This window comes from Prionailurus viverrinus, chromosome B3 (assembly GCF_022837055.1).
Source record: "Prionailurus viverrinus isolate Anna chromosome B3, UM_Priviv_1.0, whole genome shotgun sequence".
Taxonomy (NCBI): domain Eukaryota; kingdom Metazoa; phylum Chordata; class Mammalia; order Carnivora; family Felidae; genus Prionailurus; species Prionailurus viverrinus.
In genome coordinates, this window is record NC_062566.1 from 25360608 (window position 1) to 25874637 (window position 514030).

A 514030-nucleotide genomic window follows, 5' to 3' on the forward strand; every position below is an offset into this window, starting at 1 on the left:
CCATGCTCTCTCTCTTAAAAAATTAATAAGTAAATAATAAATAATATGTTTGTGTAGATTTTCTTCCATTTTGACCACCACTCATACCAGTACTAGCAGGTAAAGCAGAGGGTTCCCCGAGAGTCAACCTCATTTCTTCAGGTCTTGTTGTAATAACCTCCCTATTACCCTTTGATAGTCTAAATCAGCACTGTCTAATGCAACTTTCTGCAGTGATAGAAATGTTCCACATCTGCTCTGCCTAATTCTGTAGACAATAGCTATATGCTATAGCCCAATATGGTAGCCAATAGCCATGTGTAGATACTGACCAGCCAACGTGTGGCTATTGTGACTGAGGAATGGAATTTCTAATTTTGCTTACTTTAAATTAATTTATAATGGCCACATTGGCTGTAAATTGTACAGCACAGATCTTAATCAATCATTCCAGCCAACACCATGACCTCCCTTTGGGCCTGTTCATCCAGTGGCATAGAGAGCCCATACTGGCTGGTTGGCACTATTAACGTCCTATATGTCTCCAGAATGAAGCTTTCCTCCCTTGGGTATCAAAACCTCTAAACCAGCAGATATAGAGCAGATATAAGAACAAAATTTTTTTTTGAAAGGGGGGTTATTTGGTTCAATAGTGACAAATGCCAAAATTTTATCACTATAAATTGGTTGCTGGTTGAGCCCACATACCATGTCTTAGAGGACAATATCCCAAACTCGCCAGAGGTTGTCTACCAAGATGCTATAACTGATTTTCAACAGCCCATTCTATTTTCTATCAGTCCAACTCTCCTGGGGTGTGGTAAGCCCCATGAATCCCATGTCCATCAGCCCATTGCTTCACTTCTGTTTTTACTATAAAGTGAGTTCCTTGGGCAGAAACAGTATTGAGTGGGTTGTTCTGATGGCGTTTATTAAGTGCACTAATGGTGGTCCTGACAGAAGCATGAAGGAGAGGAAATGCATATTTAACTCCAATACAAATATTTATCCCAATGAGGACAAACCATGAGCCTTCTCTGATGGAAGGAGTCCAGTGTAACCAACTTGCTATCAAATGCTGACAGGTCATCTCTACTGCAATACATTGGATTTGTGGAATTGGCCTCCACTACTGGAAATTAGAGTCTTGTTAGTGGCAGTGGCTGCTTCAGCTTTGGAGAGGCTGTCAACTCCTTACTTGGATGGGTGGTCTCTGTTCCTGCCTCCAAAACCACTTTATTTTTGAGTGGGCCCGGGGGTAGCTGAGGGAAGAAGCTGATAGATATCTACTCATCCACTGGGTAGGAATCTTGTCCACCTGATCATTGAGAACTTCCTTCATAGTGGGCACATTTTGGAGAGCATCAACATGGGACACAAGCAGTCTCTGCTTCTGGGTCAATTCTGAGAGATCCACTCACATTCTCCCGAGACCACCTTGTCACCAACCTCCAATCCTGTTCTTTCCAAGCTCCCAATTGTCCAGCTAGACCACTAGCTATTGCCCATGAACCAATGTAGATCTGTACCTCAGGCTTTCAGAGAAAGTGGTCAGGTACTTTCAGAGAAAGTGGATGAGGTACTGTTCTACATTCTGTCCTTGAGAGAATTTCTCTTCCCCACCATCTTTTGGGACCACCTCCAACTGGGACAGTAGCACCACAGCAGTCCACATCCAGGGGACCAGCTGTGTGCAAGGAACACCCCATGAAGTCATAGATGTGGATCGTGGTGGGAGTGAGGAGAGGGCAGGGACACAAATTAAGAGATGTCCCCACAGCTGTGTTTGGGTGACAGGCCACTCATGTGCCCGATTGAACATGCACAGCAACTCCCATTGTGACAGTGTCTTCCTCAGGGCAATCTGTGCTCCAGCCTTCCTGCTCTTCTTGCATCTGCTCTTGTAGTTATAATTCCAACATTTATTTTGTGTATTAGAGTTTGGTATGCCAGCCTTGCCAAAGAGTCTCTCTCCATCTTTATGTCCTATGTAGTTTAAATAAGATTCAATAGTTTGTCAAATTTTACTTTGAATTTGTCTAGGTATTTATGTGTTTTGGTGGATAGAACCTGCACAGTCATTCCATTTTCTTCTGTAGTTATTGCACCATGCAATTTTTCCACCACATGAGTCCATTTTGGTAATTGATATATTTCTAGTAATTTATTCACTTTATCCACAATAGCCATCTATTTTTGATCTAAGTTTTTACATGTTTTACCCTTTCTAATGATACATATTTGTGATTTTTCTTTTTTCTTAGGCATGGCGCAGTCTGCTCAGATCTTAATTTTTTAAATTAAGTTTTTAATTTTAATTCCAATATAGTTAATATACAGTTATGCTAGTTTCATGTGTACAATATAGTGATTCAACAATTCTATACATTACTCAGTGCTCATCAAGATGGGTGTACTCTTAATTCTCTTCACCTATTTCACTCACTCCCTGACCCAGCTTTCCTCTGGTAACCATCTGTTTGTTCTCTATAGTTCAGAATCTGTTTTTTGTTTTGTCTCTTTTTTTCCTTTTGTTCATTTGTTTTATTTCTTAAATTCCACATATGCATGAAATCATATGGTATTTGTCTTTCTCTGACTTACTTATTTTGCTTAGCATCATACTCTCTAGCTCCACCCATGTTGTTGCAAATGGCAAGATTTCATCCTTTTTTATGGCTGAGTAATATTCCATTGTGTGTGTGGTGTGTGGGGATATATAGATATATCTATATATCTATATATATATATCAGATTATCTAGGTTTTGATATGAAATATTCTCGTTAATAATTTCAGACAGTTTGTAATCCTAATTTCATTTTTCAATTTAACTTGAGCTTCTTAGAGGAATGTTTGAGAATTTCCAAGTGGTTAGGCTTGAGGTGAAGGTGTTATCCTTTTGTTGTCGATTTTCTAGATTGATTACATTGTGATCAGGGAACGTGGCCCACATAATGTATACTTTTTGGTTACTGAGATCTTTGTGGCCTGGTGTGTGGTCAGTTGTTGTTATTGTTCCATGAGAATTTGAAAAGAAAACACAGAGTTTGCTTTGAGGCTACACACGAAGCTTGTTAAATTTGATATTCAAAACTTCTCTTTCCTCTACTCAGTTTGATTCTGGGTTAGATAAATTCTCCCACTGTGACTATGGTTTGGATAAATTCCCTTTTTATTTCACATCTCCTTGGTAGACTGTTTTTTACTGAGGAAAAAATGCATTCTTTATCTTGTTTAACATGTGTCTTGTCTTGAATTCTACCTTGTCTGATATGAGCATACTCTGCACTGCTTTCTTTTCATCAGTATTTGCTTGAGATCTCTTTGCCAGATCTCCAATGTCAATCTTTGTCATTTTGCTATAAGTGAGTATTTTGTAACTGGTGTATCATCAGATTTATGCGTGTGAGTGTATCCAAGAATATGTGTGTGCATGCCCAATAATAGGGGCTTTATCTTTAATAAAGAAATTTAATTCACAGTTATAATGTAACAATGAAATGTTTGGTCTTTCTGCCATTCTATTTCATTTTTTCTGTTTATTATTCTTTTTCAATATTCTTACCTTTTTTCCTTCTTCTGAATTTTGTTGCTTTTCCTCTTGTGGTTTTGTTTCCATATCCCGTATCCATATTATTAGTGCTTATCTTTAAGTTATTAGCAAATGTATTTGAACATATAATTTCCTATTTACATTAAGAATTAAATAGAGTATAATTCACCCACTGAATAAGATAAATCTGGTGTAAGACAAGTCCAGAAGTCCAATTTAAATTTAGACACCAGCTTTTCAGAGAGTTGTCTAGAACACTAACTGCTAGCACCTGGTTAGCCTGGTAGAAAATTGAACTTTGGCTGCTGAGGTAAAGGTAGCCCCCAGCGAACAGTCTGCTTACTACCAGGCCACCTGAATTTCCATAGTCATTTGCTAGATAATTTCACATTGTCTCTTCATGCCCTTATTTTTTCTATTCCCTGGAATAACTTAATAAGCATTGAGAATATTTGTTTCTTCAGCTTTAGAAAGCTCCCCTCTGACATTTTTTAGGAATTGGCTCTTTATTAATTTTTAAAATATTTATTTATTTTTAGTTTATTTATTTTTTGAGAGAGAGCAAGCAGGGGAGGGGCAGAGAGAGAGAGAGAGAGAGAGAGGGAGGGAGAGAATCCCAAGCAGTCTCTGCACTATCAGCACAGAGCTTGATGTGGGGCCGCAACTCATGAACCATGAGATCATGACCTAAGCTGAAATCAAGAGTCAGACACTTAACCGACTGAGCCACCCAGGTGCCCCTAGGGATTGGCTCATTCACAACTTTGTTTCTTTCACTGAGATTTATCTGTTTAGACTCTCTATCTCTTCTGGGGTCAGTTTTGATAAATAATCTATTCTTAGAAAATCACCATATTTCAACTAGATTTTTCAAATACATTTACATAGAGTTATGCAGAGAAACCTTTTATCATTTTTAAATTCCCTCAGTTTCAAGTTATTCCCGCTTGTCTTTCCTGTTTTGGACATGTGCGCTGTCTCATGCATGACTTCTCTCTCCTCTGACTCACAGATGGATGTCAATGCTCAGGGAGGCCTTGGAGACCACTTGTTGAAGACGACAGAACTTCTTTCACTCTGAGTCTCTGGATAACTGTGGACAGCAAAGTCCCCAGCTCTTTCCATCTCCTCCAGTCAGACTCCACATGAGCAAAAAATAAACTATCGTACTAAGCTGCTGATGTTTCGGGAATTTACTTAGTACGGCCCCTTATCTAGTATATATGTTTGATTCTATTATTTTTATAGTTTCATTTTTACAATTAAAATCCATCTGGAATTTGCTTTAGAATAAGAAATAACATGGCGAGCCATCTTTTTCTCTGGATACACAGTTGTACCAAGACTCTTGAGTGATAGTTTTCCCCTTCTGATTTAAAATACTACCTTTATCCTAAACTAAATTCTCATATTATTTCTATTTCTGAGGTCTTCAATTTGTCCCTTTATTTAGTCTGTTTACATACCAGGACCAAAGGCTGTTGATCTTGTTCTTTGCCAAGGTTTCCTTGAGATGTAGTGTGCTTTTTCAATCTGTGAATTCAAGCCTTCCTCTACTCTGGGGATGTCTTCCTCTCACTTCTTGATCTCTTGGTTCTCTCTCCATGTGCCTTTGTGTTTTCAGCATTTCCCTTATAGATGCTTTTAAAGTGGCATTCACATTTTCAGTCATGTTTGTAATTTCTGAGGTCTCTTTCTCTTTCACAGTAGCCCGCTCTAGTTTTATCTATGTGACATCCTCTTGAATCTCAGAATAATTTCCAAGTTATTTATTGAATTCACTCCTTTTCCCTGTAGGCCTTTTCTTCTGACTTCTTGCCTTGATCCCTTCTTTTGAGCTTTTCTTTCTCCTCATAGTTTGGTGATTTGTTGTTGTGGCTGAACATTTTGATTTTTCCTATTTTTTAAATGTTTATTTATGTTTGAGAGAAAAAAAGAGCTGGAAAGGGGCAGAGAGAGAGTGGGACAGAAGATCTGAAGCAGGTTCCATGCTGACAGCAGAGAGCCCAATGCGGGGCTTGAACTCACAAACCGTGAGATTATGACCAGAGCTGAAGTCCAACGCTTAACTGACTGAAACACCCAGGTGCCCCTCTCCTATTTATGAGTGAAGGTCCAGATCCTCACTGTCCACAGTGAATTCTACAGCACACTAGTTCCGTGGGAGATTAGAAGGATTTATAGGAAAAATAGTTCAGTGGTCTAATAAGTGTGGGAAGTGAGGAATTAAGCGAAAAATTTAAAAAGTTACTGCAGAAACAATACCAAGTAATGGTGACGATATGGAACAACAGAAAGTCTCATGCATTTCTGGGGGAAGTGTAAATTGGTACTTTGGAGAACAAAGTTTGCATATACCTGCAAATTCCATTCCTAGGAATAATGACGCAAGAAAAATGCAAAACACGTGCTCACAAAGTCTAGTAGAGAAGTGTTTGTAGTAGTTTTGTTCAGGCAAAAAACTGGAAAGCCCTAAATATTTAAGGGTTTTCCAGGTTTTTGCTTGAACAAAACAAAAAGAGATAAGCAAACTATAATAAATATGTTTTTGCAGCGGACCACTCCTCAACAATTAAACATAACGAACTCCTGGCACATGCAGCAACATGGATGGATTTTGCAATTATCACGCTGAGTGAAAGAAGCCAGACACAAAAGAGCACCTACTGTATAAGAATCCATGTATATGAAGCTTTGGGACAGGCAAAACTCATCTATTGTCATAGAAGTCATAAAGTGGTTGCCTCTGGGGTAAGTATAGAGATGATGGGAAAGGGGCATGAAGGAAATTTCTGGGGCAATGAAAGTGTTTTAAATCTTGATATGACTGTGGGTTATATGGGTGTGTTATTTTGTCAAAATTCATTGAACTGCACACTCAAGACCTGTAACTGCACTGAATGTAAATTAGGCAAAAAAGTTACTGCAGGATTTCTCAGAGCCTTTAAGGTAAGGTGTGTTATGAATGACAAGAGGAGGATGTAGCACACAGGGTTTCCTGACCTAATTTGAACCTTGTTGGGGAGGGTGTGGACAGGAAATATGTCCTTCCAAGAGCATGAACTGAGAGCAAATGGCCATGTGGGGACAGGAGAGACAATATTCCTTGTGTCTCATGTTCTAGGTCTCCTGGGGAACTCTTCCCACCGAGAGACTGGGGCCAGGGAGAGGTAGAGTCCAGGCCATGCCACCTGCTCTCCACTCACCCACTCCTACACCTCCTACTACTGGGATCTCAGGGTTTCCTGAGAGGAGTGGGCCGTTAGAGCCAATAGCAGTAGAGAAGTTTCTGGTATGGCAGGAGCTGCCCCTGCTGGGTCAAGTCCCTCTCATGGTTTCCCTGTGCTGTGATTGTATGGTCCTATCCCCTCTGCTATGCAGGCCTCTTGGACCCCTCACTGACTCAGCATGTGGTCATAATCCAGTAAATCCTGAAGACAAAGAGTGGCCTGGATGTAGCTTCTGAGGCATCCTCCAGCCACTTTGCCCAGTCCTGCCGCCCTGAGTTGGGGGCCTCCTGGGCTCTGGTGAGGAAACTGGTCCCCAGAGTTCTCTGGTGGGTCGTAGGTTCTCAGCTTTGCCTCTCAGCTTCTAGAAATCTCTCAGAATGATTACTCTGTTGTCAATGGTATTCTTTGCTGTTTTCCATTGCTGCTAAAGAGACCTTCTTATTTTTCTCTTTTTTCTGTCTATTCAAATGGATCCCAGCAGGCAATTTATGAATGGGTGTGTGTGTGAATACTTGTGAATATCTGTGCAGCCTGAGCTTGGAAGGGGTTGGAGGAGGGGACGGAAGAGGTGGGCAGGTGGGTAGCCAGGCAGGCAGTTGACCATCTGCCCCATGAAAGGTCCTTGCTGCACACAGGAATGACATTGCTGTGTGGTGGGGCTGACAGATGCTCCGCAGGAGATTAGGAAATAAGTCTGCATCTCCCCTGGGCCCTGATACCATCAGCGGTTAAGAGGCCTGTCTGATTTCATTACAAATCTTCCATTCCCAGGGCTTAAAGCTCAGCCTCCAGACTCACAGGTGTGGGAGGACAGTCGGCCACAGCAAGGGCATTTTGCTTTTAATTGTGGCCATTAATCTGGCACCAACAGCTGGTCTATCCTACAGGAGAAGGGGGGGGGGGTGCTGACAGGAAACCCATCAATTGGGAACAAGTTGGCTCTGCTGCTTTGCTCTCTAGTGAATGTGGAGAGAGAGGGAAAACCTTTTTAATCTTGCTTTTCAGGGCCCACTTTCCTGGCCTCAGTGGGAAGGATCCAGATTTGCTTTCTCGCTGGATTTTGTAGGAGTTTCCTGAGGCCGGTAGCTGACCATCTCCCAAACCATGTTCCCCATATTTTCCTAAGGACAGGACTACTGTGGTGTGTGGTGGCACCTTGTCTACTGCCAGCCCCTGCCCCACAGTCAGGACGTGTCCCAAAGGGAAGGGTGGGGTGGGAATATGTACCAGGGGCCCAGTGAGGAGAAAGGTGGAATGGGGAGAGGCCCAGAGCCACCCTGGGCACAACTAGAGGGAAAGCTAGCATTGCCACAAAAAGGGGAGGAGAGCCAGACAGCATGTGTGCTTGTATGCGTGTGTATGGGCACACTTCTGTGTGTGTGTGTGTGTGTGTGTGTGTGTGACAGAGAGAGAGAGAGAGAGAGAAAGAAAGAAAGAAAGAAAGGTGGGGGGGATAGAACTTCATCCTGGTAAATTCCACCCCATCTCCATCCCTCAGCTGGAGCTTCCTCCAGGATGGCTCTGGCAGGCCTTGGGGGCAATTTAGAGGCAGAGGCCTGGCCTGGGAGCTCACCAGCATCAGACAAGTGCCGAGGGGCAGACGGGGAGAGGGAGACAGACAGCAGTCAGGGAGGTGCTCTGTGGGATTGGAAAGGCAGTGCGCAGACTGAGGCTTTGAAGGGTGAATAGAATCCTGACAGGCAGAGTCGGGGCTGGCATGTGGATGGGGAAGGGGTGTGCTTCTGGGACTCTCGCAACTACCCGAGGATTCTCTGAGGAGCAAGGATCTACTAAAGAAAGAGGCTCCATTGACAGTGAGCTTGATTTCTGGGTGGCAGGCCTGGGACTCAGTTTCTGGGGTCAGTGGCTGCCCCTGTGAGGATCCTTTTCCAAGGGTGGTCTTGTGTCCTCAGACCACCTCAGTCTGGAGAGAGCCGGGAGAAGAGCTGGGATGGCCATAATCACAGCAACCACCAACTCCTGTGTGCCAGGGCTCTGGAGACCCCATGTAGCGTTGGGAGGGGCTGATGCAGATATGGTTGGTTGCTGAGCCTCAGAGAGGAGAGGGGTTTGCCCAGGGTCGCACCAGGAGTACGTGCTTTTGAGCCCAGGCCCTCCTTGCTGTACTGTGGGACCTTCGAGAAGGAAGTCCAGCCTGCACTCCCCACTTCTTCCCACCAAACAGGAAGCATCTGGGCACAGATAGGGGAGGGAACAAGATGCCAAGGTCTGGTCCTGGAGAAGGCTGTTTGGTTCTGGGAAGGTCTTTTGATTTCTCAAAGGAAAACCTAAATTCTTGCTGCCTGTTTCTTGAGTAGAGAGTCAATTAAGACTTACGTGAATGTGGAGCACACGTTTCTTTGGCACAGGTCAGAGGAGCCCTGGCTCATTCACTTCCTAAGCTTAGTGACCTTTGGCAAGTCGACCCTCTCCATGCCCAGGTTTCCTGACTGGCAAAAGGGGGTAGGTACAGGGCCCATCTCACAGGGCCATTCTGCAGATGATGCATTATGCAGGTAAAGCGCGGGGAACGTTATCTGGCTAAACCAAGCTGCACAACAGGAGCTGTTGTTGCGACTGTAAAGTCTTGTCACTGCAGAGCACCATTCAGAGGAAGTACAAACCAGTTACAGAGGAGCTTGTCCAAAAGGGAGGGTGTCAGTCCTCTGGAGACCTGACCTCCTGGGCAGTTGCCCAAGCCAGGAGCTCTTGATTTTACTTCCTGGGAATTTCTAGGATCTGGCCCTGCTCGTGCATTTCCATGGCAGTGAGTCAAACTGGGGGATCTCCTAGCCTCTCTCCCCTGGCTGTCCCTCCTCCTCGATTCCCCCTCTAGACCCTCCTCCACTGCAGCAGCCAGAAGGATCTTTCGTAGAGGGCAAATCTGAATATGTCCTCCCTCTGAGAGCTTCCTGCGGCTCTCATGTTCACCAGAATGAACTTGGCTTTGCACATGCTATTACCTATGTCCAGGATGCCCTTCCTCACACTTTGTCCACCTGGAAGAGTCCTATTTATCCTCCAGAACTCAGTGCAGGCACACCTTCTCTTGAAGGCTTCCCGACCGCCCTTCTTCCCCACAAGTCCGAGACGACACGCCTGGTCCCTCGCGTTGCCTTTGATGTTGTGTGGACTGCTCTGTTGTCTCAGTTTATACAACCATCACAGTTGCACTATTGTGCAACTCTTCGCCCTCTCGCCTAACCCAGGATCTGGCTCATGTCAGCATTGCTTGAACCAAACTGAATTTGTTACTAGTGAAGACTCCTTGGGCTGTAGATGTCACTGTCGCAGAAGAATGCTGCGCTGTCCTGGACATGCTTCTTCCCTCTCTAGGCTCCAGTTTCCACGTCTCTATAATGAAGAAGCAGCCGGGCTCTCTTGGCTGTTCTGAGTTTCTGTAACTGCCCGGGGCCTGCCTGCCTTCTCCAGGTGTAGACAGAAAGCTTGGGGGGGGGGGGGTTGTAGGCACTCAGCTACTTGGCAGACTACACATCTCTCTGGTCAGATGTGCCCACGGGAATCAGCAATGTCACCCCCCTGGAACTAGGTGACTCATATTCTTGGGAAACAAAGGGATGTTTGCAGAACTTAAAACTTCTTTTTTTCCCCAAGACAAATGGAGAAACCTCATTAAGCCCGGATGAGAGGACTGGGTCACGCCCCGATGATGACAAGCAGGGGCTGCCACTTGGCTCTGTGAGTGAAGCAGTCTATTAAATTTCAGATAGAAGAAATAATCTGCTCCCTGCACTCCCTGATCACTTTATTAGCACAAAAGATGAATTTGAACCACAGATTCATGGCAAAAAGAAGTAAGTCCATACTCTCCTCCTAATTAAACTGAGAGAAGCCAGCTAGATCCAAGGACACCCAGCCCACTCAATTAATTAACATTTATTACAATCAGAAAACAGTCTAATTCAATTAAAATGTTTCCACAAAAGTAGTTTAATGACTTTCCCAAAAAGAAAGTAGTATTTATTATGCCAAGGCACAGTGTGCGAGGGCTGCTGGACAGCCGACTCTGAGGAAGGGTGAGGGAGGGAGGCCATGCTTCTAGACACAGTGACTCCCTAATGAGCAAGCAGACCTACACCTGAGGGACGGCCTACAGCTGCCTTCATCCTCATCCCCCTGCCTACTACAGCCCCCCTTCCCTCCCCCCCTCCCCCGCCCCCCCCCCCCAACTCATCCCTGTGCATTAAAGGATCAAGACTGGAGAGGGAATGGAGGGACACCCGTGGATTCAGGGGCCAGGGCCCATTACTGCCTCTGATGTGCTGTGTCACCTTGGACAGGTAGAAGGTGTTCAAAGAAAGGACTGTTAGCAGGGCTTTCTGAAATTTAGCCAGGAGATATTTGGAAAGCTGGGGAAATTGCCATTTAAAAGCTGCAAATATTTTCCTGATTCTCACGAGGCACAGATTTGAATTCACAGTGTCTTTGTTCAGCAAAAATCCCTTGATGAGCCCTTTGTTATAAAAACAGAAGCAAATACTGATTTGGAGTTTGTCCTTTTGAACTAACAATATTTGCGTATGTACTATGGCCTGGCAATGGGCTAAACAGATTTGCTGGGCTATGTCCTACATCTTCATGATGACCCTTGCGAGGTGGGAGTCTCCACGGAAACCAAAGCTCAGGGAATGCCCGAGTACACTAGTACCACTAGTTAGGGATAGACCCTGGATCCAAACCTAGGCAGCCAGACTTGGGGCAGAGAGGCCGCTGGCAAGCTCAGAATAATTGGGGGACCCTGGGAGAGGGATCCTCTGATTCACAGGACTTGGGTGGGGCCCCAGAGTCTATCCTGTTGGAAAATTCCCTGGTGACTCCAGTGCTGTGACCTTGGCAACTGAAATCCTTACACCCTCCCTGTCTACTGGGGTCACACTTTGCCTGACACCTGGGCTCAGCCGTGGCCTCAAAGGACAGATGATTTAAGCCCCTTTCCAACTCAATTGCATCTACATGGTCAGAACCCTATTCTGACAATATGCTTTAAAAAGACCTTTGCTAATTTGATGGGCAGAAAATGTGATGCCAACAGTACAATCCTAATTAAAAAAGAAAAAGGCAGAGGAAACCCCACTTGCAGGACACAAATGTGTTAGTGGTGGTCATTTCTGGATGGTGATCTAGTGGGTCAATTTTATTTGCCAGATTTTCTAACATGAACATACATTACTTTTATCATTAGAAAAAGCTATTAAAATGGTTTTTAGGTATGCCACCTTAGCTTTTCATTTCTTGAAAATTCAAACATTTAGATTCTTCTTTGACTTGTCTATTCTCAACTTTCTGTTGGCATTTTATGTACTTAATAATGATTTACATAAGTTCTTCATAACTAGGGATTTTGACCCTATGTCCATTATATTTATTTAAATAGTTTTCAATTTACTTTTCTATCTTGCTTCTCATGTTTTCAGTAGATGATGGTTTACCAGCTGTATATAATCAAGCTTATTGATCTTCCCCTTTCAGATGCCTTCTTTCCATGCTTTCTTTTAGAAAGTCCTTTATCAAAAAGAGATAAAACAGATATTGACTTAGAATTCTTTATAGTTCTTAGGCTTTCTTTTCTTTCTTCTTTCCTTTGTGCACATAGCTCTTTGTGTGATCTGTTTGGATTTATTTTGGTTTACAGCATACAGATTATTTTCCAAATAGCTAACCAATGTACCAGAACATTTTATTGGATAAGACCTTCTTTCCTTTCCATGTAGTGATGTCTTACTTATCCTCTGTTACATTTTTATAGGTACTAAGTTTTGTTTTTGGTTATGTGATTTGTTACAAAGACCTATTTTTTTTCTTATACCTGTATTACACTGTTTTATAGATCATAGCTTTTTCATCTGCTTAAATAGCCTCTTGATATCAAGTTTCTGGATTTCTTTCACCTATTAATTTTTTTCCAAGTGATTCTGAGAAATACTTGTAAAATAAAAAAAAACACTGAGATTTTTTAACTTACATTTCATTAAAAATATCTGAGGAGACAACATGATCTTTCTAACCAACATAATGGCTCATCATTGCTCTATGATCTCCTTCTGTAGCTTTCAGGGGAGTTTTGTAGTTTCTCATATTTCATTGTTTAGCCATCCCTACAAGTATGTGACCGAATGCCCAGAGAAGTAGAAGTAATAAGAATCATAAATTTGCAAATATGTATGTTATATATTACTATTATTTTTAGTGAGAGAAGCTACCTTTTAAGCAGCGTTATGACCATCATGTCTATTGGGGTCAGCCCTCAAGTTAAATGAGAAAAGCAACTGACAGTATTGTGCATATCCTGCAGGTAAATGTGTGTGTATGTTTGCATATATCTGTGCTAGCGTGGAGTGGGGGACTGAATATTTTACAATCTTGATTACCATGATGGGGGGACATGAAGGGGGTGGATGAATGGAAGGCAGATTATTAAACCCTCCTTCATCTCCTAAAATGAAAGGAAAAAGGGGTGCCTGGGTACCTCAGTCCATTAAGCGTCTGGCTCTTGATTTCAGCTCAGGTCATGATCTCACAGTTCATGAGATGGAGCCCCGAATCAGGCTCCGTGCTGACAGCATGGAGCTTGCTTAGGACTCTCTCTCTTCCTCTCTTTCTGCCCCTTCCCTGCTCACTCTCTCTCTCAAAATCAATTAATCAATCAATCAATCAATCAATCTTAAAAAAAAGCATTAAAAAAAGAAAGGAAAAGAAAGGTGCCAAAGTTGCCTTTGGTGGCTGGTGGTCACTCGGTTGTGTTTTTCATTTCAGAAACAGTCGGGGAGCCCCCCCCCCCCCCCGCCCTGGTAGGGGCCTTCGGGTGGGTGGAACCAAGGTTCACTAGTTTGACAATTTCACCCCTCCTCACCTGTGGAGCTGGATGAGTGGTAGGAGGCAAGTGGGCTCTGGGGCTTCTCAAGCAGGAAGCTCCAGAAGGCGACCTGTGCTTCCCTCTCCTCAGCTGATGCTCTGTTCCTGGTCAGCTGGTCTATAGAAGGATCCAGGGGTCTGACTGCTCAGCCTGGCAGGCCCCTCTGGATTTGCCCCCTTCCCCATCTCCACTGTATCTGCATCAGGAAGCCTTCTGTGGCTGCCCTAGTCTGTCTCAGTTGGACTGAATGCCTGTACCACCCAGACCTATCTATTGGCACATTAACAGGCCACCAGATGAAGGCTTGGGAAGCAGTGGGGAGGAAGACTGGCTTGAGTCAGCCAGGCTAGGTTTGAGTCAGCTCTACCACTTACTGGCCATGCAGCCTTGGGCATGTTCTTTATCTACTCCAAGTTTCAATGTCTTCATCTGTTGAAAGGGAGTCAGAGGGCTGTAGTGAGGATTAAATGTGGGGAAGCCTGGTCCATGGCCTGTGCTCAGGAGAAGCCAGGAGCAGTTCTGTCCTGCCCTCCTCCTGGTCTGAGTCGGAATCCGAGGAGCCAGATGAGGAGAGCAGGTGGAGAAGTGGAAGCCAAGGCCTCCCCCGCAAGTGCTGACAGGAAGGGAGCCGAATCTGAGGAGCAAACTGGAGATTTCAGATGGGTGAGGGGACATGTCTGATTGGAGTCACCCCAAAAGTCTCTTGGCCAGATGGGGCCCTGCGAAACAGAGAAGGACAGGAACAATGTGGGCATGGAAATTCCAGAAGCGTGTCTGATGGGGCGGTGAGGAGGCCAGCCTGGTGGGGTGGAAGCTGGCATGGGTCTGGACAGAAATGAAAGTGACTAGGTGGTGGGACCTGGGCTCTGTGGTTGGGCAGCGGGGTGGCAGCTGGAGGGTGAGGGAGGAAGGCCACAAGCTCCGGGAAGCTGGGAGGAGGAGCCAGCTAGACCCCCATTAGGCATTTGGGACCTAGACCCTCATTAGGCATTTGGGACAAACAAAACTTCTCCTTTTCTCATTGGTAAAGTGGGAATAATTCTAGAACCTCACAGGATGGTTTTGAATATAAAATTAAGCTGATTCATGGGAATCATCCCGGCTGGGTTCCTAGAGAAGACTGAGTCCTTCACCCTGGAAGGCACTGACTCCATTTTCTAGTGCATTCAACATCGTCCTTCCTTTGGGCCCTGGTGACTTTGCCCTCCAGCAGGTTCCTTGACACTTCATTCAGATAGACCCCATGAGCCTGTCCCACTGGGACACAGGCATTCTGAGGAGAAGACTCCGCTTCCAGGTGTTTAGGCTGGGACCCTCATCCACTCTGCAAGGCATGATGAATTGGCCTGAAGGTGGTTGGAGGTCAAGAGAGTGGGCAAAATCAGGGGTGCAGATGCTTGAGATGGGGTCAGCAGGGCCTCATCCTCCCAACACCATCCCTTTAAGGCCTTTCTCAGGCAATGATCAGTTTTGTCTGATCCACGAAACACTTTTCTCCCTTCCCCAGCTTCCTTCTGAATGCCCCAGGTGTGCCCTACTTTTTGACAACTCAGGCTAAAACATTTGCACTGATCCATCCTGCCAGCTAACTGTCCTGGAGGATATGGTAGATGAGGCCCCATTCTATAGATGAGTGGAGTTCATGGAGGTTAAGAAATGTACTCAAGATCCCTTCAAACCGGGTCTCTGGCTTCCTGGAAGCAGGGAGTGATTGTAGCTAGCCCAGGGTGGTGCTGGGAGGAACACTGGTGGCCTGCCTGGTCCTGGGCTATATGGCATCCCTGGGGCCCATCGTGGGCCTCCAGAGGTGCTTGCTTTATCTGCAGGATAAATGTGTGGCCCAGCAGATGGGCCTCTGGTGCCCAGGGAAAACAATTCATTCCAGACCTTGGCCTCATTCCTCCAAACTGCCCCCCCGGCACACAGCAGCGAGCAGGTGCCTTTGCCCCTTGCTCCCCTTCCAGCTGACACTCCCTCTGTCCTTTCAGCCTATCAGAACTGAGGCAGAGCTCCTGCTGGCTTTGCCCACCACTGGGTCCCCAGCACACAGTACTTAGTGAACGAAAGAAGTCTCTACGACTGCCCCCTGGAAGCTGTCCCCTGAACCCCTACGGTCCTCCCAGCGTCCTGGCCACACAGAGGTGGCAGGAATGGGATGGAGGAAAGAGTGCCTGGCCAGAAGTGGCACAGATCTGGGTTGAAATCCTGGCTCTGATTAGTTGAGTGGAAAATGGGCAGAATGGATCCATCTCATGGGGTGGTGGTGAGGATGGAGTGAACGGAGTGCGCATTGACCACTGCTACTGTTAATGCTCTCACTCGGCTGTGGTGTGGGGAGCAAAGGTGCTGGGGGGTGGGGGAGTGGAAGATGAGCTGCAGGTCTGGAAGTTTTCACTGTTTTGACTTCTGATCCCCGGTTCTGGGACTCCAGCTCAAGTGAGAGAGCTGAGTTCTGCCCTCTTGACAGACACGTGGAACCCCTCTACCCCTGGGCTTGTGGTCCCCAGAGTGCAGATTCCCCAGCAGTCCAGCACCCTTCCCAGCCCCACTCTGATTCTCAAGCCGAGACTGGTGACCAACACCACTCAGCCTTCTGGTTGCTTCCATGCACCTTCCAGATAGTACGTGTACTGTTAGCTGGGATCTCCAGGAAGTCAGGGATTGTGCCCAGGCAGCCTGTTTCCATTCAGAGCTCTGCAAATTTGGGAGAACTGGATCTTGGCAACCGACTCTCTCCTGCCCCCACTGTGTGAAATCCAATTTTTAAGTTTCAGCTATAATTGCCTTGAGCCGCTCTTAATGGCAACTTGTGATCCGCCAACTGCAGTTCTGGGCTCCTAAGGCACTAATGAAGTTCCTTCCCTTGCATAGCACAGGCTCACTTAAAATTAAGCATAATTTGCTGGGCCTTGGAGTGCAGGCAAAGAGCTCCTGGAGCGGAGGGCGCATACTCACAGCCCCAGGCACCCAGAGAGGAACGTGAACCAGTTAATCCCAGGTAGGAAAGAAATCTGGATCTGCGTTGAAAGCAGTCTGCAGGCATATGGAAACCAAAGACTCTATTCAAGTGTCTGGACAACGCAGAATCCAAGGCTGCTCTTGCAGAGGACCCACTGATGGAATATTCCCAGGGCTGGGTCCCACGCTGGGTAAAGTGATGGAGGGGCAACAGGACTTCTCTCCAGGTGCTCAAGTTGTACCAAAGGACAAAGTGATCCCAGTGGACGGACAGAATGTCCAATTTTCTCTGGCCTTGCTCCATCTCACCTGGAGTCTGGCTACAGCAACCTTGAACTGGCCCCACCATTCAGGCCCATAGCCCTGAGTCTCAGGTGGGCCACTCGTGCCAGCAGAGAATTAGACAGGAACACAAGCCTGGGGTATGCCCTCTCTGTGACCTCCCACAGCCCCAACTGCCTGCTTCTTTCTCTGGCCCTCTCCCTCCCCCTGCCCCAAGAAGCCGGTATGCTGTGCTCACAGCTAGGAAGGGCAGCTCCCCAGGATCCTCCCCGGCAAGCAGGCTGAGAGTCACAGCAGGAAGAGCTGTGTCCCTGGGGACTGTCTCTTGAGTTTTGTTGTAACCCTTCCTTCTGGGCCCAGACAACATAGAGAGAACTTCGAGGCCACGCCAACGTGGGGTTGCCTCCTCAGAACACAAAACTCGAGTCTGGCAACCACTGTTTTGCAACATGCCTTAAATAGTACCTATAAATTCCAGAGTGATCGCTAGTGGAGAGGAGCAGAAACAATGGGCTACATATAGTGTCCACTGTACAGGGTTTAGAGCTCTGAAATCTGGTCTAAATTTAGAGTCTACATGTTTGCACTTCCATCCATTCTACTCTTAATAACATGGCAGCTGTTGCTACCACTGCCAACTGCTGACTCTTCCCCCGCAAGCCAGGTGGCCTCTCTGCTACCGAAGTGTCGGCATATTAGCTTGTCTGCCTTTGTGAGAGCCCTGCGGATGTGTACATTCATGTACAGGTAAAAGGTATGTGAATTCTGTAGCAGATGATGCTTGATGCTGTACAAGGGCCTGCCTCTGCTCCTATTGTCTGCACAACTCTGAGATCTTCACTGAGAGGGTCAGCCAGAGTCTGGTAACCAAGCCCCTCAAAATGTAGCACAAGCCCAGGAAGGCTGTATGAGGACTGGCCACCAGGGGGCAATCTCACACAGCCGACCTGCAGACTTGAGCGAGCTCTGGGGAAAGCCCATGGTCTTCACTTTCTCTTCTGGGCCTACTTTTCTCAGGTCAGAGAGGGAATGAACAGGAAATACCATCCAGGTCAGCAGAGGATGAAGCTCCAAGAGGGCATCTGCAACCAAACCCTCCCCAGAACATCAATATGGAAGAGTTACTGAAAAACAAGCGCTTGTCTGGTTTTTAGTGTATATTAAAACAAATTTATTTACACAGTAACATGATGCCACAGAGAACACAGCAAAGTACCACAGCAAACCAAAGGGCGGCACCACCTGGTGACAGAGGGAACCTTGCGTTGGTAGATTTATACAACTCTAAAATGTGCAGAGGGTTAAAGCTCCAGGAAAGAGCAAGAGAACAAGATTTTCAAATACAGAGTGTGGGCAGAGCCATGGGGAACTAAGGTGAGACTGGAATGAAGACTGCCATGATTCAAATGCTGAGAAGGAGGACATCTTGCTTCTGCCCTGATCTCATGCCCAAATGCCCTGCATATCAACAGAAAATCCCAACCCAGTATGTTCACGCATAACTTTCAAACTGGTGAGGGAACGGATAACCAAGTAGTACTTGGAGCAGGTTTCCTGAAGCAGTGTGGTTTATCTTTCAAAAATGCTACCCTGAAGCCATAGGGCTGTTCAACATTCAAGTTATCATGAGTGCAGACACACAGATACTTTCCACACACTATACGGGCAAAGTGGATTTTCCATAATACGATAATAATTGTAGCAAAATATAGGACTCTGTACTTCTGCTAGGTTAAAAAATTTCCAACCTCTTTTGATTCCCTGAAACTTTCTGGATTAAAAAAAAAGCATGAGGGTGAGTGGGATGGGTGAAGGTGAGAAGCTGGAAGGAGCCCAGAGGCTCTCTGGAGTGGGAAACGTAACGGGATGTCCGGAACGCAGGCCCCTGTAGCCCACTTAGGTGGGGAAGCTTGTAGCAGTGGCTGATGCAAAAACCTACTCTAATTTCAAACAGCTGCAGAGAAGGGATGTGTAACAGCTGTATAGCACCTTGTACATTCTGGGCACTTATAAATATTAAATGATGGTGATGAGTGGTAACCACCTCTGTAGGAAGGTTTATAAAAACTACTAGAATTTGTTAAGAAATCTCCCAGGAGCTCTTTAAACAAAGCTGTTGAAACTACCACATCTCTTAGAAACGATTGCTCAGCTTTCCGAATCACACGGACATGATGAAGTTCCCAAACCGAAGTCCGGGCAACGGCCACAGTCACATCACAGGGAGAGCGGGGGCTGGCTCCTTCTCCTTAATTACTGGGAAATATCACTGTCTGTCCCAGACTTTCACCATCACCATCATCTTTTCTTTTTTTCCTAATATACAAAATGGACTTATTTTAAAAAGATAGGTGCTTTGTTTGGAGGATGGATTATTTTATCAGCCAAATACCTTGACATGGAATGTATGTGAGTTCTTCTTCTCTGGCATCTGTCATAACTCAAGCATCAGGACAAAAAGGCTTGATTTCTTTGGTATAATCTCTATCTAGGATCTTGCACTGTAGCTCCTCTGGCTTCCCTTGTGGCATCAGTTTTGGTCCATGGAACCCCGACTTTGGGCACTGCCGTAAGCACGGGCAGCTGGACTTCAGTGCACACTTCAGCAAGAGCAGCACTTGGATTTGTCTCGGCACAGCACTTTGGGCCTCTGAGAATATGAGCTTCAATGAGGTAAAACTAATAACCTGGTTTTGTGGGCAGCCATCCTGTTCACTCATTAGGCTGGACCAGAATTTTCAATCCTTATCAACTAGCGAGGGAAATAAAAAACATGTCAGAGTTGGCCTGGAGAGCCAAGTTTCTCTCTCCTTCGTCTTCAAGTATGTTTGTACTTTATTCATACATCTAGAATCATTTGGAATATAGGGCAGTATCCTAAGTACATCCTGACTTCTGGGACTGGTCTGTATTTTTTTCAGATCACTGTCCGTATAATCTAGGGAAAAATATTATTTGCAGGTTACCAGCAAAACCAGGTCAGGTTACTTCCCAGCATCAAAGTATTTTTAATTCAAATTTGGGAAGCTGAGTGCAATCTTTCCATGCCCTACTATGTAGTAGGCCCCAAAGATCCTTCATGAAAACTTATAATGCTAGAAACTTTAAAATACAGTTTTACTTCCAGAAATATCATTAATATTTCTAGAGGTTTAGATCTCTTGGCTTAACAGTTTCCCATGGTAACAAACTTCTTCCGAGTCTGGAAGCAAAACTGGCCTCCACTTAATCTGACAATGGAAGGCTACTCAGCCTCTTCAAATCCTAACAAGCATATGTTAGGCCCCAACATCAGTAGCATGGGTGCTTGGGCCCTGTCTACCTTTACCCAGTTCATCTCCAGAGGGCAAAGCTTGGAGCCGACTGCTATAGTCCTGGCCTCCAATTCTAACTTCGTCTAGGGATTCTTTCGTTGACTCCATAGGTTGCAACTGCTCTTTGTCCCATCCTGCAGTTATTCTCCACAAATTAGCTTCTGAGCATCACGTCGGTGTACATTTATCAAAGGGGCTCTTCCTCAGGCCGGCGTGGGAGAAGTCACGTAGTCCTAGTCCTCTCCGCAGGACATGGGATTCTCTTTTTTCCAAGACTAGGTTGTCACTCTAACAAGGCACTCTGCTATACATTCAGTCTTGGTCTTTGCTACTCCCCCCATTTCCCTGTTTCTCTAGCACCAAAATGTGTCAGAGAAATTGTTCTTGCTCATGCGGCTTAAGGTAAAGTCCCAATGATGGCTTAATTGTTCAAACTCTCAATATAAATGGAAGAATCTGTAGCACAGACTTCAACAGAATAGAAAAAAATTCCAATTAATATTGAAGACAATAACTGGATGTTACTCGAGAAAACATAAAGTGCTAATACTAGTCATAAAGCAAAACTCATGTATATACAGATGTCTGAAGGTAGGATTTCTTGCCAGTTGATTAATGAATTCAAAGATTCTACTATAATTAAAATGGGACTGTAAAAAACTACTTGTGATGATATTAGATTGACTGAATTTCATTATTCTGGAAAAATATTCCAAGGACCATCTGATGGAGAACTTCTTGTCTAGAAATACAGTTATCTTGTCTGTTCTGCTCTAACTAACACCCCTTTCCCTCTCCCTCACATTCCTCAGCCACCACTCAGAGAAAAATTAATCTAGCCACCTGCCTCTGGGAAGCCTGAGGCCCTTCTCTGACTAGTTGGCATTCATCTTTTGGCCTTCACAAATTTGAATATAAAAACAGTACTAAACAAATCTGATGTGAAGGAGGTGCTCAGTTTACCAGTGTTGAAAGATGACGGTAGTGGGGAGTGTCCATGCCTATAATACCATAGGGTTAAAATGAAGAAGACTGGATCCAAGTCAAACAGAAAAAAAATAAAATAAAATAAAAAAGAAGAGAAACGAAAGAGGATATCTAGAGAGCCAATAAGCAAATAGAGGGACTAGGGAACATTCTTCATTAAATATGAAACCTCATTAAATAGTCAACATTCAAATTTACATGGGCAAGGCACCACAAGAATGACATTGAGAAAGTGTCTCAATCTGCAAACCGTCTGGGGGAGGGGAGGGAGGACTGCTGGGGGAATGTGCTGGCCGACATGGCCAGTGGTCTGTGTGCTGCTACTTCAGTGTATTAATTAGGCAAGGAGTTATGTGCACATGGGCTATGCTACGGTGAACTAAACACAGTCTGCCAGGCAAGGCGCAGCCAGGCCACAGGACACTGAGACAGAGAGGACTGCTGGCCTGCAGCGGCACGCCCCCTCTGTGGCCATTCCTCGGGGCAGAGCCCTGCTCTCTGGCTAGAGGAGGCCAGACCCTGTGGGCCAGTGAGTCCTTTTCCTTGGGAGTCCTGTACTGCTGGCCAGGAGGACAGGGACATCCTCCCTTTGGAGCCTCACGTGTCCCGTTTTCTTAAAACAAAACAAAACAAAACCAAAGAAGATCACAATAAAATACATTCTTCTCCTTTCTTGATCCTCTTTGATATAGGTGAATCATATGAAAGGCTGTTAAAAATGTTAAAAGTTTAGAAACTTCCAAAAGGCCACTAATGTGCTATCTAAGTAATACTGCACAATCAGTCTTGGCTTTTAAGGAACTCTGCGCTGGCAGAGGAGGGTCCCAGAGCTCCCTCGCCGACTAGATGCAGAGAACGTGTCCATCAACCCCGCCACAGGTTGTTCCCCTCAGAGGCCTGGCCTCTACTTCCAGCACACGTGTGTGCACCCACGTGTACACACACTTACACCGTCTGAGTGACTCTTGGGATTTCAAGGTTGAAGTAAACAGATACTCACAGTTTTGAAGAAAACAAGCACACACATGTCACCTCCCACCCCCACTACCCGGAAGGAACACTCATCTCTTAGCGCAAACAGGTATGTGCCAAGGGAAGAAGGGGAGGATTTCTGTAGAACTTGCTTCAGGTGAAGTTGCCACATAAACACTGTAATATACAGTTAAAACAATACATACAAAAATTGCACATATATTCATAGGAGAGGAGCACAGAGCCCATGTATGGTGCACAGCTCACAGGCACCCACCCCAGCATTTGAAATTGCTGCCAGCCATCCTCCAGAGCCATTTCGGAGAGTCCCAAGGAGCAACGTGCAGTGCAACTGGGAGGCAGCCTCTTCAGCAAAGGTCAGCGTTCTGAGGAGGAGGCCAGCGGTCTCATCAGTGGCCTCCTCCCCTCTCCGGCCTCTCGCCAGCACACCGTGCCCTCCAAGCAGATCTGAGCTCAACTGACAGCTGTCTCATTCACGGCTGCTGTCCACAGCATTTGGTAGACTAGTTAACACTGGCCACCGCTAGAAACAAGCTGGACAATTACTGCTCAGGGGAACACCGGGAGCTGGGTTCCGCCAGTGCTGGCTGTCCACGCCGACAGCTCTGACAGTAATCAAAGACAGCACTTTCAGCTATTCCCCTGGTGGCCCCTAGGGAACTGCACATGTGGAAAATCATCTCCCGGTGTCCTGCCAGCTATTTATAAGATCTGAACTGAACTCACCCTGGAGAGGCATTGGAGACACCACCTTGGGTCAGTTCTATAATGGGCCACAAGTGGTTGATAAACCCAAACTTCATTGGCAAGTGGGAACAGAGTAGAGGTGAAGGAGAATCAGGCAGTGGCAGCAGAGGGGACCGCTAGGGCCATCCTCCAGGTGGTGCGCCCACTTGCCTGTAACAAATGAAAATGCATCCATGACCCAAGGGATGGAATCTCTCCTTGTCTTTGTACTATCTGCTGGAACAAAGGCTATAGTCCCCAGAAACAAGACTGGGCTGATGCTAAGGATGGCAGTTCTGCCTGGTAAGAGTCAGTTATTGATACTTTAAAGAAGAAAAAAAATCTGTTGTGAGAGCTTAGTGGATGATAGTAAGGACTGGTCAAATCTGTCTATTGCTAGTGAGAATAAATACTTGGTGTTAAAAAGACAGGTGGTCTTCAGAATTATGGAGGAGCTGGACACAGCTCAATGAGTTCATACTAAAGGAGCTGTCCCTTCAAGGATATATGTTTTCATTTTTTACCTGCATTTGGGGACAATTAGGGTGAAAGGTGTTCCAATGGAAGGCGACTGCACGGCTGTGCAATAGAATTTCTGCGCAGTGAAGACAGACCCAGCTTCTGACTGGATCTGGAACTGTGGGTAAGCTTTCTGAGCAGACTCATTTTTCCTGGAGAGGGATGGAAGGTCGGTCTCTCTTCTTTCCTTGAATTCTGTGTGAGTACTAGGAAGGGGAAGTGCATGGGTGACGTGAAGGTGAACACAAAAGACAAGCAGCAACCAGGACACACTAGCGGTGCTGCAGGGTTTTCACAATGCAGCCGAGGGAGTCTGGAGTGGCAAAGGCCAAATACTGAGCACAAAGCCAGTCCTCAAGGCTGACCCCACCCTCCCTGTCCAGGGACTTCTCAGCAAACTTGATCATCAGCAGTGTTCGCTTGATGTCTAGCCAGTTTTGGAGAAGGGCGCTCCTCTGCGCTGGGCTAGGAGAGGCCATGAAAGTCTGGAAGAGATCCTCCCGGGGGCCCCAGAGTAGACACTGGAGGATGCCTTTGGCGTCTGAAATGAGGATCCGCTCAGAAGGGTTGGGATTGAGGAGGCAGCTGGCCAGCTGCTGTAGGCCCCGGGAATAGGGGGAGCGGAGTGGGATGCGAGGCAGGTCTGCTCGAGTGTATTCTTTCTCCTTCAGCTCTGGGTTCTCATCAAAGGGGTTGGGCAGGTGCAGCATCTCATAGATGAGGATGCCTGTCTGGAACTCATCACACTTTTTATACTGGGTGGCTGTTATGATCTCTGGAGCAAGGCGGGACTGGTCCCGGAGGATCTCAGGGTCCACCAGATGGCTCTTCTGCTTGGCCTGAGAGAAATTGCTCACTATGAGCCTTGTGGGGCAAGATGAGGTGGGGCTGGACTCTGTAGGCCCAAGGCCCTGGGTGGTTCTCCCTGGCTGGTAGTGGACAAGCAGCAGGTTCTCCAGACGAAGATCGCAGTGAGTGACATGGTAGGGTTTGAGGTGCTCAAGGCCAGAGCACAGCTGTAAGAGTAGCAGACACACTTGTCTCTCATATAAATCAGGGCTTTTCCCGTGCTGGGCCAGAGAGTCTCGCACAAAATCAGCCACGGTGAGATAGGGAACCTCCCTGGTGATGACCACAACGTGGCTTCTCTGCTTCCTGCTAATGACCCCCTGGCTTTCTTTCTGGGATGACTCTGTTTCAGAGCAGGGCTCTGGGCTTTTCCCATCAGTTTCTCCTTTTACCTCTTCTTCAGCCTCTTTCATTTCATCCTCTTCCTCTTCAGGGGCATCAGGATCCTCCCAGGGAAGCAGACGATTAGGGACTTCAGCAAGGAAATGCCCACAGTCCTGTTGGATGTTGAAATGGATAGCCAGACTCTGCCGGACAGCCAAGCTGTGATAATACTGCTGAGATTCTTTAGCTTTGCTCTTACAGATCTGAAAGAAGAAAGCAAATAACAACATAAAATGCACACTTTCATAACCAGGCTTAGATGTGTAAAGGAAGATTAATTGGAAGGTGACTGGTTAGAAACAGTGTTATAGTGAAGTCTTCAGAAAGGGTCTTGGTAGTCCTTTGCTGAGTGACAGTAATAATGGCAATAATAACCATTTTTTATGGCTATCTACATGCTGAGCACTTTATGTGTCTTATCTCTAGTCCTTACACTAACTCTTCAAAGTAGGCTGAGAGTTTAAGAATTTAAAACAACAGGGGCGCCTGAGTGGCTCAGTCGGTTAAGTGTCCGACTTCAGCTCAGGTCATGATCTCACGGTTGGTGAGTTTGAGTCCTGCGTCAGGCTCTGTGCTGACAGCTCAGAGCCTGGAGCCTGCTTCAGATTCTCTATCTGCCCCTCCGCTGTTTGCACTCTGTCTCTCGCATTGTCTCAAAAATAAATAAAAACATTAAAAAAAAATTAAAACAACAAAGAGAGCTACCAGTTTGCAAACCTAAGTCTATCTAACACCAAAGTTTGCTTTTTCTACTGTACCTTGTACCTCATCTAGAAAATAGAACAACCAAAAATAATTTTTCACTTACATTCCGTAGAGGCTAACAGCCGAGACTTATATGATAGCTCAATAAAGTGGGCCAGGATACCTTATTTTGTCACTGGTCAGGAGAGTAACACACAATTGGCCAGATAAAGTGTGGGTTTTCCTAATTTTCAATCAATGTCATTGTGCTGGTCACAATTCAGGCACTCATGGATGACTGGCAGGGTAGAAATAAAGATTTGAGAGAATCATTGGTCTGACCTAGTCAGAGCAAAACCAACATTTCAATGGCAGGACTTTGAGTTTCATGCTTTCCCTTAACATTAGGCCTTATTGAAAGGCCATATTTAGGTAATAAGGCCTTTAAGAAAGAATTTGATTAAGGGGTTGTGGATCATGGGAGAGTTTTTTGATCACAAACACTAGGCAACAAGTTCTACATACCAAAGCAACTATTGTTATTTCTAGTCTTACAGGGTTAGAAAAGCAAAAAGTAAATGAAAGTACCCCTAAATGGACTCTGCTTATGATAGGGTGCAGAGAAGCTGACAATGGAAGACTCGGTCCCTAACACTAGTTCACAGATCATAACATCCAGGTCAGAACAGCTTCTCCCTGAGCCTATTAACTGAGAAGTGCATTTTCTATCCTTAGCAGGGATATGCTGCCATATTTCACAGGTATCTAAGCCTCCCAGCAACAGGCACTCTGAAATGTTCACACTGCCTGTTTGCTGCAGTAATACAGAAAAGAAGCAAATTTTAAAAAGGATTTTCTAGCTATTTTTACTTAAAAAGAAAAATGTACATTTTCCCGGGAGGATGCTGATGAATCTCAGTTCTGAGAAACGGCATGCTCTGATTTCCATTCAAATAGATATTAAGAAAAGTATGAAATAGGTGATGAGGATTAAAGAGTATACTTATCATGATGAAAAAGCTGAAAGAAAAAAAAAGAAAAGAAATGAAAAACACGAAACCCCTAAAACAGCACCTGGGTGGCAGAGTTGGTTAACTGTCCGACTTAGGCTCAGGTCATGGTCTTGCGGTCCATGGGTTTGAGCTCTGCATTGGGCTCTGTGCTGACAATTCAGAGCCTGGAGCCTACTTCGGATTCTGTGTCTCCCTGTTTCTCTGCCCCTCCCCCATTCCTTAAAAATAAGTGAACATTTACAAAAAAACCACCCACAACAGACCAAAGGTAAAGGAGTACCCTTGGGAGAGGAGCATCCCTTTCTCATTCACTGTGTTTATACATATTTATTATAATGAGTGGTTTTTTTTTTTTAAGTTTCTCTCTTTCTCTCCCTCTCCCTCTCTCCCTCTCTCTCTGTCTCTCTCTCTCTCTCTCTTTCTCTCGATGGGAGGGAGGGGAAGAGGTCTGAAAACAAGTTTTTTCAAGTCTTCTACCAGCTACATCATCTAGTCTTGAAACTGAGATAACCCCAGGCAGAGTTCAAGTTCAAACATATATCTTTCAGAAAATATTATCTTTGGAAAGTTCTCAAAGTCTCAGTACACACAGTATAATATATAATTCTGTATACTCATCAATCATGGCATGAATTCTTTCTATACTGTACTGTTGGCAGTATTTCACATTTATGTGTCAGCAGGTATTTAAAAACCCTATACTTGTCATCATTTAGTTGTATAGGAGTTGGATATAGCACACAACACCATTAACCCCATTTCCAATTTTAATAATTTGCTCAACATCACATTACTGGCTGGAATGAAAGTTTAAAGTTCCCAACTCCTTGGTCTTTGAAAAGTCAATGTACCACTGAGTTTAGCTGAATGAGACTGTAGTTAAACGCTAGCAGTCATGTTATAGAAAGGGCACTCACCAATGAACTTGGCAGGCCTGGGATTTACTCCCGCCACTAACTGTGTGACCATGGGCATGTCTCTGGGTTTCAGTCTCCCTAAATAAAGGAGACAATATAAAAAAAATCCTGTGGGAATGCAAGCTGGTGCAGCCACTCTGGAAAATAGTATGGAGGTTCCTCAAGAAACTAAAATAGAACTACCCTATGACCCAGCAATTGCACTACTAGGCATTTATCCAAGGGATACAGGTGTGCTGTTTCGAAGGGACACATGCACCCCCATGTTTATAGCAGCACTATCAACAATAGCCAAAGTATGGAAAGAGCCCAAATGTCCATCGATGGATGAATGGACAAAGAAGATATGGTGTATATATATACAATGGAGTATTACTTGGCCATCAAAAAGAATGAAATCTTGCCATTGCAACTATGTGGATGGAACTGGAGGCTATTATGCTAAGTGAAATTAGTCAGTCAGAGAAAGACAAAAATCATATGACTTTACTCATATGAGGACTTTAAGAGACAAAACAGATGAACATAAGGGAAGGGAAACAAAAAGAATACAAAAACAGGGAGGGGGACAAAACAGAAGAGACTCATAAATATGGAGAACAAACTGAGGGTTACTGGAGCGGTTGTGGGAGGGGGGATGGGCTAAATGGGTAAGGGGCACTAAGGAATCTACTCCCGAAATCATTGTTGCACTGTATGCTAACTAATTTGGATGTAAATTTAAAAAAATAAAAAATAAAATTAAAAAAAAAAATCCTGAAACCTACCTCACCAGAGCAGCTGTGAGGATTAAAGGAGACTAATTCCATAGAGTTGATCTATAAATCTCAAAGCTTCACAAATGTAACACTGATAATGACTAAAACCTGCAAATGTTAAAAGTGATGTAATATTATAGAATCCTCATGTTTTTCAAACAGATAGAGCAAAACAGAAAAATGCATCTTTCTTTTTGAGTCCTGAGAGCCACCTGCCCCAGCAGTGAGACTCTCTGAGGTTTGGTAGAGGACAGGCAGAGAGGAAGAACTAATGTCCAGGACCTCCAGGCCAGGGTCAGCCCTGACAAGCAAATCAAACTGGCAGTATGTTCTGGCCCAAGACAGGCCAATATAAGGCTCTCTTCTCTCTCAGAAGTGTTTGGTCAATCTGTAGGTTTTACTATGCTAAGCTGCACTGAAAAACACCTGCCACTCTGTGGTTTGGCATTAGAAGCAGAGAAGATATTCTCATTGTGACTGCCACTCTCCTCATGTTATCCTCATGGTATCTGCTGACACAGAGACACACACACTTGTATAAGATTCCCCAGAGCTGTGTGACTAGACAATGAACATGGGCACTACAAGAAGAATTTATGTTTAGTTTCACAGATCAATTTGAGATAAAGGTTCAAAGTGATTTACAAAGAAGAAATGATAAATCGCTCAACCAGTGCGGATGCTCTGAAGGAAAATGGCCTGCCTGGAGAGCCGACCTGAGCAGGTGACACTTCCTTATCTCCCCATCTTACAATATGTAGACAGGCCAAAGAATAATGGGTCACTCTAGTTTAAAGGGCAAAGGGAAAAGGGAGAAGACTGGAGCATGATAGAGGGAAACAAAATACTAGGGCTTCTAACTGGTTTATAACCGTGAAAACAGTTACAACCAAAATACAGACCAACGGAGATTTCCAAAATAGGATTTCTTATGTGATGAGTATCTCATAAATCTTTATTATGGAGCTTTGTGATGATGTTAATTTAGGTAGGAGTATTATATTATTCTATGTACCACATAGTAGCCATTTTTCAAATATTAATAACTTGACTCCTTTAGTGTTTTTAAAAAAACTCAAAATTACCTGACTTCAGATGATAAATTTCTAGTCCAAAAGTTATTTCAGAAAACAAGCTGCTCTTTCTAGAACAAATGGACAGGGTTCTTCCTGCTGGTTGTTGTTTTTACCTCCCTCTCTTATTTTCTCTATTCTACAACAAAGTGACTTCCCCTTGGCCTCCCATTTTCATTTATCTTTCTTGAAAGGAATTTACATTTCTTCCCTCAAAGGGCAGTTGGCTTGAACAGCAGGAATTTCCAAAAAGATTCCACTCCCCAAGAAGAATGATTTCCACAGGACTCTGGGCTCCCCCAAATTTTGAAACAGGAACAGAACAGGAGCTGGAATGGTCCCATATCTTCATGCAAGATTCTCTTTTTTAACAGGAGAAAAATCATCTCATATTTGTTTTGACTCCGTGGGAACAACCTATTTAAACTGCCACCAATTCTGACAGATTCTGTACTGTCCACACTTTCTGAGTGGGAAGCAAAGCCCCGCGAGAGCCCGAGCCACAGTGACACTAGAGGGAGCTGTCACATCACCATCCAGGAGTCATTTCTGGGCAAACTGCAGCCTAGCGAAGTCAGGGGGGTGACGGTTGAATCTTGTAAAATATGCCATACGTCCTCTTTCTGGACAAGTTACTGCTTCTATGAAGGTGACAACGCCAAATTCATGCAAAAGAAATGCTTTCTGTGAAAAGCACAAACAGGAAGAGGTCACCACAGTGACCCTACTGGCCTGCTTGCCCACTGAGAAGGCACACCTTCCTGAGCTACTTCTCCAGAGGAAGCCAGAAGAACATCAGAAGGGAAAGCCAGCCAGGGGTAGCTACACACCCACCAATGTGGATAACAGATTGCTGCAAAAACAAGGGCTTGTGGGGAAATTGAGTGTCTGAGTTAATAAAGATGAGTAAGGACAGACAAGGAAAAGGAAAAATATTGATTAATAGTAACTGAGCAAACAAGTATCTGATGGCTCCTTAGCACTTTCCATCTGGGAAAAATCCTGAAGCAATTTAGACAGAGCTCCAAATACAGTGGAATGGGGAACCCTTTAACCACTGATAAATGACCTGCTGGAAAGTGAAAGAAAACCCCATGCTTCCAGGGTCAGAGCCAAATTACCCTCTCCTGAGACCTTCCTAGACCCAGGTCAAAGCATACAATGCTTATACAACCTGATCCTAGTAGGGAAACAGCTTGATAATTGTTCCTCACATGCAACCTGAAAAGTTTAATTTCAAACATTCACTTCAATACAGGGGCTCATTTTCCATGTTGCTCATGGCAACTGCTCTGCATACCTTTGAGTCAAGTTTGCCATTATAAAGCATTTATGTTTGTTATAATAATAATCTCAACCGAGACAGCTAACTTTTAAAAAGCAGAGTGTGGGGATGCCTGGATGGCTCAGTTGGTTAAGCGTCTGACTTCGGCTCAGGTCATGATCTCATGGTCTGTGAGCTCAAGCCCCACGTCAGGTTCTGTGCTGACAGCTTAGGGCCTGGAGCCTATTTCAGATTCTGTGTCTCCCTCTCTCTCTGACCCTCCCCCGCTTGTGCTCTGTCTCTCTCTGTCTCAAAAATAAATAAACATTTAAAAAATTAAAAAAAAAAAAGCAGAGTGTGGGGATCTTTGACTGTAGAGCCCCATTAAAAGCATCTGGGAAGAAGACAGTGTATGTGTCTGATACTACTGACCCTTTCAGAATGCCCACAAAGACTGGAGCCGGTAAAGAGGATGTACATCTTGCTGTCCTTTCAATGTTGGGGAGTAGAGCAGATATCCAGTTTAAGGCAACAAAGTGGGGAGGTAGGGAAAAAGGTGGACATTTGGTAACACAGGAAGGAAATGGCTAGGGAATGAATCAGTTGTTGAAGAGAGTGGTATTATCCATTCTCCTTTAACTCTTCTTCCCAAAGGAATGCTGTTGTTTGTGGGGGCGGGGGGGGGCGGGGGAAGAGCCTATTCACTGTCCTATTTTCTCACTGACACACTCTCTTCAGCAAACTCATGGCTTCAATCGTCTTGATATATTGCTGATTTCCATATTTGCAACCCAGACTTGTCTTGGACTTTAGACTCATCTATATAATGGCCTACTTGATTTCTCCTTGTGTCTGTTCCATACCACAGACCCTTAAACTTAGCACAACCAAACCCAAACTCTTCATCCCACCAAACCTCCTGTTTTTCCAGTACTTCCTCTCTTGGTGAATGGTGCCGTTATCTGTCCCAATATCTGGCTAAGAAATTCACTCTGAATTTCTCCTCCATCTTCACTTCCTACATCTAATAAATTACCAATTTTAATCGATTCTGTTCCTAAATACCTTTCAAATTATCCTCTTGTCTCCATCATTGATTGCTACCATTATCACCTGCCAGGTCTAGTACAAAAGATTTCCAAGTGGTTTCCCTGTCTCTCGTACGATTCCCCTCAAACACACCTTCCACATGACCACTAGAGCCACCTTTCAAAAAATCAGATATCACTTGCCTATTTAAAATTCATAGTGGCTCCCCATTATCTTCACAGAAGAAAGTCCTGGTCTAGCTCCCTTTCCAGTCTTCTTTCTCACCCCTCTTTCACTTTTGCCATATTGAACTACCAGCAGCCAGCCCCCTGGTTTCTTCTACCTGCCAGGTGTTCTCTCTGATCGGGGCCTCTCTTCACCCCTCATCTGCCTGAGGGATTCCTACTTACCCTTTCAAAGCCATTATCATATGTCAGTTCTGTCAAGGAGAGAAAGTACTGACTACCCTAAACCTCCTTTCTGTGTTTCTTGTATATGTCTCTATTATTACAGATATCACATTTTTTTTTTGTCTGCCTTAGGAGCAGATATTTATATCAGTAGGGCCTACCACAGAGCAAGGCACATTGTGTATGCTTGATATGTCTGTACAAAATACTGAGAAAGGCTACATCTGATGTGGTGTAGCCTCAAGGTTATTTACTCAGAGAAGCTAGCATATACACAGCTTTTATGAAACAGATGGAAGTTGGCAAGGTGATGGGGAGGGGGCAATGGCAGACTAATGTGAATAATGAACATTCATGACCGGACCAGGCAAATGAGTAAACTCTGAACAATGAGGGCTGTCTGCCGAGTCCAGGCTGCCCTAGAGGCTCAGTGGTTTTGCCCTGCACAAACCTACACAAAATGATAGTGCTCTTCATCATTCCATTCAATTTTCTCTCCTTTTCCCCAAAGAAAGCAATAATTACAAAATCTAGGACCCTTCAAAAATATTCACATTAGCTTTTATTTTTCCATTGATGAGCCAGTTGGCCTAGGATGCCTTCAGCCTACTTCCACTTTATCAGTAGGGAGTCTCATTTCCATCTCACACCATACATTTTACAGTGCCCCTCAGTGAACCTTCAGTGAGATGGGTATTGCAGGGAATGAATTGCAGAGGAACAAAAGCGAGAAACACTGAAGATCACACACACTATACCGTCTGTACTATATTGTCCCGTTACACAAAAACACAACTGCAAATGAGAGACAGCATAAAACGAAAATCTGCAAACATGCCATAGATATCCAGTATATGGTACAACCTTGCTCTAAGAATACAGGCTGATTACCTGTATTGACCTCAATCCTTGATCTACCTAGAAGGAGTATTGCTTTACTTGCTGTTACAGAGCTAAGACCCCCACACACTCAATGCTGTTACAAACATATTAAAAATGGATTAAGTATTTAAAATATAAATGCCATCTGGGCCCCAGGTAGTCAGCATTCCATGCTGTAGGAATCTGCTATGAGACCTGTCAGGTAGGCCAGGTAATTTATAGCTTGGGTTGCTACAAAAATATTCATCTGCCCAAGAAACCCATTTTGGAGTCTAGAGAGAAATTCAAAAAGGCAACTGTATAAGATTTTACTATTTTATTTGTAGCATGTACCCATTAAATCTTTTGATGCTCTTACTCAGCAATGCGGATCAAAATGAAATCACTCGTGTTTCCGAGCTAGTCATTTAGGCTGACAGAATGACACCCAGGATGTTTACATTAGAGAAACTGAAGTACAGAGCAGTTCAATAACTGACTCAGGCCCAGATTAAGAATCAATTAATTTGAATCCCAACTTATAATTCCTAACTATGTTTTCTCATCTCATTAATGAAAGCTATGGCTTCCTTTTCCTCCTAGACAATTCATTTTGATTCCAGATTTACACAAGTACACCAAACCCTTCCTTCTTAAACCAATTCCCAGTTGAGACTCTTAGGAATTTCTGTATGCACTCAGTCCTGAAATGAAGTGGGCACTGACCTATGATGGCTACGGGTGTGTATAGCTGGCCACTGGTCAATGGCTGTCTGTGAAGTTTCAATGTTGAACATATTTGTACTGAAGGATGAAAGTGGAAGTGTTTCCCCTCTATACTTCTTTCCTTATTACTAAGCCAGTAATTAATTGCCTGTGTCTACAGTCTGAACTAGCTGTAAATTCCTACCAGTTATTCCTGTTAATGCTTTTTCATTTAGTGTCTTGCTTTCTCAGCATCCACCCAAATGAGATAAACAGAGACTCTGTGGAGTCAAAACGCAATAAAGGATGCTGGTGTCCACAGTTCACCTCCACTTATTACAAGCTTCTAACAAGATTCTTGGCATTGGTAGAAGAAAGGAAGCAGGGGCGCCTGGGTGGCTCAGTCAGTTAAGTGGCCGACTTTGGCTCAGGTCATGATCTCATAGTTTGTGGGTTCGAGCCCCTCATTGGGCCCTGTGCTGACAGCTCAGAGCCTGGAGCCTGCTTTGGATTCTGTGTCTCCCTCTTTCTCTGCCCCTCCCCAGCTCACTCTCTGTCTCACTCTCTCTTAAAAATAAATAAACATTAAAAAAAATTAAAAATAAATAAATAGAACATTTAAAAAAACGGAAGGAAGCAGCCCACAGTTGTAACAGGGACATGCACATCTTCATGGGGCTCTGTGAGCTTGTTCCTTGAGAACAAAGACTTAGACTCCTTTACAAAGAGAAGATACATACTACCCCAAATTTGGAACTGTTGGAAAAATAAGACAGAATTTTATGCTTTTTGCTTATGTGAGATTTTTATCATCTTCCCCAAAGTAATTTCATCCAAATTTCTTATGTGGCCTCACATAGCAGCATTTATTATAAAAAGACCTCAGAAAAGCAGTGAAAAAGAATGTCCCATTGAGACTGAGTCATAATTTTACCAACTGGCCATTCTGCTTATAGGTAAAGGGCTGTCATTTGTCCATTCAGGGATAACACTGAGGAATAGCAGGGCCAGTCCACTACTCAGGTATCATTATGATAGGATAGGTTCCATGTAGGAGTCAGGAGGCAGCCTGCCATGGAGCTGGTGACCCTATGCAACTATAATTATTATCCTCTGGCTTCAGTTTCCGCCTGTGTATGATGATGAATGATGAGTGCTGGCTCTTCTAAAGTTGACTTGAGTCTACTTTGGGGATTATGTGTTTAGTCAGTGGCTACCCAGATTCTCTGAAAGGAGGAAAACGCAAGGTAGATTTTATTTAGAGCAGGGAAGTTTTAAGTTCATGCTTAAATTTATGTTAAGTTTTATTTAGAGAGCAGGGAAGTTAAGGGCTGGAGGCCAGCCAATACACAGCCCACAGAGACAAGTCCGATTTGCTGGGTGGCGGCTCACCAAATGGTGATGAGGGGATGAAAGGAGACATGAAAGAAACAGAAATAGAAGTTGAAGGTTAAATATTGTCTGGGTATCAATTTGGCCTTTCCTTCACCAAAACACTTAAAAAAGTAGGCTGTGCTCACTGCCTCCCTGTTCCCTACTCTAACTGGCTGCATCTGGTATCTGCTCCCACTATTATTGAGATTGTATTTTCTTAAAGTTTACCAGAGATTGCCTTTTCCTTATGCTGCTCAAGCTTTTTGCAATTCTGGACTCTGACTGGTGGGTCCTTGCTCTTTGCTACTTCTTCTCCTGTGTTTCTGTTTGGGTCACTTAGATGTGTAGACCTTTTCTTGATGTTATAGACTCTGCCACTATAACAGCATACATTCCCCAAAGTTTGAACTAAATCAAGTCTACGAGAAGACTGGGTAACCATATTTCTAGTCTTGATCTCCCTTTTGAGTACCAAACCTACATTTTTGTCTGGCTACAGCATTTCTCTAGCACTGGATGTCCTAGAGGCATGCTCCACAAAGAGCTCATCTGGCTTTTCTGACTTATATTTCAGTTGATGGCACCCTCCTCCTGGGGCTGTCTCTCATCCTACAGCCAGCCTTTCACCAGACATGGTCCTACCAACTGTTTCAGCTCTTTTACCACCTGCCCCTTCTTTCCCACTGTCCAGTGGCTCATTATTACTTACCTGGACTACTGCAATAGCATCATGACTGGCTTCCTTTCTGGACTCTTCTATCATAGTTTTCTTCCAAAATCATTTCACCATAGTTCCCCCCCCCCCCCCAAATCATTGATATTATATTATTCCCCTGTTTAAAAATCCTTAGTGGCTTCCCATAAAACACGAAATAAAGTTGGGGCACCTGGGTGGCTCAGTCGGTTAAGCCTCCGACTTTGGCTCAGGTCATGATCTTGCTGTTCGTGAGTTTCAGCCCTGTGTCGGGCTCTGTGCTGACAGCTCAAAGCCTGGAGCCTGCTTCAGATTCTGTCTCCCTTTCTCTCTGCCCCTCCGCTGCTCACGCTCTATCTCTCTCAAAAATAAATAAACATAAAAAAAAAACCCACAAAAATAAAGTCTAACTTTTTGAACTCATCATTCAAAGCTCTAAATGTGGTCCCAAATCTTTCCATAGCCAAATTTTAATATTCTCTTCCTGCACTGTGGACAAAAAAGGCCGTATTTTATTGGCCCTGTGATAGTGTTAACAATGACTTATTTCATTCATTAATTGTCATTCATCTTTACATTTCTGAACCTTCATTATAATTTATCTTGTTTAAGAGTTATTTATGCCTTTGTCTTTCCCACTGGAATATAAGCTCCTTGAGGGTGAGGCTTTGTTTTGTTCACATGTACTTCTATAAATCCACACAGATATCACAATTTTTTATACAGTAAATGTTTGCCAAAAGGTCAAGAAATATTTGTTGAATGCCCATTATGTACATTATACTATTTCGGATAGAATATAATGCTATCTAATGCTAAATGCTAAAGCCACCTGGGGTGCTTGTTAACAATGCAGTTTCCCAGGCCTCACTTCCAGAGATTCTGATTCTGCAGGTATGAGATGCAGCTGAGGAAAGTATATATATATATATATATATATATATATATATATATATATATATTTAAATTTATTTATTTATTCTGAGACACAGAGAGAGAGAGACAGACAGACAGACAGACAGTGTGAATGGGGAAGTGGCAGAGAGAGAGAAGGGAAGAGAGAGAATCCCAAGCAGACTTTGCACTTCAGTGCAGAGCCTAATGTGGGGCTTGAACTCATGAACTGCAAGATCATGACCTGAGCCGAAATCAAAAGTTGTATTCCTAACTGCCTGAGCCACCTGGGCAGCCTTGACAAAAGTATATTTCTAATGAGGACCCCTGGGTGATACAGAAATAGGTCACCTGTAGATGACAGTGCTATTCCCAGAAGTGCAGTCCAGACAGAGGAACTAGTGTGTGTAGGGTTGGGTGACATGATATAAGAACTACTCGTGATTTGTGCTAGAGGATGCAACTATAGGGATGAATAACTTGGGGGTGTCTGCCTTCAAGGACTCAGTGTCAAATGATCTAAAATCTCCAATTCCTTGTTTTTTTTTTTAATCAAAAAGACATTATGCCACCATTAAAAAACAAAACGAAATCAAAATCACCTATAATTATCACCACTCTAACAGGAATTATTTGCATATTACCATTTTGTAAGTCAGTTTTTAAAAAGTTATGATCATACTATTTGGTATTCTGTTATTTTCATGTGACATTTTACAAAAACTGTTTTTCATGATTTTTTTAGAGTCTTCATAATTACCATTTAATGGCCACAAAGACTCCATTGGGCATTGTCATAATTTATTAAATTGTTTCCTTAATATCAGACACCCAGTTTGTTTTCAATTTTTGGCAGTGCTAAAAATCTTGAGGATGCTAGCATTTAGTAGTTTTCTCTCCTAATTTTAAGTAAAAATGTTTACATCTTTGAAGTAATGAGAAATAAAACATGTAAGGACAGAACTTACCTAAATATACTCAGACCAGTGCCTAATTTTAAAGAAGAATAAAGAGTGGTCTAAAAAATGTTGAGCAGTTAACTTTTCAGTATTGTTAATAATAATGCATTATTGTATATGTATAGTCTGGAAAGGGGTTTCACTACATAAAAACATATGCATTAGAACAATCTTATAAGGGGGTGCCTGGGTGGCTCAGTTGGGTAAGTGTCCAACTTTGGCTCAGGTCATGATCTTGTGGTTCGTGAGTTCGAGCCCCACATCAGGCTCTGTGCTGACAGCTCAGAGCCTGGAACCTGCTTCAGATTCTGTGTCTCCCTCTCTCTCTGCTCCTACTCAACTTGCACTCTGTCTCTCTCAAAAATAAACATTAAGAAAAGAACACTCTTATGAGGTAGGTAGAGCAGGTAGTATCCATTCATGTGAAAACCATGACTTACTTGGGGATACACAGAGACTGATTCTGACCCATGTCAGCTAACTCCAAATTGACTTTTCTCTATTATGTGTTGTGATAATAGCAATTTACTTAAGACAAATACAACTAATAAAACTATTCACACTGAATGAAAAACAGAATAAAGCTATGGAATGAATTGTGTCCTCCCTCTATTTCTATGTTGAAGCCCTAACTCCTAATATGACATATTCTTTCCCCCATTTTAACCCCCACATGAGGACACAGTGAGAAGGTAGCTGTCTACAAGCCAGGAAGAGAGTCCTCCAGTCTCCAAAACTGGGAGAAAATAAATTTCTGTTTAGCCATCCAGTCAGTTTTGTTATGGTAGCCTGAGCAGACTACGATTTTTGTACTGAGAAGTAGAGTACCACTGTAACAAATACCCAAAACTGTAGAAGCAGCTTTGGAATTGGGTAGAAGCTGGAAGAGTTTTGAGATTCATGACAGAAAAAGCCTAGATAATCATGAAGAGACTATTGTTAGAAATATGAACATTAAGAGTGATTCTGGTGAGGAATCAGACAGAAATGAGGAACATGCTATCAGAAACTGGACAAATTATAAAATGACAGAGAACTTGGCTAAAATGTTCTAGAATTTTGTGGATAGCAGAACTTGTGAACAATGAAACTGTATATTTAGCTGAGATTTCTAAGCAAAGTGGTCAAGCAGCAGCTTATTTCCTCCTAACTGCTTACAGTAAAAACGCAAAAAGGGAGAGAGTAGTTGAAGAAAGAATTGTTAAGCAAAAAGGAACCAAAACTTTAAGATTTGGATAATTCTCAGCCTATCCATACTGCAACAAACAAGAAAGCTAGTTCTAAAAGGAACACTAAGGGGTGTGACTGAATAACCATTTTTCTAAAGAGATCAGGGGTATGACTCATGGACTTATTAATCAGTCATCTCAGGAGAAGCCAGAATGAGAGAGGATTCTACCAGAAAAGACACTGCTAGTTTGAACTAAAGGGACAGAAGAAGCAGGATGGAGTGAAGGAAAGTTGTCAGACTTCTTGGATTCTATATAACTCTTCCATAGAGCTGTGAAGGTGCATTATTCTTTAAGGAAAGGGAAGAATGACCCTGAAGGTGTTTCAGAGATTGTCAGGGCTGTTACTCCCATCACAAATCTAAGAGACAAGACTGTTTCCTCCTGGGTTTCAAAGGGTAGGGCTGCCTCGGCAGAGAGCCATGTGGATGGGGCCTCACAGGGCAGTGTGGGCAGGGCCCTTACAAAGAGCTGGAGGAGCAGGGTGCTTAGCAGAGCCATGGGAGCAATGCTGCCAGTACTGAATCAAAGAGGATCGTTTGTGAGTGTTCATATCTAATGGAATTTGCCTTGCTAGGTTTTGGACTTGCTTGAGACCCATCATCCCTTCCTTCCCTTCTATTTCTCCCTTTTAGAATGGAATTGTCTATCCTATGCCTGTCCACCATCATATTTTTTAACATAGTGTTAACTTTTAGTTAACATAGTGTTATATTAGTTTCAGGTGTATGGTATAATGATTCACCAATTCTATGTATTATTCACTGTTCATCACTGTAAGCATACTCTTAATCCCCTTCACCTATTTTGCCCATTCCCCCACCCAGCTTCCCTCTGGCAAATACCAGTTTGTTCTCTGTAGTTAAGAGTTTTTTGGTTTGTCTCTTTTATCGTTCATGTGTTTTTATTTTAAATTCCACATACAAGTGAAATCATATATTTGTCTTTCTCTGATTTATTCACTTAGCATTATACTCTCTAGCTCCATCCATGTTTTACAAATGGCAAGATCTCATTCTTTTCTATGGTTGAGTAATATTCCATGGTGTATATATGCATCTTCTTTATCAATTCATCTGTTGACAGACACTTGGGCTGCTTCTGTATCGTGGCTGTTGTAAATAATGCTACAATAAATACAGGGTTGCACAGATCTTTTCAAATTAGTGTTTTCATTTTCTTTGGGAAAATACCCAATAGTGGAATTACTGACCACCACTGTATTTTGGAAGCACATAACTTAGCTAGTTTCATAGGGTCACAGCTAGAGAGGAAATCTGCCTTAGAATGAATCAGACCCTGAGTTATACCCATATCTGATTTAGATGATATTTAGATCAGACTTTGGACTTGAGAGTTGATGCTTGAATAAGTCAAAACCTTTGGGTCTGTTGGGATGAACTGAATATATTTTGCATGTGATAAGAACATGAATTTTGGGGTGCCAGGGACAGAATGCTATAGACTGAATTCTGAGTCCCCAAAATTAATATGTTAAGTGCTAACCCCTGAGATATTGTGATTTATAATAAAAGGTCATCCAGATAACCAGAATATATTTCTCAAATATATATGGTCTTCATTCATGGTTCTTAACTCACACCTCCCCAAACCCTTGGAATTTTGTAAGTATTGAGAGCAACAAAGGTGTCTCTTACTATGTTCATAAGGTGACTTATGGACCCCACTGAAAGAAGGGGCTGGTTGCCAGGGGAACCAACCTCATGATTGAAGGGCTGCAACTTTCAGTCCCACCCCAACCTCCATGGAGAAAGTGCCTAGAAATTGAATCAACAGCCAATCATCAGTGATTTAATCAATCATGGCTATGTAATGAACCCTCCATAAAACCCCAAATGGACAGAGTTTGAAGAGATTGGTAAACACGTGGAGATTTGGGGAGTGTGGTGCACATGGAGAGAACATGGAAGCTCTGTGCCCTTTCCCCACACCTTGCTCTATGCATCTCTTCTATCTGGCTGTTCTTGAGTTATATTCTTTTATAATAAGCTGGTGATCTAGTAAGATGCTTCTTTGCATTCTATGAGATGATCTAGTAAATTACTCGAACCCAAGGAGGGGGTTGTGGGAATCTCTGATTTACAGCCAGTTGGTCAGAAGCACAGGTAATGACTTGGGTTTGTGACTGGTGTCTGCTGTTTGTAGAAGGTGGCAGTCTGGTAGACTGAACCCTTAACTTGAGAGACATGGTGCTGTCTCCAGGTAGGTAAGTTGAATCACGGTGAATTGTAGGATGCCCTTTTGGTGTCTTAAAATTGCTTTCTGTTGTGTTAGAAGTGTGCACCTTCCCTCAATGTTGGAAACTGAGTCTCTGAACACACAATTTAACCCCCCCATTTGGACCATATTTGGAGATAGGGCCTACAAAGAGGTAATTAAGGTCATCAAGGAGGCGGCCTGATGTGGATTAGTATCCCTAGAAAAAGAGACACCAAGCCTCCATCCCCCCCTTGGCCATGTATGGACACAGGGAGAAGGCAGCCATCTGCAAACCAGAAAGAGAACTCTCACTAGAAACTAAATCAACCAGAACCTTTATCTTGAATTTTCCACTTTTTAGAACTGTGACAAAATTCAACTCTATTGTTTAAGCCACCCAATCTATATAGTATTTTGTTACAGCAGTTTGAACAAACTAAGACAACACCCAAAGTAAAGACCTTTGTACTTTTATCACTACAGTGGACTTGGCAGTTAAGGGGATAGCATCCTTTGGCTTTCAAATTGCTAAATTCTAGCACTGATTTCCTTTTGCAATGTTTTAAAGACCTTTTAGTCTCTTCAAGAGACAGTCAAACCTGTTAGTCACTCTAAATTCCATCAGTATGGGAAGGGATATTTTAAGAAGACAAACAGTAAAAACCTGTTTGTGTGAGCCAACTGCTGGTCTCTTTTGCTTACCTCTGCAAAGGTAGGGTTCACAGTGTCCTGGTAGTTTATTCCTCTAAGGTTGTACAATCAATTGGGTACTTCTAGAAATGCCCAAACAGTCTTCAAAGACACATTTATATTCACCATTTAGTATAAAACGTCCTTTCCCAAACCTGCCAACAACTCCCAGTGTATAACCACTTGCCACCTGTTCTTTGGAGATTGCTTCTGCATCATTACAAGCCAAGAAATCAATACTACACCATTGATTTGGGAAAGAGACAAGATTGCACGCAATAATACATAAAGTTAGTCAAGCCCTACTTCTCCATTGTTTTGAAAGAACAGATAGTTCAATGCCCTGTTCTGAAATAGGTACTCATCCTGGATTGGTGATCTTGTAGCAATAAAAGCCCAAGATAGATGAGGCACCATAACCCCAATTGACTTAACAGCTCTTGAGTGCTACACAGAATCTCAAAATGCCTTTTTAGACTCAACAGTTATGTATTAACTAAAATCCAGCTCCTCTCTCTGCAGTCTATCCCTCAGTTTAATTTACAAAGTATGGGCTGGGGCCCAGGGTCACTCTGCTAGCACCACCAGACAGTTAAGTGGTAAGGGCACTGCAGCTGCAGACAGCAGTTGAAGGTCTGCTCCAAATATGTACTCTGTCTTGATAGACAGGTAAGGCCAATTGTTTACCTTATCCATTAATTTCCTAAGACACCATCTGGTCTTTCCAAGCCAAATTAACATGTAAAAGTCATTTAGATATGTTAATTGGTTTTGAACCAGGAAATAGAATCAATAAAAAGGGACTATGGGAATGGAGAACATACGCATTTACCTAGAACTCTGTGTTTTAAAAAGCTCTTTCACATGCATTAGCTCCCTTGATCCTAACCTCAATCCCACAGATTATCATTGTAAACATCTGAAAGAGGAGGAAATTGAGGCTCAATGATTGTTACCCTTTTAAAGTAGCCTAGGGAAGACACTTAGGGAGAGGGAAAGGAGTGAATACTTATCAGGGATGTTTTATTCTCTTTTAGCCAAACAGACCCAAAGCTAAGGAAACTGAGACTCAGAGTAGCAATTTGTGACAAAGCTAGTAAGTAGCAGAGCCAGGACTTGAACCCAGGATCTTTTGGACTTCAAAGTCTACTCTCTACTAACAATTTCCTCTTTAAAAAAATCCAAAGGCTGGCTGGGTGAGGACTGGGCAAACAAGAAGAAACCACATTGACATGGATAGGAGAAAATGGGACACAACCTTGCCATAAAATCCACCCCTGGTGCAGTATCCCCATAACAGGGAGAGAACTCAAAACCTGGAGCTTCTCCCTCAGAAGTGAGGGATTTAAATCCTACATCTGGCATCCCAACTTCTAAGACATACACCTGAGAGACAAGCCTCTAAAACATGTAACTTTGAAACCCAACAGGGCTTGTGTCCTGAGACCCACAAAACTGTGGCAATCTGAGAAACCGCTCTTGAAGGGCCTACATGCTGGGACTTACCCACCCAAGAAGCAGCCAACTGTGCCTTGCCTTAAAGTGAAGGAGGCTCAAATGCTTATATTAAAGCACTGGTGTGAGACTAAAGCACCAGTGGAGTGGCAGACATCTAATCTGAAACATTTGTATGTTTCAGGAGCCTGTTTATTTCCCATACTGATGGAATTTAGGAGCCTGCTGGAACACTTTCCAGAGACAAAGACTAGTAGGTATGATCTTTATGTTCTCCCTTTGCCAGGCTCCAGGGCACTAGTATCCCAAAAAATGAGCTTTTATGTGTGTCTGGTGGCCTGACTTTTATGGCTGCTGTCTAGGGGATGCCTCTTGACTGCGTGGCTCTGGAGGCAGGGGGGGGGGTTTGTGTTCCTGGTCCCATAGGACTGTAATAATTGGTATCACCCAGAAAAAAGCTTATACCCCTGTCTGACACCCCAAGTTTTGTGATTGCTGTCAGGGAGCACCTCTCTATCATCTGGTTCTGGCAGTCAGTGGGGTTCATGGGTCTCACAGGACTGTAACCAATGGAGAAAAAGGTCTTAAACAGCTACCAACCCCAGGGCAGAGCAAGAGGTAGCAAACCCAGGAGCTTGGTCTTTCTGTGAAGAAGGCCTATTAGCTAATCATGGGGCTGACCATACACCTTTCCAGAGACGTCAGAGAGAGGGTGCTATATTCCTACTCACCCTCTGCCATGCCCCAGAGTGCCAGTGTCTCCTGGACAGGAGCTGTACACACATTTGGTGCCCTGGTTTTTGTCTGGTGCCCCAGTTTATATGGCTGCTGTCCAGAAAATGCTCCTTGACCACCTGGCTCTGGTGGCCAGGGGGCTTGAATCCTGGGTCCCCTAGGACTATAGCAGAGAGATAGTTCTTGGCAGGTTTCCACTCAGGGCACTGCACAGACAGTGGTCGTACACTCCCTAGTCTTTCTGTGAAGAAGTCCTCTTTGCTTGTTCTGGAACTTTGGCCTGAGGGGCAGACTTCAGGTTTGGTACATATTTAGTAGCCTGTAGAGTTGGTCTCCAGGAACATAGGCTATGGACACCATGTTGGTGCTTTCTCTCTGCCATGCTCCAGTTTACCAGTATCACACAGAAAAAACTTATACTCTTGTCTAGAGCCTGGGTTTCTGTACCTGCTTCCCAGAGGGCACCTGTTCCAGATCTGCATATGTTTGCAGTCCCGCAGGATTATATATATTTGCCTATTTTTTATTTTTATTTTTTATATTTGCCTATTTTTAAAAGCTGATGCCTGAGGGTCTGGCTTTCAGTCAGCCTGAGTCTAGGTGCTGAGATTCTCCCCCTTGGGACACTGATGGGTCTTGGCATATTCTCAACTACTGGGAGCTATTAAAAATATAATAGCCTGCTTGAACAGGCACAAAGGTTTGAGAGATGACAAAGATCTGGGGCAGGATTGAATGACAAGGTTCATCTACATGAGGCCACTCCTTTAAGGCTGGGAGAGGTGGTTGTTTCATCTACTGTATGGAAACGCAGACTCAAGCTAAATGAAAAAAGAGAGGAATATGTTCCAAATGAAAAAACCAAGTAAACCCCAGAAAAAAACAAACAAACAAACAAACAAAAACAAAAAACCTTAATGAAATGGAGATAAGTAATGTACCTGATAAAGAGTTCAAAGTAATGGTTATAATGAATGGGGAGAAAAATGGATGAACACAAAGAACTTCAACAGAGAGATGGAAAATATAAGAAAGTACCACACAGAAGCCACAGAGCTGAAGAATACAATAACTGAATGGAAAAATACATGAGACAGGTTCAGTAGCAGACTAGATGAAGCAAAAGAAAGGATCAGTCAACTCAAAGATAAGGCAGTGTTACTCACTGAATCAGAGCAGCAAAACCAAACAAATAAAAAAGAAAAAAAAATGAAGATAGCTTAAGGGATGTAGAGAACATCACATAGTCTAACATTTGCATCATAGTGCTCTGAGAAAAAGAAAAGAGAAAGGGATAGAAATCTTATTTGAAGAAACAATGACTGAAAACTTCCCTAACCTGTGGAAATAAACAGACATTGACATCCAGGAAGCCCAGAGTTCCAAATAAGAGGAACCCAAAGATACCCACACCAAGACACATTACAATTAAAATGTCAAGTTAAAGGACAACATGTTAAAAACAGCAAGAGGAAAACAACTTGTTACATACAAGGGAACCCCCATAAGACTCTCAACAGATTTTTCAGCAAAAATTTTGCAAGTTAGAAGGGAGTGGCACTACATATTCAAAGTGCTAAAAAAACCTCACCAAACCCCAAAAAACCAACCAACCAACCGAACAAAAAACCTCCCAACCAAGAATACTCTACCTAGCAAAGTTATCATTCAGAAGTGAAGGAGAGACAGAGTTTTTCAGATAAGCAAAAGCTGAAGGAGTTCACCACTATTAAACTGGCCTTACAATAAATGTCAAAGGAAGTTGTTTAAGTTGAAAACAAAGTGCACTAATTAGTAACAAGAACACACATTAAAGAATAAATCTCACTTGTAAAGTAAATATATAGTAAAGGTAGGGATCAATCACTTATGAGACTAGTATAAAGATTGAAAGATAAAACTAGTGGGGCACCTGGGTGGCTCAGTCAGTTAAGTGTTGACTTTGGCTCACGTCATGATCTCATGGTTTGTGGGTTCGAGCCCTGTGTTGGAGGGCTCTGTGCTGACAGCTCAGAGCCTGGAGCCTGCTTTGGATTCTGTCTCCCTCTCTCTCTGCCCCTTGCCTGCTCACGCTGTCTCTCTCTCTCTCTCAAAAATAAACATTAAACAAAATTTTTAAAAAAAGAAAGACAAACTAGTAAAAATAATTATGATTACAATTGGTTAAGGGATGCACAAAATAAAAAGATGTTAACTGTGACATCAAAAACATAAAATGAAAGAAACCACAAAATGTGTGGAGGGAAGAATAATTTTGAGCTTTACAATGGGATGAAACTTAAGCTGTAACCAACTTAAAACAGACTGTTATAGATATAAGTTGTTATATGCAAGCTCATGGTAACCATAAAACAAAAACACAAAAAAGAAAGAGAAAGGAAAATAAGCATAGCACTAAAGAAACCACAAAGTAAGAGATCAGGAGAAGAAACAGATGACCTACAAAAACAGTCTTTCTGGACACAATAAACAAAATGGCAATAAGCACAGACCTATCAATAATCACTTTAAATGTAAATAAATTCTCCAATCCAAAGACACAGAGTGGCTGAATGGATTAAAAAAAAAAAGACCCATCTATATGCTGTCTAAAGAGACCCACTTTATTAAAAAAATTTTTTTAATGTTTTATTATTTATTTCTTGAGAGAGAGAGAGAGAGAGACACCATGAGCAGGCAAGGGACAGAGAGAGAGGGAGACACAGAATTCAAAGCAGGTTCCAGGCTCTGAGCTGTCAGCACAGAGCCTTCCAACATGGGGCTTGAACCCACAAACTGTGAGATCATGACCTGGGCCAAAGTAGGACGCTTAACCAACTGAGCTACCCAGGCACCCTGAGACCCACTTTAGAGGTAAGGACAAGACTGAAAGTGAAGGGATGGAAAAAGATATTCCATGCAAATGAAAACCAAAAGAAAGCTAGAATGTTAATTTACATCAGACAAAATAGACTTTGAAACAAAGATTGTAATAAGAGACAAAGAAACGAGTTACGTAATGATGAAAGGATCAACCAACAAGAGGCTGTAACATTTGTCAACATTTATGCAACTAACATTAAGAGGACATAAATACATAAAGCAAATACTAACAGACCTAAAGGAAGAAATTGACAACAATACAATAATACTAGGAGACTTACATCAATGGATAGATCATCCAGACACCCCCGCCCAAAAAAAAAAAATCAACAAGGAAACGTCAGCCTTAAATGAAACATTAGACCACATAAGCCCACAGATGGGCTTAACAGATATATACCCAACATTCTATTCAAAAGCAATAGAATACGCATTCTTCTCAAGCACACATGGAACATTTTCCAAGATAGATCATGTTAGGACAAAAAACAAGTCTTAATAAATTTAAGAGGACTGAAATTTTATCAAGCATCTTTTCTGACTACAATGGTATGAAACTAGAAATTAACACAAAAATTACACAAAGAAAACTGGGAAATTCATAAATTTGTGGAGATTAGACAACATGCTACTGAACAACCAATGGGTCAAAGAAGAAATCCAAAGAAATAAAAAAAAAATACCTTGAGACAAATGAAAATGGAAATGTAACAAAGATCATGCTTTATCTGTTACATTGACAAAGCCTATGGCTTATTTACAGTGAATGTAACTGGGCAAGAATTCTTAATGTTAATAGTTTTAGCTTTTGTGAAGAGGTGGTTTGTCTGGAATGGGCAATCTACAGTTAAGAAATTAATATGTGACATAATGGATAAAGTAAGTTGGGCTATGGAGTCAGAGAGATCTGTGTGCATATCCCAGCTCAACTAATTGTGTGTGACCCTAAGCAAGTAAGCTCACCTATCTTTTATTTTCCTCATCCGTCACATTAACCTCATAAACTTGATGTGAAGATCAAATTATGTAACACCAATAATGTTCCTGGCACATCAACAAATATTGGTTACCTTCTTCTGTAAAAATGTCTCCCCAAGAAGCAGAACAGTTATAGAGCAGGGGCAGACCAGTGTCTCTTATTTGCTAGAGAATAAAGACAGAAACATGGAGTGGAAGGGACATAACAGACCCATTTGTATAGGTAGCCTTCGCAAACAATCACAGCTCAAGGATTAGCTACTTTCAGAAGATTTCTCTGACCTCTAAAGTTTGGGTTAAAGTCCTTCTAAGCTTCCAGAATTCTGTTTTCCTCTATCTTAGCAATACAGTATACTGTAAGTCTGTCTCTTAACATATCTGTTTTCCCCTTTAGATAGTAAGTAACTCCCCTGCTTATTATAATATCTGGTGTAAGGTAGATGATCAATAACTTTTTGCTGAATAAAAGAATGGAGGAAAGAACAGACCCATCCCAATAACAGTGTGTTGGGTAAGGTTAAAATCAAATTTATAATATTTTCTTACCTTGACTGCATAGTTGTTAAGTGGATCTTTTGCATATGAAGCTGTGTAGTAAACTGCATCACCTGCCTCACAACACGGTTTGTCACTAGTTAGCCTGAAGTCTGACCAGCTGTCCACCCCAAAACGGAGCTGATCTTTCTGTCCAGCCATGAAGAGGTCTTCACATTTAATAGCCAGTTTTTTCAAGGCATCTGTATGAAGGCTTCGGATTTTACCCACCACTTCTTCCCGATTCTCAAGTCCTCTATAAAGTGCTTGTCTCTGTGGCTTCTGTATGCCTCGGCCCTGTCTGCAAGAGGGACCACGCCGGCTGGATAGGGACTCCATGCTGTTGGAAAATCTATCCTTAATACTGAGAGTGGTTAAGCTGGAGATACTGTTTGCTGCTGAGGGGACAGGTCTCTCCTTGAGCAAAGGTCTTTCCAAGGAGTCATAAGACTCAATGTCCAGTCCCTTGAGTTCATAACTGATGGAAGAGCCAGCACTACTGGCATCCCAGTTGGGGTCGATATCATAGGTGGGATTAGCCATTACACAAAGACTTGTTTCCATGGATTTTTGGAGGTCTTTGGGGATTGGTTCTGTATTGGCTCTTATGATCGTTTTCTTTGGCAGTGGGGGTGGTGTAGGTTGGGAAGCATTAGGTGTTTCTTCATCTGTTTTCCCACTAAAGACAACAGCATCATCCAAAGTTCCCTTAGGCTGCCGTGGATGCTTGGGTGGTATCATGGCTGCTCTAGATTGCCCTGTATTGTTTTAAAAGAAAGAAAGAAATAATAGTTAAGTTTTTATTCTTGTTACATAATTGAAAGTTAAGGAGAAATAAGGAACTTACAGAGGTGGCCATGACAATATAAGAAGTCAATGCCTTAATTCAAAATGGTTGAAGAAAAGCAACCAAAGAACAAATAGGTAAAAGTCTAAGACTTGGTGGGAGCAATAAAATGTGAGCAATGTCTCAGCATGTCTCAGCATGTGCCAGAGGAACAAGATAATGGGTTGTAACAACAACAACAACAACAACAACAACAACAACACTTCAGTTCTCCACTCCTGCCCTCAAGATTGCTGATTTTTACTACACTAGAATATGAAGGGGTGACAGACACTCAAATAATTACATTGTGACAGGGTAGAGATGAAAACATTTGTGGATTAGAAAACACTTGGAAGCATTTTAAAAAACAATGGAAACTAGCAATGGAACCACTAGTATCAAAAGATACTATTCTGTTCTTTTAACCTGGTTCCAAAGTTACCCTATATTGTATATAGCACTTGTCATTTTCAATCCAACACATATGAATACAATTTCATAAACATGTTATTTTATTTCACTCTAGAGATGGATTCTAGCACTAGTCTTAAACTGGTCTATGTATAATTCTTGTGATTAGGATAAAGGGAACAATACATATTAGTAGTCAACTGCTGTTCCAAACATCCTTCACAAAGTCTTATGACTTTCTATTTTATTTTTTTTTTCTTTTTTCAACGTTTTTTTTTTTTTATTTTTGGGACAGAGAGAGACAGAGCATGAACGGGGGAGGGGCAGAGAGAGAGGGAGACACAGAATCGGAAACAGGCTCCAGGCTCTGAGCCATCAGCCCAGAGCCTGACGCGGGGCTCGAACTCACGGACCGCGAGATCGTGACCTGGCTGAAGTCGGACGCTCAACCGACTGCGCCACCCAGGCGCCCCTTATTTTGAAGGTATATAAACTATGATTTGAGTGATACTACTTTTGGACATCTCTTACAAGCCCTAGTTATAGAACCAATCATCTCTGCTTCCTTTCTAGCACCTGCATTTGGAAGACAATAAAATACACATGTGTGAAAATGAAAACAAAAATGGCCCAAAATCTTTGGAACACAGCACAAGAAGTTCTAAGAGGAAAATACATAGCAATACAGGCCTACCTACCTCAAGAAATAAGAAAAAGCTTGAATAAAAAAATCTAACCTTACACCTAACGGAACTAGAAAAAGAACAAACAAAACCCAAGGTAAATAGAAAGAAGGAAATACTGAAGATTAGAGCAGAAATAAATGTATAGACACACACACACACACACACACACACACACACACACAAAAGAGAGAGAGAGAGAGAGAGAGAGAAAGAAAGAAATCAATGAAACCAAGAGCTGGTTCTTTGAAGATAAACAAATGTGATAAACCCTTAGCCAGACTTATTAAGTAAAAAACAGAAAGGACCTGAATAAATAACATCAGAAACAAAAGAGAAGTAACACTGATACAACAGAAATACAAAGGAATATGAGAATACTACAAAAAGTTATATGTCAACAAATTAAACAACCTACAAGAAATAAATTCCTAGAAACATATAATCTTCAAAAACTGAACCAGAAATAGAAAATCTCAACAGATTGACTACAGGTAATGAAACTGAATCAGTAATAAAAACAACTACCAAAAGCAGAAGCCCAGGACCCGATGGGTTCACAGGTGAATTCTATCAACCATTTAAAGAAGAGTTAAAACCTATTCTTCTCAAACTATTCTAAAAAATAGAAAAAGAAGGAAAGCTTCTAAATACCTTCTATAAGGCCAGCATCACCCTGATACCAACACCAGACAAAGACACCAAAAAAAAAAAAAAAAGGAAGAAAAGTATGAGCCAATATTCCTGATGAACATAGATGTAAAAATCATCAACAAAATATTAGCAAACTGAATTCAACAATACATTAAAAAATCATTCACCATGATCAGGTGAGATTCATCCTGGGGATGCAAGGTGGTTCAATATTCACAAATCACTCAATGTGATATACCACATCAATAAAATGAAGGATAAAAATCATATGATCAAGTCAATGGATGCAGAAAAAGCATCTGCCAAAACTCAACATCCATTCATGATAAAAACTCTTAACAAAGTAGGGTTAGAGGAAACATACCTCAACATGATAGGGAAAAGACAAGGATGTCCACTCTTGCCTCTTTATTCAACATAGTACTGGAAATCCTAGCCACAGTAATCAGACAAGAACAGAAATAAGAGGCATCTATGTTGGTAAAGAAGTTAAACTGTCACTATTTGCAGATGACATGATACTATACATAGAAAATCTTAAAGACTCCACCAAAAAACAACTAGAAGTAATAAATGAATTCAGTAAAGTTGTAGGATACAAAAGTAATACCCAGAAATCAGTAGTGCTTCTATCTTCTATATACTAATAACAAAGTAGAAGGAAGAGAAATTAAGAAGACAGTTCCATTTACAATTGCACCAAAAATTTAGGAATAAACTTAACCAAAGAGGTTAAAGACCTGTACTCTGAAAACTATAACACAAGACACACACAAATGGAAAGATATTCCATGCTCATGAATCTAAGGAATTATTATTGTTAAAATGTCCCTATTAGCCAAAGGGATCTACAGATTCAATACCATCCCTATTAAAACACCAACATTATTTTTCACAGAACAAAAACAAATAATACTACAATTTGTATGGAACCACAGAAGACCCCAAACAGCCAATGTAATCTTGAGAAAGAAATACAAATCTGGAAGTATCAAAATTTCAGATTTCAAATTATACTGCAGGGGTGCCTGAGTGGCTCAGTCAGTTGAGCATCTGACTTTGGCTTGGGTCATGATGTCACACTTGTGAGTTTGAGCCCTGCATTGGGCTCTGCGCTGACAGCTCAGAGCCTGGAGCCTGCTCCTCCCCACCTGCATTCTGTGCCTCTCTCTCTCAAAATAAATAAATATAATAAAAAAATTTTTTTAATTGTACTGCAAATCTAAACATTATGGTACTGACACAAAAATAGACACAGATCAACAGAACAGAATAGAGAACCCAGAAACAAACCCACAATTATATGATCAATTAATCTATGATGAAAGAGGCAAGAATATAAAACGGGGAAAAGACAGTCTCTTCAATAAATGTTGCTGGGAAAACTGGACAGCTACCTGTAAAAGAATGAAACTGGACTACCTTTTAACACCATGCACAAAAATAAACTCAAAATGAATTAAAAACCTAAATGTGAGAGCTATAGTAATATTTTTCTAGATATGCTTCCTAAGGTAACAAAAGCAAAGATAAACTACTGGGACTACACCAAAATAAAACAAAAATCTTTTGCACAGCAAAGAAAATCATCAATTGAACAAAAAGGTAACTTACTGAATGGGAGAAGGTATTTGCAAAGGATGTATCTCATAAGGGGTTAATATTCAAAATATATAAAGAACTTCTACAACTCAATGACAAAAAGCCGAACAATCCAACTAAAAAATGATCAGAGGACTGAATGTACAAAGAAGACATACAGATGGCCAACAGACACAAGAAAAGTCGCTCAACATCACTTATCATCAGGGAAATGCAAATCATAACACCAATGAGATATCACCTCACACCTGTTAGAACAGTTAAAATAAGAAAGACATGAAATGACATCTTGGCAAGGATGCAGAGAAAAAGGAACCCTCCTGCGCTGGTTGGTAGGAATGTAAATTGGTGTAGCCACTGTGGGAAAACAGTATGGAGGTTCCTCAAAAAATTAAAAATAGAAATAGCAGGGGCGGCTGGGTGGCTCAGTCAGTTAAGTGTCTGACTTTGGCTCAGATCCTGATCTCGCAACTTGTGAGCTGGAGCCCCACATCGGGCTCTCTGCTGTCAGTGCAGAGCCTGCTTTGGATCCTCTGTCTCCTTCTCTTCCTCTCTCTCTGCCTCTCCCTCTCTCTCAAAAATAAATAAACATTAAAAAAAATAGAAATACCGTACAGTCCAGTAATTGCACATGGGTATTTAACCAAAGATAGCATAATACACAAAGGGTATTATGCTAAGTGAAATAAAACTGAGAAAGACAAGTAACACAATTTCATACATAAGTGGAATCTAACCCTCCCAAAACAAAAACCCAAATTTAAACAAACAAAAAGCAGAATGAGACCTATAAATACAGTGAACAAACTGATGGTTGCCAGAGGGAAGGGGAGTGGGGGAATGGGCAAAATGGTGAGGGGGAGTGGGAGATACAGGGTTCCATTTATGGAATGAATAAGTCATGGAACAAAAGGCAAGACATAAGGAAGAAAGTCAATGACACTGTAACAGTGATGTATGGTGAGAGGCAGTAGCTACACTTGTGAACAAAGCATAACGTATAAACTTGTTGAATCACTATGTTGTACACCTGAAACTAAAGTAATATTGTGCATCAACTATACTAAAAAAACATACACGTGTGTGATTAATGACACCTTTTGGGCTTATTGTATAATGGAGAGAGACATTATTATTTTTTTTTAATGTTTTTTATTTATTTTTGAGACAGAGAGAGAGAGAGAGAGAGAGAGAGAGAGAGAGAGACAGAATCCGAAGGATTCTGTCTCCAGGCTCTGAGCTGTCAGCACAGAGCCCAATGCAGGGCTTGAACTTGTGAACTGTGAGATCATGACCTGAGCTGAAGTCAGACACTTAACTGACTGAGCCACCCAGGTGCCCCAACATTATTTTTTAAAGAAAGAGAAATACACTATGGAACTTTTTATAACAGTTGTTATAATTAGTAATGTTATTAAAATAATGAGGCCTCCATTAACTATCTCAGAATGAGAGTATAATGCTCTGTTATGGGATGAATTACGTTCTCTCCCCCCAAATGTTGAAGTCATAAACCTGGTACCTGTGAATGTAACCTGATTTAGAAATAGAGTCGTTGCAGAGGTAATCAAGTTAAGATCAGGTCACTAGGGTAGGCCTTAACCCAATATGACTGGTGCCCTCATAAAAAGAGGAAAACATCATGTAAAAAGAGACAAAAGAGAGTATGCCATGTGACAACAGAGGCAGAGAGTGGAACAATGCAGCAGCAAGCCAAGGATGTCAAGGATCAATGGCACCACCAGATGCTAGGGAGAAGAAGCAAAGGGTTCTATCCAGAGCTTCAGAGAAACCATGGCCTTGCTAACAGCTGGATTTTAGACTTCTAGCCTCCAAAACTGCGAGAGAATAAATTTCTCTTGTTTTCAGGCACTTACTTCATGGAAGTTTGTTACAGCAGCCCTATGAAACTAATACATGCTCCTACTGAAGGTCAGATAGAATAGAAGGCACTGCACGGACCTGAGAGTGATAATGAATAAAGATGGTGGTTTGTTTTTATGAAAATCACGTCCTTGTAGCAATGCCAAGGGTGGGCACAAATATAAACTGTGATGGTAATGACAATATAGTCCATTTCCCATTCATGCAGCTCTCTCCAAGAACACCCAGAAGTTTATACAAACTAACACAATACATACAGCAAACCTAAGGTCTACCTTTCTCCACTAATGGCATGTAGCAAATAGATATTTTTTTGGTAAGGAACAGAACTATATTGCATATAAACACAAACAAAAAAATGTATACACACACACACACACACACACACACACACACATACATACAGCATAAGAAGGAGAGAGACAAAGAAAAATGAGAATGCTAAGAAGGCCAGGACTTTGCTTTATTCATTATTGTATCCTCTATATCAGGACAGGGCCTGGATGTAAAAGATGTTCAATAATGTTTCTTGAATGACTAAAAGAATAAATTAGAGCTGAAAGAGAATTAAGTGGTAAACTTACAGAGGTACCTATAACAAGAAAAGATACTGAATTATTAATTTAAAATATTCCCACAAAGGAAAGTCCAGGGCAACATGGCTTCATTGATGAATTCTAGCAAATGTTTGAAGAAGAATTAATATCAATCCTGCACAAACTCTTCCAAAAATAGAAGGGGAGGGAGCATTTCCCAGCTTGAAATCTATGAAGCCAGTATTACCTACACATCAAAATCGGACAAGGGCATTCATAAGAAAACTAGACACTAATATCCCTTATGAATACAGACACAGAAATCTTTGCAAAATACTAGCAAACTGAATCTAGCAACATATAAAAAGGATTATACACCATGACAAACTTAGATTTGTCCCAGGAATGCATGCTTGGTTTTAACATCTGAAAGTTAATCAATGGAATACACCATGCAAACAGAATAAAGGAGGGGAAAAAACCTTACATGGTCACTTTAATAGATGTAGAAAAAGCATTTGAGAAAATCCAACACCTTTCCATGACAAAACACTGAACATACTGGGCAAAGGAGAGAACGTTCTCAACCTGATAAAGGGCACCTACGAAAGCCCCAAAGCAAACATCATCCTTAATGGTAAAAAAACTCGGTATTTCCCCACTAAGATCAGGAATAAAACAAGGATTTCCATTCTTGTCACTTCTATTCTACATTTCACTGAAAGGCCTAGCCAGGGCAATTAGGAAAGAAAAAGAAACAAAAACATCCAGATTGGAGAAGAAGTAAAATTATCTGTTTTCAAAGGTAACATAATCTTGCATATAGGAAAGCCTAAGGAATTCACAAAAAATTATTAGAACTAATATATCAATTCAGCAAGGTTGCAAGATATAAGATCTGTATAAAACAATTGTATTTCTATACACTAGCAATGAACAATCAAAAAATTATTATTAAAGAACAATTCCATTTATAATATCATCAAAAACAATAAAGTATTTAGGAATAAACTTAACAAAAGAAAGGCAAGACTTATGCACTGGAAACTACCCAACAGCATTGAAGAAATTAGGGACCTAAATAAATGGAAAGACATCTTATGTTCACGTATCAGAGACTTAATATGTTAAGATGGAAATACTCTCCAAATTGTTCTGAAGATTTAATGTAATCCCTATCAAAATCCCAGCTGGTTTTCTTGCAGAAATTGACAGAATGATACTAAAATTCATAGGGAAATACAATGGAACTAGAGTAAGCAAAGAACATCTTGAAAAAGAAAAAGTTGGAGAGCTCACATTTCCTGATTTCAAAACTTACTTCAAAACTAAAGTAATCAAGATTGTATGTACTGTGTGTTGGGGGAATGGGCAAAACAGGTGAAAGGGATTAAGAGGTACAAACTTTCAGTTATAAAATAGTCACAGAGATGAAAAATACAGCATAGTGAATGTAGTCAATAATACTGTAAATGGCCATTTAAAAAAATGTTTATTTTTGAGGGATAGAGAGAAAGAGAGATAGCATGCAAGCAGGGGAGGGGCAGAGAGAAAGGGAGAGAGAATCCCAAGCAGGATCTGTGCTGTTAGTACAGAACCTGATGCGGGGCTTGAACTCATGAACTACTAGATCATGACCTGAGACGAAACCAAGAGTAAGATGCTTAACTGACTGGGCCACCCAGGTGCCCCTGTAGTCAATAATATTGTAATAACTTTATATGATGACAGATGGTAACTACACTTGGTGAGTGTCATAGACTCTAAGTCTGAAGTTCTCTTTTGGCCAGCAAAAGAGCAGATGCAGGATTAAAGCGAGAGATGGCTGATGTCTGGGAAAACACAAAAGCCCCAAATAAGGGTCCTTGCCCTGTATTTATTAAGATCAGAAGGCTTACAAATGTGATGGGCATGCACAAAGAGACAAAGAAACTGTGAACATTAACTTGGGGACATGAGGGAAAAGGGGTATTTTGAAGATATACAGTGTTTGGGGTTTGGGTCAATATAAAACAAAATTCTGGCACCGAGCAGATGGGTAGATGGTTGTTAATGGCAGACAGGAGGCGCCATGCCTGTTTATCTTTACTAGCCTAGGGGATGAGACATATAGGGGAAATAACCTCAGGGTTAATAAGGCACCTTTTCTTTTGTGAACCATCTCCGCTCTGAGCTGCTTGGCCTGCAGCACAGTGGTCCACAGTCCAATTCACCAATTTACTTAATTTGGCCCTATCCTCCTGTGAAAGCAGCTTTTCTGCTATAATACTATATTGGGGGTGCTTCCACCCTGAATATCTAATCTTGTTTATTTCATATACCTATGTATTGGGCACCTTTGTGGCCCATTCCTATTTTGGGCCTTTGCCCCACCCTCTCTAGTCTAGGGGTTCTGCACCCCCTTTCTATTTTGGGGTGTCTTTGCCCCCCTATTCCTGGGGTGCCAATTTGGTCTACCCAAACTCGGATGTAAGCATTTTATGACTTTGTATTTCTTTATGCCTTGTTAACCCATTGGTGTAAGCCCGGGGGATTCCTAAGCTTATCCCCCACAGGTGAGCATTTTGTATGTATATAAATGTTGAATCACTATGCTGTACGCCTAAAATTAATATAAATATTGTATGTCAATGATACTTCAATTAAAAATTAAAAAAAAAAGGTTGTGTGTACTAAGAATAGAAATAAAGATGAGTGGAACTGAATTGAAAGTCTAGAAATAAACCTACATATTTATGGCTAATTTCCAACAAGGACACCAAGACAATTCAATAGGGAAATAGCAGTCTTTCCAAAAAATAGTGCTGGAACACCTGGATATCCATATGCAAAAGAATGAAGTTGAACTCCTACCTTATAGTATATGCGAAAAGTAACTCAAAATATTGCAAACATCTCAACATAAGAATGAAAACTATAAAACTCTTAGAAGAAAACATAGGAATACACTTTTCAACCTTGGATTAGGTCATGATTTTGTAGATATGACACATAAAAGCACAAGCAAAAAAATAAATAATAAATTTGAATTCATAAAAATTAAAAACTTTCGTGCTTCAAAGGACAACTTTAAGAAAGTGAAAAGACAACCCACAGAATGGGAGAAAATACGTGCAAATCATGTATCTGGTAAGAGACTTATATCCAGAATTTGTAAATAATTTATAATAAAAAGATAAAAAACCCATTACAAGTGGGCAAAGGGTATGCACAGACATTTCTCCAAAGAAGGTAAACAAATGGCCAATAAGCACATAGAAAGATGCTCAACATCACTACCCATTAGGTAAATGCAAACCAAAACCAAAACCAAAACCATGAGAGACCACTTCACATCTACTAAGTCAGCTCTAATAAAAAAGATGGACAAGTGTTTGTGAGGATATGGAGAAATTCAAACCCTCACACATTACTAGTAGGACTCTAAAATGGTGCAATCACTTTGGAAAATAGTTTGGTAGTTACTCAAAAAGTAAAACCAAGTTACTACGTGATCCTGGATTTCCACTCCTACATATATATCCAAGAGAAGTGAAAACATACGTCCACATAAAATCTTACACATAAATATTCTTAGTAACATTATTCCTAATAGCCAAAAAGGAGTAACAACCCACATGTCCATCAACTGATGAATGGATAAACAAAGGAATATTCAGCCATAAAAAGAAAATTAGTGCTGATACATGCTACAACCTGTATGAACCTTAAAAATATGCTAAGTGAGAGAAGCCAGTCACAAAAGCCCACATATGGTATGATTCCACTTACATGAAATATCCAGAAATATGTAAATCCCTACAGACAGAAAGTAGATTAGTGACTGCTATGGGATGCGGAGAATGGAAATGGAGAGAGACTGGTTTCTGTTTAGGGTGATAAAAATGTGCTGGAATTAGATACTGGTGATGGTTGTAAAGTTCTACTAAAACTCATGGAATTGCACCCTCTGAATCTTATGGTATGTAAATTATATCTCAATAAAGAAAATCGACAATTCATTCTTAGAAACTACCATAAGTCCAGTTTCTAGTCACTTCTTCCCATTCCTCTGTGCCCTTAACATCACCAGGGATGGAGGGGCTCGGTATTAATTGTACTCTTCCTGTGATGATAGTGAGCCTTCTTCCCAGAGCTGCCCCAGCCCTATTTTACCTCAGTTAATGTGAGAAGTCAGAACATAGTTTATTCACAACATGATAGAAATAGGCTTTCAAACAAACCTTTACTTTCCACTTGTTGACCCAGACCTTTCAGAGATGAAGTGTGATGGAGAAGGCTTACAAGCAGTGAACTGCACCAGCACCTTATCGTCTGTGCTTGACTACTGTGACAGTCCCGTTATCACTGTCTCTAGTTTTGCCTCCCTCACCACGTTGGCCATTACAGAGATTTTTTTTTTTTTTTTTTGAACACCAAAGCTGATTGTGGCACTCCTCTACTTAAAAAATTTGTCATTGAGAATTTGGACTTGATCCTGAGAACAGAGTTTTCTTTGCTCAAGCACAGAAAGCAAGCGTTTCACGACCCAGCCCTGGCTGTACCTATTTTTCTTGTAGCATTTCATCTTGCATCTTAAGTCAGAGCTACCAACTTGCTTGCAGTTTCCTTAGCACTCTTGGCTACTTCATGCTCTGGATCTCCACTTACGCTAACCCTCTTCCAGGAAGGGTTTCCCTCTCCTCTCATCTTTAAACATTCTGCCTCTGAGAAGTGTTTCTTATTCTACTCCCTGAAATTGACCTCTTTTTCTTGGGACCTCATATATATCCTGTGAACACTTCTCTCCAAGTACTGACAATACTTGACTTGTGCCCCTGTCTAAATTCCCCACTGGTGTTGCTCACTGAGGGCAGACACTGGGTCTCATTTGCATACCCAGGATCAAGCAAAGAATCTGGCTGAGGAGAATGGAAGGAAAGAAGGAAAAAAAGGAAGAAAAAAAGGAAGGAAGGTATTAATGAATAAATGGAAAAACTAGAAACACAAACTTATTCTTGCCCTTTCCACATCCCTAGAAGAAACTTTATGGGTGTCATTTTCTACCAATTTCTCCAAATCAGAACAACCAAAAATAATCGCAGACATGAAAGGAATGAGTTCCCAAAGTACTTAAAAAGAAAAAAAAAAAAGACCTCAGAACCATCAAGTGAGACAAAGTCTATCACAATCAGCAGCTCTTTAATTCTTATCAGAGGAGGTGGAAGAGGGCTGATCATGCCACTTTCCGCCACCTATAGAACAAAGTCCAAACTCCTCAGCAAGCTGGTCAAGGCTCTCAGTCTTATCTATCACTATTTCTCATCAACTCTCCCACATGAACACTCGCTTCCTGTTCTTTGAATATGCTCCAAATTTTTTTTTCTACGCCTCTGCTGTAGTAAAGGTATTCTGTTGTAGCCCAGCTCAGATGGCCCTTCTCCACTGAAGCCTCCCTATTCTCTACCCCTCCCCTCCAGACTGGGAACCCTCACTTCTTCCTCTTGCTGTCTTAGCACTTTTTGCTCTATTATGGCATTTTTAGCCTTTTACAACATGTATATTTTTTTACACGCCCTCAGAACCTGGTGCAATGTGACACACACAGTAGCTGGGCAGGAAACGGCTACCGACTGACGGATGCAGAGTCAGAAGAGTTGCTCATCACTCCAAAATGAAAATGGACAGCCAAGGCAGCAAGGAAATAAAGAAAGTTAATAGTGGTTCCTCTTCGCAAAGATCTCCTGGGAGCTGTGGAGATTCCACATGAGACTCAGAAACTTCTGCATTTCCAATGAAACCATGAGCATTCCACAGCCCGTGCAAATAGGTCAACCCATTCTCCCACGTCTACAAGTGTCTCGTGTTTTTATTTTTTTCCCTAAGAAAGACAAGTTCTCCTAACTGAATTCCAGTCATCAGGGTCAGTGTTTTAAAAGCTTGGTATCTTGGCTGTTTTTATTTTAAACTTTTAATCCTGTACATTCCTCTCAAGCCTCTGGGACCAGACACTAAGCTCAGCTTTCAGCAGTCCTGATATAACATCACATACTCTACATTTTTGTGGCATACCAGCTCTCTAAACAGAAAAAAAATATATTGGGTTCTAAATCTTGCCTTGCTATAAACTAAAAAAGTTCTTTTGGACAAATACGTTTGACTAAACTGCATTCAAACCTTACTTTCCTCTCTTTTTGAGCTTCCTTACTCTATCTCTTTACTGTCTCCCCACTTAAAAATGTCTTAGGACTGACAGATTAGCCCCTATATCACACTCTGTAAAGTAAATGATCAAAGATGAATTAAAAGGGAATAATTTAATGACACTCTGAAGAAGCCAAAAGGGTGTTTAAAACTCCTCAGGAAGGAGAATGATTGATATAGGACTCTTAAAACTTATAAGATTGGTATAATAAGTAGAAAGGAAATATGAAAAATATTATTTCTAAAGATCAACATTTTAAAGATGATTGAATACTGAAAAACTCAAAATAATAACTCCAACATTACAGACATGTGCTGAAAGGCACTACCACTGAAGACACACTAGGGACAAACCACAGCAAATGTTTGCTTAAGACCTGACAGTCATTACCATCTTGGGGTGCTAGGGATTAAAGGCACTTAATGATGACACATTTGGACAAGAGCAGTATACTAATAAGTATAATTAACTCTTCATTTCAGTAAGACAGGAATGTCATGGTCTCCTGGTTGGTCTCTCTGCCTCCAATTATCTCATAGGTAGATCCCAGAATGATCTTTTAAAAATCCTGATCATGTCCTTTTATTCATAAATTTTCAGTGGCTCTCCATTTCCTACAGATAAAAGATATACTGGAGCAGATGGATGGCTCAGTCTGACTCCTGATTTCAGCTGAGGTCATGATCCCAGGATTGTGGGATCGAGCCCCACATCGGGCTCCATGCTGAGTGTGGAGTGGGCTTAAGATTCTCTCTCCCTCTGCCCTTCTGCCCTGCTTGCTCTCTCTGAAAAAAAAAAAAAAAAAAAAAAAAGATATACTCACTGTGACGTATACGTAACATTTATGATCTACCCTTCCTTTTTCATTGTTTTATCTCCCCTACCTACTCTGCCCCCTTTCACTCTGTACTTAATCTACTCTGATTCATTACCTATAGTTAATTGAACATTCATTGCTCTACTAAGGTCTAGGATTTGTACATACACTTCTCTCTACCTGCAATGTTCTCCCTTGCTTGTCAATGTGTCAGAGTAGTTACTCTTCTTTTAAGCTCTGCTCAAAACCTAAGTGACCACTCCCCCACCCCCACCTCTCCTAGACTGCTTCAGGCAGAGGCTTTCAGTAAACCATTAAATACCTGCCTCAAAGCAACTAGCACAGGAGCTCCTAAGAGTCCAGCCCATGTCTATCTTTCCTAAAGACTGACCAAGAGTCCTTGGAGATAGCATTGCTATTTCCAGCACCCAGCTTTGTCTCCAGCAGATAGTTACTGTTTGACAAATGTTTGCTGAATGAAAGTACTAAAACCCAAATAAATATAACATATTTTTTCCACTTAAATTGTAATTTCACCCCTAATTTTTCCCCCCAGGGCTCATGACAAGTAATATAAATGAGAACAGGAAAAGAGAGGACAAAGGAAGAGACAACCATCCCCAAACTGGGAAATAATGCACTGCGGTTTATAAATATAGATGTCACATACCACTGTGCACCAGCCTTGTCAAGTGAGTAGGCCTCTCACTGGCTGAGCCTAGCACTCACTATATCATCTCCTGGCAGCAGGCGTCAGCAACCTAGGAGGAAGGGTCCCACTACAGTGAAATGGAGGCACCAACTGGCAAACCCCAGGGGACATCAACTTCATGCCAAATGATAAAACAAAGCTGACCTCCAAAGACCATTTTAGGTATAGCCTCAAATAAAGAGATATAGTGACCACTTAAAAGAATGTCAGTGGCATAGCAGCTGACAGACTCAATTTTTGTAGACTCTCATTTGAAAACCTGTCCAAGAACAGAGATTATTTATTTGAGGGGTAAGTTATCTATGTAATTTGAATATTGCGCTCTGCCAACTAATTCCAGTATATGGGAAACTATTTTTAAATGTGAATGCAGCTAAGCTAAAAGACAGGGAGTCTACGATTTCTTTTTAAATAGAAATAATTATATTTTTGGGAAGTACAACAAATGCTCAAACAAATGTTCAAAGTAGTCAGTCTCAGGTTTTGTTTTATTTTTGTGAACATCCGGGTAATCTAAAAATGTGCAATTCTTTAATCTTTGTTTCAAATCATTAATTTTGTTTTTTTTAAGTTTTTTTTTAAGTTTATTTATTTATTTTGAGAGACACAGAGTGAGCAGGGGAAAGGCAGAGAGAGAGGGAGACAGAGAATCCCAAGGAGGCTCCATGCTGCCAGCACAGAGCCCAACGCAGGGCTCAAACCCACAAAACTGTGAGATCATGACCTGAGTTGAAACCAACAGTCAGATGCTCAACCAATTAAGTCACCCAGGAGCCCTTCAAATCATTAACTTTGAATTGTGTAGAATAATATCTGGCCCATAGAAGTTCCTCAATAATTATTTGTTGAATTATTTTTTTAAAGCTTCTATTTATGATGACATTATTCCATAATTACAACATCAAGGCCAGCCACGAAATGGCACTCTTTTTTTTTTTTTTTTTTTTAACGTTTATTTATTTTTGGGACAGAGAGAGACAGAGCACGAACGGGGGAGGGGCAGAGAGAGAGGGAGACACAGAATCGGAAACAGGCTCCAGGCTCTGAGCCATCAGCCCAGAGCCTGACGCGGGGCTCGAACTCCCAGACCGCGAGATCGTGACCTGGCTGAAGTCGGACGCTTAACCGACTGCGCCACCCAGGCGCCCCTAAATGGCACTCTTTTAAGTACACGTAGCTCTTAACACTTTTTTAAAGATTTAGGTAATTTCCACACCCAATGTGGGGCTTGAAATCACAGCCCTGAGACCAACAGTTGCATACTCCACTGACTGAGCCATCCAGGCACTTCTCATCTCTTAACATTTAATGCTGAGGATCAATACACTGCCAAAGGAAGTTCTGGAGATAGAAGACTTTTAGATGTTTTCTTTCAGTGTTTGAAAGGTAGCACCTTAAGTAGATGCTCCAGGTAAGTAAGATAAAAAATGAAGAGGGGTGCCTGCCTGGCTCAGTCAGTAGAGCATGTGACTCTTGATGTCAAGGTTGTAAGTTTGAGCCCTGTATTGGGTGTGGAGATTACTTAAAAATTCAATCTTAATGAACCTGGACCACTTTTTTACACCATACACAAAAGTAAACTCAAAAGGGATGAAAGACCTAAATGTAAGACAGGGAACCATCAAAATCCTAGAGGAGAAAACAGGCAGCAACCTCTTTGACATTAGCCACAGCAACTTCTTACTAGACATGTCTCCAGTGGCAAGGGAAACAAAAGCAAAAATGAACCATTGGGACCTCACCAATATAGAAAGTTTCTGCACAGCAAAGGAAACAATCAACAAAACTAAAAAGCAACTGACAGAATGGGAGAAGATATTTGCAAATGACATATCAGTATGGGCAAAGGGTTAGTATCCAAAATCTATAAAGAACTTACCAATTCAACACCCCAAAAACAAATAATCCAGTGAAGAAATGGGCAAAAGACATGAATAGACACTTTTCCAAAGAAACCTCAGGTAACTAAGAGACAAATAAAAGATGCTCAACATCACTCATCATCAGGGAAATACAAATCAAAACCACAATGAGATACCACCTCACACCTGTCAGAATAGCTAAAATTAACAACTCAGGAAGCAACAGATGTTGGCAAGGATGCAGAGAAAGGGGAACCCTTTTGCACTGCTACTGGGAATGCAAACTGGTACAGCCACTCTGGAAAACAGTATGGAGGTTCCTCAAAAAATTAAAAATAGAGCTATTCTATGGCCCAGCAATTGCACTACTAGGTATTTATCCAAAGGATACAAAAATGCTGATTTGAAAGGGTACATGCACCTCAATGTTTATAACAGCACTATCAATAAAGCCAAAATTTTGAAAGAGCCAAATGTCCACCGACTAACAAATGGATACAGAAGTGGTATAGATATATATATGTGTGTGTGTGTGTGTGTGTGTGTGTGTGTGTGTGTGTATGTGTATATGTATATATATGTGTGTGTATGTATGTGTATATATATATATACACAATGGAATAGTATTCGGCCATCAGAAAGAATGAAATTTTGCCATTTGAGACAGCATGGATGGAATTAGAATGTATTATGCTAAGTCAGTCAGAGAAAGATAAATATCCTATGATTTTATTCAAATGTGGATAAGAAACAAAACGGATGAACATAGGGAAAGGTTAGGAAATACAAGATAAAACCAGAGAAGGAGGCAAACCATAAGAGACTCTTAAATTACAGAGAACAAATTGAGGGTTGCTGGAGAGGTGTTGGGTAGGGGATGGGCTAAATGGGTAATAGGCACTTGCTGGGAGGAGCACTGGGTGTTGTTACATGTAAGTAATGAATTACTAAATTCTACTCCTGAAACCATTATTACACTATGTGTTAACTAACTTGGATTTAAATAAAATTAAAAAAAAATTTTTTTTAAATGTGGATCTTTTCTTGTGGGGCTATGTAGAAAGGAGCCTGAGGCCTGGTTTAGGTAACTCCTGACCTAGGAACCCTCTGGATTAAGCCTCATACAGGCATACGTTGTTCAACTGTGTTTGGCAGATACTGCGTTTTTTTGTTTGCTATTTACAAACTGAAGCTTTGTGGCAATGCTACATCCAGTAAGTCTATTGGTGCCATTTTTCTAACAGCATTTGCTACTTTGTGTCTGTGTCACATTTTAGTTATTCTTGCAATTTTTCAAACTTTTTCATTATTATTACATTTGTTACAGTGGTCTGTGCTCAGTGATCTTTGATGCTACTACTGTAATTGTTTTGTGGCACCACAAACCACACCCATATAAGATAACAAACTTAATAGGTTAAATTTGTTCTGACTGCTCCACTCATCAGCTGTTCCCTGGTCTTTCTCCCTTTCCTCAGTCTCCCTATTCCCCGAGACACAGCACTATCGAAATTGGGTCAATTAATAACCTTAAATTAACCTCTAAGTTTTAAGTGAAAGGAAGAGTTGCACATCCCTCATTTTATTTATTTTATTTTTTTTAACGTTTATTTATTTTTGAGACAGAGAGAGACAGAGCATGAACGGGGGAGGGTCACAGAGAGAGGGAGACACAGAATCTGAAACAGGCTCCAGGCTCTGACCTGTCAGCACAGAGCCCAACACGGGGCTCGAACCCACGGACCGTGAGATCATGACCTGAGCCGAAGTCGGACGCTTAACTGACCGAGCCACCCAGGCACATCCCTCATTTTAAATCAAAAGCTAGAAATAATTAAGCTTAGTGAGGAAGGTATATTGAAAACTGAGGTAGGCTGAAAGCTAGGGCTCTTGCATGGGTTTGTCAGGTTGCGAATGCAAAGGAAAACCTGAAGGAAATTAAAAGTGCTACTCTAGTGAACACACACATGATAAGAAAGTAGAACAGTCTTATTGTTGATATGAAGAAATTTTAGTGATCTGAAAAGATCAAACTAGTCACAACATTCCCTTAAACCAAAGACTAATCCAGAGCAAAGCCCCATCTCTCTTTAATTCTAAGAAGGCTAGAGGTGAGGAAGCTGCAGAAGAAATGTTGGAAGCTAGCAGAGATTGGTTCATAAGGTTTAAGAAAAGGAGCTGTCTCCATAAATCTAAGCAAGGTGAAGTCAGGTTAAATAAGGTGAAGCAGCAAGTGCGCATGTAGAAGCTGCAGCTTATCCGTAAGATCTAGCTAGATAATTGAAGAAGGTGGCTACACTGAACAACAGATTTTCAATGTATATATTAAGAAGATGTCATTTCAGACTTTCATAGCTAGAGAGAAGTCACTACCTGGCTTCAAAGTTTCACAGGGCAGGCTAACTCTCTTGTTAGGGAATAATGCAGCTGATGAAGTTGCATCCAGCTGCTTTAAGTTGAAGCCTGTGCTCATTCACCCTTCCAAATACCATAAAGCCCTTAAGATAAGCTAAATCACCTCCACCTATGTTCTATAAATGGAACAGCAAAGTCTGGGTGACAGAATATCTGTTTATAACATGGTTTACTGAATATTTTAAGCCTACTGTTTAGATATATTGCTCAGGAAAAAAATTCCTTTCAAAATATGTTTGTAATATCTTGTAATGCACCTGGTCACCTGAGCTCTGATAGAGGTGTACAGCAAGATTAAAGTTGTTTTCATGCCTGCTGACATAACATCCATTCTGCAACCCATGGATCGAGGAGTAATTTTGACTTTCAAGTCTTGTTATGTAAAGCTATAGCTGCCATAATGATTCCCCCATGGATCTGGGAAAAGCAAATTGGAAACCTTCTGGAAAGGATTCACCATTCTAGATACCATTAAGAACATTCCTGATTCATGGGAAGAGGTCAAAATACCAACATGAACAGGAATTTGGAAGAAGCGGATTCCAACCCTCATAGAGGACTTTCAGGAGTTCAAGACTTGTGTGGAGGAAGTAACTGCAGATGTGGTGAAAATAGCAAGAGAACTAGAAATGGAGCCTAAAGATGGGACGGAATGGCTGCAATCTCATGATAGAACTTTAATGGATGAGGATTTGCTTCTTAGGGATGAACAAAGAAGGTGGTTTCTTGAGATGGAAACTGCTCCTGATTAAGATGCTGTGAAGATTGTTGAAATGATAACAAAGGATTTAGAATAGGACATAAGCTTAGTTGATAAAGCAGCAGCAGGGTTTGAGAAGATTGGTTCCAATTTTGAAAGTTGTGCAGTGTTTGTCTTACGTTAAGAAATTGCCACACCCACTCCAGCCTTCAGCACCCACCACTCTGATCAGTCAGCAGCCATCAACATCAAACAAGACCTTCTACCTGCAAAAAGATCATGACTACTGAAAGCTTATATGATGGTTAGCATTTTTTAGCAATAAAGTATCTCTTAAGATATTCATAATATTTTTTAGATATAATGCTATTGCACTTTTAACAGACTACAGTATGGTATAAACATAACTTTTACATGCACTGGGAAACCAAAAAATTGATTAGATTTGCTTTGTTGTAGTATTTGTCTTACTGTGGTGGTCTGGAACAGAACCTGCAATATCTCTGAGATATGCCTGTATTAGAAAAAAACCCACAACATCAACTGATTAATAGAACACATAAACTGGGACTTGAAACTTTCCTATATGAAATTTCCTCCTTTCCTTAAGAAGGGCTTAACTTCCCCTAATCTGGGAATATTATAAAGTCAAATGCCAAATTCACTTTTGGTTCATTCATTCAAACATGTTCTTAGTAGCTACCACATGTTTTAGATAATGTGTTAGGTTTTAGGCACACAGAAAGAAGAGCAAGCCAAGAATCTGTACATAGAGACTTGATAGATCTTTCTAAAAAGGAATGTAAAGAGTACTCAATTACAAAGTGAATGAAGGAGAGCTAAAGCCACTGATTTATTTCTAACAGAGTAGAAGTTATTATGAGCTCCTGATTTTACTAGGCTGATAAAGTAGTGGGGTGTGCCACATAAAAAACTAGCAATATTTCTCCTAGACATCTTGAGATAGACATAAGAAACGTGGGGAAAATGTTGAAGGTCTGACTGAAAAAACATTCTATCATTTCTTTGGGAGATCATTTTGGGTGGCTGATACCCTGCTAAATTCAGTTTGGGGTTGATTAAGATGTTATAGATCAGAGTTTGTTCAGTGATCTCCTATCACCATCATTCAGCGTAAAATCAACACTCTGTAAGGGGCAACCTTCTTAAAGAGTTTTCAAGTTACATTCATCAGTTGATGGACATTTAGGCTTTGTCCATCAACTGATGAATGGATAAAGAAATTGTGGTTTATATACACAATGGAGTACTACGTGGCAATGAGAAAGAATGAAATATGGTCCTTTGTAGCAACATGGATGGAACTGGAGCGTGTGATGCTAAGTGAAATAGCCATACAGAGAAAGACAGATACCATATGGTTTCACTCTTATGTGGATCCTGAGAAACTTAACAGAAACCCATGGGGGAGGGGAAGGAAAAAAAAAAAGAGGTTAGAGTGGGAGAGAGCCAAAGCATAAGAGACTCTTAAAAACTGAGAACAAACTGAGGGTTGATGGGGGGTGGGAGGGTAGGTGATGGGCATTGAAGAGGGCATCTTTTGGGATGAGCACTGGGTGTTGTATGGAAACCAATTTGATAATAAATTTCATATATTAAAAAAAAGAGTTTTCAAGTTACATAAAGACCAATATGACTTTTGTTAGTAGACAACACAATAAGACAAATACAAATACCCCAAATAACTGATTCTTTAAAACAGTGCTGTCTAACAGAACTTTCTGTGATGACAGAAATGTTCTATATGTGCATGTCCAACACAGTAGTTACTAGCCACCTGCAGCTCCTGAGTACTTGAAACGTTGCTAGTGAGTCTAAGAAACTGAATTTTTATTTATATTCTAAGGAATGTAAATGTAAATAGCCAGATGTGGCTAGTAGCTACTGACTGTATTGGATAGGGCAAGCTCTAGAATCTAATAATTAAACCAGTTTAAACAAAATAAAGTTTGCTTTATTTATGTTAAAGACAAGGAAAAAGGCACCCATTAACCACAGTGAATGATCTCTAAAGTGAAAAAAGATGGTTCTAAGGTATGGTTTGCATAAATTAGTAGCTTTTTGAAAGAATGGTTGAATCACAACAGCTCTTGTTACACTACAGTGGAGTAACGACATTGTATCCTGGGTGGGGGTCCAATGGGAGATTCTGAGGTTGGGTAATTAAAGCCTATTCCAGTTGAGTTTTTTTTTTCTTTTAACTTATTAGTTTTCAGAACTATCTAAGAAGTGGGGGGACTACAAAACAAATCCAAACTGTATCCCTTTGTTGCTATAATTAGCAGATGTTGGGGGAACTGGATCTGTCATAATGACATTACTATTACTTGTCATCTGTCTTCTGGTCCCTGTTAGCCACTTTGGGATCCCGTATCCTGTATTATATTCACAACTTCAGTCATTAGTTGTGTAGGCAACTGACAACTTTTTGAATTTATATATTTTTTCCTGCTTACTCAACATTTCTAATAAACATTTTAAACTATTTCCACTTTATTCTACGTTTTCTGGCTAACACATCAAATGTATTTGAAGGAGAAAGCAACAGCATATCTTTGGGAAGAAATAAAGGAACTTATAATTATGAAGCACCTCTGTGTACCAAGTTCTTTTACAATCAGCCCTACAAAGCAGATGTTACTATTCTCTCATTTCAGATGAGGAAACTGAAGCTCAGGGATGTTAAATAGCTGACCTATGATCATACAGGTGGGCAATGACACAGCTGTCATATGAACCAAAATCTGGTTGATCTTCCAAACTTAGGATTTTTTCTACTATATTACACTGCTTCCTAGGTCCACTTTACAATGTAATTTTCAGAAATAAATTCCACAGTAAAAATAATGGTAACCCCTAACTTTCCTCTGTCAATTTCTTCCACTGGTCCATCCATCCTCTGCCTCATATAAAAAAAAAAAAAAAAAAAAAAAAAAAAAAAAGAAGAAGAAGAAGAAGATGAAAGAAAGAAAAGCAAGCAAGCAGTACTAGATTGGTTCTAGACTATTTGAAAGGTTCTAAAGCGATTACATTAAGAAGTATTGTTTCCTTTCAGTTTTTAAACACAGATTTTTAAAAAATAAATCACAAGAAATTAAATCACAAGAAATTACCCAAAAGGACAGTTTAAAATTTCCTGAAAATGATTTATTGAAAATATTGAAAAAGGTAAGTTCCAAATGCCATCTAAAATACTTATTTCATTAGAGAAAAAATAAGAACAAAAAAATTGAAACCCCTGAGTTGTAGAACTGATGGTGTCAATCCTATCTATTACTCAGTTGTTTTATTCACACAGACCTTCCCAAAGGAGCAACTAACCATGTGACGTGTCATATGCTATGGAATCAAGTATAGCCACTTAAAACACTTAAGGAAAATAAGGCAACATTTTATGAGCATCACCTACCACTTTTAAAAGTAAAGCAATAGGCTAAAAGAATGCTATCCTTCTGATGGGGCATCTATAATCTAGTATTTTTTGTATTCTAAGTAATCATAATATTTTGAAAAATTCTTAAATTTTGTGTTTCAGAGTAGATGACTTAGAAACACAAAACAAAACAAAACAAAACAAAACAAAACAAAAACAAAAACGGGAGACAGCTGCAGTCCTTTAGTTTTTTACAAGAACTTAGTGGTTATGACCATTATAGTTGAGGTTAAGACCAACTGAGTTCCAATCCTGATGCAGTCCTTATTGGTTCTGTGACTTGGGGCAAGGCACTCTGACTCATTTTCCTCATCTGAAAAATGGGGATCTAAGTTCCTAAGGTTGTTGAGAGGATTAAATGAGTTAATATATGTGAGGTACTTGAAATACTCATATGAGGAATGCTCCGCTTTTTCTAATTACCTACATAACTGACAAGACAAATAAGATAAAATAAGTAACTTTAATTAATGTTGGCTGATGGATTTTTATTAAAAGATTTTTTAATTTTTATTTTTAAGTAATCTCTACACCCAACATGGGTCTCAGACTCACAACCCCGAGATCAAGAGCTGCATGTTCTACCAACTGAGCCAGCCAGGCACCCCAGCTAGTGTGTGTGTGCGTGTGTGTGTATTTTTAATGTTTATTTATTTCTGAGAGAGAGGAAGAGACAGAGCACAAGTTGGGAAGGGGCAGAGAAAGAGGAAGACACAGAATTCGAAGCAGGCTCCAGGCTCCGAGCTGTCAGCACAGAGCTCGATGTGGGGCTCAAACCCATGAACTGTAAGATCATGACCTGAGCCAAAGTTAGACACTTAACTGAGCCACTGAGGTGCCCCCAGCTAATGGATATTTTTAAAGAGATGCCATAAGATGCCATATGATCAGTAAAAATTAGTATATATTTTACTGACGATATCATAAAAGAAATTTTGGTGCAGTAAGAACATCTGAAAGATATACTGATACATTATGCTGCCTGAGAGTATACTATAGGAAATAAGCAGTAAATTTTTCCTCTTATAAGATGCTTCATAAAACATAAAAGAATGGGAAAAGTTGAGTAAGCTGTTTCACTATAAAATCTCTTCCAACTGGAAAATGGTATCTAAGACGGTTGCTTGGGTAAACTAATATATTCTCCCCAACACCTAAATCATACAAGTCTTCTAGAACTTAGAATGGAAGTCTTTTCCTTACAGAATGTGTTTTCAACTGCATGTGCGTTGTTACAATGGGTTTCTCAAAAGGATGTATTAGAGCATTTCTCCTACAGTGTTACCTGAACCTTTTTGCCTTAAGGGCTCATTTATCTCCAACTACACTAGCTGATCTTAAAATAATTCTTCCTTACTAAAACCTGATAAAGGAAAAAGACAAAGAAGATGAGAAACTAGGCAGAAGAATGCTTTTATACGCCATTGATTTCTACCAGTGTAAGAGTTGGTCAGAGGTCCATAAGGATCTTGCCAGTGCTACACATGTGGTAGTCCAACTCATGCTATTCCCCTCTCTCCTTACTTCATGGGAGAATAATAATGAGAAATCCTTATCCAGCCCTAGGCTTTGCTTTTTAGAAGAAAGGAAAACTATGAGATGCTCAAGGAAGGAAGACAGATCGAAAGTCACTGGGTACTCAAGGAAGAAGAGTGAAGATGATTGGAAAACTGAGCATCTTTGTATTGGCAGGCACCTTTGAGGTCATTTAGTCCACCCTCTTCGTAGGATTCTTCTTCACTGCATCTCTGAGAGATGGCCCTTCAGCCTCTCCTTAAATACTTCCAAAAATTAGGATCTTCTTTCTTTGAGTCAGCTTGCCCCAAGCCAGAAATCTGAGACATTGATTCATCACAGATTCTTCACATCATTCATATCGAAGTAACCACTAAGCCTTATGTATTTTGCCCCTTAAGTATCTCTGAAACCTGTCTATTGTTCCCCTTCCCACTGTCTTAGTTGAGGCCTTTCTCATGTGGTCGTGCCAAAGTATCCAACTACTAGATTTTAGGCTACAAATACTTCACTTCTAATCCATCCTCTCACAGCAGCCTGTAGAGTAGATGTTCTAAAATGCAAATTTCATCACATTATTCTTCTGCTTAAAACCTTTTGATGATGGGTTACTATCACAAAGAGCAACAAGTCTAAGGTTTTAGCTTGAAATGCATTATCTCATTTAACTCTTCAGTTCATATTTTAGCACCACTAAATGGTTGTGGTGTCCATGTGCGCCAAGCTGGTTCATACCTCCATGCTTTTGCTCCTGTTGTTGCTTTGGGTTGGAATACTCTTTCCTCCCTCTGTCAACCAGCTAGATCAGTTCAAGAATTACCTCTAGGAAGGCATCTTTTGACACCCTCCCCTGTGTAATATAAAAGATATTCCATGTGTATCTCTATCACTGAATTTATCATATAATACTGAAATCATTAACAAACAAGTTCATCTCTTTTCCTCCAGGTGAGTCCCTCAAGGCAGGGACCATGTCACACCCTTAGCACATGGCACAGGACTCATGGTAGCAGGTGTTCAATATATGCCTAGTAAACACCAGGACTTTTTCTGATGTGAATTAAAATTTTTGGCTCCACACTGGTGCTATATGAAAGGCTGAATCATTATGTTGCACAACTGAAACTAATATTACACTATGTTAACTAATTGGAATTTAAATAAAAACTTTAAAAAATAGGGAAAAAAAAGAAAATTCATGGCTCTAGTGTCCAGTGTTTGCTCCATGCAGCAATAAAAACCATCTCTCCAGGGAAATATAGCATTTGGATAGTGCATAAAAAGGAAAGGTTTAAATATTATTCATATGACATTTTTACTTACCTAAGTTGCTATAGGTTGCACTACAGGGATTCATGTCAAGAGTATCTGAAACATCTTCTTTTTCCTCTTCCCTTTCCAGTTCAGGTAGGGGCAATGCTGCTGGGACAGAAGCACAGCCTCCATCATCTTCCCTCACAACAACAGATCTTGGATCCCGAGGAGAAAAATCCTCTGTCACTTCATGGGTTTTGTGACTGAAACAAAATCATACCATGGTTATACTGGCATTCAAAGGTCTTGCTAAAATTTAGATTTTTAGAAGGCATTTACTTGCCATAAATGTAAATAACTAGCCCTAGAGTCATAACAATGGGTCATAAGCGCTCAAATACTTGTCTGAATAGAAAGCAGTCCTTCGTGCGGGCTGATCCTTCTATTTATCTTGATCCAGACATATTGAGAATCCAGTTTGGTAGAGGAGGTATGGTAAGCTCAGAGGGAAGCTTGAGAATAAGAAGGTAAGAAGAGAAAAATTTTTTTTTAGGCAGAAGGTGGTGATAATAGTGGTGAGAAAGCTGAATGCTTCACTAATTAGACACAAAATACACACATACTTAGTGAACTATTTAGCATACTTACTATACTACAGTACATAACACTCTAGCAAGTATCAAATACTTCATATATTTACTTTATTTAGTATATAGTATTTACTACACACTAAAGTATTTAGTAAAGGATCAGGAATCAAGTTGAGATGAGACTAAATAAGGATGTTAAGCAAATGTCTTAGTAGGTAAACTGAGGCCAGGACAGTCTTGTTGCCAGGAGGACAGAAGCATCAACCTTTGCCTGCATGCATGCATGCAGCAGCAAGGCAAATGGAAAAGAAAGTTCTGCATTCTAGTTAATCTTACCTATTAAAATGAATCTGAAATATCCTATTAGCCACATACCACAATGTGGCATATCCATAATACTCTTTGTTTCCAATCTTGTTTCACTGCCGCCTGCTCATTTGCGTATAGCTAGCTTTTCCCCAGTTCCCATTCTACCTGACCTATCTATTCTGTTGCTATTAAGTACAAGGGGATGAAATGGTCATTAAATGTTGGTAGAAAAAACTGGCCTAGTTAGGAAATCTCACTGAGCTATCCAACAAAATAAATTCGAAATCAAGCATTTTTAATGGTTTCTGAAAGTGTTCTTAGACTGTCATATACCCACCAACTCTTCTTCCTGTATTATTTTTTTTTAGTGGGCAAAGAGAAAGAGGCAAATATCCTACATGCTGTTTACATGTTATTTCTGGATTTTCAATTGGCAGTGAATCATGGTGATATTTACAAGTTCTTTAAAAGAGGCACTTTGTTTGATCATGTGTCATCAGAACATATATCACCTGTGGATTTGAGGGAGTAGATCTGAAGAAGCAGTACCTTCTTATCAATCTTTCATTATGGAAATTATGCATGTGTCTGAACAGAAAACAGGCCTTGAAGTCTGCTGGATATTCAACTTCAAAAATACTCCTTCAAAACTGGCAGAGCCAGAGGTCTCTATACACTGGGAGTGAGCAATGAGCTAGAGGATCCTTTATGGTTCCTTTATGGTACCACTCTCAGGGACAGTGGTAAAGTGGAAAAGCACCACTGGTAAGGCACCACTCTACCAGCAGCCAGTAGGGTGGTTCATGTAAAGGAGGCCTCACACAGTAAAAGCATGCTGCCTCTAAATGGACTGCTCTATGTCATCAACCCAAAAGAAGGGCTGCAAACAAAACTAGTTTCTCATAATAGGGATCATAAAACTAAGGTAAGAAGAGGCCTCTACTTCCATTCATTAGTAAAGACAAAGGAAAGTGACATTTCTGAGACTCTCTTGGACACCACTTAATGTAGATCACTAAGTAGTTATCAACATGCTGCAGGAGAAGGAAAATGATGTTTACTGGGCAAAAGTTCATATAAACCATTTCTGATTTCAGAGCAATAAATATAAAGGCACATTCTCTTCTCAGAGTCAATTTAAGATATTCCCTAAAATGTGGTTTTTAGGCTCCTCATCTCCACAAACTTGCTTTTGCCTTTTCTCCTTCTTCACCCAATCTCCTCATTGTTACCAGAAAGCTCTCTTTTCCATTATCAAAAAGGATTGGTAAAGGTTGGTTCAGAAACCACAACTCTATACTCACCTGTCTGCTTTCCTCCCAAGGAACGGGCTATGTACAATGAGCCTCAGCTATTGTGAAAACCACAGCAAGAGTTGCTGCTGTTAAACTGTGAGGAATTCCCTGGGCCTGTTCCCACATACATGAAACACAGCTCTGTGCTCTTAAGGGCTTCTCAAAACAAAATATGGATGTTAAAAAGTAAGAAATGTAAAAGACTCACCCACTGTACTCACTCATACAATTCCCCATTAAAGGATATTCTACAGGGCCTTCTTTGGTCTGTTAATCATGTTCTAAAGCTCTGATGTACCCGAGGTCCAACTGAGCTCAGGAGGACTACAAGTAAGATACAAGTTTCGAATTCTGCACCTTAATATCATCCACTGCACCTTGACCTTTACCTTACGGGTTTGGTCTGGGAAATGTGCCAAACTACCTCTGGGAAACTAAGCAAAGTGAAAACTAGTTTTATTAACTCTTTGAGGACCAGCACAACACAATCTATATTCCACATAAAGATTAGTTTTCAGGGGCGCCTGGGTGGCGCAGTCGGTTAAGCGTCCAACTTCAGCCAGGTCACGATCTCGCGGTCCGGGAGTTCGAGCCCCGCGTCAGGCTCTGGGCTGATGGCTCAGAGCCTGGAGCCTGTTTCTGATTCTGTGTCTCCCTCTCTCTCTGCCCCTCCCCCGTTCATGCTCTGTCTCTCTCTGTCCCAAAAATAAATAAACGTTGAAAAAAAAAATTAAAAAAAAAAGATTAGTTTTCATAAGCACATGTTAAAATAAGTACACTGGCATATTAAACCACCAATTAAAATAATCATCAGCTATCAAGAACTACACAAAGAGAATTGATGAAAGTAAAATCACAAGGAATTGCGAATGGATGCTAAGATTGGCATTTACTGTGACAGCAAAGTCTAAAAGGAAGGATTTTTTTTAAAAAAGTGCATCAATGGTATGTCACATCCTAATGCTTGAGAGAAGAACACCTCTTTGTATGATGAAAATGGTAAAAGAGATGGGAAAGGGAGAGGTGTTGAGAGTTCAAGCTTAGAAGTGGTAACATGCTAGGACTAAAAAATGAAAAAGAATTGAGAACAGCATCAGAGAAGGTTGACTCAGACACTATTTATCAATAGACAAATTGTCTAGGAAGAAAGAAAGAAGTAAAAATCTGACAAGTTATCTAAGGCATATTAATTTTATAAGGGAATATAATTTTTCACCATTGATTTCTTTCATAGATATAAAATCAGAAAACCCTCCCGAATAGTAAAATGACACTTTCCTAGATACAAACTTTATCTCCTAACAAAATAGTTCACCACCAATATTTTGTCGAGAAATGTTTAAGATAATAGGGAAAACACCAAAATGGGAATCAGAGAACTCAGGTTCTGATTACTTGATCCTCTGTACAAACTAGAGGACAGCATCAGGAAGGAGATAATAAAGAAAATGAAAATTTCCCCCATTTCATCCATGAGACAGAAGGTAAAAAAAATCTTCAAAATGAAATTACAAAAAAGCTACTAGAATTTCTAATACACTATATCTTAGCATATCTTGAAATAACAAACATGACCAGGATAACTAGATTTTTTTTCCAGGTAAGTACAATTTGATATTCATTACTATAAAACAGAATTGTTAACTGGTATATGGCTCACAAAGAAGAAGTTAGTGCTTTTCTATTTCTACTATTTAAATTCATGTTGAAACAATCCCTAGTTCTATAGTGCTATGAGGAATGTCTATGATTACTATGGTGTTGACTTCTAGGTCCTTAATTGTCAGGTTGAGTCAAACCAGACTTAGCCTGCTCTTTTACTGGACCCTCAGCATCCACTCTGCATTCATGATGGAAGACAACACAAGTTTGCTGGTACCTCAAACTTTTTGACCGACTTTTCCATTAATGACCAATTTGTAATTGAGATTTGGTATGTTTGACCTGACACTTCAAAAAAAATCACATCATAATCTCCACAAAGAATTCTCATTTTCTGAATGTGGAGAATGAACTTAAGGTGTTCAAAGGAAACTGTAACACTATTACAGATTTGTCTGTTCTACAAATGAATCCCTTGGTAAGGTTAGCTCTCATCAGTCTACAGTATTCATACATAATTCAAAGCTGCATAAGCCATCATCTCCTGTGGGAAGCTCACTTGGCTTACCCAGGTGGTAGGATTAATCATTACACCATCAAACAAAATAATCTTGTTTTTTCCCTGGCAAATCCGTTGAAGACAAATTTTTGTAAAAATTCTGTTAAATGTCTAAATGCACTTTTTAAAACGCAAATCAAATTCTACATTAGAGTCCTTTTTGTATCCAAGTATTTCCACAATTTCAGTTCAACTTTATCTTCAAATTCGACTACCTTCATTCAGCTTCAGAAGGGACCATAAACGAAATCAGGCTTCTACAGAGACCATCTGCCTCTTTGGGCAAATGGTATTCTAAATTCCCATTTGCCAGCTCTCTTCGGCAATGACATTTGTCTCTATTTGCCTAAGACAGCCAATAAACAAATGTGTGATTTTTAAAACCTCTTTTTATTCCTAAAATTCAAATCAAAGCATATCCAGAGATAGCATTTCATAGTTTTGTTAACTGTTTCAGACCTGCTGATTTCTGGGGTTGCTGGGGATGATGGACTTTTGCAGAAATGGAATATATACTAACACATGAGGAGAGTTCAAAGTTATCAAACCCCACACCTTCAATCTATTGGAAGCAAACTCCATTTTTCTGTCCCTGTACGCCCCGCCAATGTGACATTTCTTAATCCTATCTTAGTTTTCAGGTCTTCAACTTGATTTTGCTACACTTTCCAATTACTGGCATTCTCAGGTAGAAAAGTGTTGTGTCCATTGATCACTATCTTAGTGTCTCCAATTTTCCACTAAGCCTTCTGTGGTCTTTAACTGAAAACTTCAAACTTCTCCTGAACTGAGATTAACCTTTAACTGAGATCTGATGAGCTCCTGCTAATATGTCTAACAGAGTCTGGTCAAACACACCAACTCTTACTGGTGAACGAAGTGGCTAGGTCTTAGAATGGGGAAGACTGGCAGCCACGTGCAAGGTCTTGAATAGACTCTAATTTTCAGATACTGCATGGTTTCACTTCTTTTTTTAAACAGATGTGAATAGCAAATTAAAAGTGTCTTTAGGCACTAGACCGCAAGACAGTGAAGTAGATAAAAATATAGGCCACTGTAAATCACTGTCATCTTCATAATGCCAATAAAAATTACAGTTTTAAAATTGTATGAAATACAAAGTCAGAATACTATCTGTGCAAATTAACAGAAAAGATAAATTAATCTTGGAAAAGAGCAATAAAAGGCGGCTGTCTTTTTCAATTAACAGGGTTATAGAAGGAGCTTCTCAGTATCACCATTTAGGCCTTGGCTCACTTCTAAAGAATGGTGTGAGATACTGATGTATATTTCCTGAAAAAGCAAGATATGAAAAGAAAATGCAGGCCTTTCTACTAGAACTACCCTAGGGAGGATATGGAAGTCATTTTTTGGGTCCTTGACTTTTTACCCATGCCCAGAAACACTGGAGAAGCAAGTCACTACACATTTTCCCACCCTCCTCTTATCTCCCTCAACTGTCCATCTGCCCTTCAAGTCAGAGGATGGAGATGATTTTGTATACTAAACTCTCTAAAAACATTGGGGGCTCAAGGAGGACATGGGAACCAAAACCACTCAGAGCCTATTCCTACTTGACACTGTACAAGCCACACACTTTTCCATTTAATTCACGAAAACATCTCAGGAGGTAGATGCAATTGCTTTCATTTTACAGATGGGGGAACTGAGATTGAGAGCAGTGAAGTGACCTGCCCAAGATTATAAGGAAACTTCGGTAGTAGAGTCAGGATCTGAACTGGATACTCTCCTACTCTGACATCCACCACACTGGCACCATAAGGCAAGCTTGATATACTGTAAAGACTCAACAATAAATGCTTATGAAGATGAAGTAGAGTGTATGATATTTACGGTTCTTACTTGAAGCCCTGGCTGGATAAAGTCTCCTCTGAAAGTAAGAAGCAGTAATAGGTCAAGTCTCCCAACATGCAGCACTACCTCAGTTCCTTGTATCAAAAGAGGACAGAGGTGAGCACAAAATGCTCACCTAAAATCTCTATTTTGTTCCACTGATCCTCTGTTCTACATCCTTGTGACCCATCAGGGTCATGTCTGGACTACCTGCAGGCCTTCAAGGCCTTTCACAATGAGGCTGCAATGTATGTTTCCATCCTTATTTCAAATTTTCTTTTTTTTTTTAAAAATTTTTATATTAGATATAATTTATAGTCAAATTGGTTTCCATACAATACCCAGTGCTCATCTCAACAGGTGCCCTCCTTAATGCCCATCACCCACTTTCTCTTCTCCCCCACCCCCCATCAACACTCAGTTTGTTTTCAGTATTTAAGAGCCTCTTTATTTCAAATTTTCTAATACACAATCCTTCAGCTTCACACAAACCAACGTATTTCTACATCATAATTCCTTGTCCCTTGGATACCACATTCTCCATCTTTGCTGAACCTACTTTCCCTTCCTAGAGTTCCCTCCCTTTTTCTTTCCATATATTTCAAACCCAGCCAGTCACTAAAGACTACTCAGGTCTCACACTGCTCACAACATCTTTGGGTCTGCAGGAACTCTTCCTTCTCTGAACACCCATAACAGGTGTTCTGGATGAACGTTTGTGTTCCCCCCAAATTCATATGTTGAAGCCCCTAAACCCCAGTGTGACTATATTGGAGATGGGGCCTCCAAGGAAATAATTAGATTAAATGAGGTGATAAGGGTAGGGCCCTGTCAGATAAGATTGTATACTTGTAAGTAAATTGGCCAGTCTGTGGTATTTTAAGGTAGCCTGAGCAGATTAATATAAAGGGTCTGAGATTATAGCAAACACTCAGTAAACAGGTGCTGAATAAGTCAAATCACATGGGATCTGGACAGCAAGGCACTGGAGAAGAGTATTACTAGGATCCTCTACAGGTTCTAGTGTGGAACAGGACATCTCCCTGATGCAGAGTGGAGCCACATCCATGTGCCAGCAGCACAGAAAGGCCAACGACTGATTCCTGAGTCTATATCCCCACATAAGAACTAGGAGTGGGGGTGGGAGCTATCAGCATGCACTGCTGTCATTGTGTTGTTTTTTTCAGGCAAGCCTTTCTCCCTGCTATTAACAAATCACCATTATAGAAGCACCATATGAGGACAAACTGCTTGTCCTGGAATTAAACTTTTAAATATTATTACCTGATGACTCTAATCAATACCTACTACAATTATGTTAAATAATCACTGGCTCAAACTGTGGCTTAGAGGTCTGAATACAGGCCTGGAAATTAGAAACTCAAATTTCATTTCAGCTCTGTACCACTGCTTCTCGGTCCCTGTCTCCCATTATTCATCTAAAAAATGGCTGTGGTGACATTTATAGGAGTGTGTATTAATTAGGAAATTCAAATAAAGTGCTTTTAAGAGAGTGAAGAACTATGTTCAACTGTGCCAATGTTGAGTACTTTAAGACTGCTTGACAGCTCAGTGAATCAGTACACATCCCTTACTGGTCACAGACTTACCTTCTTGCACTCAGGCTGGCTTTATAAAAGACATGGCAGACACCAAAAGACTCAACAACCACCACCAAGAGTGCAACAAAAATCACCTAGGGGTCAAACACCTCTAAAGTCAGAGTCTGGCTCTGCTACCTGCTTGCAGAGTGGCCCTGGGAATGTCACTGAGCCTCTGTTTCTCTGTCTTATAAAATAGGAAGAAGCATGCACTGTCATAGATGTTGGGACAAATGAGATAATGTGAGTGAAAGTGTTTTAAGAATTATATAGTGCCCCTTCCTTGCCTCCAATGGCCTGCCTCAGCGCCCTGCCACTGCCCCGCAGAAATGCTTTGATTACCCACAGTCCTTTGCCAAATTAGACCAGTGTCCAGGGCACTGGCTCCTCATCTCACTCAGACTTATACCAAAGATGTAAAATTTGGTGCAGATGCCTGAGCCTTAACGCTTCAAGGTGTAGACCTTTTAGCTGATGCTGTAGCTGTTACTATGGGGCCAAAGGGAAGAACAGTGATTACTGAAAAGAGTTGGGGCAGTCCCAAAGTAACAACAGATGGTGTGACTGTTGCAAAGCCAATTGACTTAAAAGATAAATATGAAAATATTGGTGCTAAACTTGTTCAAGACATTGCCAATAACACAAATGAAGAGGCTGAAGATGGCACCACTACTGCTACTGTCCTGGCACGCTCTATTGCCAAGGAAAGCTTTGAGAAGATTAGCAAAGGTGCTAATCCAGTGGAAATCAGGAGAGGTGTGATGTTAGCTGTTGACGCTGTAATTGCTGAACTTAAGAAGCAGTCTAAACCTGTGACAACCCCTGAAGAAACTGCTCAGGTTGCTACCATTTCTGCAAATGGAGACAAAGAAATTGGCAACATCATTTCTGATGCAATGAAAAAGGTTGGAAGACAGGGTGTCATCACAGTAAAGGATGGAAAAACACTAAATGATGAATTAGAAATTATTGAAGGCATGAAGTTTGATCAAGGTTATATTTCTCCATACTTTACTAATACATCAAAAGGGCAGGAATGTGAATTCCAAGATGCTTGTGTTCTGTTGAGTGAAAAGAAAATTTCTAGTGTCCAACCATTGTACCTGCTCTTGAAATTGCCAATGCTCACCTTAAGCCCTTCATAATTGCTGAAGATGTTGATGGAGCAGCATTGAGTATACTTGTTTTGAATAGGCTAAAAGTTGGTCTTCAGGTTGTAGCTGTCAAAGTTCCAGGTTTTGTTGACAATAGAAAGAATCAGCTTAAAGACATGGCTATTGCTACTGGTGGTGCTGTGTTTGGAGAAGGGTTGACTCTAAATCTTGAAGATGTTCAGCCTCATGACTTAGGAAAAGTTGGAGAGGTCATTGTGACCAAAGATAATGCCATGCTCTTAAAAGGAAAAGGTGACAAGGCTCAAACTGTATCCAAGAAATCATTGAATAGATATCACAACTAATGAATATGAAAAGGAAAGGCTGAATGAACATCTGGCAAAACTCTCAGAGGGAGTGGCTGTGCTGAAGGTTGGTGGCACAAGTGATGTTGAAGTGAATGAAAAGAAAGACAAAGTTACAGATACCCTCAATGCTACCAGAGCTGCTGTTGAAGAAGGCATTGTTCTGGGAGGGGCTTGTGCCCTGCTTTGGTGCATTCCAGCCTTGGATTCAATAACACCAGCTAATGAATCAAAAAATTGGTATAGAAATCATTAAGAGAACCCTCACAATTCCTGCAATGACCATTGCTAAGAATGCAGGTGTTGAAGGATCATTGAGAGTTGAGAAAATTATGCAGAGTTCCTCAGAAGTTGGTTATAATGCTATGCTTGGAGATTTTGTGAATACGGTAGAAAAGGGAATCATTGATCCAACTAAGATTGTAAGAACTGCTTTATTGGATGCTGCTGGAGTGGCCTCTCTGTTAACTACAACAGAAGTTGTAGTCACCGAAATTCCTAAGGAAGAGAAGGACACTGGAATGGGCGGAATAGGTGGAATGGGAGGTGGTATGGGAGATGGCATGTTCTAATTCCTAGAATAGTGCTTTACCATTATTAATGAACTGTGAGAGGAAGCTCAAGGCAGTGCTCCTCAACAATAACTTCAGAGAAGTCAGCTGAAGGAAACAACTGAAGAAAAGGCTGGCTGATGGCTAAGAAAATCACTATAACCATCAATTACTGGTTTCAGTTGAAAACATATAATGGTTTACTGCTGTCATTGTCCATGCCTACAGATAATTTATTTTGTATTTTTGAAAAGACATTTGTACATTCCTGATAACTGAATGCAAGAGCCATGTACCAATGTACTGCTTTCAACTTAAATCACTGAGGCATTTTTACTACTATTCTGTTAAAATCAGTATTTTAGTGTTTGCCATTACCAGATGAAAAGAAGGAGCCTTTCTGTGGAGAGTAAGACTAATTGTGTACAAAGCAGAGAAATGTCCAATTATGTGACAACCTTTGTGTAATACAAATTTGTTTAAAGTTAAAAAAGAATTATATAGTACATGTGGTTTATATATACAATGGACTACTACTTGGCAATGAAAAAGAATAAAATCATGCCATCTGCAGCAATGTGGATGGAACTGGAGGGTATTATGCTAAGTGAAATAAGTTAGTCAGAGAAAGACAGATATCATGTTTTCACTCATATGTGGCACTTGAGAAACTTAACAGAAGACCATGGAGGAAGGGAAGGGGAAAAAATAGTTTCAAACAGAGAGGGAGGCAAACCATAAGAGACTCTTACACACAGAGAACAAACTGAGGGTTGATGAGGGGGCGGGGGAGAGGGGAAAATGGGTGATGGGCATTGAGAAGGGCACTTGTTGGGATGAGCACTGGGTGTTGTATGTAAGCGATGAATCACAGAATTCTATCCCCAAAACCAAGAGCGCATTGTATACACTGTATGTTAGCCAACGTGAAATAAATTATATCAGGAAAAAAACAAAAAATAAAACAAAAAAAATATATAATAAGATATTGGTATTTAACTTTGGATTCATTAGGCGAACAAGGAAACAAAACTGACCCAGTAAGTGAGGGAAGTCTCAGCTGGATTCTTTACTTGGGAATATATTCATTATGAAACTCTAAGCAAGGCGGCTTACTTCTCTGGAGTTTTATCACCTTCCAGAAGGAAAGGAATGTAAAGCTGTCTGAAAACCACCCTATCATGGTGCACATAAACACAACTATTCTGCATCATTCTGTGATTAGGATAAAGTGAGATATCAGTTTTCTCTTAAAGGATTACTTAAAAGTTCAATAGTAAGGACTTTATGAACTCATCTAACTTTAAGAACCGTATGTCAGCAAATGTAGATGTGATCTTGATAAATGCTTATAGTCCAGAAGTTTCTTTAGAGCAAAGAATATATGATCAGGAGAGCAAGCAGCTATTTTCAGCTTCTCTCTCCAATTTTTTTTTTCTTTATGAGAAGCAGGAATTTGATTTTCAGAGGCCATTCTGGTCCTAAGCATGAAAAGATGACTTTGATAGGGTTCTCTTAGCAAAGAATAGAGATAATGCAAATTAAGATAAAACTGGAGCATAAGCATCAAAAAAAACCTTTAAGCTTCTAACTTTACAGAAAGAGAAGGGCGTTACATTCTACCACATTCTGAAAAGTGCTCAGACTTTCTTTTTCCATACTATATGTGCATACACATATGTCTATAAAGAGGCCCAGACTTTGGGTACTTTAGTGAGTAGCAAACCTGTATAGTGTTTGGCTAGAATGGACATAGGCCACTAGTATGCCTGAAAACCACAGACAAATCAGGTATTTATTATAGCTTAGTTCAGAGGCTCAGTCAACTTTTTCTGTGAAGAGTCAGATAGTAAATAGTTTAGGCTTTACAGGCCACATGGTGTCTGTTGCACCTAAGGTTGCTGTTATAGTGCAAAAGTAGCCATAGACAACATGCAAATGGATGAGTGTGGCTGTTTTCCAATAAAACTTGATTTACAGAAAGGGGTGACAGGTTGGATTTGGCCTATAGGCCATAGTTCTCCAACTTCTTCTATATATCCTTGAACCCTGGAGTGGATTAGAAGGTTCCTAGAATCGACTCCTGGATTACTAAGGAATATAGCTTAGTTCTATGGGTTCTAACAAGATAAAAAAAGATCTTGGAAGGATAGAGGAAGGCTTATACAGATGAATGGCATTCCTAAGGCAGCAAAGGTGTGCCAAACCTTATCTCCCTGTCCAAAACAGAAGTTGGCAGAGGTTTGGACAGAATCCCAGCAGTGTGAGGCACAGTTGAATTCCTGAGATGTTTCTGGGAGTCTCAGAGAAACCAGACTTACATGATACACTGGGGGGCTTTGCTAATTAGGAACAGGATGTTCAGGGCTGGTGAAGCTGGAAAGGTTAGCCAAAAGAGACCCTTCAGTGGGCAAATGAGATCCTTAACTTTGTCTGGAAGTATTAAAGTTATTTTGGGTGAATTACAGTTATTTTCTTAGGCACTAAGTTTTTGTAACTGATTAGAAAAAATGTTTTCAACTAAATTTTTAAGGACATGTGATTGGCAAAAGATACTGCCTACCAATTATGAAATCAAGATGATTTTAGAATTTACCACACAGTTTACTGAAAAGACTACTAAACGGAAACTGAATCCAGAAGGGAGGAGTAAAATGAAAACAGAATAGTGGGGGGGGGGGGGGGGGAGTGATAAACACATGAATAAATCAAAGATAAAAAAGGATGATGTAATGGGGAGTGACTGAAGGTAGGGGAAGTTTCTTAAGATGGGGAAGTCAGTTAAAATTTTCCTGGGGAAGTGACACTTAAATTGAGAGCTGAATGACAAGGAGCTTGCCATACAAAAATCTGAAGAAAGCATGCCAAAGAGAGTGAGTAGCTGATTAAAAAAGGGGTTATGTTTGGCACGTATGAAGAACAGAAAGAAAACTATTGTGAGAAGTTTGTGAACAAGGGGATGAATAGGAGATAGGTTAAATAGGTAGATAGTAGGCAGAGGTCATATTATGTAGGGACTTTCTTCACTGTGTTGACACTATGCGATTTGATTTGAAAAAGAGTACTTGGCTACTTAGCTATCCTAGAGAGACTAGATTAGAAAAGGCAAGAGATTAAAGCAGGGAAATAAATTAGGAAAATACTTTAGTAAATCAGGTGAGATGATGGTGGTTTGGATCACAGTGGTAGAAGCAGAGATGGAAAGAAGTAAACAGATTTGGGATGTATTATTCTAGAGGATGAGTTAACAAGACTTGCCGATATTTTCTATGTAGGGGGTGTGGGGAAGAGAAGGATCAAGGATGACCCCTACTTTTTGGAATAAGCAATTGGATGGATGGTGGGATCATTTACCAAGAAGGGAAGACTTGGGATGGAATAGATTTGGAGAGAAAAATCAAGAATTCTGTTTTGGACATGCCTCATTTGAGAGGTCCATTTGATGTTCAAGTGGAGATATCAAGTGGATAAGCATGTGAATCATGGGGTAGGTCAGGGATGGAGTTATCAGAATATACCCAGTATTTAAAATCTGGATACCAGATGCCATTTAGCCAGGAGTTAGCCATTAAAGTTTACAGAATCCTTTCTGGTATATGGTCAGGATGGAAAAGAAAAGAAGAAAGCAAAGGAAGGAAGGAAGGAAAGGAAAGAAAGGATTTTAACTTTTAGTGATACATACTGAAACATTTACAAATGCAATGTCTGGGATTTGCTTCAAAATAATGTGGGGAAGAAGAAAAGGTTATAGATGAAACAAGATTGGCCATAAATTGGTAACTGTTGGAAATGTGGGTTTGGGGTAAATGGTAGTTCATTTTACTAATTTATCTACTTTAGTATATGTTTAAAATTTTCTTTCACAAAAACTTTAAAATAAAATGGAAATAAATAAAAGGACCCATTTTAAGATGGTATCCCTTAAAAGGTAATCCTGTAGTATTCACTTCACAGTCAACATTATCAACAAGGCCCTCAGAAAGAAAGGAAGCCAGAATAACTGGGGTTCATGAGCAAGAGAGTAAGTAAAATTAAACAAGTAGACAAAGGTCACATATACAGGGCTTTCTGCAGTTTGGGCTTATGACTGGATTTATGTTTAAGAAAGAACACTTGGCTGTTCTAAAAACAGACTGCAGAGGCAAGACATTCAGCAAGGATCATCTTAAATTATGGTGCCCTAAACAGAATTTGTAAAGAGGCCAACCCTATTCCTAGATACTGTGCTAGATGCTTTATAGGTATCCATTTAGTCCTCATAATAGCTCTGTTAGGTAGGTATTAGTATCACTACTGTACAGGTTGGAAAGCCTTAGCTTAGAGAGGTTAAGTCAAAAGTCACACACCTACCAGTGGTATACATAGAATTCAAATCTGAATCTGACTCCAGTGCTTACATTTTTCTTCCTATGCAGTATTACTCCCCATGCTATGGACACCCAAAGAGCTGCAGAGATGGCAGGTAGGCTAGTGTGCGTAAAAATGATAGTGGAGGAATTCCCACCTGATCACAGACTAGAATAACCATTAAATTAACTCCTCATGATCCAGACTTAGCCAGATAGAAATGATGCCTGTGGATATATTCCACAGGAGCCCAAATTTGACTAGTATCCTTGTCATCAGTATTTCCATTTTCCAGTCCATTTTCAATGACACTGCCAGAAAAAAATTTATTAAAATTAAAAAATATTGGGGCACCTGGCTGGCTCAGTCGGTGGAACATGTGACTCTTGATCTCAGGGCTGTAAATTCAAGCCCCACACTGGATGTAGAGGTTACTTAAAAAATAAATCTTTAAAAGAATAAAAAATAAAAAAAATAAAAAAGTCACATACTTCCCCCCATAAAACCTGTTTCTGCTACAAAATCTACAAGATAAGGGCCAAATATTTCAACATATCATTCAAGCCTCTTCACAGTTTGTCTCAGCACTTCTCCAGTTTTTTGTTCTTGGGATTCCTTTACACTTAAAAATTATTGAGAAGTGCAAGGGCTCTTGCTTATGTGAATTGTAGCTATTGATATTATATGAGAAATTAAAATTGAGAAAATTTAAAAATAGTTACTAGTTCATTTAAAATAATAAACCCTTTAAAAATAATTTTAAAAAAATTTAAAAACCCTTTAAAACCCTTGAACAATGTGGGGGCTAGGGGCACTGTCCCTTGTACAGTCAAAAATCTGTGTATAACTTTTGACTCCCCCAAAACTTACTACTAATAGCTTACTATTGAGCAGAAGCCTTACTCATAACATAGTCAATTAACACATATTTTGTATGTCATATATTATTATATAATGTGTTCTTAAAGTAAGCTAGAGAAAAGAAAATGGTATTAAAATCATAAGAGAAAATACATTTACAGTACTGTATGTTATTTAAGAAAAATCCACACATAAGTAGACCTGTGCAATTCAAACCTGTGCTGTTCAAGAGTCAACTGTAATGAAAAAATTTTGATCTCATCCAGATATATGGGTGGGAAAGGGAGGAGTGTATCAGTAGACTTTTAGATAATTATGAATATTCTTCTTGGTACTATACCAGAACTTGGTAAGTAGAAGTCCCTTAAAGGTTACTTGCAATGTGAAATCTGAAACCATTAATAATAAACCTTTTGGACTCAGTTACATAAAAATCTATTGGTCTAATTTGCAGTTTCAACGTATGTGTAATTTTGTAATATCATGCATTAGGTCATTTGGAAATTGCCAGTTCACTGGGTTATGCAGATCTTCCAAATGTTGGCACATTTCATCATGTGATATTAAAAAACCTTTGTATGCAAATACCACCACCACCACCAATCTCATCAGAAAAATCTCTAAGTATCAGGAAGCTGTCAAGGTCATGGTGGCAGATACAAGTTTTCAAAAATTCTTACTTTTAGTTGAAAGCCTGAATTTTATCATTGACAACAAATACTGTCCATTGTTTTCCTTTAAGTAATAGGCTATGCTCATTCTTGAGAAAATATCTGCCAAATACTCAAGTCTGAATAGCCAGTCACAGGGGATCAGCCACTTGTTCTTTCAAGGCAGTCCATGAAAATGGGGGGGGGGGTGGTTCAGCTTTGTAACCCAAATCTTGAAACTCAAACTATTTCCCAAGTGTGCTTCCTTGAGGTAGCCATCACACTTTGGTGTGCAGCAGAAGCACTTCATGTATACTTCCCATTTCATCATACGGAGTTTAACAGACATAGCCTCAAGAGCTGAGATTTAATAAAACTACTTCATCAAGGACATGTTTAAGTGAAACTTTTTTTTTTTTAACTATTTGGACAATATTATGTGATGGCTTTGATTTCTGTTAAGGTGTAAGTAGTTTTACATACTATTGTTTTTGTGCCACCAGTGCAAATGTCAATGTAGTGAAAAGAACAATGTCTTATGAAAGTGGTGACTTGTGCGTGATCACTATTTGACCTTGCTTTGACCACATTTGAAGAACCACTGGTCTCTTCGTCATCCTTTTCCAGCCACCTGTCTTTTTTTTTTTTTTAACTTTTTAAATGTTTATTTATTTTTGAAAGAGAGAGACAGAGCACGAGTGGGGGAGGGGCAGTGAGAGAGGGAGACACAGAATCTGAAGCAGCCTCCAGGCTCCGGGCTGTCAGTACAGAGCCTGATGCAGGGCTCTAATGCAAGAACCATGAGATCATGACCTGAGCTGAAGTTGGATGCTTAACCAACTGGGCCATCCAGACGCCCCAGCCACCTGTCTTGATTCTGCTTGCCATCATCATCTTCTCTGCGGCTCTGCATATATTGTTCCTTTTGCCTACAATGTCTTTCCCAAGCAGTGGGAAAAATCCTATCTGTCTTTTAAGACCTGGTGTGTATTTCCTTTCTGAGAGAAGTCTCTTCTAGGCTGATCTAATCACTGTCTTTTATGCTTCTGTGTCACTATACACATACATTGTTTTAGCATTTATTATATCGAAGGCAGAGGGGCTACTAACATCTTAAAGCACCCAACGTGTGTCAGACCCTGTGCAAAATCTTTTATGTGTTTTCCTATTATATCCTCAAATTAACTGTGACAGGTATCATTATAGTCACTGTACACTGAAGAACCAGACAAATAGCTAAAGTGAAGTCAAACCCAAGCCTGTTATTTCAGCAGTGTGATCATCTTTTCCCTATTTGTCCCTATGGCACATATACAGCATACTGAAGATACTCAATTTATGTCACCTGAACAGTCAAATAAATAAATTTAGTAACAATCCCATAATAAAAGGCTCTACAAAGTCCCATATCTTTTAGGGTTTGGCCTGAAGTCAAGTATTTTTCATTTCTTACAGTTTGGATTTGGTATCTTCATTACTTATAGAAAAACTTGAATTTTCATTTCTTCCAACAGCGGGATGGTAATTTAATGATTACCACCACCATCAAGCTGGAAACACAAATGCTGACATTTGACAGTAATGTTTTTCCCTTTCAAAGTTGCTTTAAGTAAATACCAATGGTGTATCCAATTAAGTAATTATTGAAAAAGCAAATGATGTATCTTTAAAACTTTCCAAACAATAAAAAAAAAAAGCACTACTTAAAACCTCTTTTTCTGCTCAATCTGAGCCATTATGAAATGTGAAAATTCCAGGGTGCCTCTAAGAAAATCTTAATACCTCACACATGCTTTACTTAGACTGCAGCACATATCTTTAGATTTAGGATGGCGGTGAGGTCAGTGGCTTTCAAAGTGTAGCCCCAGGAGCAGCAGCAGGAGCAGCAGCAGCAGCAGCAGCACCACCACCACCGGGGAACTTGTGAGAAGTGCAAATTATCAGGACCCACACCACCCCAGACCTACTGCATCAGAAACTGTGGGCGTGGGGCCCAGCAATCTCTGTTTTAACAGCCCTCAAGTTATTGTGGTGCATGGTTACATTTGAAACCAATGGGGCACACCAACTGCATCGTTTGGATTCAGGGATGTTACTTACTAAGAACTGATAAAATTTGGAAAATATGACCAGCTCATTACAACATCTGTGAAAATATAAGCTGTATAGTAAGGGGTCTGCCATGCCACAGGGCCTGGGCTGCCCTCAAGCCCACATACGGTGGCATGGAGCCAAAGCAGAGAATCTCATTTCACAGAAGAGACGCCAAATCAGTCCTTGGCTCTCTCTTCCAGGAGGCAGATAAACACACCACAGCCATACTCAATGAAGAGTGAAGCCATTTATCGATCTGCAAGAACTATCTGACATAAGTAACTCCAACCATGTGCTACTTAAATTGCTTTTTTCCTAAATAAAACAGTAACCTGTAGTACATGTGTTTTATTACTAGTGGAGTACAATATTCTATCATCCACTTTCAACTACCTATGACAAGACTACTCTTTCCAGGAATATATTACTACTATTCTGCTTGCTTTGTTATTATATGGACTTAAGGAAAACAGGAACTTGCTAGCATTTTGACAACTATTTGGGGGTTATGTAAAAAGCTTATTTTTGTAAAGAGTATACAGATAAACATATAAACTTGCTAACATTTTGCTCGAAAAAGTGAAGGCATTAAGTATTCACTTCATTTTTATTTATACTTTTCTAATAAAAAAGCTGGTAAGAGGATCTGCCCTATCATAAGACTTTGCTGTCTTTGCCAAAGAAAATGCCAGGCCTGGTAGAAAAGGCTTACTGTAAGTCAACAGGGAGGCAGACTTAGAATCAGATGAAAGAATACTCGGGGCATATCTTTGTTTAAAAGTAAAAAGTACTGGGGTGCCTGGCTGGCTTAGTCGGTAAAGCATGTGACTCTTGATCATGCGGTTGTGGGTTCGAGCTGCATATTGGGTGTAGAGATTACTTAAAAATAAAATGTTTAATGTCATTTGCAGCAATGTGGATGGAACTAGAAGGCATTATGCTGAGTGAAATAAGTCAGAGAAGGACAGATACCATGTTTTCAATCATATGTGCATCTTGAGAAACTTAACAGAAGATCATGGGGGAAGAAAGGGAAGGAAAAAAGCTACAGAGAGGGAGGGAGGCAAACCACAAGAGACTCTTAAATACAGAGAAAAAACTGAGGGTGGATGGGGGGGGCGTGGGGGAGAGGAGAAAATGGGTGATGGGCACTGAGGAGGGCCCTTGTTGGGATGAGCACTGGGTATTGTATATAAGCCAACTTGACAATAAATTATATTCATAGAAATAAATAAATAAATAAATAAATAAATAAATGAAACGTTTAAAAATAAATAAATTAAGAAGTACAGGGGATATAAAGAAATCATCCCATTTGTTACAAATTTGGGATAGTGGTTCTTGTTTTTATTGGCAGTTCATTAATTTTGCTTACAATATGAATGAGAAACAACAATTTTAGGCTTCCTAAACATAAATGTTTATGTGAATGATTACAAGTGAAAATACAAAAACTTCATTTACTCTTGTGTTCATTAACAGTGCAACACTGTGGGAAGAATGCAAGCTTTAGAGTCAGCCAAACCAAAGTTTGAATTCTGACTCTGGCAGTTGTGAGCTATGTGAATCTGGTCAATTCTTAACTTCTCTGATTTTCAGTTTCCTCATCTGTATACAACCAATTTGTAGGGCTGTTGTATGGATTCAAGAGAACTATTTACAATGTGCTTTACAGAGTAGGTGATCAAGAAAGAGTTATTAAAGAAGGAAAGAAAATGGATACCTAGAGAACTGAGGCGGGTGGGCCGTTTGCCCAGCCAGCATTATGGATTCTACTACTGGGTCTCAATCTCAGTAACCATCTTCTCTTATATCACCTACATGTTAAATAACTACAGACTGCTTGCCCCCAACTCCACCCCCACCCCAAAATTTCCACAATACTTGGAAGGAAGACAGAAAGAGACAGCATTAAAAAAACAAATATTCCCTGAAAACAAAGTAATGATATAGAGCTACACCTTGGTGAAAGCCAGAACAAATCACTTGAAGAGCTTTATTCCATCTACAGTGAGGGTAAGAAGAGTATCACCATTTATTCATTTGATCCTGTTTCTTCCTCACACTATCATAGCATTTCAAAGCAACATATTATTTACTGCTATTAGGGTGTTATGGATTTGCTTTTCTATGTTCAAGCCCCTCTGCACTCACCAGAATGCAGCAGGCTACTTTAGCTAAAGATCCAGGGCCATAAACCTTGTTCAGTGCAATAAGATCACTTTAATAATACTCTAATCTTGGAATGCAGTTATAAAGATAGATGATGGCCACTGAGTGCTACTTCCAGACAGAAATGGCTCTTATGCAACCTGAAAGATATAAAAAAACTTAGCATCTAAAAATGTGTTAAAAAATTCTCATATTCTGCCATTCTATTTTACATACCTGAGAATTTTTTTAGGGATCTGTGACGGAGAAGAATGACTCCTTTTCTTCTTCTCTGAGTCCTGTAGTAACCCATCCTCTGTCCCATCTTTTTCTACAAGTGCTGACTGGTCTGCTCTGGCCTTCTGATCCACACTGAGCTGGCTTTGGGCAGGATCACACCTGTACATAAAGACAATGGCTGGCTTCTCACTGGACTGTCCTTTTGCCTCTGTGAACCAGTGATGGCGCTGAACTGGAGGAGGCGGCAGCATGTGGATGACTGTGCCATCCAGGCCCACCAGTTTCCCTTTCTCTCGGTCTTTCTCTTTGTCATCCTCCTCGTCTGTTTTCCGGCGGCGGAAGAAGCTTTTAAATGATATCCAGCGTTTAGGTTTTGCATCAGCTGCCCGCCTGCTGCCTTCAGAGTGCAAAACTGATTCAGCTTCCGTTGACCTGGTAGGACTGGTTGGCTTGGTCCAGTTGGTGAAATGCCTCTGCAAAAGGTTGCCCGCATGGTAAGGGGAGGAAGTAGAACGAGGTGGGGGGAAGGGAGGGGGTGGCTCACCCTGGGAGTTAGCCACTAACTTGGAGAGAGGGGCAGTGACTGGCTTTGAGAGTGGATCTTTCCGTACTCTGGCAGTGGGACTTTCTGTGGTCTGAGGGGCTTCAGCCTCCCCACTGGGCTGAGACGTAAAGAGAGACTTGGGTCGGACTGGTGTACTCTTAGCAGCATCAGCATCTGGAGGGACTGCATAGAGCTCTTCCACACTGCATGCTTTAGGGCCAGACTGGGGCATTTCTGGAGGAGACTGTGGTGGTTGGATAGAAGCCACAATCTGAGAAAGCACTGTGCTTGCTTTCTCTCTGGTGCTGGTGCTGCTGCTGCTGCTGACCGTCTGAGACTCCTGAGTGCCTTCTATTTGGGCCACAGGTTCTTGAGTGGTTCTCTGGATCTTTGTTGGGGAGCTGTGGCCAGAACTATAACTTTTCTGTGGTGAAGACTGACCTCTGTTCAGACAGCTGTTAAACTCCTGAACCTTTTGAGCCACTGAGCCCCTTTTACGCTCTGTGCTACTTGAAAGCCCTTTGGCTTGGGGGCACTCAGTAGGTTTGCTAGTGGTGTTATCGGACAGTTTTTCAGTTTCTATTTCTTCATAAGTATGGCTTATTACACTTGTGGTTTTTCCCTTCACTGAGAGTTCTCCACTTGTTCCAAGAAAACTTTTATAAATGGCTAGATTGTCATATGCATTTGGGTTGATTACAATGGGAACTTTGATGGCATTTTTAGAACTCCGAGCATAGGTTGGCTCATCATGAATGATGATTGGAAAAGGTGGCATACCAGCATTGTTATAACTATTAAATTTTATTTCAGACAAATTGGGTGACTTAACAGGGATGGTTTTAGAGGAAATGTTTGTAGTTGTCGGTGAAGTAGGTGCTGACTTGTGACAGTTTTTCCTTGGAGGGACATTTGGTCCAGTTCCACCACCAATTAATTCCACCTTGGGTATCTTTTGTCGTGGACTGGTACTGGAAGTCCATACTTCCTGGTATCGTATTGCACTGGATTTTTGGAAGTGGGCACTTATTTGTCCTGACGTCGATGCAGGTGATGTCATCGGAGAGTTTGGAGTAGAAGAGGAGATTTTTGTCTTGGGGCTGGTAATAGGGCCCTCGAGGTGCTCAGTGGCCATGGCTGCCGACACGTCCACGATAGTATATGGCTTGCACAGTGGCTGTTCCAGATTCACAACTCGGTAGGGCTTTGCTTGCTCTTCTACGGGGACAAGGTTAATGGTTACTGCTTGCCCAGCAATATCGGTAGAGGCTTTACTTTCTTGCTTCTCAGTCTGTACAGCAATCTTGCCGTCCTTCTCTTCTAATCGGAGAGCAAGGACTGCTTTGTGTGTTTCTGGAACTTTTACTGAGCTTTTAGGTGCTTGTGAGGAGTCCTTTTCCTGATTATTACCAGAGAGACTTTCATAATTGGGCTCATTTTCCTTCATGTCCTTAGAATTTCCCGGGTTACCAGGAGATACTCCTCCATTACAGATCTTCTGGGATAAACCACTGGCTGTCTCAGAACGTGACTCTTCTGTTAAAGAAGAGTCTGGTGATGTAGAGTCAGATGACACCATGCTCTGCATGCTTCCTGGTCCACAGGAGACCACAGAATTCTCTTCATAACCATTTAGGATTTCATCATAACTGTCATCATAGTCTACAGCACAGATTCTCTGCAGAGACTTATTTCGCAGGGGGACAGTATTCCATTTTTTGTCCACAAAGAATCGAACAGGAGACAGAGTATTTGCCCTGAAGTTAGCAAAGCGGGGCTGCCCTCTCATGCGAATCTCCATGGCCAGCAGCTCTTCGTCACTCTCATCCCAGCTCTCATGCTCCTCCTCCATGTTACTGAAAAGTACATCTTCCTCACTCTCCTCACCACTAGAAAACTCTGGGTAACAGAACCGGCCCCCTTCATTACTGATCACTTCTGTGCTCCCACTCAGAATAACATGCTTGCCCTGAGTATCCTTTATACCGCCCATCATGCAACTTGGTGGAAGCTTTCTTTCCAATGATCTTTTATAGCAATCATTTATTCTTCCTAAGAATGTTTCTCTAGAGTTTGTTTCATTTCCTCTCATCTGAGGGGTGGTATCCAAGCCTGCTATCTCTTTTAACACATCAGTTAGACCATTATTGTTATTTGGTATCTTCTTTGCACTATCAATATTGCCATAGGGCTTAGGAACATGGCTAAATCCTTCAATATCATCTTCATTATTATTATTAAGTGGTTTCTGATTCAAGGCCGTCCTGTTTCGGTTCCACCCTATGATGACAGGTTTGTTCTCACAGTGTTCTTGGATACTAAGTTCACCACATACACTCTGCCCATCTGCCACCATCATAGTGGGTTTCACAGCTATAGTGGGTTTTTTAGCCACAGGAGGACGGAAATTCCCAGTGTTCCTCATGCGGTGGTTATTACTGTGATTGGCATTAGTTTTCACATTGCCATGGGTGGCGGGTGCCTTCTCAGGGTCTGGGGGGAGCTGGTGTAAGCTTTTAGGCTTAAAGCAGTTCTTGCATTCACCAGGTTTCCACACGTGTTCAGTAAAGGTGTTACAAGCAGACATTTTTAAGAAAAGACCTTCACAGACAATGCTTTCCTTTCAGTGCATAGCAAAACTTTCATCCATCAGTTTTCACCTCCCCTATGTATCATAGCAGCTCTTGTAAGTATGATCAATCTGTGGGAGGGAAAAAAAAAAAAAGAAAATCTAAATGGAAAAGGCACAACGAGGCTTATCATGATGAATGACTTAAAAAAACTGGCTCCACTCCTAAACTTTTCTTTAAGTGAACAGATTGAAAGATTAATTAATTTGGGTGCTTTCTGAGCTCCTTAAGCCAGTTAGCATTTTGGAAAGTTTGTCTTTCAGCCATAATTTTTGTATACTCTCATTGAACTATATATAATCTTTCACTTGATATCTATGTGGCAATGCTACTGTGAACTTCCCCTTCTGGAAATGAGTTTCAAACTGCTCTTTTTATTATCTACGACCTGTGTGATACTTCTTAGTTCACTGTAGGTTCCTCCTCCACCTGCCCTTTTAATTTTGGCTACCTCATAGACTCCTCAATCTGAGTGCATTCAAACTAAGCCTCTGGCTACCCCTTTTCTCAACTGCAAGAAACTTTTCTACTCTAATCAGCCCTCCTCTACTCTCCAGACCACCTCCTTTCTCTGTCTTTACCCTATTTCAGTTAATGTCCCCATCATCTACTTAGATAACTAAACTCAATTCTTGACACCTCTTCCTTCACTTCTAACTCCACATCTAACTCCTTAAATTAGTCTTGCCAATTCTATCGATTACATTTCACTGGAACTCTTTCTTGTCATTACCAGACCCTGCTAGCAGTTCAGATATTCACCATCTTTTGCCTAGATTCCTGCAATAAGCTGTTAACTGATCTTCATGCTTGCAGTCTCACCCCACTCCAATCCAATCTCTCTACATTTGCTACTCAAAATGTGGTCCCCACATAAGGAGTATCAGCCTTATTTGGGAACTTGTTAGAAATGCAGTATTTCAGGTATAACCCCAGACCTACTGGATCAGAATTCATATTTAATGAGATACTACCATCAGATTTACCTTTCTGAAAAGCTAAGAGGATCAACTTACTACCTAGCTTAACTATTCTGTGCTCAGTCTTACCTATGCACTGACTCTCAAATGTCAGTGTGCAGACTAGGGGTTGCCAGCTAAGTAAGAACCACTTGGGGAAGCACTACACACCTACATAGTCAATCTCTGAGGGAAGAGTCCAAGAATTTGATTTTTTAAAACAAGTTCTCCGTGTTTGTTTGTTTTAACAAGTTTTAAGTGCACTGAGGTGTTGGAACCTCTGAGTTCTAGGAAGGAACACAAGCCGCTTAGGTTTTCATGATTTGGTCTTTGCCTCCCTTCTAGCCTTATGTCTTAAACATCAGCTAGTCTGATTAATGTTGTAAATCCCACTGGGCTACTCATTTCTCCTTGATACTATCAAAGCCACTTAGACATACCTCCATGAACAAGCACTTTCATTACAAAAAAAAAAAGTTTATGTATTTATTTTGAGAAAGAGAGAGTGTGCATACGTGTGTGCAAGCCGGGTAGGGAGAATCCCAAGCAGGCTCCGTGCTGTCTGCTGTCTGCTGTCTGCACAGAGCCCAAAGTGGGGCTCAATCTCATGAATCATGAATCATGATTTGAGGCAAAATCAAGAGTTGGTCACCTAACTGATTGAGCCACCCAGGTAGGTGACCTGCACGTTCATTTTTAATTGTCTGTTTACTCACTAGTTTTTGAGCTTTTTAAGGTCTGGGCTCTATCTTGTTCATCTCTACATGTCTAGCATAAGGAGCTAAATAAATACGGTTTGACTAAATGTGCTGGGTTTAAAGTTTATTTAAAAAAAAAACTAATCTTGTGACTCTCCCTTTTGTCTTAGGCACAGAGCTGCAGACTTTCCCACAGAATATCACTACAGTGTTATATTTCTAATTTGGATATTATAATAAAGTTGGCAGTAGGCATGTATGTGTAAGACTATTTTAATGGCTAGAGAGTTTAACTTTACTCATGTATAATGACAGCAAAAAAGATCTTTCGTTTCATTAGAAATGCAGACTTTCTGTCGAGTCTCAGCATGTGTGTAAATAAAAGAATATTTTCTTTAGCTTGCATGTGTGTGCACACGTGTATGTGTGCACACACATGCACACACACACACACACACACACACATACACACAGAGCTAAGTCCCTTGTGAACAATACTCATAAAGCATTCTGCCTCAGTGAAAGAAGTACAGACTTAAAGATCAAAGTATTCCATACAGAGAGCCCAACAGCCTGGCTGAAACCTAAGTTCATTCTTTGCTGGAGATTATCAAATGGCTCATTTCAATATGGTAAGAGTATATTTTTCAAGTGTTTGTTTGAAAACATTTATTTAGTCCTTCAGATATTCAAAAAGCTATCCCTTAGTTGATAAAAGCATTTCCTGCTAGTCTGAGATTGGAACATTTTGAGCAAGGGAAAGAATGGCATAAAATTAGGCTGAAAAGGAAAGCAGGGGCCAGATCATGCACGGCCCTTTAGGCTTTTAAAGATTACAGAGTTTATCTTAAGAGGAGTGGGAAGACACTGAAAGGTTTTAAATAGGGGAAACAACATGATCCAATTTGCATTTTAAAAAGCCAGCTCTGAGGAAAATACAAGAAATACGTAGCTACAGATCTAACAAAATATGTACAAAATCTAAAATCTCTATGTAGAAAACTACAAAATGCTGATAAAAAGGTATCAAAGTGGACCTAAGTAAGTGGAGAGAGATACCAAGTTCTCTCAGTATTATGAAGACGTTAATTTCTCCCAAACTGCTCTGTAGATTCAACATAATTCTAAAAAAATCCAAGCAGGATTTTTTAGGAGAAATCAACAAACTAATTCTAAAATTTATACAGAAAGGCAAAGGAACTAGAATAGCCAAAGCAATTTTGAAAAAGAACGAAGTTGGAGGACTCATATTACCTGATTTTAAGACTTAGCGTAAAGCTACAGTAATCCTGACAATGGGGTACTGGCAAAAGATAGAAACATAAATGGGGAAAGTGGGGCAAACAAATCTAGCCTGCTGTCTGTTTCTGTATGTCCTAAACTAAGGATGCTTTAAATTTTTTCAAATGATTAAAAAATCCAAAAGAATAGTATTTTGTGACAAGTGAAAATTACATGAAATTCCCAATAGAGTGCCCATAAATAAAGCTTTATGGGAAGATAGCCAGGCTCATTTGTTTGCATACTGTTCGTGGAGGCTTTATGCTACAGTGGGGAGTTGAGGAGCTTGGGACAGACTGCATGGGGCGCTCTCATCACTTTGCAGTGCTTTCCTTAAAAAAATTTTTTTTTTAATGTTTATTTATTTTTGACAGAGACAGAGAGAGACAGAGCATGAGTGGGGGAGGGGCACAGAGAGAGGGAGACACAGAATCTGAAGCAGGCTCCAGGCTCTGAGCCGTCAGCACAGAGCCCGACGCGGGGCTCAAACCCACAGACCGCGAGATCATGACCCATGTGCCACCCAGGTACCCCTCAAATTGCAGTTTTGACCCATGTGTCATAACCCATGTGTATCGCCCATGTAAAAGGACATTTTTCCAAGATAAAAATGTCAAATTTCACTACAGATATGCATCAATAAACATTTATAATCAAGTTTGATAAGAGGAAACACTAACTTTGCATCCTAATTAAGCAAAATGTTATCCCTATCCCAAAAAAGAATTCCACTGTTTGTATTAGTAGAGCTGTGTTTCAGAAAATTGTACTCAATTCCTGTATTTTGAAATTTGTTTTAAAAATTCACGGAAAATTTTTTTCTCTTGTTATACAAGTACTTACATAATATCTCCAATTTTGCCTTTGGGCCTATAGAACCTAAAATACTTACTATCTAGTTCTTTATAGAAAAACTGTGCTGACCCCTGACATAGATCAAAACAGGCACAGAAAGGAGTCCAGAAATAGAACCATATGAATATAGGCAACTGATACATGCCTCTATCAGTGAATATTCTTTTCAACAAATGTACTAGAATAATTGGATATCCATAGGCAACAAAGTAAACCTTGATTCATACCTCACATACTGTATATGGAAATTACCCCAGATCTAAGCATAAAGTGTAAAGCTATAGTGCTCGCTACAGCAGTACATAGACTAAAGTGTAAAGCTATAGAGGTTTTAATAGGAAAAAACAGAAGAAAATCTTTGTGACCTTGAATTAGGCTGAGTTCCCAGATACAATATGAAAGGCATGATTCATTAAAAAAAAAAAAAAAAAAAAAAAAAACCAGACAATTTGGATTTTATCAAATTTTAAAAATGTTTGCTCTGACAAAGATACTGATAAGAGAATGAAAGATAAGCCACAGATGAGAAGTTTTTTGCCAAGTACATATCTGACAAAGGACTTTGTATCCAGAATATATGAAGAACTTTCAATATTTAATAAAAAGAAAATATCTGATAAAAAGTCGGCAAAAGGTTTGAGCAGTCACTTCACCAAAAGTACATGGATTGCATATTAACATGTGAAAGGTGCTAAATATCCTTAGTCATACAGAAATGCACATTAAAACTGCAGTGAGCTGCCACTATGCATCTATTAGAAAGGTTACAATGAAAACAAAATCAAATACTGAGGGAGAATGTGGTGCAAGTGAAATTCATATGGTGCTGGTGGGAATGCAGATGGCACAGCCACTTTGGAAAACAGTTTGGCAGTTTCTCATAAAAGTTGAACATGAGCTTTCCATGGGACCCAGCAGTCTCACCAATAGGTACTCACCCAAGAAAAATGAAAAGTTATGTTTGCATTATAGCCTGTACACGAAGGTTTATAGGCAAAAACTGGAATAATCCAAATGTGTGGTGGTGGTTATAGGACTCCATGCATTTGTCAAAATTTACAGAACTGTACACTAAAAAAAGATTATATAAATCAAATCTTAATACATCTGACTTAAAAATAAAAAACAGCTCTGGCTGCTATATGGACAATAAGCTGGTGGAAGACAGGAGAGAAAGCCGGGAGACTGTTCGAAGGGCTGCTGTTGGCAAAATAAGATATGATGAAGATCTGAATTAGGATGTGGCATCATGGAAGGCAGAGAAATGTAGATTCACGAATGACTAGATTCTGGAGAGAGTAATAGATGTTGAGATTTGGGGGTTATGTACTTAAATGATTTGTGGGGCCGCTTACTGAGATAGACAACACTGGAGGAGATGATGCAACTTTTTGGCAATAAGATTATTAGTCCATATTTTGTTACCATATAATAGAGAAAACAGGTGAATTTAGAAGTCTGGAACACAGAAGGGAATTCTGCTGTTCTTGTGGGTTTGGGAATAACTACAGAAATATCCAGGCTAAAAAGAAAAGAAGAGTGAGCTGGGGAGGTGGTCTTGGTGGGTGAACCAGGGAGAAGAGAATAACTCTTAAGAAAACTCAAAAATGAATAAACTGAGGGTTGATGGGGGGTGGGAGGGAGGGGAAAGTGGGTGACGGGCATTGAGGAGGGCACCTGTTGGGATGAGCACTGGGTGTTGTATGGAAACCAATTTTGACAATAAATTTCAGGAAAAGGAAAAAGAAAAATAAACATTTTATTCATTCAGCAAAAAATCCCCAAAAACAAAAAACCAAAACCTAAAAAATAACAGTCATAACTGTGTGACACAGAGCCAGATGAGGAGATTTCATGAAGGGGGAGAAGACAACTATTTCAAATGCTGCGGAGGGGTAATGGGGACTGAGGACCTAAATTGCCCATTGAACTTGGTAACATGAGCTCATTGGTGACTTCAACTGTAACTATTTTGATGCAGCAGTGGGGATGGAAAGCAGACTGTGGTCAGCTGAAGAGTGAGAAGGTAGAATGAGTAATTGTAGACAACTTTTGGAAGAGTTTATGTGGGAAGTAGAAGAAAGAAAGAGCCAGGCATATATGGGGAGGAAGTGCTGTCCAGAAAGGATTTCCTTAGTTTAAGATCGCAAAAACTAGATCATGTTGAGTATTAATACTAGAGAAAGACACAGGAGAATGGGAGATGCTAAAGAGACAGGAAAAAGACGTAGATAATCCCAAACCTAAGAATGTTAAAACTGAGCAGGCCCCCGTTTGATCCTTCTGTGTTTTTTTGTTTTTTTTTTTTTTTAATTTTTTTTCAACGTTTATTTATTTTTGGGACAGAGAGAGACAGAGCATGAACGGGGGAGGGGCAGTGAGAGAGGGAGACACAGAATCGGAAACAGGCTCCAGGCTCTGAGCCATCAGCCCAGAGCCTGACGCGGGGCTCGAACTCACGGACCGCGAGATCGTGACCTGGCTGAAGTCAGCGCTTAACCGACTGCGCCACCCAGGCGCCCCGATCCTTCTGTTTTATGGATGAGGAAGGCTAAAGCCCCCCTGAAGGGCCATGCTGTGAATGAGAAAAGACCTGAGAAAGAACTGAGACTATTCAAGGCTACAGCAACTTATAATATGTTTTGTTTTTAAATAATTTTTTCTATTGTTACATGAATTTTTTTCTTTTGTTATATAGATGCTCACTGTGAAAAATCAGAAAAGCATAAAAGAAAATAGAAATCATGTGTAATCCTATTACTTGGAAGTAACTTCTATCAGTAGTTTAGGGCAGTCCGTGTCAATCACCAAGAATTTTTAAAAAAAGATATTCCCGGGGCGCCTGGGTGGCGCGGTCGGTTAGGCGTCCGACTTCAGCCAGGTCACGATCTCGCGGTCCGTGAGTTCGAGCCCCGCGTCAGGCTCTGGGCTGATGGCTCAGAGCCTGGAGCCTGTTTCCGATTCTGTGTCTCCCTCTCTCTCTGCCCCTCCCCCGTTCATGCTCTGTCTCTCTCTGTCCCAAAAATAAATAAAAATGTTGAAAAAAAAAATTAAAAAAAAATAAAAAGATATTCCCTGTTGGGGCACTTGGGTGGCTCACTCGGCTAAACATTTGACTCTTGATTTCAGATCAGGTCGTGATCTCACGGTTCAGTTCGGTTCCTGGGTTTGAGTCCCACATCTGGCAAGTGCTGACAACACAGAGCCTGCCTGGGATTCTCTCTCTCCCTCTCCCCTGCTCAAGCTCTCATTCTCCCTGTCTCTCTCAAAATAAATAAATACACTTAAAAAAAAAAAAAGGCATTCCCTGTCTACTCAGCACCATGTGGCACTAAATATAAAAGAATAAGGCATCCTGGCCTAATATCTTGTTAACCAAGTTAAATCCACCACTGATAAGAGAGGGATTCAATTTTCTCTTTTAAGTAGTACAGTATATTTTCTTTTTCCAAGCCTGGCAGATAAATAGTAAAAATAATTCCCCATGTTGAGTGCTAGTAAGTTAATTCAGTCAAGAAAGGGCTGCTGAGTTGATTAGCAGCTATCACATTATCAACAGGACAAATGAGATTCACCAGGAACACAATTAGCTTATGTCAGTGCTGTGTGCAACAGAAAGCCATCAATAAAACTGAAACCTTGGAGCTGATATTCTTTTACAAATTCTGTGTACATCTGTATTCACACTGCTGTAAAACTGAGATGAATCAAGCAAACACCTTTAGCAAGCACCAGATGGAGCTGCTGGCTAAGCCACTAAGCCTTAACTACAAGGGCTTCAGTTTTCAACACTAATTATGTTTGGAGACAAAGATGTGCACTTAAAGACACTGTCAAAACTATTTCAACTTGTAACAGGCTCTTAGAAAGAAAAGCTGTACCCGATCAGATGTAGCGCTGTCCAAGGAGCAATCCTTGGGCTCTACTGCCTTTGTGAAATAACTTACTTCATTGGCACTCAGTAACTAGCAGTTTTTCCTGCTCAACACTGACACCCCCAAATCAGGAAATCCTAGTCACCAAAGTTCTGCTTGAGAAATAAAATATGTGTCTCCTGAGGCAGTTCAGAAAATATGACAGTCTACCCTGGTGTCTTCTATTTATTTGCCAAGACAGGTCTGATATGGAGTACCCAAATGGAGTGTTTGATAAGAAAACTCATTTGCTTCCACATTCCTTACAATCTCAAAGCAAACCCCACAGATGAATGGTTGATGAGAGAGGTGAATGGCTGAAGCTGCCCCCAGATGCCAGCTAGGATTCCATGATCTAAGATCTGATTTCATATGTGACGGTTTTTAAGACCAAAGCCCTTCGGGCTACAGATGAAACTGTTGAAGAGTAGCCTATTTCACTTTAAGTTGTGACAGCTTTTTAAGAACCTATTACTGTTTTTTACTCTCTCTACTGCTATATGGACAATGACAATAATTAGTTTGCTTCGAGTCCAACGGTTTCAAGCAGATTTGATACAAAACAACTAAATCCACACTGGATTTCAATCTCGGAATAAACAGGCCCACAGAAAGGGCTGGAGCTCCTCAAGCTGGATGCAATTTCCAAGTCAGTGAAGAGGGGAGACTGTGTAGGTGGTATATTAAACACCATATATAGAGTGTTTCCTAAAGGCACCCAAGGAGAATCTGTTCATAATAAAGGAGGATGGGGAATGGACTGCTAGGCTCCTTCCCCAATCCTATGACTCCCGGAGGCCATTGTTTCTCTTCATAAAATCTGTCACATTGCCATAGAGACAGAGTCAAGAATCCTCAGTGCTGTACATGGGCTTTTAAGGACACTTTCAGTGAGGAACTACTGCCTATATGTCATCCTACACATTTGTCCATCTCCAGGATACCGGGGTAAAAGTTACAAGTCAGGGTTCTCATTAGGCTTTTGTAATGGCGCATGTAGGTTACTTATATAAAAAAAGGAAAGGAAAATGTGACAAGTATCCCCACGTCACTGTTCCCAACCTTTCCTTCTGCCACAGTGAAAAACGCTGACCCGATACCTCAGCCAGCTGCCAAACCCTTCAGTAGATGACTAAAAGGGTGGGGAAAGGAAGAGAAAAGCAAAGCTGCAGGAAAAGACTTTGTAGGAGATAAAACACGGCTTTAATTTGGAACATGAATGGAAATTCCATGAGTGAAAGCAACCTTCCTTATTTGACATCTGACCTCCTCCCCACCCTTTCGTGGAAGAAAAAAATCACACTTCTTTGCTATCACAACAGTAGGCAAGATCTTAAGATATAAGGGTCTCCTGTTTAAAGAAGAAAGCAAAATAAAACCTGCTTAATTTGGAAAACGTAACTAGAGCTCTGTTGAAAGGAGGAAGCCCATGCACTTCCAACTGCTCTAACCACAAGTTTTTCTCTAGCCATTTACTGTTCCTGTCACATGGTAGCCATCTCCGGATAAGAGCCATGCGTCAGCAAACACACGACTGTAAAGCGGCACCGCTTAGCTCCCAACTCAGTTTTTTTTTTTTTTAATTTTTTTTTCAACGTTTTTTTTTTTTTTTAATTTTTGGGACAGAGAGAGACAGAGCATGAACAGGGGAGGGGCAGAGAGAGAGGGAGACACAGAATCGGAAACAGGCTCCAGGCTCTGAGCCATCAGCCCAGAGCCTGACGCGGGGCTCGAACTCACGGACCGCGAGATCGTGACCTGGCTGAAGTCGGACGCTTAACCGACTGTGCCACCCAGGCGCCCCACCAACTCAGTTTTTAAGTTCAAACTCTTTGATGAACCAGTTCAATAATAATAATAATTACTATTATAAACTTGGTAATAACTAGTCACAAGATTATAAGTTCCAAAATGTACACTGAACCTACCTCAGATCCCTACTTAAGAAGGTATACATCAGAGAGGAGGTTAAAATGTTATCTAATAACAGCCAAGGACTCCACAGTCTCTTGCAGTTTTATTCCGTTCACAAGCTGTTCCCTCTGCTTGGAACGTATTTCATCCAGCGCTGTTTCATTAGGCAAAACTATTTATCCTTTAAGACCCAGTTCAAATTTTACCTGTGTGATGAAGCTTTACTTGACTTCCTAAATACCTTTATTATAATACCATGTTGTATGGTAGTTACAGAAGTCCCTAGAAGGCAAGGCTATGTCTTTTTATTTTTTTTTAAGTTTATTTATTTATTTATTTTGAGAGAGAGAAAGAGACAGACAGACAGACAGACAGCACCAGCTGGGGAGGGGCAGAGAGACAGCGAGAGAGTGAGAGAATCCCAGGCAGGCTCCACTTAGTGAGTACAGAGCCCGATGTGGGGCTCGATCTCAAGAACCATGAGATCATGACCTCAGCTGAGATCAAAAGTCAGATGCTTAACCGACTGAGCCACGCAGGTGCCCTGGCAAGGCTGTGTCTTTTTCATGTCTACATCTCTTGGATTGCTTGGAAGATACTGGATACTAAATAAACGCTTGCTGAATAATAATAATTTTAGCTAGCATTTACTACTAAGTGCCAGGCACCACTTGAAGCATTTTTTTACACATGAAAGCTCTTATTCTCATAAAAACCCTACGATGTACATAATTATTAGCTTCATTTTACTAATGAAGAAACTGAGACCTGCTCAAGGTCACACAGTTAGTAAATGACAGAGTCAGGATGGATGAAGGGATGAATGAATGCATGTATGCACAGATGGTAAAGTTCAGCTATCCCTAGCATCTGGAGGCTGCTTTAGCCACAGCATGGTGATACCTGAAAGGCGGTCCACTCAGCAGCAGCAGCACTGCCCACCACAGCGGAATTCTAACTTGAACAAAGAAGCCTCAGAAGGAGGCACACCCACACCTTCCTAGCTCAGCTCTGAGGTGGGCAGGGTCCATGTGCTCACAGCAAAGCTGTGGAAGCAAGCTAGGAAGAAAGCAACAAGCATATATAATTAGCTATGGCTGCCCCCAAAGTTGTGCTTTATGTGCTTCAGAGTGAATATTTTGAGGCAAATTAAGCATAATCTTTCAGGAGCCACCCCTATTAGGAGGGCCTCTTTCGTAGCTTATTGAGAATGAAGGGTGAGATGCTGCTAGAAGCTGCCTTGCCGTCTTCTTCCTCTCCACTGCCTGCAACTGCAGAGCCAACTGTCAAGTGAAGAAAGCCGGACTGTAGGCTAACTGAAATGTGAAAAGATAGGTGATCTCTGGTATAAAACAAAAGAATAAAAGGGGCGCTTGGCTGGCTCAGTCGGTGAAGCATGTAACTTTTGATCTCAGGGTTTTAAGTTTGAGCCCCACGTTGGGTGTAGACATTACTTAAAAAAAAACAATCTTTAAAACAAAACAAAGGAATAAGAAAGAGGGGAAATGAGGACTGTAAAATTCAAAGGTAAGAAAAAGAAGAGAAAGGAGGAAAAGCAAGTTGGGAAGGAAAGAGAAATCACAAAACAGTCAATTATTCTGAGAGAAATCCCACTAGAATGTTTATAGCATCATCAGAGGAAGCAATAATGTCATTTGTTACCACACTTCACCATTTCTGGAGGCTTTGTTGTCTTGTGGGACTTGTACATTTGCTAGGAAGTATTATTTTTCGAATCAAACTAAATTTTCCCTTCCCCAGCTACAGAAAAGAGTAAACAATACATTCTGTAAAACATTTATAATTTAGACTTTTAAAGAGAAAAAGCACTTCTAAATTAAAGTCTGAGTTATACAATACTTTAAAGAAATATAAATTCATTGCTTTCAAAGGGACACCATAACAAACTAGTGTAACAGTTTTTCCTGGTAAAAGTATTTGGAGGACCTGTTCTAATACATAAATAAGAATTATTTTTATGATGGTTACAAATAAATAATGGCTTAAAAATACATTAAAAGAGTATCTTTCAAACTGGGATCTAGGATCTTTTCCAAGGGTCTATACATGAGTTTTCCAAAATAACTTTAATATTGAACTGAAAACAAAGTTTACATCTAAAATTAATTGATATGAACATATGCTGGATCATTGCAATGGCCACTTATTAACAAAGCATAGCAACATGATTTGCAACATGATTACTAATGTACAGATACATTTGTTTTTCTAGTCTGAACTGGCATCAAGCACACAATTTTAATTGTAAGGAATAATGAGAAAAGTAGGAGGCTCACTTAACATGTAAATGATACAGTCCCACTAAGTAAAGACCAAAATGAAATAATGGTGCAGTCACCGCACATTGTATTGATCCTGGATTTTCAACATCTGAGAAAGAAACGTGGCAGAAAAAGAGAGTCAATGGTAATGAAAGCTGCCAAGACACCTTTGGGGGTGGCAGACAGCTCCATACTCACGTTGTGAGCAGCAATTCAGTTTTGGCAAAACATCATCACTTTATTAAAGTAACGTTAATTTGCATTTCATTATGTTTTACAGGCTTTTTTCTTTTGTACTTTTAAGTTTGTTTCAGTTTAGAGTTAAAAGAGAAATACAAGTGTAAGGAATTTATATCTAATTTTATTTGTTCATATTTAAGTAAAATTGTAATAATGTGTGTCAATGGTGAAAGACTCCAATTTTTAGCCAATTAAAAGGAGCCTATAAATTACTAAAGTTTGAAAGTAGTGCTTAATAACAATATTCTCTTATGTCAGGTAAGCATAACTCTTTTGATCTTACTTACATTATTAACTTGCTAAGCATCTGTTAAAGGAGTATAATAGTCATCTATCTCACAGAAGCTATTGTTCAAATGAATTAAAATAAAATATATACGGATTGCATTGAATCTATAGATAGCTTTGAGTAGTATGGACATTTTAGCAATATTAATTCTTCTGATCTTTAAACACAGGATATCTTTCCATTTGTTTGTGTCTCCTTTAACTTCTTTCATCAGTCTTATAGTTTTCATTATACACATCTCCCATTTCCTTGGTTAAAGTTATGCCTAAGTATTTTACTGGTTTTAATGCTATTGTGAATGGGATTTTTTCTTTCTTTCTCAGATATTTTGTTGTTAGTGTATAGAAACACAGCTAGGGGGCACCTGGGTGGCTCAGTCGGTTAAGCGTCCGACTTCGGCTCAGGTTATGATCTTGCGGTCCGTGAGTTCAAGCCCTGCGTCGGGCTCTGTGCTGACAGCTCAGAGCTTGGAGCCTGTTTCAGATTCTGTGTCTCCCTCTCTCTGGCCCTCCCCTGTTCATGCTCTCTCTCTCTCTGTCTCAAAAATAAATAAACGTTAAAAAAAATTAAAAAAAAAAAAGAAAAGAAACACAGCTAGTTACTGTATATTGATTTTATATCTTGTGACTTTACTGAATGCATTGATTAATTCCAAGAGTTTTCATGGTCATCTTTAGGATTTTCTATCTATAAAATCGTGTCACAATTTTATCATCAATTTTACTACTTCTTTTCTGATTCAATGCAATCCCCATCAAAATCCCAATGGCAGTTTTCACAGAAATATAAAAAACAATCCTAAAATTTGTATGGAACAGTAAAAGACTCTAAATAGCCAAAGCAAACCTGAGAAAGGAAAAGCCAAAAGCATTACACTCCTGATTTCAAGCTATACTATAAAGCTACAGTATGGTACAAAGGTATAGTATGGTACTGGCTTAAAAATGGACACATAGACCAATGGAAAAGAACAGACAGCCCAGAAATAAACCCATGCATATATATGGTCAATTCACAGCAAAGAAGCCAAGAATATACAACACAAAAGGAGTCTTTTCAATAAGTGGAATTGGGAAAACTGGACAGTCACACACAAAAGAATGAAACTGAATCCCTATCTTACACCATACACAAAAATCAATTCAAAATGGATTAAAAACTTAAACACAAGGCCTGAAACTTAAACATAAGGCATAAAACTCCTAGAAGAAAAAAGAGGGGAACAAGTTCCAATTGTTGTCTTGGCAACAATTTTTTGAATATGACACCAAAAGTACAAGCACCAAAAGCAAAAATTGACAAATAGGACTACATCAAACTAAAAAGCTTCTGCACAACAAAAGAAACAATCAACAAAATCAAAAGTCAGCCTACAGAATGGGAGAAAATATTTACAAATCATATACTGGATAAGGAATTAATATCTGAAATATATAAAGAACTCGTAACTCCATAACAAAACAAAAACAAACAAACACACAACCACAGATTTTCAAAAGGGCAGGGGAACTAAAAACATTTTTCCAAAGAAGGTGTCCAAATGAACAGATGCTCATCGCTAATCATTAGGGAAATGCAAATCAAAACCACCATGAGATATCACCTTATACCTGTTAGAATGGCTATCATCAAGAAGATAAGAGATAACAACTGTTGGCAAAGATGTGGAGAAAAGGGAATCCTGTCCATTGTTGCTAGGAATGCAAATTGGTTTGGCCACCATGGAAAACAGTATGGAGGTTCCTCAGAAAATTTTCAGTGGAACTACCATATAATCCAGCAATCCCACTTCTGGGTATAAAGAAATGAAAACAGAATATCAAAAAGATATCTGCACTTCTATATTTATTTTTTATTTTATTTAAAAAAATTTTTTTTTTCAACGTTTTATTTATTTTTGGGACAGAGAGAGACAGAGCATGAACAGGGGAGGGGCAGAGAGAGAGAGGGAGACACAGAATCGGAAACAGGCTCCAGGCTCTGAGCCATCAGCCCAGAGCCCGACGCGGGGCTCGAACTCCCGGACCGTGAGATCGTGACCTGGCTGAAGTCGGACGCTTAACCGACTGCGCCACCCAGGCGCCCCATGCACTTCTATATTTATTGCAGCATTATTCACAATAGCCAAGATATGGAAACAAGTGTCAATCAACAGATGAATGGATAAAGATAATGTGGTATGTATAATGGAATATTATTTAACCATGAGAAAGAAGGAATCTTGCTATTTGTGACATAAATGGATCTTGAGGGCATTATGCTAAGTGAGATAAGTCAGAGAAAGACAAATACTGCAACATATCACAGTCTAAAAAAGTCGCATTCACAGAAACAGAATAGAGTGGTGGTTATCAGGGGCTTGGTGGGTGGGGGGTTGGTAATTGGACAGATGTTGGTCAAACTTGCAGTTAGAAGATGAGTAAGTTCTGGAGATCTAATGCAGAACATAGTGATTACAGTCAACAATACTGTATTATATACTTCAAAGTGGCTAAGAGACTAGATGTTAAAGGTTCTACCACAAAAAAGAAATGATTATGTGACATCATAGAGGTATTAGCTAATGCTATGGTGGTAATCATATTGCAATATATAAATGTATCAGATCAACACATTGTACAACTTATATTTATGCAATCTTATGTCAATTACATCTCAAACTATATAAAGTGCATAACATAGAGGTTGATTTATAATAAGCGCTTCATAAATACTCGTTCTTTCCTCCTTTATTAAATCTCCATATCAATGGAGGACAGGAAGGGGAATGATCCCTTCCAGTACCCTCCATACATATCTGTATGCCATCTTGACAGACCAGTTGGGCTCTGCTATTTCTATGGAGATACTGGTAACTATCCTGGTAGGCCTCAATTACCATGGATGGTTTAATTGAAAGTTACAGCTAACCTGCACACCAATCTACCACTTATTGTTTCTACAGGGAAAATAAACGTACTCCAAGTTCTGAACAACAGACTTGCAAAGAAACTTCAGCATTCTGTTTTGGACTTGGGTTTTGCATTAGTTTCAAGAGATGCTGTCAGATTGTATCAGGAAGGGGTTGCTGTACAATAGGGCAATGTGATACTATCTGTGCTTTAAGAATTCAGGCAAATGTGGAAAAGGACACATTGACAGGAGGTAATGTAGTTAGCTCAACTATTACTATACTAGAGTAGGTAAGGCCCCAAATTAACACAGAAGTAGCAGGAAATAATGAGCAGGGGCTGATCTGAGAGGCCAAATGGATAACACTTAGCAGCCAGTGGGAGACTAGTGGAGAGGGATGGGGATGGACAATGACTCTGGGGTGTCTCTCCATGAAGACCAAGGATGATTTTCCCAGAGGCATACTAAAAAGTGTACAGAATTCAACAGCAATAATTTTCACTGCTTCAACTGTAGAGAACAAGGAGAAAATGGAATGAAAACAGCCAACATACTATAAAGCCAAGTATGTGATTAAAAATTCTCCCCATTAAAAAATACTTTAATTGCTATTTTCTTATTTAAGTTGACTCTAAATTTTGAGTGCAAATGGTTTGGTGAGAACAATATAAAAGATTCAGGATGAAGTGGCTGGGGGAGGGAAAGAGAAAGGTAAAGTGACAATTCTCTAGTTACTTTTATTTTACTACAAAATAAACACAGAAAAATAAAACAGGCTGAGTAACTGAAGGGATGGCATCAGTGATGGAGCATTAAGGATGAGAACTGTGGCCAGAAAATTCATACATTGCAGACAGCCATGAGCACATGCCAATGAGTTTCCATAGGGCTGTTCTTAAGAAAACAGCAGAGGCTTGGAGTTTGGGGAGTCAGTGGATATTAATAAATGAGAAGACCATAATCTGGTAGAGGAAAAGCTTAATTACCCTCAACAACAGTATGCTGTGTCTTTATTCTCCTTATTAGTGAAGATATCTGCCTGTGGTCTGTATCATTGGACCTCACTCAGAAGCTAATGCTTCTTTGAGTGAAAAGTGACAGGTAGGATGTCAGCTTTTCCTGAGGAAGTGCTGCATCCCTGGTCCTTATGGCTGCCAGAGTAGTGGGTGGTATTTCCATTCCTATCGGAACAACCCATCAATCAGTAGAATTGGCCCCAGGGCACAAATGAACAAGCCTCACGGCCATTACTAATTGGATATGTAATTTTACTTTATGCAAGCTACTCAAGCTCTCTAGAACTTATGATCCTTATATTTTTAAAATGAAAAATAACTGAATTCTTTAGATTATAAAAGCAATCAGAAAATAAAGATATGCAAACAAACAAGCAAAACCCCAAGCCCCAAATCTTACTATATACCCTTCCAGGTCTTTTTCCTATACATAGATCAAGTTGTGTACACATAGGTACAGAGATGTATTTAACACAATGAACACGCTATCTGGTAACATGAATACCTTTAAAGTCTTTTCTAAAATTTACGATCAAGTCAAAGGATTATGTAAATGCAAATTTGGGTTAAAATGCCAATTTGAACCATTCAAACAAATTGAACAGAGGGAGAAATAAAGTTGCAGTCAGAGTCCTTTAATAACCTCAAGCAATTAAAAACATTTCTCATATATAACAAGAAACAACTCTTCTCTATGGAAATAGTTACCTGGCAAGATTACCTATTCAGGGCATAGCTGAAAACTAGACAGGTAGGGAAGAGCCTTAGGTCTCATTCATAGACTCTTTACTCTTGTTTCAGACAAATTTAATTTGATCAATTCAGATCAGTTTTGTTGGTACTGTCTGTACAAAAATAAAAGTGAATACTCTACTTATAATTTGATGAATTATAACAGTGTCTCTCATGCTGTCCTTTATTTATACATCCCCTACCCACTTAACTATGAGCTGAGATAATGTTAATTTGAGTGGAGATATGTATGTCCCACTGCTTTCTCACAAAGGTGCCCAAATGCCCTTTCCACTATTGCCCTTTTAAAAAGACTCTCTTTTCTAATAATTTCTTCTGTGATCTTGTCTATTCCCAAATATGTAAGGGTGGAATAATTTCCCAGAGCCTATACGTCTTGTCCTTTGATGCTCCAGATTTCAGTTTCCAACTGCCTACTAGACCTCTCTAAATAGAATTAATTATCTTTCCTCCGAAATGTGCTCCACCTTGTTCTGGACACCATAACAATTAATGTTATCACAATATTGGTAGGTATTCAGGCTGGGTCAACTTTGACCCCTCCTGGTCCTTCTCATGCTATATCCAATTAATTGCCAGGTTCTGTCTCTCCAGTCCGTAATCTCCCTTTGACAACCCTAGCCATAACTTGAATCCTGGATTTCATCACTCTTTGTCCGAGGCCTTGGGATAATGTCTCATTGTCTCCTGACTCCTCTAAAACACAGATCTTTACCATTCTCCTTACTTCTTCATACCACCATTTGTGGTTTTTATTTGTCTACAGAATACATTTGAATGCTTTAGGACAAAATATAATGCTCTTTTGTGATTGATACTGCCTTACCATATTTTTAAATCATCATCTCCTACATGTCCACCCATATAACAACTGGCTAAAATTCTATAGAACCTTCCATGCTTTAGTCAAATACCAAGTCCCCTGTGAAGCTGCAGATCCTCTTAAAATTAACTGTTTCCTCCTCCTAATTCCCATCCCATGGTACTTATGGGTGTTTGCATACAACTTCCCCTCTCTCTTTCACTTGCTAGTCTTAGCTTCTTAATCAGTTTTGGCATCTATATGTTTCTTGACCAGATGAATAAATACAGCTCTATTATCTGGTTTCACAGACCAAAATAGCTTAGAAGGGGACAGAAGCATCCAGACAGAAATGGCAAGTGACAAGTTGACTACCTGATAGCAAATGGGGAAAGAAAAATACAAAAACCAATGTAAGACCTCAAAAGCACTTCCATGTGGGGCAAAGAGCCCAAATCCCTCAAGGGCATCACTGTATTTTCCAGAAGAGCACTGTGACTGACCTTGACACTAATTATAGCAAGATATCAAGAAAATGTTAAATTATGTTTAGTATCCTGTGTGACAAGGGAAGAAAACAACAAAAGTGTGAAAAGTATTTTGGAAAGATTTTCATACAAATGGCTTTATTATTTAAAAGCTTATTTATTTAATTATAAAATAAATACCCATTACAGCAGATCTGGAGGAGAAACGTTGACAGAAAGAGAAAAGGTACCTGAAGTCTTAGTCTGCACTCACAAAAAATGTAGGTCACGTAAACACCAAATGATTATCCTAACTGAAAACATTTTAATGTTTAATGAGCTCAAGCTCACAATTACTCAGGAAATTTGGCCAATGAGAACTCGTTTTTTCAAAGGACATAGAAAGCTAAGATTTTACTGTATCACTACATAAAGTTATTTATTCAACTCTTTTGTTTTAACGTGTGACTGGAGAATGATAATAAGGTAGGGAAGAGATGAGAAAATGAGGAACAAAAACAAAAATGGAGGGTGAAAGAGACAGAGAGAAAGAAACCAAAATAAAAGGTAGGAGAACAGTCAAGACAAGTGAGAGGAAGAATAGAAAAACAAAAAGAGAGAAAGCCCAATATAATGAGCAGACACATTCAGAAAAAGGATAGTTCTCCTTTCATTTTCTCCTCTCTTGACATCCTTTGTTCTAATTGACTTCAGGCTGATGTATGTACCCTTAGATGCACGCTGAATTCCAATGAAGTCCTCCTACACGTATACTTTATACCAACACAATCCAGTTAAAAGGATTTTAATTGGTGTGCACCATTCCCTGCAATTTCAACATTTTAAAAATGAATAGTCTCTCTAAGTACCAGATGGTGACATGTACTAATTAATCAGGCCTATTCAATGAATGAGCATATTAAAATGAATGCACCTATTAGACATGTGTTGCTGACGCTCTATCCCAAGGAAGCCTCCCCTTAAACAACTGCCCACAGAAGGTGCAGATTTACTGTGCAATACTCACCAGTGTTCTCCCACAATTATTTGTAGCAGCAGTTCCATCACTCTTGTACCTCCCTCTAGATCACCTGATATTCCATGCTAAGCAGCCTGTGAGTGCTGCTATTCCTCTATAATCTGCTTAACTTTTGTAAGCAAGAGCCAGCTAAACTCTGGGTCTACCATTTTCCTATCAAAGAGAAGATTATACAAACTCTTCAAGGTCATTTGTAAACAGACAACATGTGAAGGGACAATGATCAAGTGAAGCTCTTCATTCAACTCCCTTTCTCCTCTGGTTTGTCTGTCAGACAGTCTTAGCATTGCTAGCTCAGGGAATAAAATAGTGCAAATGGAAATCCTGCATGGCAGGCTGCCATGCTCTAATTTTCTTTAAGTACTGTGGGCATTGGAGAGGAAGGTATAATCTACTGGTAGGCTAAAATACTACTAGGTACACTTTTTTGAAGTGAAAGAAATCCTAGAAGCTCCTCATACTCATCACTTTTCTATTTTATATTACTTTGAATCACCACATTCCAAATGTATTCTCTCTTCAAATATCTCCAGATTTATTGAAAAGACTGGCTTCTGATCTGTTGATGGCACTGAAAAGTGAGCGGTTGATGAGGTAAGGAAGGGAAGAAGCAGCAAGGTACAGATAAAACACACATTATGAAGAAGGGAGCACTGTGACACATGTATGTTATCTGGTACAGAACAGGCAGTGACAAATGTTAGTTCCCTCTAGGAGATAATAACAAACGGTAGGGAAAATTTTTGTTTGCTTACTAAAATAAAAATCAATCTAAAGGGAAATCTAAGAGAAGTCTAAACATGGTTATCCTTGGAGAAGTTACAGATTATGGTAGAAAATGGTGCTTGTTTGTGGTGTATGACAATGCTTATTGCTTAAAATCAGAATATCACCCAAAAGAATTCATAGGGGAGAGTAAACCAATAATAGCAACAATACAATTTGTAGTTACAGACTAGAAAAGCCTCCCAAATGGCAAACACCATTTAAATTGTATTACTTTCCCTGGGCTCTTGCCTAAAAATGAGAGGTAGAATTAATTATTCAAGCAAAATTTAATTAATATGGACATAATTAAAAGTAAAAAATAACACGACACTTTCATCAAGAGGTTTCTGTGCAATGATTCGATAATTTTTTTTCAAATTTTCTACTACTTGGTTTTAACCATTTTTGGTAGATTTCTATTATTTTTCATTTTTGGTAGAGTATTTACAGACAAATGGGTTCTTCTAAGAGTCCTGCGTTCTGAGATAAGACAAAACTCAAGAAGACAAGATATCAAAATCAACCACAATTCCTAGTCAAAACACTTAAAAGGAACCATGTTAGAAAAACTGGAAGCCTGACTAACTGGAGAGAAAGCAGTAATTTATGCCAACCTAAGCAGACTAAGACAACTCTTGGACTACTCTGAAAAATAACCTAGTATTAAATTATGAAGAACACAACTGATCAATAACCCACAAATCTACGCAAAAAGAAAATACAATGTTTTTTGAACATATAGGATGTGAATAGCTTAAAGTGAAACTCTGTTAAAAAGGGCACAGCACCTACTTTTATTTTATAGGTAGCTAGAACTAGAGGACTGCATTAATATTAAAGCTTAGTTTCATTTGGAACAATATCAGAGTGTAAAATAAATACCAAGTTTGAAGGCAGATAAACTGGATACACAAAAGGAGACGCACAAAAAGGAGACAGTGTGGTCTAAGCATGACATCTAACGCAGTCAGAGTGATTCTACTGCTTTTGTCTTTAAGATACAACAAACTTTGAATTAGTCATTTACGCCCTTGGCTACATGGCATCTGCATCTCAGGTGCCTAGAATTCCTTAGGAAGAGGCCATGAAGATATTTATATAAAAAGAGACTCTGAATTAGCTATTCCCAGATGATATACCAGAAATAATGAAAAGACAATATTCAGAATACGCTAGATGCCATGATGTATTCTCAACACTTGAAAGAGCCCTGGTTGATGAAGGGGAGGCAAAATAGATCATTTCTTCATGAAAAACAGATAATGTCTAGAAATCAGGAAACAGTGGTATTTACACACAAAAACATCAAATTATACAAAAGAATCTGAGGTTAATATATAGGTCTTTATGTTGAAAAGACAGTAGTGAAGCCTCTTTTTAAGAATCTGCTCCCTAGGGGCACCTGGGTGGCTCAGTAGGTTAAAGCGTCCCTGGACTTTGGCTCAGGTCACGATCTCAAGGCTTATCAGTTTCAGCCCCACATCAGGCTCTGCGGTGACAGGGTAAAGCCTGCTTGGGATTCTGTCTTCCTCTCTCTCTGCTCCTCCCCCACTTGCTCTCTCTCGCTCTCTCTCTCTCAAAATAAGTAAGAATAAACTTAAAAAAAAGCTATTATTTATTAAAAAAAAATCTGTTCCCTATAGAGGTGCCTGGTTGGCTCAGTTGGTACAGCATGTGACTCTTAATCTTAGGGTCAGGGGTTCAAGTTGCACTTTGGGCACAGAGTTTACTTAAAAAAAAAAAAAGGATCTCTTCTCTATAATCTACAATCACTAACAGTAATCTGGAATTGCTTAAACTGAACTTGATGCATTTAGCTTAGTACATGTAAATTTGAGAAGAAATGCCAAACATTTGTTAACATCTATACAGTTGATTAAAACAAAGAACTATCATCACAGAGGAGTATGTGAAAAAAACTTAATTCTGCTTTTGGGGATGGGGGAAAAGAAAGAAACTAACATTTGTTGAGGTACTATAGTCACTGTGCTGGAAACTTTATATAGTATTACCTCATTCAATACTCCCAGCCATCCTATTGATGGGTATCGTCTCCAATTTACAAGATGAGGAAATGGATGCTCAACAGTGTAAAATTAAGAAGTAATGGAGTTAATATTAGATCTGAGGCCCGTCTGATTCCAAATCCTATGCTTCTTAAAATTAATGGCATTTGTAATGGCCAAGATAACTTACTTTGCTCTAGAGGTGAGTTACTGTAACGTATATTTCTATATGTCATAACGGTCTACAGTTGATTGGCAAGAAAAATACAAAGAAATAAGAAACTTAACCATTTCAATAATAAGCAAAATATAAATGTATTCAGTAAAGTTGGAAGATACAAAACTAATACACAGAAATCTGTTGCATTTCTATAAACTAATAACAAAGTAGCAGAATGATAAGTTAAGAAAAATAATTCCACTTACAAAATAAAATAGAAAAAAGAAAAATAACAAGAATAATTAACAAATAAACAAATAAACAAATAAAAAGAAAAATTAACAAGAATAAAATACATAGGAATAAACTTAACCAAGGAGGTGCAAGATCTATACTCTCAAAATTATAAGACATTGATGAAAGAAATTAAAGATGACACAAATGAAAAGATATTCCATGCTCATAGATTGGAAGAATTAATATCGTTAAAATGTCTGCACTCCCCAAAGCAATCTACAGATTCGATGCAATCTCTATCAAATACTAACAGCATTTTTCATAGAACTAGAACAAAGAATACTAAAATCTGGGGGCACCTGGGTGGCTCAGTCGGTTAAGCGTCCAACTTTGGCTCAGGTCATGATCTCACGGTTCATGGGTTCGAGCCCCGCGTCAGGCTCTGTGCTGACAGCTTGGAGCCTGGAGCCTGCTTCGGATTCTGTGCCTCCCTCTGTCTGTGCCTCCCCCACTCACACTGTGTGTTTCTCTCTCAAAAATAAACATTAAAAAAAAATTAAAAAAAAAAAAAGAATACTAAAATCTGTATAGAAACACAATGGACCTCAAATAGCCAAAGTAATCTTGAGAAAGAACAAGATTACTACAAAGCTGTAGTCATCAAAACAGTACAGTATTGGCACAAAAATAGACATACTGATCAATGGAACAGAATAGAGAGCCAAGAAATAAACCCCTGCTTATATGGTCAATTAATATATAACAAAGGGGGCAAAAAATATACATTTTGGAAGAGACAGTCTCTTCAATAGACAATGTTGGGAAAACTGGACAGTTAAATGCAAAAGAATAAAACTGGGCCACTTTCCTATACTATACACAAAAATAAACTCAAAACAGATTAAAGGCCCAAATATAAGATATGAAGCCATAAAACTAGCAGAAAACATAGGCAGTAGTTTTTTGACATTGCCCTTTAACAACATTTTTCTCAATAAGAAGCAGAATGATGTGAATCACAAATGATTCTACTGGAAGATCTTTTAAGCATGAATAATCACCTGTTACCTGTTAATGTTAAAGTTTCTATTGGATGTGTTACTTTTTCAGTTTATCTTTTATCTTCTGACCGTCTGACCAGTAGGTCTGAAATGAGTAGATTCTAAAATGAAGAAACAGGGGCGCCTGGGTGGCGCAGTCGGTTAAGCGTCCGACTTCAGCCAGGTCAAGATCTCGCGGTCCGTGAGTTCGAGCCCCGCTTCGGGCTCTGGGCTGATGGCTCGGAGCCTGGAGCCTGCTTCCGATGCTGTGTCTCCCTCTCTCTCTGCCCCTCCCCCATTCATGCTCTGTTTCTCTCTGTCCCAAAAATAAATAAAAAACGTTGAAAAAAAAATTAAAAAAAAAATAAAATGAAGAAACAGAGGGGCACCTGGGTGGCTCAGTCAGTTGAGTGTCCTACTCTTGATTTTGGCTCAGGTTATGATCCCAGGGTCGTGGGATTGAGCCTCACATCAGGGTCCATGAAGCCTACTTAAGATTCTCTTTCTCTCTCCCTCTTTCCTGCTTATGCTCTCCCTCAATAATATAACATAATGTAACGTAACGTAACGTAACATAACGTAACATAACAAAATAAAATAGAAAAAAGAAAAATATTTTAAACAATAATGATAAAATAAATAAAATGAAGAAACAAAAACCGTCCAGATTCTGAAAGTGGTTTTCAAATTGTAAAAAGTGAAGCTACTATGCCATATTCACAGTCAGATAAAAGTTGACTTTTAGAGTAGGGCTTCTTTAACTTTAATGTGCTTACAAAATACCTGGGTATCTTGTAAAAATACTGACTCACTTTGTCTGACAACCACACACTATTCTTTGAGTAGTATTTTTTAGAATATATACAAAAGATGGGGATGATAAAAATACGGGAAATAGGATATGAACATATTTCTATTGTTACCTGGATACTACATAGCTAAAGTACAATACCATGAAGTTTTATTCTTGTACTTTATAGCATCACTATAGAATTAAAATCAAGAGTATAACCCGTAAGAGCAAACACTATTTTGAAGGAAGTTGGAAAACTGATACCACCCATCTTTAAGACTAACTATAGGGTGCCTGGGTGCCTCAGTCGGTTGAACTTCCAACTTCAGCTCAGGTCATGATCTCACAGTTTGTAGTTTCAAGCCCTGCATTGGGCTCTGGCCTGACAGCTCAGAGCCTAGAGCCTGCTTTGGATTCTGTGTCATCTCTCTCTCTGCCCCTCCCTTGCTCTCTGTCTCTCTCAAAAAATAAACATTAAAAAAATGTTTTAAAAAAAGACTATAAAGCTATAATAATTAAGACAGCATGGTACTGGTGAAAAAAACAAAAAAAAGACAAATCAGTGGAACAGAACAGAAAGCCCAACAATAGATTCATACAAATATAGTCAACTGATCTTTGACAAAGAAACAGAGGCAATCCAATGAAGAAAGGTAGTCTTTGCCACAAATGAACTAAAACAACCAGAAGTATATAATATGTGTGTGTGTGTGTGTGTGTGTGTGTGTGTGTGTGTGTGTATCTATCTATAGAAGATGTCTATCTGCTTTGGATTCTGTGTCTCCCTCTCTGTCCCTCCCCTGCTCGTGCTCTCTCTCAAAAATAAATAAACAGGGGCGCCTGGGTGGCGCAGTCGGTAAGCGTCCGACTTCAGCCAGGTCACGATCTCGCGGTCCGTGAGTTCGAGCCCCGCGTCGGGCTCTGGGCTGATGGCTCGGAGCCTGGAGCCTGTTTCCAATTCTGTGTCTCCCTCTCTCTCTGCCCCTCCCCCGTTCATGCTCTGTCTCTCTCTGTCCCAAAAATAAATAAACGTTGAAAAAAAAAAAAAATTTAAAAAAAAAAATAAATAAATAAACATTAAAAAAATTAAAATTAAAAACTTCTGCTCTCTAAAAGGCAGTGTCAAGTGAATGAGAAGACAAGCCAGAGAGTGGAAGAAAAGATAAATCTGAAAAAGAACGGTTATCCAAAAATGCAAAGAACTCTTAAAACAGTAAAAAAATGAACAACACAATTAAAAACTGGGCAAAAGATCTGCAGAGATAACTCACCAAAGAAGATATACAGATAGCAAATGAGCATATGAAAAGATGTTCAACATTAGATGACGAGCAATCTTGCCCTTGGTATTTGCCCAAAAGACTTAAAAATTTATGTCTACACAAAACCTGCACACAAATGTTTATAGCAGCTTTATTCATAATTACTAAAACTTGGAATCAATCAAGCTGTCCTTCAATAGGTGAATGAATAAACCGCAGTATATCCATAAAATGGAATACAATTCAGGGGCACCTGGCTGGCTTAGTCAGAAGAGTGTGCAACTCTTGATCTCAGGGTTGCAAGTTCAAGTCCCACATTGGGTGTAGAGATTATTTAAAAACAAAATCTCAAAAAAAAAGAAAAGAAAAGAAATACTAGTCAGTGATAAAAATAAGTGAGTTATCAGGCTATGAAAATATGGAAGAACCATAAATGCACATTACAACGGGAAAGAAACCAACTAAAAAGGCTATATATTACATGATTCCAAATATATGACATTCTGGGTAGGGCAAAACTATAGAGAGTAAAAAGATTAGTGGTTTCCAAGGGTTTAGGGGGTGGGAGGTATAACCATGTGGCACAGGGAATTTTAGGGCAGTGGAACTATTCTGTATGTCAGTATGATGGTGTCTACATGTTGTTATACATTCATTAAAATCCATAGACTGTATAACATAAAGAATGAGCCCTAACACAGAGAGTGGGTTTGGTCTGTCAGTTTAGTGGCTATAATGAATGTACCACATTTGTGTGGGATGTTAATGGTAGGGGAGGCTGTGTATGTGTGTGGACAGTGGATGTATGGGAAATGTCCATACTTCCCATTCAATTTTGCTGTGAACCTAAAACTGCTTTAAAAAATAAAGTCTAGGGGTACCTGGGCCGCTCAGTTGGTTAAGTATCCGACTCTTGATTTCAGCTCAGGTCACGATCTCATGGTTTGTGGGTCTGAGCCCTACACTGGGTTCTGCACTGACAGTGCAGAGCCTGCCTGAGATTCTCTCTCTCATGCTCTGTCTGCCCTTCCCCTGTCTCTCTCTCAAAATAAATAAATAAATAAAACATGAAAAAAAATTAAAAAATTAAAGAAGTCCATTACTTAAAAATAAAATCAAGAGCCTACATATTTCTAATGCTTAAAGAGACTTAATTAATAGTTAACTATAAGCATGTAAAATTTCCACAGTTAAATTAGTATAATAGTAAAATAATTTGAATTTATATAAGAAGTCACATTAATTTTTTTAATTAATTTTTAATGTTTATTTATTTATTTTTGAGAGAGAGAGGTAGGGACAGTGAGACAGATTCGCAAGCAGGTTCCACCATCAGTGCAGAGCCCAATGCGGGGCTCGGACTCACGAACTGTGAGATCATGACCTAAGCCGAAATTAAGAGTCAGACATTCAAACAACTGAGCCACCCAGACACCCCTAATTTAAAAATTTAAAAAGGAATTTTCTTTTCCAAAAGGGTACTGTCTGATTGACTGACTAGGCTGAGGGGAGTTCTTACTTTAACAACAGGGATCCACAACAGGGAGCCCAGGGGTCGTGCTGTGCATGCTAGAGGACAAGGTACAGGGACAACAGTGGGTTTCTAACAAAGATCTCTATGCTTTCCATTTCCAGTTATGTTTTCAAGTTTCCTTTCAGGACTCTCAGAGTGCTCCTCCTCAGCTTCAGACTCAGTGCAGGCCTGGGTCCAGGTCAAGCTGAAGCTAGATTTGTACTATTTTGAAGTAAGGCTGTGAGTGCAGCTCTTCCCCTTGACACTTGTAAACAGAGTTGGTGAGTAAGCAAGCTCTGCCATTCATCTGCCTACCAACTGCAGTCTATTGTTTTTTATCCTTATAGCTCCTGTTTACTAGGCTAATACTACTACTATGTAAATCATCTCTCTAATTCATATAATCACCTTGAGGGGCAACAATTATTATTTTAATAAATAAGGATGTGGGGACTGAAAAGATCTTGCCCAGTACCATAGAGCTTTGAAGTAGTAAAGCTGTGAATCCAGTCTTGACTTACTTCAAAGTCCCACTCAATTCTACTTCTATATACCTTGATAACCACCACACGCCCCTCTCTGTTGTGGCTGGAACACTTCTCTAGTTTCTGACCTCAGCACATCCCATTCCACTCTGTACTTGGCTACTCCCTTGGTTAGAACCACCAGTAGCTCTGGAAGAATGACATCCCCAGTCTCAGTATTGTATCCATGGGACTTACACTGGCCAGGCTAGTAGCTTCCTCTCAGGGTGAAGTCATTATTAACTATTGTGTTCATCCTTCCTTCCACTCTTTTCAGTTTAACTGCTTACATTAACTAGAAGATCTATAAATTTTAGACAATGTAATATAGAGGTAATGTCCTTCCTGGCCAAGGAGAAAAGCTAGAAAAATGACTCAAAAATCAAACAGCTGTTTAGAATAAAGCAACAAAATGATGGATTATGGAAGAGTTAAAGTCTAATATGTGAAATATGTGGAAATAGCTGGTTTTGGTAAGATAGAAACATTTAATGTGGGAGCTAACTACTGACGAAAAACTACAAGAGACAAGTTATGTGTCCTTTGCCACACCACCTCCTTTATTACTTCGTATAGCAACTACAAAGCATAGGTTCTATAAAGGGCTCCTTTTAAGTGTTATTCATTTTTGAAGGACTGTCTCCTCTCCATTGCTACTATTTTAGAAAAAAAGTAAAGAGTTAAGTATCTACAGACTAGGAAGTAAATTTACAGTACAGATTCAACTACTTATTCACTAGTATAATAGAAAGACAGGAAATACGTGTTGAAAAAAGTGCCATAAACAGAAAATAAATTGAAACTGGATTTTTTTTAAAGTCTATTCTAAGATCACCCTTTTATCTCTCTCTTTTAAATGTAAAATATACCCTCAACCATTCCATATACTCTCAACCACTAAGTCTAAACACTAGTAAAGGGAGATTTTCAAGGTACCCGATTACAAAGTCAAAACTCTGCATCCATTATATCCTTAGCTTATTTCTTTATCCTTCCAGAAGTGTTTTTTTTTTTTTTTAACCAGAAATTATCAAACAAGCTAGCAGATGGCCAGAGCATTGAATCAAGTCTAATTTGGGTTGAATTCAAGTTTGATTATCTAGAGACATGAAAGCAATTTACCCATATTAGCATCAAATGGCTAATACTGATAAAAATGTTATGGAAATATGATCCAGTAGAAAGCTTTCTGGACTGGGAATTAAAAGAGCCCCTCACCTCCACCCCAGCAACTAGTTATAAAACTCTGGCAAAGTCATAGATTCCTTCCACCTCAGGATCTTTGTCTGCCCAATGGGATGACAACAACTAGTCCTCCTTTCTAGGAGATGCTGAGCAGCTAAAATGGAATCTGTAAAAAAGATTCTCCTTTAACTGGGTGTGAAGGTGGAATAATGACCCCACAAAGACATCCACATCCAAATCCCCAGAACCTGTGAAAATATTACCTTATATAGCAAAAGGGGCTTTGCAGATATGATTAAGTTATTAGCATCTTAAGAAGAGATTATCTAGGATTATCTGGGTAGGCTCAATGTAATAACAAGGGTCCTTAAAAGTGAAGGGGGGAGGTATGAGGGTCAGAATGTAAGTGATGTGATAGGAGAAAGACCAGACCAGCCATTATTGACTTTGAACCTGGAAATGGGCCATTAGGCAAGGACTGTGGGCAGCCTTTAGAAGCTGGAGAAAGCAAGCAAAAGAATTCTCCTTTAGTGCCTTCAGAAGGAATGCAGCCCTGCCAAAACCTTGATTCTAGCCCACGGAGACAAATCTCAGATTCCTGACCTCTAGAAGTATAAGATACTAAATCTGTGCTGTTTTAGACAATGAAATCTGTTGTGGTTTCTTACAAGAGCAAGAGGAAACTAATACACTGGGTTCAATATCAGCTTTGACACTTACCCTGGCTATGTGTCATAAGCCACTTATTTATTTCTGAACTTTAGTTTCCTTACCCATAAAATGGGCATTAAAATTAGCAATTACAGGTTGTTATAGATATCAAATAGGGTAAGTGTTGAGTGCTACTGAGTAAGTGATTAAAAAAAAGATAGCTTTTTTTTTTTACCACGTATGCACACAAGAGCAATATAATGCAATTATTTTTATAAAACCTATAGGCAACTCATAGTTTTCATATACACAAAAAAGTGCATTAAGCTTCCAGCTAACACTAAATTTATTGGCAATATATTGATGTAGAAGTTATTGGTTTGTTCTCATAGCCTGTAAGGTTGAAGTTCTTTTAGATCTCAAAGTTCCCAAAGGGAAGAAGCAATATAGGTATAATCTGTTTTAAGCTCAGTTTATATATCCAATGTAAAGTCTATACTCTTCATTGACTTCATCCTTAGGTTATTTCTTTATCCTTCAGGAAAAGGTGATTTTTATACCAGAAAACTTTTTCAGTGTTCAAAATTTAAAGACAGGAAAAGTTAAGGTAAGGAAAACAGATCACTATAGTCCCACCTCTTTATTTTACTACTAAAAGAAAGAGAAATTCATGAGGAAGTTAAATGATTTGGCTCATTATCAATATTCAGCCAGTTCATGTCAGAGATGGATTACTTCCTGGGTTTTCCACCTCCAAATCTGTCCTATTTGTTAGAGTAGGGATTAGCAATATGGCCCATGAGTCAAATCTAGTCAGCCACCTGTTTGGTTTTTTTTTTTTTTTGTAAATAAAGTTTTATTGGACACAGGCAGACCCATCATTTGCATATTGTCTACTGCTGCTTTCCTGCTACAAAGGCTCAGCTGAGTAGTTGCAACAGACTGGCCCACAAAGCCTAACATATTTATGATCTGGCCCATATACAGAAAATTTGCTGACCACAGTGTTACAGTGCACTACTTCTTAAGGATGAAAATTTATCTTATAAAATGTTTCAAAAAAACAGAGTTTTTAAATTATCTTTCAGCAAAGTTTTAAGAATGTTACACAAATAGAGGAATACTATGGCTTAAAGTACCATACAACATTAAATACGGATGAAATTCTGTGCAGTGTATGTTCTAAGGCTCCACTAAGACATCGCAGGGGTGAGTTCAATTTTAGCTAAATGATGTTGATTTAGTAACAGCAAAATTACTCAGCTCAGCATACAAATGCCAAGCAAAATAATATAATGACTTATATTGCCACGATCATTATTCATTACGAACTACAACAAACATGTTTGATCATAATTTATATTAAAATTGGTCATTATTAAAAATAATGTAAAGCACTACGTTTCCTTCATAACACTGGGAACCTCATCCTGGCGAGATTATACATCTTTCACAAGACTCATACTTTCTATGATCAAGTATGGGGAGAGGCACTAATAATTATTGGGTGTGAAGAATTGGCAGCAACTAAAATACATAACCACTGAATCTTAAAAATAAACATGAAGAAAGAATTCTCTTCCATTTCCGTGGCTGCAGAAGTAGACTTAGGGAAAGTGAGCATCCCTTCAAGGTTACACCATAAGGAATGTTAGGTAGCTGAGTTGGGAGGCCAGGCTTCTCTGTCTCTAAATTCTCTTTTTGTTACTTTTCCTACTTTTAATGACATGTTCCAATTCAATGATATTTTTTGTATATTTCACATAGAACTATGTGTCTCAGCTGACTACCTGTTGAAGAATGTTGGATTCAAATCTCCTTTTCAGAAAATAAAAAATTGGCCTGCTTTCAGGTCCTTTCCTTGAGGAAGTAGAGTAGCCCTAAGTTTGGACAAAAAGATATATCAGGCTCCTAAATTTTTCAATAAATGTCAATTTTGCCATTTATACAATTCTGTCACCTAAAGTATATGGATCTTCCCTGGACTCAACAATATAGAACACAGGCATATCCAAGATTCATGAGAGAATTTGATAAAAAATTGATTATATCCAGTTTATTCTAAAAGTCTGCTTGCTGCTACTTGGCAGAAGCCAAACAAGGGGCGTTTTAGTTATCTGTTCTCTTCAGTAAACTCTAAACTTGTGTGCAGATTATCAAACAAACCAGGGCAATATTATCCGAAAAGTCCTATGAAAAGGTCATCAATGAATTCAAGTTTAATGTTATGCATCTGACTTTTTATAGAAAGTAATAAGAAACATCTAATCAAAGAACATTTCTAGCTCTCTTACAAAGCCTCAGACTGAGTTATTTGAGTTGTTTAATATACCCAGTGTTCCTTCATATATCTCCTAGAGTTTAGTGCTAGCAAAAATAATTCTTTTCATTTATCAGCAATGAGAAACTTTTTAAAGGAACACATAAGTTTGGAATCTGGAGCAGAGGGAGGGAAGGAAATCCATTTATTGTTAAAAGGAAATTGTGAGAGATCTCAATTCCCTCTGTTGAATGTTATTTCCATAAAATAGTACATTTGCAGTCAGAAAAAAACTGAAATTCAATTAACTGGAATCCTTCATTATATGGAATGATGTTCTATCCACTATATTTGAGAGAAAGAAAGAAAGAAATAACAAAATACGTAAACATTAGACTTTGGAGGATCCAAGCAAAATTAGAAATAATCCCTGCCCAAAAGAAATTAGCCTAGCAGGGGAGTTGAAATATACAAATAAAGTGGCAAAACAGAAAACAGCATCCCAAGATTTACAGATAACGAGTTCAAGAATTGAAATATTGCTTCCAACAGAAAGATTAAAGGAAATTTTTATACATAGGTGGCATAAACCTGGGTTTAAAGGATGAAGACAATTTATTTTTCTTCCTTTTCAAAGGCATTATGTACAAAAATAAATCCACCAATTTTAAATGTACAGTATAATTTTCTCAATTGCATACAATGTGTAACCACTATAACAATGAAGATACAGACCAATTCCACTCAAAAAAGTTCCCTGTCGCCTTTGCACTTGATCCTTTCCCCCCAGTTTCTGGTCCCCAAAACTTGCTTTCAGTCACTATAGCCATTCCTTTTCTAGAATTTCACAGAAATGGATCATATAGTACCTGCTACAGTTGACCCTTGAATGACACCAGGGTTAGGGTAGCTGACTCCCAAGTACTCAAAACTCTGCATATAACTTTTGACTTCCTGAAACTTAACTACTAATAGCCTACTGTTGACCAGAAGTCTTACCAATAATATAACACGCATTTTGTATGTTATATGTATTATATCCTGTATTTTTAGAAATAAGCTTGAGAAAAAAAAATATTAAGAAAACCATAAGGAAAATATATTTACAGTATTGTATTTATCAGAAAAAAAATTTGCACGTAAGTGGACCTGTGCAGTTCAAGGGTCAACTATATTTATGTTTGACTTCTCTCACTCAGCATAATGTATGTGAGATCATTCAAGTTGTTCTGTATATTACTATTTGGTGCCTTTTTATTGATAGAAGGATTCCATGGAATGGATAGAAGGCAATTTGTTTATTCACTCACCAGTTTTTGTCTATTATCGATAATGTTCAGATAACATTTGAACACATATTTGGGCATGTGTTTCCATTTTGCTTGGGTTAATACCTTAAAGTGGAATTGCTAGGTCAAATTGTGAATGTACGTTTAACTTTATATGGTACTGTCATATTGTTATGCAAAATGGTTATACCACTTTGCATTCTCATTAGCAATGTGAGAATTTAAGTTGTTCTACAACCTCATCAACACTTAGCATTGTTGGTCTTTTGGCTAAATGTACATTTGTCAGACAAGAAGTGATGCTGAGAATCTCTTCACATACTTAATAACCATTCATGTATCTACTGTGAAGTGTCTGTTCCAATCATTTGTCCATTTTAAAATTGAATTGTCTTCTTGAGTTGTAAATGTTCTTTATGTACTCTGGATATAAGCCCTTTATCAAATAAATATTTTGCAAAAAATTTTCTTGTAGCCTTTGGTTTGCCTTTTTGCTTTAAGCATCTTACAAAACCAAGTTTCTAATTCTGATAAAGTACATTTTATCAGTATTTTCCTTTTGTTTATGCTTTTGACATTCTTTTAAAGAAACCTTTGCCTAACCCATGTTACACAGACTTTTCTCCTATGGTTTTCTCTAGAAGTTAATTAAGTAGCTTTAACTTTTACATTTAGATTAAGATTCATTTTAAATCCCATAAGTATGGTTTGAGGTTAAGGTTCATTTTAACTCATACAAATCTGCACTTGCTTTGGCACTATTTCTTGAAAAGACTATCTCTTCTCCATTGAGTTATCTTGGCAATTTTGTTAAAAAAAATTAATTTATCTATGTATATGGATCTATTTCTGGACTCTCTTTTCTGTTCCAATGATCTACGTCTATCATTTTGTCAGTATCATACTGTCTTGATTACTATCACATTATAGTAAATCTTGAAATCAAGTAGTTTAACTCTTCCAACTTCATTCTTTATCAAAATTATTTTATTAGCAGTGCTTGCATGGGTCAGCAGGTTAAGTGTTCAACTCTTGATCTCAGGTCAGGTCGTGATCTCAGGGTCATGAGTTCAAGCACCATGTCAAAAGAAAAAAAATCCTGTAAAAAATTGTTTTAGCTATTTTAGATCCTTTACCTATCCCTATAAACTTTAATTTTTTTAATGTTTATTTATTTTTGAGAGAGAGAGACAAAGACAGAGACGCACGGCAGTGGGGGATGGGCAGAGAGCGGGGGAGACACAGAATCTGAAGCAGGCTCCAGGCTTCGTCCAAAGTGTCAGCACAGAGCATGATGTAGGGCTCGTATCCACGAACCTTGAAATCACGAACTGAGCCCAAGTCGGACACTTAACCAACTAAGCCACCCAGGTGCCAAAACTGAGTGATTCCATGAAACGAAATAATATCCATATCATAGGAGTTCCAGAAGAAGAAGAGGGAGAGAAAAAGGCAGAAGGTTTATTTGAACAAATTACAGCGGAGAACTTCCCTAATCTGGGGAAGGAAACAGACATCCAAACCTATGAGGCACAGAGAACTCCCTCCAAAATCAACAAAAACAGGTCAACACCATGACATATCATAGTGAAACTGACAAAATACAAAGATAAAGAGAGAATTCTGAAAGAGCTAAGGACAAACAGGCCTTAACTTACAAGAGTAGACACGTAAGGGTAGTAGCAGACCTATCCACTGAATCTTGGCAAGCAAGAAGGGAATGGCAGGAAATACTCAATGTGCTGAATGGGGGAATATATGCAGCCAAGAGTCTTTTATCCAGCAAAGCTGTCATTCAGAATAGAAGGAGAGATAAAAACTTTCCCAGACAAATAAAAACTACAGGAGTTCATGACTACTAAACCAGCCATGCAAGAGATCTTAAGGGGGACTCTGAGTGGGAAGCAGGAAAGACTACAAAGGACCAGAGACATCACCACAAATGTGAAATCTACAGATAACAAAATGGCACTAAATTCATATCTTTCAATAATCACTCTGAATGTAAATGGACTAAATGCCTGGATCAAAAAACATAGGGTATCAGAATGAATAAAAAAATAAGATCCATCTATATCCTGCCTATAAGACACTCATTTTGTACCTGAGGACACCTGCAGATTGAAAATGAGGGGATGGAGAACCATCTATCATGCTACTGGATGGCAAAAGAAAGCCAGAATAGACATACTTATATCAGACAAACTAGATTTTAAAATAGACTGTAACAAAATATGAAGAAGGGCATTATATCATAATTAAGGGGTCTATCCATCAAGAAGAACTAACAATTATAAATATTTATGCCCCCAATGTAAACACCCAAATATATAAATCAATTAATCACAAACATAAGCAAACTTATTAACAATAATACTGTAACTGTAGTGACTTTAATACTTCATTTACAGCAACGGACAGATCATTCAGGCAGAAAACCAATAAGGAAACAACAGCTCTGAATAACACACTAGACCAGATGGACTTAATAGATATATTCAGAACTTTTTATCCTATAGTAGAAGAATACACATTCTTCTTGAGTGCACATGGAACATTTTTAAAAACAGATCACATACTGGGTCACAAAGCAGCCCTCAACAAGTACAAAAAGACTGAGATCATACCATGAATATTTTCAGATCACAACTCTATGAAACTTGTAGTTAACCACAAGAAAAAATTTGGAAAGTACCCAAATACTTGGAGATTAAAGAACATCCCACTGAAGAATGAATGGGTTAACCAGGAAATTAAAGAAGAAATTAAACATACATGGAAGCAAATGAAAATGAAAACACAACAGTACAAACCCTGTGGGAGGCAGCAAAGGCAGTCCTAAGAGGAAAATACATTGCATTTCAGGCCTATCTCAAGAAGCAAGAAAGATCCCAAAGACACAACCTAACCTTACACCTAAAGGAGCTAGAAAACAGCAGCAAATAAAGCCCAAAGCCAGCAGAAGGGAAATAATAAAGATTATAGTAGAAATAAATGGTATAAAATCCAAAAAGAACAGTAGAACAGATCAATGAATCTAGGAGCTGGTTTTTTGAAAGAATACACAAAATTAATAAACTCCTAGCCAGACTTTTCAAAAAGAAAAAAGAGGACCCATTGATAAAATCATGAATGATAGAGGAGAAATCACAACCAACAACCACAGAAATATAAACAATTATTAGAGAATACTATGAAAAATTATATGCCAACAAACTAGACAATGTGGAAGAAATGGACAAATTCCTAGATACTTACACACTACCAAAACTCAAATGGGAAGAAAGAGAAAATTTGAACAGATCCATAACCAGTGAAGAAATTGCATCAGTTATCAAAAATCTCCAACAAGTAAGAATCCTGGGCCACATGGCTTCCCAGGGGAACTCTACCAGACATATAAAGCAGAGTTAATAACTATTCTTCTCAAACTGCTCCAAAAAAATAGAAATGGAAGGAAAGCTTCCAAACTCATTGTATGAAGTCATCATTACCTTGATTCCAAAACCAAACACAGACCTCACTAAAATGGAGATACAGGCCAATATCCCCAATGAACAAGGATGCAAAAATTCTCAACAGGATACTAGCAAATCGAATTCAACAGTACATTAAAAGAATTATTCACCATGATCAAGTGGGATTCACTACTGGGCTGCAGGGCTGGTTCAATATTCACAAATCAATTAACATGATACACCACATTAATAGAAGAAAGGATAAGAACCGTATGATCCTCTCAATAGATGCAGAAAAAAACATTTGACAAAATACAGCATCCTTTCTTAATACAAACCCTCAAGAGAGTCAGGATACAAGGAACATACCTTAACATCATAAAAGCCATATATGAAAGGCCCACAGCTAATATCATCCTCAATGGGAAAAAACTAAGAGCTTTCCCCCTAAGGTCAGAAATACAAAAGGGATGTCTACTTGCACCGCTGTTGTTTAACATAGTGTGGAAAATCCTAGCCTCAGCAATCAGACATCAAAACAAAATAAAAGGCATCCAAATTGGCAAAGAAGTCAAACTTTCACTCTTCACAGATGACATGATACTCTACATGGAAAACCCAAAAGAGACTCAATCAAAAAAATTGCTAGGGCTAATACAAGAATTCAGCAAAGTTGCAAGATATAAAATCAATGTACAGAAATTGGCTCCATTTCTATACACCAATAATGAAGCAACAGAAAGAGATATCAAGGAATCGATCCCACTTACAACTGCACCACAACCCACAAAATATCTAGGAATAAACCTAAACAAAGAGGTAAAATATCTGTATGCTGAAAATTAGAGAAAGCTTATGAAAGAAATTGAAGACACAAAGAAATGGAAAACATTCCATGCTCATGGACTGGAAGAACAAATATTGTTAAAATGTCAATAGTACCCAAAGCAATCTACACATTCAATGCAATCCTTATCAAAATAACACCAACATTCTTCACAGAGCTAGAACAAACAATCCTAAAATTTGTATGGAACTGCAAAAGACCCTGAATAGCCAAAGTAATGTTGAAAAAGAAAACCAAAGCTGGAGGCATCACAATCCCAGACCTTAACCTGTATTACAAAGCTGTAATCATCAGGACAGTATGGTATTGGCACAAAAACAGACACAAAGATCAATGGAATAGAATAGAGAATCCAGAAATGGACTCACAAATATGTGGCCAACTAATCTTTGACAAAGCAGGAAAGAATATACAATGGAAAAAGTCTCTTTGGCCAACGGTGCTGGGAAAACTGTACAGAGACACAGAAGAATGAACTTAGACCACTTTCTCACACCATACAGAAAAAAAAAAAAACACAATAAACATTTAAAATGGATGAAAGGCCCAAATGTTGAGACAGGAAACCATCAAAATCCTACAGGAGAAAACAGGAAGCAACCTCTTTGACTTCAGCTACAGCAACTTCTTAGTTGACATGTCTCTGGAGGCAAGGCAAAGAAAAGCAAAAATGAACTATCAGGACCTCATCAAAACAAAAAACTTTGGCACAGCAAAGGAAACAAGATATGTGAAGATATGTGCAAATGACGTGTCAGATAAAGGGTTAGTATCCAAAATCTATAAAGAACTCACCAAAGTTGACACCCGGAAAACAAATAATCCAGAGAAGAAATGGGCAGAAGACACAAATAGACAATTTTTCCAAAGAACACATCCAGATGGCTAACAGACACATGAAAAGTTGCTCAACATCACTCATCAGGGAAATACAAATGAAAACCACAATGAGATATCAGCTCACACCTGTAAGAATGGCTAAAATTAACAACTAAAGCAACAACAGATGTTGGCGAGGATGTGGAGAAAGGGGAACCCTCTTGTACTGTTCTTGGCAATGCAAACTGGTGCAGCCACGCTGGAAAACAGTGTGGAGGTTCCTCAAAAACTTAAAAATAGAACTACCCAGCAATTCCACTACTATGAATTTATTCATATGATACCAAAATGCTGATTCGAAGGGGCACATGCACCCCAATGTTGATAGCAGTGCTATCAACAATAGCCAAATAATAGAAAGACCCCAAATGTCCATCAATTGATGAATGGATAAAGATGATGTGGTATACATATAGAATGGAATACTACTCAGTGATGAAAAAGAACAAAACCTTGCCATCTGCAACAACATGGATGGAACTGGAGGGTATTGTGTTAAGTAAAATAAAAGACAGATATCATATAATTGCACTCATATGTGGAATTTGAGAAACTTAACAGATGAACACAGGGGGAGGGAAGGAAAATAAGGTAAAAACAGAGAGGGAGGCAAACCATAAGAGGCTCTTAATACAGAGAACAAAATGAGGGTTGATGGGGGGGGGGCGCGGTTAAATGGGAGATAGGCAGTAAGGAGGGTACTTTTCAGGATGAGTACTGGGTGTCATATGTAAGAGATGAATCTCTGGGTTGTACCCCTGAAGCCAACACTACACTGTATGCTAACTAACTTGAGAATGAAAAACAAAAAAACAAAAAACCACAAAGTTTTAAAAAAGAAAAATGTTTGTAAAATAAAACTAAGTTTAAAAAGAAGAATAAAAAGCACATATAGAATAATCCCAGTTTTGCTAAAAACAATGCACATAAACCTAATTTAAAAAATTGAGACACAAATAAACGTTAAATGAAATGTATATCACAAATTTTCTACTATAAGCATATTTCATTCAACATTATTTTCATAATAAAATTATATTTAGTTACTAAAAACAAATAGCCACATATGCCCTGTACCCAGACACAGTGTACTACTGTACATATCCTAGCCCTGATGGTACACATAAACCTTCTGCTCTGTCACTGCAGTTCTCAATGAGGCTCACAAAGATCATTCTGAATATCTATCACATGGTCAGCTACCTGAGAGTGAATACATTAAACTGTTATGAGTCTGGGGGCCCCAAATGACTGCCCTCTATTGCAAACCAATACTAAATGAAGACTACGTGTGTCCTAGGCAAGATTTGTTCTCTAGAGGTGAGAGGCTAGTGCATTAACCAGGTTTTATATTAAATGTCTTCATCATTTGTGAGCAGCCAGATGGTTGGTAATGTGTGTAGATATTTTGAAACATAGGCTGGTTGATTTCAATTAGCTTTGAAGTGAGACAAATGATATTGAGGATCTATATTGCTAAGCCCAGGGGTACTAACAGAATATTTTCTTACAGATGAATACCCCATCAGCTAGTGATCCTGCTTATATAATACAGCTAATAGGTTATCCTGGAACACATCTGCTATTGCAAAGAATCTCTGTTATGAAGCACCTAACTGGGCAAACATTTTATGCCCACGATTGGGAAACCAGCTAATGTGAGTGAGGAAAAGGAATTAAAAAAAAAAAACCAAGAAACAAAAAACAATATAGCCTATATGTTTATGTTTCAGAATGCACTAAGTTTTGTGAGGGATTTTGGCAGCAAATAAAAATACTCCTATGCTAAACTAGTCATTTGGGGCCAAATCAAAGACTCTGCCTGAAAACATTAGTAACTGAACAAGTGTTGGCTTTTTTCAGGCTTAGCAGGCAATGCCAATTTTATGTCATGTTCCTCAAGGTACCAGCTGTGTTGTTCCTGATGATTCTTCTCTATACTGAGAGAAAGGACACAGAAGAGTCCTTGAAAATGCTACTATTTGGGCATGTCTTGGTCTCAACAATTCAAGTAAATCAGGATAAATGAAATTAATTCCCGTATTCAAAATAAAGTTGAGAATCTAAAATTTAATTTCTTTTCTGAATCACAGGGATTCTAACAGATACTCAGGAAAGTGACTTGATTCCAAGTCTATCAAAGAAATCAAATGATTCTCTAAAAAACATGAAGTCAAACAGAAACATAAAAAATTTAAAAACAATTTAACTTTTAATATTCTTTCATAGAAAACAATCCACACATTTTTCCTTCTGGTTAGCTGCACTGCTTCTAAAATACATGATGTTAAGAAAATTAAATAGTTTTAGGGTGCCTGAGTGGCTCAGTTGGTTGAGCAATCAACTCTTGATTTCGGCTCGGGTCATGATTGCACAGTGAGTTCGAGTCTTTCATGGGCTCTGCATTGACAGCATGGAGCCTGCTTGAGATCTCTCCCTCTTTCTCCCTCTTTCTCCCCTCCCCTGCTCATATCTGTCTCCCTCAAAATAAATAAATAAAATTTAAAAAAATTAAATAGTTTTAATGTTTGTTTCATTCCATTCAGTGACTAGAATGCTTACTATTTAACTAAATGCCTACTACCTTGTAGATACTAAACAAGTGCCTCATATACATTATTGCTAATCACTATCCCAACGACCTTATATGGGTATTTTAATTTTAAGAATAATGAGTTGAGAGTCAAATAAATTCAGTAACCTGACCAAGGTCATATAGTTCAGGTCCTACTCTAAAACCCATGCTCCTTCCACATTTACCAGAGTTAAGTGGGAAGCTCTGTTAGTCCACTGTTCTCAGTGATTGAATGTTCTTGCACACACAAGCAGTGAAAGACACATCTGGGACACACCACTATAGCTCTGAGACAAACGATGAAGTTTCCACTACTAAGGGGGATATCTTCTGGATGCAATTTTGTCGCTGAATAAATAAGCATTATGAAATAGTGTGAACTCACAAAATAAAGGGCAAACAGCTAATCTTACAGGCAAAAAGGCAAACAAAGAGTAAGGAGACAGGAGCTACAGCTAATAAGAACCATTATTTAGACTCTTCCTACTCAAAGTGTGGTCCACTAACCAGCAGCACTGGGATCATCTGTGAGCTTGTTAGAAATGCAATCTCAGTCCCTACTTCACCTACTGAATCAGAATCTGTTTTTATTTTTTCTTTTTATTTTTTTTTCAACGTTTATTTATTTTTGGGACAGAGAGAGACAGAGCATGAACGGGGGAGGGGCAGAGAGAGAGGGAGACACAGAATTGGAAACAGGCTCCAGGCTCTGAGCCATCAGCCCAGAGCCCGACGCAGGGCTCGAACTCACGGACCGCGAGATCGTGACCCGGCTGAAGTCGGACGCTTAACCGACTGCGCCACCCAGGCGCCCCCAGAATCGTTTTTAAAAGATCAGCATGTTCATAAAAGCTTGAGAAGCAATTATTTTAATTGTAATTAAGCTAGTGTTGACTAAATGATGGCCAAAACTAGTTTAAAGAGGCAGAAATTAGCTTATAGCCAACAATGCCTCCAGAAATAAGAGATATTTATATGCATTTCCATCATTTGATTAATTCTGTAAATTATGAACAGTGGCTTTTGCTTCACTTGTTAAGCGCAATTTTATAGCAAATTTTAAAGTCATTATTCCATTCTTTTAATCCTACCTGGTAAGAAGTTTAGCTTCATCTCAACACCTTTCCCCCCATCTCATTCTTAGCTAACATCCAAGTCTAAATAGAAAAGCAACAGCACATGTCTAGTCAGAGTTGTACCTTAGAGTAAAATTTAAGCAGGGCCAAAGTGCCAAGATAGGATCTGCTGGGATGAAATGCATTTATAAGCAAGAGTTGTTCTCACCCAAATTCAAGGCCTTCTTTATGATTTAACTACAGTAGCACGCAATCTGGACATTACCCCGCAAAATGCAATTTTCTGTATCAGCAGTGGTTTCTAATACTGTTGCTAAAGTTAAAGGATTTGGGACGCCTGGGTGGCTCAGTCAGTTGAAGGTCCAACTCTTGATTTCGACTCAAGTCATGATCTTCTAGTTTGTGAGTTCAAGCCCTGCATTGGGTTTGTGCTGCCGGTGTGGAGCCTGCTTGCGATTCTCTCTCTCTGCCCCTCTCTCGCGCACACACACACACACACACACACACACACACACACGCATGCATGCGCATGCTCTCTCTCTCCCTCAAAAATAAACTTAAAAGGAAAAGAAGGAAAGAATTTATGGATTCTTACATCAAGACAAAAGATCTTGTAAAAATTTCTTCTCTTACACGGCTAGCCACTACCTAAAGCCATTAAGACTAGCAGGAAGAATGGTAATGTGTTTAATCATAGACAGAATACTTAATTAAATCCATTAAGTAATTGATGATAAAATAAAATTATTACCACTGTCCTGCTACATAAACTAAAGCATAAAATTACTGATCAATTCCTCTCCTCACTGAACACAGTTCTGCCAGATAGTTAAGAACAACAACTAAAAATAGCTGACCAGATGATAATGAGTTAATTTTAAAGGGAAAACAATAGTCTTATTTAAGAGATTTTTAAAAACTTATTTTTTACATATATTTGTTAGGTTTGTAATGCATTTATATGGAACAACAATAAGGACTGGCTCTGAGTCAAAATCTATCCCTCTGTACATATTTTCAGGGAATTTTCTCTCCAGCCAGTTTTAGTCCTTTTCATATTTTTTGTCAAGGTTATTCTTTATCACTTATAATAATAAAAAATATCTGAGTCAAAATTCTCAAAAAGTTTCAAAAATAGGTAGTATCTTTTTTTCTACTTTAAGAAAAAGAAATTCAGACCAAAATACTGAGACACTGTCTGGTTTCCAATTCCAGACTCTTTTACTTTATAATTGTATAAATCCAACATTCTCACATCCTATAACAAAAAAGAAATGAAAAAAAGGTTGGTGTCACCTAGCTAATACCACGATGTAGGAAAGGATTAGCAATACAATTCAATGTTCAGATTATAATAAAGTTTTCTTAATTGTCCTGTTTTTACTGATGGTGTCCTCCTTCTTTGCTTCTTTTCTCCTTCAACATGATTGTTGACCTTGCTTAAGAGGACTGATTTGTCTCTTGACTTATCCAATGGTTAAAGTCTGCCTAACTTGAGTAAGCTCTAAAAAAATGCTGTTTTATAAAGGTCAATTAGTTCTAAACAAAGGCATTCAGTTCACTAAGCATCTCCTATAGAGATGCTTCCTACAGGGATAAGCCAATATTTCCTGTCGTGCTCCAGTGTATAAAGGGGCAAGGGAAGCTGTAAGTGAATGCACACATTACCAGCTGGAGTCCCCAGAGTTTACAATTTCTGACAGCACTTACAGGAGATTTCCCCTGAGCTGATACACAAGCATTTTCTATGATTTTGCTGAATTATGTCATTTCTAGGGAGAGGGGTATTTAAAATAATATATTCAATCTATCATGAAATCTGAATGATTTTTTTTTTTTTTTCCTCTACAGTGATTCCTGGTCTTGTCCATCTATTTCCACTTCCACTGTGGCACCTTTCACATTTAGATTGTTCTAGCAGTCTCCCATCTGGTGTCTCCCTCTAGGTCCTCCCACTCCATTCATATACAGTTACTAAAATAACGTTCCTCAATTAATTTCACCATGTAACTTGCCTATTCAAAAAATTTCAGTGACTCCCTATTTCTTAGCATAAAAAACAAACAAATAAACAAACAAACACCACTTTCTTAGCTTGGGTTTCAAAATCCTCCACACTTCAAATCAATTATTATCCTCATTTTGAAGACAAGAAAACTGAAGGACAAGTTTATATTCTAAAGCATTATACTGCATTGCCCTTATTGAGAATTTGGTGTGTGAATGTTACTTTGTAATTGCATGCATGGGCCTCTGGATATTCTCCCACCTACATTATTCTCTGAAACAGTCTACTTCTCTTCTGTGTTCACACAGAGCCTATACATCATAAGACACTTATTATGCTTCACTGACTGATGTTATACCAGAATGGTTGTTCAGGCAAACTATGATACCAAGATTCCAACTACCTAGAGTCAAAGATGTCTGAATGTATAAAGTGGTTAAAATGAGGGGTGCCTGAAGGGGACAGTCAGCAGAGCACACGACTCTTGATCTCGGGTCACAACTTTGAGCCTTACACTGGGGCTACACTGGAGTTTACACTGCAGCTCTACACTGGAGTTTACTTAAAAAAATAGTGGTTAAAATGGTTTTTGTCTATTCATATCCTCATCTGCTGTAGTTTCTGCATTTTCTTGCCTAAAAACTGTTGTGGTATTAAAATTTCCCATGTTGACTCAATGTCGCTCCTCATCAGGGAAATACAAATCAAAACCACACTCAGATATCACCTCACACCAGAGTGGCCAAAATGAACAAATCAGGAGACTATAGATGCTGGAGAGGATGTGGAGAAATGGGAACCCTCTTGCACTGTTGGTGGGAATGCAAATTGGTGCAGCCACTCTGGAAAACAGTGTGGAGGTTCCTCAAAACATTAAAAACAGACCTACCCTATGACCCAGCAGTAGCACTGCTAGGCATTTACCCAAGGGATACAGGAGTACTAATGCATAGGGGCACGTGAACCCCAATGTTTATAGCAGCACTCTCAACAATAGCCAAATTATGGAAAGAGCCTAAATGTCCATCAACTGATGAATGGATAAAGAAATTGTGGTTTATATACACAATGGAGTACTACGTGGCAATGAGAAAGAATGAAATATGGCCCTTTGTAGCAACGTGGATGGAATTGGACAGTGTGATGCTGAGTGAAATAAGCCATACAGAGAAAGACAGATACCATATGTTTTCACTCTTATGTGGATCCTGAGAAACTTAACAGAAACCCATGGGGCAGGGGAAGAAAGAAAAAAAAAAAAAGAGGTTAGAGTAGGAGAGAGCCAAAGCATAAGAGACTCTCAAAAACTGAGAACAAACTGAGGGTTGAGGGGGGGTGGGAGGGAAGGGAGGGTGGGTGATGGGTATTGAGGAGAGCACCTTTTGGGATGAGCACTGGGTGTTGTATGGAAATCAATCTGACAATAAATTTCAAAAAAAAAAATTTCCCATGTTGAAATTTTCTGGTCCAGAAATATGCAATGGAGCAATCTCAGCACAGGCTTACCAAAAATCAAATAACTAGGCATAATGGAGGACCACTCCTGATGTTTAATACATCAGGCCTTTAATAGGCAATCATACAATCAAAGAAGTAGAACAGCTACGTCAAGTACAGTGTTGTGTAACCTTCAGCACTTGCAGTTTTTAAATTGAAACCACATTTAATATACTCACTGTTTTCTATATATGATGAATCTAACAAAGTAAATAAAGGAGAAAGCCCCTTCACTGAGAAGGCATTGTGAATACACATTTCAGGAGAGAAAGCAGCTAGCCATAGCCTTGTTAAATGCTAGGTAAAGTTCATGTAAATTAAATGCTCATGCTTGGCACTATGTTCTATTTGATCAATACTTAACTAAGGAAAAAAGGCGGGAATCAATACTTTATAATTCTGTCAAGTTCACAGCAACTGAAAATAAAAGGATAAATGGGTAAAGTTACAAAGACAAAAAAGACCATAACCAGGAAGAAAACTGTATTTCTCCTCTTATTTCTCTTGTGGTTTTATGCCATTACACTATCAATTAAATTGACTCAGAGATGTTTCAAAAGAAATCTGAAACATTATCATTTACAAATCTATAGAAATTAACCATATAAACATGATGATGGAGATACCATCTATATGTTCTTTCTTTGACAAAACCCCATTATTCTATGGTTTTCCAGCTGAAGTTCATGTTCCAAGTTCATGATATATCAATTACCTGTTCTGAAAACAAGACAACGGATAACTGTGAAACTGGATCCAGACATAATTAGCTACTCCAGAGGATGCTAGGGAAACTGAAAACCAAGATGTCACCTATTTTCTCTGCCACTATTTTCTGAATAGCACAAATGCAAACTTGGAGGAAAGTTCAAAGCCCAGGGTAAATTTGCCTAATTAAAAGACAGCTGGAGGAAGTTCTATATAAATATTCTTTTGGATACAGAAAAGAGCTATTGTGAGAAAAACCTTACTCTTCATAAGTCAAGACGAAAACTGAGGATAACTCTGTGCTACTAGAATATTAATACTAGCTATCACTTACTGTATGTCAAGCATTTTTCATCTATTATCTCCTTTAAGCCCCCCAAATTCTAAGACTTACAAAATATTACCATTCTTATTATATAGGCAAGGACACTGAAGTTCAGAGAGATTAAGTAACTTGGTCATAGACCTAAGTCTGGGTTTATACACCTAGACTGTGGCAGATCTGGACTCTGGATTCAGATCTACATAATAATGCCAAAGTCCATGTTGCCTTCTACTTCTGCTTCTACATAGTGCAGCAGTTCTCAGCCTTTAGTGCCTGTCATGATCACCTGGGATCTTTTTCAAATACAGATCCATGAGTTTCATCCCGATAGATACTACACCAGCAGGTCTCAGATGGCCCACGAACATCTTTACTTTTAAAAAGTAGTTCAGGTACTTCTGATATACATCAAAGTAGTTGTAGTCATTACTAGAAAGGGGAAAAAAAAAAACCCAATCAAGGCAATCTAGAACTAATTTCATTGTCATTTGTAATATATATTCATCAGTAAATTTACATTTCTAATTATATATTTTGTAGGCATCCATTAAATTATCCTGTTTCTATCAGTGTGATACCCCTAAGCAAATAAGGAGGTTGGAGTAGTATAAGTGATATAGAGCCCAATTTATTATAGAAAGAACATCAACTAGGGATTAACTATTTTCCATCAATAATCTAAAAAATGGACAACAGACATATAGAAGAAGAGAAATATTATTCTAATGTATTAATTTAGCACATATTTTGGATGAGACAGAGAAGAGTAAAACCTTAGAAATAAATAGAAAACAATTTAAAAGAGGTCTGAGCTTAATTTTCAGAATTTTACAATTTATAGAAATGAGATTAGGTATTTTAGATACAACCCTTTCCAAAATGTTTTCTGCTGTTTTTCTGTGGAGAATAAGAAAAAAATTCCACAGTTTAATATTTTTTTTCTGGTAAGTACAGATTTCTCTCAAGAAAATAAGCTAACAGATTATTGTCATGAAAATAAGCTAATATACATCATTATTTTATCCATTCATTATTTACTGAGTATTTACAACATACTAGGCATTTTACTATTTCTACTCTTTTACCGGTTGCATGCTAATAATACATACTTTATGCTCTTATCATTTCTCAACTAGTACTTCTAACTGGACACAAAAAATATAGGGGGGTTATTAGGCCTGTTCTGTATCTATGTGGGTTATCACGTGACCTGAGTTCACATTAATGTTATGTTAGATAATCTACTTTGGCTTGGAACTTGTCTGATGTAGGACTTTACTTATATATGTTTGCAAGAGCCCTCACAAGTTGCTTGGTCCAAACTCCTCATTGTACAGGGGCACCTGGCTGGCTTAGTCAGTAGAGCATGTGACTCTTGAGCTCAGGGTAGTGAGTTTGAGCCCCAGGTTGGGTGTGGAGATTACTCAAAATACATAAATAAGCAACCCATACCTAAGAAAACAAACTCATTATACAGATGAAGACACTGGGATGTAGAGAGGAAGAAGAACTGGATTAAACTATCACCTGTCTGTCCAAATTTGCAGCTCCTTCACAGTCTAGCACTAACCTTGAGAAAAATGGGTAGGTTTTGGGCAGGGCTGCATTGTGGCTTCTGTGGAACCTGGACACTCTTGTCTATGTGGCCCTTCCTCCATAAAAAATCCAAAATTTACGTTCTGTGGCTGCTTTAGTATGAAGACAAATATATTAATGCCATGTGTTAAAACATTTTGTTCAACTTAACACTTTTTTCTTCTGATTTTAAAAGACATTAAAATATTTTCATGGGCCCCTAAGAGTACCAAGGGCTCTGGGTACTCATGGATAAGATGACTCCGGTTTTAGGTCCTTCATTTGACAGTCAACACCAGCTTTATTTTCCTTCAGGTGCCTTGGTTCTGCCACAGGGGACTACACATGTGGCTTCTCTGTTACTCAGGATGTGCTGGCCCCTGAAAGCTCAGTCTTTTTTTTTTTTTTTTTTTTTTTTTTTTTTTTTTAAGCAGGCTACTTCCGTGATTCTCATTCCAACAGCTTTTCAGCACCTAATCCTTCATTCTGAACCAGGCATACCCTTAGAAAACCTGGAGTTATGAATAGAGATCAGGTACAAGCCTCTGGGAATGAAAACAACCTTTAGGGTCCCAAATTGCATTTAAAAGGAAATATTAGGCAGATCACTTCATTGGGATTTACAGTCTTTCACAATATGGCTAGTTATCACCTACAGAGATATCCTTACACTAAGAATATGTATGAGGGTTTTCTGAACTAGATATGAATCTGTTTTCAGTATATTCACAGTGTGAAAAGGCTGTATCATTCATAAGACGAACGAAAGTGTAACTGTATTGCAACCAGGGAAATTCAGTGACTACCTAATCTCCCAATATTTACCCATTTTAAGAAACCTGCCAATTAAAAATGGAATTTATCATTCTCATAGCACTCTGATTGGTTTTACTTTAATGTCTTCAAGAATGAGGCTCAGCTTAAGTCCTAGCCTATCCAGTAACTCAACATTTATCACTTCCCTTATAATCAGCAGTATTTGACTCCTATTTTTGTCACATCTATTATTTTTCTTTAGCTGTTTCTGATGTTTAATTCAACAAATATTATTTTGTGACTACTATATGCCAGGTATGACATGATATATACAAAGATCAGTAAAATAAGACACTGCTCCTGAGGAGCTAAATTCAAGTGTGTGTGTGGGGATAATACAAAATATACTAATACTTAAAACAGGGCAAACAAACAAACATACAAAACAACAACAACAACAAACCAGGGCAAACATACAGGTACAACTATAGGGTACTTATTGTATGAAGGAGGTATCTGGAAGATGTCACACAGGACATAGCATTTGAAATGAGTCTTAGGAAAGACTATTCAGAATTGAAAAAAAGGTGGAAGAGAAACAGCATAGCAAAGACAGAAACAGTAGTGTCAAATATATTTACAAAACAGCAAGAAGTGTAATTTGGTTTAAAACATGCAGTACTAGTTAGTATTAAAAAGTGAAAAGCAAAATTAGGGGCAAAATATAAACAACAAAAAGGAATACTAATATCTGGAACCTCATTTTGTACTTCGTTTGTATTCCCTATAGCCCAGCCCTGTTGTTGGTCATACATACAATATCTGGTAATTGACTTAAGCTGTCAAAAAAAAGCATCAACAAAGTACGATAATCCTTAGGCATCTGCCCAAATGCATCTAATAATTACAGTAAACATATAATGACATAATGCACTTGGAAAAAAGTCCTCCCAAATTTCATTATTAAATAGTTGTAGTTAACAGAGAACAGATTGCAGTGGGGCGGGGGGGGGGGGGGGAGGAGGGAGCAGAATCATTCTAACCCTACCTTTAATATAAATTTGGTAGTTTGAAAATTTCTAGGTGTGCCTGGGTGGTTCAGTTGGTTAAGCTTCTGACTCTTGATCTGGGCTCAGATCATGATCTCACAGTTCTCGGGGTCGAGCCACATGTCGAGCTCTGTGCTAACAGCATGGAGCCTGCTTGGGATTCTCTCTCCCTCTCTCTCTGCCCCTCCCCTGTTCTCTCTCTCTCTCTCTCAAAATAAATAAATAAACTTAAAAGTTCTAGTAGGTCCTACTAATCTCATGGCATTTCTTTCAGCAAAGCTCAGGAGTATGTGAAAAGCTACATACAAGTGGGTTGCAATATAAAAGGAATCTCTAGTGGTTTAGCAAACTCAGTTGACTTTTCATCAAGTCTTCCAACACAGGGGCAAATTTAATTTATTAAAGGAAAACTGTAAGGGCTTCCCAAACAAAGGGAGGCAGCTAAAATTAAAGACAAAGCTTTACTGAGAACAAGTTGCAATTGCATAATCAAACATAACTCAGGGAATTAAAGATGACATCTTCAGTATGAGAAACTGTGCAAATTAAACTGAACTTCAGGATTTTCTTGCAGTAAAAATAAGTTTTTAGGATACAATTTTTATTTTCAGATGTGGGCAAAATATTAGAATTAAAATACACCCATTGATGTAAAATGCCAGATATATATGGAACAGCTAAATATTCGAGCAATAGAATTACTTCACATGAAAAATTATAATGTATGCAGGTACAATGCAACAGCTACTCATTTAATGTTTTAAAAGCTTTGTAATAGAACAATTTGTAATAGAACAATTGTTATACTCCTTTCCTCTCACCATCAATCTATTCACTAACAAGTTTTGAGGATCAATATCTTACACACTCATATAAATTCACTTTTTGAACAAGCACCTCTTCCCCTGTTTAAATAAATATACTGTGAAATTTTAACAAAAACAGCTATTTGCTCTAAGACTAGACTTACATTATGACCTAATGCTACTGCAAATGCTTCTTCAAGAGTGGTCCACAGCCTACATGAATCATATTTCACCCAGGATGCTTGTTTAAGATGCTCTCTCCTTCCTCCAACAATTCTTAGATTTCACCAAGATATAAAAGCATTGCCCTTATCATTGTAATCAGTATTCTCACTTCCATCTTTACCCAGATTAAATTCCATGAACAATCCTGTTTTTCACTTTGCAAACAAACCCCTGTCCCTCCTTTCATCCCTCTAGTAGTAAAATACCAACTCAATCATCAACTTACTGTAAGCCTGATGACCTGGCCTTAGACTTGAGTGGGAAAATAGATCTAATCAGTTCAATCTTATCTCCTCGTCCCTCCCTGCATTCCTCCATTACCTTCTGGAACAAAACTCCTCAAAGAGTACCTTGACTATCTTCTCATCCATTTTCTCCTCAACTACTCCATTCAGGTTTTTGCTCCAACTACTTCACTGATATACTGCTTAAGGCCACCAAGGACTATATTCCCCCAAGGCCACTGACCAATTCTCTATTCTCTCCTTATCCAACCTTAAAGTAGTTGACCACCCTTCCCTCTCCTTTCTGAAATATTTCCTTCTCTAGTTCCTGGAATACCTTACTCTTCTGGTTTTCTTCCTATCTCATTGGCCAGCTCCTTTTCAGCCTGTTTTGTTGGCTTCTTAGATACTACATCTCAGTGTTCCAGTGACCAAGAACATCCCTTAACACTTTTTTCCTCCTCTCCTTATCCATTCTTTTTCCCTAAGTGATTTTATTCAGTTCCAGGGCTTTGGATACCATCTAATCTAGATAGATGCTTATTATTCTCTAATTTTATCTCTAGTCCATAGCTCCCTTTTTAAACTCTAGTCTCTTTTATACAGTTGCCTTTTTAACATCTCCACTTGGATATCTAAGAGCCATCTAACACTTAACAAGATCAACACAGAACTATTAACATCTAATGTCTCCACTTGCAAAGTTGACTAGTGTCAGTGAATAGTCTACCATCCACCCACTTGTTCAATCAAAACCAGCAGGTTTTTTTCCTCTCTGCCCTCTTCTCTAATCCAATCCATCTGTTTACCTCTTATTAGTCCTACCTCCAATATATATTTCAGATCTGACCAGGTTACACTGAGAATGAGTCCCTTTCAAGTGTCTGATGCCAGGTTCTGTGTTGGGTCAACTACACTTTCATGCCTCCTGTCCCTGCCTTCTCCTTGTCAAATCTACATTCACCAGCCTAGTTCAAAGTCTTCATTTGCTCACTTAAACAATTGCTTTAGCTATCTAACTAGCTTTCCTACCTCAAATCTCTCCTCTAAGCAACTCTATTAGTCACTGCTCAAAAACCTTTGGTGGATCCTCAATGTTCACAAAATAAAATGTTATTCCCTTGTTAGGGTATTCAAAACTCCTGATTTTCACTCACCTTATCTTTTCTAGTCATATCTCTCAGTGCATTCCCTTCAATCACCCTCTAATCATGCAGGACTATTTAATCATTTTCCGGACATGACATGTATGGACCTACCCCTAACCTTTGGCTCATGTTATTCCTTCACCCTAGGAACACTCATGGAGTACAGTACTCCTGCACTGAGGAGACTCAGGTAAAAGTTCCAATCCTGCCATGTGTCTGTCCTCTTCGAGTTCTATTCCTCAGAGGTAAAATCAGGACAAAGTGCCAGCCTCAGGATTAAATAAGGATGTAGTCAATAAAGATTAAGAATGTATTTCACAGTTCTTATGAATTCTAAAGGGTACACAAATCTTGCCAAATTCATCTAGATAATAGCTCTACAATTTTACAACCCCACAGTTACTAAGATCTATTTCTGCACATACTTAATACCACTGAATATATCAACTTTAAAAATCTCTGCCAGGGGCAGCTGTGTGGCCCAGCTGGTTAAGCATCCAACTCTTGGTTTTGGCTCAGGTCATGATCTTGAGGTCGCACGAGTTTAACACCCTCCCCCCCCCACCCAGTTGGATTCTGCCCTGGCAACATGGAGTCTGCTTGGGGTTCTCGGTCTGCCTCTCTCTGTCTCCCTCTGCCTCTCCCTTGCACTGTCTCTGTCTCTCTCAAAATAAATAAACTTAAAAAAAAATTTTTTAATCTCTGCCAATCTGGTAGATTAAAACAATTTTACTGTCTTTAGAATTAGTATTTGATAAAATATTCTTTTTTTTTTTTAATTTTTTTTTTTCAACGTTTATTTATTTTTTTTGGGACAGAGAGAGACAGAGCATGAACGGGGGAGGGGCAGAGAGAGAGGGAGACACAGAATCAGAAACAGGCTCCAGGCTCTGAGCCATCAGCCCAGAGCCTGACGCGGGGCTCGAACTCACGGACCGCGAGATCGTGACCTGGCTGAAGTCGGACGCTTAACCGACTGCGCCACCCAGGCGCCCCAAAATATTCTTACTGATAAGAATAAACACATCTCAGAATATTTATTGGCCATTTTCTTTTCTTTGAATTACCTGCTCATACTCTTTGCCCATTTTTCCACTTCCTCCTCCCTTTTTCTTAATATGAATATAAATAATTGCTCTATTTTATGTATGCAAATATTTTTTTAAGTCTGGCACTTATTCATTTAATTTGTTCAAAATATCTTTTGTCATAAAGAAGTTTTTCATTTTGATGTATCTAAACTCATCAAACCTTTTGTCTTTAATGGCTTTTAAGTTTGCAAACGTTTCTTATATTTAGATTTTTATTATATTTAGAATTTATTTTGTGAATGATGTTAAAGATTTAATATTTTTTTCTAAATGCATATCCTTTATTGAATAGTCCATCCTTTAAATATTGATTTAAAATACATTTACTGTACACTTAGATTGGGAGACATACATGATAAATGGGTCTATTTCAGAATCTATTATTGATCTAGCTGTCTTTCCTTATACCAGAACCATGTTGCTGCATGTTATTGAAAGCTTATTAAGGGCATTACTGAGATAAATGCACAGTTTTCTCCTCTAATAAAATTAAGAAAGTAAATGATGCAAGTAGATTTTTTAATGCTGAACCACCCTTGCATTCCTGGGATAAATTCTACATAAATAATACATTGGTAAATTCAATTTGCCAGTATTTTATTTATGATTTTTAAGTCTTGTCTCCAGAAGAGAGATAGGTCTACAAGTGGTGTTTTTTGTTTTTTGTATGTCTCTCTTTGGTTTGGGTTACATTTAGCATCATAAAATCAGTTGGATAGGGTCTTATCTTTTTTAATAAAGCATGCAAGTTTACCTAAGATTTCCTTAAAGGTTTCTTAGAACTCAGCTGTAAAACTTGGGTCATATCTTTAAATTTCTTTTCAATTTATTTCCATAATAATTAATTAAAAGGTTTTTACCTCTTCTGGTGGCAATTTGAGTAAATCATGTATTTCTGAAAATTACCCATTGAATCTAGGCTTTCATATTTTATTAGAATAAACTTATATAGAGAGCTCTTATACAAATCTGTGTCTGTAGTGACGCTTTCTTTTTAATTTCTAATATTGATCAGTATTCTTTTGTTTTCTCTTTCAGACTTGCCTAGATTTACCTATTTTATAGATTTTTTTTATTAATCATTCAACACTGCTATTAGATTTCTGCTTTCATCCTTATTGATTTGGACCTTTGTTTTCTTTGATTTTTATCATTCTTTAAAAAAAATCTTTAACTCAATTGTTCATTTATTTTAAGCAAGTAACTTAATTTTTATAAAATGAAACATGCTTCTATAAAAAATTTAAGTAATACATCCAAGTACAAAGTAGTAAGCAACAAACTAACATCCCATTATCCAGAAGGAAAAAGTGTTAACATGAGTTGATATCATTCCAATTATCTCTCTAAGCACAAACAGAGATGAATGGATAACTCCACATCTCTCAATTTACCTTTTTCCTTCTCAATTCTCTGTCCTTCCTTTTAAACTGTTCTTAACTTCAAAAGGCTCTAACATTTTCTTTTTTAAATGAATGCAGTGCCATTCTGCAGGTCTCTGAAGATATTATATTAATTCTAAAGTTCTTTTTTGCTTTCCCTATTAACTCTGATTCCTTAGGTCCTTCCCTTTGTACAGTTTGGTACCTTCCTTCATATATTAGTTTTCTTTGAATATTTTGTGATTTTGGGTATGGGCTCATCTTTTGTTTAGCAACATTTTTTCTTTTATTTTCTTCTTTTAGGAAAGGGACAAAATTTTCCACCAGGTAGTAAACATGGGTAACTAGTATTTGGGGGCTCCCTATCTTTTCTAGATATTGACAACATTGGGGCACTGCTATGGTTTTTAAAGCAACCACAATGCCTGGTTTTGCATCATACATACCAAAAGAAGAATGAAGGTGAAGAGAGGTAGATTCATATGTCTGCTTGTCCAGCAGGGTACATATAAAGCAGCTCTATAGTCATATATTTTATTGTATTATGTTCCTGTTTGTGGTTCACATTATGGTTCTCACCCACACTGCAATCCCATTTTTTAAGCGTTCTTCATAATTTCTGGCCAGTTTTACTCTTTTTGTTTCCTTTCCCAGTTGTGTTCAATTGATACTGTATATTTTTGGAAGGGGAAGGAAGGATTATTTTTAAAACTGTGAAGTAGCAAAGGGAAGCTTCAGCATGTTCTCAGTATACCACCTACCACTGAGGTTTCAAATAGATATGTTTTAGCAGAGATAAATGGGCAACATTGCACACACTTTTAAAGGAAAACATGTTCTTTACTATGCTCTCCGTTCTACTGGTATAGTCTTATAATAGTAAGCACAGGATACTACTCAGTGGTTTCCAACCCTAGATGCACATTATAAACCCGGGAGAGCTGCTCCAATATTAAAGTCTAATCCCAGAAATTCCACTTTAATTGGATGGAGTGACAACCACTGGTATAGTGGAAAAACTACAGGTTTTAGGATCGACAAATTTGAGTTCAAATCACCACTTACTCTGCTCTGTGACTTTAGGCAAGAAATAATTTTTTGAGACTTTGTTTCATCTGTAAATTGGGTTTACAAGATGGTAGTGAGGATTAGAGATAATGTAAGAAGAGAGACTGGCACCATGCAAGGCAAATAACAAATGCTTAATAAAGGCTGGCTCTCCTAAAGCCACTTCTAAGTAAAGTAGGCAAAAATCACACCACTTAAAAACATATCAAGGAAAACAAGACATCCCTTCATATACTAAAATCTTACAATGACTAAATTTAATTCCAGATGTCACAGAACTTCATAGGAGACAGGCCAGATATTCCAATCTGAAAGAGATTATGGAATTTACAGTGTTCCTGTCACATTTTATTACCCCCTGGGCTCTTTTATCATCCTTACTTCAATGCATTTCTTTTCAAGAGACTACTCTCAAGGCTATTACAAGATTTCTGAGCCATTCTCCAATTCTGTATTTCAATATCTGAGAGTAAAAATGCTAATAATGGCAACCTCATTTTTTATTTGTTTGTACTAGTTCAAATGTTTTGTGAGAAATGGATGAGCACTTTGAAATTGCAGGAAATGAGTAGAACAACTAGAAAGCTGTGTGGGATCCAGGAATTAAAGCAACTGTAGTGTGTCTGATGCATAAAATAATCCAACCTTAATTACATCCAGGTGGAGACAGCTCCACTTTCAGGGATGCTTAGATGATGGGCCAAACACAATGATACCCATTTGCTGACAAGGAAATGTGCGTATCTTCACCATTTGTGTCATCCAGAAGCACAAGTATGCACTCAGCATAACATAACTTCTTCATAATATTCAACTGACTTCTTTAAGAAGTTTTAACCCATGCGTAAATACAGTTATAATTATTTATCTTCAACAATAAAGAAAATTTATTTTCTCCTGGTTCTTTAAAATATTTAAATGTTCACAAATTCCTAATGTTCATATACATTATATGATAGTTCTTAATTTTTCAAACCTTTACTATAAAAGTAGACCCACAGAAGGACTAACAGCTAAGGCACCGGGGGCCTGATTTCTGCTGTAAACAATACACATTTACACAGTAAATTATCTGCCAATGATTTTTAACATAAAAGACCCCCTCAAAAACAAATCCTATGGCCAAAAGCACATGGAAAAGTATTCAATGTCATTAGTCATCAGTGAAAAGCAAGTTAAAATTCCCATAAAATACCACTACTTACTAAAATGGGTAAAATGATACATTGCAACAATACCAAATAGTGGCAATGATGTGGAGTAACTGGATTTATAATACCTAAAAGTGAGAGTAAAAAGCACAATAAAGGACATGTATGCAAAACCTATAGCTAATATTATCTTCAAAGGTGTAAGACTGAAACCTTCCCCCTAAGATCAAGAACAAGACAAGGATTGCCATTTTCACTACTTCTTTCTATTCAATACTGTCCTGGAAGTTCTAGCCAGGGCAATTGGGCAAGGAAGAAAAAAAAAAAAAAAACCCAAACTGAAAAAGGGGGAAGTAAAATTATCTTTACTTATAGATCACATGATCTTATTAACAGAAAATTCTAAAGAAAATACAAACACCTTTGGAGCTAATAAACAAATTTAGCCAAGTTACATGATACAAGATCAACACATAAAAATCAATTGTGTTTTTATATACTGAACATGAACATGGAAACGAATTAAGAAAACAATTCCATTTACAATAGCATCAAAAAAACTTACAAATAAGTTTATCCAAGGAAGTGAAAAACTATAAAACATTAATGAAATGAAAAGAAACCTAAATAAACTTTTAAAACTCCCACGTTCATGGATTGAAAAACTTAATATTGTAAAAATGGCAATATCCTCCAATTCATCTAGTGATTCAAGGCAATCCATATCAGAATCTCAATTGCCCTTTATGTAGAAATTGACAAGCTGATTGCACAAATCACATGGAATTGGGGCAGCTGGGTGGTTTAGTTGGTTAAGTGTCTGCCTTTGGCTGAAGTCATGATCTCAAGGCACATGAGTTTGAGCCCCACATTGGGCTCTCTGCTGTCAGCATGGAGCCTGCTTGGGATCCTCTGTCCCCCCCCCCCTCCCCTCCCCCCGCTCTGTCCCTGCCCCTCCCCTCCCTGCTCCCCTGCTCACATGCATGTGCTCTCTCTTTCAAAAAATAAATAAACATTAAAAAAATTCATATGGAATTGGAAGGGACCCTGAATAACCAAGAAAATCCTGAAAAAGAAAAAAAAGTTGGAAAACTCACACTTCCCAAATTTGAAAATTATTATAAAGCTACAGTAATCAAAATAACATGGTACTAGCACAAGGACAGACAAATGGAATAGAACTGGAAGTCCAGAAATAAACCCCTACATCTATGGTCAAATGAGTTTTGACAAGGGTGCTAAGACCATTCAGTGGGGTAAAAAATGATCTCTTCAACAAATGGTGCTGGTACAATTAATATAGACATGTAAAAGAATGAAGTTGGACTCCCTACTTCACTTCATATACAAAAATTAACTCAAAATTGATCAATGACCTAAATGTTGGCACTAAAACTATAAAAATTTTAGAAGATAACATGGGGGGAAACTTCAGTATTTTGGATTTGGCAATGAATGCTTAGATATAACATCAAAAGCACAAGCAATGAATGAAAATATAGACATATTAGGCTCTTTCAAAATTAAAAACTTTTAGGGTACTTGGGTGGCTCAGTCAGTTTAAGAGACCAACTTGTCCCTCCTGTTCTCTCTCTCTCTCAAAGTAAGTAAAATAACTTCAAAAAAAGTTAAAACCTTTTGTGCATCAAAAGACACCACTAAGAATATAAAAAGACAACCTACAGAATGAGAGAAAATACTTGTATATCACATATCTGATAAAACACTTTTATCTAGGAGATATAAATAACTCACAACTCAACAACAAAAGACAAAGAACCCAATTAAAAATGTGCAAAGAGGGGCGCCTGGGTGGCGCAGTCGGTTAAGCGTCCGACTTCAGCCAGGTCACGATCTCGCGGTCTGTGAGTTCGAGCCCCGCGTCAGGCTCTGGGCTGATGGCTCAGAGCCTGGAACCTGCTTCCGATTCTGTGTCTCCCTCTCTCTCTGCCCCTCCCCCGTTCATGCTCTGTCTCTCTCTGTCCCAAAAAATAAATAAATGTTGAAAAAAAAATTAAAAAAAAAATGTGCAAAGGACTTGAGTTTATTTCCCCCCCAAAAAAGATAAAAAATGGCCAACAAGCAAACAAAAAGGTACTCAACATCATTGGTCATAAGTAAAATGCAAATCAAGACCACAATGAGATAAAACATTAATCCACTAGGATGACCATAACCATCAAAATGAAAAATAACAAGAATTTGTAAGGATGCAGATCTCATACACTGCTGGTGAGACTATAACATGGTACAGCTCCTGTGGAAAACACTGTAGCAGTCCCTCAAGCTTTTAAACATGGAACTGCCACAAAATCTAGCAATGCTACTGCTAGGTGTATGCGCAAAGGAACTGAAAAGAGGAACTCAAAACAGATACGTGTAAGTAAATGTTCATAGCAGCATTATTCCCAACAGCCAAAAGGTGGTGGAAGCAACCCAGTGTCACTGACAGATGAATGGATAAACAAAATGTACCATAAATACATGATGGACTACTATTCAGCTGTAAAAATGAAATCTCAGTACATGCTACAACATGAATGAAACTTGAAAACATTATTCTAATAAAAGAAGCCATATACAACCAGTCACATATTGTATGATTCCATTCATATGAAACACTGAGAATAGGTAAAACCATACAAATAGAAAACTGATTAGGGGTTGATAGGAGATGGGGGAAAGTAAGTTAGAGGATAACTGCTTAATGGATAAGGGATTTCCTTTGGGGGTGATGAAAATGTTTTGGAACTTGATAGAGGTGGAGATTGCACAACATTGTGTATGTATTAAATGCCATTAAATTGTGACTTTAAAATGATTATTTTTGTTATGTCCATTTTTTACCTCAATAAAAATAAATAAATAAGAAAAATTTCTGGTACTTCTTATAAATAAAATCATTAAAAGTATTCTGGGTCTTGTCCAAAGAGGACACACAAAGTAAAAAAGATTAAGAAATTATAAGAAGCAAATGATTATAGTTCCATTACAAAAAAAAAAATTACTTTTTATTTCACTTAGGAAAATATAAGAAAAAAATACCCTGGGGAATAAACCACCAGTAACCATATAAATATTGTTATATTTAATTTTCCATAGAACTGCTCTTATAGATCTTTTGGTTGGATATAGGAATTTTTCTTGGCTCTAAAACTTCACTCTAGTAATAGTAAAAGAATGAAGAACAAGAGAAGAGATAGACTCAGATGACAAATTCAATGAACTTTTAGAAGCTGGAAAGAAGGTAAATGGATTCAAGTCTTTGCTCAAATGTCCCCTTATCAATGAGTCCTATATTTACTAACCTATTTAAAATTTCAACACCAGTCTACCACTTCCAATCCCACTATCATACTATATTTTTGCCCACAGGAGATTATCACCTACTAATGGGTAATGCGACTTAATTGTTAGCTTTATTGTTGATGTTTGTTTCCCCCTGCCAGAACATATGCTCCATAAAAGCAAGCAGTTTTGTCTGTTTTGTTCATTAAGGAACCCTCAGTGCCTACAACTGTGCTTAGCACCCTGTGAGTACCAAATAAATATTCATTGAGAGAATAATGTAAATTAACAGATCAGAGAAAACTGAAGCTAAGCACCTGAGGGGGTGGGGGGGTGGGGGGAGAGGGAAAAGCCAATCAGAATCCTGTCAGAATCTGTGGGCAAGGGCATGTTGTAGAAATGGAAATAAGAGATTGGTTCAATGTATTAATAATAGAGACTCATAATATTCAAAATATCCAGGGTATCCAAAATTACTTGGTAAGTGAAGAACCCCATGGGAAAAAACAATCAACAGATGACAATTACAAGATGACAAAAATGGTAGAAATATCTGACAAAGACATTAAAGTGGATATTAAGAAAATACTTGATCATGTAAGGGTAAAAGCTCTTGAATCAAAAGGAAAGCTAGAAAGTCACAGCAAAGAAACAGAAGGTATAATCAATGGGCAATTTTAGAACTGAAAAATACATTTTATTTATTTTATTATATTTTATTTTAATTCCAGTATAGTTAACATACAGTGTTATACCACCTTCAGGTGTACAATATAGTGACTCAACAATTCCATATATCACCCAGTGTTCATCACCACAAGTGCACTCCTTAATCCCAATTGCCTATTTCACCCATTGACCCCTTTTGTAACCATCAGTTTGTTCTCTATAGTTAAGAGTCTGTTTCCTCAGGTCCTTTGTTTTGTTTCTTCAATTCTATATTTCAGTTAAATCATATGGTATTTGGTATTTGTCTTTCTCTGGCTTATTTTGCTTAGCATTATATTCTCTAGCTCCATCCATGTGGTTGCAAAAGGCAAGGTTTTACTCTTTGTTATGGCTTAATAATATTCCACCGTGTATATGTGCATATGTATGTATATATATATATGTGTGTGTGTGTGTGTGTGTATATGTGTGTATATATATATATATATATATATACACATATACACACACACATACACATACATATGTATCACATTTTCTTTACCCATTCATCAGTTAATGGACACTTGGGCTGCTTCCATAATTTGCCTACTGTAAATAATGCTGCTTTAAACATCAGAGTGCATGTATCTCTTTGAATTAGTGTTTTTGTATTTTTTTGGGTAAATGCCCAGTAGTATGATTACCAGATCATAGGGTAGCTCTATTTTTAACTTTCTGAGGAAACTCCACACTGTTTTCCACAGTGGCTGCACCAGTTTGCATTCCCACCAACGGTGCAAGAGGGTTCCTTTTACTCCACATCCTTGCCAATACACGCTGTTTATTGTGTTGTTGATTTTAGCCATTCTGATGGGTGTGAGGTGATATAAGATTGTAGTTTTCATTTGCATATCCCTGATGATGAGTAATTTTGAGCATCTTTTCATGTGTTTGCTGACCATCTGGATGTCTTCTTTGGAGAAATGTCCATTCATTCCTTCCACCCATTTTTAAATTGGGTTGTTTTTTGGGTGTTGATATGTAGAAGTTCTTCATATATGTTGGATACTAACACTTTATAGGATATGTCATTTGCAAATACTTTCTCCCATCAGTAGGTTGCCTTTCAGTTTTGTTGTTTCCTTCATTGTGCAGAGCTTTTTATTTTGATGTAGTCCCAATACCTTATTTTTGTTTTTGTTTCCCTTGCCTCAGGAGACAGATCTAGAAAAATGTTGCTATGGCCAATGTCAGAGGAATTACTGCCTGTGCTCTCTTCTAGGAATATTACGGTTTCAGGTCTCACATTTAGGTTTTTAATCCATTTGAATTTATTTTTGTGTATGGTTAAAGAAACTCGTTCAGTTTCATTCTTTTGCATGTACCTGTCCACCAACATTTGTTGAAGAGACTGTCTTTTTACCATTGGATATTCTTTCCTGCTTGTCAACAATTAATTGACTATATAATTGTGGGTTTATTTCAGAGCTTTCTATTCTGTTCCACTGATCTATGTGTCTATTTTTGTGCCAGCACCATACTGTTTTGATTACTAAATCTTTGTAATGTAACTTAAAGTCTGAAATTTTGGTACCTTCAAGTTTGCTTTTATTTTTCAAAATTGTTTTGGCAATTTGGGGTCTTTTGCAGTTCCATACAAATTTTAGGATTTTTTTTGTTGTAGTTCTGTGAAAAATATTCCTAGTATTTTGACAGGGATTGCATTAAACGTGTAGATTGCTTTGCGTAGTATAGACATTTTAACAATTTTCTTCTTTCCACCTATGAGCATGGAATGTCTCTTTGTGTCATCTTCAATTTCTTTCATCACTGTTTTATACTTTTCAGAGTACAGGTCTGTCACCTCTTTGGTTAGATTTATTCATAGGTGTTGTATTATTTTTGGTGCAATTGTAAATGGGATCGTTTTCTTGATTTCTCTTTCTGCTGCTTCACTATTAGTGTATAGAAATGCAGATTTCTGCACATTAATTTTGTATCCTGAAACCATACTGAATTCATTTATCAGTTACAGTGTTTGTTTGTTTACCTTTAGTGTTTTCTATATATAGCATCATCTCATCTGCAAAGAATGAAAGTTTTACTTCTTCCTTATCAATTCAGATGCCTTTTACTTCTTTTTGTTGTCTAATTGTGGCTGGGACTTCCAGACTATGTTGAATAGAAGTGGTGAGAGGGGACATCCTTGTCTTATTCCCGACTTTAGGGGAAAAGCTCTCAGTTTCTTTCCATCGAGGATGGTATTGATAGTGGGTTTTTCATATATGGGCTTTATTATGTTGAGGTATATTACCTCTAAACCTACTTTGTTGAAGGCTTTTATCACGAATGTATGGTATACTGCTTTGTCAAATGCATTTTCTCCATCTATTGATAGGATCAAATGGTTCTTATCCTATCTCTTATTGATATGATGTATCATGTTAATTGATTTGTGAATACTAAACTACCCTCACTAACCAAAAATAAATCCCACATGACAGTTGTGAATGATTTTTTAAAACGTATTGTTGGATTCTATTTGCTGATATTTTGCTGAGATTTTTGCATTTATGTTCATCAGAGATAGTGGCCTGTAGTTCTCTTTTTTGTGGTGTTTTTTTGTGTGTGTGTTGTTTTTTTTTTTTGCCTGCAAGCCACCTGGTCCTGGACTTCTTTTGTGGAGACTTTTTTGATTACTGATTCAATCTCATTGCTGGTAATTAGTCTGTTCATATTTTCTATTTCTTCCTGTCTCAGTTTGGTAGGTTAAATGTTTCTAGGAATTTATCCATTTCTTCTAGGTTGTCTAATTTGTTGATATATCGTTTTTCACAATATTCTCTTACAACTGTTTGTATTTCTGTAGTGTTGGTTGTTATTTTTCCTCTTTCATGCGTAATTTTGTTTGACTCCTTTTTCTCTCTCCCTCTGTCTCTCTTTTTTTGTTGTTGATGAGTCTGGCTAGAGGCTTATCAATTTTGTCGATCTTTTCAAAGAACCAGCTCCTGGTTTCATTGATCTGTGCTATTGTTTTTTTAGTTTCTATTTATTTCTGCTCTATGCTTTTTTTAAAAAGTAATTTCCGCCCCTAACATGGGTCTCAAACTTGAATCTTTATTATTTCCTTCCTTTGTTTGTTCTTCATTTTCTAGCTTCTTTAGGTTTAAGGTAAGGTCATTCATTTGAGAATTTTCTTGCTTTTTGAAGTAGGCCTGTATTTTATAAAACTTCCCTTAGAACTGCTTTTCCTGCATCCCAAAGATTTTGCACCATGGTGTTTTCATTTTCATTTCTCTCCATGTAACTTTTTATTTCTTCTTTGATTTCTTAGTTGACCTATTTATTATTTAGTAGCATGTTATTTAACGTCCATGTATTTGTGATCGTTCCAGATTTCTTCTAAAGGTTGATTTCTAATTTTATAGCACTGTGGTCAGAAAAGATGCATGGTATAACTTCACTCTTTTTGAATTTGCTGAGGCTTATTTTTGACCTAATATGTGTTTTGTTCTGGAGAACGTTCCATGTGCACTTGAAAAGAATGTGTTTTCTGCTGTTTTAAGATGGAATGTTCTGAATATATATATTAAATCCCTCTGGTCCACTGTGTCATTCAAAGCCACTGTTGGGGAACCTGGGTGGCTCAGTCGGTTAAATGTCCGACTTTGGCTCAGGTCATGATAGCACAGTGCGTGGGTTTGAGCCCTTGTTGGGCTCTGAGCTGACAGTTCAGAGCCTGGACTCTGCTTTGGATTTTGTATCCCTCTCTCTCTGCCCCTCCTCTGCTTGTGCTCTGTCTCTCTGTCTCTCTGTCTCTCTCTGAAAAAGAAATAAACATTAAAAAAAAAGAAAACAAAACAAAAAACAAAGCCACTGTTTTCCTTGTTCATTGTTTAGATGATCTGTCTATAATATAAGTGGGGTGTTAAAGTCCCCTACTATTATTGTATTAGTATCAATTAGTTCCTTTATGTTTATTATTAACTGTTTTATGTATTTGGGTGCTTACATGTTGGATACATAAATATTTATAATTGTTATGTCTTCTTGCTGGATTGTCCCCTTTAGTATTAGTGTCCTACTTTGTCTCTTTCCATACTTTATTTTAAAGCCTATTTTGTTTGATATAAGTATTGCTACTCTGGGTTTCTTTTTACATCTATTTGCATGATAAATATTTCTCCATCCTCTCACTTTCAATCTCCAGGTGTTTTTAGGTGTAACCTGAGTCTCTTGTTGGCAACATATAGATGGGTTTCATTTTTTTATCCACTCTCATGCTATGTCTTTTGATTGGAGCATTTAGTCCATTTACGTTCAAAGCAATTATTAATAGATATGTATTTTTGCCCTTTTGTTACTTGTTCTGTGATTGTTTTTGTTTTGTAGTTTTTCTCTATTCCTTTCTTCTCTTTCTTTCATTGTTTGCTGGTTTTGTTTAGTGATACACTTGAGTTCCTTACTCTTTACTTTTTGCATATCTGTTAGTGTTTTTTAATTTCTGGTTACCATTTGGTAACCATTTGATAAACCATTTGGTTTACAGGTAACATCTTCTGTATATAGCAGTCTATATTAAGCTGATGTTCGCTTAATTTTAAACTCATCCTTTACTCTTTTCCCCTTCACATCTCATATACTTGATATCATCTTTTACATCCTTTTACTTTGTGCTTCTCTTGACTGATTTTTTAACAGATACAGCTTTTTTTTTTTTTTTTGGCTTTTGTGCTTCCTATTTTTCTTATTGTTACTTATGGTTTTTGTTAAAAAATACATTTTAAATGAAAAAACTCACTGGGAGAGCTCAGTATCAGATGATAAAAGGAAAGAGTTAATGTGAGGATAGTTTAATAGAAATTATACAATATAATATGAACAATAAAGAGAAATTTTTTTAATGTTTTTGTTTGTTTGTTTTTTGAGGGGTGGGAGGAAGGAGCAGACAGAGGGGAAAAAAGAGAATCCCAAGCAGGATTTTCACTATTAGTGCACAGCCTGATGCAGGGCTCAATCCCATGAACTGTCAGATCATGACCTAAGCTGAAATCAAGAGTCAGACACTTAACTGACTGAGCCACCCAGGCACCCCAAAATAAATTAAAAAAAAAAAATCAAGAGAGCTTCAGGAACCTGTGGAAAAATAACCCAAGGTCTTTTATCTATGTCACTGGTGTCCCAGAAGGAAAGGAAAAAGATTATGGTGCTAAAAAAACATTGGAAGAAATAATGTCTGAAATTCCCAAGTTTGGCAAAACACATAAATCCACAGATTAAATAAGTTCAGTGAACTCAACAAAGGATAAGCCTACAGATCCTAATCAATCTGATGAAAACTAAAAAGAGAAACATAGCTTAAAACCAGCCAAAGAAAAACAACACTTTTAGGGAACTGATTTGAATGACCATGAATTTCTCATCAGAAACCATGAGGCCAGTATGAAGTGGCACAGTATCTTTAAAGTACTGAAAGAAAAGAACTGTCAACCAAGAATTCTATATTCAACAAAAATGTTCTTCAGATACAAAAGTCAAAGACATTTCAGATGAAGAAGAACAACATAAAAGGTTTCCAGCAGGTATGCTATAAAAGAGCTGCTTTTTCTATTTTTCAGACAAAAAGAAATGTTATCAGATGGAATTTGGAAGATTAAAAATAAATAATGAAAAAGAGAAATGGTAAATATCTGGATAACTATAATAGACTATTCTCCTCCTCTTGAATTCTTTAAAATACGTTTGACAGCTAAAAGCAAAAATTACTGTACTGTCTGATGGAATTTTCAATGCATATAACGTAATATATAAGGTAACTATAACCTAACATGGGGGGGAGGGAGGAAAGTCACCTATTCGGTGATATGGTTTCTACATTTTACTTGAAGTGGTAAAATACTGATTCTGAGTAGACTACAAAAAGCTTAATATGTACATTGTAATCCCTAGAGCATCTACTAATTTTTTTTTTTTACAAAGACATGCAGTAAAAAAACATAATAGGTAAATTAAATGGAAAACCAAAAGATGTTCAAATGAGGAAAGAAAGAGAAAATAGGACGCAAAACAGAGGAAGCAAACAGAAAATAAATGGTAGACCTAAACTCAAACATATCAATTACATTAAATGCAAATTGTATAAACACACCATTTAAAAGAAACTGTCACAATGGATTTTAAATATCATGACCTAAATATTGGCATCTGCAACAGACTCATTTCAAAAAAATGATATAGGTGGATTAAAAGTAAAAAAGGAAGGTACCTGGGTGGCTCAGTTGGTTAAGTGTCTGACTCTTGATTTAGGCTCAGGTCATGATCTCATGGTTGTGAGGTTGAGCCCCACATCAGACTCAGTGAGGAGTGTGGAACCTGCTTGGACTCTCTCCTTCTGTCTCTCTCCCTCCCCTGCTCATGAGTTCTCTCTCTCTCAAAGTAAGTAATTTTTAAGTAAAAAGAAGGAAAAATATGAAATAAAAGCACTAATCAAAATAAAGCTGGAATGGTTATATTATCAAAGTAGACTTCAAAGTAAATTGACAGGGATAAAGAGGAACCTTATATAATGATAAAAATGTCAATTCACTAAGAAGCTATAACCACTCTTAAATGAACCTAAAAAGATAGATTCAAGATACAAGAAGCAAAAACTGACAAATCTGAAAGGAGAAATAGATAAATCTGTAAATTACAGCTGGACACTGCAATACTCCTCTCTCAGTAAACAGTGGACAAAAAAATCAGTAAGGATATAGAAGAGCCACACAATACTATCAATCGATGGAAATGGACATTCATAGAATGCTTTATTTATCCAACAACAGCAGAACATACAGTCTTTTCAAGTGTACAACATTTACCAAGATATGCCATAACCTAGATCATGAAAGAAATCTTAAGATATTTAAAAGAACAGAAATCATAATGAATGTTCTCTGACCTTAAGAAATAGAAAATAAAAGAAAGGTAACAGGAAACTCTCCAAACACTTGGAAAAGGTCTAAATAACCCTTCATTCAAAGAGGAAGATTAAAGGGAAATTAGAATTACAAAATTTCTGAATTTGTGGGATGCAGTTAAAGCAGTGCTTACAGGGAAAGTTATAGTATTAAATGTTTATATTACAAAATTAAAGTCTCAAACCAATAATCTAATAATCTAAGATTCTACCATGAAAAATTAGAATATGACAAAAATAAAACTAAAGCATGCAGAAGTAAAAAAAATAATAAAAGCTAAAGGCAGGAACATCTGAAATAGAAAAGAGGAAAACAATAAAACCTAAAGCTGATTCTTTGAAAATATTAACGATTTTATAAATTTCTAGTGAGACTGACAAAGAGAAGACACAAATTACCAGTATGAGGAATGAAAGATATCACTACAGACCTGGAAGATATTAAAACAGTATGAACAATTCTACACATTTAAATTTGACAACTTAGATAAATAGATTCCTTGAAAATCACAAGCCACGGGGCGCCTGGGTGGCGCAGTCGGTTAAGCATCCGACTTCAGCCAGGTCACCATCTCGCGGTCCGTGAGTTCGAGCCCCGCGTCAGGCTCTGGGCTGATGGCTCGGAGCCTGGAGCCTGTTTCTGATTCTGTGTCTCCCTCTCTCTCTGCCCCTCCCCCGTTCATGCTCTGTCTCTCTCTGTCCCAAAAATAAATAAAAAACGTTGAAAAAAAAATTAAAAAAAAAAAAGAAAATCACAAGCCACGAAAACTCACCTGAGATAAAAACAGATACACTAAAGAGCCCTGCAACTATAAAAGACACTGAACTTGTAGGTAAAAAGCCTTCTACAACAAAACAAAACAACTCCAGTACTAGTTGGTTTTACTCTTGATTTCTACCAAACATTTAAAGAAGAAATAATACCAGTTCTGGACAATATATTCTAGAAAGTAGAAAAGAAGGGAATACTTCCAATTGATTTTACGATACCTGCTTTATTCTGATGCCAAAACCAGGCAAAACAGCACACAATTCCCAAAATCAATTAATCAAAACTAGACCAGTATGGCTAATGAACATAAATATAAAAACTCTCAGAAAAATGTCAGCAAATCAAATCCAGTAATATATAAAAAGAATAGTGCACCCTAAACAAGTGGGGTTCACCCTAGGAATGTAAGTTCAATATTAAAAAATTAATCAATGTAACCCACCATATTAACAGCCCGAGGAAGAAAATTTGATAAAATCCAATACCTATTATAATGAAAACTCTCAGCCAACTAGGAATAGAACTTCTTTAACATGATTAAAAGTCATCTACAGAAACCTACAGCTAACATCATACTTATAGTAAAAAATCAGCTTTTCCACCCAAATAGGGAATAAGACAAAGATGCCCACTCTCACCATTCATATTCCACAATATCCTGGAAGTGCTATGTTGTATTCAGTCTGCTAAAGGCAAAAGAAAGAAATTAAAAAGCATACAGATTAGGAAGAAATAAAATTGTGCCAATCTGCAGATGACATGAAGTTGTGTACATAAAAAATACCTAAGAACCTATAAAAAACCTCTTTGAATTAATAAATGAGTATGGTAAGTTTGCAGGATACAAGGTCAACACACAAAAATTAACTGCACTTCTCTATACAAGCAATACACAAATGGAAACCAATATTTAAAAATGCCTTTAACATCTGCAAAAAGAAAGGAATAAAAATGAAATCCTAAGTGTACAAGTCTAAGAAAACAGATACAGCAACTGTATGCTAAGAACCATAAAATGCTAATGTGAGAAATCAAAGATCTAAATAAGTGGAGCGACATACTGTGTTCATTGAGTATAAGATCCAACATAGTAAAGATGTCAATTTTCTCCAAAATGATCCACAGATGTGATAGAATTCCAAACAAAATTCTGATTTTCCCACTGAACAATGTATCATGAATAGTTTTCCATATCAATATGTATTCTTCTATAACCTTACTTTAAATGGCAGTATATTTTCATTTTCTAGATTTATCCTATTATTTACCCATTCCTTTATATTTTGATGTTTAAGTTGTTTCCAGATTTCATCCAATATAGACACGCTTTAGTGAAGACACCCTCCTAACATAATCCTTGCAAACATCTTTATGTCCTAAATAGCACAGATACTTTTAATTTTAAAACCTCTGTAATAAATTGTATAAATGACCTCAGAAATTTTTTTTTTAATGTTTACTTATTTTTGAGAGATAGTGTGAGCACAAGCAGGGGAGGAGCAGAGACAGGGGGTAAGAGAGGATCTGAAGCGGGCTCTGCACTGAGGGCTTTGAGCCTGACGTGGAGCTCAAACTCGCAAACTCCAAGATCATGACCTGAGCCAAAGTCAGACACTTAACTGACTGAGCCACCCAGGCACCCAAGGAAGGTTTTTTATCTTGAAATTTTGACTGAAAATCACTTCCTCTGAAAAACTCTTTCTGATTAGTACTTCCCCACTGTTCCATCTGTGTAACTATTTGGTCTCATTAAATTACTTGTTATATGTATTGGACCATATACTCTATTACTGCATTAATAAGAAAGCAAACCTCTAGGGTATCTACTTAAAAAGTACATAATAAGTCTCAGAGGAAATCTGAGACAGGAGAAAATACACAGGGTAAAGATAAACTTATGAACTATGAAATGGCTAACAAAGTTGGCATAGAAGGATGAGGTACTGGAATTAGTAGGTAACATACTATTTTCCATGAATAGAGTATATATTCTAATAATTTTTAGATTTTCCTATTGTTCTGGCTTGTGTGCCCATTAAAAGGCAGTGGCTGCAGGGAGTCTTTGCATTGTCTGTATTATCTCTGGAATTAGTAAAAAAAGTTCAAGCTGTGGAAAATTTTGTCAAATTCTCCGTATTTCCAAAATTCCTATATACCATCTCTAGATTTCTATCATGCCTCACTTAGAAAGCATGAAATCAAAGGCTAACTGATGTCTTCTGACAGAAAAGTATAACAGTAACTCAGAAATAATGCCTGTTGGGTTTTACTCCACCTGTGAAATACATTAAGAATAAAGTCTTAAAGTATGCATTTTCAGAATCTGACATCATTCACAAGCAATTAACTAATACAAATTAAGTCCAACATTGTGCATGTTTCACTAAGAAAAAATTAATTAGTTCTGTTAATTATGAATGTCATAGGGAAACCCAGCTGTGGGCACTCTGATAGTGCTATTTATTTTTAGGAATCATTTGCTGAGAATCACCTCCTCTATGCCCCAAATATGATCTTAAAACATGGCAGCCCCTGGTATTGCTCATTTCCTGCAAATATTAACCAAATATGCTATATCAGGAGCATATTTTACATAACTACACGTCAGACTAAATCTGAGCCAAGAATGGGAATGAATGTTACTCATATCTGATTTATATTTGGCAAAAACAGATATCAAAAGCTCCTGGTTTGAATGTCTACATACTATTTCCATGGCAACTGCCTAAACACTTTCCTCATAACACACAGCCATCCTAATTCTTTACATCCCATTATTTTTTCTACTCTCAGGGGAAAGCCTAATTTATTCCCCAGGGGTTGGGGGGGAGGGGAGATCAATGATCTTCTTAATCAGTGGCATTTGAAGAGTAGGTGGCACAGTTCTTTTTATGGAAAAGCAATTTCCACCAATGCTCTTGCTATGCGATAGAAGACTGAGGGAGAATAATAGTAGTACTTATTTTAAGGAAAGAGTGAGTACAAGTTGCAATGAAAAATCCTTCATAAGAGATGAGAATGTACGTTAGAAGCCCACAGATGGTTGGCCAAAATGATCACATGCAACTCCAACTCCTCTTCTCCATGTGTGGAGTATCATGGAAACTCTTTTATGGGGAAGTGATCTTTCATTCCTACAGAGTTTTGACAGATTTTGGAAAAATTCCTCTGCTGCTTTCTTTATGTGATAGAGATTGTACAAAATGGCCAGCAAGCAGAGGCAAGAGAAAGACTACCCACTTTAATGCAGATCAAATGACAGCTAAGAGGAAAGATAAAAGGGAACCACATCAGGTTCCTTCACTCTGTCTATTCTTTGAGCTTTAGGTAATTATCACAGATTCAAATGGCAGCAGATGGAAGACATCCCATATTGGATTTTATCTGACTATCAGATTAACAGCAATTTCTCAAAGTCCTCAAAGGGACAGTGAATCAATTAACATCCCTCAGTGGACTCAGAGCTCAGCGGGCTAGCAAAGGAAGCCTATTCAGGATGAATGTAAGTAGATATTAACTACTCTCCTTCTCTGGACACCAACCAGTGTGATAACACTTATCAATGTTTTGTTATTGTTTTTACATGATTCCCTCAAGGGACCTATATAACGCCCCTCAAGTCTAACATAGTTAAATGAAGCTTTATTTATTCATAATGTATATACATTTCCTATAACACATAATGCTTCTCAAATGATGCTGTTTTCCAATAATTCCCTCTACCATTTTGATATTTCCATTCTTGGGGCAGTCTTCTTACTTCCTCTACATCTATAAGGTGAATTTCTTACCATCTCCTCTCTTTAATTTACCTCTGAGGCCCACATCAAGGCAAGAGCTAATACCCTTTTATTTTTGGTTTTGTTTTTAAGTGTTCAGTACTATTTATTGAAAAGATTAATCTTTCTTCCTGGATTGTTTCCACACCTTTGTCGAAAAATCCACCACATATGTATAGATCTATTTCTGAACTGCTTATTCTTTCCCATGGATCTATGTGTTTTTTCTTTTAATAATCATATAATAATATACTGTTTGATTACCTTAGTTTTACACTAAATCTTGATATCAAGTAGTCTGAGTCCTTCAATTGTTTCTACTCAAAACTGTTTGGGCTTTTCTTGTTCCTTTGCCTGTCCAAATAAATTTTAGAATCAGCTTGTCTATTGCTACAAAATGTTTCCTGCTGGGATTTTGATAGGGTTTTCATTCAATTTATAGAACAATTTGGGAGAATCAACATCTCAACAATATTGACTCTTTCAATAGTTGAGCACAGTATCCCTCTCCATAAATAAAATCTTCTTTGATTTCTTTAATCAGGGCTTTGTAGGTTTTCAGCACACAGACACTGAATATTTTTCATTTGATTTATACATATTTCATATTTTATAGTACCATTATAAATGGTGTTTTCTAAAATTTAAACTTCCAATTGTTAATTACTAGTATATAGAAATATGATTTATTTTTAAATCTTTTTCTTTTAATGTTTATTTTCGAGACACACACACACACACACACACACACACAGCATGAGCAAGGGAGGGGCAGAGAGAGAGACAGAAACAGAATTCGTAGCAGGCTTCAGGCTCTGAGCTGTCAACACCAGAGCCCAACGTGGGGTTCAAACTCATAAGCTGTGAGATCATGACCTGAGCTGAAATCAGACACTTAACCAACTGAGCCACCCAGGAGCCCCTGATTTATTTTTATATAATGACTTTGTATCCCATGACTTTGGTAAATTTACTTATTAATAGTAAAAACAGATTTTGGGGGGTAGAGTCTTCAGGATTTTCTACATAGAAAATTATTTCATTATTTTATTTGCAAATATATTTATTTCTTCCTGTTCAATCTGTCTTAATTTTCTTTTTCTTCCCTTATAGAACTGGCTATGACCTCTAGTACAATGTTGACATTCTTGCCTTGTTTCCATATTAGGAGGAAAACATTCCATTTTCCATCATTAAGTATGATATTAGCTATAGGATATTTATATTTTCCCTTTACCAGGTTGAGGAAATTCCTTCTATTTCTAGTTTGTTGAGAGTTCTCTATCATGAATTGATGCAATATCTAACTACTGAGATAATCATGTATTTTTTTTTCCTTTTTGTTGATATGTGAATTGCACGGATTTGTTTTTGAAGATTAAAACTGTCTATTCCTGAAATAAGGCCTACTTAATCATAATTTATGACTTCTACCTTTTGCTATTTTTTATTTGCTAATATTTTGTTAAAGATTTTTGAGCCTGTGTCTATAGTTTCCAATTTTGTAGTTTCTTTAGGTTGTTTTGATATCATGACAACACTGACTTAGTAAAGAAGTCTATTTTACTTTTTTATTTCCTTGCCATTTGTGTAGAATTGATATTATTTCTTCCTTAAATGTTTGGTAGGATTTGCCAATAAAGGCATCTGGGCTTACAGTTTTCTTTGCACTGAGTGGGAAGTTTTAAACCTCAAATTCAATGTCTTTAATTATACAGGACTATTCAAGTCACCTGTCTTTTCTTAAGACCTTTGGTAGTTTGGGTCATTCAAAAACTTTTTCCATTTAAGCTTTTTAATTTATAGGCCCAAAGTTTTGTCCATATTTTCTCTTGATGGATATTTAAATTTTTTCTGCCTTTTGGCTACTGTGGGTAGTATTGCTATGAACATTTGTATACACATTGTTGAAACCCTGTTTTCAATTATTTTGAGTATACATCTAGAAGTGAGATTGCTGGGTTATCTGATAATTCCAGGCTTAACTTTTTGAGGGACCACCTAACTTTCACAGCAGCTGAAACATTTCACATTCCCACCTGCAATGTATGAAGGTTCCAATGTCCTCACATCGTTGCCAACAATGCCATTTTCCGTTTTTTGTTTTGTTTTTTTTTTTTTTTTTAACCTCGGACACATGCCTGATGATTTGGGGATGGTGTACATAAGAGTCCAAGAGTCCTAGCGATTTTCCATTCTTGATGGATGGGCAGTGGGTAGAAAAGAAATGCTATTTAAGAAATCTATCTGGAAATGAAGATAGTGACTGTATTTCTCCCATTTTGCATCTAAGCAAAGCATCTGTGTGTTGTTTCCTTTTAAACTTTCCTCATATGAAACTTACCTGCCAGTTATACAATGGCCCATTATATACCATCAGATGCTACAGTAGCAGAATGTTCTATGTTTTCCTCCCTTTCTATACGCCAAACCATCAGAAGGACACAAAAGCTGGGCCTGATTCCAAGAAGAATGATTTCTTAGGGATCAATAGTTTCCTTCCATTTTTACAATTTGGCAATTTTAGATAAGCTTTCCTGTGACTGTGTGCCAAAACGGTTAATCTTTAAAATATATAAGCCAGAATGATAATACCATTTTCTCTCCTCCATTATTCAGTTGCTACTACATGGGGACAACTACTTCAGAATTAAAGTTATCAGAAGGATTGAAAATAACTAGCTCGTCTGTTAGAAGCATTCTTACAGATTTCCAGTTTTTCACTATTATAAGAGCATGGTAGGTGACTTTTCCTTCTAGTAACAGAAACATGGGGGTTCTCTGCGTCTATTATGCTCTTCAATTGCCTCCTATGTTTCGTGGTGTTCCAGCTGAGTGTCATTAACTTAAAATATTTACTGCTAATTACAGCTGGCACAATGAATCCAAGGACAAAAATATGTTCTCAACACCTACAGTAATCTTCACAATTCCTGCAGATTCCTCTCTCTCCCTCCATCATTCCATGCCCACGGCCAGGCCTTTGGTGAAAGGACTTCTAAACTCTTCTCAAAGTTCAGATAAACATCCTCTTCCTGGGTCATCTTGTCACAGTGTTTTCAGAGGCCACCTCTTCCCACACAGCACCACTGGCTTACTACATAGCATCATTATCTTCTTGCCAATAATACACGTCTAGAGGAAGAATTGCTACCACATGATACAGTCATTTCTTGCTCATTTGACTATACTAGAGAATATTTCTAATTTCAGTGGTAAAAAATTGTAAAAATCTAATGTTACAGAAGATGTAAGTCCACAAGAATAACTGTTTTCCCAACACATCTTTAAAGATATATTTGAAAAGGTGCACCTGGCTGGTTCCGTCGGTAGAGCATGCGACTCTTGATCTTGGGGTTGTAGGTTCAAGCCCCACAGTGGGTTAGACATTACTTAAAAATAAAATCTTAAGGGGCACCTGGGTGGTCAGTTGGTTAAGCATCCGACTTTGGCTCAGGTCATGATCTTGCAGTTCATGGGTTTGAGTCCCACATCGGACTCTGCACTGACAGTGTGGAGCCTGCTTGGGATTCTCTCTCTCTCTCTCTCTCTCTCTCTCTCTCTCTCTCTCTCTCTGTGTGTGTCCCCTCACTCATGTGCGTGTGTGCTCTCTCTCAGAAAAAAATAAAATAAAATTTTAAAAAATATGTATTTTTAAATATTTAAATTTATTTTATATTTAAATTATAAATTAAATTATTTATTAAATTATAAATTAAATAAATTAAATTATTTAATTTATATTAAATAAATTTAAATATTTAAATACATATTTTAAAAATATGTATGGGTGTGTGTGTATATACACACACACACACATATATACACACACATGCATATATATATGTATATATACATCATTATGTAGCTTTTCATATATATATGTGTGTGTGTGTGTGTATATATATATATATATGAAAAGCTACATAATGATGGAATTACATTCTTCCAAAACATAATACAGATTTACTAAGATGACAGCAGCACTTTGGGTAGCAAGAAGAGAACAAAGCCACAACCACAAATCTCCACAACTGCCTAGAGTATACTATCTACTCCACTGTGTTTTATTTTAATTTGAACTTATGTGAAAAAATACAATAAACATCACGCATCAATGAAAGATGCAAAACTGTATCAATGAAAGATGCAAAAGTGCAAATGCAAAATGTCATCATTTACACTGCATATTGTTTGTGAATACACACATAAGAATATATTTCACGAACCTCGTAGAACATTTTCTCTGGAAGAAGGAGGATAGGAATGAGATTGGAGAGTGATATAAAGAGGGTCTCAAGTGTTCCTAAATTGTTTTATTTCTTTAGCAAGAATGACAGAATGTTAGCATTCATTTAATTATTGGCGATGAGAGAACAGGTGCTTGTTAGATGATTCTAAATTTTTCTTAATTCTTGGAAATTTTCATAATAAAAAAATTGTTAAAAGAAATAACACCTGGTTATGTTGTAGCTTGGAAGTAAAGCAGAATTATAAACAAAGAAAACATGAGGAAGAACCTTCTTTCTTGGAGTAACATCTGGCCAAAATAACATTTTATATATTTTAGTATATAGTTTGAGAGAATACTTGAAGTGATACTGTAATTTCTGAGTAATTTTGGGGCAAGTACATTTGTTTCCAAGGGCTTCCATTTCCTTTTATGTTAAGCAAGGACACTGAAATAAAATATCTCAGATAACCTCTTCAACTTTAAAAGTCTGTGACTTTTCCCCCCCTAGAAAAGGTAAGTATATCTTGGCACATGTTATTCCCTTTGCCTATAATTCTTTTTCTCTAGCTTGTTCCCTGGCAGTAAAGTCCTATGTTATCCAGTAACAATTATGTTAATACTTCTGTGCTTTGGGAAACCTTCCCTCACTCTTCCCAGGTAGGAAAAGCACTGTCACAATTCTCGGTCATATTTCCATTAACCACTTGATACACTGCTACATCTCTTTATATGTTTGCCTGCCCTGCTAGATAGTGAGCCTCTGAGGACAGGACTTATACTATATACCCCTCTTTATGTATCCCTTGTATCTTCCACAGTGACATGCTTACAGCCAAGAGAGGCTATATATACAAACCACTTGATACTATGTTAGCACAAAATAGTTTTAAAAATTTTTACCTATTGCAAATATTATTTTTCCCAAGTAAATATCTGATTAATGAATGAGCTAGTAATACGAAATGGCATGAAGTAAATGTGTGATGAATGAATGAATCAGTAATACAAAATGGCATGAAGTTCACTCCATTATTCAGGTATGTTGATAGTCCCACAAGAAGGTAGGGGTGTAACCCAGAAGATCTCTCACTCCACAGGATCATTTTGAATTTTACAGCCTCAGTTTAGAAAGCCAGAATGTAACAACTTTTGTTTTATTTTTGTTTTTCCTCCTAACACACAGCTTCCTTTTCCGGGGAGGTGAAACACTCTTCTTACTTAAGCAAAATCTCAGAAAATTAAGATTCACTAAACCTTGGACTGAAAAATGGCTATAAATGAGTAAAACATTTGATTATATATGTTTGCGTATCATGCAATTGCTGAAACATTCACTCAACCCGTCCTCAAATGGGGACTGGCTATAATTCTTATGGTGGAGGGGGACAGAGGGACAGTGATAATGGGGAGGAGAGAAAGAACTTGGTAGAAAATGGCAAACCATACATGAAAAATCTTGCTGGGATTTGAGGAACTGAGTTAAACCTATACATTCATTTGGGGAAAACTGGTTATATTTAATATGCTGAGTCTTGGTGATAGGCTTAATCGTCTTAAACCCTGATCATAGGTTACCATACTTAGTTTTCTACACTTAGAATAAGAATCTACATTTAGAATAAGAATCTATATGAAGGGACTATATACAAATTTAACAGAAAATTTATGCCATTAAGATAAATTGGTCTCTGGATTCATTACTATTTTAGTCTTTATTTTATTTTATTTTATTTTATTTTTTTAGTCTTTAGTGATAGTATCAGTTTCTGAGACTGAAAACCAATGAAGAACTTCTGGTGATAAAGAGAAAAGAAAAAGGCAAAGAAGACTTCAAGGGAGAACAGCTGACCAGGGAGGTCAGTTTTGCATTTTCCCCCACTCATATCTACTATCTTTCTCTGTCCTCTAAGTCTCGATCTCAAATAAAATGTGGGTCTACTGAGATCATCTTGAAGTAACTTAGCCTTCATTTAGGAATGGATTATCGTTTTTATTACATAATACCTAACACTTTTAAAATATAATCAAAATAATGATAAATTCCTGACAAAATAAAATTGTTGCTGCAAAAGAAACATCATATGTGCCTCAAGGGAGCTGAGATGAGGATGCTGCTAATAAGAACTTGTTATCTACTGCTGCACAAAGAAGCAACCGCAACACGTGGTAGTGAACATTTGTAAACCAAAACACATCTCTGATGAAGAGCTCCAGCTGTGAAGTCAGACAGAACTGGCTCTACCTCCAACTAGTAAACTTGATGTGGGGCAATTTACTTAACTTCTCCAAGAACGTGTTTCCTCATATGTAAAATGGAGCTATCTAATAATAAGACCCACATCAAATACAGTTGTGAAACTTGAGAATGCATATTAATCACTAATCCCAATGTTTGGCATATGATGATCACTCAATACACATTAATTACTGTTATTTTTTTAAGTTTTATTTTATTATTTATTTTGAGAGAGACAGAGAGACAGAGAGAGTGCATGCACACACACGAGTAGGGAAGAAGCAGAGACAGGGGTAGAGAGAATCCTAAGCAGGCTCCGTGCTGTCAGCACAGAGTCTGACATGGGGCTGGATCTCACAAACCACGAGATCATGACCTGAGCTGAAATCAAGAGTCAGATACTCGGGGCGCCTGGGTGGCTCAGTCAGTTAAACATCTGACTTCAGCTCAGGTCATGATCTCGCTGGGTTTGTGAGTTCGAGCCCCGTGTCAGGCTCTGTGCTGACAGCTCAGAGCCTGAAGCCTCCTTCAGATTCTGTGTCTCCTCCTCTCTCTGCTCCTCCCATGCTCATGCTCTGTCTCTCAATAATAAATAAACATTAAAAAAAAATTAAAAAAACAAAAAAAGAGTCAGATGCTCAACCAACTGAGCCTCCCAGGTGCCCCACTGTTATTTTTAATTCCTTTTTGTCTGGGGAAATTGTACACAGGCCTCCCTCCATAAGGACAGTTTTGCAAACAAAGGTGCTGTAGAGGATGTTCTAAAGGTCTACCAAGCTTTATAAATTTAAGATTCTAGATGGATATATTGTTTAGAGTAGTGTTGCTATCTGCAAGAACATATCCCCTACCCTAAGAACCATAATTTTAAGTTCATAAAATGAATTTAGATAAAACTGGGTGTTTGATTCTACTTTTAACCTAGCTGGAATGTCTTTTAAATTTTAGCCTCTTCAACGTGGCCATGATAGTTTGCACCATTAGAAATCTGGATTTCAAATTTGTAAATTAGAAATCCAGTTATTCACACAATTAGAAATCGAATTCCATTCCCTATTCAAATGCCATAGATTTGGGATTTTGGAGGCACTCAGCTTGAGTGCGGCCAGCAAAATTAAATATGTAAATACAGCTGATCTTTTTAAATTCTATATACATCATGGATGTGAGTTACGTGGCCTCTGAACTGGGCTATTTGGGAGAATCAGTGCAGTTCTTTTATTTTGTAGTGAGGTCAAGTTGTATTCCAGTTTGCTTCTTGATGACATTATAACCCACCACCACCGCCAAAAAAAAAAGGAAAAAATTGTAGTGAAAAAAGTAGAAATTAATGATTGGAAATACCTAGTATCTATAGATTTCAATGATCCCATTACTGGTTACCAAAAATACTGAAAGAAGGATTTAATGGAATTAAGAGTTTGATAAGGAGTGGTAAAGGTACCAGTAAAAATTTTGACAATACTGTTTTTTTTTAATGTTTAATGTATTAATCTCATTAATAAAACTGTTGGCTATATAAGATTATAGAATCAGACATAATTAAATGGGGAAAGAAAACTTGTGATGACAGAAATTTGATGACTTTCTATGTATTATCTTCCCTGCATAAGTTAACACTCAGTACTTTAATTTCTGCTGTGTTTCAAAAGTTGCTTTCTTCAACTTTATTTTTTAATGGTTGAGAAATATAAAGAATTTACTGGACATTTAGAAAGGGCTAAATGCTGCTACGTGGGTGGTTGTGGCAAGAATACAGAAAAGTTCTAACTAGAGGTTTAAACCAGCAATTGGAAAAGTTTTTTAAAAAATCAATGTTCAGGCATTTTTTAAAATCAAGGTTAATGTTAGCATAGGAAAGAATAATGAGAACATCGTTCTTGTTAAATTCTTCCAAATTTTTCTTAATTCTTGGAAATTTTCATAATAAAATTGTTAAAAGAAATAAAAATAACACCCGGTTATGTTGTAGCTTAGAAGTAAAGCAGAATTATAAACAAAGAAAACATGAGGAACAACCTTCTTTCTTGGAGTAATGTCTGACCAAAATAACACTTTATAAATGTTAGTATATAGCTGAAAGAATATATTTATCCTGGGTTACATTTCTCAGTTTGAATAGTTCTCTTGAAACAGGCCTTGTATTCCTTAGAATTATTAGGACTAGCAATTGATACTGTATTTGATTGATTTTTCACATCTGCACTTTACTAGAGGGACTTAGTTTTAGTCAATTGTACCCATTCACTACCAAGATATTTTGACTCAAATAAACAAATGATTATCCATCAAAATCAAAGTAGTACACTTCCAATGAATTACAGTTCTAAATGTTCACTAGGATGCTTTTTAAAAATTAGCAAACATTTGAATCTTACAAAACTCACTGAAACAATTATGGCTGAAGATCAAGGAGATTTAAGAAGACTGACAAGGAATCTTAAGTCTTTCTACAGTTGCTTTCCACTCTACTTAAAATGTAATAGTCCTTGTAATTTCACAAGAAGAAATAAATTTATAATTTTTTCCAGTTTTTTTCCTTCTTTTCTACTCTGGATTCTTGTTTCTTTTTTTGTTTGTTTGTTTTTACAACTCTAAATTCCTGAGAAGGATGGGCAAAGGAGAGAAAAATGATTAAATAAAAAGAAGATGTCAGATATGAAGGCAAAAAGATCAAGAGATCAGACACCAAGTAAGGAAACTAAAAATAACATGAAATAAAGTTCAGAAAATAAGACTAAAAAACCTCTGCATATGTGATAGCATGCTACCACTTAATGTTGCCTGAGCTGTTTCTGTGAAAGGAAAAGTATTTGGTCAAGAATGGACCTATAAATATACTAGTACTATGCTATATTTCTACTCAAATAAGCTTATTTGTTTCTAAGTTAAGAAGTTCATAACCTGGGGGAAAAAAACAATTCTTTTGAGCAATATCAAGGCCAAACATTAAGGGCCAAAACAAAGACCTGACTATGCTAAATAAGTCATAAAATTATCAGCTTTATCTATACTTTGGTATTTGTAAGGTAAATATTTAAATTTAAAAAGAAATCCTTTCAAGTTCTATAAAAATTCTTGGTGGAAGTGTAACACTATATGAAAATTCTGGTTACCGTTTAAATTTGCAGTTCTTCATCCATTATGGTGACAAAGGTGGTTTTAGCAGCTATCATTACACTCATTTACAGTTTCAAAGTGCTTTGGGTCCTTCCAGGATGAATGTACTTTCTTCCTTGCCTCTCATTCCTTAACTTATTTTCAGAAGACAGCAATGTTTACTGCAAGAGAGAAAAATAAAGTAAAGCTAAATTGGAGAATAAACTAGTTTTAAATATACTAGACATTTTTCTTTCCTTTAAGATATTCTTAATTTCACCCTCAGTCAACGGTTATAATTAGTCTTATTCATTTAAGAAGTAACTTCCTTACTTAGGTGGAGGCATGGACAGAATCCTATACCCTCAATAACAATCTATGTCATACCTAAGACCCAAGTAATTTATAAGACTCAAACTAGCACTGATGTACTTGAAACTTTCTAGGATTTCATGTGATTGTCTTTGAACACCTGTTTTGAGCTATGTAAGAGCCAAATGTAAGAGCATTAATTGAATGAGAAATATTAAACCCAACTTCATCTTTATAAGAACCCAATTCTAAAAGTATCAATGTCTAATTCTGATACAGCCTTTGTAAAATATGAAAGTAAGTATCTCCAAATGCAAAAATGTTTCTAGCTACTTTGCAGTTTACTTTAGGCTCAAGTATGAAATATATTTATAATTTGGCATACAGGAAATCACCTAAAATTAAATGAATAAATTCCTATCTATTTCTGACTCTGGAGCACCAATTATATGTATTTTCAAACTGACACAACCTCTAATTTGTTTTCTATATAACACCAAATATAAGGAAAATAACTCTAAGAGTTAAGTAGAAAGAGAAAGATAAATGTAATTACTTTTAAATGATTCCTGATTGTGATTACATAATACAGAATTGAACCTTTCAATAAATGCTTAGAACAGAAAGGTATTTTGAAACAGGAGTTTTCATCTGTGCACCATATCAAACAATATCAAACTCCAACACAGTTGGATTATCCATGATCAAAGGACTACCCAATGTTCTCACAGTGCTTATATCTCCTCTTCATGTGGTACAAAATAACATTAAGCAGTGTGTAGGAGAAATATTACCAAGAATATATATATGTGTATATATATATGTAACCAATATGCAGATGAAATAATGATGCCCAGGATAACACACACAATGGCAAAATTACTCCATCTTCTTTCCATTATTAAATGAGTCTTTTGAGAAGAAAAATGCAATTTATGCCAATTTTAACTGTGAAATCTGAAGATGGGAAAAAACTGAACACATGGGTATACAAATATTGGTAACCTAGAAAAGTACATCGTAATAGAAAAGTGATTTTCCAAGGGTAGGTGTTTGGCCAGTGGCAAAACTGAAATGAACACCTAAATTTCCTCACTCTCTCCTAAAGCAGTGTTCTACTATCCTTCTATAATCCATCTGCATTCTTGTCCTCTCGGCCCCCTTAGTTATTTTTTCTGAATCATTTATTCTTGGACTTGTAGGTATTCTATCATAATATAGCCATTAACACTTATCCAACAATGTCCTCCATCCTAGAATAAATCCCTTAGGCCTTACAGTCATTACTTCTAAGAGACAAAGAGACATAAACAGTGTTTAATCAAATCTTAACAGTTTATATGTGCAATCTGTAGACAGGATAGAGTTGGGTCTTATATTTTTATCCAGTCTGAAAATCTCTGACTCCTAATTGGAGAGTTTAGTTTATCAACATGTAATGTGATTATTGAAATGACTGAGTTCAAAGCTACCAATTTCTATTTCTATTCTTCTCTGCTTTTTGTTTTGTTCCTGTCCTACCTTTTCCTGCCTCAATTTCAGTTAATCAAATATTTGTAATGTTTTACTTTAATTGCTCTATAATTCTTTGTACTGGGGGAGGGTGACACTAAGAATTATAATATGCACCCTCAAATTTCCACAGTTTAAAGCTAATACTGAATATCATGCAAAGCATAAGAAACCTGTAGTAGTATAATTCCATTTACTACAAACCCTTTTTGTTAATGGTTATCATATTATTCTACTTATATTATAAACCCATAATAAAATGGTTTTAACTTTTAAGAAGTCAGTTAAAAAAAAAAAGAAGTCAGCTTTCTTTTAAAAACAGTAATGGAAGAAAAAATAAGATATTTTTTCATATTTATCATTCTTTGTGGTCTTCAGTTCTCCTGTAGAACAGACTTTCCATTTGATATCACTGCACTTCAGCTTAAAAACTTTCTTTAATTATTTCTTACACAGCAAGTCTGCTGACAATGAATCATCTAATTTTTTTGAATCACCTTCATTTTTGAATAACATTTATGTTAAGTATAGCATTCTGCGTTGAAAGGTTTTCTTTCTTGCTTACAGCTCTTTCAAGATAATCATTCCATAGTTTTTTTGGCTTCCATTATTCTGATAAGTCAGTAGTCATTAATATTATTGTTTCTTTTGTTTTCAAGATTTTCTCTTTATCTTTGGTTTTCAGGAGTGTAACCATATTATGTGTCTAGATTTAATTTTCATTTACTTTGGGTGGGGGGAACGTTTACTGAACTTCTTGGCTCTGCAAATTAGTGTTCTGTTAAATTTGAGAAATTTTCAGTCTATTTATTGTTTAAAATTTCTGTTCCATCTTCTCTCTTTTCCATGTTGGTTTTCAATATACATAAGGTTGACTGCTTATAATCCCACTGGTCACCAAGGTTCTGTTTGGTTGGGTTTTTTTGTTTCTTTTGTTTTGTTCTGTTTTAATTTTTTTTCCTCTTTGTTCTTCAAATAGGATAATTTCTACTGATCTATCAAGGCCCTTTCTTCTGTCATCTCTTATCTGCCATTAAATCTATCGAGTGAATTTTTAATTTCAGGTATTGTATTTCCAGTTCTATAATTCCCTTTTTATTTAAAAAAAAAATAGTTTCTACCTCTGTCTGCAGAGAAAGTCTGTATTTTCCTTCATTATGTCCTCCTTTTCCTTTAAGTTCTTGACCATATTTATAATAGCTCATTTAAAGGTATTGTCACTTAACTAACATCTGGATTGACTCCTTTTTTTTTTTTAAACTATGGATAATATTTTCCTAGTTCTTCACATGATTAATAATTTTTGATTGTATACTGGACAATATGGATGATATGATATAGAAACTCTGTACTTTGTTATCTTCCTTTGAAGTGCTTTGATTTTTCTTCTAATAGGAAGTTAAACACTGGCTGATCATCTTGAACTTGTGGATGGTTGGTTTTACACTGTTAGGGAAGGTATGCTTCAACTTTGTCCTCCATCCTAGAATAAATCCCTTAGGCCTTACAGTCATTACTTCTAAGACAGGAAGGACCCTTCTAAGATTCCAACAAAAATCCAAATGTGTCTAATAGGACTCAAACTCCAAATCTGACTAAAAATATCACCTCAAATACCACTTTCCACTAGGCTCTATGGCGTCTCCTCTACACACGTGAATTTAAAGATGAACCAAGGAATTAAAAAGAATACAAATGCAAATGTTAGGGATTTTCACCACTGAATTCCAGAACAACCTGCATGACTTGAATGGGGTTGTGGATTCAATGTTACTAACCTATCAATATTGAGTTCTTGATTGTGATAATTTTATCTTACTCTCAAATGATTCAGGAAAAATTATTCTTACAACTGGTGTGTAATTTCAAATTATTACAAATTAAAAAGAAAAAGTTAAATGTATCAATAAACCCTATTACATTTCCAAAATGTTTTCAGTGAAAGGCTAATACAGCTATATGCTTAAAGAGGAAGTAGTTCTGTAGTGAAATAAAGTGGGGTAAAGTTATCATTATATTCGTTTTTAGCAATTCACAATACATGTTAGCATATCGAATATTTCTACAAATCATGCATTAGAGATACTTCCATTTATTCATCTTTCCAACCACATAATGAAATGCAATGTTCTAGAGATAGAGGTAATAATAGAGGCAAGATCTCCTTTCACAGATTTTACATTGTAATACAGAAAGAGACAAATAAATAAATAAACTAATTTCAGATGGTGTAAATGCTCTGAAGAAAATAAAACTGGGTATTAGAGAGAGATTAGGAAGGTGTAGATACTTTTAGATAGTGCATCAAGGAAGACTTCTCAGTAGATGATGTTCAAGTTACAACTGAAAGAAATGAGCCAAACATGGAATGATTTAGAATGTTCTAGGCAGAGGATATACATGTCAAAAGACAGAAATGAGCTTATAATGTTCATGGAAAAAAGTTTCTAATTTATCCAAACAAGAATTTGTGAGAAAAATCTCTTGATTACTACACCCTTCAAAGAACATGATCAGAAAATACAAACTTCCAGTTATAAAATAAATAAATAATAGGGATGTAATGTACAGCATGGTGATCATAGTTAATAATACTGTATTGCATATCTGAAAGTTGCTAACAGTAAATCTTAAAAGTTCCCAACACAAGAAAAAAATTCTGCAACTATGTATGGTGATGGATGTTAACTAGACTTATTGTGGTCCTTGTGCCATATATACAAATATAGAATCATTACATTGTATACCTGAAACTAACATATAGATTCACCTATTGCACACATCAGGTATACTTCCTTAAAAATGTGAAAATTGTGCTGATTTTAAACCTATTTATTAATTCTTATATAATGACAACAATAAAATAATGTTTATTTTAAATTCTTAACTTAGTTTTCTAACTATGCAAAATGCCCAAGGAACCTCTGATATAACCTGACACCAAAAATCTGTCAAAGCACCATCGGCTCAGTATTGTGTGATCTTGTTTACTTTGCTATTTAATAGTAGACAAGAGTTCAAATAAAAATGTCACTTGGAATTAAAACATTACAGTCTGCTAAGAATCCTACAACTTACTTGGGAGCTTTTTAATCATTTAGAGCAGGGACTGTCAAACCATGACCCTTGGGCCAAATGCGACCAGCCAGCCATTTGCTTATGTAAGGCCCACAAGGTAAGAATAGCTTTTACATTTTTAAGCAGTTGGGGAAAAAGGTCAAAAGATGCTAAAATTTGAGATGTAAAAATTATATGAAATTCAAATTTTGTTGTCTAGAAATAAAGTTTTATCAGAACACAGCCAGCTCATTTTTAATATACTGTTTATAGCTGCTTTTATACTACAAAGGCAGAGTTGCGTTGTTGTGACAGGGACCATGTGGCCCACAAAGTCTAAAATATACACTATTTGGCTCTTTACAGATAATGTTCGATAGTTCCTGACTAAAGTATACCGAACATGTTTATACTCTACAATGATAGAATTTATATTTTAAAACATTACATCAACTGATTTATTCATCAGTCCATTAGTCTTTCATGTTTCTACTTAAGTGTTAAATAATAATTTTATATTTAAAATGACCATCCCAAGGGTGCCTGGGTGGCTTAGTCAGTTAAGCATACGACTTCGGCTCAGGTCATAATCTCAAGCCCAGCATCAGGCTCTGTGCTGACAGCTCAGGGCCTGGAGCCTGCTTCGGATTCTGTGTCTCCCTCTCTCTCTGCCCCTCCCCCGCTTGTGCTCGCTCGCTCTATCTCAAAAATAAATAAACATTAAACAAATTTTTTTAGTAAAAAAAATAAAATGAAGAAAAATAAAAAATAAAAAGACCATCCCATAATATTGAGAGAATTTTTACATAATCAAAAATTCATTTTCCTAATTTGTGAAATTTATGAGGTATGATAAATCATTTCCTTGGGTCAGGTTCTGATTTAAAATTTGTAACGGACTCTGAATTGTAAAATAAATAAACATTCCTACAGTTGATACAAGATCATTAATAACAATACTGAGGAAAAGTGAAATCAATGGTTAAACACTGGGTAAAAAAAAATAATTTCTTGAGAACTTCAGAAGTTTTTAAAGGTGTTAAGTATTAAAATTTATTTTAGAATGGTTCAACTTCCATTTCTGACCATGAGGGATTAAGCAGTCTAGAATAATCCCCCAATGCAATCAACTAGAACACGGTAAAATATAGGAAAGGACTATTTTCAGATACAGGCAGTTCAGGACTGTTATCCTTGAAAAAAGAGAAGCAAACAAGGCAAGCCCTACCATCACCCAAGGCTCTCAGCCAAGAAGCAATTTACCACTCCTGAGCAGCAGGGAGGAGGAACCCAGACAGAACCTGGCAATCTTGGTGACTTGAGATAGAGAAAAAAGTACAAGGAGGCCAAGGTGGCTAGAATTTATGGGGCAGAGTTCCAGAGAAGAAAGAGTTCCAGTAATTTAAATGAGAGTTCCCTAGAGTATTTAGCTAAATAAAAACCTGTGGATGAGAAGGGTAAAGTTTCTTTAGACCAGCCAACAAGCATTTCTAAGGAAAGAAAGTTACCAGGGAGTAGTAAGACAAAGCCTTCTCAGAGCTGAAAGAGGGTCAAGATTTCAACAAGTTCCCTCATTGAATATGCAAGGTAGTTGTGACCCCAGAAAGGCCACACCACAGATGGAGGGGGACAGTAGCTGTAGAATAAAAGCTACTATAATCCCACCTGAAAGAAGCTTGAAAGCCTAGAAAACAATCAAACTAATATGTGATTTATAACGCCTGTCAGGAAAGAGTCCAATACTCTTTAAATGAATGCCACAAAATCATGAACACAACATGTAAAATTTGCAAATATCTGTCATTCAATTAAAAATTAGTGGACAAAGGGGACACCTGGGTGGCTCAGTAGGTCAAGTGTCCAACTCTTGATCTCAGTTCAGATCTTGATTTCAGAGTCGTGAGTTCAAGCCCTGCACTGGGCTCTGTGCTGGGCGTGAAGCCTACTTAAAACTAAACTAAACTAACTAAAATAAACTAAAATAAAAACTACTGGCCCAAGAAGCTGGAAAATGTGACACATAAACCAGAAAAATATCAGTCAACAGAGAAAGACCTAGAAATAACAAGCATGATGTAATTAATGGAGCAAAGGCATTGAAAGGACTATTACAAGTATGCTTCATATTCAAGAATGAAAACAGGAACATGGTGAAGGGAGAAATACCCAAAATGAAAATTTCACTGAATGAGACAAGCAATAGTATATGCATTGCTGAAAAAAAGATTAGTGAACTTCAAGACACATTGGGGTGCCTGGCTGTCTCAGCTGGTAGAGCATATGACTTTTGATCTTGGGGTCATTGAGTTTGAGCCCCTCATTGGGTAGAGATGTTACTTTAAAAAAAATTTTTTTTTAAGTGAAGGTCAGAAAGAAAAAATGACCACAAGGCAATGAAAAAAGGTCTTACATTATATGAGAAGTGATATAATTGATAACAGAGTGTAGTAACCTAAAGAGGCATCGTATAAATCCTAGAGCACAGCTAAAAAATAATAATAAAAAGGTAGAACAAACAATAAGCCAGTAGGGGAATAAGCCAACGGGGAAGATTAAATGGAAAAGTATAATTAATTTAAAGGAAGGGTTAATAGAAAACAAACAGCAAGATGATAGATTTAAATCCAACCACATTAATAAATATGTTACATGTTAATTCTCTATATATTCCAATTAAAAACCAGATAAAAAAGCAAGACCAATATATATTGCATATATTGATATGCTATCAGAATCCCACACTAAAACAAGGAAATAGATTAAAAGCATGGAAGAAGATATACCATGTAAACCAAAATCTTAAGAAAGCTGGAATAGCCATATTTATATCAGACAATACAAAAGCCAAAACAGAGAATATTATCAAAGATAATGAGGAACATTTCACAATAATCAAGGGTAAACTTAATTTAGAAGATAAAATAATTCTACGGGGGCGCCTGGGTGGCTCAGTTGGTTAAGCATCTGGCTCTTGATTTCAGCTCAGGTCACGATCCCAGGGTTGCGAGGTGGAGTCAGGTGTGGAGCACTGTGTTAGGCTCTGTGCTGAGTGGATTAAGATTCTCTTTGTCTCTCTCTCTCTCTCTCTCTGCCCCTCCTCCCTCAAAATTAAAAAAGAGGGATGCCTGGGTGGCTCATGAGGTTGGTTGTGTCTGACTTCAGCTCAGTCATGATCTCACAGTTCATGAGTTCAAGCCCCACATCAGGCTCTATGCTGACAGCTAATTCTGTGCCTCTCACTCCTTCTCACTCTCTGCCCGCCCCCCACTAGCATCTCTGTCTCAAAAACAAATAAACTTACAGAAAAAATTCAAAAAGAAAAGGTGGGAGGGGGAGTGGTGTCTGCGTGGCTCAATGGATTGAGCATCCAGCTCTTGATTTGGGCTCAGGTCATGATCTCACCATTTGTGGGATCGAGCCTAGCTGGCAGCACAGAGCCTGCCTGGGATTCTCTCTCCCTCTCTCTCTGCCCCTCCCTTGTTCGCTTGTGTGCTCTTTCTCTCCTCTCTTTCTCTCTCTCTCTCTCTCTCTCTCTCTCTCTCTCTCGTGCACGCGCGCTCTCTCTCACACACACACACATACACACACACAAAATAGACATTTCTTTTTTTTAGTTAGAAGATAGAATAATTCTAAATATATATGTATAGGCTATCAGAACTACAAAATACATGAAGCAAAAACTGACAGAACTAAGCAGAGAAAAAAGTATACAAATACAGTAGGAGACATCAACATTTCTCTCAGTAAGTGGAAGAATAGGTACAGTGGAAGTTCAGCAATGATAAAGAAGATTTGAACAGTACTCTCAATTGAATTGATATTTATAGAACACTCCAACCTACAAGAGCAAAATATAAGTTTTCATACTGCCTATGAAACATTTAGGAAGACAGACCACCTGCTGAGCCAAGAATAAGTCTTAACAATGAAAAGAATCAAAACTAGGGGCATCTGGGTGGCTCAGTTAGATGAGTGTCCGACTTCAGCTCAGGTCATGATCTTGCAGTCAATGAGTTTGAGCCTTGCATCGGGCTCCTAGCTAACAGTTCAGAGAGCTTGGAGCCTGCTTCAGATTCTGTGTTTCCCTCTCTCTCTGCTCCTCTCCCACTCACACTCTGTCTCTCAAAAATGAATAAATGTTAAAAAAATTTTTTTTAATAAATACATAAATAAAAGAATCAAAACTATACACAGCCCATTCCCTTATCACAGTGGAACTAAATTAGAAATCAGTAACAGTAAGATATCTGGAAAATTTTCAAGCATTTACAAATTAAACAACCTACTTCAAAAATAACTCAAGGACCAAAGAAGAAATCACAAAGGAAATCAGAAAATATCTTGAGATGAATGAACATGAAAACCCAACCTATCAAAATTCTGAGATGCAGATAAAAAGGTGCTTTGAGGAAATCTGTAGTTTTCTATGCTTATATTTGGGGGTGGGGAGGGGAGGCCTAAAGCCAATGACCTAAGCTTCCACCATAAAAAGCTACAAAAAAATGGAACAAATTAAACCAAAATAAGTAGACACTAACAGAGAACAGAAATCAATAACATAGAAAACTGAAAACAGAGAAAGATGAATGAAACCAAAAACAGGTTCTGTGGGGGGGGGAAATCAACGAAATATTGACAGACCTCTAGCTACACTGAGTGAGCAAATACAGAAATCATCAATATCAGGAATGAAAGGGGAAACATTACTTAAGAGTCTACAGACACTGATGAAACAAGAGACTATTATGAATGATCTCATGCCAATAAATTTGACAACTAAGATGAAATGGACAAATTTTTTAAAAGACACAGATTACCAATACTGACTCAGGAAGTAACAGATAACCTAAATAGCCCTACATCTATTCAAGAAATTAAATACGTAATTTAAAAATGTTCCCACACGGGCGCCTGGGTGGTGCAGTCGGTTAAGCGTCCGACTTCAGCCAGGTCACGATCTCGCGGTCCGGGAGTTCGAGCCCCGCGTCAGGCTCTGGGCTGATGGCTCAGAGCCTGGAGCCTGTTTCCGATTCTGTGTCTCCCTCTCTCTCTGCCCCTCCCCCGTTCATGCTCTGTCTCTCTCTGTCCCAAAAATAAATAAACGTTGAAAAAAAAAATTAAAAAAAAAAAATGTTCCCACAAAGAAAACTCCAGTTGTCAAATGGTTCACTGGTGAATTCCATCAAACATATAAAGACAGAAGTAATACCAATCCTACATAAATTCTTCCAGAAACTAGAGGAGGGAACATTTTCAAACTGATTTTATATGGCCAGCAAGCATTAGATTGATTCCCAAACCAGAAAAAGTCATTATGAGAAAAGTATACATCAATATCTCTCTCAAACATAGATGCAAAAATCTTTAACAAAATAGGAAGTCAAATTCAGCAATACGTAAGAAAGAATGCAAGGTTGATTTTACATTTTTAAAAACTCAATGTTATTAATCATTTAACAGAATAAAGGAGAAAAACAATATGATCATTTCAATAAACCCAGAAAAATATTTAACAAATTTCCACACTTACTCATAACAAAACTTCAGACAACTCAGAATAGTCTAGAACTACCTTAATTTGATAAAGGGCATCTGTAAAATACTGACATAATAATAAATAATAAACATTGTGTTCGACATTACATTGCAGTTCATAGCTAGTGTAATGAGGCAAAAAAAAGAAATGAAAAGCATAAAGATGGGGAAGGAAGAAGTTAAGATATCTTTATAAGAGACATGATTATACAGAAAATCCTAAGGAATCTAGAAAACAAATACAAAAAATATTAAGTGATTAGGAAGACTGTAGAATACAAGGTATATGGGTGTGTGTGTGTATAATATACTCATTATACTTTTATATCTATCAAAAAACAACTAGAAAGTTTTAAACATTTAAATACCATTTATAATAGCAATCAAAAACATGGAACACCTGGGTTTATCCCTAACAAAACATGTACAAGACCTGTAAAATGAAAGCTACAAAACACTGCCAGGACCAATTAAACTGAAATAAATGAAGAGATATACCATATTTATGGATTGGAAGATTCAGTATTATTAATAAGACTATTCTTCCCAAATTCATCTATACATTCAATTAAAATCAAAATCTCAGAGGTTTTTTGTAGAAATGTACAAACTAATTATAAAATGTGTATGAAAATCCAAATGAACAGGATGATCAAAATAATTTTGAAAATTAAGAACAAAGTAGGAATACTTAAAATACCTGATTTCTAGAATTTTTTCTCTTTTTTTTAAAGTTTACTTGAGAAAGAAAGCACGTGCAAGTGGGGGAGGGGAAGACAGAGAGGATGAGGAGGCTCTGCAGAGACAGAAGGGGAGAGAGAATCCCAAGCAGGCTCCACGCTGCTAGCACAGAGCTGGTTGCAGGGCTCAATCTCACAAACCTCAAGACCATGATCTAAGCCAAAATTGAGTCGGATGCTTAATCAACTGAGCCACACAAGCACCCCTGATTTATAGAATTATTATTATTATTATTATTTTTTTTTTTTTTTTTTTTTTTTATTTTTGGGACAGAGAGAGACAGAGCATGAACGGGGGAGGGGCAGAGAGAGAGGGAGACACAGAATCGGAAACAGGCTTCAGGCTCTGAGCCATCAGCCCAGAGCCCGACGCGGGGCTCGAACTCCCGGACCGCGAGATCGTGACCTGGCTGAAGTCGGACGCTTAACCGACTGCGCCACCCAGGCGCCCCTAGAATTATTATTATTAAGAACAGCAATCAAGACAGTTTGGTAATAGCCCGAGGATAAACATATAGAAAAATGGAATAGAATACAAAACCCAAAAATAGACCTATATATCAACTAATTCCTAAAGGTGCCAAGGTAATTCAATTGTTAGGAAGTTCAACAACTGGATATTCATATGGAATGAAAATGAATTTTGTCTTTACTTCACATATTTTGTATATGTACAAAAACTAACTCAAACATACCATAAACCTAAGAGAAAATGTAAAATCTTAAAACTTCAAAAAGAAAACACAGGGAGACATTTTATGGACCTTAGTCGCCTGATAAACTGTACTTTATCAAAATTAAAAACTTCTGCTATTTTAGGGGCGCCTGGGTGGCGCAGTCGGTTAAGCGTCCGACTTCAGCCAGGTCACGATCTTGCGGTCCGGGAGTTCGAGCCCCGCGTCAGGCTCTGGGCTGATGGCTCAGAGCCTGGAGCCTGTGTCTCCCTCTCTCTCTGCCCCTCCCCCGTTCATGCTCTGTCTCTCTCTGTCCCAAAAATAAATAAACGTTGAAAAAAAAAATTAAAAAAAAAAAAACTTCTGCTATTTTAAAAACATCGTTATAAAAACTAAGTGGTCAGTATGCACATAAAACAATTAAAACCACAGCAAGAACTTAATACTCATTGAAGAACTAAAATTTGAAAGACTGACAATTCTAAATAATGGTAAGGATATAGAGCTAATATTGATGCACTATCCAATACAGTAACCACTAGGCACATATAGCCATTTAAATCTGACTTGATAACTGCAATAAAAATTCAGTCCCTCAGATGCACTAGCCATATTTTACCTGCTCAACAGCCACAAGTGGCTAGTGACTAAGGCATGAGAGAGTGCAGATACAGAACAGTTTCATCATTGCAGAAATGACTACAGGATGAATTAATGCAGAACATATGAAATGCTCACGCCATTGCTAGTAGGAATGTAAAATTTTGCCAGCAAGTTTAGCAGCCTCTTTGAAAGTCAAACAACTTACCATATAACCCAACAATTCGACCCTGCACTTATACTCTTACTTTGCAATAATGAGAAAACACCCTTTCACCCAGTCAGGACAATATCAAAAGAGGCCTGCTAAAACAGATGATTAAAATAAAATGCAAAGTCTCATGATATCATGCCCAAAATGTCCAGGATTTAACTGAAAACCACTTCTCATACCAAGATTCAGGAAAACCTCAACTTGAATGAGAAAAGACAATTAACTGATGCCAATACCAAAATGACACAGATTTAAGAATTATTTCACAAGGATTTTAAAGCAGTAATGATAAAAATGCTTCAATGAGTACTAACACACTGGAAACAAATGGAAAATAGAAAATCTAAAAAATAGTTTCAGCAAAGAAATAAAAGATACAAAGAATGAAATCTCAGAACTGAAATCATAACAACTGAAATAAAAAAGCCAATGGATGGGCTCAACAGCAGAATGGAATAGAGGGAAAAAAAAGAATCAGTGAACTAAAAGATAAAATAAGAAAAGTTACCAAATCTGAACAACATAAAGGAAATATACTGAATACAAATGAACAGAGAGCCTCAGGTATCTATGAAACTATAACAAAAGTTCTAACATTCATGTCTTCAGTCTTGGAAGTTGAAGAGAAATAGAGCAGGGCTGAAAAAGTATTTGAAAACAATATGGTTGAAAAGTTCTCATATTTGGGAATCTCAAACAGTGTAAACCCAAAGAAATTCACACCAAGAGAGAGCATAGACAAACGTATGAAAACTAAAGACAATGGAAAAATTCTTGAAAGTAGCATGAAAGAAACCTTTACCTTGATCTATATAGGAGAAAAACAATTAGAATGTCAGTGTATTTCTCATCAAAACCCATAGAGGTCAAAAGGAACTGGTACAATATTTTTCAAATGCTGAAAGAAAAAGAACTGTCAACCTAGAATTCTTCAACCAGCAAAAATATCCTTGAGGAATGAAGAGAATATACAATGTAGTATCTACAGCAACCATTAAAAAGTCATACAAAGAGATACATCTAAAAACACTACAGTAAATTAACATGGAATTCTAAAAAGTATTCAAATAACCTACAAGAAAGTAGGAAAAAAAGAAATAAAAAACAGAGGGAACAAACAGAAAACAAAAAATAAAATGGCCCACTTATGTCCTATCATATCAATAATTACCTTTATTTGCAAGAGCCCCAAACTGGAAACTAAAATGTTCTATAATAAATGAGTAGTTAAACATATTATAGTACATCCATACCATGGAATACTATACCAGTAATAAAACAGAATGAATGAACTACTGACATACACTACAACATGGATAAATCATTATGCTGAGTGAAAAAAGGCCCATGATTCTATTTATATAACATTCTATATTCTATTTATATGACATTCTCAAAATGATAAAATTGGAAAGATGGAGAATGGACTAGTGGTTGCCAGGGGTGGCGGATGAGGGATGGTAGAGAGTAGGGTGTGTGTGTGTATGAGAGATTATAAAGGGGTTCAAGGAGGGAAGTCTTTGTGGTGAGATTGCAGTCTTGATTACATGAATCCACACTTGATAAAAATGCCAAAGAACCATATACTAACTTTATACCAATATGTATCTCTTAGTTTTTATATTAATCTATAGTTATATAAGATCTAACTAATAGGGGAAACTGGGTAGATGGTACACAGAACCTCTCTGTACTATCTTTGCAACTTCCTGTGAACCTGTAATTATTTCAAAGTAAAAAGTGAACTAACTTTGTGAATTATTTTAAGAGTTCACTATCAGCATTTCTATGATACACACAAGTAAATTTGCTCCCTTTTCTCAAAAACCCCCCAAAATGATCACAGCAGCTTTATTTATAATAGCTAAAAACTGCAAACAATTCAGTGTTCATTAACAGTGAGTGACAATAAAAAGAAGAATGAAGCATTCATATACACAACATGGATGAATCTCAAAAATATTAAACTGAAAGAAACCACACACAAGACTTCACAGCTCCATTTATATGACATTCTAGAATAGGCAAAACTAAAGTGATTAGTACAGATTAACAGTTGTTAGGAGCTGGATGTAGGGAGAGGTTCTAAACAAAAAGGGGCAATTTAAAACAGTTTTCCAGGGTGATAGGACTGACTGTACCCTACCTGTAGTGAGAGCTACACGAATCTGCACGTGTTAAAGCTCACAGAACAAGTAAAAAAGTCAATTTTACCATATGTAAAAGTTTTAAAATTAACAGCAACAATAATAACCATCATTTCCCATTACAATTTTTGAAATTCCATGGTCAATTATTTGATAGTTTAAAAACAATATTCTAGTTCTACTACTGGCACTGCTTAGTTGATGCTGAGTAATTTAACCTCGTACTCTTAGTTTCTCTTTATAATATGAAAGGAAATAATTAAATGCTCTTCAAACTTCTTCCTATTCTAAAAGCTATTCCTATTCTGGGCTTCTGTTACATATTTATTGTCTCAAAATTAACAAGGAACACAAAATATTTCTGTACAGTCAAGTGGATTCTAAATTCTTGCTTCAAACAGTATGGGCTGGCTTTCAATAGTCTCTGCTATTGGTTTTATGTGATGTTTTTATGGGGCTCTGAACATTTGACCTTACTTATTAGTTTTGATTAGATGATCTTTAGATAACAGCACTCTCCCCTATTTGAAATAACCAGGCCTCAGCCTATAAGGATTATATAAGATTTCTATTCCCTTTATAACATCAAACATTCTCTACATTTTTCTATTAAAGAGTCTGTGAACCAGCATTCATGCTACCAAAATGATGCCTGTTATTTTTAATTTTATAAAACATGTGGTATTGGGGTTACTGAAGAATAAAAAGTAAGCCAGTTTTAATGGCTTCACACATTATGATAAAGTACTTTCTTTTTAACCCTATATGGAAAATCTAGAGTTCCCCAAATCTTTTGCAATCTTTCACATCTCCTATAGAAGACCTGCAAACTAGCAACATTTCAGACTACATTATCTTTTACTGAAATGTTGTTTATCTATAAGGATGAGCAAAGCCAGCAATAGAGTTCATACAATTTTAATTTCAAACTCAGTGTTCACAGAAAACTCTGGTTGCAATTAACGGCCTTTGGTTTAAATTTTCTTCAGTGATGGCTTCTCTTAAAAAAAGACCAGAGAACAAATGATTATCCATTTTAACAATACTCTCAATTTCATACAGCAGAATAATTTTTGAATACTTATGAAAATCATCCAATCTTCTCACTTTGAGAAATGAAAAAAATGTGGCACATATATATGCCAACAAATATTCAATTAACTATACTGGTGTAATACTGTTTTTTTTTTTTTTCTGATAAAAATTCAAATATCTAGGTAATGACAGATGGACTGATTTTACAATGTAGGCCAACAGATTCAGTAACTCCCCTTTATCACCTATATTTCTGATTTAAGAAACTATGAATCAATTCATTTAATTCTTTAAAATATAAATGATATAAAATTACAATACATTTGGAAAAGGAAAACTAATCAATATTTTCTTATAACTCCACTGCCATGTTAAACTTTGAGAAAGCTGCAAGTCAAATAAATTTCTTACATTTCCTTGTTGTTTAGATCACATATGCACACACACTCACATACATACACACACAAATCAACATCTTTGTATTTTCCTCACTGCTGCCCTGAGATTTACTAAACATGATATTAAAAAGCATCTGAGGGGCTCCTGGGTGGCTCAGTCGGTTAAATACCTGACTCTTGATTTCAGTTCAGGTCATCATCTCACAGTTCGTGAATTCAAGCTCCATGTCGGACTCTGAACTGACAGTGAAGAGCCTACTGGGATATTCTCTCTCTCTCTCTCTCTCTCTCTTTCTCAATCTCTCATTCTCTCTCCCTCTCCCTTTCTCTCTAACTCTCCCTCTGTCTCTGCCCCTCCCTCGCTCTAGCTATCACTCTCTCTCTCAAAATAAATAAATAAACTTAAAAAATACACTTAAAAAAAGCATCTGAAAGTTCCTCATATTTCCATACATCTATTAAGAACTGATCTTATATTAGAAAGCACCCTGGCACAGCAACTAAATTCCATAGAAAACTCAAATCTATATTAATATTAAATAAAAGCCATGGCAAAACACTTTTATTTAGTGGTATTAGATTTGTCAATAAGACTGAAAAAAAAGTATTTCAACTATCTCTTTATAAAAATAATTAGCTTAAAAATCAAAAGGCTTGGAGCACATGGGTGGCTCAGTCATTTAAATATCCCACTTCGGGGGCGCCTGGGTGGCTCAGTCGGTTAAGCGGCCGACTTCGGCTCAGGTCATGATCTCACGGTCAGTGAGTTCGAGCCCCGCGTCGGGATCTGTGCTGACAGCTCAGAGCCTGGAGCCTGTTTCAGATTCTGTGTCTCCCTCTCTCTGACCCTCCCCCATTCATGCTCTGTCTCTCTCTGTCTCAAAAATAAATAAACATTAAAAAAAAATTTTTTTTTTAAATAATAAATATCCCACTTCAGCTCAGGTCATGATTGCTCAGTGCGTGGGTTTGAGCCCCACAATGGGGTCTCTGCTGACAGCTCAGAGCCTAGAGTCTGCTTTGGATTCTGTATCTCCCTCTCCCTCTCTCTCTCTCTCTCTCTCTCTCTCTGCCCCTCCCTTGCTCACACTCTCTGTCAAAAATAAACAAGCATTGAAAAAAAAAAATCAAAAGACTTACTCTATTAAAACCAAGCCTTTAGAATCCCATGGACCATATGTGTATAAAGGGAATGTTTTAATATGAATGCGACACCAGCCTGGGAGCCTGGCTCTTTAGCTCTAATGCCAAACAAGGGAAACACAAATCAGGAAAAAAACCCAGTCACCGTTAAAAATTCTAAGCCCTCAGCTAAATATCATAACTTTATTACGACCATTAAATCACAGCTGGCCAATGAGAAGCTAATTGTAGTCCTTAGTATAGTCTGCGCAAGTAAAACACAGTCATATTATATTAGGCACAATTTAATGAAAGTGTTTATGTCAGGTGTTGGAAGTTTCCAGGAGACTAGTTCCTGACTTACCATAAAACAATTAAGTATCCATTACTGTAAAGTGACCTTTTTGGTTTTTCCTTTAAAGAATCTTAAAGCAACAACTAAAAAAAAGCCCTTGCACACGTTTTGAGATCAGACACAAAACTGAAAATTAAAGACCAGACTATTCAAGACGTCCACAAATGCCATTTCTCTGAATTCCGTGGGACTGCAATGGAGTGCGAATGGGAGTGGGCTGTAAGGCAGAACTCGGTAGGACAGGGCATGTGGAAAGAATATCAGCAGCTAGGCAAGAGAATCTTTAAAAGGACTCTCAGGGAAAAAAAGATCTCAAGAACATTCTTCCTCTCTAATTTAAGCCAAATCTTACACTGTTGCTTTCAAATTTTTTTTTTAATTTTTTTTCAACGTTTTTATTTATTTTTGGGACAGAGAGAGACAGAGCATGAACGGGGGAGGGGCAGAGAGAGAGGGAGACACAGAATCGGAAACAGGCTCCAGGCTCCGAGCCATCAGCCTAGAGCCTGACGCGGGGCTCGAACTCCCGGACCGCGAGATCGTGACCTGGCTGAAGTCGGACGCTTAACCGACTGCGCCACCCAGGCACCCCTCAAATTTTATAATACACTTACTCCATCCTTTATGGTTGTCCTTTTTGATTAGAACCATATGAGAGATCCTGCTCCAATTTATAAGTTCTATAGAACATAGTTTATAATTAAAAACAAATTTAGTATAGAATGAAAAATAGAAATTGTTAGTGATCAAATTTTCATATCCACAGAGAAAGCACCACGATACCATGCAATCTACAAATGGGCTCCTTTGAAAGGAAGAACAAATTGGTGAACAAAACTGTAAAAGAAAAACTAACATCCATATACTAGTTTTAAGACAATTTTCTTTCCAATTAAAAAAAAATATATATTGTTTATAGAAAGTTACAAAGGTAAGCAGCATTATCTACAATAACCAAATTATGGAAATAGCCCAAGTGTCCACTGACTGATAAATGGATAAAGAAGATGTGGTATGTATATTTACAATGGAATATTACCCAGCCATAAAAAATAATGAAATCTTGTCATTTGTAAAGACATGGATGGACCTAGAGAGTATTATGCTAAGTTAAATAAGTCAGAAAAAAACAAATACAATATGATTTCTTCACATGTGGAAGTTAAGAAACAAAACAAAAGAACAAAGGGGGGGAAAGAGAGAGAGAGAGAGAGAGGCAAACCAAGAAAAAGACACTTACAGAGAACAAACTCATGGTTACCAGAGGGGAGGTAGGTTAAATAGATTTTATAGATTAAGGAGTGCACTTGTGATGAGCACCAGGTGTTGTTTATGGAAAGGTTGAATCATTAAATTGTACACCTGAAATTAACTAATCGGAATTTAAATAAAAACTTTAAATAAATAAAAAGAAGGAAGGGGAAGAAAAGGATAAGAAGGAACCAAGGTAAAGCAATTTGTTGTTTGGCACAGCCAGGTCAATAGCCTAGAAACAGGTAACATTTTAAAAGGATACCTCCACACTACAGAGCAGAAACAGGAAGAAAAGAAAAGAAAAAAAAAAAAACCCACATCACTAATGGCAATGAAATAAATAACTGTGTATAAAGCTTAGTTTCCCACACTTACTTGTTCATTTGTTTTTTGGGGATACCCTTTTGAATGAACTGTTTTAAGTTCCTCTAGCTCACCTACAATATTTTTGAAGTATGTTATTACAAAGTACAGTTTCTATTTGAGTTATTTTGTTAAGGATAAAGCAACTCAAATACTACACTACTGATAAACACAAGAATACTAAAAGTCAATTATGCTTACTCCTAATCCAGGAATAAATGAAAACTAAGATTAACTCAGTTCATAGACCTTAGTTTTTGCCACCTCTTTCCCTCTTTATTTCTGCTATTTATACTGCTGAGTTCATTACCACTTTCATACTTGGAAATGTTTGCTTTTCCTGCTTGGACTTGCTTTACAAATCACTGAATTGTCACTTTTTCACACAACAGGATTTCATCACAGAGTATAATTAATCCCACTAAAGCAAACATGGTAAACTTTAGGCCCAGCTAAGGGACCATGGATGAATTAATCTCTACAATAATGATGATACAATTTAATACACAAGATTTTGGTGAGGCTCATAGATACAAGGCCCAGCTAAGGGACCATGGATGAATTAATCTCTACAATAATGATGATACAATTTAATACACAAGACTTTGGTGAAGTTAATGTATGTGAAAGAGCTCTAAATGTTTAAAGTGTCACACAGAGGTGAGGGTCTCCATTTCTTCATCTGTCATATGGGAGGATTCCAGTAGCTGACCACTAAAGACTTCCTTCCATCTCTAAAATTCCTTTAATATTTACATTTGAAACACATAAAAACTCTACTTACTGATAGGATAACATTACAGTTATAAGAGACTTAGGGAAATCAACTCAAACTTCTCATCTCATAAAAGGGGTCCAAAGGTAGGCCAGGGAACCTGCTGACTGGAAAAGTCAGTAGGAAACTTGGGGCAGGCAAGACCTGACTACAGCAAAATCTCTTCCGGCATGTGATGCTGTTTGCCATTCTGTGAGCTTAAAACCTTTCTTCACCATAGCTTAAACAATTACCTTTCAAACTGGTGACAATGAAAAGCTCTTTAAAAATATGTAAATATTATTTTGGAAAAATGACCTAACTTCTAATAGTTCAATTAAGAATGATACTAAGAGCGACAAGACGGTGGAGCAGCATGGAGACCCTCAGCTTGTCTCATCCCTGAAATGCAGCTATATCAGCACCAAACCATTTTGCACATTTAGGAAATTGATCAGAGGATTACACAACAATCTGCTTAACTTTAGCCACAGAACTCAGCAGGTATGCAGTTCTGTACAGGTGAACTGGGGGAGAGAAAAGCCATGGAGGGTAGGGAGCTGTTTTTGTGGAGGACAGAGAAAGGGGGAGAGTGCAAAAAAAAAAAAAAAAAAAACCACTCCCTGGAAAGTTTCTGGAGAGAAAGACAAAGAGTGAAAACACTCACAGGGGACTGAACAAGAAATCTGTTCCCCAAAACCACTGACAGAAAGGAGAGGGTTTTAATACCACCAGGATTCTATAAACTGTGGAATACAGACTCTGAAGTTGCAAAGCTTGGTGCCTAGATGTGCTCTGGTGAGGAAATAGGGTGAAGTCCCAGAAGCTGGCAACATGGTCTGAGGGGTCCATGTGCCACACAGGGAGAAGCAGTTCTCCTGCTAGGAGAGCATTTGGTAGAGGCTACATGACCTCCCCACAGGCAATGGTTCCAGTGGACCCTAGAGAGCAGCCACATTTGCTGGTATTGGGACAAAGATGCCAGAGTGCAGTGAAACGTGGCACTGGCTGTGTTGTGATTTGCCATCATCTCTGAACCTCTGCCACTGTGTGATGGCAGGAACGATTTGTGAGGCAAGCCGGCAGGGCCCATTGTTTGGTGAGACCCTCCCACAGAGAGTCTGCACAGATCCAAGCCACAGGGGTCTCTGAAGTGTGGGGTTTTAAACACAGCCCCAACTGAGATAAAACTCTAGCAGGTGGATGGCTTGGACACGAACAGGGTAAGAGGCTGGGAGTGGATGGAAACCTGAGACAAAGGACAGGTGCCAGAGGCTAGGGAGATGGATGAAGCCGTTTCTACCTCTCCCCGGCAGGCGCAGGCACACCACACTGACCCACCCCAGTGAGCTAAGCAGTGCCACCTATTGGAGAGCAGAGGCATTACAACAAGCCCCACCCAACTGCCCCCTCTGAGCACTTCCCCTAGAAAACCAGCACAAGTCCCTCTACCTGCTTAGTGTACAGACTATAGAGTGCTTCATAGTTTGAGTTCGAGGGGAAATGGGATGTAGTAACTTCATTCGCTTTTCATTCTGTTTGCTGGTTCATTTATTCGTTTTTTATACTTCTGTTATTGTTTAAATTTTTTTGTCTTTGTTTTTGTTGTTTTCCTTCTCTTTTTTTTCGGATACAGAAAGAAAAAAATTATTTTTATTTTCTTTTTTTAAATTTTTTAAACATTTTTTTTACTTTATTTTTTAAAATTGTTTATTCTTTCATTTTATTTCAGTTTATCCTATTTTATTCTATACATTTTAAAATTGTTAAATGTTTTCTTAATTTTTTGTCTTTTCTTTCTTTTCTTTCCCTTTTTTCTCTATTCTATCAAGCTTCTTTCAACAAGCAGACCAAAATACACCTAGGATCTAGCTTCCTTTTTTGAATTTTTGTTTTGCTTTAAATTTTTTTAATTTTAATTTTATTTTTTTCTTCCTCCAAAATGACAAAACAAAGGAATTCACCCCAAAAGAACAGGAAGAAATCACTGCTAGGGGCTTAATCAACACAGATATAAGCAAGATGTCTGAATTGGAATTTAGAACCACAATAATAAGAATACTAGCTGGAGTTGAAAAAAACATAGAATCCTTTTCTGTGGAGATGAAAGAAGTAAAGTCTAGTCAGGATGGAATTAAAAATGTTATAACCAAGATCAAATGGATGCCTGGACAGCAAGGATGGATGAATAAGAGCAGTGAATCAGCAATATAGAAGACAAAATTATGGAGAATAATGAAGTAGAAAAAAAAGGGAAACAAAGGCAAAAGAGTACGTCACAAGACTGAGAGGACACAGTGACTTATTAAAAAGGAATAATCTCTGAATCACAGGAGTCCTAGAAGATGAAGAGAGAGAAAAAGGGGCAGAAGGTTTATAGCAGAAAATTTTCCTAATCTGGGGAAGGACACAGACATCAAAATCCATGAAGCACAGAGAACTCCCATTAGATTCAACAAAAACCAACCATCACCAAAACATATCATAGTCAAATTCACAAAATACACACACACAGAAAGGATTATGAAAGCAGCAAGGGAAAAAAAAAGTCCTTAACGTATCAGAGAAGCCAGATCAGGTTTGCAGCAAACCCATCCACAGACACGTGGCAGGCCAGAAAGTAGTAACAGGATATATTCAAAGTTCTGAATCAGAAAAAGATGCAGCCAAGAATTCTTTATCCAGCAACACTGTCATTCAAAATAGAAGTAGAGATAATGAGTTATCCAGACAAACAAAAACTAAAGGAGTTTGTAACCACTAAACAAGCCCTGCAAGAAATGTTAAGGGGGACCATTTGATGGGAGAAAAGACAAAAACAAACAAACAAACAAACAAGCAAAAAAACACCAAAAGCAACAAAGACTAGAAACAACCAAAGAACGTCACCAGAAATACCAGCTCTATAGGCAACACAATAGGACTAAATTCATATCTTTTAGTACTCACTCTAAATGTCAATGTACTAAACACTCCAATCAAAAGACAAATGGTATCAGCATGGATAAGAAAACAAGACCCAACTAGATGCTGCTTACAAGAGACCTATTTTAGACCTAAAGACATCTGCAAATTGAAAGTAAGGGGATAGAAAACCATCTATCAAGCTAGTGGTCATCAAAAGAAAGCTAGAGTAGCCATACTTACATCAGACAAACTAGATTTTAAAATAAAGACTGTAACAAGGGATGAAGAAGGGCATCATATCATAATTAAGGGTTATATCCATCAAGAAGATCTAACAATTAAAAATATTTATCCTCCCAATGTGACACATCCAAATATGTAAATCAATCACGAAAATAAAGAAACTCACTGATAATAATACCATAATAGTAGGGGACTCAACACCCCACTTAGAGCAATGGACAGATCATCTAGGCAGAAAATCAATAAGGAAACAATGCTTTGAATGACACACTGGACCATATGGAGTTAACAGATATATTCAGAACATTTCACCCTAAAGGAGCAGAATACACATTCTGCTTGAGTGCACATGGAACATTCTCCAAAACAGATCATATACTGGGACACAAATCAGCCCTCAACAAGTACAAAAAGACAGAAAACATACCTTGCATATTTTTGGACCACAACACTATGGAATGAAATCAACCACAAGAAAAAACTTGGAAAGATCATGAACACTTGAAGATTAAAGACAACTACTAAAGAATGACTGGGTAAACCAAGAAATTAAAGAGGAAATTAAAAAGTACATGGAAGCCAATGAAAAAGGAAACATGACAATCCATAACCTCTGGGATGCAGCAAAGGTGGTCATAAGAGGGAGGTATATAACAATTTAGGCCTTCCTAAAGAAGGAAGAATGGTCTCAAATACACAGCCTAACCTTACAGCTAAAAGAGGTAGAAAAAGAACAGCAAATAAAGCCCAAAACCAGCAGAAGAAGGGAAATAATAAAGATGAGAGCAGAAATCAATGATATAAAAAAAAAAAAAAAAAGAAAAAAAAAAGGTAGAACAGATCAATGAAACCAGGAGCTGGTTCTTTGAAAGAATTAACAAAACTGATAAACCCCTAGCTAGACTGATAAAAAAGAAAAAGGAAAGGACCCATAATAAATAAAATCATGAATGAAAGAGGAGAGATCACAACCAACAGTGCAGAAATACAAACAATATTAAGAGAATAATATGAGCAATTATATGCCAATAAAATGGGCAGTCTGGAAGAAATGGACAAATTCCTAGAAAAATATAAACTACCAAAACAGAAACAGGAAGATATAGAAAATTGGAACAGGCACATAACCAGTAAAATCAAATCAGGAATCAAAAATCTCCCAACAAACAAGAGTCCAGGGCCAGATGGCTTTTCAGGGGAATTCTACCAAACATTTAAAGAAGAGGTAACATCTGTTCTTTTAAAGCTGTTCCAAAAAATACAAATGGAAGGAAAACTTCCAGCCTCATTCCACGAGGCCAGCATTACCTTGATTCCAAAACCAGACAAAGGCCCCACTAAAAAGGAGAACTACAAATTTCCCTGGTGAACATGGATGCAAAAATTCTCAACAAGATACAAGAAAACCAGACCCAACAATACATTAAAAGAAGTACTGACCACAATCAAGTAGGATTTATTCCTGGGATGACAGCTTATACAATATCCACAAAACAATCAATGTGAGACATCACATTAATAAATGAAAGGATAAGAACCACATGATCCTCTCAATAGATGCTAAAAAAGCTTTGACAAAATATAGCATCCTTTCTTGATAAAAAAAAAAAAACAAACCCTGAAGAAAGTAGGGACAGAAGAATCATACCTCAAGGTCATAAAACCATATATGAAAGACCCACAGCTAATATCATTCTCAATGCAGAAAAACTGAGAGCTTTTCCCTGAAGGTCAGAAACATGACAAGTCTATACACTCTCACCACTGTTATTCAACATAGTGTTGGAAGTCCTCACCTCAGCAACCAGACAACACAAAGAAATAAAAGGCATCCAAAATGGCAAGAAGGAAGTCAAACTTTCACTCTTTGCAGATGACATGATCCTCTATGTGGAAAACTCAAAAGACTCCACCAAAAAACTGCTAGACATGATACATGAATTCAGCAAAGTCACAAGATATAAAATGAATGTATAGAAATCAGTTGCATTTCTATATACCAATAACGAAGCAGCAGAAAGAGAAATCATGGAAGCTATCCCATTTACAATTGCACCAAAAACCATAAACCTATCCAAAGAGGTGAAAAATCTATACACTAAAAACTATAGAAAGCTTATGAAAGAAATTGAAGACACAAAGAAATGGAAAAAAAATTCCATGCTCATGGATTGGAAGAACAAATACTGCTAAAATGTTGATACTACCCAAAGCAATCTACATATTCAATGTAATCCCTATCAAAATAACACCAACAGTCTTCACAGAGCTAGAACAAACAATCCTAAAATTTGTTTGGAACCACAAAAGACCCTGAATAGCCAAAGAAATCTGGAAAAAGAAAACCAAAGCTGGAGGCATCACAATTCTAGACTTCAAGCTGTATTTCAAAGCTGGAATCATCAAGACAGTATGGCACTGGCACAAAAATGGACACAAAGATCAATGGAACAGAACAGAGAACCCAGAAATGAACCCACAAACATATGGCCAACTAATCTTTGACAAAGCAGGAAAGAATATCCTATGGAAAAAAAGGCAGGCTCTTCAGCAAGTGGTGTGGGGAAAACTGGACAGCGACATGCAGAAGAATGAACCTGGACCACTTTCTTACACCATATATAAAAATAAACTCAAAATGGATGAAAGACCTAAATGTAAGACAGGAAACCATCAAAATCTTAGAGAAGAAAACAGGCAAAAACTACTTTGACCTCGGCCGCTCCAACTTCTTAGTTGACATATCACCAGAGGCAAGGGAAGCAAAAGCAAAAGTGAACTATTGGGACTTCATCAAGAAAAAAAAAAGCTTCTGCACAGCAAAGGAAACGATTCGCAAAACTAAAAGGCAAGTGACAGAATGGGAGAACATATTTGCAAATGACATATCAGATAAAGGGTTAATATCCAAAATCTATGAAGAACTTATCAAACCCAACAGCCAAAAAACAAATAATCTAGTGTAGACATGGCAAAAGATATGAATAGACACTTTTCCAAAGAAGACATCAGGTAGCTAACAGATAAATGAAAAGATGCTCAACATCACTCATCATCAAGGAAATACAAATCAAAACCACAATGAGGTACCACCTCACACCTGTCAGAATGGCTAAAATCAACTCAGGCAACAAGAGATGTTGGCGAGGATGTGGAGAAAGGGGAACCCTTTTGCACTGGTGGTGGGAATGCAAACTGGTGCAGCCACTCTGGAAAACATACACAGGTTCCTCAAAAAATTAAAAATAGAACTACCCTACGACCCAGCAATTGCACTACTAGGTATTTATCCACGGGATAAAGGTGTGCTGTTTCAAAGGGACACATGCACCCCAATGTTATAGCAGCACTATTGACAACAGCCAAAGTATGGGAAGAGCCCAATGTCCACTGAGTGATGGATGGATAAAGATGTGGTATATATATACAATGGGATATTACTCAGCGATCAAAAAGAATGAAATCTTGCAATTTGCCACAACTTGGATAGAACCAGAGTGCATTATGGTAAGTGAAATAAGTCAGAGAAAGACAAATATGATTTCATTCATATGTGGAATTTAAGACACAAAACAGATGAATATACAGGAAGGGAAGCAAAAATAATAATAAAAAAAAAACAACAGGGAGACAAACCGTAAGAGATTCTTACAAAGAACAAACTGAAGTTTGCTGGAGGGGTGTTGGGTGGGGAGGATGGGCTAAATGGGCAAGGGGCATTAAGGAGGACACTTGTTGGGATGAGTACTAGGTGTTATATGTAAGTGATGAATCACTAAATTCTATCCTGAAATCATTATTACACTAAAAAAAAAAAAATGATACAAACAGCAAAAGGGGCTCCAGATTTAACTGTACAGCTATTCATTTGGCTTGTGTGATATTCAATTTAAAGTCAACAGGCGGGTGACTGGGTGGTGCAGTTGGTTAAATGTCCGACTCTGATTTTGGCTCAAGTCATGATCTCACAGTCTATGAGTTCAAGACCTGTGTTGGGCTCTGCACTGACCATGAGGACTCTGTTTGGGATTCTCTCTGCCCCTCCCTCTCTCTCTGGCCCTTTCCTGCACGCGCTCGCTCTCTCTCTCTCTCTCTCTCTCTCAAAATAAACTTAAAAAAAAAAGTCTTCATAAAAAGAATAAAGTCAATAGGCATGATACAAACCCTATCTAAACTTTCCAAATTAAAGGGTTTCAATTCTGATTTTGTTACTTAACTAGATATGTGATCTTGGGCAATTTATTTATTTCTCTGATCCTCAGTCTCATCTTTAAAATAGGAATAATACCAAGTATATCACACCTGGTTACTGTGAATTAAAGGAGCTAGCTCATGTAAAGGCCCTTTGACGGTCTGGCATATACTTAGTTCCCTTCTCTAATCTCTTTAACTTCTGGGAAATAAAGAATGCTTTTTTCTCCTTTTACTTTATCAGAAAAATTCCTGAAATTAAATGCATGGGGTCCTGGTCCTCAAATTCATTTATCAGCAGTTGTGCAACAACTAAACTGAAATAAAATAAGGGGTATTGTGACCTAATGGAAGGCAAATGAGGTTTGGAGTCAACAAATCTGAATTTGAATCCCAGCCTATCTAAGAGCTTTAGACCTTGAGCAATTTACCAAACCTCTCAAAGCTTCTCATCTGAAAATGAGACTATTATCTAGCAATTTAGCATTCTGCCTTTCCTAGTCACAGAAACATGGCAAATACTTTGAAAGGGGCATGTCTTTGTCATCTTTGTCTCTTCCATACCAAGGCAAGTTTCAAAATTATAAGATTTGATGCTGGAATAAGACAAGACATTGATAAAAAGAGATTTAACACTGCAATAAATGTGTTACATCATGAAAAGAAAACGTACAAACCCAGTTTAACTGGTTCCAACTCTAGGCATTATGTCATTGCTTCCTTTTCTTTCCTTAGGAGTGGACCTCAAATATTCTTTTCCTACAGGAAGATGGAAAGTGGGAAATACATATTAGTGAAGGTTATCTGAGTCATACTTTAAAACTGAGCATTCTTTTTTTTTTTAATTTTTTTTTTCAACGTTTTTATTTATTTTTGGGACAGAGAGAGAGCATGAACGGGGGAGGGGCAAAGAGAGAGGGAGACACAGAATCAGAAACAGGCTCCAGGCTCTGAGCCATCAGCCCAGAGCCTGACGCGGGGCTCGAACTCACGGACCGCGAGATCATGACCTGGCTGAAGTCGGACGCTTAACCGACTGCGCCACCCAGGCGCCCCTAAAACTGAGCATTCTTTAACATACCTTTAGGCAGAGTCAAACTGTTACACATTCTATTTAGTGGACTTGTTTTTAAGTGATGACATAACTAAGAGGTATTTTAGTTTAGAAAGTACTATTGTTTAAGTAGCCAGAAAAGTAACCTTACCACAAAAAATTACTTTCAATGAACAACAATACCTTTGTTAAAGATAACTACACAGGATAGGATTGCATGAAGTACTGTAGTTCATTACATTATGCAAAAATATTTCTACAACTAAGTTCTTAATCTTCTGGGTAAAGGGTAAGCCGTGAGATATATAAAACTATGAGACTCTAGTGAAAGCTATGAACTGCATCTCCTGAAAAAGGCACATACATGAATCATATTTTACATATAATTTCAGTCGAGTCATTAAACCCAGTCATCTATCCTGAGAATCTCTAAAACCTGTTAGTAGACTCCAAGGAACCAGTTTTTGAGTTTTCAAAATAATGGATTTACAAGATTTTAGAACCTGAAGCAACTTGGCAACCATGTAATCCAAACTGCTAATAGAAAAATAAAGAAATACTGGCCCAGAAAGATGAAAAGAATTAAGTAAAGCCTTAGTCTACTCAGGAACAGAGGTGTCCAATTATTATGCTAATGTACATAAGACTGACCATGCAAAATTTAGTATATAGCAGTGCCTTTGGGTTAGAAGAATTCTCACAATAGAACCCAAAGAGGAGACTTCCATATGGTCTTTTGGCCCAAACATTACTGATAGTTAAGAGAGTGAATTTTGGAGTTCTATATAAATGTGAAAAAGTTGATCAAGTCACTTAACCTGTCTCAAAAATAAATAAAAACATTAAGAAAAAAAAAATTTTTTTTTAAATAATAAATTTCCTGGTGCGCCTGGGTGGCTTCGTCCGTTAAGCATCCAATTCTTGATTTCAGCTCAGGTCATGATCTTGGGATCATGAGATCAAGTCCCAAGCCTAGGATATATATTCTCTCTCTCTCTCTCTCTCTCTCTCTCTCTCTCTCTCTCTCTCTCTCTCTCTCCCTCCCTCCCTCCCTCCCTCTCCCACTTGTGCTTTCTTTAAAAAAAAAACAGGGGCGCCTGGGTGGCGCAGTCGGTTAAGCGTCCGACTTCAGCCAGGTCACGATCTCGCGGTCCAGGAGTTCGAGCCCCGCGTCAGGCTCTGGGCTGATGGCTCAGAGCCTGGAGCCTGTTTCTGATTCTGTGTCTCCCTCTCTCTCTGCCCCTCCCCCGTTCATGCTCTGTCTCTCTCTGTCCCAAAAATAAATAAATGTTAAAAAAAAAATTTTTTGGAAAAAAAAAATTAAAAAAAACAAAAAAAAAATAGAATAGATTAAATAAATAAATAAATAAATAAAATTCTTGTCTGCAACAACATGGATGATCTAGAGTATAAAGCTAAGTGAAATAAGTCACTCAGAGCCAAATGTCATATGATTTCACTCATGTGAAATTTATGAAATAAAACAAGCAAAGGGAAAAAGAGACAATCCAAGAAACAGACTCTTAACTAGAGAACAGATGGTTACCCTAAGGGGAGGTGGGTAGGGGGGAATGGGTAAAATTTATGATGGGGATTAAGGGTACACTTATCATGATGAGCACTGAGTAATGCACAGAATTGTTAAATCACTACAATGTATACCTGAAACTAATATAACACTGTATGCTAATTGTACTGCAATTAGAATGTTTAAAAAGTATTACTTAAAAAATATTTCTTGTCAAGTCATGAAATTAGATATAATATGAAATAAATCTCTAAGTAAATGAGATGCTTTCCAGTTCAACAAAATAAGTGGCAAACATTTACTGAGTATTTTCTACATAATGTACTATTCAAGGTGTTACTGAGGATATAGAAAAGATCAAATTGTCCTTCTTTAAGAGAAATTATGGCAAGATAGAGCTTTTCCTTCTCATTTCCATCTTGGGTTCCATTTTTTTCCTTCTTTCCTTAGGGTTCAACTTTTTTGCCCACATTCTCAGAGTTCCCAGCAGGACTAGGAGGACCCTGCACATGATAACTCCTAATTTTGATCTTTCACCTGAGCCTCAGACCCCCATGTCCTGCTGGGTTTTTTGGATGTTTCCACCTGAATATACCATAGGTAAAAACTCAGTATGTTCAAAACTGAGCTTTTCATCTCTTCCTAAAATTGATCCCTTCTTTAAATTCCCTGTTCTGGTTAACAGCACCATAGCCACTTAGACACATGAAAAGTCCAGCAATAATTACATTTCACCAATCACCTTCAAGTCTCATTGATTCTTACTCTAAATGCTTTCTAAGACTACTTTCTCAACTCCATCCCAATCAATAGTACCCAAATCCAGGTCACTATCTCTCAATATAACCAATTCAGTTATCTAACCAGTCCACTTTTATCCTACTTCAGAGTCAATTATTATACTGCTGCCAAAATGATCCCTCTAAAATGAAAATCCTGCCACATCATTCACCATCATATGTCAGACCTTTCAAGGACTTATCCATAGAATGAAGTTAAAGTTCACCCACAGAATAAATGGACAGTGTGGCATGTGAAGTACTCAATGACCTCGCTGATGCCTATCTCCTCAGCTTCACTTCCTATCTCCCACTTCATCACACCACAGCCACACTGAATCTCATGTGTTCTCATGCTGGTCTTTTGCCAATATATTCTTACAACCTTTGCACGCATTGGCAATTCCTACTTGTTCTTAAGATTCAGGTCCAGGATCACTTCCTCTGAGAAGCCTGTTCAGAGCATGCTTCCCTACCCGCCAAGCTCACACAGCACCACAATAAGCAAGCGGGAGATATTTGTTACACTGAACAAAAATGAAACTAAGCAAACTAATGACACAGCAGCAAGTAAGTTATAAATATAAAGCCAGCAAGAAGGGAAACTAGATAGATTTCAGTGTTTCTTTGGAGAAAAAAGGTCTTGATCTGAGGAGTAATTGTTCAGAGTGTTGAAGAGAAGAAATGAAAGTATTTGAGTAAAAATAGAGATGGAAATGAACACATTTAGAAGTGAAATGTGTACAGTAAGGCTGGAGGGATAGTAAACACCAAATATAAACTCGTGAATGTTACCATCCTTTAAAAAAAAAAAGGTTTAGGGACCACAGCTGATAAATCACCAGACTTTTGAAACAATTTTCTCTGAAACTATACAGTATAGTTGCCATTTACAGACACTACTTTACACTTGCATTAGAGAGACATTAGTTTAGATATTTTCATTTTTTAGTTAATGCCCTGTAATCTTACAGGTTTAAGAAAATACTCATGCTTAATTAGCATGTACTGAAGAACTTTATATAAAATCCTGAAATTATAATCTTTATATTGCATGACAGTTTGCTGAAATTGGATAAGCTAACATAGACTCAGGTAGGTCAAGAGCTAGTCGACCTTATTAAATAATCTTTATTATTAGAACATTAGATTATTCCAAGTCAGCAGAAGAAACTGAAAAATATAGGGAGCTTAATGTTCATTTCACAGAGGAATTCAACTGTAAATGTTTTGTTCTCTGAATGCAGGATAATTAAAGAATATCAATCTTGAAACTTAAATACACTAGTCATAGTGCAGACGAAGAACAGATCTATGAGGTATTCCCATATGAAAAGTGAAGATTAAGGTCACCTACCAAGAATAAGAAGAGGGAAAAATAATTGTCATCCCTGAACTACACTTAATGACAAAATCTACTGCTTGCAGTGAAGATAGAGAACACTCACTCTGATACATTAGCTAGAAGGCCACACAATTAGTCAGAAGGGGATCAAGTTAGAAGCATAAGCAGCACAAGTAAATCAGTCAACCCAAACTGAATCATCTCTAAATGGAGTTCTGTATCATTTTTATTTTATATATTTAACTATATAGCTGCATAAGATAATAACAACCCAAGGCATATCTTCTTTATCAAAAAGAAAGATGATTAGGAAACAGATACCTGCTGACAAAGCACAGAAGTACTTGGAGTGTTAAAAGTCATTTGCATGGAGTTGTATGTCTTCTTGTCCTTGACTCTGTAAATGCCAATTCCTTGTTTTCAGGTTTGCAGACAGTAAAAAGTGAGATACAAAGCTGAATATTAATTCTCAAGATAACACTGATGTTATGTCAGAAGATATGGGTAATTCTCACTCTCACATAATACCTGTCATTTTAAAATGCCCCTACTGAAATGAACCAACATTCGTGAATGCAAGGCTAAAAAACCCTTTTGAATGTTGTATTCAAGCAAACTGACAGATATGAACGCACAAACACTCGTCTTCGATTATGAAATCCCCTCACACATAAACATCATTGTAAAATAAATTTCTGTCAGAGAAGAGGGACTGCAAATGTTGCAAGCTTGCTAAAGAGAGTAACACCAAGCTATAAAAGAAGCTGGCAGCCCGAGAATATGACAACCACGTATGCTCAAGTGTGCTGCAGATGATCATTTAGATGCTGTCAGCCAATGTCAGCTGAATTTCTTCAATACTCCATTTTATTGAAAAACCCCTCTGGCTTAGGGAAGGAATATAGACTCATCTATCTGATCTAAAACAGCAAACTGTTTTTGTCTGGTATGTATTTATTTTTCAACAAGAAGAGAGAGTTCTATATTTCTTGTGATCATAATCTTACCCATACATTGGGGCTAATGTCTGCACTGTACAAATGTAAAAATTATTCATTAAAAAAATAGCAGATTTTATATACATACACAGCCAATTCTCGATATTTGTGAGAATTTGTAGTAGTTATGTTCTATAGTTCCCACAAACAATGAATCAGTGAATACTGTGCTTCTATTGCTTCCAGGAAATGAAAAATACAGGGTTAAGTTCTTATAAGCCTCTGATTACATTTTCACTGACCGATCATTACACAAAGTTTGTTTTATGTGTATTTCTGTGTAAAAAACATCTTATTTAATATATATTGTTGATTCATTAAAATTGAACTCAACAGCATAATTCATGACTGAACAAAGTTTATCTAACACACATATAGTCTCCATAGGGCATATCACAACCCTGTTGTATTTAGTAACACTACACATCACTTCAGCACATTTGGAGGACAGCATAATCACCCCAAAAAGGCACAAAAATTATGAAAAATGTGGCACTAAGGAGACTGCAAAAAGAACACTAGATTACAATATGAGAGTTAAAACAAGAAGGCAAATGTCACCTTGTTCAACCTCAGCTAAAAATGTACACAGCAGGCAACTCATTTAAGTCATCTCTGTACCTAACGTGGGGCTTGAACAGGATCAAGAATCCACACACTCCACTGACTGAGCCAGCCAGGTGCCCCCAGGTAATTCACTTTTTCACCGCTCTTGAGTATATCTACAAATGACTGTGAAAGAACCATAATTATTGATTTGGGGGTTGCAAATAAACTTTAGCAAGCAGATAAATTTGCAAAAATGAAAGCCATGAATAAAGAGGATCAACTAGCATGTGTGTGTGTGTGTGTGTGTGTGTGTATGAATGTGTATGTGTATATACACCTGTGGCATATGAAATATGTGACAGGAAAGACAAGTTGTGGAACTCTCTAGTATGACACTCTCCTAAGGTCCATTCCTATATTTCCACTTGGCATACTGGATACCTCTACCTGAATGTACTATCAGCACTTCAAACTTAACAGACCAAGTTCATCTTCTGTGCTTATCCCAAACCTGCCTTCTGGTATGTCACTACTCAAGTCACTGCAACTCTGACTCCTTTCTCCATATCCCAGCCAGGCACCAAATCATATTGTTTCATCCTCTAAAATAGCTCTTAAAGTTGATCTCTCCCCGACCCAAGCCCACTACAATTATCACTAAATGCCTTTCTATCATTTGAACCATTAGCACAGTTTTACCATCTTCTCTATTCCCTACTCCAAAATCAAAGGCTATATTACAGTCAGTGTTATTTTTCCAAGACTTAATCATACTTTCACTTCTTGGTACCTATATAATGAGTTTCAAATTTCTTGGTTGTGATACACAATGCTTTTTCTGGCACCAAATCATCCCTGTAGATTCATCTACTGTCACTCATCTCTCATAAACTCTATAGCCACAATAATATATTTTCCATTCTTTGAATATATCATGTTTTTTAAAGATCCTTTATACATGTTAGAAATGCCACTAACAATGCTCTTTCTTCCATTCTTTACCTGCCCTTAAAGCCTCTGCTGATGTCACTTCCTTTATGAAGACTTTCCTGATCAGCCTCTACTTCCACTTCAGGCCAAGTTAGTCACTATATTCCCTGTGCTTCCATAATATCTTCACATACTTCTATTATAGAATTCCTTAACTTGGTAAGGGAGGAAGTACAAGAACGTACAAGGTTGGCCAAATAGTGATTACTAATGTAGCTGAGTGATGCAGATTCATTATACTATCATTACTTTAGTGTGTATGCTAAATTTCCACTAAAGGAAAGTTAAAAAAAAAAAAAGTCAAGAGAGACAGAGACAGAAGGAGAGAAAAAATATTTTACTATAAGTAATTGAAAATCTGACTTGTGTGTGACTTAAACAAATATGGCATTAACTTTTTTCCCCAGATAAGAAGTCTAGAAGTACTAGTCTAGGGTCATTACTGAGGCTCAAGAAGATCATCAAAGACAAAGTCTCTATCTTTTTCCTCCATTAAGTGTGTTGATTTGTTGCTTCAAAGCCACTTGTAATAGATGCTGACATTCTCTTTGTATTCAAGGCAGGAAAAAGGATAGTGCAAAGTCACATCTTTACCTCTTTAACAGGAAAAACAAAAATGTTTTTCAGTGCCCTCAGCAAACAGCTTGTAATACATTTCCCACAAGCTGTTAAGTCATCCAACAGTGCCTTATGGCCTGATCCTCTTTGAAGGCAGAGACTATTTTCGTACTTCGGTAAGCAATCCAGTACCTAGCATACAGAGGTACTTTGTATCTAATTAATGTATGAATCTAATAAAGGAAACAATAATATGTATAATAACACAAGAACTCCACTTTGCTAATTTTCTTTATAAAAGCAATATAACAAAAAGTGCTCTAACACTTGCCAATGCTGTACAAATAAGGAACTACTTAGTATAGTAGTTTGACATCCACTATCATGAGATGTTTTACTGTTCTCTTTGTAGAGGACCAGACAGAAGATTAACAAAAAATCAAGAGACCTGAATTTCTGTCTACACAAAACAATCTTGATGAAACTCAATTACTTGGAGGTAATGTTTATTAATTTCTCAGGGTTGTTCTGAAGATAAGAGAAATATAAACAATATGAAAGCACAGTGAAATGTATAAAACAGTATAAACACATGCATTAAAAATGCACTGAAAAAAATAAATAAAAATAAATGCAATGGTTCTATTAAGTCTTGGGAGGAAACTTAGTTATGTACCATGCATAAAGATATATGCCATCTGGCACATCAACAATATGAATTAAAAATTAAACACTATTAATATCTAGTATGGATGCTAAACATAGTTAGATGAGTTTCTGCATTTGGCCCTGGTTCTTTCATGGCTATGGAGAAGTAAACTAACTGTAGCTTACATTTATACCTCACTAAGGAAAAAATGCTTTACAAAATAAAATTGGTGCCTTGATGCAATTATATATCCACAAACTGAAAAGTAGGATATGATAAACAAACTGGTTAACACAGAATAGTTGACACCAAATCCCAATTAATCACTTAATAATTAACTACCAATAAATGAACAGTACTAAAGTAGGCCAAGGTCCTAAAGCACTTCCAAGTTAAATCAAGTGAGAAATAAAAGAGTAGAAGCATTGAATATTAATTTTCCTCTGACTTTAATAACCTTGATTGAGCTTATAAATACTTTTCAGGGTTACCTTATGGCTCATACATACAGAGGCAACACTGATGGTCAGAAATATTTCCGATAAATGATAATTTCAATGGCCTGTTTTCTAAATTTGTACTAAGTTGTATATTTCCTAACCTGTTAGAGTGTTGTATCAAAATAAGCAGTAGGTATATACAACAAAACATAGTAGCCAATACTAAGGAAGAGAAAAATGACAGTTCTAAGTCAAGAGAATCTCTACAGACTGTTATATTAAGAACTGATGTGTCTTCACTTTTATTAGATTTGTAGACAATAGTTTCATTAGTTTCAATAGTTTCATTTAAGCAGAAACTATTCTCCATGTAGCTTACCATGGAATTATTAATGCTGAAAACTGACTCATCTTAATACAAAAAACTACACATCAAGACTGTAGGCCAGTAAATTCCAGGAGAACACCGCATAAAGCATCATTAGGTCATAAATAGAACTGAAAATTTTCAACATATCAGACTTATCTCACAGTTATTTTCTAAAGGAGGAACATCCAATAAGAAACCAAAATGTTAGAATAGTAAGAATGAGCTTATGCTTTATAGTTGTAGCCACCCAGTTTCAAATAAATCAATATTTGTTTTTAAAAGGGAAGAACAGAATGTTTCTCTTCCTGTTTTATTTGCATATATAGCTTTAACAGCTAAAACTTCAACAGTGGGTATTTCTCCTACAAAGAATTTGGCATACCTGAAGTAAGCAATAAATTATTTGTCAATGTTATAAAAATAAAAGTCATAAACGATACGTTTACAATGAGAGCTATTTTAATTTTTTTTTTAATTTTAGGGAGAGAGTTGCACACACGTGTGAGCAGTGGGGGGGAGGGATATCATTGAGATATTGATAGGATTGCTTTGATCATCTGTTGTTATGATATCCATTAAACTCAAAGTGATCCACAGATAATCAAAGCAATCCTATCAATATCTCAATGGTATCTTTTGGAGAAACAGAAAAATTCATCCTAAAATTTGTATCAGATTTCAAGGGACCCTAAACAGCCAAAACAAGCACGAAAAAGAAGAATAAAACTGGAGAACTAATACTTAATGACTTCAAAACACTATAAATTAAAAAAAAAAAAAAAAGAACGGCAACAGAATAGAGAGCCCAGAAATAAAGTTTCACATAAATGGTCAAATAATTTTTGACAAGGGTGCCAAGACTATTCAACGGACAAAGGAAAGTCTTTTCAAAAAATGGTGCTAGGAAAACCGGATATCCACATACAAAAGAATGAAGATGGAGCTTTACCTAACACCATAGACAAAACCTGACTCAAAATAGGTCAAAGACCTAAATGTAAAGCCTAAACCTATAAAATTCTCAAAAGAAAACATAGGTTAAAGGCTTCACAACATTGGATTTGCCACTGATTTCTTAGATACAACATCAAAGGCACAGGTAACAAAGTGAAAACAATGAATTGGACTTCATGAAAATTTTAAAACTGTTGTGCAGCAAAACACACTGTGCACAAAGTCGCAACATTGGAGAAAATATTTGTGAACGATATATCTGGTAAGGGATTAACATCATAATACATAGAGAACTCCTAAAACTCAACAAAAAGAAATAACCCAATTCAAAACTGGGCAAAGGACTTGACTAGACATTTCCCCAAAGATATACAGACGGCCAGTAAGTACATGAAAATAAGTTATCATCACTGATTATTATGAAAATGCACATCAAAACGACAATGAGATACCACTTCACACCCATTAAGATGGCTACTATGAGAGAGAAAGAAAGAGAGAGAGGGAGGGAGGGAGGGAGGGAGGGAGGGAGGGAGGAAGGAAGGAAGGAAGGAAGGAAGGAAGGAAGGAAGAAATAAGTTCTGGTGATGATGTGAAAAAGGAAGGAAGGAAAGAAATAAGTTCTGGTGATGATGTGAAAAAACTGGAACATTTGTGCACTGCTGGTAGTAATTTAAAATGGTACATGCTGCTATGGAAAACAGAACAGTGATTCCTTAAAAATTAAAAATAGAATTAGCATATTATCCAGCAATTTACTTCTGACTATATACCCAAAAGAAGAGAAAGCAATGTCTTGAAGAGATACTGGTACAATGACAATTTACAGCAGCACGACTCACCAATGATAAATTGTGAAAGCCACTCAAGTGTCCGTTGACAGACAAATGAATACAGTGGAATATTATTCAGCCACAAAAAGGAAGGAAATTCTGCCATATGCTACCAACACAGATGAACAACCCTGAAGACATTATCCTAAGTGAAATGAGCCAATCACAAAAAGACAAATATTGCACAATTTCATTTATACAAGGTGCTTAAAGTAGACAGAATCATAGAGACAGAAAGAAGAATGCTGGATGTCAAGGGGAATGGGGAGTATTAGAAGGTGGAAGAGGGACTATATAAAGTATCCTCCAAAATGAGAAGGCATTTGGGGACCAAAAAAACAAAGCAGGCAATGCATACAATTCCCACAGAGTTTTATGCAGGGTAACTTACTGACAGGGAGGATTGGGCAGATGATGATCCAGAGCTGCAGTTATTTCCCAAAAAGTCTGGACCTCAGCCTACAGATTCTATACAGCAAGGGGACCCTGGGGACACCGTAGTGAAGTCAAGAGTTCGTGTGCATTTCAGAAGGTTTGCATGCACCTGACAGACCTTGTGATGACATCTGTGTGTCAGGAAAGGGAAAAACTATTTTATCTTTAACAAATTTACAGAGCACCAGAGTAAAGCCTTCCCACATTCCAGATGTGGTGGGAATTTTTAAGGCATGTATACTAATCTCCAAAGGGCCTGGGACACGTAGCCCCAAGAGAGGTCACAGAGCAGATGTAAACAAGATGAAAGACCAAAGATGGAGTCAGTATTGTCATCACTCCAGCAGAGAGTTACTGTTTAGGAAGTACAGAGCAGTTCTACAACATGAAAAGAGTTACAGAGATGGAAGGTGCTGATGGTTCCACATTATGAATGTATATAATGCCAACTATACACCTAAAATGGTTAAGATGGTAAAATTTATGCTAAATGTATTTTACCACAATAAAAAAATTAAGAAGGGGTAAGGGGTGGAGTAAATGGGCCATTGGGGAGTAAGAGGAAAATCTAAATGTCATGAGTAAGGGAGAAATGTAATAAAGAGGGAAGAAAATAAAAAAGAAAGGTAGACAGGGATAAAGAGTAGAATGGAGGGAGGGATTCTCTCTCTCTCTCTCTCTCTCCCTCTCCCTCCCTCTCTCTCTCTCTCTCTCTCTCTCTCTCTCAGACACACACACACACACACGCGCACACACACACACACACACACACACACACACACACACACGCATACTTTGAACTCTGACCCAAATCACCAAGTACTAACTACAGCATAGAGAATGCCTCCAGGATATCAATCACTGTCACATTCTTTTTTTTTTTTTTTTTTTTTTTATTTATTTTTGGGACAGAGAGAGACAGAGCATGAACGGGGGAGGGGCAGAGAGAGAGGGAGACACAGAATTGGAAACAGGCTCCAGGCTCCGAGCCATCAGCCCAGAGCCTGACGCGGGGCTCGAACTCACGGACCGCGAGATCGTGACCTGGCTGAAGTCGGACGCTTAACCGACTGCGCCACCTAGGCGCCCCAATCACTGTCACATTCTGATATCAAAGATAAAAATTTCAACTTGGTCTAAAATGACCAAATTGGGCTTAATCAGAAGTAATCAGCTGTAAATAATGCAAATCCAAAAGGTCCAGATCATGTTCCACTGTCATTTGCTATTAGGATATCAAATTCAATTTGGAAGATTTCAGTATGATTCGCTAAAGTTACGTCTCAGGATACACACAGAATGTGAGTGTTCCTTGGAGCACCTGACTTGATGGATACAATGGGCAAGTACTACTGCCATTCACAGAAATAAGCATATATTTCACAGTAGCTACTGAAAATCAATGTTTTCACCGCTTCAAATGGTCACAGAAGTAAAATATTCTAATTCAAAATCACTCCAAGCTGCAAATTTAAAAAAATGTATGTTCTTATAAACTTCTATTAATCATAAAGCTAAGTAATGTGTTACTAACAGCTGTGACTGCCTCTTCACTAAAGCCTGTGTCACTTTAGCTGACATAACAGCTCACTCTTCTTGGAGCAATTCAATCAATCACCCCATCAAATAGTCCCAGGTCAAGCAGGTGAAAATACTTTTAGTGTAGTAGGATGTCCCTACAGCTCTTTAAAATCTATAGGCACGCTCTACCTCAGCTGCCTCCTTCTGCCACTCTTGTGGTGTTGCTTGTATGCTCTCTCTTGGTGTGGACCCGGTACCTCTTTTGTGAAGCAGCAGCTGGGGAGACTCTGGTACTTGCCATGGCTGACAAAAAGCCCAAGGAAAGAGTCAAGAATGAGAACAACGATCATATTTGAAGGTGATAGGGCAGGATGGTTGTATGGCACAGTGTAAGATTAAGAGGCATATACCACTTAGTAAACTAATGAAAGCCTATTGTAAACAACAGGGTGTGTCATTGAGGCAGATCAGATTCTGATCTGATGGGCAGCCAATCAACAAAACAAACACACCTACCCTGTTGTCAATGGAGGATGAAGATACAATTGGTGTGTTCCAGCAGCAGACAGGAGGCATCTACAAAAAAGGGAACCTGCTACTTTACTCCAGAACTCTGTTCCTCCAGACCAAGAAGACACTCTCCATTACAAAACTGCAATTTGAGGGGTACCTGGGTGGTTCAGTCGGTTAAGCCTCTGACTTTGGCTCAGGTCAGGATCTCACAGTTAGTGGGTTTGAGCCCCACATTGGGCTCTGTGCTGACAGCTCAGAGCCTGGAGCCTGCTTCAGATTCTGTGTCTCCCTCTCTCTCTGCTCCTCCCCCTCTATCACTCTGTCTCTCTCGTTCTCAAAAATAAACATATAGGGCGCCTGGGTGGCTCAGTCGGTTAAGCGTCCAACTTCAGCTCAGGTCACAATCTCATGGTCCGTGAGTTCAAGCCCTGCATCGGGCTCTGGGCTGATGGCTCAGAGCCTGGAGCCTGCTTCCGATTCTGTGTCTCCCTCTCTCTCTGTCCCTCCCCTGTTCATGCTCTGTCTCTCTCTGTCTCAAAAATAAATAAACGTTAAAAAAAATTAAAAAATAAATAAACATAAAAATTAAAAAAAAAAAAAAAGAAAAGAAAATTGCAATTTGGTTCCACCACATCCTAGTATAGTTTTCTCTATTCTCTCATTTTCCCCTTCCCCATTTCTTTACTGTACATAAAGTAACTGTGTATGTGCACAAGCATACTGCATGTTTTTAACTAAATGGCCAATGGTACGTTTTGAGTAACATCAAATGGAGATGGGATAAGGGAAAATACTGGTCCCGTGAAAATACCTCCTTTCTCCATTAGTGGCATGCTCATTCATCTCTTATCTTTATACTCCAGTTATTTTGCTGTTACTCTTTAACAATAAAAGAACATAAAATCATTCTGTACTTTGTTTTATTGGAGAATTTTAATTTATTTCATTTGCTGTTATAAAACCAAGGACAATTTTATAACTTTTTTGTACATGTTACATGTAGGACAATATTTTTTTTAAGTTTATTTATTTATTTTGAGAGAGGAGAAGAGAATCTGAAGCAGGTTCCATGCTGTCAGAGCAGAGCCTGATGTCAGGCTCAATCTCATGAACCATGAGATCATAACCTGAGCAGAATCCTAGATAGTTTTCCCTTCAAGTCAAGTACCTTGTTGTTTAAATAAACTTGTTTAAAAACAATTAAATTTAATTTTAAAAACAAAATCTGTAGGCACATGAAATCTGAGGATAGGATGAAAAAAAAGGAATGGACTAGGTTTTTACCTCAAAGGTCCCAGTGCTACTGCTTTACAAAATTCACTGGATTCTAAGAATCCATGCTTTTTGAATTACAACAGATAAACAAATATTTGTGGGTATCACTATAGCCAATGGCATTGACAAAACTAAGTATACCCCAAATTTCAATTACAGGCATACTTCAGAAATAATGTGGGTTTGGTGCTGACCACCACAATAAATATCACAAAAAAGCAAGTCAAGTGACTTTTTTGGTTTCCCAGTGCATAAAAAAGTTAGGTTTACCCAATACCATATAGTCTATTAAGTGTGCAATGGCATTATGTCAAAAAACGAATAATACCTTATTGCTAGAAAAGGCTAACCATCATCTGAAGTTTCAACAAGTTGTAACAACTGATCACAGATCACCATAACAAATATAATAATGAAAAAGTTCGAAATATTGCAAGAATAAATAAAATGTGACACAGAGACAGGAAGTGAACAAATGCTGTTGGAAAAATGGCACCGATGGACTTGCTTAATGCAAGGTGTCACAAACCTTCAATTTGTAAAAAACGTAGTTATCTGCAAAGTGCAACAAAGCAATTGCAGTAGGTTGAATGGTGATATCCTCCCAAAATATGCCCTGTATTCCTGGCCCTTATTTTGTTTCTGTGCTGTTTCAGGTAATTATTATTTGTAAGGAAAACAAATGGATTGAATTAAGATGATTAAAGGAAAAAATGGTCCTTCAATTAAAAATTTTTTAAAACCCTAGAGTTGCTGATTTATTAATATTTAATGATTAAAGGTTACCCTCTTTTTCTCAACTATGCCTTTAAATAAAAACAAAATTTGATAGATTATACAGATGTCCTCATAAGTTTTGCACAACTTTTGTTTACCAATATCTTAATCACAAACTGGGACAATCGCAGAATATTTAAAGTAGGTCACCTAGCTGAAAATCACAAAGAATCCTAGCACAAAATTTAGCAGAAGAGTACTTGTTGCCTCTTTTCCTTTTAGTACTTTGATGATTGACCTCTTAAGATAAAGAAGTCTTTTCTTGGAAAACAAAAACTTATCTGCTATATTCTTCTTCATACATTGCACACTGTCCTACTTTGCTATATTTCAGCTCCTACAGGAAATCAGTACATGACATAACTCTCATTTCCTATAACCAAGACATCTGTACATCTGTGTGGGCCAAAGCAAAGAATTCAGATTTTAGAAGTTCAGATGTACCAATCTTGGCTTTGGGTGGAGTTGGGAGAAGATAGCTTGAATAAAAAGAAAATTGGTTGCAAAGGAGGAATTCTGCTAAAAACAGGCAGAATTTTGTATTTTTCTGCCAGCCACAGGACTTAACAATATTTTTAAAAATCTATGAGCTGAAAAGGATTTCTTGTATGAATTATACTAGGCAATGTACCATGTCAGTCACTCTCAGTTCGCCCCCAACTACTGGCAGCATAGTGGATTTAGTATCTGAGTTTTTCAAATGGCAATAGATTTCAAGAGTCCCTTTTAAAAGTGGGTAGTGACTGGGGCACCTGGGTGGCTCAGTTGGTTAAGTGTGTGACTTCGGCTTCGGCTCAGGTCATGATTTCACAGCTCGTGAGTTCGAGCCCCCCAACGGGCTCTGTGCTGACAGCTCAGAGCCTGGAGCCTGCTTTGGATTCTGTGTCTCCCTCTCTCTCTGCCCCTCCCCCCCTCCTCTCTCTCTCTCTCTTAAGAAATGAATAAACACTAAAATTTTTTTTAAATAAATAATAAAAGTGGGCAGTGATCACTGCAGCTATGTAATGTATGCTACATTTTTTAAACTGCAGCAAAGAAAATGAAATTGATTTTGTTATTTAATGATTAGGTTTCCTCCTTACTGTGTGATTTTAATCCAAGATTAACATGGGTAGCTTTCATTTACATTACATCCCAAATTCTCTATTAAGTAGAGAACAGGAATTGAGTAATATAGGCAAGACATTTACTTCTCACTCAAAGAGAAATTAATGCCAATAGTTTCCAATCTTTTTAGGATTATTCAACATTCATTTCACATCAAATATTTATTGAAACTAATGTATTACAGGTACTTTAATCAATTCCTTTTTTTAAACGTTTATTTATTTTGAGAGAGAGAGAGAGAAAGAGAAAGAGGAAGGGAGAGAAAGAATCCCAACCAGGCTCTGTGCAGTCACAGGTAGTGCTCGATCCCACAAACCTTGAGATCATGACCTGAGCCAAAATCAAGAGTCAGACACTTAACCCACTGAGCCACCCAGACGCCCCAGGTATTTTAATCAATTCTTCCATCATCCAAAGAACATAGCACTGTATTCAAAAAATATTAAGGTACTCTTCATCACATGGTTTTCAAAGAGGTAGATGTTAGTCTTATTGTTACGTTTTAGGCTTTCAACTTTTAAATGAAGAAAACTCAGCCATTTTAAAATAGTTTAACAACTGTACTACTGTAATTGTTGAAGATTCTAGCTATCTTCAATTTTAAACTAGACTAATACAGACCAAAGCTGTATTGTTGGTTTAGTAATGGTTATATATGTAACTAGCAACATAGGAGACAACAGTCATTTTCAGCAATTTTTTTGAAATTAAAAAACACAGTTATTTCAGGTTGATCACAACCATAAATCTACCCTTTGACTGAATTTATTAATGAAGAAACAGTCCTACAGTTCCATTCTTTGATATGTTAACTCCAACATTGAGAAGACCCAATAACTCCCTTATCATATTTCTTACTTAGATACTGATTGCTGGGTGGAATACAATGGGTTGACTGGTCCTTTAAAATTATCCTTTCTAAAATTCTTAATTCAAAAAGTATAAGGAGACCATATGCCTTAAGAGGTCAAGGATCATAGCCTAGGATAGCAGAATGGTATAGTCTAAATTCCATCATAAGATTCACCCTTTTCCTCATTATTGGTAGTTTCTCCTTAGTCAATGTTCTTGACTGTCCCTCCTTTGTGCTTCTCTGGTGTTAGCAGGGCCCACAGGGAGCTAAATGTCAACCCTTCCGGGCAACACCTAGACAGGACAAGACGATACAAAGTGGTAACAGTTGGCACTTCTTTTCCTTTCTTTCCCTACCCATCCCCCTCCCCGCCCCCCACCCCCCCAGCATGACCCAGCAAGGAGCTGAACTTCCACTCCCACCTTTGGCAATGAGGCAAGTCAAGGAAAACATTAACACCAAATGCACTCAATACAAAGTTTCCAAGACTATTTACAAGATTATTTTTTCATTATGAAAAAATTCTTTCCACGAACTCTTTCTCCTAGCATTAATATTTGATCTTAGTCTTTCCCTTTAATGTATCCAATTTTCCTCAAGGTCTGGGGATCTTTAGTTGATCAGAGCTATTCTGAATACATTCTCCCTCTCATCCTCTCACCCCCATAGTGTCTTTTATTTAAAAATTTTAAAGATAAACTTAAAATCTTAAACATAATTTCAAACTTACAGAAAAGTTCAAGAATAGTATGAAGAATCTTTTTTTTAATCATTTGAGAGTAAATTGCTGACATTATGTCCCATCATCCCTGAAAACTTAGGTTTGTAATTCCTTTAATGAAGACATTCTCCCAAATAACCATGATACAATCGTCAAAATCAACAAATCAACAATGATACCAGGTAATCTCTAAGCCCTATTTAAGTTTCACCAGTCATCTCACTAATGTCTTTTGTAGCAAAGGGAACAGATCTAGTATCATGGGTTGCATTTAATTGTCATGTTTCTATAATCTCTTTAACCCTGAAACAGTTAGTTATCAAGTTTTTCCTTTACTTTCATGATCTTTAAAATTTTGTAAGTTACAGGCCAGGTATCTTCTAAAAAGTCTCTCAATTTGGGATTCTCTGCTGTTTCCTCAAGATTAGATTTAGGTTATATAGATTTTGGTAGATGAATCATAGAAATGATGCCCTGGTCCTCACACTGCATCCTATCAGGCAGTGCTTGATTTTATTTTGTCCCATTACTATTAACATTAGCTTTCATCACCCGATTAAGGTTAGAATATGCCAGGTTTCCTTCTGTGAAGTTCCTTTTTTTTCCTTTGTAAGTAATAGATATTTTGTGAGGAGACATTTTGAGACTACATAAACAGCATTCCTTATTAAACTTTCACCCATTAGTTTTGGCATCTACTGATATTTCATGGATAACTGATTATCCATGGATAACTACACTGGTTCCCAAACTGATTTTTCTAATTCCATTCTTCCTTTTCTTCTCTCCACTCATTTATTATGTCACTGCAAACTCATGAATTCCTATTGTATTCAGTGGGCTATAATTTGATAATGAGTATTATTTGATGTTCAAACTGTTCAAAAATTGGCCAGAGAGTGCTTGCTCCTTCAAGGTCACTTCTGTATCCTTTAGATATAATACCTCTTTGAGCGATTCCTTACTTTCTTGTTTCCAGCATATCTTGTCCTTTTCTTTCTCTACCCCAGCCCTAGAATCAGCCATTTCTCCAACGGGTCCTAGCACAGGCACCTATGTTTCTAGGCCCCATCCTATGATTTCTGGACTGTATTACTCAGGAAGCAAAGAAAGCAGTAAGAAAGCCAAAGTGCTACTTTGTTTAGAATGTGTTGTGACTTGCCCTGATTTCCTCTGTACCTGAATACATCTGTTTCCCCAACAGCTTATCTGCCTTGAACAGCAAGACTGACTACACTGCTTAAAGAACAGAGGAGACCTGTAAAATAGACAAACCTCCCCCAAAACATAGTTGCAAAAGTTAGGAAACACTTGCTCTGGGGGTGGATATTCTGAGGTCAGTTTATTCCTAGAAAAGGTACCTTTTCCTTTTCTTTCTTTTTTACTATCTCTTTTATTTTGTAACAGTTTTAGATGTGTACACAAACTGTGAGGATAGCTCGAGTTCCTATGTATCCCACACCCAATTTCCCTTAACAGCTTGTATTAGTGTGATACATTGTCACACTTTTTTTCTCTTCCCCCTGCCCTCATTTGTCACAACTAATGAACCAATACAAATAAATTATTATTAATGAAAGTTCATACTTTATTCAGATATCCTCAGTTTTCCTCCAATGTCCAATTTCTGTGTGAGGATCCCATCCAGAATATCATACTACACTTAGTAATTAAGTATTGTTAAGCTATTCTTGCTTGTGACAGTTTTTCAGAGCTTCCTTGTCTTTGATGAACGTATTAATTTACTGTAGCTGCTGTAACAAATTAGACAAACTTAAGGTCTTTTTAAAAAATCCCAAAGGGGCACCCAGGTGGCTCAGTTGGTTGAGCATCCAGATGAGTCCTGATTTCAGTTCAGGTCATGATCGCACGGTTCATGATATAGAGTCCCGCATTGGGCTCTGCACTGGCAATGTCCACCTGCTTGGGATTCTCTCTCTCCCTCTCTCTCTGCCCCTCCCCTGCTCATGCTCTCTCTCTCAAAAATAAATAAATAAACATGAAAAATAAAATTAAAAAACAAAACAGGAATTTACCATGTGACCCAGTAACTCCACCACTGGGTATTTACCCAAAGAAAATGAAAACACGAATTCAAAAATATATATGCACACCTATGTTTATTGCAACACTATTTACAACAGCCAAGATATGGAAGCAACCCAAGTGTCCATCCACAGATATATGGATAAAGATGGGGGAGGGGGGCGGGCGGTGCACATGCGTGCGCACGCGCGCGCGCACACACACACACACACACACACACACACACAATGGAATACTACTCGGCCATAAAACAGAATGAGATCTTGCCATTTGCAACAACATGGATAGATCTAGAGGTTATAATGCTAAGTGAAATATATCAGAGAAAGACAAATACCGTATGATTTCACTCATGTAGAATTTAAGAAACAAAACAAATGAATGAAGAATAAAAGAAACTAACCAAAAAAGAGAGTCTTAACTGTAGAGAACAAACTGATAGTTACCTGAGGGGAGGTGGGGGTGGGGATGGGTGAAACAGGTAAAGGTGATTAAAGCACAGTTATCATAACAGCACTGAGTAATGCAGAGTTGATGAATCACTATAATGTACATGTGAAACTGGTATAACAGTTTCAGGTATGTTAACTATCCTGGAAACCAGAAGTTTATTCTCTTTCAGTTTTAGGAGTCATAAACTCTAAAATCAAGATTTCAGTAGGGCCACACTCTCTGAAAAGTCTTAGAACCATTCCTTGTCTCCTCCAGCTTCTGGTGGCCATAGGCATCCCTTGGCTTACAGGTACATCACTCCAGTCTCTGCTTCTGTCTCTTGTGTGTCTGTGCCTTCCCTGTTTTATGAGGGACATGTCATTGGATTTAGAGCCTACTAAATAATCCAGATAATCTGATAATCCAGGATGATCTCTCAAGATTCTTAAATACATCTGCAAAGACTCTGTGTCCAAGAGAGAGAGGTTCTGGAGGTTAGGACATGGGCATACTTTTGGGGGGATATTACCATTTAACCTACTACAATGACCTTGACAGTTTTAAAGATTACTGGTCAGATATTTCAGAGAATTGTGATTTGATTTCTCATGATTAGACTGGAATAATGTGTTGGAGGGAAGAAAACAGCACAGGTAAAGTATCATTTTTATCCTATCAAGGATACAACTTATCAACATGACTTATCACTATTGATGGTGACCTTGATAACCTGGCACGAGGCAGTGTTTGTCAGGTTTTTCCATGATATTGTACTCTTTGGAGAAAAGTCACTATCAACAGTTCAACTTAAGAGGTGGGAGTTACACTTCCTTGCAGGTGGAGTATCTAAATAAAGTACTGAAATTCTTCTGCATGGGAGATGTACCTATTCTCCCTTGGGGTCAACATCAATTGTTTGTTTATATCAGTATGGATATATGAATATTTCTTTATATTTTGGCTTTTAACCCAACACTATTTTATTTATTTTATTGCTCACAGTGTTCAGTTTTGCATGTTGGGAGATCTTTTAGTTAGCTCTTCTATCCCTATGGCATATCCTGTTACCGTGTGTGTGTGTGTGTGTGTGTGTGTGTGTGTGTGTGTGTGTGTATTTAAAGCACTTTGTTAGTTTTGGGCACTACAAGATGCTCTGGGCTCACCCTGTATGTTTCCTGCCCCAACACAAGAATTAGTCACTTCTCCAAGAAACTTTCATTCCTCTTATAGGATAATGGTATTAGAAACCAAGATCTGGGCACAAGGTGTGGTCATTGCTACTGGGGTTTCATTGCTTCTAGACCCTCTCAGCTGACAGAGCAATCTAACTATGTTTACTAACCTGTGTATATACACATTATCTATAAACATTTTTATATGCAATCACCTGCATCTATATTAAGCTAAACATGAGTTCATACTAAGTCTCCAACTCCAGTCCATTATCACATGGATCATATTAGCTTCTTCCCCTTGCTTACTGTAACCCTACTACAATAGCAGAAACATGTATAGCAGCTGCAGAATTGTTAACCCATATACCTTGTCCCCCTGTAAGAGAGTACAGTGTTTACATATACAGTTCCTTTTGCCTTTTAGTCTTACAGATTCTACTCATTTCCCAAATTACTTAGATCAGTACCTCATTCCTACACCCCCTTCAGTGACATTAATATATTTGTAATACATTTACATTCTTTTGTCACACTTTACATTCTACCCTGAGATCCCTGACTTCCTAAATGAGGTTTTTAAAATTAGTATATATTAATATCCACTCTTTCTGCTATAAAGTTCCACAGATTTTAACAAATACTTAATGTCCTATATTCATCATTACAGTATTATGCAAAATACTTTCACTATCCTAAAAAAGGCCCTGCGTTTCACCTAACCAACCTTCCCCACAACTTGTTACTCCCCTTGGCTTCTGGCAACTACTTATCCTTTAACTGACTCTTATTTTTGCCTTTTCCAGAATGCCATATAATGGGACTTACACAGTATGTAGAATTTTCAGACTGACTTCTTTAACTCAGCAGTATGCATTTAAGATTCATCTATATCTTTCCATGGTTTGATAGTTCTTTTTTATCACCGAATAATATTCCACTTATGGATGTACCAAAGTTTATTCATTCAACCTACTGAAGGATATCTTGGCTGCTTCTGGTTTAGCGGGGGAGATTATGAACAAAGCTACTATAAAGGTTTGCATGCAGGTTTGGTTGTAAGTTTTCAAATTAGTTGTGTGACTACTTAGGAAGGTGTTTGCTGATTTACATGGTGAGACCACATTTAGCTTTGCAGGCAACAATTAGCCATACTATTTTGCACTCTCACCAGCAAGGAATGAAAATTACCATTCCTCCACATCCTTGTCAAAATTTGCTTTTATCAGTGTTTGGAATTTTAGCCATTCTAATAGTATGTAATGGTATCTCATTATTGTTTTAACCTTATAAGTTAAGCTTATAAGCATATAAGCTTACTTGCCATCTATATATCTTCTTTGATGAAGTGTCTCTTCAAATTTTTTGTCCATTTTTTGATTGAGTTGATTTGTTTATTGCTGAGTTTTAAGTTTTCTACATATTTTGGATACAAGTCCTTTATCATATATGTTTTGCAAATATTTTCTCCCCAACTGTGGCTTGTCTTTTTATTCTCTCAACAGTATCTTGCCTTGAGAAGAAGTTTTCAATTTTAACTAAGCCCAACTTCACCCATTTTTTTCTTGCATGGATCACATTACTAATGTATTTTAAAACTCACTGCCAAACCCAAGATTCATATCAGTTTTCTCCTATATGTTCTTCAATATAGTTTTACATTTTAAATTTAGGCCAACGATCCACTTTGCATTAATTGTTGTATAAATCATAAGGCCTATGCCTAGGTTCACTTCTTGCAAATGTTCACTTGTTGCCTCATTTATTGAAAAGACTATCGTTTCTCCATTGAACTGTCTTTGCTTTTTTGTCAAAGACCAGTTGACTATATTTGTGTGGATTTATTTTGCTTATTTATTGTGTGGACTCTCCATTCTGTTAATTTATGTGTTTATTCTTTTGCCAATACCACTGTGTCTTGATTACTGTACCCTTTACATTAAGTCTTGAAATCAGGTGGTGTGAGTACTCTAACTGTTCATTTTCTTTGTTCGTTTTCAGTATTGCGTTGACCTTACTAAGTCTTTTGTTTCCCATACAAACTTTAGATTTAGTATGATGATAGCCACAAAATAGCTTACTGGGATTTTGACTGGGATCGTGTTGAGTCTATACATAAACTGGAAAAAACTGAGGCTTTAACAATATTGGGTATTCCAATCCATGAACACAGAATATCTCATTTATATAGATCTTTTTTGACTTTTTAAAATCACTGTTTTATAGTTTTCCACTTATAGATCTACATTTATTTTCTTAGATCTATACCTTAAGCATTTCATTTTGGGGGATACTTTTTAAATGGGATTTTTTCTGACACTACCAAGTTTGAGAACAACTGTCATACAAATCACCTAACCTACTTGGACTTGGTGCTTATTTGTACATGTGTATAGTAATTCCTGCACTTATCACTGTAAAGCATTGTTATAATGATAAAATAGCAATCATTGAAAAATTATATGTAAATTAGAAATCACAAAAGTATAAGGGTCATTAAATCCATTATCCTTCCTATAAGGGTGAAGAAACAACTCCAGAGAAATTAAGTCACTTGACAAAGTTTTAATAGGGGCATGGAACAATTTAGAGTGCACACAGGGGAGCTGAAGACTATTAAATAAACAGTGTTGGCCAGAAGATTCATAAAAATGGGTAGGAAAGATAGGCCCAGAATTTGTACTCAATTATATATTTAATGAGGATCCACTAAATGACAAAGGAGTAAATAATTAATGTAGGGTCTTCTGGAAATTAATCCGATTGATAGGATATAATACAAAGGAGAATGGGTAGGACTTAGAATAATGCAATAGAGTCTTGGTTAGGATTTTAGAACAAGAAAGGACTTAGAAATAATCTAATCTAACATCTTCATTTTATGTACACTGTAGGTAATTCTCACTAGCAAAGATTAGTACATATGGTAAATTGTAATGGCAGTCAACACGTACATTTTTGTTTAGCCATTTTCTCTTTTTGGTCTTGGATTTCTTTCAAGTATTTTAAGAAAGGTGAAAGAAGGGTAATTAGTAAGACTTTAAAGGAATGAATGATGTAATCAGTAAGACTTCTTAAACACTCCAAGTCTAAACCCTTCATTGGACTTAACCATGGAAATTCTGAGGATACCTTTTATCCTTTGCTTTCACATCATTTACATTGTTCTTCAAAAATTATTTGGCTTTTGCACACATTATCTCCTGGGTAAAGCAACTAGAAAAAGGCTGACAGTAGGCCCCAAATACTTTCTTATGCCATTCAGAATAGAATTGCATTTCTGGATCCAGAAAAAGAAGAGTTATGATCATTTCAAATCCCCGGAAATGGCTGTATGATAGAATATGGCATTTACATTTTGAACTGCTTAATCATTCTTTCATAGACTAGCTGAAGGTTATTTTGTCTCTCTGGCATTTTCTTATGTCTAAGCTGCCTTCCTTTGTCATCCAGGGCTCAGTTTCAAGGTTGAAATACATTATAGTAATCACAGTCAACCAAAGGCATCCCTATTGCAAACTCTCCATAACTTCATGCTTTTCCCATCAATTTCACTTCAGTTAAAAGGCCAGTTAAGAGAAGAATGTATGAATAAATCTGAGCTTACAATTTCTATTGCCACTATTACCTCATACACTCAGGCTTTTTATTAAATTTGCTATCTTCACACTATTTTATACATTATAAAGATGGCATGTACATAAACACCTTGCGAAATTAAGTGACTCCACTTTAGAAAGCTGAACTTTCTGAAGTAAAGCTTCCCCATGCTTTACCTAAATAAATTATCATCCACATTCCATCTAGGATACTTCCATTACTTCACATTTCTTCAATCACTTCTCTCCCAACGCCAATGAAGAAAAACAATAAAAGGAAATATAAATTATTTTTTATTATTAAACCATCACTAACCTCATGCATTTTTCAACTAGAGCTTTAGCTACAGGACAAAACCATGACTATAACCCAAGCCAAGTCCCAGGTCTGATGTTTACAAGTACTTGATATTAAGCACTTCACAGTTTATCTGGGCCTTGGATTCTTTGTGTGCAAATTGAGGGGACTGGACACGATGATCAGCAAATTTTCTTATACAAACATCATCAATCCAAACTTTTTAACTTCTACTGCTGACGTTTTCATAAAGAATGTAGGGTCTTTTTGAAAACATTACTGGTGTAAAAGACTACGAAATCATAGTATATAGTACTATGTACATACACAGTACATAGTACACACAAAAAAATTAACATTTGGGTTAATGAAATGTTAGAATCCTAACAAAAGCCTTCCCTTAGATTCTGTATTGACCAGCTTTCTTTGTTGTTGTTGTTTTGCCTCCAAAGACAATGTTTCTATAAAACCTTTCCTGCTTCAGGAGTTCTTATGCTAACTACCTCTTGTAGATTCTCATTGCAAACGATTTCCCCTCTATCAAAGCATTTCAACCAGACTATGAACTCCTTCCTTAGTTGTCCTTGTAAACTGGATCGTACATACATCAATTGGATTGAATTTTAGCTTTTATGTGCACTTCCCTACTTAAACAGAAGGGGAATAATTTGGAAGGGGTCTCGCCAACAGTCACAAAATACTGGAAAAAAGAACCTTGCTCTCTTGATTGTACTTTAAAATTTTTGTATACAAGGCTGGAATATTTATCAGTTTGTAAACTCTGAAGGGGGAAGACAAAGTCTTCCCTCATAATACTTATTAAATGTTAGGAATATACTAGCTGCTTAATAAATGTTGAATATGGAAAAATAAAAGGTTAAAAAATCTAAGAAGTAACACAGCACAGCTTAACTTTTCCAGTATACTAATGGGTATTCAGCAGAATGAATTTGAAAAAAAATGACTATTTAAATGCAGGCTTTCTTTTGATAAGCAGTTTGAAGTAATGGAGGGAGTAGAAGTGTAATCAGACACAACCGTGTGACAACTTCTCTGAGCTTGTGTCCTTATTCTAAAACTAGACCCAACTTAGTTTACAGGGCTGCTATAATAATTAAAAAAATAATGGATGGAAAGCACCTATTAGCCCATGCCCCATAGTAGTGCTCAATAAATACATGGCAAATATTATGTGACTTATTCCTCAACATAACTTCAGCCTTAACAGCGATAGCCTTTCCTCCTTGCTTTATTGTCAACATATCCCTCATTTGTATTTAAGTCCCTTCTAATGACATTTCAGTTAAGAATTTCAAGTATGTATGCTTTTCCAAACTATTAGCTTCATTACATAATTCTGTTAGGAAGAAAACCTTCCATATTTTAACTATAGAAAAAAAATCAGTTTTGCTATTTCACTGCTTTTCTGAAGTCCTAGCACAGTAATAATATTTATGACACTGAGCACTGAAGTTTACGAAGCAGTAAATAGCTTTTGAGGCTGATTAAACACCTCTATTTCACTTCACATACTCCAGTACCATAGGCTTATGTTACGTAAGGACCTTTTCCGGTCCTACACCTTTCAATAAATATTAGACTGAGAAAGAAGGAAGAGAAGCTAAATTATTGGAGGAGATGCTATTAATACTAAAACTTCTGTTCAAAGCTGGTCACCAAGACGACATCATGCACAAGTTTTAGTATTTAAAAAACAATTATCAAGGAGCACCTTGGCTGGCTCAGTTGGTAGGGCATGTGATTCGATCTCAGGGTTATAAGTTTGAGCCCCATATGTTGGGTGTACAGATTAAAAATAAAGTCTTAAAAAAAAATCTAGGGACGCCTGGGTGGCTCAATCAGTAAAGCATCTGACTTCAGCTCAGGTCATGATCTCATGGTTCGTGAGTTCGAGCCCCAATGTGGGCTTTGCACTGACAGTGTGGAGCCTACTTGGGATCCTCTCTCTCCCTCTCTCTCTGCCCCTGTTCTGCTCTATCGCTCACACTTTCTCAAAATAAATGAATAAATTTTAAAAAAATAAAAATGAAAACCACCCAGATAAAGCTGTCCTTTGGAAAGAGATCAATTCTATTTGAAATGCTGGAGTTCAGGTAAAATCATAAATATCCAGACAATGCTCCTTTTCAATTTTTGTTGAAAACAATTATAAAAAGTCATTTTATAATTTTCACTTGATATTAATTCAGCACTTGAGTGGCAAAAGATCAGAAAAGCACAAGTTTCTGTGTCATTACCAAAGATGAATGTGTCTTCTCTCATTTGTGTGGGTTTTCTCCCAGGGTAAGATAAAGGCAAAGTTAAAAGAGAAACCTTAGACATCCCTGACAAGTTATCTCAGGGCTTTGCAGTTCATAGGAAGTTCAGCTGCCACCACCACTTCTAACTCTCTTAATTCAGGCAGCAAGTGATAAATCCGTAATTTTGCACAGATAGGAGGAATGACCTGTAAGGCTGCCACAAGTTATAATTCATAATAAAATGTGTGTTTTTCAGCAGGGGAATAAACATCTTTACAGCTCCAAAAAAAAAAATAAATAAATAAATAACAGTCTGTAATGTCCTGAGTGGCAAAATGCTGGATACACTGTATTTATGAAATTGAGCAGCTGATCACAGATTGAAAATGATAGTGATATGCAAATGTAATGATGTAGTAAAATGAAGGAAGTGGTCATTCATCAGATAAATCATCCCCTATACCAGTTTCTATTACCCAAATGTCCTCTGTCTCCACGTCCTATTTAATCCAAAAAAGTCTGGATAAATAACTTTTTCTGATCTGTAAGCTAAACACCAAATTGTATTTCACAGGTTCCCTCAACTAAGTTGTTCTTGTATATTTTGCATTTGCCATTAAACCTATCAACTTATTTCATTTGCAATCATCTTTATTATTTACACTAATAGAAAAGGGACAGAGTGGTAAATAATCCAAAACATTCAAAAATCAAAATTGCAGAAATTCAAAGAAGATGATAAAGAACTTTAAGCCATGATATAGAAGGAACTGAGACTATTCTTCCCGGAGAAAAGCTACCTAGAAAAGACATGATGGCTGTCTTTACATACAAAAGTTTGTCACTCCACAGACAGTGCTAAGAATTAAAAGCCAGTGGATGAAAATTTTAAGGAGGCAGGTTTGAGTTCACCGTATGAAAGACCAACTCTTACATGTGGGTGGCACAGAACACTCAGGAACAAACAACCCTGAATAGAGAGGTGGCTGGACTAAAACTAAATGGCCTCTAAAGCCTCTTTCCATCTTGAGTCTATGAATTTGCAGTATATGTTTAAAATCGGGACTAACTCTGGATATTTGTCAGCAGATCATGAAATTACACAAAATTCTAAGTGTGAGGTCTGAGTCTGGGGGTTAGGGAAGTGAAGAACAGAATGCTCACGCTGAATCACTCTTTTTAAAGTCCCTTATGTTCCTAGTGTGGTCAGAGTACCCATTTAAGTGCAGCTTATATTACTCAGAACTTTTCTGAACAAAGTAAACAACTGTTAGCTTTCTCTGTGGGTCCTGTACCAAAAATTGACAAACAAAACAAACAAAACTAAAAATTGGGAGAGAAAAATGGTTACACTGTAAAAAAGATTTAGAGCCAAAGAATCTAGGGTGCTGACAAGACCTCTATTTAAGGAATTTATCAAGAAGTCCAGACAGGACAAGAATCTAACGGAATGAGTGAAATGAGCAGTTTGTATACAAGGAATGAAGCTTTTCCAGAGGAGTGAATGCAGAAAAGCTACTTTTAAAGATAGGAGCTACAATCATTTTTGAAAATTAAATGCAACTATATGCTCTCCACCTTGCTCAACTCCACAAGTTTATGCAGAATAAGTGAAACCTATAACAAAAAAATCTGCTATAGATAGCTCTGGGTGGGGATATCCTGAGGAAGTGCTGAGAGTTGAAGGTATCTACATGATAAATGTTTCAGACAGGAGAAACCTGTGCAAAGGTCCAGAGATACTAGGGAGCAGAGCATGTTTAAAGAGTTAAAAGAAAACAAGTGAGGCTAGAAAAGTGGACACACAGGAACCAACGCATGCAGTACACTACAGGCCACATTAGGATTTAGTCTGTAGCCTAAGCTCATTGGTCAACCAGAGAAGAAAGATTTTTAAACACAGTGCCATAATGATCAGATGTGGAGTTTGAAAGATCACTGGATACTGGGTAAAGCAGGTACTTTACAAGTTGCCAAAGCAGAAGCAGAAAGACCATTTAAATACGTCATAATGATGACAGTCTAGAACAAAGTGTAAAGTTGATGGAAAGTATATGAATTCAAGAGGTATTTCAAGTTGTGAAACTGAATAAAGGAAACTTCGTTTAAAATTGAGTCTAGAGGCCAGAAGGAAGAGCTCTCCTTCCTATTACTCATCACTAACTATAACCCAATAGGAAGAGACACACTTTGCATTCCCAACAAGAAACCTACTTTGCTGCTTCAACAGAAAGTGGAAAATTTTTTCCTTGCCCAGCAACAAGCTCAGCCAGTAAGAAAACACCACAACTTAGCCAATGAGAAACTGTCAACACCCGGAACATACACAGACTTTCCTTCAAAGCAGTCCCTCCCAACTTCCTCCTTTTCTCTATAAAGTAACACTCCTCTCTTTGGACATCCAGACTTGTCTAGGGTTTGTCATAACTTCCATATCACAAATTGTAATTCTTCTGCTATTCCTGAATAAACCCATTTTGCTGATAAAATAACTGGCTGCTTTATTGTTAAGGTCAACAAAATATAACAGCCAGTTATGTGACAACAGAGGTTGAGTATAGAGATCCTTGAGAATGCTAGTGTGAGAATTAGGGAAGGTCTTCTGAAAGACCAGCTCTGTCTTTAAGGATTAAAAGGCATTGGGAGTACCAAGAATTTCAGGCTGAGGAAATGTTCTGAGATAAGTAAGAACACAGTAAACTAAAGAAGAATTAGTTAAATGTTTGGAACGAAGTCAGGGGTGTGTCCTGCAGAGTGGTTTTGTGTGGGGACACTGCCACGAAACAAGACTGGACAGCCAGGCAGGGTGAGATTCTGCAAGACTTTCAAGAGGAAAAATTTGAACTTTATACTCGAAACAATGCAAAGCCAACACATAATTTTACTGAAGAGAGAAACAAGATTTCATCTGCCTCTTAGAAAGACTGCTTTGCCTGTAGGGTGAGGAGAATGAATTGGAGGCATGGGGACTAGCATTGTAATGTTGTATATGAGAGAAATTTCTAAGGGTCAGAACTAGTAGAGGAGTAAAGGAATTAAATAAGATGGGATAAAAAATATTTACAAGGTAAGAAAACAGGCTACCAAATGGTAAGCAAATGGATGTGGAAAGTTAGAGAAAAGTAAGGGACTAGGATCACGCTTAGGTTTCTGTCCTGGAACTAGCTAAACTGCCAAGCCAGTTTCAGATACAAAGAATGCAGTAAGATAAAGTGACAGATGATGAATAATCATGACCAAGCAAATGACAAAGGTATACTACATTCTGTTTTTAATCATAGTCACTCATGTAATTATCCTATTCTGCATATCATTATTAAAACTGGGGCCAGTGGGAACAGGGATGATATCAACAGAGTTCCTCTCTTTTTGCCCCTATTATGAAGCCATACACATGGTAGGTCTTTAAATATTTCTTAAGTAAACTAATGGTAATTTTGCCGACCAAACTGATATCTGAATTGGCTAAGACTTTGTGCTCAGCTGCTGCAATTACTGAAAAACCAAGGAACAATAGTTAACACATGGGAGTTTATCTTATTTTAGAAGTCTGGAGCTGGGCAAACCAGGGATGGTTCAACCATATAGGTCACCAATGACATCACAAAACAAAGTCCCTTCTATCTCTCTACTGTGCATTCCCTAGCATTTGCTTTCATACTCATGCCGAACATCCGGGTATCAATTCCATTTTGACGGGACGAAGGCTCAAAGTCCCCAAAATATATCCCTCCAGGTTTTGACTTGATTTTGGAAAGAAACCCTTTCCCAGGAGGTTTGCATTTAGTATCTCTCTGGCCATCACTGTGTCACAAGGTCACCCCTGGCTGAAAGATGTCTAAGAAAGAAGGAAAGGACGGAAAGGTAGTAGGAAATGAATATTTAATGAGCTAACCTAAATTTGCCATGGTAAAATTCATATTTGGTTTACCAGAGATCTTAAGGGGGAAAAAAGGAGGGGGGGGGGGAACCAGAACTAAGAAAAAAAAAAATAGAGAAAAATACAATAGCACCCAAGATTTTGGTTTTTAATACTATCCTCCAATGAAAGGAAACAAGGCTCCTTGAAAAATGGGTGATTCTAGGTCTGTGACAGACAACACACAATAGGCCTAGAGCATCTTGCAGTGTCAGAAAATAAGGAAACACTTAGAAAACAAAAACAAGCACAAAACCTTGTTGATGGGGTATGTCCGAAAGGCAAGTGAAAGAGCTCCTAATAGCCAAAGCTGGAATCATTTGAACAATAAAATATACTATTGGGTTAAAACCTAAAGGATAAATCTCCATGAGTTCATTCTCATGATTAAATACATAAATAAACTGAGGAGAAAAGACAAATCTCTTGTGCAGAAGAATTCCTAATAATTTATGTAAATACTCTACCCTCAAGGAAGTGAAGCATAACTCTGATTCTTTAAGTAGAGACTTTGCATAAAGACTTCCTTCTAAAGAGCAGTGTATGAAATGGAGGGAGTAAAGTAACTTTACAATACAGAAGAAATCTGACAAACACCAACTACTTCAGCCAGGTAATCAAGGTTAATATCAACGTGATAATTCATGTTGATAGTAGGTACCTCTTGATATGATGTGATGAGGCTGGCACTTTACCTCTGTGGGCACTTTACCAAAAACCCACTACCTGCAGTATAATCATGAGATAAACATCAGATAAATTCCAAAAGAGGGATATTCTACAATATACCAGTACTTCTCAAAACTGTCAAAGACATCAGGGCGTCTGGGTGGCTCAGTCGGTTAAGTGTCCGACTTCAGCTCAGGTCATGATCTCGTGGTTTGTGGGTTCGAGCCCTGTGTCAGGCTCTGTGCTGACAGCTCAGAGCCTGGAACCTGCTTTGGGTTCTGTGTCTGCCCCTCTCTCTGCCCCTCCCCTGCTCACACTCTGTGTCTGTCTCTCAATAATAAATAAACGTTTCAAAAAAATGTAAAAAAAACCTGTCAAAGACATCAAAAATAAAGAAAATATAAGAAACTGTCACAGCCAAAAGGAAGCTAAAGAAACTTGAATAAACAATGGGTAGTTAATAATAATGTATCAATATTACAATATCAACTGTAACAAATGTACCAAATTAATGTAAGATATGAAGATGAAACTGTGTGTGGGGGGGGGAAGGTGTATGTGTGTGTTGGAGGGGAGGGCATATGGCAACTCTGTATCATATTAATTTTTCTATAAAGCTAATACTACTCTTAAAAAGTTTTGTTAAAAATATAGCAGCTACCTATAATGCCACCACAGTATTAATACACTGAGAAAGATTTTATTAGTTTTTTTCCCCTATGAGTATATGTATTTGTACATCAAACAGGTTTATGGTTTTTCTTTTTTTTATTTACTGCACCCACTTATTTTTTTTAAAGCTTTTAATTCTAGTTAGTTAATATACAGTGATATATTAGTTTCAGGTGTACAATATAGTGATTCAACACTTCTGGTTTTTCTTTTTATTTTAGTTACATGATAAATACATGTTCACTGTAGACAAATCAGAATGTAGATTTAAAAAAAAACTTCTGTAATGCTATACCAAAAAATAAAAAAAAAGGTTGCCATTGTGACATACAGCTTTCCAGCCATGTATGGGAATATCTAGATGAGTTTCTATTCATCTATGCACTATTCTTTCATCAGTTACTTCCTAATTCACACATAACCATCCCTAGATTTCGCTCAGAAGTCACTTTCCCTGGGAGCTCCTCCCTGGTTCCTAGTCCAGGCTGAGTGACCTGACAGGCACTTACTTGCACAGCTCTCTGTACTGCTTTTTCCTAGTCAATATCACATTTGTAATCAAATAGTCAATTGAGGAATTAATCATTACTAATGTCTATCTTCCCTCTAAAATGTAAGTTTCATGTATTATTTATTGCAGTTTTCCCAGCATGGTGCCTTGAACACAGCAGGCATTCAATGAGGAGTAACTGAGTAAATGAATGAATAGTACATGTACATAGTGAAGTAACCATATAGCTAGTAAAGTCATGTGTACAGACATGAAAAAATATTCAAGATACCTTAGTAAAAGAGAGGCAAAACAATGTGCACAGCAAATCCCTGGTTTGTTTTCATAATAATAACAAAAACTTAATGTATGCATAAAAAAACATACAATAGTTCATAATAATTAACTTTAGGGGGGAGATTTCTGTAGGTTTTCACTATCTAGTGTATGTATTTTTATCACGTTTCCACTTTTAATAAGTATGCATTATTTTTATAAATAGAAAAACAAAGATAAAATATGCATTCATTATAGACAAGATGGAAAATAAAGACAAGTTCTTTAAAAAAAAAAAAAATCTCTAATTGTCAATCTCATTATACCAGACATAACCATAGGTTACATTTGTACCTTACATATTTATTTTGGTTTGACATGGTATAGAAAAATTTGTATTTTGACTTTATGTCTCATTTCATCCACATAATCATCCTTTCAGATAGACAACCTGTGGCCACAAAGGAAGTAGCACAAATGGGGTGATTGGATGATGAGCGTGTGACACTCCTGCACTCCCATTAGCCCTAACAGTTCAGCAAGAAATGGTCAAAGTTGAGATTTCTTATGTATCATGTAATAGGTGAATTCAAATTTAATGGCTCTATAAATGTGAATTCACCACTTTTATAATACTTTAAAAGTTGTTTATATAGACAAATATTTATTGTGGCCTTAAGGAAAAACATTAATAATGATACAAAAAAATAGAATAACTATTGATACATGTAATCAACTTGGATAGATATCAAGAGAATTAAACTGGGTGGGAAAAAAGCCAATCTCAAAGGTTGTACTATATGATTCCATTTATATAAAATTCTCAAAAAGACAAAATTTCAGAGATGGATAGCAGATTAGTGGTTGCCATGGATGAGGAATAGGGGTGAGGACTGGGAATGACTATAAAGTGGTAAGTAGGAAGGAGCTCTTTGGGGGTATGGAACAGTATTGTATCTTAACTATGGTGGCAATTAGTCAAATCTACATATATGATAAAATTACACAGGACCACACACACACACACACACACACACACACACACACACACACACACAAATGCATACACACAAAAACATGTAAAACTGGTGAAATCTGAATAAGGTTGGTGAACTGTACCAACATCAATTTCCTGATTTTGTTATTGTACTATAGTTTTGTAAGACGTTACCATTGGAGAAAACAGCGTGAAAAGGACACAGCAACCCTCTATACCATTTAGGCAACTTCTTATGAATATTTATTTTGAAATTAAAGTTCTTTGAAATGGACAAAAAGGCAGCTGGTAAATGATACCAAAACAAACAAACACCTCATAATTTACCCTTTTCAGAAACCCTTTATATTAGGTTTTCATGAACTTTCAATACAGAGTAACAACTAAATGGAAAGGCATATGAATACTACAGGGGGTAATTTCTAACAGAGCTGTCCAACAACAGAATGGGAACTCAGGGAGGTAGTCAGCTCCCCACTGGAGGTATCTGAACAAAGATGGGAGGATTTTCTGACAAGGGATATGGTAAGAATGACTTTTTACTCTACATGTGGGAGTAAATCCCTACTCTAAGGCCCCTTTATGGATTTGGCAAACACATGGAGTAAGTAAATCCTACTCCATCCCTTCCCAATTTGTGATCATGTCAGACATTATTAGACTGTACCACTCCTTCACAAATGTCCCCGCAAGCCTCCTAGTTGTCAACAGGTTCTCCAGGCAGTTACTACCAAGCAGTCTGAGTTGGCACCTCCTAACAATGTGGTCAACATTCTGTAAACTCTATGATGATGGAAAAACTATAAACTTTAACTCAAAAGGAAAGCTTTGCAGGACCTTGCACTAGAACCAAGAAGACTAATAACACAGATTCCAGAGAAGACTGCCTCCAGCTCAGTAATAATCATAATCACTATGATAATGCTTTGAAATTTAATAGCCACTCTGATCTAATGACCAATATCACTCAAAATAAATTAGACTTACCTTTTAAACTACTCTTACAGAAAAGGTGAGGAATATTCTTGGTCTACATCAGGGGAAATTCTAGCACATGGAGTGAGCAATAATTTGCCCCAAATACAGTTAAAAACAAAAAAGCATACCCAAATACCACTTAGGAAACTCAAGGCTTTGAATCTTTTGAGTGGTCTGCAAACACCTTTAATTTCAAAAGTAGTATAATAAAGAAAATCTCAAATAGAAAAAATAAGTGTATACTTAATAATAATTAAAACTATTATCTCTGAAGTAATAAAAAAGTTAATAACCAATTTTGAAAGTTCCTAAATGAAAGTAAAGGGAACCAAAACTGGCTGTAATTTCCAAAAAGGAAACTTTTGTTGGATACACATAGGATTCTAGGAGTAGCTCATGATACTAATGGAAAAGAGCATGCCAGCTCATAAACAGAACTAAAGCACAGAGAGATAAAAGGTTCTTTGAAGTGTTTCATTTTTTATAAGATGTTTTAAAGAATAAGAAAGGATAATACCAACCACTTCAACTAGCCAAGAAATGAAATAAAAACAGCAAATGTGTATCTCCTACAGGCCTCTGTTTTCTAATTTTGTGCATCATCAAAGCCCTCTCAAGTAAGTTCTGTTGCACAAGGCTATTTGTCCTAATGTTATGGACTTTCCAACACCAAATTTATAGATGCACCCAATTAGAGCAGAGCAAACTGACTGCCATTGGTAGTACCACTACAGAGGGCCCTTTACTCTTTCCTTATTTACTTTCTTTATTTGCAAAATGGGAAGTTGCTCCCAATAGAAAACTCTTTAGAAGGTTAGCCATAAAGCAGCACCAATATATGAGGTTTTGTTATGATAACCAAAATGCCTCTTTGTAACAAAAATATTCTCATGTCTTATGACATATTTTGATTTTACTCTTGGTTATCATCATTGAAATTGCTGATACATGGTGTAAGAAATAAGAAGAGTTTCTGAAAGATTCTCCTAAGAAGGAATGGCTGCCTCCCTCAGCCATGTGGTGACTTTTGGCTTTCTGACCTTGGTCTCTCTTTATTCCCTAGTGTCATTGCAACCAAGAGAAATCACCTGCTACAAAAGCTGGTAATAAAATGTCTACCCCTATCATATGGCAATTATTCATACAGCTCTCTCTCCCATGGTCTTCTTCAAGAATAAAACACTTCATCTCATGCATTTATATCCCTAGTGTTGAGCATGATGCTTGCACAAAGTAGGCCCTGGGGAAATGTTTATTAAAACATTCAATAATCACTGCAAAACCCTCTGAAGAACAACTCTACTGTTTACTAGAATTTTATTTTTCAAGTTTTTCTAGACAAATAAAACAGCAGCACCCAACAATTTGTGCTTTGCCTCTCTGCAGTTCATTATTTTTCATATCCGAGAGTCAAACAACCTTACCTAGACCAGTTAAGTTGAGCCTCCTTTGTTTCAAAGAATAGATTAAGATAAAAAAAAAAAAAAACCGTTACAAATATAAGGTAATATGAATGTAACACAAAATTAGCACTAATTACAATTTTAAAAAATAAACCATAACTGTAGACTAAAACTAACTTCTATAATTTAGAAATCTAATGCAATATAGTTTGAATCTATTAAATTTCTAAATTGTAAGAGAAATATGATCTCAGGGTGCCTGGGTGACTCAGTAGGTTAAGTAACCAACTCTTGATTTTGGCTCAGGTCATGATCTCGTGGTTTCTGAGATCAAGCCCCACATTCAGCTGGAGCTGTCACTGGGAACCTGCTTAGGATTCTCTCTTTTCTCTCTCTGCCCCTCCCCTTGCTCATGTGCTCTGTCTCTGTCTCTCTCAAAATAAATAATTAAAAAAAGAATTTGATCTCAAAATATTCCCCATAGACTATAAGAGATAAAATCTCCCCATTTGCTCTGCCATTCCAGCCTTCTATGTTGAACACTTAACATCTTCCTCCTGCTTCCCTGTCCCCCATCTCTACCGAGAGTCATCTTTGGATTTTAGAGAAAATGACATAATGAACTTCACCATTATGACCAATTATCTTTGATAAAGGGATTCTCTGAAATATCAATAACACTTCCAACTACTCTCATCAAAAACCACACCATTCTGGGTCTTGGCAATCTTTTAAACAGAGGGGTAAACACAGAACTTTTAAACTAAGAGAAATAAAAGGACAGAATATCTCCAATAGTAACAGAAATGTCAGAACCATTTCAAAACAAAGTCATACCTAGTTCATTAAAATGAAAATTAAACTACACTTTCTTCTGGCATAAATGGAATGTAGGGTTAGGTATGTTCTGGGACTCCCTCTCTCCTTGTTTCAAATTATACTTCCCATATGATGACAGCATTCTCTGAACTCTGGGAATATTTCCCTCAACATAGAAACTTCCTGGCTGGTAATCTAGGAGAAAAAAAAAAAATCATTCTTGGCTTCTGGATCCAATATCCTAGCAATGGTGGGAGGACTACTCCCTAAAATGTCAAGATGGTTCTGAATCTGATAGTACTTCATTTACCCCTAAACACGGAATCAATCAGGGTTTATTATATTCCTGATATTATTCTGTCTAGGAAGCAGCCTGACTTGTGAGATGTATAAAAAAATTACCAGTGACAAATGAGCTCACACTTTAGGCAGACAGAAGAAAAATTATTTCTTGTACTGTATTTTGAAAATCCTCAGAAATTAAGTTTACCAAGGCAGAATAATCCTAATCTTCAGAATATGCAAAGAAAATCCAAACACTTTTGATGGGACTCTTTGTTTTACGTAATAATTAATAATACCATTAGACAAATTATATTTTAAAAAGATAAGAAATAAGTAACCAGGATTTTAGGAATAAGAAAATAACCAAATATTTTCATACTAAAAAGTGTTCTTAAACGATTACTAACACAGTGGTAAAATGTTTATATTGATTTTTAATAATTACAGAATCAAATATTTGGATGTTAAGTTAAACTAGCCCCTGTACTCATCAGAATACTGTTCTAAATTAAGTAAATCATTGTTGGGGCAAAGATATGTTTAAAATGAAACCAGTTAAATAAAGCAACAACCCAATGAATCACTGTAAATTCCTATGCCAACAAGATGAAAAAAATCAAACTTGGCTCTAATGTACTCCAAACATCTGTCTGCATTTCTTTAACACTCATATTCCTCATAAGTAAGAGGCAGATAATTATGAAACAAGTTCCTTTTTATAACATATGTATAAATATATGTGACAACTGACCACTTTTAAAAACATTTTGGAACATTATGTCAATAATAACAAAATCATAATTAAATATTCCTAATTAACAAAAAAGAAATACTAAGTATAGATAGCTGTTAGTTCCTCTTATGTGAACCCTGATAAACTAAAACACCATATCAACTTTAAAAAAAATTCAAACACTTGTTAGATTTTCCTTTTGATATAATCAGAATCATTGTAAAGATTCTGTTTTAAGGAGAAAAACTGCAATGTTATTACAAAAACCAAAGGACTAAACTTAAGGAAGGTACTCACACTTGGAAGATTTAAGAATTAATTGATGAGCACATTATGGAAGTAGGAATAGCACATGTTGTGGGGGGGAGGGCAACGAGGAGTGGAGAAGGAGGAGGAGGAGGAGGAGGAGGAGGAGGAGGAGGAGGAGAAGGAGGAGGAGGAGGAGGAAAAAACCCTCTAGCACTAACAGTCATTCACACTGACTTCAAGGATACTTTAATACCACAGTTCATCTCTCTCACAGTTTCTTGAAGACCACTACTCAGTCCCAGTGGAGATGACTAAAGTCTGATAATGGAAACTTCATTCTCCAACAATACATCAGAAGATCAGTTTATAATATACCATATGGATTTTAACCCTAATGGCAGGCCCATTATTACATATACATTTTTTAAAAGCCTTCCAGGTATCATCCTCAGTTTCCTCAATTAAAAAAAAAATGTATCTACAGTTACGGGGTTTAGAGACAATATATAGCAAGCTTGTACCATAGGGATCTTGCAAGGTATCTGGCACAAGTCTATGTTTTGAATATACTGTAAAACTGTGCAATAAATATCTTTAAAAAGAATAAAAAAGGCGAGACCCACGTCAAAGATCTAACACCATGTAGACCAAATTTAGTAACTGATATTCTTTTTCGACTGCCTTCAAAAGTGCTCTATATAAAAATTGTACTGCAACAAAATCACCAAAGGTTCTATTCAATACACAGCCAAATTTAAAATATAAAATAAAAGAAATAGAACAAGTATTGCTTACTGGCTGCATACCACACACTAGGCATAATACTGGAAGCATAACACAACAGGTCAATAATATAGGTCGTCATATTGATAAGTAAATTGAGGCTCTGACAGCTATTCATTCAGCTGGCTACTCAGTGGCAGAGCTGGGATTCAACGTGGGTTTGAGTGATGGCAGTCTCTTTCCAGTGACACACACAATTCATATAGAAGTAATTAAGAAATTTGGAAAGCATAAACATTATAGGCAAGATAGTTGTTTTTAAAGCAAAAGAATTGTTTCCACTTAAGCATTCAAGAAACAACAATACTGGTTTTAGATCATCAGAAAACAGGGGCGTCTGGGTGGCTCAGTCGGTTAAGTGTCCGACTTCGGCTCAGGTCATGATCTCATTGTTCATGGGTTCAGCCCAGTGTTGGGCTCTGTGCTGACAGCTCAGAGCCTGGAGCCTGCCTTGGATTCTGTCTCCCTCTCTCTCTGCCCCTCCCCTGGTTGTGTGCTCGCTCGCGCTCTCTCTCTCTTTCTCTCTCTCTCAAAAATAAATAAATAAACCTTAAAAGAAAGGTATTAGGTCATTAGAAAACAACTAAATATTTATATTCCAATTAGGCAAACAAAAAAAGAAATCAGATATAACAAAACATTTATTTACCATACAAGTTGCTCAGTTGGTATAGAAAGATACAGAAGGTATACAGGACATTTTTTAGACTACAAAAAATAAATTTCTTCAAAATCTAAAATGTAAGAGGAGATATTTCTCTCTTTCTATTAAAAAAATCACATTTATTTTTATTAATGGACAAAAGTACAGCCAACAGGCCAGGAAGTGATTTTGCTATTTCTGAAACTAATAGTGTAAAACAAGTGTGACCAGATTTGCAATTTACTAGTAAAGCATGATTTCAAACCAAAATACAAAGCAAAGCAAAATTTTACCTTGGCCAGTGTGTTCCTCACATCACCTAGAAAGGTACTCTTAGAGCAAAAAGCCAGAATCGCCAATTCCTAGGTAATGTTAGAGGACTAGACACTGCCAATCAAAGCAAGGGTTACTATTTCAGCTAAATAAAACTCAAGTTATGCTTCCAGATAATGGGAATTTTGTTGATTTATCGTTAAAAAGAAAATCATTCATGCAGATTATCTACAGCCAAGTCTGAAGTGAGTGTGACTTTTTTTTCCCTCTCTGCCAACTGGCACACTCTCAACCACTATAACCCTCACCTTGCTTAGACTGAATTGGTTTATAAGTGCTCTAACATTTGGTATAATCAAGCAAATCAGAAAGGTAAGTCACTGGAGAAAATTCATAGTACTACATTCTAATGATTCATACAAATGATTTTCAGAAAATCAGCAACACAACTCACATTCATTAGTAAAGATGACAGACATGACCATTCTACTGATGTGTACTGCACAGTGTTTTGTCCTTGAGTTATTCTGCATCAGGTGATGATGTAATAACAGCAGAACACATAAGTAAAAATGTAACCTTACAGTATCAAATTTATCAAAAGATGTAATAAAATAGGTTTCTAAAGTTCACTTCACAAAAGAAAACAAAGATGATAGGGGAAATGCTGAATATAGTCCTCTCTACCCTGAAAGAAAAAAGGTGTAATTTCCTTCCTCAATCAATTTCACTAGTCAGTTAACATCTTGGTTCTAATTTAAGAGTTGGACCTACTCACTATCTGAATTACCAGACAGAGGGAATGCCTAACACTAAAAGGAAAGAAACATAATTCTTAATTTTTTTTAAATACTTTGAAATTGGGGTACGGGGGAGCATAGTAAAAGCAGAAGTCCGTTTTAATTTTTTTTTTCTTATTTTAAAAGTAGTAATTATAGAAAATTTGAAAAACACAGAGGTGGGGGTGCCTGGGTGGTTCAGTCAGTTCAGCATTGGACTCTTGATTTCAGCTCAGGTCATGATCTCAGGTTGTTGAGTTCAAGCCCTGCATCAAGCTATGCACTGACCATGCTGAGCCTGCTTGGGATTCTCTCTCCCTCTCTCTCTCTGCCTATCATGTGCCATATCTTTCTCCAAAGCACTTATCTCTGATTGACTATTTATTTATTCTTCTGTCTCTGATGATTAGACTGTAAATTCCATGAAGGCAAAGATATGATCGTTTTTATTTTTTCTCGAGGCGGTATTCTATCTCTAGAATCTAGAACAATGCCTGGGTTGCCACTAATATTTGTGAGTGAATGACTTAATAATTGCATGAGTAACTAGGATCAGAGTTTTGTCTAAAGTGTATACTCAGTTTTTGTGATTTACTATTATCTGTTAAAGCATTCCTAATTTTTGCACAGCATCCTGTTATACATATATAATAAATTCAATTAATTTTCTATTTTAATTATTTCTAATATCATAAATATCCTTATATACACATGTGTATATATGTAATATACACCAAATATCCTAGAATATATGTCTTTTTGCACAGCTGATAGTTTCTTTAGTATGTATTATTTTAAGTAAAACTGTTGAGTCAGAAGGTATGTAGATCACAAATGCTTTTAACACATTTTTCTACACTGTCCTAGAAAATGGCTATATCATTTGATTCTACCCATAGCGATGTAAGACCATATTTCTCCTCATCAACAATGAGTATTTGGGTCTTTTTACCAGAACACAAGGGCTGATTGTTTCCTGAACCTAAAAAAAGTAAGATATGATCACCACGTAATACTTTATTTGATTCTTACTAAGTTTTTTTTAACAGAAAAGCTTGAGGAAAATACAAATTTTATTAATGACAGTGGCTGTTTCTAAGCAACATCTTCCACACTGGATCTATTCTCAAACACACTTATTTGAAAGGTAAATATTCATTTGGATTTATAAATGCTGGGGTGCTTGTTTAAAGAAATAAAATCATGCTATTTTATTATTAAAACAGGGAAATTATTTTTAAAAGTCTTAGCAATCTGGTAGATTTAAAAAGTATCTCAATTTTTTTTTAATGTTGATTTATTTTGATAGACAGCACATGTGCACAAAGGAGGGGTGGAGAGAGAGAGTGAGAGAGAATCTCAAGCAGGCTCCACACTATCAGTGAAGAGCCCAATGCACGAACCATGACATCATACCTGAGTCAAAATCAAGAGTCAGACGCTCAACCAACTGAGCCACCCAGGTGCCCCAAAGTATCTCAATTTTTAAAAAAGTATCTCATTGCAGTTTTATTTTCAATTTTTTTGTTAACTAATGAGACTGACAATGTTTTCCCATGTTTACTGATTGTTTCTATGTTTTCCTTGACAAACTGCTTATTCATGACTACACATTTTCCTATTCAGTTATTTAATTTCTTACTCACTTCTGAGACCTTTTCTTTTATTAAAGGTGTTAAATTGTTATCATGTGGCATCCATATTTGCTCATCGTCAACATTTGTCTTTTAATTTTAACAATATTTGACACCTTTGTTTTTTCCTTGCAGCCAAATCATTTTTCTTTTTCTTTAAGAGAGGGAGAGAAAGAGACAGGGTGCATGTGAGCGGGGGAATGGGTAAAAGGGGAGAGAGAGAGAATCCTACACAGGCTTCACACTCAGTGCAGAACCCAAAGCAGGGCTTGATTCCACAACCCTGGGATCAAGAGTCAGGCACCCAACTGACTGAGCCACCCAGGAGTCCTGCCAAATCACTTTTTATGTGGTTTCTTCATTTTATTTTGCGTTTAAAGGAACCCTCCTATATACAACCAGCATGCTATCAATGGTGGTCTTGGACTGGGTGGAATTCTGGGAATTTTTTACTTCTTTTTGCTTATATATTTCTTTCTTCTAAAAATTATATATGTGTAAGAAATATTTTCTTAAATGTTAAAAACAGGAAAGCCTTTCTCCACTAATCATATGCTTACATATATATTTCCTCAAATTCTTCTATTCCATTATAAGAATATTTCAATATCTTATCCATCGGAAGTCTAAGACTAAGTTTAAGGTGTGAAGTATGAATAAATTTATAATCTTCCAGTTTCTAAACCAATTTTCCTACCACCATTTGTTAACTAATTCATTCTTTCTTCCAGTGAATTGAAATGATAGCACTATCATATACTAATATGTCTTTTTTTTTTTCAGGACTATAGATATTCTATTCTTAGTCATTACCATATGGTTTTAATTATTGCAGGTTTATAAAATCTTCTAATACATGGTAGTACAATTCCAACTCTATAACACCATTCCTTCAAAATTCTTCTCTTAACCATATTCTTCTAGATCAGTTTCAGAAAAATGTGTTAAATTCTACTACCATCCCACCTCTGATCAAAAAGGTTGGTTAGGGGGGCGCCTGGGTGGCGCAGTCGGTTAAGCGTCCGACTTCAGCCAGGTCACGATCTCACGGTCCGTGAGTTCGAGCCCCGCGTCAGGCTCTGGGCTGATGGCTCGGAGCCTGGAGCCTGTTTCCGATTCTGTGTCTCCCTCTCTCTCTGCCCCTCCCCCATTCATGCTCTGTCTCTCTCTGTCCCAAAAAATAAAATAAACTTTGAAAAAAAAATTTTTTTTTAAATAAAAAATTAAAAAAAAAAAAGGTTGGTTAGGATGTTTACTAGGACTGTATTAAATTCATTGACTTGAAAGGAATCCACAAGATACCAAGTCTTCCTAATCAGAAACATGTTTAATCTCTAATTCTTTAAGTCTCTTTATGTGTTGTTGTAAAATTAAGTTTTCTTAAAATAACTTCTCTTCTTTCTTAGGGGTGTTCTTTCTAAATACTTGTTGGATTTTTTTTCACTACAGCTGCTAACTAGATGTTACTGAAAATTCCTGGCACACACCATATAACTTAATACTAGTTCAAATGGGTTTTCAAGTAATAATTTTCTTCAATTTTTAGGTTGATCATCATTATCACCTGTATATAGCAATTTAACTCTTTCTTTTTTCTAATGATCATACCCCACCATGCAGTCTTTTGGGTCCTGATGACCCTTTAGTCCTGGAAAAAGGCTTCCCATCTTGCTGGCTTTGCACCTGTTGATCCTGCCTGTTGTTCTGATCTTTCATGGGAGAATTTAGAGGTTGGCTCTCATCAGTTCAGTTCCTTTCATAGTGTCACTAGCAGAAATGCCTCCAAATTTGGAAAGTCCAGAAGAATATATTTTCATATTTCTCATTGAGTCAGAAATGTTTTCTTCTACTATTATCTGCTCCATCTCGCTCTTTCCAAAATTCCTATTATTTGTACATTTTATCTCCAGACTTAACCTTATTTTCCAATCATCTTCATTTCCCTACCTTTTGCCTTTATACTACCCTGGGAAAGATTTCACAAGTTTTTCTAATTTGCTACTTACTACATCTACAGCAGATTTTATTTTGGTAACTATATTTTCTATCCCTTTAGAATCCTATCAGATTGCTCTCTTCTTATAACTGATATTCAGCTTTCATAGCTTTTAATGACTGAATCTTTTTGAGAACAAAAACCTCACTCCATTGCTAGTTGGGAGATCAAACAACCTGGATAGAGTTTGAAATAGTGGTGTTGACAGCTGCTAACATAGGGACTAGGCTGCTTATGTAGATAGGTACCTTCTAGGGAGGTATTAGCAGCAAACTGTGGGTCTATGAACACTATTTACAAAGTACCAATACTTCTGGTCTGGGAGGCAAGAGACAAATTTTTTTTGAGAGAGGGGGTGCAACTGAGTGAGAGGCAGAGAGAGAATCCCAGGAGGGGCAAGGAGGGGAAGAGGAAGAGGAGGAGGAGGAGAAGCAGGAGCAGGAGGAGGAGGAGGAGGAAAGAGAGAAAGAGAAAGGAAGGAAAGAAGGAAGGAAGGAAGGAAGGAAGGAAGGAAGGAAGGAAGAAACAGGACTCACCTGAAATGGGGTTTGAGCTCAGTGGAAGCAGGCGGGGCTCATGCTCACCGGAAGCCAGGCTCGAAATTACCCCATGTGGGACTCAAACTCACTAGCCGTGAGATCATGACCTGAGCCAAAGTAAGATGCTTAATGACTGAACCAACCAGGAGCTCCAAGAGAAATATAAATAAGGTGCCTTGTGGGACCACTCTTCAAGATTGCTGTTCCCGGGCAGCCTGGGTGGCTCTGAAAATTGGGCATCCAACTTCAGCTCAGGTCATGATCTCACTGCTAATGAGTTTGGGCTCTGCAATGGGCTCTATGCTGACAGCTCAGAGCCTGGAGCCTGCTTCATACTCTGTGTCTGCCTCTCTCTCTGCCCCTTTCCTGCTCATGCTCTTTGTCTCTTAAAAAAAAAAAAAGAAAAAGACTGCCCTTCCCAAATTAATATATATACATATATTTAATTTTTCGGGTATATTTTATCATTTTTTTAAAAATAATCTCTACACCCAACATGGGGCTTGAACTCACAACCTTGAGATCAAGAGTTGCACACTCTATGGACTGAGCCAGCCAGGTGCCCCTGCCCCTCCCAAGTTAGGAGTTCTCCTACACTGAAGAACTGCCTACCAAAAATTATCCTAGGTTTTCTGGCATATGAGCAGCATCAAGCTCTAGTTTCTAACACATATGAAGGGATTTTTTTCCCCATCCATGTATTTATCTATTGGTCTTTTCAATGAGAATTTAGATGAGTGAAGGCTGGGAAATGTGTTCTGTCTGCTATTTTGCCCAGCACTATTATCTGCCTTCTTGCCATATACATCATGCTACCTCTTCCTACATTTAATTAATCCATACTTCTAGATAACATTTTCTGATTTCCACTGTACCAATTCAAAGGGACTTTTAACATGCCATCCCTCCCACCCCAAACACCACATACTTCGGGATGCAAAGACCACACTAACACCCCTTCCTAGGGGATCTTTTACTAGGTCAGGCAGGATGATGGACTGATGGGATCCTGAATGGCCATAGTTAATAGGCCAGGTACCTGTGAATCTTAATTTTAGAAAGCAAGGCAGAAAGAGTAACAGTGACTCAAGCAGGGCTGCTATGACCAGAGCCAACTTCTCACAGAAGAAGCAAACAGATCACCCCAAAAAAGATAATCACAAAGTACTGTACTTACTTGTCCCACAACCAAAGAGCTTCAGGAGCAAAGATTCTACCTCATTCACGTTTGTATTACAAGAACCATGCTGGGCACAAAGAATCTAATATTCACAGCATGCTGAGTTATCTGGCAATGAGGGCTCACCCTTATATTCTTTCATCAAAAATCTCCCTTTACATGAACCTCTATCAGGAACCAACGCAGCTTTTCCATACATGAGTATCTTTTGAGTAGAGGGCTGACAGTAACCCATTTTGGTTTTACTTTATTTATAGACAAATAATTTGGGAGTTTATCAATCATGTCCATAAGAGCAACTCTTCAGGCCAATTAGGTTGCCACATTGCTTACACTGAAAAATGGTCTGAATCCTCATGCACAGCTCAAAGGAGTATAAACTGTCTGGCTGTTCTCAGAGCAATTTGGCAATACTTAGTAAACTTAATAATGGACTCCCAACAACCCACCAATACCACTCCTCAGCATGCATCTCCACAAAATAAAATGAAGATTATTATTGCAGTATTGTTTATAGTACGTAAATGCCACTTAGGGGAGTGTGTAAGTAAGATGGATACATAGTATGCATGGGTAAGAATATGCACATGACTGAATACTCTACAGCAGTCAAAAGTAATGAACCAGAATTATATACAGCAAAAAAGATACATCATTTAAGTATTTAAAAGCCGAATTTAAAAAAATGAGATGTACAGCCAAATGGCATTCATGAAAATTACAAACTTACACACTATGTATTTTCCAAAGATACACAAACACTAGTGTTTTTCCAAACACTATGTATTTTCCAAAGATACACAAATATCTAAAGACATATATTAACTAGATTAGAGTGGGTGTTTATGGGAGGAAGCAAAATGAGTAGTGATAGGGAAATAGACAAAGACAACAAAATAACCAGTAAGAGATGGGCCTAACCCTCAGGATGCCAGCAGTGAGAAGCATGATTGCATGCTCCAAAAGTATAGGAAACAGGGGAGTAAAGGAAATCCAAATAAACTTAAATGAGACAAGACGATACAGTCATGAGAGCTCTACTTTAAAACACACACACACACACACACACACACATACACACAAAGCAAAACTGTTCTATGTATGCTAAGACAAAAATAATATTATTTATTTATTTATTATTATTTTTTTAAATGTTTTTATTTTATTTTTGAGAGAGAGAGCATGAGGAAGAGAGGTGCAGAGAGAGAGAGGGAGACCCAGAATCCAAAGCAGGCTCCAGGCTCAGAGCTGTCAGCACGGAGCCTGACATGGGGCTCAAACTCATAGACGGTGAGATCATGGCCTGAGCCGAAGTCGGACACTTAACCCACTGAGCCACCCAGGCGCCCCAAATATTATTTATTTTTAAAGGAGCCAGAAATATTTCACTTATTTGAGAGAAGAAAACTTCAGTAAATATCAATTTTTAAAAATCAAGGAAGAATAATCACTGAGATTATAATCAATAACCTAAAAAGTAACATGACCAAACTTAAAATTTGATTATTTGTCTGAAATTAACAGGTCTATAACATCCTGATGTCTGAGTACATCACCTGTAATATAAAGACCAAAACATAAAATCACAAACAGAAGATATACTATACTCTGGCACAAAGATTCTACACTAACTCAATTTTTAATTTATACCTTTGTCTTAGGGATAATGTTACAAAACATATGCCAAGGGCCAATTCCTGTGAATAAAATGATACAAACCACAGCATAATGCAAACAATGAACTCTGGAAAATTCAATAGGAAAAAGTCACTTTTCAGTACCCCTTTATTAGTATAGCACCAACATGAACACAGTCTTTTAACAGAAGACGGGTGCGAAGAGAAGAAATCTGGAACCCATTTTATCCCTGGAGCCCTAACACAGGGGAGAAACTATTTCAGCATTTCATGCAAGAGTTGAGTAGGAAGAGCAGGAACTTGAAGGTCACTTCTCTTGGCATTTTAGGCTGTTCTAAGTTACAACTGAATCTGCCAATGATGCTTTACAACACAACAGATTTCTCAAGATGTCAATAGAAAAATAATCGGGATTGGAAATGTCATTATACAGCTTTCTGCAACCTATAATAAATGATCTTGGGGGGAGAGAGAGGTCATTATTTTTCAAATGTGTACAAACACAAGCTTGTTTTGTTTTGTTTTTGTTTGCTACAGAACTCAAACTAGACACCAGTTAAAGGTTTTTAAATGAGCAATAATAATTGAATTAACAGTGACAGGTTAGCATGCACAGTTAACACAGCAGACAATGGGAGTAGCCTTCTCTAAAGATGGCAATCTTGTATGGTACAGATTTAATTTAGGTCACAGGAAATTCTACAAAGAACGACAGCTTCTGCTTTTACTGGATGAAACTGGCTGCATAGATCAGCATAAATAATTAGTCAATCCTTCTTACCCCTACAGAAATCAAGTCACTTTCCTGAAGCTAATGGAGGAAGCTGCAGCTTTACCTACACTCTGAATTGTAGAGATCTTCTGATTTAACCTAGAAACGGTATTTTCTTTCAGAAACTAGTGGTTAAAGAAAATCCACAACTTAAAAAGAGCCCTCAGAAAGAAATCTATCAAAGGCAGGCTCTCCAACTAGCAACACAGTTTAAATAATTAAGTTTTTCTGGCTTCTGTTGAGTATCCTTAACAGGTTAGCTGCGAAACACCATACCATATCAACAATCGAATCTCACTTGTGTGTGCATTCTAAAAATTCCCCTCACACACACACACCCCAAAAAAATTCCTAAAACAAAGATATTACTATTTTTTTTATTTTAAAAAGTATTAATTTAGTAAGCCTCTAAAAACATACCACATTACAAATATTAAAGATATAATGTTTGAGCATTCAAAAATTTAACCCTCAGGTCAGAACTGTATCTATGCCAATATGAGAAACCAAAATAAAATTACAACCAATAATAAATTAACTCTTCAACATTACATAGCTCTCAATTAACATATTCTTTCCTATGGGAAAAAAATCCTCTAAATCACATAAACAATGCTGTTTTGAAATAAGCACGTTGCTGAAGTATATGTAATACACATAATGTGATATTTTAAAACTTGTAAAACAATATCAATTATATATGGTATTATATGATACCAATTACTCTATATACGATATGCTATATAAACAATATATAACATTACCATGTGAGACATAAATATTTAATAAACTATAAAAACATTGCATGGATTGAATTTGAAAAATACCAAATTCACAGAATTGATTAGTTCTGAGAATAAGAGAGAGATGAAATTAAGAGGGATTCACAGGGGACTCAACTGCATTTATTTTGGATTTAATGTAGATTTACAAGGTAAAATGTTATTTTATAAAGCCATTTGCTAGGTACTTTATATGTGGGTCATTACATTAGTTTTTACATCTATCTGTATGCATGAAATATTTTATAAATTTTTAAAGTGTAAAACAAAATTTATACAAAATTAACTCAAAAAGGATCACAGACTTAAATGTAAAGCCAAAAACTACAAACTTGTAGAAGATGACATTAAAAAACATCTAGGTGACCTTGGGTTTGGTGATGAGTTTTTACATAGTATACCACCAAAAGCATGACCCAAGAAATAAAGGAATCATTCATAAGTTGGACTTCATTAAAATGAAAAACATCTGCTCTACAAAAGACATGGTTAATGGAAAGACAAGCCACACCCTGCGACAAAATATTTGTGAAAGACATTTCTGATAAAGAACTGTTACACAAAATATACAAAGAACTCTTACACTCAACAATAACAAAAAACATGATTAAAAAGTGGACAAAAGGGGTGCTGGCTCAGTTGGTGGAGCATGTGACTACTCCTGATCTTAGTATCATGTGAGTTCAAGCCCCACTTTGGACAGAAAGATTACTTAAAAAAAAATTTTTTTTTTAAATAGACAAAAGATCTGAACAAACATCTAACCAAAACAGATATAAAGACAGAAAATAAGGGCCCCTGGGTGACTCTGTCGGTTAAGCATCCAAGTTAAGCTCAGGTCATGATCTTGAGGTTCATGAGTTTGAGCCCTATATTGGGCTCTCTGCTGTCAGCTCAGATCCCACTTTAAATCCTCTGTCCAGGGCTCTCTCTCTTTCTCTCTCTCTCTCTGCCCCTCCCTCACTCATGCTGTCTCTCTCAAAAATAAACATTTTTTTTAAAAAATAGAAAATAAATATATAAAGAAATGCTCAACATCAAATACCATTAGGGAATTGCAAATTAGAACAAGAGACCACACTACACACCTTTTAGAATGGCTAAAATTCAAAACATTGACAACACCAAATGCTGACAAGGATATAAGCAACAAGAACTCTCATTGATTACCAGTGGGAATGCAAAATAGTTTGGCAGTTTCTTACAAAGCTAAACTTAATCTTACTATATGATCCAGCAATTGCACTCTGATTTAAGATTCATTCCAGGGATGCAGGGCTGGTTCAACATTCGCAAATCAATCAACGTGATACATCACATTAACAAAAAAAAAGAGAAGAACCATATGATCCTGTCAATCGATGCAGAAAAGGCCTTCGACAAAATCCAGCACCCTTTCTTAATAAAAACCCTTGAGAAAGTCGGGATAGAAGGAACATACTTAAAGATCATAAAAGCCATTTATGAAAAGCCCACAGCTAACATCATCCTCAACGGGGAAAAACTGAGAGCTTTTTCCCTGAGATCAGGAACACGACAAGGATGCCCACTCTCACCGCTGCTGTTTAACATAGTGCTAGAAGTTCTAGCATCAGCAATCAGACAACAAAAGGAAATCAAAGGCATCAAAATTGGCAAAGATGAAGTCAAGCTTTCGCTTTTTGCAGATGACATGATATTATACATGGAAAATCCGATAGACTCCACCAAAAGTCTGCTAGAACTGATACAGGAATTCAGCAAAGTTGCAGGATACAAAATCAATGTACAGAAATCAGTTGCATTCTTATACACTAACAATGAAGCAACAGAAAGACAAATAAAGAAACTGATCCCATTCACAATTGCACCAAGAAGCATAAAATACCTAGGAATAAATCTAACCAAAGATGTAAAGGATCTGTATGCTGAAAATTATAGAAAGCTTATGAAGGAAATTGAAGAAGATTTAAAGAAATGGAAAGACATTCCCTGCTCATGGATTGGAAAAATAAATATTGTCAAAATGTCAATACTACCCAAAGCTATCTACACATTCAATGCAATCCCAATCAAAATTGCACCAGCATTCTTCTCGAAACTAGAACAAGCAATCCTAAAATTCATATGGAACCACAAAAGGCCCCGAATAGCCAAAGGAATTTTGAAGAAGACCAAAGCAGGAGGCATCACAATCCCAGACTTTAGCCTCTACTACAAAGCTGTCATCATCAAGACAGCATGGTATTGGCACCAAAACAGACACATAGACCAATGGAATAGAATAGAAACCCCAGAACTAGACCCACAAACGTATGGCCAACTCATCTTTGACAAAGCAGGAAAGAACATCCAATGGAAAAAAGACAGCCTCTTTAACAAATGGTGCTGGGAGAACTGGACAGCAACGTGCAGAAGGTTGAAACTAGACCACTTTCTCACACCATTCATAAAAATAAACTCAAAATGGATAAAGGACCTAAATGTGAGACAGGAAACCATCAAAACCTTAGAGGAGAAAGCAGGAAAAGACCTCTCTGACCTCAGCCGTAGCAATCTCTTACTGGACACATCCCCAAAGGCAAGGGAATTAAAAGCAAAAGTGAATTACTGGGACCTTATGAAGATAAAAAGCTTCTGCACAGCCAAGGAAACAACCAACAAAACTAAAAGGCAACCAACGGAATGGGAAAAGATATTCGCAAATGACATATCAGACAAAGGGCTAGTATCCAAAATCTATAAAGAGCTCACCAAACTCCACACCCGAAAAACAAATAACCCAGTGAAGAAATGGGCAGAAAACATGAATAGACACTTCTCTAAAGAAGACATCCGGATGGCCAACAGGCACATGAAAAGATGCTCAGCATTGCTCCTTATCAGGGAAATACAAATCAAAACCACACTCAGGTATCACCTCACGCCAGTCAGAGTGGCCAAAATGAACAAATCCGGAGACTATAGATGCTGGAGAGGATGTGGAGAAACGGGAACCCTCTTGCACTGTTGGTGGGAATGCAAATTGGTGCAGCCACTCTGGAAAGCAGTGTGGAGGTTCCTCAGAAAATTAAAAATAGACCTACCCTATGACCCAGCAATAGCACTGCTAGGAATTTATCCAAGGGATACAGGAGCACTGATGCATAGGGCCACTTGTACCCCAATGTTCATAGCAGCACTCTCAACAATAGCCAAATTATGGAAAGAGCCTAAATGTCCATCAACTGATGAATGGATAAAGAAATTGTGGTTTATATACACAATGGAATATTACGTGGCAATGAGAAAAAATGAAATATGGCCTTTCGTAGCAACGTGGATGGAACTGGAGAGTGTGATGCTAAGTGAAATAAGCCATACAGAGAAAGACAGATACCATATGGTTTCACTCTTATGTGGATCCTGAGAAACTTCACAGGAACCCATGGGGGAGGGGAAGGAAAAAAAAAAAAAAAAAAAAGAGGTTAGAATGGGAGAGAGCCAAAGCATAAGAGACTTAAAAACTGAGAACAAACTGAGGGTTGATGGGGGGTGGGAGGGAGGAGAGGGTGGGTGATGGGTATTGAGGAGGGCACCTTTTGGGATGAGCACTGGGTGTTGTATGGAAACCAATTTGTCAATAAATTTCATAAAAAAAAAAAAAAAAAAAAAAAAAAAAGAATCAATGTCCATATAAAAATCTGCACATGGATGTTACAGCAGCTTTACTCACAATTGCCAAAACTTAGAAGCAATCAAGATATCCTTCAATTGCTGAATGGATAAACTGTGGTAAATACACAGAATCAAGTATTATTCAGCAATAAAAATAAATGAACTATTGGGGCGCCTGAGTGGCGCAGTCAGTTAAGCGTCCGACTTCAGCCAGGTCACGATCTCGCGGTCCGTGAGTTTGAGCCCCGCGTCGGGCTCTGGGCTGATGGCTCAGAGCCTGGAGCCTGTTTCCGATTCTGTGTCTCCCTCTCTCTCTGCCCCTCCCCCGTTCATGCTTTGTCTCTCTCTGTCCCAAAAATAAATAAACGTTGAAAAAAAAAATTTAAAAATAAATGAACTATCAAGTTACCAAAAAAACATGGCGGAACCTTAAAAGCATATTGCTAAGTGAAAGAAGTCAGTCTGAAAAGATTACATACCATATGATTCCAACTATATGGCAATCTGAAAAAGACAAAACTATAAAGACAGTAAAAAGATGAATAGTGTCATCAGGAGTTTGGGAGGAAGATGAATAAGTGAACATGGGATTTACTGAGCAGCAAAACTATTCTGTATGACACTGTAATGACAGACCCATGACATTATGAATTTGTCAAAACCCATGCAACTGTACCATATAAAGAATGAACCCTAATGCAAACTATGCACTTTAGTTTATAATAATGTATTAATATTGATTCATTAATTATAACAAATGTATATCACTATTCTGTTTCAACCCTAAATGAGTGTGCTGCAATGTCCAATTCTGGCATTAACCACCCACACTGGTCCCACCCACAAGCAGAAAGAGCATTATCCCAAACAAGACTGCACATACTTCAGATGCCAGCTGTACTTCAGGGGTTCTCAGGCCACCTGCATTTCTACTCATCTGATCCTAAATTCAGAGATCTCATGATCCTCAGTTTGATAATTTGCTAGGACAATTCACAGAACTCAGGAAAGCGTATGTATAATTACAGTTTTATTATAGAGGATACACAAAGGGCAAGGTTGGGGGGCAGGTGCAAATGAAGAATTTCCATGCCATCTCCCCATGAGTCAGTATGTGTCATCCTCCCAGAACATCAATATGTTCACCAACCAAGAAGGTCCACTTTGGTGTCCACAGTTCTTTTTGGGACTTCATTACACAGGCATGACTGATTAAGTCACTGGCCGCATGACTGAACTCTGTCTCCATACTTTATCCACTTCCTGTGAGATCAGACTGGGCTGAAGTCCCAACCCTCTAATCATGTGGTTGCTGTTTTTGGTGACCAGACCCCATCCTGTTGCTACCTAGATATCCACCATAAGCCATCATATTAGCATAACAAAGGCACATCTCATTCATCAAAAACCTAAGTTAATACCCTCATAATAGAAGAAGCTTCTTATTTTATAACAAAATATTAAAGCAGAATTTAATGGCACAAACTCTTTTAGTTTCACGAAAGGCCAGAAATTATAAAATGATGAAAGGAAGGGAGTACTGATCAGAAGGTGACTTTTAAGGGGAGCACATTTCACAACTAGCTCAGATTACGAATCACATCAAACAAAATTTATCAAAAAAGGAGCAATGCAGACCAACTTAATGTTTGCTAACAATGAAACATATGTCAACATAAAACCCAGAACTGGCATACTGTTCACATAAAACCCATTCATATCTTTTTAAAATGGATATATGTATTGGTTATGGCACACGCAATGCTTAACATCTTCTATCATTGTCAAATGCAACCCATACTGAATGAATCAAACAGTTGGCGAATGAAATGGAGAGGAAATCAAGTTGTATTCTTTCCAAAATCTGCCCCTTTCCGTAGAGTTAACTGAAGGAGCAAGGACGCAAAATCTATGCTACAAACCAAAGCTCTGAGGGTCAAACATTGTATTTTAGAGAACTGTCACTTTCCTCACCAACACCAGTAAATAAGTTATTAAATCTACCCTTCTGGCATGATAAAGTCATTTCAATAGAACTAAAAGTGCTACAGTTTCAATGTCAACTCTTCTGAAAATAAATGTTGCTGCCGTGCCTCAGAATTCAAATTACTGCAGCAGGTCATTAGTCTTTTCTATTCTGTTGACACATTTTAACTCATTTCATAAACCTAGAATTTGTTTCTCTTCTATAATCCTAGAAAAAAAAATGTTTACAGGAAGGCAATTTCATTTTGTTAGGCAGACACAGACAGTCCCTTGGGGAAGAGGCCAACTCAAGCAGGACTGAAGCAGCTGTTAGGAGCCAATTTTCCTACCTGTTAATTGCATCTGTGACTAGGCTGCACCAGCTCACACACCTATCTAGCAAGCAGTAGATAAATTGAAACAGTCACATCTCAAGAGTTTGAAAACTAGAAGACTCTCTCCCCCTTCCTCTAAAAGAATTCAAGTAGGGAATAGGACAGTAAAGGAAGATAAAAATGTCAAAAGTACATAAATATTAATTGTAAGAATATCAATTGTACTTTCCTGACTACCAAAAAAAGAAAAAGGATTTTATAAATAGTTAATAGAAAAAGTACGCATTCATTTGGTCAACCAACAAATATTTACTGGAATGTCTACTGTGGCAGACACTGTTCTAGGTGCTAGCAATACAGCAGTGAACAAAACATAACATCCCTGTCCCCATCAGAGGAAATAAATGAGAAATAAATATCAATTCATCATTAGATGTTAAGAAGAAAATAAACCATGGCCATGTAATAAAGAGTGTTGGGGGCGGGGGGGAGTACTAATTTATAGTGAGTTGCCAAGGAAAACCTCTTTGAAGAAGGGACATTTCAGCTGAGATTTAAATGACAAGGAGGATATATAGCCAAGCAACAGTCTTCAGGGAAGACCATTGCCCACAGAGGGACAAGTATACAAGACCCCAAGGCTAGAATCCACTTGGTATATTTACAGAACAGAAAAGAAGGCTGATGTGGCTAGAGTTTTGTGAATAGGCTTAAGAATGGCAACAGATAAGATCTACTCAAAGTGCCACAGTCATTTCAGAGTCATCAGTTGGAAAGATAAAAATAACTGTGACCAATGAGCTACTCATGCAAACTCACTTTTGGGCTAGTAATAACCACTTCAACAGAAAAGAGAAACATGAATTAAAGAAATGTCCCAAGGACAGAAGTTTCTGAACCAGGAAGGATTAGGAGCAGAGTCTTGGCTGAACCAGTGTTGTCACCAGAAAGAGTGTTCTGGTCACCCAGAAAGCAATAGTGTTTTAAGTTAGATCAATGTGTAGGACTGCCATATCTGGATGAGAGGCTATCTGAAGCTTACAAAGGAAACGTTAAAACACAGAACTCATAAATGAACTCAAAACAGAAATGAGTTTTTCTGAATGTGCTTGTCCTAATCACTGCCTGACCTACTCATTTCAGATAGCCCATGGATTTCTTTTTTTTTTTTTTTAGGTTTATTTATTTATTTTGAGAGAGAGTACACATGTGTACAAGTTGGGGGCGGGGGGGTGTGGAGAGAATCCCAAACTTAACTGACTGAGCCACTCAGGTGCCTCTTTTTGAAATTTAAATGTAAAAAATGGACACCATAAAACAATACTCTCCTAGAATAGAAATTTTTAGCAATTTTAGAAAATCTTGCCATGTGTAACCCACTTCCTGGAATCATAAAATAAATTAGGATTTAAAAAGAAGAAAAAAACTTAGTAAGTACTTAGATCGCCTGTTTTCCTTCTCTAGCAAGTGCAGAACAAGCCCTCTGGTTTAAAAGTATAACATTATGGGGCACCTGGGTGGCTCAGGTCATGATCTCACTGACCCTGGGTTCAAGCCCCCATCGGGCTCTCTGTGCCGACAGCTCAGACCCTGGAGCCTGCTTCAGATTCTGTCTCTGTCTCTCTGTCCCTCCCCTGCTCGTGCTCCGTCTCTCTCTTTCTCAAATATAAAATAAAACATTTTTAAAAAAATTTTGAAGTATAACATTAAAGAGGCAAACCATAAGAGACTCTTTTTTTTTTTTTAATTTTTTTTTTCAACGTTTATTTATTTTTGGGACAGAGAGAGACAGAGCATGAACGGGGGAGGGGCAGAGAGAGAGGGAGACACAGAATCGGAAACAGGCTCCAGGCTCTGAGCCATCAGCCCAGAGCCTGACGCGGGGCTCGAACTCACGGACCTCGAGATCGTGACCTGGCTGAAGTCGGACGCTTAACCGACTGCGCCACCCAGGCGCCCCAAGAGACTCTTAAATAGAGAAAACTAAGGGTTACTGGAAGGGTTTGGGGTGGGGGGATGGGCTAAATGGGCGATGGGCATTAAGGAGGGCACTTGTTGGGATGAGCACTGGGTGTTATACGTAAGTGATGAATCACTAAATTCTACTCCTGAAATTATTACTCTATAGGTTAACCAATTTGGATTTAAATAAAATTTTAAAATAAAATTAAATTAAATTAAATTAAAGTAAAATAAACCTATTAAAATAGAACGAACTCATCTATTTGAAGGTCACACTATATTTTCCAGCAATGAAAGATTCCCAGATACATGTTACATAATGCTAAACAGATTTTTTGTAATGGTACTATAAAGTTAAAATTCCCAAACAATGCTTACTGCTATTGAATAGATGCATTTTTTCTACAAAAGCATTTTGGTAAGGCTCTATTCACTTTAAGGAAAAAAAGGAATAGGAAAACAATGAAGACCAAAAGCTTCCTTTAGATGAGGTATGTGGCAATGTGCCTTCACATAAGCTGCACGCTTAATTTTTAATAAAAAAAAAAAAAAAAAACACTGGCACCAGGGACTAGTATCCCACTTCTAACACTATGCTAACTGGCTGTGCAACTTTCTGAACCTCAGTTTTCCTCATCAGTAAAATAAGGCTACTGCCATCTATGCTCACAAGATTAATAGAAAGATTAAATGAAATGTAATAGGTAAAGATTAATGAATTCCAGTCTTATTATTTGGCAATCATCATTATCAGTAGGAAGAAGAGAGGCAAACACATGTTAAAAAAGGGGAAAGAGAAATAATCATAAATTGCAGATTGTAAGAGTTAAAAACAATGTAAAAAGTGCCCCTGGAGTTGAATATACAGGCCAAATTCCTCTGTTTTACCTAGAAAGGAAGAAAAGTTCAGAGAGTTTAAATGATAAGCCCAAAGTCACAAAGCAGGCAGAAAAGGGGCTAAAACTCTTGTTTAAATTCCTAAATGTGGTATACATATACAGAGTGCTTTCATATATTGAAGATCCAACTGATCTTCACTATAAGATAGTTAACTGGACTGTTGAGAAAGCACAAGGCACTAAAGATAGACAACTAGTTAGTGACGGAACCACAAGTTAAACCTAGGACACTGAATACTGATTCTCTTAAAAGAGAGACTGAAAATCTTTTTTACTCATAACTTGACTTATACCAAAGAGTATGCCTTTGCTAGCAACCACATTTTTTTATTCAGGTAGTAATAATAATTTTTTTTAAGTTTATTTATTTACTTTGAGAGAGAGATACAGAGGGGGGAATGGGGGAGGGGCAGAGAGGGAGGGAGAGAGAGAATCCCAAGCAGGCTCCAAGCTATCAGCAAGAAGCACAGAGCCCAACGTGGGGCTCAAACTAACAAACTGTGAGATCATGACCTGAGCCAAAATCAAGATTTGGGTGCTCAACTGAGCCACCTAGGCACCCCCAGGTAATAATTATTTTTAAAGTCATACTATAAATTGGGGTGCCTGGGTGGCTCAGTCAGTTAAACATCTGACTTTGGCTCAGGTCATGATCTCATGGTTAGGGAATTCGAGCCCCGCGTCAGGCTCTGTGCCGACAGCTCAGAGCCTGGGACCTGCTTTGGATTCTGTGTACCCCCCTCTCTCTTCCCTTTGCCTGCTCACACACACACACACACACACTCTCTCTCTCTCAAAAATAAACATTAATAAAATTTTAAAAATAAATAGTCATACTATAATGACATAAATGTTTGCATTCTGTATTTAACAGAAATCAGTCAGCTTCTTAACATTAAAATGCTCAAATCAAACCCAAAAGATTCCACCAAAAAACTGCTAGAACTGATTCATGAATTCAGCAAAGTTGCAGGATATAAAATCAACACACAGAAATCAGTTGCATTCCTATACACCAACAATGAAGCGACAGAAAGAGAAATCAAGGAATCGATCCCATTTACAGTTGCACAAAAAACCATAAAATACGTAGGAATAAATCTAACCCAAGAGGTGAAAAATCTATACACTGAAAACTATAGAAAGCTTATGAAAGAAATTGAAGAAGACACAAAAAAATGGAAAAAGATTCCATGCTCCTGGATAGGAAGAACAAATATTGTTAAAATGTCAACACTACCCAAAGCAATTTACATATTCAGTGCAATCCCTATCAAAATAACACCAGCATTCTTCACAGAGCTAGAACAAATAATCCTAAAATTTGTATGGAACCAGAAAAGATCCCAAATAGCCAAAGCAATCTTGAAAAAGAAAACCAAAGCAGGAGGCATCACAATCCCGGACTTCAAGCTATACTACAAAGCTGTAATCATCAAGACAGTATGGTACTGGCACAAGAACAGACACTCAGATCAATGGAACAGAATAGAGAACCCAGGAATGGACACATTAACGTATGGCCAACTAATATTTGGCAAAGAAGAAAAGAATATGCAATGGTATGAAGACAGTCTCTTCAGCAAGTGGTGCTGGGAAAACTGGACAGCGACATGAAGAAGAATGTACCTGAACCACTTTCTTACACCATACACAAAAATAAACTCAAAATGGATCAAAGACCTCAATGTGAGACAGGAAGCCATCAAAATCCTCAAGGAGAAAGCAGGCAAAAACCTCTTTGAAATTGGCTGCAGCAACTTCTTACTCAGCACATCTCCAGAGGCAAGGGAAACAAAAGCAAAAATGAACTACTAGGACCTCATAAAAATAAGAAGCTTCTGCACAGTAAAGGAAACAATCAGCAAAACTAAAAGGCAACCGACAGAATGGGAGAAGATATTTGCAAATGATGTATCAGGTAAAGGGTTAGAATCCAAAATCTATAAAGAACTGATCAAACTCAATACCCAAAAAACAAATAATCCAGTGAAGAAATGGGCAAAAGACATGAATAGACACTTCTCCAAAGAAGACATCCAGATGGCCAACAGACACATGAAAAAATGCTCAATGCCACTCATCATCAGGGAAATACAAATCAAAACCACAATGAGATACCACCTCACGCCTGTCAGAATGGCTAACATTAACGACTCAGGCAACAACAGATGTTGGTGAGGATGCAGAGGAAGAGGATCTCTTTTGCATTGCTGGTGGGGACGCAAGCTGGTGCAGCCACTCTGGAAAACAGGATGGAGGTTCCTCAAAAAACTAAAAATAGAACGACCCTATGACCCAGCAATTGCACTACTAGGCATTTATCCCCGGGATACAGGTGTGCTGTTTCAAAGGGACACATGCACCCCCATGTTTATAGCAGCACTATCAACAATAGCCAAAGTATGGAAAGAACCCAAATGTCCATCGATGGGATGAATGAATAAAGAAGATGCGGTATATACATACAATGGAGTATTACTCGGCAATCAAAAAGAATGAAATCTTGCCATTTGCAACTACGTGGATAGAACTAGAAGCTATTATGCTAAGCGAAATTAGTCAGAGAAAGACAAAAATCATATGACTTCACTCATATGAGGACTTTAAGAGACAAAACAGATGAACACAAGGGAAGGGAAACAAAAATAATATAAAAATAGGGAGGGGGACAAAACAGGAGAGACTCATAAATATGGAGAACAAACTGAGGGTTACTGGAGGGGTTGTGGGAGGGGGGGTGGGCTAAATGGGTAAGGGGCACTAAGGAATCTACTCCTGAAATCATTGTTGCACTATATACTAACTAATTTGGATGTAAATTTAAAAAAATTAAAAATAAAATTTTTAAAAATGCTCAAATCAAAGTCCTTTGATATATTCCCAAATTAAAACCTCCACTGATACTGACTTAATATAAGGTAGCAAGGATTTTTGTTGTTTATTCACAGGTTATTTAAACAGAACAGCTGGTTTAGTGAGTTGCTGAATATTTTACCATACTCAATTAAGAAGCCCATTGTTCTATCATTAGTGACTCTAATAAACACATTTTTAAAAATTACTTCATCAATCTTCTTCCTTTCATGTAGGATTCTCAAGTTAACTGATTCTCAAGTTAACTGTTAGGTCAATCACTTCTTGCACTTAAGTCAAGATGATTCATTTTCATAAAATAATTGTTAGAAAAACTACATTATTATGCAGCTAAAGGGACAGACAGGCTGGGAAACTGATCAAAAGAAGGATTCACGTAGAGATGAGCCAACTGAACAATACGATATCTAAGTAACAGTCATATTTACAATACATGTTTCTGGATGTCACTGAGAAAATATACATCTGTTTTAAAAAGGACCAAGCTTGGGGTGCCTGAGTGGCTCAGTGATTAAGCGTCTGACTTCGGCTCAGGTCATGATCTCACAGTTTGTGAGTTGAAGCCCCATATCGGGCTCTGTGCTGACAGTTCAGAGCCTAGAGACTGCTTCGGATTCTGTGTTTCCCTCTCTCTCTGCCTTTCCCCCACTCGCACTGTCTCTGTCTCTGTCTCTGTCTCTGTCTCTCTCTCTCTCAAACATTTAGAAAAAAAAAAAAAAGAAAAAGAAAAGACCCAGCTTTGCAGGAAGACTTTTAGGTTTAACAAGAGAACATGACACAGCAATGTAGAAAGTCAGAGCTCAGCCACCATGATGGTTTTCAAATCATTTGTGCAAATACAGTGAGAGCATTTTCTCTATTCCAAACAGATCTCTGTTAAAAAGCCATTTTCAAAGATATGAAAATGCAGGTCCATATGCATAAAAGTAATTTCTGAGTCTTGCAAATAATTGGCAGTGCTGTTGTTTGGCAGGTGAGAGCAGAAGAGAACCATTAAATTAATACACAAATGAGCAGCAACCACTCACATTACTTTCACATGAATGAGAAAAGAATAAATATATAATTTGGGTGGAGAACAAGCACTCTTGAAATAGTCATGGCCACAGAATACCATCTAATTAACTGCTTAGCTCAGTTCATAAGACTTCACTAGGGCTCAGCAAGGACTGCCACTGAATAGATGAGAGGGCACAGCCTAAATGTAGCAAGCTGTGTGGTGAACTGAGGCAGTGTGTACACCTTAAGGTATGCAGCTTGTCTGTCTTCTAAACGTTTTTAAAACTGCATTTGGTAATAATGTAACTGTGAATCCCTTTCACCTACTGTTAAATTTACAGTATACTTTTTTAAGTAAGCAAAATAACAGGTAAATGAGTGTATTAGAGACTCATCTGTGGGGGGAAAAAAAAACCAGCTTGAGACAAACCCCACTCGATTTCTTATACTTCCTCAGCCACAGCTCTAAAAGAGCCATATAATTCATAATGATTAAGCTGAAGCATCTTATAAATTAATAAAGACAGATAAATTCTGTGTAGTCCATTATTTTTGTATTAAAATTATCTAAAGTTGGTCATTTATAATTGGCTATTACATAGCACAATTATTGGAATATTCCATTCCTCAATCACCTTGGACATGTAAGAGCTGACTATAAACATAGTCTTCCATTTAGAGCAGTTCACACTTAAAGCACTCCACTAATTACAATATTCATTCAACACACATTCATTAAGCACTTATTGTGTGCCAGGCACTTTTAGTGGAAACATCTGGAACTACCCTGCTGAACTGCAGTAGCCCTTGTTTTTGGAGGCAGAGGGTATGGCTTATAGATGTGCAAATATTACATAACAAAACAAGTGCTAAAACAGAAATGTGTACAAATCACAATGGAAATACAGAAGGGGAAAGGACTTAATTCTTCCTGGGGAAGTGAAAAAAAAGGCTTATCAGACAACCTAGTTTTTTAACTGAGTGTTAGGAGTTTGGTAGATATATGAGAGGCTGCTCACAAGAAAAGGGGAGCATGAAAGACCTACAGCCTGTGCAAAGTTGTATAGATAGAAAAGAGTACTTATTTGGCAGGGCAACACCATAGCCCCAAAATAAGTAAGGATGAAAAAATAAGCAATGACCAGAACGGGGAACAAAGGATCTTCAATAAGACAAGTTAGGAAGTTTGGACTTGATCCCAATGAAAATGTGAAGCACTGAAAAGTTTCCAGCAGTGATGTGATAATGGATTTGGCTTTAGAAAAATCCTTCTGGCCATATGTGATATAATGATTTATAATAATTTATATCATCTGAATGACCAAAATATATTTCTCAGATATATTTGATCTTCAACCACAGTTCCTGAAAACACTTCAGACCATAAAGGTGAAATGGATGTCTTATTAATGAAGGTGGTCTTTTGTATCCCACCCAAGGGTGGGGATTTGTTGCCAAGAGGATCAACCATGTGATCAGAGGGTTGGAACTTTCAATCACCCTCACTCCACCCCAGGGCCTCAGGGAGGAAAGAGGGGCTGGAGGTTGAATCAACCAATGGCCAATGACTTAGTCAATCATGACTATGTAAGAAGTCTCCATGAAAACCCAAGAGGACAGTTTTTTTGGTCTTCTTTTTCAGAGAGCTTCCATGTTTGGGGAACTAGAACGCTGAGCCAGGCCCCCAGCTCCATAACGACAGAAGCTCCTTTGTTTGGGATGTCACCCTATGTATCACCCTATGTATCTCTTCATCTGGATGTTGATTCATATCCTTTTTCATATCCTGTAATAAACTGGTAAATGTAAGTAAGAGTTTCCCTGAATTCTGTGAGCTGCTCTAGCAAATCAATTTGGAGGTCACTGGAACCTACAATCTGTAGCTGGTTGGTCAGAAGCACAGGTAATAGACTTTACAACAGGTGTCTGTGAAGTAGAGGGTGAGGGCAGTCTTGTAGGACTAAACCCTTAACCTGTGGAATCTGAAGCTATCTCTGGGTAGACAGCATCAGAATTGAGTTGAATTCTCATAAATCCTACTGTCTGAGAACTGCTTAGCGTTGTGTGGGAACTCCTGTCCCCAACACTGAAATTGAATCTGGGAACCCTAAAAGACAACAAAAGGAAGGAATAATGGTGGACTCAATCAATTTTGGTAGCCCTATTAAAGATTATTAAGGGGCAGGGTGCCTGAGTGACTCAGTCGGTTAGGTAGTGCACAGCTTGCTTTGGATTCTCTCTCTCCTCTCACTACTCACTGTCTCTCAAAAATAAACATTTTTTTAAAAAGATTATTAAGGGTGCTTGGATGGCTCAGCTGAAGAAAGGTGCCACTCTTGATCTCGGGGTTGTGAGTTCGAGCCCCACGTTGGGTACAGTTTAAATAAAAACTGTTTTAAAAAAAAGATTATTAAAATCACTACTACGCTTATGTCTAGGCAACATGACTTGGCCCTTATGAGGCCATACCATTCTCAAATAACAAGCAATGCAAAGGGCCAAGAGTAAGTGCCTTACTGGGTCTCACACCCAGAGACCACTCTTCACCTAACTGGAACTCCAGAACACCTAGCTCAAATGGCTGAGTCCATTTCCAGAACAGGTCTTCATGCAGGTGTATGCACCCCAAGGCCTGAAGGGTAGCTAAGGGGTAGCTATTGAGGGAAGATTGTGGGGCGGGGAATGGGGCAGGGCGGGAAGGGGGGGCAGGCTCTGTGGAGAGAGCTTGGACACTTTACCACAATAAAAAAAAACAAAATAAAATAGTTGTGCCTGGGTGGCTCAGTCAGTTAAGCATCTGACTCTTGATTTCAGGTCAGGTCATGATCTCATGGTTTCTGAGTTCAAGCCCCACGTCAGGCTCTACACTGACAACTCAGAGGGATTCTGTCTCCTTCTCTTTCTGCCTCTTCCCCACTTGTACACTCTCTATTTAAAAATAAATAAAAATAAAATAAAATATATATCTGCAATATTACATATGTAATGTATATTATATATAATGTATATATTTCAAAATAGCTTAATTGTGGCAAGATGTATATATAAGTATATACATTTACACATTAGTATGTATTAATATTGATTATGCAACATTGTGAATTAGCAATTTCACAGCATACTCATGTATAAATGAATATTTGTGCCTAAAACCTACGGTTCTTTAAGATATATATCACCAACCTAAAGTTTTAAAAATTGTATTGTATCAAGAAGATCTGAAATAATTCTTTAACAGAAAACAAAAACGTTACTCCTATAAGATGGACATACTAAATTCAGGATCAACTTACTAAAAAGTCAAAGCAATATGAAGGCAGATATGCCAACCAGGTTTTGAAAACAGCTTGATTTAAAAAAAAATTCATTTAGTAAAGGATCGATGTGTGGCTAAAGGCAGATATTTGTTATACAGAAATGAGCTACTGTATTGCACAGCCCTTCCCATCAGTGTACAGAGATGCATCACCCGCACATTAAATACAGACTCAGTGAGCAGAACACCGCAGCAAGCATCTGTTGGCTAATGACAAAGAAAACCATGGACCCTTTGAGGCTAATTTTCACCCAGCTATAAGCATGTAAGCAGCAAACACATGCGCTGCTTTTCAGTATCAACCCCAAATATCCATGAAAAAGAAGATCTTCAGCATTCATGTTATTTTGTGTCAAAAGCAATACATGTATTAATTATATATGCTAACCAAGATATTCAGAAAAAGTTAACTCTAAATAAGCAGAAGTCAAAAACACAACTGCATTTTATTCTCATTCCACTTTTCTTTGTATCAATATCCATGGTCAGGGAAATGACTGGTCTAAGGAAGGCACTAAATGAAAACTGTAAACTAGGCAAAGTTTGTCTTCTTACATGATCAGTTACTTTTTTCTGTCCCTGTCTCATTACCTTTTTTTCCTCCCTACCCTATCCCCAATATTCTCATATTTTCCCAGACATCTGCCATAATGTTCTCTGGGGCTTGCCTTGGCCTCTCTTTCCCCTGTGTTGAAATTTATCATACCTACATATATTTCTCAGAGTGTCATGTGACCTGATAACAGCCCCCACAAATATCCCTAACTGCTTTCACTTCTCCTCCTGTCCAATGCTTTTACCTAACTTCAGGACCACACCCTCTCCTGCCTTCTCAGAAACCTTTTAAATAGGCTTTATCTTTCCTATATATTCAACTTTCCCTCTTCACTAGTGTCTTTCCCTCATTACATAAGCATATTTTAAGACTCTACCTAAGAAAGCAATTAAACCTTTAGCTTAAAAGGTAAATAAATAGGGGGTGCCTGGGTGGCTCAGTTGGTTTAGTGTCAGACTTTAGCTCAGGTTATAATCTCGCAGTCCCATCCGTGGGTTCAAGTCCCGTGTCGGGCTCTGTGCTGACAGCTCAGAGCCTGGAGGCTGCTTCAGATTCTATGTCTTCCCCCCCGACCCCCTGACCTCTCTCTGCCCTTCCCCACTCATGCTCTGTCTCTCTCTCTCTCTCTCAAAAATGAACAAAATTTTTTATTTTTTGTTTTAATTTTGTTTATTAATAAACAAAAAAAATTTTAAGGTAAATAAATGCTAGTATATAAAACTTACCCTATGGTGTCCTCCCCTTAGTCTCTGCCTTTCCCCTCACCACATTCACTCCCCAGGCCATGGCAGTGAGACTTCTGCTCACACCATTACATTAATCCAAGGGCTCTTCATCTAGAGGCTGGAGGGTCTGTGGATAGAATTCAGAAGACCTATGAACTTGGATGGGAAAATCAATTATTTCTTTATTTCCTCCAACTTCTAAAATCACTAATACTTACTGTATTTACTAATTTACTATAGGTCTGCCACTACCTTGTTGTGTATCATGCTAAATAAATACAAAATACCTTATTATAATTAGTTTGATAATATTTTAATATAATTGAGCTACCTCTGTAATTTGGGGTTTTTTTGGGTTTTTTTTTTTTTTTGTTTTTTTTTTTGAGAGAGACAGACAGACAGACAGACAGAGCGCCAGCAGGGGCGGAGCAGAGACAGAGGGAGACACAGAACTCAAAGCAGGCTCCAGGCTCCACACTGTCACCACAGAGCCTGATTCAGGGCTCAAACTTACAAACCATGAGATCATGACCTCAGCTGAAGTCGGACACTCAACGTACTAAGCCACCCAGGTACCCCTGGCTTCCTCTGTAATTCTATGTATTTTATTTTATCCATCTGTGGCAAACTATGTTTTACAACTATGCTGCAAAAATACCTCCAATTCCACATGCTCTTCTATGGTGTAAATTTGCTGCTCACCCACAAAGGCATCGAGTCTGCTTCTCTTCTTAAATCCAAGCTGGCATTTACCTTGCTTATAACCAAGAGAGTGTGGTGAGGTGACAATAAGTGACTTCCCAGGCTAGGTTAGGAAAAGTGATGCAGGTTCTGGGACTAGGTCTGGGGTGGTTTGTTTAATAGCAATAGTTTCCAGAACAGAATCTGGCACCTGGAACTGGAGTGGTGACATAATAAAAACATAAAACATGTGACATCAGCTTTGGGATTGGGTGGTAGATGTGAACAGGAGAAGGGCCACAGGGATCTCACTAGCAGAAGCCTGATGAGCCTTGAAGAGGATACTGGGACTTTAAGGAGAGTGAGTTAAAATGTTATCAGAAGCTGGAGGAAAGAAGACCACTTATGAAGGGGCAGAAAGTTTAGCAAAACTGTTGCCTGTGGTAAATTAAAAAACAAAATGCTGGTAATGAACTGTTATTTCTAGCTAAGGTAATTTCCAAGCACAATGTCCAAAGTGTCAACTGGTTTCTTTTATATATATGATATAAAGTGCAACTAGAGAGATGAGCTGGAGAAGAAAGTACTCTGTTTTTGAGCAGAATTTAGAGGAAATGTAAAGAAACCAGCAATTGCTGGGTTCAAAAATAAAACTATTTTTCATCCACAATCTCTTCCAGCAGAGAATGCTGAAAACAAAGAAAGGTATGGGGACAAAGATCAAATACAGAGTAATGAAAGGAAAATCTGGTCTCTGCACAGAGATGAAACCAAGGGTGTTGCTATAAAATCCTTTGTTAACACTGTTTCCCCTTCTTAATCTCCTTCCCAATGCCTTTTCTGTACTTGTCTGCTAAAACTAGATGTGCTTAGGGGCTTTGCCCTCAATCCTGAGCAATTTCTTCTTCAACCAGTCCTGAAAAACTATTAACCTCAAAATCTCTCTCTCAAGCCCCCCCACCTCTCTCCAAGAACTGCATACAGACCTGCATTTCTCCCTCTTGAATATCTCAGAAAAACCCCAAACTAAGTATTTCAAGAACATATCTATCTCCCATCCCACAAGTTCTTTCTATACCCAAACATGCACTGGAAATAAATAGCAGCGTAGCATCCCTTTAATTGCCCAATTTAGGAATCATCCCTGATTCTTTTCCCCCCTCTCTCCTTTCTTCCAATCAATATCTAATCAGTTTATCAAGTTCTATAGACTCTACCTGCCCCGACACACCATTGCCAAAATATAGGACCCACTGTGGATATGAGTACATACTTTTCTATCTAGAATGCAACTCCTGTTATAAACATAAGTACTTTGCTAGGTATTAATTTAATTCAACAATATAGAACACCTTCTCTGTGGCAAATCTGGCAGGACCTTTACCAGGACTAGGTATGCAAAACTGACAGAAACGGAAGGGACTCCATTTAGAAAGGCTCCATGTCTACTGTTTCTCTGCTAGGCTCCAATTACTCATGGTCTATATTTCACCTTGCATCTGAGTAAACCAAAGAAGCTATGATCCCACTCCAAGGAGAAGCAAAAAAGTTAACCATTCTCCAAGTTCTGTCGTAGGCCACCAAACACCTGATAACATCTAAGAAGAAAGAGATCACGAGCAAGTTCCAGGACGATAGCTTCAAACCTCGGTCGACACTGGTGCCAATACCCACTACCGTTGGTGATTTATGGAAAAACACCTACTGTTGACCTGACACTCGCCTTTGATCAGACCCTACCCTGGATTCCTGAAGGAACGTGTACCCTGGGCCCCTTTCCAATACAAACACCTAAGCAGCAGGGAGAGTAACTTCTTTTCTGAGGCTCCCAGATACTCCTCTGCTGTACGCTATCACTTACACTATTAAATAAACTCTCCTCTCACTTCCTCCAGGCTGTCATTTGATTTCTACCCTGCATGAAGCCAAGGACCTTCTTGGCTGGTCCTTCAGGACCCCCTCTGGGTCCTCGGACCTAGACTTCCTACATCAAAACAAAGTGAGAAATAGGTCCTGTCTCGTCTCTGGAATCACACAGAAGAAAAATAAGTACAACACAGGGGTTTATAATGGAAGGTAACATTGCAGGATGAACTAATTCTTTGGTGGGGGCAGAGATACAGCAGGCAGTAAACAAAAAGACAGAACAAATATAGTACATTCTCCTGGAGGAGCAAGTTTCTTTGTTGATGTAAGTAACTTAAAAGATTTTAACATCGGGGAGCCTGATTAAGCGTCCGACATTGGCTCAGGTCATGATCTCATGGTTTGGGTTTGAGCCCCATATCGGGCTCTCTGCTATCAGCACAGAGCCTGTTTCAGATCCTGTGTCTCCTTCTCTCTCTGCATCTCCCTTGCTCATGCTCTCCCTCTCTCAAAAAAAAAAACAAAAAAAACAAAAACATTGGGGCCCCAGGGTGGCTCAGCCAGTTAAATGTCCAACTTCAGCTCAGGTCATGATCTCACAGTCCATGAGTTCGAGCCCCACACTGGGCTCTGTGCTGACAGCTCAGAGCCTGGAGCCTCCTTCAGATTTTCTCTCTCTCTCTCTCAAAAATAAATATTTTAAAAATTTTAAATATTAAAAAAAATTTTTTTAATAAAAAAAAGATTTTAACATCAACATACTCATTATAAACAGAACATAAATTTAATGAAAGATACAATAAAATACTTAAAAATTCAGGGGTTATCTTGGGCAAGAATAACTGTCCAGAACTAGAATTTCAAGTAACATTACTAAGCAGAAGGACAGACACTTTAAGTCAGAGACCCTCTTAGTAAGTCACATTACCTAAAAGGCCTGTTGGGCCTACCTATCCAAAAAGGCAACCAGGGCTGGGTGACCAAACATTCCGTGAAACACCAATGGATGATCAAAAAGGTTCTGTGGGACTCTTTGCTACAGCCGGCCTCACCTCCACACAGCCTTTGTGGAGGGCTTCAGACACAGCACAGAAGAGGCCTTGCAGATGACTTGGGAATCCTGAACAAACTCATTTTTTTGTCAGATTAAAGTTACCCGTAACTATGTAAAGGAAGTCTACGAAGGCTAAGAAAAATGTGACACTGGCTCTAATTCCTGCCAAGATGTTGAATTAGCAAAACTGCTGACCCTTCTCAGAAGATCAGCCCTTGCGGAAGTTACAGAGAAAAAGTGGAAAGAACTATGAGAAACACCTGGAGGCACAAGGACCCATTTGGAACCGGAATGTGTGGAATGGTGGCTTTGGCCTGAGGCAAGAGGCAGCTCACTTGAGGCTGTGGGATAACAAAACAGAAGAACTCCTGCAGATTTTTGCTTTTCATAGGCTCCAGCACCTAGGTGCACACAACCTGGCTCCACACATGCATTCCTTGGACCTCAGGTCCTCAGGAAAATAGTCAGGCGCTTAGAAAACAGCTGAATACGCACTAACCTTCCCTGGCCCCCTCCTTCTACTCCTCTAACACCAGAACTTGGGCGGGCGGAGTGCCAATAATCTTAGTGGTGCCTCCTCCTAAAGGCAGCTTCTTCCTCTAGAGAAACAGGTAAAGAAGTGACCTGAGGTTATGTTAAATGGGGTGAGAAGTAATTGACTCAAGCTCTCTGGTGCCTAGGGCTCTCCAATTCCTGCCCCAGACATTGCTGGGACTGATATAAACCTAATCAATCCTCCCCACAGAAGCAGTGTCTGACAAGGGAAAATATCAAGTACCAAATAGAAAATGTAAAACAAGATGTTTTAGTCTACTAGAGCCGCCATAACAAAATACCATAGACTGGGTGGCTTAAACAACAGAAATATTTCTCACAGTTCGGGAGGCTAGAAGGGTACCAGCATGGTCACGTTCTGGTGAAAACTCTCTTTCTGGCTGGCAGGTGGCCACCTCTGGCTATGTCCTTATAGAGAGAGGAGAGAGAAAGAGCAAGCTCTCTAATATCTGTTGTAATCAAAGCACTGTTCCCATCAGACCAGGGAACTTCACAACTTCATCTAACACTAATTTCCTCCCAAAGTCCCCATCCCAAACACCAACACACTGGGACTTCAACATAGGAATTCGGCGAGGGGGGGGAGGGGGACACAAACATTCAGTGCATCATCTATGTTTAAAAAAAAATAATAAGGTGCAATTTGATCCTAACATCATACCATAGGAAAAATCAACTCCAGTTGGTTAAGGACTTAAATGAGAAAAGGAACTTTAAAAAGCTTAGTGGAAAATATGAGTATCTTTTAACCTCAGGGTAAGGAAGGATTTTGTAAATAAGACAAGAAAAATCTGTAATAAAACTGAGAACCATTTTTCAAAAAATACCTTAAACATAGTGAAAATACAAGTTATAAACTAGGAAAAATATTCATAATACACTTAACTTATAATGCTTTATTATCAACAACATATAAAGCAATAACACACATACCCAAAACATGACCAGAAAAATGGATGAGACATTCAAGAGGCTTTGACAGCAGCACACATACTTATAACCAATAAATGTATGAACAATGTTAAACACTGGGGATCATGGAAATTCAAAGCAAAACTCTTTGTCAGTAAAACAGTAAAAAGCTTTGAAAACAGACCAAAAAGAAAAGATTACCAACCGTTCTCTCTAGCTCATGCATTCATTACCTCTACCTTTGCCTTTGAGCAATTTTTCAATTTAAAATTTGTAGAAAATTGATAATAATGTGAACTATTCTTATGCACAAAAGAGCAAATTAGTTGTGTCCAGTGGATTACAGGTGATAATTGCCCACTGGATAGACCAGCTTTTGCGTCTATTTGAAAAATTCATTTCAGCTTTTTTTGCTGAATATAAATGAATGCCTCTTCAAATTTGTCTTTGAACTGACTTTAACATCTTACCAGTTTCCTCATTAACTAGTGAGTTAAATAAAATATTTGACAAGTGTTCATTTTATATCTGTATGAGAGTCACGATTATAACCCCTTTTTAAATCCTTTTAAAAATCCTTTTAACACCACAATTAGAATTCAATATCACCCATTTATGATTAAAAGGAAAAGAAAAAAAAACCTTTCAGCAAATGAGGAATAAGAAGGGGCTATTCAACCTGAAGATAACAACTTTACAGTTAAAGTCTGAAAATCTTCTCCCTAAACTCAGGAACAAACCAAGGGCATCTGCTCTCACCACTTTTCTTTTTCCTTTTTTTCTGGGGGGGGGGGGCGGGGAGAGCCTACACAGGCATGCGAGCAGGAAAGAGGGGCAGAGGGGGAAGAGAGAAAAATCTTAAGCAAGCTCCACACCCAGCATGGAGCCCAACGTGGGTCTTGATCTCATGACTGTGAGATCATGACCTGAGCCAAAACCAAGAATCGAACACTTAATTGACTGAGCCACCCAGGTGCCCCTGCTCTCACCAATTCTATTCAATATGGTACTAGAGGTTCTAGTCAGTAAAATGAGGGAAGGAAAAGAAATACAGGTTGATAGGAAGGAGTAAAATTGTCTTTACTTACATATACATCATAATTACATGGTAAAGCCTAGAGAATCAAAACAAAAAAGCAACACCCCCCCCCCCAACACACACATAAAGCTACTAAAATGAACAAAGGCTAATATACAAAATTCAGTTATATTTTTACATACTAGTAACGAACAGTGGAAATGAAATACTTCTAAAATGTCATAACAGCATTAAAAATCAAAGTGCAATATCTGTATACTGAAAACTAAAATAAAAATTATAGTTCTTGAGAAATTAAAGATGATCTAAATAAACAGATCATGTTTACAGTATTAAGATGTCTACTCTCTCCAAATTGATCTGTGGAGTGAACATGGTATCAAGTAAAATCTACAGATGTTTTTGTGGAAAATGAAAACCTAATCCTAAAATTTCTACGGAAAAGTGGATTCTAAATTGCATATAAATATACAAAGGACCTAGAAGAGTCAAAACAAATCTTTAAGAAGAACAAAATTGAAGAACACTATTTCACTTCAAAACTTATTGTAAAACTACTATAATCAAGATAGCATAGTATCAGCAAAGGAAAAAATGTCAATAAAACAGAAGACATAACCCAGACATACACATATATAACCAACTGATTTCTGACAAAGTCTTCAAAGTACTTAATGAGAAAAAGAAAGTCTTTTCAACAAATGGTGCTGGGAAAACTGGATATCCACATGCAAAAGAATGAAGTTGGACCTGTACTTAACAACATGTACAAAACTTATTTCAAAATGGATCAAATATCTAAATGTAAGACCTAAAAAACAATAAAACTCTTGGAAGAAAACATAGGACAAAAGCTTCATGATATTGGATTTGGCAGGGATTTCTTGGATAAGGATACCAAAGGCACAGGTAACAAAAATTCAAAACAAAATGGACCTCATGAAAATTTTAAAACCTTGCATATCAAAAGACACTATTCACAGAGTAAAAAAGAAGGCCACAACTTAGGAGAAAATAGTTACAATCATGTATCTGATAAGGGATTAATATCCAGAATATATAGAGAACACCTAACACAACAACAACAAAACAACCCAATCCAAAAATGGGCAAAGGACTTTAATATACATTTCTCCAAGAAGATTTACAAATGGCCAATTAGCACAGGAAAAGACACTCAACATCATTGATCACTAGGGAAATGCAAATCAAAACTACAAAGAGATACCATCACATCCATTAGGATGGCTACTATTGAAAAAAAAGAAAAACATAAAGTAAGTGCTGATGTGGATGTGGAAAACTTGGAACTCTGCACTGTTGGGGGAACTTAAAATGGTACCATTCCTGGTACCATTAAAACAGTATGGTGATTCCTCAAAAATGAATAGAATTACCTCATGATCCAGCAATTCTACTTCTGGGTATATACCCCAAAGAATCAAAAGCAGGGTCTCAAAGAGATATTGTACTCCCATGTTCACAGGAGCATTTCTCACTACAGCTAAAACATGGAAGCAACCAAGTAACCATCAACACATGAATGCATAAGCAAAATGTGGTATTATACATACAATGGAATATCATCATTCAGCCTCAAAAAGGAAGAATATTGTGCCATATGCTACAACATGGATGAACCTTGAGGACATTATAATAGATGAAATAAGCCAGTTACTAAAAGACAAATACTGTAGGATTCCACTCACATGAGGTACTAGAGAAGTCAAAATCAAGACAGAAAGTATAATGGTGGTTGCCAGGGAGTAGGGTAAGAGGAAAACGGGGGTTTACATTTTGTAAATGTAAACTGTAAAACACACTGTTTAAATGCTTAATACTGCTGAACTGTATGCTTAAAAATGGCCAAGATGATAAATTTATGTTATATTTTACAATTAAAAAAAAAAAGACATTTAAAAAGAATGGGAGGAAAAATTGGTGAGATGAGAACAGATGAATTTCTTTAAAAAAAAAAAAAAGTGACAGAAGTCAGAAAAGTGGTTTGCTCTGGTGAGAGGAAAGAAAGTCAAGGAAAGAGCTTTAGGGAACTTAAAGAATAATAAAAAATTTTTAATTTTATACAGGAGAGGATTACATAAGTGTATGCATTTGTCAAAACTCATTAAACTGTGTATCCAAGATTTAGGCATTTTATTATAAAATTGAAAAGTGTACCTCAATTTTTAGGGTTTTTTTTTAAAGATCACAATTAAATACTATTTTCGATCATTTAACAAAATTTAAAAGTCTGAAAACTCCAAGTATTAAAGAGACCATAAAACAGGATCTCTTATATAATGGTGATAGTGATTTATTTCCAATCACTCTAGAAATAAGTTTTGTATTCTCTCTTTAAATTTACCATTTACTACCCTATGATCCAGCAATCCCGTTCATAGGTATACGCACAGGAGAGTCTCTTGCACATGTACTGCAAGAGTCACATATAGGAATGTTTCTCACATTAGTTTATAAATAGCAAACACCTAAAAACAAGAATCTTATCACTCAATCCCAGAAATAAAATGAGCATGATAAGTAAGGGTACCACTTTTGAATATTTAAGATATCTTTATGTTTTAAAGACAACTCAGTTTTGGTATATACATGTTATCAGCTGGTTCAATGTGTGTATGCACAGAATAAATCAAGGTATTACAATGATTTTCTACTTTTTGAAGGTAGAATTTATTCATTCAACATGATTTTTATAGGAGTAAACACTGGAACCCAAAGAAATTCAGGTTACATAATTTATACTATATTCATATACAAAATATCCTGCAGCTATAAATATGAATGAAGTAGATCTAAGTATACAGAAATATCTCCAAGATAAGCACACTGAAAAAGCAAGAAGTAAAACAGTAAGTTCTCGTGAATTAAAATAAATTCCAAATATATATATATATTTGTATATATATATATTTGTATATATATATGTATATATATATATATTTGTATATATATATATTTGTATATATATATGTATATATATATATATTTGTATATATATATATATTTGTAAAAAACAGTTTGAAAGTAAATAAACTGTTAATGGTATTTCCTTCTGAAAATAGGGACAGGGGCTCTAAAGTGAAGGGAAGACTTACTTTTCACTGTAAATCCTTTTGTACCATCTGGACTTCCGACCGTATACCCGTTTTTTCAATTTACATGGAGACAGAAGAGAAAGAGGACCTCAAACAACATTTATGTTTCCAGTAAGCAACCTCTCCTATGCCTTACAGCAGATATTCTAAACCTTCATCATTCCCCTCAAACTCCACATCTCACCCCTATTGCCTACTACCAGAACATCACCAACCACAATATCCCTAAGCCAACAACTTTGTTTTCTACTTCTGGGAAAAGGGGAACTCCCTATACTTCCTAATTCACACCCATAAATTTACCTCTGGCTACATCTCTGAGTACCTCCTTCCCTCAGAAGAAAGAGGCCACTCCAGGCAAATCTTGTGTTCTTATGCAATCTCCTGTCCCCACAGGAAAGCCTGCTTCCTCTATTATTCCTCTCTCCACTTCTACAAGCTTGCTCTTAACTGGTCCTTTCTCCTACCACCTCTGTATATGCATGCTCAAGCCGCTTCTCTTATATTAAAAAATATCTTATGTTCCCCTCTATGTAGCACCCTAACCTCATTCTTGCCCTTCACAGTTAAACTTCTCACAAGAGTAGTGACAGTCTCTACTTGAGTCTCTTCTCCCATTTACTGCTCAATCTACCACAACCTTGCTTCAGTCTCCACTGCTACAAAAAACAAAACAAAACAAAACAAAAAAAAACACTCTTGCTGAAATCATGAAAAGATGAAACCGTTATCATTCTGTGAACCTTATTTTACTTCATCTCTCTGCATTATCGGACATTGCTGACTGCTTCCACCCTTCTTGAATCCCTTGGCTTCTGCTGACACATTTCTTTCCTGACTCTCCACTATGCACTGCAGATTCAAAGACAAATATGGCAAAGTCCCTGATTTCAAGAGGCACAGATTCTAAAATAAGAGAAATATATGTAAACAATAAGAACACATTGAAAAAGTACTATGACAGTGGCAGGTATAAAGCGCTATGGTAGGTTTGTAATGGGATAAGAGAGGGAACATGCATTTTAGGAGGAGGAAATTAGCATGGACAAAGGTACATGTATAAATCAACAGTTTGTAGAGGGAATTTAATGGATAATGATTGAGCACACAAGTTTTGAAACCAAGCAATCTGATTCTACCACTTAGCATGGGGCGTGTCATATATTGAAAGGTCTTAATAAATGTTAACACCTTCATGACAAAAACAATCAATAAACTAGGAATAAAAGGAAATTTCCTCAACCTGATAAAGGACAGTTACAAAAAAACCACAGCTAACAACAATGCTGAAAGATTGAATGCTTTCCCCCGAAGATCAGGAACAAGACAAAGATGTCTAGTCTTACCATTTCTATTTAACATTGTGCTGAAGGTTTTAGCCAGGGCACCGGGTAATAAAAGGACATAAAAGGCATCCAGATTGGAAAGGAAGAAATAAAACTATCACTATTTGTGGATGACATAATTTTATACATATAAAATTCTAAGTAATACATTAACGACTATTAAAACTGCTAGTTGAATTAAAAATTCAGTGAGGTTGCATGATACAAAAATTAATTATATTTCCACACACTAGCAATGAACAATCCAAAAATGAAAGAAAATAATTTCATTTACAATAGTATCAAAAAAAAAAAAAAGAATAAGGGGCTTAGGAACAAATTTAGCAAAAGAAATAGAAGACATACACTAAAAACTATAAAACATCATTGAAAGAAATTAAAGAACACCTAAATAAATGGAAAGATCTCCAATGTTCACAGATTGGAGAACATACTATTATAAAATCCCCAACTTGATTTATAGATTCATAACACAGATTCAACACAACCCCTATCAAAATCCCAGCTGGACTGTTCTGGTAGAAATTGACAAGCTGATCCTAAAATTCATAGGAAAATGCAAGGGACCCAGAAGAGCCAAAACAATCTTGAATAGGAAGAACAAAACTGGAGAACTTACACTTCATGATTTCAAAACTTACTACAAAACTACAATAATCAAAATATGAGTTACTGTCATGAGAGATGTATAAATCATTGGAATAGAATTTAAAGTTCAGAAACAAACCTTACATTTATGATCAACTGATATTCTTCAAGATTCTTCAGTGCTCTGGGACAAGTGGATATCTGAATGCAAAAGCATGAAGCTAAGTCTCTACCTCAAACCATGTATAAAAATTAAAATGGATCCTAGACCTAAATTTAAAAGCTCAAACTTACAAGAAAATATGAGTAAATCTTCATGATCTTGAATCAGGCAATGGTTTTTTAGATACAATAGCAAAAGCACAAACAACAAAAGAAAAATAGATACAATTAAAAACATTTGTGCTTCAGGGGCACCTGGGTGGCTCAGTTGGTTAAGTGTCCCACTCTTGATTTCACTTTAGGTCATGATCTCACAGTTCAAGGGATCAAGCCCCACATGGGGCACAGAGCCTGCTTGGGATTCTATCTCTCCCTCTCTCTCTGCCCCTCACCTGCTCATTCTCATGCTCTCTCAAAATAAATAAACATTAAAAGAACCATTTGTGCTTCAAAGGACGCTATCAAGAAAGTAAAAAGACAAGTCACAAAATGGGAGAAAAAAATTTGTAAATCATATATTTCATAAGTGACTTGTATCCAGAATATATATATAAAAAAAACTCTTACAATAAATTGGCAAAGGATTTGAATACACATTTCTTCAAAAAAGACATATAAATGGACAATAAACACATGAAAAGATACTCAACAGCATTACTCATTGGGGAAACAGAAATCAAAACCACAATGAGGAACAACTTCCCATTCACTACAATGGCTATAACTTAAAAAAAAAAAAAAAAAGACAGTAACAAATGTAGGTGAGGATATGAAGAAAATGGAATCCCCATACATTGCTGGTGGGAATGTAAAATAATACGGTCTCTTTAAAAGAGTTCCTCAAACTATTAAACATGGAGTTACCAAATGACCCAGTAAATTACACTTTTAGGTATCTACCCAAAAGATACTAAATTATATACATACAAAAACTTACACGCAAACGTTCATAGCAAAAAGCTTAGAATACCCAGAATGTGTAAACAACCCAAATGTCCAACAATTGATGAATGGATAAGCTAAATATGGTATATACATATTAAGGAGTCTGGCTCCTGATCAAAAACTTAAAAACTCTATGTGTAACTTTTCCAGCCTGACTATAAGTAATTACAAAGGCTTTACCTGGCAGGCCTCACATGGGAAAGCTGCCATACCCACACCAGACCGGGTACACAGAGCCAGTGCACTGCAGTCTCTGAAGAGAGCTGTAGTCAAAAACTCAGGCTTCCCTGGCTAACCACGCTCGTAAGCAGAGCTACATTCCCAGCCCAGGTGCTAGACTTCATTCAGAAGTCTGTTTATCCATGGCCTTCAGCTGAGGCCTCTCCTCATTCACCTCTGCTGAGGCCTTCTCATTAGGGAGGAAAGAAACACTGAAGACACTTTTTCTCTACTCTCACTCTGTGCCTTTCCATCCCAAGACCTTCCACCTCACTCCTGAACCGGCCCGAGGTCCATAAAACTGCAGGAACCTCTTGTCTGATGCTCCCTCAGTAGCAAGACAATCTACCTCCTACCTCCATACTGACCCACCCGAGTGGGGGGCCTGCACTTTCTGAGGTTTACCCTCTTACTTATACTATCTCAGTTAAGTGAATAAAAGCTCAACTGTTACTTTCATTTTGGATCATTGTTTTTAATCAGCTACCCTGACACCTGAAAGTTCAGGTCTCTCTCCCTCTTTGGCTCACCTGACCTAACACAATGGAATATCATTCAGCCATAAAAAGTAATGAGGTATCGATTCATGCAAAAACATGGATGAACCCTTAAAACTTTATGCTAAGTGAAAGAAATAAGTCACAAAAGATCACATATTGTACAATTTCATTTATATGAAATGTCCAGAAGAGGGAGAGCTATAGAGACAGAAGAGCTATAGACATCAGTAGCTGACAGAAACTGAAAGGAGGAAGGAATGAGTGATGACTGCTAAAGAGTACCAATGTCTCTTTGGAGTGACGAAAATTCTAAAATCAGACTGTGGTGATGGCTGTACAACTCTGTAGCCACAATAAAAAACCCACTGAATTAAACACTTTAAATAAATAGGTGAATTTTAAGGTATGTAATTTATTTCTTAAAAAAAATTTTTAATGTTTATTTATTTTTGAAAGAGAGAGGGACAGAGTGCAAGCAGGAAAGGGGCAGAGACAGCAGGAGACCCACACGCCCCTGTATGTAAATTATTTCTCAATAAATCTGGTTTTTTTTTTATTTTTAAAAAATTTTTTTAATGTTTACTTATTTGAGAGAGAGAGAGAGAAAGACAAAGAGCTCGAGCAGAGGAAAGGCAGAGACAGAATGAGACACGGAATCCAAAGCAGGCTCCAGGCTCTGAGCTGTCAGCACAGAGCCTGATGCACGGCTCAAACTCACGAACCACAAGATCATGACCTGAACTGAAGTCGGACATTTAACCGACTGAGCCACCCAAGTGCCCCAATAAATCCAGCTTTTAAAAAACATTATGGCCGCCTGGGTGGCAGGGTTGGTTCAGCATCTGACTGTTGATTTTGCCTCAGGTCATGATCTCATGGTTTGAGTTCAAGCCCCACATCAGGCTCTGCAATGACCGCGCAGAGCCTGCTTTGGATTCTCTTTCTGCCCCTCCCCTGCTCAAGCTCTCTCTCTGCTCTCTCAAAATAAATAAACATTTTTTTTAATTGTTCATTAATAAACATTAGCTGAAACATTCCTACAGCACTAGTGAGAAGGAAAAATGGGTAAAGAGATTATACCACTCTGGGAGCACCTGGGTGGTTCAGTCGGTTGAGTGACCGACTTCAGCTCACGTCATGATCTCACGGTTTGTGAGTTCGAGCCCCGCGTCGGGCTCTGCTGCCAGCTCAGAGCCTGGAGCCTGCTTCTGATTCTGTGTCTCCCTTTCTCTCTGACCCTCCCCCACTCATGCTCTGTCTCTCTCTGCCTCAGAAATAAACATTAAAAAAATTAAAAAAAAAAAAAAAGAGATTATACCACTCTGTAAAGGAGTTTCTAAAATATCCTTTAAGCAATGTAAAGATATTGAAAGGATTGTTGAGTCACGGACTGACACGTTGACATTCATCTTTTAGTATAAGGAATCTCATAACTGTGACAAGAATGACTTAGAGAGCGGCTGGATTCAAGGTGGAAAGACCAGATGACAGACATATAATGGTTCACTTAAAAAATTAAGAGATGAAGAGAACTGGAGTCCAGACATGCAACAAAAGAGAAAGGGCTATGAACCTATCTTTAGAATAAAATGCTACTATGGAAATTTTCTGTCAAAACCAACTTTTAACATATTAAAGGAAATGTCCTTATTTCATAAGCCCCCCAGAGGGAACTACAGAAAATAATCAAGGCCAGGAAAGCAGAGTGGTAGAAAACTCCTAATAACTGACTTATTAAAACAGTTACTAGTTAGGGGTGCCTGGGTGGCGCAGTCAGTTAAGCGTCCGACTTCAGCCAGATCACGATCTCGCGGTCCGTGAGTTCGAGCCCCGCGTCAGGCTCTGGGCTGATGGCTCAGAGCCTGGAGCCTGTTTCCAATTCTGTGTCTCCCTCTCTCTCTGCCCCTCCCCCGTTCATGCTCTGTCTCTCTCTGTCCCAAAAAAAATAAATAAACATTGAAAAAAAAATTTTTTTTAAAAAAACAAAAAAAACCAGTTACTAGTTGTTGAAATCTATCACTTAACAAATTAAGGCTTTATCTTCAGAAATATCAAATTATAATGTCAATATCATTCTCAAAGGTATGTCAGAATGCCAGTGCCAACTCTATCTTTGAGAATAAAGGAAAAATTTCTTTGGAATTACAATGGAAAAATTCACTCAAAACTATTGTAGTCACTAGAATCAGCTTCATTTCCTTCAATCAAATGTCCTATAAACTAAAGTAAGCATGCTATATATGTAGCTTTATAATAAATAATACTGTATTTGCCTATTAAACTCTCAGAGGAAAAGACATTTGACACCACCTTAAATTTTTCAAAAATAATTCTTTCTCACTATAAAATTTATTAAGGCATGTGCATTCAAAAAGTATCTCATCTCAGGTTTTAGACAAATCCACAAAGAATTGTCTATAGCGTAAGTTCCACTTCAGGCAAATACCTGAAAAAAAAAAAAAGAAAAAGAAAAAGACATGGTCAATATAACTAAATCTGAGTAGAGAACCTAACTTTTTCAGTAGAACCCTAACGTGACCTTTTACTCACTAAACTTGTGTGTTCAAGTTGTACTTTACAAGTCTATAGAATGTCAAGAATCTTAATTCTGCCAGACTTCTTTTGCCTTTAATTAAACTTAAAAGAACATATACTATACTAATGAGGGTGGAAGATCGGGGAGGATCAATCCAAGAAAGATAATTTTCTTTCACTTGTTCAAATCTTCAAAAGAAAAGGCATTTTCTTTTCTTTTTTTTTTTTAATGTTTATTCATTTTTGAGAGAGAGAGAGAGAGCAACCACAAGCAGGGAGGGGCAGAGAGAGAGGGAGACACAAAATCCGAAGCAGGCTGCTGGCTCTGAGCTGTCAGCCCAGAGCCTGACACGGGGTTCAAACCCACAAACCATGAGATCATGACCTGAGTCGAAGTTAGATGCTCAATGGACTGAGCCACCCAGGCACCCCAAGAAAATGCATTTTTAAAAGTTTACACTCCCTATAATATCGCCATCATGACTTTCTATTCTCACAAAAAATACAAAATTCAAAAATCTGGAAATATAAAAGTAAACCAATAGCACATGTTTACAAAGCCTAAGTAAAAGGAAACGTTAAATAAAACTGGCTCATAAATTATGAAAATGTTTGTCTACATTGGCAAAGAAAATCAAATTAAAATTAAAAAATAAAAAATTATTTTTATTTAATAAAAATGAGTAAAATAGTTTTAGACATTAAAGATATAACACCGGAAATATTTGTGTGTTAATCAGGATTCAGATAGTAAAGATGAGTAAAATATATCAGACATCTGAGAGTTTTCAAGGCATTTAGAAATAAAGGACATAATCTGAAATACAAGGTTACCAAGATTGCAAGAAAAAGAATGGAGAATTCTTTTTTTTTTTAGTGTTTTTAATTTATTTTTGAGAGAGAGAGAACGAGCAAGGGAGGAACAGAGAGAGGAGGACAAGAGGATCCAAAGCGGGCTTTGCACTGACAGAAATGAGCCTGATGCGGGGCTCGAACTCCAGAAACACTAGGTCATGACCTGAGCAGAAATCAAGAGCTGGACAGACCCTTAACTGACTGCGTCATTCAGGCTCTCTGAATGGAGAATTCTTGACATATATTAGCTTCCTGACCCTTAGAAAATATAACCTATAAGTAGTCAATAAAAATTGATGGAATACCCTATCGCCAAGCTGGTGTTGGTTTCTAAATTCTAAAAACCTTAAAGAATAAGGAGCCCCATCAACTAAATCAAGGGTCAAAGGACATCTGGGAGGCCAAATCCAGCCCATGCCTGTTTTTGTCTGGCCCTTGAGCTAAGAACAGTTTTTACGTTTCAAAAAAGTTGTGAAAAAACAAAAAACAATATGCAACGGACAGTAGCCACAAAACTTAAAATACTATCTCGCGTTTTACAGAAAAAGTTGCTGCCCTCTGAACTAAACAATTCCTAAATGAGTGAAACAGGTCTTAGTGGTGGCTCTAACCCAGAGATTGAAAGTGTGCCATGGTGTCCTAGTATATTAGAACTGGAAGGAAGCTCTAAGACCATCTTTCCTCCCCATCATGTTACAAAGAAAGTGACTTAAATTTCTTAAAGCCCAGAAATTCCAATCTTCCAGGTCTACTGCCTCCTGAATCCAATATGATTTACATCCTATCACACCACTGGCCCCCTTTTCTTTTAGTGGGGTAACTGGAGAATCAAAGATAGGTACAGTAAGGGTGAGTACACTCTCCTCCAACTCTCCACTGAGCTCTTCCGATGCACAAGTAATCAATTGACCAAAGTGGGCTACTGATAAACTTCATATTTGACCAGCTCAGCATCCTATTTTCTCAGCTTCATCTCCTTCCAAAATAAGCAAATGAATCTACTTAACATTCCTGAAAAAACACCTTGTCTTTTTGGTCCTGAAGACCTCAGTATATGTGGTTTCTCTCCCAAGGGCAACTCCTCCCTTCTCCACCTACCCAAATTCTACCATCCTTCATGCCCAATTTAACAAATATGACACCTTCAAAAAGCTTATAATCCATTAGGAACATAGTTCAGATACACACACAGCAAAGTAAAAAAGATAAATATCCCCAAAGATGTAACTAGAAATTCCTAGTAAAATGTCATCTCTGAGGAAAATGTTTAGGTAAGCCTTTGGGAAAGCCTCTGAATAAGATGTTGAAGGACATTAAAAAACAGTTTTTAAGATTGGTTACACAATGCTGCGATTGCACGTAACACCGATCAACTGTGCACTTTAAAATGTCTAAGACGGTAAATTCTGTGTTACGTGTATTTTACCACAATTAAAAAAAAAAAAAAGACATCTTAAGATCACAGAACTGGGCGCCTGGGCCCATATACATTTCACAGTTGCTTAAGCACCCAACTTCAGCTCAGGTCATGATCTCGCGGTTTGTGAGTTCGAGCCCTGCATCAGTCTCTGTGCTGACAGCTCAGAGCCTGCAGCCTGCTTCAGATTCTGTGTCTCCCTCTCTCTCTGCCCCTCCCCTGCTCACACTCTGTGTCTGTCTCTCAAAAATGAATAAACGTAAAAAATAATAAATATATACATATATACATACATACATACCACAGAGCAAGATGATAATGTTTCAAGGAACAAGCACTTGCTTTTATCAATAATAAATTTGATATAAATTTAAATTATAAAAGCTAAACACCTATCCTAAAGCAGTGTTTTTACATTTGTAAGTACCTTAAAATTAGACAATGTGGGGAATTGTGAATATAATGAGAGTTGCCTAGGAGATCAAATTCTGTAAAATAAAGCAGAACCTACATCTAGAAACCACTAACTTCTGGCAGCTAGATAAATAAATGTTCACAAGATTCCAAATTAAGGAAAAAAAAAAAGTTTAAGGACAGAGAGGAAAGGGGGGCACTCCAGGAAGTGGAAATGGAGTGAATAAAGGACAAAAGGGACAATGTGTTGTGGCAAGGATTCTCACCGTCTTTTTTTCCCCCTAGATTTGCCTCTAGCCAAGTGATGACAAGGAATATCCTCAATTTCTAAGGTACCTGGGCCACCCGTGATATTGAATAGGCTACCAAAAGCCACAGATGGAATATACTGGTTCAAGTAATCAAAGTAATTCAAAGTAGATAGTCCATTCCTGCTTCAGTTTCCAGGTAAACTTTTGTGAACAACAACAAAACTCTGCAAAACCAAATATAAATTCCATGCATTTGAGAATTAATCTGTTATTTTTATAACATTTAAGCACACCAAAGGGGCTGAGAGTTTTTACTTTTTGATTATTTTTGTTTCCTCTGAGTAATTTTATTCTATGAATAGCAACCTTTGCTATGCTGTTTATTCCATGCCTAGAGCTTAGTAGATGCTCTCTAAATACCTGTTGAATTAATATTGGGATACAATATACATTTCACTTAAAATACTCCTCCTTTCTAACTATCAGAGTAATAGTAGAGAGACAATAAGTAACATTAATTGAAAATATTTTTAAAATCAAGCCATCTAGGACGTCTGGGTGGCTCAGTCAGTTAAGCGCCTGACTTTTGATTTCAGCTCAGGTCATGATCTCATGGTTCCTGAGTTCGAGCCCACATCAGGCTTTTCACTGACAGTGCAGAGCCTGTTTGGGACACACTCACTCACTCTCTCACTCACACTCTCTCTCTCTCTCTCTCCCCCTCCTCTGCTTGTGTACTCACTCTCTCAAAATAAGTAAATAAACTTTAAAAAAAAAAAAAAGATTAGGGGCGCCTGGGTGGCTCAGTCGGTTGAGTGTCCGACTTCGGCTCAGGTCATGATCTAGCAGTTTGTGAGTTCGAGCCCCGCGTCGGGCTCTGTGCTGACAGCTCGGAGCCTGGAGCCTGATTCGGATTCTGTGTGTGTGTCTCTCTCTCTGCCCCTCCTCCATTCACGTTCTGTCTCTTTTTCTTCTTTGGAAATAAATAAACATTGAAAAAAAAAATTTTTTTTAATGAAGTCATCAAAAAACTTAAAGCATATGTCAAAACCATCTTTGAAGCAAACTATTGAAAAGTAAGTCAAACCTTTATTGCAGGCTTTGTTGTAACACTATTCACATGTATGCGTGAACACACACACACACACCCATTAAGACAATCATTTTAACTAAATATAATTTGAGGGAGAAAAATCACATAATTTGATACCCAGAAAAACGCCAGTTGTCTTTCACTTTGTATTCCACACAATTCCTGGCCAGCAGCAGCACTTAAATCATTCACTAAACTGAACAGTCATAGAGAAAACATTCTCTCTGCTGTCCATATGACTTCATTGTATCTCAGAGGTGTGAGTCATCAACTCTGGCAATAAAAGCAGAACTTACACCACTACAAATGCTTGACGTACGTATTTCAAGAGCTCTCAGAAATGAGAAGAGATATCCATACGTGTATTCCCTAAATTATACAAGTGTAAGAAGATACATCATTTCACTGTTGTCGATTTCCTATATTTAGACAGCTCTGAATTGAATTACTCAAGCATATACAAATACAACCATGAAGGGGTCCCCATACTTGCTCCTGACAGTCTGGAAACAAAGGCTGCTACTGAGATAAAAGATGATAGGCAACAGGAATCTGACAGGCCAGTAATTCACTGCATTTTCTGCACATCTGAATTTGTAGGCCTCCATAGCTGTTAAGCAAAATTAGTTTCAAGATGCCAGCCAAAAAGCCTCACAGGCAACAGTTTTATGTCATTAAAAGAACTACCATCCTCAATCTGTCTGAATTTATATTTGCTCATTAGAAGCCTCTCAGTGAATCGAGAGAGGTTTTAATTGCACTCTGGCTCTATCAATGCTTAGTATAGCCCTGAACTATAACAAATTCCTATTCTCCCTTCTTACTCTATTCCTAAAATACTTTAGATATAGTTGAAGAAACTACGCAGATAATCTAGCAGTTCTCTACCAAAAATAGAGCAATTTCAAAGCTACAAATGAGATCTTTATATTCATGCAGCTTAAAAAGCAAAGGTCAGAGAAAAACATCGTCATCTTCCATCTCCTACTTGTTAATCTCTGAATCTATTATGCTCTCTCAGGCTCCTATGTCTTTGCAAATGCTATTTTCCCCTCAGCTTGGTTAGAACCTCCTCCTCAAATCTGACTATGGCAAATTTCTGCTCATTAACTGGTTTTCCCAAAAAAGGTTCATGCAATATCCTTCCCCTATGCACCCTCTACATACTTTCACCAAGTACTTCTCAAACTGGGTTAACTCTGACTCTTACAGTCAAAGAACTGAACACTCCCTGGCAGAACTATTCAGCTGGTACACACTAGTACAACCTTAAGGGATGAAATACTAAAATGCTTCTGAAATATAATCTGGGAAATAGTCACCGTCCCTAACTACACACCCAGTCTTACCACCACCGCCAAACTCAACAACAAAAGCATCATAGTCTGATATAGTATAAAAGATGGAGGGGTCCTTCAAGACTCTGAATCCAGTGCTATAGCCATCTTGGTGCCTGTGTTGTAGTGAATGGTAAATACTCTGAATATCACCCCTGCCTCTTTATGCCCAAAGCGTAGAGTACTGCCTAACATATAGCAGATCTATGATGTACTGTTTATTCTTTGTCAAAATAATGGATAACCCTATTCAATGACCCAAGGCCAATAGGTATAATGTCGAAAAGACACAGACAATAATTAGATTGGTGAAAAAAAAAATCTAGGCCCTTAATTAAGTACCAGATAGGAAAAGTGAACAAGTCTGCCTATTGCCTATTTCTTTCTTGCCTTCAGCCTCTGACAAAATAAATGTGTAATTTGATAATGTGGGCAAACATCTTCAATGTGATCATTTATACAGCGTATGATTCAAGTATTTTTTATGTTATTAAAAAAGATTAAAAACAAAGTTCCTATAAAACCATGGAATTTATAAGAATGCCACCAACAGTGATCTCTGAACTACAGTCAGCATCTTGGACAGAAAGACAGGTATCACTAAGGAAGAACATAAGTGATTAATTCAAACAGAGAAAGGCAAAAATGAAGAGAGTTAATTATGAATCGCATGTCTAATTACAGATTTTGCTACGGGCTTCAGATACTTCTAATTAGTTTTCCTTGGCATATTAATTATAAATAGAATACCATGAGAGAATTTTCTAACCATAGGAATTTACTGGGTATGTAAAATCATATTTTAAGTGATCATTTTTATAATTTAATAATTAAATATCCAATAGTGCATGATAATTATTTTGAAAGTCGCCAATAAAATATACATTCCATTAAAATCAAGTTACACAGAGCACTACTAAGGTGGTGACAAATCTTTTAAAAATCCAGAAGGAGGGGGCGCCTGGGTGGCTCAGTCAGTTAAGCGTCCGACTTCAGCTCAGGTCACGATCTCGCGGTCCGTGAGTTCGAGCCCCGCGTCAGGCTCTGGGCTGATGGCTCAGAGCCTGGAGCCTGCTTCCGATTCTGTGTCTCCCTCTCTCTCTGCCCCTTCCCCGTTCATGCTCTGTCTCTCTCTGTCTCAAAAATAAATAAACGTTAAAAAAATAAAAAAATAAAAAAATCCAGAAGGAGGGGTGTCTAGGTGGCTCAGTCAGTGTAGCGTCCGACTTCGGCTCAGGTCATGATCTCATAGTTCATGAGTTCAAGCCACCCTCGGGCTGTGTGCTGACAGCTCAGAGCCTGGAGCCTGCTTCAAAGTCTGTGTCTCCCTCTCTCTCTGCCCCTCCCCCTACTCACGTTGTCTCTAAATGAATAAACATTTAAAATTTTTTCTTTTTAATCCAGAAGGATAAGGTATAAAGCTGAAAGAAGGATGGATATGTAGCTTCAGTAAGATTTTTGAACTTATAAATGGTGATATATCATTTTAGGCTACTTACTTTCTGGTAGAAAAATCACCTTTCAGTCATGCTTGCTATAGAGAATTTCAGAGGGCCGTAAGATCAAAATATTAAAACTAACGACAAAGGGAAAAATAATAGCAACTTCTCAGAAAATAAAGCTTATCTAGTTATCTAATTTCAACACTGTCCAATTAATCGAACACCAATCTTTAATAAAGCAATGCGGTACTACACACTATTCTAGTGAAAAATTCTAAAAAGTAACAAAATCTCAAAAAAAGAAGCATCATGTATGTGTTTATTTAGAACAAATCAAGGAAGACCAGCCTGATATTTTTTTGTAGTTACTAAATTAGAAACAAGAGAAAAATAAAGACCATAATATATTTTAATTTTAACAAAAGCTTTGAAAGCGTCACTAATCCTAATTGGAAATAATGATTAAATTATCTCGGCTATTAGCACTATCATTTGAGTTTAAACAGAAAATGTTCACAAATAGGTAAGAAACAGTACCAGTCACTACCATTATACCAAGGTACTAAGTACCTATATACTATACCAAACAGAATGCAAGGGTTTTTACCTAGATGGTTAACTTTCACAATCATTTTACAAGGCAGATAACATCATCCCTACCTTCCTGACAATAAATTCATGCTAGAAATAATCTAGCCAATGTCAGCAAGGAAGTGGAAGAGTAAACATTTCAAACTACTACTCCACACGTTCTGTGCTGGCTGCTATACCCCACTGCCTGAACAGATGGTCTCAATGGATTAAAGCAAGCCAAGTTAGCAATGAAGCTCTGTGGTATATTAGCTGTTCTAAATGAATGAAGTTAAGACTATGGTCCATTATCCCAATGGATATGACCACCCAAATATCTAAGGAAAACAATATTACTTAGTAATTATATTTCTGACCCTGATTTGGAAAACCAAGGATGTTGCCATCAGCTTAACAGCTGTCACAAAATTCTATCTTCATTAAACTCACTTTTAAAAAATGATTTTTTAATGATTTTAAAAATGATTTTAAATGATTTTTAAAAATTACTAAACACTTAAATGTATAAGTAGTCAAATGTTGAGGAGGAGGGAAAATCAAATAAGAGAATCTAAGTAATTTTTAGATTACCTTTAGAATCTTCTATAAAGAAGTTTTAAATAGGATATAAGCATTCATGACAGAGAATCAAAAATAAGAACCAAGATCCATGGCCATTATAAACAAAAGAAAAATATGAAATTCAATCAAGACAGATAGGATAGATGATAGGACAACAGATAGGAGACATGGGGATGAGAGATGGTATAATAAAAATAAATGAGAGTTCTACTAAAAGAAAAGTACTGAAAAATAACCTTTCTCCATCTTTTGTGAGCACCTGTAACAAACAAAGAAGAAAACAAAACTTACTGCTGGTTTTTAAAAAGACAGTCATCTCGACTACATCTCTTCCAAAAACTGAGCATAAATAAATTGGTAAGGGCAAAATTACTACACACCTAATGAAGGCACACAAACAAATGTCTGATGAACAAGTAAAGGTTTGGCTAAACGAGGATGAAAAGTAACAACGGGGAAGAAAAGGAAAACTAAGGGGAAAAAGTTGACCTTTCTCCAACTCCTTCTCATGTAAACAGTACCTATTACTTCAGAATACAACTTCTCTGGGAGAAATCTCCTCCTATTGTGCCTCCCCAAATACCTCCTCTCTCCTAAAAGAAGGCCTTATACCCAAATGACATCTTCCTTTATCCTGAACAGCCTCTTTCTAAAAATATTTTCAACTCCTCTAAATCCCAGAGGATAGTCTGAGGACAAATATTTTTGTTTCTACTGGTTTTCTCAATTGAATATTAATGTTTAATCAGCATAATGAAAAATGTTAAGTTTCTTTGATTCAGGAATCCTGATGCAATAAGGATACCGTATAGTGCAAATATAATTTTAATTTTGAAAAACAAAGGCATCCTTCACAAAGATGAAACCATCTGAAAAGAGATTTTTCCCAAAAGATATTGTTACATGAATTATTTTCTAGCTTTTTAAAGAAACCGTATCTTTTTTTTTTTTATTTTATTTTTTTTTTTATTTTTGGGACAGAGTGAGACAGAACATGAACGGGCGAGGGGCAGCGAGAGAGGGAGACACAGAATCAGAAACAGGCTCCAGGCTCTGAGCCATCAGCCCAGAGCCCGACGCGGGGCTCAAACTCACGGACCGCGAGATCGTGACCTGGCTGAAGTCGGACGCTTAACCGACTGCGCCACCCAGGCGCCCCAGAAACCGTATCTTTAACAAAAACTGTATTATTTACAACTCTTTAACCTCATGATCCCCCATCTACGGTACCACCTGCCAACTCAAACATCATCTTAGAGTCCCATTGCTTTACCTGACCTGATAAAACATGCTGAGCTTGCACACATCAGGACTGCACATGGTATGTTTTTTCTAACACAACAATGCTATGCTATAGCTAGACAAGTTGACACCAAGGGTGACCTCTTCTCCCAGTTAATACCAAACAACTAGCCTATAATTTGAATATGCTACTATTGTTCATATGAGTTTAAAAAGAAAAAATTGCCTGTTTGTCACATTTCCTGAAACTATAAGCTTCTAAATCTAAAGACTGCACAGATTCTGTATAGCAACACTATGCACATTCTCATAAAAATGAGGCAAATAATTTGTAGATCCTATTTCACTTGTGAAAAGGTCAGTCATATAACAGTTTTACGAAGTATCTCATTTATTTAGCAAACTATTAGAAGATGATCTCCCTTACTTTGACATATACGGACAAGTGTAAGTCATAAGCAAAAGGCTGAATGAAATGGTCCACAGAAATTCTTGCTTCTTATAGAGTGTGGAATTCAATCATCCAGTCACCAGAAATCTTGCTGTTTCAAGCTATTATTTACATCACAAACTATGTTTAATTAGGGTTATAGTATACAGGGCTTATTTGCTGCATTTTAAAGTTACTAGAAAATAAAATCTTTCCTTTCGTTGACATTCTCAATGCATTTTTTAAACATTTTTTTAAGGTTTATTTATTTTTGAGAGAGAGAGAGAGAGAGAGAGAGAGAGAGACAGAGTGCAAGTGGGGAAGGGGCAGAGAGAGAGGGAGACACAGAATCCAAAGCAGGTTCCAGGCTCTGAATTGTTAGCACAGAACCCGAGGCAGGGCTCAAACTCACAAACTGTGAGATCATGACCTGAGCCGAAGTCAGATGCTTAACCAACTGAGCCACCCAGGTGCTCCCTGAGTGCATATTTAACTCCACTGTGCACTATGAATTTATAAGAGTAACATTTTATATCTTAGTGGTTTTTGGAATGCCAATACCATTGCATACTTATTTGTTGAAATAAATAAATCCTTTTAAAAATCACACTGCCAATTCTCCTTGACCCCAGAAAATAGACATGTCAAAAACACAACTAGAAAGCAAATAAATCAAGATATATTTGAAATGTTATAATATGATCCCGAAGACCAAATCAGGGTCAAAATATTAAAAGACCTTCAATCTCTGCTACTAAGGAGAATTCCATGGATTCATTCATATACCATTCATAGACAAGAGGTCATCAATACATCTCTTTCTAAGCACAAACATGTTTGCTGAGATAGACTGTGTACATTCAGGGATTTTGCTTTTCCTCTCCTCATCTTTCCTGGATCTGCAAAAAAAAAAAAACTATAGCTCAGCTGAGATTATCTTTAATTTTAATTGATTTGTCTTTAATGAGATAAAACTGCTTAAATAGGCCTTGCCAAAAAGCATAGCAACCCTCTCAAAATGGGTTACAAGTTATAATGGCAGTGAATTAACTGTTCAGTTAGATAACAAGAAATAAGAATAAAGCAACCTACAATAGTGCTGACAATCCAAGGTAACACAAACATCTTTCTCCAAAAAAATAAAAGTGGTTGAGTGCCATGCATTTCAAATAGAAATTCAAAGATTTGAGGGTATCCAAAGCAAGGCCTTCCAATAAGGACCAAAATTATCTAGTAGACCTTGTGAGAGTTCATGAATTGCCACTCTCCATGAAGCTGAAAATCCTAAGAGAATGTGAGTTAGTCTTGAAGAGTGCACTGTAGAATAAAATGTAAAAGTATTTAAATATTAAGATAAAGAGAAATTAACTTTTTAAAGAATCTCTTTATCCAGAAACATACACATATCCCAAGTTTTTGTATAACTTAAAAAAAATAATACTTACCAAATGCCCTCATACATACAATTCTGTATCCTCTGGGAAGGCTGGCATATGCTAAAGGAAGCTATATTCTAACTGGACATACTGCACCACAGTTCCCCACATATGTAGATTCAGGGGTTTCCTGTGAATACTCTAGAAGTTGCAACTGTTCACTGCAAACCCCTGGGCTCACACACCAACAGGGGCCTTTGAGAGGGTTGGTTTGGTCCAGAACATTCGGAAGAGATTTAATCAGCTTTGGAACTAGGATTAGAAGTTCATAAAAGGAAAGTTTTCCGTGTATAGCAGCACCTGCCTAGGACATATCAAAACAAAATACTAGTCATGACAATGGGACCTGTTTCACCAATTATACACAGATCAACAAACTCATTCTATCCTATTCAAAATGCTAGTTTTCAAACCCATATTAGACTAACCACCATTCCCACTCTTTCCAGTACTAAAAACCTAGGCTTTTCTTCCTTGACAATTTTTCACTATGTTTCTTTGCCTGGCAAATGAATAAACTTAGTTTTATTTTGTTTGGTTCTGTTTATCAGACCCAATGATCTTTGTTTTATTCTTTGACACACTGACTTTTCAAGGATACTCTTTCCCCTTTCTTCTACCAAAAGCAAATCAGAGCTGGCCTAGTAGCTGGTGCTGTGAACAACATTCTGCCCTAGCAATCAATAAGTAATACAGGCTGGGAAAGCTCATAGATCTGACACTGATGCACCTGAAATCTGCCAGACAATTAGAATCACCACTTCAGCAAAAAAAGCAATCCTCTGAGTACAGAATGGTGATGCTGACAAGATGTTGGGAGGTGGAACATAACTGATTTTTAAAGACAAATTTCCTTTTTATCTTCTTTCTGCTTATCACGTACATAGTCCAATTGTCAGAGATGAGAGAAAATCAATTATTAAGTAACAATGACAGGCATCCCCCCTCCTATTATAAATGGCAGATGGATAGGCGTTTTGCTAGAAACCCTAGAACACCACATTCACCAACCCAAGACTACGTACCTTCAATGACATAATCTTTAGTGAGAAACTTATTCCTTAGGTAATTTCAGAGTGAAAGATATTTACCAAATAAAAAGAGTTTTATGTAGACAATATAAATTAATAATATGATTTGTCTTATTAACTCAGACACATCCCAAGCATCCCTCTCCCCATTCACAGAGACTATTCCAGAGGTTCTATGAAACCCAAACAAATAGAAAAATGGTACTGCGGGTTTTTAAATTAAGGAAATAGCATGATGAAAACTGTGTTTTAAGAAGGTTAATAACTTGACAAGATAATGTGGGACTACAATTAGGAGATAATGGAAGCAAACAGGCCAACTCAATCCAAGACAATAACTGGCCCATGCAGAATAAAACAATGACTGTTGTAATAGTAAAAAAGAACTAAACCTGACATTGCCAACAAACTTCACCTTATTCTGTTACAAATTTGGCTCATCCTGGGAATAAGGTGGATACAAGTAATCATTTTCTTAATTTGCCTCATGGAAGAAAGGCCTTAAGAGTTCACTTGTGAGGTCCTAGGGTCTGTTTTCCACCCAGGCTACAGAGTGCCTGAAATTCAACCACCAGGAAACCATCTTTTTCAATGACAACACCCTACTGTCCTTATATTTTCTGCCTAAATACCTTAGAAGAAATAATTTCAGAAGCATTCATTAAACCATTATTGCTGCTTTGAGGACAACTAGTGTGCGTGCCTGCTTTCTTCATGTGTATCCACCTCCATTCTCACCCCCACCTTGATACAAAGGGTCTGGGCAAAAAGAAGGGTCCAAGAACCCATTTTATTTGACCTGGAAATGAAACTAAAAGAGATTAGATGCTTTGCCAGAATTAGTAATGAAACCAGAATCAGAACCAAAAGTCTTAAACTCCTAATCTCAGAGCTGTAAGAAAACCTTTATATATTCTCTGCTTTTAGACACACTATGAAAAAAAATTCTTCCTAATAAAACAAAAAAAAAAAAAATTCACAAAGGTTTCAAACTAAACTCCATCCTCCTCTTTTTCTTTTACATTAATGGGGCAAGAGTGGTAATAGACACAGCTAATAAAGAAGATACAAACCCAAGCTTCCCTCAGGGACTTCTGCCATCATTAGAGCAAAGCTCTGACTCTATAGCCTGGTAAATAATGCCCTTTATATTTAAAACCCAACAATCCTTTCCAACCTGGTCCTTCATACCATGACTTTCCACCTCTTCATTCACCAACTGTGTCTACTGAATAATTAGAGATACCCAGTGTTTAACGTCTCTCATACTTACTTCCATGCCATAGCTCATTCCACTTTTTTTCATAGAACACTCTTTTCCCTTGCCTACATGACTATGTAGCCTACATGGCTACATCCTCCATCTTAGATCCTGAAACACATCTCTCTCTAACACATACAAAGTCTGAATTAGGCTTCCTTTATTTCCCTCTCTCTATGTAAAAATAGAGGGTATGGTCAATTCCCAAACAAGCAAGTACCTGCCACATTATAGGTACTAAAATGATCATTAGTTCCCAGTTCTGTGTTTTCTCTATGGGACAGTATTCAGTCTACTCCATCAGGGAGATATATAGCTGGGGGTTCTTCCTTCTTCTATTTTGATTTGTTGTCTAAGAATCCTCAGTATTCTTTCTATTAACCTAGGGTTTTTGTTTTCTTGGCTATTCTTTTTTCTTTAATTTTATTATTTTTAATTTACATCCAAATTAGTTAGCATATAGTGCAACAATGATTTCAGGAGTAGATTCCTTAGTGCCCCTTACCCATTTAGCCCATCCCCCCTCCCACAACCCATCCAGTAACCCTCAGTTTGTTCTCCATATTTATGAGTCTCTCCTGTTTTGTCCCCCTCCCTATTTTTATATTATTTTTGTTTCCCTTCCCTTATGTTCATCTCTTTTGTCTCTTAAAGTCCTCATATGAGTGAAGTCATATGATTTTTGTCTTTCTCTAATTTCGCTTAGCATAATACCCTCCAGTTCCATCCACATAGTTGCAAATGGCAAGATTTCATTCTTTTTGATTGCCGAGTAATACTCCATTGTATGTATATACCACATCTTCTTTATCCATTCATCCATCGACAGACATTTGGGTTCTTTCCATACTTTGGCTAGTGTTGATAGTGCTGCTATAAACATGGGGGTGCATGTGTCCCTTCGAAACAGCACATCTGTATCCCTTGGATAAATACCTAGTAGTGCAGTTGCTGGATTGTAGGGTAGTTCTATTTTTCATTTCTTGAGGAACCTCCATCCTGTTTTCCAGAGTGGTTGCACCAGCTTGCGTCCCCACCAACAATGCAAAAGAGATCCTCTTTCTCTGCATCGTCACCAACATCTGTTGTTGCCTGAGTTGTTAATGTTAGCCATTCTGACAGGTGTGAGGTGGTATCTCATTGTGGTTTTGATTTGTATTTCCCTGATGATGAGTGGCATTGAGCATTTTTTCATGTGTCTGTTGGCCATCTGGATGTCTTCTTTGGAGAAGTGTCTATTCATGTCTTTTGCCCATTTCTTCACTGGATTATTGGTTTTTTGGGTGTTGAGTTTGATCAGTTATTTATAGATTTTGGATACTAACACTTTATCTGATACGTCGTTTGCAAATATCTTCTTCTTGGCTATTCTTACATATTTATTCTGCTGTCAGAATAAATTGTTAGGTTCCATTGTAACCTAACAGTTTTAAGCACATTTTAGAATGTAGCTACTGTTTCTTAAAAGGGAATCCAACCAAGATTAAATACAAATGGAAGTTTTTTTCATAAAGGGCTCAATGGATCAATCTGACCAAAAAAAAAAAAAAAAATTACTTAATATTCATAATGCTCCTAAAACAAAGGACAAAGGACAAAGAACTTCATTTAAAATGTTCATTGTATCATTGCCTGAACAGTGTGGTTTGGGACTCCCAGTCTGGGGAGTAGAGACTGGGGTGTCATCATTTTTCTCCCCATCACCAACAAGGTGGGGCTTCAGGTCACAGGACAGAGGGCCCACAGTGGAGGCAGGACCCGTTTACACCAATCCCCACCCCTCTGTGCCTGGTAACTGCATATCTAGGGGAGCGAGATTGACACTAATAGAACGAGAGGGCCCCTCCTCCAGATCAGCACAGTCACCGGTTCCAAGGCACCATCAAATATCAGACAAGCAGTTTTGTATTTTCTGATTTGATTCTTGGCCACTTCTTATTTTATATACATATATACATCCATTTTTTTTCTTTCTTTTCTTCCTCTTATTTCTTCCCTTCTCTATTCTGGTTGTTGGTTTGTTTAAACAGACATTTTTAACCTATTCTTTTTACACCTCTTCTGTATCTCCTTCTTATTTTCCTCCCCCTCTCTCTCTCTCTCTGTATTAAGCCATATAGTTTCCCTGATTCTCTGCTGGTAATTTTTTTTTCTTTTCTTTTTCCCTGCCCCTGTCATTTCTCTCTTTGTTTGGGATAAGGCTTCTTCTACCACCCTCCCCTTTTTAAATTTTTTCCAGGGTTACTTCAACGAACAAATCAAAGCAAACCTGGTGGAAGGTTCAAACCACTACTACCAAGTAGGGAGATAAAGCAAGCAGAGTCACAAAAACAGAGAGCATGCAACACACTCCAAAAACACCTTCTTAAGGGCCAGGCCCTACACAGTGTATGACCCCTTTTTAGTATAGTAGTGCTCACAAGTACAATACACACAACAAGCTATTAAAACATGTAAAGGACAGAAAACTAGCCAAAATGATGAAATGGAAGAATTCTCCTCAAAAGAAATTCCAGGAGGAAATGACAGCTAGAGAATCGCTCAAAACAGATATAAACAATATATCTGATCAAGAATTTAGAATAATAGTCATAAGTCATAGAATAAGAGTCATAAGATTAATAGCTGGCCTTGAAAAAAGCATAGAAGACAGCAGAGACAGCAGAGACCAAGGATTGCTGTAGAGATCAAGGAACTAAGAAATAGTAATGACGAATTAAGAAATGCTGTAAATGAGGGGCGCCTGGGTGGCTCAGTCGGCTGAGCGTCTGACACACTCAGGTCACGATCTCACAGCTAGAGAGTTCGAGCCCCACATCAGGCTCTGTGCTGACAGCTCAGACCCTGGAGCCTGTTTCAGATTCTGTGTCTCCCTCTCTCTGCCCCTCCCCAACGCGTGCCATGTCTCTCTCAAAAATAAATAACATTAAAAAAAATTCTTTTTAAATGCTATAAATGAGATGCAAAATAAACCAGATGCAGTGACAGCAAGGACAGAGGAAACAGAGGGGAGAATAGGTGAAATAGAAGATAAAATTATGGAAAATGATGAAGCCAAGAAAGAGAGATAAAATGTTCATTGTATCTATTTGGAAAATATTCATACAACAGCTTATGAATAATCAAGAAGTTGAAGTATGAAATCAGTTTATATCATTATAGGAAATATCTGCCTTGAGAAGAAACAGAGTTAAAATTTGCAACATCTGATTCCACATTCTCTTGGTCTTTTTTAAGTGGGATAACTGTTCAAAAGATACATCAAAATCTGATAACCACACTTTTCAGAACTCTGTTCAAAACGTTCCTCCTAGGGATTCAGACTGGGGGCTGCATGACATCCTGACACCATTACTCTAAAAGAAACAAAAAGGAAGCTTTGAGCAAAAAACCATCCAGTTATAGCCTCAAACTGGTCACAAACCCTAAGTCTATTGCAACCCCATATACAATACACTTTTTATAATACTAGGTTGAGGGATTTTACCAAACCAATGGTTCTAATAAAAACACAAAAGTGTGACCTTAAATATGGTATTAAGAATAACTCTGGCCAATCTATTTAATCTTTTCTATTTCTTAAGCTCTAAAAGGTCATAGTTGTTGGGGGCACTAGGGTGGCTCAGTCGGTTGTCTGACTTTGACTTAGGTATGATCTCATGGTTTCTGAGTTTGAGCCCTGCATTGGGCTCTGTGCTGACAGCTCAGAGCCTGGAGCTTGTTTCAGATTCTGTTTCCCTCTCTCTCTGCCCCTCCCCCCCCCACCCCCGTGCTCTGTCTCTCTCTCTCTCTGCCTCTCTCTCTCTCAAAAATAAACATTAAAAAAAATAAAATGTAGCAGTTGTAAAGTAACTATTTTAAGATGCTTTCTAAGCCACTTGGTACACCTTACATCAGTTACTCCTGCTCTATAACAGAAGTACTCAGGGAAACATAATTTAGATTATTAAACACTGAAAAACACAGATTGCAAATAAAAATATTAGTCAACGTGAATCTGAAGGTTAAATTCTAACGGAATGATTTATAATCATACCTCAATAATAAAAATATGTTGGGGCGCCTTGGTGGCTCAGATGGTTCAACAACGTCTGACCCTCGATTTTGGCTCAGATCATGATCTCACAGTACATGGGATCTATCTAGCCCTGCCTCAGGCTGTGCGCTGACAGCAGAGCCTGATTGGGATCCTCTCTCTCCCTCTATCTCTGTTCCTCCCCGACTCGTGCTCTCTCTCTCTCTCTCTCTCTCTCTCTCTCTCTCAAAATAAATAAATCAACTTTAAATAAATAAACAAATAAATAAATAAATAAAAATATTTACCTGAGGGGGTTATGGAATGTAGAAAATACGTGAGGCATTTTAAAGATCAGAGTGAAGGAAAGCACAATCTAACTAGATTTGAAATTCAGTAGAAAAAAAACACAAGCTCCAAGAGGATTATATTTTTGCCCTTTACCTTCACTCTTCCCCGTTGCCAGCTGCCTATTTTAGATGTTATCATGCAGAGGAAATAGCAACAATGCCATTTTCCTTCCAAATGCAATCAGATTTTGGCAAACTTAAGGCAGTATGTCAGTTAAAAATAGAAATTCAACCTTAAATGTGATAATAGCTTCTAAATTAATAATACGTTATGCAAGACTCTTGTAAGCATTCACTGAAAGCAAAATTATGCCATTTTGGAAAGAGAACTCCTTATGAGAGCAGTTCTTAGTAGTCTGATATTTCAAACCACTGCTTTTATTTTTACATAAACACTATTGTAACTCCTCTACGAGTTAGCAGCCAATTTTGCCAGAAGCTTAAACAGCTGTTTTCATCAAACAAGTGCCTTCTTCACTAGACCTTCCACCAGATCCATTCAAGAATCTCAACCTAGGGGTGCCTAGATGACTCAGTAAGTTAAGTGTCAGACTCCTGATTTGGGCTCAGGTCATGATCCCAGGGTCACAACAGGCTCAGAGTTCCGCACTGAGCATGGAGCCTGCTTAAGATTCTCTTTCCTAGCCCAAATGTCCACCAATGGATGAATGGATAAAGAAGATGTTGCAAATACACACACACACACACACACACACACACACACACACACACACACACTGGAGTATTACTCAGCAATCAAAAAGAATGAAATCTTGCCATTTGCAACTACATGGATGGAACTAGAGGGTATTATGCTAAGCAAAATTAGTCAGTCAGAGAAGGACAAATATCATATGACTTCACTCATATGAGGACTTTAAGAGACAAAACAGATGAACATAACGGCAGAGAAGCAAAAATAATATAAAAACAGAGAGGTGGACAAAAACATAAGAGACTCTTAAATATGGGAACAAACAGAGGGTTGCTGGAGGGGTTGTGGGAGGGGGGATGGGCTAAATGGGTAAGGGGCATTAAGGAATCTATTCCTGATTCATTGTTACACTATATGCTAACTAACTTGGATGTAAATTAAAAAAATAAATTAAAATTAAAAAAAAAAAAAAAGATTCTCTTTCTTTCTCCCTCTGCCCCTCCCCTGCTTTCCCCACCTCCTCTCTCTCAAAAAAAAAAAAAAAAAAAAAAATCTCAAACTAGGTCTACATAAATAAGGTTTTACTGAAACACAGTCATGCCCATAGAGTTACATTTCTATGGCTACTTGTACTCTACAAAGGCATAGTTGAACAGTTGTGTCAGAAATCAACAATGGCAGAACTGAATAGCTGTGCCAGAGATCACATGGCCCACAAAATCTAAAATACTTACTATCTGGCCCTTCACAGATAAAAATTACCAACACCAGGACTTTTTCAAAATAAATGGATAAAATTACTTCACCATTATCTCCACTGTTCACCGCTACGCAATGAAGGTGAAGGTGAAGGTGAAGGTGAAGGTGACAGGGCTGCTTACTGAACTTCTTAGAGCTTCTTAAATGCAATTAACATTTTAGAATTATACTACTTGGAGCCCATGTATAAGATACTTTTCTGAAATACTGAACAAAGCAGAGTTGACTCAGTAACTCAAATGAAGCTAAAACCTTCTCAGACTCAAAATGCAAAATGTCTATACCCAGTATTACTCAGCATTAAGTACGGTAACATCATAAGAAGGTTGAGTAATGACAGAGACCAATTTGTGTACCATTATTTCTACTAAAGAATTAAAAGAAAAAAAATTTTTTAATGTTTATTTTTGAGAGAGAGCACAAGGGGGAGGGGAAGAGAGAAAGGGAGACAGAGGATCCAATATGAGCTTCTACTGAGAGCCAAGGGCCTGATGTGGGGCGAGATCATGACCTGAGCCAGAGTTCAATATCTGTTTAGGTCACTTAACTTCAGTCAGAGGAAAAAAAAAAAAAAAAAAAAAATCCAAAACTCCAGAACAGGTAGGCCAGCTTTGAGAGAACAGAAAAGGCTATGAAACAAACACCCTTTCTCCAACAGCTCAGAAGGGATTTGGGTCGCACCACAAAATCAGAAATCCGGAGCAGGGAGGGTCCTCAATCTAACTCTCAATCTACAGAGTGGAAGCCAAAGCCAAGAGAGAAGTCTGGCTTTCCCACCGTCCCACAGCTAGTCATCCATCTTGTCAGACCATCTGCAGGAAGACCTTTCCACTACACCACTCAGCTTGATTCCTACTGAACTGCAAACTCAGGGCCTCCTTAAGGTAATACTTCAACTGAAAAGATACGTACAGGTTGTTGCACAATAGAAAGACACTGGAAATCTGCCAATGGGGAGAGAGTCTTTTACCAAAGATCTTTAAAAAATCTATCTGAACAAGACATGGTTAACTTGTTGACTAAACAAATGCAGACATGTAAATTAAGAAATGCTCACATATAAATTAGGCAATGCTTCTAATGCTCTTCTCAACTGTGTCAGTATTCTCAACTTACAGTAAGTCTCAAACAGAAATTATCTCTTCCCTTCTAGTATTCCCCACAAGAAAATTGCCATTAAGGCCTGACTACATTCCTGATAATCTTTTCCACAAAAACATTTGCCTCCTTAAATTAATAAATTAAAAAATTCATTCTTCCTAAAAAAAAAAAATACATCAATACACTTTTAAAATAGCGAATGATCATACACTTTGCCATCCCCTCAGATGACTGGATGTTCAACTGCCCACATGTAAATATAATTAGCCTGTTCCTAAAATAATTTTGTACGATAGGAATTCTCTCATAGTGGGTTGCAAATATTTGTCTTCAAACATATTTTACCTTTTAAGTCAAAACAGATGAATTTATTGTTCAAATTCAAAACAATCATAGAAGGAAAGTGACTTTATTACTGTTAACAGCTAATGTTTTCAACTCCTCTTCTGTAACTCTCATGCAAATGATCTCTTTAGGCAGAACTGGAAGTTACTGTTCCAATAGAGGTGCCTCTCTAGTGACATACTCTAGCAGCAAAACTAAGGTTAAGTAACTAAAATAAGCAAAACAGAACAATGTCTTTCAATAACTACTTGGAGAGCCTTGTGGGAATTTAAAAAAAAAAAAAAAAAAAAAAAGGAACAATGATCTTTTCCCCAATAGCAAACAAAGGAAAACATTCAAGTAGTTGCGATGAAGAGAAAGGGTCAAACTATATACTCCAAATGAAGAACTACCAGATTTGGCAAGACTGGAGTCAGTGAATGAAAAGTGACCTCAGCATTTTGGTGCCTGGACAACTGTGTGGATGAGGACCTCCCTGACAAACCCGGAAGTCTGAGAAGAGCAGGTTGGTGGGGGGTGAAAGCCAGCAAGTAGATATATTTAGTATTTCTTAAGTATATGCAGCTGGATCACAGGTAAATTGAGATGCATACTTTGAGCCTCTTGGAGGGATTTAATCAAGTGAAAATGTTAAATAAGGTGGGCTTCTTAGGTAAAAGCTAAAACCTCAGAGTGACAGATATGACAGGCTAACACACAGCTAATGAAATTCTCATCTGACCCTGAAGTGTATTCCAGGTACCTCCTCAGATAGTTGCAGTAGTTATTCAGTGTTTACCTCCATGCACCCTGCTTAAACAAATTCCGAATAAATAAAAGATAAAAGCTTCACATTGGAATCTCATTTCTAGAGAGATTAAATTTAATACTATGGCAACAAACTCCAGAAAGCTTATCTGAATCTTCTCTACCTGAATCAAAGAATATCTGCAATTAGCCTTCTCTGAACCATATCTACATTGAACCCCCACTTAGCTTACATATATTTAACACTTTATCTTGATCATGTGTTTTTGATAAATTTACATAACATTTCTATTTCTACATTTTCCTTTCCACTGATATTATCTTCACCCTCTCTTCTAGATACATTTTTAAGTTTGAATTTTGAATCCAAGTTAAAATGTGACACTACTAAAAAAAAAAAAAAAAAATCCTCCATCAGGTCAACTGCCTTCTATGAATTGGCTCAATACCAAAAGTGCTTGAATAATATTTTCTGCTTCTTACCTTTTATAGTTGGTCCATATTCATCAATTCAATCTTCTCCACACCTTCTTTCCACCTATTTACTTTTGGGTTTTTTTGTCCCCACCCCCCCCCCCCCCCCCGCCCCGTTCTCTGTATGTAGCCATACATTTATAAATTTCTCTGGGAAATATTTTGAACCTAATTTGGGGATTGAACTTTCTAATTTTGAGGGGAAAAAAAAGCTGTGGAGTGAATCAACTCTCTCACTGAGCAGCTGAGCAACTCAGGCAAATTATTTAAACTTTCTGAGCCTCGGTTTTCTCAATTGTAAAAGGGAGAGATGATACCATCCATCATGCCGGGATATTTTTCACATTAAAGGAAAAGAAGTGTAACAAATCTAGTGGTAACCTGGAGGTTATACATAAAAATTTGTATTTTGTTATCAACATAATTAACTCACAGACTATTACAGAGTTTTGCTACCAAAAGCACTGAATGTACTTCCTAATTCTGGCCCCAATTCAAGGACAGAATGCAAATTACATTGCTGCAATTTTATTAGAGAAGCCACCAAGGGGAGTGTGTAATGAAAATCCGGGCTACAACATTTGGGCAGAAAGGAGCTGGAATACAGGACCAGGAAAGCTAATTCTCCAGGCTTACTGTGTTCCAGCTCCCTGTATGCCCTTGAAGGTAGTTAAATCTTTACTGCACAAGGAAGGCTACAGCACACTTCAATTTTTTTTTTAATTTTTTTTAATGTTTACTTATTTTTGAGAGAGAAAGAGAGACAGCGTGTGCAGGGGTGGGACAGAGAGAGAGGGAGACACAGAATTTGAAGCAAGCTCCAGGCTCTGAGCTGTCAGCACAGAGCCCGACGCGGGGCTCAAACCCACAAACCATGAGATCATGACCTGAGCTGAAGTCGAACGCTTAACGGAATGCTTAACTGACTGAGCCACCCAGGCGCCCCACAGCACATTTCAATCAGAGAGCTGCTACATTCCATTTAGTCTTCCAGTTCCAAGCAGAAATAAGGACTAGTGCAAAGTTGTATTTCATTGCTGATTTGAAACACGGAACAATAATGACCACCATGATGATGAGGACAAATATATTAACTTTACAACTAATATTGAATGCTCAGTACTATGCTGTTTTGTTTTTATTAATCCTTACAACAATCCTATGAGGTGGATACTTTCATCACATGTAACAACAAAAAAAACCCTAAAGCTTGGCAAAACTGGGATTCAAACCCAGTTAACAATGAAAATTCCAAGCACCTAGTAACATGTCAACAAGTTATGTGCTGAAAGTAAGATAAATATCTCAGCAGTCAGAGCTATTTGGGTATCTGTGTGGGAAGTGGAGCATCATAGTATACAGTATAAGCAAAAGCAGGAGAGAGGTTGAAGAAGACAGGGTTATATCCCATAGCAGCAATTCCGGAACTTTCAAATATTAAAAAGCATGACACTGTCAAATTGAGCATGGCCCACCTTGGAGATAATTAGAGCTCTCTAGATCAAAGGTTCTCCACCTGTTTTCCACCTGACACATGATGATGGATGAGGGCCTTAGAAGCTGATACTATGTGCCATCTAATGCTCAACACACCTCCATGGGTCTCCACACACCTCCTCCACACATGGCCTGTGTGAAATTCCCAAAATATCAACTGTACCTCTGTGCCTTCTTACACTTCTCAGGAAAGCATATTAGAATAAAAATGAGTAGTATGGAAACCAATTTGACAATAAACTTCATATATTGAAAAATAAAAAAAAATGAGTAAAAAGGTAGGAACTGTTTCTGTATCAAATAAGTAAATACGAATATTTACTGAGCACTGGTATTACATATCAGGTATGTTGAAAACCCTCTATCTATATTAATCCTTAAACCACATTATGAATTAGGTACTATTTTATTCCCGTTTTACAGATGAGGTATCTGAAACACAAAATAAGTAATTTGCTGCAGATGGCACATAAGGGAAATTGCGGTATCAAGATTGCAGCAAAGAGATCTGGCTGTAGATCCCCAGCTCTTAAACACAACAATAAACTGCCTCTCAGCTCTCCTGGGGCATGACCTAGTGGATAGGTTCCCTGGGGAATTCCAGGAACTCTGCATAATGCCACAACCAAAAAGATAAGAACTTTTGCCTCCACAGGATACACCCAAAAGGCTCCCCGGGACTGTGAGGGTTCACTCCTCCATCAAGATTTTAGTTTAATGTCACAGGATGCTTGGATCCCAGCCTTACAGGCCCAGAAGATGACTTCGTTTAAGGCCTCTCTCCTTATCCTTGGGTAAGTATGTATCTTCTTAGTACTTAGCACTGCATTAGGAAATCTTCTTAGTAAGCCTAGCAAATGATACCGGTTATGAAGTTATAAAGTGCTGCTAAGCTACATATAAGCTACATATAAGCTAAGCTCAATAAAGCTTCACATAAAGAACTGGAACACAACCCCTTGCTCTGAAACAAGATCTGTGCATGAAAGATTCACTCAGTCTTCTGGGTAGGTTTGTCACACACTGTTCATTAAACAATACTTACTGCAAAGATGCTATATGCCAGGTACTATTCTAAGTGCTGGAATACATCTGTGAACCTCACATCCTTCAATCACAGAGATTACATTCCAGTGGCATGGAAATATGGGTCTATATAGACTTACAAAGCTCCAATGACAAACAAAAAAACCCAAACAATTATGGGAGAAGAGTTCTTTTTCAGCACCAAGTGGAAGCTGAGGCCAGAGATGGTTCATAGTCCTTTGCTCTGACAGAGCAGCTCACATCCAAGAAATTGAAAAAGGGCAGGAAGAACACTACACACATAGTAAAAACTAGTTGTTCAGTTATAGGTTCTCCAAAAGCAATAATGCCAGAATATGAAGCATGATGAAGCATTAGGGATACTTTAAACTCCTAGCCTACAGATGGTCTCGATCACAGAATGGCCAAATTAATAGCAAAGCACAAAATATGGTCCAGAACATACCACTATAATTGCACTTGCCATGTAACACTGACACTCTCTTATTCTTGTATTCCCCCTCCAGGTACTAAGATGCAGGAGGGTCAGGATTAGTTCATTCATTTCTGTACCTCCAGCATCTAGCATCAGGCCCATCACAACACAGGCACTCAGAAAATGCTTCCTAAGCTGAACTGCAAGTATCCTCAACATGGAAACAATAAAGAACCACTGGTTTCTGAGCACCAAAAACTGCTCATCACAATTGTTCATTTTGAATGGTTTGGCCAAAGTTTCCTAAGTAACTTAGATAATAATTTAGATAATGCTAATCCACCCAGAAAAGAGAGAGAGAGAGAGAGAGAGAGAGAGAGAGAGAGAGAGAGAGAGAAACACTACTTACACAAGAAAGACAGCAAGAGAACAAAACAAGCCCTTGGATAAATTATCAGAAATTGAAGTGCTCAGAATTATAGATGTATTAATGCCAATGTGATTCAAAGATAATCTCTGCAGCCTGAACTGCTAAGTCATTTTCCACTCATGGCCCAGACTGACATGCTTCATTTATACAACATTTCTACACCATTCATTCATTCCTACAACTTCATGTCTTTGTCACATTAGGCACGATGGGGGTGCCTGGTATCTAATAATGAAACACAGGGTACCTGTGTTCTAACAAGGAAAACACAGGGTACCTACCCTCATGGATGGTCTTTCTTTCTGGTTACAGTCACCAAAAATCTATGTAGACTAAATATAAGGTGCTTTTATCTATCCCGTCTCCCTGCAGAAAAACCGTAATCATTTTTGTTCTTCCCAACCGCAAGTGGTAGTTCAGTGATGCAACCACAACGCAGTTTCAATTGCATTAAATCATATGCCTAGAACAGTACAACATAATCCAGGCATTTTTAAAAGTTGAAATAATCCAACTAATTAACTAATTTTTGCTTCCTCTCTCAGTTTCCATGAAGAATTTAATGTGTTCTGCCTACTCAGAAAACAAACTTGAAGAAACCAAATGGCCCTTACCATTTCCAGATTTAAAATGGTAAGCTCGTGTAATACAAGTGCAAGAGCACTGTTTTGATTTTTTTTTAATGGGATAAACTTAAAATATGATAACTCTATGCATAGAAATGATATGTAGTAGTTAAAGAATGAGATAGAACTATATGGACATGGAAGATAGAATGCAGATCAACCAACATATGGAATCTGTTAAAGAAAATACAGACACAAAATAAAACTACACACACACAGAATAAAAGATCTGGAAAGATATCAAACTGACTGGAGTGATTACTATTTATTGGGGTAAACAGAGGGAGAGATGCAGAAAGAATTTGGTTTCTCTTTCCATATATTGCTATCTTATTTGATTTCTCCTAGATATATTATTCATCTGTAATTTGTTTAATTAAAAACATTTTTAGGGGCACCAGGGTGGCTCAGTCGGTTGAGTGTCTTACTCTTAATTTTGGTTCAGGTCATGATCCCAGGGTCGTGGGATCAAGCCCTGGGTTGGACTCTAGACTGAGTGTGAGCCTGCTTAAGATTCTCTCTCTCTTTCTCTCTCTCTCTTTCTCTCTCTCCCCCCCCCCCCACTCTGTCCCTCTCCCTCATTCATGCACTCTCTCTAAAATAAAAATTTAAAAATTTAAACAAACATTTTTAAAGAAACCGTCTCTGGGGCGCCTGGGTGGCGCAGTCGGTTAAGCGTCCGACTTCAGCCAGGTCACGATCTCGCGGTCCGTGAGTTTGAGCCCCGCGTCGGGCTCTGGGCTGATGGCTCGGAGCCTGGAGCCTGCTTCCGATTCTGTGTCTCCCTCTCTCTCTCTGCCCCTCCCCCGTTCATGCTCTCTCTCTCTCTGTGTCCCAAAAATAAATAAAAAAAAAAGTTGAAAAAAAAAAATTAAAAAAAAAAAAATAAAGAAACCGTCTCTAAAATCAGATAAACATTCAATATTTAGGATTTGGTCCTTAACTTCAAATACTACAACAAACAAAAGTCTTGTTTGACCATAAGAGACTCTTAAATACTGAGAACAAACTGAGGGCTGATGGGGAGTAGGGGGGAGGGGAAAGTGGGTGATGGGCATAGAAGAGGGCACCTGTTGGGATGAGCACTGGGTGTTGTATGGAAACCAATTTGAAATAAATTATATTTAATAAAAAAAAAAAACTTGTTTGAATAATCAGAACACCTGACATAGCATTTAAGACCCAAAAAACACTTCTACAATTAAACATGAATCTGGAAAATTCAAATTCTAAAAGGAGTAGGTCAAAAGAAAGAAATCGTACACTTTCAAAATGCATATTCTAAGCCACAGGAACTAGATAATCTATAAACACTGCTTTCATACATACTCTGTAACTCATTTATTATAACTATGTTTTACAGATTAACTGCTCACACTATTCTCAAATTGCAAACTACCATCTCCAAAATAATCATATTACAAACATGAACAACTTTGTTTTCTTCCCTAAAGTTTTGCTATACATACCATTTCCTTTCCTCCAGAAGTTCAATTTGCTGTAAATTCAGTGGTTCAACTGTAGCACAAAACCTTAAAAATTTCCAGCCTTCTTGCTCTTAATATTTCCCAAAAATGATACCCAAGGACCAGAAATTGAAATATCACCATGAGGGGCGCCTGGGTGGCGCAGTCGGTTAAGCGTCCGACTTCAGCCAGGTCACGAACTCGTGGTCCGTGAGTTCGAGCCCCGTGTTGGGCTCTGGGCTGATGGCTCAGAGCCTGGAGCCTGTTTCCGATTCCATGTCTCCCTCTCTCTCTGCCCCTCCCCCGTTCATGCTCTGTCTCTCTCTGTCCCAAAAATAAATAAACGTTGAAAAAAAAAAATTAAAAAAAAGAAAAAAAAAAAAAAAGAAATATCACCATGAGAGTCAACCTGCACTAGTCACAATATAATTGTTAAGGGTATGAAAAGTACTTATGGAAGTAAAATCATGTCCCCTTTCTTGTGCTTCTTAAAAAACAAACAAACAAAACTCAATCCAAAAATTGTAGCTCATGGCTCACTAAATTCCCAAATCAGTTGTGAACATACTTTTTTATTTTCCACAGATTATTAGTCATTTCAACTTCAACCATCAGATACTGACATGAAAGAACCAAAAATTAATGCAGAGTATATTGTCAATGCATGAGCAACAATGTGGTCTATATTAAAGGTGTCAGTTTTACTTTCCCAGGGAGCTTTTGCTGATATGGATTGGAATTTTTAAGGGCCTAATAATAAAAATTTTTCAGAATTAGATTACAATAAGTAGTCATGAGATCAACACCATCTTTAACCAATTATGATTAGTATTTTCTAAGCTAAGAATGAGCAGATGTAAAATACATAAATAGCAGAAGTAAAGAAAAAGGAAAAAGTTTAGATCCTTTTTCCCTTGTGTCTGAGCAAATACCAAACAGGAAAATTCAGAATGGGATAGAAATAAGCAGAGGATTTTTTTTTATAATAGAATCACTTTTCAAAAATGAGTATCTAGCCTAGACATCAGGGAGAAAGATCAACCAGGGGAAGAAAAAAAACCAAGTTACCTCTTCCCTGCCTTTAATTGAGACCCATCATTTCATTCACTCAATAGATCACTCAGTTTTCATTCGGCCATATGCTCTACACTGTCACTGCATATCTCTTTCCTTAATATGTACTGTATTTCTTTCTTTTTTTAAGTTTATTTAAGTAATCTCTACACCCAATGTGGGGTTCAAACTGACGACCCTGAGATCAAGAGCCACATGCTCTTGCAACCAAGCCAGCCAGGCATCCTGTACTGTATTTCTTGATTTTGACAATGTTAACATTTACTGTCATGTATAGAAAATGAAAAACAAAAAAGTCAAGTGTGATCTGATTATCCTTCTGTCACTAAATATCCAAAGATCCCCAAAGGTGTTGGTGAAAGTAGAAGTAGGGAAATATAATGAAAACAAAAACTGCCAACTACTCTCAGAGTGCATCATTTAGTTATTTTCCTAGCACACAGATAATATTCAGCTGGTTTCTCAAGTTCCTCACTCCCAGGAAACAATGAGGCATACTGTCATAATGCACATACTATTTTACATGAGACTGCTTACTTCATTCATAAGAGATAAAAGGAAGCCAGTTTATCAAAAAATATACCCTAAAAATGGGAAATATCCAAATTTTCAATTGCTACAGATGACTCAGTGAGTGGGCAGCTACAGAAACTCATAGCTGATGTTAGAAAAAGCTAATGTTTTCACGAAGATCACTTTGAAACACTGTTCTGGGTGCACATTATTTGCTCTTGCATTATAATTTTGTTTTACTTCCACACTAAGTATTTATGAAGTGCTGTATCCCTTCTGGAGGAAAAAGATGGAGTTTCTCCCATCATTATATAAATAAGAAAGCCATTCTTATTTGGGGCATTTTCTGATTACTAGACCACATTGCTGTAATTAAAATATTGCTACTTTGCCTCAACAATTTTGGTGTCCAATAAGCATGCATTTGTGTCTCAAATTGGCTGATTTTTAAGCTTATTATAAAGATAGACCACAGCGGAAATAGTCTTGTCTATCTCTCAATAACTACAAGGAAATTATTAACTCTTTAAGCTAAACAGGTCAAGATATTTAAGTACTAGACGTCTTTTAAAAGTAGATTAATTACAACATATTTTTGAGATATACGTATTTACAGACAAGATCTGATAAATAAAATAATAATAAGTAAAAATAAAAATACAATATGCAATCCTATTTATTAGTTGTATGGGGAAATATTAATTATTACACTTATCATATTCCAGTCAAAGAATTAAATAAGAAGGGGCACCTGGGTGGTTTAGTCAGTTAAGTGCCTGACTCTTAATACTGACTCAGGTCATGATCTCACAGTTGTAAGATTGAGCTGCGCACTGAGCGTGGAGCCTGCTTGGGATTCTCTCTCTCTGCCCCTCCCCTGCATGCGCTCGTGCACTCTCTCTCTCTCAAGAAAAATAAACTTAAAAAAAAATTAAATAAGAAGAAATAGCACAAACGAAGTAGACATAATATCTTCCACTCATAGCACTCTCAGTTTAGAAAGATCTTTACATATATTCAGACTTTGAAGACAATATTTATTGGGTGCTAGTGTGTAAGACCCTACAGTAAGTCCTAGGGACATAACGATGAATAAGACATGTCCCTTTATTCTCCATTCATCCTATTTGATAATCAAAATCATATTAAGAAAACAGGGCAAGATTATCTCCAGCCTACAGAACAAAATAAAGATTAGAAATATTAAGGAATTTTTTCACATGATCACAAGCTAAATTAAAAGCAAAGCTTGTTCTATACTCTTCTATTATACATTATATATTCACTAACCTTAGGTATCTTCCTGATCATGCCACATCTTTCTTATCATGCCACAAATTCATTTTAAAAAGACGAAAATGACGGGGCGCCTGGGTGGCGCAGTCGGTTAAGCGTCCGACTTCAGCCAGGTCACGATCTCGCGGTCCGGGAGTTCGAGCCCCGCGTCAGGCTCTGGGCTGATGGCTCAGAGCCTGGAGCCTGTTTCCGATTCTGTGTCTCCCTCTCTCTCTGCCCCTCCCCCGTTCATGCTCTGTCTCTCTCTGTCCCAAAAATAAATAAACGTTGAAAAAAAAAAAAAAAAAAGAGGAAAATGATTTTAATTGCTACTGTTTCTTAAGAAACAGAAGATTATGGGGACTATGAGGATTACGATAAATGTGTGTGCATGTATACATAGCATATAACATACATAATTTATCTACACATATGTAATATGTACATGTGCATATGCATTTGTTACTCACTTCATACAAGTACTCTCTACAAGGAAGGATAAATATGTCCTCAAGTCTTCAACTACAAAGTGTACTCACAAACTCTTAGTTATCCAAAATCCTTGAAATATGGAATTGATCTTATTGGCCACTCTGAGAATTGCCACTGCTGAAGTATACCCAGTAAATCCTTACACGCCTACAAATTTAACATTATTCTGTGACATGAAGGTCCACAAATGTAGGAATATGTCATTTTATTAAGGCAAAGTTTTAAAATTTTGTAAGACACCAAAATAAGTGCTCAGCATCCCCAGTGCCACTTGGCTTTGTAGTTTACTTCTCATGCTAACCTAACCCCCTCCAGAGCACCTGCAAAGTGCTATTTTATTGCATTTTATGGGAGAAATTATATGCTCTAGGACTGTGATAATACTAGCCACATATGCTACTGAGCACTCAAAATGTGGCTAGTCTGAATTGAGATGTGCTATAAGTAGAAAATATACACCAGATTTTGAAGACTTAGTAAGAAAAAAAAATTGTAAAACATCTCAATAATGTTATTACATTGAGTACCTATTGCAATGATAATGTTGTAATTATACCTAGACTAAATAAAATGTATCATTCAAATTAATTCCATCTGTTTCTTTGTAGTCTTAAAAATGTGGCTACTAGGAAATTTGAAATTACATATGTGGCATGCATTATTTCTTTTGAACAGCACCATTCTAAGATATGCCCAAGAGATCTGAGACACACTCCTTGAGACCATCAAGGGCCTATTCAACTAATACATCCTGTATTATTGTCAGTTCTCAATCTCTCAAAAAGTGAGCATGAGTTAGGGTTTTTTGATGGCACAGGAAAATGTCCATAATATATTATCATTAAAAAAAGCAAAATATGAGATAATTAAAAAGTAGAGATGCTTCAAACATGCATGTAAGCCATTCAAATTAAGTTTAACAATATGAAAAAGAGAAAAATATCAATTCCTCTAAAAGAAAAGCATCTCCTATAGTGAGCACAATCTCCTGTCTCCTCGGCCAGTCTCAGCTCCTACGTGCCTCTCACAGTATGACCAGCTTACTGTACTGACTATAACTGACACATAAAGCATATCTCTACTGTCCACAGTATGATGTCAACTAGGCATTATGAAATACATATGCACACAAAAAAATAGGGGAAAAGGCACCAAATTATTAGTACTGGTTATCTCTGGATGGCAGAATAGCAGATTTCCTACTTTTAATGTACCCTATATTTTTCCAATTTTTTCTACAATAAAAGTTAACTTTTCCCTATCATAAAAGCTAGTAATTTTTAACGATGTGTAGTTTGATAGCTAGTAAAGATTTAAACATAAAAAGGACAAAGAGAATTAGAGGGAAATCATTCTATACAGGACTCAGTCTCCTGGTCAGCCAACTAGTCCATGAAAACCCAGACCACACAGTCCAATAGGAGATAGAGATAACATTCATGCAGCTACAAAGCCCTGAAAAGTATTTGTCTTTTACAAAAGAATACAAAATACAACCTTCTCTAGATGACAAGATTTTTTGCTAGACTTCCAGAGTATAAAACTGAGAACAGAACTACAAGTTGCATTTATAATAGGATTCAAATTGTTTTTAATTTTATTTATTTTGAGAGAGAGAGAGAGAGGCAGAGAGAAATGGAGATAGAGAATCCCAAGCAGGCTCCATGACATCAGCGTGGAGCCTGATGTGGTGCTCAGTCTCACAAACCACAAGACCATGACCTGAGCCAAAATCCAGAGCGGGAGGCTTAACCCACTGAGCCACCCAAACACCCCTATAATAGGATTCAAATTTTATTTGCTTATGTTTAATAAACATATTCATGTGAAATAAAATCTAAGTCAATAATTGAAGTTCAACTCCCTAAATTAGGAACTACTGTATTTATAAATTATTTCTATGCTACTGACAGTGCAATTTACATATGCACTAAAGGTATCATTCCATAAGTTATATTTGTATGGGAAGGAGTATATTAAGAAACAATGTAAACTTGTTCTTACACTGTATAGAAGGAAAGAGGTTATCAAACCACAAGGTTCTCTTCTGGACTTCTCATCACTCTTTACATTATTATACTAACTGCTTACATTACATTAACTTCCTTACTGAATGTGGAAACTAACCACCTCTTTTAACTTCAGGATGAATAGTTGAATTAAGATCTGGCAGTCTACCTGCAATATTTTGTTATGAGGTTTAACACTGCAAATACAGCCAGTCTCTGATAGGTAAATGCCAAAAAACAGTCTGGGGGGACATTGCTGCTAAAAGAATTTCCAAGTCAAGGAGAGAACTGGCATTAGGAAAATACTTTTTTATTGCTTCTCCAATGCCTTAAATCATCTTTCACACAAACTCCCACAATTACTCCTACTTCATACCCAAATAAAATCTATAAAAACTGCTGCACACCTGGGAAGAAGGCAGTTTCTCAGCATTTGAAATATTCAACTCAGTGTTTCAAAATATTGAAGAAGCATACCGTGGCATCTTCCCTTGTAGTAACAAAAGTAACTGAATCTACTGTGAAAATTCTGGGAGGGTGAGGGGGTTAGACTAACTTTAAACAATGAAAAGTACTTCCGTCATATAAAGGATTTATGAGAAAAACAGGTTTCCTGTTTTCCTGTGTGGTTCATCAATGGAACCAAAGAAACTCAGGAAGGTAGAGGTAGGAGAGTAAGAGGAAAACTTGTGGATTAAACTGTAAATCATTTGTTTTTAAATATTTCTACCATCCTTTATTTTATTCAACAAATACACGATACTTCCTATGCCCCAGGCATTATTTTAAGCACTTTGTAAGTATTAGCTCATTAAAAACCCTTTGGGGGTGCCTGGGTGGCTCCGTTGGTTACTCGAGCAACTTCAGCTCAGGTCATGATCTCGTGGTTTATGAGTTCAAGCCCCACGTCGGGCTCTGTGCTGATAGCTCAGAGCCTGAAACCTGCTTCAGATTCTGTGTCTCCCTCTCTCTCTGCCCTTCCCCCACTCACATTCTGTCTCTCCTTCCTTCAAAAATAAACAAACATTAAAAAACAAAACAAAAACATCTTTGACTTTGGTACTATCATTATGCCCATTTTACAGATAAGAACACTAAGGCATAGAGAAGTAAAGTAACTTTCCCAAGATCACACAGCTAGTTAAGTGGCAGAGCTGAGATTCAATCCCAGGCAGTGCGGGTCTAGAATCCATGCTCTTGACCATAATGCAATGCTGACTCTGAAAAAGTAGTATGTTCTCGAAAGCCCATTTCTAACTTATAGTTACATATTTCATAAAAATCTGATAAACAAATTAAGAGGAAAAAATGGAGATAGCAAAAGAGTGGAAACCCTATTTTTCATAGTTCTAATACATCACTATGAATAATATATTGATATACTTCACATCAGCCTTTTTTCTTTTTTCACATAGGATTTTTTTTTCTCCTTTAATTATCACTCAGCACACATGATTTGCTAGAAAAGGAAAAACTTTAAGATACTAGTCTCTCAGTATTTTTAGAATAACAGTTAAAATTAATTAAACACTTATATATCAAAACATTTACATGCTTGCTATCTATTACTTCACTTCACAAGTAGGTATAAATAGTCCTCATTTTACAAATGAGGAAGCCTAAGAATAGTTAAGAAACAAACTTAACATCAAACATCTAGTATGTAGTTAAGCCAGGATTCAAATTCAAGCAGTCTGACTCCTGAACTAGAACTCTACTGCTAGAGGGTAGGATTGTGGGCTACTTAAAAAGCAGTGATCATGCTTTTACAGAGTAGTATTATTTGTCTTAGTCTAAAACAAAGATGTTACCATACAGATTTATTTTACCTTGCCCTAATTGTGACTTAGACAAACCAAAGTTTTTAGTATCCTAAGTCTTCTTGAACAAGCTAAGTAACTCTTCATGTCTTACCTCATGTCTGCAAGTATCATACGTACTTCCTTCACCCAACAATCATTTGAGTATCCATTATGCACTAGGTACCATGCTAATAAGACACCAAATTGGCAAAGTTGTTATGCATTTATATATATCGGTGTGTTGTATTTATTAGTTGTGAGAAACTTAAGCATACTTATATGCTGAGTGGAAAGAGACTCTGCCTTAGGTGCCAATCAATTCGGTGGAATAAATGAGAATAGAATCCTGCAATTCTCTGCCCCCTATTCTATAAAGTAGATAAATCCATTTTTTCTTACAATTCCTTCAGAGTGACTGAGAAATAATAACTCAATAGGTATGATTAATCTGTCTCATTCTATACTACCTCATCAGCAGGCAATGAAAGCCTATCCATTTTTAGTACAAAGGAGACGAAATTAAAATATTTTACTAAAAACCTCAGTTTACCAGGTTATAAGTTTAAATTACTTTTAATGTTCTATAAATGTATTTTGGGTATGACCTTAATAACCAAATGATAAATGGGAATGTCTAAGGCCATCACAGAAAGAAGCAGTCAAAAATTAAGCATGTTTATAGAAGAAGGTAAGGTGGCCATTGCTGCTTGATTTTACATGGAAACATTTTATTTTAAGCAGGCCTGAGTTGAACCCCACTGATTTTGAAAAGGCAACAGAAAGCCAAAAGTTAAAAAGTAAAGTGCAGCAGAAACCCTAACCAGTTCACTGAGTGGCTTAATTGATAGCCAACAACTATAGGCACCAATTACCAACCCAAAACCTTATAATGGCAGGGGACCAAGAGCAGAAGAACCTAAGAAACCAAGGTCAACACACGGAGGAGGTTCTGCTTGTTGGTAATTACTAGTTGTGTGCATGACACCCTGATGAGTTTCCTGACCGGCACGTGCTTATTACATTAATGTCTACATGGAGCTGGCGTACATGAGTTTGGCTCTTATGCCCATGTTGTCTAACAAGCTTCTCTAGGATGTTGTATCTATACTATCATCCAGTATTTGTCTTCCACTGCTAGCCTTTTTAAGTCTGAAATTTGTCTCATCCTAGATTGCAAATTTATGGAAGAAGGGAGCAAGGTTAACCCCAAAACAGTTCGGTGCCTTGAAAATAATACATATTGAATAAGTGCTCATTACTGATGGATATGGAATCTACCCTATAGCCACATCCCAATCCTTATCATTTTGCAGAACTAATCCTCCTCATCTCTCTGACCAGTAGGTCCCAGGGGTCAGTCCTTGAACTTCTCTATCAACACTCACTCCTCAGGCAATTTCACCTATACAGACAATTCCCAAATGTATGCAACTTGGACCATTCTCCTCTGAACTTCAGATTCATTTGTTCAACTGCTGACTTGACATCTCTATTAGTATGTCTATTAGACATCTCAAAAACCTAGGCAGTCTGGAAAAGAATTCCTGAACTCTCCCCAGAAACCTGCTCTGCCCACAGTCTTCACATCTCTGTTAATGACATCTCCATCCTTCCCTTTCTCAAGCCAAAAACCATGGAGTCATCCTTGACAACTCTCTTTTCACATTCCACATCCAATCCATCAGCAAATATAGTTGGATCAAAACATATCCAATTGGAGTCACATAAGTATAAAATGCCTGCCTATTTTTATATACAGAAATAAATATAGATATGTGTGGATGCAGATTAGTATACGTACACGTATTTCCTAGCTTGCTGTCCACTGAGCGTGACTAGAAGCAGTGACATTCCAATAACAACAAGCACACCTACCATCCAGATCTTGGCCTCCAAATACCACTCTCTGATAAAAGGAACCACAGCTTCTTAAAAAAATGAGTCTAGGGATGCTGCAGGAAAAATACACAACAAGCCTGAAGCATCTAGTAGTACCAGAGAATAAAGACATGTACGTGTACACACACAAAGGATAGAAGAATGTCAAAGGACACAGAGTCAACCTAAAAGAGATCTCAATGGCCAAAGCTAGAATAATTTGGGCAATAAAATAAATAACGTTAGCACTGCACTATAACCCTAACAATAAAATAAATGTCCATGAATTGAAACTGATATCAATGATTAAATAGGTAGATAGAAAAATAGAGAAGGAATAAGCCTTCCTTACAAAAGAATTCCAGTTAATAAATACAGAAAAAATAAGAGAAATAAAGAAGCACTTTTAGAACACCATAGCCATAATTACTGCAGGCATAATCTACAGATGAATGCTAAAATTAGTGAGCAGAAACAGGATACTGGCAAAGCCTCTAAGTATCCACCCCAAAATATTTACCAATTACTGTAGTGGTTTTAATATATGTCCATAAATTCTTTGATGCTCCTCCTCTAGGAAGTGGGAGTTTCATTCCCCTCCCCTTGAGTGTGGGCTGGTCTTAGCAACTTGCTTCTAATGAACAGAGTACAGAAAGGGAAAAATAACTTTCCAGGAGAGAAATTTGCCAGAAAACACCTTAACAAAATGATCATCAGTGATGTTGCGTTGGTATCATGCATCTCCTAAGAGCACTTCACTTTTTTTCAATGTTTATTTATTTTGAGAGAGAGAAAAAGGGAGAGAGCACACATGTGTGTGCACACACGTGCATGAGCTGGAGAGGGGGCAGAGAGAGAGAGGGAGAAAGAATTTCCTAAGCAGCCTCCGTGCAGTCAGCACATGGAGCCTGACTCAGGGCTCAATCTCACGAACTGTGAGATCATGACCTGGGCCAAATCAAGAGTCAGATGCTTAACCGACTGAGCCACCCAGGCGCCCCAAAAGGGCCCTTCACTTTTATGGTATTCTTACCCCCAAAATCCATAACCCCATTTAAATGAGAAAACATCAGACAAATCCAAATGGAGGAACGGTTTACAAAATACCTAACTAGTACTCTTTAAAAGTATAAGGTCATAAAAGAAAAGACCAAGAAACTATCATACATTAGAAGAGATAAAGGAGACTTGACAATCAAAAGCATTGTAGTATCCTGGTTTGCATATGGAATGGAAAAAGGTTATTAGTGGAAAAACTGGTCAAATACAAGTAAAATTAGGAGTTCGGTTGAGCATTGTAGGACTGTTAATTTCTCAGCTTGATAAATGGTTATGTAAGGTGTTAATATTAGGGGAAACAGGGTGAAGGGTATTTGGAAGTGGTTCTTACTAGAAGCAATTTTGCCCCATAAGAGCCATTGGGCAATGTCTGGAAACATTTTTTTTTTTTTTAATGTTTGTTTACCTTTGAGAAGAGAGAGCCCGAGTGTGAGCAGGGGCAGGGCAGAGAGAGGGAGACACAGAATCCAAAGCAGGGTCCAGGCTCTTAGCCATCAGCACAGATGACATGGGGCTCAAACTCCCAAACCGCGAGGTCACAACCTGAGTTGAAGTCAGACGCTTAACTGACTAAGCCACCCAGGCACCCTTGGAAACATCTTTTGATAGTTACTGCTGGGGGGATGGTAGTAGCATCTAGTGGATAAAGGCCAGGGATGCTACATAACATACTACTGCACAGGGCAACACCCAGCAACAAAGGATTATCTAGTCCAAAATGTCAACAGTGCAGATGTAGAGAAACACCAGTTTAAGGAACTCTATGTACTATCTCTGCAACTGTTCTGTAACTCTCACAGATCCAATCGCTTCTCATCAATTCCCAGGTCCAAGACAGCACTATCTCCCAACTTCATATTTTGGAAAGCCTCCTAACTGGTCCTCTTGGCTTTACTCTGTACCTCAGACTACTTTCAACACAGTGGCTCAGAGTGAAGCATTTAAAGCATAAATCCAGGGGCGCCTGGGTGGCGCAGTCGGTTAAGCATCCGACTTCAGCCAGGTCACGATCTCGCGGTCCGTGAGTTCGAGCCCCGCGTCGGGCTCTGGGCTGATGGCTCAGAGCCTGGAGCCTGTTTCCGATTCTGGGTCTCCCTCTCTCTCTGCCCCTCCCCCATTCATGCTCTGTCTCTCTCTGTCCCAAAAATAAATAAACGTTGAAAAAAAAATAAAAAATAAAAATAAAAATAAAATAAAGCATAAATCCAATCATGCCATTCCTTTGCTCAAAATCCTGTAATAGTTTCCATCTCACAAAGTAAACATCCAAGTGCTTACAAAGGCCTACAGGTTCTATGAAATTCGGACCCAGTCATTCTCTGTGACCTCACCACCTTCTTCTCTTCTATTCACTCCAGTCCAGGCCCACTGGCCTCCAAGAGCTCAGAGAATACAACAAGCACACCTCTGCTTCGGGGCCAATGCAAAATGTTTCTTCCACCTAGTATGCCCCTTACTTCTTTCAAGTTTTTGCTCACTTTGCACCAAGTCTTTCTCAGACATCCTTTTCAAAAGTGCACATACCTGGGGTGCCTGGGTAGTTCAGTTGGTTGAATGTCCAACTTTGGCTCAGGTCATGATGTCACAGCTGATGAGTTCAAGTCCCATGTTGGGCTCTGTGCAGATAGCTGCTTCAAATTCTGTGTCTCCCTCTCTCTGTCCCTCCCCTGCTTGCACTGGGTCTCCCTCTCTCTCAAAAATAAATATTTTTTTAAATTAATAAATAAATTTTAAAAAGTGAACATACCCTATGGCATTCCTCTTGCCTGCTTTCTCTCCACAGCACTTATCTATCACCTTCTGATACTCTCACTTACTTATTTTGTTTAATATCTGTCTCACACTCTCTAGAATGTAAGATCCATGAAGGCAAGAATTCTGTGTTTGGTTCACTATTGTAACCTGTGCACCTAGAATAATGCCTGGCACGTGTACTAAATGGTCAACAAACATTTGTTAAATGAATGATCAGCTCTGAAATCCTAAATTAAATATCCCAGTGTCTTTGCACCACTTTTCACCACTACTGCATCTTCTGTACCAAGATGCATCTTGGTACATCTGCACCACTACTGCATCTTGGGGGCACCTGGCTGGTCCAGTGGGTGGAACATGCAACTCTTGATCTGGGGGTTGTGAGCTCAAGCCCCCCACTAGGCCTAGAGCTTACTTAAAAAATAAAAATTCTAAAAGAAGAAAACGAAGGAGGGGGAGTAAGTGGAGGATATGATTTGGAGAAAAAAGAATGGGCTTTGCATCATGGTTTCATCACTTGATAGTGTATGTTTCTGGACAGATTATTTAACCTCTCTAATCCTGTTTCTTCATGTCACACAGAATGACAAAGGGAAGACTGTAAGATTAGTAACACATTGTACAGTAAGTGTTAGAATTAGAAATAAAGTGTTAAAGTGTCTAGCATATAGAAGGTACTCCATAAATAAAAGCTAATATTATCGCTTCCTCCTCACTAGCTCTTTAGCTTCACAATGACATCTATCTAGCTGTTCATGCCCTTTGTTTTCTCCTAATTGAATCACCCCTTCCAGGCTTCCTGTTGATGATCCAGCCTGGACTCCACAGTTCCTTGATTTAGTAACAATCCTCAATATCTCTAATTTCCTTGTCCTTTAGGAATCTCTCCCAAGCAGGCATCTGCAAAGCAATAACAGCCTGGGCTCCGGTACTGAACTACCAGGCTTTGAACTCTAGCTGTTCATCTTATAATCAAGATTAACAGTAGGAACCTTACGAGTTCTTGGGAGTATTAAATGGTTTCCTTCAGCTATACCCAGAGTGATCATGCTGGAGAAAACAATCAAACAACCATGCAAACTGTTGTCTCTACAAATCCAAGGTGTACAATTTCAAATGGGCCCTCCAATGATGCCTAATAATGCTTCTTCACTTTCTTAGTCATGTGTGTATCTGTGTGTACGCCCCTCTCTCTCGCTCCTCCTCCCCAGAGCCCTCACATTCCCTTGGAAGCTGTTATAAAATCACATACCCTTTTTTTTTTTTTTTTTTTTAAACTCACACACACTTTGTAAGAACTCCTATTCTACCACATTCTCCTTCACTCTTAGCAGGTACTCAAAAATGATACATGTCATCAACTCATTCTCCTTCCTGCCCTTGTCAGTTACAAACTTTACCTCCTTCCTTTTGGTTCACTGGGGAAAGGAAAATCATCTCCTACCCAAAGCCAATTTCTCTACCTATGCCTTGGATCCCATCCCCTCCTATTGCTTCCAAATCCTTGGCTCAATCAATCATCTCTCTCCCCCTCCCCACCCACCCATTTCTCCCCAACTGTAGTTCTTTTCCATTCCACAGAAATGTGCACAAGAGTCTCTCAATTTAAAAAAAAAAAAAATTATTTTATTTTTGAGAGAGAGACAGAGTGCGAGTGGAGGGAGGGGCAGAGAGAGAAGGAGACACAGAATCTGAAGCAGGCTCCAGGCTCTGAGCTGTCAGCAGAGAGCCCAATGGGGGGCTCAAACTCAAGAGACAGTGAGATCATGACAGGAGCCGAAGTGGGACACCCAACCGACTGAGCCACCCAGGCTCCCCAAGATCCTCTCAATTTAAAAAGGGAAGGGGAATAAACTTCTCTAAATCCCTTGCATCTCCCTCCACCTATACTCTCCTTTCAGTTCTGTGTTGAAAACACTATATTAGCCCTTAATTAGCTAATTAATACTTAATTAGCTAAGCATCTGTCATTCACTCTTCAACCCCCTAAACGCATTACAATGTAGCTACCTGCACTTACTGAAGTTACAAATGACAATCATCAAGTCTCAGAGATTTTATTCAGCCCTTACCTTTTTTGGCCTTTTCATGGCAGGATACAGTGTTGACCACTTCTAGTCCTTGAAATATTCTCCTCCCTCAGCTTCTGTGACAAATCTCTCATAGCTTCCTTTTTTCATCTTTGGTCAGTCTGGCACAGACAGTTGGCTTCTCTTCAGTTGCCTGCCCCATTCAGTAGCTCACCACATAAATGTGGGAATCATCCTAAATCTTCAACCTTGCTCAACTCCATAATCTGATTATGTACCCTGAACTGCTGATAATATAATATTTCCTAAATCTCTCATATACCCACTCCTTGCTTTATATCCCTCATCCTTTCTCAACAAGAGTGGCTGGCTTCCTAACTGACCTTACTTCCAGTTTTGCCCTTCTCTAATCCAGCATTCACTTCACTGACAACATGATAGGTCTAAAACACAAACCTGATTCCATCACAACATTTTTTCCCCACTAAATCCTCACAGCCTTCAGGATACAGTTAAATCTTCTCAACATGGTTCATAAGGCATTCAGTATTTTGGCTTCTTACCACTTTACTGGCCCTTGTTCTAAAACTGTACTGTCCTCCTGTGGCTACTGAGTACTTGAATGTGACTAGTCTAAACTTAAGATGTGCTTTAAATGTAAAATACAGGGGTGCCTAGGTGACTCAGACAGTTAAACGTCTGACTTTGACTCAGGTTCTTGGGATCAAGCCCCATGTCAGGCTCTGCGCTGACAGTGCAAAGCCTCCTTGGGATTCTCTCTCTCTCTCTCTCTCTCTCTCTCTCTCTGCCCCTCCCCTTGTGCTTTTTCTCTCTCTCAAAATAAATAAGTAAACTTTAAAGTAAATAAATAAATGTAAAATACATACCAGATTCCAAAGACTTAGTATGAAACGGGAGATGTCAAATATTTCAATAATACTTTCAAAATACTGATCATGTGTTCAAATGATAATATTCTAGCTATATCAAATTAAATAACATATTATTAATATTGTATTATTATTACAGTGTATTGTTAAAAGTAAATAACATTTTATTTTTTTTAATGCAGCTACTAGAAAATTCAAAAATACATATGACATATTTGTGGCTCCTATTATATTTTTATAGGATAGTGCTAGTCCAAAGTGTCCTTTCCCTCTTTTCTGTCCTTTCTCTGAACCTAGTTAAGTCCTATTTTTGAAGATTAGCTCAGGGAATCCACAGGGATGCATTTTAGGACTGCCCCTCCCCAAAACCCCAAGTCTTAGTCAACTATCCCTCCTGTTGCTTCCATCCATAGGAATCTACTTACTCCTGTGTCATATATCACATCACATTGGTTAATTATCAGTTATCCACTATCTTCTCCTCCTAAACTGTACCCTGCTTGGAAAAAGGAATATCATTCTACATATTCTCAGGGTCCACCATGCCTAACACTTAAAAGGCAATCAAAATATTTGTCAAATAAATACGAACTATCTATTCTTGGCCTCAAAGTTCTTAGAATTTCTAGTTCTTCAATGAAAACAAACCAGCAGTGAAGGAGCCTAGACTTTCAAAGGAGCTCTAGTAATGAAAGGACTGGGGTGGTGGCGAGGAGTAGGAATTAGAGAACAGCAATGAGAAAGTAAAGCTCATCACACATATCTGCCTCTTACAGTGAAAACAGGGATTCTCAGCAGTGATATGGAACCTTGAACTCACACTTTGCATGCCAGGGGCCACAGTTTGGTTCCTAAATTACTTAAACAGCCCATCTAACAAAAGAGTATGATTTGGCAGGTTTCAACACAAACAGCGAGAGCCCAGCACCTGTTCCACTTAAACAGCACATCATTACAGTTAAAAACAACAACAAATCTCTCTCATGAAGCAAATGCTAATCTCATGATGCTTCACCATGGAGCAATTTAGAAGAGTTATTATATGAAATGTGCCAAAGCATGAATTTATGGCTGATGCTTATTTGGCAAATATGGTTGGCACTGCTAGATGTTGAAAAACATGTATGCAAATAAGCAAATAAAAGTTTTTAAGCCCTCAGACTTAAATATTTACATTACCATAAATGTACAAAGATGAATGTTTATATGAGTACACATATAATGCATTCCAGGAACATTTTTTAATGTGATTGTCAGAAACAGTTATGAAGTGGCATTATTTCTTTATGGGCCTCAGGATAGGCTTTTAAAAACAAATTCTGACAGAATGTTAATGGGGTACAAACATTAGTGACGAAGTTTCTCTGTACTATCCCTGGTTAAAATGAATACTCGCCGTGTCATAACAGTTCAAAGCAATCATATCTTTTCCTTTCACCAAACTATTTTCTTCCCATCCTGGAACCCAGCCAAACATAAATATCAGCCCCTAAATGGGGGGTAGAAGATGGAAAGGAACACCACACATCACAAAGCCTTAAAGAAAATAATTTGACATTTTTTCCCACATAATATAATCAACTTGAAGTCTCCAAAATAAAGACATGATAAAGTATTTCCCCCCTGACAGCTATGGAAAGATGTTTGTTTTTTCACATAGTTTGTGAGTTGGTCATAGCCAAAACTCACTAGCAATGGTATGAATTCTGCTTCCATTGTTAACTATTAATCTCTGGGCTGAAGCTGTAACTCCCATCTTTGAAGCCAAGAAAATGTACCATATCAGCCATTATAGTTTACTAAACGAGTCACCAAAGAGAAGAAGTGCCAGGCACTTCAGAAAGTAATTAAGGCAGCCAGTGAATTGAGCTATCTAGAAATGCTGTGAAATTACAGAAGCCATCATGAAGCAAGTATCCAAGATTGCTCATGGAAAGTTTTACCCCTGTGCATAATTCACGTTTTTCACTTCCACACTGCGGAGAGCAATATGGGTTCTCCCACTACACACATTTCTACATCATTTATCAGGGGGAAAAAATTAAAAAGCTGTAGCTGAACAAAAATCAGTACGCAGGCCCAAAACAGAATCCTCAAGGCAAACCCAATTCAGGTGAAAAGCTGTTGACATACATCATCCAATGACCTAAAAATAGCCTTTTATGTAAGTCTCCAAATATTTAATTCAACATAGCACCTTACCATATTTAACAGAAGCAGAAGAAAAATGTATTAGCTTTTCTATAGCAAAGCCAATAAAGATGAAATCATAGTTTTCTTTTAACTCGTCACTATCCCCTCAACGCCAGCCTTCTAATAACTCCATTCCAAAGCTCTCAAATTCTTAAACTTGGATATTGAAAACAAACAAACCGGATTGCAAGAAAGTAACATTTAAAGGTGGGAAAGCTCCTCTTTCCTGTCGCTCTCAGCAGTCTTTAAGGTTGTCAAGGGAAGAAAAAAAAAATCAAATTCTCAGACGGATGGTGCAGGAGACGGGGCGGGGGAGGGAAGGGGGTTCAGACCGCTAGTCCTCAACGCGGGAGGTAAGGAAAGTAGCAAGAACGGATGAGTCAAAGGGCAAAGGAGAAACAAATTGACCAACCGAACCACTGAAAATCCCCAAACAACCGAGCAAACCCGCACGTTAGCGGGCTCACAAGCCGCAGGGCCAAGTTGAATAGGAAAGAGCCGTGGGGTTTCGTCCTGGCGCGGTTGGCGAGCCTGCGCCGGATCCTCCTGGGTTGGGAGCGGGATGACCGTGTAGACTGAAGAACGAGAAGCCCTTCCTGCCCCACTGCATCCAGCTCTTTACAGGCTTCACTTTCCCCAGCAGCCTCCCAGCCGCGCCCGGGGGCGTCCCTCGTCTCCAGGTCCCAAGTTTCCCTCCTCTGGGGGGCGCCGAGCTACCGGGGCCCCAGCCGCCGCGGGAGAGGGCGGGGGCGGGAGCGGGGGGCGCCAGAGGGCCCGGGGGCGGCGGGGCGCGGGGGTGACCGGAGATCCCGCGCCTGGCGGACGCACCCACCGCCTGGGCCCCCGCGGCGGCGCCACTCGACCCTGCGCCGCCCCCGCCCCCCATTCTCCCAGGTCAGCGCCCTCACCCCAGGACGACCGTGGTCCCACAAATCGGCGCGAGAGGAGAAGGGAACCGAGGGGACGCGGGCAGCCCTGCCCCCGTTACCTGAAAGGAGCACATGCCGCTGTGGTGACCACCATTGCCGGCCGTCCCGTCCCCTTCCTGGTGACCAGGGCCGCCGCCACCGAGCAACTGACACTGACTAACAAGTAACTAACTACTCGCCGCCGCCGAGTCGGCCGCGCGCTCCCGGCCGCCCGCCCAGCCCACCAGCCTGCCCGCCTCCTCCCAACCCCGCGCGCCGCCCCTCCGCGCGCACACTCTCCTTGACGAGCTAGCACGCGCGCGCGCACGAGCCCTCGGTACTCGGCATTCTCCCCAGTCTCGCCTCGGCCCCGCGGGAGGAGTCACGGTGAGGCCCCTCCTCTCGCGTGCCTACCTCCAGAAGATGAGCCTATGAGGGCGCCTGGCTGGCTGAGGAGGGCGTGGCCAAACGAAGAAGGCGGGACGACCAGGACCTTGCTCCGAAAGCGAAGGGAAATTTTGGTTCCATTAAGTTCCAGAGGAAAAGGGCAACGAAGTACTGGCCCTTGTGGTGCCGAAGTTCCCTGGTCAGCCTGCCCTCGAATACATAATGTGTATTTTCAAGGACTCCAGTATATAGTAATTACCGATTTAAATCCCAATACTTTCTGCAGGCCTTAGCAATTAAAAAAAACTACATATCCCAGAAGTCTCCGCGAAAATAAATCTCACCTTGCGTAATCACGTAATCCTTCGCCGCATTTGAACAAAATAATCCCTTCATTATTCTGAAGGTATGGGGAATAATATTCCATTTTCCTACTCACCGGAACAATTTTAAATGCTACTGCGATAGCAAAAGTTGCCTATGGGAAGATGGTTAAGCGATTAAAGGGAAAGAGACGATATCAAAATAAAGTACTGCGGAGGAATTTTTTTCATGCTGTGAGACGTCGGAGTGAGAAGAGTGAAGGCGATTGAGAGGGGCTCAGGGAATTGTCCTCTGTGCAAGGGACTTTCTTTAGGCCCCAGGCCCCTGCCCACCCCTATCGTCAGCAGGTCAGTAAGCAAGGCGAGCTTCGGGGTGGCCACAGTGGAGGTACCCTTCACCCCTTGAAGATCATCTCTCTTTTGCTGTTGTTACTGGTTCGTCTCGGTTTGAGGCCGTCTGAATGGGGGCGCTTCACTTCCGGCTGGGGGAGGGGAGGAAGACCGTCTGGGGGAGGGGGAAAACATAACCCATTTCCTGTGGGGGTAGGGTGATGGATTGGGGGTGTCCAACTCTCTTCTAGTGCCGGTGAAGGCTTGAAAAGGTGATACTTGGTGCCATTTGCATAGACGGTATCTTAAAGCCTTGGGATTGTGTTTTACGTGAAAAGTTATGTTGTTCCACAAAGTTGTGCTAATCACCAGCCTCCAGTCAGAATTTGAGTTTTGTTTCCATGTGTAAGATGGAAAATTTCCTTCCCCCCAAATTTTTTTTAAATGCCTTCATCAAAGTATTTGAAGACCCTTGTTAAAATTTCTCAGTTGTACAAGACAGACTTTCTTGTGTGATTAATGAATTGCCCACCTCTGCTCCCCTACTCAAGTCCAACCTTGACTGAGTGAGGTATAGTGGTGTTCTCTGCCTTGACATGCCACAGGAACTCTGTAGCTGCTCTTACAAGGAGGTGGTTCATTACAGGACTCAATGGTTTACATAAATTATGAGGCATTTTCGCCTTACAAGCGTGGAAGTATTGTACTGAAGTACTGAAATACTTGGTATTACCTCGACTGGTAACCATTGTTATCTTAAATTCTTAGGCCTGTTTTTTTTAGGCTACAGATTTTACTCTGTACCTGAAAACAAGTTCCTCAGCCTTAAAAATTCTTACATGTAACTTAACATATAGCATTTGTGAAAGTTGTGCTTTAGTACATTTTTCCCCTTTATAACTTAATTAATTTCAGCACCAACTAAAAACTGGTATCTGCTCTTTGTGGTTTTAAATCATGGTGCAAGGATCATGGTACTCAGCTAGATTTTAAACAAGCGGAAAATGTGGGCTCACAAAGGACCAAAGATGAATTAAGACAGAACTTTTTATTTTTCCTACATTCTTAATGTTTTATAAAAAACAAAAACTATATGTAAAGTGGTAATAAACACAATTTTGATTCCTTGGCTGCTCCTTTCAGGTACCACTGTGTGTGCGTGTACTGAAGGAATCAAACCTTTTGGAGCTTATGAAATCTCAACTTTAGTAATTTTAGAACATCAAGTGAACTGTAATGTCTTTAAAGACATTTTGAAAGAGTAAGGCCTGTGTACTTTTTCCTTTGGGATTTGTTACCTAATCTATCCTCAGAATTTGCAGCTGTTTTAATTATAGTTCTTTTAAAAAGCTATTTCATTTAGAGTTTAATAGAAAATGTGTTTTCAACTAAAGATTACAGTAAGGAAAATATGTTTTAACCTTCTGTAGACATAAAAACAAAAACACTAAGGCCCTAAAATCAGTGAGTAACCTTTTGAAAGACAAAATTTCTGCAATAATTGAAAAGGCAAGACATGATAATGTCTCTTATTATTAATTGAAAGTTAGGAACATGTAGACTGCCTCGAGCAAGTATTAATTAATTGATTACAAAGTGTTCACTATCGTCCATATTAATGTAATATAAAAGAAAATATGATATGACCACTCTGATAAATTAACTATTAAACTGTAGTATTAGGAATTCTTAAAATAAGCAAAGTTTGTGGAACTGAATGAAAAAGATAGAGGAAATGTAGTTAAAATATTGATTGAGATACAAAGGCAGTGTTGCCTTTGGAAACTGGGAAGCAGAGTTTTTTTTTTAATTGGTCTTTATGCTATCCCATGGAAGAATTGTAGTAATACAGAAATAAGAAAAATCGGGGCACCTGGGTGGCTTAGTGGGTTAAGCAACTGACCTCCCTCAGGTCACGATCACGTGGCGCATGAGTTTGAGCCCTGCGCCGGGCTCTGTGCTGACAGCTCAGAGCCTGGAGCCTACTTCAGATTCTGTGTCTCCCTCTCTCTGCCCCTAACCCACTCGTATTCTGTCTCTGTCTCTCTCAAAAATAAACATTAAAAAAAAAAAACTGTTGATGCCTTTAGGGTATTCAGATTAGATAACCCTTTTCTTTTCCAAAAACAGTCACTGAATGTACTGCTCCCAAAAGTTTGAAATATTAAAATAATAGGTCAAAATTCTGGATTCCACCTCACTGAAATTTGATTGTTCACAGAGTACTAGATGCTATATAAAGTACGAAAGTGTCTTTTAGTTCTTTTGACCACCTTTCTTTGAAAAATCATGCTAATGTCTGACAACTGTTGTTTTGTTGTACGTTTGTTGTTTTTGGTAGTTTGTTTCCGACATGGGGTTGAGTAGTAAAGAGAATATCCTATCAACTTGAATGTTTTTAAACTTACTACTCTGCTGTCTTTATCTCTATTTCAAGACCTTCAAGTGTATTCAAATGAGAATACCCCTTGCATGATTTTTCATTATGCCAGCAATAGTTAACTGAGTGCTTATTGTGGGATAGACCCTGTTCTAGGGACTTGTACTGTATCAGTGAGTATGGACAAATATCCATATTCTCTTGGAGTTTACTGTCTCCAAATGAAAAGTGGAATATTGCTCCCTTGGCATTCCTAAATAGGATTGATCGTATAATCATTGTCCGTATTCCTTCAAGAAGCAGCCCTAAATTTCATCTCTCTTGATCTTGATCATTAAGCCGTTCTAAAACCAGTTTTGAATATTTCAGCCTAGTTTTCCTCCAGACCATTAAAGCCCCTCTGTTAAATATGTAGTCCTGTTCATTGATACATACATCATGAACTTGCCATTCTGTCCTCCTTTATATAGTAAACACAAAAATGAGCAATAGAGAAAATAGGGTAACAGAGAGGTCTGGTTTCAAAACTGGTGTCCACCTTTTACTAACTGAGGTTGTTACCTTAAGCATTTTACTTGATCTCTCTGAGCCTCAGTTGCCATAAACCTAAATAGGGTTGTTTGGTGGATCAGAGATATTCTGTGTAAATCACCAAGCACAGTGCCTGGTGTCAGGAGCTTAATGAACACAATTATTTTGTTCCTAGTCTTGCTTCTGCTATTTTGACCGTTAGGATTTGCCTGCCTGTGTGTTTTAAGCCTTACATGTCCCCAAAAAGTATGGAGATGCAGTGCTAGAATTACTGAAATTAAGCCTTCTCCTATCAGCCTGCTGAGTTAGCTATCAAGATTTTATTTTTTATTCCTTGTAGGAAGGAGAAATCTCTAATTTCCACGATCACTTTAGAAAATACACATACTAGAAAAGTTTTGAGAAAAGATTAAGGAATCACCAAAGTAATGTGAATCGTTACAGAAAGACTTTCAAATGATTCTTCTAAACCTATTTAAATGCTAAGCCTAACATTCAAGAGCCTTCTCTCATTACCCATCTACACATTCCTAACAGGATTGGTCTCTGAAAAAAATTCTGTACTGTACTTAGCCTTTCAATCTTTGTTCTTGCTATCTTCTGCCTGAAACACTTTCTCTTTTCCTAGGAATCCCTATCTATCAAAATGCCATCGTCTTGGAAGCCCTACCACCTTCAACTTCAAGAAGTATTTTCTGATGTCGGTCCTTCTCACTCCACTCTCCCAAGCATATGTACTCTGCCCATTGACCCTCCAGAGCCTTTTGTACTTTCCTTATGGCATTTAATATCCAGTGCTGCTGCTGCTGCTGTTTGTTTTTGTCGTTGCTATTTTTGTATGTAGAGTTTATGTACTGCCATAAAAGGCTGCAGACTATATCTTATTCCTATCTATGTCTGCTGAAATACCTGGCACAATGCCATTCACATCATAAGTATTCAGTGAATATTTGTGGAGTCGAATTGGCATTTGGGGTATGATGAAACTGATTAACTTTTTATCCACAATTTACACATTAAGCACAGTGACGAGCATACAACTCAAATATTTGCCAGTTGAAGGAATGAGTAAGTCATCATTCTCACATTTGTGAGGATCTTAGGGTGTCAGTGTATCAATGAGCATATATTAAATGTCTAGTATATGATCAGAACCATGAGAATTGATCCCTGCCCTCAACTTAATTGGAAAGAAATAAGTTGCAGTTAATATGTGTAGACTCTGAAGACTTAAGGTGTTTGAGTGAAAATGGAGTGGTCAGTATGGAGTTGTTTGCATTGTGAGAGATAACCCAAGCTATCTGAACTTGGAAACAATAGATTTGTATATCAAGAGGTACTTAACTTGCGTTTCCACTCATAGTTTGCATACCCAAGAGAATTAAAATGTATTCACACAAAAACTTTTGTGCAAATGTTCATAGCAGCATTATTCATGAGAGCCAAAAAGACAATAGAAATAAACCCAAATGTTCACCAATTGTTGAATGAATACAGTATAGCCATACAATGAAATATCATTCATCAATAAAAAGGAATGAGGTAGTGATACATGCTATAACATGGATGAACCTTGAAAATGTTACACTCAAATAGCCAGACACAGAAAGCCACATAATGTATGATTGCATTTGTATGCGATATCCACAGAGACAGAAAGTATATTAGAGATGCCAGAGGCTGGAGGTGGGGATGGGGAGTAACTGCATATGGGTATGGAGTTGCTTTTGTGAGTAGTGAAAATGTTCTGGAATTACATAAGGTGATGGCTGTACAACCTTGATACTAGAATACCTTATATAACAGCATTTAAAAACCACTTAATTGTACACGAAAGAGATATGTGAATTATATCTTTAAGAAAGAAGGAGGATCGGGTAAGAATGGGTATGAAGGTTTCTGGCTGTCTTCTGTCTTAATGAAGCAGGCAATGAGTCAATTAGTCTAGAAAGGTGTTGACAGAACAAAAAGACATCCTAGGATTTTGAAGGAATCTTCAGATTTCTTTTTGATTTGGTCAAGAATGTAGTATATAGTCAACTTGGTTTCTGTGTGAAGGTCATCTGAGTTTAGAGGGTGAAAGTATCAGAAGGCAAGGGGGTCTGCTAGCAATCAACAGTGAAGTTAATGGGGAAAGTTGCAGAACAGAGACTAAGCAAAGATATTACAATTTGATTCTAACACTCTCCTGAGGTGATAAGAATAGAAAATCTTAAATGAGAAGGAACCAAAGGCAGTGACTGGAGAGGTCAATGCAAATAAAGGTATCCATTTGAAGAAACGTTTGAGTACCTTTTATGTGCCAGGCACTATTAAGTAAAACGATAGCTATTTTCCTTATTTGAATTATTGTCTTAGGATAAAGTCTTACGAGTAGGTTTATTCGTTTTAAGAGTATGGGCATTTTATAGTTCTCAATACAATAGTTATATTATTTCTCTAAAAGGCCATACTAATTTTTGATGTCACCAGCAATGTTTGAATGTTGTTTTTGCCATAAATTCACAGCAAGTTTTTGGCTAATTGAATAGATGTAAAATTAGTCTTTATTTTGGCTCTTGCTTTTTTAATATACCATTTTCTATACCATGGAATTGGCATCTATTGAAGCATGAAAGAATTCAAAGCCTTTATATTTGCTCCCCCCATCTAAAATGGCTTTTTTTAAAGATAGGGATTTTTTAGGACCCTAGAAATGAAACCAGCTCTAATTTGAATCAGCCTAGAAACTACCGTATTTTCTAAATGATACTCACATTTCAAACCACAGTTAGCCATAATTCCAAGTACCATTTGGTTAACTTGATTCTAATAATTTGGTGTAGTAGGTATTAGTTAACTTCATTTTACATATGAGAAAATTGAGGCTTAGAGACCTCAGATCACTTGCCCACAATCACTTAACTAATATGTGATAGAGACATGATTTGAATGCCTCTCAGGTGAATTATCATTCTCATACTCCATGACCCCTCAGTATCACTACTAAAATTTTCTAGGGGCTAACCGAAGCTGGAAGAGAAATCTGAAGTGGAATTTGGATAGTCAGGCACCTACTTCTGCTCATAATGAAGCAGTTAACAGAGAAGTTTTTCATTCGTTTTATTTTTTTTCTTGGGGGGGCTATCATGCATAGACAAAGAGAGGAAGGACTCTCTGTAAGCCACATTTTCAGGGCCCTTTCTGTTTTTTCCTAATAGTCAGGTACATACTGTCCCAAAATCTACAAGGGAGGAAAGGAGGATGAAGGCACTGGTAGGAAAGCAACTGCCTTGGAGTATACACAGTGAGATTCATCTGACAGTAGATGGAGCAGACAAATGGCCCTAAGAGAGTCCCACAAAGTAACTTTTAAAATAATAATTTCAAGGCACCTGGGTGGCTCCATCACTTAAGTGTCCAACTTCGACTCAGGTCTTGATCTCAGTTTGTGGTTTGAGCCCTGCATCGGGCTCTGTGCTGACAGCCAGAGCCTGGAGCCTGCTTCGGATTCTGTGTCTCCCTCTCTCTCTGCACTCCCCCACTTATGCTCTGTCTCTTTCTGTCTCTCAAAAATAAATAATCATTAAAAAAATAATAATAACTTCAAGTCTAACCTGGTAACAAGGTTAATACGGTATTCAAATCATGGTAGGTGTTAGCAAAAGAAGAGAGATTCTTTCATTTTTATTCAAGTATAGTATATTCACTAAACTAATTTAAGATTAGGAAAATTAAACAAGAGATGCCACGTTCCAGTACTGGCTTTTAGTAAGATAAAACATAGTCCAAAGGCGGTTAAGGCCCAAAATTATGCACCAAGCAAATGACACAGTTGGTGCCAGAATATACACCTCCTGCCTCCCAGCACATTTTACTGGGAAAATAATTTTTTCAGTATATAAATTGACTGAAGTAAGGGACAACAATAACGTGTGTGGTCATTTTGTAGTTTATATGTATAATTTTTCTTTATAACTTATTATCCTTAAGAGAGATCATTTCTCTGTATATCTTCAAACAATAATAATAGAGATCCACACACCAGATTACTAAACATTAGAATATTAGGTTAGAATAAGGGATACTGAAGACCAAGTTAAACCCTGGTGTATCAATCTCTCTGTAAATTACACCTAAATAATATTTATCTGTATCCGGTGTTACATTGATGAGGGTGAGAAACATATCTTTTGAAAACTTACACAGTAACATTATTCACAAAAAATTATGATGCATATGTTTGTGTATTTGTATTCAACCATTGGAATTTTCAAAACAGCCCAGTCCTTTTTCCATCCCTACTCCTTTAAGTGAAACTAATACTCCTCCTTCACAAGAAATAATATCCAGATACTCTACTTTTTTCTTTCTTAGCCTCAAAATGTGTATCTTTATTCTCTTTCCCATCTCCACACTTCTTTCATTCCTGTACACCATCACTTTAATTCCTATTCTCTTAACACAGACCTTTCATTTTTGTTGCTGGTGGTTATCACAATTACCACAACTCTTTGGGGAAACAATATAGCTGTTTTATAAGCAGTAATAAAGTGTTCATAGTCTTGAGCCAGTAATTGCACTGATAAGATTTTATTCTGAGAAAATACTTCAAATAAGGAAAATAGTTAAAGGCACAAAAGTCAATAATACTGATATCTGTCTAAAAAAATGGAAACCTTCTAACTATCCAACAATAAAGAAACGGTTGAGCAAATTATTATCTATCTGTTCAGTAGGCTCTTAGACATTTTTCACAATAGTTTCTTTTAAAATACATAGAAAAATGTCTTAAGAATTTTTTGTCAAAAGTTTTTTTTCAAAAAAGGAAAAAAATAAATAGAAGAAAACAGTAGAAAATTTATGTGATTTGTATATATTTCTGAAGCATTTGTTTTTCCTGTATAATAACTGACATTTATTGAACATTTACTGGTGTCAGGCACAGTACTAAGGCAATATTATGGAAGTAGTGTTGAGTAGTTAGTAAGAAAAGTGCTCTAGAGTCAAATTCTAGCTCCATCACTTACTACTATGTGACCTTGAAAAGGAAATGGGAGATAATAACCGTATCTACATTAAATCCACATAAAGTGCCTGTCACATAGTAAGCCCCCAGTAAGTGTTTTTGTTACTAGACTTTTTATAGATATGCTTCATTTAATCTTCACACCCTTGTAACAACTTTATAAGGTAGTATTTTCATTTTAGATAAAGGAAAATTGAAACTCAGAATGTTTAGATATCTAGGTTAAGTAACTTGCTAAAGTCACAGCTGGTAGACAGTAGAGTTTTGGTTGAGAACCTTGCTATGACTTCCACTTCTGGCTTTGAAGGAGTAGGTTGCTACAGACTAATGCTTTTGGTGAGAACAACATGAAAAGGCAAATATCAAAAAAGAAAAAGAAAAAAAGCATCAGAGACACACTAAGATAGCCAGGACTTAAGAAACCAAAATTATGGAGCCCAGGGAACTGCAAAGCATATATGTTCTATGCTTCATTTTTTCCCTGTAGGAATTTGCTTAATTCATAGTACAAGAGAAGAAATTATGAAACTTAGCAGAGGATTCTGCTAGAAGTAGAGGAACAAGTGTAGGGCTAGGTACACAAAAATTGGGGTTTAGGGATCCCTGGGAGGCCAGGACTGAAGGGCCAGAATCCTAGAAGAGAAGGTTAGGCACTAAGAAGTGATTTTTTTAATTTATTTTTCCCTCAAGGTATTTGCTGCGCAGAGTCAAAGGCTAAGAAGCTAAGCACAAAACCTCTGAAAAGCAGAGTGAAATTTTTGTCCATCTCATAATGTTAAGAAACAAAAGTTAAAATTGTGGTCCCTCCAAGGAGGAAAGAACCTATAAACATCCCAGACTCTCAAGTAGGATTCCCTAAAGGACTACATACACCCTTAAGTGTTGGCAAACTAGAGGTAGAGAGGGAGCCCTACAAAAATTGCCACCTAACTTCAAATCAGTTCAGTTTCAGATGGAAATAAAATGATCTATTCTGTTGTTCCTCTTCAGAGGAGAGGATGATTTCTCTCTGAAGGGAGTAATATCATCCAAAGCTTCCATAATTTTTCATATACAAGATCTACCTTTGAGAGCAAAAATTATCAGGCATATGAAAATAGTAGGATTGAGAGAAAATGCAATGATAACAGTTAAAGAAGTAATCCAGATTATCAGGCACAGACTGTGACTAGTAGATTTAAAAAAATAGATGCTAAGATAGATCCCTTGAGGGACCACATGGGAGGATCAAGGGAGGGTGCAGATAGAGAGAGCCACAGGACCTGGGACATCTGCTTTTATGAGATTCCATGGGTGAAGTGTTTTGGACTTCCCAGGCTAAGGCTCGACTGGTCAATTGAAACCAAAAGAAAAGAATTTTGGTAAGCCCCAAGGGGATCTTACCTAGGAGGCACATAAGAGGAAAGCCCTGGGAGGCCTTGTTATTATAAGGGCTGTTGGGGAAGTCATATGAGGAACTTACATTTATGTGTGACACTACAGGCTACTGTCTAAGGCATGTGCTTTCATGAGGGGGGAATGTCAGTTTAAGCCCCCCGCCCCCGGCTGCTTGGCCAAACAAAATGGACACCAAGGCAGTGATACCATGGAGTAGCTTAGCTAAACTTTTGACATAATGACTGAGAATTTTCCAAAACTGATGAAAAGACATCAAGACGTGGGTTTCAAAAGTGCAATAAATCCCAAGCAGAATACATGCAAGGAGTACCAAACTTGGGCACTTTGTAGTAAAACTGCTGAAAGTATCCAGAGAATTAATGACCCTTCATATTCAAAAGAACAATGATAAAACTGTCATCTGACTTCTTAACAGAAATGGAGGTCAAAAAAAAACAGAGGAATGAAATCTTTAAAGTGCTTAAAAAAATAATTGTTTATCAATCTAAAATTCTATTCCCAATGAAAATGTTGTTCCAAAGTAAATGAGACATAAAGAGATTTCCAGAAAAATAACTGAAACAACTTACTACATGTAGACTGTCACTGATGGATACAGCCACATTAATATTGACTATATAAAACAATAATGTCTTTTGGGGTTTTAACTATATATAAATTTAAAATGTATGATAATTGTAACACAAAAGGTGGGATCAGTGTAAATGGAAATGAAATATACTGAGGTCCCAGCATTATCTGGGAAATACAGTTACTAATGTTTTATTAGACTAAAATAAGTCAATGATGCTTCTCTTGTATAACCAATAAAAGAACACTAAATGAATGTATACCTAAGAGAAAAACAGAATAAAAAGTTACTAGATTAATCCAAAAGAAGGAAAGAAAAGAAAAAAAACATATAACAGATGAGACAGAAACAATAATAACATAATAGGTAGAAACCAAATTTTATTTAAAAAATAATTAAAACACAATCATTGTCAGATTGATTTGTTTTTAATCCAACCATGTACTGCTTATGAAAGACACACCGTAAATGTAAAGACCCAGAATGACTGGAAGTAAAAGAATGGAAAACATATGTCATATAAACACTAAACAAAATATACATGGTATAATGTATAATATATATTAATAGCAATATACAGTAGACCTGAATACAAGAATGACTAGAATATTTCATAATTATAAAGGGGTCATTTTTTTAAGATTGTTTTAAGTAATCTAACCTCGACACGGGGCTCAAACCCATAACCCCAAGATCAAGAGTCTCACGCTTCACCGATAGCCAGCCACACACCCTAAAAGGGTCATTCTGTCAGCAAAATGTAAGGGCTGTAAGTTTGTACGTGTCTAGTAATACAGCTTCAAAAATTTTTTTTTCAAGTTCATGCACATCTTTTGCCAAAATAGATCATATGATGGGCCATAGAGAAAGCCTCAACAAATTCAATCCAGAATATGTTATCTAACCACAGTAGAATTAAGTAAGAAATAGATTATAGAAAAGTAGCTGGTAAACTCCCCACAAAATACATTTCCAAATAACCCTTTGAATCAAAAAGAAAGCACTATGGAATTAGAACATATTTGCAACAGAATGATAATGAAAATATAGTATATCTAAATATATTTGAATCTTCTAAAGGCATTTGATAGGAAATTTGTAGGTATAAATGCATGTATTAGAAAAGAAAAAGTCAAAAATCAGTGATTTAAATATCCATCTCAAGAAAATGGGAAAGAACAGCAAATTAAACCCAAAGTAAATAGAAAAAAAATTATGAAATGTAGAAATTAATGAAATAGAAAGCAAATGCACAATAGGAAATATCAACAAAGCCAAGTTTGTTCTTTAAAAAATCAGTAAGATGCACAGACCTTTATCAATACTGATCAAGAAAAAAAGAGAACACAGTATTAGGAACGAAAAAGAAGACATTTCTCTACAAATTTTACAGATGTTAAAATGGTAAGAGATATTATAAACAACTTTATGCAAACAGAGTTAAATTTTAGGTGAAATGGTAAACATACTTTACCAAAATTGGCACATTGAAGAAATGGAATATATGAATACTGTCTGTTAAAAATGTTGAGTCCATTCTTTAAATTTTGTTTGCAAAGAAAACCATACCTAGGTGACTTTACTGGTGCAATCTGATAAATGTTTAAAGAATAAATAACTCCAGTCCTACTCAAAATAGAATCCAACTTGTTTTCTTAAATCAGCAAAGCCATGATGCCAAAACCCAACCATGACATTTGGAGAGAAGATATTTACACGCCAGTCTTTCATGAACCAAGTAATACATTTGTATTACTTGGGAATGTAGAAAGTCCAAAAGAATCTACAAATTATTAGAATTAATAAATGAATTTAGCAAGGCTACTTGATGCAAGGTCAAAATACAAAATTTATATACAAGCAACAAAAATTTAGAAAATGAAATTTATGAAAACAGTACCATTTACAGTTGAATCAAAAAAAATCGAACTTAAGTCTTGCAAGACCTTTTGACAGAGACTTTGACAGAAATTAAGAGCTAATAATCTGTAGTCACATTGGGAAACTCAGTACTGTGAAGATTAACTCCTTCCCAAATTGTTTTATAGCTTAAGTAGAATCCTTAAAAAATGCCAGGTATAGGGTAGAAAGAGGGAATGATAAATTGATTTCATTTTTTAAGTTTATTTTGAGAGAGAATGCACATGCATGAGCGGGGGAGGGGCACAGAAAGAAGGAGAAAGAGATAATCCCAAGCAGGCTGTACAATGCCAGCACGGAGCCTGACACGTGTCTCAAACTCAGGAACCACAAGATCATGACCTGAGCCGATATCAAGAGTCAGATCTCAACTGACTGAGCCACCCAGGCACCCCACAAATTGATTTTAAAATCCATATGGACATGAAAAGGACTAAGAGTAGTTAAGAAATCTTAACAAAGCCGATGACTTTCATTACCAAGTGACAGGGTTTACTATAAAGCTACAGTTATTAGCATCATATTTGCACAGAGATAGACAAATGGATCTATGGAACAAAATAAAGAGTCCAGAAACATTGTACCATATATGTGATTACTTATGACAGCAAAGGCACTGCAGTACAGTAGGGAAAGAATGGATTTTTCAATCAATAGTGCTGGGTCATGTGGGGAGAAAAAAAATGAATCTTGATTCCTACCTCACAACAAGAATCAATTCCAGTTGGATCATAAATCTAAATGTTAAAGATAAAAGTTTAGAGAAAAACTGAAAACATCCTAACAATCTTGGAATAGGTAAAGATCCAAAAGGGAAGGAGAAGATTGATTAATGGGACTTTATTAAAATTAAGAAATTCTGTTCATCAAATGACACTATTATAAGAGTGAACAAACAAGTCACAGAGTGAGAAGACAGACTTGTAATCCATGTATCCAGTAAAGGACTTGTGGCACTCTTTAAAATCAGTAAGAGAAAAAAAGACCATCAAATTTCAAAAAGGACAAAATACTTGAAAGGTGCTCCACAAAAGAAATTACCCAAAGACCAATATGCATCCATTAATTGTTAATCATTGAATAAATTCAAATCAAAACCATAGTGAGATACCACTGCATACCTATGAAATGGCTAAAATTTTAAAAGACTGACAATGTCAAGTACTGTTGCTGTGGAACAACTGAAACTCATGCTACTGGTAGATGTGTATGTAAATCATTATAACTATTTTGGAAGTCACTTTGGCTGTATATTCTAAAAGTAAACATACATATATCTAATCTAGCTATGCCTGGTGCATACCCAACAAAAATCTATACATACATTCACCAAAGGCAAGAATGAACAAGGGTATTCATAGTAGCATTATTAATAGCCTTAATAGCAGAAAGAGTGAATAAATTATTCTTGTAACAACATGGATGATTATCAAGCATATTGCTGAACAAAAGAAGCCAGACAAAGATTAATATATAGTGTATGGATTAAGTTCAAAAACGAACAAAACAAATTTATGGTGTTAGAACTCACACTAGTTACTTTTATGGGGATAGAGAATGGGAGGGGTTACAAGGCAAGTGAAAGTCATACTTTTCACAAGGTATGCACTTACAATTTGTATTATTTAGTTTACTTAACCTCTTCCAAATGATTTTAAAGGTTATGTTATTTTTCTAGACACCCCACACACTATTTACACCTACCACTCCATCAAAAGGGTTCTTGCCAGATCACTAGTAACTTCCATGTTGCCAAAAAACAGACATTTTTCACATTCTCATGTTACCTCCTAGCAACATTTGGGTTTATCTTTTTTTCTTCAAGTACTCTGACCCATTCACTCCTGGTTTTCTGACTGCCTCTGTTCATGTCTTCTGGGACACCTTAGCGAACTCCTCTGTTCATCTTCTAATTAAGGAGTTCCTCGGGACTCAATACTCTTATTCTACCATCTCTCCCCAGGATATCTCTTACATTCTTGACTTAAAATACCAGCTACCATATGTGCTGAAAATTCCTAAATTCCTATCTCCAGTCCAGACTTCTGAGCTCTAGGGTCTCGTAGCCAGCTTCCAACTTGATATTTATCTCAACAGCATCTTACAGTGAACATATTCAGTGTTAAGCTCTTGTTCCTTCTGTATTTCTACATCTTTGGTCTTCCTGATGTCTAGAAATCTGAACTCCAAAAATATTTACTAACTTCCTAATTAAACATCTTGTATCATTCTTAAGACCTTTCATTACCATGCACATGCGCATGCATGAACATACACAAACACACGCCCATCCAGACCACTACTAGATTATATTGATTTTTGCTTCCTAAATAGATCTTGAATTCACCCTCTGTGCTACATCTCCACTCCCAGCACCCTATTTCAAGCCACCATCATTTTGTGGTAGACTATTGCAATAGCTTACAACTAGTCTTTTTTTTTTTTTTTAATATTTGTTTATTTATTTATTTGGGGAGGAGGGTAGCAGACAGGGAATCCCAAGCAGGCTCCACATTCAGCACAGAGCTCAATGCAGGGCTTGATCCCACGACCATGAGATCATGACCTGAGCCAAAATCAAGAGTCGGACACTCAACCAACTGAGCCACCCAGGTGCACCACCAATGGATCCTTTTAGATCCATTCTTACTACCCGTTAGCCCATTCTTCACACAGAACTTAGAATGATCCTTTCAAAAGTATAAATATATCATGTCTTTCCTTAAAATTCTTTCTAGGTTTGCTCTTATGCTTTGGAGAAAACCCAAATCTTTAACATAACCCCACGTCTCTGCAGAATTTAGTTTTTGCCTCTCTCTTTACTGCTCTCCTTTCCTATAATTTTCTGCAGCCTTCTCTCACTTCCTCCAAAGCACCAAGTTCTTTCTCACCTCAAGGCCTGATAAAGCTAGTTATTCAGCATGGAATGTACCTATTTAACATTCCACTCCCCCTCTTTGGAGAAGTGCCCTGTCTAAATGACAACTCCTATTATTTTATAGTGTGCTGTTTTCCTTCATAGAATTTTTTTATTTTAATTTTTATTTATTGGTCTATTTGTTTGATGTCTTTCACCTCAAACCATCACGTTTGTGGCAACAGAGATTGTTTTGTTCCCTGGTGTAGTCTGGTATCTTAAATAAATGCCCATGTTATGTGTTTAGTAAATATGGTAAATGAGAAAAGATAGCACGCCCCCTTAGGTAAAGTATAGGTCAGGAACCATTTCATATGTGTGCCTATACCCTGGGAGCATGAAGGGGTTACTTGTTCCCTTTGGTTTAGTCCTTTATTTCTTCAGAATTGCTCTCTGAGAAAGGCACCGAGTAATCATTGTATTGCCTGGAGACCATTTTTGATGGTAAGTCAGTCTTCTCGGTGATGTATATTTTATGTGGTAAGCTGAACTGTCAGTTGTGGGCAGATTTTATTTAAGCCCCCAAAGAGGACTATGCCTGCCCACATTTCTTAGGTTAAAGCTCTTAAAAACTAGAGGTAAAGTGTCCTCAGTGGCAATCTTGACTAAGTAATTTTTTTTTCTTGTAATTCCTTTTTTTTTTTTTCTTGTAATTCTTAGGGCACTAAAAAGGAAAGGTGGTCTAACTGCATTTGCTTACTGCTGAGATTGACAATATTGTTTGTGTAAAGATTATTAGCTGCTTTGGTCGTATAAAAATGTCAAAATGCCACCACAATAAGTATATGACACGCCTTTTAATCACAAGGCAAAAACAACTACATTTCATAATATTTATGTCTTCATATATGTTTTATAAGCTATACAGACCTATCATGATTTAGTATTACAGAATATTCTTTATTTTCTTAAGAGCTTGTGTTTGTTTTCTTCATCTTAGACTTACTTTTTAATTAAAATTTTTATGGTTTCTAAGCTAATTTCAATAAAATGAGATGCCAAATTGTATATTTGGTAGAAAATGGTAAGTCCAACAATTTGAAGCAGTGTTCAGGCCACTAACATGAAAAAAAAATTCCTGTTTACTACCAATTTTAGGCCAGATAAATTTCATTTCAAGAGGAACAGTTTTAAGGATTTATCATATTTCTTAATGTACTGTAAATGAGGCATTCTTTATGTCTAAAATCTAAATATTGTACTTAGAATTCTCCCATAAATTGAAAAAAAAATGCCAAATGTTTATTGTGCCTCTAATTATGTAGGTTCAGGGCTGTGGTGGAGAAAGGGGAATAGAACAGGAATGAGGATTTTGAGTGCTTAGAAAAGTTTCTGACATCATCGTCATCATCATTACTCTCCCTTTAGAGAGTTAATTGTTAATTTTCTGTTAATGAAATAATTTTTAAACCTTATCTATTTATTGATATTTGCACATTTACCAGACATTCATAGCTATTTTCATATCAATGAAATTAGGACTCATAGGAGTTTTTAAATGTCTGCTCTCAGGTATGACTAATTAACTTTCTGAATTTCACAATCCTCTGGTTGCTACTGCCAGCTTTTTCTTCAGGTTTTTAAAATGTAGATTAGTGACTCTAGAGCTAGTGAAATAATATATTAGAGGAATATTTGAATTTCTTTCTATAGTATTACAGCAATATATAAATGTGGTACATTATGGTTATAGAGGGGGTGGGGAGTTTCAAGTACAGGGAACTCTGCCATATGTAAGAACAGTCTTCTCAAGCTAATTGCCAATTTAGGGAGTGTATTAAATAAACATAATGGTTTTTATGTTTATTTCAAAAAAGGGGAAAGAGCAGCTTTGTTTTGCCAGAAAGACAATGTCAGCTGCTACCCATTTATTTCCTAGCAAAACAAACTACTTGGAAAATTCTAATTGGCAGGTTTCTTCTCCCTGGCGTTTAATTAAAATCTTTCTCTAGCAATACATGATACTGAGGATAGTGTACAGATTCATTTATTGTACCAAGAAAGACTTGGGCCAACCATATCTTCATAGCTTTCAGGCATCACTAATTATGTGTCTTCTCTGATTTGTTTAACACTATCATTGGTAAGGAGTAGCGTAAATACATTGTTTACAATCTTCCCTATTATGCCTATGTCACCATTTCTAGAGTTGTAGTCATTTCTGCAAAGAGTTTAATGTTTTTTTTTAGATAAGTAAAACTTTATCACACTAGAAATTACAACTCAATTTTTGTGTGCAGCTTAATGTCTGTGATGTAATAAAATAATCCTGGTGCATAGGATTGGAACTGATCTCTATTTGCATCCTACCTTAGAGTACTAACCTATAGATGAATATTGCTGCTCCAAGGGAGTGGAAGACTAAGGATGAATTGATGTAATTGCATCTTTATTATTAAAAAATAGAAAATGCTTAGCCAATAGTAAAGCAACCATTTTTATATATCAAGGACACCATCTTGTTAGTCAGCAGTTGATATCATCTGATAGGAGGCTTGAGTTCAAAGATTTGAAATTCAAAATGCTGTTTTTCAAATAGATTAAGTGGATTTAAATTCAGTGGTTTATCATTTTTTGAGTATAGTATAATGATTGTGAGAGCTTTTTTCCTCCTAAGCACTTACATTGTTAATTAAATCATTTCCTTTTTTTTTTTCTTCCAAACTGTTCCTTAAGCATGTGTTTAACCTGGTGTGTTCAACTCTTAGCTGAGCTTCATGTTTAATTGTTTCAGTACTTAGTAAGTATGCATGATAAAAAAATAAATTGTAGCTACAGATCTGAACTTACTTTGCTATGACCTGTAATAGTCTGCTCTACATTCTGCTCTTTGTCTTTCAAGGAAATCACATCACCCAAAACTTATAACCTACTTTACTACAATAGTGCTGCCATGTTTGGGGAGCCTAGAAGGCAGATTGAAATTTAACTGGCATCAAGGGATCTCAGTTGGTTTAACAGCTTCTCCTACCTTACTTGGCAGTGCATGTATAATAATATTGAATGGCATTCACTGTCAAGAGATTTTGGAGTTGATAGTAATAGAAATGTATTGCAGGAAAGAACATAGATACTGTGGTTAAAAGGTTATGGGAGAGAGGCACCTCGGTGACTCAGTTGGTTAAGCATCCGACTCTTGATTTCAGGTCAGGTCATGATCTCACAGTTCATGGGTTCAAGCCCTGTGTTGGGCTGTGCGCTGACAGCACAGAGCCTGCTTGGGATTCTCTCTCTGCCTCTCCCCTGCTTACGCACAGTCTCTCCCTCTCCCTCAAAATAAATAAACTTAAAAATAAATAAACAGTTATGGGAGAGACTAGAAATTAGTCTGGTAACTTGTTAATTTGAAGAGCTAATTTAAACATGTGTTTAAATGTATATGATACTGTGGAAAATAATCTCCCAGTTCAAAAATTAAGAGTAAACTCCATCATAAATAGAACTAAAGGTATATGTGAAGCATTAAATCTTATGATACTCATTTATTTTATCTTTTCATAATTGTGTTTCTTTCATGGACATAAGCTATTTGATATAGTTTATTGTTCTTTTATTTACTAAGAAGGTCAAGGCTGAACTTTTTACTGAGTATTTACCAGCTCCATGTAACAGTCTTATTGGCAAACCAGATGCATCTTACACCCTAGAGGGTAAATTTATGAGCTATTACCTGTGAGTACAAATAGAGGGTACTAAAGATGTGATTTCAGTGTAGGGAAGATATAGTTGTTTTTAATGTTGTTTTAATTTAAACTTTTTGTGTTCTATTTCATATAAACATGTCAAGGTTCCTTCTCCTGATCTCAAAACTGGCTTAAGGTGATCATTCGCTATTACGGAGCCAAATGTTATTGCTTATTCTAATGATAAAATAATGTATTCGTATTGTAAAAAATTTGAAATTTAAACACTCAAAACAAACATAACTTTTATACTTAGAGAGAAATTTAAAAAGAAAATAGTAAAAAAAACACTTGAAGACAGTGGGTAGCCTCTTGAATAATTTTAAACAAGGCGTGATATGCATGATTAGACTTGTATTCTAGAATGATCACTGGCAGCTGTATGGAAACAGATTGGTGGCAGGAAGGACAGGTAGGAGGCTGTTGGTGTACTCAGGCCAAGAAAACTAAGGGCTTTAACTGGGGCATAATAACAGGAACACAGAAGAGAGGACAGAATCAGCTGGGCTTGCTAAGAGATTCAGTGTGGTGGGAAGAGCAGGGGAAATGGCTGAAAAGGACTCCAGGTTTTTTGCTTTAGTGACAGAGTGGAGTACTCTCAACTGACATGGAGAACATGGGGGCTGGAATAGATTTTGGGGAAAAGATGATGGATTCAGTTTTATAGCTATTAAGTGTAAATTGCCTATAGCACATGAAAGGAAGATCCCTGATAATAGAGTTTAAGTGCCAAGCGTTAGATGAATAAAAAGTCAATACCTCCAGAGGAGTTCAGAAAAGTCTGAGAGTTGGATGTCAAATGCTAAACTCACTTGGCTATCCTAGCACATTCAGTTTTCTCCTTTGTAAATCAGTGCATCATTGAGCAGTGTGCAGTTTAAGCGTTCAGTTCATTGTTGCTGATGAGAATCTTCACTTGTGTGTAGGATTTCCCTGGTTCAGTCTGATAGATGACCTTCACTGTCTTCAGGCATTTAATCCATCCATATTTCTGTGCCAGATCCATAAAAACATCAGTTTCATGGCACCTTTGGTCTTGGAGAGCACAGCCATGCAAGATTTTTTCTCTCAGATTCCAGTAAAGCATTATTGGCGCACCTGGGTGGCTCAGTCGGTTGGGCGTCCCAACTTTGGCTCAGGTCATGATCTCGGAGTTTGTGGATTCAAGCCCTGCGTAGGGCTCTGTGCTGACAGCTTGGTGCCTGGAGCCTGCTTCGGATTCTGTGTCTCCCTCTTTCTCTGCCCCTCCTCCACTCATGCTCTGTCTCTCTCTCTCTCTCTCTCTCTCTCAAAAATAAATAAACATTAAAACATTTAAAAAACAAATAATAAAGCATTACTGTTGGTAGATTTTCCTTCTTGTTCTTACTTTATATTCTGCCTCAAAACTTCCCCAGAGTCATGAAATGAATATATTTTATTTTGCATAATTCATGTTGCAGATGATCTGTAGATAATCTTAAATCTGTCTTGACTAGTCTGTGAAATAAAGGACAAAATGGTAAGACTATGAGATTGTAGCTGTATAAAAGGGCAATCACAGATATGAAATGATAATACAAGCAAACTTTTAGTGTTGACTTTTTAATTTTTTTAATGCAGTTCCTTTTTTTCGGTTTTTAATGTTTATATATTTTGAGAGAGAGAGTGCACACACAAGCTGGGTAAAGGCAGAGAGAGAGGGGGAGAGAGAGAATCCCAAGCAGACTCTGCACAGTCAGCGCAGAACCCAGCACAGGGCTCGAACCCACAAACTGTGAGACCATGACCTGAGCCGAAACCAAGGGTCAGATGCTCAACTGGCTGAGCTACCCAGGTGCCCTGTGTTTGGCTTTTTGAACAGAATGCCTGAGTACTACCAGAACATACGTTATCTTGAATGTGAAAAAATCTCATTCTTGTTTTATATTTATCTCCTGAACTTTATAGACTTTTAATGTAGAGACATTAAAATACACAATTCCATGAATGCATCAATTGGCTCTTTGAGGTTAGAGAAACACTTTTATGTTTGTTCATGAAGTCCGCTCTGATTCATCGCTTTAGACATAATAACCACTGCTTTCTATATATTCATCCTTATTTGGTATGTACTGGCCAAAATAATCACCCCTGACTTGACTTATTTTTTATCTAAGAAATATACTTCTCATCGTCCCTGCCTAAACATTTGGTGGTAGACATTCTCCAAATCCAAATGAGTTAGGTATCTTTCATAAGGAACTGTGGTATTCTAATGTGTTAATCATTGAGAGATGTTCCTTCCTGCTCTCATAAGCATACAGATGTGACCAGCTATATACTGTAAATTTTGACCTACATTTAAAATTCATATTTTGATTAAAGATCTACAAGCTAGTAATCAACTCAGGTTGAAGCTTAACTTTAGAATACTTTGGTTGAAAGAGTAGAGTTCAACAGAGATGCTGAGAAAGCAAATGAAAGAAATATGGACTAATAAAAATACAGAATTCTAGAATTTTTAGAGCTGAAAGGAATCTCAGCAGGCATCAGAGAGTATTGGGATAACTGAAGGAATATGATTTAGAAGAGGGAGCAAGAACACTTGTTCTATTTTTCCCCAAAGGAGTAGAATGAGAACCCAAGGGCAGGAGCTCCTTAGGAATAGATTTGGAGTTCATCATGAAGAAAATCCTAATGGTCAGAGCCTTTCAGACATTCTCAAGAGAAGCATTCAGGTTGGGACCTGAACCTTGGATGTGTAGTTAGACCTGATGATCTTTGTGGGAACTGTCAGTCCTGGAATTCTTACCTAAACGAATGCTTCCTTTTTTTCTCCTAACTTTAAAACAGTAAAGTGCACAAATGTTAAATGAACAAGTCAACAAATCTGTACATATATAGGCACCAGTGAATATTTCCAGCACTTCAGAAGGCTCTCCTGTCAGTACCCTCTTTCCCCCTACCCTAGATAACTGCTATGCTGATTTGTGCCCCAAAGAGTAATTTTATCTGTACTTGAACATCACATAAATGGATTCACAGAATATTTACTCTCTGGGTCGGTTTCTTTTGACATCCTTTTGTCTGTGAGGTTCATTTATGTTGCATGTAGCAGTAGTTCAATCTGTGCAGATGTTGTGTCGATCTCATTGTGGAAATATACCATATACATTATCCTTGCCACTGTTGATGGAAGTGGGTTGGTTCCATTTTGAGCCTGTTTTTAATAATGGGGCTATGCACATTCTTATACATGTCTTTTGATGAACATTAGTACTCCTTTCTCTAGAATATATTACTAGGAATGCAATTGCTGGTTCATAGGATAGGTTAATTTTAGCAGTTACTGCCAGTTTTCCAGAGTGATTGTGCACATTTAAATTCCCACCAGCAACATAGGAGAATTTCATTTCCTCCTCATGCTTATCAACATTGTGTATTGTCAGTCTTTTATTTTAGCCATTTTGGTGAATAAACTGTAGTATTTCTTTTTCTACGGTTATTGATCATTTAGATGGGCTCTTTTATGAAGTACTTGCTTTATTTTGTATCCCCTTTTTTAAAAAATGGATCATTTCTCTTCACCTTACTGATTTGTAGGAGTTCTTTATACATTCTGAATATGAGTCTTTAGGGGATGTACATGTTACAAATATTATTTCTATCTGTGGCTTACTTTTTTACTTTTAATATGATCTTTGCTGAACAGATGTTCTTAATTTTGGTGAACTCCAGTTTATCATTTTTCTCTTCTCTGGTGAGTGCCTTTTGCTTCCTCTTTAAAAAGTTTTTGCCTAGGGGCGCCTGAGTGGCTCAGTTGATTAAGTGGTTAAATGTCCGACTTCGGTTCAGGTCATGGGTTCGTGGGTTCAACCCCCACATCGGGCTCTGTGCTGACAGCTCAGAGCCTGGAGCCTGCTTCAGATTCTGTGTCTCCCTCTCTCTCTCTGCCCCTCCCCCACTCATGTTCTGTCTCTCTCTGTCTCTCAAAAATAAATAAACGTTAAACAAAAAAAATTTTTTAAATAAATAAAAATAAAGTCTTTGCCTAGCCCAAGATTATGAAGACATTTTGACCAATAATTCTTAAATTCTGATACTAAGTTAGATAATGGTAAACTTTCATTGGTTCACACATCAAAACAAAACAAAAAAAAGAAATGCACAGAATTGTTTTATTTTCTCCCATAATTTAATTCTTTTTTTAAAAAAAGTTTTCTTTATTTATTTTTGAGAGAGAGAGACAGAGAGTGAGTTGGGGAGGGGTAGAGAGAGAGGGAGAGAGAGAGAATCCCAAGCAGGCTCTACGCTGTCAGCACGGAGCCCGATGTGGGGCTCGAACTCACACTGTGAGATCATGACCTGAGCTGAAACTAAGAGTCAGACTCAGCTGACTGAGCCACCCAGACACCCCTCCCATAACCTAATTCTTAAACTTTCAGCATTCGCTGTGAATAAGTAGATAATTATGATACCAAATCTGAAATTTACTATCAGGATAGACTTAGTTACTGCTTTGGTAACAACACCACTATGGAATCTCAGTGGCTTTTTTCCTCACTCATGCTACTTGTCCAAAGTGGGTTAACAGGGCTACACTATTTTTGGTCAGTTAGGCAAGGATGATGACAGAAACTCCATTGAAATATATGAGTTGACTCTCTCAGTTCCATGGCGTAATCTTACTCTATTCCTGAAAGGAGAACTAAAAATATTTGTAAATAGCTATAATGACTGTCACAGTTAATTTGGTTATATTACTTATCCTCTGTGTGAATCAGTTTGTTCACTATAAAACAGAGGCTAATGGTAGTATCTGCCTCATATGGTAGTTGTGAGGATTAAATGGGATAATACATGTAAAACCCTTAGAATAGTGCTGTTACTTAGTAAATAATACAAATGCTTGCCACTATTACTGCTATCATTATTAGGCTCTTACCATGTGATAGATACCATACTACTTGCTTTACATGGATTAATTCTTCAAATAACTTCTGTAGTAGGCACTATTATTATCCTCATTTACAGGTGAAAGAACAGGTTCAGAGATACTAACTTGCCCAATTTCCATAGCTAAAAAATAAAAGATGGGATCTGAATCCAGACAGTCTGATAATAGAGCCTTCAGTATTAACCATGACTCACTTCCAGATAGCAAATAAATACTAACAGAAGAATTCAGAAATGCATACTGTGCTTAAAGAACTTTGTTTATGTACATGTATGTTCATGGTTATGATTTTTCTTTTTTTTTTTTTATTTTAGAGAAAGCATGAAAGCAGGGGAGAGGGGGGGAGAGAGAGAGAGAGAGAGAGAGAGAGAGAGAGAGAGAGAGAGAGAGAATGTTGAGCAGGCTCCATGCCCAGTGCAGAACCCAACACGAGACTTGGTTGCACAACCCTGGGATCATGACCTGAGCTGAAATCAAGAGTCGGGGGCGCCTGGGTGGCTCAGTTGGTTGAGTGTCCAACTTCGGCTCAGGTCATGATCTCATAGCTCGTGAGTTCGAGCCCCGCAACGGGCTCTGTGCTGACATTTCAGAGCCTGAAGCCTGCTTCAGATTCTGTGTCTCCCTCTCTGTCTGCCCTACCCCTGCTTGTGCCCTGTCTCTCAAAAGTGAATAAATGTTAAAAAATTAAAAAAAAAAAAAAATGAAATCAAGAGTTGGGTGCCCAACTGACTGGGCCACCCAGGTGCCCCCTTGGTTATGGTTTGATTTTGTAATGTATGTAAATTATTATAAATTTATGTACATTATAAGTTATAGAATTATATTTATAATATATGTTTATATAAATTTATTATATAAAGAAATAAATATTGGATTTTTAATATATTCCTATAGAATTGTTTTTAGTTCTGTCACTTAGTTTAATGTATTCTTTCATGGTGTTCAGTCATGGTGTGGCACCTAAACAAATTTAGAATTGATTTTGTCCTTCATTAGCAGATGAAGAAACTTGGGCCAGATCAGTTTAATGGTCCCAGAAGACACAGCTAGTTGGTGGCATGGCCTGAACTCAGAACCAGACTCCCTGACTCTGCAGCTCTTTCTGTTGCCTCAGGTTGCCCTGCTAAGTAGTTCATACAGCACATAATTCTTTCTCAAAAATTTGAAGTCCTTCGGTTCCGCCACTAAAATTGTGAGTGAATTTGTTGTAGAATTTCCTCATAGTTCACATTGGTACATCTTGATTTTAAGTTACCAATTTTTTCTTTTAAATATGCTAATGTTACTAAACACCCAGAGCCAAATTAGATATTTCAAGAGACTTTGTAATAAGAATAAATGCCTCCAGAGAAGATGCTTCTGTGGAAAAACACTGTAATGATGAGCTTTTTCATCTAACCAGATTTGGAGTCAAATTTCTGAAGGGAAAGAAATGACAGTGGAATTGGAGATGGAGTAAATATATTCTGTTTGAAGTATATCTGAAGATATATTAGCAAGAAGTAAAATGATAACTTATTTATAAAAAGCTTGTTACTTTTTCTACCAGTGACATAAGAATATACATTTATCAACCTCAGATGTATTGTAATGTTCAGAATTAAACCTTTTAGGGAGATGCCAAGCCATATTAAACTCATGGTCATGGATTGTTTTCCCATAATTAAATGAGATTTTTGTATGATAATTGCAGTGTGTTGTCATATAATTTTATCTGGAAAATTAACAGAGTATAAATTGAGTAAACCATACACTTCTAGACAATAGCAGGATTTGTCATTATATTGCTGTATGGTAGAGAAGAAAGAGGAAGTCACAACACTTCTTTTTCTCAGTATCAAAATCTCTCTGTTATCTCTCAGGAAAGCAAACCTAATCTGTGCTATGTGGTATTGCACTCATAAGGAAATATATTACTATTTTAAGAGTACAAGATGCTTTCCCCTGGTCTCCTGTAGTTTCAAACATTCATGTGTTAAGATAAACAGTTTCATAAAATTGAATGCAGAATTTAAATGAATTTTTTAATATAAAACACAAAGTTCATAAACTATACCCTCATACGTTTCCTGCTAGACATATTTACTCTTCTCTGCCCTGTAGGGCTAATTCTGATTTGAGAAAGAGAGAAAATGAATATATCACTAGAAATTCTCTCTAAGACTCCTTTCAGCAGTAAGCTGTTAACTCCTCTAATGGTGTATTTTTCTGGAGAGGGGGGTGGAGAGAATCTGGTCAAAGAGAATTTTAGCTTTATGTGTAGTCAAATGTTAGAAAAGAAAGTGTATTCATATATTGTGTGTCAGATTAAAATTTAAGTTTAAAAAGCCTGTGATTCTTGGGGGTGCCTGGGTGGCTCAGTCGGTCAAGCAACCGACTTGATTTTGGCTCAGGTCCTGATCCCAGGGTCGTGGAATTGAGCCCTGCATTGGGCTCAACACTGAGCGCGGAGCCTGCTTAAGATTCTTTCTCTCTCTCCCTCTGTCTCTTAAAAAAAGAAAAAAGTCTAGGATTCTTGATGGCATTTCCTCTTTTTAAAGTAACATAACCATCAGGGCACCTGTGTGGCCAACTTCTGCTCAGGTCATGATCTCACAGTCGAGCCCTGCATCAAGCTCTCTGCTGTCAGCACAGAGCCTGCCTCGCATCCTCTGCCCCCTTTCTCTCTGCCCCTCCCTCCTCTCAAAAATAAAACAAACATTAAAAAAATGTTGTTTAATCATTAAAGAAAATAAAGTAACATGACCATATTACTGGATGTTGGAAAGTTAAAACAAAGTAGAAAGTAATTATTCATAATTCTACCATCCTAACATAATTACTTTGAGTATTTTGGTTTCCTTACAATCTATTTCTTTTGTATCTGGTCTTCTAATATAATTATAGTCTTGTATAATACTTTCTCATAAATATTTCGTTGACAACTTTGTAACATGATTAGCAAAATAGCTTTCACATTCTTTTTTGGTTTGCAGAGCACATAAAGAAATATTGATCCCCACAATAACTTTTTTTTTTTTTTTTTTTTTTAGTGTGTATTTATCTTTGAGACAGAGCTTGAGCAGGGCAGGGTCAGAGAGAGAGGAAGACAGGGTATCAGAAGCAGGTTCTGCATTAACAGCAGAGAGCACAGAAGCCCAATGCAGAGTTCGAACCCATGAACCGTGAGATCATGATGTGAGCTGAAGTGGGGAGCTTAACATACTGAGGCACCCAGGCACCCCTAATATAATTATAGTCTGTATAGTATACTTTCTCGTAAATATTTCGTTGAAAACTTTGTAACGTGATTAGCAAAAATAGCTTTCACGTTCTTTTATGGTTTGCAGAGCACGTAAAGAAATATTTATTTGTCCTTTACAACATCTTTTTGAGTTAAGTAGGGAAGGTATCAGCCCCATTTTACATATGAAAGTATTGAAAGCAGATAATCATATAATGCCTCTACTTGGTTGCATAGTGGATTTCTGTTCTTGACAGAAGTAATTTGCACTAACACAAGGAAGTAGATGTATTTAATGCAGAAGGAAGAGCAAAATAAATTGTTGTATACATTCTTACTCCCTGGGACCTAGTCCTGCCTTACTGGACAAGTGAGTCTCGCAACAGCAGTAGGCAACTCTGGAAATACAGATTTTGTCAGATTTTAGTAAATACACTAAACACAAGAATCTTTGAGGTGATTTAATTAGTCTGGTTACTCTTCAGTTAGAGTTACAACTAAAGTGGTGTTAAACCTGTTTTTCTGTTACCTGAAAACAAAGGAAACAAAATCATAAGCTTATAATAACCAGGAAGGTAACATCCATCCACTTGGTCTGAATTGCTTGGATAGAGTGAGAGCCTAGAGGCCCTGTGTATGAAGGGCAGGCCTTATCATATTGGGTAGGTTACTTAAAGGAAAAATGTTCCTAGGAAACTGGACTTGTAGAGCATGATATATGTCAAATTTGAATTCGGTAGCCATTTGATTTACTGAAGCCCTGAGCATTGTGACAATTTAGGATTTATAAGCAAAATATAGAGGGGCACTTGGGTGGGTGGCTCAGTCAATTTAACATCTGACTTAAGCTTAGGCCACGATCTCATGGTTTGTGAGTTCGAGCTCCGCGTCAGACTCTGTGCTGACAGCTCAGAGCCTGGAGCCTGCTTCAGATTCTGTGTCTCCCCCTATGCCTGTCTGTCTGTCTGTCTGTCTCTCTCTCTCTCTCTCTCTCTCTCTCTCTCAAAAATCAATAAACATTTAAAAAAAATTTTAATAAATTTAAAAAATAAAAGCAAAATATATAAATATAATTCTGAGTTTTAAATATTCTCCATTTTAAACTGTTATATTAAGTACATTGCAATTGTGTCTTATTTGTTTTGTGAGGACAACTGAATTTCATTTTACTCTTCACAGTAGTGAAGACAATATATTACTGCTGGGCCTCCCTGCATCTAAAGTGTTTTTGGTATTTTGTCTTCAACTTTTGGCTGAAGAAAAATTCCCTACTGCCCAAAGCTCTGTTTTTCTTTTAGGAATTCTCCCTAAGAAGAGAATTTTTTGTAAGTGAGTTGATTAAAATGAAGAATGCTTTCTTTGATGGAGTCTCTTTCCTTTTATTACACTATCGTTTTTATAAACAGTTCAATTTTCCTTCTCAAAACATGCCATCTTCTAGTATTCATTGGCTTTGAAAGGGTAAAAGATTTGGGAGTTATTGCTTGTAATAGAAAGGAACATTCTTTCCTTCTCTTCTTCACAGTGTTGTTTCACAGCTGCAGGTTTCAGCTGAAGAGAACAGTGTAAAATGTAAGAAAATAGAGGAGCACTGTTCCTTGAACCAGTAAGGACCCTTACCCTAGAACTGTTAACCAGGAAGTTTTTGTTTGGGTCAAAATACTAGGGACCTTTGTTTCTTCTGCTTTCTCATATTTTGCCTTCCTCAGATTCTAGGCTTGAATCATTTTGTTTTAGAGCAAGAAAGGAATCCTATCTACCTCCTTGATAACGAAAGTGGATTCCAAACATGTGAGTACTCTGTTCTTAGTGTTCCTTCTCAGGCATTCACTCAGCTGGTATTTTCTGTTTCCTTCAGATCTCAGATGTGATTTGTGAATTTATTATGATAATTAACAGTTATCTTAGCTCTTCACTCCATCTGTTCATCTGTATCTCTTCCCTATTTTTCTCATACATTTAAATAAATAAATAAATAAATATCATTATACACATCAGCTACAACCTTTACTTTTTTTTTTTTTTTTACTGTTTGTCCATCTGTCCCCCACTACATCATGAACTATAAAAGGACAAGAATTTCCTGTCAAATCTCATTTAGCACTGTGTCTTCAATGCGTGTCATAGTTACATATAATCAACTGTGAAAAGCAGTATTTTTCAGCTTTAAAACTCATTTCAAACTCATTGAAAACTCATTTCCCCTCTTGATAAACATAAAATTCCTCTATTCTAATATACCCTCCATGAGAATCACCCAGAAGTAAGTGAAAAAATATACAAATGTAGCTTCACCAAACAAGAACATTAACTTTCTGTACTTTGTGTACTTAATTGCTTTGGTTTTCCAAATGTAAATTAGGTTATAACATTGTGTATCATTGAAAATGCCTTTTTGTATACCTATGGCCTCCCAGAGGGAGTATGCCCTTTATGGCATTCCCCTTCCCCACCTACCTCCCACCCTCCACCCCACCCCCCCCCCCCCCACCTCATGCACACCCACTTTTTACTGTTTCATAGTACCCTGGTGTCCCAGGAAATTGTTTGGCAAAGCACTCTACACAGAGTAATGCCAAGTTTTATTGGGTTACTTTAACTCTTAGTTCCGGTGCTAGGCCAGAAGTTGTCCTACTTGGGCAGTTATCTCCTTGTTTACAAATATAAAAGAGTGGTTAGGTAGTCTGTGTAGGAAGGGCCACTTGGGACCCGCAGTCACCATGAAAAAGCCAGATAGGTGGACCCTGAACTCAAAAGGCAACACCCTGCTTGTAAAATGACAAATTTTGCTTTGGAAGAGGTGTTTATTTTCCCTGTGTCGCTGCTGTGCTTTACACCAATAATGCAAAACATTGTTTCAAGATGTTTGGGGTTTTCTTTCTCTTCACAACACATTTTGTGTCCTAATGGTAACAATTCTCCATCAAGGTTCCATTGAGGGGAAACAGTTCGTGTACAGTAATCAAACTGTCTAGAAGGAAATCTAAACAGTGCTCAGTTTCTTTTGATGATCTAATACTTCCATATTTTTAAAAGAAAATATCTGACTCAAAAGTTTGTAAAACTTTCACTTCCAAAAATCATAAAGAAGGAAGATTTATGTTTGTTTCTAATTCTGGCCTCGTCTTCCCACTTCTCACTGTTTTGAAAACAGTATCTCTAGACCAAGGACAATAAGACTATAAAATTCTATAAAGCAATTCTACGTACCACTTGACACTAAGCACAATCTTGGTCACACAGTAAAGGTGCTCAACAAATGCTTGTTGTTGAAATATAAACTCTACAAGCATTTGCATTAAATGAGGCTGGATTATTTCTTTGGTGGCCCCCCAAAACACTATACGATATTTCACTTCACAAAAACTACAAGTAGCGTATTGTCAGTATAGCCCACCCTTTATCATTAAACAAGTTACGAGTCTGCAGTTGAAATATATGCAGGCCACAACTTATAGATTTTATTCCTCATTTCTTTTCAGTTATTTTGAACTGAGAAATTGGTTCTACCTCCAAAAATACGTCAAGAATCTAACCACTTCTCACCACCTCCACTACTACCACTGTGAGCCAAGCCATCATCTTTCAGATGGATTATTGCAGTAGATTTCCAAATGAACTCCTTGCTTCCGCCCTTGACCCTCTCCACTCTTCATTCTGTTCTCAAAACAGCAGCCAGAGTGATCCTATAAAAATGTTAGACCCCATATCTACGTGAGGTTTACTCAAACCCTCTAGTGGCTCCTCTGACTAAAAAGCAAGTCCTTACCATGACTTACAAATCCCTCTGGAGTCTGGTACCCAGTCAGCTCTGGATCTCACCTACTATTTTTGTTCCTATGTCAATCCACCACATTTTCCTCCTTCAGTCACTTTCCATTGTACTAGTTGTTCCTCCTGCCTGGACCACTCTGTGCTCACATACATGCATAGCTCTCTGCTTCATCTCCTTCGGGTCTCAGTGAAGTCTTTACTGGCCTCTACTTAAAATTCCAAGCACCCTCTTCCCTTGAACTCTTCGTGGCCTCTCTATGGGCTCTGTTTTTTTCTTAGTACTTATCACTATGTGACATTATTCATTTTACTTTTTTTTTATCTTGTTTTTTGTCTGTCTTTCCCAGTATACTGTGAGATATGTGAGGGCAGGGATTTTTGCCTGTTTTGATCTGCACAGTATCCCTAGTGCACAGAAAGTGCTTAGAATGTTAGATGCTCAATAAATATTTGTTGATGAATGAATCCATTTCCTTATTGTTTAATTCCTATACTACCCTAACAATATTTTTAAAAATTACTAATATTTATAGTTATAGGAGCCTAGGCTCTAGATTTTAGAAATAGAAAGCCATATTTTCTGCCCACCCCTGCCTAACCCCCAGCCAGACATACACCTCCTTATACCCTTCTCTTGAAGTAACCCTAAGCCTTATATGTATACTCTAATTATCTCCCCCGTACTAACTACCTCACCCCACCCAAAAGTAAGTACTTAATTATCTTTTTCCCTCTCATCTACCATATCAAAACCTACAGTGAAAGAGTTCTTAGCTGAATTACACTTAACTGAACCCCAGTTAACTGCCTGATGGGATTAGCCAGTGTTCTTATTCGCTCTGTAAAACATATTGATTAATGCCTACGGCCTACTGACTGCTCTTAGCTTAATGTTCATGGCTGGTAGACAATTCTCTTTGTGCTATCACGAACTCCGGTTAAAGAACTTGCATATCAAAATCAGTTTTATTTATTCCTAAACATGTTTATAGGAGTATCTTCTTATAAATTATGTAATTATAATACATTAAATATGTAATATTTATGGTAATTTTTAATTCATAAACTTTATATTTTATAGTGGTTTTAGGTTCACAACAAAATCTAGCAGAAAGTACTAGCAGAAAGTGCTAAGAATTCCCATATATTCCCTGTCCTCACACATGCCACAACCTCTTCCATTGTCAGCATCCCCAACCAGAGTCATCCATTTGTTACAGTCAGTGAGCTTACATTGACATAATCATCACCCAAAATCCTAGTTTACATTAGGGTTCACCCTTGGTGTTGTACCTTCTATGGGATTTAACAAACATATGATATATATCCACTGTTGTAGTATTGTACAGAATAGTTCACTGCCCTAAAAATCCTTTGTGTTCTGCCTGTTCACCCCTGCCTCCCCTCTAATCCTGGCAATCACTTATCTTTTTACTATGTGCACAGTTTTGCCTTATCTGGATGTCATATGGTTGGAATCAGAGTATATAGCCTTTTCAGATTGACTTCTTTCACTTGGTAATATGCATTTAAGTTTACTCCATATCTTTTCATGGCTTGATAACTCATTTGTTTTTAGCACTGAATAATAGTCCATTATCTGGATGTGCCACAGTTTATCAGCTTGCCTACTGAAAGACATCATGGTTGTGTCCAAATTTTGATGTTATGAATAAAACTGCTATAAACATTCATGTGCAGGTTTTTAGTGAACGTAGGTTTTTAGTTCCTTTGAGTAAATACCAAGGAATGCAATTGCTGGTAAGGAAAGTGAATAGTTTGGGGGCACCTGGGTGACTCAGTTAAGTGGCTGACTCTTGATTTCAGCTCATGTCATGATCTCACAGTTTGTGGTATCGAGCCCCATGTCAGGCTCTGAGCTGGGCATAGAGCCTGCTTAAGAATCTCTCTGTCCCTCTCCCTGTACCCTTTCCCTATTCATGATCTCTCTCTCTCTCTCTCTCTTAAAAAAAAAAAAGGAAGAAAGAAAAAAGAATATGACACACCAAATGGTCTTCCATAGTGGCTGACCCATTTTGTGTTCATTCCCACCAACAATGAATAGAGTTCCTGTTCTAAATCCACATCAGCATTTGGTGTTGTCACTGTTTTGGATTTTTTTTTAATTTTTTTTTTTAATGTTCATTTATTTTTTGAGAGAGAGACAGAACACAAACAAGGGAGGGGCAGCACAGAACCTGAAGCAGGCTCCGTGCTCTGAGCTGTCAGTGCAGAACCCAATGCCCGCCAAGATCATGACCTGAGCTGAAGTTGGATGCTTAACAGACTGAGCTACCCAGGTGCCCTTGTGTTGGATTTTTAATAGCCATTGTAATCATTTTAATAGCTATGTAGTTGTATCTCGCTTTAATTTTCAGTTTCTTAATGACGTGATATTGAACATCTTTTCGTATGCATACTTGCCATCTGTATATCTTCTTTAATGAGGAGTCTGTTCAAGTCTTTTGCCCATTTTTAAAATGAATTGTTTATTTCTTACTGTTAAGATTTACGAGTTCTTTGTGTATTTTTGGTAAAAGTTTTTTTATCAAATGTGTCTTCTGCATATACTTTCTCCAAATCTGTGGCTTGTCTCCTCATTCTTTTGACATTGTCCTTTTCAGAGGAACAGTTTTTCATTATAATGAAGTCCAGCTTATAAGTTCTTTCTTTCATGGATCATGCCTTTGTTGTTTTGTCTAAAAAGTCATTGCCATACCCAAAATCATCTAGATTTTCTCTATGTTATCCTGTAAGAGTGTTGTAGTTCTGTGCTTTACATTTAGATTTCTGATCTATTTTGAGTTACTTTTTGTGAAGGGTGTAAGGTCTGTGTCTAGATTCTTTTTTTTTTTTAATGTTTATTTACTTTTGAGAGAGAGACAGAATGAGAGCAGAGGTGGGGGTGGGGGGCGGGCAGAGAGGGAGACAGAATCCAAAGCAGGCTCCAGCCTCTGAGCTGTCAGCACAGATCCAACGTGGGGCTCAAACCCACAAACTGCGAGATCATGACCTGAGCCAAAGTTGGACACTTAACTGACTGAGCCACCCAGGCACCCCTCCAGCACCATTTGTTAAGAGACAGTCTGCTTTATTGTATTGCCTTTGCTTCTTTGTCAGAGATGGGTTGACTATTTTTATATGGGTTTATTTCTGGACTCTCTATTCTATTCCATTGATCTATTTGTCTTGTCTTTTACCAGTACCACACTATCTTGATTATTGTAACTTAATAGGAAATCTTGAAGTTAGGTACTGTTGGTCTCCCACCTTTGTTCTTCTCCTTCAGTATTGAGTTGGCTATTTTGGGTCTTGTGCCTCTCCATATAAACTTTAGAATCATTTTTTTTACATCCACAAAATAACTTGCTGGGATTTTTACTGAAATTGAGTTGAATCTATATATCAAGCTGAAAAGAACTGGCATCTTGACAATATTGAGTTTTCCTGTTCGTTAACATAGAATATTTCTCCACTTATTTATTACTACTTTGACATCTTTCATCAGAGTTTTAGGGTTTTTCTCATATAGGCCTCATAGATCTTACCTAAGTACTTCATTTTGGGAAATGCTTATATAAATTGTAATGTGTTTTTAATTTCAAATCTTACTTGTTCATTGCTGATACATACTGCATTGTATTGCATGATGCAGTTAACGCCTATATATTAACCTAGTATCCTGCAGCCTTGCTATACTCGCTTATTAGTTTCAGGAGTTTTTGTCAATTCATTCAGATTTTCTACATATTCAATCATGTCATCTCTGAACAAAGAGTTATTTCTAACTTCCCAATCTATATATCTTTCATTTGCTTTTCGTGACTTATTGCATTAGCTAGGACTTCCACTATAATGTTGGAAAGTTTTTGGGGTGGGGGCTGGACATCTTTGCTTCGTCCCTGATTTTGGAGGAGAAGCTTTATGTTTCTCACCGTGAATTTTGGTGTTAGCTGTAGGGTTTTTCAGGTGTTCTTTATCAAGTTGAAGAAGTCTCTTCTATTCCTAGTGTGCTGAGAATTTGTATCATGAATGGGTGTTAGATTTTATCAAATGCTTTTTCTGTATCTGATCATGTGATTCTTCTTTATCCTATGGATATAATGGATTACATTAATTTTTGAATGTTGAACCTGCATTACATATCTATGATGAATTTCACTTGGTCATGGTGTATAATTATTTTTATACATTGTTTGATTCACTTTGCTAATATTCTGCTGAGGATTTTTATATCTATGTTCATGAGAGCTATTGGTCTATATTTTTCTGTGTGTAATGTCTTTGTTTGGATATTAGAGTGATGCTAGCCACATAAAATGAATTAGAAAGTATTCTTTCTGCTTCTGTTCTCTGAAAGAGATTGTCAAAGATTGTTAATTTCTTCCTTAAATGTTTGGTAGAATTCACCAGTGAACCCATCTGTGTCTGCTTTCTGTTTTGGAAAGTTATTAACTATTGATTCAATTTATTTAATAGATAGGCCTAATCAGATTATCTGTTTCTTCGTGAGTTTTGGCAGATTGTATCTTTCAAAGAATTGGTTCATTTCATCTTTGTTATCACTTTATGCCCACAAAGTTGTCCATAGTATTCCTTTATTATCCTTTTAATGTCCATGAGATCTGTAGTAGTGTCCCCTCTTTCATTTCTTACAATAGTAATTTGTGTCATTCCTCTTTTATTCTTAGTTAGCCTGGCCAGAGGCTGACTGATTGACCTTTTAAAAGAACCACCTTTTGGTTTTGCTGATTTTTCTTGATTGATTTCCTATTTTCAATCTTACTGATTTCTTTTTTTTTTTTAACATTTTAAAGTTTGTATATTTATTTCTTTTAAGAGAGAAAGAGAAAGAGCAGGGGAGGTGAAGAGAGAGAATCCCAAGCAGGCCCCATGCTGTCAGCATAGAGCCCAATGTAGGGCTTCATCCCATGAACCTTGAGATCATGACTTGAGCCGAGATCAAAAGTTGGACATTCAACCAACTGAGCCACCCAGGCGCCCCTCAATTTTACTGATTTCTTCTCTAATTTTTATTATATCTTATCTTGTGCTTACTTTGAATTTAATGTGCTCTATGTTTTCCAGTTTCCTAAAGTGAAAGCTTAGATTATGGATTTTAACTCTTTCTTGTTTTCTAATGTATGCATTCAGTGCTGTAAATTTACTTTTAAGCACTGCTTTTGCTGCATCCCACAAATTTTCATAAACTGTATTTTCTTTTTTTTTTTTTTTTTAATGTTAATGTATTTATTTTGAGCAAGAACATGACAGGTGGAGGGGCAGAGAGAGAGGGAGAGAGAGAATCCCAAGCAGGCTCCGTGCTGTCAGCACAGAACCTGACATGGGGCTCTTTTCCACAAACTGTGAGATTATGACTTGAGCTGAAAGCAAGACTTGGACATTCAACTGACTGAGCCACTCAGGCACCCCCATAAATTATAATTTCATCTTTTTTTAGTTGAAAGTATTTTTAAATTTCTCTTGGTTTCTTCTTTGACTCATGTGTTATTTATAAGTATGTTGTTTAATTTCCAAGTATTTTAGGATTTTCCAGCCTTCTTTCTGTTACTGATTTCTAGGTTAATTTCATTGTGGTCTGAAAGTAAACATTATATGAATTCTATTCTTTTAAATTTAAGATATGTTTTGGTATATCTTGGTGAATGTGCCATGTGAGCTTGAGAAAAATATGTAATCTGCTGTTGTTAGATGAAGTAGTCCTACAGATATCAATTATATGCAATTGATATATGGTGCTGTTGAGTTCAACATTGTTCTTAATGATTTTCTGTCTTCTTAAATATCTATTTCTGTTACAGGCGTGTTAAAGTCTCTAGCTATAATTGTGGATTCATCTGTTTCTCCTTGCACTTCTATTAGTTTCTGCCTCACCTGTTTTGACCCTCTGTGGTTAGACATATAAATATTAAAGATTATTATGTCTTCTTTGATTGTCCCCTGGCATTATGTAATGCCCCTCTTTCTCCCTGATCACTTTCTTTGCTGTGAAATCTGCTCTGTCTGAAATTAATATAGCTACTCTCTCTTTCTTTTAATTGGTATCATATCATTTCCATTCCTTCTTCTCTGATCCTTCTCTTGCTCTCTATCACAGTTTTCTGGCTTTCTTTAGTGATATATTTGGATTTCTTTCTCTTTATTCTTTGTGGATCTATTTCTGGTTTTTGATTTATAATTACCATTAGGTTTGTATGTCACATCTTCTGCATATAGCAGTATGTATTAAGTTGATGGTCACTTAAGTATGAATAAACCCAGTCTTTCCCCTTTCTCTCCCCCATGTTTTAGGTGTATGATACCGTATTTTACATTATTTTCTTTTGTGAATCCCTTGATTGACTTCTACAGATATACTTATTTTTACTACCTTTGTATTTCCTACTTTTATTTCTCTTACTTATAGTCTTTCCTTTCCACTCAAAGATTCCCCTTTAACATTTGTTGTAGGGCTGGTTTAACGGTCATTATCCTTTAGCTTTTGTCTAAGAAAGTCTTTATCATTCCCTACTATTGGGAATGATAACCTTGCTAAATAATATATTCTTGGCTACAGATTTTTTCCTTTCAATACTTTGAATGTATCATGCCATTCCCTTCTGGCCTGCAAAGTTTCTACAGAAAAATCCACTTATAGCCTTATGGGGTTTTCCTTGTGTGTAACATTTCCCAGGAAAAGTCTTCTTTTCTCTTGCTGCTTTTAAAATTCTCTTTTAATCACTACTTTTTGACATTTTAATTACTGTGTGTGTTGGTGTAGACTTTCTAGGGTTGATTTTTGTTGGGGGAATTTCTCTGCCTTCTGGATCTGGATATCTGTTTCCTTACAGAAGTTTTCAGCTATTATTTCTTCAAATAAATTTTGTGCCCCTTGTTTCTCTCTTCTCCTGGGACCCCTATAATGTGAATGTTGTTATACTTGATGGAGTCACTGAGTTCCCTAAGTCTATTCTCATTTTGCATAATTTTTTTTCTCACCTGCTCAGCTTGGTTACTTTCCATTACTCTGTCTCCCACATCATTAATTCATTCCTCTGCTCTTTCTAGCCTGCTGTTTATTTCATCTAGTTAATTTTTAATTTCATTTATTGTGTTCGTCATCTCTGATTGGTTCTTTTTTATCTCTATTTTAAGGGTCTCACTGATGTTCTCCATTCTTTTCTCAAGTCCAGTGAGTATCTTTATGATCATTACTTTAAATTCTCTATCAGGGGGAGCCTAGGTGGCTCAGTCAGTCAAGCATCCAACTTCGGCTCAGTTCATGATCTCACGGTTCATGAGTTCGAGGCCGGCATCAGACTCTCTGCTGTCAGAACAGAGCCCACTTTGGATCCTCTATCCTCCTCTCTCTCTGCAACTTCCCCGCTTTCACGTGTGCTCTTTCTCTCTCAAAATTAAATAAATATTTTTTGTAAAAAGAGTGAATAGAGGTTTGTGTGGTTAGAGGTCCGTTGTAGAAGTAATTGAGAAAGCTGAAATGACAGGAAATAGTGGTCAGACACATTTGAATTTGAGGTTGGTTAGCCAAATGACATGATTTTGAAAAGAATTGAAAGTTTTATATAAGGGTTTAATGTGGACAAAGAGGACAGAATCCCACCTCTCAACTCTGAGGTATGTGATGGGAGGGAATGTTGTGCATCTCCATGAAAGAACTTAATGAAGTGGGATTAACATATGTAAAGTAAGGAAAGGTTGCTTGAAAAGAGCCAGCCCCAGAAAATCTAGGTATAAATTAGGCTTCCAGCACTGTCCAACGCATTTGGAGTAATGTCTCATTGTTGAGATCATCCCTTTTGTTGGGAAGGGTTACTAGGAAAATCTTAGTTGAAAAACATTTCTTAAGCTCCACGTATATTGACCAAAGCAATGTTCTGAATATAGTTTGGCTCCCCATATTACTACAGGGAGAAAATGTGTTGATTGGCCAATAAATACCTAGTGTGCTTAAGATAATTATCATTATAATTTTTATAATTGTTATTAAAATATCTTAAATTGGCATCATGTTTTATACATCCATTTTTTTCAGTGAGTGGTTAGTGTTAGAGGGAATTTTTGGATTTCGAAAGCTACAGTCTGAACCCTGGTTTAAACTATAAGCCTCAACGTAATACCATTTTTTTGAGGCCTCCTGGTAGAAGCCTTCACTTGGTACAGAACCTGTCTGCCAGGAAACATCTGCATGATATGCTTACTTATGTAAACTGCAGCAGAGAACCAGATTTGTATGTTGCTTTGTCTTTGTGCATATTTCTCTTCTTTTCCCTTCCAGAGTAGCATTCATTACATTTCTTAAGTGCTTCACATAGAATTTCAAAGTTCAGTTTGACCTCTGTACTGAGACATTATCAGACACAGATGCTACACTGAGAGGCTTTTTGGCAATCAATGGCTTAGTAGCCGTGATTCAGTTTGAATCACCCCCTCATGGACCATATGAAAGCAGAACCTTGCAGGATCCCAGCCATATTCTTGGGAATCATTTTCTTTTCCAACTTATTGGACTAGTTTGGATTTTCCTGGACTTTTTCCTCATTTCCTTCTTTTGTTGATCTTGGCCCCTTAACCTTCCACCCACTTTATTACTCATTTCTTAGGGACCTGACTACTCAGTAACACTAGAGAAAATATATCTGAAGCCATATGGGTTCAGTAAAACAAACTTAAGAAAAAGAAGCAAGACATTTGTGTTCTCTCAACTTCCTTTGTTTATATGATCTGTTTATGTGTTGCTAAGGTTGTGTTGTCCAGCTGCCTCCCAGTCTCGCTCCCAGTACCTCAACAATGACTGAAGAGAACTGGGAAACACTTGAAGACGGTCATGTTGGCACAGAGAATGAAAAGAGTTCATTTGGCACCACCACCCCCACCCCCCCACCCCACCCTCACCCCCGCCAGATAATATATCACCTTTGAGGTTCAGTAAGAGATGCCAGGAACTTCAAATGCTGAAAGGCCATTTACTTTTAGGGAGACTTTAATAAGAAGCCAGCTAAATGGGTCCTTTTAAGGTTTGGGAGTGAATACCTATTTGAATGTTTTCCTGTGGTTTACAGTTAGACTGTATGGCATTTAATTGATTAGGGGTTTTTTTTGGTAAGATGAATATCAGTGTAAGGTGATGTTAGCAGCCCTTAAAGCCCAGGCTCTAATCTGGTCTGTGCATAATGTGAATTAAAATCAAATTAAAATGTAAATACACCTATGTCAGGATTATTCTAGAAAACATCTAGAATGGGATGTTGCAGTATTTGTCAGAGCCCCTTGTAAATCCCCTTGTCTTGAAGGAATTGAGAAGGGTTAGCAAGCATCCTGGCACATGGAATAAACTCCTGATTGAGTCTGAAGTTTCTCTCTCTGCTTTCCATGCTCTACCCACTGCAATGGGTATTAGTCATACAGAGATGCATTTTTTCACATTAAGCTATTTATGAAACCGGTCTGCTAAATAAAAATTTAGAAGCAAAAACAAGAAAATAAGAATAAGAAATAAGCCATCAGTGTCACCATTTTTGAAGTAAATTATTCTATCGAACATTTAGAATTTGGTGTCAGTGTCGTCTGCATCTTCCTCTGGTTTCCACCTCAGTGGGATGAATCCTAGCTCTGCTTGGGCTGCCCTGCTTTCCTCTTAATTGCAGTTTCACTAGGTCTCCTCAGCAGCAGCCCCTGAAATAACTGCTGAGGGAGCCCCTAAGTGAATTCTCATAATTTGCTTCTCAATTCTCCCTGTTTGATTGAAGCACTCTCTTTCTTGAGTGGTTTGCAGTTCCCCTTAAGTGGTTACTGTTTGGGGTCACTGTTGAATGTTTTGTTTGAATATCACTTTCACGATGAATGGAAGGCTGCTGCTTTTGGCTCTATGGGGTGATACCACCATTGGTGGTAAGCCTTGAAAGAGAAAAATCTTTCTTTGTAGTAAGATGCTAAGTGAAATTACTCTCTTTGTCACTTGGTCCTTTTATCCTTTCAGTCTGATAACCTTCAAGTTCTTGTAATTTATTTTGTTTTCTTCAATTAAGCTTAGTTGTTTCCTGTACCCAGGTGCATGCTATTTCCGTTGGTCGTCATGGTGATGTGGAACATATTTCTGACCTGGAAGTGAGGTTTCTTTACCTCTGCTCCACATCAGTATGCCTTCCAGCCTCCACTTCCTTTGCATTATTTCCTTTTGGAGGGCTCAGTTTGTTACCACTTAATCTAAGGATGATTCATCTGGGACTGAGACCCAGTAATGCTGTAATAACAATACCTTGCTTTATATAATAATACTCAAAGCACTTACCATCTTAGCCTTTCTCTGTTTATGAAGCTCTTTCAGTTTAATCCTTCACAATAACCCTGTGGGTCAAGTCAGCAATCTTGTATGTGTCTAAGATGGTGAAATAGTATCTCATAGAAGTTGAATAACTTGTTCAGGGTTGCTGAGTTACTCTGTGCTTCTGACTTACTCTGCTCAACAGTTTTTAGAGTAAATGAAGAATACTTTTGAAGGTATTCTTAATGAACAAAAAGGAATTTCCAAACTCTGTCCCATTTATTAAAATCTAACGCTTTTTAGTCTAGTCGGTCAGTAAGACCAAAGTTAAGAACCCATTAACCAGTGTTTAAATTGATTTATGTCCAAATCAAGAAAATAAACATTTAGGTCCATTTCTATTCTGCTGCTGATGTGATAAATTTAAGGAAGGCTGGCTTATATTAATGGAACTTCAACTGGAAGTAATTAAGCCATTATAATTATTTTCTTATTGTCTCTTCCTTTCAGAGAGATGGAAACCTTGATGACGAGCTCCACCCTGCCCCCCCTTTTTGCAGAGGAAGATGGCTCCAAGGAGAGTAATGATCTGGCCACAACTGGGTAAGCAGCTGCTCTGGGACACTGGGCCTCCACCAAGCTTTAAAACAAAGCTTCTGATAATGGATGAGATGCTAAAGAGACTGTTTTATATCATAAAACCAGAAGTTATGTTTGTTAGGCTTCACAAAAGAGAGAGTGAGAGCCATTGTAAGCTGCTTTGTGATCTGCATTCAGCTGTCATTTGCCGTGTTCTGGTGCCTGTGAACTGGCACAGCAATATGTGGATCTAGGAAACATCAGTTCCTCCTGGTTAAGAGAATTACATAGCTACCATTAAGTAAATAACCTGCCACAGGGCTAGCTCTAAAAATCAAGTTCATTTTCTGTTTGAATTGCCACAGATATGAAAATAATTTTTCCCCCAGAGGTCTGATTTTTTTTTTTTTTTTTAAGATCAGATTTTTTTAATATGGCTCTTTATTCAAGATGCCTAGGAGCTCTGACTTGACTGACTTCTCTTCCTTTCTTTCCCCCCATCTCCTTTCTTTGGTATTTTTGGGGCAGATGTATAAAGGAATATAGAAAAGCACTAATAGCAATAGTCCCTCTTCCCTCGAAAATCTCTGTTCCACTTGAATTTTTATCTTTTCTATTTAGAAGTTATTTGCCACGGAAGAAATACATTCACTGATTGAAGTGCTAGCTAATCCCTGCGATGAATTATTTTAATATTCTTTAGAGCTCTTGAAAAATGGACTAGACTTTGTAATTATTCTGTTTCCTTACCTCACATATATTTCTTCATTAATATCTGCCTTCTGACCTTACTATTCAGATAAAGCTGTTCTCCAAGACTTTTCTAAAAGCTGCCTAGTTGTTAAATCCAATTCATTCAAGAAAAATTTTCTGAGTGTCTCCTATGTGCAGACACTGTTCTAGGCACTGGATACTAAGCAATGAACAAAGCAGACAAAAATACCAATCCCCGTAGAGCTTAAATTCTACTGGGGACATCAGGGAGTAAACAGGATAATTAAGTAAAATACATACTATGTTGTTAAAAACTATGGATTAACAAAGCAGGGAAGAGGGTTGGGAAGGCTTTGGGGTGCAGTTTTAGATAAGATGGCCCAGAAATGCTTTCAAAGTGAATTGAATAAAGACCTGAAGGAAGCAAGGTAGCTAGCATGCAGTTATCTGGGGAAGATTATTCTAGGCAGAAGGAAAAGGAAGTGCAAAAACCCTGGGTTAGAAATGTTTTTACCTTTTAGAAATACCCAGGAAGCCAGTGTAGCTGGAGCAGAGTATATATACCAAGGGGAAGGTAGTAGAGGAATACATCGGTGCTTTCTGAGTCAGAAAGTCTGAGGGAGGGCTAGAGATTTTACATGGTAGTATGTTTCCAGGCAATGTCAGTGCTGCTGGTATGAGGGCCATACTTTTGAGTGGCAAGGACTAGACCATGTACAATCTTATAGGTCAGAGTAAGCACTTTTAACTGGCACTCTGAGAGAGGTGAGAAAGCATTGGAGGATTTTGAGCAGAATGATCTGATATTTATTTTTTAATAGGATCCCTGTGGCTGTTATATTGAGAATAGAGTGAAGGGAGCAGGGGCTGAAGCAAGGAGACGAGTTAAGCTCCTGAAATAATTCAAGTGAGAGATGATGAGTTAAAGAACATCACTAGTGACAAGAGTATTTTTGTTGGAGTAGTAGGGGTGAGACCTCATTGGAGAGGGTTTCAGGGATAATGGGAATGGGGTTTGGTGCTATGTAGAATTTGACGTATATTTTGAAGATAAACCAAGTTAAGATTTGCTTGAAAAACCAGATGAGATGTGAGAAGGGAGAAAAAAGCAATCAAGGACAACTCCAAACTGTTGGCCTAAGCGACCGAAGGGATGACTTAGATGGGGAAAACTAAGCAGGAGATTTTAAATTTGAGATGCTTGTTAGATATCCAAGCAGAAATGTCAAATAGACAGCTTGATATAGGGCTTAGGGGCTAGGGGAGGTCTAGACTAGAAAAAGAAACACGGGAATCATCGGCATATACCTGATATTTAAAGCCAGAGACTGGCTGAGATCACTGAAGAAATGAGCACTATGTAGATAGAAAAGAGAAGAGATCTAATGCCTGAGCTCTGGGATACACTAGCATTTAAGCCAGGCAGAAGAGGAAAAGTCAACAAAGAACACTAAAGGGAATAGCTAAAAAGGTAGCAGAAAAACCAGAGGAGTGCCATGTCCTGGAGAACAAGTTAAAAAAAGGTATTTCAAGAGGAAGAGATCAACCGTGTTAAAAACTTTTGGAAGATCGGGTGAGATGAAGGCTGAGAAATGACGCGGAATTTAGCATGGAGGGCATTGGTGACTTTTGTAAGAGTTGTAAGTACACATGTCCTTTGGGTTACGTTTAAGAGAGAAGGAAAGAAGAGAAATTGAAGCCAATAGATATAAACAATTCTTTTCAGAGTACAGATCTTCCTCAGCTTACCATGGGGTTACCTTCAGATAAACCCATGGTAAATTGAAAATACCATTGGTCAGAAATGCACTTAATGCACCTAACCTACCGAACATCATAGCTTAGCCTAGCCTACCTTCAGCGTGCTCAGAACGCTTACATTAGCCTACGGTTAGGCAAAATCATCCAGCACAAAGCCTAAAGTGTTGAATATCTGTAATTTGTTGAATATTGTACTGAAAGTGAAAACAACACTTGTATGGATACAGAATGGTCATAAGGGTATCAGTTATTTACTCTGGTGATTGCAAGACTGACCAGGAGCTGAGGCTCACTGCAGCTGCCCAGCATTGTGAGAGAGGACCACGCAGCGTATCACTAAACTCAAGAAAAGATCCAAATACAAAAGTCCAAATGTGGTGTCTACTGAATCTATCTCACGTTCACACCATCGTCAAGTTGAAAAATCATAAATCAAACTGTCTTAAGTTGGGGATGGTCTCTATGAATAATTCTGTAATGGAAAGGAGAAAAATGAAGTGGGATCCAGAGAGTGCTTTTTGTTTTGTTTCATTTTGTTTTAAGGTAACAAGGTAAGAGTAAAAAATGTCACATTTCCTTGCTGATCCAGTGGACAAGGAAGAATTGGTAATGCAGGAGAGGGCAGAATTGCTAAAAACCTGTCTTTGAGTAGGCTAAATGCTGTGGGGTCCATGGCACAAATGGAAGGGCCGTTGGCTTTAACTAAGAGCGTGCCAACTCATTTATAGGAACAAAAGAACCTTGTTTTGTTTTGTTTTGTTTTGTTTTTTTCCAAACTGCGTCCAACTTGTCATCTCCAAGACATTTGATGCCTGTGACCACTCCCCTCTGGTTTCTGTTCATTTCAGTCAGGGATTCATAGGATTGATACATTTTCCCAAACCTAACTTTCATATTTTACTGAAATAAGAATGTACAAGAATTAGTAACTTAAAAGTTGATGGCACTGTTGGAACAAGAATGACAGTGAGTGAAAAAACAAGTTGCCAAAGCCATCCAAAGTGATTGAAACATCTGGAAAATAAAGCTACCAGGATCAAACTGGGTCTCTGATGGTGCCTCTTTTCAGAGAACATGATTGGCATTGAGTTCATAATTTCTCTTAGTCTTTTTCAAAGGACCTCAAAGACCTCAAAAATGTAGGAAACTCCTGCTTAAAATCATCTATTATATTTTCTAGAAAGGGTCAGAAAAGTGTAATTTCTTTCATTTCCAGGACAGTGTGCATCTGCTTTCATTCATTTCTCAGCCCACTGGAATCTGGATATTATTCCCCTAATTCTACTAAAACTATGCTCCCTAAAATTGCCAACAACCTTTAGGTCTTCGAATTTAGCAGATACTTTTCAGCCTATCTTATTCGACATCTGCATCTTTTTACTTGGTTCACACCCACTTCTAAAAAGTCTTTCTGCCTTGGCCTCTTTGACAGTATTCTCTCCTAAATCTCTTAATGCCCTGTTTAGTCTTTCCTACTTCTTCTAATGCTTGCTCTTCAAATGATCTTTTCCAACAGAGTTCTGTCCTGACTTTCTTCTCTCTTTCTGGAGAATATCCAGCACTTCCCATTTTTCTGATTTTCTTCACTTCTGTTCTCTCAATGCATGTTTCCAGTTGTCTGTGGGACAGCTTCACTTAATTATGCCATGAGTGTTTCAGACTTACCGTTTTCTCTTCTGTCTTATACCCACCCCACCCATGCCCCACACACTTTGCAGTTGACGTTGGCTAATAGTGCATAATCACCCATAGAGTTACCTTTGACTCAGTCATTAAGTTCACTCTATCCCTGAAATATCTCTTAGCTATCATTCCCCTCTTCTCCATACTACCTGCCTGTCTCTCACTTAGTCTATAGCAGTAGCCTCCTGAAAGGTTGCCCTTACTCCTGTTATACTCTTTTCTTTCTGCCTGTAATGATGTTTACCTGGCGAGTACCTATTTATCTTTCAAGACCTCTGTAAAATCTTTCTTAACATCCTCTACATAATGTATAAAAGTCATCATACCATACACTTTTACAAACCTCTATTTTAGTACTTACATTGCATTGTAATTATTTGCCTATAACCCTATGAAGTATACATTCTTCCAGAATAGTGAGTGAATCCAGTCATCTACCTTATTATGTCCACTTTTTAGAAGGTTGAGATCTGGTTTGCCAACTCGTCTGGAACAGAATGCTGGAAACAGAAAAGAAATATGTGTTTTATTTCTTAACATTTATACCTGAACCTACTGAACTTAATAATATCATTAGATGATCTGGTTGTCAATAAACACCTGAGTCCAAGAAGTAATAACCTATGGAATGTACCATAAGAGATACTTCTTACGCCCTTCTGTGACGGGGCACCCTGCCTCTACAACTCCCATTCCTATTCTCCTTTTCCATTAACAATATTTGCCCTTTACACTGGAGATAAGATGCATGAAAAGTAGCATATAAAAGTGAGACTCTGTTGCATGCTCAGAAATAAAATGTCAATGTTGAGGGAAGAGGTCATTTTTTGAGAAAAGATTATAGTTTGTTTGTTTTTTTTAAGTTTATGTATTTTTGAGAGACAGAGAGCAAGTGAGCAGGGGGCGGGGGGCAGAGAGAGGGGAAGAGAAAATCCCAAGCAGGCTCCACACCATGAGCGCAGATCCCGATGTAGGGCTTGAACTCACAAACCTTGAAATCATGACCAAAGCTGAAACTAAGAGCTGGACGCTTAACCAACTGAGCCACCCAATTGCCCCTAGTTATTTTTAATAGAAGGCTTCTCCATGAAAATGACCTAGTTCAATCAAGCACTGAAACTAGTTTTTTAAATACTCTATAACTATTCTGGAGACCTTATTTACATTTACACAAATGAGGTGGGGTAATTAAACCTGGCTTCTGCTTTTGTTGACAGGGCAATTTGTCTTGAACCTTGGTAAATAGGAATCTTTGATGCTATTGATAACTGAACACATCTGCCTATTACTCTTAAGGTTAACCCACCCAGAGGTTCCATATAGTAGTGGAGCCACATCATCCACCAACAATCCAGAATTTGTGGAGGATCTCTCCCAAGGTCAGTTGCTTCAGAATGAGGCTTCAAATACAGCAGAAGGCACTGAACAGAGGCATGAAGATGAGGTAAGCTGAAGAAGCATTTCTTCCTGTTACCAGTCTCTGAAGTTTCTTAAGAAGCAGTCAGCAAAGGAATTGATCGAAGCATTCATCCTCTGGCCCCCCTACATTCTGCAGAATTTTCTTCATAGAACCGTATTAATAGTTTCACATAAAACCATATTAATGGTTTTAATGACACAGAGACAAGTAGACTCTTTTTCCCCCTGCTTAATAAATTTATACCTACATCATACTAGATGCTCAACAAATGCTTACTGAATGAATGAATGATTTACATAAGTAATTAACGAGAAGTCCACATGCCCTTGTTCAAGACCACACATTTTATGCACACCAAGCCCTATAGCATGGAATCATACATTCTCAGAGGATCCACACCACTTACCAAGCCATTCACCCTCTCATAGAGGGCATCCTTCTCTAATTCACACAAGGTTCCATATGGGCCTGGGGCAGTCATGCCCTTGTTGGACTTTCAGTGTTCCTCGCAATTGATTGATTACATTGTCCACGTTAAGGCACTCTTTTTTAGTCATACAAGAATACCACCATGAATTTCATCTTTTTTCTTGTTTTATTTATTTGTTTTTAAAGTTTATTTATTTAATTTGCGAGTAAGTGCAAGCAGGGGAGGGTCAGAGAGAGAGGGAGAGAATTGCAAGCAGGCTCCATGCTGCCAGTACAGAGCCCAACGCAGGGCTCAATCCCACAAACATGACCTGAGCCAAGATCATGACCTGAGCCAAGATGAAGACCCGGATGCTCAATCAACTGAGCCTTTCCAGTGCCCCATCATCTTTTTTCTTACTTTAAAAGAGCTGATTCTTTTCATGTTGGCATCCTTTAAGATTATAATGAATGCTTGAAGCTTCTTAAACATCTTAAAATCCTTAGTAGCTTTAATGTTACTAAGTTTACAAGACAAAATCAGGGGGGAAAAAAGCTGATAGCAAATACACCATTTGCCCAGTGGTGAATAATTCATATTAATTTGGAGGACTATAGTACTATAATTAATATTTTAATGTTTTTGTCGCATTTCATTTATTTTTCTCTTTGAAAGAAGAATTCTTGTATCCATAAAAGTTTATTAAGTGATAGGCTGTGTGTATTTATAAAATTATGAAGCGAAAGTGTGAGGGAGCTTTCATCTCATTAAAAGACAAAGAGATGGGGGGTGCTTGGATGGCTTGGGCAGTCTCTCTGCCCCTCCCCTGTTCATGTGCTCGCTCTCTCTCGCTCTCTCTCTCTCTCAAAATAAATAAATAAATAAACTTTAAAAAAAGAAAGACAAAGAGAAAGGGCTGTGGTAAAACATCAGTAGTACCTCAGTCCTTTCTTTAAACTTTTTTGAGGTGATTTCATTTTTTGATGTAACTCATAACATATAAAGACCTCTGACTTTATAAAATAAACATCTTAAGGAACAAGTCATCAAGGCAAAAAACTAAGTATTCATTTTGGATATATTATACTTGATGAAATTTAGATATTAATTTAGAAATCTATATGTTGTCTACTGTGGGAAGTGAACTGGTCTTTGAATGGTATCAATGAAAAACATCCTTCACGAATGATTTTTAAGCCCTGTACTACAACTTGTCTCTTTGCCCAGTGTTTGTGACATCTTGTTCTGATCTACCATGACAGTGTCTGCTTCTCTGGCACAGTGCTATGTATGTGCTGCGTTTCTCATTTAGGAAATTCCCCTGTCAGGAGTTAGAACTTGTTAAGTGCGTATGAAGGCCAAAGTGTACATGATCATGGTGCCCCTTCTTCTCATCAGTTAGGATTAGCCCCTTAATGTAACAGTCTGTAGTGTGGTACATGAAAGGATGTGCAGATGAACCATCTAGAGTTCCTTCTTGAAGACTGCATTGCAGTCATTTGTACCTATGACAGATTTGGAGAGCTTTGAATAATATCTAGGCTCCTAATAGTAGGAAAATGCAACTCTTATCCTGTTGTGTTCGTTTGTTTTATTGTTGTGTTATTTGGGTGGATTTTGTAATTTGGTTTTTGGTTTTTTTATTTTGTCTTACAGCAAAGAAGTAAACGAGGAGGTTGGTCCAAAGGAAGAAAGAGGAAGAAACCTCTTCGAGACAGCAACGCACCCAAATCCCCCCTTACAGGATATGTTCGATTCATGAATGAGCGTCGAGAACAGCTTCGAGCAAAAAGACCAGAAGTCCCATTTCCAGAAATCACAAGGATGTTAGGCAATGAATGGAGTAAACTGCCCCCTGAGGAAAAACAGGTAATTGTTCCTATTCCTGATCCTCTGCTTGGTTTTGATTATGCCTCAAAAATAGCTTCCATCAGAAAAGCAAAGAGGATGGGTGGTTGATTCTTCAATTTTGTCATGGGGCGTAGAAGAACAGAATAGCAGGATTCATCATAACTCTTTTCTCTAGCACAGTGGTTTTTGTACTGTTTCAGGATCTGCTTCACGGGTACAAGCAGGAGGGCCCCTAGCAGCCCCCCTAAACCAAAGCAGCTCTACTCTTATTTGATTTATATGCTGAGAGTTCATATAAGAATTTTATAAAAAGTGATTCAATATTAAGAAATTAAGAAATCTGTTGATATAATTTATTCTACCGAGTCAAATGAAAAGTCAGGAGTTCAATAAAAAAAGGTCATTTGATAAAATTCTGCTGTTCACATAAGGATTTTTGTTTAATTTTTTTTAACGAGTTCTGGCAAATTTAACCTACTATGAAAAATAAAGCAAGAACTATTTGAATTCCTCTCTAAGCAAAAACTAACACTGTTGCCAAACTGAAACAAATCCATTTGTTAGAGAGGGTTGAGAGGAATTAAGGACAAGATAGCCACAAATTGGTTGAAATGCCACAAAAGCAGAATGATGGTAGGTTGTGGGAGTGGCGTGGGGTTAAAAGTTCCCAGCATTCTCAGCATCTAAAAGATAGCTATATTTCTTTTATGTCTCATACTCTTTACAAAGGATTCCAAACAAACAAAAACCAAATTGAAAAATACTCTGGGGAATTAACTGAATTCAGAAAATTTCAAGGAGATTATATTAAGTTGCAACTTGAAGCCCTTTGTGGTAGCCAGCAAGTAGAAACCAGTGCATATTGTCCATTATCTTATCCCTAATGTATAAAGGGATCGTGAGCTGTACGTACTCCATACTTCATTGTTTACTCTTTTGTTTTTAATTTCTTAATTTCATAATTAATACATGCTCTTTGTTTAACATGTTTTTAAGATGATGCAGAAGTGTGTAAAGGAAAAAGCAAAAGTAACATTAATTTTCTCCAGAGATAACCACTATTAGGTAGGGCAAAGGTTTTAGTGTTTGTTTTTAACTTTTTTTCTTTTTACTGTTTATTTATTTTTGAAAGGGGAGAGGGGCAGAGAGAGGGGGGTACAGAGGATCCAAAGCAAGCTCTGCACTGACAGCAGAGCCCAAAGCAGGGCTCAAACTCACCAACCATGAGATTGTGACCTTAGCCGAAGTCAGACACTTAACAGACTGAGCCACCTAGTTGCCCGTTTTTAGCTTTTTATTTTGAAAAAATTTCAATGTACAGGAAGTTATAAACACAGGATAGTACAAAGAATGGCTAAATACCCTTACCCAAATTCACCCGTAGTTAACACGTTTTACCCCGTCTGTCCATTTGCATATGCACTTACACTCTTCTGAGCAAGCTACACATACTAAGCACTCACGCTCACTTGCTTGTGTGTGCATGTGCGTGCTCGCTCCTCTCACTGACATACCCACGTGCATGCACACTCATGCTTGTGTGCTTTCTCTCTCTCTCACACACACACACACCTTTTTTCAAAATCATTTGAGAGTAAGTTATATACCTCATTGCCCTTCACCCCTAAATATTTCAGTGTACATTTCCTAAAAGTAGATATGTTTTCTCACACATAGTTTCATTATCAACTGTATAATTTTATATTAACACAATATTTTTATCTAATTTACTGTCTATATTCCAATTTTGTCAGTTGACCTAATATCCTTCCTCTGTGACATTTTCCCCCTCCAGTTCAGATTCCAGTCCAGGGCAGGGTTTTGTGTTTCATAGTCAGAACTCTGGATTCCTTTAATCTGGGATATTTCCACAGTCTTTCTTTGTCTTTCATGACATTGATATTTTTTAAGAATGCAGTCCCTCCCTCTTTCTCCACCTCCTTTTTGTTTACTTCTAATGAACATTGCTCATTTTGTACTTGTCTAATGTTTCCTTGTGATGACATTGAGTTATGCATTCTTAGAATACTGCATAGGTGGTATTGTGTCCTTCTCCGGGTATCACATGTGCAGGCACACAGTGTCCTTTTATTCCTTACTGGTAATGTTAATTTTGCTCTCTCAATAAAGTTTTTTTATTCTCTTTTACAATTAATAAGCAATCTGTGGAGAGACATTTTAACAACATACAGAGTCCGTTCCATATCGACGTCCCCCCTAGATTTAGCATCCACTGATGACTTTTGCTTGGTCTAATCTTTACCGTGAGGGTTGCAAAATGATAATTTTCCAACTCTAGCACTCCCTTCACATTTACTGCTCAGCTTTCAGCATTCTAACTTAAGCAAGAACCCTTTTCCTCCCTGCTGTTTGTTATTTATCGTTGGTATGAGCATACTAATTTTTGTCCCCAAAGGTTTATAATTTTATTACCGTACTTCAGTAATTGGGGTACTTAAATTGTCCCATGTTTGACCAGTCGGGTGTCTTCTACATCTGACTCTTGTGCAAGACAAGGTTTTTAATGTAATATCTGACTCTAGTTTGTGTCCATTTAAAAGCACTATTTTTATACATTATTTCTTAAACCTAATTCCTGAATGAAAAGGACAAGGCACTAAACAAAATTATCCTGTTGGATCAATGACTTTATTTAAATAATTAATAGCACAAAGAGTGCAGATATAGGCTCTGTCATAGTAGTCCATTTTAGGTCCATAGGATGAGGTCATTCCTTTTTATGTTCTTTGTGTCTCCCGGCCTTCGTGCTCTACTCTTCTGGCTCTTAAAAGGCCAATTGATGTATGAGATCATTCTCTCAGAATGGGTTGGGGATAGAGAAACAAAGTAATATTCCATCCTTTCTCTTGGGAAGACTAAATATGCCTATGTGGTGTTCAGTCCTCTTGAGGACTCTAGTGGCCATGTATAGGTCTGTCTATGGGATTAGAGGAATAACTGTAATGTCTTCATATGAATATTTTATGAGAATGATCTCAATAGAACTTGTCTTCATTAAGTTAGAAAATGTAATAGTGTAAAGAATTAGAATCACCTATTTCTTTTATAATTGAGGGATTATATATTTTTCTATCCATATGATTTCTTTATTCTCCCTTAGAGCTTATCCCGCATATACTTTCTTCCCATATTCTAATTGTCCTCTGTTTTCTTCAATGAGTTCACTAATATCTTACCCAGATGTGTTTCTTGAAAATAATTCCACATTTCTTCCCTAGCGCTACCTTGATGAAGCAGACAGAGATAAGGAGCGTTACATGAAGGAACTGGAGCAGTATCAGAAGACTGAGGCCTACAAGGTCTTCAGTAGGAAAACCCAGGACCGTCAGAAAGGCAAATCTCATAGGCAAGGTATCAGAACCAGAATGAGATGTTTTTGTAGTTTGTTGTGCATGACAGAGTGTCACAAAGCCTATTGTTAGCGTGATAAATGTAAAAGGTAAGTTTCCATCGTTTCTCTATTATGCCACATTCACAAACATACCTTGGAATTTTATTAAAATCATATTACTCTCATTTAAAAATCTCAGTTGCATTTCCATATCCAGGGTCAATAATTTGATTTGTGTTCCAAGACCCCTGTTAGTTGCCTATGCTTTTTTTCCTAATTCCGGGGTTAGGCATTTCTCTGCCTCTAAACAAGTCTGTCTGCTAAACTACATACCTGCCTTTCTTTGACACCACTAAGCCTTCGTGCACCATTTCTCCCACCCTTCAGTGCTCATCCTTTTCATTCATTCATGCATTCATGTATTCGTGTACTCAAACACTACATGTTGAGCTTTCATATATTGTCTACCAGGCTTTATTATACCATGCTTTCACCTAGGCCTTAAGGATGCAACAGTGAACATGACAGACAAGATCCCAGTCTTCATGGATTCTTGTTCTCTGTTAAAATTGTTCATCACACCCTTCAAGTCCCCTTTCTTCAGGAGACATTGCCAGAGAAGCCCCACCTCCCACTAGTCTGTCATTCCTTAACCATTGCATCTTCTCCACATTTGGGCATCTTGCCTGCTAAACTTTAATGTTGTACAAACAGCCTATGGTGTGTGTCTCCTGTCCACTCTCCCACTCTGTTCTCCTCAAAGGTCAGAACTGCATCTGCTGTTTCTCTTGTGTCTAACTAACTAACTGTAGTGCAGCACAGTTCATTTGCTTGGGTTTTGTTATTGTTTTGTTTTGTTCTTGAAACTAATGTTCTCTTATTCTTTCATATTTTAGATGCAGCCCGACAGGCCACTCATGATCATGAGGTAATTAGCTTTCTGTCTACGTATCATATATCTATTTATAATAATGTTGCTGTTTGTCATGCTTTTGGACCTTTCTTTTCTTTTTTTTCTTTTTTTTTTCTTAATGAATGGCATATTATTTCCTATCACATAATTCATATTGGGTGAGTTGCTTTTGCTCAAGGATTCTTACTATATGGCGGGCACCTATCATGAGTCTGTCCTTGAACTACAGCCCCTAACTCCAGTCCTTGTGGTCCAAGAATTTTATTGCCTTGAAATGCTAAAGATGGCTGGAATTTGGAGTGAGGTATAGAAATGAAGACCAACTGAAAATCATAACTTAATCATAGTTTTTCATCATCAGATATCTCACTCTGACTCTCAGAAAGTTGTTTTTTAGGGAATTCCACATTTAGTTAAAATGAACTATTCAGCCACAGTGTCAGTGGAGCACAAGTGACAGTATCTTGGTTCCTAGCTCACAGGCACTTGTTTACTGGCTTTTTCCCTTCCGTTTGGTTTAGCCTGTCATCCATAGGATTTGGGCCTATGTTCCTATATAGGATTTTAGGCCCATGTGTCTTGGCTATGTGTCTTGGCAAAGAGAGCTTTAAATATATAGGTAGCCCAAGGTTCACATATGGTTATAAGAAAATAAAATATTTTGGTAATTCCATGCTTTACAATACTCAGTGACTTTTCATCGCTTATCAAATTCCATTCACCTCAGCAATCTGAGTCTTCTGTAATCAAGTCCCACCTTCCCTTTCCAAATACCTTAACTCCCATGTTTCCCATGTATATCTTACATACTTAGCTAAAAAGCCTTTACTACTCATTGTCCTCCACGTGCCCCCATCCCTTTCTGCCTCATGCTTGTGCTCATATTCTTTCTTGCATGAAAATACTTCTGTCTGTCACTCAGTTTTCCTATTACCCCTCCCCATCACCCCATTCTGCCTCGTGAAATTCTAGCCATCCATCAAACCCGGTTTCAAGTTCCATTTCCTCTTTCAAGCTTTTCCTGTGTCTCTAGCTTCCTTTAACCCTCACAGCTCTCTCTGTTTCTCATCTGCAGTCAGCTGCTCTAGCTAAGGTGTTGAGATTATTCAAGTGCTTCTGTTCTTCACATTCCTGGATTATAATCTCTTCAAAGGCACCCATGGTCTAGTTTCCATCTTGTACCCACCCCATTACCACCTAGCGTGATGTGCGTGCATTGGGAGGTCTTCCAGAAATACTAATTTTTATACAAAACCCATTTGTTTAAATAACAGCAGAAATTTACAAAAGAAGAATTTTATGTTGTAACCTTGCGTGCATTTGGCTTTTTAAGAAATAATTTTTTCAAAATAATACCTTACTTCTCTTGGGGCTGTAGTTCTCATACCTAATTTGGCATTTGTGACCTTCAAAACATAGAGAAAACATTTAGATTAACAAGTCAAATAGATTATTTTTAAGTTATTTTTAATGCCTTTTTAAATTTTATTTTAGTGTTTATTTTTAAGAGAAAGAGAGGGAGAGAGAGACAGAGAGAGAGAGTGAGGAAGGCGCAGAGATAGGGAGACACAGAATCCGAAACAGGCTCCAGGCTCGAGCTGTCAGCAAAGAGCCTGATGCAGGGCTCAAACTCACTAACCATGAGATCATGACCTGAGCCAAAGTCGGTCGCTTAACCAACTGAGCCACCCAGGCACCCCATCAAATAGACTTACTGCCGGGGCGCCTGGGTGGCTCAGTCGGTTAAGCGTCCGACTTCGGCTCAGGTCATGATCTCGCAGTCTGTGAGTTCGAGCCCCGCGTCAGGCTCTGTGCTGACAGCTCAGAGCCTGGAGCCTGTTTCAGATTCTGTGTCTCCCTCTCTCTGACCCTCCCTCGTTCATGCTCTGTCTCTCTCTGTCTCAAAAATAAATAAACGTTAAAAAAAAATGTTTTTTAAATAAAAATAAATAAATAAATAAATAAATAAATAAATAAATAAATAAAAATAGACTTATTGCCATCCATGAATTAGAAAGTAAGAAGCATAATAAATACTAGCATTTTATTCTTCAAATAAATCCTATGAAAATATAGACATATGACATCTCCTGACATCTCCGTGCTCTAATTAGGGTGAAATAGTATGATATTTTTTACTTGAGAAACTGTATGTATACTTTATATTTAAAAGCCTAATCAAACAGTGTTGCAAGCTTTCCATTTTGCCAGATACTTATATAATTACTTATTTCTCTCTTTATTTGTTTGTGTGCCCACCTACCCATATCATGAGATTTCCATACTTCCTTTTTCCCTTATTAAGCATCCTTTATAAATTCTCTATCCTTAGTGGTTGCAAAAGAGAATTTGGACAATAATCTAAAACATTAGAGCTCACACTTTCTAGTCAACAACTGATTAATTCCTTTCATCACTATGAATTTTGCTGGCCAAATTATATGTGGCATTTTTGTCCTCCGTAAGGTTTATAGTTTTAGTCAGGAAAGATTTAGTAGATTTACTCAGTCACAGAAACTCCTGCTGATGATTTGAGAAATGAAGCTTTTTATTAAATGAGGCTTTTTATTTATTAAATGAAGCTTTTTATTTTTATTTACATGATTTAGCATGGTATGGATTCGATTTATGAAAAAGGGATAAATCTCTATGTGATTTCCCTATTTTAGGATTAGATACATGTTAAATCAAAGGAAAACAAGAGGAGAGTAGATGGACAGCCAGCAGTGGTTTCTCAAATGTGTATACAGTGGGCTCTGTAAGTCTGTCTATTGGCATGTCCACATCAGGATAAAGCTCTCTTAGCAAGGTTATTGACCCAATTAATGTCCCTCACTTTATCAGATTTTATTTTACATTGAATCATATCTTTCTTAAACTTGGTAATTTCAAAACAATTGAAATAAAGAAATAGTTTGACAGTTTTTAAACATAGTTACATAATGATTTCCTTACGTATAACTTCTTAGTATAGTAGTTCAGAAAAATAAGAAAGCACTAGGAGTGAAAAGCAGCCACAGAATTCCCCATGGAAAGGATGAACCGAATCAGGCTTTAAAGATTCCTCAGGTTTTGTGGGGGGCACCTTGAGGAGGGTAAAATGACTTGAGCAGAGTTATGAGTAAGTTAATAAAAGAGCAAGTATCTTGCAAAGTGCCTAAAACATCATAGCTTTTAAATACATGCTCATTTCCCTTTACTTATCCTGTTAGGAGTAAAATGACAAATGTAGTAGAATATTCTTCAAGAATATTCTTCACTTCAAAAAGACTAAGACCTCAGAAACTCTCTCAACTGACCCCACCCCCACCCATTTTGCAGGCAAGAAAAGTGACTTGCCTGAGACAGGAAAGAACTTCCCCAGAATCACTTACTGAATTACAGGCAGAAGTACGAGTGAGATGCAGGCTTCTGTATCCCATTTTGGCATTCTTGGCTGCACATGCCACGCTAAATGGAACAAACTAGTGTTGAAAGTGAAAATGGGCTGGTTGGTCACCAAATTTGTCGCTAATTAAGACAGAAATTATTTTGTTTGTATAAAGAAACCTATTATATTCCTAAGTGGAACTTGGATTCCTAAGACATTGTTACCATGGCAGGTACTGGCAAGTTCCTGTCAGAGCTAAAGAAATCTGACCTAAAAGCCACTTGAGTGTCCTGCATAGCACTGGGGCACTGGGACTGGTACACAGCAGTAAGAGTGTTCCCTAAGGTAAAGGGACCTTGAGCAAAGCATGTCACATTCTATGAAATTCTGGCCTTGAACCTAGATCACAGCAAAATAGATTCAGTTCGAAAGGGCCCCTGTTCTTTTACCCTCCACTCAATATATAGAATAAAAAACCTAAGTAAAGGGCATTTTTGCTCCCCTTAGACCAAAAGCCAGCCTTCTAGACACAGGAGTCAACTAGTGTTACTCTCAAGAAAGCATCTACATCTCATGTGAGGACTAAGATAGAAACAATAATTTTGTTTCTCCCTTAATTTATGAGAAATGACAAAATGACACTCAGCCTGAACAAATTAGACCCTTTCAATGAAGAGGTAATGAAATCCTTATGATTTTAATCCCTTGAGCGATCCTTGGAACAGCTTAAGTATATCGGAGCCCCCAGGAGGATCCTCTCCGTGCCGAGTAATGTACTCAGTAATGGAAGAGTGCTGATGGTTTTTATTACCACTCTTCCGTTAAGTAGAATTGCTGTTGCCTTTCAGAGACTGAACAGTTTCATTTAATTGCTTTCGTGTTTCTTCTTTTGCACTCTAAGACTCTGTACCAACGGGCAGTGTGTTAATGTACCTACACGGTACTATTCTCTGCCCTTATGTATTTAGCTTGGTTTGGGCCACTCTGGCAAAGAGGAGAATTACCTGTCTGAGGAGACTCAAGGCCTTGGAGAGACCTCTTGGTACCACAGAATTGGGGGCGAGCATCCCTCCCTACCTAACTAGCAGATACTTAGACCTGTGACTAGGTGACTGATCTCATATGAACCTGTAAAGTTAAGTAGGAGACTGAGCAAGGTAGCATGATAAAGTCATAAGACTATACGAAGTCATTTGTGGACTTGTATCTGTTACACCTTGTTCATGTTCAAATTGTATGTCATAAGTTTTCTATTTTCCTATAGCAACCCAGCAACAGAGTTAGAGCATAGGTAAGCCAGCAGAGTCCTGAGAAAGCCACTATGAAATATGTCTAGGATCCTTTCTGGCACCAACTCTTCTTGCCCATGCATTAGTTCTCCTAGAAACCACCAAGAACTGGCCCAAGGTAGAGCTTTGCATGTTGAAATTGGGGCTTTCACTGATAATTTTGTTGTTTATTTTTAAATTGATCTGGGAAACTTTGCCTTCTTTAAGAGATAAAGGTAAAAATTAAGTGCTTGGAAAGTTTCTTCAGGTAAATACATAGTTTTTCAGACTTAACATCTTAGATGTCCCTCTTGATCAGCTGCCATTGGCAGGCTGTTCATACAACCCAGCCCCCTTACAAGGCAGATGCCAAAATGAAAATGGAAGCTTGGTTGTCAGAATTCCCTCACAGACTGTTAACTGCTTAGCTTTTTACTGGGCACCAATCATATTTGTGTTCAAAGATAATAAAAGGCTAGTGGCAAGAGTTAGGAAAGATGCATTCTATCTCTGGCTTTAAACATGTTTTTGTAGGAATGTTTTGTTTTTTTGTTGTTTTATTTACCGTTCTTTATGTTATAAAGATTTTGGAATCTTCAGATCTCACTAGCAATTCTTCAGTACTCATTTCCCACTGTTGTCTTTACCATCTTATGTAAGATTTTTTTTTTTTTATGTAAGATTTTAAACATTGTGCCAATACACTTATAATCTTTATTCCTAATCCTTTCAACTTCAAATTCATTGTAGAAATTCCAGCCAAGGCATCTTGAAATTGGCTTTATTCTTGGGGCGCCTGGGTGGCTCAGTCGGTTGAGCAGCCGACTTCGGCTCAGGTCACAATCTCACAGTCCGTGAGTTCGAGCCCCGCGTCGGGCTCTATGCTGACAGCTCGGAGCCTGGAGCCTGTTGCGGATTCTGTGTCTCCCTCTCTCTGACCCTCCCCCGTTCATGCTTTGTCTCTCTCTGTCTCAAAAATAAATAAACGTTAAAAAAAAAAATTTTTTTTTAATTGGCTTTATTCTTAAGGGTCACTGTGGAATATATTTTGCAGTAGTTTTGTGAGACCTTTATTTTTAAACTTTATTTTTAAATTCACCAAATTGGCAAGTTAATTTTAGGCTTTGTTATTCTTTTCTATCACACATAATCCTGGATTTTCTCAGGTTTAGAGGCTAGGTATTTCTGACTTCTTGATTTTGTTTTTGTTTTTGTCTTTCCTGTGTTTGAAGAAAGTGTAAAAGATCCCCAACTATAGGCTGCGCCTATAAATGAGTAAAGTGGTGGTACTAATAGCATGCCATTATTATTGCTCATGATTGGCAGATCTCTGCTGGAAGTTCTTACTGTCCATTTGGCAAACTTAGAACAGACAGCCCTATCTCAGAGCATTTTACATGGGTAACCAACAGAAGCAACTGAAAAAACATGTGGAAATTCCCATTCTCTATTCCTACCTCAATACTTGTATACTGTTGACTATTCAAAGCACAGAACTCAGAAATGGCTTCCAAGTTCTCCATTAGAGAAACTTATGTAGGTTTTTTTTAAGATTTCTCATTGCACAGCAATTGTACACCTGAGAGAACTAAATATTTAACCTGCTTGAGCTCTATGAAAGCTGATTCTAGTGAAAAGGTGGAATTTCCCTCACACCTTCACTTGGACTGATCCTTGCTCACCCTACTGTTTCTTTAAGGAAGACATGGCCTTCAGGCCTTACCTATTTAAACACACACACACCTAACACACAGTGGAATATTACTTAGCCATAAAATAATAATGCAATTTTGCCATGGTTAGGCCTAGAGAGTATTATGCTAAGTAAAACAAGTCAAAGAAAGACAAATACCACATGATTTCATTTACATGTGTAATCGGAAAAAAATGGGAGCATCTGGATGGCTCAATTGGTTAAGCGTCTGACTCTTGATTTCGGCTCAGGTCATGATCTCATGGTCGTGAAATCAAGCCCCATGTAGGGCTCCACACTCAGCGTGGAGCCAGCTTAAGATTCCTTCCTCTTTCTCTCTCTCAATCTCTCTCTCTCTCTCAATCTCTCTCTCTCTCTCTCTCTCTCTCTTTCTCTCTCTCCCTCTCTCTCTTTCTCTCTCTCCCTCTCTCTCTCCCTCTCTCTCTCCCTCTCTCTCTCCCTCTCTCCCTCTCTCTCTCCCCCTCTCCCCCTCTTTCCCTCTCTCCCTCTCTGTCTCTCCCTCTCCCTCTCTCTGCCTTTGCCCCTCTCTCCCTCCTCCCCTCTCCCCTGACCTTGTTCTCTCCCTCTCAAAACAAAACAACACAAGTGAATAAATAGACAAAAAGCAGTAACTGGCCCATAAGTACAGAGAACAAAGTGATGATTGCCAGAGGGGAGGGATGTTAGGATGGTCAAAATGGGTGAAGGGGAGTGGGAGGTAGTCTTCCAGTTCTAGAAAAAGTAAGCCACTGGTATAAAAGGTATAGCAGTGGTTTTGTAATGGCATTGTATGGTGACAGACGGTAACTACACTTGTGCTGAGCACAGCATAATGTATAGACGTATGGAATCACTACACTGTACACCTAAAATTAATGTGACATTGTGTGTCAACTATACTTCAAGAAGAGAAGGGGGAAAAAAGAACTGTTTTGTTACTCTTGATTTACAGAAAGAAACAGAAGTAAAGGAACGGTCTGTTTTTGACATTCCTATATTTACAGAGGAATTCCTGAACCACAGCAAAGGTAATTACTAAAGTATCATTTTGTATTCCTCAGATTTGTCACAGGGGATTTCATTCTCAGGAGGGATTCATTGCTCAAAAGCAATGGTAGTGATATTCTCCACCCTAGGGCTAGTCTGGAAGAAGAAAGCTACTTTTTTTTCCACTCTCTAGCAAAGGTAGCTACTCACAAACCAGTGAATGAAAGCTAGACCGGTTTTGTTAAAGCTACTTTAGTTTCTGGATCAAAGGAAATAAATATGCATCACTAATTCAGTTGCTTTCAAACTCTTAGCCCAAAACCCTTTGTATAATAAAAGCTTATATGGGCATCCAGAATATAAAATGAGTAAGAGCAAGGCTGACCCCATTGCAGGAAAGATGGAGACCCACAGCTGTGCTTGCATCAGTCTCCCAGGATCCCCTTGCGAAGCTCTTCAGGCTTCTCATTGCATAGTTTTAAAAAACAAAACAAACATTGAAATACCAAGAATTGCAACTGTTCCTTGCAATTTTAAGTAGGAATATGACCAGCTTTAAGAATTAAAATAGCTCTGGGGACCCAGGCATTTTATTGCTGAAATTGCTATCTGGAAGGCTATAATGAGACTAGGGAAATGAGGTGGGGTAGCTAATTAGAGACAGCTAAGCAGAACTTCCTTGTAAGAGTCTTTGGGAATCCTCCGAGACTCCTAGTGCTACTTGTGTTCTGCGCGGGGGTGTGTCCTCAGCCCGGGAGGCAGAGCTCCGCCAGCTTCGCAAATCCAACATGGAGTTTGAGGAGAGGAATGCAGCCCTGCAAAAGCACGTGGAGAGCATGCGCACAGCAGTGGAGAAGCTGGAGGTGGATGTGATCCAGGAGCGGAGCCGCAACACGGTCTTACAGCAGCACCTGGAGACCCTGCGGCAGGTGTTGACCAGCAGCTTTGCCAGCATGCCCTTGCCTGGTAATATCACACTTCCCCGAGCACTTTGGTGGTGGGGGCAAGGGAGCAGCTGCTATTTGTGTTGGTAGTGGTGGGGTAAGGCTGAAGTCTCCCCACCAAGAGGAAAATCAGTAAAATAAGGGTTTTCCTCCCTCAGCGTTTTCTGGGGGGTCACGTAATAGTATCTCCATATTGGCTACGATCATCCACAATTTTAGACTCTCTGGTCATTTAAATTTTTCTCCAATTACATTTTATATAATTTACTTTCCTTTCTGTTAAGCTTAACTTGATACTCAGAATAATGGAAACTGAGTAATAAATCCTGAGTAGGGCATTTTTCTTATATATGTTTGTTTGCTTTGTAATTCTGTTTTAATGGGAAGGAAGAGAAAAACAAATACTAGTATATTTTATATACTCGTTCATGTTAAGGATAATTGCAGCAGAAAGCAGGGAGTCTCTAACATTTTGTTATGTGCAGCTACTCCTATGTACTGTATAGCAATTATATAGCCCATCTTTTTATTCAATCTCTGTGGATTAATTTCATTTCTTCGAGGTCTAAAAGCCTCATCTGAAATGAAAACCTGGTCTGTGGAGTGGACCACATTAGAGTCATAGTTGCCTTAACTTGGAGTCACTTAACTGTGTTATGGTTGAACTGAATAGGGAGGATTTTCCTACTTTCTCTTCTTCTCTCACTTCAGGAAGTGGAGAGACACCTACAGTGGACACCATTGACTCATATATGAACAGACTGCACAGTATTATTTTAGCTAATCCCCAAGACAATGAAAACTTCATAGCTACAGTTCGAGAAGTTGTGAACAGGCTTGATCGTTAGGGAATGGTGAGTGCTCACTGATGCGATATGTATGTGCCAACACGTCATCAAAAATAAGAAGGCAGTAGACTTTCTCAGTACTACTAAAACCCTGGCATTACATCAAATAAATGAATTGGAGACTTGATTAAAATCACTATTACTTGATTACTCAATGTAATAAATAATGTTAGAAAAGAGTTTTTTCTCATGCATGCCTCAGCGTGGTTAATGGAAAGAGCATGATTTTTTGTGGTTGAACCTCCATTCCAGCTTTGTCAGTTATTAGCTGTATTCTCCAGTGTCAGTTTCCCAAAGTGTTTTGAAGAGAGAATGGGAAGCTTAGAGGAAATCACCCCCCAAAACAGCACTTAAAACAAAATAAATGTCACTTAATTGTTAAACTTCCTTTTCCCTGGAAAATACTAATGATAACCTACAACAGCAATCACTGAGACATTGTACGTATATAAAATCTACATGAATAAGAAGCTTTTTATTCACCACTCAATATCAGAGTAACTATTTGTATGTTAAATGTTAATATGAACTATCCCTACAGTGAAACAGCTATTGCCCTGTTTAAACAGATTTAGAGTTTAAATTTTTTTTTTAATGTTTATTTATTTTTGAGAGAGAGAGAAACAGAGTGTGAGCAGGGGAGGAGCAGAGAGAGAGGGGGAGACACAGAATCTGAAGGAGGCTCCAGGCTCTGAGCTGTCAGCACAGAGCCCAACACGGGGCTTGAACTCACAAACTGTGAGATCATGACCTGAGCCGAAGTCGGACGCTTAACTGACTGAGCCACCCAGGTGCCCCTAAACAGATTTAGAGTTTAAAGGCAGGGGTGGGGCAGGGGGGCGCCTGGCTGGCTCAGTTAGAAGAGCACTTGAATCTTGATCTCAGAATTGTGAGTTCCAGCCCCACATTGGGTGTTGAGATTACTTAAATAAAATAAGAAAATAAAAAGACTTTAAGTAGATTTAAAAACTAAACTCTCAATAAGCAAAAAAGAGAGGAGAGAGAAAATAAGCCCTTTTTTTTTTTTTCAACGTTTATTTATTTTTGGGACAGAGAGAGACAGAGCATGAACGGGGAGGGGCAGAGAGAGAGGGAGACACAGAATCGGAAACAGGCTCCAGGCTCCGAGCCATCAGCCCAGAGCCAGACGCGGGGCTCGAACTCACGGACCGCGAGATCGTGACCTGGCTGAAGTCGGACGCTTAACCGACTGCGCCACCCAGGCGCCCTGAAAATAAGCCCTTTAAAAATATATTCAACAGGGGCGCCTGGGTGGCGCAGTCGGTTAAGCGTCCGACTTCAGCCAGGTCACGATCTCGCGGTCCGTGAGTTCGAGCCCCGCGTCGGGCTCTGGGCTGATGGCTCGGAGCCTGGAGCCTGTTTCCGATTCTGTGTCTCCCTCTCTCTCTGCCCCTTCCCCGTTCATGCTCTGTCTCTCTCTGTCCCAAAAATAAATAAAAAAAAAACGTTGAAAAAAAAAAAAATATATTCAACAAATGACTAGTAGTAGTTCCTCTTAGAGAAGAAAAAAAAAAAAAAAACATTTCCAGAAAGTCTGTCCATATAAACTTTTTGGTATGAATGGTCAGTCATCAGCTGTCATTTCTTAAATAGAACTCGTAGGTGTCACTTAAATTCCTAGAGCTAGGGTGCCCTGTAGTGTGCCATCCCACAGAATTGACAACCCTTTGGTCTGCAGGCCCATTCCTGCAAACGTAGAAACTGTGGAAATCCTAGCACCATATGATGAGGTGGCCATATATGGATCCAAAAACAAGAGGGGACAGCAGGATAGGCTTCTTACACTGGCCAGTCATGGTTTTGAATCTTTATTTATTTGTCCTGCAGGTACGTGAGCACACTCATACACACGTTCATATTGTAGCATGGTTTGGGCCTTGAGCAAAATGTATAAGAATAAATAATTAATAAAACCCATGATTCTTGTCTAATGAGGCAACATCTGCTAGCAGAGACAAAAGCAGTAGTCTCTATCCTCCTCGGCCATGCCATTGGATGGTAACTGTGTGAGACAATGCAGGATATGTTAGCCTCTCCTGTGCCCTGATGGGGAAAGGATTACCGTCCTGGATTACCGTCTAGTGTGTAGCCAGATGGAACCGACCATACTTCTAAGAGATGACTGGACTCCCTACAGAATAAAGAAGTGGCATTACTGCTGCTGTTTGCGAAGGCAACAGCTTGTAAATCTAGGCCTGGGATTTTCTGGAGCTCATCATCCTTCTCATTTTCACACAGTGTTTTCAATTAGCACTCTTGTAGGCTTGAAAAGAGAGAGCCGGGACAAACAGTGTGGAAGACTGTGAAAGAATACAGTGATTGATAATATGGTGTCTCCTCACGTAGGTATAGGGCATTTATTGCAAGTTTTGAGCCAAAAGTGGTTTTCTATTTTGAGCATTTTGCCAGTGAGAAGACTCTCGTAAAGCCTTACCCATCCTGAGGATATAAACTGTAGTGTCCGTTCTCTGAGGTATCTTTGAAAACCTAGAATGTACCTGAAATACGAACCATTTTATTACTACGGATTCTTACAATCCAGCCATGCAAACATAACTAAGAGTAGATAGTTCCCCACACTCCTCAAAACTGTCAAATGAAACAATTACAAAGACTGTGATTAATACTAGCTTGGCCTCATTATACAGATATGTACAGACAGCTAGGCCTGATGTCCCCAGCATTCGTGGTGCAATTAATTACTCTGACATGAGCTTGGCAAAGGTTTCATCCACTGTTAGGAGCCAGTGAGTGAAGGGAAGCCAGTGTTCTACAGTTTTAGAAGAGCATATTAGAGCTGGGAGGGACCTTTAGAAATCCCAACATTTTACATAGGAAGAAACCGAGTCACAGAGAGGTGAAATTTCTTGCCTGAAAATACCTAAGTAGAAGAGTGCAGAATCCAGGACTAGAACACGTATACCCAAATTCTAGTTCAGTGGGGTTTCTAAAACATTGCTATAAGGAGGTGGGGGCAGGTATAAGGGGAAGGCACCAAAAACCTTGGAATACAAGTGTTAAGATAAATAGGAGGTAAATAGACAAACTTACAATCCAGTGATTAAATGTTATAAAAATTTGGTCAGCCCATTTAAAAATTATTTTTATGGACATATAGTGGAAGACTTGCCCTAGTTGTCACCTTTCTCTGTATCTAACCTAGAAAAAAAGTAGGGCTGGGAGGAAACCATGGGGGCAGTTTCACATTGAGAGGTGACCATGTTACATAAGCTGTCAAAATCCATATGTTGCTTGATTTCAGTTTAACCAAATGAAAAATGTTTGGCTTTTTGAGGAATTGAAGGAAAAAAAACCCTTTCTTACGCGATTGCATTTTTAGCAATGTAAGAAAATTTATTGATCCTGTGCACACAATACATTGCTATATATATGCCAAAGTTTTTAGATTTATACTTGAAGAAAATTGGTTTTGATTGATTATACATTCTTTGGTCTAAAATGGAGTACTAATTTTCCATCATCAGATTTGGCCCCGATAGTCGCTTTTCTGTGTTCAGCTGACGATTTTCCTACCTCCCCACTGTTGCTGAACTGGAACTGAACCATGTTCTTCATTGAAATGTGATCTCAGACATCTCAGGGAGGTTGTCTGCTTGCAGCTTCATGCACTCTTGTTTACCCGAACCCTGCTCCTCGCCATAGCCCTCCCCAAAATAGAAGAGAGTATTTGTTTTTTTCTAACCCATAGCTCTAACCCTTTCTGATCAGTGCTCACCTTTTCGGTATCTTCATTGTTTTCTCCCTCCGGTTCTACAGGTCTTAGAGCTCCGTGGTGTTCTGTGAGTGGTTTTACTTGTGAGGAATGAGAAGCCATCCATGGAAATTTGAACTGAGAGGAGGCAGAGAGGGGGCACAGATTGCTCTGCTTGGGGAAGAACTGTCAGTTAGGAGCTAAATGCCTTCACCCCGGGAAGCCATGTGAGGGAGCAGCCAGAGGAACATGGATGCACTCTTCCTGTGGAACCGGCCTTGTGCAGCTTTGAAAGCGTACAGCCGCTCTCCCAAGTCTTCAGTTTCCTGTCATCTGCATTTCTGATCAAGTGGGTCTGCGGATATTCTGCTGACCGGGCAACCCTGACACTGACATCTTCTGCAGCAGAAAGGAAACCTTCTCATTGTTCCCCTTCAGATGGGACCCTTTTATCTGTGGCTCCAGTTTTCTTACCTAGCTGTCACTTTTTTTTTGTAATGCCTTTGGGGGTTATTTTTTATTTCCTTCACCCCCACCAAGTTATACATCTCCATTTTCTGACCTCTGGGCTTTGTTGCTCAGCTGGCTCTGAAGGAGAGTTTCTCTCATTGGACAGGCCCAGGCTTCTCCCATCATTGTCCTGCTGTGACTCCACAGAAAGGAGCTTCTTGTTGACAGTGTCCTGTGGAGCAGGCTGTGTTTCTTACCCCACATGGCGCTCAGTGGGTGCCAGCCCTCATCGAGGCTTTGTGATTGCTGCCCTGAAGGAGAATGCTCTTTCCTTCCTCCTTGGTACTGCCTGCTGTTTTCTAAGCATTGCTCCTGCACATACACGGTGTCCCAGCCCCAGCAAGGCTCTTCTATTCCCATCTGTTGGCAGTGTCTTGTGGAGCATTTTCGCTGAGGAAAAGGTCACTGGTAAACAGGAGAGAATGGGGAAAGTCGTTTCTGATTTGGGATTGGAGAAAAGGAAAAAAAAAGCCCAAAGTCTATCATGAGGGAAAACTGAGGGAATCCCTGTCTGCTTTAGGTGTACTGATGCTCCGGTGGGGATAGGTGGAAATGTTCAAAATAGTCTCTTGAGCTGACAAACACGGGCACAGAGGAATTTGTCTTTCCTCTGTAGCCACAACTGCAAAATCTGTGTCAAAAGGACGGGCTTCCCTTCCTTTCCCCCTCTCAGTAAGTGATTTTTTTAACACCACAAGGGGAGAGAGGTTTCTGATTCTCACCTCAGGGTTTGGTTTTGTTTTGTTTTGTTTTGTTTTGTTTTGTTTTGTTTTGATGCTCTAGAGCACAAGGCTGACAGTTGCAGCTGAGATCTTTGGAACCAAAGTGGGGCATGCTGAGCCCATTGTCTAGGCACCGTGCCACTGAAGCAGGTGGAAATGTGTCCCCCTCACAATCTGCTCATAAGCCAGGGTGCAAGCCAGAAACCCCCTGTCGTGTTGCTGCCCCATCCTGTCTTCTCAGCATCTCCTTACCTGATTTCTTTATTAGCCCAAAGGAAAGAAAATAACAACAAAAAACCTTTTTGCAAAATGTTATGTGAGCACACATCAAATTTCCGTGCACTGAAGCCTACATACAACCACTTGACAACTTCCTAGAATAAGAGCCCATCGTTCCTTGTTGCTATAAACCTAGCTTGCTTTTCTGTATTTTCCTGTTTTTCTGCCCTTGCCTGCTGTTCCTGTCACTTCTCTCAGACTCCTCGCCTGCTCAGTCCAAGCTAGAACACCGTGTGTGTGGCAGAAGGACAGCCAGGCCAGTTCTGGAAGTTTGCGCTTGCCTTCTGCCAGACACTTTGTCTCCTTTCTTCTTTCCTCCTGATACTTGTCTCTTTCTCCTTTGTGTCAGTTTTGTGCACCTTTGTTAGCAGTGCTGTTGACCGGAAAGACTGCACCTTGGTCCAAAGATTGGTTCTAAGATCATCATTCTCCCGACTGTAGATAGGACATCTGACATTGATTTGAAACCTTTGCATATTCAGGAATGTCCCAGATCTTGGGAGAGAACTACAGTCTAAAACCATTGTCACAAAATACACAACCTGCTTTTGAAATCCCGGCTGTCTCAGTATCTACACACCTGACTCTGGTGGCTGGGATTCAGCTGCCACAAAACTGTCAGACTCTGTAAAGCAGGTCTGTGTTACTCCCCCCACCCCCCCCCCCAGGAGGGGGTGAATGAGGTTACAGACTAACGCGGTACCTAATTCATGTTTCCCAATAAACCAGTAGCTATTCCTGCACACTTACATGTTCTTCTCAAGAAATTAGTTGTGGCCTATTCAGTGTTACACATTTCTTTTTTTCTTTAATTAAAACCCAAGGAGCAGCTGAGGAAAGTTAAGACAAAGTGTTTTATTTCTGACAACATTAAATTTTAGAAAAAAAAAATTGTGTACATGTGTTTGGAACTGTTAAAATGCCAAGTTTTCTGTACAAGTGTTTTTGTAATTAAACTTTTAGATTTTCTTTGTTTTTGAAGAAGTTGATATGCTTGCTTGACACTTGCCTCATTAAAACTTTTCTACGTGGAATCCATCACCTCATTCCGTTTTCCCTGCATTGTGATGAAAAAAAGACCTACCTCTGCCTTTTCATCTTAAAGACTGTGTCAACTCTACATTAATCATCAAGACTGTTATGCTTTTAAAGCATTAACACATTCATTTTACTAATTGCTTATTCAAAATGTGTCTTAGAGTTCAACTCTTTTAATGTATGTATAACAATACAGTGAGTTGTAATTCATGTTAATGTAGCAGTAGTATTCTGGAGGCAACTTGAAAGAAGTCTGATGTTCTCCCTTTTGACAGAAGAGAGGAGTTATCCTTAGATGCTTGCTTTTAAAAATAACCACTCCTTAACCAATCAAAATCATTTTTAAAGGAAATCTGTCACCCATTTCCACCATGCTTTTAAAATCCTAAGGATGAGGTAACCTGGTTTTCAAAGCCTGCTACTCTTCCAAGTAGCCAGTTGTGTTGTATTGGGTAGGACTTGCTTTTTCCCAGCCCAAGTTTCCTCTTCTGACAGAACACATGCCTCACAGCTCTCTTACACTGTTGTTAGAAAGACGGAATTAGGGAACAGAATTGTCCATGCTTTGGAGGACAGGAAGATTTTGTTACATGAGTGCCAAGAATTCTTGAGGTAACTCAGTTCGGATTGGGCTTGACCGTGCATAAGCTCACATAAACTCACATAAGCAGAAACTTGAACAAGAAATGTGTCTCTCTCATGGAAAAGTATTCCAAAGGTTGACAGTCCCAGACCATGATGATGGCTCCTGTCCGCACCACAACATGGTTCCTTTCTCAGGGTCACCTTGTGGTCCAAAACAGCCACTTGACAATCAGCCATCATTTGAAATTCCTGGCAGCATGAAGAAGAGAAGAGGGCAAGGGCAAAGTGGGCAAACCCAGCTGAGTCAGCACCCTTTAAAGAGTCTTCCTGGAAATCACACTCAAGATTTCCAGAACTCAGTCACATGACAACATCGAACTATAAAGGAGGCCAAGAAATGTCATCTTTCCTTGGACAGTACTTCCCCCGATGACACATGAGTTTTAGTCACTTAAAGAAGAAAGTGAATACAGAGTAAGCAACTAGCAGGTGTTATTCCATGCATGTTCTAAAACTCTAAAGCCAGCCCTGCTCTATTAGTGAGCAAGATGCATTACATTGCCTTTGCCTCTTGGCCATCTGAGAATGGCCATATATACTTCCTAGGGACTTTTTTCCCCCCACTACACAGCCAAAAACCTGAGAACTAACTACAGTCTGAGTTAGCCTTTCCTATTCCCACCTTAGCTTCTTTCTCCCTTAGCCTTCCACAGCTGGCAGCCAGTCCTCTTTGGTAAAAGTCAACATAAACAGGTGGTAATATTTCCCCCAGTTGTTTGTTCCCTTTCTCTAACTGCAGCATCTGCTGGATTAAAACAACACCAGGATAATCTTTTCCTAAAGGAGGGGAAATTGAAGCATTACTTGGCGGAAAAGCTCACAGCTACTTCCTGCCCTCTGAAAGAATTTCCTGCCTTGCAACTGAGAGTTCCAAGTCAAGGGCTTTTTCTTTGTTTCATTTATTTGCCTTTTGACACATAGCCTGCACTTAAGAAATATGCTTCACAGTATCTGTAGAAATAAACACTAGCTTACATGGCAGCTCATAAAGGGATAAAGATTGAGAGTTGGAGCAGGTGAAATGTTCCTGTCCAGTCATCCCCTCATCCAGAAACCATTTCAGTTTAGTTTTTATGGGAATGTGTGTCCACAGAAACTGCATAAATAATTCTAATGGGGCACCTTGTATTAAGAGCTTTAATAGAGGTAAATAATCTTTGGAGAGTAAAAGAATTGCTTGATCTCACCTGATGAGATGGTTTTTCTGTGATAGCAAGAGGGTTGGCAATGGGGAATAGATCTGAGTCTTGAGGGATCAGCATCTTCACTAATAAAGCCTTTATCTGAAACATAAATGAAATATAAAAGTCCAACTGATAACCATCAGAGTTTTTCTAGTAGAGTTTGAGATAGCTGAAAATAAGAGTAGTTGGATTAATCGTAACTTCGATGAATGGTTTTGAAAGTGTGCTTTCAACTTAATAGGCCATTAAATCAAGTTGGTTAAAAGCATTTTTTTTTTAATAAAATGAAGAGAAACTGTCAGAATGCACTACATATAGTAAGGTAAGTACTATTTTGTAAAACTTTTTCCCCCTTTTAGTTTATAGCATGTGCTAGGTTAGAATGTATAATATGTTTCTTTCCGAGGAGTCAAAATAAAGACAGTCCCTGACAGTTTCACTGCGTCTGAAATTGGAGGGAATTGCTGGGTTCCCTTTCCTGAGTTTTGCAGTTTTCTACTGTGTAACTTTAGGCAAGTTGCTTAAACTAGTCGGTTTCCTCATCTGTTACACAGGGATATTTATAGTTTCTTTTGTGTAGATTTTATACGGGTTAAATTAGTTAATCCATGTAAAACTCTTAGTACCTATCACAGAATAAACACCTACATGTTAACTATAATATTTTGTGAAAGACTCCAGGGAAATGAGAACAACTGAACATACCATAGACCAAACACTCTGCTCTGCTTTTTGTATAAATTATGTCATTGAATTCTTCCCACAACCTTATAGAGTAGGACTACTGTACCCACTTTGCAGGTAGCAAATTAAGACTCAAAGATGATAAGCAGTTTGCACAGTTGTACACCTGAGAAGAGACAAAGGGTTCATACCCAGATAGTTCTGACCCCACTTTCCTCTGTAGCCAGACTGTCTTAGAGGTATTTAAGGAGACTGCCATGAGTTCAAAGCAGCAGCATAGCATGGTGGGGCTGAGAACGAGAACTAGACCGAATCATCCAACGTTTGTTGAATGTCTTTCTTGTGTCAGGAGATATCCTAGGTCCCTGTCCCCATGGAGTTTATATCCTGCTGGGGGGAAAGAGACTATAAACAAATAACCTAACAGACTCCCCTCAGCTAGTTGCCAAGACAAGGTGAAATGCTACAAACTAAGATAGAGGAAAGGATTCTGTGAAAAAAGAAAGTTTCAAGACAGACCAGGTTGATTCCAAACAGCCAGCCCTGTAAGGATTAAGGGAATAGAAAGGTCAAAGTCCTGAGTCAGGGATGAGCTCTAGGATTTCAAGGAGGAAACCCATAAGGCTGAAACGGAGTAAATGACAGGTGGAGTGGCTTTGAAGTTGCCCAGTAGGCAATAATGAGATCATGTTAGAGCCTTGTAAGGTGTGCTAAAGAGTTTAAATTGTATTCTAAGTGTAGTGTGAAGAGAGCTCTACACAAGTAAGTGACAGACCTGATTTATATTGTTCAAGCATCATTCTGGCTGCTGTGTACAGAACTGGGGAGGCAAGAGAAGAATCAGACCAATCAGAAGAAGATCGGCACAGGAATCCAGGGGAGAAGTGACAATAGCTTGGCCTAGAGAGCAGAAAAGAGCAGATGGGGGCACCTGGATGGGTCAGTGAGTTAAGCGTCTGACTCTTAATTTCAGCTCAGGTAATGGTCTCACAGTTCCTGAGTTCGAGCTCCAAATCAGGCTCTGCACTGATAGCGCGGAGTTTGCTTAGGACTCTTTCTCTCCCTCTTTCTGCCCCTCCCCTGCCCACATGCAATCTCTTTCTCTCAAAATATATACATAAACTTTAAAAAAAAAAAAAAAAAAAAGAACTGCCTAGATTTTTTTGGCTTGAGCAACTGGGTAGTGAATAGAAGTGCCAATGCCTAAGATATAAGGATTGAACATCATGGAGGAGAAAGCAAAAGTTCTGTGTAGGACCTGCTAAATCTGAGAGTCAACCAGCAGATTAGACCCTGTGCAAGACACTTACATCTCTCTGCTATCCATTAAAAATTTCCTTTCAGCTCTTAAAAGTCTGTGGTTCCTTCAGATTCTAACTTCAGATCAGTGTTTGCTAACATTCCTTCCAGCCTCAGTGCACACGCACATACGAAGATCCACTCGAGCTGTTGAACTATGAAATTAAGGAATGGTCTCCTTTTTAATTCTTCAAGCTCCTTAGGAAAAGAATTTTTCAAACCTTGCATTTGCATTTGTTAAAGTTTGGCGTAAAGTAGCTGAATGTTCTAGGATATAAAAATCATACCGTAACCTGATGGTTAGAAAATCCTGGGGCAAGTAATGGAAAGCGTCTGCTTGAAAGAGACTTGGCCGATACATATTTGGCATCATTCAAAGAGGGGTAATGTGAGAAGACATCAGTGATACAGCCAAAAGGTTTATGGACTCAGCAAATGGGTTCCTGCCGGGGGTGCTTTGCTATCTTCAAGGATAGAAATTAACTAAAGGCAGCTGGGTCCAGGCAGTGGAATGTAAGATGATAATCTATTGTTCTTGGGGCTGCTGGATTTTTTAACTGGACTTAATTTATCAAAAGAAGTTCTTGTTTTTAAGGACAAACTGGTGTGGTCCTTACGGATTTTACTCATCCCTTGGGAAAACAAATATATATTTTTTTAATGTTTTTATTTATTTTTGAAGGAGAGAGAGAGAAAGAGAGCACGAGCGGGGGAGGAGCAGAAAGAGGGAGACACAGAATCTGAAGCAGACTCCAGGCTCTGAGCTGTCAGCACAGAGCCCAACGCGGGGCTCGAACTCACGGACCGTGAGATAATGACCTGAGCCGAAATCAGACGTTTAACCGACTGAACCACCCAGGCGCCCCAAGGGAAAACAAATATTTTAAGTATAGTCATTCATTCGAACATTTTCCAAGTATATACTATGTGTTTTGGCTATAAAGTTGAGGACTTTCGTCTCCTCAAGAACTTCACGATATAACAAAGAGTAAACACCAAGCTAACTACAAGAGGATCTGAGAAATTATCAAATGGCTGTAAGCAAACTGTTGTGGAATATATAAAGGAAGGATTCAATGGTTGTGCTTGGAAGAGGACAAAAAACTTTACCAAGATAACATTTTGAGGTAGGCCTTAAAGAAAGAACAGTTGAGGGGCACCTGGGTGGCTCCGTTGGTTAAGCATCTGACTCTTGATTTCAGCTCAGGTCATGATCTCATAGTTTGTGAGTTCAAGCCCCACACGGGGCTCTGCACGGGCAGTGCGGAGACTGCTTGAGATTCTCTCTCCCTCTCTCTCTGCCCCTCCCTTGAGTGTTCTCTCTCTCTTTCTCTAAATAAATAAATAAATAAATAAATAAATAAACTTTAAAAAAATAGAGGGCCACCTGGGTGGCTCAGTTGGTTAAGCATCCAACTTTAGCTCAGGTCATGATCTCACGGTTTCTGTGAGTTTGAGCCCCACACTGGGCTCTGTGCTTCAGATCCTTTGTGCCCCCCTCTCTCTGCCCCTCCCCCACTCGTGTTATCTCTCTAAAATAAACATTATAAATAAATAGATAGATAAATAAATAGAAAGTACAATTGACCCTTGAACAACATAGGTTTGAACTGTGTGGATTTTTTTCAATAAATACAGTACAGTACAGTAAATGTATTTTCTCTTCCTTATGATTTTCTTAACATTTTCTTTCCTCTGGCTTACTTGATTATAACAGTATAGTGTATATTATATATAACATACAAAATGTGTTAATTGACTATTTGTGTTATCGGTAAGGCTTCCAGTAGGCTAATAGTAGGCTATCAGTAAAGTTTTTGGGAAGTCACAGTGGATTTTCAACTGCACAGGGGCAGCGGGTCGGGGCGGCGCGGGGGGGGAGGGGGGGTTGGCGCGGAGAGGGTGCCTCTAACCCCTGGCATTGTTCAAGGGTCAGCTGTAGTTCTTTAAAAAAAGCTAAAAAATAGAACTGGAGCTATGAGTGCATTTTTGCTGTACTCAAGTAATTCTTGGAACACAAATCCAGGGTATTGATTTAAAAAATAAATAAAAATGGAAAGTTTTTTAAGTTTATTAATTTTTGAGAAAGAGAGAGCACAGGCTAGGGAGGGGCAGAGAGACGGGGAAACAAAGAATCCGAAACAGGCTCCAGGCTCCTAGCTGTTCGTGTAAAGCCTGACCTGGGGCTGAAGCCCACAAACCGTGAGATCATGACCTGAGCCGAAGTCAGACACTTAAGCAACTGAAGCACCCAGGTGACCCTGCCACAAACCCTTTTGGCAATCTTGTGAAGGCTGTGAATGCTTCTCAAAATAATGTTTTTAAGTGCAGAAGCTGAAATACATAGGATTACTAAGGAAATTAACTATATTGAAATCTAGCTGTCAGAATATTAAAAATGAGTTACATAGGAATATTTGTATTTCTTTTTTTAATGTTTATTTATTTTTGAGAGAGAGAGAGAGAGAGTATGAGTGGGGTAGAAGCAGAGGTGTGGGGAAACAGAGGATCTGAAGCGGGCTCTGCACTGACAGCAGTGAGCCAGATGCAGGGCTCGAACTCATGAGCTGTGAGATCTGAGCTGAAGCCAGACGCTCAACCCAAGCACCCCAGAATATTTATATTTCTTAATAAAGGATTAAATAATATAATCTAGCAGCAGCTCTAATAACTACCGTAACTTTAAAACACTAATGGCCAGAAATTGTATTTCAATATCTGCAACAGCTGTAATGTGATGTAAAAACATATGTGATTCTGTTGGGGGCAAACTCACAGGTCCTGCTGGGGTTTGTTGCCCACATTTAAAATCAAAGTGCACAATTTCAGTTAGAGGTTTATGAAAGTCAAAAAGCATTTCCCCCTGTTCATGTTTGCAGTTCTTAGTCCTTGCTGGACTCCTGAATTCAAAGCAGTAAGGAGAGAGGCTGATTAGGAAACTGTTAAAACACTCAGGCCAAAAGTAAGAAGAGTCTGTAGTAGAAATGGTGAAGAAGCAGATTAGAGAGACATTTGGGAATTTGACTCGGTTTCTCCCAACCCTCAGTGAGGGACTCCTCAAAGAGGAATTTGGGAGTAACATGGGGTCTGGCCAGACAGGTTCATCAGGAAGGCATAAACCTTTAAAGTAGCATCATACCCCCTCTCAGCAGCTGCCCAGATTGCAGTATAATTTCATTAAGTAGTTAAGCCTATATTTACTACCCTCCGTGGCAGGCTCAACAGAACAGAATTGTTCTTGCTTTTGTGGACCTTACAGTCTAGTGGAGGAAACATGAATAAGAAAAGCTGAATCCATAAGATATTAACTGTGGGGATCAAATGCAGGAAGAGAGTGGTGGTTCTCGAGAGTGTGCTGGCAGGGAGTAGGGACCTGTTTTAGACTGTGGGATCAGGGAAAGCCTCTCTAGGAAGTGACCCTCAAGATGCGACTTGAAAAAAGAAGGGATGGGAGGAGAGGATGCCATGAAGCTCAGTGGGCAGTAGAATGGACAAGATGAGTGACAGCTAGAGGTGGGAAGGAGGGAGGAGAGAGAGCAGCTGTGCAGGAATCTCAAACAGATCCATAGGGGCGCCATTTCTTGGGATGGAAAGCCTGGGGGAGGAGCAGACTGGAACAGGCAGGAGTGTCCACAAATCAGAGGTCTTTGCGGCCACGTTCAGTTCAGATGCAGGAGGGTAGGTGTTAAATAAGTATTTATATTGACAATTCTAAAGCTTAAAAGATAGGTCTGGACTTGAGGTGACATTTACTAAAGACCCGTAAGGAGGCCCTAGTGTCAGCCCCTTCCTCTCAGATTCTGGCACTGCTCTACAGGCAAAAAGTCACACCATCCTGACTAAAGATTTCACTCTTTGATCCTTGACCCTCCTATCAACTTTGACTATTCTTTGATTCTGCCCATGACACCAGAACAGCATCTGGACCCACGTGCCACTTTCTGGTTGGCTTAAATCAGGCAGTATCTCTAAAGGTGTTCAGAGCATTTAACTAGTACAGGTTTCTTGCATGGGATTTCTGCAGGGGGAGCTTTGCATCTGTAAAGATGCTAAACATCCACGTGGCTTACAGTGAAATATTGTCTGTATATCACGGCTCAGTTTATAGCAAGTATGATTGGTATATTTACTGATTGTTTCTCAGAACTGGATGAAAATAACAGGACCAATCAAGTGAATTGCAACAACTAAACATGCTAACGACACAGGGGAAAGGGCTGTAAATTTTAGAAAATTGTAAATTGTGATTATGCTGAGAAGAGGATTCACTGTAGACTGAAGATCTGACCCCAGCTAAATGAGGCCAAGATTAATCATGTCTTGGTCTTATACATAAGCCAAAGGATCTTTTCTAAAGATCATGCCTATTAAAGCCATGGAGACTTTTCTGCAGGTAATACCATAATGAGCTCCAGGCATTTAATGAGAGACAAGTGCTACTGTTGAAAGGGGTAACCTTCAGCATCTCATTTGGGAACCAAGTGGGGCCTGCTTGCTCTGCAAAATGAGGCCCCAATTCAGTCCAAGAGATGAAGAAGACGTTCACAATTTTAGATGCTCTGGTTCAGGCAAAAGTGAAATCATGTAAGAAGGAGCAAGGCACTGACTCCAGGCTGCAGGCCCAGAGGCTTCTAAATTTGAATGTTGAATCTAAAGGCAGTAAAATAAAAACAGCATTAAGGAACAAAACAGCCTAAGGAGCTTGATGGAGTTTCCCAAAAACCTCTGGAGGAATACACAGCATTCTGAGGGGAGGAGACTTGGCTTCCTTCACTGTCACAATGGCTGGCTCAGATGAAGGTAATTGCCTGGCCAAAAAAAAACCTCACCAGTGTGAAAAAGAAAGTGTCATCTCACCCCGTCCCTTGCTTTCCAAGCCCCCAGAAGTCTCTCGTGTTAAGATTTATGTTAAGCTGTGTCTGCTCTCACTTTGATATGCAATAGGAAAAGTGCCAGGATACAAGTCTGAACCTCCTTCCCCCAAACTGTCACAGGATATTGTCTCCCGTCCTGGACCTCACTGTGAAGTCCTGCCCCACTTGCTGCTTCTGGCTTCCTCTCGCAATCCCAGCATTGCAGGGGCTCGAGGTGGAAACCCTTTGGATGCCAGAGCCATGGGCCATGCCTTTCTGGGTAGGAGCAAGGGGAACTTCCAGCAACCCCCGGATGTCCCTTTCTTAAACCTGCCGCAGCACAAAACAAGCCGGTTCCTTGTGTTCTTGGATATAAATATTGATTCTAGGTGATGTTAACATTCTGTTCATAAAAGAATGTAACGCGTTTCTCCAACACCATATTAGACTGATGTGTTGTTTGGCCAAGAGAAGTACAGATTGCTGGCTTCTGCGGGGAAAATGTGGACATTTAAATGCATGCGGCTTGTAGAAGTCTAGGGAGCATTCTGGGAATAGCAACCAGGTCCCTTCCCTGGCTCCAGCTCTGCCTTCCTCCGGGCAGTCTCTCCTCTCCCAGCTCCATTGTTTGCATATGTTATTGGCATTTCTAATCGCTTGTAATTTGGGAATGCTTTCTTAGAATTAGATCTTGTTTCTCAAGGACCTGGAAATGTGGGCATTTGCTCTCCTCAGGAGGCCCACAGGGGCAAGGCCAAACATTCTTAGCTTTCTTCCCCTGGGGGAAAGATCTGGGAGGTCCTGCTCTTCTGTTTTCTTTTCCCCCCTCCACGTGGGAGGGAAGGGCAAAGGCTTCAGACCAGAGGTGGTCCCTCCAAGCATTCCACCCAGGCTGAACCGAGCCCAAGACTCCAATGTGCAGGCTGCTCTGGCAAGGCAAATTCCCCACATTCCACCAGTGCTCTTGAGGGAGAAACTGAACTAATGAGAAAGTGGAATTCTTGATGTGTATGCTTGCTTGCTCACTCGGTGCCAGCACATCTCACACGGACAGATCCTTGTCCAACATTTCGTAAGAGTGGAAGAGCCCATTTCCAGATGTGTGGGAGCGCCGCCTGTGACAGTAAGCTGTCGGGAGAGCCAGCGCCCTCTGCTGTCCCGGCCAGGAAGCACCATGACAATTGGGAGGGACCTGGGGGCTCGAGAAAGCCTGCAGCTCTGTTAAAATCCATAGCCGACCCGCGCTGGTGTGAAGAGGGCCTGAAGCTCCTGCCTATTCAAACGTTGAATCTGCAAGGGGCTGGCTTCCCTCCGTCTAGCTGGCTCTCTTTATGTTTTGTGGTTGTGAGCGAGCCAGAAATGAAGAGGATTTATAATGAAACCCCAGCCTCCTACAGCATCCGCTGGTCCTGTTCTGGAGAAGGTGAGGAACAGTGGTGCTGCTCCTGCCCGTGAACCTGGCCAGCAGGCCCAGGCGAGGCGAGACAATGAGGGCAGCTTGCCCAAGAAGAGACCTCCCGCCGCCCGCCGATCAGCAGTCCTCTGGCCACGCCCTTGCCCAAGAATGCAGCTTCCCGAGGCCTTGCTGGCTCCCAAGGCTTCCAGCCCAGGGGAAGTTGCAACTGCTCCCACTCAGGCATACTGGCATCTCTGAGGGGCCTCCGGAGCTGGCAGAGCCAAGAGAGACGGGCTCAGTTTGCAAGCTGAGACCGAGCTGCCGCCTCCTCTGCTCACCTCCTGCCAAGGCAGCAACACGGCAGTGGGTCCCAGGCTGGGAGTCCAGGGTCGGGTTTGCTGCTGCAGCGGGGAGAGAGAGACAGAGAGAGAGGGTTGGTGAAAGATGAGGTGGACGCATGGGGGGGGGGGGGGGGAGGGTTGTAGGGAGGCTAGTGAACCAAACTGCTTGGACAAACTTGCAGTTTTGCAAAAAGGCACAAAACAATCAGTTTTGGGTTTTTCGGAAGGTTTTTAATTTATTTATTTATTTTACTTATTTGTTTATTTTTTTTTTGTAAACCGATCTCCTCCCTGCTGGGAGAAGAAAAACCCAACCCGACAAACAAACCCCCTAACAATGCCCTTCTCTCTCTGGGACCAATTTCCAGACTGCACAGCAGTCCTGACAAGGTCAACAAGCCGGAGCTGTAAGCAGAAGATCTTTATCTATATGGGAAATAGGAAAATCATTTGACTGATAAAAGGAAATACAATAAATAGCATCTAAATTCCTGGCTGCATTCCCCCGGGGCCCCTCCTCTGCTGGAGAAAGTGTGCAGGGCAGGAATACATGTGCTGCTCCAGCATGTTTAAAAATAGCATACAGCACACAGCCCTTTCTTACCTTCCAGAAAGACTTCATTACCAGATCCTCAGCCCTGAGCCTGCAGAGCTGCTGCTGGCGCTTCCTTCTCCCTGTGCTGGATTTTTCTTTTTTGAAAGTGTTAAGGCAGCGTGCGTGATACATTTTACTCACGGGCCAGCTCCTGCTCAGCTAGTTTCAATCTAGGCACGTCTGAAGCTCACGTAGAAAGTCCATTGTATTTAATGGGGTGTTAACTCTGTTTATTCTCTGGGACTTGTGCAGTAATTTTATACTCCTGCAAAACTAGCAACTTGAACCTGAAGTGGTACCTCTCTCGGCATCCCCACCCCAGAGGGCCGCAGTCCCCAGGCACCTCTGGCCCTCACCACCAGCCTGCCTCCAGCTCAGGTGGCCAAAAACAGCCGACAGAGGTTAGAGCAGGGAGACCTGGGGCTCGTAGCTGCCGCTGCCGCTTGCTGGCACTGGTGTGATGGGAGGCAGGTCTCTCCATCTCTTGGAGACTCATTTTTCTCAGCTGTAAAATGGGGATTTCACTGGGCCCTGCATACCTTGGAGGGCTGTTGACATAGAACAATGACATCGTGGAAAAACATTTAGCTGGGTTCCACCAAGACCTCCACTGTATAATTCCCAACCAGGCCACTTCTGTATCCCCTCAATAGCTAGGTCACATCTCCAGACCATTTCTCCCCTAAAACCAGGGTGTCCGGACTAACTGTGAAGTCCACTGATAAGGCTGTGTCTTCACTACACAGTTGGTATTGTCTAATTCCATGACTCTTTCTGCATTTACTGCTGGGCATTCTCCCCTTAGGAAGCAGCTTTATTCACAGCGCCTGGCCTGTACTGAATACAGAAAAGACTAGGTGCTCCCTTCTAGCTCTGAATCTCTGGGTCTGAATCAAAATAGCTGAAGCCCATGCAGTTTCTAATAGACTATATAAAGTTCTGTGTGAACCATATCTTGGATTATTCCCACCTGGCCTAAACCTGGATTCTTAGGGACCTTCCAGAGTCTCCCTCTCCCTGCCCCCACCTCATACACCATCTGGACTCTTGGCATTCCCTCTCCGTGAGCTAGGCTGTCCCTCCTGCATCCACAGCTCAGGTCTGAGTCCCTGGGCCCCTCCTCTCTGGAGCTCCTGATCTCTGGTTCCAACTCCCTCAGGCCCTCCCCATCTGGCATTCTGTGGAATCCTCAAACTCAATTTGTCCAAAATGATAGAGTCTCCCCACACCCACAGTTTCTCTTGTATCTGCCAGTTCAGTTAAGGGGTCCACTGGCCAGTCAAGCAGGAGAAACTGAAATCATTCTGCTTGCTTCTCCCTTCTTCTTCACCCTCTTCCCTGCTCTGCCCCCACATCCCCTTACTCATAGAATACCCCAGATGCAGCCATCCCCAGACCAGACCTTTGTAAGGCCCTCAGCATTCACCTCCCCTCTAGGCTCCAACAATAGCTCCTTGGTTTCTTTTTCTTCTTTATTAACTAGTCCTGCAGTAGCTCTTACCTGGCCTTGGTAGCTCCGGTCTCCCCTTTGTCCTATCCCTAGCGCCCCCATCTGTCCAGCACACCACTACGTGAGCAATCTTTCTAGAATGCAAGTCTCAACTTGCAACTATCACTGTATTTAAATAATCATCCTGGCAGTTGCTTTTGCTTTTATTGTCTCACTTAAGCCTTCTGATAATTCCATATGATAAGCATTATCCTCCCCATTTTACAGTTGAAACTGAGATTTGCGAGGTTAAAGGGCCCAAGGCTATGCAGCTATTACACCTTGCAAAATCAGAGTTTGAACCCAGGTCTATCTTATACTGCAAATCCACGTTCAAAGGGGTGGCTAGCTCGGTGCCTGGCACATAGCAGGTAGACCACTGTTTTTTCCCTTTCATTCCCCCTTTTTACAAACTGCAGTCTCTTGAGCACAGTACAAAGGACTATTTCATCATGGCTGGCTAACGTCTCCAGAAGTGTCTCCTGCCACTCCCTGTGTCTCATCATTACCACCACCTGTCAGGCCATGTCAGATCACTTGCTGTCCCCCAGACCTCCTGTTCCTTCCTAACTCTGCTGTTTTGAAATCCTCTTTCCCACTGCTCAGCAGGCCTCTTCTTTCTTGATCCTTCCTCATCTGTATGCACAGGCCAGGTAGCACGTCCTCGGGGTTGCTTTTTCTGATCCCCAAACACAGAATTATGGTTCCAGTGTTCCTTGTTGTTTTATGCTTGTTTGGATGCAGATCATATTTAGGAGTGTGGTTATTCAGACCTCGTCCCTTCCCATCTTGGTATCCTCGGTGCCTGGCATTGTGCCTGGGACAGAGTAGGCACAAAATAGGAGTCTATGGAGTTTCATTCAATCTCTCATCCTTCCCTATGACTAATGCTTAATTTCATCCCTTTTGCAAAGGTTAGAATGTCTCCTAAGAATTGTTTCTATCACCTCCGCTCTCTGATTTCCACACCCACCTCCACATTGATCTGCTCTTGCCAAAGTCACCAGAGACCTGCCCGTGACCGGATCCCCAGACACGCTCCGTGCTCACCCTCAACTGCTCTCAGCAGCACTGGGTGCACTGGCCACTGGCTCCTTCTGCAGTCAATCTTTCCCCTTGGCTTCGGGCATCCCAGTCTGCTGTTTCCTCTTGCCTCTCCAGGCTCTGCTGGTTCTTAGCTGACCCCCGGAAACAGAGTGCCACAGGGCTCCATCCTTGGCTTCATTCTCTTCCCTCTCTACATTCCTTTCCTGAATGGGCTTGTCGATTCCTGTGGTTTAAAATACTACCTTCATCTTCAGCTCTCGGCTCCAGATTCAAATATTTAACAACCTATGTGATTTCATTGAATCACTTAGCTGATTCTTAGGGTATTTAGTGCTTTCAAAGGCTAACAATGATTCTGTTTTTAAAAAATTTTTTTTCAACGTTTATTTATTTTTGGGACAGAGAGAGACAGAGCATGAATGGGGGAGGGGCAGAGAGAGAGGGAGACACAGAATCTGAAACAGGCTCCAGGCTCCGAGCCATCAGCCCAGAGCCCGACGCGGGGCTCGAGCTCACGGACCGCGAGATCGTGACCTGGCTGAAGTCAGACGCTTAACCGACTGCGCCACCCAGGCGCCCCAACAATGATTCTGTTTTTAACCCCAAACCTTTCCTCCCTCAGTCCTGCCCCTTTCAGTAAAAGGCGCAAGATCATGGACCCCCTTCCTGGGATCTTGGGAGCAACTTATCTAGGAAGAAAGTGTCTTGGAAGTCATGGTTTCCTACATCTGACTTGGGTTTGGAAAAAGACCAGAGTCCTTAACCTGGTATCCAATGGCCACATGATCTCGCCCCAGCCTACCTTTTATCCTGCCCCTAGACCAGAAATGGGCAAATTATGGCCCACAAGCCAAATCTGTCCCACCACAAGGTTTTGTACAGCCTATAAACAAAGAATGATTTTTATATCATTAAGTGGTTGAGGGAAAATCAAGAGAAGAATAATATTTTGTGATACATGAAAATTATATGAAGTTCAAATTTCAAAGTGAATTGGAACACAGCCATGTATCTTTGTATACTTGTTATCTATGGTTGCTTTCCAGCTACAGTGGTGCTGTTGGAACATAGAACCCATGACCTGCAAAGCCAAAAATATTTATTCTCTGGACTTCTACAGAAAAAGACTTCTGGCCTCTTACTATGGTCTGAATGCTTATGTCCGTCCAAATTCATATGTTGAAATTCTAACTCCCCATTCGATGATATTAGAAAGTGGGGACTTTGGGAGGTAATTAGGTCATGAGAGTGGAGCCCTCATGAATGGGATTAGTGTCTTTATAAAAGAGACTCCAGAGAAGATCCCTCATCCCTTCTCCCATGTGTGGATACAGTGAAAAAGCACCATTTATGAATCAGGAAGCTGGCTTTCATCAGACACAGAATCTGCCAGTGGTTTGATCTTGAACTTTCCAATCTCCAAAACTGTGAAATAAATTTCTGTTGTTTATAAGCCACCTAGTCTGTGGAATTTTGTGAAAGCAGCCCCAATGGATTAAGACACCCTTGTTCTAGATGATTCAAGCTGTCCCCTGGCTCTTAAACATACTTTGTAAATTTCCAGTTTTGCACTCATTGCTCTCTGTTCCTCTCAAATCCTACTTGCCTTCAGGCTTTTCCAATACAGCATCTTCTAGAATCTTCCATGTCTGCTTCACCCAAAAACTTCTCATTCTTCTCTTAACTCCTCTAGTAATACATAACATCAGTGGACTTCATACCCAGAGCCTTGTACTCACTATTAGCTTCTCTGGAGCATAGGTCATGTGTCCCTTCCAGACTGGGAGCAAGATAAAGACTGGTCAGTATCTTCCTCTTGCATCTGGGACTCAGCACAAGGCCTAGCAACACAACACAAGGTCTGTAAGTGTTTAGAAAGTCAGTGTCGATATACCCTTTTCTGATGGTCTCATCTGTCCTGACATCTTCTATTTAAGTCTGAAAAAGAGCTGTCCATTTATTTTTAAAAAATTTTTTAAAGTTTATTCATTATTGAGAGACAGAGAGAGACGGAGCATGAGCGTGGGAGAGACAGAGAGAGGGGGAGACACAGAATCTGAAGCAGGCTCCAGGCTCTGAACTGTCAGCACAGAGCCCGACGTGGGGCTCGAACTCACGAGCTGTGAGATCATGACCTGAGCCGAAGTCAGACACTTAACCGACTGAGCCACCCAGGCACCCCTAGAGCTGTCCATTTCTTTCCTTGGGGATTTTATTTTAAGGAAGATGCACATTTTATCTACGCTCCCTCAAGTATATCTCTGTGTGGTGTTGGGTGTTGAAGACAGTGCTAGTGGCCGGAGGGGTGGGGGGTGGGGACCAGGGGTGGGCGTGGGGCCATGAGGTGGAGCAGGCCCCCAGCCCCAATCCCAGCACAGCTACCTACCATCCATTTATTTTGCTATTTCACCTCTCCTTCATCCGTTCCGTCTTAAAATGGAGTGAAAATTGGATATCTGTGTGAACAGAGAATTCCCAGAAGTCCTTTCTACTCCAAAACATAAGGATCCTGTTTTTCCTAAAAGCCCTCGGTGTAGTGAAAATTCCCAAACTCACATGCCAGGAGACGCAGCCGAGTCAGCCTGAGCCAGTCCTGCTCGAGCACCAGCCTTATGAGGCTCTCCCTGCTCAGTCCTCATTTTACAGCACAGCCCCTCTGAGGGCAGACATTATTGTCTCCCTTTGGAGGCAGGAGATGACGCCCAAGGAGGATTTACCTGAGCAGGGCCAGCTTGTCATCCTATTCCAGGAGTGTCAGTCACACTGCAGCCTGTGTGTGTGCTGCTACCTGGGATCCTTACACGGGAGCAAATCTTCAACTTTAATGTTGGAATCACCTCGGGATCTTGTTAAAACAGATTTTGATTCAGTCAGTCTGAGGTGGGACCCAAGTTCTGTATTTTTAACAAGCTCCCAAGTGATATGGATGCTGCTGGTCTCCAAACCCCACTTTGAATAGCAAAGTAGTGCACAACTTGTGCAGCTGTACATGGCAGCCCTGACAAACACCAACTCAAAAGTGGCAGGCCAGGACTTAAATTCAGGTCTTTTGACTTGAAGTACAGTGTACTTTATGCTAAGCCGGGACTTCACAAAACGCACCTCCACTCAGGGCACATGGGTCCATGGCGATGTAGAGAAAATTTCAATAAGGAAAGACTTACTAAAGAAAAACTAAGTCCTGCCCTGGTGGCCAGGGCCCTTTGGAACAGGCATAGGTAGATGTCTACATAGGTATGTGAGCCCTGTGGGAACAAGAAGAAGCTAAGGGACCACACACCCAGCCTAATGGCCATCTGGGGCCAGGAGGAATGAGGAAAGGCAGCTGGGCTGTCGGTTCTGCAGATCCTAGAGCAGCTAATGAGCAGGGCGTCCTTCCGTGCAGGTGCCGAGAAGTGGGATGAGGCCTGCAAGGAGAGAAAGGCGCTGAGCTGCAGCCTGGGAGGCCTCATTCCCTGGATCCCCCCTGCTGCGGCCGAGCTGGCTCAGGGCCCGTTTCTGTTTGCTTGGAATAGTCTGACATTTTGCAAGGAACCCTTTGCACATGGGTGCTTCCTCTGGTCTCTCACAGGTAATTGCCCGAGAGGCACGGGTGCTCCCCACTGGGGCTGGAGTCGCAGTTGGGGAAATCAACATGACATAGTATCCTGGGAAAAGCTTTGTAAACTACAGAGAGCTGTGCAAATGCCAGGAGTCACAGGTGCAAGTGGGCCTGCAGTGAGGTGCCGTGCTGGAGGGGCATCAGACAGCGATGGTGGAAGAAGGGCTTCTGGGGGAAAAGCCTTGGAGGCCTCTGGGCAAACTGGCAGCAGAGAACTGAGTGTGCAGAGGAGGGGCAGGGGAAGCAGCTAACCTGCAGGTGGGGTTAAAGCAGGGGTTAAACGCCAGCCTGCCACTCACCGGCTTCAGGCAAGGATCTGCAGTTCTGAAAGCCTCCGTTGGCTTGTGTGTGGACAGGGGCAATGAAGCAATAGAGGCTGGAACACTTCTGCCTGTTTCTTGTGAGGTTTCGGTGTTCGTGGGGGTGCCTGGCACAGTGCACGTGAGTTTTGCGTCCAAGGCTTGGGGTCATGAGTGGCAGGCCACTGAGTACTGAGCAAGACCTGAATTGCGATGTGGACCTGAGGCTTTGTCCTCTCCAACAAGGTTGATGCTGGCAAAGCCTTCCAGGGCCAGGGTGAAGATGAAACTTCTGCTGGGGCTGGTTCCCAAAGCTAGTGACCGCTCAGAAGCATCTCACCTCCAGGCAGGGGCTCAGGGCTGCCCAGTCACCACAGGCCCGGCCAGATAGAGTAAGAGCCTTGCAGGACCATGTCTGTGCATCATAGTGAGCCCAGTGGGCATGGTCTTAGGGCTCTGCATAACCGTCTCTGCTTCCACATCCACAGGTGGGAGAACTAGGCAGACACACTGGGCTCTGTATCCTCACCAGGCCATTGTTCCAGAATCTCAGGCACTTACGCTGGATTCACCAGGTGGAGAAATGTAATGGGAATAAGGACACAAAGCAGGCTGGTGTGGACTGCAGGCCCTGTGGGGTCAGGGGCAGGTCCATGGAGAAGGACACAGACGGGGAGACCTAGGCTCAGAAGCAGAACCCCGAGGCTGCATAGAAATAGGTGGCAGAGCCACACTGGTGACTGGCACCGTATCTTCTTTCTGCCACTTACTCTCTTCTTGAACACACCGTGAAGCTGCTATTTCCAAATACTATCATTTCCATCTTCTGATTCTAACTCTCTCCCAGGACACCTCTTCTGAAATTGAAAGCCAATGCACCTGTCCCCGGGAGTCTGCCAGCTGCCAGGATAAATGTCCTGTTTCTTCAACCATTTTGGCCCCCACCTAGAGTTGCTAGATTTAGCAAAATAGTTGATTAGTTAGTTAATTAATTAATACAAGGCACCCAGTTAAATTTGAATTTCAGATAAAACAGTGATTTTTTTTTTAAGTTTATTTACTTTGAGAGAGAGCACACAAGCATGGGAGGGGCAGAGGTGGGGGGACAGAGGATCCAAAGCAGCCTCTGCACTGACAGCAGACAGCCCAATGCGGGGCTCAAACTCATGAACAGCAAGGTCATGATCTGAGCCGAAGTCAGATGCTTAAGCAATTGAGCCACCCAGGCACCCCAACAATGAATAATTCTTTTGTGTAAGTACCTCCTGAGCAATACTGGTGACAAGCTTATTCTACATTTTTTTTAATGTCTATTTACTTTTGGGGCGCCTGGGTGGTGCAGTCGGTTAAGCGTCCGACTTCAGCCAGGTCACGATCTCACGGTCCGGGAGTTTGAGCCCCGCGTCAGGCTCTGGGCTGATGGCTCAGAGCCTGGAGCCTGTTTCCCATTCTGTGTCTCCCTCTCTCTCTGCCCCTCCCCCGTTCATGCTCTGTGTCTCTCTGTCCCAAAAATAAATAAACGTTGAAAAAAAAATTTTAATGTTTATTTACTTTGGAGAGAGAGAGAGACAGACAGAATGTGAGTGGGGGAGGGGCAGAGAGAGGGAAACACAGAATCCGAAGCAGACTCCCCTGGGCTTTGAGCTGTCATCACAGAGCCCGACGAGGGGCTCGAACGCGCGGACCGCGAGATCGTGAGCTGAGACTAAGTCAGAGGCTTAACCAACTGAGCCACTGAGGTGCCCCAGGACAAGCTTATTCTAAAAATGTATCTGTTGTTTTCTGAGATTCAACAATACTCACACCCCTCTTCCCATCCTGGCTAAGCCCTCTCTGGAATGTCACAGAGTCTCAGGTTTGGTTCAGGGTATTTCTAGTGGGTAGTCCCTATCCATGCCATGGCCCTGCTTCCACCCTCACCTGCAGGATCCCTTCCCTCTGGGCCAGGGATGGGTTTGTGATGGAGCCGGGCAGCGGTGGCTGCAGCAACAGCATGTTCTCTGAGCAGCGACTGTGTTTATTGTCTCTGCACTTCCAGTCTGGCTGAAGAGTAAGCCTGTCCTCTTGACTCCTTTTTCTTGTTATTCATTACTTCCACTCAGCCACTTTGCTTCTGTTGCTGAACATCTAGAACACAATTTATTCTTCTCTTCCCCTCCCTCCCAAAGTGGGGGTTCTGGGAAGGGAGCCAAGGATTTGAGAAGGGCTGCTGGAAGGCAAAGCCCCACGTGGTGTAGCACCCCTTCTACCCCCCCCACCCCCACCCCCCGTGTTCTGGTTTTACACCTGTAGAGTGTGTGTGACTCACTGGATGCCACAGGCAGTGGCTTCCAGCCTCTCACACAAGTGGTCTGCTGAAGAAGGAAATCTTCTAAGATGTCACCCTTGGCCCCCGTGGGTGTCTATTCGGTGCCCACTGTCAAATGCCAGCAGAAAGCTCAGTGAGCACCTGCACTCCAGGGCTGCAGAGGAGCTGAGGCGAGAGAGGCCCCTTCCTCCTCCCCTCCCCTCCCACTCTGGGAAGCCAGGCGCAGCAGTGGCTCCGGGAAGCCAATCCCTCCACAGACTTCTCCCAAACACCTCCCTTCACTGGGCCTGGGCCTGTGTTCTCCTGAGCAGACTGAGTGAAGGGTTTGTGTGAAAGCGATTTACCAGGAAGCTATCCAAGGAGAAAAGAACAGCAGAAGAATGAGGAAGTGAGATGGGGAAGCAAAGAAAAAGAAGCCAAGCGAGAGCATGGCATCGAGCGATGCTGCATGGAGGGGGACTTTGCCCCAGTCCCACGGGAAGCTCTGGGGACACCTCAGAGTTGTCCCAATCAGGGACAAGGGAGCGGGGGTGTTGATACCTCTGCACTGCCAGTCCTTGGGGAGATGTAGATTTCTGGGCACTTCCCGTTCTGGCAGCCTGGGGCCATCCAGGGTGTAAGAGACGCGGAGAGAGGGTGTAAAGGCACAGGGGCAGGCTAAGGCAGGGGAAAATGAGGAGGGAAGACGTGGGGGCTGGCGCCGGGCATGGGTCAGGAGAATGCGGGAGGGGCAGGTTGAGGAGGGCCTGCCTTTGGGTGGCCCACCCAAAGCACACCTCTGTGAGTCTGAGTTTCCCTCAGGAAAAAGCTTTCCTGCAAAAGCAAGTAACGCACAGCACTTGTGCCCCACCCCTGCAGTCTCCAGTTCCAAAGCTATTTCTGTTTTACTCTAATAACAATAAGCCCATTGTGCACACTTCCTGACTAATCTGCCCAATATGGCCTAGAGGAGGGAGGGGCAGGTCCCCGGACTGAGGGCCCATCTTAGGCCACTCGGGCGGAGCCTCCTGGCTAGGTCAGTTGTGGGAAAGACCCAGGCTTGGCCACTGCTGCCCCATCTCTAACTCAGATGGCCGCCAGGCTTCTGCTTCAAGGCTCGCTTCTGGTTAGAGCTGCAGAAGCTTCTGGTTAGACCCGCCTGGTACTTCCTGAGCACCTGCTGTGCACCAGATCCTGTGCTAGACCCTTAGCACACCTTGTTCCATTTCCCTCCTGCCCAATCCCACAATGTAGCTACCATGAGCCCTTTATTCAGATAAGGAGACTTGAGTGTCTGATCCAAATGGATGGACACGGCTGCTAAGTGGTGGTGTCATGTTCAAATCCAGGCCTGCTGGACCCCACAGCTGGGATCTTTCTGTACCCCCGAGGTCCAGTGGCCAAGAGTCCATGCTGGAGTCAGTAAGAAGCGGAGCCAAGCCCGGACTGGATGAGCCAGACCCCATATAGGCCTCGGCGCCAGCAAAGCAGGGCACGCCCAAATGAGAAGTCATTCATTAAAAAAAAATCATTTTAGGGGCGCCTGGGTGGCGCAGTCGGTTAAGCGTCCGACTTCAGCCAGGTCACGATCTCGCGGTCCGGGAGTTCGAGCCCCGCGTCAGGCTCTGGGCTGACGGCTCGGAGCCTGGAGCCTGTTTCCGATTCTGTGTCTCCCTCTCTCTCTGCCCCTCCCCCGTTCATGCTCTGTCTCTCTCTCTGTCCCAAAAATAAATAAACGTTGAAAAAAAAAATTAAAAAAAAAAAAAATCATTTTAGAGTCAGAATGGAAAAACTCAGACTGTTGTAGGACTTCCTTACTCTTGTTTTGTGGTTCACGACTAGCTTTATTTTAATTTGTACATGGGAAGTGGGGGGGGGGGGGTACCTTATTCTTTTCCAGACCTTGGCTCCTAAATAAAAGTCTTCATCTGACCCTGCCCAGCCCAGGCTCACAGGCCCTGCAGGGAGGAGCCACTTCCCCAGCTCCCACGGCCCCTTTGTTAACTTAGCACAGATAAATTGTGCACTTTTTATCTGCCAGTCCTGTGCACTGCGTAGGGGATACAGCAGTTTCCGCTTCCCTATCTGCTCTTGGGGATGATTACACACGCTGACATGCTTTATAAACTGTAAAGGGCTGTGCACTTCATTTCCAAGTGCATAGGCCTTCTCCCTCTCCACTTCCTTCAACATGAAGCCATCCCATGACCAAACAGGAGCACTCCTTCCTCTGAATACACATTAGCACTCTGGCTGGACCTCCTGTGGCTGCTGACCCCCTTTGCTGAGTGTGACAGCAGTTAGTTCAGGCTCCCAGGGTAGGAATCAGTCTGACTCACCAGCATCCAGCCCAGGCCCACATACATGGCAGCCACTCAGGAAATATTGGTCCCAGTATTCTGAGTTGAATTGACCTCAATCACTACAGAACCACGGGGGAGGAAAGCATATTTTTCTAAGCAGGGGGTGGGGTACACATGTGGGTAGGAGAACCAGGGAGATCCCCTGGCCTCTGCACTCTTACCAGCCCATGTTCCTAAGCCTCCCCTGGTTGGGGGGCAGGTGGGTCTTCGTCAGCCTGGCTGCCTGAGTGTGGCTGAAACCTGGTGCTGTGCCTAAGCCAGGGCCTCCTGGACAGAGGTGCCTATCCCCTTTCCCGGGGTGCCTGTGTTGGTGGAAGAGCTGGAAGACAGTGGTGGGCAAAACCTCTCCTACTCCAGTGGCTGGGATGAAGGGAAACCTCTAAATCATTTGGTGAAGTGAGGCTTAATGCACTGGGGGTAAGGAGGTTACTCTCAGCTAAGAGCTTCTACATCAATTATGGATCTCTTCCAATTTCCAGCCCGACCTCCTTGGACAGGCCTGCCTGGGTTCTCTGGCTGGCTTGGGGAGGCCCAGGGCCCCAGGGTCATGTCTGACCCTGCTAGGTCCAGGGTCTCTAGGTAGGCTTCAAGTGCTGGGTGGGCTCAGCAAGTCATTGCTGCCTCCAGCAGTTGCCAGCATGCACTTGTCTAGCCTAACAAGAGTGAAGCCAGAGCAGACTGGCTCATTATGGTCTGCTGGGCATCCCTGCACCAGGGACCTGCCCAGGAGCACTGAGGCAGAGGCAGAAGTCACAGCTCTGGGGGCCATTAAAGACAAGTCCTTGAGCTTTCAGCCAGTTACATAGGGCGGAAATGCAGAGAAGCTGTCCGCACGCTCTACAAACCCCAGCACTGTCTTTGCTTCCTTGCTTCCTTCCTTCCTGAATAATTGAGTAATTCACGCCATAAGCCATTAGGATCCCTTCCCCTTCCCCAATACATGTTGAAGGCAGCAAGAGGGTTGGAGGGGAGCAGGGAGATGGCCAAGTGAAGTGGTGGCCAGGAAGTCAAGAGATTGGCTACTTACAAAGGGATTGAGCAATAAGTGAATGCACTGAGGATGGTGGGAGCCAGGTTTCTCACTGTTGGAGAAGGAAGGTACAAACATGGAAAGGGGAGAAGCTAGAATAAACCCTGTGGTGGTGGGTTGTAGTATTGATGTGAGGTATTGACGTGACTTATGGTTTTCAATATATAGATATAGACATACACACACATTCTACAGCTCTGACCACTAATAGGGCCTGGGAAGACAACCCCCACCCCCAGCCCCAACCAAGAGCAATGAGCAAACCTAGAAGCCAAATCTGTTTCTACATGCCATTCTCCACTAAAAGGAACCAGGCTCTTTGGGAAAATGGCCGATACCAGGGCTGGAGCAGGAGAAGTAGAACATCTGAAACACCTTATAATTTCAGACAGAAAGAAGTCAGAGAATGATGGGGACATGTCAATAGAAACAAGATACTATCTAGAATATATAAAGAACTCCTACTCACAGTGACAAAAAAACAAACAACCCAGTTAAAATAGGGGCAGACAACTTGAATAGATATTACTTCAACGAAGATATACAAATGGTCAATAAGCCCATGAAAAAACGTTCAACATCAGTAACCATTAGGGAAATGCAAATCAAAACCACAATGAGATATGACCTCACATGAATTAGGATGGCTATTATCAAAAAACAGAAAATAACAAGTGTTGGCAAGGATGTGAAGAAATTGAAACTCTTTTTCACTGTTTGTATGGCTACTATGGAAAGCAGTATGGTGGCTCCTCAGAAAATTGAAAATAGAATTCCTATATGATCCAGCAATTTTACTTCTGGGTAGATACTCAAAAGCATTAAAAGCATTAAGTGTCCGACTTCGACTCAGGTCATGATCTCGCGGTCCGTGAGTTCGAGCCCCGCGTCAGGCTCCGTGCTGACACCTCAGAGCCTGGACCCTGCTTCAGATTCTGTGTCTCCCTCTCTCTCTGCCCCTCCCTTGCTCGCACTCTGTCTCTTTCTCAAAAATAATAAATAAACATTACCAAAAAAAAAAAAAAGCAGAGACTCAAAGATACTCAAAGTATGCTCAAGTTCATAGCAACATTATTCACAATAGCCACAAGGTGTCCCATTGAGGGAAAATGTGGTCCGTACATATAACTGGATATTATTCAGCCTTAAAAAGGGACATTCTGACACATGCTATCACATGGATAAACCTCAAAGATATTCTGCTAAATGAGGTAATTTAGTCACAAAAGGACAAATACTGAGAGATTCCACTTCTGTGAGATGCCTGGAGTAGTCACATTCATAGAGACAGAAAGTAGAATGGTGATTGCCTGAGACTGAGGGAGTGACAGGGAGTTATTGTTTACAGGGTACAGCTTCAATTTTGTAAGATGAAGAATCTGGAGATGGGCAGCAGTGATAGTGGCACAACAATATGAATGTCCTCAAAGCCACTGAAATTGCACATTAAAATGTTTAAGATGATAAATTTTATTTTACGTGTATTTTATCACAATTGAAAATATGTTTTCAATTTCTTAAAAAAAAATTATATATTTATTTTGAGAGAGAGAGAGAGAGGGCTTGAGCAGGGGAGGGGCAGAGAAAGGGAGAGAGAGAATCCCAAGCAGGCTCTACGCTGTCAGTACGGAGCTTGACGCAGGGCTCGAACTCACAAACTGTGAGGTCATGACCTGAGCCAAAATCAAGAGTCAGACGCTTAACTGACTGAGCCACCCAGGCGCCCCTAAAAATATGTTTTTAAAGGACACAAAAGTCAACTCGAAAGGCTCCCACTGGCCAAATCTGGGACAATTTGAGCATCAAAATAAATAGTGATAGAATGCATGAGTCCATTTTAACATAAAGAAGACATAGAATAGACACGTGAGAAGAAGAGAAAGCTCTTCTTGCAACCATTGTAGAAATATTTGATTCAGGCAAGAACCACCAATGGATGAGGAAACTGTCAGCTGAAATTTTCATGAGGAAGAGGATGTTTACACAATCTCAAATTCTCTCCCCACAAAATATTTATTAATTACTTATAAATTGATAAGTGCATTGCACTTATTAATTAATTTAACAGTGAAGAAGCCTGGAAGACAGAATCTTAAACAAATGTTAAAAATTAATATCCCCAGTAACGGGACAGATTGTGTACAAGATGTAAGAATGCACAGGAAGAACACAGCGTCCCTTCTGTACTATTCCTACCTAAAACCAGTAACATCAGATAAACTCAAATTGAGGGGCATTCTACAAAATAACCAGATTATAATCTTCACAAGTGTCAGAGTCACGAAAGTGAAGATTGAGGAGCTGTCTCAGACTGCAGGAGACTAAGGAGACTGGACAACTGAGTGCAACACATGAGCATGGATTGGACCCTCTGGGTATAAAGGACATGATTGGGATAATTGATGAAGTTGGATTGCATCTATTGATTAGATAGTAGTAATATAGTGTCCTGACTTCACTGGTTGTAATGTGGCTTTTGTGAGACAGTGTATCCACCATAACTTATTCTCAGATGGTTCTAAAACAATTTCTTCTTCTCCTTCTTCTTCTCCCTGTTCTCCTTCTTCTTCCCTTTCTTCATCTTCTCCTTCTTCCCCTCCCCCTCCTTTCCCTCCCCCCTCCTCTTCTGCCTTCTCCTTCTCCTTCCTCCTCCTCTCCTCCTCCTCCTTCTTCTTTTTCTTTCCTTTCTTTTTCTTTTTCTTTCTTCCTTCTTTCTACCAATGCGTCTACTCTGTGGTGTCCCACTCCTGGGGACATACTAAATAGAAATAAGTGCTTATGTCTACCAGAAGTCATGCAGAAGAATAGCCATAGCAGCTGTATTTATAATAGCCCCTGATAAAGAATTACCTGTATTAGTTTGCTTAGGCTGCCATAACAAAATGCTACAGGCTGGGTGGGTGGCTTGAACAGCAGAAATTTATTTCCTCACAATTCTGGAGGCTGAAAGTCCAAGATCAAGGTACCAGTCAGGTTGGTTTTTGATGAGACCTCTCTCCTTAGCTTGTAGGTGGCTGCCTTCTTGCTGTGTTTTCACACGGCCTTACCTTGATGTGCTAGCACTCCTGGTGTCTTTTCCTCTTCTTATAAGGACACTGGTCCTATTGGATTAGGGCCCACCCTTGTGACCTCACTTAACCTACATAAATACTGGGGCTAGGGTTTCAACCCATGAATTTTGGGGCATACAATTGAGCCCATAGCACTACCCAAATGCCATTAACAGTGGAATGTATCAATAGTGGCATATTTATACAATGAAATACTACACAGCAATGAGAAGGAACAAACCACGAATACACACAACAACCTGGGTGCCTGCGTGTGTAAAAATCAATCAAACTAAAAACGTAGAACCAACCCACATGTCCACTGACGGATGAGTGGATAAGCAACATGTGGTATTGCATATATAGTGGCCTATTATTTAACCTTAAAAAGGAAGGAAATTCTGCCATATGTTACAACATGGATGGACTTTGAGGACATGGTGCTACCTGAAAAATAAGCCCATCATATAAGACAAATGTTTTATGATTCTGCTTGTATGAGGTGCCTAGAATAGTCAGATTCATAGAGACAGAATAGTAGAATGGTGGTTGCCTGGGACTGAGGGAGGGACTTATTGTTTAAAGGGTACAGAAAGTGGAACAGTTGCTGCCAGGGGGCTGGGGATTCAGGTGATTGGGGAGCTATTGATCAGTGGGTACATACTTTCAGTCTTACATGATGAAACAGTTCTGAAGATGGATGGTGGGGATACACATACAACATTATGAATGTATTTAATACCACTGAACTGTACGCCCAAATATGGTTAATATAGTAAATTTTATGTTAAATATTTTCCTGCAATAAAAAATTGGAGAAAAAAATCAGTCAAGATGCAATGTAAGATGTGTACCATTTATTGTATAAAGCCCATGTCTCCTATTGAAAAAAACCCATGAAATGTGGAGGTAATGAGCTGAGATAGGAGAGTGTACAGTCTAGGGTAGAGAATAGGAGAGCCTACGGGAAGAGGCTAGGAGGGAGGCAGGCCCTGGACACAGGCCCTTTCAGTGAGCTCGGAATTTTTCCTTGTAAGGAGTTTGGACTTTCCCCCAAGAGCAATGGGAAGCCATCGAAGTGATAGAAACAGGAAGTGACATGATCACACTGCATTTTAAAGACCTTTCTGGCTGTAGAGGATTCTGCAGATTAGAGGGACATGAGTCAGGGCAGGAAGACCAGTAGTCACGAGACTGCTGTGGTCCCAGTAGGGATGACTGCGGTTTGGCCCAGGACAGGGGGGGCGCTGAGGGATGGAGAGCAGGAGCAGGTTTGCAGAATCTGCAGGGTTGGTAGTGAATTGCGGGTAGGACAAGGAGGAGACAAGTATCCTGGTGATGCCCAGACCTTTGCCTTGGACAGCCGGGAATGGGGGGGGGGGGGGCCCGGTGATGCATTTCTTAGTACTGAGAGTACTTGGCGGGGAGGGTTGGGGGATGGGGAGGAATACGTGAGTTCAGTCATGATGTGAGTTTGAGGTCCCCATGGAACATCCAGGAGGCAGTGGGAAATAAAAGTTCTAAGAAGACAAAGAGAACCAGCTCCCATGCCCATGCTTGAGCAGGTACACAAATGAGGAAAGCAGCCAGGGAGTAGAATAGAGAGCAGCAGGGACTGTGGCAACACGGGGGTCACCTGTCTTCTGTGAAGGAGGCAGCGGCTTGCCAAAGCTTACTTAGAATAAAGGTCCAGCATTCAGGCCTTCCCAGTGTTGAAGAGATATGAAATGATATACAGTTTGCAGATTTTAAAAAATAATTTTTAGTTGAAGTATACATACAGAAAAGTGCATAAATTCTAATGTACAGCTTGAAAAATGATCACTACGTGAACTCATTAAAATCTGATTTGGGGGGCACCTGGCTGGCTCAGTCAGTGGAGCATGTGACTCTTGGTCTTGGGGTTGTGAGTTTGAGCCCCATACTGGGTGTGGAGATTACTTAAAAATAAAATCTTAAAACATAATGAAAAAATAAATAAAATCTGATTTTCAAATGTTAAGCAACCAATGAAAACTCTAAAAAAAACACTGCAGACCAAAGAGAACATATCCACATGAAGCTGGGCCACCATTTCAGGAAGCTGGTTGGAGGTTTGAGAAGGAGCAAGTGCCTGGTCTACGGGGTCAGGGCTGTGGTGAGAGAGAGAAAGGGCCCACAGGGAGTGAGAGCGGAGCACCCTGGGGTCGGGTTCTGAGGAACAAGGGCCCCATTTAAAGGTGCAGCCAGCCATTCCAGGAGGCTTCAGAGAGGAGGTGGCCTCCCAACGCTGAGGGGGAAGTCTCAAGGCTCAGGTCACTCAGGAGCCCCTAGGTGCTGGGGGCAGGGTATCAACGTTGCTGGAGGGAAACAGATTAGAGAAATTCACGGTGCTCTGTTTTTATTTTCTCTATTGAAAGACAGGTGACTTTTATACTCACAGGACAAACAGAAGCTCAGGTCTGGACACAATTGCATAGTCCATGTTGTGAACTTTCCCCAGCTCCTTCACCGTTCTAACACTTCAGGTTTTTTCCCTCCTTTGGGGAGCTGTGGAGTCACACGCCTCCCTCCACACAGTCCCTCCACTCGTGACTCACTGGGAGTCCAACACTCAGCCCCCTCCCCGGAGGTGCTCACAGTCCAGTGAGGGAGACAGACAAGAAAACCACACTGTGACCAGGGCGGTGTGGGGACACATGGGTGCTGTTGGGGCAGCAAGGAGGGCACCGAGCTCAGCGTGAAGCTTTATGAGGAGGTGAGGGCCCAGATGAACCTCACACATGTCTGTCAGGAGAAGAAGAGGTGCAGGCGGAGGGTAGTCCGGAAGAGGGGACAGCATGAGTGAAGGCCAGAGGTGAGAAACAGCCTGGTCTCTTGGGAAACAAAGGCAGTCTAGCAAAGGTTGTGCCTGAGGCTCTGAGTAGAGGGGAAAGGCTGGGCAGTCAGGTGGGGCCCTGGGGTAGGACTACCTGACCTGAAACCGTCTTCCGCTCCCTCCAGAAAAGGGACCTGACCTCCCCCACCCCCATCCCCACCCCCACCCCCACCCCCACCCGCCAACATACCAGTCCTGTTTCCTTTCCTTTGATCAAGCCGGCCTTTGCACCTAGAATTTCTCTCCTCACAGTCATTGTCTCCCTTGGTCCTGGACGATGGTGTGCTCCTTGAGGGCCTGGCAGGGGCCCACTTACCTGTCCAAATCCCCCACAGGGGTGGGGGTGGAGGGCTGTACCCCTTCCTACCACCTTACCCACCCCATCACTGCAGAGCTATTCGCTGCTCACCCCAAGCCTCTATTACTAAGGTTCTAACCCTGTGGCCACTGTGCATGTTCTGGGCCCAGGCTGGGCTCACTCACCTGGGCGTTCCCAGCACCCAGCACAGCACTAACAGAAATTTCATGTTCGTTGACGAATCGGCCAGTGAATCCGACCGTTTGCATGAAATGACATCCAATGTCCATGACTTGGAGATAGTGAGGAGAACATTGTTTCACAAACTCCGCAGTTGGAGGAGTTAGACAGCAACAGTCTTTAAAAGCACAAATGCTGTGCAATGAATCCACACTTGGATTCCCTTAGGGGAGGACTCCAGAGGCTTTAAGAAAATTGCATCTCATTTGAACAGAACTTGCCTCTTTTTTGTTGATGTCTTCTGATGTCTTTAAAAAGACTGCAACCCTGGGACACCTGATTGTGGGCTTAGGTCATGATCTCAAAGTTCTCAGTTGGAGCTCTGCATCAGGCTCCCTGCTGTCAGCACAGAGCCTGCTTTGGAAGCTCTGTCCCACTCTCTCTGCCCCTCCCCCACTCATTCTCTCTCTCTCTCTCTCTCTCTCTCTCTCTCTCTCTGTCTCATAAATAAATAAACATTAAAAAAATAAATAAATAAAAAGAAAAGAAAAAGACTGCAACCCTGCACCTTGGGCTGGGAATGCCCAGATGGGGAATGGCTGGGGGCAGCTCTGTGGGGAAGGGCATTCAGAAGCCTGAGGTTCAGAGCCGTGCGTCATGGACCACGGGGGCACCAGGCCCAGGAAACCCTTCCCCTCCCACTGGACTCCTGGAGACATGTCACACACACTTGCCTGGAACAGGCTCAGGCTTTGTGGATAGATTCACGTACTATGTGGATAATGTAGCCTGCCTGAGACTCAGTTTCTTCATCCATAACATGGGGCTAATGCCATTCTAACTGGGTTGTTACAAATGGTGAGATATTGAATGTAGAACACTTAGCATAACGTCTGGCACTGGAGATGTTTAACAAACATTTCCTTTGCCCTATCCCTATGCCCACCCTCACAAACACATAGTCTGGCCCTGCCCTCTGGAGTCAGATCTTTCTAAGGATCTTGGGCTGAGCGGCTAATGCCATCACAGTTTGAACCGCATCCAGAGTTTTTACTTTGGCGGAAGCTCTTGGAACTGAAAAAGTCTTTGGGTCCCTGAGGAAGGGAGTCCAAATGGTAGAAGTCAGTTGGGGAGACTCTGAGCTGGGATCCTTCTACAGGTGAGCATCTGTGATCAGCCTGGTTATATCACCCCTATTCCAACCTCTCTCAAAAACAACAGTGACTACCCAGCCCTTACCCCCAAGATAAAATCCCACCTCATCAGCCAGGCTCTCAGGGCCCTTGGTGATCTAAGGGCCCCTATCATTCTTTCCACGAGCACGCTCCAGGCCCCCAGCTCTGTGTCTGTGCCCAGGCTGTAACTCGGGCCGGGAACACCTTCTCTCAGCCTCCGCTTGTCCCCGTTACCCATCAGCCGTCTAGTCAGAGGGCATCTGGGCCTCTCCCGGAACACACTTATAGTTGTTTGTGTCTGTTTCCCCCCATAGGCTCTCGGCATCTGGTTTGCAGGGTCCATGCCGGGCCTTCTCCAGGACACCCACAGCAGAGCCTTGCCCAGCGGCCTGCACGGTGCCACAGCCAACGTCTCCTCGGAGAGAATGAGACCTGGGCTACCAATCCGAGCCTTGCCCAGACCAGAGCAGTACTGAAGGATGGAGAAGCGGGGGTGCATTTCTCCCATGGGATCTCTGGGGGAATTCCAGAGCTCCTTTTGGGGATGCTATGCTTTCCTCGTTGGCACACAGGCACATTGGCAGCTGTTTACACGTCTCTTTGGCCATTCTAAATACACAAAGATAGTTTGTCTATCTCCCATCTGCTAAACTGCTTGGATGACCTCATCTGGCACTGCACGAAAGAGCACTAAAACAGCAGCTTGCAAAGTGCCCCAGAGATGCTACAGGCAATGCCCACACCCGTTTCCTTCTAGAACCCAGCCTCAGAACACATAGCAACCGATCAAGCCAAGAGCACCTGACTGTTCTCCTGGGTCCATCCATGGCTCTTTCTGGTCTAGGCTTTGCCTCAGTGATATAGGAGAAAGATGGAGGCAATCAGGGAAAGTTTCTGGTGGAGGAGAGCTTCAGATGTTTTTGAAGGAGGGAAAAGATGCAGGACAGAAACAGGAAGAAGACTGGCATGTGGGTGAGTGTACCCCTGTCTTATGTACAGAAATGTGCCCATGAAGTAGGGGAAGAAAGAGGCCTGGGGGCTCCACCACTTCCAGTGCCACTGCGTGCCTGCTGCAAAAGCAGGACAAGGGTCTTTATTCCCCTTGTACAGATGAGAAAATTGAGGCTTGGCTAGGTCAAAACCGCACAGCTCAGCCAATCCGGGTGGGCAGAGCCAGGCCTTCTGATTCCAAGGCCAGAGCCCTTCATTACACCAGGATGTTTCTCACAAGGGGGCCAGTTTGCCGGTGATGTTGGAGAAAATGCTATTTGCTCATCAGGGAAATATAGATTAAAATTCCAACACCACACACACACACCAGCATGGCTGAAATAAATAAGACGGACACAAAATAAAACATCGGTGAGGATGTAAAAAACAAGAATCCGGTGTCAGTGAGCAACTGAAACCCTTATGCAAGACTGGAGAGATTGTACGTTGGTACATTACCACTTTGCAAGAGTGTTTAATAGCATATGCTAAAGCTGAACATACTGATGTCCTATAACCCAGCAGCTCCACTTCTAGGTACCAACAACATTCTAGGTACTAAAATGTTCATAGTGATACTATCTGTGAAGCCAAAAACCTGGAAATACCCAAAGGCCCATCAATAATATAACGGACAAAAATATTGTGATCTACTTATGAAATGGAATACTAAATAATAAACTATAACTACACACAACCACAAGAATAAATATCACAAACACGATGCTGAGCAAAGGCAGCAAACACCAAAGAATATATATTATATGAACCCACTTATATAGTATTCAAACCAGGCAAAACTAATTAGTTGAACACCCTCATGTCACTAGCACCTCAGAAATCCCTAATTTCTAGCACCATTTTCTCTGTGTGTTACTCTACAGTAAAAATGTAAACTTACAAAAAGAAGAGGACAATCTCTATGAACTGACAGAGTGGCTCCAGAATGTATTCTTTATTTTATTTTATTTTTTATTTGAGAGAGAGAGAGCGCACACATACGAGCAGAGGAGAGGGGCAGAGGGAGAGAGAGAATCCCAAGCAGGCTCCATGCTCAGCATGGAGCCTGACGTGGGGCTCGATCCCACAACCCTGTGTTCATGAACTGAGCTGGAATCAAGAGCTGGATGCTCAACCAGGCACCTCCAGAATGTATTCTTAAGTGAAAAAATCAAGTGAAAAACTATACCTATAGCATACTACGTTTTGTGTAAGAAAGAAGGGGAAATGAAGAAATTTATATGAAGGTTTCGCAAAAAAGAAACAAAGAGAAACTAATGACATCAGTTACTCACAGAAGTTGGATGAATAATGGAACCACACTAACAGAGGAAAGAAACATGATCTAAGGAAGTTTTGAACACAGCATGTTGGCTATATACACCCAGACAAAGGCAGAAAAGGGGCTGCAGAAATATCAAACTCTAGTTAGCAGGTTTGCTTTCTGCAGTGGTAGGGGTTAGCAATTCTGAAATTACTTTCTGCAAGTGTTCTAGGCTCAAGCAAATGAGTAAATATGACAAAAATCATGGATCCAGGATTCTGACTGTTGGAAAACTGAATTACAAATACAGCAATGCAAAGACAAGAATGTACCTTTAGATATTGGATAGGAATTGGAGGTGATGGGTTTATAAATATTAATATAGATATGGTTATGGGTATTCTAACTAAATAATAATTTAGCAGATTATTTTCTGCTAAAATAAGCAAGGGCTCCTTTTTTTAAAATTTTTAAAAATGTTTTTATTTATTTTTGAAGGAGAGAGAGAGGGAAAGAGCATGAGCGGGGGAGGAGCAGAGAGAGAGGGAGACACAGAATCCGAAGCAGGCTCTAGGCTCTGAGCTGTCAGCACAGAGCCTGATGCGGGACTAGAACCCCCAAACTGTGAGGTCATGACCTTAGTCGAAGTCGGACGCTTAACCAACTGAGCCACCCAGGCGCCCCAAGCAAGGGCTTCTTGGTAAAATTGGCTGATTCCAGGGCAAGCACATGATGAGTCTAAAAGTAAGCAAGTGCCTAAAGAATAATGGGGAAGGGTCAAAAAGACACAGGGGCAGCTTGAAGGGGCTCCCACTGAGTCAAATCTGGGGCCATTTAAGCACCAAAATAAATAATGACAGAAATGGATTATAACGCATTGCAAAAAATAAAAATCCATGAGTCCACACAGATATAATGAACACAAATAAATACTTGGGGGAGAGAAAAAGGTCTTCCTTATGGTGGAATTCAAACAAATAAATGAGGGAGGTATGGGATTTGAAAAGCACCTTTGACCACTGTTGTAGTAATAACTGATTTAGCAAGAATCATCAGTGGATGATACAATTAGTGGCTAAAGAGTTTGATGGAGCATGGGCTATTTATACAATCTTCAGGTGACTCCCCCCAAAGAGCTATGAATACAAATGGTAAACAGAGACTTGACAGTGGGAGACTCCACCTTCACCAGAATCCAAGTTAGCGTCGTTAGTAATAGACAAAGAGGCAGCCTGCACTCCTGTGATGATGCACCAAGGACACAATGTCCCTTCTGTGATAATCCTGCCAAAAATCAATAACCTGAATCTAATTATGAAGAAACATCAGACGATCCTAAACTGAAGAACATTCATTAAAATAACCAGCCTGTACTTTTCAAAAATGTCAAGCTTATGAAAGACAAAGAAAGGCTGAGGAGCTACTTCAAATTAAATGAGACATGAAAACATGACAACTCCAAGCAGCTCATGATCCTGGATCAAATCCTGGACCAGAAAAAAAAAAAGTTTTAAAATAAAGGATATTATTGGCACAACTGACAAAATTTGAATAAAAAGTTCTGTAGATTAGATAATAATATTTTATCAATGTTAATATCTCAATTTTGGTGACGGAAACAAAAAAAAAAACACGTATCCTTGTTCTTAGGAAATATACACTGAAATATTTTGGGGTAATACCCATAGCAGGCTTATTCATAACAACCCCAAACTAGAAAAAACCCCAACGTCCAATGTCCATCAACGGGAGACTGGATAAACGGTGGGTGGTATGTTGCTACAATGAAATATTACTCAGCCATAAAAAGGAATGAGCTACTGATACATTCAGCTAAATGGATGAATCCCAAATAATTTATGCTGAGTGGAAGCAGCCAGGCCAAAAAAAAAAAAAAAAAAAAAAAAAAGGTATGTATGGACAGATTCCATCTATGTGAAAATCGAGAACAAGCAAAACTAATCTTGGCGACAGAAATCAGAACAGTGATTGGTTGCCTCAGGGTAAGAGGAGGGGATGACAGGAAGGAGGCATGAGAGAAATTTCTGGAGTGACGTGACTGAATTATTCTCTCCTTGATGTGGGTGACAGGTTTTGGCAATTGTGTCAGACAGTGTTTGTGTGGATCTGTGTTTTCATGGCACCACCTGCCTCCCTCTGGAGATAACAACTCTGCCCTTGACCTCACTCACATACATGGGCGGACATACAACCATGGGCTTTTAAGAATACCAGAAAACTCTCCTGACCCAAATTATCTCTTCTGAAAATGCCCAAAGTTCTGTTAGCTGTCTCTTCTTTTGAGGCTACCTGACCTCTGGCCAGTTTGACATTTTTTGGAAGCGGGTTTACTAAATATTTTTTTCTGGCCTGGAGAGTCCCTGGATACGGCTATGAAAAGTGGGTGAAGGGAATGCAGAGAAAATGTCCCCATTTTACCATTTTCTGGGACGTGTATAATTTCTCAACCTGTCTGTGCCTTTCTTAGCAGTTCATATCAGACACCCTATCCTCGGGCTAACCCATCAGGTCAATTTAGGAACTTGGCATCCCGGACCTGTCTGCTCCCAGCAGCTCTCCTGGAAGGAGGGAGGGAGGCCCACAGGGAGTCTCTATAACCCTGAATGTACACAGATCCCTGGAGGCCTCGGCGTTGGGGGAGGGGAGCAAGCAGTGTGTGGGGGGCAAGAGCAGGCTGGCAGGCGCCTGCAGGGATGGATCTGCTGGTCCTCATGGGGGCGAGCCTCACTCTGGATCAGTGGAATAAGCCAATTTGTGCCTCCACCACCTTCCCGCCAGGAAGGATTCAGTGGGCTTTGTGTAAGGGGATTAAAGCTTTAGCCTGCTCAGCAGGGAGAAAGGCTCTCTGATGGAGTTCTGTGGCTGTGTGGCCATGCTTCCATGTGTCCACGTGGTCATGTGGGCAGCTGTACGCCCTGATTCAAAGGCGGCAGGGGTTGTGGCTGGAAATAGGAGCCGCTGGGGACAGCCTCCCTAGAGAGGTGGGTATGTGTGTGCCATGTGCCTGTGTCCCCTCAGGGGCCCAAGGAGGAGTGCTTCTGAGGGAGGAGAGCAGAGGCCAGCAGGAAGAGATGCCCTGAAGAGATCTGAGCCCCGGTAGGAGGGACAGAGGGGTCTTACAGAGATCTTAAAACCCAAGGAGGACCAGTTGTCACTCCCATTTCCCTGACAGGAGCCTGAAGCTCAGAAACAGCAGGCATCTTGTGCACTGTCACAAAGCAAGTCAGCAGCAGAGCTGAAACCAGAAACCACCCTCCTGGCCCAGGGCTCAGTCACTGCTCGAGCCAAGTCTGGCTAGCCGCAGGGGCCCTGTCAGTCCACTCTCTGCAACGCCTCTTCTTCTTGTCCCAACCCCGGAAGAGGGACATGATGGGGGGAAGGCTGGGGTGAGAATCTTCCCAAGAGCCTTTTGCATCTGGACAGGGATGGTGGGCACGTGGGGGTAGTTATCAGATCCCAAATGGGGGATTCTGACAGGTCATGGGGCATGTGTCATAATAGGCCATCAAGACTGTCGACAGGAATCTCTTTGTGTGAGGGCCTTTTTTCTTTTCTTTTTAAATACTTATTTATTTTGAGAGACAGAGAGTGAGCGAGCTGGGGAGAGAGGCAGAGAGACAGAATCCTGAGCAGGCTCCATGCTGTCAGTGCAGTATCCAACACAGGGATCGATCCCACAAAACCTGAGCTGAAATCGAGAGTCAAACGCTTAACCAACTGAACCACCCAGGAGCACCTAATGAGGATCTTTTTCTACAGAAGAAGTGGGGTGACTTTTAATGCTCTCAAGAGAGCCACCTGGAATGGGGGGGTAGTCTGGGTCTGTGTGGAGTACAGTTGGCCCTGGAGCAGTTTCAGGATGTGTGTCCAAACCCTGTGCCAAAGAAGACCACAGACAGAAGGGACAAGAGCCTTGGAGCCCAGCTAGTGGCGTTTTGAGCCCTGGGGTGGAAGCAGGTCTCAGTGGGACAGAGGGCCTTCCCCTGTCTTCTCAGAATGCAGCACGGCTTTTGCACAATGGAAATGTGATTTAGGGAAGAGAAACTTGGCATACGGTGGGAAGCAGTCATTTGGGTAGAGGACATCCTAAGGGGGCTGGAGGAGAGGAAGAATGTGCAGATAGTGGCTAACAACACGCCGATTTGCCAGCTCATGTGAAACACACATAGGAAAGTACCTCCACTGTCACTGTCGAAGCCAGGTGAGCTCATTCTCCTAGCCTGCTGGGCCCAGGCTGGGTGCTGAGGCAGACACACCCCTAAGCTGTCAGAAGAAGGAAGACAGCAATGCTTCATTCCCCAAATGGATTTGCTAATGGGGGGGAGGTCAGGGGAGACATTTTGACTCCTGAACTTGGAGTCAGAGAGCCAGAGTCTGATCCTTGGGCTTTACTCGTGAGCTCTATGACATGGTCAAGTGGGAATGAGTGTCCTCTGAGACAGGATGGCTGAGAAATGAGAACTTTGTGAGGGGTTGTCTACTTGAGGGACACTTGCTGGGACTAAGCCACTCAGAAGGCTGTCCCTGGTATGTCCCTTGGAGGCCTTGGGCCAACCAGGTCAGTATCAGTGGTGTGGGAGTGGTGAAGGCAGAGACAGGACCCAGGCTCTGCCTCTGCATGGGAGAAATGCCCCCCCCTCCCCACTGCCCTGTCCCCTGGGATGTCTTGCAGGTCAGCTGGCTCCCCACCCCGTTTACTTCCTCCTCCTTCTGACAGGGGCCCCAAGCCAGAGGCGTGGCCAGGCACAAGGAGAAAAGCTGGGGAGAGGGGGAGGAAAGGGTGGGGACAGACCAGCCCCTACCCCACTGCCCTCTCCACCCCTAGCCTGGCCTGCACTGGCCAGGGCTGCCTGAGTCTCCTTACTGGCCTTGGGCTCAGAACCTTAGAGCCAGAGCTTAGAGCCGGGCTCCCTGTCTCTGTGTGGCCGGTGTGGGTAAGGTCTCCTCATCTATAAATGGTATGTGGTAGGGGAGGTCTGACCCAAAACACCCACAGTAGGGCCCTCCTGATAGAGTCCCGGGGTGGCCCCTTTCTTCCCCCTTCTTGTGCCACGTTCTAGGTCACACTCTCAGCACTTGAGAAAAGCCTGAGAAAGCAGGGGATGTGCTGCGTCCATTGTTCAGATGCAGAAGGTGAGGCTTGGTGCCCCACCTAGTGAGTCAGCAGAGGCTAAGACCGAGCGCCATCTCCTGGTGTCCAGCCGGGTACTCTCCCCTGCCCCTCTGCAATTAGCAGGAGACAGAGCTGCCTTCCCCACCCCCCTCAGGGCCCCAGGTCGTCCAGTCCAGACAGGCTCGGCAAGAATCTGCTCTGGTCAGAGCTGCCTTCTGTGGAGCTGCCTCAGGCTGGGCCCCAGGCCCCAAGGTCCTGGGGACATTGCTTTCTGTTTACTTTCTGCTTGGCTTCTGCACGCATTGTGGTTTCCACTTGGAAGTTCTGTGGTGGGAACTGTGGGGCCTGTTCTGGGGGCTGAGCTGCATCTGTGGGAAAGTTTGGGCTCTGCTGACAGCCTACAGCCGCCGCCAAGACCCTAGTCCCTGGATTCCCACGGCGTGGGCCGTGGGCTCAGCTCCTCCAGTCACTGTCTCTACCTGGGCTTGTTTAGTGTGAGTAGATGGCCAGATCCTCCAGCAAGGGAGCCAGAGGGATCTTCTAGTTCACAGATGGGGAAATTAAGGGCAAAGACAGGCAGGAACTTGTCCACGGCCCCTCCTTGCCTACAGCAGGGCTGGGACTGAAATGAAACAGCCTGATTCTCAATTCAGGGAGCTGTCCATGGGGCTTGAGATCCCCTCATTCCTCTTGGCTTCACTGGGGAGGGGTGGACACGCAGGGGTGCCTGAAGCCCCGAGTTTCCCATGACTTGCTCTGAAAGGGGCCTGACCCACTTTCCCAACTGTGCCCTGGCCTAGGCCCAGGCTCTGGGCAGAAGGGAGTTGGGAGGGAGCCACCCCCTGCTCTTGATCTCCCTTGGGTCCCCTTGGTGGACTGGCTGCGGGGGAGCCCAGCTAGTCCCTGAGAACTTGACCCGCAACTGGAGGGCTACAGCATTCCTCCCCAGCAGGCGGGCTCCGCTGTGCTTGGGTCTGGGAACCAGCCCTCAAATTTGAGTTCCAGCTCCTCTCTCTCCCCTACCTCCTGGCCCAGCAACTCTGGGCAGCCCATCCCAGCTCCCTGTGCTTAGGACTCAGGACAATCCCCACCTTCCAGAGGATAATGTGAGCAGCGTGTGTGAGCTGCAGAATGCTCAGCGCACACATGGGAGCTGAGGCCAATGGCCAATGAGAGAGCCCAGCTGGGAAGAGGCTGAGTCTGGCTTTGACAGGCCTGCTTCAGGCCCCAGGGAATGTGGTGACAGTGCGGAGCCTTCCCTGGAGAATCCTTGCCCTCTCTAGGGAGTGTTGAGACACTGTGTTGGGGGAGGGGGACCCCAGCCTGCAGGGCTGGGATGCCGGCTGCCTAGCTGGGCCGAGGTCTCTGTGAGGGGAGCTGATAATTGAGCCATCTCTTAGGGAGCCGACCCTGATTTTTATTAATCTGCAGGACAAAGGAAGTGGCGCTGTCCTGCTGAGGAGACTGAGAGAAGGAGAGGAGATGAAGGGGAAGTCGTTTATCTTCCCAGCCTCTCCTGCTCGGGGATTTTTTGGTGTGTGAGGAGGAAGAGGAAACCAACACAGCACTCTGGAGGAGGAGGCCTCTGCTGCTCCTGTCCCTGGCTGGGCTCTGCTCTTCGTCCCGGCCACCTGTCTCTTTAATCCATTTAACACCTCCTCATCGCTGTTTTTCTTGTCCTCAGCTCAGGCCCCCAGGGCCTCCTTGACAACTGAGAAACTCCCGGGGCCCCAGTCACAGGAACCCCTGGACTTGCTTGCTTCTGGTGCTGGCGGGGCTGTTCCCCAGGAGGGGACAGATTCAAGGTCGGGCTGACGCCGGCTGACCTTGAAAGCTTCCCCGGCCTCCCCTGACGTGTCTCCGCTCTCCAAGCTCAGTGAGCTCCATCACATTAAAAAGCTGTTAAAAGCGCCATCTGGTTCACTGCCTCCAAGGCTCTGCGATCGATGGCCGCTGGGGCAAGCTCGGTTCAGGGACGGGCCTCTGCAAGGGTCCACCCTGGGGACCCAGGCCCGAGGGTCTGCCTGACCGCCCACTCAAACTCAAGGAAGGGCAGTGAGAGGGGGACCAAACATTCAGGGTAGGGAGGGTGCTGCACAGGGGGTGAAAGGCGCCCCTTGGAGTTATGCTGTGGTTAGGGTTAATACCCTGTGTTAAATGCTTTAGGTAAATGAACTCATTTGATCTTCACAGCAACGCTGAGAAGTAGGGCTATTATTAACCCCATTGTGCAGCTGGAAAATGGGAGGCACAGAGAGGTTGAATAACTTACTCCAGGCCACAGAGCTGGTAAGTGGCAGGACTAGGGTGGAACCCTGAGATTCTGGTTCCAGAACTCCCCACAGCGTCTGGTGCTGGGGGGCTGCTCCCTGGGAGGAAACAAGGCTTTCCCTCACATCCTCACAGCAGTCCTGAGAGAGAAGTCCAATCATGCTGAAATCACAAATAAAAGAACGGGGTCAAAGGGTGCCTCAGGAACATTAAGCTACTTCTCCAGGGTCACACAGCTAGTAGGCAGATGAGGAGACACTCAGCTCCAGAAGTCACTGGCTTCAACTTCACCTGCAGGGCTTTTTAATGTCCACCCTCCTACTCTGCCCCCAGTATATGGCCAGGGCTGCATGTGGCGACCTCTTCTCAGCTGTGCTTGCCCCACACTTATAGACACAGAAAGCTTCTGTCTGGAGATTGCCAGAGTAGCCTGAACTGGACGTCAGAACTGTGTGGCTTTGGCCTTGAGTTGCCAGGTGGCCACAGAGAAGCCCTTTCCCTCCCTGGGCCCGCATTTCCTCAGGCAAGGTGTCTGGGAGCTGGTGGGTTAGATAGGTGGGATCGTCAGAAGCTGGTGGTGAGTGGGCTATGGTAAGTGGGCACGGTGCCAGGGCCCTTTCTTAAGTTCTAAACCAACCTGGCTACAGGTTTCCACAGAAGGCTCCATGGACCTCCAGAGCCTTTTGTCTGCCTGCTAGTGGTTTTTAATGCCCTTGTGAGTTCTGGCAGCTTCAAAGCCCTCAGACTTGCAGCCAATCCCTCCTAGGCTGTCACCCCAAGCTGCCCTGGTCTCCCTGGGGACACATGCTAAGCAGAGCAGGGGGCAGGGGCGGCAAGGGGAGGGATTCCCCAGGGGAGATGAGAGGTCATGTCGCACAGCTGACTTTGCTGGATGTCCCCACTCCCACCCTGGTCCCAACCCGCATGTGGCTGTGATGAGCCCACAACTTATTTGTGGGATCTTCATATTAACCCATAAAGGTCCACCTTCCAGAGGTGCCTGGGTAGCTCAGTCAGGTAAGTGTCCGACTTTGGCTTAGGTCATGATCTCACAGTTTGTGAGTTTGAGCCCTGCATCAGGCTGTCTGCTATCAGCAATAAAGCCTGCTTCAGGGCCTCTGTCCCCCCTTCTCTCTGCCCCTCCCCTGCATGTGTGTGTGCACTCTCGTTCTCTCTAAAAAATAAATAAACATTTAAAAAAAAGGTCCACCTTGCAATGACAAATTTAATGTCAAGGTCTACATGATGTGTTCCTCTCTCTCCATCACCTTTCCCACCTCATCACCTCCCACTCTTCCTCTGCTGCCTCTGCTCCCTCTGCTCTACAGCCTCTCTGCTATACTCAAACATACCACATCCACTGTGACCTCAGGTCCTTTGCACTGGCAACACTTCCATACTGTGTTCCTTTCTCAGAGTCTACATGGTTGGTAAACTTCAAGTCTCCTCCAAGTCTCTGCTCTTGATTTCTACTTTCCCACCAAGGCCTGCACTGACCACTCAACTTCAGACTGACTCCTCCTGACCCGCCCCATCCTCCTAACCCTGCTCCATTGCACTCCATGGATTTATCAACTTTTGGAACTTTGTAATTGACTTTTTGATTTGCTTTCTCTTTCTCCCCCATTAGAATATAAGCTCTAGGAGAGCAGGGAGTTTTGTTTTGTTCAATATCAAATCCCTCCTCAGCACTTAGAGTAGTACTTAAAAACAGTGTAGGTGCTCAATAAATATCTGTGGAATAAATGAATGGATGAACGAATGAATGAATTTCAGTGTATCTCAAGGAATAACCATAACATTTATTTGTTTAGGGACTAGGAATGAAGCCTTGGAAGATACAGGTTGGAGCCTCACCTCTGCCCTACCTTTGGTGTGTGACCTTGAACAGGTCACTCCATGCCCTGCCCCCTCACAGGACTGCAGCTCCTGAATAGATGGCCTCCAGAAAAGGGCTTGCAGTTGGCATACCTACAGGACTGCTCTCTGCCCCACGTGGTGCCCCCATACCCTGGCTTTGTGATCTCAACACTTGACAGAGTCACCCAACTTCTCTGGGGTTCACTTTCTCCATCTCTAAAATGGAGGACAATGCAGATCAAGCCCAGTGAGCAGGTGGCACTGTGCCTAGGACTTGGTGAACCCGCTGCAAAGGTTCACTCCATTCAGATGCCGCCAGATGTCAATGGCAAGGAATGGCCTTCACCACTTAGCTTCCAATAGTCAGACTGTCCTTGGCCCTCTCTAATGAAGGAGGGAGGTGTCACCAGAAGCAGAGGACAGCAGAGCTGGCAGGGACTGTGCAGGTTAGCGGAGTGGTTGCTGACCCCAGAGAGAGTCGGGAGTTCATTCAAGGGTGTGCCTGCTGAGCCGCCCTTTACTGAGCACCTGCTATGGATCTGGCTAGTTCTAGAAGGTTTCATCTCACTGTTCTCTGGGTGTCCCTGGGGGATCCCTGGCAGGCAGGCCTCACTGTCCTGCCTGAAGCATGTCCAAGTTCTCAGAATATAGGAGATTTCAGGGCGCCTGGGTGGCTCAGTCTGTTGGGCGTCTGACTTTGGCTCAGGTCATGATCTTGTGGTTCGTGAGTTTGAGCCCCGCATCAGGCTCTGTGCTGACAGCTCAGAGCCTGGAGCCTGCTTCAGATTCTGTGTCTTCCTCTCTCTCTGCCCCTCCTCCTCTTGCACTCTGTCTCTCTCTCTTTCAAAAATAAATAAACATTAAAAAATTAGAACAAAAAAGAATATAGGAGATTTCAGGGGTGTGTGCTCCCTCTTTCCACATCTTCTCCCCATCAGGTGAGGGTATATGTGTGGGCAGGAGGCAGACCTGGGGTGGAGAACTAACCTCTTGGTTCTGAACAATGTAAGGGCTAGAAGCCCCCTGATGAGAGCTAGGGACCTTTTCCTTAAAGAGAAGCACATGTCCACATTCAGAGGCTGAAACCACTGTCCCTTAGGACCCCGTAAGGAGTCAGTCAGCATCTGGCACTGCTGCCCTTGGGGCCAGGGCTGGCCTCATCTCTGTTACTTGATTTCCAGGCGTCCATGCTCTCCAGCTGCACTATCAGGTCTCCAGTGCCAGCATCCACTGTGAACCCCGGGTGCTCACTGCCATGATCTCGTCGGCAGCTGGGCCCTAGAGGTGACACACAGTTCCCTGGACACTTATGACTGGGTTAGAGATGGGAGAGCCAGGGGCCGATGGTGAGAGCCATCCCCAGCCCACCTCTCTCAGGACCTTTCTGGGGCTCAGGCACATGGGCCACTGAGAAAGACCCAGGCTGGTGTGGTGGGGAGGGACAAGACGTGCAGCAGGAAGTAGGAAGAATGCCAGTCAAGAGTTCTCTAGCTCTGGTTCTTGCAACAGCCTTGAAAGGAAAGCAGCGAAAGGGTAATGCATCCACTTCACAGTGGAAGAAATCGAGGCCCAGAGCAACCACAGAGCACACAGATCAAGGAAGTGAGAACGAGGATTTGAGTCTGCTAATTGCCTCCAGAGGCCTCGTCTTGTCCCAATGGATGGAACATTGTCGACTATTTAAGTCAGCATTGAGCAGCTACCATCTACAGAATCCTGTCAGACAACCAGGAGGGCACAGAGCCATGGGGAACATAGAACCACTGGAAGCATCCAGAGCAGTAATGATAATCATATAGTAACAAAGGAATAATAACAGCTAACATTTTGGGAGCGCTTACTAGGAGACAGCAATACGCTAGACAATGGTCGTGGATTATGTCCTTTAAGCTCTCAAATGCTTGGTTATAGGTAGCAGTACACCCATTATTTTCGTTTGTTTTTAGTTCCCAGAAGTGGATGCCCATTTTTGAGAATAGAAGCTCAGCAAAATTAACTGGTTTGCCCAGAACAAAGGTGATATTTTGCTGAGGCTCTATCCCTCACCACCTGGGCATTGTCTGGGCCTGTGTCAAGCTGGGAAGGCGTCCCCTAGACCTGGCTCAAGTTGGCTGGGTTAGGGTGAGTAGACAGGCTGTGGGTAGGCACCACCCTAGACTGCTCTACAAGAATTGTACTCTCTGTGCCTTCTCTGGGCCTCAGTTTCCCCAGCTTTGGATCTTCTGACCTCTAATGTCCTTGAGTCTGTGATCTGAGCCAGATGCTTGAGGCTGAGTGAAAGGCTTATGGTCTCTGCAGGAGCAAAGAACGACTTGACAGAGAAGACTGCTGGGGGCCAGGGGGATGACACAGGCAGGAACAAATGAAAATACCCCAGTGGGAGCACAGCCTTTCAAAGTGAGTCCCGGTGCCAGGGAGAGTCTTGGGGACAAGGGTCAGCCTTCCTCCCAGCCCTACCCTCAACCAACCCCCGGGGGCGGCAGCACCCTCCCGGCCCCCCTCCCCTTGCAACAAAGGCCAGCAGAATATCTGATCAATCAAGACAGCAAAGAAAGCAATGATAGGAGAAGAAGGGCCAGCATTGAGCCACATCACCCCTCTTTGTGGGACTCAGTTTCCCCTTTGTGACTGGAGGGAGCTGGCTCTTCAGTTATTCAGAGGATTTTCTTCCCGGGCTGGCCCAGGAGCAGGAGAGGTGAGGGTGGTCCCGCCCTTCCCCACCCGGTCTGTGATTACAGTCACCACTTCCCTCCCTCCCCTCTTCTCCTCTCCCTTTCCCCTCCCCTCCCACCCCTCCCACTCTTTCACAGCCCCCAGCGTGCTGTGCAGTTATTAGTTTAGGTTCATTTAGAATCGGCTTAGCAACCCTACACCCCTGGAACCTGGAAGCTTAAAGCACAAGATGTCTGGCAAATGGAAATTCAATTGCTTTAATATAGAGACTATTTTGCTGCAGTCGAACTGGAGCCTCTTATTAAGAATCTGATGGAATTTCTAAACAGGGAGAGAGGCCCCAAGGAGGGGGCATCGCCCATCACACACCAACATTGCTCTTGACATATTTATGGCTCCAATAAAATCTCCCATCTGGTATATTTTAAAATAAAATTGAAAATTTATCACTTTCCCCGAGTCGGTTTGTCGTTCTCCCCAGGAGGAGATAGCCAGCCTGAGATTACAGGCGGCAGTGGCAGCAGGCGGCAGGCAGGCAGAGAGGTTAGGCTGGGCTCTGATTTAAATTTCAATACCTTCCCCATTACAGCTGTCGGGGCTGGGAAAATTACTAGGGGGAAGAAGGCTGTGTGCTTCTCCTGTTTCTCTGGACACCCGTTCTGTTCTCCCCACCAGGGCCCCCAGGCTTGGTTTGTTCTCTCTCCTGATTTGCAAGATCTGGATGAGCCACGACATGAGAGACATAGGAGAAAGCCCAGTCCTCTTGGGATGTAGAAGCTCTAGGCTTGGGAATCAACACTGTCCATATTCCCCCCTGTGGAGCCCGGTGCACATCTTTGGGGACCACCAGATGGTTCAAGAGGGCCCATCTACTAATTAGAGTTCAGAGGTCAAGATCAGGGCTTAGACTTAGGCAAAGATCAAGGCTCAAGTCTATAACCAGCATTGATTGGTTCTGTCTAAGATCAGAACTTGAACTAATGCTAGGATCAAGGCTCAGTCTATAGGCAAGGTCAGGGCTAAGACTCAGGCTGGCATCAAGGTTCAGTCCATTAACAAAGACAAGGCTAAGACTGCATCATTACAGAAGTCAATTCCTATCTCTGAGCTTCAGTTTCTTCAGTCAAATGGGGAGAGAAGTATTGCCTCTTTGAGGAACAAATGAAAACATGAGGGCCTTTCGTTTCTATAGCATTTCATAGTTTATAAAATGCCTTCATGTATTTTATCTCATTTGGTCCCCATAATAAACTATTTAAAATTTTTTTTAATGTTTATTTATTTTTGAGACAGAGACAGAGCATGAGCGGGGGAGGGGCAGGGAGCGAGGGAGATACAGAATCCGAAGCAGGCTCTAGCCTCCGAGCTGTCAGCACAGAGCCCGACACGGGGCTCGAACCCACAAACTGCAAGATCATGACCTAAGCCGAAGTGGGACGCTTAACTGACTGAGCCACCCAGGCGCCCCAATAACCTCTATTTTAAAGACAAGACTATAGGCTGAGACAGGTAAAGAAGCTTCTCCAAGGTCACATGGCCAGTAGGCACAGGCAGGAAGTAGGGGTTGGGCACAGCTCTTCCTGACTCCAACCCGTTCTTAGAACACAGTAGTACAAAGAAGCAGTGACTGAGACCACACTGGTCTACCCATTTCCACCCTTCTCTATGGTAATAGAACACTTATTCTGTTCTTAGAGCAATGTGTCCACCCGAAAGACTACATACACGTCCCAGCTTCCCTCACAGCCAAAAGTGACCATCAGATCGGAGCAATGAGAATTGGTGGGTGGAACCGCCGGGAAAGTTCTCTAATAGGGAGACAGGGAGCGTGCATGTCTGCCCCGCCTTGTTTCCTGCCTGGAATGCAGACACAATGGAGCTCAGCAGCCACCGAGAACCATGAGGTGACCCTGCAGATAGCAGTGTTGAGGATGAAGCCTGAAGAGTGAGGGAGCCATCACACCGATCCCGGGCCATCAACCTCAGGATGTGGAAGAGTATTAGACACAACTAATTTGTTTAGGTCGTTAGGACTGGGTATCTGTTACCAGCAGGCAAATGTAATTTCTAATTGACTCAAAGGTGTTCTCTGGAAAAAAGAATACAGTCAAATAAGCTTGAGAAATACAAAGTTAAACAGTCTTTCTTGTGGGATTTCCCAGAGTCTTTAAATGTTAACCAGTTTGGGCAACCGTCAAGCCAGGGATGTTATATGCTACATTTCCCAAGCTTGTTTGTCATGGAACCCCTTTGCAGCGGCACACCGTGGTGTGTGCGTGTGGTGTGTGAGGGTGTGTGAAGGAATGTGTGGGGGCGTGTTTTTGAAGGGTGTGTGAGAATGTGCGTGAGGTGCGTGTGAAGGGCGTATATGTGTGTGAGCGTGTGAGGGTGTGTGTGATACATGTGCGTGTGTGAAGTATGTGTGGGGGTGTGTGTGTGTACGAGGGTGTGGATGCATGAGAGGACATGTGAGCTGTGTGTGAAGGGTGTGTGTGTGGTGTGTATGTGACAGAGACTGAGTCCGGGTGCCCGGCAGGCCACTCCTGACGTCTGCAGGGCTGGAGAGTGCTTTGCCCAACACTCTCATTATTAAACAAACTAAGACACTGGATCCTTCTTCTGAGATTTTCTCCAGCTTCAACTAACATTCTGGTTCCAGTTCCTAAGAGCCTAAGGAATGTAGGGCCAGGCAGATGGGGCTAATTTGGGGACAAGTCTAGAAGTGCTGTCTAGGGCAAGAGGATCTCCTTGTGGCAGCTGGAGCCTTCATGGACAGCTGTGAGGGCCGCTAGGGGGAGAAGAGGACCCTAGGCCCCCTTCACATGTTACGTAGGGGGCAAGCAGCATGTCCCTCTTTCTACCCCAAGGCCAACAGGACATAGTGCCATGGAGAGTGGCCACAGACAGAGTGACTGGCAGGCTGGGATCTGGAGCCTGCTGTCCTGCTTCCTGGTCCAGGGCTCTGTCCACAGTCCCTGGCCTCTCAATCTACCCACTGCCCTTCTGTTTTCTGGAAGGCTCCGGCTGAGTCATGTACTTATCTGCTGGGGTGGCTACCACTCACTCCTCTGTGGGGGTCCCATTGCAGGCTGCGAGATCTTGACACACCCTTTCAGTGCCATTTTAGGAGACTCAGAACACAGTAGAGGCACCTGCTGCCTGGCTTGATAATTATTGCATCCCCGTTGGGGAAATTTTTACTGCCTTGCAAAGGGGTGAAGTCCCCTACTGCTGCTTAAATACAGGTCCTCCTTGGAGAGCATGGCCGTACCTGAGACAGTTAGTCACCAGCCTGCGCCAAGGAGAGAGAGGCAGGGTGTTCCGGTATGGTAGCCCAGCTTGAGAAAAGGGGGGCACGTTGTGCCTAGAATCCCAGATTAAGGATGGGGGCCTCAAGACTCCCCTTCCTCTGTTCTGCTGTGGCTGAGTTCAATCCATTCCCCGGGCCTCAGTCCTCTATCTGTGCAATGGGAAAGTTTATCAGGCTTCTGAGAACTGTCTGGGGCCAGAATTTGAAAGTTCTGCTTTTTAAGGAGATTGTAGGGAATTGCAGGCAGAACAGAAAGACAACTAGTGCTCTCTCTTGCCAGGGAACCCCTGGAAAGCAGGAACCATGCCTGCTTCCTCCATGTAGCCCCAGAACTGGACTGTGGCACAGTGGAGTGGGTGGAACAGTCTATCCCAGCAGAGGGTGAGGCACCATGTTCTAGAGGGAGAGCAGAGAGAGAGGCATGGGGTGGGGGAGAATGAAAGCCTGAGGCGCCACTTGTAGAAATCCCCATAATATCAAAACTTTAACAAGAGCCTCATAAACCAAGATACGAATTTGGACTCAGGAGGTGAAGGATCATTTAAATGGCAAATTCTCCTTGTGCCCGCAAGGGCTTGTGTATAGAATATGGAGCTGAGAGTGCAGGTGGTCCCACACAGAAAACTGAAAGCTTTTCTTTTTAAACTCCCTGAAGATTCATCTGCAATGCAGATGAATCATCTTAGAAATAAGAATGAAAACAGGGTTTGATTTTCACAAAGGCCAATTCAGAGGCGCACTTCCTGTCCAGCCAAGGACACAAGCATCTGTGTGTGAGATAACTATCCCCAGCTGAGTGGGAGCCTGCCCAGGTCCTGCCAAAGTCAGGTGGGTCTGCACACACACCTGCATGTGAACGCACTGCACACCCACGCACACACACGCACACACATGCACACACACACACGTACCTACTCAGATCTGCAGCAAAATCATTTGGGATTTGATCTTTATGTAAGGTTAACTCTGTTCCCAAATCTGGATCCAGAAATTTCATTTACTCTAACCAGTTATTGAATACACACTAAGAACCAGGAGCTGGGAATACTATGACAAATAAGATGTAGCCACTCAAGAAACTCACAGGCCAGGTGGAGAGATAGATAAAGAGGGAAACACCTTAGAGAACAGGGAACTATGGAAGCACAGCAGCTGGGCATCTAGCACAGGCTTGGGGAGTCAGGGAAGGCTTCCTGGAAGAGATGGTGTCTTGGAGCTGCACTATCCAATATGGTAGCCACTAATCACATGGGGCTATTTACATTTAATGAAATTAAATACAATTTTAAAATGCTTCCTTAGTAGTACTAGCCACATTTCAAGTGGCTACCATATTGGATAGTGCAGAGATAGGACATATTTCCATCATCACAGAAAGTTTTATGAGGATGAACAGACCCTCCCCAGGTGAGGGCAGTAGAGAGGTGTTCCAATTCCAGGGAGCAGCTTGTGCACAGGCCTAGAAGTAAAATGCAGTGTGTCCAGGAGCCCTGAGCACAGGTGTGAGAAGGAAGAGAGTGGGGAAGCTGAAGCTGGAGAGGCAGGAAGCTGAAGACTGCATGTGTTGGCAAGGAGCTGGGGCTTTGTCCTGAACCTGTGGGGAGCCTTGGAAGCGTTTTAGGTAGGGGAATAGCTAGGTCAGCCTTCCTGGTTGGAAGAGCTTGCTTGCTTGGGGACGGGAGGGGGTGGCAGGGAAAGCCTGGAGCCAGGAACCTGAGAGCAGTGGAAGTGGAGAGGAGGAGCTGACCTGGGAGCCAAGCCTAGAGGACCTGGAGTGGAATTGGAGTGGGTTCCAGGGGAAGGGCTTCTGACATGAGCAGCAGGTGGATGGCAGGAGAAGAGAGGGAACAGGGGGAAGAGCTCACTTTGGACTGTGCTGATTGTCAGGGAGGAACAAACCCTCGCACCTGGCAGGTAGGTGAGGGCACCTGGTCCTTTGGGGAAAGTTAGAGCTGGAAATACTGACGGGGTGGTCGTCAGCAAAGCAAGGTGCAAGTCCTGCAAGGACTCTCCCAGCAGAGTCCTCAGTAGAGAGTACGGGAGCCCTGGGTGGCCTGGGTGCGCTAGTGCCGAAGAAGAGAAGGAGCCAGAGTGCCAGAGAAGAGTGAGGGAGACCAGATATCCCTTTGGAGGCACACATGTAGGTGTGGTTCTGTCCCTTAGGGTGTGGTAGCTATAGCTGTCCATGTAGGCGGGGTTCCCAGAGGAGACAGTATCTGGGCACTGACGATACAGGGCTTAGAGAGGAAGGAAATCATGACAGCAGTGATGAAGAGGCAACAGGACAGCTTGGCCACAGCAACCCCCCACCCCTCAGGCACTACCACAGTGTGACCTCGCAACCTGCTCCTGGGGTCCTGTGTCCCTCGTCTTCAACCTGAGCAGGTTTATGACGCTTTGTCCAATAGAGTACAGCAGGACTGACACCCTGGGGCTTCTGAGGTTGGGTCATAAAATGCAATGCAGCTTCCACCATGTCTGCTGGGACACTCACCCTTGGAGCCCTGAGCCGCTGTGTCAGAAGTCCTACGAGGACCGAGGCCACCATGCTACGAAGAAGCCTAGGCCGTGTAAATGGGTCCTGAGTAGGTATTCCTGTCAACAGGAATTCCTGTCAACAGCCCCACCCAGCTTCCAGCTTACTGTCAGCATCAATTGCTAGACATGTGAGTGGATGAGCTCCCAATGATTCCAGACCCCAAATGTCAAATCACCTCCAGTCATCAAGGCCCCAGACATCACGGGGCACATACAAGATGTCCCTTCTGTGTCCTGCCCAAATGCCTGACCTGCAGAATCCATGGGCATAATAAAGTGGTCGTTGTTTAATGCCACTACATTTTGGGATGGTTTCTTATGGAATAATAGTGGTATCCAGAACAGTCAGGGAGCGAACAGGTCAGGCTGTGGGCTTGTGCGGGCACAGGGAGATGACTGGACTGGACACGGAGACAGGTGAGCTTTACCCTGCAGGCAGGTTAGACAGAGGAGGTTGAGAGATAATTCTGATGTGGGAAGTTTCCTCAAGGGCAACATCAAGGAGGTCCTGGGTGGGAGCAACACCCAGGGGTACAGAGGGCTTTAGAGTCTTACAGATTTATGTTTCCTTCCCAGTGCCTTCACTAACCGGCCCCCCTTGAGCCTCAGTTTGCTGATCTAGAAAATGGGAATATAAATTCCTCCCTGGCACACAATAAATGCAAGGTAAACACGACTCCCTTTTAGCAACTTTTCCCCTCTTTTATTTCTTATTATGTTAACCAAGGATGCTTACGTACATGTAGCCTTAACTGTTGATAAACACATTCAGGGGTAAGCTATTTGCCTTATTTTAAAGACACTGAAAATGAGGCCCAGAGGAGCTGGGAGTGTCCCAAGGCCTCGCAGGTCTGGATCCTTCTGCTTGTACTTTTTCTGCAACTGCATGTTCCTCCCTTGGATAGAGGCAGCGGGGAGGCGAGGGCAGGCTGGTGCCCCGGCATGCCCCAGGGGGTCTGGGCAAGGCTGCAGCGCTAGATTAAGCATTCCTCCCCAGCCCCGCTCCAGCGCCAGCCTCAACAACTGCTTGAACTCTGGAGTCCCAGACAAATTGTAGCCCAGAGAGCAAGAGCGACTGTGGAGAGCTTACAAATGTGGCAGGCCCAGCCCTCCCTGCCCCGGTTCCCACTCCAAATGCATGCCTCCAGGCTCAGGGACAGAGCAGCCACTGAGGAACTCCCACCAGGGCCTCCTGGGGTCCTCACTGCCTGGGCAACCCCTACCCCTAAGCCTTCAGAGCCCTGGATGTGCCACCCAGACCCCAGCTCCCCTCTTCCTGCCGCCCTCCTCAGCATCTGGTTCCTTCTCCCAATGCATTGCTGTTGCCCCTAGCAACAGAGCTCCCAGACACATCCTGGTCCTCCTCCCTCCCTTCCCCCATCTTTCTCCTCCTCCTTCTGCTTCCTATCCTTCCTCCCCCCACCACCCCCTTCCCTCATCTGTGGAGATGCTGCCAAGGGCTGGAAGGGTCTCCTCAAACCTTGTGCCAGCCGTGACCCAGCCAAGCCCCCTGGCCTTTCTGGGTTGCTAATCTGCTGATGATCACAGTCAGTACTCTCTACCTGCCTGAGGGGCTGGGGACTGCGGGCTCCAGCACAGAGGGGATGTTCTGGGGAGACTCTCATGCAGGGCACTCAGGGTACCAGGCACAGAGAAGAGTGTAGACTCAGGAGCCAAGGGAATTTTTCCCCATCAGAGTTATTTGAGGTGGTGAGCTTCCTAGAACTGGAGGCATGCAAGGAGAGGCCTTTCCAGTGCTGATGGGGCTGATGCTGGTTATGGTACAGGGCAGTGAAGACCCTGCAGCCCGACCCTGGCAGGCTTAAACAGGAAGTCAGAGAGGGCTCAGCCCATATCTCCCCTCACTGGTCTTTTCATCCTCACTTCCTTCTCCCCCAACCCTTAGCCCCCCTGCCCACCCCTCAGCTGGGCCCTAGAGAGGGAAGACTGTGCTAAGGAGAGGTTCTCGGGTACATCATCCACTGGCAGGGTAATCCCAGTGCTTCGCACGGCTATTTCAGAGTGGACACAAACAGGCCCAGTGGGGCAGGGTGGTAGGCACCAGACCTCCCACTTCCCTCCCAGACTCCTCAGCTCACACTCATGGCTGACCTCCAGAACTAGGGCCCTGCATTACCTCCAGGGTCTCCTGCCATGGCCCCTATAACCTATGGTCCAGCCACATCAAGCTTGCCTCCTGCCCAGCCTATTCTTACTCTCTTCTCCCTGCCTGGATGTTCTTCTCTGCCTTTTCACTTGAATTCTGCTCAGAGGTCACCTCCTACAGGAAGACTTCCCTGACTGCCCAGGCTGCATTAGGTACCTCTTCTGCGCCCCCCAGCCCCTGTGCTTGCCTGTCCTATAGCTCTCTTACCCCACTGAGCGGTTGCCATCTGTAAACACGTCTTTCTCCTGAGTGTGCCGTGAAATGTTCAAGGACAGGGATTCTGTGCCTCGAATTTGTTCACAAATGCCAAATGAGATAATCAGTATTGCAACACCCCTGCCTCTCTCCCAGCCTCAGTTTTCCCCATCTGCAACATGAGAGCATCAGGCCAGTGGTCTTTGAGGACCATTTTGGCTGGTGAGGGTGACTAAGTCTGGGCTATTAGGAGACAGAGGGTATAGTTTGGATTCTCTTTGCCCTCCTTTCCCCCCACTGCATCCCCTCTGAGTCTCGGGACTGAGCCTTAGAGAACTGGTTGTGAGGGCCAAGCACTCACTGTGTAGTCCCGGGGAGCTCCTGACCCTCTCTGAGGCCTCAGTTCCTCATCTGCTAAATGGGGAGAATAATCACTGCAACATGTCTTCGGGCTGCTGTGAGCCTTGGAGACGGCAGCCAGACCAGACTTCTCCGTCGGAACAGCCAGAACCCAGGCTGCCAAAGGAACAGCTCTCTCTCAGCCTCCGCCCCCTTCTGTACAGCCCAGCCCTTGGTCTCGGGGTCCCTGGGGCTCTGCTGCCCTCCAGTGGCGGGAGGCCCTTGGGCACTTAGAACCTGTGAGCTTCTGGTTCATTCAACTGGCACCCGCCCCAGCTTAGGACAGACAGAGACTCTGAAGCCCAGAGAGTGGGAGGGACTTGTTGGGGGTCACGCAACAAGTCAGGGATCACACAACTAGCCCGGACCAGAACCTGGGCCTCCCGGCCCCCAGCACTTCCAAGCCCGGGCTGGGCTAGTCCTCTTGAACCAGACTGCCAGGAGAGGGAGCCGCTCCCTCACCTGCCCGACCTGCCCCACCTGGGGGCCCCCTGCCTGGTGGGCTCTGCCCTGCTCCCCACTCTCAGCACTGGCCTGTGCCGCCCCTCTGAGAAGTGTTCCCCATGCCTGTCAGGGGTCATCCCTGATCTAGGGGACCAATAACAGGGGTTGGGAGGGGTACCTTAACCCTCACCTTCCTTGATTAATCAAATACTTAAAATAATGGCCATGGTCATGATTGATGGACAGAGCATAGCTAATTACCCTGGAGATTAAAATGACTGTTTCTGTTTAAAAAGGCTGCAAATGAGTTAATTATTTCCTTTGCTCACCTCTCTAACCTCGTTACACTTCTAAATGAATAGCAATATTGATCTTGGAACTGATTTTAGTGTTACACTGCCTGAGCGGGTTTAATTAGGGTTTGCAAACGCTGCAGTGCCTCCTCCTTCTGACCGAGGAAATTAGCCTTGGGTTTTACTTACATTTCACAGCCGTGTCCTCTGCACAGGCAGAAGGGCTAGAACATGGTGCGGCGATGCCTGCAGCCTGCCACCTCGGCCCTACTCCGGCTCCCAGCTCCCTCCCCGTCCAGAGCAGCTGCTGACCCTCACCTCTGACCTCTCCAAGGATGTGGCAGGAAGGTCATCGGGGTCATCTAGTTTAGTGTCCTCTGTCACACCTGGAGGTTCAGACATGACAGGGAAGGGCCCAGCATCACTTAGTGAGGTGGGGGCAGGTCTGGGACCAGAAATGATCACAGATTCCCACCTCTACTCTTTGATGGCTCCATGGCTGAAGAAATATTTCTTCTCCGGGACCCTAAGGAGCCACTCCCACTGCCAGCTTCCTCCCGCCCCTCCTTTCCTTGGGGCCACAGAAGCAAAGGCTGCCAGCTCAGATGAAGATAGGGAACAAGAGGGGGAGCAGAGGCAGGACACGAAGATCCCTATTCTGGATCTGTCGCTGACATATGGATGACCTCAAGCTGATCTGCCTCTCTCTGGGCCTAGGCCTCTCTCCTCCAGACTGGGGATTTTGTTTTATATCAATCCCTCCCACATCCCCCAACATGAGTCTTCAAGGGCAAGTGGATGTGAGCCAGGCACAGAGAGGTAGAGTGGGGACTGTGGGCAGGCCAGATGTGGTCCACAGATCCAGGGCTGAGGATGTGTCTGCTTTTGTTCAAAACAAAACCTTCCATTGATCCTTACCCTGGTCACACACTGACCTGGACCCTGGTCAGCCCGAGGGAGCACATTTTCCTGGCGTCTTCTTATTCCCAGTCCCCTTGCTGTCCCCTGGGGTAAGGGTGAGAGAGAGGGAGCTCAGTAGCACCAAGAAGAGCAGGCCTGTAGCCATGAAGGCAAGATAAAGCCCCTCCAGTGCGCAGGGAATATCAGCTTTTTATGGCTCTGTGACTTACGTGTAAATGTTTGGTGGCATAGTGGCAAAAGGTGAAAGACTCAAAGCCACTTTAAAGGAGCCAGCGGCAAGGTCCTTGTGGTCACCACTGTGGCATCAGGACAGAGTAGCTTTTGAATGGAGCCATTTATTGTCTCAGCTATGCTGCCATTCCCTGTCTCATCATGTCCTGTGACCCACTCAGCTCAACTTGGGCCCCTGGACATAGATGGAACATTATGCTCCCTTGGTGAGTCCAGCGTGGTGGTGAAGAGTTTCCAACTCTGAAGCCAGATTGTCTGGAATCCAAATCCTGGGGCTGCCCAACCCAGCATGTGGTCATGGGCAAGTGCCTTCACTTCTCTGTGCCTCCGTCTCCTCGTGTAAAATGGAATGATAGTAGCACTTGCCTCAAATGTTGTTCTAAGGATAAACATGAGTTAATTTCTATTAAATGCTTAGTGCCTGGTCCAGGACATGTACTATATTTGGGTTAGGTGTTGCTATCATTTTGCCTATTGGTGCATACTTGGCTGTCACCGTGAGACCATAACACTCCAGGGAGGCCTGTATTCAAGCCCTGAAGGACCAGTACGGTTCAATGGCAACTAACTAGGGAGCGCTGGGCACTGGTGACACAGGGCGTAAAAAATAATAATCCGGCTCTCAGAGGGCTCACTGACTGTGGAGAGACCATCTTAACACAAGTTGCATGAGATACAGAGGGGGGAATATGGGCCAGATGAACTCATTGAGGGGGTTGGTGAATATTTGTAACAAATAACGTTTATTGAGTACCTACTGCTCTAGGTTTACACACATTATATCACTTTATTCTCACAAAAGAGTGATTTGTAACAAGATAACAATGATGTCTTACAGGTAACTCTCGAGCTCAGGAATGGTGGGACAGGAGAAGCCTGAGCCCCTTTTGTTGGAGGGAGCAGTGTGAGTGAGGTGTGACTGACAGGGACCAAGGGCACTGTCTGGCTGAGGAGCCTGGGAGAGGCGTGGGTGTGGGGCAGGGCCTTGAAGGCCAGGCTGAGGAGCCCCACTCAGTGATCATTCTACATTTGAGCTAAGCAGGGCTCTGGTGTGAGGGAGTAGGACCATCGCCCGCCCCCGGGCCCACCTCCAAACACGAGGACCATCTGTGAGTGGGCCCCACTGCCCAGAGAGCTCTGTGGAGGGTGTGTGTCCGGTGTGGGTGTGCCGTCCTGGGCGAGGCCTCTGGGTCTCCTCAGGGGTTCCATTCTGGATCCCTTCCCATAAACCTAGGTATGGCAGGGCTCATGACAGAGGCCACTCTCAGTTGGGAGGGGGCAGCCCCAGCTCCACAGGGGTAGGAAGGGCCGACAGTAGGTGCTGCTCTGGTGAGGTGACAGCTTCCTGTGTAGGGAGACCTGGAAAGGCCTGGAGGCCTAGCAGGGCAGTAATCTGCGGGGCTTGGAGACACCCTCTCAGCTGTCTGAGGCCCACACCGTGGCCCAAGGACCCTGACATCCTGCACCCTGACACTCTGGGGGAGAGGCTGGAGGCCACCAGGCGGGTGTTGGGGGCTTGGGGAGTCTGTACCTCCCTGTACTTCCTGCCCCAGGCTCACCTCCTCAGCACAATTAGCTACTCTTGTCTCTAATTGATTCCTCTGGTACTCACAGGACAATTAGAATTTAAATTGCCTTTTACAAAGGTCACAAAAACATGATCAAAGAGGAATCTATTAGAGGGGCTGCGGTAGCCCCTCCTTCTCAGTTTCCCAGAGCTGTGGGGGGCCAGGCCTTGTGGGCCATGGCCACCTGCACGAGGCCCATCACCCCCAAGTCTTTCCTGTGGCTCCCTTCACCGAGGGCAAATCTAAACACCCCCGCCTCATTTCTGCTCCGTCCCTCAGCCCTATCTCCTAGTATCTTCCCTAGCCCTGTACCTCACTGGCCCCAACATGTCACTGGCTGTTCTGCAGATGGCCTGTGTCCCTAACCTGCTGTGTGGCCTTAGGCAAGCTGCTCTCTCTTACAAATCTCAGTGGCCTCATCTGTAAAATGGAACCAGCACATTTTGCTTCCTAAAGGTGGGAGGCTCCACATGAGGAACATCGGGCTGCCCTCCAGCAGTGGAATCTTTGCTTCTCTGAGCCTGCTTCTTTGTCTGCCTCGGCCAGAAAGCTGTCTCTGGGTGCTCATGCCGCTGATCCCTCGCGCTCATGCTCACACCTCACGTGCTCCCCATGCCACCCGGGGGATGAAGTGGCCTGGGGGTCCCTGGGGGTCCAGGACCCTCTGTCCATTCCTTCCTGTGACTCCTTCAGCAGCCCGCACAGGGCTGGACACTGACGGAGAAAAAGGTCCCCTGACAGATGGAGAAATTGGCTAAAGGGAGCCCACGAACTCATCCACAGAGGGCTCGCCCTCTGGGGAGGGCAGACGTGAGGCCTGTGTAGCAGGTGTGATCAGGCTACATAGGTGTCGGGTCTGTGGACGGTTGCCCAACAGGGCTCTATGCACCTGGGACTGGGCTGGAAGGTCTCTGAGGGGCCAGCTGACTCAGGTTCTTGGTCTTGGATCAACTCAGGATTGCCGGGGCTGGGGCTCAGCACTGGGGGTAGCTGCACAGGGCGGCCTTGGCAGGGTCAAGGGACGTCTTTTGGACCAGCCCACTCATCCAGGCCAGTCTGGGTTGGCCTGGTTCCTGGGACAGGGGGGAAGGTGGACCAAAGGAGGCCAGGAAGGGCTTGGCCCCACCCCGCGGGGTCTGAGAGGGGAAATTGGTAGCTGCTGCAGCCCAGCCCCACCCAGTTCCTGCCGCCTGTGCTGGGACGGCTGCCCCTGGAATGCAAGTGGCAGTGCCCATCTTGCCAGACTGGCTCCAGGGGAGCGGGAAGGAGGTATGGCTGCTTCCCTTGCCCTGGTGGCTCTTTGCTGTGAGGCAGCCCACCTGGCAGCATGATCAGATATTCACTGAGCACCTATGATGTGCCAGCCCTGGGCTAGACACTTTAGGTATCTCACCTCACAGGATCTTTCCAGCACGTCATCATTTCAAAAATGAGAAAACAGGCTCAGAGAGGTTGAGCACCCTGTCCAAGGTCACACAGCAAAGAACTGATAGAGCTGAGATTTATACTCCGGCTTTTCTGGTTCTATTGTTTTGTTTTGTTTTGTTTTTTTAACATTTGTTTTTGAGAGAAAAAGAGAGGCAAACGTGAATGTGGGGGGGGGGCAGAAAGAGGGTGGGGGGACTGAAGATCTGAAGCAGGCGTGGCACTGACAGCAGGGCTCGAACTCATGAACCATGAGATCATGACCTGAGCCAAAGTCAGAGACTTAACCAGACTGAGCCACTCAGGTGCCTCCAGGCTTTCCTGCTTCTAAAGTAGAAGCCTTGCATGACCCAGGCCCACACCTGATACTGGCTGTACGGGATCCCCTTAATTTGGGACTCAAAGCCAGTTTTAGGGACCTCACAAGGTGTCACATGACTCCACCTGAGGGGGTGGGCCGGAGCCCAGGAAGGAGTCTTTGTGGCCTTTGGGGGAGAAGGCCGAGGTGTCAGTATTTGTGCTCTCTCTGCAGGGGCCCCCAAGGTCTGGAGGCATCATCATTCCTCATTTAGAAGCAGGCATAGAGCCATGGGGCGCGGAGACCACCCAGATAATCCAGCCTGATTACCAGACCCGGCAGAAGTTCATTTGGATGCCAAACGAGGCGGCTGTGGGACCCAGGCCTGCGGCACAGTCAATGAACCGCCTGACCCTGACCTGACGCGAGTGGGGCTGCCCACCTCTGAGGAAGTCCACACCGAATTGGAGAGGCAGGTGGGCAGGTGGGAGGATGGGTCCATTCAGGATCCTGAGAGCAGGTGAGGGAGGACCCGCTCTGCATTCCAGGATAGGAACCTGGTGGAGCCCACCCTCCTGCCTCTGTCCTGGAGAGGCTGTCTCGCCCCGCCAGCAGAAGGGACATGTGTAAGTGGGGTAGGAGGCTGGGGGGATCCCAGGGAAAGGATGGACGGCCTACTCTTGCCTGGAGCACCCTCACTGGCAGGGCTCTTTGCTCTGCCCCTGGGTCTGTCCAGGGCTGTGAGGGGCCGGGCATTCGGCCAATGCCTGAAGCATGATCTCTGGGGCCGTAAATCCCATGGGCCAAGTGAGCAGGCCCACAAAGGTGTTGTGACAGCAGCGGTTAAATTAAGTGGCCGTCACGGAGCCAGGCGGGGCTGGTTTCCTGAAAGAGGATTTACAGCCTCCCTGCTTCATTTACCACCCAGTCGGCCTGGGCCCTTCTGAAGAAGCCTCATTCTTGGAGCCCAGAGCTCCTGCCACACAGGGGAACCAGCTGGTACTGCCATGCCTTGGCGTCCAGTAATTGGGGGGCCTCTCAGGAGCCCAAGGCCCAGAGAGGCATGAGGTCATGTGAGGCTTGGCCTAGTCTCTGGCTTCCAGGCAACACACCCACACTCTCCCTCAGGATTCTGCTCAGTCCTGCTGCTTCTAAGGCCCTGCAAGCTCAGGCCCAGGCCCTAAGTGTTCCCACTACCTACCCTATTTCCTGGTCTTCTCCTAAGCAGCTGCCCACTGGGCTTTTCTTCTTTCCTGGGGCCTAGTAGTGGTAATGGAGCAGGAATCAGGGCACTGGCCCTGGCTTGCTTCATTCTTACATACATGTGGTTGCACACACACACACACACACACACACACACATACACACACATACGTGTTGGGCCAACATTTCAGGTCATTTTAGGGTGAGACACAGTGCTTGGAACACTTCATCTGCAGAATCCACTGACCATCGTCAGGTGGTTACCTGACACAAATAGAACATTAATGATAAGAATAAAGAAGCAATACACAAAACATAAAACATGTGGGAACTGGAGTCCCCAAAAGTATCCTCTGACCAAACAGTTCCTTGGAATGGTCTGGTCTTGGATCCCCAGGCCCATAATAGATCTCAGCCAGTGAGGGTCTAGAAGGGCCGACACTCCCCATCAGCATCTCCCAACACGCACACCCGGATTCTCAACAGGTCTGTGACCAAGCCAGAGAGAGGACCCGCCCCCTTCCTGGTGCTCATTCCTGGGACCCTCCTAAGTCACATTAGCTCATGGAAAAAGTGAACTATGGGTGACTGGTGACCAATCCTCAAATACTAAAATCATACCCAGCTCAAAGGTGTCCTTGAATAGAAGTATGTGGTGACTCTGAGGAGGGTGGCTCCGCCAGGCTCCTACCCCGGAATATCTGTGTGGGCCTCCTCTGCAGGACAGCCTCTGGGCTGCAGGCAGTGCCTGGCTCTGGGCCGGCTCTTCCTGTCCTGCCTCTCTGAGGCCTTGAGGGTGCAGGCTCTCAGTTGGATTCTGTCCTAGAGGTCAAAGCTGTCAGGGCCTTCAGCCTAGCTTCTGGTCCCTGTGGGCTCAAGCCTCAGTCAGCTTTTCCAAACCCCTTTCTGCTCCTCTTCTATACAACTTCAGGGATGCGCTGTCCTGCCTCCTAGCCTTTCTCAAGCTGTTACCTTCTCCATCTCCACTTTTTCTGATCCTCTCCATCCACCAAGGCCCAGATCAGACGTGGCTGCATCCTGTTGTTTCTCCCTGGACGAGGTCATGGGCCTCATGCTACTGGATTTGGGGTCCTGGGCTTTCCCTTCAGCTGAAAGAAGGTTGATCTGGGATGAGAATAGACAAAAAGTCCATGTGCCTTGCTGGACTCTCAACGTCCTCGTCAGTAAATGAGAACTGTCCTGAGCGTCTGTATGCCCCTGCCCTCCCATGGTTGGCCCTGTCCTCTGTGGTCCACAGAACTATAAAAGAGGAGTCAGCACGGGAGGAGGGACAGCCCAGAGAAGAGCCAGGGCGGGTGGGTAAGCATGGAATTCAGAGGGGGAGGGGCTGCTGAGTCAGGACCCACCAGGTGAGCAAAGTGAGGAGCAAAGAAGAGGGGCTCTCTGCTTTAGGGCCTGTGAATGGTGAGGGGGTTGTAGGCAAGGAGGTGTGAGCCCTGCAGCCTGAGCCTGGGGGAGCACCCGGGTGTTCTGTGTGTGTGTGTGTGTGTGTGTGCACATGTGTGTGTGCATAGTGTGTTGAGCTGCTCTGAGATGTATGGCATGCAAATGCGGGCATGCACGCGTGCTCGTGTGCATGTGTATGTACCTGTGTGAGCATGTATGTGTGACTATGTCTACGCATGTGGTGTGTTTGTGTGTCTAATGAGTATGCATGTATGATGTGTGTGTATATGTGCGACAAGTGTGCATGCATACTGTGCAAGGCGTATGTGAGATGTGTGTGCCTCCCTGCCCAAAGACACAGATGTCCCTTTGATGGTGAGAAGAAAGTATGTTACACATGGAGGGTGGGGAAGGAGGCAGGGGGCCTTGGAGTCTCCTCCCTGTGGCCACCAGGGGAGTGGGCGACACCAGCACCAATGTCACACCCTCATTTCCAAGGGACTGTGAATCCAGATGCATCATGGAGTCTTCACCTGCTAGGGGAGTGGAGTCGGGGGTCCAATCAGGCCACTTACTGGCCCCTGATGCCAAGTGGGACCACTGTCCTGCTGGCTAAGTGGGGGTGGGCCAGTCTTTCAGTGGGGGCACAGCCACGTCCTGTGGCAGCTAGAGAGGAGCAGGCTCAATGCCCACCATCCACTTCATACCCCGCAGAAGCCACCTCGGTTAGGTGTCTCACTGACAGGGTGTGCACGCACACGTTTGCTAGCTAGAGGAGCGAATGTGCTGCACACAGGACCTGCCCCTTCAGCCCCAACTGGCCCTTGCCCTCCAGCAGGGGTGAGGCAGGCTCCTCGTACAGTCCCTGGGCTTCTCTTGGCTCACAAGGCTTCCCTGCCTGGCATACCTTCTCAACTACCTTTAGGTCATAAGGTGCTTTTGTAAGAATTAGCCACAGGTGACTCTTCTTCCAGATGCTTCTCTGTCACCTGTTGGAAAATCATCGCACTAAATACACACACCTGTGATGAACTGGGGCCGTCAAGAGAGGGCCTTAACCACTCCCCCCACCCCTGCTCTCGGTGGGGCATTTTTGCACCACGTTTCTCCATGAAGCCCTTTGATCACCCCAGTCCTATGGCCTCCACAGCCCTTGGTGTGAAGCCTGCGACCAGCTTTGGGTGAGAGCAATTGTAGGCCATGGGTTCAAGGTGGAAGTGTGCCTCCTATCAAGGGCTCACCTTCCTCCCATGACAGGGCCAGCTCCTGCACTCCATCACACCCCAGAGAGGGCACACCCATCTCCACTGATGTGTGAGGGGCCCAGGGTATACAGACAGCAGCTGGGTCAGAGGTGGGTCCAAGGCAGATTTCTGTTCCTGTGGGAAGAGCATCCTCCTGGCTGGCCATCTAGCTGAAGAAAAGGGCTTGGTTCATGGTCCCAGCTCTAGGACCAGGAGGAAATGTCTGAGAAAGGTCCATGGTATAGCTATATGGCTCGGAAAGCCACAGGGCCTTTATGGCCTTCTTAGTCCAGGCTCTTTGGTAAAGCCTTTTTCATATAGAACACAAGCCCCCCCAGCACACCCCACCCAGCCAGCCTGTGGGTGATGGCAGGTCACCATAAAGGGAGTAACCCCTCCTCTGCCCAGGCACAACACACTCTTCGGGTGGTTTCTGAGAGTTCCCTTGATGCCTCTCCTGCCCTCAGACTTGTCTTACGTTCTCTGAGCCCACAGCCTACAAGGCCAGACCTCACCCTACTGCCCACATCCCCTGGGAAGACAGATCCTATGCCCACATCCTGGTCTCCTCTTGCCCCCCCAGCTGTCCTTGTCCCCCCTTCTAGGTGCCGGGTTGCTGCTGGGCAGGTCTATGGGGATCTATAGGCTCCTCACCCCCACTCTGTCATGCCCCAGGGACTCCAGTCTTTGTGCCATCAGCCTCTCCCCCAGGTGTTCACGAGGCCAACTGCTCCAAAGATCCCTGGCTTCCCTCCTTCCTCCTCCTAGAAACAGATGCTTGCACGCACTCACCAGACAGGATGCAGGGGTCTGGACCCTGGAGCAGAAACTCAGCAGAGCCCCTGTCTGGGAAGTTCCCCACTACCTTGCACTTGGGCTCAGGCTCCATCAGCAACCTGGTGGGAAAACCCAGCCTGGTGGACTTGGGTCTGACCTCTTGAGCGGGAAAGTAAAAAATAAAACGGTGGCAGGAAGATATGGAAAAATAAATTTCCAAGCCTTGTATATGATGGTGACATCCCAACAGCCGCTGCTGACGTGGAAAAATAAAAGTTGTCGGCTTGTTTTTTCGCCCTCTTTTTCTAAATGATTTGACGTTTTATTCCCCCCCATCAAACTCTCTATTCTCTGCTAATGGCAGAATAATAAAAAATTATCCCTCATAGCGTGTGAGTGAGAGGCCAAGACGGGAGCCCAGGAGAGGGAGGAAGGAGAGGAAGAAAAAGGTTATTATAAATGTGTCAGCCTTGTTTATGGCCCTTTATCAGCGAGGGAGAGACGGGGAGGGGGAGAGACACCGTCAGTGCACACTTTAAAGTAGCTGCCAGCTCGGTTGGGGAGTGTAAATAATTTTTATTTTCAGCTGCATTTAGATATTTTAAAATATACACCCGCCAGCCAGCCGTTGTGGGGAGCCAGCAGCGCCTGCTGGGGAGAAGCGGGGAAGGGGCGGCTTGCCTTTCGGCCCCTTTGATGGGACCATGCTTGACAATTAGGGCTTTCAAAGGCAGTCTTTGCTGATAAAGGCTTTCTTCCCGAGGAGCAAGGAGAGATAGTGAGACCAGCCTCCGTGGCTGCCAAACTCCCTGGCTGGCTGGTGGCTGGAGCTAATCTAACAGGGCAGGATCTGGGAAGGCGGCCCAGGTGCCCAGTGTCCTTCCTGATAAGGCCAGCAAGGGTACAGGTCACCCTGGGTCAGCACCCCACCCCCTTGCACCCCTGGACACCACGTCACATTCTGGGCTTAAGACCATGTCGTCTCAGCCCCTCAGTTTCATTCATGCTATCATCCACAGGCCAACATTTATTGAGCACCTATGGTGTGCCAGGATCATAAAGGTCCAAGGACCGGGGAACTGAGATCATCTCACCTAACTGGTTCTTTGATCCCTCCTCCTCGAACCACTTCTAGTGCTGGTTGGTTGCATGCTGGGCTTGAAATGGACTGTCCTAAGGGAGTGTGGTACAGTGGTTGGCACGCACACTCCACAATGGAGCATAACTGTGCAACTTCGGGCAAATGGTTCCCAAAGACTGCACCTTAATTTCTGTTTCTGTAAAATGGGGAGAATAGTGGTGCTAGCCTCCTCTGGTTGTGCAGATTCAAATGAGATGGTGAGTATAAGACTTTTCTGTCTGACACACAGGGAACACACACTACATAATGTCTCGTCCTTCGTTGGGCATATGAAATCCCACCAGTAACCCCTAAATGTTCCAGTGTGCCCAGTGCAGAAGCCAAGATCAAGGGTAGCTTGTAAGTTGCTGAGCGCTATCTTCTGGAAGCTCATGGGCCAGGCTAGACAGAGGGGTTGTGTGTGGGGCAGGCTCATCAGAGCAGGGTCCGGAAGAAGGGTCCCTGAAGCAGTGGTAGAATGGGGAGGAAGCAGGGAGAAGACTAGCCTGGCGGGAGAGGAAGAGGTGGTCAATGTCCAAATTGCCTAATGCCTGCCCCCAGGCTGGTTCCCAGACCAGCTCAGAGAGGGGATTTGGTACTAATACCCCACGAGAGTTGCATGCCAGGTGTGTGGCCAGCGCATTGTCTGTCCTTGTGTCTCAGGTCTTCTAGTTCTGATGCCCACTAAATGGCACTTTTGTCTGATGGATGTGGGACACATCTTCCATGCCTTCCATGCCTAGACTCCTGGGACTAGGCAAGGCTGACACTAGCAGACAGTGGGCATGGGCAGGCTCAGAGGAGCAAAGGAGGGCAGAATCAAATTCCCACGTCTGCCGCTGCTGGTCACAGGAGAGCAACTTCTGGAGAAAATTCTTTCTTCTGAGAGGATGGGCGACATCAGATCAAAGGGAAAATGGGTGTTTGGCCCGAAGTACAGATTTGAACAAGGGCGCTGAGCTGAGCGGGACCAGACCCAGGACTGTACTAAGCCCTACATGGGTTCTGTGGGCTGAGAAAACCATGAAGGAAGGAAGAGAGGGAAAGAGAGGAGTAAGAGGAAGAAGGAGTAGATAGGAACTGTTCACCTGCCTCGCATCTCTTGTCTTTACTTCGGTAAATCTTTCATGCCACAAACACACTGCTGCCTGCTTTGAGCCTGGCTCTCAGGGTGCTCACAGCCCAGGAAGGAGACAGATGTGTAAATAGGGACAAACCAGCACACAAAGTGGTGGTCTACAGTGGTCTCAGGGAAGGAGGGACAGAGCAGAAGAGACTTGAGTGGGCTTCAGAAGTAGACACGAGAGTGTTCCAAGCAGACTAGGTGGGGAGATACTTCTTTGAGAGGGTGTAGCCTAAACCAAAGCCTAAAAGCACACAGATCACTGGGGAAAGCACTAGGCAGTTATGCAGGGCTGGATTCTTGTTCTCCACTGGTTTCTTGAGGAACATTAGTCCTCGGGGATGTTGATCAATGTTAACTTGACACAAGAGTTCCCCTGGTCAGATACATTTGGGAAGCATTAAACAATGAAGAGCACAAGGTACAAGATCAATATACAAAAATCAATTGTATTTCTATATTATATAATAATGCAAAATGAAGTTAAGACAATAATTCCATTTACAATAGTATGAAAAATATATACACTTAGGAATAAATTAATCTTAAAAGAAGTGCAAGATTTGTACTCTGAAAATGACAAAATATTTCTAAAAAATTTTAAAGAAGAGAAATAAATGGAAAGACATTCCATGTTCATGGATTGCAAGACTTAATATTGTTAAGGTGCAATACTCCTTAAATTGATGTACACATTCAATGCAATCCCTATCAAGTCTTATGGCTTTATTGCAGGAATTGACAAACTGATCCTAAAATTTATATGAAAGCCCAAGGGACCACTGGTGGGAATGTCAAATGGCACAGCCACTTTGAAAGGCATTTTGGCAGTTTTTTACAAAACTAAACACACTCGTACCATGTGACCCAGCAATCATGTGCCTTGGTATTTACCCAAAGAAATGGAAAGCTATGTCCACCCAAGAACTTGCACACAGGTGTTTATAGCAGCTTTATTCATATTTGCAGAAAGTTTGAAGCAATCAAGATGTCCATCAGTAGGTAAATGGATGAACAAACTGTGGTACATCCAGATAGTGCAATATAAGTCAGTGCTAAAAGGAAATTCAGGGGTGCCTAGGTGGCCCAGTCGGTTAAGCACCTGACTTTGGCTCAGGTCATGATCTCACAGTTCGTGGGTTCGAGCCCCGCATCGGGCTCTGTGCTGACAGCTAGCTCCGAGTCTGGATCCTGTCTTGGGATTCTGTGTCACCCTCTCTCTCTCTGTCCCTCCCGTGCTCTCTCTCTCTCAAAAATAAATAAAATATATTTTTAAAATTTTTTAATTAAAAAAAATTAAAAAAAAGAAATTCATTATCCAGCCATGAAAAGACATGGAGAAATCTTAAATGCATATTACTAATGAAAAAGGCTGAATACTGTATGATTTCAACTATATGACATTCTGGAAAAGGCAAAAGTATGGAGACAATAAAAAGATCAGTGGGTGTCAGGGGCTGGGGGAAAGGAGGGATGACTAGGGGGAACACAGAATTATTAGGTAGTTAAAATACTCTGTACAATACTATAATGATAGACACATGTCATTGTGCATTTGTCTAAACCCAATGAATGTAAAACATAAAGAGAGAACCCTCATGTAAACCATGGTCTTTGAGTGGTGATGTTTCGATATAGGTTCATCAGTTGCAACAAAGGCATTTCTCTGGTACAAGATGTTGAACGGGGGAGGCTATGCATGTGTGAGAGCAGGGATTATATGAGAAATCTCGGTAACTTCTGCTCAATTTTGCTGTGAACCTAAAACTGCTCTACAAAAATAAAGTCTATTTAAAAATAAGTCTATTAATAAATGCAAGAGACCCAGAATAGCCAAAGTAATCTTGAAAAAGAACAAAGTTGGCAGACTCACACTTCCTAATTTCAAAATTCACTACAAAGTTATAGTAATCAAGACAATGTGGTACTGGCATAAAGACAGACATATAGATCAATGGAATAGAAACGAGAGTCCAGAAATAAACCCTCACGTTTATGGCCAATTGATTTTTAGCAAGGAAACTAAGACAATTCATGGGGTAAAGAATAGTCTTTTCAACAAATAATAATGGGACCACTGAATAGCCACACACACACACACACACACACACACACACACACACAGCTGGACCCCTTCTTCCTTCCTCACACCATACATAAAAATTAACTCACCATGAAGACCTAGCTGTAAGGTCTGAAACTGGGAAAGGCCAGGATGCTGGACTGGAGGCAGGAAAATTAGATTGCCACCTAGTCAGGCCCTCTGAGTCTTCCAGAATAATCACTATGTTTCCCCCTGGAATTTAGAGGTTGACAAGTGTCAGATCCTGGGGTGAATCAGTAGACATGGAAAGGGTCTGTAAAAGTTTTCCATCTCCTTCAATTTATCTGCTTTGAAAGTTGGTGGGAGTGGTCATTGGACAAACTTTCAGAGGATAACTTTGTAGTTAATAACACCCTCCCCCAAGAATGTGAGAGCCTTTCCAGTCCATAATCCCTCCTTTGGCACCTGCAGAAATATCAGCCCGATGGAGCAGAGAGAAGTAGGTACAAAGGTGTTCGTCACAGAACTGTTTGTGACAGCCTCTTTGTTAGATCGCTTACAAAGAGCGTCCCAATTCCCCACACTTTATCCCTTTATAGTCTCCCTCTGCAGCAGAGAGGTGGAGTCGGCTTCCCCACCCCTTGAACCTGGACTGGCTCCGGACTAGCTTTGGCCAATGGAATGTGGTGGAAGAGATCAGGTGCCAGTCTCGAGTGTTGGCTGCAAGAGCCCTTGTAGGCTCCCATTTGCTCTCTTGGAAACCTGCTAAGCATAAGGACAAGCCCAGGCCAGTCTGCCTTAGGATGAGGGACCAGAAACAGAACAGAATCATCTCAGGCAAGGCCATCCTAGCCCAGCCAGCTCCTAACGGATCCTCCAGGTAACTGCAGATGCCCACATGGCCCCACCTAGAAGTCGGCCTCGCCTGGCCCAGACCAGGGCTGCCTGCTGACTTCTGGACTCATGAGCATCATAAATGGTTTTTTAAAACCACTAAGCTTTGGGCTTGTCAGGTAGCCTTTATTTTGACAGTGCTAAAAAACTGATATACTCCCAAACTGGAGGTAACGCAGATGTCCATTGATGCAGGGTTGAGGTATAAACAGTGGTACAGTTGGAAAATTGGAACAGCCTGCAGCCATTAAGAAATGAGGTCAATCCATACGTCCTGGCCTGGAAGATGTCCGTGATATATTGATGAGGGAAAAAAGCAAGTGACTGATCAATATATATGCCATGACCCCATTTCTGCTTTTTTAAAAAGTCTGTATATAAAAATATAGAGTAGATACACTTAGGAAACAGTTAGCAATGATATACAGAACACTATTCATAAGGGTTGCCTCTAGAGGAGACAAGAAGGAGTTTTATATTTTTTGCTTTCTTTCTTGTTTTTTTTAATTTTTTTTTAACATTTGTTTATTTTGGAGAGATGGAGAGAGATAGAGCACAAGTGGGTGAAGGGCAGAGAGAGAAGGAGACACAGAATCCGAAGCGGGCTCCAGGCTCTGAGCAAGCGTTCAGCACGGAGCCCGACGCGGGGCTCGAACCCACAAACCGTGAGATCGTGACCTGAGCCGAAGTCGTACGCTCAACCGACTGAGCCATCCAGGTGCCCCTCTTTGTTTTTTTAAAAGTGAAGATTATTTGGAAGAAAAACAAAGTTGGTGTTTTCAATGACTGGTTTTGTTGAAATTGAGGCCCAGCTGTCCTCACATAGATTCTCCAGCTTTTTCTCTTCTGTCCTGGCCCAAGCGCACCCCCTCCTGCAGCAAAACCCACATCCCAAACCCCCCACACTCCCATATACCCCTTGACCACTCTGGCGTTCACTGCACATCCCTCATCCCTCTAAGTATTTATCTTCAAATATTAAAAGATAAAGATCCTTTGGGGATCAAGTCTCACCTTGGTGGTACAGATATAGGGAAACTGAGGCACAAACGGGTCAGGGACATGTTGGAGACCTCTTTGAAAGGCTGCAGGTGAGCTGAGGCAAGACGCGGGTGTCCTGAGGAGTCATTCACTTCAAGCAGCCCGGAGCAAACCCGATCCCCAGCCCTGACTCTCCAGCTCCCAGTTCCCTGGAGGGGGGCAAAGATGAGGGACAAGCTTGGTCCTTCTCAGGAGATGGGGGAGGGGCTGTGAAGGAGAGGAAAAGGGACAGAGCCGAAGAGGAGAAGGGACAGGGTGGGGGTGGGCATCAGTGCCAGCCTCAGCCTAGAGCCTCCGGCAGCAGCCAGATAATAAGCAAGAATAATAGAGGAAAGAGAGCGAAATGTCACACACGCTCTGGTGCCATTAGCCACCAGAGAAGGGAAATATCACATAATTAGGCCAGGCCTTTGTTTGCTTTTGTGGAGGGGGAGCATGAGGGGGCCTGGATGGGGGCTGTGCCTCTGGGGGCAGCGGGGGAGGCAATGAGGCAGGGAATTCAGGGCTGGGGTTCCAGGACCCTTGGGCCACCACTCCACAGGCCCTGGGCCTGATATGACTGGCAGGGCGTGGGGTGGCAGTGGGGACAAGGAAGACATGGGACTTGTTCCACCTCAGAACTGAGACATGAGCTCTGAGGCCTCCTTGCTTAACTGTCTTTGCTGCTGTTTGTTTATATTTCCCTCGTTATTACCCAAGTCACAGAAACGCCCGGGTAATAGCTGTAAAATTACACACTCGCAGCTAATTCGGGGACGACTCTTGGCATAGCAGCCGCGTTTTAAGGAGAAATAAACAAGGCCTGAAATAAAAGTCGGCAGGAATACAAATCTGCAGCAACGAGGCCGACTCCCCCGTTCCCAGCGCGGCAGGCAGCATGGACCTCGCTGTCTCCATACATGTGCACAAGTACACCCAGGCACGGGGGCCCGTGGGCCAACCTTTCCCATTCCCTACAGGCCACTTGAACTGTCTTGTGTTGTCCAGTCCGCCCTTGCCCTGTCCCCTCAGGCCTGAATCCAGGGCTGGGGACCTGGGTTACTCTCCTGTCCTGATTCCCCTCCTCTCTGGGTGCCCACCTTCCTTTCTCCTCCGGCCTCAGAGGCTCTAACTACCAGCTCACCATTCATCCATTCACTGAATATGTGTTTCTTGAGCACATACTTTGTGCCACGCATTGTGCTGTGGTGGTAAAAAAGTGAACATCTGGGTACTTTCTTGTCTGGTGCATGAGACGGATATTAGACAGTTAAGTGAATGAATAAATGTATACTAACAAGTGAGGGTAAGTGCCCTAAAGGAAAAGAGTGGAGCGGAATAGGAGAGAAAAATGTAAGAAATGCTTCAGATTAGGGGTTCAGGAAAAACTTCTTTTAGAGGAAAGGAAAGGCCTATTTGAGCTGAGGCCTGGAAGTGAGAGTTTTCTGTGTATAGAGTGGGGAATACAGTATTCCAGGTGGAGGGGGAACAGCATAGGCAAAGGCCCTGAGGCAGGAAAGCCAATGTGACCAGCCTGGAGGGACCACATAGGTGCTGTAAGCTGCTTTAGTGATCTGGGAAGGGTTATAAGATTCTAAGGAAAGGGGGAAGGAAACGTGATTTATGGTTTTGCAACATCTCCCTGCCTGGCTGGGACAGACTTGCAGAGAGTGAAAAGGAATACCAGCAGCTGGAGGGAGGGGGGGAGGGGACTGTTGCAGTCATCCTGGTGAGGGATGACAGTGGCTCCGGAAAGGACTGTGGCAATGCGGACAGGAAGAAAGGGAGGGGGCAAGAGAGATCCCAAAAGGAGACAGGACTTGGGTTTCCTGAGTGAGGGAGAAGGAGTTAAGGGGGCTGGAGGCTGGAGGTGCCTTTCCTGAGATGGGGAGACCGAGAGGGGCAGGTTTGGGACATGTGTCTGAGGTACCTAGAGATGGCACTTGAGGCCATGGGGACAGACAAAGTTGCTAGGGAAAGGGAAAGAAGTGAGAACACATATGGAAGTGGACATATGTGCCTTGAAGCTCGGACTCCCGGTGTTCAAATACCCTTCCCCATCACAAATAACATAAGAATAAAAGTCTCAGCCACAATTTGTCAACCCGATTGCATCAGGGGCAGCCCCACCTATCTGGCAGAGCTCTTGGGATCTGCTCTAATTCATGTGTCTGTGGCCTGGGAGGTTTGTAGGGGGTGGGGGGGGGCAGGGGTGGGGGCGGTGCTCCACCTGTGGAGTCCACCCCAGGGACAGGAGGACAAAGAGGAAGCAGACAGAGGAGTTGGGCTCAGGCAGCAAGGGGCCTCTATCTCTGCCAGGCAGGCTGCAGAAGCTAATTAGCATAGAGCAGTGTCCTAACCGGGCCCTCTGACTCCGACTGCCACCCTGCCCATACTGGGTATATAAGGGAGCATAAGCCTGTAAGCTGTGCTGGAGGCAAGAATGCTAGGCTCCTGGCTTTACTCTCCCCTGTCCTCTTGAGAAAACTGGGGGCAGGTTGGGGGAACCCTGAGCTGGGAGGCAGGAGGCGCTGGTCCGCCAGAGTGCCTGAGTTCCCCCTAGTCCCCAGGCTCTTTGTGAGGGAGCTCATGGAGGTCCTGTCTGACCATTTGGGCGCCGGCAGTCCCTCGGCCTAACCTCAGGCCCCCCTAGCTCCAAGCACCCCTGTGCCTCACTGCTTGTCCATCTGTGTGTGTGTGTGTGGGGGGGGAGGTAACATATTTGCTCACGTGCATGTATTTTCCATAGTCCTGTGTGCACTTGAGTACTTACAACATATGCACAAACATGCTTGCCTGCGCTCATGTGTGTTGCATTGGCTTGAGCATGGAGGTACATGTCCAAGTGCAAGTGCAAGACCCACAGCCCAAGTGGTGAGGAGCAGCCTCCTAACGCCTACCTCAGCCTCCCTTCCCAGGGATTCCCGTCCATTTTCCCAGCCTTCCCCCCACTATTGCAGGGCTCTTCCGTCCTCATGCCCTTACAGCTGGAATTGCACCCACTATCCTGAGGTCAGGCCACAGGCCTTTCTGCGGGGACTCAGAATGACTGGGAGCTTCCCTGGAAGAGGTGGGGGCTCCCTCTTTGTCAGGCTGGTGGACTTTGCTGGGGGCAGAAGCCCCAGGGTCCCAGGACCCGCTGAGGGCAGACTGCTTTGGGACGACTGGCCTGGGGCTGCTGGGAGACCCATGTGTACCAGCAATGCCTAACTGGACCCTGGGGACCCCGGCCAGGGTCTGGCTCCAGCCTCCTTGCCTCTTGACAGAGCCCTGGGAAACCCAGGCTGCAGGTTACATGAGCTCCTCATAAGCAAGGGCACATGGAGAAGGGAGGTCTGGCCACACACTGTTAAATGAAGTTTGGCTTATTCGCCATAAGTTGTCGGGGTTCTTCCAGGTCCAGACCTGCCATTGATGAGCCTTGTGATGCTAGACAACTTCCTCTTTGCAGGGCTTCAATCTTCATATCCATAAAGTCAGCTAGGGTGTGGGGTGGGGTGGATTGGATGTCCCCTGAAGGCCTGTTGGATTCCAATGCTTTATCACATAATTGAGGTCAAGGCAAACAACCCTCAGCCCCTGAAGGCCAGCCCAGCGGCCTGAGCTGGGGGCATGGGCAGGAAATCCAGAGAGCATAGGGGCTGGAAGGGGTCGGAGGACCCTACTGGCCACGGATGCACTTGCACGGCCTTGCATTGCTGGATGCCTGCAGGATGGAGAGCCTGTCTCTAAAACATTCAGGATCACTTCACCCGCTTAACCACTAGGTCCTCTCTATCCTCATCTGAGCTCTGTGCCTTCGGGAGCTCACAGGCCCATGGGGAGACAGACACTATGCCATCTCAAGCCATGAGCACTTGGAGAAGGTTGTGTGGCCATCTGGCTCTTCCCCACCCCCAGCCCAGGGCCCTCAGGGAGGTCCACATTTATACTTTCCCATCTTCTCTACTGCATCTAGACAAAACGAGGGAGATAGTGGCTCCAGGAACAGCTAAAATTTTTCATTTCTTAATCTGGAAAGGGAATACATTCACATGCTTTTTAAATTTTTTTTTTTTTTTTTTTTTTTTTTTTAGAGAGGCAGAAACAGAATGCAAGTGGTGGGGGCAGAGAGAGAGGGAGACACAGAATCTGAAGCAGGCTCCAGGCTCTGAGCTGTCAGCACAGAGCTTGATGCAGCACTGGAACTCATAAACCACGAGATCATGACCTTAGCCGAAGTTGGCTGCTTAACCGACTGAGCCACCCAGATGTCCCATTTACATACTTTACTACTACTACTAATAATAATAAGGAATGGAAGAAAAAACCTTCCTTCTAATCCTTACCTTGTAAGTCCTGCTTTTGGTTTCTTGAGTGTCCTGAGGTTTTGCTCACTTTCCGAAACCAATGCAAATGCAAACAGCTTCCGAGTGGATGACTGAGTTGGGGGCTTTCGCGGTGTGGCGGGGGCCAGGCCTCTGTCACTGCCACCCTACAACCCAGGGCTGCAACCATCACAGGATGGGAATCCATTGGACACTATCAAACATTTATGAAACACTGATGGATTTTTCTCAGGCCGGGGTTGTACCTTTCATGGAATTTGGCTTTATTAGCCAGAAAGTCAATATTTTCCCTGGACCACCGCCGAGATGCCTGCGTTCCTATTGTGCCCCAGGTCCTGTGGGCCTGGCTGCTTCTGCTCTGTCAGCTTCTTGCTGGCAGCTTTCGACTTCTCTGCCGATGGTTGCTGGTGGGGAAGGACACAGAGAGGCCAAGCCTCAGGGCTGGGGTGGGAGCTCTGGGCTGGGCAGAAGTTGTGTGAAGACTCTGGGGTGTGGGCAAGTCTGTCTTCCTCCCTGAGCCTCAGCTACCCAATCTAGAAAAAGAGAATCCAGGCAGACCATTGAGTTGCATTGCTGGTTGCTGTTTGCTGCTTGCTGCTCAAAAGGGGGCCTCTCCCAGACTGGGGGGCTCCATCAGTGCAGGCCTCTGTCTCCTCTTCCGGCTTTATCTCCTCCCTGCAACCCCAGACATGAGGCAAAGCTCGGGTTTGGGCTCTTCTTCCCCTTAGGACAGCACAATCAAGGCTCTGGTATTCTGGGAGGAGGGGCCAGGAAACCCTGGGCTTGTGCCTGCATCATGGCTTCTTCACACTTGGCCAGGGAGAGCCACCTTCCAGAGCTGATGGGATCACAGTCCGATGGGGTGAGGGATGGTCATAGCATGGCTGATGGAAAGTTGTGAAAGCAGAGCTGACAGTTCATGACCCTGAGGTCAGAACCAGGGGAAGCAGAGAGAGCTAATGAGCTTGTCTGTGATGGGGTGGATGGGGAGAGTGGGGTGCTGGGGGAGAGGGGGGCAGGGGCCCTCTTGGTGTGTGGGAGGGCTGTGGCAGGCCTCCTCACCCCTGTCCAGCCTTTTGAAGTGTGTGTCTGTGTGTGTATATTTAATTTTATGGTCTTATGATCTTAAAAATATTTAAACATATTTTCAGTAATATGAATGCATGAATACATTTTCACCACAATATACTAGCATATCCCACAGGAGGCTTCCTTTCCCCACTGTTTACCGTCCTTAACAGGTTGATATGTAGCTTGTAGACTTTTCCTCACATATTACATTTATAGACAAAATATCTACATATGCACTGATACAATGTTGTTTGATAACATAAATAGGATCCTACTAGATACACCTTGTTCTGGAATTGACTTTTTCCCCCATAAGCTTTGGGGATCTTTCCATGTTATTATATGTCGATCTGCCTGCCTCCTTTTAGCAGCTTCCAGGTCTTTCTTACAAAGGATGGGCCTTAGTTCTATTTTTTTTTTTTAATATTTATTTATTTTTCAGACAGAGAGAGACAGAGCATGAATGGGGAAGGGTCAGAGAGAGGGAGACACAGAATCTGAAACAGGCTCCAGGTTCTGAGCTGTCAGCACAGAGCCCGACGTGGGGCTCGAACTCACGGACCGCGAGATCATGACCTGAGCTGAAGTCGGCCCCTTAACTGACTGAGCCACCCAGGCGCCCCGGGCCTTAGTTCTCTTAACAATTCCTCTTCTGGGGCGCCTGGGTGGCGCAGTCGGTTAAGCCTCCGACTTTAGCCAGGTCACGATCTCGCGGTCCGTGGGTTCGAGCCCCGCGTCGGGCTCTGGGCTGATGGCTCAGAGCCTGGAGCCTGTTTCAGATTCTGTGTCTCCCTCTCTCTCTGCCCCTCCCCCGTTCATGCTCTGTCTCTCTCAGTCCCAAAAATAAATAAACGTTGAAAAAAAAAATTAAAAAAAAAAAACAAAAAACAATTCCTCTTCTGATGGACATCCAGGTTATTTCTGGTTTTTTGCTATCACAAACAGTGGTGCTGGGAACACCCTTGATGATCCTGTTCTCTTGGCCTCACCCAGACCTCCCCTTAGCTCTAGGTGTACAGGACCCCCCTGCTGAGAGGAAGTGTCTTATCCACAGCCCCCTGGGTAGGAAGGGCAGAGGGCCTGCTGCCTTCTGTGGAATAAGCCAAATGCTGAGCCCGAGGGCAGGTACACATATGGTGGCACTTCAGGCCGTGGAGTGGCTGTGGGTCTGAGGCCAGGTTTAGGATCACAGGGCAGCAAGCAGATTGGCCAGGGCCCTGTGGGCTGGATGTGAAGAGCAAAGGCTTTCCTTACTTGTCCCTTCATCCCTTTGTGTTAGGACGGGATTTGGGGGTATCTTCAGATTCTCAAAAGCACGTGTGATCCCCAAAGAAGTTCCAACTCTGGGCTAAAGCACAATCTCCAGAGGGGTCCTGATACAGGGGAAGAAAGGCAGGGGTCCCAGTTGGAACCCCACCTCTATCCAGACTCAGTATCCCATCTGCACTATCAGGGGCTGGACCTGAGCATACCTAAGGGCTTGCCAGCACCTCAGCTGGACTCCCCTTCGCATCCTGGGGGAAAGCAAAGCATCCTGGGAGGCCCAGGTAGGGATGCTCTCTGAGAGTCCCTGGGCTCCAGGAGACAAAGAACAGAGAACCAGCCCTTGCCTTGGGGAGTATGAGGGGCTGAGAGAAATAGAAGGTGGTACGAGGATTAGTCTCTCTCTTTTTCTCTCCTCCAGTGGAACTTGGCCAGGAGGGAAGATCCAGCATGGAAAGCTGGGTCTCCATGTTTTGGGTGCTGGATAAATTGTTCAGGCTCTGGTGCTCCAGACTCCTCTACCGCACAGGTGATACGGTGCCCAGCTCTGTGCTGGTCTCCGTGCCGTGGAGATACATTTAGGTGAGGAACAAATGAAGGAAGCCCCCCCCCCCCCCGCCGGCCAGAGAGTCCTTGCCAGGGCTGGCAGACAAATTCTAAACCAAGCCACAGCATTTGGACCCTGGGGCTACAGGAGTTCAGGGAAGGGAGCAGCCCAAGGCCTGGATCCATCAATAAATGAGGCCCTGACATCGGCAGATGGCTTTAACCACAGGCAAGGCAGGCTTCCTGGAGAAGGAGGAGGGAGATTGCACTGAACAGGTCTCCTACACATGTGCCCTGGTGCCAGACATGCCTGGTAATCCTCCCACTTCATCTTTATTGGATGTGCAGCCAGGAACAGCTGGCTTTGCCTCTCTGTGCCACAGCCCCCTCTCTATGAAACAGGAATAATAATAGATCTTAACCCAGAGGGCTGTTGTGAGGATCCCAATTGTTTATAATGGGGCCTGGCATAAAGCAACTGCTCAACAAAGATGAGTCCTTTCTGTGATTCTTTTCATCAATGTGATGAGAGGATGGAAAGAATACGAAAAAATGAAGGAGCAACGTGCAGTCCAGGTGGCTGCCGACAGGGGCCAAGAGCTCACGGCTGGAATAATCTCAGAGGCTCCACCTCTGAGGACGAGCAGGTGGATGAGACAGTCGATCAACAGCTCTCAAGAGATGGAGCAGATGCCTTTCCTGGTCTGGGCCTCTATTTCCTCTTCTGTACGATGGGAAGGTGGTGGCTGGACCAGGTGACCAGAAAGGCCCAGCTGTCAGTGGCTGTCTCCGAGCTAGCAGCCCAGGGCAGAAGACACATGTGGAAGGTGGAGTAGAAGGTCTGACCTTGGAGAGGATCCCAGGGGAAAGGGTGGCAGGAAGCTGGGATAGGGCAGACCCTGTCTCTCCCTTCTTCCTGCCCCACAGGTGACAGCTCCTCCACTCCCCGAATGAGGCTGAGGCTGACTGACAAGAAGGCTCCAGAGCCAGGCTGTCAGCAAGTGCCCCCTGCCACCTTTGTGTGGCTAATTTGCATAACATTTGCACAAATCTGCATAATTTAGGAAGCAGCCAGCGCTCATCTTGGGCAGTCCAATTCACTGTGATTTTATGAGCTTTGAAGTAGCCCTTTCTTTTCCCGCCCACTCCCCCTCCTGCTTCCCTTTCCCCTGAGTCTGGCCTGTCAGATACCTTTCGAAGGCTGGAGGCTGGGCCTCCCAGGCTTGCTTAGGTCCCCAAAGAGAGCTCTCTGAAGCTGCTGAGTGTAGTTGCCTATGAGCTTGACATAGGTCCCGGTCCGACCCTCCAAGAGGCCTTCACAAAGGAGGTTTGGAGACCCTGAGAAAACTCTAGGTGGTTCCCCAAGAATGAGTCAGGTCAAAGTGACCAAATCCTTTTTTCTGACAGGGCACAAAAGTGCAGAGTGTGGGTTCCTTCGAGGCTTTGCACCTGATGTTGGTGAAGCCAGGATGGTGCCCCGAGGCTCAATGACAGGGCAAGGACTATGACTGACTGATTAAACAGCTGTCCCCGAGGGAACTGATTTGTGGATTACTGTCACTCCAGATGGATGTCCCTACAGCTATGCCACGGGGCTCTGTCCCTGCCTTTTCAACATTTTTATTCTTGGATTAGTCAAGACTCCTTTGGGTACAAGTGATACCAACTCAACTCCAATTGGCTTAAGCAAAAGAAAAAAAAAAGAGAGGGGGTTACTTATTGGCTGATGTAACTGAGAAACCCAGGGATATATGGACTTCAGGCACAGCTGGATCTAGAGCCTCAGTTGCTATCATGAGAACATTGTCTCTGTGCTCTGCTTTCCTTGGTGTTGACTAAAACTGGCTCTCTCGCTGTCATTGCCCCCGGAAGCTCCAGGGTTATGCCCTACCAGCTCCAAGCCCAGCAGAATCAGAGCTTCTTCCCACCAGTTCCAGTTAAAGTCTAGAACACAGTATTACTGGGTTAGCTTGGGTTGCATACCCAAAGCTGAACCCATCATGGTGATCAGAAGCGTGTGACCCTCTCTTTGGCCAGGCACAGGTCACGCGGCCACCTGGGGGTGAGGAAGAGTTAGCCTTACCTCAAGGACTGAGAGTGGGAAGGGGAAGGTTCCTCTAGGGAAAATCGGGGACCCTTTCCTATAGACGGGGAGATGAGGTGCTGAGCAAGCTGAGTCCAGCTGGGCACACAGTGCTTTCTGTGAATAGATATGTGGATGCCAAACTGAAGTGCAGGGAGCTGGAGGGAAAGGGGAGGTCTGGAGGGAGAGTGCATGGTGAGTGGTTGGTGATGTGAATTCCCCTTCTTTCATAAGCTAAGACAGGACCTGGACAGGATTTGAACCCAGTCCCACTGGTACCTGGGCACTTGGCAGGGAAACCATGATACCCACTGACTGCGAAGCCCTGTGCCACCTGGCCTCTGCGAAACAAAGACAATAGCATTGTAGAGCAGGAGGAGCTGCAGCGGCCATCTGGATAAGGGACAGGAGGCACTGTCATTTAGCTCTGATGGAGGGGAGGCAGGGAAGACCCTGGATTTCTTTCCAACAAATGCTGACCGAGCCCTGGCCCTTTAAAGCTAGGGAGGCAGAGAGAAGGAGTAATTACAGACACAAGAAGCCTCCATTTTCACACAATCCTTCATCAATTGCAGGCCCTCCGTCCCATCAGAGGCCAGAATTGCTGAGTCTGCCCTCCTGCCTCAGACGAGCTCAGCACTTTGCCTGCACACTCAGGTCCCCGTGCTGCCCCGTCCAGAATGGAGGCTGGAGCTCGGGCCTGGGGCTCCCAGTCCCGCACACCCCCTGCCAGTGCGGTGGGGCGGACCCTGCCGGCTCTGCCTGGGGGCTGGCAGAGCTCAGGCTCTCCCTTCTGCAGACTCTGCCCCCGGGAAAGGTCAGCACTTGCCAGCACTCCTGATGAGCCAGGCACTGGGCTAAGTGCTGTTAGTCACCTAATCCTCAACAACCCACGAGAAAGATACAGTTATCACTATCAGCTTTCTCCCTGTTTTACCAATGAGGAGCCATGAGACCCAGAGAAATTAAGCAACTTGTTCAGGGTGGCACAACCAGCAATGAGCAGTGAGGTTGGAACCTTGAAGACCTGCGTTCTATATATTGGACTGTGTCCCTTTCTCTTTCTGTGCCTCAGTCTTACCATCTGCACAATGGGCAGAATATGCTTGTGTGCCATGCTGTCAGGACTGTAAAAGACGGAGCTTGAGAAAGCATCCTGTAAGCCAGAGCCTTTGTCCTCACTGCCGGGGAGGAGCAAGGGGAGGCAGGAGGCCACAGCCCCAGAAGACTTGGGTGGACAGGATGTGTGGAGGAAGATGGTCAGCTATGTTTCCCACAGCAAATAGGAGGAGGAGGAGGAGGAGAGACTGGGGCCTTAGCGAGCAATAAAGGTGGGTGGAGGGCATCTGCTCAGGACTGAAGGTAGAGGATTAGCTGGAAGGGGAGGAGGGAAGAAGGGTGGGTGGGAATAGACCCAGGAGAGAGCTTTCTGATGCTGAGGAAATGGGGCATGCTTGGGTCAGAGCAAGGGCTGTCTGCAGGGGGAAGGACACAAACACTCCATCTCCTGGTTTCGGAGCCCCTGCCAGGGGCTCTATGGCCATCACCCATTGCCTCCTCAGCACAGTCCCCTGCAATACTGGTGTCACACCCATTTTACAGGGGTGGAAATAGAGGCTCAGAGAAGCAAAGTCACTGATGGGTCTCCCAGCTGGGGTGTGCAGGGGCTGGAGTTGGCACAGGGCAGAGCTGGACTCCCCTGCCCCCCTGCCTGCCCACCGGCTGTCTGTGGTTTGGGATACACCAAGAGACGCCTTATTTCTGTACACCGCCATACTGTGTTCCACTGCTCGAGCATCGAGCCTTGCTTGGGAGGTCTCAGGATTCCCAGGGCCAGAGGGAAGCCCACTTGGGATCATCACAACCTTACATGTGACCAACGGCGTCTCCCTTAGCCCCTGCCTTTCCCCAGAGGAAGGCTCAGGAAGGTTCAGAGGAAGAGGCTCAGGGTCAGGAACTTCTTATCAGTCACTGCTCTCGCCAAGATGACAAACTGCTTCTTGAGGTGGGGAGCTTCCCATTCCTCAGGATGTGCAGGCAGAGGCTGGATGCTCTCTGGTCTGGGCCACTGCCTTGCATGTAGGTCAACCTGGCCTGCCTCCAATGTCCATTCCGATTCTTAGGGAAGCTTCATACTCGGTGGAATTCCTGGCAGGCGAGTTCCCAGGAGTTAGGGAGGGCCCTCCAGGAGCCCTTCCAGGCTCACTTATATATAGGGGTTGCCTTCTCTACTTCTGTGTATGCCTGTCCCTGTCCCAGGTTGTCCCTGGACATGGGCCGGGCAGATCCTCATAGAAATAGCAGTACACCCTTGTGCGTGCCTGTGGCAGCTGTCCGGAACAAGAGGGCAGAGAGAGGACAGGGCCTGTGGGCCCAGAGCAGTGAGCAGGCCGGAGCCACAAGAGCTCGTTTGTGAGCTGCCTCAGGCTGCATGGTCCTCCCTGGGAAGCCACGAATCCCATCTCACGCCTCCAGTCTCCTGGGGGTTGGGGGGCAGCTTCCGGAGGATCAGCACACCCCACGCAGGAGACCGACTGTTTCTGATTCCAAGCCCTGAGCGGCTGTGTAAATTTCCTTCCAAGTACTCAGTTCCACAGATGCCAGCTCTCAGGGCCAACTGGTGGTTACCCGGCAACACAGCAAATATTTGGGCCAGCCAGGCTGGTCTGTGCCCCCCATCCTGGGTTTAGTGAGACTCTAGAAGGTATACAACCCTGTGGCTCTGCCTATTTTTTAAAATATCTGGGCACTAAGCAAAAATAACTCCACTTGGCAAAAACCTTCCTGCTGACCCCTTCTCCAGGGCTTTCTATTTAGGACTTGGCTAGATAACTGGGGGACCGGCAGAGATAAGGAGGGAATGGGGTGAGACTGTGGAAAGGGGAAGCGAGGGCTTTGGGGTTTAAACCTGGCTCCCCAACCTTTGGCAGGTGGGAAGGAGTGGGCCCCTCCCCTTCAGATCTGCTCGGCCCCCAGAGCTCCCCCTCTCAGTCTTTGGCCTGCATCATACACACCTGCTCCACACCCTCCCCCCCAAAATGTGGCTCCTCCCAGTGACTCTCGCCCCGTCGTGCCATTCCCACCCCACTCAGACCCCCCGTCTATTTCCTGGATCATTGGTCCTCCCGGGTCCTCCAATTCAACCACCAGAGGGGAGGCAGAGAGGCTGTACTGATAACGCACATCAGATTCTCACATTAGACCCTGCTTAGAACCTCCCCTGAAAGCCCCTTATCTCATACCTTATCCTGCCCAGCCTCTCTGCCTCCTCTCCGCCACTCCTCTGCAAACCCCTCTGCTCTGCCATCCGCTATTATCGAAACCACGCTTCCTCCAGACCCTCGTGGGGGCTGTTCCCCAGGTACCATCCATCCATACCTCCCCCACCTCCCCAGCGTCCACCTGGCTACTCTCAGCACCTCCCTGAGGATGTTCAGATTGGGCATTCCCAGACTGATGCCTGTCAGTGCACTTCAAGCAGTGAGTTTTTCTTTACTAATCTGTCTGACACCATCGCCCTGCCCCTCCCGCTCTCCCTTGGTCTATCTCTGCCGCATTTGGAGCACCATGAGGTGGGGACTAGGTTAGGGCCACTGCTAACCCACAAGGTGCCTTTGTGCAAATTAGAAAGAGACGTCCTTCCCCCGTCAGGGTGGATCCAGCTCCATACCAGCCTAGCGTGCAGGGCTTGATGAGTTGTGCACAGGCTGGACTCCAGCCCCTCTTCCTCTCGCAGTCAAGCATTGCGACCCTGAACTTGGCTTGTCTTGGCTGCCTCCCCCAGGGCTGGTGCTGCACCTTCACAGCGTGGGGACTCAGAGGAAGTCTGTGTGTCCCTCACAGAGGCCTTATGTCTCCAGCCGTCTGTCCTGAACTGGTCATGTCTCCTGCAGGGGGTTCAAGTTTTCTTCTTGGCTGTGGGGGCTTTCTGCTGTGTCTGCTGCACCTGTGTGTGTGTGGGGGGGGGCAGGGGGCTCCACACTTGAGTATTCAGTCAGCATCTGTCTGGCACTCTGTCCATCTTTGTAGATGTTTGTTCTCATCAACTGAATTGATTTCATTCCTGTTCTTGTTGAGATTGTACAAACAAAAACCATGGTTGGAATTGACAGTCTGGAGGTCCAGGATGTGGAGGGCACTCGGAACATGAGGCAGGAGGGGTGGCTAGAACACACGACAGGGAGAGTCAGAGCCTAGGACCCAGCCACTGTGGCACAGGGGTGGTCCCAAGGCAGAGGGGCCTGCAGAGGCACTGGAGGCCAGGGTCTGCTCAGCCTCCCCCACCCCCATCCTTTCCTGTTACAGGCTAAAGCTACCTCGAGAGATTTTCTGAGAAGAGTCAAGGACTCTGGTCTATCTATCCTGCTTTTGGGGAGCAGGCACCTGGCTCACTGGGGCACAGAAAGGGATGACAAGCCTCTCGCTCACTCACAAGCATCTGATGGGGAGGATAACCCTGCAATGGCTCCTGTCACACTCAGAGAATAAAGCCAAGGCCATCACAGTGGCCTACATGGTCTTATTGATTTAGCCCCATCTCCTCTCTGGTCTTGTGTTTTCCACTCTCCTCCTCCCTACTCACTCTGCTTCCACTCTGCTGACCTCTTTGATGTTCCTCCTACACAGCAGACACACTCCCACCTCAGGGCCTTTGCACTTACTGTTCCTTCGATCTCAGATTCTGTTAGCTCAGACCCACAGGAATCACTGGCTCACCCTCTTTGCACCTATTTTCAAAGGCCACCTTCTCAGTGAAGCTTTCCCTGGCCATTTGTTTAAATGGGGGCCTCCTCAACAATAGATGTTGGTGAGGATGTGAAGAAAGAGGATCTCTTTTTCATTGTTGGTGGCAATGCAAGCTGGTGCAGCCACTCTGGAAAATGTATGGAGGTTCCTCAAAAAACTAAAAATAGAACTACCCTATGACCCAGCAATTGCACTACTAGGCATTTACCCACAGGATACAAGTGTGCTGTTTCAAAGGAACACATGCACCCCCATGTTTATAGCAGCACTATCAACAATAGCCAAAGTATGGAAAGAGCCCAAATGTCCATCGATGGATGAATGGATAAAGAAGATGTGGTATATATATATATATATATATATGTATATATACAATGGAGTATTACTTGGCAATCAAAAAGAATGAAATCTTGCCATTGCAACTACGTGGATGGAACTGGAGGGTATTATGCTAAGTGAAATTAGTCAGAGAAAGACAAAAATCATATGACTTCACTCATATGAGGACTTTAAGAGACAAAACAGATGAACACAAGGAAAGGGAAACAAAAACAATATAAAAACAGGGAGGGGGACAAAACAGAAGAGATTCATAAATATGGAGAACAAACTGAGGGTTACTGGAGCGGTTGTGGGAGGGGGGATGGGCTAAATGGGTAAGGGGCACTAAGGAATCTACTCCTGAAATCAGTGTTGCACTATATGGTAACTAATTTGGATGTAAATTTAAAAAAATAAAAAATTAAATTAAATTAAAAAAGAAGAAAAAAAGAATAAAGATGTAATAGACAATTAAAAAGTAAAACAAATAAATTGGGGGCCTCCCAGAATCCCCAAGTTCCTGCTGATTTTTTTCAATAGCACCGATCACCATCAAAAATAAAATTTATTTTACTTTCTTACTTTGTTTCATGTTGGTCTCCTCCCTAGAATGCAAGCCCCGGGAGGTCAGGCACTTTTCACTGTTCTATCCCCAGTGCCTGGCAGAGGGTAGACAGAATGAATGAGAGTTTGTAGAACGAATGGATAAATTACCATAGTGATTAAAAAAAAATAGCAGGGGCGCCTGGGTGGCTCAGTCGGTTAAGCGGCCGACTTCGGCTCAGGTCACGATCTCGCAGTCCGTGAGTTCGAGCCCCGCGTCGGGCTCTGTGCTGACAGCTCAGAGCCTGGAGCCTGTTTCAGATTCTGTGTCTCCCTCTCTCTCTGCCCCTCCCCTGTTCATGCTCTGTCTCTCTCTGTCTCAAAAATAAATAAACATTAAAAAAAAAAAAATAGCAGCTGCCACATATGAGCACCCAGCCGTGCCAGCCCTTTGTACCCCTTATCTCCTCGAATCCTCCCAACACCCTTCTGCCTCATATAATGAGAAAACTGAGATTCAAGGGGTTACGTGACTTCCTCAAGGCCACTCAGCCAGTGGGTGACTGAGCCAGGTTAGTTAGAACCCAGGTCCCTGCATGTGCTCCAGTATGACCACGACAGCAGAAGGAGGCTAGACCTGCCCTTGGCTATTGCCATCTGGAGGCTCACTTGGCTTTGGCCTTGGCATCCCATTGGATCTGCAGATTCCCATGCCCAACAATGGGCCAGAGCCTTGGGCTGGTAGGAAGCTCAGAGGGGATATGCAGGCATCTGTCCTCTGTTCCTGTGCGTGTGGAACCCTCCTCTCTGTCCCCTGCCAGGTCCTTCCATGGTCCCAGGTCTCTGACACCCTCCCATGGCTGGCCTACGTCAGTGTTCCACTTGCAGCTTCCCGAGAGCACGACTTAAAAGGTGCAGCTTTTAATCTCCCTTCTGCCCAGCCTGCCCCCGCCGGTCATTTCAGTAGCACATGAAATATTTTCCCCCTCAACCTTTCTAAATCTACTTGTCGCTCCCTCTTCTCATATCAACCCCCCCCCCCCCCACTGCCCAGTCCCCATTCCCCGCCATCCTCTGCCATCGCCTCCTCCAGCAGGGCCCTCAGGGAATGTTGTATATGAAATTATTTTGTGAAATCCAATAAAAATTTTAATCAGGTCGACATCATTACAAGAAAAGGAAATGATGGATCTTCCTGGTGCAGAAAAAATGTGAAGGAAAACAAGCCCACTGGTGCCTGCGGTTACGTACCCTTGCACCCATGTGTGCCTGTATGCCCACTGGTGCACATGGTACCCTGCATCTGCACATACGTGTGCATGCTCACAGGGTTTGTCTACATCAGTGGCAAGTCCCTGGAACCCTCTAGGCCTCAGTTTTGCTATCTGTATGATGGGGAGTTAATTGTTAAATTCAAATCCCTACCGGCTGGGAGACTCACAGGTGCTTGCTTGCTCACAGGTACCCGTAGTCACCTTACCTGGTGGAGGTGACTTCCTTGTCCCACACTGCTGACAGTTACCACCTCAGAGCATAGATGATCGAGCTAATGCCTCAAACCCCCTCTTCAGGCTTACTCCTAACATTGTGGTGTCGGGGCGGTGGTACAAATGGAAGTCTATATACCATATGCCCAGGTATTTAAATTATAAATCAAGTTAACAAACTGTTAAACATGTTATAGGCTCCTACTTTGATAAATGTACCTTCATAACAACCTGAAAGGCCAGGTTCGAATATGGAGTTCTTGGGAAGATCCGGCCCCCAGACTCCAGCCCTGGGCCCTGGTCAGCCCCTTCTCCTTTTCCTCTACCCCAGGCCCCGTCCAACCCTGAAAAGGGCCTTGCTCACATACATGGGGACAGACACCCTAGCCTGCAAGGCCAAGCTCTGTCCCCACCCCATGCACTCAGCCCCTTGGATGCCCCTCAGGCCTTGAGTGGGGACATCAGAGGCATGGCGCCCTCTTAGAAGGGGGACCCAAGGAGAATGTCCCTCATGGCAGAGTTCCAGGGCCAGAGCAGGGTGTCTGAAGTCCATGGCTCAGGGCAGGAGCTCCTCTCACAAGGGTTTAGGGTGATGCTGACCATTCTCCCCACCATGGGGAAGAATGGAAGGAGAAGCGGGGGTCACTCCCAGGCCCTGACAAGGCCTATGGTGTTGGCTCAGCAGTCTGCCCTTAAGCCCCTCTTTTTCCACACTTCTCTCCAGAGGCTCCCTCCATGGCTCCACAGCATTTAAGGGGTGCATGCCAGGGATACTCTGGGCACTCGGACATGCCCCAAAGTGGGGAGGAAGCTTTTTTGCATCTGCCCTGCATCTTCACTCAAGGATGTGGGTGGAAGCTGGCTATGGGGATCCACATGGAGAGGGACCCCCAGCCGGGCGCTCACGTCAGGAGAGGTTGGGTTTTCTAAGAGGCTAAGCAGATGTGCATGTGGGAGGAGCTGTCACTGCCCTGGCGGGTGTTTTGTGGGTACTTTAAGAGCCCTGCTCCAAGGATACCCTAGGCTGCCAGAAACCCTCAGTGTCTGTGATTTTGGAAGACAAATCCATTGACCCATTGGTGCCCACTGCCCCACTGCAAGGAGGAGAGTCCCAAATGTAACGAAGGGAAGACACAGCTTCCCTCTGACTCATTTCCCTATTCATAGCAGGGAGCAGTGCCAGTGGCCACTCTGGGGTTCCTGGGACAGTTACAGGGGGCTGCATCTCTGATGTGAATAGGGTAGAGATGGAGGAGACCCCCCCTTCCCTCCCTTCTCCACTCCTGCCTCCACTTCTCCTTCTGACATTTACCCGGAGCCTGTCTCTCCTCTCCTTCCAGACAACACGTGAGGCTCCATCTGGCCAGCAGCGCAGTCCTGAAGGCAGGGATGGGAAGCTGCTTGGCTTGACCCTGTCCTGGGGTGGGGAGGGCAGGGTCAAGCATCTAGAGCCCCTGTCTTACCCCAGGTGAGGGGAGTGGAGGGAAGGGTGGGGGGAAGTAAAATAGAGGCAGAAGGACTAGGGGGAGGACCCTACTGCAGACACAGGACCTCTCTTTTCACTTGTCACCTTCTCCCAGGACTCATCCATCTCCCCCAGAATGAAAAAGTCTTGACCCCAGGGAAATGTCCTCAGGACACCAGATATTCATTCTATAATTGGGATCTGAGATTGCTCAGTGTCCTACACAGCCCATCTCCTCCCTCCTTGGCCTTCCTGGACCTGGCCCGGCAGCCTCCCTGACAATCAGGGTGTGGGATGAAGAGGCTTGCTCTTTGTGGGTCCCCAGGCCCTTGTGCAGTGTCCTGCAGGCCTTCCTGCCCCTGTGTGTCCAGTGGCACCAGGCTAATGGCACCCCTGGTGCACAGAGGCATAAGCGGGGCCACGCCTCCCAAGGCTGTCAGCCCTAGTGGCTTTGACCACCTGAAAAATAGTCAATTACTCATGCTTCTGTTTATGGGCCTGGGGCTCCACTAAGGCACTATGCCCTGGGCAGTCACAAATGACTCCACAGCTCAAAAAAATGGTCTTAGGATACTCAACAATGTTGCCCAAGAAGGAAGCAAATCTTTATTGAGTGTCTCCTATATGATAGGCACTGAGCTACTATTATCTCATTTAAAGCTCAAAAAACCCCTCTAGGGGAGTTGGTACTATCCCCATTTTATAGGTAAGCAGATTAAGGCTCAGAAGTGACATGACTGTCCAAAATGCACCGTGTGGTGGATGCCATTGGGCCCTGCCGGTGGCCCTTCATCCCATGGATTCTGAAGACCCCATAGCTTCCCCTGCAAACACAAGTCTTTGCCAAGAGCTTTCTCTGGCCCAGGAGCTAGCCCAGCCCATGGGTAGGGACTCCAGCAAGATCAGGGGCTCTCTCTCCTGGGAGTGCCTCAACCAAGGGACTGGGTGGGGTGGGAGGTAATTACTCCAGCTCCTCACCCCACAATAAAACAGTCCTGAGGCTGCAGTCCCTCCGAGGTCCCAGGCAGACTGGACCCTGGTTGCCCGTAGCAGTGCCCTGTATTGGCTTCCTTCCTTTCCCCTCACTTCCCTTCTCCCCTGGCGGTGCTTCCTGGGCTCACTTCCCAATTAAACTATTGCATTCAAATCCTTGTTTCAGTGTCTGCTTCTGGGGAATCCAGCCTAAGACAGTCATGCGTGGTGAACTCCAGCTGGGACCGGATCCCTGCGGGGTAGCAAACACTTGCAATCCCACAAAAGCAAAGCTTGAGTTCTGATCTTATCCCTTCCCGAAGGGCTCCCCATTTCCCTCAGGACACAGTCTGCATTCCTGGGTGGGGGCTCTTTGGGGTCCCACATCCTCCCCGGCTGCTGGTTCCTTCCTCTGTCCCCTGTGGCTACGAGTCCTGGGAGGGTGGGGCTGGGACAGGTGCCAGTGTGGCACCCAGAAGATGGCAGGCTCTTTGAATGAATGAGGACGCTGGTCTTGCTCTGGGAACTCAGGATAAGGGCTTGGCCACTTCCAGGAGGATTTGGCCAGGGCTGGGGAGGGGGTGCCTTCCCCAGGACCAGCCCAAGAAGGCTGCTCCCTGTAGGCTCTGATGAGAAGACTGTGAATCACGGAGACAAGAGTTTCTCCCTTACTGGGACTACTGAGCATTGGCACCACTGCCCTTCGCAATTTCAGGGAAACTTCTGCCAGAAGGAAGAGACCTGGTCTTGGGCTCTGCCAGGTTATCCCTCTCCAAGTGGCAGGGGCCTTGGGGAGGTGGGTCCAGCCAGGTGTGCAGGATGTCGGGAGCAGACTGGGAGAGAAAGCGGGGCCTGCCTGAAGAAGCCGCTGAGGGGAGTGGGGAAGAGCGATAAGAGCAGCCCCTGTGAGTGCTGAGCAGTGGGGGACTCGGGGCCCGTCCCCCATGAGGCAGCTCCACATGGAGTTTGTGATTTCTTCCAGGTGGAGAACTGGAAGTTCAGGTCCTTCCTCCAAGCCTGTCCTATGATTAAGTCTGGTGTGACTCTGGGAGGGGGTCTTGGCCACTCTCAGTACCATAGAAGGGGCCTGAACAAAATGCCATTTTGGAAACAGCAGTTAGAAGTCTGTCTTCAAACCCTGACTCTGCTACTTGCTGACTTGTGACCTCAGTTTTCTCATCTGTGAAATGGAGAAGATAGTGATACGGACACCTGCTTTTCATGGCTGGTGAGGGGGTGAGATTCTTCATTTCATTCAACAAAAACACTTCCTGAACACTTTCTAGAACTGAGGGCACAAGAGTGATCAAGACAGACACAAATCCCTGCCCCCCGTGAAGTTTGTGTTCTAGCGGAGGGACACCAGCCAGGAAACTAGATAAATAAGCCATATCTGCCAGACCATATAATGGTTAAATGTTGACAAATAACGAGGAGAAAAATAAATCAGAACATAGGAAGTGGAAGGGACTCCTGGGTGGCTCAGTCGGTTAAGCGTCTGACTTCGGCTCAGGCCACGATCTCGCAGTTCGCGAGTTCGAGGCCCGCGCTGGGCTCTGTGCGGACAGTTTGGAGCCTGGAGCCTGCTTCGGGTTCTGTGTCTACCTCTCTCCTGCCCCTCCCCCAATCACACTCTGTCTCTCTCTCAAAAATAAATAAACATTAACAAAAGAAAAAAAAAACCATGAAAGCGTCAGTGGTGGTGACGGTGGTGGAAGACCTGCGGTTTTTGGGTGGCCGGGGGGGGGGGGTCACACTGAGGAGGGGACATTTGAACAAGGGCTGAAGGAGGGGAGGGAGGAGGTCGTGTAGACCCTGGGAGAAAGCAGACCAGGCAAAGGAACAGCCAGCCCTGAGGTGGGTCCTGTGGCTGAGGGAGCTGGGAGATGTTAAGGGAAGGGGCTGGAGGAGTAACGGGATCTGGCGGTCATGGGCAGGACTTTGGCTCTTGCTCTCGGAAGGTGGAAGCCACTCGGGCTCCAGGGAGAGGAGTGACAGGACCTGACATGAGCCTTGGCATGCCACCCTGGCCACTGAGGGGAAACGAGGCAGGGTGGAAGCAGGGAGCCCATTAGGAGGCTGCTGAAATGGTCTTGGTGAGGGATGACGTTCCGGCAGTCCTGACCTGATGGACTAATCCGGGAGGAACCCCTGGTGACTGGCGGAAGGGAGGTGATTTTATGTCAGATGTGGACACGTCATCGTGTCACTGAACTGTCAGTTGATGGGAAAGCTACTCTGCTGTCAGTTTCAAAAGCCTTCTGGAAACACTGAGAAAGTCTCAGTTGGTGCTGGTTTCCCTTTAGCAGCTCTAACTCATGCAAATCTCCTCCGCTGATGACCAAAATGATGACCAAAATGACAGGCCTCAGACTCAAGGGCTGCCGGCTTCCATGACTAGTTAATATTTTAGAATGGGCTTTTGTTCCTATCACTGGCCCTGTATTTGGTTTTACACGTGCCTTCTATTTATGAAAATTGAAACTAGATTTTTTTCTGAAGTTACTAGAAGGGCTTCTTTTATTTATTTATTTATTTATTTATTTAATTTTTTTAATGTTTATTTATTTTTGAGACAGAGAGAGACAGAGCATGAACGAGGGAGGGTCAGAGAGAGAGGGAGACACAAAATCTGAAGCAGGGGCTCGAACTCACAGACCGTGAGATCGTGACCTGAGCCTAAGTCGGACGCTTAACTGACTGAGCCACCCAGGCGCCCCGAAAGGCTTCTTTTAAAATAAATTTAGGGGCGCCTGGGTGGCTCAGTCAGTTGAGTGTCTGACTTTGGCTCAGGTCATGATCTCACGGCTTGTGAGCTGAAGCCCCGCGTTGGGCTCGCTGCTGTCAGCACAGAGCCTGCTTCGGATTCTCTGTCCCACCCGCCCCCGCCCCTCCCTCTCTCATTATCTCACTCAAAAATAAACATAAATGAAATAAAATAAAGTAAATTTATCTAAGTAAAAAGGTAAGTTGGCTTAAAGAGAATTAGGAAAAGAAAAAGTAACATCAAGGTTTAGTGAAGGTTGTGTGGTGAAACCTGAAAGCTGCAGCTTGGGAGTCTCTGAGCTGAGGTGGAACCTGTTTTTGGGTGTGCACTACCCCTGTACTCCCAGACAGAGAACAGATATGGATGTGCCAAGGCCCTGTGGCAAGGCCTGGTGGTCCTGAGCAATGCTTTGCGCTTCTTGGTGTCTCCCTGACCCTGCTGGCCCCCAAATCTGGACAGCGCCTCCCCTGACCAACCCTGCTCTCTCTAGCCTGCCCTTATCCTGCTCTGGAAAGGGAAGGTGGGCCGAGGCCACATGGTTAAGAGCTGGAAGATGGGATGCCACACAGGGTAGGGCTGGCACGGGAACCAGAGACCGATGCCTCTGGCTGCCCTTGGCAACAGAAGACAATAGCCTTTGCCACCCCCTCAAGGGAGTGTCCTGAGAGTAGGGAGAGAAGGCATTGGTGTGAGGCTCCCTGGGCCAGGGGCAGAAGCTGAGGACGACCTTAATCACTATGACTGTCACGACCCTGAGCCAGCTTCCCACTCTCACCTGTCTCTTGGGAGCTGAACCACCGTCACATTTTCTTAGCCTTCTCTTCAATCTCAACTAACCCTTTCTCCACATGCGGCCTGTACATTATCCTTGAAGGTTGGCACAAACCAGAAGGGAGGGAGGCAAGGAGGGGAGTGGCCTGTGGGGATGTCCCCAGGAAAGACGTTTGTTTTGGCCCCGGTGCAGCTGTCTTGAAGCTCCATTCGAGAAGGATGGGCCTGAACAGCCACCCACCCAGCCTTGGCACTGGTCATTTTGAGCAGTGTCATTGTGATAACTTCTGACCCCATTGTTCCACCCATCCATTCTGCACACAGTGCTGCTGGGCTCCCGTTCTGGCCACTCTCCTGCTCATGCATTGGCTTCCAATGACCTACAGACTTAGATGCTACTCTCCAAGCAAGAATCTGGGTGCTTCCATAGACATCACCCCTTTTGAAAAACTGCCAGGATTCTAAGCTGTTTTGGCATCTCCACTGGAGTTTGGGCTAGAGATCGAAATGTCCTGGCCAGACCTCTGCTGTCTGCCTAACCTTGTTATTCTGGCTATTGTCCCTGGGCCCAGCCCCTAGCCTCCCTCATGGTCAAAGTCCCAGTGCAGAGTTCAGGTTCTGATCATGAATTCCCTGACTGTTCCCACCTGGGTTGCCCGCATCCAAGAATGACCACGAGGACAGAGAACATCCAGCCTGGATGCCCAGATGCATCCCCTTTGGCTCTTCTTCAACCTTTCTCTCCAGCCAGGACCCATTCTAGCCCGGCTCTGCCATTGACTTACTGCTGCATTATTTGGGGATGTAGGGAGTGCATCGGATGGGCACTGAATAGACAGGCCAACTTTAAACCCAGGATTGGCTGGCATGGCATTGTCTGGACTCTCCCCCGGCCTCAGTAGCCCCAGCCTCTCCAAACCCTCCTCTGATGCCTCATGGGATCCTTACCACTCAGGGGTTGAGGCCATCTCCGCTGCTTATTGAGACCAGATGTTTCCCTGGAGGGCTTCTTATCCAGATTTTGTCAGATAGGTGGGAGCAGAGCATTGGCCCTTCATGGACCCGGAACTTGACCTAGCAGCATGGGTTAGTGAGGAGCAAAGAGGCAGACAGGCTGTCCTGACAGCTGTGCCCCTTCTCTTCTGGAGAGCTGGGTGCCTGGGTTGCCAGTTTCTTCTGGGGTCTGGCTGAAGAGCCCCATTGTTCTCAAGCCCTCCTTCTCTGGGAAAGCTAGGAGACAGTCTGTCACATTTCTAGGGTGTTCTGGAGCAGCCCTGCCTAGATATCAGGAATGACAAGGAGAATTCCCCAGAGCCTTCCTGCCCTAAAGAATTAGAGTACACTGAGGATCCAAGACCAAAGGTCAAGAGGATAGGCAGTAGGGTTAGGGGATAGTGGTGGGGAGACATCACAGCAAGCCTGAGAAGAAGAAAGCATGGGAGATAGGGTATGAGCAACAGCAGAGTTTTACCAGAACACTCTAAATTACCAGGGTCAAGTGTTTAGACATTCACAGAAGTGTATGTCAAGGGCATGCAAAGGAAATAGGTCTCAACTACAGTGCACCTGGGAGGACACTCCTGGGATGGCCTTGGGTCAAGGCAAATCAGTTCATACTGTGTTCTACCCATAGCAGGAGCAGTGGGGAGAAGGGTAGGCAAGGCAGTTAAAAAGTCTTCATATGAGACACTTCTAAGAGACCAACGTTCTTCTACACTTCTGTTCCAAGCATCTTTGCAACATCCACACAATAGTTCTAAGGTGACAATAGTTCTAAGTGACAATAGTTCTAAGGAGTGAAAGGTTCCAAGAGTCCATGAGGTGGGCATGAACCTTCCTAACTCTTGAGGCCCCAGTATACCTACCTTGCTGGTATGTGTGGGGACCCATGTTTCCTGGGCTTGAGAGAGAGGATGGGGAGTTACCATAAGATGTCTATGGTATTGGTTCTGAGCTTCCAATGTTTCTAAAGGCCAAGCACTGATTTGTTTGGACAATACAGCCTCTGCTTTTTCAAGGGACAGGGCATTTTCCTTCTTCACTGGCTGGGCCAGGCCTGTTAGAGAATCAGCCGTGGGTAGTTGTCTCCAAGGGAGATTATGGCATATGGCAGCAGCATGCTTGCCAGGAGGAATGGGGAACAGCTCCGCTCATCAATCTAGGGAAAGGAAAGGGGCTGCCTCTGGGGAACATTTACTCTCTGCTCACCTGGGCCTGGGGCTCTCCATCCCTCTAGGGAGACAGGGTGGCCTCTGGTTTGACTCTCTCTTTTCCATCCCCTAGGAGGCCCCCATGTTCAGAGCAGCAGCCGCTAGGGGTGGGGGGAGAGGACTTAGCAAAGGATGGGTTTGGAGCTGGAGTCTGGCTTCTGTTGTCTAGTAATGCTCCTCCACTCCTCTTACCTGCCTAGACCCCAAGGTTCAATTTCCCAGAGTCTGGCTCCTCTACTCCCCACTCCCCAGAGAACACTTAAAGTGGGGAACGCACCTGTTACTTTATATTCCTGCCTGTGGTTTTCCCCTGCAGGTCCCCTTGCTTGCATGGGCTCAGAGTGACCTTGAAGCAGAAACCTCATCTCCTTTCTCATGACATTTTAACAGGACACAGGGTGCGGCTGTCCAAGACTGCACCATCCAACATGGAGCCACCTGCTACATGTGGTCACTGAGCACTTGAGATGTGGCTTATCTGGAATGAGATGTGCTGTAAGTGGAAAATACAAACCAGATTTCAGAGACTGTAGAATGTAAAGCAGCTCAATAATTTTTAATACTGACTATATGTAGAAATGATCATACTTTTATTGTGTTAAATATATATTTAAATTCATTACACCTGTTTCTTTTTTTTTTAATGTGGTTACTAGAAATTTTAATTTGCACGTGTGCCTTGCACTTGGGGTTCATGTTATAGTTCATCTGGCCAATGTTGGTTTAAGGGCAGGGTTTCAGAAATCCCTGAACACAGAGCTGTCCATGCAGGAAACCTCGGGACTTGGAGGTGTTGACGGTGTGAGCCCTGGAGGAGTTTTAGCCTCTCACCTGAAAGCCAGTTCTGGGTTTGTGAGGAGGCATGTGAGGAGCTGTTGTGGCAGGTGTGGGGCCTACCAGGATTGGGACTGAAGTCTCCGCTGGCTCCTGGTGATGGAGGTCACAGAGTCTTTGCCCTCCAAGGCAGCCAAGGTCCCAATGCCAGGGCTCTTAGTGCTTTAAGGGCTCTGGAACAAGAACCACTGGGTTTAAATTCTAGTTCCACCATCACCTATCTGGTGACACTGGGAGGTCTGTGCCTCTGTTTCTTCATCTTAAATTGGAGGTAATATTAATACCTCCCTCCTGGGCTGTTCTGAAGATTCAGTGGGTATGTAGAGGAGTCAGAATAGCGTATGGAGCAGGGTAAGTGCTCAGCATGCAGCAGCAGCCAGTGGTGTCAGAGCCCTGGTCTGGGTCAGAGGAGAGAGGAGATGGGAGGTGGGCTGATGGGGAAGGCCAGCTTGAGTCTCATTTCTGCCATGGCCTCACTCTCCTCAGTTTCCTCCCTGTCATGTGAGGGCAACCAGAACCCTGATGGCCCAAGGTGGTGGTAATGGTGGTAACGGTGGCCCAGGGAGCATGCACCTTTCTCCTGATCCTCTTGCCCCTCCAATGCCCCACCACCTCCCCCAGAAAGCCTGTGTGGAAAATAAGAGTCCCACTTTGGCCTGGCTGGCTGGGGAAGGTGACCTTGAGGCCTGGAAGGGTGGGGGCAGGCCAGGCTGGTGAAGGGCTAATAGCTGGAGGACCCAGGAGCCTCGCCTCTGCCAGCCCTTTGGAAAGCCTGGTCTTAACACCGCTGGAAATTCTTAAGCTGGGATTTCAGTTTAATTACATATTGATTAAATGGAACAAAGGCACAGGGGCTCCAGGGAGCAGGCTTAGTGAGTGCCTGATGGAATTTCAATCCTGCTTTCTTCCTGCCTCCTACTCTCTTAGAGGCTTGGGGCTCTCCCCGCTGAGGAGGCCTGGCCCTACATGAGCTCTGCAGGCATCACAGACCCTGCCTTGAACAGAGCGGCAGCACATGGTCCTTGGCCACACAGCACTGGGCTCACATCCCTGCCCCAGCTCCCAGCCTTCTCATCTACCCACCATCCCCAAAGCCTGGTCAGGCCCAGGGACGTCCTGCCCAAGGTTATACCCAAGGTCAGAGGGAGAACTGGCACTTGAACCTGGCTCTCCTGACCTGACCTCTCCCTGTGCGGGGTACTGCTCTCTAGAAGGCCTGGGTGGCATGGGGACCTGCTCTGTCTGCCAGGCTCACCACAACTCTGCCCAAAGATGTTCCTATTCAACAAGTATTTATTGAGCACCTACTGTGTGTAGGTTCTGTGCTAGGCACACAGAAGTGAGTCTGCTGTGGTCTCTGTTGTTCATGAAGCCTTCAATTTGATCTGGGGGACAAGGAGTGGTCTTCCTATGGAGATGACATCTGGCCTGAAGCTTAGAGGACAAGAGGAAGTAGGCAAAGGTGACCATAGAGGCAGAGACTGGGAAAAGCATTCCAAGGAGAAGGAACTGAATGTATGAAGTCTTAGAGGCAAAGGAGGGCACCTTGGTGGGCCAGAGGAGGCTGGATCATAGAGTGTGAGGCAGGGTGTGGTAGGGATAAGCTGGAGGTATGAGCTGAACCCATCACAAGCTGACTGTGGTAGACAGTGAGGCATTACAACATCCTCCCCACCCTTCCCCAATACAGTAGAGAAATTGACCTCAGCTCAAGGTAATGGAGTGACCATACTATAACTTTGCCAGTACACAATTGGCTCAGGGATGGGCATATGACCCAGTTCTGGTCAATGGGAAGTAAGAGGAGGACCACTTACTTTGAGTTCATGTTTTGTGAGCCAGCACAATTCTTTATGGTTAAAGCCAGTACCAGTTTGACATTTTGTTATTTGCAGCAAAAAGCATCTTGACATACATCCATGTAGACCACAATAATGACTTTGGACTTCACTTTAAGAGCAATGGGGAGCCACTGAAGAATCTTAACATGAAAATATTAAGGATATATTGGCTTAAATAAACTATATTATTAAAATTAATTTCACATGTTTTGTTATACTTTTTTAATGAAGCTACTACAAATTTCAAATAACCCATGTGACTTACATTATTTTTCTATTGGATAGGTTGCACTAGATCAGGGATTGACAAACTATGGCCCATGGGCCAAATTCAGCCAGCAATCTGTTTTTTGTGCAGCCCATGAACTAAGAATCACTGGTGCATTCTTAAAGGGTTGTAAGAAAACAAAGACGAATATGCAACAAAGACTGTAGGTGGCCCATGAAGCATAAAATATTTACTTCCAGCCTTTACAGAAAATGTTTACACTAGACTATACGATTGACAAAGGCAGGGACTTTTCTCAGTTGTGTTCTTCACTGTGTCCCCAGTGCCTGCAACAGTAGGAGCACCGCCTGGCACAGCTAAATAGAAGGCCCATGGGTTGGGGTGGGGGTGGTGCAGGAACAATACATGCAGGGCAGTGTGCTGCTTCCTCCCACCCTTTCAGAGGCCAAAGTCACTGTCATTCCTGCTGCCAAAAACCCTGGGGGCAGGGGAAGTGGACAGAATTCACTGACCCCTTAGATCAGAGAAATCCAGGTCCCTAGAAGGGACAAATGTCTTGACAGAAAGAGGGAATCAGCCTTGGCCTGGGAACCTGGGTCTGGATTATTTACTCCTCAGGGTTAATTCTTCTCTGAGGAGTCTGTTGGTGGAAAGCAAGTTGGCCCAGAGGCACAGAACCAGGCCCGGCAGATAAGAGGCTCTGTCTGCCTAGCACAAGAAGTTGTGGCCTTGACAGATTAGAAAGCAGGGCTTGGCTATCATGTTTTCATGCTTAAACAAAAAAATGTGTCTTGGTGGTTTGTTTCTGGCTCCTTTGGGCTTAGTTTTTACATTCCTTGCAATGAAATTGCTTCTGACCATCTCCACCCATCCAGTATGTGCAGTGAGAAAGCAGAATGGATTTTGGTGGCTTTCCTTGTCCATACTGAACCCAGAGAGAAAAAATGAGACAGAGCTGTGGCCCCTGCTGGGGTCACAGAGATAATGGTGTGACACCCCCAGGGGATGCTCCAAGCACCCCTCAGAGGGGGTAGGCTTGCTCATGTGGGAGGCAGCATGGTTTCATGGAAAGTGCAGGCTTTGAAATCAGATCCACTTCCTAGTGGGGAGTCACTTTATCTTTCTGGGCCTCAGTTTCCCCCTCTCTAGAATGGCTATGGTAGGTGTTGTTATGATGATCAGAGCAGTGGTTGAGCCAAGTGCCTGGCACACTGAAGACCCTCAATAAACGGCAGTTGTAATTGATTATCTTCATTTAAGAGACAGTTCCCTCACCAGGGGCCAGAGAAGGAGGAGTCTAGATAGCTCCTACCTGCTTGGTGTAGCCAAGAAGATCTCTGGCCAGGAGAGGCCCCAGTATAGCTCATCTTGGAGCCAGAGATGATGAGGAGGTCACTGAGTACCGGTGCGAGAACTATTCTGCAGTCGGAAAACCTCCCTCCCACCACCTTTGTCCTGGCTCAGAGCTCCAGGATGTGGCAGCAAGAGATTGGCAGCTTCCTTGCTTTCCTTTCCTCTCCCCCCCCCCCTCTCGTTTATTTGTTATTTGTTACATGGGCTGTAATTGAGGAAAAATCTGTAAAAATTAAGTGATTCTGAAGGTGCTGAGCAGGGAACGGGGAGGGTGAGGGGAAGGAATGGGAGGGAGGCTATGTCCTTCCTTCTTGCCAAGGGCCCTTTGGAGAAATGTGCTGGAGGAAGCTCCTAGAACTATTCCCTTCTTGCCTGTTCTGGAAATCCAACTAGGAGCACGCCTACTATGTGCCAAGCCCTGCATGAGACATACCTGGACTCCGGTCTCTCAAGTAGATGTAGTTGGTAGGGGAAACAAAACCTTAAATGGATAGCCACACTGCAGATGACAGAGGGAAGCTGGGCCCCTGTCCAGACCTCTGCTTTCTTCTTGGCTTCCTTAAAAACAAGCCTTTCAGAGCAATTCTTCATTGGGAGAGTGGGGGTTCTTTTAAATTTGTTCAACACATAACCTTCCTTATGGGTGGTTCCCTTAGGTGGCCCCAGAGAGAGAGACCATACAACCCAGCTTGGGTGGGGGTGATTAGGGAAGTCTTCCTAGAGGAGGTAACATTGGCAAAGGGTTTTGAAGGCTGCTCAAGAGTTTTGCAGGCTGAGGCAAGGATAAGGTTAAAGTAAAGTTGAGTTTCTAGACTGAGGAAATAGTATGTGCAAAGCACAAATGGGGGTGGAGGAGTAACTAAAGAGGTAAAAAGAGCTAGGCTAGGAGGCCTTGAATGCCAGCCTTAGGAGCTTAGGAATCTTGGCCTACAGGTGATGGAAGCTACGGTGCTATGGTGTTTGTGTGTGTTGGGGGGAGGGGAACATTCATGCCCCAATTTATAGGAGAGGGCCCTGAGATGTGAAGGCCTTGCCCAAGTTCCCCAGACTGTGGGCTGGGCCTAGAGGGCAGGCGCCAACCTCTGCCTGCCTCTGATTACAGTATTAATGACTCTAATTCACTTAAGTCCATTAACGAGTCTTTATTGAGCAGAAGCAGGCGCCAGTAGTGAGTGGGTGTGAGTTGCCATGTGGGTGCTCCAGAGCCTTGCCCCCAGAGAAGTTGGCCATCTGAGTCACCCTGGACAGCATTCTGAGAGGCCAAGATATCTTCTCCTGTTCCCTGTCACCACCCCTGGGCTGCAGTGCCCCCACATGTCCCTCCAGGCTAGTGAAGACTTTATTTGGGAAGTAGATGGCAGACAAGGAGGTGGGCTGTCACTGTCGTTGTTTATGACCTAGCCTCAGCCTGGTCCCTCTTGGGGTCCAACCTAGGTCTTGAGGAAGTGGTAGGATGTGTGGCAGAATCGGCCCAGCTGATGCAAGTGCTCCTTCCCACCAGGTAGAAGGGTGCAGAAGCAACCATAGCAGCAGCTGGAGGAAAAAGGGAGGCATCCCAGCAACTAGAAGGAGCTCTCTGCCCGGCTTCCCCTCCTCAGCTCCCAGCGTGTATTGGTGTGGAGTAAGATGGGTCTATCGGTGGGGTCCCTGAAAGAGACCTTGAAACATTGGGTGACAGAGAGGGTCCTAAAGCACAGGAGGACCCTAGCCGGAAAGTAACGCCTTAGCTTAGCTTATAATAGGAATGAATTATACATAATGCATGAGACTTCATGACTATGCATGTCAGGATGAAGCCTAAATGCTCCAAGGGGTGGGTTCAGCTGGGCTTGGGACAAGGCAGGGGTCTCTGGTCCCACCATCCCTGTGGCCCTAGGACTCTGGCTTATGTGGCTGACAACCATCAAAGCTGCTGGAGCTGGAGCCAGAGCCCCAGTTCCTGCCTTGTTTCTGCTCCTGTCTCCCACTGTGACACAGAGAAAATTACTGCCCTGCATTAGGCCTCAGCTGCCCCATCTGCAAAACTGGGATAAATTTCTGCTCAAATACCTTCGGGGATTGTGTTGAAGGTCAAAGCTAGACAATAGCCATCATTTGGATTAGATTCCCCTGGAAAGTTCAAGAAGAGTTTTAGAGTCAGGGGTTGTCCAGGACTCTCAGTCAAGGTCCCAAAGAAGCAATGCTACAAAATTAATTCCATCCAGAAAGATAGAGAGACTTGCCCAAGGCTACACTAGTGGATTCTAAGTCCTGAGGCTTCGTCCTTGCCCTGGTCATCTTTAGGACCGTGGACAGGGCCGCTTCTCCCCAGTCTAGGCACCCATGCTGTTCACTGTCATTTCACCAGGGCTTTCTGATCCATTTGTTTTTATGTCTGTATGTCGGGTAGCCCGCGAGCAGGGCTGGCGTCCGCCTGTGAGTATAAAACTGACAAGAGGCGCTGGCGGAGTGTGGAAACTGTCAGCAGAGCAGCCGCCTGTGAAATTAACATGATATCGAAAGCGTCAATGTTTATTTACTGGAAATATCTGGACAGGATGCAAAACAGGCCTGCAGCTGCTGCCTCAGGGGTGAGGGTGAGGGTCAGCCCTGCCCGTACCTCCTTGGCAGCTACTAGGCCCTGCTAGCAGAATCAGCCGACCCCCTTGTTAAGACTTCCACTCTCTTCTTGACTTGCTGAGGAAGAAGCTCTCATGGAGAAAGTGTGGCTTCGTTTAAGTTTCTCTGAAAGTAATCTCCCTCATGTTCCAGTAGTTCCAAGGATGGTGTCCACGAACTGGTGAACAACGGTGAGTCTTTGTTCTCCCCTAGGCCCAGCTGACTGGACCAGATTGAGATCACCTGACTAAAATTCGGCCAATCAGAGTGTGTCTCATGGGAATTTAAAATCAGGGTATAACTATTAGGTTAGCAGCAGGGAACTGAGATTTCAGATTGTGCTGGCTCCTAGCAGGGGCTGCTATCTTGAGGTGGTCAAGCTCAGCTAAGTGCGCGTTGGTAAGTAAAAGAAAAGCTTGGTTGTCAAAGATGAGGAGAATGGAGCAGAGATGCAGAGATGAGCAGAGATGAGAGAACATCTAGTTCTTGATAGAGACACAGATAGATGTTTTTCAGTTTTGGGCAGGAAAACCTGGCAGTTCATTATACACTATGTTTATTTCAATTCCTCTATAACCTTACATTTAAAGGGCATTTTTCTGGAAAAGAAAAAAGGTCCACTGAAACTGGCCCTAAGATAAGAGACTGACCCACGACTCAGGTGACAAGGAATAGACCCTCAGATAAAATGTGGAATTTGCTGGGAAGGGGGCAGTCAGTGGCAGTCAGTATGTGGTAGCAAAGTGGCTTATGCTGTGCCCATAGTTGTTGGGATCAGACCTGGGGCCCAAGAGCAGAATCAGGGACACTCCCCACAGCTTGCCTCTGCTTCTGCCTACGTCCTCTGTGAACTGGAAACTTGGCTCTTGGTAGTGCCCAGGTTCACCTTTCCTAGACTGAACTTCAGAGAAAAACCAATACTGGTATTCTCTGGTTCCAAGTTCAAATATCCTAGGGAAGGTTTCTGATTAGCTACACTTGGGATAGGTGTCATTTTTTCTTGTCTACTCTCACACCAACAAGGAGATATGGGTATGGATTGGCCCTACTGGGTTTGGCTACTCTGTCCTAGATGGAGCCATGCCCAGGGACGAAGGTTCCATAAGAAGACAGCAGTTTTTAGTGTCACCACATGGTTGGAGGACAGGCACTTCACACAAGGCAGACAGAACAATGGATGTCCACCCTGTTCTTTGTGCAGGAAGATCTGGGGGTGTCAGCCCTGCTCCCATCACTGACAGGATGGCCCCTAATGATGGCAACTGTGCAGTGTTGGCCTGAAAGCTTTTTTATACTCCTTACCTTGCTACAGGGAAGTGTTCGTTGCACTTGGGCTGATTTCCCCCTATGACTGCATGTCAGTGGGTAAATTATCATTTAGGCCAGTATTCCCAACTTGCTTGGTGATAAGAATCAGCAGAGCTTCTCTCCAGACATTTGGATTCAGTAGGGCTGGACCAGACCAGGGAATCAGGATTCCGACTTTATCTTATCTGGGGTATGTCTTGGGAATCACTGACTTAAACCACAGAGGGTGAAACTCTCATCTGGTCTGAAGTGAGACTGAACCAGTGGGTTGGGTGACACCAGCAGCGTGGACTCTGCCAGCAGGAAGCTTTTAAAGCGGTCGTCTGTACCTTGGCTGCACTTTAGAATCACCTGGGGAAGTCTTGAAAATTTTATTACCTGGGCATCACCCCAGGCCAATGAAATCAGAATCTCTGGAAGTGGGAGTTAGGTAGCAGTATTTTTTAAAGCTCCCCTGGTGATTCTGATGTGCAGCGAGCTGATCTAGGGAAAGCCACCATTTCACTCCACTCACACTCCTACTTAAAGACCCCGCTCCTCCCCAAACCTAGAAGAGGTAGCCTTCTCTGTCTCTGTCCTGTCTCAGCTGACTGGACAAAGGGTGGACACCTGACCTAATCCTGGCCCACCACGGTTTCTCTTGGGAATTTAGAATTCCCTTGATTGTCTCTGCAGAGACAGACAGGTAACCTGAGCTTCTGTGCAGCCAGAACCTAAGCCACCAAGAAAGAGGGGGAGCTGGTTGTGATGGGCTTCCCTGAGACTACCTGCTTATAGAAAATCCCTTGTTAGAGTACATCTTTAAGTGGGTTTCTGTTCCTTGTAGTCAAATCATTTTGGATACAGACAGCACTGAAATCTAAAATGCACTCCAGACCGGAACCCCACAGCCCTGGAGGGCCCAGCAAAGGACTGCAGCTGGCACCTACTGGCTACATCCCACAAGCCAGGTACTTTCCATGGGCATTGTGGCCAAGCTTCCCAACAAACTGTAAGGTGGGAATGATTATCCCTGTTTTTAGGGAGAAGTGCAGTATTATGCCCCAGGGCGCCTGGCTGATTAGTGTGGAGCAGAGACATAAACCAGGGTGTGCCAAATCGCTTCCAGTGGATCTCACAGGAAGCCAATTATGCAAAGCAGGGCAGAGTGGAGGTCCTGCTGCAATAGGAGAGTGGGGGGCTGCTGCTTACCAACTCCCCCCCCCCAGAGTGGGGACAGGTTATGAAAGGTTGGGGGCTGTCCATTTGAAAACAACCCCACTTGGCCCAGGCCCTGAGAGAGACTGTAGGAGAACAGGAGAGCGGGGCCGCACACAGGGCATGCTCACAAGTGGGGCACTGCGATTACTCTCTCAATTACTATGGCTGTTATGCAGGAGGGCTTTGTGAACCACTCCTCAGCTACCTCCATCTGTGTGATTTCCCACAATGCGCGTTACTTACATCTCTGATTATAATTTTTATTTTATTTTAATTCCAGTATAGTTATCTGATTACAATTTTTAAAAATTTGTATTATATGAGGGATTGACTGGTTGGAATCCATCTCCCCCACCAGACTCTAAGCTCTCCAAGGGCAGAAGCTTCTCCAGTCTTGCTCCTCATAATATCCCAGTGTGAGCCCAGTGTCTGGTGAGCCAAGATGCTCAATTGAATACATGGGAAGGAAGGAGAGAGGGGCAAAAGGGATGCTCAAAAGCAAGAATGATTACTCCATCTAATAGAAGGGGGAAGTGAAACTCAGGGAGGGGAAACCAACTGGCCAGGATCAGACATGATAACAGATGAGCTGAGCCGGGACCTGACGCAGAGTAAGGAGGGAGGCCCAAGAAGACAATGCAGAAGTGAGATTTCAGGCATGAGTAATCCTGGGGAAATACATAACTACAAATTGAGTGTGCAAAGCCCCTTCCAGTGACCGAGCCCTCTCTCTCTGGTGGGGAACAGCCTCCCTTCCAACAGGAGCAGCGGCAGCTCTCTCCAAGGCTGAGAACCACAGGCCGACCCTGAGTGAGCAGTAGTCTCCCATGAGCTGAAGCACGTGAAAAGCCCACGGAATCTCCTTGGGACCTGTTCAAAATCATGTTTGCTTTTAATGTTTGGGGACAGGAGGGAGAGAGAGGATTAAGGATAGACTTGTCCATTCAATAGGATAAAAGACAATTAAAATTGCTCGTCGCCGTGGACTCTGAATTTCTGCCCCAATGGGACGCAGTCTTCCTCTTGGACCTGGTGTCGGAACAAGTGTGGCTGCGTGTGAGGGGCAAACCCTCCCTCATTGCTCACCGTTGAGTCTCCTGGTCCAGCGTCCCATGATTGTTCGGCATGTTCTGAATGAGGCCGGGGTCTGGAAGCTGTGTGGGGAAGGTGACATTATTCATAATGGGGAGTCCATAAGAAGAAGAATAGTAGAAGCAAACATTTACTGGTCAGTTGCTCGGTACCAGACACAGGCATGATCTAATTGAATCCTCACAAGTCCCATGGGCAACTTGCCCAAAGTCGCACAGCTGGTACATGGTAGAGCCAGCATTTAGACCTAGGTTGTCTGGCTCCAGATTCCACACTTGGCCCCTTTGACCAGCCTCCACCTCTTGGTGTCCCTTGTGTTTTGATGTGATTCAAACGCTCAGGGTGTGCTCTTGCCTAGTCCCGGTGATGGCAGGCCCTAACCCAGGGGATTGATTTAGAATGGGGGGCACAGACAGTGGTGGCCAGGAAAGGGCTATTTAGGCAAGGGACCTATGCCATCAGCTGAAGGTTGCCAGAATGAAAGAAGTGAGCGCATGAGTGGGTATGGTGCGGGGAGAGGTGAGTAAGGGACATCCCAAGCAGAGGGAAGAACATGTGGGGAGATCCCGAGGGGAAAGAGCTTGGGTATTTGAGGAAAAGAAAGGATGCTGGTGCAAGCTGTTCATATTCCTCTGGAGAGGGGAGAAGGGGATGGGTCATAGGCCCTCTCACAGACCTCATGGGGTTGACCACACAAGGCATCTTTGGCCAGGGTGATCTTGAACCTGTGCTCTCACTTGAGGGGGCCTATCTAGGGGGACCAGCAGCTCTGGGATTCACTTTGGGCTCTACATCTGGGAGCTTCTGAAGCGCCCCTACCACCCATGCCCTCAGCCTAGCTCCACCTTCTAACCTTTCCGAGGGACCAAGGGGCCGAAGGAGGCAGGCACAGGGGTTGGGAGTGAGGGGTGGGGGTCCCCATGGCCACGCCCCCCCCCAGCGGGACAGCTGCGCTGGTCGCCTAGGAGACAACATCCAGCGAGCTCTCATTGGCCAGCCGCAGCTCTGAGGGTGGAGTGAGGCTCCGGGCAGCCGGAGGCGTGTGCTCGTGTGTGCGCAGGCTCACGTGTGCGGAGCAGGGTATGTGAGCACCCAGCGCGGGCCGGCCTGGCCGCTCTGTGATCCCAGGAAGCAGGGAGGCGGCGGGCTGGGTGGCAGAGCGTGGACCTCTGCGCGGGGGCCCCTGGAGGCATGTGGGCCGTGCTGCTGCGTGCTGCGCAAAGCGGGCTCTGCGTTGTGGATCTGTGCTTTAATGTGAATGCATCCAGTGAATGTCCAGTGTGATGTACCGGTGTGCGCAGGTATTATCTGTACCAGTGTGTATACTGAGAGTGTTTGCATGGGTGTGTGAAAGGTTTGTGTATGAACACATGAATTGCTATGTGTGTGGGAGAATGTGTGAGGCTGTATAAATCCGTTTGAACGTGTGCCTGCTGCAGTAGGTGTGTGCGTGCCTGAGTGTGTGTGAGCATAGAGGTGTGCAAACTCATGTGTGCATTCTCTGCCTCTGCTTCCTCTGCTCCCACACCTCAAATCTTTCCTCCTTAGACTCTGAGATGGGTCCCTCTCATGCTCAAGCGCCCACCATAGCTCCCCATGGCCAAGATGGTGCTCTACAGAACACCAGCCTCAGCTCCCGCAGTCCCCCGCACCCCCCCCCCCCACATCTGCCTCCCTTTCACAGGAGCACTGAGAGCTCAGAAAAAGGATTCGGAGCGCTTGGATGGCTCAGTCAGTTAAGCGTCTGAGTCTTGATTTCAGCTAAGGTCATCATCTCACAGGTTCGTGAGTTGGAGCCGCACATTGGGCTCAGCACTGTTAGTGTGGGACCTACGTGGGATTCTCTTTCTCCCTCTCCCTGCTCCTCCTCTGCTTGCATGCATGTGCTTTCTCTCAAAATAAATAAATAGACTTTGAAAAAAAAGAGGGGAGGCTTCAAGGGCAGAAATGAAGCGTTCAAAGCATTTTCCTTCATCCTAAGCCAGGGGAATTGGAACTGAAGGCCTGTGGATCGTTGAAAAGCTCGTACCTGCCTTTGTTCTCCCCTGTCTGCGCTCTCTACATGAATGGTGACCTTCCCGTAGCCCCCCACTGCTTGTGGGACACTGTACTCCACCGCTACGGGGTGTTTACCAGATGTTACTCCCTTATCTACCTCCCCACCCCATCCTCCCATTCCTACACCTGTGTCTGGAAAGCCTTCTTTTGTGGGGAAGGGCTGGAGGCCGGCTGGGACCTGGGAAACCATCATAGGCCTCTCCAGCTCTTTGCCTTCTCACGAAACAATCCTCCCATCGACCCGCGCTTCCAGCAGTCCCTTCTGCCTATGGGCCACTGCAGGGGCCATCAACCTTGCCGTGTCCCTTTCCCCTCCAGCTGTCCCACAGGAGAAAGGAAACAGCTGGCCTCCTGGCTCCCAGCCGGCCAGCTGCCAACCAGGGGTCAGGCAGTCCTGCTTGGTACATCTGGCTGCAGGCCGTCCACCAGTCTTACTTCCCCGCTGGTGGCTCCACCTGGACTCACCCCAGAGCAGAGGATTTTTTCCCACTCTCCATGGTCATCTTCCCTAGCCGAGCTCTTGCGGCCCATCTGCTCCAGCTTCAGCTGTAAGAGAGGGAAAGTAAGGCAGAGGGGGCAGGGGCTCACCCCAAGTGGCAGAAGATAGGCAGCTCCCTGAGGTTACAGGAAGACTCCAGAAAGATGATATCCAGGGTGTGCTTGTATCCTGGCTCGGGACTGAGAAGCACCTGAGGAAGGCTACAGGGAATGGGTGAAAGACAACCTGCGGGGGCCAAGGCCAGGTGGAGGGGCTGGCAGGCCCCTTGGGCCTCTGTTCCAGGTGACTGCATGGTCGGTAGCCAGCATGGCGAGGGTGATTTATGGGCTCAAGCACAGGGCCAGGCAGTAAATGTCATTTTACTAGAGAGGCTATAACTCCTGTTTCACTTCAGCAGCAGTGTGGGGGCAAGGAAGTGGGATGAGGGACACCACTGAGGTCTGGGGTGAACCATGAAACCAGAAGGGAGTGGGGAGTCCCAGTTGGTACAACATTCTCTCAGGCCCTTGGGAAGGGTCAGCCTAGAAGTGCTCAGGGATTGGAGCAAGGTCACACAGTGAAGTATCTCACCTCACAACACTGAGCTCAGGACAGAGCCCAGGAGAGACAGACACCCCGTCCCAGCTCTGGGTGCTGCCAAGGGGCAGCCACACCCCCCTCCCACCCAGGCCTGCTGCCTGTGCCCTTGGAGTGTCCCGTAAGAGGCTCTGGGGCTGGCAGGAGACTGGAGATGAGGCTTCACGGTGCGTATGTCTCTCCTCTTTATGACGCCATATTTTTTAACGAGGTATGTAAATGCCTGCCAGTCAGAGAGCAAAGTCAGGGCCTCCAGCTGCTCACCTCTTCCGGGACTGGGTGCCACCCTGGGGCCAGCCTAACCTTGTGTTTCCCATGGGAGAGCTTTCTGGATGCCACAGCAATTGCCTCCCTGTCTCCACCCCCCTTTCAGCTGAGTCAGAGCTGGTGCTACTACTGACTCATTTTGTGACCTTGGACCTGTCAATTCTCTCTGAATCTGTTTCCTCATCTGCAAAATGGGAGCACAACAAACATCTGTGTGTGTGTGTGTGTGTGTGTGTGTATGTGTGTGCGTGCGCGCGCTTTCCACCATTGCTACTGCTTAGCTGTGCAACGTAGGGCAGTGGCTCAACCTCTCTGAGACTCATGTTTCTCATCATTGAAACAGGGAGACAGGCATGCTAGTCACTGCCTTTGGGCTGAGCTCTGGATCCTGGGAACTGGGTATGGTGGCCATCCCACCCCCCTCTCTCCTGACTGGCTTTTTCTTTGCTCTGCCTTCAGCTTCCTCCTCCTCTGTTCCCCCCGGAACATCCTGCTGTTCCATCCCCAGGGTTAGCCTTCTCCAGGGCGGTGTGTCACAGCCCAGCCAAGAGTGAAGGGATGGGGGGATCTAGCTGGAGAGGCAGAGCAAGAGTCAGACCCTGGTCCCTGCTGAGGTCCCATCAAGGGCAGGGGTTGGCATGGGGGCTGGGGCATGACGGAATTGGGAGAATGGGTACTGGGACTGATGCTTAGTCTCCACAGCCCCCAAAGGACCACCCTCGCCTTCCCAGACACCAGCAGTCCGCTGGCATGATGACAGGGCCAGGGCTGGGGACACAGGATGAGCCATAATAGGTTTATGGGGAGGTTGTAAATCCCTTTACAGTCTGAGCAATCAACTCCCTCTGGCAGAGCTGGAGCACCCAGGGGAAGGCCCTGATCCCAGGGCTGTGCTGCAAGGCTGCTACTCTCAGACCCCTGTCTAGTAGTATCCAGTCACCCGCTAGGTACCAGGGCCAGACTCTAGGTTTTCAGAACAGGTCGCCCAGCCTCGTGGTGTTGTGCTCTGATCTCAGGGCCCCGTAGAGATGCCAGGTGGACTTGGGGCTGGGAGGGGGAACTGACTGGTAGCAGCCTTGATCATTACCCCACCCTTGCACTCACCCACCTGTGCCACAGCAGATTGTCCACTACGGACTCATCCCAGCCTACAAAGGAAGGAGGCCACAGGAAGAGATATGGCTGTGCCTAGCTCCACAGATGAGAAGCCCGAGTCTGGGGTGGTTTAATATGAGGGGACCGGTCTGGTGCTTTTTCTGCTGTGAAGTACTTGGCGCCCTGTGTATGAATCCTGGCTTCATCACCTACCTGGTGGTGGGCCCCTGGAAGTCCCTTCTCTTCCCCAAGCCTGTGTTCTCATCTGAAAGGGAGCATATTAGAACCTCCTCATGGTAGGACTAAATAAGACAATGTGGGCAAAGTGTCTGGCCTGGTGCCTGGCCAGATAAACAATAGCTATTATTATTGCCATCAATATATCACCCCCGGGAGACCCTGCCTCTTGCTTCTGCTCAAAAGGACACTGGACCAGGGGTGGCAAACTTGCTTCAGGTCCCGACTCTTTACTTACCAGCTGGAGATCCATTTGTAGGCCAGTCACCATCGCTAATTCCTTACTCCTGGGTACACTGTAGACGCCTGTGTGCCAATGAGTGGTTCCTAAGAGGACAA

At 40.7% G+C, this 514030-nt stretch overlaps 2 protein-coding genes, 1 long non-coding RNA gene and 1 pseudogene across 12 annotated transcripts; 3 read left to right on the forward strand and 1 right to left on the reverse strand.

Moving 5' to 3' along the window:
- The first annotated feature begins 7035 nt into the window (after positions 1 to 7035).
- On the forward strand, positions 7036 to 10577 carry LOC125167987 (uncharacterized). Its single transcript, XR_007153015.1, has 3 exons — positions 7036 to 7090; positions 7770 to 7846; positions 10380 to 10577. It is a non-coding gene; the product is annotated as an uncharacterized LOC125167987 (long non-coding RNA).
- A 7457-nt stretch (positions 10578 to 18034) lies between these two features.
- PEAK1 (pseudopodium enriched atypical kinase 1) lies at positions 18035 to 334949 on the reverse strand. 8 transcript variants are annotated; one of them, XR_007153014.1, is made up of 8 exons: positions 334807 to 334949; positions 206885 to 206966; positions 178809 to 178973; positions 93661 to 96908; positions 73570 to 73763; positions 48001 to 48746; positions 23423 to 24853; positions 18035 to 20660 (listed from the first exon to the last, which is right to left on the reverse strand). XR_007153014.1 is itself a non-coding variant. In XM_047862943.1 (8 exons), the coding sequence occupies exons 5-8, from the start codon at positions 96792 to 96794 to the stop codon at positions 23690 to 23692; spliced, it is 5238 nt and encodes a 1745-aa protein (XP_047718899.1). In that variant the 5' UTR covers positions 96795 to 96908; positions 178809 to 178973; positions 206885 to 206966; positions 274043 to 274169; positions 334807 to 334949; the 3' UTR covers positions 18035 to 23689. The 8 variants fall into 8 exon arrangements, 7 of the variants coding, with proteins under 7 accessions (XP_047718899.1, XP_047718898.1, XP_047718900.1 ...); XM_047862943.1 differs by adding an exon at positions 274043 to 274169 and having other exon boundaries at positions 18035 to 24853; XM_047862942.1 differs by having other exon boundaries at positions 18035 to 24853.
- On the forward strand, positions 81640 to 83341 carry LOC125167986 (60 kDa heat shock protein, mitochondrial-like; annotated as a pseudogene).
- A 532-nt stretch (positions 334950 to 335481) lies between the features above and the next one.
- Positions 335482 to 404441, forward strand: HMG20A (high mobility group 20A). 3 transcript variants are annotated; one of them, XM_047863672.1, is made up of 11 exons: positions 335482 to 335784; positions 373245 to 373281; positions 376882 to 376974; positions 382405 to 382552; positions 384594 to 384806; positions 388028 to 388160; positions 389037 to 389068; positions 396337 to 396412; positions 397122 to 397337; positions 398027 to 398169; positions 401962 to 404441. In XM_047863672.1, the coding sequence occupies exons 3-10, from the start codon at positions 376886 to 376888 to the stop codon at positions 398161 to 398163; spliced, it is 1044 nt and encodes a 347-aa protein (XP_047719628.1). In that variant the 5' UTR covers positions 335482 to 335784; positions 373245 to 373281; positions 376882 to 376885; the 3' UTR covers positions 398164 to 398169; positions 401962 to 404441. The 3 variants fall into 3 exon arrangements, with proteins under 3 accessions (XP_047719628.1, XP_047719627.1, XP_047719629.1); XM_047863671.1 differs by lacking the exon at positions 373245 to 373281; XM_047863673.1 differs by lacking the exons at positions 335482 to 335784; positions 373245 to 373281 and adding an exon at positions 364048 to 364106.
- The last annotated feature ends 109589 nt before the right edge of the window (positions 404442 to 514030 follow it).

What these genes read in the sequence shown, in the direction of transcription:
- PEAK1 (XM_047862946.1), bottom strand. Translation starts at nt 96,794, where the DNA reads ATGTCTGCTTGTAACACCTTTACTGAACACGTGTGGAAACCTGGTGAA. An exon ending in TGCAACCTATAGCAACTTAG is followed by an intron (nt 48,747 to 73,569) that starts GTAAGTAAAAAT and finishes AAAACAATACAG; the next exon opens with GGCAATCTAGAGCAGCCATG. An exon ending in TTAACAACTATGCAGTCAAG is followed by an intron (nt 24,854 to 48,000) that starts GTAAGAAAATAT and finishes TTCTTCTTTCAG; the next exon opens with ATCTGTAAGAGCAAAGCTAA.
- HMG20A (XM_047863672.1), top strand. Translation starts at nt 376,886, where the DNA reads ATGGAAACCTTGATGACGAGCTCCACCCTGCCCCCCCTTTTTGCAGAG. An exon ending in AGGCAAATCTCATAGGCAAG is followed by an intron (nt 388,161 to 389,036) that starts GTATCAGAACCA and finishes TTCATATTTTAG; the next exon opens with ATGCAGCCCGACAGGCCACT. An exon ending in ATTCCTGAACCACAGCAAAG is followed by an intron (nt 396,413 to 397,121) that starts GTAATTACTAAA and finishes GTGTGTCCTCAG; the next exon opens with CCCGGGAGGCAGAGCTCCGC.